General features: G+C 45.3%; 11 protein-coding genes and 2 long non-coding RNA genes across 43 annotated transcripts in view; 6 read left to right on the forward strand and 7 right to left on the reverse strand.

The window, feature by feature from the left end:
- The window catches only part of ADARB1 (adenosine deaminase RNA specific B1), a 90,574-nt gene extending 62,464 nt beyond the window's left edge, over positions 1-28,110 (reverse strand). Inside the window, exons 1-2 of one of the 4 annotated variants that reach the window (XM_074829928.1) lie at positions 28,016-28,110; positions 3,944-3,980 (exon numbers count right to left, since the gene is read on the reverse strand). The gene's annotated coding sequence lies outside the window, so the exon portion shown is untranslated. Of the gene's footprint in view, positions 1-3,943; positions 3,981-18,520; positions 18,631-25,895; positions 25,917-28,015 lie in introns of those variants that run through there. The other 3 variants (XM_074829929.1, XM_074829931.1, XM_074829930.1) reach the window with 3 other exon arrangements.
- A 15,657-nt stretch (positions 28,111-43,767) lies between these two features.
- On the reverse strand, positions 43,768-103,623 carry SLX9 (SLX9 ribosome biogenesis factor). Of its 2 annotated transcripts, none has more exons than XM_074829932.1 (6): positions 103,443-103,623; positions 100,171-100,279; positions 56,450-56,518; positions 52,221-52,374; positions 46,800-46,868; positions 43,768-44,399 (listed from the first exon to the last, which is right to left on the reverse strand). In XM_074829932.1, exons 1-6 carry the CDS (start codon positions 103,599-103,601, stop codon positions 44,273-44,275), a joined length of 687 nt encoding a protein of 228 aa, XP_074686033.1. In that variant the 5' UTR covers positions 103,602-103,623; the 3' UTR covers positions 43,768-44,272. The 2 variants fall into 2 exon arrangements, with proteins under 2 accessions (XP_074686033.1, XP_074686034.1); XM_074829933.1 differs by lacking the exon at positions 103,443-103,623 and adding an exon at positions 103,004-103,288.
- Positions 103,624-107,794: 4,171 nt separating this feature from the next.
- ITGB2 (integrin subunit beta 2) lies at positions 107,795-123,138 on the forward strand. Of its 4 annotated transcripts, XM_074829935.1 has the most exons (17): positions 107,795-107,864; positions 108,062-108,207; positions 115,838-115,904; positions 116,262-116,350; positions 116,649-116,832; positions 117,024-117,194; positions 117,431-117,672; positions 118,009-118,164; positions 118,349-118,444; positions 118,577-118,666; positions 119,002-119,142; positions 119,406-119,590; positions 120,288-120,532; positions 120,795-121,014; positions 121,183-121,388; positions 121,501-121,667; positions 121,934-123,138. In XM_074829935.1, exons 3-17 carry the CDS (start codon positions 115,841-115,843, stop codon positions 121,997-121,999), a joined length of 2,322 nt encoding a protein of 773 aa, XP_074686036.1. In that variant the 5' UTR covers positions 107,795-107,864; positions 108,062-108,207; positions 115,838-115,840; the 3' UTR covers positions 122,000-123,138. The 4 variants fall into 4 exon arrangements, with proteins under 4 accessions (XP_074686036.1, XP_074686038.1, XP_074686039.1 ...); XM_074829937.1 differs by lacking the exon at positions 107,795-107,864 and having other exon boundaries at positions 108,056-108,207; XM_074829938.1 differs by lacking the exons at positions 107,795-107,864; positions 108,062-108,207 and adding an exon at positions 114,243-115,595.
- Positions 123,139-124,465: 1,327 nt separating this feature from the next.
- On the reverse strand, positions 124,466-134,909 carry KMO (kynurenine 3-monooxygenase). 3 transcript variants are annotated; one of them, XM_074828334.1, is made up of 15 exons: positions 134,764-134,908; positions 133,521-133,590; positions 131,841-131,938; positions 130,769-130,858; positions 130,469-130,517; positions 129,642-129,729; positions 128,821-128,986; positions 128,229-128,300; positions 127,564-127,685; positions 126,075-126,222; positions 125,564-125,621; positions 125,400-125,482; positions 125,034-125,135; positions 124,881-124,940; positions 124,466-124,680 (listed from the first exon to the last, which is right to left on the reverse strand). In XM_074828334.1, the coding sequence occupies exons 1-15, from the start codon at positions 134,815-134,817 to the stop codon at positions 124,513-124,515; spliced, it is 1,428 nt and encodes a 475-aa protein (XP_074684435.1). In that variant the 5' UTR covers positions 134,818-134,908; the 3' UTR covers positions 124,466-124,512. The 3 variants fall into 3 exon arrangements, with proteins under 3 accessions (XP_074684435.1, XP_074684436.1, XP_074684437.1); XM_074828335.1 differs by lacking the exon at positions 130,769-130,858 and having other exon boundaries at positions 134,764-134,909; XM_074828336.1 differs by lacking the exon at positions 131,841-131,938 and having other exon boundaries at positions 134,764-134,884.
- Positions 134,910-136,973: 2,064 nt separating this feature from the next.
- Positions 136,974-154,365, reverse strand: C6H21orf58 (chromosome 6 C21orf58 homolog). Of its 3 annotated transcripts, XM_074828338.1 has the most exons (10): positions 154,323-154,365; positions 150,916-150,999; positions 147,994-148,059; positions 146,369-146,426; positions 144,397-144,464; positions 143,535-143,678; positions 142,952-143,066; positions 141,405-141,544; positions 139,476-139,648; positions 136,974-138,005 (listed from the first exon to the last, which is right to left on the reverse strand). In XM_074828338.1, exons 3-10 carry the CDS (start codon positions 148,051-148,053, stop codon positions 137,990-137,992), a joined length of 774 nt encoding a protein of 257 aa, XP_074684439.1. In that variant the 5' UTR covers positions 148,054-148,059; positions 150,916-150,999; positions 154,323-154,365; the 3' UTR covers positions 136,974-137,989. The 3 variants fall into 3 exon arrangements, with proteins under 3 accessions (XP_074684439.1, XP_074684438.1, XP_074684440.1); XM_074828337.1 differs by lacking the exons at positions 150,916-150,999; positions 154,323-154,365 and having other exon boundaries at positions 147,994-148,336; XM_074828339.1 differs by lacking the exons at positions 150,916-150,999; positions 154,323-154,365 and having other exon boundaries at positions 136,974-138,253; positions 147,994-148,336.
- Positions 154,366-154,998: 633 nt separating this feature from the next.
- On the forward strand, positions 154,999-259,770 carry PCNT (pericentrin). Of its 12 annotated transcripts, none has more exons than XM_074829939.1 (55): positions 154,999-155,181; positions 161,125-161,379; positions 163,347-163,397; positions 164,353-164,532; positions 165,954-166,097; positions 167,543-167,707; positions 169,006-171,477; positions 171,587-171,679; positions 171,874-172,050; positions 173,054-173,309; positions 175,188-175,246; positions 175,426-175,600; positions 177,133-177,269; positions 177,790-177,901; positions 180,076-180,108; positions 181,461-181,725; positions 181,979-182,066; positions 183,106-183,322; positions 185,340-185,578; positions 187,128-187,603; positions 188,883-189,459; positions 190,576-190,809; positions 192,445-192,609; positions 195,783-195,929; positions 198,497-198,648; positions 199,456-199,670; positions 200,127-200,353; positions 201,794-201,956; positions 203,037-203,180; positions 206,487-206,525; positions 211,772-212,001; positions 212,441-212,560; positions 213,069-213,089; positions 216,886-217,113; positions 220,868-221,038; positions 222,401-222,553; positions 223,145-223,315; positions 223,582-224,703; positions 230,708-231,232; positions 232,144-232,249; positions 232,689-232,843; positions 238,598-238,795; positions 239,064-239,237; positions 239,858-240,053; positions 240,717-240,930; positions 241,614-241,764; positions 243,422-244,129; positions 244,862-245,142; positions 245,869-245,971; positions 249,271-249,435; positions 250,768-251,006; positions 251,961-252,049; positions 253,560-253,713; positions 255,587-255,714; positions 259,371-259,770. In XM_074829939.1, the coding sequence occupies exons 1-55, from the start codon at positions 155,128-155,130 to the stop codon at positions 259,412-259,414; spliced, it is 13,557 nt and encodes a 4,518-aa protein (XP_074686040.1). In that variant the 5' UTR covers positions 154,999-155,127; the 3' UTR covers positions 259,415-259,770. The 12 variants fall into 12 exon arrangements, with proteins under 12 accessions (XP_074686040.1, XP_074686041.1, XP_074686042.1 ...); XM_074829940.1 differs by having other exon boundaries at positions 232,147-232,249; XM_074829941.1 differs by having other exon boundaries at positions 200,142-200,353.
- A 4,144-nt stretch (positions 259,771-263,914) lies between these two features.
- DIP2A (disco interacting protein 2 homolog A) lies at positions 263,915-397,509 on the forward strand. Of its 9 annotated transcripts, none has more exons than XM_074829953.1 (39): positions 263,915-264,138; positions 305,185-305,256; positions 323,982-324,101; positions 332,503-332,622; positions 338,084-338,329; positions 344,500-344,628; positions 345,458-345,577; positions 347,506-347,703; positions 349,315-349,406; positions 349,652-349,762; positions 350,468-350,591; positions 350,885-350,994; positions 351,434-351,536; positions 356,100-356,164; positions 356,475-356,568; positions 357,030-357,149; positions 358,564-358,678; positions 359,736-359,875; positions 371,142-371,278; positions 372,673-372,753; positions 372,917-373,044; positions 375,084-375,198; positions 376,355-376,556; positions 377,133-377,242; positions 377,382-377,462; positions 379,938-380,061; positions 380,888-381,009; positions 381,330-381,441; positions 381,671-381,780; positions 382,295-382,425; positions 384,188-384,356; positions 385,531-385,701; positions 387,701-387,823; positions 388,901-388,962; positions 390,581-390,638; positions 391,082-391,156; positions 391,825-391,999; positions 394,611-394,734; positions 395,501-397,509. In XM_074829953.1, the coding sequence occupies exons 1-39, from the start codon at positions 264,042-264,044 to the stop codon at positions 395,751-395,753; spliced, it is 4,839 nt and encodes a 1,612-aa protein (XP_074686054.1). In that variant the 5' UTR covers positions 263,915-264,041; the 3' UTR covers positions 395,754-397,509. The 9 variants fall into 9 exon arrangements, 7 of the variants coding, with proteins under 7 accessions (XP_074686054.1, XP_074686055.1, XP_074686056.1 ...); XM_074829954.1 differs by having other exon boundaries at positions 387,794-387,823; XM_074829955.1 differs by lacking the exon at positions 387,701-387,823.
- Positions 397,205-400,911, forward strand: LOC141925535 (uncharacterized). The gene is made up of 2 exons (XM_074829980.1): positions 397,205-397,274; positions 397,632-400,911. The coding sequence occupies exons 1-2, from the start codon at positions 397,205-397,207 to the stop codon at positions 399,128-399,130; spliced, it is 1,569 nt and encodes a 522-aa protein (XP_074686081.1). The 3' UTR covers positions 399,131-400,911.
- A 431-nt stretch (positions 400,912-401,342) lies between these two features.
- On the forward strand, positions 401,343-402,020 carry LOC141925015 (uncharacterized). Its single transcript, XR_012623728.1, has 3 exons — positions 401,343-401,433; positions 401,546-401,697; positions 401,883-402,020. It is a non-coding gene; the product is annotated as an uncharacterized LOC141925015 (long non-coding RNA).
- Positions 402,021-404,976: 2,956 nt separating this feature from the next.
- S100B (S100 calcium binding protein B) lies at positions 404,977-408,001 on the reverse strand. The gene is made up of 3 exons (XM_074828340.1): positions 407,849-408,001; positions 406,460-406,612; positions 404,977-405,937 (listed from the first exon to the last, which is right to left on the reverse strand). The coding sequence occupies exons 2-3, from the start codon at positions 406,595-406,597 to the stop codon at positions 405,797-405,799; spliced, it is 279 nt and encodes a 92-aa protein (XP_074684441.1). The 5' UTR covers positions 406,598-406,612; positions 407,849-408,001; the 3' UTR covers positions 404,977-405,796.
- Positions 408,002-411,422: 3,421 nt separating this feature from the next.
- On the reverse strand, positions 411,423-413,213 carry LOC141925007 (uncharacterized). The gene is made up of 3 exons (XR_012623725.1): positions 413,107-413,213; positions 412,460-412,502; positions 411,423-411,593 (listed from the first exon to the last, which is right to left on the reverse strand). It is a non-coding gene; the product is annotated as an uncharacterized LOC141925007 (long non-coding RNA).
- A 3,709-nt stretch (positions 413,214-416,922) lies between these two features.
- Positions 416,923-427,362, forward strand: LSS (lanosterol synthase). The gene is made up of 21 exons (XM_074829961.1): positions 416,923-417,100; positions 417,183-417,321; positions 417,403-417,511; positions 417,918-418,039; positions 418,370-418,466; positions 419,305-419,440; positions 419,645-419,753; positions 420,055-420,173; positions 420,599-420,696; positions 420,823-420,850; positions 421,448-421,504; positions 422,206-422,277; positions 422,954-423,004; positions 423,152-423,301; positions 423,652-423,748; positions 423,926-424,031; positions 424,575-424,640; positions 425,045-425,125; positions 425,414-425,584; positions 426,021-426,099; positions 426,317-427,362. The coding sequence occupies exons 2-21, from the start codon at positions 417,243-417,245 to the stop codon at positions 426,530-426,532; spliced, it is 2,043 nt and encodes a 680-aa protein (XP_074686062.1). The 5' UTR covers positions 416,923-417,100; positions 417,183-417,242; the 3' UTR covers positions 426,533-427,362.
- A 57,093-nt stretch (positions 427,363-484,455) lies between these two features.
- LOC141925536 (E3 ubiquitin-protein ligase RBBP6-like) lies at positions 484,456-488,326 on the reverse strand. Its single transcript, XM_074829981.1, has 3 exons — positions 488,161-488,326; positions 485,164-485,263; positions 484,456-484,540 (listed from the first exon to the last, which is right to left on the reverse strand). The coding sequence occupies exons 1-3, from the start codon at positions 488,324-488,326 to the stop codon at positions 484,456-484,458; spliced, it is 351 nt and encodes a 116-aa protein (XP_074686082.1).
- Between the last annotated feature and the right edge of the window lie 12,693 nt (positions 488,327-501,019).

Raw genomic sequence — 501,019 nt, forward strand, 5'->3', positions numbered from 1 at the left:
TCAGACCTTCATTTCTCAGTCTACCCGGCCCCGGCTCTTTGGAAGACAGCACACAATCAAATCTGGATAAGTCTGGTAGGTGACTTGCACAAATTGTCATATTTTGACAACTAGCCAGGCTGGCATTTTTGGAAAAACATTGCCACTGGCATCTTAAATTAGCAGTACTTCACTAACCAAAACCAACACACTCCAGTTCACCACCGGGATTGGGTTGACCTTGCTAACAAGGAGCCCTACCTCTCTACCTCCTGCTCCCTCTACTGGCACTTGTTCTCCAGATCCCAGGCGCCAGCTTATTCACCTCCAGTCTGTGACAGAAAGCTTCTGAGATTGAGTTAACTTGTTGACTGAAGTTATTTCTGCAGGACGCCCAAGTGCTAAGGGCTGCAAACATCCCCACTTCAGAGGAGCTGAAGTTCTACTTCAGCATCTATGTTAATGGACACTACTTCACTGAGGATGAAGAAGTATCAGCAGAACCATCTGTGCTCATTTACACAATTTAAAAAGAAGAACTTGCCATGGTGAAACAAGTCATCAATGGTCATGCTATCACGTGTTCACTACCGTCAAGAAGTCCAGGAGGAAATGAGTCCCATCACCATTGAAGACCAACTCCCCAAACCAGTCTTCCCCAGGGCAATAAGGTGTGATCTTCCTTTGCAGCAGACATAAGGTCAGGCGTTTTCTTATGCTTCCAGCATCTCTCCTTCCTTTATTAAACACTGCTCACTTAGGCTCACAGACCAGAGCCATGCTCTGGATTAACACAGCAACATTTCTCCCTTCATGGAAACCAGAAATAACTTCATTTAAAAGAGCTGATAGTCTGACATCAGGCCCTGCAACGTTACATCCCAACGGGCTTACGCAGTCACGGCAACATTAAGGTGGACATCAAGGAAACCCCAGTGAAGCCCACAGCTCGTGTCAGCATGGGCACCGGCTGTGCATTGGCAGAGCGCTTTCCCATCTGACCAGACCTAATTCAAGACTAGGTTAGCAGTTCTGCACCTCGCTAATTAACAGTTTCAGGCCAAGTTTGACATTTCAATCCGCATTAAGCTGTGCATGACAAGGAAAGGACAAGGAGGGTATCTACATCTACATGGCTTTGAAAGAAAAGCACCATTGATACACAGAGAGAAAAAGGGCAAAAACACTCCTTAGGGGAAAAGGAATTCATTTTGCTCCTTTGAGCAAACAGCACACGTTGTAAAATGCAAAAAAAGCAGCCTGGGAAACCACTGAGCTCTTTACCATAATTCTTCCAGCTGTTGAAACTTTCACCACCTTGTTCTTACCACAGGTGAGGAAGAGGTACATAACAACGTATAATTTTTCCTTCCCTTTGAGGAGAGGGAGAATGCTGCATTAGGCATTGAAAGTTCAAAAGTGATTCTGCCTTCAACAATTAATTTATTTGCCCTAACCTGTCAAAGATTTTTGTCACAGGACTTGGCGTAAAGGCTGAAAAAAAGACTCCCATGGATCACCCCTGTAGCTCTCCTCTCCAAAGCAGCTCCTACTCTACTGACCATTGCTCCCCAAGGCAAAGTGACTCCGGGCTGTGAGAATCAGAAGGAAGATCTGAGATAGTTTTAGCTTGAAGGATGACAGCTTTCAACAGACAAAAAAGTCTCTAAAATCTGACTAAGGAACATCCACAATGCACCTGGGAGAGAAACTTAGTGATCCACTGCCTTTCACTTGCAGTTGGCACATTAACAACAGTTTTAGGAAAGAAAAAATATGCAATCTGTAACACGTATGAGATTAAATATTCGACATCTGTAAATATATTGCAAAGTTTGCATGATTAGAACAAAACAGGTTAAAAGCTGAGCGCAAGGAGGCAAATCCAACACGCCAGAACAAAGCCACAGCGTTCAGTTTTAACGTGTGCGTTGGCAGCAGTAAATGCTGTAACATCTTGTATTTCACAGATTCAACACCCACTGAAGCATCAAGGAGAAACTGGACTGCCTTCTCTCCAAAGAAAAAGCAATTCCCAGGGGGAATTCGGTTACGTACCTACACGTCTCAAACACTTCCATCTCGCCCACATCACTGAATTAGGAATGCAGAGACACTAAACAACAGAGGTGAACTAACCCAAGTGAGATCAGGAGCTGCACAGCAAGACTGATGGAAGAGTTCAGTAGCTTCTCAATTCTCCCCTCTACCACCTAGATCACTGGAACAAAGCCAGCCTAGGTTTCTGTGGAGCTATGGCTTGTGATAGACGGGGTTTTGTGAGTGCAACCTGGAGACCCTGTAGCTGTGGCATCTACAGTCCCTTCCCATCCAGGCTCCCTAGCACCAGGAGGCTCAAGGCCATGGTACAGCCCTTCTGCCAGACACAGCACTTATCAAGTGTCTCCTTCACCTGGAACTCTTCACAAAACTCACGGGAATAATCTATCATATCTTTAGGTACACTCCAGACTCACTTCAAATCAGATAGGCTGAAAAGCTGCTGGGGAAAGGAGAAAGATGACAAAAAGACTTTGATCACAGAACACAAAAGAAACTCACTTTTTTTTTAAAAAATACATTACATGAAAATCTCTATGCACCAAAACCACTTTTGCAAATCTCATTTACTTATAGATTTAGCCACTGTTATCAGCTTACTTTATATACTCTTTGAAGAAATAGTCACACACCGTATTTTGTAAGCACTTTCAGTTATTTTTTTCTCCCACACGCAATTCATGTATTTTTCAAGCATGAGGATGGCATTACCGGCCAACAGCAGTTTTCCTTCAAGTTTTGTGTACTGCAGCAAAAATGAATATAAATTAGCAGCAACGGCTAGAATTTGTATAGGTTAATTACAGCCCAAGCATTTGTTCAGCACAGCAAATCTCAAAACACAAAGTTGCTGGCTGCACACCAGAAACCCCAAGAGCTCTGATACCATATGCCTCAGCTTGCAGTTCAACTCCTCAGGTGATTAAATCCACTCCAACAGCACCATCTACTGTTACACTACATCGATAATTGATTTTACACCTATTGCTCTCTTGACTAGGGAATTCTAGAGCCCAGCTCCATATTAGAAATAACTTAGGATGTTTGCAGATCTATTCTACAGTAAACTATTTTGGAACATATATTTACTATGAAGTTTCGTATCCTTCATCTGTATCCTTCTTACTGGCTTACTCTGAGGACTGAACATCTAATTCTTAACATATGTTATCTCTGAAGGACTCCTCAAACACCCATGACTGTCAAGAAATGTATTTAAGATGTGCTTCCAAGGAAAAAGTGGTAACCATTCAGAGAAGCAAACCGAGCAGCCTAGATCTCCCAGTAACATCAGTATTTTAATCATCATTTAAAAGATGATAGGTGGGGCTACCCAGTGGTGCTAAGAAAAATAATAGCTAATTGGAAGAAAAATCTAAAATAGTTTTAAAGGAAGTTAAAAAAGCTTCAAAGATCTTGAAGTTATTTTATAAAAAGAGGGGGAAAAAAGAGAGTCCTGCAGGCAGGGTGATGTTTGGCATTAGGAAACGGACTTATAAATTGGACATATTTCCTCCCTTCCCACCACAATCAGTTACCAAACTTGGCTCAGACACTCAGCAAACTCTCAAGGCCTAACTGCCAGCTTTGCATATTTATTTTATTAATATGGATTGGATACAAACTTGCAGTCAGAAAGGCAAGTAATTTTTTGTAACATATACATTGACTTGATGCAGTTAGATATTTCTTAACAATATTTTCTCCATTTTCAAACTGTACTGATTTAATACCTTTGAATGGGTTTAGTGTACAAACATAAATCAAAGATATATAAAATAATAACGGTTTTAATAACTCTTTAAATATATTAAGACGAATTCTCTCCTCCGAGTTATGATCCAAATGCATCAATCAGAAAACAAAGAATCTTGCCATATATTTGCAAATATGGTGTGCTTACCTTTGTAACTATTAGAGACACATGTTGATTCTGCAACCTGCAAAAAGAGGAAACACAATTAATATTTTTTTCTTTTACAAACTTAAGTGCATTACAAATGGCAACTCCTGACCTTAGAAGGGACAAATGTCTGATTCTGTAAGAATAAATAGTACATACTGCATAGACACAGTCACAGAGCCAACTCCCCTGTAACCCCAGCAAAGGTGGGGGGGAGAAACAATTCTGGACATTCCTGGTCAGAAAAAAAAAAAAACCAACAAAACTCCAAAAGCCCAAGACCCAGGCCATGCTTAGTACTTGGGGCCAGGAGAAATGTCCCAGAGGTACAAGCAGATAGCAGAATGCAATCTGCAATCTCTGCACCTTCTAGCAGAAAGGGTTAGCAAAAAATTTGGCCAATAATGGCTTAAAACTAAAATCAACTTCTGTGTTATCACAGCCAACTTATCCTGCAAGCAAATCTAAAGCTGTCATCTTGTTAGAATTTTTTTTTTTAAATTTAGATCTTAAATTTTATTTTTAGTGGTTGATTTTAATCTATATAAACACCACCTCACACTACAACCCCCTTTTCAAACACCAGTTTCTTGATACTACTGCCATCAGCTTGCATTCTGAAGTGCCTGCAAACCTGGAATATCCCTCAACTTTAACTACCAGCAGTGGGGTGGGCAAGAAATGGCAGCTGTAGGGTGAGAAGGATACAGGCTAACAGGAAGGACTAATGCTACAAGAAATTTTATTTTATTTCCATGAATAGATGTAAACTGCACAGCTGTTCAATCAGGAACAGATGGCTTTATTTTTACAGATAACCTCCCAGTTATAAGAAAATATTTATGTGACTGTCAGTGTGAAGATACACTATTCTAAACTGGTTCAGCAAATCACAGAAGCTATTTCCAAAGCAACAGAGTATTTCAGTCAAGCAGCTACATGCTGCAAAAACACACACGCAGCCCAGCACTTGATAAGAGTGGGGACACCACCTGTACCTGTAAAGGATTTTGATATTTGCACCTTGAAAAGACAAAAATTCTCTGCTGCTGCACTGCCCACAAGAGGGTGCTGGCACCCTACAAAAACTTTCACTAAATTTAAGTTATACAGCACAGCTATGGAGAATACAAACTGATGGATGCATATATCGTATCTTAAACTGTTTTGGTCAAGTTAGACAAGAAGGGATCTGAGACAATATCTAAAGGCCATATACACTAGAAGATTGCATTGGTTCAATCTTGGTTTCTTTCAAAGACATTTTAATTTCCCAACGCTTCATGGTGGCATTTTCCAATAATCCAGAAAAATATGCCAAAAATATCCAATAATACATTGGCCTTAGCACGAAGTAATAAAATGCCTAGAAAGCTCAATGCAGTGTCAACTGAAGCCAGCTTCCCACGCTGCAATGGACTATACTCAGGCCCACCAAATGGGGATACAGTATTTACAGCATGATGATTTACCATTTCCTTTAATATTTTCCCAACCTAGAAGCCCCATATCCACAAGAAAACCTCTTCCAAACCCTTGGAATATGAGCTATAAACTATGTATGACACAAAACTCCAGTATTTGTGGCAACATCCACTGAAAAAAAAAATTTAAAAAATGAGGTTTTGATAAGTGTTTCTACGTGAGCATTGCTTTAAACAAAGTTGTAATTAATCCTGAGACAACACACACTAGTAGTTTTTAACTAAGTTTTTAGATTAGTATAACCTTGAGTTGTTGTAGAAATTGTATTCCTTATACACTCTGTTACCCCACTTGGTAATTCCCTGAATTTCAAACAAACTAAACAAACACAATTCATGAGACTTGGGACTTAAAATAAGTTTACCACTAAGTACAAAAAATCCTTATATATTGACAGCTGCAGACAGTTTTACAGGGTAAGAACCAACCCACAGGCATGATGCATAAGGAACAGTTTTAGTACTGCTTAAAAACATATCGACAGCAAAAATCCAAATGTTTATTTTCTTAGTTTTCTAGCTGGCAAACCGCAGCAGTCCAAGTCTGCGTTGAAGGATGTGAGTAGCAGCAGGCAGGACGGGCAGCAAGATGGGCAGCAAGATGGGCAGCAAGATGGGCAGCAAGATGGGCAGCAAGATGGGCAGCAAGATGGGCAGCAAGATGGGCAGCAAGATGGGCAGCAAGATGGGCAGCAAGATGGGCAGCAAGATGGGCAGCAAGATGGGCAGCAGGACAGGCACTGCCAGCTTGCCCAGATGGGGCTGGGTGCTGCTTCTGCAGGGAATGGCCACGCCAGCACCCAGCACCTTTGCCCACCCCTAAGACCCTACATTCATCTGCTCAACACCAGGAAAAAAATGCTTATTTTAATTTTCTTGTTTTAAAAAAAAAAAACACCATCATTTTAATCTCAGTCAAACTGGGCATGCCACACCACCCGCGGTGGGTTTCCGCAGCGGGCAGGGCCACACGCGCAGACACCTGCTCGGGGCTCCGAGGGCATTCACCCAGCAGAGGATGGCTCTGCCCTGGGGTTTTGCAGCTCCCACACCACCACCAGCAGAAGAAAGGCCCCTGTGAGCCAGGCTCCAGCCCAGCACCCGTGGTCCAGCACTAACCCTCTCCGCCAGCAAGCACGGGCTGACAAAGGCAGCTTCGCTGCTGAAGGACTGTGAGCAGTAAAGACAGGTGGAGGAAAAAAAAATGAGACTTGTAACACCTTAAATCAGTAAAGATGCTAAATAGGAAAGAAATGGAAATACCACTATGTTATAAAAAAACAGGAACAAACCTCTCATCTTCTACGTATCCTACCTGACTCTGCCTGGTGGCAGACGGACACCTCAGGGCTTGCTCAACTCATAACATGCTTCCCCACCACCTTTTGCAGGGAGACTGGTGTTTGCCTGCCAGAAGGGGCTCCTCTAGGAGATCAGCACCTCCCTGCAGCATCTCCACATCATTACTTCCCAAAAAAACAGTAGATCAATTCTTAGTCCCTTACAAGTACCAGAAAACAGGCCCCAAAGACAGATGTGCATGTTGCCTCACTGGCATTTGCTTCCCCGGTGAAACTATGATTGCCATTTTAATACAGGTTTTTTTCTCCTGCCACAGACAGGAGTAAAATAAAGACTTCAAAACTAAGCCCAAGAAGAGTTTTTCTTTTTCATCACATGGCTGGAATAACAACTAGAAAGGAAAACAAATGGAAACCAAGAAACTTTGGGACAGCTTCATTTCTAAACACGACTAGTGAGTTTACCCAAAAAAGTTTGGAAACACACCCAACATGATTTCTGCCAGGGCAGCAAAGGATACTTGAAACCCATTTGAAGAACAAATCCTGCTGGACATTTAGGACTTTCTGAAAATACTAACTTTTTAAAGCTGAACTGAAGACGTTTGGAGGCAATGAGAATCGAAACGGACACATGATAACTAACTTCAGCACCCAGACTGCATCTCACATGTACGAAACAGCATCTCTAGTTCCTTGGAGGTAATTCGCTGGCTCTCTGTAAGCTTCCTTAGGAGAAAGGCACTGAGAAGTGCATCCAGCTAAAATTTTGAGGTTTTCATTGGTCAAAGAGTCCTAAAATATTTGAGAAAGAAAGATTTCAGGGCTCTCCTTAAGCAATGAAGATCTCCTTCCTTGAAGGCAATGAAGGCCTCCTTGGCTGAGCAGGTGGGGGGGGTCCTGTGACTCAAACTCTACGACTATCACTGCCACCTTGCCCAAACAACACCCTGCCCCATCCCAGGAGCCATCAGCCCATCCCAGGCCCACCTCCTCCAGCACAGAGAAGTAGAGGCACACCACCAAGCAGGGACCCACGTTACGGGGTCAGAGGATGGGGTGCCCTGTCCAGGCTCCTCCACAGGTAGCTGCAGCCCCAGGTTCCAGGCATGACACCAGTGAAGAAGTCATAGGCAGTAGGCACCCTTGAGTTGGGCACACACACAAATGCATCTGTGTTCCCCTCCAGTAACTTACAGTGATTTTCCAACATACTTTAAATTTGCAACATGCTAGAAGCATCAATTCAGTTCTGCAAGATTTTGGGGAAAAAAGGATGGCCAGTCGCAGAGCCCTCCAAAACACTCACCCACAAGGGACAGGAGGTCCCACCTTGAGACAAACCTGCAAGAACCACCCAAATGCAAGGCAACTATCTGGAAGCACTCACCATAAAAAACACTACTTCCAATCTTTACATAGTGACTTTCCTATTTATTTTACTCTTCCGGTGTTGAAAAACACAGGTGAGCTGCTGAGGCATCTCAACTGCAGGTGTCCACATGATAAAAACCACAGGTATGTTAAATCTGTCATCCTCTGTCCTTCCAATTTTACCACTGGCTCAGGAAATAGCACTGTTTAGAGGTGGAAAGCCAACTGCATTGCTCAGCTCATTTTTGCTCAGTTTACACCCTGACACAGATTGCGTTAAGACATTTCACAGAGAAGTCAAACAAGAAACTCAAAAGATGGTGTATTTTTCATGCAGACACAGCCATGGGTTTTGCTAACTGCTTTGCACACCCCCCACCCCCGGCACCAGAGGAGATAGGTTTTTTATTAATTAGGCTTGCCTCTCAACCCTAGATTAAGGCAAGCAGCTGGAAGAAACCTTTACTCCAGCCTGAACTATCCATCCATTCCTCTCTGGGACATGGGCAAGTGCCAACATACTCCAGTTGCAAAGCAAATGAAGCTGACTGGGATTTTTTGGTTGGTTGTATTTAATTTCTAGAATTTGTCCCTCCGGGTATTTTTCTATACCATCTTCAAGTGGTGGACTTGGCAGTGTTAGTTAAGATCGATAATCTTAAAGGTCTTTTCCAACTTAAATGATTCTATGATTCCTCTCTTTCAACCAGAAATCTTTCCCGTTTCAAACTGCCACCACTGGTTTCCAAAGGGTGTCTCCAGTTTGAGACCAGCTGTGAACAGCTACCAGGGCTTTGCTCCCATTCCTCCTCTTCTCCTCCTCTCCCAGGGAACACGGGGAAGAGGTGCCTTCATGGCAGATTTTGCTCCTGACCCCAAAAAAACTATAGCGTTAGCCTGCAATAAAAGAAATTTTATGTCTTTTCATACACAAAGGGGATGAGTGCCGCAAACTGTAAGTTTAACAGCACAACTACAGAACTGAGTTTTCCTCTGGAAATAGTTTTTCCACCTAGATATGAAGAAACAATTTGACATCTATGATGTCACATTTGTCAGACTGAGTTAATGAAATAATAGCCCAAATCCAAACCACAATCCCTGTATCTCTTCTGAGCTGCGCATCTGAAATTCTAAAATAAATTAGGAATGACAAGCAACTGATCATCATAATGAAAAAAATAGTTTAGGAAAAAAGGACATACATGCTGCAATTAGAAAAAGCAGTAAGCGCAGTTTATACACAATGCAAAGCTGTCAAATGTGTCTCCTTCCCTTGGCATAAAACAAACTCTTTTTTTGAACTTGTGTATAGAAAGTAACTGTTTGTAACACACTGAAACCAAGTTCACTGACAGTTCAAAAGCAATGAAAATTCAGCAGCTATTAAGCAACAGGAATCAGGTTAGTAACCATGGGGAAAAAAAAGTATGCTACTCCATGAAGTAATATCCAAGCTATTACTGCTTTTGCTGCAAGTATCAAATAAGATTACATTCATCATTTATTCTGGAACACTCAAATATTCAAACCTGTTCAGGAACAAATACAGACGTAAATTAGTTTTTCAAACATTCTCTCACCAAAAATGGTTTCACGTATGGATACACATAATATCAGCAAGGAACTCTTCATTTCTGATTTTTAATTCTGTGATCCCCTACATCTGAAAAATTATATTAACAATGTGTTGGTGCGCTCATATTTATGACAGCCTAAAGTCTCAATATAACATTTCAATTCTGAAACAACATTATTTCAAAATCCAAGAGTTTAATGCCACTCCTCCTTTCTACAGGATCATGACATCCCATGTATAAGAGCAGTTAACCTTAGAAGAGAATGCGACTGAAGCCAAAGGAATTATTCACATGAGCAAAATTACTAGAAATGTCTTCAAGGGAATCTAGGTTTTAATCTTGTTGCTCATTATTTCACTACAGCTAATGTTTAAACATTTACATTGCTCATTTAGCTGTTTTAAACATTAGTCACATTGAAATAGTGCAATCTCAAGACGAAGCAGTAACTTTTGAAAGACAAAGGAATTTAAGAAATCAATTGAAAGTAATTTCTCTGTTCCATATTAGTACTTTTTAGACAACACTACAATAAAAAGATTAGTGTGGACTACAGACAGACTGTGGATGAGAATTTAGGCTAGAGGACGGGCAGGGATGGGACAACAGCAACCCAGCTGCACCAATTCTGGCTCTGGAAGGTGCTCCACTAAGACCTGGACGTTCCTGCACCAACCAAGAAAGCTGCTGAAAGCTGTTGTCTCTGCTACAGTGAGCAACCGGGGGTTTCTGCTTAATACATCCTGAAAAAAATACCTGTAAAACCTCCTGCATGCTTGTTCTACACATGCTCAGCATATACTAGAGGAGTGCAAACCTTTCATCATTTGAACAGCAGCAATATTTTTAAGATTTCAGAACAAGGCAGGCTGATTATTTTTGATTTTCCTCCCTAGGGCAAAGATAAGATGCACTTATCTGAGCATTTTATACCTTAACATCACACTTCAAAAAAATGCCTCAGAATCAGTGCTTAATAAAAAGATGCAAACTAATTATCACTTAGATGAACAGTGTTCAAAACCATGAGGTTATGTCCTGCATTAAGGACATATCAACATCTTCTCTAGCCTTTACCACCAGAAGTCACTCCCCACAGTCCTTCAATAAATTTTACTGCTTCAGGACCACCAAAACAATGCACCTTATTCACAGACTTCTACTTTTAAACGCAGGATGGGATAGCCGAGCCGCTGCCGTCAGCTGCCTCCAGCCTCCTGGTGTAACAAGCTGATGCAGCCGGGAGACAGACCAGCGATCACCAGAGGTGGGATGAAGCATGCCCACACCCAGCAGCACCCGTTAACACAGGAGACACAACTTGCTAGGGAGTTCCCAGACCACTTCTGAGGAACCAACACGATTTATTGCTGGACTTAAAAGCAGAGCATTGAGCGAGACTAGGGTTACCCATCTGCACCAAGTGACACGAAGATTAAAAGCCCCACTCCTGTCAACAGGATCCAAGGGGCACAGGCATACCCCACATAGCAATGACTGCAGGAAAAAGCATCTCATGCAGCCCAGTCAACGAATTTCATTATCAGTGAGAAGATAAGAAGGCAACTTGATTGCAGTTTATAGCACCTATATGAAGATAAAACAGCAGAAGAGGGTGCTGCAGCTTCAGTAAAAAAGAGTACAGGCTGGAAACGGGGCTTAACACAGATACTGTTTGTGCACATTTCAGGCTTAGCCTTTGATATGAATCACAACGCTAACCATTCCCCACCAGCCTGCAGCTCACCAACAGCTTCCCCCACGGGGAGAAACAGCATGAAACTGCATCCACTGTGCACAAAAAGCCAGGAAGCACAAACTAAACTGGGGAAACAAAAATTGTGGATTGCAGGCATGTACCAAAACCCAACAGCAGCAGCGAGTACTCCGCCGTCCCAGCGATCTCTCTACTCAAGCAGACAGGTTGTGGTCGCTGCTGGTGCATGCTCTATTATTATTATTTTTTACATAAACGTTATGCATTTAACACGGGAGGGTTTCAGAGCTCTTTAATCCTTTAACTTGCACTTTACAGGAACTCCATGCACAGGGAAGTGAAAAGACCACAGAAGAAACCCAAATCACACTGTTTTCCCAAATAAAGGACCGGGGCGTGATTAGCTGGAAATCACACATCCGTGTCAGATGTTTTCCCGCTGCTTCCCTATTCAGGCACAGATACCCGTTGTGTGTGCTGGGCAGAGCTGGAGCCTGCGGGAGAGCAATCGGAGACAGGAGACGGGCTAACCTCCAAGGGAGCTGGGAAGGGGAAGAGTTGCCAAAGGCTGCACTGAGTCGTAACTTTTGCCCTCCTCTTACACATGGGATCGCTCACATGCCACCACACCCTGCTCTTCCCTGCCATCCCAGTCTGGCTGCAGCTGTTTTCACAGCCCAGCCTTGGGGCTGGCTCACAAGCAAGGACTCTGACCTTCCTGCAGGCCCTCGGCAGCCCTCGCCTTGCTGCACAAGGTGAGGAAAGGGGGATCAGATGCACTCCCTCAATGCAGCAGGCAGCCAAAACACAACACCTGCATCTTAAATTGGGTTTTCTTCCCTGCAGAGGTCTGCTCTCAGGCCATCGCAGCACGCAGGGAGAGCGCAGGGCAGCAGCCTTGGCAAGCCAAACTTGAAGCACCCCATCTTTGTAACTCCAGTCTTGCCAACAGTCTGCAGTTCCATGGTGGCAGCTTCCAGGATTTTTGTGTGTGTGTCTCATCACTGCGATGTTTCTGAAAGAACCAGCTGCTGGACTTCTAAGAATATGAAAGTGTTACCTTTCACTTCTAAAATCACATTTCTGCTTTTCCCTCACTACAAATACAAGCAGATTTTAGGAACTTCAAGCTAACTTTTGAGAGGGCTCGACTCCCAGTCAGTCTTCTGAGGTTCTGGAAGCCTTCCTTGGGACCTGGCAGTGGCAGCTGGCTCTCAGGGATCTCTCTAACACAAGACTGACTCAAACTGTCCCTTCCAGAGTAGTTCCTTGTGTTATTCAACATTAAATATCTGTATGTTAAAAAAAAAATAAAACACCAACCACACTTATGGTGTAAAATCTGACTTCCATCACCACTCTGGTGTGTGGGCAGAGTGTTTGCCATCACAGAACATTAGACATTTACAGCCACGTTGTGCAGAAACGGTACTTACCACCTTCTTACTCAAGAAACTGTAATACATCCCTGAGTTTGACAAAACCAGCAAGGGAAACACCCAGTAGAGTTTGGATAAGGCAGGAGGAGAGCAAGAGAGAGGGAGGATGCTGGCATGACTCAGGCACAGGCCAGGATGGCATGTCCAGAACAGACCCTTGGCTTGGATTACTTGCATACAGAAAAAGGTCTGAAGCGTCTTGCATGTTGTGATTCTTGAGCAGAAACCACAGCTGAGGGCAACAGGACAAAAACTTGTGAGTGTATCAAGACAGTGACTCAAGACTACAGAAGACAATTTTGATGCATTACCCCCATAGGCTGAGTTGTCAGTAGGTAACTCATATACTCATTTTCATTAGTCTTTTTGAGTTCAGATAAAATTTGATAAGTACCTTTTCAGATAATATAGTATCTCTTGCTGAGTATTAAAAGTTGTTCCTGATAGCCAAAGGAAATGAGGCTAATGAGAGCAGAAATACTTATGCCTGCTTTATTTACTAACTAAATTATACAAAGTGGCCCAAAGAATCTCCTAGCAAGACAATCTGAAACTACGTATATTTAAGAGGGGGAGAATTAATCATTCAGTGATGAAAGTTTCAGATACAGAGCAAATTTTTTCTTCACTTTTCTGTGTTCCATTAAAAAAAAAATTAAATACTAGGGCTGAAAAAATTTGGTTAAAGGACTATAATCTTAAATAGAAACACAGATGTTCAAAATGCAGCAAGCTGAAATAATTCACTTCACTGGTCCATATGAAATACAAAATGCTTCTCCCAACTTACACCCAAAACCCCACCTTGCCCCGTGTTTGTGGGCTGTTGAGCTGACGTCTGGTGCTGCGTGGCTTCCCAGAGCACGGGGATTCCCATACTGCTTGTGCTTTCTTACAGGAGTATCCCAAGTGGCTCAGCTTTACCCAGCTGCAACGCCTGCTACAGCTACGCACCAGGAGCTTCGCCAGGTCTCGAGGTGCTGCAGCTCTCGGTGCAGCCACAGCCAGGCTGGCACTCAGTGAGCACTCACCAAGCTGGCAGATGTGGCAATGCAGTGCCCTTAACCATCAGGCTGTGCTTTTCTCCTCCCAGCAGAGCAAAGGCTGGCTTATAATTCAAACTACCAATATTCAGGTCAATCCAACAAAAACAGAGAGAAACCTAAAATACAGTGTTTAAGATTGAACGCAGAGCTCAGCACATGCTGGAGTTGAAGTTTACAGCTATCAGATTTTGTGTCTACAGCATTCAGCAAAAAAATCTGAATATAGGATCCAGATGATCCCCCAAATCAAAATGATTAAACGGCAGGGCATGAAGGTAAGCATTTCTCCACGAAAGCTGGGTGATTTGTCTCTCCAAAGTACAAGTCTCTTATAACCTCACGGGAACTTTGGGGCTGACTCTCCCCTTGAGTAACAAGTCAGAGAAGTGGTATTTTCTCTAACTACCACAGGTCACAGCAAATCTCATTTTCCATGATAAACTGGTTCCCAGGTAGCTAATCTCTTGATTCTTATGCCAAATGCCATCCTCTTACTTTTTTTTGGGGGGGTAGGTCCACCCTATGTGTATTTACAGACAAGAGTCCTTTCCAAATAAATTAGTTTTCCTTGAAAGCAAGAGGTTAAGAGTTACTTAAATGGTGGTCACTCACAAAACTATATACGGTAGTAACAGGTACTACTTACTATTCATGTTAAAAAAGAAAGGTGAAGAAATTTCAGTCCTAAAAAAAGGGACAAAAATATAAGCCACGTGGTTTTTTACCCCCATGAGTTAATCAAATCTAAGTCTTAATAATGAGTGAGAAAAATAGTATTTCAGTTATACATATTGAGCTTCAGATTAGCATAATTACAACATCCTAGTGGGGTTTCTTTGTTGTTTCCACATCGGTTCCTTGACTTCGGTACTTCCATGCTTACTTTCATCTGTGCTGCTGTCAATATCTGTATTCCCTAGCTAGCGTAAAGTCTGTATTTCTGCTACTGCCGTTCGCTGGGATGGGATTTCATTTTGAACCCACAAAAGTGTTTTGCTGATTCATAAACAATGCAGCCTTGTAACTGTGATAACTGAGGAAGCTGGGAAATATTGATGATAGAAGATGCAAAAATGATTTTTAGAAGAAAAAGACCACTTTGAATGGGAATTAATTCCTCTATAGATTAGTTGAGCCAACTGTTAAATAAGACTGGCTAAAAAGAAAGCCTTGCTGAGCAACAAGAAGGAGAAGCTTCAGAGAGGACCACATACCCCATGGGACTCCAACAGTCCAACTGTGTGTTATCGTTTACTAGAGATCTCGAGTGCATCAGTGAAGCATTGGTTAGAAGCAGGTGTACTGACCTCACCTAGATTTTCAAATTACTTCTGTCAATGTCCCCCTCTCAAGAAATCCCACATCTTTCCGAACAGTCGCCATCATCAGTCAGATGGGCAAGTGACAGAGTTGGAATTAATACCACTCGTATCAATAAAAATAAATCAGGATGGTATTTGATAGAACGCCATAATAATTAACTAGTTCTGCAGTGATGACAGCGACTTTCAGAATGGGAGGGCTTAAAAAAGAGAGAGGACGGGGTTCTGCCAGAACAGACATTTTGTTGGGGAAAATTTACCAATACAGGAGAATTATTTATATCAGGAATTTATCATTGCATGAGGCACAGCAAAATTGCATACAGGAGCCTGCCCATCCTCGCCATCTCTTGCAAATCAGTATCATTCCAAAGCAGAAGGCAAATAGAGAAGGACTACAGGGTGATACATGGCACAGGGAGTTTGAGGGAAGTCTCCCAAGAGCTGCTCAGTCTAAGAGAGGAAATTAGAGTATGACTGTGCCAAATATGGGGGGGGGGAGGGCAGGAAAAAGGGAAGCAATTATCTGTCCTGGAAGGAAAACCTGGAGGGTTTTTGTATCAAGACACAAAATAATTCTGCTTTTCAGACAGAATTGATATACATGCTGCAGATGACGGCAGACCAAGGACTACACTGCATTAGCCAGAAACACCTTCATTTTTCTACAGCCTTTCAGAAAGCATTTCCAGGTGGCCCCAGGAGGAGAGAGCTGCCAGCATCCCATGTGTGCAGTGGGAGGGCAGCAGCTGAGCGGCACCCAGCGGCTGGCCAGCCCCAAGCCCCCACGGAAGGAAGGACGGAAAAGCTGAGGGAAGCCAGCCTTCACCTGCAGCACAAGGGGCATCTCCCTGTGATTTTGCTGGAAACCAGAGAGAACATCTCTTTCTTCCCCCGCTTCATTGCGGTTCCAGTTCAGCACTGCGGTGCCATCCAAGCTGCCTGCTGCAGTACAGGATGCTACTGCCATCCTCCCCACCTCAGGGGGCACATACATACCTGTACTGCCACCACATCCCCCCTACATCTCTGCCACTTCCCACATGTACACCAACACAAACATAAGGTCTGAAGACCACCCCATCATAGCTCCCCAAGAACTAAAAAAAACAGCAAAAGATTAACAGACGGACAAGCACTGCTTCTGTACAGACTATGCTGCATCTGCTCCTGCAATAGGGTGGAAATTCCCCATTCCCCTGGCACATTGACACAGGGGAGCAAATAACTCAAGACATAAAAATTGCTTCAGGTTCACTACAACACAACTACAGAGTGAAAGAGCCATTTAGTGCAATCAAGAGTACCTAAGTGATCTCAGCCACCAAAGCAAGGAGCACATCAGTTCATATGTGAAAAAAACATGTTATCGAGTGGAATTTAGATTATGCACCTACTTTAGTAACCTTTTACGGTATCTAAATTATTTTTAATCTGAATTTTTTATTCTGGACAAAGTACTGAGCATAAAAAAATATATCTATGCATGTATTTCATATATATACATTTACTGCATGCATTTTCTGCACGAAGTAAAGAAGCAGCTATTGATTCAGAAATGCAGGGAGTTAGCTGTTCTCTGAAGGATAACCTAAGCAATGTGAACATGCACTATACAAGGAACTAAGGCTTTAGCTTTGTGAGGTGAAAACCTCCAGTAAGAATGCCAGCAGCCTCCTAACACATATCCAAAAGATTCAAAACTATCCCACTGCACACACATTAAAGCAGTATTCACTACCAATGCTGCCAGAACAATGCACACCTGAAGTCCGGGAGCAAGAGGAGTTTGCACGCATTTTAAGTACCAGTGGATGCAAAAATACACACTTAGGCTCACTTTCCCGGGCTTCTGCACATCTGGGGGCTGCTGTTTTCAGACCACTCAGAGGGCTGTGCTGTTCCCACGTTTCACAGGACAACCACCATACCTCCATATCAGAGGGACCTATACAGGGCTCAGAGCCACCATCATCAACCTTCCCCAATGTCCTGCAGGCACAGAGCTGGTTATGGGTATAGTTAAGACTTACACAAGATGATGATTATGGCTCAACAGCAAGAAGCAGCAAATACTTTACAGTGGCAGTGCAGTATTCCATTTTAAACAATTCACTCACATTCTGTCAGGACAGCCCGCTGTCTAGTCGCTCTTCTGGGTCTCCTAATCAGAGCAAAACCTGCAGCTAAATGGACAGCATTAGTGCTTCCTACCTCTTTCCAGGCAAAGGGACTATCCTGTCCTGATTAATATGCTTGTTTTACAACTTATGGCCCATTTGGACTATAGCAACGTACCAAACCTAGGCAAGAAACCACTAGAAGAAGGCAAGAAAGGTATGCAAGCCAGGGAGCAGCACGAATACCAAAGTCAAAACATTAGCTAGTGCTGAGGAGCTATGTTACACTGAAAGCTACCAGGAGAACAATTCTTTTCCCTGCTTTCTACCACTGCACTATAAAAGCTATGACCTTCAAAATATTGGCTTTTTTTTTCTTTAGGATTCAAAGCAGCCTGTTTTGTCCAAGCACTCGTATAGATCAGGTGATGCTCTGGCAAGAGAATAACAGTCAATAGCCATATTCCTCAACAGAGCTTTTATTGCAAGAGTCAAATGTTGTATTTCTAGTCTCTTCCACATTCACTTAAAGCAATCAAGGGCAGCTATTTAGAAAATGTTCTCACAGCTATCAGGGAAGCTTGCTTAAGACTGGAAAGCCAACTTTCTTTTAAAGCAAACCTCTTGAACGAGTTACTGAGGAAAGAATGGATCAAAAGGAGAACAAAGGACAACTGTGAATTTGAAGCAGGCTTATGCTGAAAGAGCCAGCAAGGGCACCCCTGATGTTGAGAGAAGCTGCACATGTTCCCAACAGCGCTGGCAAAACCGGCCTCAGAAGTATTGTGGTTCAGTTCTGACTGAGATCTCACCTGCTGACTGTTACACCAGACTGAACCCTATGTGAAAAGCAGGCAATTTTGCCTAAGAAAAAAATGCACGAGGAGGCCAAAGGAAATGGAAAATGAACAGTGGAGTTGAGAATCCTGTCTAATAGCACCAGGTATTATCTGGGCCACAAAAAAGCTAGTCATCATGATCTGAAATGCAATGATGGGAGACGTGGGGGGCTGAGAAAAATGTATGGAGTTGTAGGAACACTAGCTATATTTATTTAAGCTAAATTATATTTAGTCCGTCCCCAGGAAACATGACCACGGCCTAACGTTCAAAGTTTATATTTCTAGTGTGCTGAAGCTGTCAGCAGAGCGAGGAGCAGATCCGCTGAAAAAAGCAACCACACAAACTTTGTACCTTTGGCAAAGTGGGGTGAGCAGCCCACGTCCAAAGCAAGACCCCAGATCTGCTCCCAGGCGACAGCTCCCACGCTGGGATACACCGAAATCGGCGGGGAGGGCTGAAGCCTCTGTCAGGCGATGCGACTCCTCAGCGGGGGGGGACGGGGCAGCCCCCGCTCGGCCCCACGGAGAGCTCCCGCCGCCCTCCCACCCTCCCGGCAGGCGGGGGGGGGGGACACCCCGAAACCACCCATGCCCGTGGATCTGCGGGACGAGGCCTCCCACCGCCCCCCCCCCGGCTCAGCGGGGCTTCGGACCCCAGGGGAGGCGTGAGAAGCTCCTGCACGAGGAGACTGACAGATGTCAATCACCAACTTGGTCTTCTCAAGTCAATCAACCCTCCTGTAAGAGAAAATAGAAAGTTTGCCACCAGGCAGTCATTTTACTTGCAAAGCAGGAAAAAAAAAAAACATTTCGCTGACTGTATCTAGGAATTTGTACACAGAAAAATTAATCTCGACAGCACCAAAGAAAACAAGCTGGGATGACACAGTACAAGAAGTTATATGCATGAAGAATGATGCTATCTCCCAAAAATATAAATAAATTATCATCTTGGCAATAAATATGAGCCAAAGCTTGAAAGAACTATTTTACTTCCAGGCAAGTTCATTCATAGATCTTATTAATAGCGAACCTGGTTCCTTTATGAACTCAGGAGCAGCAGGAGGAAAAGCATGTAAGAAGATTACGTTAATACTATATTTAAGCATATGTAAGGACAGTGAATGAAATACTGATTATTCACTCACTTAATTCAAAAAAAAAAAACCCAACCCCTTACTAAGAATAGCTTTCGGGCGATAAGAGAAACTAGGCTGCACCAGGAAAAAAAACAGACACAGCTACAGTAGTACTTGCTATCCCTCATTATCCGCATTCATCAGTGCTGAGGTCTATGGAAATCAACTTTGATATAAAAGCATCAACGGGGATAAACTACCCAAAGGCTTTGAGACTAATGCGCCCTTTGCACAGACAGGAAGCATTTCCAACTCATTATCATCATGGAAAACAGCAGAGCTGGGTTTAACATAACTTCACAGATTTTTGCAAAGAGGTTCAAAGACACAGGGGAAAAAAAAATAAAATCAGACTTTGCAGACTTTACTATTATAGAAGGACCTGATAGTCCTCAGGAAATAGAGGGGAGACTACTGGGCTCAAGCCCCCACTGGTCTGAGCAAGTCAGTTACAGAGTTAAGAGCAGATTTTATGCACTTTCTTGAAAGCTCTTTAGTCTGGGCGACCTTGTCCCTTCGTCTGTACTTTGTCAAAAGCACAGGCACACACGGTCCCAAGCGGACCGCCATGCTTTCGCTGCAGTCAGCTGCACTTCCCTGTCTCACGTTCTTAAGAGCTGCGAACTCAGCAAAGGGTCCCAATTTAGCTTCCAATTAATCAAAGGCTGAACGCTCATTAGCGATTGAGGCACAATCCAATCACAAATTTACAGGTAGCAGACGTGCCCCGACAGCTCATCTCTAGGCTTGCCATTCTCCGAAGGGAGCCCAGGCACCCACTCCCACCTCGCTCCTCTGTGCCAGGTGAAGCACAGAGGTGGAGACAAGCAGGAGACTGTCAAAAACACGTTTCCAATGCAAATTAAAGTGCTAGCGTACACACCCAACACACAACTGCCAGGATCACTGCTTCGAGTTAAGCATTAATTTCCAGCTCCACTTTCTTATCAAAACACAGTATCACACGACTTCAAACTGCAGAGTACCGCTTGGCGCTGGTAAGCGGCAGGAGATAAAAAGCATCTGTAAAAATACAACTACAAGAATGGCTGTATAATACACATTAAATCCCAGGAAAGCACATCTGCTCTCAGCACTTGAATGATGACTTTGCTGGCTGTAAGAGTGCTTCTAACCAAGAGAGGGGCTGCAGTTCTAGAGAAGACATCAAAGCCAACGTGGCTGAGAAAATGGAAGTGTCATGCCACATGGCTGCTCTGAAAAACTTTAGGAGAAAAAAAAAAAAAATGGGAACATGTTTTAGCCTAGCTGGAAGAGATGACTCCGGTTTAACATGGACCGTAATTCATAGTTGCCTGCAGCTCCACCCCTTTGAAATGGCACCCAGACTTTGTGCAGACTCCACAGGCAACAGGTCCAAGGTGCTGCAAAGCTGCATGGAGTCAGTGTCCAAAAGGGGACGTTCAACCAGGTTAAAAGTTTCAGCTACCAAAACTACCAAAATTTAAGTGAGAAAACAATGCTATTTCTCATACAGATTAAGCAGCTATCACATTAGGAGATCTCTCTCTACATAAAACCCCTCAGTAATTTCCATAGCATGGAAAACCCATTAAACCCATGTGCTACAAAGTTCTTTCCAGGGTGTAAACTTGACCAAAGGCTGTCAGGATTAAAAAAGTGAGTAAGCACCTGACGAAAGAGAAGTTTCCTCCTCCTTTGGTCTCCCAATGTGAGCTACCTGTGTGTGTCAAGAGCAAGCTTTAAATCTTGGGCAGCGGAGGAGGGCTATAAACCCGGCTCCCCCATGGAGTAGCTTTATTACATGTTTCTCACAAACAAAGCACGGTTCAGCCATCGGCTTATGTTCATTCTTCTCATTTTTCAGAGACTTAAATATACTGGTACTGATCCTCTATCTTTAGCTGTGAAAAACATGGCAAGTCTAAGGATAAAAGCAGCATTAAAATATGTTATCTTAGTCTGGTTTTGATCAATATACATTTTTTCCTTACTATTCTCCTCATAGCATCCAGGGTGGACCACACCAAGGCTCCATCATCCTGAGGGCTGTACTCTTCCCTCAACAGCTGCTGCAAGAACAGAGCAAGCCTGCAGAGATATTTTCCTTCAATACTCTCCCAAGTAATTTCTGCTGCACAAATTTCCTGATTTACAGTCCGTACCTTGGTTTTTATATTGTCCCTAGCTGTCCTCTGCTAGGGATGTCCACATTTACTTTCCAGCTAATCTGCATGGACTTGCAAACTTTATTAATGAAAACATAGGGCTGATCATCCTTTTGAATTAAAGATCTTACTATGCTCTTACTGGGAGTCATATAAAGACTTTTTTTTTTTTCCTTACTAAGTACTCAGTACCTGTGTTCAATATTTGAGGTGAAAAATAAAAACTCTTTTTGATTCAGAATAGGCTTTGTAAACAAAGTTTTATAAAATCTGCATATAGAGAAAGAAGTCAGAGAAATTTTTTCCCCTCTAATAGTTTCCCAGCAACTGTGCCCAAATATTAGATTACACTTAAGCAAGGAAAAAGGTAGTGAAAATTTAAACTTAGAGACTCACTTGCAAATAAAGATGAGGAACTGAGTAAATCAATCTAAATAAAAATCAACCTCATTTTAGACACCCTGAACACTTTCAGCAGAAACCCTTCAAAATGAAAGAGGCAGGTACTGATTATCTCTGCAAATCTCAGGACTTAAACAGATTAAATTGGAAAAAATAGGTGAGGCTGCCTCACAATCCCTGTGTAAAAACTTCATTTTCACATGCTACATATGACAAATGAAAGAAACGAATGTTTTCCATACTTGCTTGTTCTCTTTTAGATCAAATTTTAAACTGTTCATCTCTTCCCAGAGTTCATATGACAAAATTAATAGCAGAAAGGAGCAGTGAGAGCCGTTGGGAAATTAAAGAGTGCTAGTGCACGTAGAGTTTGGAACAATGATAAATTGGCATCGGTATAGTCCTCAAGCCTAATATTACCAAAGGCCCATCACAAAATTGTTTATGTGACAAAGTATTATAGTAACAAAATCAACAGACAGCAAGGTAATCAGAGAATACACCCTGACGTGCAACGCCAAACTCATCACCCAATGAGGAATATTTCTACTTTCCTTTAAATTCAAAACTCCCATGCTTTCCTTGAACGCGAATACTCAGGATACTCGGCATCTTAACCACGAGACTCAAGATACGGGTCCAAGAGCTCCATTCTGTTAAAATCTCTCTAAACTAAAAAATAAATTTAATAAAAACAAAAAAAAGTCCTGTTTCAGTGTGCCTCACAAAGGAAAAGCCTCAGAAACCGAAATGGAAAAGAACATCAGTATAAGTATCTTAAATTTGTACTGGTGCAAACAGGAAAAAGGCAATACTCTTCAATACCCCGAGCAGACCTTCCTTTGGCATCTCTGCCAAGAGCACTCTGCGCAGAAAAATTCTGACCCAAGTGGTTACATGGCACCTATAAAAGGACATTTTCCCAGACAACTGCAAAAGCCTTTACAGTGAAATTTAAAATCTTCACTCATCTCCCTCCAACTTCAGCCCCAAGGGTCAGGGTGAGGAACGGTACCCAAACCCTTTTGTTTTCTTCTATCACCTATGACAACGCAATATTGCTCATCAGATCACCCCTCACCACTTTCACAAAGGAAAACAAGGATTTTAAGGAAACAGCTTCTACTGGAACTACTTATAAAACTCGCTTTCCTGTCTGTCTCCCTGCCACGAAGATCCTCTAATGTCTAATAATAATATTTGCACTCAGCCAACAACTTTTCTTCCAGCAGAGCACTAACCTGAGAATTTCCTCCATGCAGATTCCTGCCCTCACACAACTTCTCAGCACTTACCTGTGACATCTCTACCCTCTTGTCAAATTTGATGGACTTTTCAATGTGTTGACCATTTTCATTCAGGGGCACTGACAGTGTGACGCTTATGCAATGGGAAACTGAGCTCAGAAACATACAGGGGTGGCAGGAGTTCCCGATAGAAATATTTGTTCATGAGGCAATCCTGACTTAAAGACATGGAGAGCATCTTCACTTTAAGAGACAGAAATACAGAGACCTAACGCTACAGCATCAGTGAGGAGATTTCTCCCTAGGGAAAACAAAGCACAATTCCTCTTCAAGCTTGTAAGTAAAATAATTAAAATTAAATAAATTAAAATAAAATTAAAAAACCAACACATCCCACAAAGATATAAAACTGTAACACCATGCTATCAGTACAAAGGAAAGAAGCTTCTGGCCTCCGAGCTCCCTGGCACTTTCACAGATGCTTGGTATCACATACAAAAGCTCAGTAACAACCAACTTCCACCAACACACACATAATTACCGAAAGCAGCCCGACATTCCCAGACCCCTCTAACCAGCAGACACCCACCGAGGACACCTCTGTAATCAGGTTATTCCCTGGCTCTGCTGGCAGCAGGCTGGCCGTTCATCCGAGGGGACAGCACTGAGTCACAGCCCTCGGCAGCCAGCACTGAGTCAGCCCCGCACTCCCTGCTGGCACAGGAGGCTCAAGGTAAAGCAAAGCACAGCTTTTGTGAAGGCAACGAATTCCCTTTGCACGGGGACAGACAAACGCCGTGGCTGACCCAGAGGCACAGGACGTAAAAAGATTCCAATTCCCTTTGCAACCAGATATCCTTGAGAGGACGGCTGTCCGGAGCATCGCTCCAAGACAAGCTCGGCTCCCAGAGTAATATCAGTTACGTAGGTTTCTTCTTCTTCTTTTTTTATTATTATTTTTAAATGCACAGATGTGCTGCTGCTTTGGTCAGCTACAGACCCTGACACTCACAGCTGGCTCCTGCCAGCTTCCAGAGCCTGCTGATGACCTCCTTCAAGGATTCAACTTGCGAAAACAAATATTTCTCATACCTACCATACAAAAAACATTCACTAAAAGGACTGAAAAAATGCACTCTGTTGTTAAATGGTAGGAAAGAGCAAAAAACAGCCACATTGTATGCAAACAGGAAAGGAACTGGCTTTAAAATGTCACTTCATTTGCTTACATAATCAATTTGCCAAGCTTTTTTTTTTTTTTTGGTCACACAACATTTCTACTATAAAGGTATCTCCTTTAAAACCAAGGTACATAAATAACAGCTTCTACTGATAAATACAGTCCAAAACCACAGTTTTAATCTTTGGTACTTAAACTTAAACTGAAATCCATAGCATGGCAGCTGGATTGCCTGAGTTTCAAAGGTGCCAAGCACTTACTGGTTTCAGAAGTTGCAGAAACAGCAAGTGCTACGCGTCTCTCGTCATCAGACCATGTCCTCAGACATTCAAGCAAAGATCCTCACCTAATGTGTCAGGGTCCTGCACCCCCTGACCCGATATCAAATGCAAGAGGCATCACCCTGACAAGCCACGCTCACTGCCAGCACCTGGAGACACTCATTTCAGCCTTGCCTAAAATCATCCTGGCACACAGAAGCTCTAACACTCATTCAGTCCCTGCGGCCGGAGCCATGCTCTTCACCAGAGGCACACCCACCACTGCCACCCCCAAAACTTCCTCAAGTCACAGATGACATCCCAAAACCACTGATGACGAGTTGCTTAGAGGGTGTGTAGTATTTCTGGTGTGTCCCACACAGGTGTTTGCCATCACCTTGTCTGACGGGAACCCCTCATTCCCACGCAGGATCTCTGACCAGGTGACTGCGAACAACTGAAGGCTCCGGTGTGGGGTATGCCGAGCGCAGAGATGCTGGGGAGGAGCAGAGCCTGACCTGGGTGCAGTCCCAAACCGTGACGACCTGTCTGAGCTAACAAGACCAGCCATTTAGAAGGCTTTACTCACTTAAGTCAAAACACAGTTGGCTTTTAAAAGAGGAAAAAAAAGTCTCATTTGTTTATAATAAACAAGATGAAAGTACTCTAGAAGACTTATGTGCTCACAGCAAGCAAGAGGCCTTCTACTGAAGGCTTACGGCACTGTACTGCCAATCCCAAACCACATACAGCCCACAAAAGGGCACTAAATTTTCATCAGAGCAGAAAAATCTGAATAAGCTAGGGGCAAATATTAAAATGGCCCGAGGTCTGCGAGCGCAGTGTGAGCAAAGCTATGAGACACTTCCTGCTCCAAACGCTAAGCACCATGTCGCTATGGTACCTTCTCAGAAAACAAGTCTCCATAAAACAAATTCTCCTCCTGCTGAAAAAGCTGGGATGCTTTCCCTTGAGCTGAGGAGCCAGTGGTTTCACACACAAGCCACACCAGAGAAGCCTCAGCCAGCACACTGGCTGCTGAAAAGAAACTTTACAAAGCATGTGTGCGTGAGGGGTTAGGACCACAGCTCATCTGTTACGCCCTGATAAACCATATGGCAAAACATGAGAAATTCATCACACAATCCTTCTTCTTAATTACTGAAAGGAAGAATTGCACATTCATGCAGCTGTGCCTCAGCAAACTCGGGGAAGGCATCCCGAGAGGCCACCCTTGTGAAGCTGAGTGCTGTGACAAAGAGCGTGGGGCGAGCACACCAGTGCAAGCAGCACGACCACGATCACGCCTGAGCTGCTCTCCCTTCATCACACAAAAACCCTGGACTTACCAGCACAGACAAATGCCAGCGGATGGAGCTCTGCGCTGAATTAACTGAGGACAGCACCTCAAAGCAAAAGTGATGCACAGTCACCTGTCAAACCCAACTGCTGGCCACATTTTGTGAACGTGGCAGCGTACAGAGAATGAATTTTGTGAAAGACAGGGCTGTTTGACCTTGGGCTGCCAGAGGAGTGGTGGGAAGCTTTCTGTCCTGCTGCGCCAGCCCCGAACAGTGAGGGTTACTGAGCTTTTCCTCTGATCATTGCACAACTACACGCCGTAAGGGCCAAGAACCGCATTATTTGCTGCAGGAAAAAAAAAAAAAAAAAAAAAGTTAAACAGACAGAGGATTTGGCAAAACCCCCAAAAGCATCTATCTTGGACATCCTAAAAGTAACAACAGTCATTCAAGACATGACTGTTTATACTACAAGACTCATTACACAGGAGGCCTGCCTATTTTTAGAGGTAGATATCACTACAATTGAGTGCTAGATAAAACCAAACAATTATTTTAAAAGGGTGTTTCATCACTAATTATTCTAAACATCTTCTGCGCTCCGTAGGTTGGCCTACTGCCACTCTCCAGTATAACAGCTCAGAGAACAACGCTACGGCCTCACTTGTGTGACGCTCGAATGGTGGTGACAGGTAACTCGCAGAGCAAGCGGCGTGTCCATAAGAGTCCAACAGCTGGGGCGAGCTCATCACTGCTTGTGCACTCCAAAGAAAAAAAAAAAAAGATACCACAATCTTTTGTTTATGCTACAAAAAACAGGAAGTTTTAATTTACCAACGGAAAAGATTCCCCAAGGAATAAACGTGCAACAAACAGTGGCGAGCACCCTTGAGGAGCAGCACCGCTTTCAGAGCCCCGGGACTCAAATCTGCTACAGCTCAACGTAAAAAGATCAACTGTGGTTTGTTGCTGCTTGGAAGAACCTACTGAAGATGGCCAAAAAAAAAAAAAAAAGAGGTTAGGCTCCTCCACGCAGATGTATCTGCCCAAAGAAGTAAATAAAAGCTCAGGCCAAGCATATTTCTAAGGACCAGCCTGGCTGTTGTTGGCTACACCGCTTATCGATCTATTTTGTGGTTTCACCAGGCTGAACCCAGAGCCCCGACGGCTTCGCAGGCTCCTCTCCAGCCAAGCGCCACTAGCGCTCCCCTACCCTGAGTTTTGAGAGCTCCAGGGTGAGGACTGGGGCAGAAAGCAGGGCTGGATCAGGCCAGCAGCCGCCCCTCAGCCACAGGCCAGCCAGGCACCCTCTGGGGGGAACCCAACGCGCCTCAATTTCTAAAAACGCCCATGAACGGTTTTTAAGCAAACCAGACTTTGTACAGTAACAGCCATTGCGACCACGGTCTTGCTCCCAAATCCAACCAAATGCAGGAGGAACCAGAAAACCCAAACCCACCAGGGGCCAAAGCAACAGATGGCACGCTAAAAAAACCAAGGGCTCGTAGGGTCCCTTACCCAGCCAGGGAAGGGAGACACTGCGAGGGGAACCCGCATTTTACGCCCGAGCTCCTCTCGCAAGGACGTGCCCGCCTTCCCCGCTGCAGAAGGCGGGCAGCGGGTGCCGGGGGGGGCGCAGCCAGCCCCGGCTCCACCGGAGGGGGCACGCCGGCCCCGGGTGGCCGGGCGGCAGCCGAGGGAAGGGCAGGGGAGGGCGGCCAGGCCACCGCGCTCACCTTCCCCGCCAGCAGCGGGCTGCCGGACGGCGGAGCACCGGGCAGAGCAGGCACCCGCCGGTCCCCGCGGCTGCCGCATCCCAGAGAGGCAGGAGAAGGCGCCGGGCTCGGCGGCCGGCCCCGCCGGGTGGCTCCTCCGGGGCGGGCGACCGGGGCCAAACTTCCCGCCGCGCCACCACCCCCTCAAAATGGCTTCGCCGTCGCCGCGGCCCCTGGCCGGGTAAGACCGCCCGGCACCCGCCCCCGCCCCGCCGCCGGGCACGGCCGGGCCCAGCGCCGCACTGCGCCCCGCCACGCCGGCGGCCGGCACCCCCGACCCCGTCGCGCTCAACAGGTGCGGGGCGGCCGGGTCCGCCGCCACCGGCACCTGCCGCCGCGTCAGGACCTGGACAGGTCCCGTGGGGCGCTCCCGCCGCCGCACCCGGACCTCACCTCCCCCGGCGCCGCGCCGCTGCCCGGGCCCCGCCGCCGCCCGCCGCTCCGCCATCCACAGCCCCGGCCGAGCCGAGCGGCGGCCCCCGCTGCGCCGCCGCCACCGCCGCCGCCGCCGGCTCCCGTGCGCGCCTGCGCGCGACCGGAGCGACCGGCCGCGCGCGCCCCCGCCGACGTGCAGGCCGCGCCTGGCCCGCCAGCGGCGCGAGCCCCGCGCGCGGGGCGGGGCCGGGAGGCGGGGACCTCATTCCCATTGGCGGGGCCCGGGTGGGGCGGGGCCGGCTGCGGGGGGAGCCGGCGCTGATTGGACCAACGCGGAGGGGCGGGGCCAGGCGGCGGCGCGAGGGGCGGGGAGCGCTGCGGCGCAGAGCGGGCAGGGGCGGGGCGGCAGAGGGGGCGGGGCCGGGGCGGGCAGGGGCGGGGCCTGGGGCAGGGGCAGGAGGTGGGGCAGGGCCGGGCCGGGCCGGGCCGGGGCGGGCAGCGCCGGACTCGCTCTTGCCGCCTTTCGTGGCTTTTCAGGCTCGCAGCCCAGTGCTATTCCTCTCCTCTGTCCTTCAGAGCACTTCATCACGTCCCAGAATCTCATCCCCGGCCACAGCTGACCACAGACATCCACTGGTCCAGCAGAAATCCTACTTTCCCCGCTTTATGTCCCTTTGAGGTTACCAAACGAACACAAAAAGTTATAAAATAAGCCATCAGCTAATTTAATTTGCCCTCGGGTAATATTTTTCCGTCTAAAAAGCCACGTTAAACATTATATACTGCAGCCTGTTTGCCTAGAGTGTGGTTTCCAGAGCTGAGTGATGGGGTATCCATCCATCACATGTCGCAGAATCACAGAATCATTCAGGTTGGAAAAGACCCTTGGGATCATCGAGTCCAACCCTCAGCCTGACTCTACAAAGTTCTCCCCTACACCACATCCCCCAACAGATCATCTAAATGACCCTTAAACACACCCAGGGATGGTGACTCCACCCCGTCCCTGAGCAGCCTATTCCACTCTCTGACCACTCTTTCTGGGAAATATTTTTTCCTCATGTCCAGTCTGAACCTCCCCTGTTGCAGTTTAAAGCCGTTCCCTCTTGTTCTGTCGCTAATTACCTGTGAGAAGAGACCAGCACCAACCTCTCTACAATGTCCTTTCAGGGAGCTGCAGAGAGTGATGAGGTCTCCCCTCAGCCTTCTCCTCCTCACACCGAACAGTCCCAGCTCCTTCAATCTCTCCTCACAGGATTTATTCTCCAGGCCCTTCCCCAGCCTCGTTGCCCTCCTCTGCCCTTGCTCCAGCCCCTCGAGATCTCTCTCGTATTGAGGTGCCCAAACCTGGACACAACACTCCAGGTGTGGCCTCACCAGTGCAGAGCCCAGGGGGACTATCACCTCCCTGCTTCTGCTGGTCACACTATTTCTAATACAAGCCAGGATGCCGTTGGCTTTCTTGGCCACCTGGGCACACTGCCGACTCATGTTCAGCTGCTTGTCAATGAGAACCCCCAGATCCTTCTCTTCCAGACAGCCCCAGCCACACCTCCCCAAGCCTGTAGCCATGCAGGGGGTTGTTGTGGCCCAAGGGCAGGACCTGGCACTTGGCGAGGGGGGACAGTGGACACCCCCAGTCCCAGCTGCACGTGATGGAAGATCTCAGGATGGAGGTGGACCCATTCGCAAAAGCATCAGCTCTGTGCCCAGAAGCTGCCCAGAAGCGAATGGCAAGCTGGCAGATTCAGCTCCACCGTGAACACCCAAGCCAACCCTGCAACTCATGTCTTGGGGCACTTCTGGGATGTCCAGGCACAAAGTTGTCTTCTTCATGGTAAAAAGGTAATGGCTGTTCTGCACTCAGGTATTTCTGGTGAGAAGAGCAAGGTGTTAAGCACAAAATCAGTGAAATGCAGAATATATGCTGGAAACATCCTCAGAATCTTCCCCCAGGGGAGCAATGGAACAGGTGGCCATGGGGTGCACCAGCCCCACGACTCTCTGCAATGGGTCAAAGCAGAGCAAAGATACCGAGAGTACCAGGCGTACCAAGGGCAGCTGGAGTGCTTCCCCCAGCCTGCCTCCCCACCAAAGCAGAGCCAGGTTTCCCCACACAACACAAAGTTTGGCCACGGATATTGCTCAAAGCCCCCGGCTGCAGTTGACACCAAGACACAAGCAGAACCCAGGAACCACCGACCTTTGCACAGAGGAGAGGAATATCTGGAACTGCAACAGCCAATGCTGAAACCAAGGTGCTGTGAAGTAAGGTGGGACCTTGGCCACAGGGCCCCTCCTGGAAGACCACTCCTGATGTCCATCCTCCTGCGGCTGCCCACAGACACCCAGCTTGCTGGCCACCAGAAGAAGAAACTGTTTGTAAAAGTAACTACAATCCAAAAGGAAGGGACATTTAAAGATAGGGTATTTAAAGGGGATATTTAAAGAAAAACACATGATTTTCTAAGGCTTTGACCCACGGACATGCCAGTGGGAAGAACCTCTGGTGGGAAGACCCCCTGGCATCTCCCATCTGGCTTCCCCTGTGGGAAACCAGCTCCATCCCACGGTGAGATGTGCCCAGCCATCACAGGAGCCTTGCGTAGAAATCAATCAGACAAAAACGATACGTGTTGCTGCATCAACCACCTTGGTATTATTCAAACCTCGTGCTAAGAACTCGGTGTGCATTCTCACCCCTTTCTCTAGAGTGCTTGGGTGGTGGCATCCCTATTACCGTGTTGCATCACGCCCAGCGCAGGCTCCAGGTGCGGCACCGAGCGGCTGCTCCGCTCGCACGTGGCTTCTTCCCTCTCTCCGTTTGTTCCTGGTGGGGTAAGGATCCATACACATGCTCACGGGGAGGGTGAAGAGGACCAGCATGAAAGCCCGTGCTGGAAACAACAATCTATTTTTATACTTCCTCCCTCACAGAGACAATCCTCCGCCTCTGCCCTGCTTGGGAGAGGCAGCACCTGTGGGCGGGCAGCTCTTGGCTGGTAAAGCCTTCGCCTCTGGGAACGCCTGTCCGCGTTTCCTTATTGTATTTTATTTTCAGCTCAAGGAATTTAACACTAGCTACTACTTTTTTTTTTTTTTTTCCCCTCTCGTTAGGATCACCAGTGAAGCCAGCAAAAACAAAACCGCGTTCCTCAATTCCACCTCTGTGTCACGGGCCAAAGTGGTTGTGTTCTGCCAGGGGGTTGGGGAAACCACTACTGGGGCTGGAGCCGGGAGACGAGGCTGAGAATTAATTACCTTGACTGGTACCACAGATGGTGATGAAGATCACCCACCACTGGGCTGGGAGAGACTGGGGAGGTGCTGGCCCCTGGGACAGCTCTTCCCTCCGAGGACATCTGGATGTACCCTCCAGGACAGCTAGAAATGCACCTGGGGACGTCCTCTTTGGCCCCTCTGGAGTCCAAGGGACAAGGAGGGGGTCTCTGCCAGCTCCAGCCCTGCACTGGAAAGAGGAAAGTCACCCCCGAGGCTCCCACGAGGGCTCACGTTGGGCAAATGGCACAGAGGCGAGGGTGGGGTGGGAAGCACGGCATGTCCCCAGGCTCCCACTCGACGGCTGGCCTGACTCCATCACGGATCAGCTTGGCTCCCTACCACTGCGGGATGAAAAGGGCTCCCTCCCTGAACAGCGCCGGCCTTGCCGAGCTGCGCCACTATAACACAGTTGCTGGTGCTTATGAAACACCAAAGTTTTCCAAATCATTTGCTCTTTTTTTTCCTAATTTTCATCCAAATCTTGTTTTAGTTTTATTTGGTTTTTTTTGCTTGCTTTGTTTTCCGTAAACTTACTTTAATAAATGAATGGCTTTTTAACAATGGCTTTTTCATCAAAATCCTGGGAAATTGGAAATACTAGGCTGTTGCTTTTAAAACTGAGCACAGCGCGTTTCAGACGCCACAAGCCAAAACCAGCTTTACAGTTTCCACGTTCTGAAATGGTTTTCCACCCCAGGGCAGCTTGATTTGCAAGCTGGCCTCACTCCTTGTGGTTCCCACACCCCAGGACATGTCTTGGGGCTCAATTAGCAGGAGCAGGAGCAGGGCGATGCCCAGCACAGGGCGTCTGCACAGGCTGATGCTCCGCCAGCATTCCCCAGCCATGGCTAACTTGCTGGCCAGTATCACCAGCGAGGCTTGTGCAGCGTTGGAGGTCCCTGTGGGATGTGGGGTTTCAAGAGCTGAGATGACTGTGGGCTTGCGAGAGCCACGGATTTCAGAAATGACCCACTCTTCCCAGAAGTGTCGCCTGTGATTTCAGGGAATTTTGCCTTGCAATCTTGCCTCGCTGCCATGTCTGACCACCAGCTGAAACTTCCTGCAGCTTTTTAATGTCTCTGTCTGCATGTGCCATCCGCGTCACGCGCTGGCATCTTCTGCAGGTGGCTTGCCCACAAGCTCTGACCTAGAAAGTGGAGTCCAAGGTGAAGGAGACATGTTTCAACATCCCGACGGCCTTCAGGGCAGGTGCTGAATGCAGCCCTGCGTGCTGGTCCTGCCACCCTGGCACAGAGCTCTTGCAATGCAGTTTCCATCCCACATCCACCATGCTGGAGCCACACCTTGTGCCTGGTGTGCCAGCTCATCCAGACCTGCTTTTAGAGTCCTTGCCCTCACCTGAGGGACGTGGTGGATGCACTGCCAGACCCATTGCCTTCTCCATCCTGCCTTTACAAGGGTAAATCCCTGGTTACAAAGATAGGGAATGGAGGGTGCGAGCAACAGGCAGTTTTCATTGGGAAGCCCCACAGGGATCTGTATGGCAGAATGAAACTGCATTCCTCATCTCAGTCATAAACGGTCTGGAGAAGGGGAGCACAGCCAGGTGGCACGGCTTGTTGCTGATATTCACATCAAGGAAGCAAAGACAAGGCTGAACGCAAAGAACTGCAGAAAGATTTTCCAAGGCTGACTGAGGGTGTCCAGAATACAGAGGCAGATGAAATCCAGTGTAGGGAATCGCAGAGCGATGCACCGGGAGAGCCCAGTCCTGCAGCCCTGGGCTGGCTGTTACCGCTCGGCTGCGAGGCCTCGGCACTGGGACAGCCCGAGCTGACCTTTTTGGGAGCTGTATCAAGGAGATGGCAAAAAAATTTAAAAAGCAAAGTTAACATTGGGAACTAGGAGGAGGAAAAACTGGAAGCAAGATCTAGCAATGGTTATTAGGTACAAGAACAACATCTCTGGCTTGGAAATCCCAAGACACGGACTGTGGGAGGTTGGAAAAAACATGTGAAAAAGCATTGCTTGAACTGGTTTGCCACTTCTATTAGGCTGGTCACCATCAGCAACAGCATCCAGGGCTCACCCCAGGTTCCTGCGGCATCCCCCGCTTGGCTGAAGCACACTGAGCCAGGCAGAGCATCCCGAGTGCTCACCGGGACCCCCCCGCCAGGCATTGTGGGCAGGGGACCCCCTGAGGCAGCACGAGCTCTACCTTTACACAGGGGCCCAAAAGGCAGGTGGAGGAACACCAGTGGCTTTGTAAGAGTTAAGTTCTCTTCCCATAGTAATACCTCCCTGCTCCCAAACCACCAGCAAATGGGTTCATGGGACAGGCAGCGGTTGTTTTACCAAGTGAAGTGGAAGGTGTTTAGATTAACCTTCGCATTGGCAAGCAGTGATTAAACGCATCCAGGACGGCTGTAAACGCACTCAGGTTAAATGTATCCAAACCAGCCGTAAACACAGTCACATCCCCTTGGCCTGGCACACCAACACTGCTCCATCGGGGAGCTGCCAGCCCTGTCTGCAGGCCATGGTGCTGCTGATGCACTCATAAACCAACCAGCATCCGGGCTTGCAGCCCTCACAGGCTGCGGGAGCCATTGATCCCCCACCACGTCCCCATCCCGGTGTGGGGCTCTAAGCAGCCCCCTCCTCCCTGCCGAGCTGGCAGAGCCTGCAGAGAGTGGAGCACCGGGAGCAGCAGCATCCCCCAAGGCAGCAGCTCTCCTTCTTGCCCCCCCCCCACACATGTTGGCTTCCCTCAGTACCTCAAACAGTGCCTGCTAAAGCCAGACAAACCACACGTTCAAATACAGATCAAGTTTTCAGCCACAAGAACATTCTGTCCTCATGGGCCCTTCTGCCGTCTGTCGGTCCATCCTCCCGGGCCAGCTGAGTGTGGGACAGAGGGGTGCATGTGCCCGGGGGTGGTTATTTCTTCCTCCATCGCCTTCCCCTGGGAGGATATCCTGGCATCTTCTGCCTTCACCTATCCAGGCCCTGACATTTGTTCCCTTCCCAGCAGCTTCCTGTTTGGGATATTTCTTTGTCTCAGCTTCCTGTCCTGCTTGTGCCACTGAAACCAAGGCCACTGTCCCAGGAGCATTAAGTGACCGAAGCGTCACACACCAATTTTTGTGCTGTGGACATTCTCCACAGCAAACTGCATCCCACGTCGGGCAGACCTGCTGCCTCGCCACGCTGGGCAGCAACCCTGCTACGGCAGCCTCAACGCCACCAGAGACCCCACCACGTGGCTGTGGTTCCCACCAGCTGGGCTGACATCTTTCTCCCTGACTCCTGGGGCCACGGCTCACCCGCTTGTAAAGAGAACCTGCATTGGACTAAACCACAGAAATCCTCACTTTATGAACCCTGAGCACAGGGTCTGGATCCCGCTGCAGCCACCCACCCTCATTGCCCCGGGGCAGCACAGCAACCCCTTCAGTACCATCAGAGACAACTGCAGCTCCCCACATGCGCAGGGATGATGAATCACAGAATCACAGAATCATCTCAGTTGGACAAGGCCTTGAAGCTCCTCCAGTCCAACCATGAACCTCACACTGACCGTTCCCAACTCCACCAGATCCCTCAGCGCTGGGTCAACCCGACTCTTCAAGCCCTCCAGGGATGGGGACTCCCCCCCTGCCCTGGGCAGCCCATTCCAACGCCCAACAACCCCTTCTGCAAAGAAATACTTCCTAAGAGCCAGTCTGACCCTGCCCTGGCGCAGCTTGAGGCCATTCCCTCTTGTCCTGGCGCTTGTTCCTTGGGTCAAGAGACTCATCCCCCCTCTCTGCACCCTCCTTTCAGGGAGTTGTAGAGGGCGATGAGGTCTCCCCTCAGCCTCCTCCAGACTAAACAACCCCAGAGTCGCACTGAGCGCTCCCTCTATGGTAGCGGGAGCAGTTCATGTACAAATCACACCGAGTGCAAACAGGGTCACCAACACACCCCGTCTGGCATGAAACACCGATTGTTAAAGCAGAGAGAAACCCTTAGATTATATTTTATGCATCCTACTTGCAACCAAGCAATCTGGAAAATCCCAGAGCATTCGGATGCAAAAGCCTAAACCTTAACGATGCTCCTGGCAAGGCTCTGTGTTTTGTTTGCACTATTTAACAGCTTCTTCATAAGGAAATGACTGACTGGGTTAAAGCCACCACAAAAATCCTTGCCCCACTGCTCAGCTGATAGAGCTCCATCAGCGATGTCGCCCTTGACGCCAGTCCCAGTTTGGGTTGCTGGAGCTCCTGCACCCAGCGAGGCATCTGGACTGGGCGGAGAGAAACCAGAGACACACACTGCAACTCCGTCTGCTCGGCTGCCAGGAGGGGACTGGCCTCAGCGAACTGAAGGCAACCATTTATTTTTGCATGGTTTTGGAAACACTTCCTTCAGCATATAATGCATTTTTCTCCCATCTGTATATTTTATAGCCCTCAAATATTTAGGTTTTTTTACCACAAATCTAGCTTTGTTACATAAATTTCTGCTTAGGGGAACTCTAACCTGTTTCAACACACGGGTTTTCTTTTTTTTTTTTTTTTTTTGGTGGATGGAGGCAGTGCTTTTTCACACTGAGCACAAAGCCCAGCCCTGACAACTGATATGCAGCACAACCGTTGGCCTGCCCAGCACTGTTCCCATGCCCGCCCTTTGCCACCACATACAAGGCTGGGGAGACATCCCAGCAGCTTCAAGAAAACAGAGAAGTTGGGATTTGCAGGTCATGCATCTGCCCCTGCCCCGTGGCTGAGCTGCTGATGTGCCTGGCCAGGTCCCCAGGTGCCACCCTGCCTCCGTGCTGCTTCCACCCTGGGTTGTAGCTCCGCCAGCTCCCAGGGGGAAATGCTGCCTTTCGCAGAGAAAATGGCTGAACAGGATTAAATTGCTCATCAAAATGAAAACACAAAGCCAGGTTCAATGCCTCACACTGAAGCAAGTCATGGTTCAGAGCAGAATCAGCAGATGCCCAGATAATTGTCACATTGGGAAGAGCTAGCATTGGAGGGCATGATTTTCCCTTGCAAGACAATGGTAAATATGGAGATAAGGGTGATCCAATTAACCAGGCTTTACATGGATTTCCAAATGGCATGTGGCAATACTCTTAAGACTTAAAGAATGCCCAAAAGCTCTTAAAGAAACTGAGCTGCTATGGGCTATGAGGTAGAGACCTTCTGGGATTAGTATCTGGTGAAAGGTCGGAAAGTGAAGAGCAGGAGCAGGACTGCATCTTTCCAGAGCTCCCGAGGGTCTGACCCATCCTGCACCACCCTGAGCCCTCTGGAAAATGCCAGGACACAGCAAGCTGACTACAGGTCCTGGCAGGATGGCCACCAAGGGCGGTGAAAGCAACGGACAAAGGATGCCCCAAAAAGGCTATGGCGAAATTCATGCTTCCAGGCAGGGACACGTGGCTTTGTGCTTAGGGGCAAAGGCTTGACCAGGTGATTCACCTCCCCCCTCTCTTGTGCAAGATGTGGATGAAAGGAGGAGTTGCTGGTGCCAATCTCATCTGCTTCCAAAACCATCAAGCAGCTCAAATTCGCATGCAGTTATTTCCTCAGGTTCCATGCGGCGGCTCCTGCTACATCTCCAGGAACCCATGTTGGGTTGGTTTCAGATGCACCCATGCTGTAGATAAAGGGCAAAAGAAATGGGTATGAATGTGCAAGTGGCTTTGTAAAGTACGGGAAACCAGCCAGGGAAGAGGACATCTGGGGGAAGAAATAACCCCACATGTGGAAGGAGCTTGTTGCTGGAGCATGCAAGACAGAGCAGTGGCAGAAGGTCACAAGTGTCGGGTCTCTGCTCTGCCAGCCACATTCAGTTCTGTCCCTTCTAGGCTGCAAGGAGCAGGAGTCACTGTAGCTTGAACCCTCTGGAGCTCCCTGAGTGCTGGGCCAGCCACGCTCCCTGCCGTGGGACTGTCAAGGACCGTCTCCATGGCTGGAGGGGGGCTGTTGTCTGGACCAGTCCCCAGGCCAAGCACTGCAGCCACCTTCCTGGCAAGCTGCCCCGGGCAGAGCACGCAGGGGCAGGGATGGAGGAAGGAAGTTCAGTGCTACTTGCTATTCAAAGGAAAAATCTGGCTTCCTCATGCCCTGGGATCTCCGTTTTCACGAGTCACAGTGCTCTCCAGGAAGCTGACCCGTACACGATGGGGCCGGATGGGCGCTCCAGGTCACAGGGAGGCGACCAGGACCCAGGGTCGGCAAGGACAGCCGTGGCCAGGCTGAGTCACAGCCCGCCGGGTCCCAGACAGACACTCCTGTGGGCTGGGGTGTGACTCAGCCCATGGAGCGGCTGCCCCTGCTCACAGCCCATCGTGGTGACACGCGAGGTTAGGGAGGGTGAGAAGTTCAGGTCTCTTTTGTGAGCTGGGAGACACCTCATCCCCAGATGGCAAACCTACAGATGCACCCCCAAATGACTCTGCAGAGGCTCAAGGCTTGACGTGCTCCTCGGGACAGTCTGACCAGCAGCTGTGGTGAAGCCATGCATGGGAAGGGAGCCAGCCCTGGGTGTGCCTTGGCCGGGGAGCAGAGAAGAGCAACCATCCTGCAGGAGAGAGACCCAATGATCCGAACATTCCCACTGCTCCTCACCAGCTGCTGCTGACACACCAAGTACTGGGTGAGGAATGTAGCCAAGGGCTGGAGTTCCACCAGACCAGGGCAGGACCCAGGGACTGCTGCCAGCTGCTGAAGAGGAGAACCTGGGAGGCATCTCAAGGAGCCCATGGCAGCCCCCCAGCCCCACTGCCTAGCCAGCAGTTGGCATGAGATGCCCAAGAGCCTCAGGCAGATCACAGAATCACAGACTGTTTTGGGTTGGAAGGGACCTTAAAGATCATCTAGTTCCAACCCCCCTGCCCTGGGCAGGGACACCTTCCACTAGCCCAGGTTGCTCAAAGCCCCGTCCAACCTGGCCTTGAACCCTTCCAGGGAGGGGGCAGCCACAGCTTCTCTGGGCAACTCTCACAGTAAAGAATTTCTTCATCTAATCTAAATTGACCGTCTTTCAGTTTAAAACTGTTACCCCTCATCCTATCCCTACACTCCTGGATAAAGAGTCTCTCCCCACTCCATAGTACTAGAAGGCTGCTATAGGGTCTCTCCGGAGCCTTCTCTCCTCTGGGCTGAACCGCCCCAACTCTCAGCCTGTCCTCACAGGGGGGTGCTCCAGCCCCCTGAGCATCTTCGTGGCCTCCTCTGGCCCCGCTCGAGCAGGTCCGTGTCCTTCTGATGTTGGTGCCCCCAGAGCTGGACACAGCACTGCAGGGGGGGTCTCACGAGAGCAGAGTAGAGGGGAGAATCCCCTCCCTCGACCTGCTGGCCACACTGCTCTGGATGCAGCCTGTTGGCTTTCTGGGCTGCAAGCGCACATTTCTGGGTCATGTTGAGCTTCTCATCAACCAACACCCCCAAGTCCTTCTCCTTGGGGCTGCTCTCAATCCACTCACCGCCCAGCCTGTATTTGTGCTTGGGATTGCCCCGACCCATGTGCAGGACCTTGCACTTGGCCTTGAACTCCATGAGGTTTGCCCAGTCCCACCTCCCCAGCCTGTCCAGGTCCCTCTGGATGGCACATCCCTTCCCTCCAGCATGTCACCGCACCACACAGCTCGGTGTCATCAGCAAACTTGCTGAGGGTGCGCCCTGTCCCACTGTCCATGTCACCAACAAAGATGCGCCGGTCCCAACACTGACCCCTGAGGAACGCCACTCGTCACTGCTCTTCACTTGGACATTGAGCTGTTGACCGCAACTCTTTGAGTGTGACCATCCAGCCAATTCCTTATCCACTGAGTGCTCCATCCATCAAATCCATGTCTCTCCAATTTAGAGCAAGGATGTCATGAGGGACAGTGTCAAATGCTTTGCACAAGTCCAGGTAGATGACATCAGTTGCTCAATCACATGAAGGAAGGATGGCTGGGCTCACTCACAGATGGCTCAGGCAACAGGTGCCTCCCAGGACAAGGTCTTGCACACATTGGAGGCTGTGTCTGGCACAGCCATGACACGCATCAGAACTTGGGATCAAGCTCAGGAACCTACAGGATGAAGGTAGCTCTACATGGCTGGAAAACAGCATCCCTGTCAGACATCCAGCTGTTCCTGCTCAGCCACACCAAGCGAGAGCTTCACTCCCATGACAGGTGATTACACAGCAGGGATGAAAGGCAGGGCAACAGTTGGGTTTAGGGATCCAAGTGCAGACACTCACACAGCCAGCGTCCCCCTGCCAGAGTCCTGGGATCTCTTCACTGGCTCAGCAAGACTTGGGAAAAAGTAAATTAATCTGTCATGCTCCCATTCCTCTCCTCCACAAAATTGGTGTTGGTATGGAGAAGGTGGTGCCAATAGCAACCCTCCTGTCATCCAAGGAAAGGTACTACCAGTGCCTACAAATGCTGTCCTGCCTATACCCTGCAATAATGATACTGCCCCCGATTTCTCTATGCCAGCCCAACGCACCATCCCAGAGCATTTACTGACAAAGCCAGTTTGACTAAAGCAGCCTGGATTAGACAGCTTTTGCAGTCCATTACAGACTGTATTTACCAGGAAGGTTCAAGTACACCTGGGGAGCAGGAGGGGATGCACTTCCAGGGATGGGTTCCCAGTCACAGGCCACCAGACACCCAGCTTGGTGGAGAACCTAGGGGCAGAACTCCCAGGTGCAAAACTCCAACAAACATGGGAGCTTCGCTGGGCTCACCTGCCTGCCCCAAGCAGCCTCGGAGGCAGCCAGCTCCACCCCACCAGTACCTGCCATGCTGGTTGTGCCTCCGTGCCGGAGCTGGCAGGGGTGATGCTGGCAAGCGCCATTGCACATGCTTAGCTCTAGGAAAAAAAGAAAGCCATGGGGCCAACGCGGCTCATAGCTTCAACCAGTGTGTAAGCAAAAGTACTCTCTGCCCGGCATAAATCATATTTTCCACACGCAAAGGGGATGGGGGGACTCACTTGCACAAGATCTATATGGAAAACTTTCCAGGGCAGACAAGCCAGAAAGTCGAAGGAGGAGGGAGTCCTCATACTCACACTAGGAACTTCCTTGGGTTAGCTGAAGGGTCGGGGACAGGTCTGTGTGACTCACCACGCTTTTCTGAGACATGCCACTGGCCTGATGCAACCCCTGCTCCAGCAGAAACAAAGCACGATGGGCCATCGCTGGTAGCAGGGAGAAACATGGGAGCTGCAAGAGCTGCTATTAAAAAACATCCCTTTACAACCTGCGAACTGAAGATATTACCCATGAGCTGCTGGTAAAGGAGAATTCCCTTCCACCCACCGCTTTGGTGCTTTGTGTGTAGCAGAAAATATCTGCTGGTACCACCAGATGGACAGGATACCCGGGCTTCTGCTTTCAGACACGGTTCTGTGAACAGCCTTCAAAGGCAAAATCACCAAGAAGAAAGAAAACAACTGCAAAAAGTAGCCCCAAATTTTTCCACTCCTGAGTCTGCAGTGCATTTGCTGCTTACTCACTTCTTGCTAAGTCTAGAGCTGCCAGGTCAGGCCCCCGCCCTCCCCTCTGGCACAACTACTCCTTACAGCTTGGAAGCTATTTTTTCCCACCCTGCTACCTAAAAAAAAAAAAAAAAAAAGAAAAAAATTGGTGTGAAAGCTTTTATCATTCTGAAAACACGCCAACTGCGAAGGCGACTCTGTGTCTCAGACGCCTGTTTCCTGGCAGATTTTAAGTCCTTTGCTCAACTGCTAGGATGGCGGGGGCAGGAGATGCCTGCAGTAGCAGGCTGTGAACTGTAGTTTCAAACACTCACATGTTTAACTGCTGCTAAATACCCAGGAGACCAACATTTTCAAACAGCGGGCTAAGAGCTAGACACACAGCCAAGTGGTGGTGTTGGCCCACTGGAGGTAAAGAAGAGGTGTGAATGTGCTGCACGGTGATGCTGGGCGTGGAGATGAAGGGCCACCAGCACGACTACAGGTACCAGGCAGCACTGAGCGTGTCACCTGGCTCAACACCTCCGCGGGGTCAGTCACCCCTTCGCTTCCCAGGTAACGAGGCTTCAGCTCTATTGGCTCCAGGTGGTTTGGAGGGAAAGGACGGGACCCAGCAAGCAGGCTGAGCAGGGCAGAAGTGCTGGATGGCTGCGCTGTTGCTGTCCAAATTTCCAGTGACCCGCCCTGGCCATAATCACCGCAGCTGGCAACCTAAAGGCACGTACAGGCGGAGACATGGGGACAGCCCCTGCCTCAATGCCACCCTGGATGAGCTACACAAACCACAGAGCCCTTCACCCTGGTGATGCTTTTTGGGGCTCCAAGGTGCTCAGAGTTGGTTTTGCACGCGGCAACCCAGGATGGCGTTTTACAAACTTGCCCGTGGCTTCTCTCCAGCTATTGTGATGGTGCAGAGCAGGACGTCACCACTGCTGCAAAGGGAAGCGTGAGGGCACAGCTCAGCTACTGCATGACCCAGCTACAAGGAGGCCAGGGCTCTCCTCGTGTGTCACGTACTATCTAAAAACCGCAAGACAGAAAGAAAGCTGCAAAGCTCCTGTAAAGTACAATAGACAAGCAACAGAAGTCCTCCAACATGCCATTCAAGCTGCCTTCTGTCTCTCCTGCTCTCCAGATACACTTCTCCATCCCCCTGAGTGCCTTGTTCACTAACAAGAGGAGCAACCTTCATCCTCCTTTGTACTGGGATGTCTTCGCCTTCTTTATCTCTCACCTTCCCTCCATTTAAGCACAAGGATGGTGCCTTTCTCAGGAGGCAGCTAGCTACGAGATGGAGTAAAGGGGTAAACAGTAGGCTTATGGGGAAAACTGCCCCAAAAACCTTAGCTTCGTCCAAGTCTTGGTTGCATCTTGGGCTGTTGGGAGCTGCAGAGCAGCTGCAATCCAAGGGCAGGAGGTGCTGTTAGTGCACAGCCCCATCCAAGGCCCAGCTCTGCAATGAGGTGCCCAGCTGGCAAAACATGAGCAGGGGAAGCATGGCTGCAGCTGGGGCTGGTGTTCAGAGATCAAAATCCAACGTGGTCTAAAAGAAACACAGAATCCCAGAATCATCTCGGTTGGAAAAGACCTTGAAGATCCTCTGGTCCAACCATGAACCTCACCCTGACCGTTCCCAACCCCACCAGATCCCTCAGCACTGGGTCAACCCGACTCTTCAACCCCTCCAGGGATGGGGACTCCCCCCCTGCCCTGGGCAGCCCATTCCAACGCCCAACAACCCCTTCTGCACAGAAATCCTTCCTAAGAGCCAGTCTGACCCTGCCCTGGCACAGCTTGAGGCCATTCCCTCTCGTCCTGGTGCTTGTTCCTTGGTTCAAGAGACTCATCCCCAGCTCTGTGCAACCTCCAAACACAATCAGATACTGGTAAGAGAGCACGCAGGAACCAGACAGGAGGTGGGGAGGTATTTTGAGCTGTTTGACCCCACCACAGTTGTCTGCCTTCCAGTCCTGCAGGGCATTACAGCATGCAGACAAACAGCACAGCAGTGTTTCCCTCCCAGCACTGGTGCAGGAGCCATCAGGGGAGAGGAGAGCCCTGCCAGCCCTCTGCCAGCCCAGGAGCAACAGGGTGGAGGATGGGACATAGACAGCGTCTCTCTGCAGCCTCTGCCAGCAGGACTTTCCTGCCAGGCCTTGGGGGAGGAGGGGTGGCATGGTGACATTCCTCTAACAACAAACAGCATCAGCAACAGCATCTGCTCTGCCAGGGCTAAGAGGCAGGCATGAGAAAAACTGCCATTGTTCAACAGTGCCAGCCTAGAAGGAGGAAAAAAAATAGCATTAATAGTGATGCAAGAGATAGGTATGATCAAGGTGCCTGCCACTCCCAGTGCAGCTGGTTTTAGGCACTAACTTGGGTGAGAGTCAGCTGCAGCTTCCATGATCTGTCTGTGCATCAGAGTGAATTTCTTCCCTAAAGGCTTCAGATGCTCCTCACAGTTGACCCAAAATAGGCAGACTGCTTTCCCAAGGTTAAGAAGCATCAGAAAACTTTTTGTACGGTTCAAAAGACAGTACTGACGTGTTGGGGTGTCAAATTGGGATCATCTCAAATAGGGAACAGCCCCTCCTTCAGTTGTCCCCAGGAAAATTCACTGGAGTTTTGTGAAAACTGGTGTTCGGTAGAAGGAAAGGACGGCCCCTGCTGCAGTGGTTCCCAAACCCAAACCCGTAAATGACCGGCTGAAGTTCACAGCCTGCAGCCAGGGCACGTTTTGGGATGCTTCCTGGAGGGCAGGCCAGGTAGGGAACATGACACAGGCCAAAAGGGATCAGCATCACCCACAGAAAGCACACACTTCCAGGGAAGGAGGAAGGCGAGTCTACGCGTTAGACGTGATCTGCAATGGTTTCACACGGCTTTTGTTGCGTGCTGCAGCAGCAGTCTAGTGGTCCACTGCACACATGGAAAAAACACATTCTTTTAGATCATTTTTCCAGTGATGGGAATAAGCTCGTATTTCAATTAGTATTTACCAAAACAAGAGCCAGACAAACTCAGTACTGTGTGAAAGTCTGTTTATTCCAAAGCTAAATTTCTCACATAAAACAACGTCTCTGAACAGCAGCATCGGTCCTTACACAGATCTACAACAGCCTTCTGGGCTCCAGGGCTTGGGATCTTGAACCCTCTCAACAGAGCAGTAGGGCATCTCTTTTCAGAGTTGTCAGAAAGTGGAGGAAATGACAGAAAGCAGATACGTTGCCACTGGCACAATTTAAGGAATTGTGCTTGCTCACAAGGAGAGAAAAGGTGTCAAGGCACTTTGCAGGGAGCTTAATGTCTGCACAAAGATCTTGCAGCACACCCTGCTCTCTGCAGGCTGCTTGCCAAGGAGCAGCTGCCACTGTCAGGAGAGAACTGCATTATTCCTGCAGACAGAAAACAGGACTGTTGGATTTAATAATCTGCTGAACTGCTTCCAAGGACTGAAGTGGCTGAGAGGTCATGTTAGTGATGTGCTCCTTTGCAGCCCGGAGCCCTCGCACCAGCTCCAGCTGACACCCTAGAGGGGGTTACTTTTTTCCTCCTGCCTCAGCCTCTTGGAGAGATGTTCGCTGATGGCCATAAGGGGGTTGGCTCTGTACCTGGGATCGGTGATGACCTCATGAAACTGAGCCACTTCCTTCTCTCTGAGGAAAGAAAACCAACACACAAATTCTAAGTGCCTCATGCAGAAGGAACTCAGGAGATAAGAACAGAACTCATAAAGCTGTGGGTTCTCTACAGACAGAAATGATCCTGGGCGTAAACCTCAGAAAGAAACAGTGCAAGAAATAAACCTAATTTACCCAAGGGCAAAGCTCAAATTGCTGCCAGCTTCATGGGAGCCAGATTTGATCTCATGCCATGGAGACAGAAACAATCATGTTTGTGTTCAGCATCACTTGGAAATGTTTTTTTTTAGAGTGTTTCCCTAGTAAATCAAGAACAAGAGACTGTGGGTATCTGGTAAATCACTAAGAAGGAAAACTACTTCAGATTGCACTAGCACAAAAGCAGATTCCGCTTTGGAGAGCTCATCTACTGACTCTTTATTGCTCAGTGTAGAGGCTTGGTAATCCTACGTGCAACACTAGCTAGACACCATGGGAGGAGCACGACAGAATTACCTCTGCATGCTTGGACACAGATGGTTGCTGTGGAAATGGTCTTGTCTTAAAAAGCAAGCAAGCAAGCACAGAGGAACAAGAACAGATCAGGAGTGTAAAAAAACCCAGTGAGTTTTCACAGAAGTCACATCCACTGCAGCCTCCCCATCTCCCTCAGACTGCCAGACTCTCCACAGCCCAGGCAGACACACATCTCCACATTCTCAGTAGTTACTCTGGATCAGCAGAGAGCACTTCAGCTTGCAGCACGCAGCTAGTTGCCCCCCCCCAGCACAGCCCCTTCCTTCAACACCAGCCCTGCCCCTGCCAGAGTAACATAGGGAGAAGCCAAGCCTGAAGCTCGGGTTGTGGCAGTTGGGGCACTAAGGTGAGGCTTAGGGAACCTCCAGTCCCAACTAACATTCTGGAAAATAAACCTCAAGACCCTTCTCCAAACTCCTTCCCTCCCAAGAAACACAGGCTTCCCAAACCAGCATGGTAGGATACATGTCGCTACTCAGTGCATCTCTGCCCAGTTTTGTGCAGAGGAGAGGAGGGGGGCACACGGGATCATCGGCTTGCTGATACCCAGGACTGTGGAGGAGCTGCCTGTTTGGACTTAGATCTGTATACAAGTCCCTCCTCAAGCAGTGTTCCTCACCCATGAGTTCCATCACAATGAGACACCCGTGGCACCCAAGGCCGTGACCTGTGGGCTTCTGCAATGAGCCAAGGAGGGACTCATCCAGAAAAGCAGAACTGAGCAAAAAAGGCATTCCAGCATTGACACTGGCCAGTTTCAGACAGGGAAAGGTATTCAGAGTGTGCTGGAGAGCAGTGCTGGGATCTGCAGACTGACTGTTCTCAGCCTCAGTTTGAAGTTAAACGGCTCAGAACTGAGAGAAATCCTGGAAATGGGGATCACAGAAAGGAAACACTGCCAGATCACAGTGCCTAGCCCCAGAAGAGCTGTGCTGAGGGCAAATGCAGTTCTTGATGCCTGGCGGCAGTATAAAATATCCAATACAGAGAGAATAAGGAGTTGCCAAACCGAGTCGAGGAATTACTCAAAAGCATTTAGTGCTTCATTTTACAAGAAAAGGCTTGGCAGATGCCAATGGACAGCTGTCCTCGTAAGGGACGTATGGCATGTAAGTTAGCATCCCAGAGGTGTTTTAACAGAGCAGCTGTAGCTCCTGATACTGCGCAGGGTTCCTGCAACCGCAGGAGGTTTTCCTGAATGGTATCAGCTAGAGCTACGTGGGCCTGGTGTCATAAGAAACTCAGCCACAGCTTGATGTTGCAGCTCCAACTCAGCAAGCCGAGACAAGGGACGCACCACCTGGTTGATAACCAATCTGGATAACCAGTGCTGCAGAGGGACACAGTACAGACATACCCACTTGGTACACCCAGAAATGACCACTGCGGCCAGGAGGAACAAGATGACAGTTGGTGTGGCTTTGTCCTGAAACCCCACAGACCATATGCAGGAGGCCCAATCCATCACTTTCTTTACAATGAGACAGAGAAAGTGAACTCTTAAAGGAGCCAGTGCTGTTCGTGTGCTCTCTTCGCCCAGATTTTACAAGAGACAGAAGCAGAAGCAGACTGAATCCATTTAGAACTGACCGAGTCTCATAGCGACTAAGACACAAGGACACCCACAAACATCCTGCGCTGTGTAAAGGGGCAAATCAAAGCTGCCACCTCTTCTAGGCGTGCAAGACTGAAACACCAGAACCGGTTGCCTGGGAGAGGTTGTGTGGTCTCCATTCCTGGAGATATTCAAAAGCTGTGTGGACATGGTCCTGGGCAACCAGTTCTAGGTGACCCTGCCTGAGCAGAGGGCTTGGACCAGCTGGCCTCCAGAAGTCCTTCCCGGTCTCAACCATTCTGTGATGCTCAGCAGGGACTGGACACTGATAGCTGGGTACTTACAAGAGTCGGCGTTTCTGAGCTTGTTTCATCAGACAGAAGTCTGTTGGTTCTGCCTTTGCTTTTACATGGCTGTGGAGAGAAGAAACAAAACAAGTGACCGAGCTTATAGAGGACCGTTAATTTAGCAATGGCTGTGAAGATGGAAAGAGTCCAGGGATTCTGTATCTGCTTTCCGAGAAAGTATAGGTAATTGTCCTGCGCGGAAATTGTCCTGAAAGGTAATTATTTCCATAGCCAGACAGAATTCTTCTGCCACATTCTGACAACAGCTTAGGAGTCAGGTCTGAATGGGTAGGAGGCAAATGCACTAAAGAAAAATCAGATCACTTAGTTCTAGAACTGGTCATTAGCTGTCCATGCCCAGATCACTTTCAGCTTATCACTAACCTCCAGGTCAAACCGATACTGTTGCTCAGAGAAAAGATCCCCCTGAACTTCCCCTCACCACCGGGCATTGACACCTCTGCACATCTCATGTTCCTTGCTAACGCTGCGGCGCTCCAGCATCGGCAGACAGCAGCTACAGAGTGCCAACAAGTTACTCAGCAAGATGAGGGAACTGCCAGCCCTGCTTCAGATCCTGCAGCGGGACCCCTGGGGCAGAAGGTGTCACTTATATTTTACGATAAAGAATGGCAATATGCCTTTTTCCCTGTGGACACATGTCTTTGCCAAAGGCTTGCCAGTTTAAGGCAGCTGCAAACAGATTAGCTAAAGGGAAAGCACAACAACAGAGCTTCAGCTTTTGCCACCAAACACAGTTTTTGAGAACCCATGAAGCTGCAAGAAGATGACTCATGGGAATGCAGGACGGTGCACCACATGCAGCTGAGGCACAGTGGCAAGCATAGATCTTCACTCTGCACCCATTTCTTATTCCTGAGCAAAGTCCTGGGCGACCAGAGATGTAATCCCATCGTGCACAGGATGCTGGAAGAATGTGGTGCCTGATGCCAAGCAGCAGCAGAGATTTACCACAAAGCCAAGCACTGAGCCCAAGCAAGGGACGTGGAGGAAGGGCAGTGGCTGCTTTTGGGACTTGAAGTGCACAAGGGGAGAACTGGACTTTAAGGAAAGGAGAAAAAACTTCTGTTCTTCAGGATCACACAGATACAGAAGTAAACAGGAGAAGCAAGTGGGGAAGAGGGTTTGCCTCTGCAGAGCAGCTCTCCTCCGATTCACCCTGGGGCTGAGCCCCAGCACACAGCCCAAGGGGGGAAGAGGGTCTGCCTCCCACCCCTCTGCTGGAGCAGGGCTCAAGGAGGAATCTTTCCTTACTGGTGGGTGCTGGGGGCCAGGGCTTCCCCCACCTAATCTGACCCTTCAGCTTTCTCAAGGTTAGGAAACATGACAGTCCCTCACTTTCTCTTCAAGACAGCAGGATCTGGTCTCTTGTTGGCAGTGTTAGAGTGATCTCCTCTTCCTATTTCCCTCTCTGACTTGCTACCCTCCATCCTTTTATTCCCATTTTTTCCCATTCTTCCTTTCCTTCTCCTCCCTTGCCCCATATTCCTTCACCCCACTCACTTTCATCATCCCTCTCTGCTCGATCAGCTCCTGCTCCTCTTCCTCATCTCTCCCTCTGCCCATCCTGGCCCATTTTGTTCTTCCTCAGGGGGGATCTCGGTGGACCCAAGCTGCTGAGGGCTGCTCTCACCACTGCCCTGATCACATCTGATTTACCCTCTGCCCAGCACAGTGTGCCCCAGCATCAAAGCTCCCTGCCAACCCGGACAAACCCAAACAGCGTGGATGTATGTCAAGGAGCCTTTGCAGCACAGAGCCTGGCAGAGCAATGCCTGCACGCTGGTCCTGTACCCCTCGAGGTCACCCCGGCACTGCTGGCATTACACAACAGGCCGGAGAGCTCACGAGGAATGGCCATCAGAAAGAGCAAACAAACAGCTACAGGGGTTCGAGCAGCTCTCGTCACACTGCTGCGTCCACTGGTACTGCAGGACACAGAAAGAGCAGGAAGCATCTCTGCTCTCTTCGTGTCCGTTAACTGCTTGGCACAGGAACAATTTCTTGTCCCAGTTTTCCTGGACCGCTCACAGAAGCACAGAGAAATCCCTTCTCAAGTTGGATGGCAACCCCTAGTCACCAGAGCAGGGGCTTGCCAAGCGTGCCCACCAAGTCACCATGGCAGTCCCTTCAAAGATGAGTGGCTCTGCAGAGGGTGACGGTGTTTAAAGGAAAGCCTTCCTCCAGTACTTGCTGGGCCCTATGAGAGCAGGTGCCCCAGGGGCTGCGCCTCTCAGGGCAGCTTCCTCTGCAGCACACACCGCAAGGGCACGGCGCTGCTCAGGCTGTGCAAGCCCCCTTTTGCTTCCAGCCACACCGCTATTTTACAGGCCTTGGTGCTTCTGAAGGCTTTTCAGTTCCACTCAACAGCTCTGCCCCACTGGTCTGGCAGGTTCAAGAGGCTGCTGCCTGGATTTCCCCCACCAACTCACCAGCACGCTACCTGCTCACTTGGACCATGTTAGTAGCCCTGTTTCATTACACTTCATTGCCTTCATTCATTATAAAACAGAATAAAAACCTCACTGTAATGCTCTCTTACCCAGCAGGAGATCAAATTCCTGGAGAATCTAATCTTTTATTAATAATGCTGACAAATCACTAGAGTATTACCCTTCATTTATGTAATGATTCAAATCCTATAAAAGCCTCCTCTGATTATTTCGAACACTTACGCACATACATCCTCATGAAGTCCAGGAAGCCACAAGCCAGCGCTCTCCATGACAGTACCAAGAGGGACTGCTTTTTGGTTGGCATGTCACAGGCAATCTGGGTGACATCAGTTGATGCCAAGCTCCCACCTCCGCTCTGCCAACTGCAGATGGTACCAGCCAATCCTGAAATTCTCAGCCAGGGCTGGGCTTCTCTACCCTGCTGTGCCACAGACCTACTGGGCTTTCTAGACACCAGAGCCTTGCAGTCGAAGTAAAAACAGAGCCAGAGGATAAGCTCAGGCTTCCAGAAGGAGGGAAGGGCTGCCACGCTCCCCCAGGAGGTCTGGGTTTGGAGACAGAGGGAGCTGACAGTGCTTCTCTGAGGATGTCAGGCTAGAGATTCATGCAAGACCACCGAACACTTCCACGTGTGCCACACACTCTCTGCAGAAGAGAAGAGTGATTGCAGCAGCTGGAAGGACCATTTTGGCCCGTGTTCTGCCTTGAAGCAGCCGGCAGCAGAGAGGGATAAGACCCAGACAAGCATATATAGCCACATCCTCTCCAGTATCTGCAGCTCAGAGACCTCATGCCAGCTGCAGTTTATAGACATGCAGTAACCCTCCAAGGAGCTCTCCCCATTGGATCTGTCAGGTCTCACCTAGACCCACAGGCTTCCCTCAGCGATGACATCCTGCGGCGAGGAGCTGTGAAGAGCAGTGAGCCTCCTGCTTGCACTGAACTGCCTACTCGCTAGCTATGTTTGATGTCCTTTATTTCTCATACTGGAAAAGAAGATGAACTGCTTCCTAACCACGTCACACTTGATTTTATAGCCTATTACATTCCCACACCTCTTTGCCTCTACCTCCTGTCCAGGCTGAGGACTCCCCAGCTCACTTAGTCACTTCTTGTGCAGAAGCTGTGCCAGATCCTCCACTGTCACCCTTGTCAGCCGTCTCTGAGCCTATTCCAGCTCTACTCTATCATTTCAGCTGGTCGAGAATTGCAGGCTGCAGCGACACCGTCTATTTGTACTAGATTATGCAACCACCTGGGAAAGCAATTCCCAAAGGAAGGACCCTACCTGTCCTCCCTCCACTACATGTACTTTCTGCAAGCCGCTCTCCTGGATAGTAGGAGCTCAGCCACCAAGGGGGCTGGGGGAAAATGATGAGGGGAATGACTCCTGAACACAACCCGGAGTCGGATGCCGCATGTGGTTGCAGCACATCATCACAGAAAGTGGGCAAAGCCATCTATTCAGGCTCAGGCTAAGCCCTGGCCCAGAACTCCATCCAACCAACCCTCGGTGCTCTGCAAGACTTGAAACTCTGCGTGTACTTTTGCTGTTCATTCCCACTGAAAGAGAGGGTAGGCTGACTGAATGGCTGCATAAAGAAAAAAAAAGGAAAAAAAATGCTATTCTAAGAATTAGAAGCCAAGTTAAGGAAGGAAATATTTTCCCATGCCTAGATACAAGGTTCATAGCTGCTGTTTGTCTGAGGAATGGTTTTCCGGAAGCACAGGGAACTGCCAACTCAGCCATGCTCTGTAGATGGGTGTCCCACCTGGGTCAGAGTTTATTTCTGGGGCATCCAGCAAGTCACAAGAGGGTTTATGGTATCTCCAGCCTTGATCTGCAACCAAAAAAGAGGGTGTTTTGCCAGACAGCCACCTTCTTGGCCGTTCTCTAATCCAAATGCTTTCTTAGTATGGCCAAAACAAGCTTCTAGTTCCAACCTTTACTGAACAACTGGAGAGGAGGGACAAGTGTTTGTGCAGCACACAGAGCATTTTCATTCTGCACTGGGGGATGCAAAAGCAGCTGCAACGCTGACCGGATAGTCAGGCAGAGCACTGCGTTAAAAAGGAGAAAACATAAGGGCAACCAGAACCCACCCTACGGCTGGCTGGGATGGTTGACACATGGGTGTCAGAGGATCAGAAATAGCCCTTCTATTTCAGGGAACGGAAACACCATCTTTCTGCTCTTGTCCAAAGTCACGTTCCAAGCCAACAGGGTGAACAAAGAGTTTGGCCAGAGCATAAAGCTCTGCTCAAAGGGCTTGAACTGCCTCAGGAGAAAGCCTGGAGGTCTGGAAGAACAGAATGGCAGGCTGCAACATAGCTCATGTGGGAAGGCAGTCAAAAATCCTAGCAGGCAGCACTGTGCTCCGGACCCTGGCTCTCCAGACCCACTTCTCTCTGCCACATCAGAGCTGTGCGAATTTGGACAAGCCACCATCCCAGTCTTTGCCACTTGCAATACAAGAATTTGTCCCCTTTGAATGCTGCAGATATAACCTGCTAGAAGAGAATGAATTTCTTTCATTGAGTCAAACATCATCTGCTGATAGTTATGTTGAGGACTATTTTCATCATAGAAATCACACCTCAAGTGCAGACTCTCAGGTGAGCTCCGCAGCGTTACACTCTGGACACTTGTGTGTCACTCCTGCAACTCCCAGGTCATCTGGTTGCTCCCAGCCTGTCTCATGCCAAGCCTCATCTGAGCAATACAGCTCCCCTCTTAGCTGTGGATTCAGAAGACACATTTAAGCTTTTTTCTCGTGGTGAGCGAAGCATGGAAAGGGGTGCAATGGAGTTCAGAATGAGGTCCTGTTCTCCTGACCATTGTTACTGAGCTTGCATTGCCTGTAACTACAAGTTGAGCTGCAAGGCACTTCATCGTGCAGGAAGAAGGGAAAGACGCAGCCCATCCCTAAATGTCACGTACCTCTTGGGTGGCTTCCTGCCCCTGCCACCTGTGGTCAGGTCGGAGAGCTCAGGTAGGGCTTCCATCAATGGCTGCATGTCTCCCACCACAGGTGTTGCTTTCCGCTTTGCCTCGGCTTTTTGTTTCTGCTTGGCTAGCTTCACGCTTTCTATTTCTGAATCAGAAACAAGACGTTACTGGGGGAAGGGGAAGCGTTTGTAAGAGATAACCCCTGAGCTAAGAAATTCATAGGCTGCTTCACCATCTACAGGAACAACAGGCCAGAAGTGATTTAAACCAGGAAATGACTGAAAATAATGTATCTAATGCATCTGGGTAGTTCCCTCCCTTGCTGTGTTTGCTTATAACTATATACATCTCTACTGACATTTGCAATGAGAAGTGAAATCCCCAGACTGATTTTCTTTGAATTGTTTCCAGCCCTTGCACTGTTCATTGCTCAGAGCAACATGGCACAGGAGTCCTGGGGTGGAAAAAACCACACTGACCTTGCATGGAATTAGGAGAGAGAAACAAGAGGGGAAGGGACAAACCAGGCAGCTCCACATGTGGCATTAAACAGTCACAGCCCTGTCTCTGCTTTGCTGTTGGGACAAAACAATGGACTAGCACAGGCAGAAAAGATGGGACTTCATTTCAGTTGTTTACTGAGTTTGGAGGAAGCCAAGGTCTCACCTTCATGACTCATGGTGGAGCTCAAGCAGTCAGACGCTGGATAAACTGGGTTGTTAGAAAAGCACTGCACCAAGTGGCAGACACAGAGGCAGCTGGCTTTTCCTGGAGACCACGTTTACCAGTGTCCCTGCAGCAGCTCTGAGCAAGGCTGTGGGCACATGAGGCTCTACAAAGGTTAGGGCAGTCTCCCTTCCCAGCCATGGGAGGTGGGCATTGAAAGCTGCAGGCTTCTGCCGCAGTCCTTGAGGCTCCCTGGTGTAGAAATAGGTCCCACAGCTGCCCAAGCCTTACAGAGCCAGCAGCCTCCAGGGCGAGCCCCAGCAGAACACGTTCTCCTCCAGGATAGCCCACAGAAGCCCAGCACTGCTGTAAGCCTCCAGCCGAGCTCCAAGATGCCCCAACCTGTTCCAGAAGTGCCTTGGTGATGCCACCAGAGATGGCTACAGCTCAGCGGGATCCATGAGCTCCTTCTCCTTCTGTTAGGTGATCGCCAGGCCTGGAAACCCACTGTGTTGCCTTGACACCCATGAGGGGTACCAGTGCTGCAGGGTACGTGGTGAAGGACTCCACCTCCTCCACGTGCACCCAGCGAAGGCCACGGCGGAAGAGCAGGTTCTGCTTATTGCCTCGGACAATGGGCGTAGCACAAGGATGAGCCTCAGCGCTGAGCTAGGAACTCCTTGTCTGGACAGGACTCTTGTCTGGAGACAGTGCAGTGCAGTGCTGCAGTGGGGCCAAGCTGGCGACACAGGGAGGCCAACAGCTTCCAACGCAGCACAACCACAGAGCAGGACTAAATTGGTGCAAGTATTTTTGGTGGGAACACGAAAGCAGCCATTCCCACTCTACGGACCGCAGGCAAGATGCCACCAGCAATCCTGCGTCTAATCCCGCTGCCCACATTCAAGAAAGCAGAACTCAAATTCACTGGCTAGCCGCTGGCTCCTTTAATATCTTTGTCTTGTTCGCTCCCCAACTCAGCTGAGTCGAAGAGCAACAGTTTTTCATGAACTGCAATCATGCTGTACATGGATGTTTGTGACAAATCTGGATTGTAAACGCTTCTCCTCACAGCAATCCCTGCCAAGAACACAGCTTTCTGTTCTGCATCACTTCTTTTTTTGGTCTGGCTTTATGAAGCCGACTACTTTCAGTGCTTTCATAAACAGTATGTGCTCAAAATTTTCAGACACCTGATTCTGCGCAAACATCCCAAATTCTTTTCCTGTGAAGTCTTGTTTGTCTGAGGAGCCATGCAGTATATGTATTTTCAAATGTGCATACTTCTAATGTCTGAAGCATTACATAATTTTTTTCCCTCTCTAGTCTCTCCTGAGATGATTTATTGGAATGGAAGAAATCTCCAAGTTTTGCGTTTGCACTGCTGGGCTGAACTTTAGTTCCCAGGGTCTTGGCATCCAGTGTCACAAAAGCAGCCCTGGGACAAGAAGAAACAACAAACTCTTGGAAAGGTTTAGAAAAACAGAGATGTAATGATAACAACTTCATCACTCCAAGTTGGGTTCTCTTCTGAGGGGCAAAACCCATGAAGAATTAGCAGAGTTATCTGCATCAGATAAAAATCAATGTGTTTCAGTTGACTGCAGCTCTTTAAGGTCACAATGTTAGAATGCCAAGTTTCATTTAAAAATCTCCATCTCTGGAAATACCAGTTCATCTCGCTCCATCAGCTAGTAATAATAATAAAATCAGTTTGTTTATTGATGTTTATATAGGCTCTTTCCAGCTAATCCATTTTTCCCAGTAACAAGCTGCACACCTGGTACTAACACTTGCTGACTTTTCTTACAGAAATCCCTGGGTACTTGCTACCCTTAGCAAGGCATTTGCTAGGAACTGCTGGTGTTTGCCAACTGGCCACAAGTTTAGCGGGGGAGTCCAGAGAGCCAGCAATTTAGGTACTTCTGTATCTGTAAAGCACTTCTAATACCTAGTATCTTCTAAGACAGATAATCTGGCCTGAAGTTTTCTGTCTTGGTGTTCTCCTCAAAGCAAAGCCTCTGCATTTCATTTGTATTCCCTCAGCTTAGTAATTTCAGAGCCAAGAGAGGAGGAAAGAGGCCACGGCAGGGCCAAAATAACATATGTGATCTTGAGAAAGACTGGTGCTACAAAGGCATATATGCAGGAGGGCAGGATTAAGGGTGTGTAGGGGTCCTGCTCCTGGGCTTTTCCAAAGCAGCTGACCTTGCCTATGGGAGCAGTGCTGTTACCTAACTGCGGGACTGTGCCCTCTGTTTCTTGCAGAAGACACGAGTCCCATGTATCCCTTTTACTGTGGATTCCGTCATAAAATGCTGCTGAGGACATGCCTGCCTCCATGGCACCTGGTACCAGTCCTGGTATCAGGGGAGGGAAAGCTCAGCTGTGCTCCAGCTGTGCTCCAGCAGTCCCCTCCCCTGTTCCTACAATAGTATCAGACAAGGACAGACATTTAGGAGCACTGAAATTGCAGCAGGAGGCCAGATGTTAGGACTAGCACAACCATCTATGCTTCGTGCCCAGCAGGGACACCAAGGGTTGCAGATGTCAAAGGCACTTGGAAGTTGTTGGTTGGTGATAGGGAGGAGGTTTCCTTCGTGCTCACAGCGTTAAATTATCAGCTTTTTATGTAAGAGAAGAGAGACACCTGCGCTGCAACTGGTGAAATCACAGGTTGATGGACCTGAGCTCAGAGCTCAGGAGCAGAGTGTTGCAGAACATATGGTGTGGCAGAAAGCCACATCCCTCAGCCCCAAACACAGTCTGTCAGCAACTCTGTTGGGCAAGAAGGTGTTAAGGGAAAAGCCTGTCCCAAGAACAGCTCCAGGTGGCAAGAGGAATCCCTCTGCTACAGCGGGTAGCACAGCATCGTCTCTCACTGTGCTGAGATACTTGATGCAAAAATCCAGACACTTTCCACAGGAAACAGAAGCATTTCTGCCATGGGCTGGTTTTGTTTAGCTCAGATTTCACAACCTCAAGAAAGGCCAGCCTGTCTGGTAAGAGGGTTCACTGACCTGGGGCGTGTGGGAAAGAGCAGTAACGCAACCAGCAGCATCCAGAGAGCTTCCTCACTGAAGGGCAGGAAGGCCCACTGCAGGCTTTCACCACAGAGGCTTGGGATTAGCTGGTGGCTCGGTGGGGCTCAGCTCCAGGCTGTCCTACCATCCCCACAGCTCCTCAGAGAGGAGGAGCTCCGCTATACAGCCAGTCATATCTGTACCAGAGCTTTAAAAGATAAAGAAACATGCTAAGCCTATATGGGCAGTGTCCTATCTGGGTAAATAAAGGTTTTATGTAGTCACTTACATACACGTGGAGGAGGATCAAAAGTAGGTTTGGGGCAATGACTCAATCTCGGTGCTGAACACTGCGAAACAATACCTGGGACTTTTACCCCATGTGCTGAGGAGTAGACGTGAAGGTTTCTGAGAAGCATTCAGCCTCCCCCGGCACTGCCAACGCTGCCACCCACACCCCGTGTACAGAGAGATCCAGCGGAGCCACGCTCTGTGATGCCCACGGAACTGCCGTTTCAGAGAAGTACTTACTCTGTAGCCACCTTTCTTTCCTCAGCTTCATTTTTTCTTTTTTGGAAAGAACCGTTTTTTCTTCTAAACCTAGAGGAGAAGAGAGACATGAGGTGGAACCTGCACACAGATTCAGTGCTGGACACCTTCCCAAGGATAGCAGAATCTGTAATATTTTGTTCAACCCTTGATGCTTTTGAACTTGCTGATAGGTTGGGCAGGCTGCAAGCACGTTGGGGGCTACACTGCACCTCAACTTTTAGCCAAACAAATCAAACCTGGCACACTGTTGGTTAAGAAATAAGAAACGGGCAAGTTTCAGATTTTAGATCAGATCATCAGCACCATAGGCCCTGTTTTCTCAGTCCAGGTAGCTCTTTGAGAAAAGCTTTTTGAGAGACCCTTGCCTCGTGTCTTGCATGAACCTGGCCTGGGAGCTGGGATTTGCTTCTGAAGACTAGCTGCAAATGATGGGAGGACCTACAGGTTCCAGAACCAGGAGCAAAACCCGAGTTTTAATCTGAAAATATGCAGGCCAATAAAGCTAAGAAGAAAGAAAACACGGGCTGCACACATGTGCAAGGGTAGGAAGGGGAATGGCAACCTGACACGGCTATTGGCATCCACCTGCCCAACAGCCTCATCGCCTGCCCAGACAGCACGTGGCAGGCAGGGAAGGACTGAAAAGGGTCTGAAACACCCAGACCCATGGCAGCCCTAAGGAGCAGCCAATTACTAACAGCTTGTAAAAAAGGCTATATACCCAATTCAGTATTTGGAAACCTGCTGTTGATCACTGATATCCAATACCAAGTAAAGTAACGTCACAAATATTTTTACTGCGGATCCACTGCAGACACTGTAAAATTTTATCTTCTCTCTGGTGTTTAAAGCAAAATTGACTTTAGCCATCTTTTCTCCTTAAGTGTGCTGGGAATCCTGCTACAGGAATGCCAATGGAGGAACAAGCTCCCCAAAGACCACTCCTCTCACCTTAGGTTATTCTTAAGTCTGGAAAAGAAAAAAATGCCCTTTTTCTCCCCAAAAGAAACAGGAGAAAGGAATGCAATGCAATTCTGAAAACAACTCACTGTGGACAACTTCTCTGAAGCTGTGAATCTTTCAGGATGACTTAAACAAAAGCAGGGTCATAATTTAGTAATTTCAATGCCTTAAGATGAGAACAAGCCTGCTGGGGCTGGTGGGGAGGGCTTCCATAAAGTCAACAACCACCACCATGTTCTGAGTTTCTAGAGGACACAGAGAACAAAGCTGTAGCTTTCACTGCCTCGTGTCCCGGAAAAATATGTTACTGTAGTCAATACACCTAGGAAGCGAGAGGTAAAACCACGCCTAGAAGCCATCCCTTATTTACAAAGCTCAGGGGTGTCTTGGAGAGTTTGTATGTGACTGATGCTGCTATCCATTTTTCCATCTCCTGCATAAAGCACCGATGCCCAGGCACCCTGCTAGGCGGAGGCTGGCAGGACAACCCTGCTGGGACACGGGGCCAAGCAATAGCAGAGACAAACATCTAATAATATTAAGGGCAAATTTCCTTAATCCATTTGCTGTGGTATCAAAGCAGACGCTAAAACAACTAATTGCATGTTCCAGTAGCCAACTCCCAGCTATCCTCATCCCCAGTCACCCCACATTTCTGCAGTTTCAGGCAAAAAAAAGGATGAGTCACAAGAGGCCAAAACCGAAATCACGCCCCGATGATCTCTGAAGGGCTGCCTGCACGAGACACCTCTGCCCTGCCTTTCTGGCCGCCCCAGCCTGCTTGGATTTCAGCATCAGCAGTGCCAGGGAGATTTGCCCCCTTGTCTAAAAACCCGCTCATTGCTTCACTGGGAAAACAGCGCCCGGCAGGATTTGTTAATGAAAATTAAAAAAAAAAAAAAAATTTCAGCCAGCTGGCCAATTCTAGTAATAGCATCAATTCAGACTTTCCCCCCACCCAAACAGCAGTGGAATATTTAAGGAAACACAAAAGCTGCTTTCTTGGCAGCAGCCCAACCTCGCTGCAGGCTGGGGCTGGCGGCCGGCACTCAAGCCGGCCGCTGCAGCTCCCCGGAGGGGTGCAGGGAGAGGAGCCGGGTCCCTCCTTCACCCATCGCCAGCAGCGGCCGGTTGCTGCCCTTTTTCACAGCCTGCTCCCAGGACACCTCCATTTTACGTATCCCACCCCGCCCCTCAGGAGGTTGTTTTGCTGCTGGAAGGTGCCAAGTTGTGTTTGGCAACTTCCAGTGGCGATGCCGAGTGCCAAAGCCGCTGGAAATCCACTGGAGAACAGCAGAGGCAGAATTTAGCTAGTTAATTAATGACACAGACTGTCCCCAAGGTAGTCTTTTATTTTTATTTAGCTTGCAAGCACCTCCAAGATCAAAGGCAGGCCACAGCTCCAGTTTAATTATTTTTCTGTGAAATCAGAAGGGTTTTGGTCCCGCCCTCCGGCCCATTCCACATGTAATTTAACAACTCTCGCCTTTGAAACCTTGTGCATGGAAGAAAGGTGAGCAAAACCCACTTACATTAGCTCAGGGCAATTTACAGACTGTAAACTTAACAATTATTCCTTTTAGCGAGGATGCGTGTTTTCTTCCCTCTGATCTGCGCAGCACAAAACATCTCAAATATAAACAGATTTAAAAAAAAAAAAACGGTAGCTTTTTGCCTCCTACATCAAGCGTTTGATACTACTGCTGGCAGTTCTCAGGATCCTGCTTTCAAGGCAAACAAGCAGATATTTTTTCAGGATGGCTTCCTTCATTTCGAAAGGGTTGAGTTTTTTGGGTAAAGGACTCCTTAAACTAAAGAAGATATCAATATATATATGTATATATATGTCTGCTTTTCATAAAGGACTCCTTAGACTAAAAATACATATATCCTACCTTAAAAGTCCCCACTTTATCCTTTCTCAGAAAGAAGCTGGAGTGGGTTAAAGCCATAACACTACAGGCTTCCCTGAGATCCCACTATTTAAATTTGACTCCACAACCGAGAGGGTGAAAACACAGGCTTCACAGTTCCAGGAAACCACATTACTTCAAGGACTTGGCCATGAGCAGAAATATCAAATAAACCTGTGCCTGTGCGGTGCCACACGAACAAAGGGGGGGCCTTCAGCACCGGGCATCTGCTCCCCACCATGCCAGGCTGCAGTGAAGCATCAAGTCCCTGCTTTGGTATGAACTATTAAAAAATAGCATGTAGTATTAAGCATTATTCCCAGAACTCTGATGATACATAACAGTAAAGCTGTTGCTGCTCGAAACATAATATTTTGGCAAAACAGGGTACTGTATAAATTGAAGTTAAATAACAACAGATGTGTTAATTTTAGCCTCGGTTGTATAACAGCAGCAAAAATGAGTATATGCCTACAGCTGTAGGATGAATTCACTAAAGAAATTCAGAGTACATCCAAAAGCAGAAGATTGGGTGTGTTTTGGGGTGGGTTTTTTTGTGGTTTGTTTCTTTTTTTAAATTACACAGTGTCACTTGTAAAGTGTCTGATACCCTTTTCCACTGAAAGGGCGTGGGAAATGGCAACGGCAGCCTCGTGGGGCAAACACGACAAGGGTGCAGTGGTGTGACCTAACAGATGCCAGTCCAGAACCACTGAAGGCACTCTTTCTCCTTCAGGAAGAAAGTTGAGGGACAACAGAGGCCAGGCAGAAAGTCAGCCAAGATGTCCTCCAGCAGAGCCGGTGCTCCACAGGAGCCAGCCCGGTGGCTCGCTGCCCTCACCCCACCCAACAGCTCATCTCCCAACCACACGACCTCCAGCTCTGCTCCTCCTCCCAGTAAAGCACCAACACGCAGTCTCTGGGGAGCCTGGGTCACTAGTGGGACCGAGGCTTGGCGGTGGCAAGGACAGAAGCAGGGAGTTGATATCCAAGGTCTTTGCCCCCTTGCTCTTAGAGGAGCCCCCGGAGACAGCTTGGGAGCCTGCACAAGGTGCACAGAGACCATGGCGGGGGGGAGTGTTCGGGTTTTACCCAGCCCATACCTGCCACCCTGAGCAGGCTCGGGAACCGGTGTTGGAAGAGATGACAGCCCCTGCTGGGACAGGGCAGGTTCCACCACGGATACAGCAATTGCTTTTCATGTTCCAAAACAAGCTACATTATTTTTGTTCACCCTTAATCGTTACACCAGGCCGCAAGCTTTCTTCCTGCCCCTGATGAGGAATGCATCCTATTTAAAGTGGGATTTGCATTCTCAACCCTCCCAGATCCCCTGGTTATTTAAAGCAGAGCCTACTTCCAAGCCCAGCTTCCCATCGGAGACCCGGAGGAGCAGTGCGACTCATGTCCTCGCACCAAGGTCATGCCTCTGTCCAGCCTGGTAAACATCCCCGGGCTCTGAGGAGCTACAGCAAGGGCACGACACCTCCCCCCGCAGAAGAGCCAAGCCTCATCTCTAGTTAGCCGCATAAGCACACAAGTGACATGCTGTCTGAAGCAGGAGCAGTTCCCCTCAGGAGGTGACCGAGAAGTCATAATCTGCACAGTAGTATACGAAAGGCAACTCCAGACACAATGTCTGTCCTCCTAAGTGATGTCTTAAGTGCTGCAGGCACGCTCATCCCCTGCCACAGGTAAAAGTACCTCCTCCTCCTCCTCTGCCTGAGGCCTTTTTCACACTTCAGAAATCTTTGCTCTTCCCACATGCACCCTCTCAGCAGCCCTCCCCAGCACAGAGGTTAACAGTCTCAGATAGGCACATGGAGGATGCTCAAGGTGGCCCAATGGGTCACTGTCCTTAAAGTCACTCTGCAGCTGGAAGGTGATTTTCATAACCAAGGCACAGAATCACAGAATCACAGAATCATCTAGGTTGGAAGGAACCTTGAAGATCATCTAGTCCAACCGTTAACCTAGCACTGACAGATCCCAACTACACCATATCCCTAAGTGCTATGTCAACCCACCTCTTGAACACCTCCAGGGATGGGGACTCCACCACCTCCCTGGGCAGCCCATTCCAACACCCAACAACCCCTTCTGGAAAGAAATACTTCCTAATATCTAGTCTAGACCTTCCCTGGCGCAACTTGAGGCCATTCCCTCTTGTCTTATCACTTATTACTTCGTTAAAGAGGCTCATCCCCAGCTTTCTGCAACCTCCTTTCAGGTAGTTGTAGAGGGCGATGAGGTCTCTCCTCAGCCTCCTCTTCTCCAGACTAAACAACCCCAGTTCCCTCAGCTGCTCCTTGTACGACATGTGCTCCAGACCTTGCACCAGAAAGGCAGAAAGAGGTAATCTGTCTTGGGGAACCTAGATTTCTGAACCAACCATGCCATGAGGTCTGCAAAATGCCTTGTGTGAGCCAGGTGCTTGGCATTGCCAGTTCATGGCCCAGAGAGATCCCAGAAACCACCACTGGCCTCCCACAGGAGAAGCTATAGCTGCCACAAGGAGCTCACCTCATCTGCCAGGTCGCAGGCTCCTCCCTGGAGCTCTTTGCTCTTGGAAAAGTCAGCTTATTTCAGGAGTTATCCTCCCCATAAAACACATACAGAGTACCAACATGGTGGGGCCACCCCACCATGACTTCTGTAGCATGCAGCCTTCTTAGGGGGGGAACATCCACAGAAGTAGCACTGGGGGACAGCAGGACAATCATGTGGCCTCTGCTTTATTTTGTTCATGAATTTCCATTAGTGCCTCTCCTGTATTACCTCCATCCTTCTGCGATCACCCTGGAGAGCAGCAAATTAGGTCAGACCCATCATTAGTCCAGGACACTGAAATGGTTTTTTTCATATACATTTTGCTGGTTTTGGAAAGTTTCTCATAAAAAATTGAAAGAAATCGTGTATTTACTATCAGCATGTCCTGCTGAGTCACTGGGTAGGCGGTGAGACTGAAGAGGGAGAATGAAACACAGGATACCAGACAGACAGTGCCACTGTCTGCTACCAGACAGGCCATGCTGCTTCTCCTCTTCCTTACCAGGAAAGCATTATGAGATGCAGCGAGGACCCACAGGAGACAAAGCAGCTGTAGAAGTGTTTGCTGGCACCCACAGGAAGAGGAGGACTTGCTTACAGCAGGCAAAGTGAACCAAGTATTGAACTCAGAAAGCCTGGCTTTAAGCAAAGCCAAGGAGATCAACGGTAACCATTTGACATCTACTAGAGCTCTTGAAACTCTGCATGCAGAAAGTACCCCCTTTTTAAATAGTTTTATTTTTTTAAACTCATTTGTCCTTATTACATTGCAGAAACAGTTTTGCCTGAATAACATAGGTGCTACCACTCACCATCCTTTATTCCTGCTGCCTGCACATTTGGCTGTCTGTTCTCTGGGAGTCTTGGATGACTACAGTGAGCAACAGCCAAACCAACCTCCGTGCTCAGCAGACTTGGAGGTACCCTCTTGCTGTTCTTCCACTGAGCACGGAAGCAGTGAATGAAACAGCTCCTCACCTCTTTCTCAAATGCTTCCCTGGTCAGAGAAAAACACCATTTGGCAAAAGGTGCCACTGCTGAGGATGCTACTGCACCAGTGCAGGAGCTCCACATCATTTGCTAGAAGAAGCATCCCCAGTTGTGTATGCTCACCCACCAGACAGGTCAGCTTGCTGCCTGGATTCAACACGTCTTTGTGAGAAAAGATGCTGGATTACTTTCTACTTACTTCCCTTCATGTCTCTTTCTCCACCCAGGAAAAAACAGTTCTCGGTACTCTCTGAGCTGTAATACTTCAAAAACCACAATGTACATGCAACAAGTGTGTGTACGTTTCTTCCAACAAAAAAGCAAGATGACCTCCAAAAGTATCCAGAAGTTCACAGCACAAGTAGGATTTTCTTATTTGTCAAGGAATGGCATGTCCAAAACAGTTACTTTTTCTTTGCTTCCTCTGGCATGTATTTGCTTTCTGTTCAGCCCCATAAACAGTTTAAATACCTGTGATCACAGTGAATTTTAGGCCCAGCAGCTCCCAGCAAGTGCTGCTGCAGCTTCTGCCTTACAAAAGGTCACCCAATCCAAAGAAACAAGAGGCTCGGGCATCGGTGCACACTGGAGACATTCCCAACAGCTCAGTTCATGAGACATCTTTCAGGTTTCATGATGAGCCATCTTGTCCTGCCTGCATACCCTTCTCTGATCGCAGCAAATTACATAGGAAACAGCCACGGAAGATGAGAATTTGCCGTGTGTGTGTGTGAGGCGGAATGAATGGCAAAGCCGTCTTACAATCCAGCTGATCCAAGGAGTTGTAGGTCTGCAGCAGAGCCTTGTTTTTTCCACACCCAGCCAAGAAACCTGACCATCTCCAACCTCCTGCTGTGCTACTGCTAGCAGAGAAACCCCACCCGCCGGCTTCTGAGGGCAACTTCACAGCCCCAGCCACCTCAGAGCAGAGGCTTTCTTTGCTTTCATCGTCCATGTAGAAGCCCAAGAGTCAAGTCTCCAAGAAGTGCAAGATGGTGGAGCTGAGGCCAAATGCTGCTTCAGGCAGCACCAGGGGAGCCCACACCCATAATGCCACCATATATTTCCCTCCCTTGCCGAAGGGAAACAAGTCTGATCTGCTCAAGATATTCCTTAAGAAACGAGAACAAGCACATCTCTGCCAGCTCTCAGGTTAGAAAGCTGGTGTGCTTGTACGTTGGCACTGAGCATTACCATACAGTAAAGCAGCTTCCTCTGTTGTAATTCAGATACAGGGGATGATGGTACTATGCAAAGCCCTCAAGACCTGACTCTCAGGGGGAAGGCTCCCCTGGAAGCACGGACAGCCCTCACTTCTCAAAGACATCAGCCTTCCCAAAGTTGTGGCACCCAGCCCTAGTAAAAGTTTTGCAAACAAGCAGCACACAACCCGCCTTGGGAGTACACCCACTATATCTGCTTCCCCACTCCTGCTGGGAACGAGACCTGGTCTGACAGGATCTGCAGTGTCTCTGTTCTACTGCCAATTCCTTCCCTTGCCCGTGGAAGCCTAGCAAGCCGCTCTTCCTCCTCCTCCTTTCATCCAACACTCACGCTATTTCTGGGAAGTAGCACATAAGCTTGGGGTATGAAGCACTCCACAGCAGCCCATACATTTGCAGCCCAGATCAGCTGTGGTATAAGCTAGGACTGAAAGCAGACTCATCACTATCCTCTTCTCATCTTTGCCACAGACGGTTCTGACCTATCTCTTACTCAAGTTTTGAACCATTTGACATTTCTTCCAATACAACAGAAAAATAAAATTCTGCTCCCTTCAGCAAGAAGGCTGGCACTTGCTCTCTGCAGAGATAGGTTTCCAAAAAAATCCCTAGAGACCTGAGAGTTCAGGTCCTCAGGTGTCACTAGCAGCCAGTCTCAAATGCCATGCTTAGAGTCAAACAAACCCAAAATTAAATAGCCACATCACTTTCCAAATTGTGTGTTGGGGGCGCTTTCCTTATGCAAGCATGACTGACACATGTATCACACCTCTGACATGAAAAGACTACAGAGACAAGGAGGTCAGCTATAGGAAGAAGTAGTGGAGAACACCCTGAGCATTATATCACATGTAAAAGTGTAAAAGGGCAACAGCAAAGATACAAGGGGCTGTGTTCCTATTTATAAGCACTGACAGCAAGGGCAGACTGCACACTGCTGCAAGGTACTTGGAATCCCTCCACTGAGCTGGATGTGGAATCGTAATGCTGTTAGTTAAAAGATTCCTGAGCAATTAGCGAGAAAGGTCAAAACCAAACCAAGTGGGTTAGAGTCGACCACGTCCTGAAGGGCTGTGGAGGGTGTGCGCACCCACCGATGGACCTTCCCACCAGCTCAGTGCTGTAGCTCCCCTCCATCGCTATCTTCCTCTTCTCCACCTATCTCCTCTCTCCTGTGTCATATGCTTCCAGATGTGAACAAAGAGCAGCTGACCCGCTGGAGAGCAGCTCTGCAGAAAAGGCCCTGGGGGTCCTGGTGGCCACCAAGTTGAACATGAGCCAGCAATGTGCCCTTGCGGCAAAGACAGCAAATGGTGTCCTGGGGTGCTTTAGGAGGAGTGTTGTCAGCTGGCCAAGGGAGGTGATCCTTCTCTGCTGCTCAGCGCTGGGGAGGCCACAGCTGGGGCGATGGGTCTGCTTCTGGGCTCCCCAGTGCAAGAAAAATATGGACTTACTGGAATGAATCCAGCTAAACACCACTAAGATGATTAAGGGACTAGAGCATCTTTCACTTGAGGAGAGGCTGAGAGAGCTGGAAAAGCAGTGGCTCAGGGGAAATCTTATCAATGTGCATAAATACCTGATGGGAAGGAAGGAGAAGAGGGAGCCAGACTATTCGCAGAGGTGCCCAGTGACAAGAAAAGAGGCAATAGGCACGCATTGAAACACTTGGTTTGGGGATAATTTTAATGTTTTTTAACTGTGAGGGTAGTCAAACACTGGAACAGGTTGCCCAAAGAAGTTATAGAGCCTCCAGGTCTGCATCCATGGAGATATTCAAAACCTGACTAGACACAGTCCTGGACAACCCGCTGTATCTGACCCTGCTTGAGCAGGCTCCTCCCAACCTTAACAATTTTGTGATTATGTGCAACGTCCAAAAAAAAAATTCAGATAGTTTTCATTGATGCACCTACTTTGAACGCCCCTATAGGGGGGCTATCCTTTAGGAAAGATACTTGCTGTAAAAACAAAACACTTGCGTGGCGTGGTGTGGGAAAGCGCTGCAGAAGATTTTTCATCCCTACCCTTGCCTGCTGCTGCTTTCAGCAAAGATCAGTGCCACCAGCAGAGCACACGAGCTCAGCGCAGATCAGCCCTTGACTCCAGCCTCAGCACACGCTGAGCATGCAGGGTAGCAGGGTTTTGCTTTCCAGTTTGTTTTCTGTAAGGCAAGAGCACTAGAAGTAGAGAGTGCTAGAGCTTCCCAGCTGCCCCGACAGGACATGACCCACCTTCCCGGCTGGCCAGCACGACGTGGACAGATCCATTCCCTTTTGAGCCCACCCTCGGCTTACGTGCAGCGAGGAAAGCGCACAGATCTGTGGCTCCCTTGCCAGAAAAGACGTGTCCTTGCAAAAACAGTATTTGAAAAGTCACCTTGGCAACAGAGTTCCTTCAAGCAGGCATCTGTAAGGCAATGACTCACAGGTTTGCCATCGCAACCTGAAAACAAGGTACTGGGGGCACGTGGAGGTGTAGCTCTGAGCTGTCTTTACCTCCTGCAGCAGGTATTTTTAAGGTTTGTACAAAACCATGGACACCACCAAGGCAGACCCACTGAAGTAGAGTCCAGGAAGTCCACACAGCACAGAACAGTCTGGACAGTCGGCAACTCCCCTTTGACAGAACAAAAATTTATATTTTAACAACAAAGAAAGATACATGCGTAAGAAATGTTTGTGTGGGTACTGCAGTTTCGATAGAGAGCAGTGGGAAGGATAGAACACAATTTCTACAAAAGCTTAAACAGCAACAAATATCTGGAATGAGATTTATGCTGTGACCAGAAGTGATTCATGTTTGCCAATGGGTAAATTCTCTCCTTAGGGCTTACTAAAGGAGACAGAATACTGAAACATCCCTACGCTTTCTGACAGCACCTTGCAGGCTTGTATTTTAAAGAGATTTTCACCAAAATATCCTTTCTATTCCTGATAATAAGATTACCTTTGACTACATTGTTCTTTGAAAAGTTTGAAAAATCAGCAGTTTGATACCTTCTGCAGTATTACATAGTAAAAGATCTAGATCTGAAAGTGTAATACTATTTGACTTTACCCGGTGCTTGTAATTTCTGCAAAATGCAAGAAAACATTAATTCACCTTCATTTTCTTGTCTTTCAACTGTATATTAGCTAGCAGACAATTAAATGGGTATTCTCTAGGGAAGTTTTCCATTTCCAGCCACTGCTTCCTATAACCTCTCTTGTATTTGTTTTGGTACCTGACATTTGGTACCTATCACTTCATACATGCTCGTTCAGCTCCTTAGAGGAGCCAGCTCTGCTCAGTGTTACCTGTCATTGCATTCCCAACGCACAGATTTAGTGGTGACCCTGCAAACCAGTTATCAATCCTCTTCCCTAGGTTTAACAACAGGCAGATTTCTTCCCACCTGAATTCTCCACTTCAGCCCTTAGTTTCTGAAGAGCTCCTTTAATGGGACTGCAGACAAAAGACTTCTGTTTTACCCAAAATACAGATTTTACTGTTTAGCAGTTTTATATAGTTGAAGCCACCCTACACAGAAAATTTTGTAGCTCCTGCAAGTTGCGCACAAAGGAGGTTTAGATGTAATTGCTGTTTATTCATATTTATGAACACACTTGTATGTTCACCATAGCTGTGTTTTAACCACAGGTATTCTTCCTCAAAATACGCAGCAGAGAACCTCATTTTATACTGCATTTCCCTCAAGGTCAAAGCAGTGTCCTGATGGGGTGCTGGGGGAAGGAGAGAGGGCAGACAACAGTAGGGAAGAGAGGGAAAAAATAATTATTTAATGATGCTCAGAGGAACTGCACAAGCACAGAGGGCGAGACTTCGAGTCAGACAGGCAAATATGTCACTGTCAGGTGCCACTGCAGCACTGGCAGCAGACCAGCCACGCACAGAGGGATGTGTGAGATGATACCTAGAACGAGTTGTGGAGTTGTTTTCTGTTCCTCAGGGATTACAGCAGACACTACAATGTGTTACGTGCAGAGCCCCACCTTCCCCCCCACCTTCTCTGGATAATACATTTCACGGATTCGTTGGTTTGTTGTTAGAAGCACTGAGTTTTCCTCGTCCCTCGATCCAGATTTAGCATCTAAAGCCATTTTCCCTCCCTCCACTGGGAAAAACAGGACATGGGAGAGATGCAGACAGACGGTATCATCTGAAATTATTTCTTCCAACTGAAATGGGGAAGGACAGGCAACCGGACCACATTCACTATGTGACTTGGTGAAACAGGCACTTGCAGGAACCTCTGCCTTAATCCACGGACAAGGCAGGAATGCAGCCAGTAGGAAGAGCTGCAGCTGGACCTTTCCTCGGATGGAGATGGAGGAAGAGAGGCGGAAGGAATCCCAGGGCTCAGCCCTTCTGGTATTGCTGAGCAAAGGCCGCATACGCTTTACCTGACAGTAAGAGCTGGGGAAAGAAGAGACGCTAATAAAACAGTTGCACCACTAAATGCTATCTAAAACTGAAGACAAGGATGCCCCTTCAACCATCCCTTTGCATCTACTTCGATGTAAATACATATGAAGGTGCAGAAAGAGATGCTGTTTCCCCGGTAACATGCAGCTTAAGATCCTCGTGCAGGCCAAAAGGACTGCTCTGTCCCTTCTCTGCTGTCCCTTCTCCATCCTGGAGAAGTATGCAGTAAGCCCAGGCTCTCAGAACAGGCTTTGCACGGAAACGTGGCACAAAGTAGCAGCCACAGCACGGGCATCCCTGGGCCATGTGAGTTTGCAGCTAGTCTGTAGAGTTTTCCGTAAAGCAGGCTGCCCTTTGGCTGGCCTCCAAGTGCCATGCTCTTACCACGCAGAAGCACACCATACCTTGCTGTGATTTTTGCTAAAACACTAATGATCTGTGGGAGATGTTTCCTCCATCCCAGGAAAGCCTGCGGATTCCAAATTCAAACTACTTCAGAATTTAAGGATCCATTAACAGAGATTACAAAACTATCTCCACCAAAATCCTTTTGTTTTAATGCTTTTTACTTTGTTTTGAAAAGACACAACATCGGAAAATGAAATTATTTCAGAGTTTTATCCCAATTTTTTTGACTCTTCCTCCCAAACAGTTCAGGGATACAAATGGATTTTTAGGCAGTTTTTCATTAGAAAATGCAAATTAGAAACCACTCTATAAAGAAAAAACAGCCCTAAGACTGTTTCACAGTAACCAAACATCCTGCAGGACCACTCCATCAGATGCCTTCAAACATGGAGAGAGGTTGTTCTACTAGGGCTTTTACACTACTAGGGTAAAAAAATTCTTAAAGTTGTGTGCTTTACAAAGAGTGCAGGATGTAACTGGAAAACACGTACAAAAACAGAGACAGCTTTGTGCAGGCAAACCTCACTCTGACATCGCCTGAGTCAGCAACAGCGTTTCTCCAAAAGGGGAAAATTACACAGCAAACCATTTTATAAATGATATTGCCAATGACAGACCCTCTCACCCTTCTCCAAGCAGCATACAAGCATTGTTTTAATTTATGGCTATTTCCAAGCTTTGAATCTAAATGTCCTCCCAACATTCAAGTCCCACACGACACATCCCAGCTCCGACCACTCCATACAGAGTGGGATGTACCACAGGTACCACGGACTCCAACTCAACAGTCCATCCACTCTATTTTAGGACAATCTGACTTGAGTATTTGAAAATACTTCTTGCAGGTTTGTTCACACTGTCTAGTTTGGCTGAGGTTGGGTCCTCAGTGTCCAAACCAAGATCAGTAACAAGTGGCATCCCTCAGGGGTCCCTACTGGGACCGGTACTGTTCAGTACCTTCATTAATGACATAGTGGGACTGAGTGCACCCTCAGCAGGTTTGTGGATGGCACCAAGCTGAGCGGTGCTGCTGATTCACTTGCGGGAAGGGATGTGCCATCCAGAGGGACCTGGGCAGGCCGGAGGAGTGAGCCCGTGTGAACATCATGAAGTTCAACAAAGCCAACTGCCAGGTCCTGCTACACTGCAACTGTGCTAATTTGAACAGCCACATAATTGGCTAGCCCAGTATTTAAATTCCCCAAGCATCTTAAAACCTTCATAATAAAATGGGGTTTAGCTCATCACACCCTGCAGTAACTAAGCAGGAGGGACACAAAGGAGAAAGCTCTGTATCTCCCACCACATTCACTGAGGTCAGGCTACATGATATTTTTATGCTAGTAGTAGCACTGGGGAAGCCAGCAGGCACATACAGTTTCTGGTTAAGCACACAGCTCATACTAAAGGCCACCTCTGACCAGAGGTTTTCAAAGATTTTTGATGGACAGAATCCAATGTGGATTGGTAGCCAGACTTCACAGCAGAGAAATGGTTTTTTCCCATCTGTGCTTCTTAAGCCCTGTATCTACAATGGCTCTCTGTAGGCTCTCTGCAGGTCTAAGGGAGGCGCGGGAGCTGGAGCAGTGGGGACCACCAGGGAGCAAAGAGGACAAGTTGCATTTATTTGCACTCTCTGTGATGTGGAGACCTGGCAGAGGAAGGCATCTTCCAGCAAGCAGCTACTCGGCTCCTAAATTAGGTCAGCTACTGACACTCTGTCTGAGTGAGGGAGATGCTGGCGGTTTCCACCAAGCCCCCAGAAGGCGAGATGTTAACTGGAAGTACTCCAGCCTGACTTCCAACAGACAAGAGGATTTAGCAGTAATCACTGAGGTGGTGTAGGGCTTCTCCTGGAAATTTATGACCAGCAGAGAGTAACGAGCAGAACAGGCAAGAAACAACAGTACCAAGAAAACAGCAATGCCCAGACCACCACTGGCCAAGGGACTCGTAACTCTTAAAAGGCAAAAAGGAAAGCAAACGGCCCACCACTCCCAGGTCTCTCTACGCCCTTCCTCTCAACACATGCACACAATGCTACTTAAGCTGGTAGGTAACAAACGTTACTGGAATGACATACTGCTACACATAATTAATATATTAACTAATTTGACTGCTGAGTGCTCTGTGATCAATACTTAATTATATTTCCAGGCAATACAACATCAGCCAGAAATTGAACTGGGTAGACAATGCAGATACATAAGTTCCACGTAAAACCAAAACCACCACAAGAACAGCACTAAGTGGGACTTGTACAGGCGTTTCAGCAGCGTGCGCAGAGCGGAGAGAACAGATCACATCACAGATGTTTTCACAGTGAAGGAGGAAGAACTGAGCCATGAAGGTCAAGAGAAGAATGTCAAAACTGGCTGAAATGATAAGTTCAAATAACAGGAAGGATGAAGTTCTTGCACAGAGACAAAGGGGGGTGGGGGTAAGCAGGGCAGCTAGGGAAGGGGCAGAAACAAGGGCATTAAGGGAAGCTGGACATCCACAAGACACCATTAAGTGTACAGTGAGGTTTGCCTTCTCTTCTCCACAGGGCACATGAGGCACAGATCGGGCAAGTTTTGTCCTCTCCATCAGTGGAGAAGGAATAAGCATTCAGAGGCACAGCAGAAGGCAGAGAAGAGCTGCGAGAGGAAAGGATTCCCCTCACCATTACTTCCTCAGTCTAGTTTGCTAGAAGGGCATCAAGTACTTCACCCCAGCATCTTCTCTTTCAGAAATAACTGTGCTCATGCCAATCAGTGCTTTGCAGAAAAATCTGAACCTATTACTTTTTAAACAGGACAGCTGACCCAAAAGTAACATCCAAGCCTGATCTCTGCATCCCACCATTCCCCATGGCAGCCACTATTCCAAAGGCAACAAGGACTTGAACTTGCCCAAACTAAGAGAAGACTGCCTACAATTTATTCCTGAAGTCCTCCCTGCCTTCCAAGTGTCCAGATATACAAGGACACAAAGGAAGCCTATGTGTGAAACTGAGAGAAATCTTAGGAAAACTCTTGAAGATCCACACAAGTATCCTTCCCAGCTAACAGTTTCCCTGCCTCTCCTTGGGAGATTTGCTAAATTAGCATCTGAAGTGTGCACTGCCTTCCAGTTGTGAGAGCCCAGTTGCAATCTAGCCCGGAAGAAAGGGATTTGCTAGATAGCCCTGACTGAATTAGTTCCTTTAATACTGTCATGGCAAGTAGCTATTTCAGGTCTCCTTTTCAGCAAGGTCGCATGCTCAGGAAGCAGAGAGGATGCTCCATCTGTAGGAAGGACCATCTTGCCACCAAGGTCCAGGGATCTGCATGGCCTCAGGCTCAGTCTGCCAGCCAAGTTCAGAGAACAGCAGCGGAGGTGTGACAAGGAAGCTGAAATGTCACCCCTCTACTTTCCCACCCCAAAAGACCTTCCAATAAGCAGAAATAGTCCTTCAGCATCTATAATAAAACTGGGATTCCACCAAGATAGATATTCCAGAAAAATATGTCAGTTAACAAACAAAAAGACTGAAGTGTAGCCAGCCACTCCTAAAGTATGCGATCCTCAGCCTTTGCTAGACTATGCATCAGAGAAGGAGCCTTGACTTAATTTAATAAACTCTCCATTCAGTAAATCTGCTTTCTTGGCACACTAGCAGCCTCTTCCACTACATGCCTGTACAGGCAATGTTTCCAGCACGCCACTCCAAGGTCTCTGTATGCCAACACCACACCTACTGTTAAAGGGATTGATTGCTCCCATCCATCAGCAAATATCCATGAGCACAGCAAGAGCACTCACTTCTGCACAAGGGCCGCACATTCACATTAAAAATCAGAATAACTTCCTTCTAATACAAACAGAAAAGAGCTAATTTAAGTCTTCAGCATGGCTTCCCAGCCGGGTCCAAGTCTATGAAGAAGAGGGAAGACATATTTCTCAGACTCTGCTGTGATGCTGGCAGGATGCTCAGGGGTGGTTTGGAGAGCTGGGAAGAGGTCTGGAAGGTGCTGACCTGCTCCAGGGAATACTGAATGCAATATTGGATTGCTTGTCTCTAATGGAACTAGAGAAAAAAAATCGATTGTAATCGACTTCTCTGTTAATGACACAGAGACGGGGCTGTTTCCTCTGGAAAGATCGACATGCAGTGTGCAGCAGTATCGATACCAGCAGCATTATCAACACATGACATTTGGAAACTTGGCACGGAGACAACATCAGGCAGACTTCAGGGAAGAGCAGCTCAGGGTGCAGGCAAACGAGAGCCCAGCTTAGTTTACCCAAGAGTTTGTTGCTGCAACAGCAGCAGCCTTCTGCCATCCCTCCCACACGCTCTCCTACCCCAGCTCTGGTGCACCCCCAACAGAAAAACCGAACTCACTTCCACCCAGGTTAGATTTCTGCTAGTTTAGTGAGCTGAACCAAATCAAGTCAGCATCAGGCCGGGAAGACACATGGTCAGGAGCAGGGGAAGGAGGAAGCACGCCTCATCTTCTGCAGTGGCAGGTTGTTTGATGCAGCTGGACTGATCTTGCAGACTTCAGACCCGAGATCTAAAGCGCCCATCGTCTTTTAGACAGAAGTTAAAATTTATCAGTAGCAACATATCTCTAGACCAATGGTTGTCTTTATTCCAGGCTGACATGACTGAGCACATGAGCACTCCAAGTCCCCCAGATGGGCTCACAAGCAAGGGCAGAGGCAATGTCTGCAGAATTTCTCAGGGCTGGGGGAAAGCGGGGCTCAAAAGCTTTAGCACTGGTGGTATCTACAGCCTTCTACTTCCTCAGATTACTAGTTTGTTTTTTGTAATAGTTATTAGGCACTGGAAGTTTTAAGTGCCAGCTAAGCATTTTGAGGAAAGCACTGCTACAGTCTCCAGGTTTTCCCTGCTGTCAAAAGATGGGATCGCCCAACCTGGCTACCCTTTTGTTCTGACGTGGTACACCAGCTCATATGCCAAGCTACGTGGGAAAGATCTTGTCACAGTTAGAGGTTCAGCAGTGACAGCACTGACCAAGCCCTGAGAAACAAGAGAAATGGGAAAATCATTGCTTTGTGCCTCCAGGTAATACCCAGAGGTAATTACCAATTACCTCTAACTTGGTAATTCCAGCAGCGGGCAGGACACTGGAAATTAAGTACCATTTCAGAGTTTGATTAGTGGAGACTTTTTTTGGTTTAGTTTTCTTCACAGAGCCCAGACCAGAAAACACTCAATCATCTACTAAACTCATGCTAAAAAAAATAACAAAGGGATGAAGGATTGCAATCTAGGAATACTACTGCCTTGTGCCTAAATTACTCTAAGTAGATTAACTGAACTGCACAACATGAGATAAATCTGTTCTAAGGCAGAGTGCAGTCCTCTCCTCTGCTCTCTGCATGCTGCCAGGAGCCCAGGTGTGAAAATCCTGTCGATATTTTGGGACAGAAGAAGCAGCAAGGCTGAGATGGATCCTGAAATACATCCTGATTTCAAGGTTCTTCTAGGTTTATTCAAACCAAGCAACAAAAATGCATAACCATGCTGCTTCAAAGGGCCAAGAGCCCTGTGTCTAGCCTTGGCATAGCTCACTGTCCAAAGCTCAGGCTGACCCACTCCATCCCTCACCTTGCAGGCACAGCTCCCCCACCCACAGGAGCCACAGAAATGTGTACTTCTCACCATCAGACAAAGAGGGGAAGAAACAAATTTCCTGATCAAACATCCCAGCACCAATTCCCACCCTGATAGCAGCCTGGAAGTACAAAACAGAAGTGACTTCAGAAACAGCTCAGGGGTCAACATCAAACTGGCAGTTTCTGACCAGCTTTAACACCAGCTCATCAACAGCCTGAAAAATCTTCCTTCCTCTGCAATTTCACCTTCTCCATTTATGTTTCTAGCTACAGATTTCTCAGCTGGGTTCTGCCTCTTCTCAAGGAACTAATTAGAAGAACAAACAGCCGAAAGGCAGCCACCGTGGCTCCATCGGAAAATAAGGCAACATGTGGCACAGGAGAAGGAAGACGACCAGAGACAAGACCTGGCATGACACCACGGCTTGATTTCCCAGCCAGACTCAAACACTACCTCAGGTTTGACTCCAGAAGAGCCATGTTGTTAGACAGGAGGAGGCAAGGGAGGGGAGCAGCTGGCAGAGGACTACTAACAGGAAACCTGGATGCATGCTCTGAATAAAGAGCTTTTGGGGTGAACCCTGACCACATCTCCCACATCTGTCTGTTGAACAGTTACGATGAACACTGCTACAGAACGTATTCCTCCCTCTCTTCTTCCCCACAGATGATGTGAGCAACAGCTGAACAGTTTAGTCTCTCATGGCACAAATGCCTCTCCTCTCTTCCTATGGTCCTGTAACTGTCCCATGAATGAGTCTTCCACCATCTCCACAGTACTCTCTCTTCCTTTCCTACTCACTCTCTACATGTGAACACCTCAATACCCAGAAGGGAGACCTTGGTAAGAGGTCAGGCCACCAAGACTACAAAACACAAGACTTATCAGCTCAAGGCTGTGCCAGGAAGCTGGTGGTAAGAGGCTGTGCAAGCACACCAAAGGTGCTGTAGGTTGCAGATACAGATGACAAGGAAGAAAGTGCCCGCACTGGCTCTTGGAGAGCAGCTGACGTGAAGAAAGCAGGCAGCCAGAGAGATGCTCTCCTGCGTGGGCCAAGGCACACTCAGTGCAGCCCTGCTGCGTGTGAGCATCTCGCGTGCAAAGGTTCCAAAGTTACGTGGGATCCCCGCACCCGCTGCTATAGCGACAGGCTCCTTCCTTCTGGCATGTGAACACCTTGGCACAGGAGGTCCAACCTCTTTGTCTCTTGCTGACTTTCTCCGGACACTAAACTTTCCCCCACAAGGATCTCAGGAAAGAAAAAAGCACGAAATAAAATGTCGATGATGCAAGAAGAAAAATCAGTAGATATTCGTAACATTTGGTGGCACTTATAGGCCTACCTCTGCGGCCTGACTGGAATGTCTTACATGCTGTGTGTTTGCAAATAGCAAATTCATAACGGGTCCCAGGCATATACAGAGTGTAGGATACACATAAAACCAGTGGTACAGCACCAGCCACCCCACTGCCCAGTTTGGCCCAGACCACACACCCAGAGAAGAGCATGTGGCTACTAAAGAAAAGATGCAAGCACACAGAAACTTCCCGTCGGATGTGCATGTGGGAACTTTACAAGGAACAAACAGACACAGCTTGAATTTTGGAACAGGCCAATGAACAGAAGAAAACAGAAGGGGAAGAGAAACAAAGGAGGGGACTAAGAGCTCTAGTCTGCTTTAGGAATGGGTGTGAGGTGAGAAGGAGGGTTTGGGCAGAAGACCACACAATCCCAGACTCTGCAGAATGCAGAGATCAAACATCAGAGGTGCATTTAACAGATTCACCATGGGGACTGCTTCTCTGTTAGCTAGCTTGAGCAGCCTCCTACTCCTTCCAACCCTCTTGTGGGATGGGCTGAAATCCAGTCCTACGCAACCCCGCCTAACACTGGTAGTTTGTGATGAATTAGCCGGGAGCAGGAGCACAGACACAGTGAAACTGCAGGGCATCTCCTGCCTCCAGCTTGGGACAGTATGTTACACACTATCACCCCGACAAACTGGCCATAGCGTTTAAGCAGACCTGAAACTGCTGCAGAAATCTGGCCACACGCTGCAGGGTGGAAATCTGTCATTGCACCAGCTGGCACAACTGGTACGGCACACCATGGCAGGGCAGGGGGAGACGCGGGGACGCGGCAGGAGGCTTCTCTTCCCTAGGTCAAGACTTGCTATGGGACAACTCGCCACTCTAAGCCTGGCTGTCCCTGAAGCACTGAACGAGCACGATCACATGCTCAAGCCCAGGAGAGCAAAGCTCCAGGCTTCAGCAAGGGCCATGCTGGGATGTAAACCAGACGCATCCTTTGCTTGGGACAAAGGGGCCTCTTCTAAGCAACCTCCAGTGCCTGACCCTGGGTGAGACTAAACAACAAAGAGGAAGAAAAAAGGGCTTGCTCCACCTTATTTTCTTTCAGGTAGTGCATGAATTTTGCCCTTCAATGCTGTGCAGTTAATCCAATCACACTGCCTCTGCCTTTCCACCCAGCCTCCAGACAGTTGCTTCCCAGCCACTTGGGCTCAGGTTACCCTTCTTCCACCGCAGCAGAATCAGCATTTCTATTGTCTACTATATTCTTGCCCTGTTTGCTTGTTTAATCGTAATCTCTCCTCTCCTCCTCAGTGCTACAATAGCTGATATTTCCAGTCTTGGCTGTAGACCTTATTTTCCAGACAAAATCTGCACACCCCATCTTGAAGCAAGAAACATGGAGCAGATGCCTCATATCTTACAGAAAGGCTACGTGTTACATTTCTGTACTGCACCTGAGACAGCACTGCCAGCAAACTCCTGCCGCATGCAGGAAAAAAATATCTTTCCCTCTTCTTTTTTCCTTACCAATTAATTCCATGACAGATCTGAAGGCCAGCAGGAAGTGCAGGAGAGAAGAAAGCAGTACAGACTAATGACTGCAAAACAGACTGGGAAGATTTAGCAATTTCCAGCCAGTTACAAGAACGCTACAGACAGAAAGGACGAAAAAGCCCAAAGCCTAACTTGTACCCCTGAAATATTTTAATCAGCGCCTCTCGATTCCAGCAGGTCTGCCATAGAATTGTATTAAAGGCAACTGTGCAAGGTCAGATTCTTAACACTTTCATTTCAGTTTTTAAATTTCATTAGAAATACAGTGACAACTTTATGCTAAAATAGCCAAATGGCAGAATTACTGCATGAACATCCTTCTTGCACATTTCCAGGAAGCCTGCTGCCTCTATCCTTTTGGTGGTTTCATTTGAATATCTCCTCTTTGCAAGGCTCCCCAGAGATGGACAGGCGCTACTGGTCGCCATTCAAATAATTAAAGATTAGCAGTTTCAAAAAAAAAAAAAAAGACCTCTCCATAACATTACAAATCCAGCTGCCCAGGTATGCAGGAGAGGGGACTAAAGCACCTGTGCAAACTAGGAGATACGACATCACCTGCAACAGGGCTGCAAACGCAACGGAAACCCGAAGAGGCAACACGCGCAAGAGCTGCAGCCAGCCCAGCGTAACGCCCGCTGCCCGCAGCCGGGGCCAGCCTCCCCCTTGCCTCTCCCTCCGCTCCTGCCAACCACCCGCAGAAGCAACACACAAACACCTTGTAGAGCTTTAACAGAAGGCGCTTTGAGGACCTGAGTTTGCGCCTTGGTGTCCAGCTTTACCACTAGTAAATAGTACCACTGGGCTACGAACACTCCAGGCCTGAGCAGAGCTTCATGCCAGCCAACACCACGTGTCCAACAGGGCCGGCGATCACTGGCCAAGTACAGAGCGGATGCATTTAGTACCCCCAATGTGTTTTTATTTGGGGGGATCTGACCACTTACTTTGAAGCCCATGCAGGTACCAGAAATTCGGAACACCTATGTGCAAGGGGTCCCACAACTTAACTGTCATTTTCCTGAAGGATCTTTGCCCATCCTGAAACCAGCATCTTCTACTTCACTTTCATTTCTTCCACTTATCTCACTGGAAGAGACTGGGAATAAGTCTAATCTCTCTTCACCTCTGTGGCAATTTTACCAAACTTCATCAGCTCCTGTTTTCTGACAGTAATTTCTTCCAGGCAAAAGAGCTCTGATCCATTTAATCATTGCTCATATTCCACGCCTTTAGCATCGATGCTGAAAAACTGATCTACAGATAAACACAAATGCTCTGACAGGACTGCGTTTGACTGCAGACACTGTTACAAGCTCATATATCCAGGTTGGCTGATGGCTTTCGCTTCTGAGGTGAGAGGCACGTGTGCTTTTTCCGCCCCTGTGCTAAAGAAGCTCAGGAAACCCTGACATCACCTTCTGTACATTCACAGCCACGAGCACTCAGGTGATGTCTACATGCCAGCAGGAAGAAAGGCAGGAGCAGAGTTTCTAGAGATGATTCCTTACTGCTCCAATCAGAGTTTGCATGAAGTAATTACTCTGAACCTTACTCAGAGCTCATTAGGACCACAGCAAAATTTCCACTAAGTTATTTTAACTGTTGATTAATTCTCTTTTCCTGGCAGATTTCCTTGGATTCTTTAACATGTCTGGTCTCAGGCTCCCCGTGGTATGAGTTTGTTTCCTCACTCCCAACACTCCATGCATTGACAGGGAAATGAAAAAAGTAATCACATGTCAGAGCTTGCCCTTGATTTTTAAGTCTTTGTGGCAGATTAATGTAGTGCGCTCCCCCTCCCCATGCTGTCCTATCTATTGCACAACCGTACGTCAAGGAGTTAATCCTGCCATCTGCAGCTGTCGGAGCTCCGGCGCACCAGGAAACCCAAACACCTAACACTTTGGGAGCACCAAGGGAACAGAAAGTCCCACCGGATCTTCTACCGCCGAACAGCCATATATTAAATATAACCACATTAATTTCTTTTACCCGATAACCTGCTCAGTCAACGTATACAAGATAATTTTAGATTTAGAGATGAAAAGAGCTCAACATCACAGCCTGTATAATGCCAGCAGACTTTCATTATTTACATAACCTAAGAATTATTAGCTGGATCCCGGACACATTTTGATCAGTCAGTTCCAACGCCACTTGCATTGTAAGTGGCTTTATAAACTGCTGCACACGTAGAGGACTGCAACACTAACATAAATACAGAGTAGGACGGAGGGTGAGAATACCCAGGAAAGCCTCCCAAATAGTTTGTGACAGGCATGTATTTGACCTTCAGCCCCCAGCACATCATTCAGCTTTGCCTACATGCAGCTGGGCAACAATCGACACACAGGATCGGCAACGCATAACACTGCTGGAGCCTCACTGCCCCTGCTTCCCCTCTCCTTTTTTTGGAGCACGTATAGCAGATTTCAAAACTGGAAAGCATTTGAAGAATGGAGCTAGACATATAATCGCCTGGAGAAGTACAAGGCATGAAATCCACACGACTCTGGTCTGTGATGGGGTGGAGAGATAACTCGATCCCAATCTCAAGTACCTACTGCAGGTTAGCATCTGGTGCACCCAGGTACCCTCTCCTGCCTGATGTAAGCACACAGCCCTTCCAGCTCAAAGGGCTGGCAAGTTATGCCCAGACCAGAAACAAGCTGACTTTTTCTTTGCCGCACTATAAAACTGACTACCATTGACAAGTAAACGCTTCACCACAAGATCAAGACTGAAGATGCCAAGCAGAAGCCCCTAAAGCAAAGACAAAGGTGATCCAGTGTCTGCATGAAGACTGTATGATCATAATGGCCCTTTCACCTTGAAAAAGTATTACTAATTCTAGCATTCAAACGTGACACGGTGAACTACCTTTTTTTGTTTGTGGTGGTGTTGTTGTTGGTTACACAGTCCAGCGAGCCTAACCCATGAAAACACTCATTCCAGTGTTGTCCCAAATCTGGGTTCTTCACGCAGTGTGCAAAGAGCCAATCAACACACCGAGTCGAGATATTTGTCTTCCATTTCTAGTCTGCAGAGTAGGGTGCCAGGCATCTAACACCAGCCAGCACTCCGAACACATCAAGCATTCCTTTTTTGTAGTAACAAAATGCAGCTGATTGGCATTCTCAGTCTTCCTTATCCACTCTCACCCACCCTCATCATACATATACATTTTATCTCATGTATAAAACATTTGGGGAGGTCCCTTAATTAGCATGCTCATTATTCACAAGTGGGTGTGTAGTTTAGTATTATAATCACCTAAGGTTACTATAGGATACACTCTCATCTTGATTTTATTCCAAAATCGTGCACATAAAACTCCAAAGCAAAAATTTACAGCTTTCTTACCCTGGGAGTTTCTGTGTTGTCTTTGTTTGAGATTAGGTATGTTCCAAGGCTGCGATGTGACCACACTCAGATACTCTCCCACAAGCCTACACAGTTGCTTAATTTGGAATCTTAACCCTGTTCTTTCGACATCACCAGGAGGTGCCCAAGCACCTCGAGTGTCCTTCCCTCCCTCATGGGCGCACAGACTGCCCCCTAAGTGGAACTGGGCCAAACACTGCCTCACTGCCTCTTCCAGCATCTGACATTTCTGGTGGCTGCTGCTTTTGTGCTGTCTCAACTGCTCTTCCCGCTTCAGTGAACAATTTAGAGCTCCCAAAAGCCCTGAGGCACTAATACAATCACCAGCTCTGCCATCTTATGCAATACACAACACTCTCACAGCATCCTCTCCCCCCACCCCAACCCCCCGACAGCCCTACATCCACCCCCCATGCCCCTGCTCCTCTTTCGCCTGGCTCCAGGGGACACAGGGGCACTGTCTTTACCAAGCCCCTCGACAGACCACCCTGATCATTACCTCACTACAGACCTCCTACGGCATTCTTCATCTCCTGCCAAAGCTGGCCTTGACCACTCTGCCATGGACCCTTTGTCTTTCCCACAATGATTCTCACACAAGACAATTGCCTTTTTTCAAAGAAGTCTTCAATTAGAGCAAGCCACTCTACTCCAGTATGCCCATTTGGCTCACTTAAGTGAAGATGAAATCTTTAAAAAGGAGAAATCAAGATCTGAGCCCCTCTAGGAGGGGCAGAAGTTATTTTTTTCTCCCTCATCACCTTTTATTTGAAACTTGCAGGACAGGATCAGTCACCCATCGGGCAATGCTGTTCTCCTGGCAGAATCTATCTTAAAGCAAGCAAAATTTTTAAAAAATGACAGAGCTCCGCCACTTTGTACTTCATGCTCTCTACACCTCTGCCAGCAGCAGACGCATACACTAACAGCCTCAGCAAATGGCATGCACTGCTGCACAGCATTTATACCATGCCTGCATTAGCACAAACGGGTGCTCTTACCACAGCCCCATCCCCTGTGCAGCCATGAGATCCAGCAGCTGCCAGAAGAGAGCTGGTGCAAGAACACTCCTGTCATTAAAAGAGATAACGGGGTGGGTAAGGACCAAACCATAGTAGGTGTTTCTCTGACACTCCCTGCTGTCAGTTTTCAGAGCTGCCAGACATTTGGCATTGCCTCGATCTTCTCAGGTTTGGGACTAAACCAGAGAGCCCTGAGAACCAACTGTCCCCTCGCCTCTCTGTGCTTCAGTATCCCCGCGCTTACAGGGGAACACGGGCCTGGCATCGTTCCTGAAAAGACAGTGATCCTCAAACAAAAATACTACACCCCCCTTCCCAAGCGGTAGGGAAGGCTTAGGCTCACCGTGCACAAAATACACCTACTGAGAACACCTGCATCCCCCGAAACATACTGTATTAGTTCTCAGAAGAGACTGACTTTCACTGTAAAAGAAGGGCCCGCAGAAGAGCTTTCCATATTGCACGGAAGATGCTGGCAAGGAGTATTTCTCTGCGGTGAAGAGGGCTGCTGGCATGAACACCCTGCCTGCTAATTTCCTAATATGGACCAAACAGTCAAAGGGCTTTAGATCCACACGTCGTCCGTCTACAGACTTACTGCTGGTGTCTCACTTGGTGTAGGGCTGAGTTTAATCTGTTTACCCTAGTGACAGGATACTAATTTTTACCTAACGGACCAAGAGCTGCCAAGCGCTGTGAGGCATTTTTCACATTTTTCTGGCTTTGTTCAGTTTTTCTTTCCTGGTGGGGACCTTCCCATTAGTCCTGCCTTCGCTGAGGTGTCGCAGCGAAGACATGAAGAAATGCCAGGATCGCAAACCGGGAGTGCAAAGCACAATCTGGACTTCTCCAGTAGGTGGGACTGATCCAGGCCGCTGCGCCAGGAACAACGTTTGCCAGTATCAAGACGGCTGTTCCACTTCAGTGGTTTGCGGGCTTGGATGTTGCCACCCTAAAAAATAATGTAGGACAGAAAGCAGCAGCCAAGTAGACCCTGCTGTGCTAGAGACCCCACCCATGGGAGGAGCACATGACACCTACCAAACCCTGAGGAACCTGCAGCTAAGTGCCCCTTTGGGTGGAGACGTGCCCCTTTGGGTAGGGGAAAGGGTGATACGGAAATCTGCAGGATGTAATGTGAAAACACCCCAACACATTCCAGGAATGAGAGGAAGGTGTCATGTCTCCCCCTGCCAATACTCACACGTGCTCCACCGCCCTGGGCCAAGGAGCTTCAGGAAGAGGAAGATTCAGCAGACATTCTCAAGACACAAAACCCATTTGTACATCTCTTGAAACAGTAATTTTCTTCTAGTTAATGAAGTTTTGCTTACACTGAGGACCTTACAAAACCAGAGCCATCTGTTGGAGACCAATGGCTGATGCTGCTAAAACTGAAACCCCCATTTTTCCTGCTATTGCAGCTGCCTTGAACCAGCTCACATCCCCCCAAGAGGTCAACAGTGTGCAAAATATTGCTAATAAGATGTGCACTGGAGATGTTTGCTCCTAGCCAGGATTTCTACATAGCTCTTTCTGAAGCCAGAAACACACTAGCTGCAAAGACAAACAGCACTACAACCTTCTTCTCTGAATGTTACATAATAAATAATGCATTTAAGTATTGTGATGTAGGGCTCTAAATCCCAGCCTCACTTAGCCTTTAAAGACTGTGCCATAATTATTTATAGTATTTATATTAGAGGAATGGGGGGGCGTACGATCAGATCTCATTTAAAGATTACTTTCAGAAGAAGCAAGTCTGGTTCTTTAACATTTTCTTCGAGCAGAAAAAGGTGGCAGCAGCAGCTGGGGTAGAGCAAACAAATCGATAGACACATATGGACATATAGGTCAAATAAGAATTAGGCTGAGCAAAAAACAAGTTAGCTGTGAAACATTCCTTTGGCTGCTTTTCCACATATGGTGATAGCCGTTTGTGGTTTAATCTTAAAGAAGCTCCATCTCATCTGAGCCTGCAACACTTACAAGCTTCCAAGAAGCAAATTTTTACTATAATTGCTCTATGTTTCTTTATACTGAGTAACGTTTTCACACAAGCATAGCTGCTTTATACACTTACTGCACTAGGAAGAACTGAAGGAAGAACTGGAAAATTTTGTTCTGTGTCCTGCAGAGGAGAAAAATATCATTCAAAAATATAGAACTGACCTAGAAAAAGAAAGTTATTCTGCTGCCCTCTAATGAGCACATCTAACATCTGAAAAGGAGCACTCTCAAAGAGACATGTTCTGTTTGGCCACGGGCACATCCCCTCCTGCTGCAGAGCTGTCAGCAGTGCAGTCACAGCTGGAGCAAGGCAACACCTCCTACACAGCAAAGACGTGCAGAGGAAACGTCTGGATGGACCTGAGACCTATTCTGTACGTTCCTGAGCTTAGGCTACAGTATATGGCTGTGTCCTGTTTTGTTCCCACTCCTTCCCCAAATAGAGGGAGGGAAGAGGTTCCTAATTCTGACCTTCAGGACACAAACAGGTATATCTATCAGCTCACCTCTGCAGCTTTCACGAGGACCATCCCCCCCTCTAAAGTTACCTCCAAAGTACATTTGCTGCATTCACCTTCCGTGTCCCTCCCTTGGGTCCATCTGGGTGCTATTCATATGTTCAATCTCTTAATTCAACCCAGCAAAGAACATAGTGTAACCTCATGATATGGAGTTAGAGCGTACGCTTCACTGTCACAGAGGGCCATGATGTTGTCACAGGTATTCAGGTACAACAGAAACACGAAGGAATGACTTGCTTAAACATCTGTGAGTGTTAATGAAAAGCAAAGGAATTCAGTTCTCATGCAAGGGTGTCTCTGGGTCGGCACAGTGCTCAGAAGACATTCAGTTGAAAAAGGCGGTAAGGAAGGGAGAAGAACAGCCACGGAGCAACAGTTCTACCTGGTACTGAATTTAATCTCAACTTTTACCAAGCAACAGTAAAGTGGTGGGTTGACTGTGGCCAGCTGCCAGGTGCCCACCCAGCCGCTCCATCACTCCCCCTCCTCAACGGAACAGGGTGAGAAAATAAGATGGAAAGTTCGTGGGCCGAAGTAACAGGGAGATCACTCACCATCACAGGCAAAGCAGGCTCGACTTGGGGAAAATTAATTTAACGCATTGCCAATTCAAATAGAATCGGGTGGTGAGAAACAGACACTAAAACACCTTCCCCCACCCATTCCCCTTCTCCCCAGGCTCGGCTTCACTCCTTCGTTCCCAACTCCTCTACCTCCTCCCCTGAACAACGCAGGGGGACGGGGAGTAGCATTAGTCAGTCCATCACAGCCCCGCTCTGCCACTCCTTCCTCCTCAAATTTATCCGCTGTGGTCCTCTCCACAGGCTGCTCAGTGGCTGGAGCACCTCCTAATCCTTCTTTCTGACCCTGGTGTTCACAGGGCTGTTTCTCACTTCTTCCCCCACTCCTCCACCTGTCCAGCACTTTTACACCTTCTTAATTACATGTTTTCCCAGAGGCACCACCATGGTGGCCAAGGGGCTCAGCTGTGGCTGCAGTGGGTGCACTGGAGCTGTCTGGATCCGGCTGGGTCGGGAACAGGGCAGCCCTGGCCTCTCCCCTGCTACCAAAACCTTGACACACCCAATACAGGTAAACAGGCCAACACCCTCTATTCTGGAGGAAGAAAAGACATGAAGAAGTTATAATAAACCTATATAAACAGTACCTACATATTTGTATGCTTTTTCCATAAATAAAAACTGCTCAGGTACAGGCACTAAAGCAGCAAGCGTGCCTGCAGCTGCAGAGGAGTACACATAAGCCCAGCCCTGGGGTCACAAATTGCTGGCATGAATCAAAAGCAATAGCCAGAAGCTTCACGGAGAAAAGGATGAAAGTGCCACTGAACAAAGCAACTTAAAACTCAAAATCGTGATTTCTGTCAGCAGAACTCCTGCAGTCTGGAACAGCCTTTCCCTGCCTCCCAATCCACAAGCACACCAGGCTGTTTCAACTCAAAGCTCGTTGCAAAATAACTACTGAATGCAATCGACACAGCCTGTACCTGTCGCAGCTGGGAATGTCCTACCCATGCTAAAGAAGCCATTCCCAGTTACATAAGAATGCTCAGTAACCTGAATATACAAGTAATCTTTATTTTGAAAGGAAGGAGAGGAAAACATGGAGGTAAAAACAAATTTTAAAAGCCATGTAGCTAGGAAATGCAACAGCAGCAAATCAGCCCAGAGCATGCAATGCACAGCCACAATAGGCACAAGTGTCCACAACACCCTCAGAAGCCAAAATTCTTTAAGCAGAACTATTGATTTTCTGTGTGTCCTCCATGCACAGTTGAGGACACGGCACCAGTGGGCCAGGAAACAAATTTGTGTGCCCCATTTTCCCTTGGATATCCTACCAGGGACTCTCTGAAACACGACGCTTCATTGGGGTTGGTTAACAATACCACTAAAGACGATGGTTTCAAGAGTACCTTCCAGCTGACAGTCACTCCTTGCCTCAACATCTGCTTGGATAGCCTCTTCTTCTCCTGCACGATCCATTTTCTGTGGTTAGCTTCAGAGCATATTTGCAACACTGCTAGTTCAATCTAAACCTGTCCAAATTACCATTTCAAACAACCCAGAATATTTCAGTACCCACTGCATTTAATTCTTGCATAGACTTGTTTCCTGCATTTAGTTTAGACAATGTCCATTGAGATTGACAGTGTTAAAAACGCCATTAAAAAAAAAAAAACCACAAAACTTCCTTCCTTTCTATAAGCCACTTGACTAAAAAGCTAAACCCAAATTATGTGCCGTTACCAGTTATGCCACATATGAACATCAATAACGCCACTTTTGAAGCACTGAAGTGGGCAAACAGACCTTCAGCTGGTACACACATTCCTACCCGAGCGTAAATAAAACCTTTGTGCATAAATTGCTCACAAAGACTTTTTGAATACCTCTGTATCCGAGGATCCCCTGAGCAGAACGGTTCTCCGCACAGGAGCCAGCACTACATACTATTTTGTAAGTGTGCATTGCAGTCAGTGGTGGCCTGAGAGAAGGAGGCGGCTCCGGGAGAGTATCATGTTTTCCCATAATTATAACCTATGGGCCATTAGTACTGTAACTGAAGAATTACAGATTATCTGTCTCCCTATTAACAGACTGTATAATTTAGAAAACAAAAACAAAAACCAAAACCTCAGGCAAGCTAGACCTGCTACTATTCCAATAAAGGATAACTTACACAGAATAATACTATAGGTCCCACTTAATCTGAATTACAGACATCAACTCTTGAGAGATCTACCATTAAATACACAGCCTGTAACTCAGATAAGACCCACATTAGCAGGGCAGAGATTTATCCCTAGGTAAACCAGAAATCTGATTCATATAGATGATGATCTTAGCGTAGAAGTTCTTGGAAAAAATACCCAAGCAAAATAACCTTCCTCACATGGGCATTTGCCAGGGGTATTAGCAGAGGAAAGAGGAGGTTGACTTATTCCTGCAGCCAAAAAGCAAGTCAAGGCAAGTCAGAAGGGGCAACTCAGAAGAAGGAGACCTTGCATGTCATGCACCCTTTACCAGCCTCTACCAATTTTCTAAATAGAGCGTCTATTAAATATTAAACTCCCAGGACGCATATTTCAGAAATACATTTGACAGCTTGACACAATTCCATACCGACGCTGGTGACAAGGGAAGAGCTCTGACTTCCAGAGCTGTCAATCTGCCCTCTCCACAAGCCCTCCTTCATCCCTCTTGGGATTCAGTTTCTCAATTCACGCAGTGTTAAACTGTTCCTCTCATGCCCCATGAGAGGTTTTCATTACTGGAACTTCTGCTGGGTGGTACCTTCGCCACCAGTGCAGAACTGTGCCTCCTCTCTCTTTGTAGCATTTATAATTTTGTAACTTGATTATGCCAAAGCTGTAACATTAGAACAGCATGGATTCCAGCTCATAACCCTCTTTTGTAACACTGCAGCTTCAGTACTCTACTAAGCAGGGCTGATCTATTTTTGTGTAAGTAAGGATGTCTGACCATTTTAAACTGATTTAGCTGGAGAATACCAGGCTACGTTAGCATCCTTCTAAAGCCTTGGGAATCATAATCACACAGAGCAAGACACAGCATGACATGCAAACTGCCATGCCCCATCACACCTGACCAGGAAGGCAAGGAGGTACACTGGCCCCAAATTCAGCAAGTCCTTCGGTGACACAAGGGACTGACACATTTCACCTAAAAAGCACATGCATGAGCACTCAGCTTTTACAGAGGCCGGAGGAAGGCTTTGCAAAAGCACAGAGCAGCGCCTCAGAAGCCTCACCAAAGGCCTCCCCAATCCCTTCACTGAGGCTGAGGTGATGGTGACGATGGTGAGATCGCCATCACCCTCCTCTTCAGCCACCCAGCTTCAACACAGCCCACAAAGCGACACGTAAAGGCTGCTCCGGGGCAGACATGTACCTTCCAGCATTGCTAGCGGTGACTGTTACGCAGCCGGCACAGCCGCAGGAACCAACCATAATAAGAAACTAGAGGGATCTGACACATCGTTCAAACTCCTAAGACTCATTTCAGGCTCTTCCCACTACCAACAGCCTCCTCTCCATGGAGCAGACTGCAAACATCTTGGCAGCTTTGGGCACTCTGGAAAACATTACTGTGTTTGTGTAGTGCTCAGTATCCATGACCACTAGCTAATTGGAGGAGGGTTTTTTTTTAAACATTAATTTTAAGAACAAGGACTTACCCACAGCTAGAGGGAGAGAAGGAAAAAAGGAAGCTAATTACTTCCATAAATATTAACACAACTGATTCCCATGATCTGGCAGAAGGCACTCACAACACTGAAATGGTCTATCTCCAGAAGGGCAGTCAAAGCACTTCAAGCAGTGCAAGTTTCAGATGCTCATTTAGCTCTTTTCGTTTAATTGCACTGACTCTAATTAAAGTGGAGTTTCATACAGCTATTCTCACAGCCAGCACCACACTGCACAGACAATACATTGTTAAACTAATTTTAAACAGCATGGATTTTTTATTTTTTAAAAAATTATTATTAAGGCACCAGTGTCTTTAGCATTCAGTAGGATTCCCACTCCAAATTCTCCCAGAAGCTACCTACAGCAGGTCACTGTCCTCCATTTCAAGCAGTTTCCACAGCTTTTCACATCTGATGGAGAACTTGGCCAACTTGACTCTTGAAGCAAGGTCCCACTGATTTTCATCCTCTGACCAAAGCAACAGAAGAGCCCTATGGCTTCAAGGTGCGTTGTTGCAACCTACAGCCTTCTGTTTGAGGCATCCTGCAGGCTGAGGGCATCTGACCTCACTGGAGAGGCTTCCCATACCACACAGAGCTATCGGAGCTCCTCTCAAACACCGTGCAGTTTTATAACAGCCTGCTATAAAACAATCAGACACCAAAACAGCCCTTACAAGGTGATCTGGTGTTGTCAAGGTAAGAGCAGCTCCTAAGGATGCAGTCAAAAAACCAAGTAAATTTCAGCCAAAAAAGCAAGGAAGAGGAACACAGGGTAAACTGCTACCTAGAGCAATTTACCCAGGTATGGTAAACTGCCACCTGGCACCTTATCAAACTACCAGGGTGGCTATCCTAGATGCAGCCTTGCTCTGCTGGTCAGTACCCTTCCGAGCTCTTCACTTGCTCCCTCCTTTCTACTTCAAGCTATGGCACGGTCTCCTTATGGGAACTCCCATCCACAGCCCAGAAGCAGCCTGCCAGTAGCCCTAAGCCTGAAATAAAAGTATTAGCCAGCTGAACAGGAGCCAGCAGTGTGCCCAGGTGGCCAAGAAGGCCAGTGCCATCCTGGCTTGCATCAGCACTAGCGTGGCCAGCAGGGACAGGGAAGGGATCTTACCCCTGTGCTCGGCACTGGTGAGGCCACCCCTCGATGAGTGGGTTCAGTTTTGGGCCCCTCACTCCAAAAAGGCCATTGAATGACTCGAGCGTGTCCAGAGAAGGGCAACGGAGCTGGTGCAGGGTCTGGAGCACAGGTCTGATGGGGACCGGCTGAGGGAACTGGGGGGGTTTAGTCTGGAGAAGAGGAGGCTGAGGGGAGACCTCATGGCCCTCTGCAACTCCCTGAAAGGAGGGTGCAGAGAGGGGGGGTGAGCCTCTTGAACCAAGGAACAAGCACCAGGATGAGAGGGAATGGCCTCAAGCTGCGCCAGGGCAGGGTCAGACTGGCTCTTAGGAAGTATTTCTTTCCAGAAGGGGTTGTTGGGCGTTGGAACTCTGTAAACACATTAATAAATGGCATACTGGGCTATCAAAAGTTAACAGCACTCCTTCTCCAGGAGGTTCAAGTTTTCTGAGTACTGTGTCCACCTCTGGGGCCCCCAACACAAGGACACAGACCTGCTTGAGCGGTTCCAGAGGAGGCCACGAAGATGCTCAGGGGGCTGGAGCACCTCCCCTGTGAGGACAGGCTGAGAGAGTTGGGGGGGTTCAGCTGGAGAAGAGAAGGCTCTGGGGAGACCTTAGAGCAGCCTCCCAGTACTTAAAGGGGCTACAGGAAAGATGGGGAGGGACTCTTGATCAGGGAGTGTAGGGATAGGAAGAGAGGTAATGGTTTTAAACTGAAAGAGGGCAGATTTAGATTAGATATAAGGAAGAAATTCTTCCCTGTGAGGGTGGTGAGGCCCTGGCACAGGTTGCCCAGAGAAGCTGTGGCTGCCCCCTCCCTGGAAGGGTTCAAGGCCAGGTTGGACGGGGCTTTGGGCCACCTGGGCTAGTGGAAGGTGTCCCTGCCCATGGCAGGGGGCTGGACTTAAAGGTCCCTTCCAACCTAAACCAGTCTGTGATTCTGTGGTTTGATGCTATGCAAGAAAGGCACTGGGCTCCCCCCTGTTCCATGCTGGTTGGTCTCAGCTGGGACCAAGGGCCACCTGGTAGGGTCAGTCTCCTCCTGCTCAGTGGCACCAGTTCAGGCTCTGGCTGCGGTGCACCACACCAGTCAGGGTACAGGGATGCACAGGGATAGTTACAGCTCAGCTCAAGGCATGAAGCGAGCAATACTTTGGACTGTGCTTCTGCAAACAGGCAGAGGAACTGCTCCCCCAGTTAATGTAATAAAGACACATACAGTGTCCTTCACAGCCATTTCTGGATGCCAAGTCATTAACCTTGGGGCTGGGGGGAGAGGAAAAGAGTATCACTTTGCCTGTTTAATCCCTGCCCAGCCCTTCCCCCTTCCTGGAAATTTTTCCTTTCTTGCAAATTCTTTTCAAGGTTTCAAGCACTTTCACACACAATGTCAGAGAAAACACAAGTTTATGGAGGGAAGTTTGCAGTTTGACCTGAGACCTGCACGTTTCAGTCCTGGGACACATCCTTGACCTGTGCAGGTTACACAAAGGACACACACACCTTGCAGAAGGTACATGGGTGGGGAGGAGAGAGGCACGCAAAGGAGAGGTGTGCAGCCCACGCCTGCCCTGGGAGAGAGTCCTCAGGGCTGAAGGTGGCTGTGCTTTGACTATTCATGTCTGCTGGGTGGATGAAGATCCAGTAGAGGTAAGAATATGAAAGAGAGATGAGGAACTGCCAAAATGGTTGCTGGCTTTCCTGAGCCCTTTTTCTCCCCACGTCCCTCAAGTCTGCACAGGGAAGGGGAGCTGGTCTCTACCCGAGGCTGGATGCCCACTGGCATGTGTCATTCTCAGCCTGTTGGGGCAAGAGGCAAGGGATACTGCAGAGCTACTCTGTCTGCCTCGAGACCACAAAAAGCAGCCGCCACCACCTGCATCAGGGGCAGCAGGTGAGTGGGACAGGCTGGGAGCACAACTTCACGTGACGAAGGGTGAGCTCTACCCAAGCTGCAATACCAGAAGGCTCCTTTAATGGCACTTGGGTGCCCTGTTTTAAAGCCATGTTGATATCCAGTCCCTGCCTGTGAAAGTGAGAAATCCCAGCTCAAATGCCACTCAAACAGCTGCTCCTCCTAGGGCAGCATCCACGTGCCAAGTAGAAATTTTCAGATGTCAAAATCATTTCAGTGCAACACCGCCAAGGGCATCACCAATAGGCTACCTCTGACACCACCTTAAGGGAGAGCATTTCAACGCTCTCAAAATTCACACAGACCAAAGCCTGGGCAGCTAATAACGAAGACAGATGGAGCAGGAACATTTTGTCATTTTGGACTAGCACAGCACGTCGCATTTTACACACATTGGAGATGCTACAGCCACTCCTCACAGGCCAATCACTGTCATTCTCAGTTTGAGGAGCAAACCATTTTATCACCCCTTCCCAACTGAAAAGTGTTACAGTGGGGAACAGCTTGAGAAAGGCTCTCTGCCCAAAACAAACACAAGATGAGTATGACAGCTGCCAGCACAGAATTAAATGCTGAAGAAAAGCAACAGCAGCAGAATCATGAAGATCTAGCAGCTTTCCACACCAGCGATGTGGCGAATGACCAGCACAAGCAGATTTAAAAATACCCCAAATGTGCATTAAGAAAAAGCAGCAAAGGCTTAAAACTGATACTCAGAAAGGATGCGTTCATTAAAACAAACAGGATTAAATTCTTTTTCATCCTTCAATTGCTAAACACACCAACATGGCAGAAAGGAAAAAAAAACTAAAAAAACCCTCAAAACAAACAGGAAACCTCCAGCTTCATGAGGCTAGGCACTGCACAGCACCCAGCAAGGCCCAGCTGAAGGGGACTACACGACGTGGCAGGCAGCACGCTGTACAGGAGGTGAAGGAAAGGCCCAGAATGTACGCAGGGGGAAGGCTGCTGATGTCTCCGGCCTCTTCTTACTGATTCACGTCACCAAAGATCTGCCTAAAGAAGGTGCACAGTGCTAGGATTAGACACAGCAGGAGGGCAGACTCACACCATGCTCTGCAGAGAAACACAGCCACCATCTTCCCAGCAGAAGCAACTTGCTCCTACCAACAGCACAACTCTAGGATTTAGGCACAGAAGCATTTCATGGAGAAACGTGATCATGGGTGAGGACAGAAGAGGAAGAACCATAATATTGAAAGGCCACAAACAAGCAGTAACCCAACAAACAGACAGGAATAAGTTATGGGACACAAAGATTTGCATCCTGTCAGAGCTCCTCATGAGTAATGAGGCCATGGCTGCAATTGTGCAAGCAACACAACCGTGGATCCACTGCAGTGGTAACCATGAGTCCAGACTCTGCAGGAACAGCGATGCTGGAAGAGGAGAGGCCTTACGTGGATTCTGGCACATCACCCATTATAAAAACAAACAGGTAAGCAAATCGTGTCACATGAAGTTGGTGTATGGTCCCACGACAGCACCATGATGCCAACCAACCACAGCTTTTCTGCTTCTCATTTGAGACTGCAACAGGAGAACAGAATTGGACAAGTGGCTGCAGAGCCCAAGGAGAAGGAAGCAGATACGTGACAGACACAGCAAGTCTGGAACGCCAGAGCAGAAGCTGAGGTGCAAACCAGAAGGGCATAGTCAATGACTCTGCAGTGGGAGGCTTGGTAACAGAAGGAACTCACAGAGTATCTAACAAAGGGGAAAAGCAAGGCTATGCACAGGCTGCAGACTCCAGCAATTCCAAGCTGTCAGGTTCCTGCTTGGCCTGACTTTATTCTCTCCTGTCTCCACACTTCTTCAGGAGGAAAGGGACTTCCTTCTTTGTCAGATGTTCAGTAATTTCACTGCTCTGTTCCCCTCTGTGCCACTGACAAAGAAACCCCATGCTGCTGCAAGACAGTCCTGGTCATCAGAGAATGAAAGCTCTAAAGATACAAAGGGAAAGTCAGAGACACTACAGCACGCGTGCCTGAAACTCCCCTATAGCTTTGCATCACATTGTGCAAATCAGCAACGGCGAGGCCCAGCACAACCTCTGTTCAGGCTAATGTCCTATGTCACTCTGTGCACCCCACCTCGCTATAGAATCACAGACTTACAGAGTGGTTTGGGTTGGAAGAGACCTTCAGAGATCATCTAGTCCAACCCCCCTTTCGTCTTCCACTAGCCCAGGTTGCCCAAAGCCCCGTCCAACCTGGCCTTGAACACTTCCACTGATGGGGCATCCACAGCTTCTCTGGGCAACCTGTGCCAGTGTCTCACCACCCTCATTGTAAAAAAATGTCTTCTTTATATCCAGTCTAAACCTACCCTCTGGTAGACCTTGTGGTATTCTTAAGAACCCTTAACTTGTCCAGGACCAGAGGCAGCAAATGGTTTTAATCCAGTTTCACATTTTCCTGGCTCACCAGTGGCACAGATTATTAGAGCAATCTGCAGGAAAAGCTACTCCTGCCACAACCTCAGAAATCAAGGTGACAAGCTAAGGTTTTACAAGCAATTCTGAAGTGGTAGCACTTGCTGTCGTTGCACTTTTGCTTTCTCAACAACACATCTTGTCACGGTTCCCTTCTGGAGAAGCTGAAAATAAAGCAGGAAGCTGCCAGTCCAGTTGTTCATATCATTCCACAACTGGTTCATCACTCCAAAAAGGGAGACGTTCCCAGGCAACTGGTTTGCCAGAGCCACACTTAAACAGGCCCTTGCTTCAAGGAGCTAACATTGAGGAAGGAAAGCTAAAAAAAAAAAAAAAAAAGCAACCCCCCCCATATGACAGGACATTATTTCTGACTTAGTTGGAAACATTTAATTCCTGTGCTACAGAGGCTCACCCAGATGAAATTTATTCACTCACACCAGTAACAGAGGTCCTTGCATGGATTAGATTATGGCAAAGCATTTGATTTCCCTTATGTCAGTGGCTAACTAAACTACACTGATAGGAAGTAATCATTCAGGACGTAACGCATGGACTTAACTCCAGTGTTCACAGTGCTGTTGCTGGATTTTGTTACCTACGAGCACATGGAAATCATCTGGAATCTGGTGTTAAGATGAGCTAATGATTAAAGACAAGAAGCAGAGCAGGAGAAAGCAGTTGCATCAGGTCTGCTTCACAATATGACATGGCTCAGAGCTCCCCGTATTAAAACTTTCCATTTTAGACCACTGGCTTTCTACTGTCACACATACAAGACTCACCTAAAATGAAATCCATTTGGGTGACATTTTTTATTACAGTTCCACCCTTTCCTTCTCATGCCACAAGAATTACTGATGCCAGAACAGCCTAAACTGATACCTCACACCAACCACAACAAACACGCTGAATCAGGCTTGTATCTAAGGGAAGCAATGAGACTATTACCGTGAGAGTAGCAGATAGTTTGACAGGGCACCCTGCCTCCACCAGATGCACCAGGAATCCTCAGAAAAACGGGACCTTCGGTTGGCAAGAACCAGCACCACCAGTTTATCCTCCCAAAACAAGGGGCCTCTTCCCATCTCCTTTCAGCCCCAGAACACACAATCACTGGTGTTAACTGAGATACTAACCCTGCTATAGATGAACTTTCCAACTCACATATCGTGCTCCTCCCTGATCCCTCAGAATAACCACAGCCAAAAGACGAACAAAAACCGGTCACTTAATGAACTGATGAAAACTAAGGGGAAAAAAAGTAGAGAGAGGTCTCCTCTCTCATTGGTGGCTAGAGGAAATAGCCCCTGAGCCCCAGCACAACGGTGGCTTGCTTTCCTACAGGACTGCATCCCTCTGGCTCCAACGCATCAAAGCAGGTCTTCCAGATGAAGCTTTGCACCACACAGAAGTAATCATGCTCTGCTGTTGTTTAGCTAGTCCCTAGCACATCACTCAGGCCCTCCTCTTGCTGACCCGCCCTGCCTTGGTGGCAGTCCACGTCCCCTCCCTGCACATCCTGGTGGCCTGAGCCACCGCACAGCCCCCTGCCTGCCTCTCTGTGCTGCACACAGGGACCTCCTTGGATTTAGGACCACTGCCCCGGGGTGGGGAAAGCCTGCTACAACAGTCCTGCTACAACACCTCAAGGCATTTCCAGGCCTTGATATCCCTCCCTTTTTCCACCTAAGACCCGGCAAGAGCAGAACTGGCATGCTTCACCTGCACATCTTAAACCAGACGAGTCCTTGCATTAAGAAACCCCGACAGCCCACTCCATCACTCCATGCAGCCCCTTTCTGAACCCACAGAAGCGTCCAGTGCCCACATCACCATCACATGCAGCACAGACACAGAGCCCAGAGCTGAATTTGCCACGTGAGATGCAAAATGTCTTGTTCGGGTGCATATCTACCATCTGCTATTGTCATTGTTTCTTCCAGGTTTGTAGTGGAAGAAACAGCAGACAGCTGCACCCACCCTGCCTCATCACACAGCTACCAGGCTTCCATCACACCCTGCCTCGCTGCCTTCCCAAAAAGCCCAGGACTTTTTGCTTTAGGAACAACTACACAGGCATCCCAGGCCTCCAAGCAGCCTTGCTGCCCTCCTCTGAATATCTGAGGGTCTGCTACATCTTTTCTGAGACGAGAGGACCAGGGCCTCACACAGCATCAAAGAGCTGCATGTACCATGGATTTATTTATGGAGCACAGCAACGGTCTCCAGGTCATTCTCTTTTCTTCCTCCTTCCCAACAGCCCATTTGCTTTTTTGACCACTGTTGAGCTCCAAGCTGACATCTTCTGAAATCTTGCCCAATTCCAAGCTCTTCCTCAGACTAGATTTTAATTGGAAGAGACCAGACCTGTAGAGTGAAGCACAGTGTAAAAATTCAGTACGCAAGGGATATTTTTCATTTGCCACTATAACCTGATTTTACAGGTACTCCAAATAATTCAGCAAATTCAGAATGTCACCTCTCTGCCTACTGTCCAAGCTGCCCTGACTGTCTTTGTTAGAGCCCCACAGTACAGGCAGCTTTTCCCCACACCGCACCCAAGGCCCGCGTGCTTACACATCTCCCCACACTCCCATCCTTCTGCAGGCTGCTTTGAATGAAGACAGGGCAACGAGAAACCTGCCTTAGGAACTAGGAACATGAGGAGAAGGCAGTCATCCTCTTTAACAACAAGGCTGAACACAAACCCTGAGAAAAAAGTCTCTCCAGGCCAGGCTGGGGGAGGTGATCCTTACTACAGTTTTAGCCCCAACCATTAGCAGCACCTGAGGCTTTCAAAGAGGCTCCTGCCTTTCTCTGCAGCTTGCTTCTTCAGCTCTCCACCACCTCCCAAATCTAAGGCATTCAGAAGAACTGGGATATGGCAGGGCACAGTCAGCTCATGGCAGACACAGGAATGTAACAGTGGAGAGAAACAAATCTCCTCCTCTAGCTGCTCAACTAACAGTCCTCATTCACCTCTCTGAACTCCTGGTCTTAGAGCAAAAAGATGACAGGAACCAAGAGTCACCTCATCTTCTCCAGAGAAAATGAAGCAGAATATTTTGTCATGAGCACAGATACCTTCACAGCTGGACAAAGGTAAAGAAAATCTGTAAAAGCTACCCTGAGTGCCCAGGCCATGTGGGAGAGAGGAAGGAACCAGTGAGCATGCTGAATAGGCAGAGGATGGACAGAGAGAAAGTGGGGAGCCAGAAAGTACATGCTAGGCATACAAGGCAGAGAGGGAAGCCAAGGAACCCAAGAGAAGTAGCAAGCTAAAGATGCACCATCATTGTCACCCGGTCATCCCTGTTACAGAAGGACAAAGAGACAAGACAGAGGGGAAAGGGAGCTCCACAACCCTCCAAATCTTCCAGGCAGCCCCGCAGGAACAGGCCTGGCTGGCTCTTCCTCCCACACCACCACCTCACACTGGTCCAGGAGTAACTGCTGTCCCTGCATCATGCTCTGAGGAGACCAGGCTTTCCAGGTGCCTTCTGCTGATCCAGCTAGTTGTTATCCTCTCTTAAACAGTGAGGGGTTGTGCTGACAGGTGGCACCGCAGCCAATGTCACCACCTCTTCCTCCTTACTTTTCCACTTGATCCCTGTGTATCCTTCTGGGCCAGCTCCACATCTGACAGCTTCAGAATTAGCAGAGAGCACTCCAGCTCACATAGCTGTGGTGCTCGGGCTCTGTCAAGACAAAAGTTGGGTCCACCAGTTCAAGGACAAAGCCAAAATGTGAAAGCCCAAGTGGAGAAAGGAACAGAGGCAGAATAGTAGTTGGAAGTTTACCCGGAAACATCTTATGCAGATACCTTCAACCAAGCTGCAATGCCATGGAAGCCCAGCCATGGAGTGAGATGCTGGCTCTCTGGGAACCACATCCCCAAAAGCAGGGGGCTGCAGGGTCTAAGGAAGAGAGATAACACAGCCAAAACCTGTAGCTGCCAGCTGGGCTTGGTAACCCAGCAGAGTGTCTCTGGACAGGTCCAAGCTCTGTAACTGCTCCCTTTTTTCACTCTTGCCCTGCAGGCCTCTTTAAGCCCACACTGAAGTCTTCCTGGCTGTCCCTAAAGTGTCACAGCACAAGGCCAGATTGTAACACAAAACACAGAGATACCAGCAATAATGTGAAGCAATCTTAGGTACACGCAGGGAGGACAAACATACCAGCTTTCGCAACTGCCACATAGGGTCCTTGACAGAAAAAAATCTTCCTCAGCTGTGAAAAGCACAGGAGATAGAGAGAGTAAGCCCACCTACAGCCTGCCAACTTGACCTTCTCAGAGCTTGAAAAGCAAGTGGGAGAGAAACACTTTTTTGTCTTGCTATTAAATCTAAAAATAACAATGTACAGGAGAATCCTACCCTGTGCACTGAACTACGGGGGGATGGGAGGAGAGGGGCAGGGAGGGCTGGAGTAAAGTTGAATTTCCTGCTGAACAGGCTCTCAGCAGACCAGAGATCCCAGGAGACAAAGCACTTCTGCCTACAATCTCTTTTCTAACTCCAGGGTGTCTGCCATTGTATGCACAGCCTAGTTACAGTTCACTGAATTAACACAAAAAAATGAATTGATTTCCATAATGAAAAAGCCTCCACATGGCTCCAGAGTGACACAAGAAGAAAGGGCACAGCAGCTTGGGAAGATCTTAAAAAAAAAAAAAAATTTCACTTTTTGCTTCGTTCAATTGCAGTTTTGAGCCCCCAAATAAACAGCTATTTTTAGCTGATCATCTGGAAAGTGCAAGGGAGCACAAAGCACTGGGGTCAGCATCACTGTCTGCAGGAAGCCATCATGCAGCCTCAAGAGTGGGTTAAACATAGTCAGGCACCGCACATCTGCATCATCAGCACTGCACAGGGACCAGCAGCACAGGTCTATTTATAAACCAGACATGTACAGCTGTAGCCTGCAATGAAAGAGTAGGATTGCAGGCTGTCAGCCTGCAACAACACGCTGTCTAATTTAATTAAAGAGATGGCTATGTTCACATGCACACACATATGCACACATGTCCTTTTCCCAGGAGAGTTAGGAACAAAGAGCTCAGTGTTTTGAAAACAGTACATTTCACAAAGGTTTCTGTGCAGAGGGCAAGCATCTCCAGCAAAAGTGTCTTCACACAAACTTCCCACTGTGACCAAATATGACCGATGGGCTATGGCTGCTACTGCTCACCACTGCTCGGGTAGCCACTAGCCCTTGGGTGGTTACTGGGTTTGTTTGTAGCCCTGGTCACGAAAACAGAGTCACTGCAGCAATATTAATCTGCATGGTGAGAAGAAATTTAATTTAGTTTGCAAACAAGGTATTTGGGAGTCACATGCATCTTCTGCACCAGGACAGATCGCTGTGCTATCTGTTTCCATTCAGAGAGGTAAAACCCAGTCTCAGATACAAAGCTCTGTCTGCCACGAAGCAGCTAGAGGCAGGACTTCCTTGTTGGGGGACTAGAAACAAACACCTCTATCGTCTCCTCCCTGTTCCCACTCTCACTCCCCATACTCCCTGGTGAGCTGGCCTCTCCTGCCCAGGAGTCCTTGAGCCAGGGACCTCGCAACAGCAAAGGACGGGAGGAGAGAACTGGCTGCATCAGGCTGCTGTGGGTAAAGCATTGTTGAGGCACAACAAGCAACTTGCTGACAAAATATTGGGGCATGAATGGCAGCTGCTGGTGAGGCAAAAGCAGCCACAGAGGAAGCCCAAAGACAAGGCCACAGCCTGGGCTCTGTTGTCCCCTCAGCCTCTGGGGACCAGGTGCCTATGGGACATCCCTCCCACAGGCATGGAGACATCCCACAGGCCACAGGGACATCCCACAGGTGGGGGCTCCAGCTGCACAGGTAGAGCTAGTTCCCCACCTGGGGAGCACTAAGCACACACATGCCTTTTTGCCTCCTCCAACCTCAAACAGAAACCGCTTTGAAAAGCCCCTGCAGGAACGCGGGAAGCTGTGCTTGGGTTCCATGCTCCTGGGTTTGTTCTGACAGCCACTGCAAATACAGTTGCCAGTGTCTTTGCTGGCAACCTAAAGTGGCACTCATTCAAAATACAACAAACCTGTTCTGGAGGAAATGATGCTTCTGGAGTCCAAGTCGAGCTTCTTTACTAGAGTATCAGGGTCAATCTTCAGCCCGGCAAAGACACCAGAAGATGAGAAGTCCCAGTCCTTATCCAAAAGAAACATTAAGCAGGAGTCAGTACAAACACCACAAGGCAACGTTTGTTAAAAAAAAAAAAAAAAAATCAAATACAGGCAGGAGCAGGGTGCACACTCCAGCAGTAGTGTGCAGGTGCATCTCCTGAGGTAAGCCACCCCACCGGCCTGGCCCCCCCAGGCTCTTCCCCGCAGACTGAAGTTTCACAACGTCACGTTTTGGACTGTTACATTCCTAACAGATTTCTACCTGAACTCAACCTCACCTCACTCAAGTGAATTCAGGTATTACTCCTAGGAGGACTGTGAAGAGCACCCTTAGGAAAAGCAAGATTTATTACAGGTATGAAGTACATAACAATACAGATAAGCAACAAACGAGCAGATGAGGGGCCTAGATCCTAAATCAATGGACACTAAGCAGATTCAGTGACTACAAGCGACTTACCAAAGCTTTAGCACCTGGTTCCTTTAAGCATTACACTGGCTTCTCTGGCTGGCTTAGAAGAATTTATGATTTTAGCCCAGCGCTGACACGTAACTTCACAGTGGTATAAAACCAGCTGTATATGGCACAGCCTATTCCTCCCTCCTCACAAGGAAGGCTGTAGGTGCATAAAAACAATTTACTGCTGTTCCATGTCCTTGCTGCAAAGGGGCTGGGGGAGCACCCAGCTTTAACCTGAACTGTGTATTAATAACACAGCTGGTAAAACCAGACACGGTCTAAATCTCCTGAATGACTGCGTGTGAACTCACAGCTCACCTCCACCTTCCCTAACCTGAAATCGAAGAGAACGACTGCGAAACAAGCCAGGCAGCCTCTTACCCCTCTGCTCCCCACACTCGTTGGCGATGATCCCTGCTACCGCATCCAAGCTACGGCAGCGAGAGGTGGCACGGGCAGGAGCAGTGCCGGCACCCGTCCCTCACGGCCCCCGCCCGGAGAAGGCTCTCCTTCCTGCATGCTAAAGGCCTGGCCGTGCCAGAGCATGGCTGCCACAGCCGCCACGGCGTGGCAGTTCTGTCATCGTGGCCGACGGCGTGGAGCAGCAGTAGCCACCACTGGAGTCTGATCTGAAAAGCGGATTCCTGCCCGGCATGCAGTAAACCAATCTTAACGTGCTCAGGAGAGATACTCTATTCAGGCCTGGGTGCTTGGTGGACTTTCTCACAAATCAAGCACCCCAACAGGTTTGCATGCGCCTTTTACACACAAAAATCAGAGGTTAGTACTTTTCCAAACACGCCTATTACATACTGATTGGTTAGTGATTATCATACAATTATAATACACAATTCTTCTTACATAATTACATTCTCACATTCTTACATAATGCTTCTACTATTAAAAGTTAAATTTTTAGAACAATGTAGCAGGATTATGCTTAGGTCAAGAAAGATGGGTTTTGTACATGTTAAACCCAAAGGTGTCCCGAATCAGCAGAACAAGCCAATAGCCTTGAGCAAGGACATCCCAGAACCAGCAGACCTTGCAGAGATTGCCAACTTGGCAAGCAAACTCAAGGTCCATGTATCCGTAGCTGAACTACCCGCATGATAATACTAAAAATCACGCCTATAGGTCAAGAAGATCCTTGCCCAGGCGAAGACCGTTCCCCTGAGCATGCGTCGTAGTAGAAGGGTTGTATCAGCAGTATTATAATTGTATGTAAATTACTAACCAATCATTGTAGAGAGGATGGACTTGAAAAATCACTATCTCTGCAAATTCTGTGTATAAATATAGCGCAAAAAGTCCCGCTGGTGTGCTTGATTTGGGGAAAACCACCGAGCACCGAGGCTTACGCAACCCTAAAATAAATAAGTAATGTCTCTTCTGAGTGTGTGATTATTGACCTCTTGCACAGCAGGTGACAGACCTGGTTTTTAGACACCACTACCCCTACGCGTGCTCAGGGGAAGGGTCTTAAACCTGGGCAGGGGTCTTTTTGACCTGTGGGTTTTTTTTTTGGCTTTATGATGAAAGTAGTTTACTTTCAAGAACTCAAAAGTTAGTTTCATTGTGAAGTAATCAAATAGTCACTTTGCCAGGTTGTCAAATAACTCATCGTCAGCATAATCCCTGACATTCCCTTCATGGTCCAGGACGTTGTTTTCTAGGGTTTTGAAAGGGCTCAAACCAATGAATTTCTGATTAAACTGTGATGCACGGAAGTTTTGCTTGTGTTTGTTTCCCAAGGACTCCTCAGGTGTTTCCCCTCGGCCTCTTTGTGTAGACAAAAGTAAAACGCTCCCTGTTTCACTCACTGAGAGCAGACTCAAAGCCCTTAATGGGCACTTGGGCAAACTAAGCTGAGGGGAACTGGAACAAAAGGACACAGAGGTAACAATCTAGGGAGGGTGATCTCGCTGGTTTAGGAAGAATTCACAGCGTGTGCTCTGGAAAGAGCAGACACCGTGAAGAAAACCAAGTACTTCTTCCCTCGACCACTGAAGACCCTCACCTTATTTTCACTACGCATGCTCGGAGTATGGAAATGAATCCCGGGAACTCATTACCATAAGACACCCCTTTCCAGGAAATCTCATAAATAATTTGTGTGTTTGTAAACTGATGTCCCTTGCTAGATCCTGGGAGCCCTTATAGTGGAGAATCAATCCCCAGGGCGACCCCAGCGCTGCTAATCAAGAATTCCTGCTGAACGGTTCTGTTGGATGCTGACTGTTAATTTCTTTTTGGAGATCAAAGCCAAATCTTTATGAATTCCTTACCGCTCCCCGATGTGTGGCAACTACAGCTACTCGCACACTCATGAGCCACGGCTGCTAGCCAAGGTGAAGGCCGCTCTATGCGGGGCGCAGGCAGGGCCTGGCGCCGGGCCCTGAAGCTCCAGGCCGCCTCGTCTGAGCTCCCGGCCTGCTCCGGGGACCCGCCCCCGCCGGGGAGCGGCCGGCAGCCGCCCGGGGCCGCGGGGGCAGCGCCGGTGGCACGACGGGGCTTTCCCCGGCGGGAAAAGAGCGACCGGCCTGTGGGAGCGGCCCCGCCCGCCGCCCCCCGCCAGGCTCCCGCGCCCGTCACGGCCCCAGGCGAGGCTGCGGCCGCGGATCACGGTCAGCGCCCCCCCTCCCCGCGCCCCACGTGACAGCCCGCCCGCCCCACGTGACACGGCCTCACACACACCCCACACACCCCACACCCCCCCCCCGCTACCTTGCCGGCCGCCGCGCTCCAGCCGCCCGCGCCGGGGCCGGGGCCGGGGCCGGGGCCGGGGCCGGGGCCGGGGCCGGGGTCGGGGCGCGGCACATCCCGAGCGGGCCATGGCCGGGGGGCCGCGCGGTGCAGCCGCGGGCGCTTGGCCTTCCCCACCATGGCGGGCGGGCGGCGCGGAGGAGAGGGGCGGAAGGAAGGGGCGGGCCGGCCTGTGCCGCGCCTCTCCCGCCCCGGTGCCGCCCCCGCCCGGGCGGGCCCTGCCGGCTGCCACCGCCGGACACCGGCCCTCGGGGAGCCTGTTCCTCCCCGCTGCTCTGATGTATCCGTGGTAGCCCTAGCCAGCCCGCTCCGCGGCTGTTGACTCTGGAGCGTAATGATGGCGTCTTAAATGCCGGTAGTCCACCACCGGTCGCTTTGATGGGCAGCCCGGGGGTTAATCGCCTCCAGCCTGGCAGTGCGGCAGAGAGCCTGCTGAAGGTGGCTCCTGGAAATAGCCAGAGCGTGTTTGGTCCGTGTGTTTAGGTTAAACCCAGAGACACAGGCACAGGCTGGTGTAAGCCGCTGGAAGAGATGAGGCCTCTCGGTAGCACGAGCCAGAGACCAGGATGCCAGGGTAGGACAGAAAACCGAACTCTGAAACGCCCTGGCAGAATTTATTTCCATAGTTACAACAGCAGAAAATACCTGACGCGCCCCTATGGAGCCTGAGCACGTGTTGGACTGTGCAGTCACGGGCCTGCGTGGGGACCTGGGACGAAACAGCCCCAGCCCTAGCTGCACCTTGCTGTGCACGTGAGGGGGTGACATGCAAGGCCACTTCTCACCCCACAGTGAATACAAGGCTCCAGCCTTGGGAACCACAGTAGATTTGCTCTTAAAAAGCCCCGACGGGTGCTCCATGGATAATGTATCTTTGTTTTCCAGCTGGCCTTTCTCTGCCCTCCCCGTCCCCCTCCAAGCTGTTTCTCCCAGGGCGTGATGTTGGGGAGCAGACCCAGGGACGCACCTCCCCATCCTCACTCCAGGCCTACCCTGGGTAGCATTTTTCCACTGCTCTTTTGAAACCTCAAAAAATACAAAAAAAAAAAAAATACAAAAAATACAGTGACAGATGTCACATTCACCAATAACTGGTTTCTTAAAGCAAGGCAGACTTCTTGCCATGTACTTCCCTACGCTGACTCAAGTTCTTTTTTGCTTTTCCTCAGGTCCCTTGTTCAGCCCTGGCTTGCAGATGGATCACAGAATCACAGAATCATCTTGGTTGGAAAAGCCCTCAAAGATCCTCCAGTCCAACCATGAACCTCACACTGACCGTTCCCAACTCCACCAGATCCCTCAGCGCTGGGTCAACCCGACTCTTCAACCCCTCCAGGGATGGGGACTCCCCCCTGCCCTGGGCAGCCCATTCCAACGCCCAACAGCCCCTTCTGGAAAGAAATCCTTCCTAAGAGCCAGCCTAAACCTTCTCTGGTGCAGCTTGAGGCCATTCCCTCTTGTCTTATCACTCATTACTTGGCTCAAGAGACTCATCCCCCCTCTCTGCACCCTCCTTTCAGGGAGTTGTAGAGGGCCATGAGGTCTCCCCTCAGCCTCCTCTTCTCCAGACTAAACCCCCCCAGTTCCCTCAGCCGCTCCCCATCAGACCTGTGCTCCAGACCCTGCACCAGCTCCGTTGCCCTTCTCTGGACACGCTCGAGTCATTCAATGGCCTTTTTGGAGTGAGGGGCCCAAAACTGAACCCACTCATCGAGGGGTGGCCTCACCAGTGCCGAGCACAGGGGTAAGATCCCTTCCCTGTCCCTGCTGGCCATGCTATTGCTGATACAAGCCAGGATGGCACTGGCCTTCTTGGCCACCTGGGCACACTGCTGGCTCCTGTTCAGCTGGCTGGCAATCACCCCCCCAGGTCCCTCTCTGACTGGCTCTGGATGAGTGAGGACGTGCCAGAGGATGAGAAGAGTGAGGCCTGGGGAAGCCCAGCTGCTCCCAGCAGAATGGCCAGTGTGGGTGAGTCCAGCTCCTGGGTGGCAGCCACTCCCACCCAGCCAAGGGGTCAATGAGCGTGGCTCGGTGTGGGCGGCATGGAACTGCAAGGCAAGCTGTGCCACACCAGTGCATGGCTGGTGACCCTCCTCCTGGGTACCAGGGACACGGGGCAATGTGGGGAGAGGTCCCTGGGAAGGTGATGCTACTTGGAAAGGTGCCACATCCAGTTAAGGCAGCAGCTCACGACCAAGTGTACCCATATGCTAGAAGGTTGAAAATAAAAAGTATCTCTGAGGGTGGAGATCCCACAGCCCCCCCGAATCCCTGCTCCCATTGTGCTCCTTGTTCAGCTGGAGTATGGCAGTGGCTGGGACACACCAGGGAAGACTTAATGTTCATCAGGGATGGAAAATAACACCGGGAAAACTTCTATTATGCTGCTGTAGGCTGGGTGCACATCATTCAGGAGCAAAGCACCAAAATGACTTCTCTGATCACCGAAATCAGTGACTCGAGGGAGCAGATGCTCCAGGAGTGCCCAGCTGGGTGCACATCCGGATGCCCTGCTCCCCACCCCGGCTGCAAAAACCACAACTGTCTCGCAGTTGGCAGCAGGGGGAAACACAATCCACTCTAGTAAAAATAAAAAGGGGAACTCATAAAAATAAAGATGATTGAAAGAAAATAGAAAAAGGAATGTTTAACAGCTTAAAATGCTTACAGTCAGGTTGGGGAGCATACGCACTGTGACTAAGCACATACATGTCTCCAAAGGGTGACCACCCCCTTCACCTGCAGCAGGCTTAAACAGCAGCAAGGAGAAATAAAATGTAGAAACAAAAAGACATCCTCTAAAAACTGGAAGTTGTTCCCAAACCGGGAAGTATCAAAGATTAAAATCTCAAGCAGGTAAAACCCACACCGAAGGAGCGTGGGTAGCGAGCAGGAGAGGTTGGACACCAGCGTCCTAATGCTGCCTGCTCCAGCCCCGGCTTGCTTCATCTTGGACATCTTGTGCCATGTGTGATTGTGAAAGCACGGACACAGCATAAGAGTAACTACTCATTGGCTAATACATGTAGTAAATAGCCAGGATTAAGGAGCTACCGGGCTAAACACTGACATGCTGGAGGCAGGAGGGAGCGGATGTGTGAAGGGTTGCCTGGGAATTGTAGGGACAGTGCTTTGCTGTGGATGTCCACTCAAGGCCAAAGCTGCAAGAGAGCCTTGGGAGTGGCTGGGCAGGAACTGGGAGTACACCAGCGAGCTCCAGCCTCGGGCTGCAAGGAGCCATGGCGTACCCGCTCTGCTCCCGCTGCTCCAGCTCAGGAGGCTGCCAGCTCTCCCGCCCCCTTCCCTCCACCTTTTGTCAGCGGGAGCAGAGTGCTTTGACAAACCCCATGAAATAATGGAAGAGAAAAGAGCAGCCCAATAAAGGCCTTATGCAATACAAAAGGAAAAATTACGACAGCTCGTCTCACTTGAGCACACTTCCTTCCCCCAGATCTGCCACCAGCAACGCCGGCAGGAAGCCCCACCAGCTTCACCCACCGCAGCCCACCCGCTCCAGGCTTGGGGGCTGCTCTGCGGCACCCAGCTGCAGCCCCCCGCGCTTTCCAAGCAAGCTGGGGTGGGTACCCCAGCTCCCAGCAGGCTCATCCTGGGGCTCCATCCCCTCTGGATCCTGCTCCAGGCGGGCGACAGCTGTTCCGACGCTCCCATCCCGCTGCGAGCACTGCTACAGCGCTTCCTCACTACACCCTGCGCCTGGCTGCGCTGAAGCCAGGCCAGAGCTCTGGTGTCTTCTTTGATAACACTGACCTATGGAGCATTCATCTGCTCAAAGATTTGCTGCTGGCATTGTGATTCCCTTTGCTTGCTGCAAAAATAAACCCAGTTCCCACTGTAAGACAGCAGCAGGTGAACTGCATCGGTGCCTTATAATGCATCGTGGTCACTCAATGTTACCTACAAAGCAATTAACAAAAGCTTCACATTAATTACCTTTATAAAAATCTACAATACTGTACATTTTCTAAACGATTTTTTTTTGTTTTTACGTTAGTGCCCTAGAGAGGTTAAGAGATAGTTGCCAGGAGCTGGTTCCTCTCTGCTCAGGGAAATACTGTTGTGGGTGCGTTGGGAGGAGTTATTGCAGCCTTCACAACAAAATTTGAAGGCTGCTTAAAAAAAGCCACACAGCCCTGATCTGCACCACAGCGAGAACAGCACTGGCATCCTCTGCCAAGCAAGGAGGCCTCGCTACCCCAGCAGCGAGCCCCGAAACAAAAATTTCAGAGCCCAACCCAGAGTCTGAGGGGAGCCAGCTCCCCATCTTCTCCACACCCAGGGGCTACTGGTAGCTTCCAAAGGAACCAGTTTCCCCTACTGCCAACTGGGGGACTGGACTGGCCCTCGGCAGTGCTGTGAAAGGTTAAAAGTGGGGAAAAAAGGGCAAGTTTTGGGTAGGGACCCTTTCCCGGGTGCAGAGGGAGGGCTGCAGCCCCCCTGGTGTAGCCCAGGGAGGAGATCACCCCAGTCCTGCAGGGAGCGCGAGTGGGGATGGCTGGGTTTGGGGGGGAACACGCCCTCCCACAGCCAGTGCTCTGACTTCCTCCTTTCTGCCCCAGCCGACTGTAAAACAGAAATAGGAAGGAAGGATTGGGGTGCGTCACAGAGCTCCCGATGCCCGGCTGCTTTTCCCAGCCAAGCTTGAGAAGCTGAGACCATCCTCATCCCAGCCCAAGCACCGGACACAGGAGAGGCTTGATACAAGGCAAGTACAGCATCTCCATTTTCTTTGCTTTTGTTCCTCCTTTCTGGGAGGGGGGAGGCAGCCAAGCAACAAGGCGGTTTCACAGCTCTGGTGTTTCCAGTGAATTTGTTTTATAATTCCTGATCTAACCTCTGACTGCTCGAGTCCTTAGGCGGGTTTCAGGGAGCTGGGCGCGGTGTCCCTCCCGCGTACATCATGGCGTGGCGGTCAGTCCACGCAGCCTTTGTAAAGGCAGCTTGCCTGGTCTGTGGTGGTTTTGCTTTTGGAGGTAGGATTAAGTCTGGAACTGCAGGTGGTTATCAGGGGGAGGATGTCAGACCCCAAACAACCCCTTCCTCGCCGCCCCATGGGCCTGGAAAGCAGAGCAGAGGGGTTGCAGCACGCTCCCCCTGCAGCCTTGCAAATGGCGCTGGGGAGAGCGGCGCTGGCTGCACGGCTGCCAGCGAGCACCCGGGCTGGGGGCTGTGCCGGCTGCCCTCCTGGGACCCCCCTCATCCTCCTGGGATCCCGTACAAGCAGCCACCACCATCTGCAGGATGTACCAGCTCAGAGGGGAAGAGGGAACCGGCGCAGTGGCATGGCACGAGGGTGGCGGGGACAGCTGCCGGGAGGGGCTCGGCTCAGTGCCACCTCCTTCCTGGAGGTCCCTGCACCCCTGCGGGCATGGGAGAAGAGGTGGGAGAGGGGGGCGAGACCCTCGCTCTTCTCCTCCATCTCTCTTGTGCTGTACACATCAAATACTCTGCTGAGGATCATTGAAAACGCCTGGCAGTGTCAGGGAAGGCAGCAGAGGCTGCAGACAAGCTAACCCCAGGGACAGCAGGTCCTTCCCAAAATCTCCGTGGCTCTCAGATGCAGACAAAATGCGGGGTACAGCCCAGCTGTCAGGGAAGGCAGCCTGGCATCTGGTTTTGATGCTTTTTCCAACTCCTCGGCCCTAGCTCCTGGCCTCCCAGGCAGGTGAAAAGGAAACGTGGGAGCACTCGCAGAGGCGTCATGCCCTGTGGCCGACAGGATGCTGGTATGCGGCTTCTGCAAGGTGTGGGAAGGCTTTAAACAGCGGGTTTTGCTGTCACAGCTGTCACATCCTGCTTCACACGGTGGTTTTGCACGTTTTCTGTCCTCATGCTGGTGCTGTTTCAGTCACAAGCAATTTCAACATGCTCGGTGCAGGTTGACTTATTTTCTCAGCGAAAGACATACCTGAGTCACCACAGAGCTGGTGGTGAGAGACGATCCCTCCTCTGCTCCCAAGAAGCACAAGCTCTGCAAGCTCCAGGAGACAGGCTGTGCCCTCTGGCAGGTCCCCTGGGTCCCTGCTTAGGCCCAGGACTCTGTCCTGTGTCTCCACAAACCCAGCAGTCATCACAGCATCCTTGCTGGGATCAGCCAAAGTGAAGGATTAGACTAGATATTAGGAAGGATTTCTTTGCAGAAGGGGTTGTTGGGCGTTGGAATGGGCTGCCCAGGGCAGGGGGGGAGTCCCCATCCCTGGAGGGGTTGAAGAGTCGGGTTGACCCAGCGCTGAGGGATCTGGTGGAGTTGGGAACGGTCAGTGTGAGGTTCATGGTTGGACTGGAGGAGCTTCAAGGGCTTTTCCAACCGAGACGTTTCTGTGATTCTGTGATGCCCACTGGAGATGAGACACAAGAAATGGCTTCTCTGCTCTTAAAAATCGCAGACTCCCCAGGGCACAACCTCCGTTGGGGCAGCCCCTTCCCACCCAAGCAGGGCTCTGACCCAGGGAGACCCAATAGCACAAACGCCCACCCTCCCTCAGGACAAGGGCCCCACGGCACCTGGGGACCTCAGTGCTCACAACCAAGGGATGCCACAGGCCAGGGGCTCATCCCACACCCCTGTCCTCTGCAGTCCCTGGAGACTGCTGGGAGAAGATATCTGTAAAAGGTATACATATTTCCTATAATAAGACATAGAAATATATACACACACACATTCTTTAGATATATATTTTAAATATTTTTATATTTTTTTATTTAATATTTTTACGGTTTTTCTGTAATTTTTTAATATATATAAAAATATATATCTATAAAAACATGTATACACACACATTGTGTGATACTCTGCACGAAGAGGGTCTTAGCCAGCGGGAAGCCCTGCGTATGGCCACCTGCCTTGGTGGGATCTATCCACATCAGAAAAACAAGTGATGGAAGAAATAGCTACGAGCCAAGTGACATCCACTCTCCCATCCTTGCTGTACCCCTCTCCGCTTGTTTCCCACCTGTGCGCGGGGTCTGGGGCCACTCAGATTTGGGTGGGGAAAGGAGCAGCACTGCTGGGTGCGATAGCTGGTGTGATGGTGCTGTGGCACCAGGGATGCTTGGGAGTGTGGAGGAAGCACCCAGGGGCACCAGGGCACAAGAACTGACACTAGTGGCACCTCCCTGTTGCAGGTGGATGGTGCAAACACCCCAGGAGTCCTCCTGGGATGCTGGGCACGAGAGCGTGTCCTCGCATTTTGCAAGAAAACATGTTTAGCAAAGCACTGAAGGGGAGTTGTGGCTAACAGACTGCAAGACCCGTCTCTGCTGTTGAACGCTCATTTTATAGCAGCAAGATCACCACTAGCATCAACACTTCCTCTTCAGCCCTATTTATAAACCCTGACTGGCTCCTCCACGCTGCACAGCAGCCTGCCCCATCCCACTGACACCCCCAGCCTGAGATGCTGGTGTGCCCCAGCTTTGCTCCCTGCCCACACGCAGGACAGCACCCAGCCTTTTCCTCGTGCACCTTCCCCGAGGCCACCTTCACATTTTCTGGCTCACAGACCTTTCAGGAGCATCTTGCCCTGCCTGAGTCTGCCAAGTACATGACATACAACAAGCGACAGATGCTCCATAGGTGGAATACCCTGGTGGCTTCTGCAAAGAGCTCCTGGTGAAGCAGAGCCCCAGTCTGGAGCCGCCCAAGGCGTGTGGTGAGAAATTCAGAGCTCAGGGCCAAGGAGGACCCTGGTCCCGGGGTGCAGCCTTGTCCCCCGCGATGCCACTGAGCAGCCCTGGCCCAGGAGGACCCTGGTGGCAACACATCCTGCCCCTAACCAGGGCGCTCGGGCTTGGCACCTCGCTCCACAACCCAGGATGAAGGTGGTGGTAAAGCTCTGCAGTTCTGTTCCTTCACACCAGAGCAGGAAGATGGACTATGCGCATCCCTCTGCTTGCCTTCATTTATGAAAAAGAGGAAAAAACACCTAAACATCCCAGGCAGAGCACACCCAGGAGAAGAGCACCCAGGACTGGTGGTGGCAGTGCAAATCCAGGACTGAGCCAAAGCGATTGTCAAGGGAGTTGGAGAAAATGCTGCTGAGGCCCATGTCTAGGCCCTGTTAATGCAGAGTCAGACCGAAAACCTGCTTTCCCCTCCTCTGAACACTGTAAGGAGGCAGACAAAAGCAGAAGCCCCATTTGTTCTCTTTGAAAGTCACCCTACATCACGTATACACTTACCCACCCACACACCACTGAATAATTTCCCTCCACAGCAGAAGAGAAGTGGTGAGCTTTCTTCTGCTGCTCTCCTCTCATATCAGGATGTGCTTTACATTCTTGTGACAGGGGAAAGAAATGACTTTGGGGATTAGAAAGGCACTCAAATCCAGGCCATGAAATGAACCCTACATTACAAAACTCAATAGCAGCCAGAACTGGGCATGTGTTGAGGTTCCCACTTTATTTCTGGGGTTTGGGAGCTTTTTTAAATCCAGTTTTAATTAGAAACTTGCTCTGTTTTATGAGATGAGCCAGTAAGTAGAACCTCTAACCTCCAGCAAGGATGAGGAGCTCTCAGAGCCCTGGTCCACCCCATCACTGCCCCATGCTTTGGCATGGCAGCAGGAATTAAACACTTGGAAACTTTGGCCAGGTGGGATGGCAGGAGCTGAGGGGAGACCTCATCGCCCTCTACAACTCCCTGAAAGGAGGGTGCAGAGAGGGGGGATGAGTCTCTTGAGCCAAGGAACAAGCGCCAGGACAAGAGGGAATGGGCTCAAGCTGCACCAGGGAAGGTTTAGACAGGATATTAGGAAGCATTTCTTTACAGAAGGGGTTGTTGGGCGTTGGAATGGGCTGCCCAGGGCAGGGGGGGAGTCCCCATCCCTGGAGGGGTTGAAGAGTCGGGTTGACCCAGTGCTGAGGGATCTGGTGGAGTTGGGAACGGTCAGGGTGAGGTTCATGGTTGGACTGGAGGAACCTCAAGGCCTTTTCCAACCGAGATGATTCTGTGATTCTGTGAGCTCATCCAGCCCATGGGTTTTGTCCCCGCAGCTTGTGTAGAAATTTCTACTTTGTAGAAGAGCTGGAGCCTAACTAGGCACATTTGGGGTGTCAATAGGCTGAGTGCTACAGGAAACAAGGGGGGAGTGGCTCTTCGCTCCAGCCAGCAGTGGCAGCTCTTGCTGGGCAAGAGTTGGTTTCCCTGGCCCCATTTTTGGGGTAGGTTGCAGAAATAGGAGTTCACACTGTTTTCATCATCCCCAGGGCGCTACTAATTAACTAGACACATGCGGCAAAGCAGATACAATCAGCAATCAATAACAAATGAAGAGCGTGAATACAGCTGAGAGTACAGCGAAGGTGGTCATGAAGGAGGCAGCTACGCCTCAGAGTGCAGTGTTGGGCTGGCAGAGGTCGCTGGGTGCACCCCAGGTGCAGGGTGTCACAGCCCAAATGAGTGATCAAAGCAATTTCCCAGCAAGGTGCACCCAGGAGGGTCCAACAGGGATCTGATGACCACCCTGCCTTGACAAGAGCTTTTACTGTTAAGACCTTTTTCTTTTTTTCTTCTTTTTTTTTTTTTTTTTTCACTTTAAGAGTTTTTACCTGTTGTCTGCAAGCTCAAACAGTGCTGGCAGAATTTAGAGGTGACAAAAAGGTGTTGGGCCAGTTAAGCACAGCAAGTGTGTATCATGCAGGTGGCTGTGACGATAAACGTTGCGGCTGTGACGATAAATGATTCCATTAAAAACTCACCAAGGTGGACTGTGGTGGTGGAGAGGGACTTGCAGGGGACATCTTTCTGAAGAAGGGCTCTGTCACCTACCACAGGATGGCCTTGGGGCAGACACAGCAGAGTGAGGTCCTGGGCCACATCACCATGAGGGTTTGAGCGGGTGACCACAGAGGCGTCTGTGGGAGCTGTGCTGGGGAGGCTGGCAGCAGGGCAGGGTGGCTTCCCAACGCTGCAGACTTCCACATGGCCTGTGCCATAAGCGATGGTGGCAACCAGCCGTAGTGGTCCTGCCACATCTCTGAGTCTGTGCTCCAGCTGGGCACCAAACCTCACTGTCCTGCTTTTGCCTGGGATAGAGTTAATTCTTCTTCTTAGTAGCTAAAATAGTGCTGGGGTTTGGATTCAGCATGGGGTTTGGTATGAGAAGAATGCTGATAATACACTGACGTTTATGGTTGTTGCTGAGAGATCAAGGTCTCTCCAACGCCCCATGTCCTGTCCATGCACAGATGTACAAGAAGCTGGGAGGGGGCACAGCCAGAGCACAGAACTAAATTAGCCGGTGGAATATTCCATATCATGTAACCTCATGCTCAGTATATAAAAGAGGGGTGGCTGGGAAGGAGGGGGGTTCTCTCTTTCTTCCAGGATTGTGACTGTGGGATCTTGGTTTTTCAAGATCACTAGCCAGGAATGGGCTGGGTACCAGCATTGTGCATTACCCGTTTGCACTTTCTATTATTGTTTTATTTTATTTTATTACAATAACTAATGTTTTTTATCTCAACCTATGAGTCTTCCTTTACCCCTCCAATTCATTCCCCCACTCCCTGGGCAGGGGGAGGGTGAGAGAGCAGCTGTGTGGTGTTTGGCTGCAGGCCAGGTTCAAACCACAACAAATGTCACTGTGCAGATGTCACTGAGATGACACCCACTGACCTACACAGACCTTCTTTCTACCCTCGGGAGAACACCAGACCTTTCAAGGCTGACCAGTGTCATCCTTTGCTGGTATCTTACAGAGGCTGATGAGCTAAGAAAGGACATCCTGACGTCTCAGAAGGGGATCTGAGCAGCCCTACATATTAACCTGGCCTCAATGCCTTTCGAAGGTTTCCCTTGCTTTCTCGTTTCCACTTCACTCTGAGCTGTTAATTCGGCAGGTTCACAGGAGGGGGTGATGGCACTTTGCAAAGTTGGCAGGAGCCAGGGAGTGGTTATTTTCTTGCTCAGGGCAGCGTCAGAGCTATTTCAAAACCAATGACCTGTTTTTCAGATGCTATGTCTAATATTGCTAAAAAGGGTGATGTTTGTTGTTCCTTCATACTTTCATATTCCTTTTTCTTCTTTTAACAAATTCCTCTTTTCTCACTTCCCCATGTGCGTCCATGTTGCAAGGCCGTGACTCTGTTGGGTTTTGCTCCGTGGTTGTGCTGGGGGGGAAGGCGTTAGGAGAAGTTATGGCATTAATAAACATGATCTCATTGACACGATGGGAAGAACACTGAAAAATCATTCCCCAAGAGCGATTTAGCCAACTTTGTGGATGGCATAAATTTCTGGGATCAGGGGACGTGCTTTGGGGCAAGAAGCAAGTAGCGTGAGCAGCTAGAACCAGCACTGTGAGAACGTGCTTGTGAAGAACAGGGTCTGAAACACTGGTGTGGCTGAGGATAGCAAGTGCTTGTGGCGTTTGGACAATGGACTGGGATGTCCTTCCGTTCACTCTGGTAAGAAATGTGCAGCCACCTCCCAGCCCAAGGGTCAGAGGCCCCACGCACAGCATCACGTCCTGGCCCATCTCCCTGTGTGGGTCTGACTCCAACACCCCCTCCTTCTTCCTCACCCCGCACATTGTGCAAGAGCCAGGCTGGTGTTTGGCACGCCGGCAGGCTGGACCTCACCGTGCAGCGCGAGCCACCCTCTCCACTTCCCTTGGAGACTGGACTGCGGCTCTCCTAGGACATCAGTCGCCTGTGCCGTGGTGTTGGAGACCCTTGCTTGTTGGAAACCCTCAGTGGGAAAACTTACATTAATTCACTACATGAAATACTTCATTTCCTTGATGAATCAGTGAAATGTAAAGCAAATAGTAATAGACTTTTTCCCCATGTACCTAGCACGCCATGCTAGTTAAGTAATAGAAACGGTCCTTTTCTTAATTTTGATTCCAATTTCCATCCAAATGTAGCTCAACACAGAAACTGAAAAAACTCACATCTAATAAAAACTAAATGCAGTGTTTGAGATTTTCCAGTGTTGCACAGAAGAGTCTGGATAAATACTACATCAAGCTTTGCAGCAGTTCAGCTGAATGCATAAAGATACACTGCAAGTTCCCGCTCTGCTGACTTCCACATTTAGCCCAAAGGCCATGTTTATTGGAAACCAACTTATTTTCTTAAGAGCACGTGAGCACTTGTCCCGAGTCAGCCCCCACACCCGGGGTGCCCTGCCCTGGCCCTGGCTGCCCGACTCCCCGGGCTGCAGCAGGGTCACCATGCCGGGCTCTGCCTGCAGTGGCACGGCTGCGGGAAGGGCACGTCCCCCGGGGGCCACCATCCTCTGCAGCCCCTTTCTATGGCCCTCGAGGGCTCCCTGCTCTGCGGCTGTCATGCACCATGTGCTCACAGGGATGCTGTTTGTCTTGCAGAAAATGTTGCGTGACCGGTGCCTCTGGCTGCCAGCGGTGACCTGGGTGCTGCTGCTGGTGATGACAGGTGAGCCCAGCCTGCCCTTCCTCACTGCCTTCCTCCCGGCACCTTACGTGGCAGTGAACCCCAATGCTGTCCAACATGGGGGGAACCCAAATGCTGCCCAACAGTGGCAGGAACATAGCATTGAGAGACGTGCAAGGGCCAGATCCTGCATTTCCCGGGATCTGGAGTTAACTCGAGCCAGCCCAGCTGAGGGACAGCAAGGCCCTGTCAGGGCCCCCGGCGTGGGTTTATAGGCAGTGTGGGCTCAGGACAGCATGGGTGCCTGACGCTGGGTCAGAGCACCCCGTGGCTGCCACTGTTGCAGACCAGCCTCCCCCAGGTGCCCCCCACACCAACGCTGTCTTCCCTCCGTTTCAGCCTTTGCCATGGAGTGCCCCAAGATCAAGGTGGGGACGTGCAAGGACTGCATCCAGTCCGGTCCTGGCTGTGCCTGGTGCAAGAAGCTGGTAGGTCCGCGTAGCCTCTTGCGTTGTCAGCCCCCAGCAGTCAGCTAACAGGCGGTGGGATGGTCACCCTGCCTGCCTGGCTCTGCCTGCCGTGGAGTGGGGAGACTGCCTCGTGGGGGTGTTTCATGTCTTACGTGGTGCATAGGACCAGGAGGGTTCTGACAGACAGGACCCTTCAACCTTTCTTTCTCCGTTGATGTGCTGGAGACCTGGCTTGGGAGCTGTATCATCATGCAACAAGCCCGTTCATCTCCTGCTCCTCTGATTTTTTTTTTCCCACTGATGTTGCAACATGCAGAGTTTCACCAAAGCTGGTGAGCCAGACTCCATCCGCTGTGACACCATCGAGCAGCTTCAACAGAGGGGATGTCCGCTCAGCGAGATTGAGTTTCCAGTCAACAACATTACAAGAACACGGGACAGTCCCTTAAGCAACGACATACAGCTGACTCCCCAGGAGGTGCACCTGAAACTGAGGATAGGTACGGTCTGCCTGGCATTCCCAGCGTCCTTCCACTTGTCCCCAGGCTCAGCTGGGACATGGCAGCATGTTGCAGCCTGCATTTCCTCCCCTTTTCTTCCAAAAGAGAGGAGGATCCCAGCAGGGGGGTGTGTGATGGGGTGAGATGTGAGCCCGGGCACGGCAGCTGATCCCGGCATCCCTGTCCCACAGGGCAGCCTGCTGTATTCGAGGTGAAGTTTCGCCGCGCCATGGGGTACCCCATCGATCTCTACTACCTCATGGACCTCTCCTACTCCATGCTGGATGACCTGGAGAAGGTGAAGAAGCTGGGAGGGGAGCTGCTCAGGGCGCTGGAGAGCACCACCCCTTCTCGCCGCATAGGTGAGCCCGTCACTGGCACGGACCCAGCACGGCTGTTTGCTGCTGGGAAGAGTCACGGGGCTGGAGTAGGATGCAGGCAGTGGGCAGCGTGACCCGTCCTCTGCCCGCCTGGAGAGTGTGCCAGGGCAAGGGACGTGGACATGTACGCGGGGGCCAGCAGATTGTCTGTGCCCTTGTGCTGCGGGGCTGCCTGCTGGTCCCTCCTGCACCTGACACTGCAGTCTTGCATGCCCTAGGGTTTGGCTCCTTCGTGGACAAGACAGTGCTGCCCTTTGTGAACACACACCCTGAGAAGCTGCAGAACCCCTGCCCCAACAAGGACAAGCAATGCCAGCCTCCCTTCGCCTTCAAGCACATCCTCTCACTGACCGACAATGCCAAGAAGTTCGAGAGCGAAGTGGGGAAGCAGTCCATCTCGGGGAACCTGGATGCCCCGGAGGGGGGGCTGGATGCCATGATGCAGGCAGCGGTGTGTGGGGTGAGTCCCTGCGTCCGTCCCACTGCTGGCAGCATGCGCAGGCATGAGGGCTGCGACCCACGCTCACGGACTGTCCCTCAGGAGGTGGCTCTGCCCCTCCCCAGGTGGGCTCTGGAAGCCCATCTTGTGTAAGTCGGCAGTGGAGCAGGTTACTCTGGGGTGGTAAGAGAGCATCTTGACCCCAGAGCCTCCTGACCCCAGTCTCCTGTAACCCACCTCCCCCATGCCCTCTGCCCCACACTGTGGCTGAGATTAAACTTTGGTAAGGGCCATACCGTGCCCGCTGGCACTGTTCTCCCAGCCCCACTCAGGGACAGGTCTCTGTGCCACTTGCAGGACTTGATCGGCTGGCGCAATGTGACCCGCTTGCTGGTGTATGCTACCGATGATGGCTTCCACTTCGCCGGTGATGGCAAGCTTGGGGCCATCCTGACCCCCAACGATGGCCAGTGCCACTTGGAGGACAACATGTACAAAAGGAGCAATGAGTTTGTAAGTACCCAGGGGCGACTCCACACCCTCAGCCTCACTCCCCCAGACAGAAAAAAAGTCACGTAAAAAGCCTGTTGCTGAGACCACAAGGTCTCACCATAATTTGGCCTGTGAAACACAAACTGTCCACCCTTCTGCTGGTGGGTGAGATTGAGCTGAGTGTGCTGTCCCTCTCCCCACCTAGGACTACCCGTCTGTTGGCCAACTGGTCCAGAAACTTGCTGAAAACAACATTCAGCCCATTTTTGCTGTCACCAGTAAGGTGGTGGATGTTTACAAGGTAAGGAGACTTGAGATGGTCCAGGTGCCTCCCCAGGAGGACTGAAACAGCTGTGCGTGCCCTCCTGCCACTGCCCCCTGCTCCGCTGTCACACAGAGGGGGACTGCTCACCTCTTTGCTCTCCTTTGGCAGAAACTCAGTGAGATGATCCCAAAGTCGGCAGTAGGGGAGCTGAATGAAGACTCCAGCAACATCATTGAACTCATCCAGGTGGCCTACAATGTAAGTGCTGGAGGAAGCTGTGTTTCGCCTGTCTGGCAGGGCTCCGAGCAGGGAAAGGTTTCCATCATGTGTCCTCGCTGTCAGAGAGCAGATGGGACCAGGGCTTTGAGTACAGGACATGCTGAGTCCCTCTGCCCGCAGCAGGCAAGAGGTCCCTGCCTCTCCAATGCTATCACCTGCCTTTTGAGAACCACCCCAGGCAGCTGAGACCACAGCCTGGGGTGCTCCCTGCCCCTATCCCCCAGGCTGGAGGGAAGCCCTGACCTGCAAACCCACACCCCCTTACTTTGGTCTCCTCTTGGACTGATGGCACTTCCTCCACCATTTCCCCGCAGAACCTCTCCTCGCGGATCATCCTGGACCACTCCACCCTGCCAGACGTCCTGGATGTCAAATACGATTCCATATGCAGCAAGGACAAGGTTATCTCGGACGAAGCGAGAGGGGAGTGTGACAACGTCAAGATCAACGATGAGGTACGTTCCCTCATACCGGGAATGCCCTGCAGCTTGCAAGGTTCCTGATTTCCATCCTGTTTAATGGCAGGAACCCAGCCTCTTGTTCCAGACTTTCTGTTTACATTAATTTAAGGCCAAGAGTATCCAAAATGCTGCGGGATGGGGGCATCCTCCATTGCACTAGATGTGCATGTGCTCAGCCTGGGATTGATACCACCTTTTGGTTGCTGAAGCTACCTGATGGCCTCTGGCCCTTCCCTTTCTCACTCTGCACTTTCTAGGTCATCTTCAAAGTGAAGGTCACGGCCAAGGAATGCATCAAAAGCCAGTCCTTCACCATCCGGCCGCTGGGCTTCACAGACACCCTCACTGTCCACCTGGACAGCAATTGCAACTGCAACTGCAACGAGCAGCCCGACCCAACTGCCTGCAGTGGGAAAGGCAGCATCATCTGTGGGATCTGCAGGTATGTGCTGTCCCCCAAAACACTATTTCAAATGCTGCCAGAGCTGGGGAGCTTCTGGAAGAGAGCCATTGGGCCAAGCCGAAGGCGTGGCTCTGCAGCTTTGCACCAATTTTCTTATTCAGAGAGGCGGATTACATTCGTGAAGGCAAGGGGCACAATGAGCTCTCTCTTCTGTTGGTGGAGCCTCTGTTGCTTTCCTAAGCGCATCCACCCACCCGTCCATCCAGCTATCCACCCATCCACCCAGCTATCCAACCACCCACCAACCCATCCATTGAGCAGACACAGATTTCTGTAGAAATCTCTCAAAATCCCATTTCTGGGCTGCAGTTCGTGCAGGTCTTTAAGTGCAATTATTGCTTCATGGCCCCTCGGTGACAGGGAGAGGAAAAGAATGGGTTTCCTCAGGAAATACTCAGATCTCCTTGGCAAGGGTTTGGAAATTATAAATACAACAATAAGCTCTGGGCAAGTGTTTGGTGTTGTAAATATGACTGGGGGAAAAGCAGCATTTCTGAGGTTTCCTCCCAGTCAGCTGCCCTGCTCCAGCACGGAGTTATCACCAACATGCCATGGTTGGTTTTCGGTGAGGCTGTCCCAGATCTGCTCTGCTTTGGCTGAGATCTGGGCCCGGCAAACGCTCCAAGGCATTTCTTGTGGCCACTGACCCGGGCTTGCTCCTCTCCTTTGATGGCAGCTGCAATTCGGGCTACACGGGGAAGAACTGCGAGTGCGAAACCAAAGGCAAGACCAGCAAGGAGCTGGAGGGCAGCTGCCGGAAGGACAACAGCTCAGTCATCTGCTCAGGGCTGGGGGACTGCGTGTGCGGGCAGTGCATCTGCCACACCAGTGATGTGCCCGACAATGAGATCTATGGCACCTTCTGCGAGTGCGACAACATGAACTGCGAGTTTCACAACGGCTCTCCCTGTGGTGGCAAAGGTGATGCATCTGCGTGATGATGTCTCTACTGGGGCACTGTTTAAGAAAGATTAAATCCCCAGGGAGATGCTGCCTTTCCCTGCCAAAACCCAAGAGGGTGGGTTTGGGGGTCCTGGGTCCCACTGCACCAGCCGGCAGGACCTCCTCGACCATCCCATGGTTGGATGGAGAGCGCAGGGTGGGTGATGCTCTCCAAGCACAGGCAGAGGGAGGGCAACCCGGCTCTCTGTAGGATCCTGGTCTGAAAGGTCTTCTACTGCAGAACGCGGGAGATGTGACTGCGGGGAGTGCAAGTGCAAGGCTGGGTACCAGGGCAGCGCCTGCCAGTGCAAGAAGTCGACAGATGGCTGCTTGAACATCCGTGGCAACGAGTGCAGCCTCCGCGGGACCTGCCACTGCAACCGCTGCCAGTGCCAGAAGGAATACCAGCCCCCCTTCTGCCAGGAGTGCCCCAGCTGCCCCTCACCCTGCGGCAGATATGTGTGAGTGATGCGTGTGGAGGCGGCATGGGGGGTGGCAGGGATCCCCCCCACCTCCCAGGCATGCACAGGCGAGCCCTGCCTGTGCTTGGGCAGAGCCCAGCCATGGCCAAAGCCAGGTGAGAGGGCCTCTGCTCCTGCAGAGGTGAGCTGTGGCCTCCTGTTTTGCAGCTCCTGTATGGAGTGCAGGGCCTTCCAGAGTGGCCCTTTCAAGAAGAACTGCTCCCAGGCCTGCTCCAACATCCTGGTGACCGAGGAGTTGACAGGGGAGATGAGGCAGTGCAGGGAGAAGGACTCTGAAAACTGCTGGATCTCCTTCCACATGGTCCAGGAGGATGGCGACGAGATATACACCGTCGCCATCAATCCTAATAAAGGTACTCTAGTCCTGCTCCTCCTGCCCCTCTGCAGAGAGGCTGCCATCTCTGCCATGGTGGCCTTGTCACCTTGCTGGGGCCTGCAGCCAGACACTGTCTGTCTGCCCCTCAGAGTGCCCAGAGCCTCCCAACATTGCGCTGATTGTGGGCAGCACCATCGCTGGCGTGGCCCTCATCGGCCTGGTGCTCCTGCTGATCTGGAAGCTCTTGACGGAGCTGTTTGACCGCCGGGAATACCGTCGGTTCGAGAAGGAGAAGTCCAAGGCCAAGTGGAATGACGTAAGAAAGCCTGTCTGCAGGGGTGGGGTGTGCTGGGACGCTCACGTACATGTGGTGGGGACACCCTGAGGGGACATCCTCTCCAGAGGCAGCCAGGGCACACATGAGCCCTCCCACTGGCCAGTTTGGCAGCCAGCTGGATTTTTCAGGGGGCTAAAGCAGCCTGTGGGCTCTGTCTGCGCTGTTGGGAGGGGTGGGGTGGGTGATGCTCTGCTGAAAATCCGATACAGCATAACAGTGTGGGCCTCTCGCCTCTCTCCCTCCAGGCTGATAACCCCCTCTTCAAGAGTGCCACCACTACGGTTGTGAACCCCAGGTTCAATGGGCAATGAAGCGGAACAATGCCTGGCAGCACTAGGACCCACCGTTAAATAAAGAAACGCCAAGCTAAGGAAATCTCAAACTAAGGCTCCCACCTCCTCCTCTTTGTCCCATTTGTTCCCTTCTTCCAAGAGGCCACCAGCATGTCAGGCGCTGGCTGCACCACGCCTGTCTGCTGGTGCAGGCTGAGTTAATGGAGCCAGGAGAAGGGAACAGACACCGCTTTGCTGTGGCTGGGACTGCAGAGCAGGTCTCACCAGCGGGCACACACAATGGCTCCCATCCCAGCCACCAACTGTCTCAGCACTTGATGCTGTCTTTGCCTTCTGGCAGAACTCTCGGACACCAAGCCCCAAAGCCAGCTGAGCGCACAGAGCACTTCCAGCTTTGATTTGGAGCTGGAATTTCAAAACTGCCATCTTCCTGGGAGCAGGATCTGCCCCCAGGCTGCTCCATGCCTTCCCCTGCTGCACTGGTCTCCATCACTATGTTTTTATTAGTTTCTAAAGCACTCACTGCTGATTTGGATGTGGATGGTCCTCCAGGCTGGTGGTCTGCTCTGGAGGTTGCAGTGAGGGGATGGGCCCTAAGGGCTAGCGAGGACCTGTACCCGGAGATGACGAGCAGCTGGGGAACATGCACTGAATCTTTTTTCCAAATCATCAGCTGCTTCCCGGTGTTGCTTCCATCTCAGACCTACCTTGGGCAAGGTTCTACTTGGCCTCCTGCAAGCTTGGCTTACCTCCACCAGGCCTTGAGCCCTCTGCATGAATGACAAGGAGGCAAAGGAGCAACTGTTTGAACTACGAAACATCTGCACCGAGCAGGTGAAGCGTTGCCTGCAGCTCAGAGGTTGCCCACAGCTTCTTCCACTGCCCCCAGAGCTAGATCTTTTCCCTGCTCTGTGAGCACATCAGGCATGACAAGGGCCAGGCGTGCAAAAGACCCGGCAGTACCGGGAGCATCGCCAGCTCTGCACTTTTCCAAAACATGCACAGCAGCTAATTATGTTGTGGGGTCATTCCTGTGAAATAGCGGTACAATTCCTTCTTTGCTTTAAGTTTGGGAATAATTTGCATTTAGCTGTATTATGTCACATCTTCAATTGCTCTCTGAAGAGGTTTAACGTTAATAAAAATTAATATATAAATACATCTGTCCTTCTAAGAATCAGGTGCAAGGGCAGCAGCTGAAGCCTTCATGGGAGAAACTACAGCAAAATCCTGTCATTTGTGCCAGCATCTCCCATAGATACAGTGCCTGGGAAAGATGCTGGCCAGAGAAACAAGCTGTGTTCTACACTAATTTTCCACCTACGGCCTGAAAGGTGCTCCCTTGCAAGCCGAAAACGATTCACTAAATGATGCAAACCAGCCTTTGTCCCTGCAGGTCTGCTGGCAGCTACATGTAAACTACCTTAAGCAAGACTGGCTGTGCCACATCAGATCAGGGGTTAATTTGGGCCATTTTGCTGTTCCTCAGCAGTGACTGTGAAGGTCTAGAGCAAGGTAAGATGAAGGAAAGTGTGTCTGATACTCCTCCCGGTACTATCCCAGCCTGCAGCTATTTTTGGCTCAAAGACCCCAAACTCAGTGTAGGTCCCACGCACCCCGCACTTGGCTGCACAAAGTCACCAGAGGCACCCGTAAGGGCTCTGGCTCTGGGATGCAATGCCCATGGCCAAGGACTCTTGAACATTTATCTATCTCCCCTGTCAGCAGCAGCTCTTACTGCTGGTGTAGTGTGTACAGTACAAGTACAACCACATACATGCTTTGGAGAACAATTAGAGAAAATCAATGACTTTTTCCAAAAGAAATATGAACAGTAATTGCATTAGACAGAAGTATATGCCAGGGCATGCGCAAAAGCCCAGGGGGAGAACAGTGCACTAAGAAGGGTCCTTCAGGCCCCTCGTCTTGCTTTAGCCCAAAGGCTTGGTGGTCTCTCTGTGGAGACCTGCTTGCAGAAGTCAGAAGTATTCTCAGCCAGACGTGGGACGGACCTTTCTCCAGGCTTCAAGCACTGCCCCAGAACATCCTTTCTTAAAGTTGTTTCATTTCCAACAAGGATAAATGAACTGCATTTTCTCTGACTTGGGGTGGGCAGGAAGCCAGCTGATTTTCAAGTCAAGGTGTTGACTTGATTTTGGTAAGAGCAGAAGTCAGCAGCAGAGGCTGGGACACCCCGACCAGTTCAAGTGGCCGTCCTGCTGTCTGGGAGAGCGCACGCCCCCCCTGTTACTGCACACAAAACCCGCACCCGGCCCATGACACACCACAGCACTTGAGACAAGGCTGCTGAGATGAGGTGGAGATACGCCTGAGCCCTTGCAGAGGCTCTCTGGACACTCTGCCCCCATGGGTACTCTCACCTGAGGAGAGGGAGAGGGACCACCACTGCTCCCAGGAGGGCAGGAGGCAGAGGGGCTGCAGGAGCTGCCAGCCCACATCCCAAGAGAATCAACATCATCCAGCTGAGCCCATGCCTTCACTTTTATTACAGCCAGGATCTCCCCTCACATTTAAGCCACTTGTGTGCCAAAGGGAAAATTTCCATTGTTCTTGAGATAATGGGACCAGACCCACAAGTTTTCCATGCGGAAGTCCAGGTCCTGTGCCAGCCACTTTATGAGCAGAAAGGTGCCACACAGTCCTGCTGCCCCCATGACAAAGAGCCCTCGATTAATTATCTACAAGTACAAAGAGAAAGCCCGGTGTCATCAGATGTTCGTTCCTACCCTGCAGCACCAAGCCAAGTCTTCACACCTGCACCGACCTGGCAATATCGCACCACCAAAGCTCCCCCCCGCAGCTGAGCAGTGCTGCTGTGCAGGATGTGGAGCTCTCGAGGCTCATGGCACGGGGAGAACGGGCACCACCACTGACCAACCTTTTTCTGCCATTTCCAGCGCTGAAGTGCCTCATGGTAGCGAATCCTGGTGAAGGTCACCTAGGAGGGTTGCAGGAGCACATCACCACCTTGATGCCAGCCAGGAGGAGCTGATGGCAGCTCAGGCAGCGGGGACCAAGGTGCTGGCCTTACCATGGTGTACAGCGGGACGATGGTGGAAGGCATGAGGGTGTGGAGGAAGTTGTCTACGTGCTTCCGGAAAATGAACCACATCGAATTCACGTGCTCACGCATCTGCGAGAGAACAACCATCACGCCTTTGCAGGGTGTCTTGGCAGAGCCCCCTGTGTTTTGCTAGCTCTACGGCTGCCTGTCCTGGGGGTCACCGCAGGGAGCAGAGCCTCCCCAGAGCCAGCGGCATTCCCAAGGAGCTCTTAGGCTAAAGTCTGCCGGGGTGAGAGCCCAACCAGAGTCTTGCCAGAGCCCCTGCCTGCTGTGTGCATCCTAACAGGGTGCTGCTGTGTGCGCAGCCCACAAGTCCCTGTGCAGCTTGCCTACCTCTACATAGTTGTACATGGCTAAATCTGAGATCGCGTGGTCATCTGGAACCCTCAACCTGGAGAACTCGGGGAGGCAGACACCTGGGAGAAGAAAGCAGCAGCTCAGGAGCAGCTCCCCAGCAGGGTATCCAGCTCTTGCTCCTCCCCAGCCACCTCACTCACCAAGGTCGTTGTGGAACTGGTCCATTAACTCGTCAAAGACTAGACAATCCTCAAAGCCCTGGGAGGAAAATTAGAGGATAAATAGGCAGAAGGAATCACAAGAAGTGCTCTCCAGATGCTTCACTAGTGTAGCTGTTTGCACGCGCAGGGTCCCACTGGCCACAACTTCAGAGCAGGAGTCTTACTCCAGGCCACTCTGCCAGGGGTATTGCAAAGAAATCCAGGGGGTTGCCATTCCCAGCAGCCTGGGGCTGTCCTGCTGGACCCCCTCCCACACAGCCCTCTGCCCCATGGGCACCACCACCCCATCCCCTCTCCTCCCCAGCAGACAGCCAGGTCCTAGCGAGCAGCCAGGTGCCTGAGGAGAGTTCAGTGCCTGCCAGTGCAAAGCGCATCAGACTCTGGGACAGGCCAGCCCAGGAACTCTGTGGAGCCACACTCTAAAACCAGGCATTTCTGGGTGAAAAGAGCGACACCGACTGACACGGCCCAGGGCCAGCCGTGAACTTACTGCATTCATGCCCTGTCCGTAGAAGGGCACAACAGCATGCGCGGCATCTCCCATCAGCACGCACTGGGAAGCAAGGTGGTAGGAGGAGCACTTCACAGATATCATGGCCTGGGCTGGCAGCAAAAAGTAATCGTGCTTCAGCTCTCGCCTTCAGGCAAAACAACAGATACTTCACTTGTGGGACCACAAGAGACAAGAAAACCAAGTCACACCGTGTGCAGGCTCAGGAAGCCAGAGCCACAGGTGCTGTCAGTGTTGGGATGCGAAAACCAAGCCTATTCACCAGGATATTTGTCTGGGAAAAATGTAGAGGTCATAGAACCTATTTCATTAACTTCCCCCTATGGACCAAATATTTTGTCTGCAAGTTTTAAGCTCTGCACACAACCTGACCATGAGTAAGAGTGTCACCGACATCTCAGTCCTCTTACGGTGAGCAGTGGTGGATGTTGGTCACTGTAGGAAGGATATACTAGAGGGTATCTGAGTTTCTAAGTTTATATGAAGTCCTGTGATGCAGCCTCCTTAAGAGGAAAGGAAATACCTAACACAGCTGAGACCCTTCCTATCGGCCAGAAAAAGCCTGTAAGATAACTACGTTGCAAAGCACAAGCATTAATAGGGTGGGCTGGAGCTCCCACTGACTGGGGATCATCCCCCTTTGCAGGAACATGAGGACTCATTGAACAGAGCCCCGGCCATCAGGACGTGTGCTGGAAAGGCTGGTCCCTGTCTCCCTGCCACCACTGGTCCCCATCCCCCTGCCACCAGGGCCCCCGGGGGAGCGGGATGCTCTGGCTCCATGCTGCTCCCCTTGTGCCATTCGCCCAGCAGCAAGAGGGTCCCCCCTGCCCGGGGAGCAGCATGTCACTGGGAACTGCCTGCTCTTGTGTCTCACAGCCCTGATATTTGTTCTAGCCATACAATCGATAAGTGCCAGTCTTTGTTTAGTCAGCACGGTGGTTTGTTTGTTGGGTTTTTTTTTGCCAAGCCCAGCTTTTCTCAGTCTGTTAGCTAAAATCTCAACATTTGCACAACTCCGCTATCTGAACATGCCTTCCTGCTGCTGGTTTTGGTGTGCAGCCCTTATCTTTGCTCTAGCAGAGTCACTTTGCTAACCCACGCCTAACGTCAGTAAACCACGGCTTATGAACAGCTAATCCTTGAGTTCAAAACCTTTAACAGCGACATGGAAGCGGTGGGGGGTGATCTGCTCTCTGCCTCTGCAGCGGCAGGGCCTGGGCTGTGCCTCCAAGGGACGGAGCGGTGCTGCAGTGCGACTCCATCAAAACCTGCCGTGGGATGGGTCTGTGTCCCACTGCTGAGCCTGTTATGCCAGTGTGGGTGCAACACGGACCTACAGGCCACGGGGATCCACCCCAACTCTGTTCATGACCCTGTCACCAGGACCTAGAGCCTGGGTGGGGATGTGTCCCCTGGCTTCAAGGCGCTGTGTTGATGAGTGAGACAGCGAGATGGAAACACTTACTCTCCGATGAGGGGGATGGCATCTGGGAAGTAGGTCTGGAAAAAACGGAGCACTTGCTCGCCCGTTGTGAGCTTCTCAAATTCCTCAAAGGGCATGAAGAGCGTGCAGGTGAAGGACTTGTCCTACCAGCCGGGAAGGAAGGTCAGAAAGAAGCCCAGAGGCCATAGAGAGCACCTGGCAGCTGGAGCAGCAGCTCAGTGCCCAGCCAGTCACCCTGCAGTCACAGCAACCCGCCTGAGCAGTGGGGCAAGTGCCCAGCCCCCCCCTTTCCCATGGTGGGTTTGCACACGCTGGGGACAGGCAGGGGGGAGGCAGAAAGAGGCAGCGTGTGATCTGCCAGCACAGGCCTGGCACACTGCCCTGGTACTCCCATATCTAGTTTATCACATCCAGCTGCTGAGAGCTGGTTTGGGGGGGTTTTGGGTGGGCTCGGGTGCGTGGGCAGAGGTGACACAGGTACCTGCTCAGTGCAGTGACGCAGGGCTGGCTCTGGGGATCCTGTCCTGCACTCCCCCCCCAGGCTGTGGGACACCTGGCACAGGCTGAGGGTCCCTCCTGGCACCTTGTTGGCCCTCCCAGCCCCAGCCACGTGCTTGCCACCACAGCCGGTTCATGCCCACAAGCTCCACCTCGTGCCCCATGGGAGGGTGGCTGTGGGTTATCACCATGTTGGGCAGTGCAATCATCATGAAGGTGTTTCTCGGCCAGATATGGAGGTAGTTTGGTTCCATGGCAAACTGAAAGAGAAGGAAAATGGTCTTGTGTCCCCACCCTGCCCTGCTTAGCTTCCCCAGCGCAGTCTCTGGTTCCCCTCCACACCAGCACACCAGTTCCCATCCTCTGTACCATGAGAAGACACAATGACCACACAGCCACTTTCTGGTACCTGATGCTTCAGGGAGACACAGAACAAGGGCAAGAGGAAAGGGTGGGAAAGATGGGCAAAAATCTGCTAGTTTGCAGTTGCTAATGTCCTCAGACACATTCCTGTATCCCCAGGACCTCTCAGAGCTAGAGTTAACCCCACCATTCTGAGGCAGGCTCTCTAGGATTTTTGCAGCCGGATACCAAGACATTGGCCCCACCACTGGAAGAGGAAGAGATGCCTGACTTCTCCTAGGCAAGTTTTAATCCCTTGGATGAGCCCGAGGAGAGAAATTGTTTTTTCTAGAGCTGCTGTAGCAGAACCACCATGAGAGGGAAGCAGGGTGTCCCACCTGCAAAGGTGGTAGCAGCCCCTGGGACAGGTACACTTACATCTCCATCCTTGGGAGGGATGGTCAGCTCCATATAGCCATGAGGAATGTACTCATGGCTATAGTTAAAGCGCGTTTGCCTCATGAACTGCTTTCTGACTGTTGAGAAGGCTCCATCGCATCCCACAATGAGATCGTAAGTGACTTCCAAGGGCTGCTGGTCAGATCTGGAAACAAGAGAGTCCCTTGCATCAATCCTGCCGTAACTCCAGGCCAGCTCAGCACCACTGGGCACAGCAGATCTGCCTATTGCAAAATGCTGTGGTCACCTCCAGGGTTATTAATCTTCTAGTGCGAGGGAAGATTGGCTTTCACTGACTGGGAAGCTCAGCATTAGGATAAATAATTATCCTGTAGGTTATCAAAAGCATAAGTCTGCCAGGTCTGCCCAAGAATGCAACAGGCACTGTTCAGATAATACTGCTATTTTGTAGAGCCTGCAATCCCAGGTGGACTTGAGGCATGAGCAGAACTTAAACCAACTATGAAACAAGGTCGTTAGCTGCCCTCGCTGATGAGCATCTGTCCCTGAAAACCAGCACTCTGGAGACTGGCATGTTTGTTCCCTGCATGGGTCAGCAAGCATGTGCCTAGCCTACTGCCAGGCTGCTGGAGCTTTAGCAAGTTGCTTAATTTTTTTGCAGCCTCCCCATGAACCCTGCTTTGATGTCTCTCCTTTCCAAAGCTGATACCAAGTTTTGCCCACTGAGTAAGAACATGCTAGTTTCAGACTGAGATTGCTCAATTGTTTGAAGTTTTATGAATGATTAAGCAGAAACTAACTGAACATGGCACTTGATCTCAGGCTTGCACAAGGATTACCTTTTTATGGTTAACTTCCCCAGCTCCGCGTTGCACTCCAGGATCTTGTGTCCAAAGTACAGTTTAGTGTTGGGGTACTTCTCAGCAGCTGTGAAAATAAAAGACAACTAATACTGTGACCCCAAAAATATTTCAAAGGGATCCCTAAATTATAGGGACTTTTGCCATTGCAGCAAATAAGACTGCTGTGTTGAATGATGGCCAGTGGGCAGGGCACACTAGGGCTGTGTTTGGTCAACTCTGGTGAAAACTATTTAAAAAGTGTGAGGAATCCTGCAAAGATTTCTTTCTTCCCTGCAATGACATGAGTCATTGACCTGTTTCCACTGTCACTACATTATATTTTGGGATGGGATGAGGTGCCTCTAGTCAGTGGGAAATTTGGGGAAATTTGACCTGGCCTGAATACATGCTTTGCCACAGCACTCCAATTTCTATTTATTTCTGCACAATTAGGGGTTGCAGAAAACGCCATGAACCATGGCAAGGCTGAGGAGGTACCTCCTGCTTTGGCTGGTGAAGTTCTGGGAGCAGATGTCAGTGCCAGGAGATGGGGAGTGGAGGCAGCTCCACTTGAAGGCAAAGGCGGGAGAGGCCTTAGGGGACTTGTTTGAATACTCTTTTGTGTCAGGCAAGCAGCAGGGAAACAGCACAGATTTTCTTCTTAAAAACACAGCTAGTTCACATTTGCACTTTCTGAGAACGAGGTTATACAGAACTCCTGGGCAAAGAGAGCCTGGGGCCCAAAGTCTCCTGTTCATGGGGCGAACCCTAAATCCTCGGTGAACAGGGTGTAAAAGTGTTTGCAAACAGAGCTGGCAACCTACCTGTTAGCAGCTCTCTGTTTAAGTTTGCTCTGTCCACAGAGAGAATATACTGCAAGGCAAACAAACACGGGGTTCAGGAGGCATTGCTGACGGATGCTCCGCATGGCCAGACGAGAAACACCACCCTCTCCAAACAGCCTTGCCGAAACCGGGGGGGGGTGTCACACAATCACCTTCCCGCTCACAGCATCCTGTCTAAGAGCGTGAGCCCAGCCTGTCCATCACACAGAGCTACAGATGCTGTCAAACACCCCTCGTGCTCTGCCAAGCATCTCCAGAGTGGCAGCACGAGACCAGTACCTGGTTCTTCTTCCCATAGGGGATAGAGTACTTCTTCCCTGAAGGCGTATGTATCCTCCTTGCCCGCATGGGAATGCCTTTGGACACAATCTGAAATGGAAGGGAGTACAACTCAGCCTTCTGGCCAAAACTGAGTTGCCAAGGGGAGGGCACAAGTATTCAAGTGCCACCCCTGCCACGCACCACACTCCAGGAAGAATGGGATGTTCTCAGTTTGTATGTTTTTGTGGGGTTATCCAGGTTACTGGGGAAAATTTTACAGGACTGTCAGTGCCAAGTCACTACATTTTACTGAGATTACTTCTTACAAGCTCATTCTCATAAAAATCAGGGGGAAATTATTTTTGGATAGAAGGGACATGAAAAGTCCCTGGGTGCTGGACAGGGCAGGGAATGAGAGCCAGATTACATCTGGTGCTGGGTTATGAGCTGTCAAAGCAGGGAATCCTCTGCAGGGAGCCAGGGACCAGGAGATCCCACCATTGCCAACATCTGGATGTTAAGTGGTAGCAAGCACCCTGCAGAGGAGTGCTGGGCTCTCAGCCAAGTGTGCTGTGCAGAGGTCGATGTGCACAAATTTCAGGGGTCAGCCCAAAGCTCAAGGTTTTGTGAGAAAATACAAATCTGGGCATATCAGTGGGGAAATCAGCCCCCTTTATCGCATCCTGCTGGTATTTCAGCTCTTTTGGGAGTCCTCCTACTCCTGTCTCGTTTGCCCTCACCCTCCAGGAGGGAGGAGAGCACAGCAGGGAGGTAAATACTGGAAGGTGTTGTCTGAGTGTTGGTCTCCTGGGGAAGCACCCTTTGCCATGAGCAGAGCTCAGCTGCCCGGGGTTGGGTGCTGCCCCCAGGCTGGGGGAGATCCCAGCTGGCAGCTGTGCTGTGAGGCAGTGGAGAGCCAGGCTACAAGCGTGTAGTGGGAGAGGTCTACCTCCACCCTCATGAAAGCAGAGCTACCACTGCGGTGGCCTCTGTGTGCTTGGGGAGCAGAAGAGAGCCTGTCCATCACCAGCTGAACTCAACAGCGTTTTAGCCACAGAGATCCCACCACCGACAGAAGCTGCCAGGGTACCTGCTCTTCCATCCCCACGGCTTGGAGGGCTTGGCGTCCTCTGTGGGACAGGGCCAAGTTAATGCTTCTGCCACGGGTAAAGCTGGCCACCCGGATATCTGCGTGGAAAGAGCAGTTGGGTATGGAGACACCGATACCGCAGAGCCTGCTGTGGCTGGCATCTCCCGAAATCCCTGCAGCCACAGCAGGCAGGGCAGCAGGGCGTCCCCGTCCCCCTGCGCTGCATGCCGAGAGGGCAGGTAGCAAAAGGCACCTTCAGCTGTCGGGAAGGCAGCTGGGCAGCTTCGAGGGCCGCTTTCTCTAGCCTGGAAGAAGCAGCTGCAGGCAAGTGCTGCGAAGGGAACGCCAGATCCTGACAGCTCCCCACAGTGCCAGAGAGTGCGTTATCCCTAAGAGCCGTTTCCCCTCTAAGTGGAGAGGGCTGATTGAAGAATGCCTGGCAGCTTCTGCTGAGAGCCACGGACTGATGCTTTTCAGGACACTCGTGGGTCACCCTCTTCATCACTGTTTAGATGGAAGTGTCTCAGCACTGGCCTGCTCCTCCTCCAAACGGCCTCACTCAGACTTCCTGGGTGGTCCAGCCAGTGTGTGTGACAGAGCCTCATCCCCATACCTTGCAGGGTTGCATCTCAGCGTGAACAATGGGCCAAAAACTGGAGTAGGGTGGTAAAATCTGTCAAACGCAGAAGGCAGGAAAGAGCAACCAGAGGCTTTTTGAACCCGTGAAACTTCCAGCATGTACAACTTCCAGCGAAGAGTTTAACGGTTGATCAACAGTGAAAAGCTGTTTGCTCTTGCTCTGAGCCTGCAGCCTGCTGGCATTGCTCAGGGCTGGCTGCTGTCACCCCCCGTTTCTGCAGCAGGGCCCTGGGGCTGTGCACAGGGCTCGGGTGGGCGCAGCGGGGAGCCGTGCAGCAGAACCGCCTGTCCCGACGCTGCCTGAGCGGGAACGGGTACCACAGAGAGCACGTGGCAGGCAGGGCTGCTCCTTCCCTTCCATATGGAGTTTCACCTTCCACAGTCTCATTCTCATCTGCCACTTGGCTTGCCATCTCTGCCCAGGTTTTATTTGTCTGTCAGCTGGTAGACACTGAAGGTGAACAGTTTCTCTCCCTTTCAGCCAGCACCTGGGCTCCGAATCATCATTCCTCTGTTGCAGTGCCTTGCGGAGATGAAGGCTCCTGAAAACACTCCATCTCTCCTTCTGCCCCTCTTGCCACCAGCCCTCCTCACCACCAGTGGCAGTGGTTACGAGTCAAGTTGATGCTTTTAACCCTAACAGAGATGCTGCAGCATCACAACAGCCATTGCTTCCAGACTTCTGACCCGGCTTGGTTCAATAGCACCGTGCTATAATTCTTCATGCAGACACCAATTTTCAAAGGTGAGGATTTGAATCAATATTTAAGCCAAGAACATAAAAAAGGGCCTCATTTTAGTAGCTGAAGGGTGGGTTCCCTCCACACAAGACAACATATTTCAACTAAATGCTGCCCCTCACCACAGGAGCTAAAGGGAAAAGTGAAAAGAACATCCCTCAAAGTGCCACGCATTCAGATTTCATGTTCTTTCTGCAGTTTCAGTGAGCTCACACAGTTCCTCTTTTGCTTCTCCAAGAACTGCTATCAGTAAAGGGACAGAAACATATGAATAAAGCGGTAATGATCAGTCTGAACTTACCTTCTCTGGCTTCATAAACATCAACGTGGAAACCTCGTCTAGCGAAGAAACAGGTGTTTAATGCACCCACCTACAAGAGAAGGATCAGGAATGGTGGATGAAGCATTTCACTAGTACCTGTGTAACAGATCACTACTGGAATGTATCAAGGGGAAGCAGCGGTCAGGGGATGCAGCTCAGCATATACAGGAAGACCCTTTGATCAACAACCTTAGAGGACTTCTTCCTGGAGGAAGGAACCCTGATGTGCCTACAGAGCCTCCAAGACAGAAGTCATCCATCAAAACTCATTGTACAAAGTCATACCAAGTTCAGGGCTTGTTTACACACAGTGATTAACTGCAGCAGGGCTAACCCCCTTCAGCCAGAGGCAACAGGATCTGGTAAGGGCAAGCTCCCTGCTCCCTTCCGGAGCCTGTGTATCTTCCTTGAATGCAGGGTGCTGCAGCATTCCCTTGGGAACACAGCAGACCTGTGCAAAAGGACAGCACACATACGTCCTGCTTGTTATTTAAATGGATGGCTCCCTTTTTCTTGTTTAATTTCCATCATTAATTGCTGTCAGGACTACAGACTTTAATGTCATCACTCTTTTCCAGCAGCATGGGGACCAAGAGGCTAATGGCCAAAAAGTCAAAAGAGATTTAGGTGCTGCAATGGTCCATGTTGTCCTTTAGAGTCAGACCACTCTGCAAGGTGCAATGGAGGAAAACCATTCCCAAACAAAATTTGGCAGAGGAAGGCATTTCCTCTTAGCCTAGCATTTATCAAGTCTTAGTCCTCACCAAGCATTTCACGTTAGTGACTTGGTTAAAGCCAGAAGCAGCTGAGGGGCAGGAGGATCTGGCAGCCCAAATGAGGACTGTTATTTAGTGTTCCTGGGCACCACTGCTCCACCTCCCAAACCCCCTCCTCTGAGAAAAGGACTCTTGGCGGCAGGATTTACTTGCACACACCGTTCAAGGCAAGTGCCCACCACAGACACGCATTGCGTCTCTGGGATATCACAGCAGCAAAGCTTTCCCTCGAGGGAAAGAGCCGTTCTCCTCCTACAAAGTCCTAGATGCTCAAACAAAACTTGCTGCCTCCCACAGCGGGAACTCAACCAACTCCTCCATAGCACCCCGTCATCTGAAGGCGGAATGATTTTAAGAAAAACATTCACCCCACCTCCAAGCAATGATTTTACAGCTCCAGCTCCCCGGCAAACGCAATCACACAGCAGCCAAGTTGTGTTTCCTACCAGACCACCGCCGACAATGGCGACTCTTTTCCCCCGTGGGTCACCGGGCTCCATCGCTGCGGCAGCCCCTGGGTCGCAGGTCTTACTGCTGCGTCCCTGCTCCCCGTCCTGCTGCGCTGCCCTTGCCAGTGGCGGGGGAGAAGGGGAAGGATGTGGGTGGCTGAGTCACGCCTGAGTTCTTCTCCCCTGGTTCATATTAAAGTTTAACTCCCAGACCAGAGACTGTCAGTGAGTCAGCCAGGCTGTGTGGCCAGCCACACTGAGCCTCAGGTGAAGAGATGCTAATGTGGCATTATTCAGCCAGGCCTTATTAAAAGGCCTCTTTTGAAAATTGCAAAGCAATTCTGCAGCCTTCAAGTACGTCTTAACGAAATGTGCACAGAGCAGGAGGAGAACTTGCATCTACCAGGCTTTTGCTGGTGCTTCACTGGGTTGCAACTGCAGAGGCACGGTGGGATGATGGAGTCACTCCTGGAGCCTCGCAGGCACTCTCCTGAGGGTGGGATGTGAACCACGCTGCTGGCCCGGGGGCCTGAGCCCATCTGCCAGGACATCTTTCTCCCAGGGAAGTTGCAGGTGGCTCGAGCGTTTTGGGGTGTGATGCTGAGCAGAGGGTCCGTGCCTAACCCGCAGAAGCTTTCCAGGACTTGGATGAGGCTGTGGGGAGCCATCTGGGCATGTACCATTTCACAGGCCTGGCCTTGGGAGGAAGCACTCTGCCCAACCAGCGCTGTACACAGTAAGCTTTTAAAAGGGAGGAGCCAATCACAGCCTACACACAATAATTAAACAGCAGGCAGTGAAAATGCGTACATTAACATACACTAACTACCATTTATTGCTAGTCCTGCAATGCAAGCCCAAAACATCAGATTTGTCCCAAAGGAGGAAGACCAAACCCTTGCACAGCATCATCCTCCACTGCATGTCCTGGTTCCCGGTGCAGCAAGGGCCCGCTGCTGCTGAGGGGACGGGGAGCAAGTGCCACGCCACAGTCCCAACCTGCAGTCCATGCAAAGAGAGGACACACGGGCCAGGGTCAACAGGACCCACAAGCAGCCCCAGGCTCAAGCTTAAATGGGACTGGTGGCCTTGGGGAGGGCAGGGGTGCAGCTGGGGCTGGCTGGGGTTGTTAAAGGCCGTTAGTGCCCGTGGGCCCTGGCACTGCGTCCGAATGAGTCACGGCTGAAGACTCTCTTGTTGGGTTTCTCTGATCTACACAGCAGTGACTTGACCCACACTATCTGATTGACTCACACACAGAGAGCAAAGAAAACAGAGCAGAGAGTGCAAAGAGCAAGGTAAGTTTTACACAGTAAATAAATTATTCATGAATTGTTTTCAGAGAACAGACAGCACACAATTAGCTTCCAGCAGTGACAGTTATTATTTGGAAATATCACCCACAGCATCATTTGCATACTTGTCTGATAGGCTTTACAGATTACTCCACCACCCTGGCTTATCAATTTGATAGCAGCACTTTAAGGTACACCAATTAATTCACGGACTCCTGCGGATAACACAGCATACAGCTGTGTAACTAAAGTCAGTCCTGTAACACTGCTTTCTTGCACAAGCAGCCTCAGCCACGGTCCGTGTACCTGCTCCAGGGGCAGGAGGCACGGACACGCAGGGGAGCACCCGACCCGTCGGTGAGCAGTGCTGTGTGGTACACTAAATGGGCCACAGACTGAAAGTTTTAAGATGATACACATCAGCTTCTTACTGCCCAACCTATCTCCTTAGTTACTGACAAACCAGACTATATTTTGAGAACTTAGTTCTTGGCAAACCAGACTAAAATTTCCCTCTCGGGGGCTATCTATGCCCAGTGCAATATTTTTTCTTCTGGGTAACCATTCCAAACAAAATGTAAGTCCCTGGGTTATCTTCATCAGATTCACTCACAATCTGCACCAGGCAAAACCAACATAAAGATGTTCTCCACTTTAAAGACAGGAGAAAGTGGGAAGTCACTGAGAAAGTGCTACTAATTCATTGTTTATCTTTCTGTGTTAAACACAACCAGGCTCTGAGAGCATGAAAAAGTATTGCTTGATTAAAACTCTGAGCGAAGCTTCTGAGGAGTCCTAAATGAAAACAAAAAGAACAGGATAGCATGGGCTCGGTTTAAAGCCTGCCCTCTGAAAATTAGTGGGAAAAGTAAAGAAAGGAAAAGTGTTGCTGAAGAAAAAGACATGCCAATATCCAAGGAAAAACCTCAGGACTTTATTATTTTTTTAAAAATCAAGTCTTAAACCCTGATTGTATGAGGGAAAGGTTGACAAATAATGAAGCAAATATACACAATTCCAGGCTGCTTAAATCACCTTCCAATAGCTCTTTGACAAAAAAAAAACCTTGGGTAGCTGAGAGTCAGAGCCCTCCTGGGGCAGAAAACGTGGACTGTGGTTAGCTGGGGGTAGGCATTGCACTTCAGCGTTCAGACCCAATGACTGCAGGAGCAGATTGCTTTCTGTTCTTCTCCACTGAGAATTATTTATTCAAATAGTGCGTAAAGACAGCTTACACGGGTAGGGTTGAGTGCTGGTATTCAGGAAAATCCAATGCCTGGATTTTTCTCTGCTATACAGGTCACTCCTGCTCATCTTTAGTTCCCTGGATAGGTAATTACTTTAGGCCAAGTATATCTGTGAGGGAGTAAAACCAAAAACGCTGAGGGAGGAACACTTCAAGCTGATGAGGTCTGGCAACTAAACCCTCATTCAGGCATCCTGGGTTAGCTTGCATCCTCCCAAAGACAGCAGCATGCACCTTTCCAAAGGGCATTTCCTCAATTTGCACATGAAGGGGACTCTCAGCCTTGGGGCTGGATCATATTCATTTGCAAGGGCTCAGATAACACTGGTGTTAAGATTATTTCATGCCCAGGGGCTGCTGTGGGCTGCCAGGCCTGCAAGACAGTTTGGGAGGAGTTTTCTTGATTCTTTGAAGAGACAGCAAAAAAAAGTGGTGATTACTTGTGGCTGGTCTGATCTTGGAAGATGAGAGGAAACAACTGAATTAGCAGAAACGGGTGAGGCTACAGGAGCATGGTACCTTTGTTCTGAACATCTGCAGTCTTTCTCCCACTCGCTTCTTGTACTGAAAATGTGCAGTCTTACAGATATTAGACTGTCAATCAGACAGATTATTTAGGAACTGTTCAAATACAGGTTGACCTCAGCAATGCTATGATCCACTTGTAGAGGAGCACGTACTGTCAGTATGTGGGCCACCTGCAACAAGAAAAATGGCTTTGTTGTGTTTGGTAGCACAACATGTGTTTGGTAGCCAAAAGTGCATGCCTGCTGCAGCTGCAAAAGGACAGTGTAGATGTGTTGATCTCATGATTCATGGTGGAAGGCAACTGAAGAAGAAGACAGCTTAAAAGCCATGACAAGATCTTTGCTGACTTCTGCAAACTGCTAATTGCACCAATTCTGGAAGGAGCCAAGAGATCTTTACTGGTTCAGATTACAAACCCCTGTAAAAGTGAAAGGGTTAGAAATGTTTATCCCTTATAATCCCATTGTGTAAATAATCTGTTCAGGAATTCAAATTCCAAGCTAAAGAGGGCCATAGGGATACCCCTGCCAGCAAGCCACCCATGCCTGAGGATGCAGCTGCCTCCATCTTGTCCTTCTGTTCACCAAGGCTTTGAAAGAGCCATAGCACAGAAATAAAAGGTGTGTTCTCACTGAAGCAACAGTGAGTCCCCATGCCAAAGTCCCCAGCCATCCCACCACACTCTAGCAATGTGCACTTCTTCACCAGCCTTAGCATGTAGGAACTTTCTAGCACCACTGCTTCCATGTCTGCGTTCTTGCTATGCCCTCCTGACGTACTCGGCAAGACCACTCCTCTCTCTCGGCTCAGATCCTTGCCCAAGGCCCCTCCTGCCACTGGCATTCACATGAGCTGGCTAGTTTGAACACTAGTCCTGGCTGAGTTCTGCTCACACCTAGAAAACCGACCAGGACAAGCTCAGAGATAGCAGGGAAGGCCCAGGCAAGTGAGCCCCTGGAGAAGCCAGCTGCTGAGCTCTGTGAAGGGCTCAAGGGCTCTACAAGACCTGGGGACAGCCTGGGGTCAAGTCCATCCATTTCTGCACTTGAAAGAACATCCCAGCTGCAAGCACAGGCTTATCTCAAAGGCTCAGCTTTAATTCTGAGTACTCCCCTCCTTTTGTACCATTTTTCTTAGCGAGTGGTGGTGGGTTTTTTTCCAGGAATTTCTGATTAGCAAATGTCTCAGCAGTGTGTCAAGAATATAAATCCTACTGGGAACCTCAGGCTGAATGTCAAACATGTGCAGCCCTTATTTATCGGGTGTCTGCTGGGTTCACAGGGAGACCCAAAGCCCAGGGTAACAGCTGCTGCAGAGCAGAGCCATGTAGCATTGCTGGGTGGCTCTGCTGTGGCAGGAACACAGCTTGGTATCATCTGTAGACCTTGTCTGAATCTCATTTATTCCACAGTAAGCAAGCGTTAATTACTCAAATTATAAGATTGAGTGTATCAAATCATCACTTAACCCACCTCAATCCCATTGCTGTGTTAAAGACAATATGGCCTTAGTGAAGAGCCCAGACAGAACTGGCCTTAGTGAAGAACCACAAAGGCATGGGATCATCTGGTCTACTGTGCTACCCAACCCATGCAGGAAGGAAGGGCTAAAGTTGACGCCATGGCTGCCTGTTTACTTACAGAGGCTGGACAGGGAGCGTGCTGCCGGTCCAGTGATGCACCGTGGATGTGGCCGGGAAGCCCCCATGGGGCACTGGGAGTACCCCTGCGGGAGGGTAGTGGTGGTGGTGGTGCACTGCAGATGGCCTGGGCCTGTTTGCTTTCAGAGCCAGGGGAGCAGCAAACTGCAGGTCCTTGTTGGAGAGAGACAAAGGGTGATTTGTGAAACCTGTGCCCCCACAGGAAGGGTCCCTGGCTGAGGGGTTCCGTTCCCACGTGGCCACTGCTTGGTAAAGGAAGTCCTTCAGCATGCATCTGGAAATGGGTTTTGCAGGCTCCAACATAGAAGGTCCAGCAAATACTTGGTGATTTCAGATTTCACCTGATATTCACCTGAGAGGCACTCAGACCCCACTCCCACCCAGTTTATTCCACCAGCCTATGCCAGGGAAACACAGGGTGACAGGATGGCCTGGGGAGGAAGGTGGGGACAGGGGCAACACATGCTCTTCCTCTGCCATCTTCCCTTAGACACAGGGTCCTCCACAGAAGGCTGCAGATGAGTCTGCTGGCTCTCCCAGCACCACCGTCTGCCCCAGACATCTCCCCCCCAGCAAGGGGGAAGGAGTAGTGAAAACCAGAAACTGCAAAGTTTAAGGAAAATAGAAAAGGACTTTCATCTGAGGCAGCGCTCAGTGCAGCTCCGACACGAGGAAGCGTTGGCACTGCCTGCCATTTCCACAGCAAGTCTGCCCTGGGACCACGGCTGACGGAGCCAGTGAGCCCCTCTGCACCGCGGGTGGCCTCCTGGGACGTCAGCGCCCCGAAACACGAGAGCTAGCAGCTGCTGCTGGGGGCTTCTGTTCAGGGAAGACATTTGGTCCCAACAGGTGCAAAAAACAGTCTGCTCCACCCAGGCCATGGGATGGGTGATGGAGGAGGACGGCGTTTCCTACCCCTCCTCTAGACCCGGGGCTCAGGGCCTTTTAAGCTGTCTGTTGCTTCTGCAAATAGCATGTAGGAAAGGTGCGAGTGAGCTGGGCAAGGACTGCAGAAGTGTGGGCGTTACTTTCTCAGCACTAGACAACCTTAACATCTGAGAAAAAGAAAACAAATCTTTCTTACAGCACTGGCAAAAGACATAACCCGAAAATGGAAGGGTAGGAAAAGTACCAGGGGAGTTTTTGCAACACTGGGACATCCCCTCCTCCCCAGAGATCAAATGTCCTTGCTTCTTAGGTAATAAGTAAGCTACAGAGTAGAGATTAGAAATGCATTTTTCCAAAGCACTTAGGGATGCTAAGGAGCTATATCACTTTGTTAAAAATAGCTTAGGAATTGGGTATCTAAGGATACATTCAAAATGACTTACCTCTTATCAGGCACTGGACACGTTTTGGAAAAAGCCCTATAGGGATCTACACACCAAAATATCTTTAAGATCTGTCCTTTCAGAGCTCAGTAGCCATTGATTTTCAGTGAGACAGGAACTAGAGCAGTGGGCCTCCAAGTACAGTCGCAAAATTTGTTCTTCTAGCACATTTGAAACTGCCCAGTCAAATTTTACCAATTACAGGATTTGTAACACAAATATTGCCCTGCTGTTTGCAGCAAGTGGACCTGCAGCAGCAGGTGCCCCCTGTAGATGTCTTCCATGCATAGTCTGTTAGTGGTTCAACTGTACAGGCCAGATAATTTTCAGAGCTAGACTGAATCTAGTTTGCACTTGTGGAGGAGACAATTCTTCCATTGGGTCCTGTCACAGTGCTCATAATGGTAAAGAGGCAGGCTGTGCTCTGCTCAGTAACACTTCCCTGGTGCAGTGAGTTTGAAGATGCTGTTAAACATCCCCGACTTTCTGTATGTTTTGTCCAAGCCCTGCACCCTACCCAGGAGATCAGCCATTGCCTCGTATGAGCAAGGGTGCCCTTCCCACTCCAGTGTCGTTACCTGCTGTGCATGCTGAAGCGGGGGAGAGCTGCCTCCAGCAGGCTGTGTGAACGCCATCGGTGGCAAAGCCTTCAGCATCATGTTCTGCATGATGATCTGGTGCATCTGAGCATTCTGCATCAGCATCATCTCTACCATATCTGGGAAGAGGTCACCCCAAGGAAGAAAGTAAGAGTCTTATCAGCAACTGACAAGCAGCAGAGGCATCTCAGCAAGAAGTGTCCTTCAGCACACAGCCCGGTCACTGCAACCAAGACAAAGCAGCTGAAAGGGACACATGAAGAATATTAGCATTATTTGCCCAGGCAGTGCAAAATTAATGTCTATGAATAAGAATATTCATACCAGGTTTCCTGTTTTTCCTCTCTTCTGCAAGAAAGCTGCTGTTGAGCATCTTCTGTCTGTTAGTTTCCCTACAAGCCCACCCCTCTGGCTGTGCTGGAGAAGGGCTGAGCACTAGAGCTCTCTTGCTTCCTCCAGCATGGACCTGCTCCTTACAGTGCTCTCCATTGCTTTGGCTCAAGATCATTGCTTTCCATGTGAGAGGTTTCCTAAACTTTACATGATATTGCAGTGCCACCTTGAGAGTCTACTGCATGTGCATCAAATCTGCTTACCAAGATCTCTGGGTCCTAATCACAAAGGACCTGTGCAGTGGAGCTAATTTGGTTGGGGGAGGGAGGAAGGAAGGAGGAAGAGGGGAAAAAAAAGAAGAAAAAAAATATCAAGGCAACTCTCTCTTTTTTTTTTTTTTTTTAAACTGGTCATATCAAAAATAATTTACATGTATCAGCTTCAGAAAAGTCATGCATGAATTGGGACTAGTTAGTTTATGAAAATAAACCCTGATTCAAAAATTCAGGCACTTAGATGAAGAAGAATGAAGCTGAGAAATATTGCAATTTCATGACTGAGGATTTCTCTATGGGATGAAGAAAACTTTGGCTGAAGGTTGAGCCAGGGAAGTCATCCTAGGGATTTGTTCATGTATTATTTCACAATAGCATCCACCTATGTTTAGAAACAAATGCTTTTTATTGCCATTGCACTATATTTGGAATAGCACTTTCAGCTGTTCTGTCTTGTTTCCAAACTCAGGGCATAATAAAAGCCTGTATTGTTCTGAGGAGTTTGAACAGCAGGTTAACAGGGAACAAAGGAATAAAACCAGATTTTAGAAGCCTGTTTGTTAATTTTGGAAGCAACTGTGTGCATGAGTTTAACCTCATTAATATTATTCAGTGCCTTGGATTGAGCTGATTTGCTTTCCCAAGTTTCCCTGGCAGCTTAATCTGGCTTTGCTCAGTTTGTAGTCCCTTTTTCTTTAGTTATAGTAATAAGAATTTGTCTGAAAGCCTCTCAGAAACTGTATCTAGTCCACTTATGGAGTGCAATTCCCACAGCTCCAGCAGCATCCCAGTCGTGAAACAACACGTCACTAACTAGCTTGGATGCTGTCCCGTGCCCCCTTCTACTTGCCATGGCAGCCTGCCTGCCCTCTCCAGGCCTGGTGATAGGAGCTGGCTGCTAGATGGAGGGTACATTACCTTCTTTAATGCTTCCCGAGTGGGGGGCTGCAAAAGGCTGGGCAGGAGGGATCTGCGTGATCAGGGGGGGTGCCTGAGGTAACTGCTGGATGATGGTGGCAGGCTGAGGCGGCATCTGAAAAGAAAGGAAAATTGGAAAGTCAGGGTTGGTTTTGGCCAGCTCCCTCCTCTTTGAGAGGGCAGAGCAGTGGGTATCATCTGCCTGGACTTCAGTGAGTCTTTGGACATGGTCTCCCATGAGATCCTCGTGGAGAAGCTGTTGAAGTTGTGGGCTGTATGAGCAGACAGTGATGTGCATTGGAAACTGGCTGAATGGCTGGGTCAGAGCGTGGGCACTTCTCCCATTCCTCTTGCTACCATGTTCCTATGGTAAACCATTCACACTGTTAATTTTGTGCCTTATTTGTAAAATGATTTCCCTTAGATTTTGCATAGGGCAGTAAGTCCCATACCACAGCAAGAGGCATATTGTCCCTTTCAGTGGGATGAGTGTTTCCATACAGCCCCCAAGTCCCTCCACCTGTGGTTATTGTCTCAGACTGGCACAGCACTAGCCGTGTTTCCAAGGGGAGAGGATCCTTACCGTCTGCTGGATAATCCTTGGTGGCTCTGCTCGGGGAGCTGGAAAAGGTATCTGGTAGACATGAGGGAGGCCAGCTCTGTGGTTAAGACACTGTCCTTCAGCTGGTGCACGCGGCTGTGAAAGCTCTTCCAGAAGGTGCTGCTCCTGTAAAATCAAGTATCTTCTTAAAGAAACCCTGGTGACAGGAAGGCAGACAGTATTGTTATGCTCTCTGGAATAAATGGGATTAGCCCCTGGGAGCCCACAGCAGGGCGCAGCCTCACTCACCAAAACACCGCTGCAGAAACGCCCAGCACTGCCACGTCTGACAGGCAGACCACAAGTGGCCGTGGCATGAAGGGAAGCACTCAACCAGTGCTCACACAAGTATAAAGAAAGTTTTTCTTCCCACATATCTCAAAGCCACACAGTTTTCAGTGCAAGCAAAAAAGGAATGTAAAATAAAGTGAAGAACAAACTGCCAAAAGTTTGGGAAAATGTTTCATTAATGGTTGGGACCCTCCATAAACTAGGAATAAATAACAGTTACTATTGTCCCTGTTTTGGGGGCATTAAAAGACCCTTATTTGCATTTTGGCAGTACCCCAGAGAGTTTATAATACAGCAGTTCAGGACAAACAGAATCAACCCACCAACTAACTGAAGTGGGTGCAAGCTTCATTAGCTGTAGTGAGGGTGGACATTGCTCTCTGGCCCCTCTCCCTCATTAGCTGGCCCAGCCTCTATACTCTGGACCAGCAGAAGACTGAATACTGCCCAGCCTAAGAACTAAAGGACAAGAAAAAACCGAATCCACAAAGGCAGCAGATGTGCAGATAACCTGACCCTTTCTGTTGCTTCTGTCCACAGAGAGGGCTCTTACCCTAAGCTCCTGCAGGAGATCTTTCCTTCTCCTTAGGGCACTTTGGAGCATATCCTCACGTCTGTTCCCTGAAGGAAGAAAAGCCCCTTATCTTCTCAAAGGATCACAAAGGCAGAGCTATTATAGCACCTACATTATGAGATTAATGCTGGAAAATGTGTTATAAGATAGCTTGACTTCTTCCACAAAAGGCTTTAGGCTACTTTTCTTGTCAAATCCACGAATGGATAATGACTTTGTGCCACATGCAGACACAGCTGTTCAGCAGCTCTACAAAGGCAATGCACCTTCTCTGAAAATAAACTTTTCAGATTGCTCTGAAAGTCCCCTTTTAACCTCCTGGCTTAGAAACTCATTTCAGCCTGAAATTTTCTACCTATACTCTGTACGTGCAGAGGATGATTGTGCAAATAGTAAAGAAAGTTTTTGTGACGTATCAAAACAAACCCAGTTTTGAAAGTCAACTTTTCTGTTTCCTTTTTGTTCTGAATCAACTTCCTTTTCAGTTCTTCCCACATACAGCTGATTTTGAACCCGCTTGAAATGAAAATAAGAAAGAACGCTTTCAGATACTTTGGAGGCATGTCTGACATGTGCTCTGAAAAGCATAACTTTGTATTTTGAAACTGTAAGTTGTTAAACGGGTTTTGAATTTTTGGCTACAGCATTGAGTTTCCAACTATTTGTGCATCAGCTCAATGGATATGAGCCCAGAGTACAATCCAGAAATATTACTGATCTTCTACTGGTAGTCTTTAATCCATAGATAATATAGTTATAAACAGTGCATGTGCCATGCAAAGAAATTAATGCATTGCACATAGCATGCATAGCTTCCATGGGAGTATTGTTGAAGGGAACACACTACTTCTATGTGAAACATCACAGCAGTCTTTGAAAGGGTTTGATAAAGACACAAGTTATTGTCAACTCCCTTATTTATCAACTTTTAGCTGGTTCACTAGCTTTTATAGCAAACTGTCTAAACTTTGGAAGTTTCATAAGCGTGCTGGAATTCCTGACCTTTCTGCCCAAACCAAAGTCAGGATGTAATCGCACATGCGTGGTTTCCTGGTAAAATGGTTCCCCAGCTCTTAACACAGTCCTCAAGACCAACTCTTTCAGTATAACGATTTGTTTCATAAGCTGAGTCACATATTTTTACACTGGAAACCATGTTCTGGTCTGCACAAGGCTGCACTGGTCAGCTTCAAAGGTGCAAAGCAGCATTGGTAGTGGAGTATTTCTCCTGCCTGGATCCCTCAGAGACATGCAGCCATCCTAACGACTCCTTTTCAGGATCACCAGAGCCAAGCATCCAGCTGGACTGCAACAGGGGCTCACTCCTAGCTATAGGAGCTAGGACAAATCGGATCACCAGTAGTTTGTTGCAGCTGAACCAGCATCTGCAGCTGAGAGGCTGCAGAGAACAGCTGGGCAGGAGGTCATTCTTATGTTAGTGCTCAGCTGGCAGATCATTTCCCTTTATAAAAAAAAACAGTTGAAGAAATTCAAAAAGATAAAATTTAGATAGTTCAAAAGATAAAATTTAGATAGCTGTGCAGTATAGCAAGCCCGCTTCTCCTTGCATCAAGGCTGCTAAGATTCACCAACTTGGTTAGGACTGAGACTAGTATACAGACTGACATTACTGCACAAGCTTCACTGGACCTTGTGTTCTTGCTACTCCCAGGGCTGCGTATAGATTTAGATCTGCAGGCTGAGCTAGGGCAGCACTGACTCAAGTTCAGTCTCCCTCCTGCTCTCCAGACAATGTCCCTGTCATAGAAGCCAAGACAGAGCAAGTCCTGACTACCCAAATGCCCAACTACTGAGCACACAGAGGCCCCTTCCAGCTTTTAGGGAGGAGATGTGATCATCTGGTGTGACCTGCTGAGGAACTCATGCCTGAGAACATCACTAAGCCCTTTGTATATCATGTCCATAATTAGAACAAATGCTTCTCTTTTACTTGCAGTTGGGAGAAGTGACTCCATCTTCTCTAAGTTCTCCTGTTCATTTTGTAGTCTCTGTTGGTAGAACCACAACAAGAACTGGTTATGAGTCAGGCAGCAAAGATCACAACAATTTCCAACAATTACAGGCATAGATTTGGGATGGAGGAAATGAAGCAGAAGTGTAGACAAGCAGTGCTTCTTAACTGCTGAAACACAGCTAGTGAGGGATACAAGAAGTATTCATAGAAGTATGAAATGTCTCACTACAAATCTATGGTAACAAAACAGTCATGCTTCCAACTGGTCAGGCTATCCCAGACCTGGAAATTGATAGCATGGTGAATCAGGAGTCTTGTATACCATTTATTTTGTAGGGCAAAAAGCTGGATCATATGAAGAACTTGATGCTGGACAGTTCTGGGTATTTGGTGCACTAATAGGCCTAAATGGCCCTGACTACCCCCACCTGAGGCTACCATCCACACCTGCTGCTCATGTGTCCAGGATCCCCTTTAATCTCAGCTCTAGGTCTTCAGTTTATAACTGATACTGGATGAGTACTAGTCTGCAGTTCAACCGCAGCTGTGCCTGTGACTGGCCATGGATCCATTTAACCCCGATACCCAACCTGCAGACACTTCTCAGGTTGGCCTTGGACCTGCTCCATCACCATAAGCTTGCCTGATAGATCTGGACTTTTGGTTGAACCTGGACACCTTCTCTGGCTCTGCTCTGCTTGCGTTGCTTGGGGGCTGGACAGCCAGGCCCCTGCCCTTCTGGCTGTGTTATTGTGCTCAACTCCTTCCTCCTTAGGGAGCACTTGGCCCTTGATGCTCCCTGATACTCAGAAATTACAGACCTTTCGCTCATGCACAGGCTTCTTTCTTGGTTCTGTATGTCTTCACACTGGTGAAAGCTTTGCCCTCAAATGGCTGCTGCATCTAAGAACAAAAGTCCTCTGTAGAGAAAGGTTAGATGCCACCTCCAGTGTTCCTGTTCCGAGGCAAATTGTTTGTCCTTACAGAAAACTCTTTAAGTGGCTTCTAGAGGACACTGAAGCAGAAGATCCACACTAAATGGATGTCAGGTGTGCTGAGGGTGGAGCAACAGGGCTGAGTCAAGAACCTTGGGTGCATTAGTGTGTGGAGTCAAAGCAAAGAGCTACTGGGATTCTGTGCAGCACCTTGTGTGCTCCCAGTGAAGGACTGCCCATGTTTCACTAGGCAACATATGTAAAAGTAAACAAAAAAGAAGACATGAAATTGCCTTAAAACAATCCGAGGTCCTATTTACCCCAAATTTACTCCTAAACCTTTCCCGTCACAACTCAAACAGGTTTTGAGATAACTCGTGACATCTCCCATAAGACATCCCATAAGTTCAAAGTCACTTTAACTCTATTTTTCTTTTCTGTAGGTCCATGTAAACTTGTTCAATGTTATTTAAGGAAGTGATAGTGACTGTAGCACCACTGCACATTGGTCTGTCTCTGCCTGCATGAAGAAAGAGGTTCTCAATTGACTGCAGATTCTCTTTGTACCTCAGTAGAAATATAATTATTTAAAATACAATGTTAATGCTTAAACATGCAAGAGCAAAAAGCAGAACAAAGGTGACCACTGCAGAATTACTCCCTTACCTTTTCTAGGAGTTTGAGTTTCAGTTGTGTCAGGTGATCCACCACTAAAGGATCTGTCATTATAGCCTTGGAAGAGTGGGCAGGCAAAAATAGGTTAAAAAGCTAAGCAAAGACAGATAGGTTTTCAGTGGCCATTTTTTCCCCTCCACAATCTTCATAGAAGAATAATTTCATTAAGGAAAAAAAAAAAAAAAGATTGTGAGGAATTGAGGCATGAAGATAAAAGCTTCATTTCTCTCCCAAGTAAAAATGAGTATCGATGTTCACCACGATGTCACAGACACAGCTTTTTCTGCCATTTCTCTCAACGCATTTTCATGCTGCAGGCTGTGATAGTCACAGAAGGGTGACTCAGGGTGAATATTAATCTGTTCGTAATGGTTGCTAGCCCTCCCCTGGCAGCGACACTAAGCCTGGCCCTCTGTATTGTTAGTGCCTTTAAATAGCTCAGAGTTTTGTTCCTGGAACCTGGTTGCTAAGTTTGTAGTGTCAAGCCACAATATAAACAATTTAATCTCCAGGTGTAGAAGGTCCAGTTCCTTTTGTAAAACAAATGCCCAGCATATTAGAGGACAAGAACAAAATAAATAAAAGCCAAAGGTTCTTTAACACAAGCCCAATGCTAGGGGTCCGATTACGATTTTGCTGATTGCAATATTTATCCCACTGTAAGGGGCTCATACACTTTTGACATAGCCCTTCATATGAGTTTTCATCACTAGATAGTAACTAAAAACTCAAAAAGTTAAGGAGCATAGCTGGAACTCATCTGTGGATGAGTAAAAGAGTAAAGAGGCTATGGTATAACATCCTTTTGCTTCCCATCTCCCAAGCAATGTGTAGGGTGTCTCCCCCTTCCAGCAAAGCCCTACCAGCATAAAAAACAAGACAACATTCATCAGTGACATCCATAAAATCAGCACCAAGGCATGAGAAAGAAGCCAGGTAGTAGCTACTCATTCTCAGTATCATATTTTAAGCCTGATTCTGCTCCTCAGAGAGCAAAGTTACAACCCCTTCCTTATTTGAAGGCCCTAGCAAAGCCACAGCTGAGCCACTGCTAGCAGCTGGAGCAACTGATGCTTGTAGGGAGCTGTGTGGGAACAGCATGGATCACCTTCTCCAGCTGTGACCCACACAGCATGTGGGCGCAATCTGTCCTTAAAAATACACAGGCTGGTAGTCGCTGGAGAGGTTATAGAAACTGAGACGTGGGGATCCCAAAAATAGCTGTGCCGCGTCAGAGCTGGGGCTCAGCTTTCTTTGGCAGGGCTCATTTGTGAATGCTACGAGTGACATGGTGGTTCAGAAAACCCTCTCACCTGCCAGCAGTTTTCCTGAGAAGCAGCTCTGTGTACATTTTTGTACTTTAAAGCCCCAATAGCTTTTTCTCCCATTATCTCTAATATCTTTGATCCCTTCATCCTTTGGGCAGCTGCAATAACCTTTGACAAGGAGTTTCCCAGTTATCTTAAACTTAAACATAAGCCTAGTTATGCAAGTAAACTGTGTAAGCATAGTTTACTTAAGTATTAGGCAAAAAAATGATTACATTTAGCCTGGTTTGAATGTAGATTCCTGAAAATTTTATTGGAAATCTCGTTTGTTGTGTGAAATTTATATGACTGTTCTCTATGCACTTTTTCCATCCCATTCACAACTTAGAATCATTTAGGTATCACATTCCTATTTGGGTGTCTCCCTTTCTAAGCAAGAGAATCTATTTAATTGCCCTCAAATAGCAGATTTTCCTTACTCATGGATCTCATAACTCAGCTGGGAAGGTGTAATGAAAGAACCCACCTCTACTGGCCAGTCTCAGAAGGTGCTGCATCAGCTGCACCTTTGATCACACCATGGCTGTACGTCTGCTTGTACAGTCTCATGTTCATCCTAGTTGCTTATCTCTGCACCTTCCTAGTTCATAAACCCTTCCGTGATGGGGTGACTGGGGTTGTGGGCAGTATTTGGGCAGGGATGTATCAAAGCAAGCTGTGTTGGCATCTCCAGACAACTGCAACAGCCACAAGCCTGCTATTAGTCATTAGTGATGCTGCAGTAGACTTCCTGACTGCTGATGAATATTGAGCTGATGTTTTACCATCAACTGGTTTAATACAGTGCCCCCTAGACGTTAAATTTCTAGAGCCTTCATTGCAATAGGAATAGAGGGTTACAAGAAAGGTTGACAAAAAGAACCACGTATAAGTATTCCATTAAAAATACAGCGGCAGTGTTAAGGAACTGAGTTGACTGTAGAGGAAAGGAAGAGAGAGAAACTTCTGCTTGATGTGACAGGTACCCCAGAGAAAATCCAACACTAGGTAAAAAATGCTTTCCAGCAAATCTGCTAAGGGATCTTTCTTTTTCCACACTTATGGATGTCCCGGTCACAGTGGGATCCCTACTCTAGGCACACCTTACAACCTGCTAATTAATGACTTGCCAGAAATGTGCCAGCCAGACACGAAGGATGCTGCTGAAAGGGATCTATAGTTACATTGAATCACAAACTGGGGATCACACATGAACAGGGTGATGCAAAGAGCCAAACCAGACATACTTAATTCTGCAAAGGATTATCAGGAGTGTTATTTGCACCCCACAGGAGATAATTATTCTGCTCTATTTAGCAGCACTGAAGTCAGAGTTTGAATACTAATGCCTAATTTTAGACATCATGGTTTAAGAAAGTCCAGGAAAAAAAGATAAATACGGTACATTTACAGAATGTAAGTTTGTACACTGTAGGACTATTAGACCGCTCCTCAGATACAAGAATGGATTAGATAACCTGGTAAGGTCCATACCAGTACTACATTTCTATGATGTCTTTTATTGATTTTGATACTTTATGCCTTTAATTTTAATTACTATGATTTCTAAAACACAATATAAAAAGAACCAAACAAACTGACACACCTGGAAATATCTGGAGACAATAAACTTTCACGCTTTGGTTCCCCAGGTAGGAGTCTTTATCATTTCAGCTTGTTTTAAAATTTACTAAAAGAGAGTTAAAAGAATAAAAAAAGAAACACACACATACACAAATCACCAACAGAGAAGTACATACAATTTCCTTCCCATCAGTTGCGTACTTCTGCCAATTGTAATGTTGCAAATTAACAGTAGAGAGCTCTTGTTAGGCTGCTTGGTGGTTACAGGTATTGTAAAAAGCCCTATCTGCATTTGAAGCTAAACATATGAATAAAACATATTTTACAATTAAGAGTGATTTCATGCCACTTTCATATAACAACGTGCAATGTTGATTTTTACTGTTATTTCTGAAAACATTGATCCCTGTTTGAACCAAATTATACTTACGATTAAATCTTCTTCCTTATGATTAAGTACACTGTACTAATCATATACTATACTTATGATTATTGTCTTCTTACACGACAGTGGCAAACCACTAGTCTCTGCAAACACTGCTCATTTATTTGCAGATGTGTTGCAGCAGCACGCAGAGCTCTCAGTAAAGTTTTGTTACCAGCCTGATCTTGGTGCAGCATTATCAGCACTACTGCTAATTTAGTCGACCTATAAATGACCTCTACTGCTTTTATGGCTATGTCAGGTAGGATTGGCCCCAGTGGAAACAGCGGCGGTGGCTCTGCCACCCTGTCTGGTTGGCTTCAGCTCCCCCACTGCAAAGCTGCACCAGTAGTGCAGAACCTGAGCCCAGCTGCCAGCGGGACGATTTGGGGGTGACCCAAATGGAGTTGCTGGTGCTGGCTGATGTGCTGCTGAGCCAGGTCTCTTTTCAAATATTTCCACTTGAGTCAATTTAATTAGATTAGCACTAGAAATCCTGACGTTTTAACAAACAGACAGGAATATTAGAAAATATAATGCATGAGTTGTTTTTTTTTTTTTTTTTAAATAAAGAATTTCCAATAAACCAAAATCCATTAAACCCAAACAAACATGACTTATTTATTTTACATTTTCAGCTGGAGCAAGAAGTCCAAGCAGCAATTTATTTTAAACCAAAATTTTTTAAGTGACATATCTAACAAAATTGCCGTTATAAATACCATGATATTACCTCTTTTAAGAAACGTCTTTATCCTGAGCTTACCAGTTTCCTTTTGCTTCTCAGATTACACAAGCTTTTGCACTAAGAAATTTCATAATTCAGACTTTATCTCTTAGCATTTACTGGGGACAAACTCAGAATCCCGGCCATGGGGTCAGAGGACATGGCAGTACTACCAGGAAGACCAAATAAACAGAGAAAGCCCTCAAAACAGCCAAGACCTGACAAAGCAGGTGACCAGAATTAGCATCAGGAGTCTGTCCTCACTGTCTAATGTCCCTGCATGGTTTGCTCACTGGAACTTCCACTCTTCCTTAGAAGAGACAAATTGGTTGTGAAGAAAAGGAAAGCCAAGGCACACTGTCCCCCAGCAACCTCTGCAGTAGTTTAAAACTTAACCTCTACCTCAGCTCTGGACACAGACAGGCTTTCTGATGCGTAGAGAAAGCCTCGCCAACCCTGCCTTGCTCCTGGTGTCCTCAGCTTTCTCTTTGGAGCATTGAGCAGGCATTGCTCCAGTCTTTTTGTTGTCTATCCTGAAATATTTACATAATGTGGGAGACCAGGACATGGGTACAGAATCACAGAATCATCATCTAGGTTGGAAAAGCCCTTGAAGATCCTCCAGTCCAACCATGAACCTCACACTGACCGTTCCCAACTCCACCAGATCCCGCAGCGCTGGGTCAACCCGACTCTTCAACCCCTCCAGGGATGGGGACTCCCCCCCTGCCCTGGGCAGCCCATTCCAACGCCCAACAACCCCTTCTGCACAGAAATCCTTCCTAAGAGCCAGTCTGACCCTGCCCTGGCGCAGCTTGAGGCCATTCCCTCTCGTCCTATCACTTGTACAGAATCACAGAATCATCTAAAATGGTACAGAAGGGTTTACTCTGAGAATGCGATCATGTCCATGTTTCTTCCCAGATACTTTTTGGATGCTGGTTGACATAGTGTGTTGGGTTTGTGTGTGGTGGGGTTTTGGTAGCAGGGGAGGGTCTACAGGGGGGGTTCCTGTGAAAAGCTGTTCAAAGCTCCCCCGGTTCCAAGTTGGACCTGCTGCTGGCCCAGGCCGAGCCAATTAGTGATGGTGCCTGCAGCTCTGTGATAAGATATTTAAGAAGGGGAACCTGAGAGGAGGAGTTGTGAGGGAGACATCTCTGCAAACACCAAGGTCAGTGGAAGAAAAGGAAGAAGCAGGAGGGAGGTAGTGCGGGAGCAGAGACTCTTGCAGCCAGTGGTGAAAGGTCAGGCTGTGCCCCTGCACCCATGGAGGTCACTGGTGGAGCAGATGCCACCCTGCAGCCAGAGCAGGGGGCTGTGCCCGGAGAGGGCAGCCCGCACTGGAGCAGTCAGTTGCTGGGAGGGCTGCACCCCGCGGCAGGGACCCACACTGGAGCAGTCTGGGAAGAGCTGCAGCCCGTGGGCAGGACTCATGTCAGAGAAAGTTCGTGGAGAACTGCCTCCCATGGGAAGGACCCCACGCTGGAGCAGGGGAAGAGCATGAGGAATCCTCCCCTGAGGAGAAAGGAGCAGCAGAAACAAGTGATGAACTGACCGCAACCCCCATCCCCTGCCCCTCTGCAGGGGAGGAGGGAGAGAAATCAGGAGCAAAGCTGAGCCCAGGAAGAAGGGTGGGGTGGGGGCAAGGTGTTTTTAAGATGTGGTTGCATTTCTCACTGTCCTACTCTGACTGGAAAATTAATGAAGGTTGTGTTCAAATTCAACTAATGTTCTTTTTCTTCCCCAAGTCAGAGTCTCTCTTTTACCCATGACCATAATTGAGTCATCCCTCCCTGTCCTTGTCTCGATTCTGAGCCCTTTGGTTTATTTTCTCTTCCCCATCCCTGAGGGGGAAGGAGTAAGCAAACAGCTTTACGGGGCTCGGTTGCCGTCTGGGCTTAAACCCAACAGTAGGCATGGGAAACACTGACAGCATAGACACAGTCCCCAGGAGCAGCTGGGTCCTGCTCACGGCCTGGACCATGCAATGTCTGAATTTAGGGCAAAAGCCCATACAGAGGAGTCCAACTTAAGGACCAAATGCATGGAAAGGCCCAGGGATAGAAAAGGGGTTGTTAGATCATGACAACGTTTGCATTTCTGTGTTTCTTAGGCAGAAAAAGCCAGTGTATTGCAAGAGGTTACCTCTGAACTGGGGCAAGTAGCAAATTTGATTAAAGCATGTTTTCCAGTATGATTTCATGGCTTCAAGAGACAAGCTGCCAAGTCTCGTAGCTGACTGTAAGTTTAATTATTTTCAATATTAAGAAAAGAGCACCTTATTTCTTCCTTGTTATCTGACAATTATTTCCAGATGTTAGCTCTCACTGCACCCACACTTCCTAGATGAAGGGATTCCGCAGGTAACTCCTCACAGCCCGCTTGCTGCAATGGAAACAGGGCGCTGCGACGCTGTAAAACCAGGACCCAATGTACACGCAGACGGCGGACTAGGCGTGCTGCAAAGGGTAGTATTTCTACACAGGAGTTTATAATCCAGCTGGATGGGCAACCCCTCTGCGCCAGCACCTCCAACGGGAGAGGCGGCTGAGGGGGCTGAGGCCTCGCGGCGGAGCCCGCCCCGGCCGCCGCTCAGCGCCGCGCGGCAGCCGCCCCCTCTCCCCATTGGCTGTGTCCCGCCGCTGGGCGGGGCCGCGCCCGGCGGCCTGTTTGAAACGGGCCAGCCAGCGTAGCCCTCGCCGCGCGCGGCGGCTCGCCCGGGGGTGCTGGGGAGGGGCGGGGCAGCTCCCAGGAGTCAGTTAGAGGGAGTGGGCGGGGCTAAGACAGCGGCCGCTCTCGGCATTGGCTGTCCAGCCTCTTACGTGCGGTGCGCCGCGCCAATTGCTGGAGAACTTCCTCCCTTCCCCGGGGGGCGGGCCGGCCCCTGATCGCTTATTGGTCAGCGCCCGCTGCCGCCGCCTTGCGGTTGGCGGTGGGGGCGAGGCGGGCGGGGAGAAGGCGCTGGGGCGGCCATGACCGAAACTTCGGTCCCCGCTGCGGTGTGACAGCTGGAGCAGCGAGGGGAGCGGGCTGGGCCGGGCCCGTCCCGGCTGCCGCCCTCGGGCCCCCGCCTTGCCCGCCACATGGACGCGGAGGAGGGGGTGCGGAGGCAGAAAGTGGAGGCCGGCAGGGCCAAGGTGAGCGGGGGCCTCCTGTCCTGGGGGGGGGGGCGCGCCCAGCCCGGCCCGGCCTGGCTCCCGGCGCCCTGCAGCGCTCCCGGCCGGGAACCGAGCGGCGGGGCCTGGCGGGGGGTTGGCTCCTGGAGCCGCCCGCGGCGTCGCCTCTGCCCGCCCCGGGTCTCCCCCCCGCGGCGCTGTGCCGGCGGGTTTTCCCTCGTTGCATGGCGGGGTCGGTGCCGCCCTCGAAGCCCGAGTCCGAGGCTCTGGGCGGCGGCGGTGCTGAAGCGTTGCTGCTAGCTCGGAGCTGTGGCAGGAGGTGAGAGGTGTTTCGCTGGGCAGCGTGGCTCTGCCAGAAATAAACGTACCTAGCGGTGCTCCCGGAATGCAGGTTGCCTGGGAGGTTTCCCGAATTACTACAGAGGTATATAAACATTATCCTCAGTGAGCAAGGAGCAGCTTGAAGTGGTGCATATATCTTCCCCAGGTTCTCGTTTTGTTTTGTTGACCTTTCCCAGTTCTCCCATTTTTACATAGGATTCCACCCAGTTATTTGTGGAAATACTGTATTTCCAGGTGAGAATCCCCAAGAATAGGTGTTGCATGTTATGTTACTTCAGTGACTAGTCTTGCCTTTGCATCTGCAGGTGGGTTATTGGAGAACTGGATTGATTTGATTTGTTTCCAGTCATGCTGTTGGCCAATACTTCACTGCTTTGAGCAGTTACATGCTTTCAGTTAGGTGTAGTTTGGTGGGACTGTGTAGAGAGCCCATATGATGTGACATGTGTGAAGATAACATTCTCTTAGTAATTATTGTCTGCAACTATATGACTAGTACTTGATATGTATTAACCCTCCTTTCTGCTTTGTTTTGGTAATGATGTTCAAGAAGCTGGTTAGAACTCCCTGATTACTTTTCTTTAAATTCAGTGTTTCTGCTGTTTTTTGAGTTGCTATTGTCATATTTCCCTTCTGGGAATCTATTGCTGAATAAGGCTTGCCAGTCTGCAGCTACAGCTTTTCCCAGTTCTCATCATCCTAGTAGGACTGGAATGGGGGACTGCAGCTGGAAGGGCTGCACAGGGTTTCAGGATGTTTGGACTGGTCTGATCTTTACATGATGTGCTACAGCCTCTTCACCCCTGGTATCACTCCTAGTGATTCTCCTACAGGTGTAGGGGCATGGCCTCTCTGCCGGGGATCTGTCTGGAAATCTAGCTAGAGGGGTCAGAGGTGGCTTGGAGTGAGCTGCACTGTCTGCTTCAGACTTTTTTCAGCAGTCTTCTGTGTTTCTGTTTCAGATCCCTCCTCCCAGTGCTGTGCAGAAGGCAATTAAAGAGAGTGTTCCTGGGAGGGGAGCGGGGTTGTGACTGGGCTGTGCTGAAGCAGCTTGATGGTGGGCAGTACAGCTCCTCTGTCCCTGGCCTGTCCCACCCAGATGCTGTCACAGTTGCCACACTCTCTGCTCAGCAGCTCCTCATCCGCTTGCCCTTGCAGCCTTGTTGTGTGCTGTGTGGACAAAATCCCCTGTTGGAGAGCAATCGCATGATTAGGGTTTGGATTAATACTGAGAGAGGAAACTTTGAGAACGGGTTGAAAAGTTACATTAGCTGTGGCAAGACTTATGTTAACATTTATTTTGTTAACACTTCTCTTAAGTGCAGTATGTGTTTATAGTTAGAAAAATGTGATGGACTTGCCTTGAATAAGTTATTAGTTCCCACCTGTTGTACAGCTGTTGTTTGCCATTGGGGAAAAAAAAAAAAAGTGGGGACTTGCATTATGTTTCAAGTTATGTGTGCAGAACCAATGTTGTAGTTCATATTTTTTATAAACTATGTGCTAAATACCTCTCATCTTACCATTTTTTTAGAAAAATTGTTAGCAATATCAATGCTAGCAGTGTTGCTATTGCATGGTATTGCATACCTGATATACTGAGAAGAAAGGCCTTAGAAAGGCAGAGATAGATGTAGTGCTTCCTCTGCTTGTTAAAATGTCGGAGATCCATTACTTAGCTAGCAGATTGTGGGCACCAGATTTTCAAAAAAACGTCCAGATAAATGAATGGCAACTATATGCATTGGGGCTTATTAAACGCAAAGATAGTATGTTAGAGTTTGGAAGGCAAACATGTGAGCTGCACATATATTCCTTACTGTGCTGACACCCACTTTCTACCATGTATGGCTGTGTGCTTGCCCTGTCTTTGTATCTTTACTTATATACCTGAAGTTGTAGAACTAGCTTATGGAACAGATGCATATTGGGCTAATTACTGGAATAAATGCACCTTTGGTCTTACTTGGTGTAGCCCTTTCTGTAAGCCCACAGTAGGATGTGGTCATGCTGCAGGACTGTAGCTTGCTTCAGACTCTTCCTTTGGATAGCTCATGTTTTTGAAGGCTCTTATATAATAGAGCAGTAGGGAAAATTGTTCTTTTCCTTTTCTTTTTTTCTTGTTTTCTTTGAGCTGCCCTCCTCACGAATACAAATGCAATTTTGAAAGGGAGAAATGACCATGAGCAGGTACAGTATTGCCTTCCTGTGGTGCAGGCCTACAGGAGCTTAAGGTGATCCCGTCTCTGGACTGATACAGAGCCGTTCAGTGTTCATCCAGATCAGCTTCCTGAATCATCTCCCCACATCGCTGCGAGGGCGCTCACAGCGGCAGGGGACAGGAGTGCCAGGCTAGCTGCATGTTGCAGGCCTCTGTTGTAGCAGTCTGACTTGTAGCAACCTATGGAGTCAGCCTAACTGCAGTCTGATGCTGCTTGGATCTGGAGGTGTGAACTGCCGTGGGGTCTTTTTGCATCTCTCCCCCAATTTATTCTTTTGTCTTTGGCATCCTTGGATTTTTGTCTGCGAAATAATGACTTAGGAAAGGAATATAATGTGAATGTTTTCCTCTTTAAACCAGTACTTGCGTTATTCTTTTTCACATAGGAACAAAACCTCCATTATTGAAATGCATTTAAATTATCGCTTAATAATAATAATTCCAACTGTTGTATTAATTGGAAATTGTTGTGATTTGGCAGCTAAGTACTGACTGTATTAGGTACATTAGATTTCCATTTTTAATAAATGTAATACAGATAGCCAAGGTAGTAATTGAGAAACAGAATGAAGCCCAAGTATGCAGTGCTGCTTTTTTTCCTCCTTGTTTTTTTCCACCTCACGTTACCTAATATGCATGTTGGCCTCTAGTTACAGATTTGTATGTGCGAGAAGTTTTTGCTGTTTCCACATTTTGTGCGGTAGGAGTTCAAAAAGGAGTGCCTGTTTTCCAGGAAGTTTTCCCACTTGATCAGTTTGAGAAAGCTCTAGAAAACACTTCTGGGTTCTGTCTAAGAGCACTCATTGCTTAAGTTTACCGTATCCAAGAGGTGGGCTAAGGTTTATTTGAACAAGCTGTTTCTGTTTGTGGTCTGATGTGGTTTTCTGCTCTGTTTCATTTTCTATGGGTATTCTTTTGGTACTAATTTCTGAAGCGTGTAAAGCAGTAAGTCAAAGAGTAAATTATGTGTGAGGTAGGCTGGGGAGAGCTGAATAGTGCTGCATGTGCTGTAGTTTTCCTGTCTGCTGGCCCGTATCACTGGTGCCAGTCAGCTTGCAATAATGTGGTGGAAGGATGTCAGCGCAGCGGTTAATTGGGGACTGGGATGGCATGGGGACCACGCGACAAAACCTGGCAGGCTTGTTCTAGTTCTGGGATGCTCGATGGTCCTGGCTGTGCCAGTTCAGAGCTGCCTTGCGGTTGCCACTTTTAACTGCCTGGTCCTGATGAAGTTGCAGTATATTGGTACCTGCAGAAAGGCCGGGTGTTCCTCTCTTACAGAGGGCTGCTTTGGATGCTACTGTGAACAGCGCTGTTGGTGTTCCAGTGGCGTGCTACATCTTAGCTAAAAATGGAGCACGTGCTGCCAGAAAGCAAACTGAGAATTTGATCCTTCAAAGGGGGCATGATGGGTTCTTACTGGGATGGGGGAGAGTCAGTGTTATATGCTTTCTTCATGTTCACACACACTACTTCATGTTGGATGACTCTGTGTGTGTCTGATGATACTCTTACAATGGCACTTAAATTTATGTAGCTAATTAAAGGCTTTGGAAACCTGATATTGCCCTAAATAGAGCTTTTCCTCATCAAGTGTTTTCATAAATCTGGAGCATGCTTGACTCCAGCCACTTTCATGGACCAACAAATCCTGTAGTTCCATAAAATTTTGGAGTAGTTGGATATTTTTGCATGATACATCTTATGATTTCATATGTTCAATACATACGAATGGGACAAAGTTTTGTTTTCTTTGAGCTGTGCATTTAAAAATTCATATTCATTTAGATGTTCAGTCATGGCAAGTCTTGGTACGTTAATGTCAAATCCTTGGTCTCCGTTCATGAAATCGTTAACTGCTCTCTATGATGGCTGCGCTCTCTGCCTTTTCTCAGCTTTTCTGATGTTTTACTCCTGTTTTCCCCTTTTTCCTGCTTCAGCAGCTTCCTCTAGTCTCCATTTTTATGCAGGTTTCCTCCTGTTCCTTTTCGCCGTGTTATCAGGTTAATTAGTGCAATAGCTATTTTTGACATATATTGGCATTAGTAAGTGCTAGAGCGAACACCTGATTGCAGAGAATAGTATTTGTGTCTTACTACAGCTTCATCTACTGGTCTGTTCATTTTGCGTATTATGAAAGGCAACAGAGCACCTGGCAATCTGTGTTTAATCTGTACGTGGAAACGACAGAACATAATCTTAAAAATAAGCTATTTGTACATGAACATCTTGAATGCTGGTAGAAAACGGCTACCTTCCTGCAAATACACCTTTTAAACAGGCTGCTCAGTGCAGCGGGTCTGTAACTGTGTATCTGTTGAGTAGCTAAGCTCTCAGGTTGAAGTTGCTATAATGTTACCAGTGTAAGGAGAAAGGGCTGAACCAAATCCGGTTCACAAGTTGAATGAAAAGAAACAGACAAAATTCTTCTGCAAGGTGTCTATTTTACAGGAAAACCAAGCCCTCAAGCAGTGGATTTTCATATGTATCGCAGGTGGAACTTGACAAACATGTTTACATCCCGTTGTCACTTAACTGTTTTATCTCATCACAAGGATATATGAACTGTGCACTTGATAACCTGTGGTTGTAACCTTGGAGAAGGCTTTTTCCTTACGAGGGTGATGGCTGGCTTTATGCTGTGAGGGAGATGTTACTTGGAAATGCTGCCTAAACACAATACTAGAGTTGAAAATACAATAATCTTCTTAAAGCTGTTTGAGGTGCTAATGAAAGTTGGGTAATAAATTCTGTCAGTGACATTCTTTACAAGTCCCTGGTGCTTTGTAGAGCTGTGATAGTGTGATAAAGTAGAGCATCTGATTCTTCAACAGAAAAATTAAAATGACCTGGCTTAATTGATTTTCTATTTATGTACTGTAGGCTGCTTTCTGGCTAGGAAGTTTTGCTGTATTCCCTTAAGGGGGTGACAGGGAAGGAGCATGAGGATTCACTTCCGTTAATTTTAATCTTAAAGCTTACGCTGGCAAAGATCTGTTTAGATACATTTGTAGGCAGTTACTGTTTTTGCTGGTCTTGCAGAAAGACTGCTCAATTATTCTTTTTTCCTAATGATTCTAGTATATTAACAACTCATTCCTGTACTGATTTGCCTTGCTGTAATTCTGGATTATCGTTGACACATAAAGTTTCACTGAGTAAAATTTGATTCCTGTATAGAAATGAGTCTTTAGTACTGGTGTGAGATTTCTTGCTTAATTTCACAGTTATCCAGTATGTTCTGAATGTGTAGAAAGTAGGAAGATAAAGCAGTTTTTCTGCAGATGTATATATTTTACCAAGATAAGATCTTCATCACCCATGAGTGTGTTAATCTTGTGGTCCTGCTACCTTTTTCTCACTTACCTCTCCCTCTACCTCTTCCAATCTTTTCTGCACAGTTTGCTTACTTCAGACAACGAAAACCAAAAAGTGACATCACGCAGTCGCAGAAAAAGACGGCGACGAGGAAGGGCTCGTCTGTCCACACGCATGACGTTCCGAAGGAAGAGTGTGCCCTCGCAGCCCAAGATGTTGGTAAGGGTATAGAGAGTAAGGCTGAAGACACCAACCTACTAGAGAGTAAGGCTGAAGACACCAACCTACTAGAGAGTAAGGCTGAAGACACCAACCTACTAGAGACAACAGAGACAGAGGTAAATCTTGGTATTTCTTGCATTTCGCTTGACTCTATCTGCAAATAACAAGTATTCCAAGTGGTTGTTTTACTTACTTGAGTATTAGCTCTCTGGCACTGTCAACTGCCTGCCATTGAGAAGTAAACTGATGTTTTTTCACTTGTAATAATTAATTCTCTTACACAGTGATGTAAACAACTGAAAAAAAACTTCTCCACTATATGGACTGGACATCTGGTATTGTCAAGGAGCTGCCTGCTCTTAGCCTGCTAAATTGAGGTCTTTCCCCTTTCACTGCTGTGAACTTCTTTGGGCAGATGTCTGGCTATGTGGCTGTGGCTTCATGAAATGGCAAATCCAGACTGAGAGGCGTAGTAGCTGAGCAAAACTGCCAGGACCTTATAATGCACATCATTAGTTTGTTTTTTTTATCATTTTGCTGACTCAAATGTGCTTACTGTTTTCTGAAAAAATGTAATTTGTTTCAGCATGCTCTTAGTATCTGTTGTAAAGCCAGCATAGACGTTATGTTCTGTGACAAGTTTGTTTAAAATGTGACTCTGCTTGTGCCTGATATATTTCAGTATGTTTGTACTGGTGACCCTTTAAAGGTAGTCATGTTAATAAAGATGGAAATATAGCTTGTGATATAGCTTGAGAGATTATTAGACGTCTGCTAGTAGATGTACTGGTCTGCCTGAATTAAGCAATTGCTTTCTTGCTTTAGCTCACAAGCAAGATTTTAATTTTTATATCAGCTGTGGATTAGACAGTCATGTAATGCTTTTTCTTTCTGTCTGTCTTGTAATAAAAATAAGCAAAACGTAGCTTTGAACAATTTTTTTATAGGAATCCAGCTTGCTTCAGAAGCGATTGGCTAATGCTTTCACAAGCCTCAGAAGCTACAAGGCAACTCTGGCCACAACAAACTGTATCTGTCTTGTTCTGGCAGTTTGTTTAGAAAGTAGTTTCCCAGTGCATTTCAGCGTGTTGTCTATGCAAAGGTTTGACTTTTGGGGAGGTGGTACCTTCTGCATAAAAAGCATCTCTCCAGCTGTTGGTGTGTTTTTACAACACACAACAATAGCATCAAAGCAGTGTGTCTGCAAACCTGCAGTAACTGAGGATACCGTTGGCATGTATTGTCCTGCTTTCTGTTGTGAGGGCATCCCTAGTGCTTTGAGGTTACCCTGAGCATTGCAAAGGCTTTTATGAAGCTACAAGCTGTCTCTGCCTTAAGGAAAAAGCATACAGGATTTTGTCCCTCAACCACAGCAGTGTTCTTATTGCATTCATGTGAACTTAAACTAAAAAACAAACAGAAATCACTTATTGCTTCTAAACACCTTCTGTCAAAATATCTGTCTTGTAAAGCAAATGGAATTGCTTTCTAGGTTATGTGGAGAGGACATGTCTAGGGAGACAGTTATTGGGAACTACTTTGTGCAGATTCAAAACAGAGAGGGGCTATGGCTGCCTTTTCTAAATAGTGCTACAGTCATCTCTGAATTTAGTGAGAGGTAAATATCTTTTAAGATATGAAGCTACATTAAGTATATGTGTCAGAAAATAGTAGTGCTTTTGTAATTGTCTGAATGATTTTAGCATGTTTGTTAAATAATCTGTCAGTTAGTTTACTAATACTTAGTAGTAGATTGAAGAGTGCTCAACTGTATTTGCAAGCCACAAAAGTGGAATATAAAACATTATATCTCAGTGGTGAGACTTAGCCCTAAATTTTTGAGTAGACAATCATAATAATTTTAATTTTTTTTGCATTTATTTCATTCATTTGAGAATGGACAACCAGCTGAGTTTAGCATTAAATTCAGTCTCTCTCTCTCTCTCTCTCACTGGTATGTTGTGAGACAGCATGGACCTTTCTGTCTTATGTGCTTTGGGTGTTTCCAGAAAAATTCAGCTTTTCCTTATGTGTCTCTAAAATGGCCATGATTTAGTGTTTGTTTCATGTGTTTGCTTACCAGGGGAGTGCTGACTTGTCCAACTGGGATGTACTGAATGATCATGCGGCTGAAGTAAGTGTGCGACAATGTATCTTTAGTAGAAGATGCTGGTATATGTGTGAAAGAAAAGTGTGATAACTGGTTACTAAAATGATTACTTATTGAGCATTGTATCAAATGTGCTGGAGGTGATGCAGTTTCACTATTTTACAGTCTAAAACGGGTACTTATCCGTAAGTACATGTACGAAATTGGTTGCTAAGAGAACTGGTTTTAGTGAAATCATGGACCTTGTCCAGAGAAATCTGAACTATGTTTGTAATTGAAAAGTAGGTTTATTCTTTTTCATATGTTAAAAACAAATTATTTAAAATAACATACAAGATACTGTCTCCTCTGTGAGAATTGTGACAATGTTGCTCCTAAGAAACCACACCATTGATTGGAGCAGCTTCTGTCTTTGTACTTGTTTTTTTGTTTTGCTGTTAAAGGCCATAGAAACTCAGAGTATGTTGAATATTTATTTGGAATAGCTGCTTACACTTGAATTTAATTTTAAGTCAAGACCTTTGCATTATTATTTTTCCTATGGTTGGACAGTTCTGCACTCAGCACAGATGGATGTAAAAACCTTGTTTAACTTTGGGAGTGTTCCTGCCCTGCCCTCTTTACCCCACCCCAACTTGTAAGTTGGAATGTATTTTAAATCCCAACGTGTCTCAAAATGGCACTTTGCTGTGATTTGGTGCTATAGAATCACAATGCTCTTCTCCCTAATTTACTTCTGCGCCTTAAAGTATCATATGAAAATATATTATCTATGAAAACTTTTTATTTGAAATTTATAAGAATTAAGGACTCTGTATTTAATAGAAACATTATACATAAAGTCCCAATGTTGAATTACTTTTAAAGTAGAATTTGCTAAGAATTTAAGCTTGAAGCTGAAATTATATTTAGAGCAATCACAAAAAAGAAATGGCATATTGTTTCGGTGAATAAATACATTTTTGTTTCTTTTATGAAGAAAGCTACGATAAGTTCTGCTGCAGAATACAGTGAGCTTGATGCTAAGATGTGTCAGGTGAGAATAGCTGAGTTAGAGAACAGACTTCTGGAGAAACAGGAAGCAGTCGAAAGACTCACTGCACAGATGGACGAGTTACAGGAACAACTTACCCAGCACAGTGACTCTGTGCAACTTCAGGTATGTTTTGCAGAACTGGATAATGGGGATAATACTACTTTATTGTAATCCTAAAAATCTTTAGTGGTCAAAACTCAAAATAAGTATTGTTTTTTATTGAAAAATACTTCACTTTGCTAACATGTGCTGCGAAAAGCAGTACTTAGGTTTTCCATTCACCAATGTCCAGGACTTCATATTGCTGGAATCAAGTGAGAGTAAAATTAAACTTGAAATGCTTCTATTTTTAGAGTTTTTATGAAATGCATAGTTAAATTCATCTGCTGAGAAATGGTTGGACACTTGCTACTAGTTTTTATTGATAAATTTTCTTAGCATATTGAGGAGGCCTTTATAGAGGGAACCCGCAAGAACCACTACAGTAAGTATAGTTAATCATACATTGAGGTAGGGGCTCACTGTAAAAGCTTGGGGCTTATATTTTTATAAATACTGACTTTAAAAAAAAAAGTGTATTATCTATCAAGGTCATGCTGGAAAATGGTTGAGGAAAAAACCCCAAAGTAGCATTCAAACTCTTGAAAAAGAAGTACTGAAATGTCAGTGTTCCTGTGGATATGCCTGGAAACCACTTTAAGGATGCAGCTAGGCTCCTTTCCAAGTGTTCACACAGGATGGCAGACACCACTACCCCATCACCTGCCCGATGACTTTTCCCCCCAGAGATCATTCACGCTTTTTGAATACTTGTAAATACTTGTGGCTTTTTGGGTTTGGGATGGGATTTTTTTTTTTGTATGGACAAATGATTAGGTAGGATAAGTTAAACTTTAATAAACTGATGTGTAGCTTCCCCTCTCCCAAAATATTAAGAAAAAGATAATTTGAATTCCCCATCACTAGCATTTCTGTGTAAAGGTAAATTATCTGGTGCTTCTGAAGAATAGTTACTTCCCTCTTTACGTGTTGTTTTTCTCCTTTTAGGACTGGGAAGCAAAGACATTTCCTGTTGGTGAGAAATAAGTTGAAAAGGTTAATGTGATTAACATAAAATAGGATTGATGTATCCCATCTCATTAGCTTTCTCTCACATGACTGAAAAGAAGAGCTGACAGATAGGAAACAACTTAGGGGATACTAAATATTCATTATATCCTGTAGAAAATTTGATTGCTTTTACATCAGTAAGAGCTATAAAATTTTAAAGTAAAAATATTTGTTTCATTACTGGTATCCTGTAATTTGTTTAAAAAGTCACTTTTAGTTTTGTCATCTCTCTTAAGATCAGTGTAAGATTACTCTTTCATCAGCCCTGCCATCATGTTTGAACACAAATATTTCTGGTCCTTTGGTGCAAGTTTGTTAAAACTTAAGTGTAACTATAGAGTCTAACAGCTTTGCTTTAAGAAAACTTACTGGGTTCCTAATACTTTAAGAATATTTTGATTTTTTTAAAAGTGTGCTTCTTGTGACCCACATAGGAAACTACTGCACAAGAGCAGAATGAAGTCATCAGGAAACTAAGGAGCTGCCTTGAACAGGCAAGGAAGGATTGGAATGACCTACAGGAAGAGGCTTCATGTGTAGCTGGTCAGATCCACTATCTACAACTCCAGTTACATCAGGTGTGCCTCTCCTCCTATTTCTGTTTTCTTACAAAGAGAATAAGAACAGGTTTGGAATCTGAACATAAAAACATATTGAGCTTATCACCTAGCTCTTCACAGTTCAGCCTGCAGTGCAGCAGTGAAAATGATTTCAGGGCAAGGCAGAGTTTTCTCCAGTTGCTAGGGAGAATTCCTGGAAATATCCTTTTATTTTCCACTTAATTGCTTGTGTAATGTTTGGGAGGTCAGTACACTACTTTGTTCATCAGTTTAGCCATTGTTAGGGAATTTTACCCCATTATGTTAGTGATTTGGCATCGTACACAACAATCACTGTAGTGATGGGGCTTACATGTGATCAGTTTTCCTTGCCTTTGCCGAAGAAAGCTCTGAATACATGCATGGGTAAGTGTAGCAGCTCAGCTGTTATACAGAAACCTGCTATGTTGAGGTAATGTGACTTGGCTCAAAGAAGGAGATTTAAAATAACCTGAAGACAGTTGATGCAGCCCCTGTGACACACAGGAACCTGCTTCAGTGCCACAAGTTGACTGTGGATCTAATCCCTGGATAATGAGATATACTTTCATCTACTTTGAAAAAAATATTTTGAAATACTTTTTTTTTTGGTGAAGCTCAGTGTTTTAGTGGCTGTTCTCTCTCTAAACACTTGTATATGTGTTGTCTTGGGAGTAGTGTATGCCAAAAAGTAATATTTATGTTCACTTACAATTGCAGGTTTGTAAGATAAAAATTGTGCTAGTAGAGATTACATGTTTTAAATGTCTGGATAGGAAGCAGGTTTAAAAAAAAATTAAAGTTAAAAACTGGGACTTACTGAAGTCCAGGGATTATCTTGAAGGAGTTGCTCATGTCCTGGCCAATAGATCCTCTCCTAAATGAAATTTTGGAAAAGGACAAAAAAATACTGTTTTCTATCTACAATTCTGATTGCTATTGACAAAATGTGTGGTAATAGTGAAAGAGACTAATACTGTCTTAGATATTATCCTCTTGGTTTTAGCAAAGTCTTTTGGAAAAGTTTTTAAAAATGTTTTAAAAACACATTTTATTTTACCGCCATAGTGGTAAATGTTTTCATTTGGAGGGAAGTGGAGAGAAAAAAAAAAACCCCACCTTTTGTATTGAGCTGTAAATCCTTTGCAGAGATTTTTTTCATTGTCTTCTTGCCAGTGTGTCCAGTCCATTGGAAGTCCTGCTTTGTTTTGGGGGCTTCATAGAAGTGAATTATCTAACACTTATATCTTTACAGTAAGTAATAGTATCTAAAACATGAAAGTGTTGTCTGACTTTTTAGGGAAATTCTTATTCATTGAGAATGAAAGCCATAGGGTAAGTCTGTAGTAAATGAATACAGTATATTGTATGCATACAGAGAGATTTCTGTATGAGTTATTCTGACACAGACTTTCTTCTGACTGTGAGTGCCTTTATGTGTTCAGGTTAATGAGATGCCGAGGAGTAAAAGCCGTGGGAAAAACAAAGTATTAGAAGCCCAGCAGCAAATATCCTTGTTTCAGAACCATCTGAGAGAGCAAAATGCTCATTTGGAGACGCTACATCAGAAAGCACGTGACCTGGAATTACAGCTTGAGTCTCCTCAAAAGGTAAAAACTGTTTAAAGTTCCTTTATAGTTATGAGTTCTAGGTAGTTAGGTTTTTGTTGCAATTGTGCAAGCCAAGGTGGTGGTACTTGGAGGAAGAACCTGCAATGAAGATTTGATTTGTGCAGGAGGTAACATTGATGCTTCAGGACTGAAATTACTATTTATTATGGAATTAAAAGTCTGTTCTTCTGAAGGTAATGATATTCAGCTAAGGCAAAGTAGCTGCTCACAACTTAAGATTTTTTTTTTTTGCATGAAATAAGGATTCAGTTCTGACTCTTTAAAATTTGCTTATTTTTTGAAATTACTCCACTGGTTTGTGTTGCAGAAGAACTGGTCTTTAACTCAGTTATTAAACTGTTGTATAAGAAGTTTCCATGAGAAGCAGGTCCATGTGGTGTTTTTTGAACTGAGGCATGTCGGAACATAACTGACAGAGGCTTGCAGTGGGGTGAAGGTTGCTGAATATGCTGTGGAGACATACAACAACAGTTGTGCATGAACTTGAAACACCTAGATGAGAGTAAAAGTTAACTGTATCTGTAATCATGTTAGTTTCAGATACAAAACAAAGCAAAAAGCCTGTGTTGGAATATTTTGATGTAATCATTCCAGAAACAAGCACTATGAATAAAGAAACTCAGTTAAAAACACATAACAGATTTTTTTTTTATAATGTGTTTCAAATTTGGTGATAATTCTTACCTGCTGTAGTAGCATAGTCATGAAAAGTCTTTTTCTTTAGAAACAAATTTATAGGGATTGTGATTACTAGCATATATTAAAGGAACAGTTTAAAAAGGTCTGATTTCCTTTAAGCACATAATCAGCAATGCCTTAAGTAGAAGCCTTAAACTCTTAAGTGAATCAGATGAGTCAAAATTTGACATGGCTGTTCTGTTGGCCTACTCCTGCCTGCGGAAGGTGTTTTCTTTGTGCAGATGGATGTGAGAAGGAGAGATGTCTGTAGCTCTGATTTTTTTATTTTTTATTTATTCATTTGTTTAAAATATTTGAAGTTTGACACAGCTGCTATTTTCATTCTTTCTGGAGTCAGTGGCATACCATTTGTTATTGCTTGAACAATTTGATATTTGTTACCACATTTGAAGAGTCTTTAAGTAGTACTTTCCTCTCTCAACGATGTGCTTAAAAATCCTGTTGTCTAGGCCAATGATACACCTTGCACTTAGCAGTAAATAGTATTTGTGAAGACACATTAAAAGCATGAGGCTTAAGGAAATTAAAACATGGCATATTTCAATGGCATATTTCATATGTAATATTTTATTTTGAAGAATACCAAAGATAAAGAAAATCTGCTCGCTCAAATGGAAGAGGATATGAAAGATACAATGCAACAACTATACAAAAGCATAGGAGAAAAAGAACAGCATATTAAAAGTCTTCAGGATCTACTGACATTGGAAAGATTTAGCTTGTCTATACTACAACACACCCTTTCTCTCCGGGACTCAGAAATAACAGAATTAAAAAATGAAATAGCTTTATCCAAAATGAATGAACAGCAATGTATTGACAAACTGAAAATCAGTCATGAAAAGGATATTTGCAGACAACTGGAGAACTTGAGGGCCGAGCTGGAGAAGTGCCACAGAAGAGAGATTGCAGAAGCCAAGCAGGTATATGAGGAAGAAATTATTTTAAAGTATAAGAATGAGCTTGAACAGTTGAAAAAAGAGCTCTGTACTCTGAATTCTGAAGAACACATTCAGAATTTGAAAGGCATAATAATTGACTTAAATAACAGACTTTGTGAGTCTGAAATTAATAAAGAAAATTTGAGAAAGAAACTTGAAAACCAACAGGAAGACTTCCAGAGAGAAAAATATGAAATTGAAACTAAATACAAGGATTTAATTGATGACCTTAAGTCTCAACTTTCTGATGCAGAAGAGCAGGCCAAGGAAGCTCAGCGATATAAACAAGAAAAACAGTCCTTGAATGAAGAGATCCAGAAACTGAATTCTTTCATCCAGGAATTAAATGAAAAGCGACTTTATGAGGCTGAAAAAAGTGTAGATGTAAGGCAAAAGCATGATGAAGAGATTGTCTCCAGTAAAAAGCTAATGAAATTGAAGGAAAACCAGATTTTACCAGAGGTGTTGCAGAGAGCAGAGCTTGAGGAGATGTGGAATAAACCTCACCAGTTGAAAGGTGAAGATGAGCTAGTTCATGAAGAACTAGAGTTCCAGTGGGACTTGGGAGTACATTCCTCAAGGAATCAACTAGAAGAAATTAAGAATTCAAAGATCACGGAAAATAATGAAAGTAGTGATGGCTATAACCTGTCTGAAGAACACTTGTCAGAGCTAGGACTTCTCAGTTGTGATGAAGGCATGTTGGCTAAATATCTTATCTCCACAGAGAGACCGGAAGAGTCATATGCATCCAGTGCTTCTGAAGGTTATGCCATTGAAGAAGGTAGATGCAGTAGGGATGGGTTAGACAGTAGTGTGCTTCTGGAACCCAGCAGAGATTTTATACCTTCTTTGTTAAACTTTGACCTTCATGAGGAAACATGTCCTAGTGGTTTGGCTCAAGAGACTTTTGAAGAGACTGAGGTGGGAGCAGAGGCCTTTGTTTCATTTTTGTCAGATAACTCCCTGCAGCAGAACCAAATAAGTGACCATGATGACATAAACGAAGGTGAGACAACTTGTTTAGTAGAGAGATGTGTGAAACTAACAGAGCAGCTTCATGAGAAAGAGTCAGTCTTGAAGAAATCTTATCAGGAGACCCAAGAAGCTGTTGGAAAATGGGAAAAGGTAATGGCTGAGCTCTCACATACACGTGTGGAACTGGATGAGGAACGTGAAGCACGGATCCGTTGTGAAAAAGAACTTCTTCAAAAAACAGAGAAGGAGAAAAAACTTGAAAACAAAATAATGTTTCTAGTAAAGCAGCAGGGTGAGGGTGGTGGCCAACCTTCCTGTGCTTTAGAGTCTTTAACACAAGCGTCAAACTCCTCTACCTGGCAAGAAATGGTAAAAGACCTCCAGGAGGAAAGAGAAATGTTGATGGTGCAGCTGCGAACTCAGGAGCAGTTAGTGAAAGATGTTCAAGAGCAGAAAACAGCTTCTGATTCTGTAACAAGTGAAGTGCAGACTCTTTTTGGACGTCAGCTGGCTGCTTTGCAAAGTCAGAGGGATCAAATGCAAAGCCAGCTTGATTCTCAGAAGGCTAAAAACCAGACAATAGCAGAGCTGCTTGGTCAGAAAGCTGTATCTGAAGAGACATTGCTAAAAGAACAGGAGTTGCTCAAAGCTGAAATCAATGATAAAGAACAACTTTTAGCACTCTTACTGGAGGAAAAAGCAGCCTTAGGAGAAAGGTTATCTGACGTGGAGGAGGATCTAATAAAAGCAGAAAAAGCACTAGCAGAGAATGCTAACATCATTGAGGATCTTGAGAAAAACATACATGAACTCAATACTGAAGTGAAAAACCTCAAAGGAATACGGGAGTGTGAAAGACTGGGATATGAGGACAGGTTAAACTCCAGCAACCTAGAAATTCATAAACTTAATGCTGAAACAAAGGCAAAAAGTATTGAATACAGTGAGAAAGAAAGCCAGCTGACCAAAGAAATCACCCGTTTGAAGAAGGCTTATTTGGAGCTTGAGACTCGCTTGCAGGAGTCCTTTCAGTCTGCACAAGCTGCGCAGGAAGCACAATCCAAGATGGTGAAACATTACAAAGAGGAAATTGATAAAAGGGAGACTCAACACCTTGCTGAATTATCTAAAGTGAGTTTGACACACAAGAAGGAGGTAGGAAACCCCTATAGCAGCAGGAGATTTGAGATTTCAGAATGCTGAAGGTAGTCATTGCAAATGTTTGTGTGCCTGTTTTCAGATAGAAGAATTAAATGCTGAAATAAAAGATAAGGTGGACAAACAGCAGAAGTTGGAAGAAGAAAGAAAGGAACAGATTGCTTTAATAAAAAAGGTAAATGTTGTAATTAGGCTTATTTCAGGGGAAAAAAACACCAACATTTTGCTTCATTTGCAGAAATCTGTTGTTTTTTCCATGGTGTCTTTGATTTGGGGTCAGGAGGAGGGGAGAATCTTGGCTCAATTATTTATTAAGGAGCTAACTAACCCTATTTTGAAGAAAGCTCTTTATCTGAGTATTCTGTGCAGGTACACGAACGAGAGCATGATCGTGAAATCTCTGAACTGATTACTAAACACAAAGAGGAAAAGGAGAAGCTCCGTGCTGAACTAAATAAAGAACAGCAGCAACTGTTGGATGAACTTCGGCAGCAAATGGCAGCCACACACAAAGCAGAGATGGAGCAAGCTCAGCTCCAATCACAGGTAAAATAAACACAGTAATTACCGTAGTGCTTACCTGGCTGATGTAAAGAAGTTTTTGATTCTTGCAGATGCATGTGCTCTTCTATGTAGTGCTGCAATTGAAGAATTAGGAGTGTTCTCTTTGTGCATGGTGGTAGATATTTTGAACAAGAGTTCTCCAGGATCCTCACTGCAATTATATTTTAACTCTGAAGCAAATTGGATGCCTAAATTGATGGGTTTAAAAAAAAAAAAAGGCCAAACTTTGTCATTTTTAATGTCTTGATAAGTTTAACAAGTAAATTAATAAAAAATACTAAACCCCTCCTACTTTTTAATTATCTCACTGATGTAATTAGGAATGCTTTCATGCTAAACTTCAGTATGCTAAACCTGACTTTTTCCTCTGAATATTTGCTGGGTTTTTGATTACTTCCACTAAATGTAAAGTGGAAATGGAAGGAATGTCTAGCGTTAGGTCTGATTACAAGATGTTGGGGTACTGTTTAGTTTATTTAAGAATTGAAAAGTTTGGTTGCTCTATTTTAGCTGCCATATCTAACTGTTGGATATTCCTCACTTCTTTTTTTAATAAAGCATGGTGAATTTTATTTCCACTTTTCCAATACCACTTCAGAATTTTGCTTTTTAGCAAATTATAACCAGTAGCAAATATGAGGAATTTTTTTAAGTAGATGGTGAAGGGTTGGGATGTGCTTGTGTTATGTTCCAGTGACATTGTGAGGAAGTGGACAGATACAAGGTATATGGTAGGAGGTGAAGTTGAGACAAGTAAGAAAAGCCTTTTACTTTGCACTGAGAATGTTATGCAAATCTCATTGTAACAAGTCAGCTTATTTTCAGGGTTCTGTCCCTGCCATGTAGAAACACTTTACAAGTGCAGAAAGGCAAAACTTAGATGTGTTTAACAGTTGAAAGCAGTTGAAACTGAAACTGGTCTTGAAAAATCTTGAATGTGTTTCATTAGAGGGTAGGGAAAAACTGTTTGTCTTCTCCATTACAGACACTCCACAGCCTTGAACTGGAAGCTTTACGCCTAAGCTTAAATAATATGCATACCTCTCAGCTTGAGCTTACGCAATCTAACTTGAGAAAAGAAAAGGAAACTGCCCTTGTGGAACTACGTGAGATGCTCAATGATAAACGTGCTCAAGAGGTAGCAATTCTGCAAAGCCGCCATCAGCTGGAGTGGGAGAAGGTTAAAGAACAGTGTCTGAAGGAGAAAGAAGACCTTAAGTCAAAGTATCAGCAAGAACTAGGTATTAAAATTTGGGAATAATGGACCAGAAATTGAAACCCCATCAGTATTTTTCTTCCTCTACAGGTTCCTGTCTTGGTGTAGAGCCAGCCTTTTGAGTGATAGCTGGTGTTGACTTGAACAGGGACAGCAGCTAGACTGGCATGTGCAAGAGTGCGTGGTTTATATATGAAAATGAAGTTGTCCGGACCTAAATTTAATTTTTCTTCAACCATATGGGTGTTTTGTTGCTCCCTCTGTAAAACAGCACTATACTGAACCAGTTACTTTCAAGAGGCATTAGACAGAGCTCGCATAAGGAGTTGCATCAGTGCAGAGTGTAAATCTCTTATCCCTTATGTTTCTTAAGGGTTTTTATTGCCCAAAGTCGCTACTGACTACTGTTGTGTTTCTGACAAGATATGGAAATGCTTCCCAGCTTGCCTTCTCGGTGGTTTTAAAGGGAGGTTAAAGGAGTTAGAAAGGAACTGAAAGGCTCAGTGAGAACCTGCAGCTGGGTGTCCTTTGAGATGTGTTTGATATAAGATTGTATCTGACATCAGCAAGAAGAAAGCTGCACTTTATTATATGGAAGGCCTGCTCATGGTGCTCTTGGCATTGTTTGGGATATTTGCCTCTTCCCAGATCAGGAGACCATTTCTGACCTGTATGGCAGAGCTTGAGGAATTTTTGGAGAAAGGTGAGGCCTACAGCAATTCACTGAAGAGGCTTAGGAGCCATGCCTTTAGTTGTCCTTCCCTGAGAAGAAGAGAATGTTTTAGGGCTGTGTCTTTTTGACCCAAGAGTAGAAAAGCATTTGTTGCCACCAGTAATATAGTGAACTGATGGCACGATGGGATTTGGGAGCAGAAGGAGGTCTAGATGCAGTTCTGAAGATCAATGCTGTTTATGTCTGTTTTGGCAAAGTAACTTAATATGAACATAACCACTTAGAGTGCTTGAATGTAGAGGAGAATCTAGAATCAGATTATGCAGGAGACCTGGTGGGGAGTTGTGGATATTGTTACCTGGGGGGCTAGAGGAAAGACATTTCTCTTTAGGGAGGCAATGACTGGGCATGACTCAACTCCCTGGAGTGTTGGGATGATGTCTTGTGACTTAAATGATATTTCTTTCTCTACTGGACCATTAGCTGGGTAGCTGGCACCATCTTAGTCTCTGAATTCTCATTTCCCACTGGAAGACTTGAAATAAGGTTGCAAGCTAAGTCAACAGTACTTTGAAGGTGTGAGAAGGAGACTGATAGGCTTTTACAGGGTTTTTGCAGACAAAGAAAAGTGCTGAACAAGAAGTTGGAATGAATCTGGGGAGGAACTGGGAAGGAGGAAGCCATCGGTGTCAGTGATAACTGAGCAGACAAAGGCATCTGTCTTGCAGTCTGTTTCCTAGGCATTCTTAGAAGAAATTTGAAGAGTTTCCTACTTGCTGCTGCTGCCTGCTACTCTTCTGCTGTGTCTCTGGAGATAATTCAGACACTTAATAGTGATGTGCAGTGAAATACTAGCATCTAAAATGAGATTGATAGGCATTTAAATTTATATCTTTAAGATTAAAGGGATGGTGGGTTTTGTTTGGGTTTTTGTTAGTATTGTGCTCTCTGGATTTAAGCAGATTTTCTTTTGCTAATTAAGCTGAACTTAACCTTCAGGGTTGTCTTTGCAGTTGTAACTGCTAGGTGCTTATTTTCTAAAATGAAAATGAGTTACCAGGATATAGTATAACGGCAGGTTTGGATAGAACCCAGTACCTTACACTTCTGCATGTCTACCTGTTTAAGCCCCAGGTTTGATGCTGAAAATGGTAATTTCATCCATATTTCTACTTATCATTTAATCATAACATTTTACATAAATTTATTAATAAGTATTTTATTTCACAGTTGATCAGAGAAAGAAAATAGAATTGGAAATGGAAGAGACACATATCCAGGCATTAGAGGTACAAATTCTGTTCTTCATACAAGAAAAAGTAAAACTTCTTTCAGTAAACTAGAGCTGGTAGAAGTTGCGTGTCTACTATACATTTGTTGTAGAGGACAAATAAATGGAGGAGGAGAAAAAAAAAGTACTAATTTACTAAATGTGTTTGCTTTAATAATGCATGTCTTGCTCTTTTAGACTCTCAAAAGAGACTGGGAATTGGAGTCTGATATGCGTTTAAAAAATACATGTGAAGAGCTGTCTGAAAAACATCAGACTGAAATGGTGGAACTGCAGAAAACTCTGGAAATGGAATTAGAAAAAGTCAAAGAAGAGCTGGGGCTTCTTTCTCTTGAGAACGAACAGTCTAAAAGTAAGTTCCATGGTCTGGGAAGCAGTTGTCTTTCTGGAACAACAGCAAAGCTAACTAAGTGTTTTAGAACCTGTATTAAAAAACAAATACAAGATATAGCCATGTACACTTACTTAAAAACTGGGTTGATGGCATGAGACTGTCTAGAAAGAGGATGTAAATTAAAAATTATTTAAGGCCTAGGTAGCTGTGTTGTGTTTTGACTTCCACAGAGTGAGATGGACCATGTTTTCCTTCAGGCGTGTTAGAGGGAGGTGCTGTTTTGCTTCCAGCTGAAAGCTGGTTTTGGCAGTTACTGAATTCATTAAAATTCAATTAATATCAATAGAAGCTTCTTCTAACAAAAAACTAGGATTTGGATTGTGAAGAGTTAAAGCTTAATGGAACAGTAGCTTTTTTTAAATACTGTTCAGGAAGTGATGTTTTTGAGACTACTGTAATTGAAGTTTTCATTAACTTGAAAAATGGGATCTGGATGAGTACCTGGCCAGGCACATCTGTTCGTGTCTTTTGTTGAGGTACAGATAGGAGATAGAACTATAAAAAGTTTGTGTAGGTCTCAGAAATCTGACACATTTATCGAGTGGTTGACCGGCACAATAGCATCAGATTTGCTGTCAGTGATGGTGTGAGAAGGAGCCACGAGAGGTGGTGTGCCATGAAGTGAAGAGATAGCTGGTTGGGTTGTATAGCCGCTGAGACGCTATGCGGGGGAGAGACGTGGGAAGTAATACTCTCTCCAAATAAATGGAAATGCAGTGTTAAGGTACTGGATGATGCTGGCTGGCAGGCAGCAAGACCAGGTTTGAGAAGTGAAGAGTAGCCTTTTTCGACCTGCCAAGGGCTGGATGCTTTCACAGTGTCTGGCTTGCCTTTGGCTGCTGCGAGGACATGTTTGTAGCAATGGCTTGTTCTTCCCAGCCTGCACTGACTTTCCTGGATTTCCTTGAACCTTTATCATTAAAGTCTGTTCTCTGAGGATTATGTGTACCTCTTGCAGCTAGCTGTGGCTAAAATGCAGTCACTTGATTGCAGGTTCTTTCTGGGCAGGTCAAGATTTGTTGACTAAATGAGGTAGTAGCAAGTTTAGAGAGTTCAGAGAGTGCTTAGCACTGAGGCAGAGCATACTTGGCATGAACTTTCCTACTCCTCTTGTTCATCCTACTGCCTGCTGCTGAGCATGGTCTTAGAAATTCTGTGTTTGTAGGCTGTGAAGAAATGCTTGATTCCATGTTCCAAGTATGTGTGTTTCTAGTACAAGATGCTTGTTCATGTATGCAGAAAACAGATGCTCATCCCTCTAGCACTACTGTTGGTTTTCTCTTGGCTAACAGCATGGGATGCAGAGAACTAGAAAGCACTGTGTGGAAATGTCTGACTTTCAAATACTTTACTATTCAAGTATTTCTGAGATTTCCTGTAAGCTAGCATTCTAGTTTAGACACATGCATTTCTATTTTAGCTGTACAAAAGTTGTACAGGTTGTTCAGTACCCAGGATGATGGTGTAACAGAACTAAATTTTAATTTTAGTAAAATACATAGAATTGGAGAAGCAACACCAGCTAGCCATTACAAAATTACAAGAACAGCTGCAGGCTGAACATAACCAACTCCTAGAAGATGTGAAGGTGAAAAGCCAAGAAAAAGAACAGAATCTTCAGAAGGAGGTAAATAAGATTTATTTACTCACTTAGAGTGGTTGATTACTCTTTATATAACAAAACCTAGACCATATACATATCATTTGAGTGACTTGTTTGTGTTTACGGATTTTATTGAAGAACTAAAATGCATCTCATGAAGCAGGTAAATACTCTGGGATTTTCTGTAGTAGTTCAAAATCTTTTGAATGAAATTGTGTTTGTGTCATTTGGTACTGTTTCTTCCTCTGTATTTACATGCTTAATTTTCTGGTTCTTATGTTTCATTGTTATCTAGCTAATACTTTACTTTTGCTAGTGATGATAAATATGGCATCAGGAACAAATTCCTCTCTCTGAGAAGTGATGAGTCTAACAGTTAAGTGCTACTCAGTATCTCTTGATAGCCTGGCTCAGGAGCTGAAAGTCTGTCACTAAGTGTTTCCACCTATTTCTGAAAGAACTATCTGTTGCATATAAAATAAGCAATTAGAACAAAATTGTTTTAAAAAGTTGGTTTTTTTGTTTTTTAACATGCCTTCCATAGCTGGAGAAACTTCAGGTCATGCATGACAAACTCAAGACTCAGTCACAGGAAGAAATCAGGCAGCTTTGGTCTCAGCTTGACAGTACCCGAGCAAATCGACAAGAGCTAAGTGGTATGTTCATAACTGATACATTTTATTTTTTGCCTCTTCTTCATATAGAGGTACACATTATTGACATCGAATACTTTCAGTTGTGTACCAGAAACACACAGGTAGGTCACAGAAGTGTCACTGGGGTATACCCTAGTGATCTGTTTCTGAAGTGAGAGATGACCAGCTGGTTCTGCAATGTCAAAAAGCATGGTGTGGCTGTGGGGAAAAGTTCACTCCTGTTGTCCTTTTCCTTCCCAATCTGTTCCTGCACACTATAAAAATATTTAGTGAAAACTGAACATTTTTCATTGCAATGTCAAATTAAAAAGAATGTGGTTAAAAAATGGAGAAAATGCTGGTCATGCAATACTGTGCTCCTATTTGTATTCAGTATGAAGTGGGTATGGATTCAGTTGAGAAAACTACTAATTGAGGTAAACTAAGCAGTGAACTTTGCTGTCTATGACTTTGAGTGGTTTATCATGGCTATGTTCTTTTATCTGGAGATAATTAGAAATCAGTCTGCTTAAAAAAAAGGCAGAAATATGTTAAAACTGGTTAGGTTATATCTTGAAGTAGAAATGGCATTTTCCCCTTTCAGTTGTGAGGTAAGTTAAATGCTTTTTCATTGACACTCAACATGGAGATTCATCATCTTCTGAAAGACTTGCAATTCTTAGATGCAGAAAGGCAATGTAATTTAATTCTTACATGTAGAAAACAAACACATTCAGGAGATACTTCTGAAATAGGAAGGAACAATAATGTTGTTTTCCTATAAGGCTAAAAATAACCTATTTTTCATTATGATGCTTCTATTTCAAAAATAAACAAATCCCCTAATCATAAAAGCAAAAAATAAAAGGAAAAATGTTGTGCACAGCAACTAAACATGAACAGGTTTTGGTTATTTGTTTTTCTTTTGTTTTCTTTTTTTTTAAGTAGTCTTATGTGTATCTGCATTAAACTTATGAAAAAATTTTTGAGCCTCAGAATGGATGAAATCTGACATTATATGTCATCATAAGACATCATCAGACCTTATATAGCTTAAGATTTCTGTTTCAAAATTTAGGTGTATTACATAAAACAGTCAGCTTTACAGTTTGGTGATCAGAAATGACACATTTTTGCTTGTTTGCATCACACAGCTGAGACATGTTTTATTTCATTACGTCTACATGAAATAAGAAATTTTTTAGAAATTAAAAAGCTATAGACCATGATGTTAACCTTGACTATCATAGAATAGCAGAATCACAGACTGTTTTGGGTTGGAGGGGACCTTAAAGATCACCCAGTTCCAACCCCCCTGCCATGGGCAGGGACACCTTCCACTAGCCCAGGTTGCCCAAAGCTCTGTCCAACCTGGCCTTGAACCCTTCCAGGGAGGGGGCAGCCACAGCTTCTCTGACCTGTGCCAGGGCCTCACCACCCTCACAGGGAAGAAATTCTTCCTTACATCTAATCTAAGTCTATCCTCTTTCAGTTTAAATCCCTTAGCCCTCATCCTATCCCTACACCTCCAATAAAAAGTCCCCCCCTCCTTTCCTGTAGCCCCTTTCAGTCCTGGGAGGCCACTCTAAGGTCTCCTTGGAGCCTTCTCTTCTCCAGCTGAACCCCCCCAACTCTCTCAGCCTGTCCTCACAGGGGAGGTGCTCCTGCCCCCCGATCATCTTCATGGCCGCCTCTGGACCCACTTGAGCAAGTCCATGTCCTTCTGATGCTGGGGGCCCCGTGGTGGACACAGTACCCCAGGTGGGGTCTCACAAGAATGTGTGTGTTCACCTTGTATTGAGACTGTAACATTAGGCGGTGGTCTTTAGTTCTGCTGGAGTAATTAAAACAAAAGGCAAACGTAATATGCTTCAAATACAGTTTCAGATTTTCTGAATAATATAACTGTAAATAGCTTTTGAAGTATAGTGGGGTTTTGTGAGGGTGGCTTTTTGTTGTGTTTTTGGTCATAAATGGAATAAATTTTCTGTCTAGTCAGACTTTACCTTCACTTTTTTGGATCTCTGTTTTGATATTACAGAATTATAGCAGATAGCACTTCACAGTACTTGCTGGAATTCTTATATTTTGTCTCTGTAGCCCTAATCTTTATTAACCTTTCAAATGTCTTTCCATGTTTCTAATCACATTCCCATTCTTTGGACTGTTTCTGTTTCTTCCTCCTCTTGCTTGAGATGGTGAGACCAGAATGCAAGCCCATGGTCCAGGTGAGAATTTCTCTTTTGGTGTGTGAGATCTTTAAGGTGTTTTGTTTTCCTCTGCTTTTCTTCGCTTGAGTGATCATTTGACAATTCATTTGCATTGATTTGAGAACTCGTGGTGGTGGATTCGAAACATAGCAGCTGGATGATGGGATTGCTGCTCTGACGCAAGAATGACATGGCAGTTCTAAACGGTTAAACGCTTTTGTGTCAATTTTGTGCCAGCAAACTTTGCTGGTTAGGCAAAACCTGCCTGTGTCAGATTGCATTCCCTTGCCCATGCCATTGGTGGTGTCTGCTTGTCACTTGATTCCTCTGGTTCCCGTGCCTGGCAACTGCTCCCTTTGGCAGCAGGCTTGAGCCATGTACTTTTCTTCTTTCTGTTTGCACGTTCACTGTGAGAATTTTTCATGCCAAGTGTGCGTTTTCTGGCTTGCTACACAAAAACACAGTGACAATCAGCTGTGCTGCTTCCTGGGTGGCATCCTCTGTTTATATAAATGTTTCTGAAATTTCTATTGTATAACATAGGCAACTCCAAGTTTGTTCTTCTTGAAATGCAGATGCATCTTCAGCTGATTCTGTGGGGATTCAGCTAACTTCAGTCATCTGGGAAGCTGAGCCATCTGGGAAACTTTTTGAATTCCCTCTCATGATTTTTGTCCTTTTTTCCTACCTTTTAACTTCCTGATACCTTACTGCTTCTTTAATACAGAACGTGGGGAAGAAAGCTCTCAGAGTTCATGAATACACTGCAATGCTGGCCATTGCCCTCACTCCCTCAAAGGAGGGTATCTTGCTGAACCAGCCTTGATTGCTGTTTTCTACTGAGGTCTATTTTTTTTTGATGGTTCTTTTTAATTCAGTGAATTTAGCCTCTGCTTGAGGATAGCCAAACCATCACTAAAATAATCCAGAATTGATTTTATTCTTTCTTTTGTGTGATTTTGTTTTTCTGCATAGTTTGTGCTGAAGTTCTTTTTGTTTGTTTAGTTTTCTCTGGAGCAAATTAAATATTCTTGACTGAATTACTGCTTCTGGTTGCTACAACAAGCAGGTGTGAAGATTAAGCAATATCGCAGGACTCTGCATGTTACTAGCCTGGACCTGAAGCACGAGGAAATGAGGAGGGCTACCAGTCTGATGGTAGTTTTGATTTTTGTCATGAGGATCCTCTGAATGCAGTGTAAATGGAGAACGTGGTTTTACTGTCTTCTGAGGAAGGAATGTTTTGTCTTTCAGAAGTTAGTTTTCTAACGTAGCTTGTGAGATAACAAAAAATGGCTGATCTTCACAGAATGACTTGGCCTAAAGATATGTACTACTGAGTAGTTGTGTTGGTTTTGTCTCCATTTCAGAGCTGAAGGAGCAGCTCCTGGCTCGTGCGTCACGGGTGGAAGAAATAGAGCGTTTAAAACAAGAATTTGAACAGCAGCGTCAGTTAAGAAAAAGTGAGCATGAAACTGAATTGGAACAACTGAGACTTTATTTTGAAAAGAAGCTAAGAATTGCTGAAGAAAACTACAGAGAAGAATTGACTCTGCTGCATCAGAGACTGCAAGAAGTGAAGGAATATTCGCTGTCAGAGTTGGCAGTGAGTCACAATCAAGCAGGGGACATCAGGTGATCTTTTTCATTTCATGCTATGACAGCATGCTTCCATATTATTATTTTTTTAATATAAAAGGTGATGTTAGCCTCTAAATATAATGAGATTGAGGATTAGGTGATCTGTAGTTAGAAACCTGGCAATGGAAGTCGTGAGTGGGCAGTCCTGGTATAGTTGCTTTGTGTCTAATTGTAAGTCAACAGCAAGTTCATTCAACTTAATTTGTGATACATATTACAATCTTAAAGTTTAAAACCCTTTTCTCAGTTCTTCTGCCACAGTTTTTGAAGAGAATGCTGAGAAAGAGAGAAGGGATACACTTGATCAGCTAAATCAACAGCTGGAACAGCACCAGGTAGGATTTCTGATATAGTAAAGTTCTACTGTTCATTACATGCTCTGTATGAAAATTGATGCCTGATTCCTAGCTCTTAGCAAAGAGTTAGTTGAGACACGTATTAAGGCTTAATTATGTTTGACAAGTATATTGTAAATTATCAACTTTAAATAGTTCTCAGACTAGCAGAACAGATGAAACAGTGTTCTGTAACTTTGTGTCCTCTTTGGGTCATCCCATGCCTAGTTAACGACCTTATCAAAGCTCTTCCACACAAGTGAAGAATTCATGGTGCTTCTCTTCTCTATAGCTTCTGTAGTAATTGTGCCTTTTATTCCTCTGATCTCTTCAAGTGGACATGCTAATCTGGTTCCTCTTCCATTTATGCACCTATTTTCATGTACCTTGTAATTTTAAGGTCTTGACTTCTTTGCTCAACTTACTTGAAGTTGACTGAGTCTCAAAAAGGAATTTTCCTTTTTTGGGCTTTAGATTTTTATTTTTTAAATTAATTATAAAAAATATTTTTTTAGTGAGGGAATGATAAGCAGACAAAACATACACAAGACAGCATGAGCTCAATTTCATTAGTAAATCACATAAAAACCATGAGTTATAAATGAGAAATGTATACATCATGCTTTTTTTTTTTTTGCTGTTTGTTACCTAGTTGAGTATGAAACTGCATTCATAGATCATTACTTCTGAGTTCTGTGGTGTGTGTAGAAGGGGGGAGTCTCCTCATTGTTGAGAGTCAGTAGTTTCTCTACCCAGATGCATGGGGGACTTCCTCCTCTATTATACTTTCAAACAGCTCCTGGAACTCAGATCTGCCTTGTGGCATGGTTCCAAAGTGTATCTATCTTGACGGGCTCTGCTGCTCTAGTAGCAGATGGAGTGGCAGGAATGGAGCAAAACCAGTTGGGTTTTTGGAAACCAGATATGTACATGTCAAACAGGTGCTTTAGAGTGCAATTCATGTAGTGCTCTCATTGAAAGATTCTCAGCATGGTTTCTTCAAAGCTAATGATGTCTTTCTAACCTATTTCTTATGTAGGAAGAACTTGCCTGTTTGCAGGCAGAACTTAAAGAACAACAAAAGCATGAATTAGATTCCTTGAGATCTTCCCTTGCACTTCAGTATAAGGAGGACCTAATGAAAATGAAGATGGATCTGTCTGACAAATGTATAACAGAAATTGAGGACATGAAAAGAAAGCATAGTTTAGAACTTGAGCAGCTCCGTGCCTGCCTTTCAGAAGAACATATTAAAGGTAAGATGATCGCTCTGGGAAATAAAGTGGTAAGCTGCTTGTGTGGCCTATGTATTTATTTAAATAGGCTTATCTGAAGAAGTTTTCAATTTGTTATTACGACTTGCAGAAACACGACCCCACAACCTATAAGGTTATAAAGTATGTATGTTTATTCAGCGCCGAGGCGCTCGGGGGATCGCTGCACCCCAAACGTGCACCCCTCTCGTGGCACCTTGTCCTGCCTTTATGCTACAAAGCATCACATATTCATAATATGCCTATACATAGGCATGACCTATCCCTGCAGTGTGTCCAGGTGGTCGTGGGCTGGGGTTGCCAAGATGAAGTAGCTCCTCTTCCTCACTGTTGAACTTTTTACTTCCGTTCTTTACACGGTCTCTGTAGCCTCCTGGACTCAGGCCGGACCATGGGGTTGGTTTTGACCAGTTTTTAGGGCTGTCTTCCTATTCCATCAGGAAGCGTTCCCTCACAGCTTCTATTAATCAAGGTTTCTATATTGTTCTGCTCTCTGGCCCATCGACTATGATCTATTATCCTATTTAGTCTTAGTTATCTTTTAACTAATGGGCCTCTAGCCCCTAGCCTGATGTCTGTCTTCCATCTTTATCTCTAAACTAAGTTATATCTTCATTTCTTAAGTGCCTAATTTCTATATCCTATTTTAATTTCTTAGTTCCCCATTTCAATTAGTCTACTCTAAACTACAGGGAACACAACACATGTTAATCCTTGACATCGAGCACTTTGCTTTTTGACTTTTATAGGCCTCTTGAGTTGTATTTCCAAAGATGTGGTGACTTGAATTTGATTAATCTGTAGTAAAACCTACTACAACTGTGGAGCAGTTGCTAAAACGAGTTGGCCAGATTTCCATTCTTGATGCCTAGAATAGCACTGTCGATTCCCAGATTAATATTTATTTGAAAATTTGTTAGTGTTGTCTGTCAGCTATGTTAACTGTCTCCTCTATTTTCATGAAATAGGGCAGTTCTTAGTCTAGTCCATAGAGTAGACCCACTTCTGTTCTATGTTCCGTGCCTCTCTTACCTGTATTTCTATTACAGGTTTGAGTGCTCCACACTCGTTTATCATTAATATTTCTGTTTCCACTAGTTGGCATACAAATTGGGATGAATTTTTTGAACAAAGAGGAAAGTATTTATGTGAGCAGAATTTGTAATGGGTATCTTTTGCTGTAGAGTTCAGGTTAAAGTTCCTCTTAAGGCTAAATTTAATGAGACTTCCTATGTGATCATGGATTTATGTAATCTCTTAACAGTTACTGCTTTTCTTGGAATTGTAATTTATAGAAATATACTGCCTTGTACTGGTTCAATATGAAATGTATATATTGTTGAGGTGCAGGTAAGGGGTCATGGCAGTTCTTTTATCTGCAACCTCTTTCTGGGAGCATAGTATGATACATAAGCATTTGGATTTACAGTCCATAACTTAGCTATATAACACACATGGGTATAACTATATTCCACTGTATGTTGGTTAAAAGGATAAGTACAACTTTTAAAATTTGCAGTTATATTTCTTCAAACATTTGTTTTTAATACTGGACAGTATATCAAAACCTCTTAAATTAGAATGTTTAGAGATTTGCTTTTTGGGGAGGTGCCTTGTGTAAGTAGTATGTGCAAAGGAGGAGATAAAACTTCCATAAATCTGCCATTACATTGCTCAAAGTCAGCTCCTGTGGCTGTTGCTGATAGGAGGGAGGTCCTGTCACACATTTCATGATCCATCCCCGTTATTCTGTGTGTGTTGATACTGATAAATTCCAAAGGTGGTGATAAAGTGGAACAGAGTACAAAACCATCCTGATAAGGTATTCTTGTTGGTCTGTAGTTAGTATGGCTACTGATAAACTCCATAGCTGACAACATTTGACTATTTGACTTTATTTCTGTGCATTAATAGGACCTGTTAAAATAAAATAATTTCCAGAATGTCATTTTATTGCTTGGTTTGGTAGTTTTTTATCTTTTTTTCTTTTTTTGATCAGAAATCACCAAACTGCGCCTACAGAGTGCTCAAGATGCAGCACGTCAAGTTGAAATGGAGGTGGCTGAGCGAGTGTCTGTGCTGGAGGAAGAGCACAAAGCTAAGCTCTCTCTCTTCCATTCTGAGAAACAGTGTATTGCAGAGCTTTCGGAAGAAATAAAGCACTTGAAGTTAGAGATTACTAAACAAAAAGATTTTTCTGTGCAGAATGAAAAGCATCTGAAAGAGGAAATGGAAAAGGTAATTCGTATTACAGTACTGTTTTAGAGTTGGGCAAGCTCGTATCTGTTGGGAAGGCCAAGGGAAATAGAAGCAGCACTTATCTTTAAATGTGTCTAGTTTAGTGATAGTAGCTTCAGCTTTAAATGGACTTGCATGGATGCACACAAATATTGGAATGCAAGTATGAAGTTCAGAGCACTTTAATGTTAAACACTTAGTTTCTCTGCAGATGAACTTTTCTTTAAGAGCAGAGATGCTGTGGGAAGGCAGGTGCTTCAAGGGTTGATCCAGCCCACCTTTTATATTGATGTGGGTCAAGCACATGTATACTGCTCCAGTACAGGCACGTACAAAAGATCCTCATCCTGAACATCTCCCTGCAGTACCTCATAGTGTCCTAGTGAAAAAGTAACATGGTGCTCTTGCATACTGTGACATGTCATGTGGTAATGGAGAATTCAGCAGAAAGCATTGTGTCAGTTGGGAAAAGCCCCTCTGCTGAATGAGTCCCCTCTAAGAAATTTCTGGTTTTGATAGGACTGTCTTCTGAAGCAAATAACAAAAAATAATTTTTCATACTGTGTTTTGAGGGGAAAAAGAGAATCAGAGCTGAAGCTTCTAGTAGTAAAGCTTTCAGTACTACTACTTTACTCCTGTTACCTGCAGTATCTTGTTTGTGGCACTGCTGGCAGTGTTTGAAATGAGCCTGTCTTGCACACTGATCCTCTCTCTGGAAACGCATGTATCGTTGGCCTTCTCCTCTCTTGCTCTCAGAAACAGAGTGAGCCAATTTCTTCAACTGCCTCTCTTTCCAGTGCCCCCCCCAAAAGTTTTCATGGATTGTGTGTTAAAGATCTGGGTTTTCTGCCTCTTCATTTAGGTTGTAGCATAACTGAATGCTTAAATATTTGTTCAAAACAAACCTTCCAAGTGAAAACTGAAGAGTATACTTCATGCTTCTATGGGATCTTTTACTAGCTTTTATTTTTCTTTTAAGAGAAGACCCTGTTGTTTCCTTAGTTTGTTATTTATTTGTTTACCTGTTTACCTCTAGTGTATTTTAGAGTTTTTTTTACCTCTTGTCACTGAGCAAACATTTGGTGCTTTTTACATGCTTTTTATGTTGCTTTTATGCTGTGTACAAGAACTGTCCTTGTCATGGACTTGGACACTGCATATAAAATATCTCTGGAACATAAAAGGAGAGGTTTGAAAAAGATTTTTAATCATGTGCAATATAAATACCTAAGGTGCCCAGGTAAGCTTTGTAAGTTGAACTCTTGAAATGAAGAGAAGTGGTCCCAAGAGAAAATAAGAGTACTATATTAATTCTAGAATTTTGCCTTAATTTTTTTGTTACCTTCCTTACCTCAATTAATTCTTAACAATACATTGAATTCCAGTACCTATAAATTGACATTTCAACCTTACTTTTATTTGGAAGGGTCATTTCACTGCAAGAATTGAATCTCTCCAAGACCTTAAATACCTGAGAATGTTTTCTTCACGCACTTCAGTTTGGTTTTGGTATTTTATGCATTTTTTTTTTAAATAACTGTGTTCACAGGTAAAATATAAAATTGCTGAGGATCACAAGAATAAATTAAGGGAAGCCAGAGAGGAAGTCCAGAAAATAGAGACAATGTACAAAGAAAAAGAGAAGAAATGGAAATGTGAAAGCGAGGACCAGAGAATCCAAGCAGAGGAGAAGTTATCATTGTTGCGTATAGAACTGCAGAATAAAGCGGAATATGAGAAGCAAAATTTACAAAAAGAGTTTGAACTTCGTGAAGCTGAAATGAAACAACTTCAAGATCACCAAGCTGCCAAAATTCTAGAACTGGAGAAGCTGGTAAAAGAGCAGCAAAACACCTTGCAGCAGCTAGAGGACAGCCTTGCAAGTGCACAGGCTATGCAGAAATCTCAGGAGCAATATGACACTGAGCTGCAGGCAGCCAAAGTGCTCATGGCAAAAGAGATGGAAAAGGCCACGCTTTGTCTGCAGGAAGAATGTGCACTGAAACTCATGGAAGCACAAAACAAGTAAGTCCTGAGTATCTGAGCACTTTCACCTACCAGTTCAGTCATTGTTATTGTTGCTTTTTCTTAATTTGAAGCTTGTTGAGTGGTAGTGATGTAGGTTTGTCACTTGATGGTACCAGCTAACTTACATAAAGCTTACTCTCTCAAAGAACAGTAATGCTGATGGTTTACTGTAGAATTTTGCTTCATGTAAATGCATTTAATCTAGTGTAGCAAGTTGAATGAAGTGTAGTCAAGTTCTGCCTGTTACAGCTAAGAATACAACACAACACTGAAAATCATACACTAGCCTTGGAGGAGGGGAAGGGTTACAGGATGTGTAAGTGGAAAAATTCTCTAAATTTTTTCGAGTATTTTCAAACAATTCAAATGAATTTGAGCAAGCTTTTCCTGGTGAGTGAAGCTTGTGTTAACCACTGAATGCTGAGGTTGATGGGCTGTATATGGTATTCTTCAGTTCTGGTTAGACATGAAGGTTGTAACTGCTCAATTTTTCCTCCCTTTCCTACCCCCATTGCTTTAAGTGTATTAAAGGAAATATTCAAACAACTACCTGTTTGTATTTGCATGCATTGCTTCAAATTTATCCATTCCTCCCCAACATACACTCACAGAACAAGATTGGGGAAATAATTACAATAAGAAAACAACAAAAGCAAGAGCTTAGCCTTTAAATAACCAATCACTTTTTAATTATTGGTGTCTGTATCCAGAAATGCTATAGTTAATGATTACAATCCACTGCAGCATTTCAGATACTAAATCATCTGTAGCAAGCTTTAAGCAGACCTCAGAGAGCCGAGATGAGTTTGGAGGAGCCCCCAAGTACCCCACGTACACTTCCACAGTGGTTTTATGTCTCGGTCTTAACCCCAGATGATTTTAGAGATGTTTCTTATGACAGTTTGTTTACTTGCAGACAACACATTTGAGATGTAGTCAATGTATGTACTATGTCCTAGATGTTCTCATACGGTGGTATTTTCTCAGAGAGACAGTGAATGATGTTGTATGAGTAATTTAAGAGGGGTGCCAGTCTACCCAGTCATAACCAGATACTACCAAGTGACATTGCAGAAAACTTTAATTTTGTGGCTATGCAATCGTTGTTGTGGCTTGCTTGGAATTAGTTCTCTATTTGAAACTTAAGTAAAGTTTGTGGAGGCTAAGTAAGGCCTACTTATTTTTCTTTGATTTTTATTTATTAGTTCAGTTTTTTTAAAAAAAACCCAACACCTGCCTTCATAACAATATTCTCTTGAATTTCTTGGAAATATAGCTTTATGGAGGAACACAAAGCTATGACTCAGAAATTCACAACTGAGCAAGAGATTCTTCTCCAAGAGCTGAAAAAGAAACATGATGATGAGTTGGAACTCCGAAGTCAGCAGTTACAGGAGAAACATAAGCAGCAAATTTTGTCTCTTACAGCTGAGTTTCAGACAAAGCACCAAGCTGAAATTGAGATGCTTAAATCTACACTAGAAAGAAAGCAGCAGATTCAGCTTGAAGCTTGTGTTGCTGAACTACAGACAAAGCATCAGGCACAAATTGATGAACTGGAGGCTAAACACCTGTCAAATCTGGATTCCTTGGAGTCGTCCTACCTATCTGAAATTCAGAATATAAGAGATGAACATTGTCAGGCTCTTGAGAATCTACAGCTGCAGCACACAGAACAGCTCCATGAAAAGGAGAAAACAGATCAAGCACGCTTGGTTCAGGAGATAGAGATGTTGAAATTAAAGCATGCTGAAGAACTTCAGCTTTGCCAAAATAACTTGAAAATTGAGCTAGCTACCGTTCATATGGAAAAACTTAAAGCCATGGCTGTTGAGGCTGAAGAAGCTCATAAGGTGAGCCAGAAAGGAAACTTGACATAGAAGGTATAATTTCATGGTACATTGTGCGGGATCACCTTTTGCTTTTTCTTGGGGTGTATTTCTGCAACCCCCTTTGTGCCAGCACCAACACTTGTACGTGGCCATATTGTGAATTGAAATAGGAAAATGAAGCTGAAAATTAAGTCCATCTGTTGCCTCCCCCCTCCAGTGCTCAGACAAATGAGTTTTCTATTTCAGTGTGTGGAAAAGGTAGAAATGGGGTAAATACTTTTAACATATTTCAGACTGGAGGGTCTCCATTTTGTGGCTCAGAGCTTCTCTGTCTGATAGAGTTACCATGTAATTCTTTAGAGGTGATTAAAACAAAGTAAATGTAATTCTGTAGGTTAAGCTACATCTCTAGGAAACTACAGATCCTCCCTATGTGGCACAGTGTTGAAGGGAAGAATAGAAGAAAGGTATCTCTAAAGATCCCACATGAGATTCTGGGTGAGTGGATCTTGTCGTAGGGCCTTTAACAAAGTCCATAGCTTCACTCTTGATAGGGCAGAGGGTTGAGCTCTTTAGAGTTCAGATGGGTAAAAAATGATCCCAAGACTGTTCCAATGTCAAGGAGGTAGGAAGGTTTAGCTCATTGCTAAAACTTAAGAACCTTCCAGAGAAAGATGTAATGTTTTCCAGACTTGACAGTCATGCCCACTTCCCAAACTTCTGATTACATGTTGTTTCTATGCCCACAAAAGCAAAGAGGAAGGTCTTAGCCTAAGGGTGGGAAAGGTGGGTATTTTTCTTCTGTCCTATCTTTGCTATCTAACCTTAAATAATCTGCATTTTAATTGTTCTTGAACATAAAGAACTTCAAAAAGAAAAAGTTGAAGGTCGTGCTAATGGGGAGTGCTGTCATGGATAGTGAATTAGTAGGGGATTTACAAAACTTCTACTAGATAGGAAAAATAAACCCATTTCAGTAATATAGAGAGTGTATATGTATGTGTGCTCATCATTTGTGAGGCAATATTGTTCCTCTTAAAAAGCTTTGATACAGTAGGACATGTGCTTCATAAATGGGTTACAGAAATATTTGTACTTATGGGTTTTTTTGTTCCTTTTTAACTTATGCTTACACAGGATGACTTGAACACAGCTCTTCAAAATCAAAAGAGGTTGCTGGAAGAAGATAAACGTCTGGCCCTGGATATATTACGCAAGGAAGTCTTGTGTATGGAGGAAAAGCATAGAAGAGCACTCCAAGAACTTCAGGATCTTCATGAGGCAGAAATTAAGAAACATAAGGAAGAATACTCCACGGAGTTGGAAAAAGAATTGGGGAAACTGAAAGCACAACATGAACATGAGCAAGAGGTCAGAATGTTGCTAATACCTAAACCCAGAATAATCCATACTTTATCATAAAGTAAATTTAGTTTTATTAACCCTAGAAGTAAGGCTGTATATCTAGGTGCTTTTGGGATTTTTCTTTCTTTTAATAGTGCCAGTAGATAATAGACAATGTTAACATTTTTTTGAGCCTTCCTTTATCTAAAAGGACTTAAGAGAATTCATAGATGTGTATTAGCCTCAGTTTTTAAAACTTAAATCCACGTTTGCAGTGCTCTCTTGAGTGGAGTGGGGGTGGGCTTGCTTTCTTTTGAGTTCCTGTCATATTTGATTCAAAATTTTAAAGCTGCCATTTTGATAGAAAACTGATAGGTAATAATTTCAGTCATTAACCATTTGTGGAAAGTAACTGCTCACTTAAAGCTTTTATAAGTGAGCACCCTTTACTACCATTGACTTCTTGTTTCCTTAGAGAAATTATAGTAGGTAATACTTTCCCAAATACATTTTCTCAGTGAGGTTTGGAAATCTTCCTAGTTGCTCTTAAAATCTTGCCATTGTTGGGAATGTTTATGTGTAGGCTTGATGATGTTTACTTTCATACTGAAGGCTAAAAATTTGATCATCTACAGTAAATTCTCTGTAAACATTGAAATGGAATAATGGAAATTTATTCAATCTTTGCTTGCATCAACAGAAGTCAGATTGTATAAGTCACAAGTGATCAAGACTTTTCACTTTTCCATATTATATATTACATTCATATATTAGAAGTCATAAACAAAATGAGCTTTATTCAGCTGTAACCAAACAACATATGTTATGTTAAAATAGAACTTATCTCTGCTTTTTCACTTATTTGAATATTGGATAATTTGCCAAATAACTTCCTAATCACTGGTGCAGCCTTGTATTACCAGGTGCACCTCACAAAAACATTTAGGTTGGAGGAAATCTCTTCTGTTCTTTTTGGGCTGTCAGGCCTTTAGAGCTTGTAGTGGCTTCCAGCTGGCTGGAGTGCATTGCAAACTCTCTTTACTTTTGGAAGAAGAGCTTGCCTGGGAAGGTAGTTTTCTTAGTTTTTAAGCCCTTCATCCCTAGAAAGAGGATTTCTCTCTATTCTGATGACTACAGTGACTCTTCTCGTGGAGGATAATAGAAAAAAAATTCAAATGAACAAAAAACCCCAAACCCTTCTCTGATATTTTTGATGGACTTTGCTGTATCTCATAGGATAATTGCATTAAATATAGCTGCGTAATGCTTAATCCCATTTGAACAAGAGAAATCATGTCTTGACAAAATATGCTCTCCCTGTGTTTTTCTCCCCCTATTTCTTTGAATTTCTCTTGGGGAAGTGTCTCTTGGAAAGAACAAGTAGGGAGTACTTTGTTAGTCTGACCTGATGGTCTCATGAATACAGGAGATACTTGGTACCTAATGCCTTGTTGCTGCTTATCTGTTGTTATTGACTTGCTTTTTTCTATAGTCAGCGTGATGACAGACAGCAGCTCTGTATGACCTTGGAAACTGGAGAGAGCTATTGTGAAAATACTCTTGAGAATTCGGTTGAGCTTGATGGTTTTGATTTGGTTTGGTTTTATTTTTTTCCTTAATTATAACACTATGGCTAAAATATTTCATATTACTTCTCTGCAGATGTATGCTTCTGTATCGGCCTCTGAAGTAGAAACTGTGCGAACAGCTCTTCTGGCTCAATTTGAGGAGGTAAAATTGAAGCAGCAGCTTCAGTTTCAGGAAGAGATTGAGCTGCTGAAGTGCCAGTCGGAGGTACTGCTTGAACAGCAGATTGCACAGCTGAAGGTAGAGTCTGATTAAAGTGAACTTCAGCGTATGCATTGATAGCATGTTTTGCTGAAAAAGAACAATTGGTGTAAATTTTTGTTCTTCAGCCCATATGACTCTAAAATGACAATCTGAGTTAAATCTCTTCCTTTCTTCACAATGTTGGAACTAGAAAAGCAGTATTGGAAACAATGCAGAGTTCTGTAAGCAGTTATGGTATTTACTACAGGGTTGTCTTAAAAATCTTGAATTGGATGTGAAGTCATGTCCTTCAAACAAAACCAAAACAATCAGTGGAAAGTATTCGCAATAAGCAGTGTTCCTTGTGTATGTTTATATTCAGTTTGTCATTTTTCCTTCTTCATGTCTGCAGAGACTGTGCCCTTGGCCTATCATCCCTTGTCTACTGTGCTTGTGTATATATGGCAAAATCACATTCGGTGTTATCTGAGCTTTTACCAAGTCTGTGATGACAGTGAGCACTTTGTGCATGAAATTTTTTTTTTCTGCAGTTGTTCTTAACTTCTGCTTTCTTGGGTTCATCATTTGACTTCCAAATTTTCATCTTGATAAGCATCTTCAAGAGGCTTATCCCTAAAAATTATTTTTGTTTGGCCTTGTGTATGATGTAGTAATTACCTATCATCTTCTGAGCGAAATGCCTTCATTGGTCAGTGACAAGTGCTTTTCGAGCTATTAAATGAGTGGAGAAGACACATCCTGTGTCAGAAGAAAGGGAAACTTGCCAACACACTGAGAGCAGTGCTTACATTCATCTCGGTGTTATCCCTGTACTGAGCATGTGTTGAGCTCAACTTGCTGAGCACAAATAAGTTAGATTAGATGAAGTACCATCTGCTTATTTGCTTCTCCTTGAGAGCTTTCAACAAATCCTTACTGTTCCTGTCAGTGCTCCAACCTGAGATGGGACTATTCCTAACAGTTGCACAAACCTCTAGAACTGGATGCTGCAGATGCGCAGAAAATTTCTCCTATTTCTTGCCTCTGGGCCTCTGTGGAGTCCTGGTCATTCTTTGACCTCTCTGTCTGGTGTAGCTGTCTTTTGAAACAGAGGACACAGGGGTACCCCAAAAGGCTGCTGGAGGTATATTTGGCATTGCTGTCCTCGACTGAAGCCCAGCCTTCAGTCCGCAGAAGCTGGGACCGGACTGACTGCTATGCCTATACCCCAGAAGTGAATCCTGCTTTTCTCTCTCTTGTGCTGCCTAGGTGCTTTTGTTAGCATTTGGGACACCAGAAACCTCTCTTCATTGAAATTTAGCCAGGGATAATTCTACTGCTAGTACAGCTGTCTCTGTTTTTTTTTCTTTTCCTCATTAAATTGATGACCAGTGTTTTGTCCCAGATGAGATGACTGGATCTTTTTGCAATGTCAGGCTGAGCTGTGTCATGGTCTGATAGAGGTTTTTAAAATGAACCTTTCCCTGCTGACTTCCCCTGTGCTCATTTATGGGGTTGTCTCCATGCTAGCCAGTTTACTTAGCAGGTTTTAGGTATTCAGAGTTCCTGTCTACAGTCTGACATGCTCTTTTAGTGGATGCACTGCTTCTGAGAAGAATAGGCAGGGCTGTTCTAGTGACTTTGTCCACAAGTTTACTGTACTGGTCAAGGAAAGTCCTCGTACTCCTTTGTGTCTGTTCGTTTGTACCTTGCTAACTACTAGGCACTCTGCTGCTTCAGTCTACTCAGTGCAAGCACTGGCTGAGTCTTCCATGAAGGATTCAAGACAGCTCAGGTGACTATATATGTTCTGCTCTGAAGTCTTATTTCATGCCCTGGGAAAAAACTGTTTTCTTGATTTACCAATAAAAAAAGGCAGCTATCACCTTAGAGTGTATTGGTGTTCATAGTGAGATGAAGAAATTGACTCAACAGTAAAGTTTTTTACTGTTAAGCAGATATTCTTGATTAGCAGCACTGGGGTCGCCCTGGGGATTCTCCACTGTAAGGGCTTCCAAGAATTAGCAAGGGACATGAGTTTACATGCACACCAATTATACATATTCATCAGATTTCCTGGAAAGGGGTGTCTTATGATAATGAGCTCCAAGCATTCATTTACATAGTCCAAGCATGTGAAGTAAAAATAGTGTGATGGTCTTTGGTGCTCAAGGGAAGAAGTAAGTAGCTGTCAGTGTTCGCTAGTTGACCTTTTCAGAGCATGTGCTGTGAAGTAAAGTCCGGGTGTCGTCTTCCTAAATCAGCAAAATCATCCTCCCATTATAGGGTTTCTGTGTTTGAGTCCCGTTAATCTTAGTTGCTCATTCTAGGAGCTGCCCAAGTGTCTGTTGAAGGCCTTGAGTCTCTGCTGTCAGTGATTTACTAGGGAGCCTAACGAACGTTGTAATCTTACCTAAACAGACAAAGAGGCCTAGGAAAACAGTTAAGGAGTCCTTGGGAAACAAACAAAGCAAAACACAAGCAAAGCTTTCATGCATCACAGTTTAGTCTTAATCAATGATTGTCAGGAATTCATTTGTTTGAGCCCTTTCAATAGATCAAATTACACGAGTGGTGTTTTTTTTATATACTGTGATCAAGAAGACTCATTTCCCAATTCTGGTGTTGCAGAAACAATTACTAATCAGGGTTCCTTTTAGCCTTTTTGGAAAGGGATCCCAGGACCTTGTTTCACCTTCCCTGCTGATGCAGGAGTGGGGGATGTCTAGTAATCCCTTCCTCTAGAGTGCTTTAGAGCACTCTAAGGTGATATCCAATTTAATAGCTTCTAGATCATTTACCCATGTAAGTCTACCTTGTAGGTTTTAATTTTTTTCTGGTAAATCACTCCCCTTACGTCGAACTCAGTACTATGTTTATCGTACTACTTGCAGTTGCTTAAAGTAGCTTTTCTCCATCTCTTGACTTATCCATCTGTTCCTCATCACTATCTCAGCGGTCTGAAATGACCCAGGTCTCAGTGAGCACATTCAGGTTGTTCATTTACCTACCTAACTATTTTTAAGTCATAGTTCTGGCATAGTTTTGTTGATTGGGAGTGTTAACTGTGTAAGTTACTGCTAGTTAATCTGAGAGGTAAGGTATGCATGTTTAAAGGCAATAAAAAAAAAAAGGGGGGGGGGCAGAGGGGTTTTGGTTCTGGGGTTTTTGGGGGTTGGTTTTGGTTTTTTCCCCCTCTCTGTAAATCAAAGTATATGTGACATACGCAGGATGAATTTGAAGCTGAAAAAAAAGCATCACTACATGACAAGGAACAGATGTTGATTCAGGAGAGGAAGACAACACAGACTGCTCACCAAAAGGAGCAGGAGATGTTATCAGCCCAGCTGCAGGAAAAAGCGGCAATAATTGTCCAGGTATGTGGAAAATACTTTAAATCTAGATTTTAAATGCACTTTTGTGCTTGGACTTTAACACAGTGCTCACAGGTTTCTCATGCTGTATATAGAGGGACTGTGTGTATAATTCTTGCGATCGCTAGTTTTCAAGGTGTAATGTGTCATGGTGTCGTGGTTTGAGCCCAGAGAACGATTGAGCACCACGCAGCTGTTCACTCACCCCTTCCTCCCCCAGTGCTGGGTAGGAGAAAATGAATCAAAAGGCTCAGGAATGGAGATAAGGACAGAGAGGGGTTGCTCACCCATTAACAGTCACAGGCAAAAGGCAGACTTGTTTTCTTCTTGCCCTAACAAGACCATCACTTTAATACAAACACTAACAAAGCCAACACTTAATAGACAGAATGGGACAGTGAGAAGTATTACCATGTCTTAAAAAGACCTCCCCCCACCCCTCCCTTCTTCCTGGCTCAGTTTTGTTCCTGATATTTGTACCTCCTCTTCCAGCGCACGGGCAGTGCGGGGAGCAGTATGGTCAGTCTGCTGCTTCTTCCTCCAAAAGGTGTGTGGGGAGGGAAGCACTCTTCTGCATTCTTCCCTCTGCTCCACATGGCATCCCTCTCATGAGAGACAGTCCTCCACAAGCTCTCTCTGCTGTGAGTCCTCCCCACAGGATGCATTCTTCTCGAGATGCTCTGGTGTGGGTCACCTCCATGTGTTGCAGTCCTCTCAGCGCCAGACTACAACAGCAGGGACTGCTTCTTCCCTCAGAGTCCCGGGCTAGTGCTGGTGTGGGGTTCTCCACAGGCTGCAGGTGGATCTCTGCTCCTCCTGTGAGCTCTGCGGGTGGCAGTGGGGGCAGCCCTGCCATTTCACTGCAGGACATGGGAGGCCTCCCTGCTCTGGTGCAGCTCCCCCCACTTCCTCCTCCTTCCTTCCACTGACCTCGGGGCTCACATAGGTGTCCTTCTCGTAACGCCTCCTCAAAGTCCCCAATCTTCTCTCAGGCTTCCCTTCTCAAATATGTTATCACAGAGGTACAGCCACTGTCACTAATTGGTTTGGCCTTGGCCAGAGGCAGGTCTGACTGGGAGCTGGGGGAGCTTTGAGAAGCTTCTCAAAGGGGGACCACTGCTGTAGCCCCCTCCCCCAGTACCAAAACCCCACCACACAAACCCAGCACACATGGGCTCTGTCTCTTAGTTGGAGTAAGATGGAAATTTGGTATCAGCTTGAAAACTGGTCTTCAGCCATTTCTCAGGGAGATTAACACTGCTTTATAAGATAAGGTTGGATGTTTGCCTTTTTGTTGTCTGTGTATTGGTGCCATCTGTATCTATCACAGTTTTTGTCAAAAGAATTAGTGCTCTAGTAGCTTTTGTTGGACCAACTTGTCTATAGCTCGGAGGAAGTAAGACAGGCAAACTGGAAGTTTGGATCTGGAAGAGGCAAAGATAATACTTGTTTGCCAAACAAAACAAAATTTTATGCCTCCTGTAAAGCAAGTATCTAAGTTGAATCTAGATTACCAAGAAAGCTTTAGAGAAAGAAGAACAGCTTGGAAGAGGTATCTGTTTTAATTAGGAAGTTTAGAAATGTCAAGTTCTTTTTCAGTGATTAAAATAATAGCTTTGAGTTTTCAAAATAGAAGATAAACTGAAATCAAACATTCATGTCTCCTATCGCAGTCTGGGAAGCTCTGACCAAAATGTAAATTTGGTATATTGGGCTGTTCTGTAGGGCCTGTTAGTGGGGAAACTGGGAGAAACACTAAGAATTTTCCCTATTGGAAGAAATGCATTATTGTTTCCTGCTCTTCATGCAGGTGTTTCATGAGGGGTGAGAAAGCTGGCAGGAGAGTAGAAAGCTTTGCTTTACTTGCAGTTTCCTCCCAAACAGATATTTTGATGGCTTACTTTTGAGACAGTTTCTAACAAAATAGTACTGATTTGTGTGGCAGCTAAATCCAGGGGTCAGAGGTGGGTATATACATACATATATGTATTTGTATATATATTTTAATGGGTGTCAGAGGTGTCATCTGAGCATATGAATGTAAGAAGACATTTTTCTAGGAACTTGTTTTCAGGCAGAGCTTATAAAGCAAAGGAAGTTAGTTGGCACTGATGATACTGGATCAGGTTGCTGTTCAGGTTTGTGTGCTAGTGTCAAAGCCTGTGCTAGGATGTTGCTTTGTGTCTCTGAGGCATAACAATGAAAACAAACTACAGTATGATGCAAAGTTTTTTACAAGCTTTTTGCATTGCTTGTGTGCACTGAGTCTGAATGCAAGTGAGTCAGCTCCCTGAAGCAAAATTAGCATCAGAAAAGAACTAGAAAAATAACAATTCATTTTTAGCCTTTCCGCTGTCCTTCATTTCTAGTATTTGTAGAAGTAAATTTGTGTAACAGCAGACAACTATTGTGTGAATATATATGAAGTGATGAAGGGTAAGATCAGAATCATCTAGGTTGGAAAAGACCTTGTAGATCATCCAGTCCAAATCATCCAAAGATCGTTGGGTGAAGTTTGTAGTTTAGACAAAATGATTGACTTTGTTGTATTGTTACTATATTTTCCATAGCTGGAAAAGAAAGTAGAGTCTTTAAACCATGAAATAGAGGTGACCAACTCCGGACTGGAGACTCTGCTTCAGCGGCGGGACAGGGAAAACCAAGAAGGAGGGAATTTGGTAGCCATGCTGAGATCTGATATAGAGGAGTCAAAGGATGAAAGGTTTGTACATCTTGGGTTACATAATGCTTGGTGGTTGGTTTTTTGTTTGCTTGTTTTCTCATATTTCATAAAGAAATCAATAACTAGGTAAAATTAAGCCAGCTCAAATTAATAGTGTAAGATGATGGCTTTGGCTTTATTTGCAAGGTTTTCTTAATTATCAACCTATCTTGATATTGAGAGCAAGATTTTTTTTTCCTTTTTTTTTCCTTGCAGTCTGATGGACACTTTGGTGTTTTGGGTTTTCCACTGTCTATAATCTTGGAAGAAGCTAGGATATGGAAAAAGCCTCTTGGTCTTGAAACCTTTGAGTGTAATGTGTGTTGGTTTGATATGTCGTTGGAATGTGTGGGTTAGAGAAGCTGTCATGGTGAATAAGCTTCTAGAAGAATTCCCCCACTCACCTCTAAGAAACTGGCTTACTGTTTTTCTTAAAACTAAATTTTTTTTCATAAATATAATTTTTGTTGTCTACTCTGCCAGAACACCCTAGTTATTTTGATGCCACAGATACTGTAGTAGTAGCCATGTTCTCCCTACTGGTGCTTCCACAGATGTGGAAGCCCAGGAGACTTGTGACTGCAGTATGATCTCTCCAGCTACCTGTGGAGAAAACAAAGGTTTTTTGCTGAGCCTGCTTTGTGAAAATGGTCTTGTTTTTTTGTGAGTCATCTGAATCCTCTTCACTGATCACTGTCAAACCTATGGCAAGGCTATTTTTAGGCTATCAGTTTTTCAGTTGGTTCAAAGTGTCTTTTAAATCAAGTGCATGCAATTTTTGAAGTGTTCAATATGCTTTTGTTCTAGGAAGAAACTGCAGGAATCCTATCAGCATGTTTTGAAACTGCTTATGGAGTTGGTGAAGGCCACAATAGCTATTGAGGACCTTATCTGTAGCAAGATTGGTCTTTGCATTGATGACAGTCTGGCTTCTGGAGATTCTAGAGACAGCCACAGTATTATGGAAGAAATGGGATTCATGCAGTGTTTCAAAGCCAAAGAAAAGCATCACCTAGAAAAAGGTGAGTACAAATCTGCATAACTGGATGTAGTCAATTCACGTTCTTGAAAAACACCTTTTCATTTCTTTTTATATGGATGAGGTTCAGAAAGGGGATAACTCTTGTTGCAGTGTTTTCTGTGTCTCTTTCAAAGTTGCTCCACACTTAAGATAGTGTCTATCAGTGCTCTTTCATTTTAATTCTTTCAATAGTGCAACTACTAAATCGTTGCTGGAAAAGGCTGAATGGATTATAGGACAGGAAAAATGAACTTTGTGAATGCAGAGTTTCGGGCCCTGATACAGCACAGTATTTCCAAATGTTGTGAAAGATTATCTTGATTTTTCAGCACTGAGTTACTGATGTGTACAAGTCTTCACCTTGTAATACATCTTCAGGACCAACTGATGTCACTGTCTGATGTCAGTTGTTATCTGAGTAGCCAGTTCTGTGTCATTTTTCTGTGTTTTTGAACAGCTTGCTTTTTTTCAGTAGATGAGCTGCTTGATGAAACTCTTACAGAACACAACCAATTGTCTCCAGTGACTGATGAGGGGTCTGAGTTGAGCCAATATTTATGTGAAAGTGTTTTTGCAAAGCCAGAATTGGCATGTGAAAATGAAGAAATGATACTGAAAATTTGCCATCGTTTGCACACTGCAGTGGAGAGACTTCTGGGACTGATTACAGAATCAACTAAACAAGTAAAACTATTTAATCTGTACAGATGTATAAATATACTGAAAATGTGAAATCTGTTTTAAGCTTGTGTATTTAGCACCCTGTAGGACTGGCTGCTAAAAAGAAACAGCTTTTGTCTGAATACATGACAAGTTATCAGTATAGGGAGGCATGTGCATCCCCTGCTTCTTTACAATGAAGGTTTTACCTTATTTGAACATTTCTTATCAGCGAGAGTTTAATGACTTTTTTCTTCTAGCAGATGCAAGCTGTAAATTGTTTGCCTTAAGTAGATTTAAACTAGGGTTTTAGATGCATTTGTAACTTCAGGAGACCAAGAGTTAAGTGTTTTTGGGGGGTTTTTATTGCACCTCACATCAGTGCTTCTTCAACACTGATAAAGAGGTTCAAGAAAACTCAGTCCTATGTTAAAATATTTTGGAAATATGTAGACAGCAGCAAGCAAACATCTTTGTAATTACGTACTGTTTAGTTGTGATAAAAGGAGCTGGACTGAATATCATAAAAAGTTGAGTATTTTCATACTGAGTTTTGCAGTGTTTAGACATTCAGCTTTGGGAAGAGAAGTTGTAAATCTCAGGTAGATGCCTGAGTACTTAGAGGATTGAATTTAGTGCTACAGAATTAGTTTGAGTAAGGAAGCCCCTACTTTAAGAGGAAGAAGTGAGGGGAAGGAATATATCTGAAATTCATCTTATCAGATATTTCATACAACCCAGAGATAAGGATCTGTGTGAAGTGTATATTTGCTGTCTTAAAAAAATCCCTCCTAGAATGAGGTGCTTAAATTTGTACTTTTGGGCACTGATGCTGGTTCCACTAGCATTTAGCTAACTTGTTGTTAAAGCACTTGCCCAAGCCATGGCAGATCTAGATTCTAGGTCACCTTCATCAGCTGCATTCAAGCATACTTTGCTTGTGTCTGTTCTATCCACCAGGATAAGCTAAATATAAACTAAATGGGAATGGGGCTGCTCTATTCCTTTCCTTTGAACTTGAGACATTGCACATAGGAGTGCAGGGTACACAGACTCAGAGAACTGGTGCCGTACCTTGGAAACCTGATGATGTTTTGACTTCACAGTCTATTAGACATGCCTGAATCTCTTGAAGAATTTAAGTGTAAGAATTTCAAGTGGCTCAGGAAGTATCAAGCTGAGCAGTGTAGCCAACAGGGAGGTGTACCTTTTTATGCACAGGAAGACACTTATGTGCCTAAGGAAGATTTGTGGCCAAAATACAGGTATGTGAGTACAAGGAGTCACCAAAGTATCCAGGGGTTTTGGGCAAAGTCAACCTAGTACTAAAATGAAACTTCAAAACCTGGACCTTAATGCATAAATGTTATAAAAATTAAGAAGTTTTTTGTTTAAATGTCTGTAGTATTATTACACTGCATGTGCATCCAAGATCTGTTGCTAGGGGAAATTGTTTACTTTTAGCTGGAGAAAATGCATGAAAACCATGCACAATTTGAAGAAGAATTCAGCCGCCGAAATCGGGAAACTGCCCAAGTGGTTAGTCAGCACCAGGAACTAATGGAGTGCCTCAATGAGGAGAGCGAGGCCAAGAATCAGCTGGCACTAGAGCTTCATAAAGCGGAGGGTAAGAAAATGAAACCAGTGTAAAGAGACTTCAGTGTCATTGACTCATAGCTCATTCCTCCAAATATCTGAGATACGCTTTTTGTGTCTTCTGCTGTTAATTTGCCTATCTGTCATCCATTTTCTGCATTTCAGATTGCTAAGTTACTTGAAGCATGGGTCTTCTCTTGCAGATCTATTACTTAATTCTCTTCATGTGGTTTCCCTGGGGCAAGTGTGATAGTGCTTAGTCTTATACTTACACCACTGACCATGTGTGAAAAATACCGTAAGTTTTAAAACAGCAATTTGCATTCCTGCTTGGATTATTGAGAAGAATATATGCTCGCAGTGTAAATCAGCCCACTTGTCTGACCTTGGAAGGGTTCAGCATTAACTAGAGCAATGGTTGATGGCAGTGCAGACATAAAGGGATTCTGTAAGAAGAGACAAAAAGGCTGAGGCAGCTGGTCTCAGCGCTATCACAGACTGCATATTGTTGGTCTAATTCCCCCTTGTAAAGATTATGACTCGAGGCTTTTGCCTTGATGTAGGAGAATCTTTTTAGGGTTTTCATGTCCTTCAAGTTGAGCTTCTCTCCCTAATCATGCAATCTGCTTTCCATTCCTCTTCTCAGTCATACTCCTTTACGCTTATTTAGTCTTTCCAAAATCCTGTTTCTTTCCTTTCTGTGAATCATTTCTGGATTTCTTGGTCTCTGAATCTAACATTTGATTCTACTTTCTGGAGATTCTGTTTCTTTGAACCTCAGCCCCCAGCAGAGGATGTGTCAGACTGTCCTGTGTTGTGAGGTGATCCCAGGCCATCAAGGCTTAACAGTCCCCGTATATATTCTGCATGTTTGGACACATTTTGTGACATGGCATCCTCGTAAAATCTGTTAGAGTACATCAACCGGTACATGTTATTCCTTAAGGTACTTCAAAAAGCCTAGCTACAGTGTAAATATAAGTTTTCTTGCACTTCTTTCTTTCTACATCACCTTTCGTTTTTGCAAAAAATTGCTTACTCATGTTTTCAAGTTGCTTTTTTCCAATAGATGAGTTTGTTGCTTTATTTGCATTCTGACTTGGGATTTTAGGCATTATCGAAGGCTATGTTGCAGAAAAAGCTGCATTGGAAGAGGCCTTGAATCTGAAAGAGGAATCTGAACGTCGCCTTGTTGTGGAGCTGGAGAATATGCGGGAACGCTTCCAGGAGCTAACCCAGGAGCAAGCAATTCTTGGTGAGGAGTGGGTATGACACTATTAGTGGAAAACAAAATTGTCTCCAGTCAGGGCACACCGCAGTGTGTTTCTAGAACGTATCGGTCTCTGGTTTGATGACCTAGTGAGCAGCTCAGTCTGGTACAGAGGTTAGCAGGGTCTTCCTGTAAAAGCAGAAAATAAAACAGCTGGTTCTTTGCTTATAAGGTGATAGTACTGTCAGTGAAGAGTACTGCTGTAGTCTTATGCTTGGTTAGAAATGGAAAGTGTCTCAGACAATAAGAGGCATATATTAACTACAGGTAGTTAGTTGCAACAGATGATTAGCACCTACGTAGTTAGTAACTGAAATGCTGGTTATTTGACAACTGCAGTCCGAGAGAAGAGTTGGAGCTTCAAGGGTCTTGACTGCTTCCAGAACTAAGAAGATAGCTTGATAATGACAGAAGAAATAAAATACTCCTGGAAGATTATTTGAATTACGCCACAATTGTGGTGGTGATGTGTACTTAGCTTCATACATAAGCTTTTCCCCTGCTCTCCAGCCTTGTCCTGTCAAAACACACACACACATATGATCAGTAAGGGTGACTGTGGAAAGATTGTAATGATCAAGCTCAAAGTCTGTGTAGGTTTTTAAAGGAAAGTGTATGGGTTGAAAGAGCAGAATGAGGTAGTGTTGTTGGAAAGGATAAGGTGAGGCAAGTATCTAAAACTTTTATATAAGGGTGACTCACTGCAAGGCACAGCCAGCCACTGAAATACCAAATCAAACTCAGATGAGTAAGTGTAAATAAGCAATCTGCATAACTCCTTCCCCCATCCCATCACTCCCTCAGCCCCACAGAGTATGTGATATGATGTAAGCTAACTACAGGGAGCTTGTGTAGGGAAGGGGAGTAGGATGGGGGGGAATGTTTCAACACACTGGGTGGAGTCTAATATTCAATGAGTGGAAGTTGTTGCTGTGATAACTCACACTGCAAATGAGGGAGCACACGTTTCAACAGTGACAGCACTGATTTAATAAAAACCCTGAAGAATCTCAGTGTAATATAACTGGCTTACATGTAAGGTACTACTTTGATTCCCAGAAGAAAATTCAGAGATCTTATGTGACTTGCACTATGCAGGAACTCAAGACTAGGTTATGCTGGTTCTTGGTGATGAATCTGAGTCATTTAAACATCATTATATAGTTTTAATTTTTTGAATTTGCAGCCTTAATGTCATTCTAGTAATTCTATAAGTGAATTTCTCTGTATCATCTTCCAGTAGAAATCTTATCATTTGGGATCACTGCCTTTCCATTTCTGCTAATGCCAACATTACGCTACCCTCAGCTATGTCACCACAATGTCACCTTCAGTGATGTTGCACAGATCTTTACTGCCTGAGCAGGCTGCATAACAGGTAGTTGTGTATAGTTGTACAGGTCAGAAATAAAGACAGCAGGAAACTGTTTTCTAGTGAATTTCTCTATTGTCAGTAGTAAAGGAATGTAAAGACTTAGGTTTTAGGGTATGGAGCCAAATTCTATAGGAGTGGTGTGTTTGACTGGACACAGTCTATATGTTGCAATTACCTGTCCACTTCTTAGGAACCTCTGCTGTAGACTCCTGCCTGACTTTCAGTCCTACTGTATCATTCCTCTGCAACTTCTCTCTGCCTGTTGCCTCTCTCCCACCTCATCTTCTCTTCACCTTGCTCTCTTCACCTCTCTTCTGACTTTTTGACTCTACCATTGTTCTGCTCTTGTGGGCATCCTTCCGTGTCCTTCTTTTTGGCTCTGCACTTGACCTTTCAAATATAGTGCAATCAAAATACTTATGTTGTATGTAGAATCATAGAATGGTTTGGGTTGGAAGGAGCCTTAAAGATCGTTTAGTCCAATTCTTCTGCAATGAGCAGGGACATCTTCAACTAGAATATAGTAAAATATTTTCAGTTGGAAGGGACCTACAACAATCATCTAGTTCAACTGCCTGACAACTTTTGGTCAGTCCTGAAGTGAAAGCATGTTAAGGGTTGTACAGATGCGTCTTAAACTCTGACAGGCTTGGGGCATTGACGACCTCACCAGGAAGCCTGTTCCAGTGTTTGACCACCCTCTTGGTAAAGAAAGAAATGCTGCCTAATGTCCAGTCTGAACCTCCCCTGGTGCAGCTTTGAACCATTCCCAGGTGTCCTGTCTCTGGACACCTGGCAGAAGAAACCAGCACCTCCCTCTCCAGGTCCCCTTCTCAGGAATCTGCAGAGAGCCATGAGGCTGCTCCTCAGCTTCCTTTTCTCCAAACTAGACAAACCCATAGTCCTCAGCTGCTCTTCACAGGACATGCCTTCCAGCCCTTTACCAGCAACTAGATCAGGTTGCTCAGAGCCCTGTCCAACCTGACCTTGAATGTTTCCAGGGATGGGGCATCAACAACTTATTTGGGCAACCTGTTCCACCACCCTCATTGTAAAAAAATTTCTTCCTTATATGTAGTCTGAATCTACCCTTTTTAGTTTAAAACCATTACCCTTTGTCCTATTGCTACAGGCCCTATTAAAGAGTATAGGACATATGTTAGTATTAAAAGTTGTGTCAGTCTTTGACCTCTCATATGGTATCTTAATAATATCTTACTATTACCTTAAGAGAAAATTGAATAGTGGTCTCACAGATTGCCCTGGTTTACAGAGCCTACACTTTGCCCCAGGAAGAGAGGTCTTCCCCCACCTCTTCCTCAGGGGAAAGACAGAACACAAACAGATTCAGGGGCTGTAGCTGAAACTAAATGCATGTTGTGCTTGCTTTATGACAGTGATTATGGCATCGGGTAATGTGTCCCACAGGAAACACAAAATCATTCCATGTTATTGTTGAACACAAGTACAGCTGTCTGTCATGGAAATGTATGGCAGATTATAGAGTCTGTAAGTCTGTGCCAGTGAGTCCTGCTGGACTGAATCCTGCTTTGAATCCCCTGGCAGGAACGAAAAAGGGGGTTAGAGACATTAATTATTTTATATCTGTATGGGAAAAATTGCGAAAAGAGAATATTGATTATCTTAAAAAATGTGTAAGTGACTAGCCAAGAATGTTGCAATAAACTTGCATGGTCATAACGTAAAACCATTTCTATAGTAGCTCTAGTCCAATTACAGACATGGATCAACATGTCATCAGGAGCTTTGTGGCATAATAAAGATGAAATGCATTTTTGCCGAACAAAAGGTAGGCACTGTCTGTATTACATATGAGTTTGTAGTGATTTAGAAGATGGAATGGATCATAATGTTCTGTTCTTGTCTTATACGTGTCTGTGTGTTTTGATTTCTAGGAACAGCTATTGCTAATGTAGCACAAAAAGAAGGTTCAGGTTCGTAATGATGAGTGTGGGTTTTTTCTGGTTTGTGTTGCTGTAACACAGTGAATGAACTGATAGTTCTGATTTTATTTTGATAAAGAGGAATAGTACTTCATAAATAGGCCCAACAAATTACTGGTATTATGAATGTCTTGACAAAAAGAGGTTATGACTTCTGTGATGCATCAGAAGACAACTAAAATGAAGAATATTCAATTCACTGGTCAATATTTAAAGGAAAAAAAATGTTTTGCTGCCATTAGGCTTAAAATGCCTTGTGCTATTATCTTTGTTTGCAAGCATAATTTTTCTTTTGAGGGGATATGAGTGGGTTGTAAGCTTGCAGTGAGCTTCTAATGATACACCGTGGGCTGTTAAAATGATTAAATTAATTTAAAGGGAGGGAAAAAGGAAAAATATTTGAGATGATGCAAAACGGAGAGCTAAAAAAATCACAGGAAGAACTGAAGAAAGTCTAAGGGAGACTAGAGAAATGTACTGAATTGGATAGGTAGATCAGAAAAAAGAAGGGGAGAACAGAGTGGAAAGGAAGGCTAGTTATGGGAGGAAAGATGAAACTGAAAACAAGCAAGGAGGATCCATAGAGTTTTACACTGACTTTAGAAGTCAAATGCTGAAGTAAAATGTTCAGATTGAAAGACACATCTTTTTTCCTCCCAAACTAAAGTTTGCATATTTAACTTCTGAGTAGCAAACATTAAGCTCTGATAAATTCATAGCTGCCATGATTATGTTTTGTTGTCTACTCAAAATGTAATTATCATGTTTTTAGATTAATTTTATTTATACACACATATATATTTGTAGATGCATTCTCTTGCATAGTCACTGTCTCTTGTTTCTAGACTTTTTCTTTACTGCCCAAGAGTTTGAGCTGGGTAAACAAAGCTCCTCAGGTGAATAAAAACAAATTATCTAGGGAAATTCCAGTTGGGGTTAAAAAGCTGCACTGGGCTGTCTTGCCCATTACTATATCTTTATTCCTTATGTCCATTCAGACTTTCCTCAAACACTATTTTTATTTAACATATTTTTGGTAACCACCTCAGTGTCCTGAAATTTGCTGCTGCTCGCTCAATGAGAGGGAACATCTAACCTAGCTGGGTAGAGTGTGTCTGGGGATTGACATCCTCCCGGTAGCTGCAGTCCAGCTCTTGCCAGCAGCTCATTAGAACTTGAACAGTTGCATCTGCTGCAATTGTTGAGCCCTAAAATTCATCCTCTTTCTCCCACTGCAGCCATCTGTAGTACTCTTCCTCTGGTTTGGAATTGTTTGTAGTATGTGGAAAATAAGATAAAAATCCTATTGTTTGGGTTTGATTGACATGGCTTATTCCTTGAAAAGCTGATGCCTCCTCCCTTTTTTGATGTGGAGTACTAATGTGAGTAAATAGCCTCACTAATAAAATGCACTTAGAATGGAGCTTGGCCTTTGCTAATGATGATCTTGGGAGCGGGGAGGAGTGTGCTGGGGCATTACCAAAGTGGGATTGCATGACTTGAACTCGCATTAATAAAATAGCAGGTTTGTCCCTACAAAGAAACGAGTCTGTGATCTGATGATCTATTCATGTTGCTTGAAATTATAATACACTTAGGGAACATGTGCTTTAAAAAAACCCACTAAAAAATAGCTCAAACAGATTACACTTACTGAGATTGCCAAAATTTGATACCTGCTTTGTGTTGAAACATTTTCAATTCCACGTAAAATCTGTTAGCTTAATTACTTTTTTCCATTAACTTGCATTTCTGTCCTAGGAGGTGATCGTGACTGTTTATTTCAGTTTTATCTAATCAGTATTTTGTTCTTCAGAAAGCAATAGTGTTCATTTTGAAGCTAAAAAGAAATCATCAACTCATTAGTGACCGTGTTTCTTAGGATATAGAAGAAAAAATTCCTGCGCTTGTTTTCACAAAAGCATCAGTTCTTTTCTCAGGGGGTCAGCCTGTGTATGTGCCCTTCCTGTGAGTGCACATATATCTGTGCACACTGCATGTTGCCCTCCTCTGTGCACCATGTGTAAGCAAATACAGTAGAGTGCTATTTTATTCCCATGTCCTGCCTGGCAAAACAGAGCACGTGGTCAAAGATACTCTGTGTTGAGCAGTTATGGCTTGGTATGCAGTCTCTGAATGGAATTCAGACTGTCATCGGCTTTTTTCTGGACTCTGTGTTTCAGCCTTGGCTAACTTGCTCTGTTGCATCTCATGATGGTGGGAGGCTATTACAGCTCCAAATGGGTTGTGAGAGAAATTGCTGTGGGGGAGACTCTTCAATTACCTGCATATTCATGTATTCTTAGCCTGCAGGCTGAGAGAGTTGGGGGTGTTCAGCCCAGAGAAGAGAAGGCTCTGGGGAGACCCTGTAGTGGCCTTCCAGTACTGAAAGGGGCTACAGGAAAGGTGGGGAGGGACTCTTGATCAGGGGTTTAGTGATAGGACAAAGGGTACCGGTTTTAAACTAAGAGAGGGGAGATTTAGATTAGATGTAAGGAAGAAATTCTTCCCTGTGAGGGTGGTGAGGCCCTGGCACAGGTCGCCCAGAGAAGCTGTGGCTGCCCCCTCCCTGGAAGGGTTCAAGGCCAGGTTGGACGGGGCTTTGGGCCACCTGGGCTGGTGGAAGGTGTCCCTGCCTGTGGCAGGGGGGTGGAACTGGATGATCTTTAAGGTCCCTTCCAACCCAAACCATTCTGCGATTCTGTGACGTACTCTGCCAGAGCCTGAGTTACATCCACAATTCGAAGAACAAATGAACATTAGGCAACTTGAAGCTTAGTTCCTGGGATTATTTAGCACTGTGCTAGAAAAAGTAAGGAGCATGGCACAGCTGTTGCAGAGCTTTGGTTCTTATGTAGGCATCTGAGATACCACTCTTGGCAATTGTGAGTGTGCAAAATTAGTGAAATGTAGTTGGAATGTAGTTGTGGATTATCACTTAAAGGCAGAAAGTACTTACCAGGACTGGAGCTTTTTGAGATACATAGTTTCTGTGTATATCTCCATCACTTCATCAAAGTCCTTTATTAATCCTGTGATTTGTATTTATCAGGCAATAGCAAACCTGAAATGGCAGGAGAAGCCCCGTGCCAGTGTACCTGTCTGTAAGGGAGGGAAGGGCTCTTAATGCATTGTCTACAGTGACTGCAACCTGAAATGCTTTTTTCCTTCAGCTGGTGTGTCAGTCATGCCCTCACATTGGCAATGTACGTGTATGCTGTGCCCCTCAGAGTTCAAGGGATCCATAAGCAATTTTGTGTCCATTTCAGTTGGTTTCACCAGCTATCATGGGTGCTTAGCAAATCTGACAAAGAATCTGGTACAGTTCCATATCTGCTAAGTTTTCTTTTGCTCAATTAACGTCTTAGTTTTATCTTGCATATTTTAATATTAATGCAGAGAAAGTAGAGTTGTTATAGTAAAGGACCAGGGTGACTAAATCATGAAATCACAGGGTTGCTGCGGACCTTGAGAGCTCATTTAATCCATATTTTTGTCCCCAAACAGAATCTATTTTACTTTTTTTATCCAGCCTCTTTAATTTCCAGAGACAGAGACTTCATAGTCCCTGCACACTCTGTTCCATTACCCTTACTGCGGTGACATTTTCCCTGATGTTTAATGCAAATACGATTGCATCATTCTAAGCCTGTGATGCTTATCCTCTTAAGCATGAACATAGAAATGTTCATGTTTCTTGGCTTATGTGAAAGTGTCTAGAAATTTGATTAAATACCTGTGGATAGTGAAGCACTAGAAAAGATGTTGTAAGGAGGGTGTGGTATCGCTTCCGTTTTCGAAGGTTTGTAACAGAAGCTTAAAACAGAACCTTCTGTTAAGTCAGAAATCATGTGGATTGAGTTGGAAAAGGGAATGGTCCCATCCTGGGAACTGGGCTGGATGACCAGTTAAGGTCCTTGTTGGAGTCGTACACTTACCTTTTCCTCTATGATTGAAAACATATAAGATGAATAATGGAACATTTCAAAAGTAAAATGAGCTCTTACAGGACCTTGCTTTAAACACTGAATAGCTGGACTTCTATTTTCATGTTCAGGTGACTTTGCTGTATTCTCATTAGAATAGTTTTGCTCCAAGTGCATTCACAGTAGAGTCTCAGTTTGTCTCCTAAACAGTGTATTAGTACATCCAACTGACTGAAATTGCAGTTTGTAGGTATAAATTAGCTCTTGATTACTTAATCATGAGCTATGTATGCTTTCATATTTGTGGTATGTCTCCTGCAGTAGGGCCCTGTGTAGGGCAAGTATGTGCCATCTTTTTCCCAGGTGTGTGTTTGTAGCTCCAGAACCGGACTGATTTTCTGTAAGTGTGATTTTTTTTTCTTTTTTTCTCTGGGTTTTAATCCCCTCTCAGGTTCAGAGAAGATTAATTTTGCTTTCTCATAGCAGCTAGCTTCAAGGTAGGGCTGGGTACTGGTAGCCACTGAAAAGATGGACTGGGTGCTAACTTGGCAGTGTGGACATTGGCAGCAGTGTGCAGCATGGCACGAGGCAGAGGAGTAATTGAGAGGCTGACCTGAGGTTGGATGTTGGAGGTCTAAGGAGGATCTCAGCATGACAGTTTGGAGGAATTGAGAAGCCTGTATTGGATGGCTTGATTAGGAAGAGATTCAAAGTAGCATGGAAAGTTGGGATGGAAGGGGTGGCAAGGACTTGGGATAGAACAGTGAAGGATGGAGCAGTTGGAAGGATGGGTATGAGAGACTAGGTGACTGACAGTGGGCTGTGGGGCTTAAATTTAGAGATGGAGCACATCTGGAATGGAGTGAATTTGGAGGATCGAGAATCTGGTGTGGTTTGGAATGAGCCTCTGGGGCAGGAAGAGTGTGGAACTGAGGTTGAGAGGGCAAGGACCTAGGGAGGGAATCTGAAGGACTCCTGCTCAGGTGAGATAGGGCTCTCCGTAATTGTGAGGTCTCCAAGGGTGAAGGTGAAAGATTTCTATGTGCCCAGAATATCTCCAACCAGGATTCACTTTGGGATTGAGAAGAGATGCTTATGTCCTCCTTTACTACATCTTATCAGAGATGGCTTTCGGAGACACAAGGAGCAGTCAAATATCAGACTTTGCTTTGTGTCTTACAGACCATCTCAGGAGATCTTTTCTTTGGTTTTGATGCTGTCCAAAGTACCTGAATTTAATCATCTTAAACTCAATTTGATTTTTGTACCCTGCACTGACAACTTTGTTGTTATTTTTGTGTTCTTATTCAGGTCTACTCAAGGAAGTAGAATTTTTAGCAAAGGAGAAATTAGAGCTTCAATGTCAGGCAGAAAAGGACCATTCCAACTTACGCTCTCAAATGAGAGTTTTGGAGGTGGAACTGGAAGAACAGCTGCATAGTAATCAAGACCTGGCTACACAGTTATTGGAGGTTGCTGAATTAAAACAGCAAATTCAAGTTCTTGAAAAACAACTTAAAAACCAGCGGCAATTCATGGATGTAAGCAGCCTTGGTACCACATTTCCATGGTTTTGGAGGTTGATAAATACTACTTCTAATTTGTGACTGAGACTTGGAAGATGGTTTCTAAAATAGGATCCTTTCTGTTTTGGTTGAAATTAAGACCTTGGTGTTCTAGTCTTGCAAAAGAAAAAAAAAAGGTAGTTTTTAAATTCCCTTTGTGTAGGATTACAGGATAACTTTTTCCTTTTTTATTAGTGGCTAATTGTAGTTTGTATGTACATTGGAGTCAAAAAGATTCTTCTCTTTCCCTGTAATTTTAGCTGTTTCAGGAATACTAAAAGGTGTTGACTATTTTTACGTCAGCTCAGTTTCTTCACCACAAAAACAACCCCCAAATTTTTCTTGTACTCAATATTTTAATGAAATGCAAAGTTTCTTAAAAAAGATTTTTCATTATCTCTGACTGGCTTTACAGGAACAGGCTATAGAAAGAGAACATGAACGTGATGATTTTCAGCAGGAAATTCAGAAACTGGAAGAACAATTAAAACTTTCAGCAAAGTCACAGACTTCGGAAGAGCCCAGAGAGTATAGGGTGAGTAAAATCACACTTAGTGGGCAAAGGCATTTGTTTAGTACAATTAAATACCAAAACCTGTATTGTTTTGGGGGACTGGGTCTTGAGAGACTTTTTTTTCTCTGTTGTCACCCAGCAAGCAAATTTTCCCCCAGCTGACTGGACTTCATTAGGCAGTGCGAGTGTACTTATATTATTTCTCAGGGAGACAGAAGGAAATGTTGTCTGTGCATTACAATAAAGTTTCACAGCCTATGAGTCTGGTTTAAATTAACTGAGGACAGCAATACAGACACTCTGTTCTACAGAGCACACCCGAAGGGTGACTTCTGGGTTCTAAATGTGTTTAGTTTTTCCAGCTGTAACAGTTGTAATAAGAGATGTTCTTTGTCTGCATGCCTTGTCCTATTTAAGTGTATAAATCAGTCCTTTTTTTCACATGTTCATTTGTTTGATTCTTGGTTTTGGAGATTAACATTTGTTTTCTGTTGTGGTTTTTTTTTTCACATAAATGAACATTATACAGAACTATGAATTGATTCTACAGGTATGGAAAACAGCATGAACATCTCTTTAACTTTTCTTTCCTTTTCCTTTCAATCCCTTCTATTAATTAGATCTGCTTTGGCTTTTTTCCTGTTCTTGATACGTCAAGGCTGCTTCAGCTTGACTTCAAGATAAGGATACATGTTTTACAGTGGCTGATTTCTTGCAGGGAGTGAACTGCTTTCAATTTAATTGCCTGTACATAAGTGCTTCATTCTCCTGGCTTATTGCTCAGATGTATTACAGGCAGTTACTTACTGTAAAAGAGCTTTTTGGCATGAAAGGAGAAGTTGAGGTTTGGAATATGAAAACAAAGATAATGGAATTCTGATGATACTGTGCGTTAGCCTTCAGCTTTTGTTTGTGGCCCTGTTCTTAACAAAACTTCAATGTGTATGCTACTTAATTTCATTTCCTTCTATTTGCTTATCTACAGTTTATGTAATTGGGTACCTCTGTGTTGGAGAAGCAAATCTTGTAGGAACAACTGAATTTTCCATGTTGAAGGGCACCTGATCATCACTTGCATTCTGTAACCTCTAATAGCCCTTCATTAGGCTTCTTAAGAAGTAGAGTGGTGACATATCATTCTGCATCAGTCTCAGCTTCTCATTTGCATGAATGCCATTATCTGGCAATAAGATTTTCTGAGTACATCACGCACATAGCCTACATGTTCCTTACGCCATGGCAAAGATCAGAAAAAAAAAAGGCAAAGATTTTTGCTTTGAAGGCCACATGATTTATTGAAGATCTGTTGCACCCAGAAGGTATACCTCTGTGGCAGTCTTGGGCATACAAAATCATAGAGGGTATATGACAAGCTTCTGACACTGTCCTGCACGACATCCTTCTCTCTAAATTGGAGAGACTTGGATTTGACGGGTGGACCACCCAGTGGATAAGGAATGGTCACACTCAGACTTGTGGTCAATGTCTCAATGTCCAAGTGAAGAGCAGTGACAAGTGAGTGCTGTTCCTCAGGGGTCGGTGTTGGGACCGGTGCTGTTTAACATCTTTGTTGATGATATGGACATCAACATCGAGTGCACCCTCAGTACGTTTGCCGATGAACCCAAGCTGTGTGGTGCGGCCGACACGCTGGAGGGAAGGGATGTGCCATCCAGAGGGACCTGGACAGGCTGGGGAGGTGGGACTGGGCAAACCTCATGGAGTTCAAGGCCAAGTGCAAGGTCCTGCACATGGGTCGGGGCAATCCCAAGCACAAATACAGGCTGGGCAATGAGTGGATTGAGAGCAGCCCCAAGGAGGACTTGGGGTATAAGTGGATGGAAAACTGACTGTGAGCCAGCAACATGTGCTCACAGCCCAGAAAGCCAACTGTGTCCTGGGCTGCATCCAGAGCAGTGTGGCCAGCAGGTCGAGGGAGGGGATTCTTCCCCTCTACTCCATTCTCATGAGACCCCCCCCCCGCAGTGCTGTGTCCAGCTCTGGGGGCACCAACATCAGAAGGACAAGGATCTGCTCAAGTGGATCCAGGGGAGGCCACGAAGATGCTCAGGGGGCTGGAGCACCTCCCTGTGAGGACAGGCTGAGAGAGTTGGGGGGGTTCAGCCTGGAGAAGAGAAGGCTCCAGAGAGACTTTATAGCGGCCTCCCAGGACTGAAAGGGGCTACAGGGAAGATGGGGAGGGACTTTTTATTGGAGGTGTAGGGATAGGATGAGGGCTAAGGGATTTAAACTGAAAGAGGAAAGATTAGATGTAAGGAAAAAGTTCTTCCCTGTGAGGGTGGTGAGGCCCTGGCACAGGTTGCCCAGAGAAGCTGTGGCTGCCCTCTCCCTGGAAGGGTTCAAGGCCAGGTTGGACGGGGCTTTGGGCAACCTGGGCTAGTGGAAGGTGTCCCTGCCCATGGCAGGGGATTGGAACTGGGTGATCTTTAAGGTTCCTTCCAAACCAAACCATCCTGTGATGTCAGGTTATTCAAAATATGTCAAACTCTTAAGATCACAGCTTGTTTTCTGTCTAAGATACTACGTGGATGACAGTTACTAGTGTGCTTGTGGCTCAGTAAAGAGGAATATCTGTAAAAATGAAGACTAGCTACCATAACTTTGCAACCTCTGTCAGAAGGGATTAAAACTTTCTTGGAGAAAGGCACACAAGGATGGTAACTAAGCAAGTGAAATTTGTGGGTAGGGTGATCTAGGCACACAATCTGTGCCAAAATAAAATGTCAGGATTTAGACAGTTCTTGTACAGTTGTTTAATGCAGTTGTAATGTTGGTAATTACTTAAGTCACTCCAAAACAAATCAGTTCACTTGAACTTCTAATTTGTGCGTGTAGGAGTTATAACAAGTTTATAGTAGTTCTCTCTGACAGGCTCAAGGTCTATGCGAGTGGGATTATTTTCTGAAAAGTGTGCTGGGAGCTACCATCTGAGAGAATGCCATGAGAGTGAAGGTTGTGGAAGTGTTTTCTTAGCTACAGGACTGCACCACTAGCTTTCTAGCAATGTTAAAAACCACACTTCTCATGTGTTAAGTGTCATAGTTTTTGGGATTCTGATGCCAAAGTTTTATAGCAATAGAAAGTATTAGACCTCTAAAAGATTTTACTATAACAAAAAGCTTTACTCTAAGGCCTGTGTTATGCTTAACAGTTGATTAGTTGCTGATGAGATAAGAAGGGAATAAGATCTACATCTAGATATATATATAATGAAGGAAATGTATATGTGCCTGCAAGCAGTTGAAAATTAATGTTATTCACTTCTGGTATTCTTAACCAGTCTGTAATGCTCTCTGTGCGTAGTAATTTGACTAAATTATTCTGTATTTTGCTAGCGGGTGTTTTTCTGCTTTAGTAATATCTGTACAATGCTGTGAGGATGTAAGCTTCTATATTAACACACAAAATTTTTATTTTATAATATTGAAGTGGAATTTGCATAAATTCAGACACATTGATGAACAAAGCATTTATTTTTTTAAAATCTTGTCTTCCTTGCTCATTTGTACTGACCAAATTATATCTCATTTAGGTTTCCCATTCCTTTCCTATCTGAGCTTGCTTTCAATGTGCTTAATGACTTTATCACTTCTGGTGTAATCTGTCTGTCACACTTGGGTCTGTCCTGCCTGTGTTACCCACCAAGGCTCCTAGCCTTGCCTTCACATTAATTACTGGGATGAATGAGTGACCATTTTCCTGCAGCTCTGTTCACGATTGGATCTCAGTGAGCTCAAATGCAAAATTGTTACCTTCTTCATATTTAAGCATGGTTTTTGGAAAAGAGTACCTGGTCTATGTTGACTGCTCTGAATCTCTGTTTTGCAGCCATTATGTTATGTTGCATATTTACCCTTCAATTCTTGGTATCTTACTTTAAACTGGAATTCCTTGAAGTAATGGAGGAAGGTTCTGATGTTACAGAAATACATCTAATGCTGTTAGTAATAAGTAATGTAATCTGGGTGATTTTTAATCTTAAACAAGAACAAAAAAAAACCCCAAAACCCACACACCACAAGACTTATTTTGATGACCACTGAGCCTTGAGAGTATGCCTTCATCCAGTACTTTGTGAGAATACTGCAAATATTGAGAGAGACTAATCAAATGTGTATTTAAGAGCTGCTGCATTTGGAAAACAAGATTTCAGAAAGTTACTTCTTCATCCTTTCTGTGCACATCTAGTTTTACTTTCATCTGGGATTTTAGCACTAGTTTAGTTCATAGTAAAACTCCACTTGCTTTGCCATGAAATTACTCTTGCTTCCAGTTGGAAGTTTGTTATATTGTCTGAATGTCTGTATAATGTGATTTCTGTATAGGTAGAATCTTTGCAAGCAGAAATAAAAGAGAAGATGGATGATTACAATAAGCTGTTATTAGAAAAGGAGCAAAACCAGCAAGAGATTACAGCTCGTGATAAAGAGATAGAAAAGCTGGTGGCACAGATCCGAGAGCTGGAACACAGTGGTACCGAAGTCTCAAAGACTGTACGCTGCTTGGAGCAACAACTGCAAAAAATGAAGAAAGTGGAAAACGAATTAAAACAAGTAATTTTAAAATACTTCTTTAAATGGGTGTGGCATTATGCAGACAGTGTCCTCATGGGGGATATCAATGAGGGTGTTAGTGTTGTTTGAGACCTAGCCCTGGCACCTAGTGGTGAGTTTAACGGCTGTGTTAATGGTAGGTATGACAGCCACAGTTTTAAACAAACTCTGGTTTTACGAACTCTAAGCCTACTTACTACAGACACTGCTTTTTGACAGTTGTCATGTTTGCATCGATCAGAGCTGCCCTTTTGCTTCTCTGAAACTTCCTGAGAAGATACTGTTGCTGAATATTAAACATCATGGCTCTTCAATAAGTAACTATGTTCAAAATCATATTATCTTAATTGACAGCTCTTCTTGCTATGTGTCTTTGGAGCCAGATCTGTTTGCCATACTTTTAAATTTTTAGTCCTTTGTTACTACTGCAGATTTAATCACAGCTTAGAGTTAAAAATTACATTCCGTTTGGCAAAAGTATGTCTTTTACCAAACATCTGAGTAACCTTTTCTACCTTAAACTAAATGTTTCAGTTTCTTCCCAGCAATTTTCCTTGTATTGTTGGTGTGTCTGTCAAGTTTGAAGGTTTGAGATTGGCATGATCTAAATTAAATCCATTAGTTTAATTGCTAATTCTGTAAATATTTACTTCTACTATTTTTCATTTTAAAAATATTGAACTAGATATGTTTTTGTTTTAGCTTCAGCTAACGTGATGTAGACTAGCCAATCGTAGTTTAATCAGGTACTGTTATTCCCAACGATTTGGCACTTGTGAGATTGCATCTGGAGTGAACTGCTTGGTTTTAGATTCCCATGTACAAGAAAAACACTGGCGTACTGGAGCAAGTCTAGCAAAGGACCATCAGGATGGTCAGGGGGCTGGAGCAAATGATTTTTCAGGGCAGGCTGAGAGAAAAGGGTGTGTTTAGCTTTGCAGAGATCTTGTTGCTGCCTGCAACCACATAATATGAGGAGGTTGAGAAGAGAGAAGGAGAAGGAGAAGATGGGGTCAGACTTGGAGGTGCACAGTGAAGGGATGAGAAGATACAAGCATAAACTGCAACAAGGGGAATTCCAATTAAATGGTAGGGGGAAATGGTCGTACTGGGGACAGCCAAATGTTGAAAAAAGGGCTTGGAGTGACAGTGGTGTCTCTGTGACTTGGAGATGTTCAGAATTCAGCTGGCCAAGGCCCTGAGCTGGTCAAGCTGGTTCTGCTTTGAGTCACAGGTTGGACCAAAGAGCTCTAGAGACCCTTCCCACCTCAAGCTATTCTGTGATTTTATCCAAACATACAAAAGGCTGTGCACATTAGCTTTCTGTCTGGCTTGTCCTGGAGTGGATGGAGACTCTGAGACTGCTGTTGGCAAGTTGCTCTTGTCTCTGAAATCTTAGCTAAACAAGCTTTGCTTAGTTAAACAAGCTTCTTTATCCATGGGAATGCAAAGTGTTCTTTTAGCTGTCTTAATGTCCCAGTTAAATGGTCTGTCTTAAAAATCCTGAATAAGCCAAATTCAGATTCCTTTTTATGTTTGTTTTTTTCTTTTTTCCAAGAAACTAATTCATCAGCTTTAAGCAAGATCATACTATTCAATTTGCCAACTGTAGGCATTGTAACAGTGTGTCTTAAAGCAATTTTGTGCAGTAAATAAGTGCCGAAGGAGCTCTAAGAATGATTGCAAGTCATGGATTTTTTTCTGTAAAAATACACTTGACGGGAATGGCAATTAGAGATTTTTATTGTCCCCCAAATTCCAACATGAAAAATGTAGGTATTGCAGATAATGGAGACTAGAACTAATAAGAAATAGATCTGGAAAGAATAATTTTGAATATGGAACTGCATGTTTTAGTGAAGAATACTGGCTAAACTCTCAGCTAGCAGATCCACGACATCCTGCTGTCGTGTGCATGGAGAAGGTGTTAGTATTTTCCTGGTCCGGTTCCTTTCGGTTGTTCAGGTGGTTGTGCTGTAATGTTGACACTTCTGGTTAGGGTTGTGCTGAGATGATTGTTCGGCCTTTTGCTGGAGATCTTGAAAGTGGGGCTCATCTCGGGAGTCTGCTGTCCTATGGATTTTGGTATTGGTGAAAGACAATACTGTGTTAGACTACATCTGTGTGGGTGGCCAGGAGAAGGTTTTACAGTGAAGGTGCATTGCATAAAGCTCTGATTTTTTTCCCTGGGTGGCCACTTGTGTTTGCTGGGTCACTGTAGCAACCTCAGAGCATAGCAACTGGAGAAAGCTAGGAGAGACTTCAGTCTTGTGTGCAGAGCCATACTGACACTGTGACCTACAGGACACTTGCAGCTCTGCTCTCCAGTAAATGCAAACAGCGGAGCTAAGGCAGCCTAATTCTGCAGGAATCTGAATTTGCACATTGTTACTAGATGTTTTTTCAGTGATCATGATAGTATGGGTAACATTTTTAGTTGATATACAACAAAAAAAGGCTCTGTTGTTGCTTGGGTTTTGTTGTTACGTGTGTCCTTTCATGTACAGCAGCAGGATGCCGATGGGGCTGGTTAATATCATAGGTTTCAGTTGAGGGCAAGAAGAGTTTTCATTTTTCCCTTCAGGACAAACAAAAATTTTTGTGATGGGTACTCTCCTACCCAAAAAAGTGCAGGTGATATTTTCATAATTATTACATTTGGGTTTTCTCCTGCCAGTGATACTAGGTGTGAATGACACAACTTTGTACCCTAACTGCCTGTTTCCCCTGTGATTTTATCTTTCCTCATATGTGCTGTGTGTGCCTGCGCAGCCCCCAGAGCTGGCCAGAAAGCCAGCAGGGACTGCCTGGGGGCTAGTGGTGGAAATCAGATGGCCTATTTAGTATGTTTTCGATAGCTATTCTTGGGCATGCTGCTTTGATACTGCGATACAGTGTTAACTTTGTAATTTATTTTTTATGTTTTAATTGATGCGTCATTCTTTTTAAGATCAGAAGATGCTACCCATGTACTCTGGGTCTTAGTTCTTTTTGGTTATAGAGAAATTTTACATAATTTTTTGGCAAATCTTATGATTAGTGTAAAATAACCCTTCTGTTAGAGGTATGTGTATTGAGCTATGGGTGGAATAAGCGTTGAACAACAGGCAGTTACTGCCTTAGGTTTCTTGCCCAGCTTACTTTTATTGTATTAAGTATAGATATGTATGCTTGCTGTTTGGACAATTTCCCAAGTGAAGCTTTCCTCCTTGAACTGACCCAGCTCCTGAGAAGGACTGTGAGAGCAAGCGGACCAAAGGAGAAGTCTTTAAAATAAATAACTAATACTGTGGTAGCTTGACAGACCACAGATCTGACAAAAACTTAATGCTTCACATTCTGACTTAACATGATGTATTTGTAGTAGGTTTTTGATCTACCCAGATCTCTCCATCTGTTAAATTGTCTCCACCTTTAAACTTAGTTTGGCAAATCTGTGGTATCATAATAAATTTGAAAAAGGCTATGAGAGCAAGCTGTTTAGGTTATTAAATATAGAATGCTGTGTAATTGAGAAAGTATAATATATCACTGAATGCTAAATTTTCAGAAGTTGTTAAAAAAATAAAGGGGTAAAAAATTAAGTGAGCTAAAAACATCCAGTTGTCTTGAATTCCTATTTCTTTATAGGCCATGGGGATTATGTACTGGGGTTTGTCAGGGATCAACAAGTATTTTGGCAGGATTGTTCTGGTTAGGTGGGTATGTATGTTGACAACAATTAATTCTAATGTTAAAAAAAAATATTTTGCAGGATAAAGAGGCATTGCAACAGCAACAGTACAATAACCTGATTCAGATCTCTGCCCTGCAGTCTAAACTGGATGAAGCGAGGCACAGAGTCCCAGCAGACAGCAGTTCTGCCCCAGTGCTGAAGGAGCAGTTACAGGCAGAGCAGGAAGCACTTCAGACAAAAGAGAGAGAGGTAAGAGTTTTGGCAGGGTCCTGTAGACTTCCCAGTCACTCATGTAATTGCAGAAACATTTTGTGCAAACTTGTAACTGGGAATTTAAGCCATTTAAAAACCCAGTGACTAATGTTGCAGTAAATGTGCCTTCTTACCCAGCGTTCTCCATGCTTTGGTGTTAACTAACCTTCCTTTCTCTTGCTTTGTTCTGTTCTGTCATCCCCCATCTGTCTGTCTCCCCTCCCACTGGAAACTGTCTTGTGATGATTCACATCAACTTTGAGACTGATTGGTTAATATCTGTTGTAAACTGATTTTCCTTTCCTTCCAAAGTTGAAGTGGAGCAGAAGGTAGATAGATTTTTGTTTGACTTTAAGCGATAATTTCATTAAGAACAGAAAAGACAATTATCCATAATGGTCATCTGACTATTTTGTGAGCCAGAGTATGTTAGTGATAAGCTCTTGCACCAAGCTAAGTTGAAACGTGGTCCCATTATTTAGAATTTTTATTGGGTTTACGTGTGTAGATACATACGCACCCACCCACTGACCCCTGCTGTATGTTTACGTAATATCACAGAATTATTATAGTATCTGTAATATACAAACATACAGTCCAGTTTAGAATGTGCAAAGACCGATTGAGTGATTCTCCAGTTAATTATAAACCAGTTTCAAGAGCAGTAAGATAATAAAAACTAATTTCTTACAGGTGGAAGTTCCATGTCTTTTATGAAGTCTGGCTTCAGGAGCCACCAAGTCTTTTTCATTCTCAAAGCCCCTGTAGCTTCCTACCCATTAAGGCAAGAGATGATAAAAGCTGTGGGTAGCAAGATCAGAGTTTCCAAATAGCTCTTTGCCCTCAAGCTTTCAAACAGCTACAAGCAGAGAAATGTGTAATTATTGACTCTTTTACAGGTTGAGGGAGTCAATGCTCGGAAGTCTTTTGATTGCTCTGTTACTGGGATTAGCCCTGCAGTGCTGATTTCTGTTTTCTAGGAGGGGGAGAATGGTGATTATGTGTTAACTGCTTGTGATTCCCTTATACATCTGATGCTAACATGTCTCCTATTATGTCAAATTACATTGGTGATCAAGCCTTGATTGTTCAGAACAGATTAACATATCTTTTATGACCAGTTAGATTTTTTTTAAAGAAAATGGAAAACCGTCTTTGCAATATTTGGTTTTGCAGTTGGAACACTAGCTTCTTACTCTTTTTTTTTGTCTCAAGTATTAATTGATTGGAGAGAATTTAAATCATAGAACTTGCTGAAGTTACTTGCTCTCAGGAGGTGAGGCGATGAATGAAATTTTATCTTTTCTGCTTAAATAAGAGGACTTAACTGAAACAACTGTGCATTTTCTTCTTTTTCAGATTGCAAGCTTGTTGGACCAACTAGAACAATGTAAAGATAATTTGATCAGTAAAAACGAGGAGATATTGCAGTTGAACTTGCAGTTAGAGATGCAAAAAAACCTTAGCACTTCCAGCATCAGCCAGCTGCAGTTAGAGAATGCACAGCTGAAGGTAGGTTTCCTTGGCTTTCTGGGCACCAGCTAAAACTTCAGAGACATCCTTTCTTGAGTGTTGTTGTCTTCATCTCGTGATGTTATAAACAGATATTTAGGTTGTTTCTCTTGTCAAAGGAATATTGCATTACTGTTACAAGGCTGATACTGTTACCATAGAACAAAAACCCCCGATGCTCTAGATTCATGCTTATGGCATTTCCTTCTACAGTCATTTGATTTAAATAAAAAGTTTAGCTTTTTTCTAGCCCTGTCAGATTATGAACTGCAGTGCTGTCATACAGTAAACACTATACAGTTTTGTGTGCATTCCTGACCTCTACAGCCATAGTACATGTTACAAATTAGAAAGCTGGTTGGCTGTCAGTCTGGCAACTAGAGTGTTCATCTCTTACCTTGAAAGATGAGAAACGTTGTGGCAATCTAATCCAGTGGTACAAATCTAAATAAAGTAGCTGTAGCTGTGTTCTTGAGCTCCTTAACATTATAGTAAGGAGGAAAATGTTTAAATAAAGCCCTTGGTTCTGTTCTGTCATTAGGTTGGGAGAGAAAGTAAGTCCTTTCTGATTGCTGTTTTTTTTCTGATCAGGAGGATCTAACAAAATTTCATGTGAAGCAAAATCGGGACCTGGGTATTGGCGATTCCTCAGCTTTGTCATTCCCACAAGCACTACTTAAAGAAAAGAATCAAGAAATTGATCACTTGAATGAGCAGATGAAGAGGCTCCAGCACGAGCTAGAGAATACTCAGGAAAATAAAGTAAGATAAATAGTATATGTTTATTGCTTGATTTTGAGGGAAGAAAGGTGTAAAGAATATTATTGTAAATGAAATCTATTTAATAATTCTTTTAAGAAGGTACAGAGTATTCTGAGTAGCTACCAGCTGAAGTGTGCAGTTACTCCTGCTGTTAAACGTGCAAATTAATACCTGTGTGATTCAGAATAAAAACTTAATTTAAACTCTATGTGCAATAGTAATTCTGCCTACATACAGCAATATTCAGACCTTATCTTTTTGCTCAGGTTGTGGAATACCAAAAATCTGAAATTAAAGAACTCAGATCACTTGTCGAGCACCTTCGTGGTGACCAGGAAAGGCTGCATAAGGACAAAGATGAAGAGGTAGAGCAACTCCATGGAGTAATTGAGAAGCTTCAGAAAGAGCTGGCACAATTTGGACCAGTATGTCATGAAGTTGGTGACAACCAAGATGATCTGTATCAAGTTTCATTGGGAAAGCCAGTGGAAAACCTTCAGAATGAGTTGAGGAAGGGACTCATAGATTGTCAGGGTGATATTGATCCAAACAGAAGAAATGCATTGCTACTTTCCAAAGTGAGAGAACTTCAGGAGGAACTAAAGCTTGTCTCAACTGCTGAAGAAGCTCTGCAGCACCAACTGGAAGAGAAGGAATCACAGTTCAAAATGGAAGTGGAAATTTTGGAGAAAAAATGCCAAAACTTGCGAGAGTCATCAGAGCAGCACATTGCAGAGCTGACATCTCTGAGAATACAGTATGGTGCACTTCAGGAAGAGTACAGCCTTTTTCGAACACGTTTTTCTCAGAGAGAGGTTGAAGCAAGGATGATGACTTCTCGCATTCAAGAACTTGAAGATACTGTGAGAGAAAGGGAAGCAAATACTCTAGAGAAAGATATGCAAATGAAGAAAATGGCAGATCAAAGAGAAGCTGACACAACCGAGTTGCAATACTTAAGAAAAAAGGCAGCAGAGCTTCAAACCGAGTTGGAAAAGAGAGATGTAAGCCAGGCTCAAGATGTTTATAGTCTTCAGTTAGAAGATTCTAGACTTGATTTCCACGTGCAAGCACTGAATCAGAAGGAAGTAGCTTATCAGAGAGAAATCGCTGAACTGCAAGGTAGCACTGCAAAACTGAAAGATCAGATTGGGGCATATGTGAAAGAGCTTGAAGCCTTACGGTTGGAAAGAGATGAACTTATTTCACAGTTGGAGTTGTATAAGTCAAAGGAGCAACATGATCATGAAGAGACTAGCCTTTTCAAGTCATTCTGCCAGAGAGAAAGAAAAGGTGAAGCCCCTAAAAAAGGAATGGGGGAATTGGAAGAACTGGAAGCAAATGTTGATCAGTCATTTGCAGTACTGGCTTCCCCTACTGATAAACTGGTATGTGATTTGTTTTTCAATGGTATTAGTTGTGTTTTAAAATAATACAATTTTATGTGTCATATAAAGCCCTATAGTTCATCCTTTTCACTGTTGTAAGAAAGGGTGAAGAGAATACTGTGGCATAAAAATGCCTGTGGTGAGTCAGTCGAAGGGCCTGTCTATCTTTGTGTAGTTTCTCCAGCAGTGGCTAGAGGTAGATGCCTGGAAGGTCTAAGAACACGGCAAGGATGTGTAGAAACCCAACCCAGTCAGTTTTTCTGAGCTGGGTGGGGTTTTGGGCATGGATCCTAAGGTATGTATTGGGCGCAGGTGACAAGGTGTTGGCAGTGGAAGAGCTGCAGGGGCACCTCTGTGAGAAAAGGCTGGGGCTGCTCCATGCTGGGCACAGCTGGTTCCACCACAGGACACAGTAGAGCCTGTCAGCCATGTGCATGGCACTGCTGCAAAAGCATATTTAAGGAAGGGCAAAACACTGCACAGATGGTGAGGAGTGAGGGGAAAAAGTGTGAGAAACAGCCCCTGGAAGAGACTATGCTAGAGCAGATATCCACGCTGCAGGGGAGGACGTAGAGGAGTTTGGAATGAAGGAGCAAAATTGAGCCTGGGGACAAAAAGCAAGGCAGGGTGGGGGGAAGCTATTTCAGTGTTTGTCTTTGTTTCTTGCCATCCAACTCTATTTTAAAATAAATAGATTTAAATAAAATCTATTATTAAATAAATTTTCCCCAAGTCAAGTCTGTTTTGCCTATGAGAGTAATTAGTAGGTGTCTTTTATCACCCATGAGCTCTTTCCATCTTATTTTCTCCCGCTGATCTGTTGGAAGAGGGAGAGTGAGGATGGGCATCTGGCAGCCAGCCAAGGTCAACCCACCACGAGCTACTAGGGCTATGGTTGCCATGTTTGATGGCTGTCTTGGAGAACTACTTGAAAATACTTTGTCATGTATCATATTTTTGTTAGAAATCTCTATTTACTGTGACACTCTCGTATTTACTCTGAATCTCTTCTAGAAGCATTTGCTGCAGATAACCTAATGTGAAGTGTTGGAAAGCAGTAGGACCCAGAGACCTGTTTTTCAGAGCTGTAGTTGTCTCATATACCAACTTACTGTCTTTAAGGCTGGCTTACAGAGGTGATAAGTGTTAGTAAGTTAGTAAGAGTGCTTATATGAAAAAAATTTTTGAGTGCATAGGAAAGGAAAAAAGTTGATGTCAGGCTTATGTGAATTTTGGGGGTCCTGATTGGCAGTATGATATGGGTATAAAAATCCAAGGTGGTTGACTTACACCATACAACTTGCCCCTTCGTAGTGGGAAGGGAAGATGGTTTTTCGCCACCGTGTAGAAATGATGATTTATAGCTAGAATTATTGGATTTTCAAATTAAGCAAAATAACTGTGCTTTAACATTGGTATCACACTAACGGTAAAAAAACCTACTTGCAGAGTTACTGTGATGTTACAGAATGTTTCATATTCCTTTTGCCGTTTCACTTCATAGCCCAGCAAGCCCAACAGGATGCAGCTCTTCCTTTTAAAACCTACTCAGTAATAACAGTGGGTTTTCAGTAGGCTTTTGTCTGTTATCGTTAAGCTACACTGATGTATTTAGGATGTATCTTATTTAAATTGTACATGAATGCCATCTCTCCTTATTTAAAGAAATAAGATAATGACTATGTAAAATGACTTGTGTTTATTTTTTAAGCAGAAATGAAGTGTAGCTATGCAAAATGTGTGATCGTTACTGGTGTGTTTGTATCTTTATTTGCTTAGAAGTTCTAGTTTGGATCAGTGCCATTTGCCTAGGTGATACTGTACATTCAGGGTCTGTCTCAGAAATCCCTCGGAACAAGGGATCAGGTAGGGAATAGCACTGAATGACCGATGCAGAACGATGTGCATCGGGCTGTTGAATGTATGTGTGCAAGGCAGCATCAGAGCTCAGCCTTCCAGTGTACTGGACCACGTTGCTTATATAGATAGTGATTATTAGATCCTCGTTTAAAGAACATAAACAACTGCTATAACCATATGCACTAAGTACCAAATTCACTGGCTGTGGTTTATCTGTCTCTATAGATCTGTTTCAAGCTGTAACAGCCAATTAGTAGTAGCAGTAACTCATGAAGGTCAGTTGTCAGCTTTCTGGTGGAAATCACATGCAGCAACACTGTCTTTCTCTCGTCCAGAATAAGAGTACAGCTGCTCGATCTCACCTTAGTAATGATTATTTATTATTAAGCACCATACAGCTGCTTGCTTGCTCCCACCCCCTGCCCAGTGGGATGAGAATGGGAAAAAAAAGTCAAACTCATGGGTTGAGATAAAGGCAATTTAATAGGATAGAAAAGGAAGAAAATAATATTAATGCTAATAATAACAATAATAAAATGACAATAATAATAATAATAAAATAATTAGAATATAATGTGATTGCTCACCACCTGCTGACCGATGCCTAGCCAGCCCCCAAGCAGTGATCCACAGCTCCTGACCAACTCCTCCCAGTTTATAGACTGAGCATGACGTTCTGTGGTGTAGAATATCCCTTTGGCTAGTTCAGGTCAGGTGTCCTGGTCGTGTTCCCTCCCAGCTTCTTGTGCACCTGCTCACCGGCAGCATGGGAAACTGAAAAGTCCTTGGCTTAGGATAAGCACTACTTAGCAACAACCAAAAATATCGGTGTGTTATCAACATTTTTATCATACTAAACCCAAAACACAGCACTGTACCAGCTACTAGGGAGAAAACTAACTCTATCCCCGTGGAAACCAGGACACAAGCTTACACTACCAGAATTTGCTGTGTGAGTTCCAGCCAACTCCTTTATTTATGCTGTTTGTCACTTGAAATACATACACAGTGTGAGGTGCATTCACAACTTTAAAATTGTAGTTACTGTAGATACAATTTGAGAATGTATGAAAAATATACAATCTATATGAGTATGGAAATGGCTTATGTAAAAAATAGTTTTCCTTTGAACACAATGCTGGGAGAGTTAAAGGCTACGAACGCTTCACAGAATGAAAAGAATTTAATTGTAAAGATGGCATCTCATAAAGAACTTAACTCTGAATTGGGTTCAGCAAAAAAGGAGTTAGGGTTCAATGAAGAGAACTGGTAAAATTTTGAAGGACATAAAGGTATGCTGGAATTCTGGGTCAGTTAAATGAATTAAAAATCACTTTTCGAGTAGAAACAGATTGCTAAATGTTTAAGTTCATGTATATATGTCAGTATATGTATTTCCATGTTTAAATGCTAAAAGTTTTAAAGTAGGCTGAGGAGGGATGAGCATCAAACTTGGAGAATATATTGGGTCAAATTAAGTAAACTACTGTGTCTTCAAGCATTCATTACACTAGACCTTCTCCTAGGGATCAAGCTCATCCCAGTACCAGAAAAAGTACAATATTTGGTTTAGAGTATCAACTGTCTGAGCAAGACAGTGACCATGAACCCGAGAGCTGGAGAGGTGGAAAAATAACAATATTTGGGTACTTCTGTTCCAGTATGGATTAGCTAAATGGCATTATACAGAACATCTTCAGAAGAAAAGGAAGGACAGCTTGGAATACCAAGACAGAAAACCCATATGAGATTAAAGCAGCTCTTTACTTAACCTTGAATAATGAATGAGAGTTGGTTAAAACTGTTAACATCAAAAAGCTTTTGTGTAATAGTGAGCATAACACAAACAAATGCAGCAATCTTAAAGGAGCAAAGAAACCCCCTGCAGTTATTCTTGGGTTCAAAAGTGGGAAAAATGTGGGAAATCTATTGAAACAAAAGCTGGTGGAGGAGCTAAAAGTACTTGCAGCTAGCACTAGGTGTAAAACAGGCTAGGACTCATCAGCTAAGGTGGATGATTAACACAAAAGAATTAAGGTGGTTGTCTAAAATGAGAGAGAGAACAATTATTCACTGTATCTTACGATGTAAGAGGTATGGAGGATGAAATCAAATTTGCATGACGGCAGGTTGAAAATAAACTAAAGGAAATACCTTTTCAAACAGTACATCATTTAGACTCTTAGCAACAGTAGCTAAGAGGTCAAAAGATTTATCTTAAAATGAATCAGATGAAGCAATTGAAGCAAAAATCAATCAAGAACTGTCAAACAGAAAGATGTTGACTGTGTATGTGGCCTGGGGTGTGTAGATGGCAGGGAGCTGGGCAGGCATGCTTGGGCAGGTACCACTTTGCAAGGACAGGCCAAAGCTGTGCTGCCTGGCAAGGTTCCTTTGCAAGAAAGATTGTTCTAGTCCTGTTAAACCTTCCTTGGGATGATGACAGTAAAAATGGCAGGAAAGAGGGAAAACAGACCCCTCTTAAAGCAGTGGGTGGGCCCGCTTGGGAGCGGGCTTTGAGAGGATTCAGTGCCTGGGGTGCTGAATATGAAAAGCTGTGAGGGAACCAAGGCAGCCAGACCTTCTGTGGAAGGTGGAGGCATTAGAAGAGAAGCTGCGGCTTGCCATGCTCAATACACATTCTGGAGTCTCCCTTCTGCCACAGAAGAGGCACAGCCTTTGCCATAAGTATACCTGTGCCTACTTTTCCCTTAGGAGTTTCTATATTAATGAGATCAGTAAGACCTGGAATTACAGCGAGTCAGGCCTTAGGGTTCCTTAATCACTTGGTGATGGCAAGTCTACCACACTGAGTCCCTGAGGTGATAAGGATGAAGGTAAAGGTATTTTCATGATGTGGTTCAGAGATGTTCCCCTTGGATGTCAGCCTCCAGGTGAAGCGAGTAAGAGGTTTAGAGGCTGAAAGACAGGAAGAAGGATTGACTTCTGGAGCAAGCAGTGGGACTTGGGGTAGTGGCTGTGCAACAGCAGCCTTCCCATGGTGTCTGTGACACACCTGCTTGTTGAAAAGAGCATTAAGATCATAGAAAATGAACAATAACTTCAAGAGACCTTGGGAATGGAAAAAAGTTCTTTATATAGAAATGCTGACTAAATGAGAACCCTTGTAGCAAGGTAGGTGGGGATGTATCTGCGTACTCCATGGCACAGTATTGACATTCTTCAGGTGTCTCTGCAGTTTGAAGGTGGAAGTCTAGCCTTGGCCTGGTCAGTGACCATGCCCTCACGCCATGGGAACAATGCTGTGGCCATTCAGATACCCAAGCCCTCAGGCTGGAAAACAGCTAGTTATGTGCAAGGATCACAAAAACCTGTTGTGTCCATGCTGGCTGTGCTTCCCTGTTGGCCTCTGTCAGAGATGGTGGTTGGGTAGAAAGACTTTCATCTGACCTAGTGTAGCTGTTTTTACAGTCACAGTTTGAGAAATGGTCTGCCGTGTTGCTGATCAGCAGAGACCGAAGTCTGTTGTTTGGTGCTTGGAAAAATAAAAAAAATGAGTAGAGTACTCCTGTGGGAACAGGATGCCAGAAGTTACAAGTATGGCCTTACCAAAATTTAGGATAAAGCATGTTGGTACATATGGCTCCTGTGTGTCTCACATGATGCAACATGTGAATCCATGTTGCTCTTCCCTCCAGTGAGTAGAAGTAGATAGTTGGCAGTTTCTCCTGCATTGAAATGGCAGGCATAGGAACCATAGGTAGTTGTCTTAACCATTTTTTCCTGGTGGCATGGGTCAGGAATTAAGCCTTAAGATATTCAGGAGATGTGTCCAGTTAGGCAAGCCACAGGTTTTGATTTGTATTTATTTGAAAGTAGGAAGATTTATCTACACAGCTACAAGGATTACCCTTTTTCCTGATTGATATAAAAATCAGGTCTGCAGAAATGCATTTCCTTATTGTATAGATTTTTTTATTTCTCCTGTTGATGATATGCTTGTTAAAAGGCCTGGTTAGCTGGCATATAAAATATACTGAAGTGTTGGATCATTTTTACATAAAACCTGGGAATAATAATAGATATGACTATTAAATTTAAGAAGATCTGTTTTAATGCATGGTTTTCAGTTTATAAAATGATATTTAAAGTCCATTAAACAATATGTGTTATTTCATTGTAGGAAAAAGATGAAGCTACGTTTGACCTGACCACTCACAATATAAATCCAAAAACTCAGATTAAGCAATCACAAGAAAATATCTTGTCTCAGGAATTGGATGTGATCAAGAACTCAGAAAAGGAGCAAGATTTGAAAAAGCATTGCCAGCAAACGTTGGAAATTCATCAAACTCCTGATTCTCCAAAACATGACCTGAACCTAGGCAAAGACACTTCAAAAGACTTCCAGAATTTCATTGCAGATGTGGCTTCATGGAGCTCACCTGAGATTGTGAGAAAGCAAGATATAAGTATGGAACTTCAACCAGTGCTTCATCTGACGCCCTTTTCGGAAGTTGAAAGCACAGATTTTGAAATGATGCCCACCAGGTCATCCATGCCAGAAGATAATTCTGTACTGCTGGGATATTCTAACTTGTATGAGAATGGCAGTGAGGAAGCAGCAGTGGGAGTAGGTAGAAAATCTCCAGCTTTCTCTGAAAGCACCTACTCTGTTGATGATGGCCAAGATATGGAGAAGAGTTTGGTAAGTGATATTTCATGTCTGATTTAATTCTAATTAAACAAGAACGCTCAGCTCTGTCCTCCTCGGATCATTGTTGGGCCATTGGCTCCAAGTAGTAGAAACTTACACACCGGGGTGGGTAGGTCCAGTGATGTCCTGGACGTACGATTGTCAGTTCCTCTAGCCCTGTCAGATAGTGCAGCAAATTCTGGCCTGTATTAAAGCACTGTTTACCACTGCTTCTAATTGAAAACAGTCTTGAAAACCTAAAATTGAGCAATAAGCTGCTTACAGCAGTCCTGCACGTCTATATGCTGCTGATGTGGTGTCAGTAAAAATATGGGTATTGCTCTTGTGCTCTCAGAAGAGTTGTTGAGAGAACTCTTCAAATCCTGGTACTTTTGCAGTGACGCTACATGGAAGTAACTGATAAACTTGTGATAATACTTAACGTGTAAGTAATTGAGCTAAAATCTGTAAAACATTTTTGGTACCACAATACTCAATTTTCTGTAACAGCTCACTTATGAATATCTGTCATTGAGTGTTAGAAGAGACCGTTTCAAAAGCAGAGAATAGAGATTTTTCTTTTTAATGGAAATATTTTATATATTTGTGTCTGTATCATTTCACAGGAAGATTAAGTCTGTACTTCAGAAAATTAATCTTTGGTTGTATATTTTTGTGCCTTGCTCTTGAAGGGTGATTAAGAAACAGACATGTATTTATAATTAAGACTATTGAAAGGGAGAAAAAACCGAGATGGAATGGGTTCCAAAGAGCACCAATGTTGCGTTCATCGTGGTGTTTGCCATCTCTAACACTATGATCAAGTAGTCATTTGTGAAAACCTGCACTAGTAACCAAGTTGTTATGAATGCAGAAAACTATAGCTGGATTCAGAAAATTAATGTGAAAAATTTATTTCCAAGCAGATGAGAGAAGTTGATAATCTAACTTTAACCCCTTCTGATTTACAAGACGATGTAAGATCAAGAGCATCTGCCATAGATGCGATGAGCGATGGATATGACAGCAGTAAGTTTAACTTTGTAGATTCCTTTCACCTTTTCTTAATTTCAGTATAAAAATATTACGTTTCTTCTTTATCCCCTTTTCTACTGTAGATCTTGTATTTGAAAACTATGCCTTTCTCAGGTAGTTCTTTGTTTAAAAAGACTTTTATATTTGTGCTAGTGGAAGTCTGCTTTTACCTTTTTATCTTTACATACTGAAAAGGAGGCATGGGGTTTTGATGAGTCCTGACTTAACTACAACACTTTCTCTGGTGCTAAGGGCACCTTACAACCTTTTTACTTGTTTAAGGTAGTTGAGATCTCAACCAACTACCTTCAGCTTGACCCTGCATTCATACTAGCAGAAGAAATCATGGTTATTTTGCAAGTGGTTATGCTGGTTCCAAGTTCTTTTCATCTTTGTAACACTTGTGGGGGTGGGGGGCTGTCTCATTCTTCAGACACCAGCTCAAATTTGGCAGCTAAGCTGAAGCAGGAGCTACAGATGTCAGACCAACTAGATGCTAGTTTCGTGGCTTATCTGCAGTACCGTGGAATGTTTCCAGAGATTATGGAATCAATGAGAGAAAAGGAAATACTTTCACCACAGCTGAAGGTAACGTATGGTTAATATATAAGCATACCAGCAAATTAAAACTGAAACAGTGAAAATAAAATGCTCATATAAAATAGTTAGCTGCTACCTTTACACTGTAAACTGTTCTGTAATGGTTTAAACTTCAATTTGATTATGATTGTTGAGTCATTTTTGCATCTCATGTGACAGATTTGCTGACATTTGTCTTGCTTGTACTTGCTACAATTGAAAATGTTTTGCTAGACAGCACTAGTGATGTTCCAGAATGTGACAGTATAAGGATTAATTGACCTGATTTATGGGTTTGTCTTGGAGGCTTTACAGAAAGCTGTTTTGTAAGTAAGCACAGCTAGCTGACATCATGCTCCCCTGCCTATTCTTGTCATTCTGATATGATGGAGAGCTATGGAAACACCACTGCAAGCTGTGGAGGGATTTTTCAGAGTCAGTTCAAGGACCATGGAGAATGTACAGAAGACTGAGTGCTGATTGCTTACTGTAGCCAATAAGGCAAGTTTAAGAAATTATATGCCTGGGACTCTTTGGTTTGGTGCTGCAGCTGGACAGGCTCTCAGCCATTCCAGGAATTCCAGCTGTTGAAAGGGAGAAATCCAGTGCTCCAAATCATCTCATGTATAAGGCTGGTGAGAAGTATGTGGGTAAGTGCAACAGGCTACAGGGAGTTTGAATACTTCAGGGAACTTGAGTAATAAGAAACTGGGAGAAATATACTTCCTAGAAAGTGAATGCTGCCTTATAAAATGTTTAACAGATTCTTTCAGCTTGCTCAGCAAAAAGCAGGAAGATCTGTGCAATGAAGGAAGGCTGTGCAAGGGCAGGGTAAGCCTGAATTCAAACTTAAGCTGACTGACACGAGTAACTCACAAGATGAAGGAGACTGGACCTTCATCTCTGCTCAAGGCAAAGGAACCCTCCCTCATCCTCTGAAGTGCCTGTTCATAGCACACATGATGCTCTGGGGTTGGAGAACAAGGAGCACATTGAGTAACGGACGTGATCCAAGAAAAGCCAACCATGTGAAGTTGAAGCAACTACCCACTCACATTAGAACCAGTGCCACCAGAAAAGCACGTGAAGTATCGGTAATTGGAGATTCCTTACCAAGAGGCACTGAAGCACCCATCTGCTGTCCAGACACTTTCTCTAGAGAAGTTTGCTACCATGAGCTTGTATTTGTGATATCACTGAAAGGCTGCCAAGCCTGGTGAACTCTACAGATTATCATCTGCTCCTGCTGTTCCACGTAGTGTCTAACAATACTGTGACAAGGCAACTTGGAACCATCGGAAGAGACTATGTGTCAGATCAGTGTTAAAAGGAGTGGGAGCACAGGTGGTATTCTCCTCTATCCTCCCAGTCAGAGGAACAGGTCCAGGATGGAGGACACAGAGGTTAATGCCAGGCTGTGTAGCTGGTACAATACTCAAGGTTTTAATTTCTGTGATCATGGATGTTCCTTTGAGAAGCTGTGTCTGTTGGGAGCTGATGGGATTCGCCTGACCAAGTGGGTCAAGAGCATCTTCACCAATAAACTGGCCAACCCTATAAGGAGAGCTTTAAATAAGATGTAGTAGGAGAAGGGGATGGAACTTTGAGCAACAGAGAAGAGCCGGGGGCTGCTGATGTATTAGAAACCAACAGGGAAACACCAATGAAATGCCTCAAAGAAACACTGGGGCTTGTTCCTCCACAAAGGTGACACGGTTGACAGCCCAAGTGAAGCGCCTCTATAGCAGTGCACATAGCATGGCTAACAAACAGGAGGGGTTGGAAGTCATTGTGCAGCTAGAAAGCTATGATCTAATTGCTGTCACTGAAACTTGGTGGGACAAATCACATGACTGGAGCAATGCAATTGATGGCTATAAACTGTTTGGAAGAGACAGGCAAGGAAGGAGAGTCAGTAGGGTTTCTCTCTATGTAAAAAAAAAAAAAGAACCCCAAACCAAAAAACAAACAAAAAAACCCCACAAAAAAAACCTGCCCAAAAAAGCACAACAAAACCAAACAAAAAACCCCAAACAAACAAAAAACCAAAAAAAAACCCCACCCCACCAAAAAACCGAACACACAACAGATTGACTACAGAGCTGTCTTTGAAAAACAGAGTAGAGTCAGGGTGCTGAATTTTGGGAGACCAAGCTTTGTTTAAGGAATTTGTCGATGGGACTCCCTGGGAAACTGCCCTCAGGGGTAAAGGAGCAGAATAGAGCTGGCAGCTATTTAAGGACATCGTCCTTAGAGCACCAGAGCTTTCAATTCCCATATGTAAGAAATCAGGCAAGGAAGGTGCGAGACAAGCATGGCTGAGTAAGGACCCCTTGGTTGAACTAAAGTGTAAGAATGAACTGCACAGGCAGGGGAATGAGTAATATGTAACCTGGGAAAAACATAGGGATGCTGTCTGAATGGGATCAGGAAAGCTAAGGCACAGTTGGAGGTGAATTTGGCAAGGAATGTGAGGGAGAATAATAATAAGGGCTTCTACAAGTACATTGGACAGAAAAGGAAGATTAAAGAACACACACATGGTAAATAAGACAGGAGAACTAGTGACAACCAACAAGGTTGAGGTACTCAACTTTTTTGCCAAGTTTTCACTGCAGTTGCTCTTCTCACATCTTAAGTCCCTGAACCTTAAGGCAGGGATTGGGGGAATAAAGTCTCTCCCATCATAAGGGAAGATCAGCTTCAAGACCACCTGAGGAACCTGGACACACACAAGTCCAAAGAGCTGAATCCCAAGGTCCTGAGGGAATTGGCAGATGTGGCTGCTAAGCCACTCTCTATCATTCTTGAAGAGTCATGGCAGTCGGATGAAGTCTCCAGTGACTGGAGAAAAGTGAAACATCACAATGATTTTTAATAAGAGTAATAAAGAGGCCCCTGGGAACTACTGACCTTTCAGCCTTACTTCAGTGCCCAGTAAGATCATGAAACAGATCCTCCTGGAACTTATACTGAAGCATAATGACAGGAAGGTGATTAGATACAGCCAACATGGCCTCACCAAGGGCAAATTGTGCCTGACTAATCTGGTGGCCCTCTATGATGGAGCAGCTGTATTGGTGGACAAGGGATGAGCAAGTGATGTCATCTACCTGGGCTTCTGTAAGGCCTTTGATATGGTCCCCTACAACATTCTTGCCTTTAAAGTGGAGTGTCGGGGTTACCATTAGCCAGGGTCCTTATTTCTCCGTGCGGGAACAGGAACGACACAACACCAGTGTGATGATCAGATCGTCCATCATTATTTTTCCAGTCCTAGTTACATTTGTATCCTACTAAGTTCCGTACACGCACTCATCTATCTTCTAATAGGCTACAGGTTATCTACACGTGCTGTTCATGCGCCTCTACAAGCATTTGGTTAATTGCAATTAGCACGTAAAGCCCAAAACTTGCCAAAAACTCCCTTATCTCATACCCTGTTTTGCTCAGACTTGTGTGCTTTTGCTGACCACAGGTGTTTCTCGCTTATCTGCTATCTTGTGTGTTTTTGCCAGCCTTATTTTGCTGGCCTTGTTGTTGTCCTTGCATTCTTCTGTCTGCACTAACTTTCCCCCAGCGCGGCCCAGACTCCTACAGTGGAGAGATATGGATTTGATGGATGGACTCTTAGATAGATGAGGAGTTGGCTGAATGGCAGCATCCAAAGAGTTACAGTCAACAGCTCAATGTCCAAGTGGCAATTAGTAACAAGTGGTGTTCCTCAGGGGTCTGTACTGGGACCAATACTATTTAAAATCTTCATTAATGTCATAGACAGTGGGACTGAGTGCACCCTCAGCAGGTTTGTGGATGGCACCAAGCTGAGCAGTACCACTGATTCACTTGCGGGAAGGGATGTGTCACCCAGAGGGACCTGGACAGGCCGGAGGAGTGGGCCCATGGGAACCCCATGAAGTTCAACAAGGCCAACTACAAGGTCCTGCACAAGGGTTGGGGCAACCCGTGGTATCAGTACAGGCTGGGGGATGAAGGGATTGAGAGCAGCCCTACCAGAGAAGGATAAAAAACTAGACATGAGCCAGCAACGTGTGCTTGCAGTCCAGAAAGCCAACTGTATGCTGGGCTGCATCAAAAGTAGCATGGCCAGCAGGTCAAGGGAGGTGATTTTCCCTTCTACTCTGCTTTTATGAGACCCAGCCTGGAGTACTGTGTGCAGCTCTGTGGTCTCCAGCACAAGACGGACATGGACCTGTTGGAGTGGGTCCAGAAGAGGACCATGAAAGTGGTCAGAGGGCTGGAACACCTATGGAGAAAGACTGGGAGAGTTGGGGCTGTTCAGCCGGGAGAAGAGAAGGCTCTGAGGAGACCTTATAGCGGCCTTTCAGTATATAAAAGAGGCTTGTAAGAAAGATGGAGAGGGACTTTTTACCAGCACCAGTAGTGACAGGAGAAGGAGCAACAGTTTAAAACTGAAAGAGGGTAGATTGGACATAAGTAAGAATTTCTTTAAACGAAGGTGGTGAGACACTGGCACAGGTTGCCCGGAGAAGCTGTGGATGTCCCCTCCCTGGAAGGGTTCAAAACTAGGATAGACAAGGCTTTGAGAAACCCATTATAATGAAAGATGTCCCCATGCTTGTGGCAGGGGGGTTGGACTAGATGACCTCTAAGGTCCCTTCCAACCCAAACCATTCTGATTCTCTATCTAAAAAACAATCTCAGCGAGCATAATTTCATAGACTTCATGGAAAAGGTGGATTTTTATCTTAAGAAACAGAATTTTTTGGTTTCTTTTGTGGATCATTAATCTAGAGTTTACTGGCTGTAAGGTCTGAGTGCATATTCCAGTACTGAATGTTTAGTTTGAACACTTTAGCGTGCTTCTGTTGTTAATGCTTAGTAAAGGTTTTCATCATATAGCATTGCCTCTTGAAATAATCACTATTTTGATTCTGGTGTCAGAAAAGCAACTCAGATTGGTTCAGAAGTTAAGTAATTCAAAAAGTGCAAAGAAAGAATATCAAGAGTTAAAGAGAAGTACTCTATTGTTGTTGTTAAAGTGAGTAGCCATGAGGAACAGCTCCACATCGAGACTGGGATATTTCGATAAGCTGTATGTAGAAAAGGAGTTAAATCTCCAGTGACCTTCTTTGAAAAGAGACCAGGAAACATCTGTGCATGATGTAATAGTCTGTGAACAGGGTATTTATTTAAAAGAGATTATTTTGCCTGACAATGTCAGAGGAAACAATTTCCACTGTGTGAATTAAGAGTGATTATTTTGGGAGGTGTTATTTGTACACAATCTGCTAAATTAAGACAAGGTTGTCTAAATACATAATTCAGTTTTCTGGCATGACTGGGATTTAGCGACTTGATAGAATTCAATCTGTTCCCAGGGGAGTTAGCTAAATGGTTCAGAAACAACAAAGATAAAGTGCAGTCCTTTGGCTTAATTGCATATTAGCATGGTGATGTACACAGCAATAAAATGTGCTGGCTGAGGCTGCCATTTGTACTTTAACATTGACCGCTGTATTTTTAAATATTGACCTCAGTTGTTAGGAGATAAAAATTCTCTGGTAACTGTTGGCTCACTCTGTGTGTGTGTATGTGTGTTTTTTAGTTTATTAAGCATACCAAATAGCAGGGCAGACGGCGTGCCTTTGTCACAGCCTCAGACAGCTGCCTTATTTTTGTTGTCTAGTGCTATCCCATCCTGCTCTTACACTGTCAGGGTGCTGATGCCTGTTTCCTAATATTACGCCTTTTTTTTTTTTTTTTTTTTCCCCTTCTCAGACTGTGCTGAAGATGGTGTATGAGGAGAGCCGCAAAATATTGGCTTTGTCAGAACATCCCTTTGGTTTTAGGGAGCTGAAAAATGTTCATCAGACCAGAGCAGCGATGGAGGGCTGGCAGAAGGAGGGTTTAGCCTTGCTGGACGCTATACAGTCGCTGAAGGATTACCTTAGCAAGGTGGCAGATAGAGGAGACAAGGTACGACAATAAAAATATCCTTTAAAGCAAGGTAACCAGTTTTTAATATATATAGAAATGTATATTGTTATGTAGTTTGTCTGTGTGTGTGTATATATATGTGCGAGGAGCAAGAGAGTCCTCTCTGAGATGTGAACAGACCTCTTTAAACGCCTTTAGTCTGCTTAAATTAATATGTAGGTATGCTTTTACACAATAATGATATGAAAGACAGTGGATTACAGATTGAGAGAGATGCCGTTTAAAAAAAAAAAATAATTTTTAACAGGAATTTTCCAGTATCGCTGCTGACTGGAGAGGAGAACTTCTGCAAGCAGTACAGAGCGTGTTTGAGAAGGAGAGAGATGTGTTGCAAATTGACTTGACGTCTCGCTTCTCCAATCCTGGGTCTGGTGAGGAAGGTTCATTAGTGGAAAAACTGGAGTATATCATGAAACAACAAGTAAGAAAACATCTTAAAGTGTTATGCTCAGAGATCACTTCCTTTATTGTCTTTCTAAAATTTTTTTAGGTTCTTAGTTTCATTACTTCCGTTGTTAAATTTTATCTTGTGCATTGATCCAGATCGTGTGGGATCAGTAGGCTTTTATAGTCTACGTTTCAGTGCCATTTTTCTCAAACTTTATATATTGTGTTACAAAGCCTATTGATTATTTTAGCTGACATCCAGAAAGACTGTGATGGTGAAAAGGAAATATTTGATAGAATTCTTCCCCTCCTTACTTATTTATCTAGAGTTTCACAAACCTCTCTTGCAAAGGGTATATACTGATCTAACTGAATCTGGGATTTTTTTTTTCTGATAATAGTTAGTTTCTAGGTTCTGACCAGATGGTTTGTGGTAACTATAATGTATAAACTATTATAACTATTACTCTATTTGGAAGCTAGTGAAGTGGGGGTGGGGTTTTCTTTGTTACATTTTGCATTAATGTGAAGCATGAACTTAGTCATTTGAAGTCCCTCTGTATAAAACCTGTACTGCAAGGGTTTCTCTAGGGTTTATCAGTAGAAAATATGGAAATAGCCTTGTAGCTTTAATAGGACTTGGTTTGTTTTCAGGAGGAACAGAGGCAGATGGTTGTAGAGCACCTCTTCTCCTCAGACCGGAATAGCTTGCTGTCTGAAATACAGGACCTCCGAGCTCAGCTACGCATGACACATCTTCAGAACCAGGAGAAGCTACAGCAGTTACAGGAAACCCTTACCAATGCGGAAGACCATGGGAGCAAACAAGAACACCAGCTTCGGAGGAAAGGTAGTACTCACCAAGTTCTTGTTATCTGGCCTTCTGTGTCAGTTCTTTCCTTTTTTGCTTAGAAGATAAAAGGCAAAAAAGATTGTTTTGTGAAGAAGCAGATACTGTACAATTCTTCAGTTTTACTAATGCACTCAGGTTTCCTACTGTTTTAGCAGAGGAAGGAATTCTTCTTTTAATATTAATAGTTAAGAAAAATCTGTGAAAAGCAACAAGAAACTTTAAAATAACCCAAAGCAATAGAACTGAAGGGTGACTCTCTGGTAAATAGTGTATAGGTATAGAAAACCCATCAAGGATAGTAAAATACCCTTCTTGATTTTCAGGAAATTCTTTATATGTATGTTTGCTAGTAAATGGATGGCTTTGCTTAATGAAGTTTAGAATCCATTAGTAACCAGTTGCTTACAGCATATTGCAGTAGCTCTCATCGTCTCACCCAGCTTTCATGTTCTCACTTTGCCTGGTCCACAAGCAGCAGAGCCCTAGTGTGTACATGGATCTTTCTGCTGATTCATTTCATGTTTGAAAAGAAATGAATTCTCCAGACAAGAACACTTAAATACACATGGGTTTTTTTTCTCCAGTTTGAACCAGTGTAACTGATAACATATTGTCAAGTTCTCTGTAATACAAATAACTGTTAACACTTTCTTATCCTAGTTGAATTATTAGAATATCAGCTTCAGCAGGAAAAATCCGTCTTAAGTGACTTACACAGCACCCTGTCTGAGGAGCAGAAGAGAGCCTCTGAAACATGTCATCTGTTGAATCAAGAAAAAGCAGTGCTGAAATCAGAGCTTTATGAAAGTAAGCAAGAGAATGAAAGGCTCCAGAAATCCCTAGAAGAGCTTCAGAGAGAAATAAACCAGTTACGGTGAGAAGTAGATTTATTCATTTATTTTATTTTATTTATAAACAAGTCTGAAAGAGATTTATACTCATTGGATCCACAAATGGCTTAGCACTTGGAAACACAAGGAGGAAAACTAACCTCTCACTTTTCATGGATATGTTCAGTTTCCTTTACTAACTGCTTAAATTTGTTTATTCCTCAGTGCAAATTTGCATATTTAACTTTTCTTTAGCCTTGACTGAGAAGACTCTGGAAACAAGTGCATGTTATATGGGTGTATTAAAAGTGAACAGAGTAGATCCCTGTATCCCTGATGTGTATCTTATTCCTGCAGTTTTTGTCTTAGTCTTTTGGTTGGTACTTCAGCTTGCCTATCATCTTGTGTAGATGATAGGTCCTTCCATTCCTATGGGGTTTTTGTCCTCTCACAGGACAACAGTTTTGCTCTGCCAGGATAGTTAACTTCTCCCTATCTCTCATTTCTAAATAGAGCAATTCCAGCTTTGCTTGCAGTGAGGTAAATGTTTTCAGATGCTAGATCTGTGACTTGAAAACTGACCCTCTTTAGAAAGAGCAGAGGCCATCTTAAAGAAACAAGTCAATAGACCAACTCACAAAAAGTAACTGAAAATGTCTTGGTTGCATTGCTGGTGAAGGATGTTCTGTTCTGAACATAGATAGAAGTGTCGTTTTGAACTTTGCAGCTTTGAATTGGAAAAGAAAGAAAAGGATTTGACAGCTGCACTTGAAGACTTGCAGACTGCACATTTGAAGGAAACAGAGCTACGAGGTTTGTTTGAGGAACAACAGCTTCAGCATAAGAAAGCAGAAGAGGAAAAGACAAAGGCCTTGGAGGTAATGCCCTATGTCTCAGTGCTTCGGTTCACCTTCCTTGGTGCATGAAGTTAACTAAGAGGTTATTTTTGCAGTCTTCAAGTCCAATGTTTTTTGTTTAATAATTGTTTAAAAAACCCCCCAAACTTCTACTGAAGGTGTATATTTTCTTTTTGTAGACTCAAAGCTTGTAGTTACTCTCCTTATTTGCACATGCAGAAATAAGCAAAAGTAGTTAGCCTTTTTTTTCATATCTTCTTCTTCTTACTGTTTTCAGAGCCTTACGCTTTCATATTTCACCAGTTTTCACCAGTTTTGTACTGCCCCTTACTGTGTAGGGAGAGGCAGATTCTACAGTTGTGTAACTGCACCCTTTATTCCAGAGCAAATGTGCTATAAGGACGTGATGTGTATGATCAATGGAGCTTATAAAGAAAACCACACAATGATACATATGCTTGGCAGAGAATGACTGGAGCCTTTCCAATATAACATGTGTTTTTGTTTCCTTTCTTCTAAATTGAACAGAAAATAAATTAACAGCTTTCTCTCTGATAATGTGATATCAATGACTCAGTTCTTGTAAAAGGCCTACAGTGACTGGAAAAGGAAGATTTAACATAAAGCTTTTTTAAACTTAAAAACTAAACCCAAACTCTATCAGATATCTCCAAAACAATTCTAGTTAAATGTCCTAAGTAAGGAAACACAATTCTGACTCTATTTCCTTGTAGTCTGGCATCTCGCATCATCTTTCTGGTAGGGGTTTAGGTTTATGGGTGGCTTTTGTTTGTTGGGATTTTTGTTACTACTGGCATTGGTAGGACATGGTGCTGCCATCCTCCATCTTGTAAAAGGACTGCTCACGCAGGGAAGGCAGGGACCATCTCAGCCAGGGCAAAGAGGAAAGTGCACTGCCCCAGGTGTAACTGTGCAACAGATTAACCCATTCGCAGTTCCCATTGCTGCAGTCTGGCATTCCCAAATGGTCCCTTGAAGCCCTTCTATGGAAAGTTGATGAGCTTAGCATCTGACCTGACTTCCTGTGAGATCAGAGGAGCGGTGGTGCTGGCTGGGGGGGTAGGGCAGGCCCCCCCCCTGCTAGGAGGACAGCAGTGCTGGCTCTGTCTCCAAGTGCCCTGGGACTGTCCCTTCAGTTGCCCCTTTCCTTCTGCAGAAAGGCTGGCTCCCAAAATGGACCCAGGGATGGATTATTTTTACTGGTGTGTACTAGGTGCTTTAAACTGATGGGTTGTAAAATCCAGAGGTTTTATGTTTACTCTTACTGCTTAGATTTTTGCTTCTTTTTAAATCAACATGGGTTATTTCTGCTGCAGATATCACTTATTAAGGTGATTGAGTGACGTAAAAAATAGTGATTTCCTAATGAGGATCTTACTAATTGGAGAAAAAATAACGTACTGGAAGATATTTTAACGTTACAGTCTTTGGTTTTGTAACTTAATGTCATGCTCCTAACAAGCATGCTTCTAGTACTTGTAATTAGGAAATTAAACTTGTAATTTTAAATTAATTTTTTTAATGCCTGAACTACTTTAGTTCAGCCTTGAATTTCTTCCTGGATAAAACAGGAGGTTGAAGACTGTCAAATGCCAGCCTGCCCCCCAAATAAGTGTTTGTGCTGGACTATTGATACGTGCTTCTCCCTTTTGAACAGGAGCTGCAGGCTGCCTCGGAGTCGCAGTCAGTACAGAACAGCCAGCTGACCGTGTCCTTGGAGCACGAGCAGATGGTAAACGATAATCTCCGCAAGGAACTTCAGATCGAGCACTCCCGCTGTGAAGCACTGCTGTCCCAGGAACAGACCAAATTGTTGGAGCTACAGAGAGATTTGGATGCTGAGAAAAATCGTTCGTTAGAGCTCCTGAATTCCTTGAATCACGAACGTGTTTTGACAGAGCAGTTGAGCATGAGAGTGAAAGAAGGTGCTTCTTGTCAGCACAGGGAGTCGCTGCTGGAACAAGCCTTTGTTCGAGAGCTCCAAGCCCAGCTGGAAGAAGAGAGGTCCCGAACTATGGAGCTAGCTGCTGTTATTGAGAGAATGCACCAGAAGGCCATTCGTTCCAAAAGGCAGCTCGAGGCCGAAGTACAGATACACTGCGAAGAAACCCAGAAGGAGAGAGAGGTCAGCGACAAATTGCGAGCTACACTGGAATCTCTCCAGGGTCAAAAGCAAGAGGTAATCCGTTCCTTAGAGGCCCAGAAGGAAAAAGAGGCGAAGCTAAAAGCTGAGTGGGAACAACTGCAACTGCTCTTCAAGACGATGAAAGAGCAAGATAAAAACAAAGAAGAGAGAGAGCAAAGACAGCAGCAACAAACAGAGCTAGAGAAGCAGAAGGACTGGCAGAGAGATCAAGAGAGACTGGTGAGAATGCCTCTGCAAGCCTTGCCTTACACTGAAATAGGCTTAAACTGAGATTTAACCCCGTGGATGGTGTTCTTTAATTGAAACGTTTCCTTCCCTTAAAGCATTCTGAAAAACACATTAAATGAGCTCTTTTCCTGCATTTCTCAAACGCAGCTGTTTTCAGGGGTTTGTGCCTGGGTTTATTGTTGTCAGAAGCTGATCTTTACATCTTTGCTTAGGTTGGGAATTGCTGGTAGTTAACAGATGGAGAAGAATTAAATGTGAAACAGAACTGAACTAGGTTTCACGTCATTGCCCTTACTTCGAGCTAGGCACCTAATTATGGTTTGCGACAGTATCGGTTTCACCCTTCCTGTTTCTCAGCTCCTTCACTAGAGGAGCTCCTTCATTAGAGGAGGAGGGAGGCTTTGCAGGCTCTCTGGAAACTTGTCAGTCACCACGTCTGGAAACGGATGGAGAAAATGACCACTCCAGAGTCATTAAATGGCTTCTTGGTGGCCCTGGAAGGCAGTACTGTAAGCCTTCTCCTAGAAGTGGTCTGTGAGTTAAGGAACACTGAGATGGATATGCTGGTTAGGTGTGATGCTTTTATTTGCATCCTCTGTGTGTGTATAAAAAAAACCAAAACAAACCCCACTTATATGTGAGTATGTGTGTATATATATATATATATATGTTGTGTGTGTATGTATAAGATGCAATTAACTACTACTTATTCTATTCAAATAGCAAAAGTTGGAATGGCAACACCAGAGGGATCAACAAAGAATTAAAGAGCTGCAGGAAATACTGGCAGTCTTAAAAGAAAGAGAAAGAAACCTCCAATCTCCAAAGGTTCAGCAAGAACTGTCGGGTACCTTAAACAAAGACCGAAATGCCAAACAGGCCATGGCAAAAGAAACAGAAAAACCACATTTGCAACAGCAGCAACAACAGCTGGAGAAGATAAGACAGCAGTTGCTTTTTGTAGCTGTACACCTGAATGAGTTCATATATAAAACTGTAGATAAGTGAGTAGTTGTTCATAAAATAGTAGTTTTCTTTCCATCCTGCCTCTGAACTTGTGTGGGTCGTGGCTGAGAGCCCTGTGCTGAAGGGACCGAGTGATGTATCTGCTTACAAGACTCAACCTTATGTGAAACCATGGTTTCGTGGTGGCAGCAGACTCTGGTTATTGTCATCCCACTGCAGCCATTCCCATTAGAAGCTTTTGAGCCTGTGTTTGAACTAGATCTGTGAAGTGACCCTGCTTAAAAAGAACTCCAAAAAAAACCCCTACTGGAAAGAGTCATTTGGTAGTTTGGCAGCTGCAACAGCCTTAGAATTACAGAGCAATCAAAAAACCAAGTCAATCAACATGTGTTTAGAATGGGAAACTCCATTGAGCATGGCAGGGAAAAGCTAGGGGTCAGAAATGAGCGGCCACGTAGCAGTAATTTCTTATTTCTTTGGCAGCAGAGTAAAATACTAGTGACGTTTTGCTGCAGCCTGAATTTGCATGATAGAATTTCAAGCTGGTATAAAATACGGACTTCTGAATAAATGCTATGCAGTACTATTTAGAAGTTCTACTCTTAAAAATTAACAAAACGTGCTAATTTCTGTGTGTGTTTGTAGTATTTTGTGTGATGAATAGTGCATAAGTACAGCCTCAAAACTTAAAGGGCATCCAGTGAGGAGAGGGAATCAAATGTACGTTAACAACCTGATACTGAAAAAGTATTTCTGTTTAACAGAACGGTCAATGATTGGTCTGCATCAAATGATGAAGCTGTAACCTCTTTACTGCAGACGTTAAAGGAACTAAAATCAGATTTATTGTTTCCTCCTGCATCTCAGGTAAGGAGAACAGCATATATTTGTTGATTATCAGTAAGTTGTTCTGTATTCTTTGGGTTGCAGTATACATGTAAGTTGATTGATTTTTTTTTTTTTTTTTTCCTCCCCTCCCCTTCCTTTTTTGGTAAAACATTCTGAGGAAGATGGTGTTTTGCCTTGGGGATGGAAGAAAGATGTACTCTTGTGCTCACGTTGTCATTAGATTAACGTATTTTAGTATCAGACTCCTGCTTTTTTTGTTGTGTTGCAGAGTGCTTCTGATGGCATTTCTTATCCTAGATATGTAATATGTCCAAGGATATCAAATCCTGGGATATGTTTGTGCTGCTTCTGTACGCATCCAGAGACAGTTGTTTTTCATCAAATTGTAAAGTAATTTTCAAAAAGCACAATAGTGGCTTGTCAGCTCAGGAGGGGTGTTTTGACAGATGTTTGCAGTATTGCAAATACTTTTTTCAGGCCTAGGGATTATCAAAGACTGAGCTCAGGTCTATTGATACAAAACATAGCTTTTTAGGTCCCATCATATTCACTGGATAACTTTGTCCTATCATTTATGTCTTTCTCTTGTGGTTGAAGATCTCTTTATTACATTTCAGTCAAACTTTTGGGATTTAGGGCTAACTTAAGTCTTGGCTCTTGTTCGATTCAGCTTCTCTCTTCCTTCACCTGCTCGATAGCAGATCCTCAGAAACACACCTTTGAGAAGGAGTTCTGACTGTGGTCCGTGAAGAGGCTTCTGTAACTTGTGTTGTTCTCACATGCCCTATAATACAAGTCTGACATAGGACAAGCTGCCTTGGCATGGTGCAAGCTCTCCCTGTGTCTGACTGCTTACAAAATACAATAAATACTTTTCCCTCTGTTGCCTGTGCAACCACTTGGGTGGTTGCCAAATGGACCATCTCCAGCCTTGAGGAGGGGGATGTGACATCTTCCCAAGTAGGTGTTCAAGGAGTTATTTTGGTTAAGCCTTCCTCTCCCAATGCTTTAGAGCCCTCTGCTCTGGACAGGGTGCTTGGAGAGCCTGGGGGGCAGAACCAGACAGCCTTATGGCTCTATTTAAATCTGACTTAGCAGATTTAACTCCCTCCAGAGCTGAGCTGTTTTTCTGGCTTGGCTCCCTCTAAGTTATTACTCTACTGGAAAAGAAAAAATAGTTTGGGTTGTTTGTTTTTCCTCTGATGCCATTAGATCTTTTGCCTTAGAAACTGTTGCAAATTCTTTTCACAACTTCTACAGTTTCGAGGCTCTTAGCACCATCGATTAGCAGACCTCTTAACGTGAAGCCAGTGAATGCCATGTAGAATAGCAGCCCCTTCTCTTTTGGGACCAGACTTTGCAATTGCCTCCTCCAGGGACTATGGTCACACTAAAACAAAGGGACTCAAGTTTTCGGCCTTAAGTTTTGCTTAACAAAAAAAGAGACTAGTGGGGCACACTAAAGATGTATGCCTTTCTATTGCCTAGAGAGCAAAAACTCTACCTTGATATCCTTTCTTCTGTGGGCACAAATGGTCCTCCACTCTTCCTTCTTTTCAGGCTTTGATTTTTTTTCTAGAATCACCTTCTGTTTCAGTCTCCTCCCTGAATTTCTCCTTCCTTCAAGGTACTGAATCACACGCTCTGGAGACTTGAAGGAATTTACTGCTGTTAGCTTCTTGAGTTGTGATAAATTTGAGGACTATTAGACAGGGAAACTGGCAAAATGCCAGACTGAAAAATCTGTGCCAAAACGAATATGGAATCAACTGGTCAATCAAATACCACCTGGTGCAGTAGAAATCAAGTGTGTAGCTGGATCGTGTAGCGCTCCTCCACATATTACAAGTATCTGTTACTGCCTTCAAGCTGAGCTTTTCCAGGTCTGTAAAATGCCTGGGATGGTGGGGCTGTAGTCCTTACTGGGATGCTTGCTGAGGAGGCCAATATAAAGCATCTTCGCTCCGCTTCAGTATGATACAAATGGGTTTTGTTTTCCATGCTTGAACTATTTTTAATAATACTTATCTGAAGTATGGTTTGTATCTGAAGTCCTTACCTCTGCTCTTGTTCTCAAAATGTTCTTCTGTCCCATCTCCATGTGTGACATGGCAAACCACCATGCCAGTGAAAGCTGTACATAGGGAAACGCGTGCTTTAGTCGAACTTCAGTATAAAAACCTGAAATTGTATAGAACATCTGTGAATTAGATAATTGGTACAGGACAACAGTTTAACTTGGACAGAAATAAATGCCTAATATCAAAACAATACTGAAGGTAGCATTAGATTCTTGAAGCATTTTTTTTAACTCTGAGAATTGTTAGGAAGAAGCTGAGAAGTGGAGAACCTTTGCCTTCAGAAACTTTAAAGATGTTGCAAAGTCAAAAGGGAGGGAGGTGGATTATGCACCATGAAGGTGCAGATAGCATTGGAATCCCCGTTTGCTGTATATATTGCAGGCAGTAAAAAGACTTAGATGGCTGTGGTTTATTAAACTTTATTACTTGACAAGTTATGCTCTTCATAGAAGTCAAATGTAAATGGCATGTATTAGTGTATTAAGGTATTCATAAGAAATTACTTCTGAAAATGTTTAAACTCCTAATAAGGTTGTACTCAAATAAGTTGCTAGGGTCAGTTGTGTGTACTGGCTCCTCTAATGTACAGATTTTATTTCAAGGGATATAACATTAACCACCTCAAATATGGTTTGTTTCTCTGTGGTCTGCTGCATCATGCAGAGATGTAACTGTTGATAACTAAATTGATAGCCAATACGAAGAGGGTCATGAAGGCAAAACTTCCACAAAAGAACTGGACTGGAGTTGTGGGTCTCATTCCTACAAGAGATGACTTACTACAAAACTGAATTTCTCAGAATGACATGTGTTTTTTCAGAATTTACTTCTGTAGATGCTTCACAACATGTTTTTGTGCATACATATACACAGACATCTTTCTTCACAGTTTCCGTGCTGCCTGTGGATGTGGAAGAAAGCCAGATTTTGTTTCCATTTCTGAGTGTTTGGGAGACTCTGTTATTAAAGGGAATAGGATTCCTGTAAAGCTGATCAGACAGATGTGTAGAGAAGGGGCAGCTTGATTAACAATGAATGGGGTACTTCTGAAGAAGAGCTGCTTGTGTGTTTCAGTTTCCCATCCTACTGTTTAACACCTGAATGCCGTTGCTGATTTTCATGCTTTTTATGTTTTGGCTTGTCCATAAATTTAGGTGGTTATTCAGTTTGATGTTTGGCTGTGGAAGTAATGTGCAAAAACCATCATGGGTCACTTCCTTTGGGTTTCTTTTTTAGATCAGATCTACAGATGATACTGTCTCTGTTCAAGAACTGGAAAGAGATGCTTGGCAGCGGGAGAGAAACACTTTGCAGAATGCACTGAAACAGGCTGAATCTGAACTGGCTAAAGCGACTGTTGAAATTGAAAACAAACCAGTGGTAGAAACTTCCAGTCCTAAGGTAAAATGATCATGATGGCCAGCAGATGGGCTGTCTGGAGCCTGACCAGCGAGCGGTGCCATAGCCTTCAGTGTGTCAGTTAAACCTCTGGCACTTGGTTTGCTTTCACTATTCTGCCTGTTGTACAGATTTGCTCTGTGAGAACTGTTGCCAGCCATAAGAACCTCTGGAGAATTTGGTCCTTGGTAGTAGTGTTCTTGGGCACTGCCTAAGGGATTAATGTCACATGTAGAACAGGTAATTTATCCTATTTATTAAAAAAAAAATAGAATTGCTAACACTTGCTGTTGCAGAGGAGCCAGGAAGTATACAGCTCAGATTTCTGGGGATATAAGTATCTGTCAGATTATGGCATTTAAATTACGCTTATTGCTGTAATCTTTCTTTCAGTTGCTATTTTAAAAGGTGATTTTATAAATGAACAGTTTTATAAACTGCATATTAAATTAGGAACACTTTCCTCACATGTGTCTCATCAGAAAAGCTCCTTTGTAACTTTCTCAGCATTGGACAGGAACTTGCACCAGAAGTAACCTAGCTCTTTGGAACCCCTTTCTACTCTTAAATGAGAGGGGGATTCAGATTTCTTGTCCAAGCATGAAAATATCAAACACCCATTATTTTTAATTTTTTTTCCCCCTAATCTTAAATACTTTTTATTTCTGACACATTTGATTGTAATCAAGTCAGATGGACACTTATCCCGACATGCTTTCTAGTTAATATTTTTTTAAAGCAGATGTAATGGTTTTTGTTAAAGAGTTAATCTTTTTTAGAGTTTTGGGTATGATAATTTTGCTTGGAAATATTCAGGAGATTTAAGGCAGTCTGACACTCCACACGAGTGCTTTTTAGCTGTGTACAGAACTGTTCCATCCGCCCGTGTCTGCAGCGTGGACATTTGACATGAAGACAGCTTGTTTGTGGCTGGCTTTTTGCACACCAACTAGTAGCCATGCCAAAATTTTCCAGCCTAGCCAAGACTTCATAGACATACAGAAATTCAGTAGGCTTGGTACAAGCCTCCATGGCTGGTGTCTGAACTGCTGGAGTGTGATACCGCTACTTTGCACCAAAACTGGCCAAGTCACAGAGTCTGTCATACAAATACTTGCTCAGAATTTCATTTTAGAGATAAATGTACACTGCTTCCGTACTTCATAATTATTAAATAGCTTTCTACAATTTTGTAAAGCAAAGTAGGTTTTAGATACCCGTGCCCAACCAGGTTGTGGGAGGTACCACTGGAAAAAGCGACCAACTTTTCTCAGCTTTCTGTAGCCAAAACTTAACAGATTGGATTTTGTTTTTTCCATTTTTTTCTTTCTCCAGTTGCAGAGACTCTATAGGAAGTATCTTAGAGCAGAGAGCTTTAGAAAGGCTCTAGTTTATCAGAAGAAATACCTCTTGCTGCTGCTTGGTGGATTTCAGGACTGTGAGCAAGCAACTCTCTCCCTAATAGCACGTATGGGAATCTACCCCTCACCTGCAGACCTGCAGCTTTCTGGATCCCGTTCCCGTCCTTTTACCAAGTTCAGATGTACAGTCAGGGCAATCATCGCAGTGTCAAGGTAAAGCCAAAGTCTTCACTGTCTCTCATACATGGTGTTTTCTTGTAAATTTAAAAAATTGGTAGTTCCTATGGTTTATCCTACATTAATATTAAGCAAAAGCTATCTCCAGACGTAGTTCACACATGAATCGTTAGCTAGAACTTTAGCCAAACTGCCATTTCAGAGTCAGTGCTAGGTTGGATGCATACTAAGCTAAAGATTTATAAAAAGATGCTTCTGTCTTGAGAGATACTCAGCTGCAGTGTATTTGAGAATCCGTGCACAACCGTTACAAACTGATGTCCTTCTAGGTCTGACCCCTACCTGTTTGCCTTGATCACCTCACCAGTGATGGTTTCCCTCCCTTGAATCCAGTAGCCTGTGTTTCATTGGGCATGATTCTGTCATACTCTGTCACTTTACTATCAGATGGATTCTGCTGGTTGTACTTGGGACAATATGCCATATCATCATGGCATTTGAGTCCATTTAATGAAAAAAAAAAAGAGTTTTAAATGTAATAGGTGGTTACTTCTGAGCAATTTCCTTGTCTACTAAAAAAGATTACTAGCAAGTTTAAGACTTTCAGGAGATGGCACAGGATGTCTTCAGGCTGTTGTCTTTGACGTGGATGCTATAACGATAGCAGTATCAAAGGATGTAGGAACAGTGACCTCTAAAGTACTCCTCTAAGGCAGGAAGAGCTGCCCCAGAACTCCTGGGGGATTAGGGACAGAGTGGACGAGCAGCCAAAACAAGCAAATTCTTCCAACCATTAGAGGATCATTGCAGAGCAAAACGGGATAAGCCTTTGTTCTAAAGACTGAAGTTGAAGAATTCCTCCTCCATTCCTGCAAGGATTGTTGCTTATGTTGTTTAATACATTTCATGCCAACAAAGAGTTTATTATAAAAATTCAGTGTATTTTTTTGCTTATTTTTAATGATTATGCAAATTTATTTTATTACTAAGGTTAAAGTTTTTGGTGAAAAAGTGGAACAAGGTTAGCAGGAAGAGCGTGCAGGGTGAAACAGTTTCTCACAGTATAAGAGGTAATGCAGGTAAGTGTTTTGGACAAGTACGTTGTCTTAATCATAATCTCTCTTTAGTGATGTATGTATCATTTAAAAATAAAACCAAAAAATTACCCACAGAAGTGGCAAAATCTGTTCATATGTTAACACAAATGTGTTTATGCGTTTCCTGAACACAGTGATTATGAGTTTATAAGGACATTGTAAGAAATTACAATGGAAAACTTTCAGCATTTATAGTTTACAGCAGGGGCAAGCTCGTCCTCTTCTCCCTCTATTGCAACTGTTCAAGCTGTGAAACAGAGTCCTGTGTTCTTAAAACTCATCAGAGAATTACGTTTGGTACAGTTTGAAGCTACCTGTAATGGAAATTAATGCCTCGAGTTATTAATAAGGCAAGGACAAATACTGCTGTAATAGTATTAAAATGGGTACATGTGGTATCAAGATAAATCTTAGAAGTGGTGTACTTGCTAGTGTTACCAGAGGTGAAAAGGGTGGTTCCAGAGGTTCAGAAGAGGCTTAATGCCATGGCAGATATCCTGCAACTGTTTCTGCTGGAGTTCATTAAGTGCTATCAAAGATGACAAACTGGAGCAGATGGATAGATGGGCTGATGCGTTTGGTAAGGACTGTGTTCCTTTGAGTTACTTATGGGTGTGTTTGTAAGAATTCAGACAAACACCTTAATGCAGTACCCAGTATTGTAAGGAACTGCCCCATTTCATGTAATATTTCACTGCTTGTAGCTTTTCAATGCTAAAAAAGATTCGGATGAAATATTGCATTTTTCATTACCTGGTACTACATAATTTTTACTGTTTCTAAGTTACTGGAAATACTTATTTTAAGAAACCCAACTTCCTACATAAAACCACCCGAATCCTGAAACCCAACTTCCTACATAAAACCACTTGGATCCTAAAATGCATGCTGAACTTTCTACCTCGTGACAAAATAGCATTTTGGCAGCCTCATTAAAAAATATTTGACTTCTTTTTGTGACTTAAAGGACTTATCTGAAGGGATTTTTCTTTTTTTTAATGAAAACAAAACACCACACCACCACCACCCCGTGCCCCAAACCTTCACCAGACAAAAAAAAAAATCTCATTCTTTCTTCACTGTCTCTAAAGTCAGAGAGTGTAAGTCAACAGTAACATATAGTTAGAGCAAACAACAAGTATTAAAATTTCTTGAAAAAATATTTTGCTAATATTTATAAAAATATGTTAGAATGTCCCCTGTGTGGGTATAGCAACAGCTACTGAAAAAGCAAGTCTGGAGAAAGAAAACAGTGCAAGTTCTCCATTTGCAGGAGGCAGTTGCTCGACATTAAAATGTCAAATTTCTGTTAAGTCTGCTTAAAACAAAGAAACAAAACAAAAAAGCAACAAGCTGTAGAAAGTGTATTTTATCTGCATTTAAAACACAATTGTACTCTGCTGTAATTCTTGTGGGTTTTATTGGTTATGCTTACGATAGCCTGTTTTGAATGGTTCCCAGTGCACATGTAACTGTTTCATATTTAACACAGCTTCTGGTGCTAGAACAGAAATTCTGAAAGAGCAGCAGCCCCCAGCTGTTCACGTCAGCTCTCCCCCCACCCGGGACACGGGGCTGTGCCACAGAACCAGCTCTGCCAGATTTGTGAGCCGCTCCCCCAGATCTTCTTACTGCTTACACAACAGGTCAGTCCGCAGTATCTGCCTGTGTAGTCACCCCGATGGACAACAGCCTTTCATAAAAATGTAACCACTTCTTGGAGGAGGTACTGGAACGAGAAGAGGAATTTGTTTTCTCAGATCTGGTAAACGTTTTCTTTCAAGATGCTACAGGAGAAGAAACGTGTTTGCTTCAGGCAGCATGTCTGACGTTCTTGGGCTGAGAGCATTCCTAGTGGTGTTCCCCAGTTTAATTTGGACTGGCTACAGGATTTACAAGGGCTATGTCTGTGAGCCTTCTCTGAGGGGTAATTCTTGTTGCCTTTGCCATCCAAGTTGGAGACTAATTTCTGAGCATCCTGTGGAAGCAGCTGCCCTACCATATGATAGCACTGCGTTAGTATTAGCTGCCTTCAGGCTCTGTGCACACACACAAATAGGAGATGGGGAGCTTGCAGGGTGCATGCTGCTGCAGTTTTTCATTTGTTACAGCCAGTTCTGCACAGAAATACAACCCCAGCGACTTGTTGCTGGGTTGGATGTCACAGTGACATTCTGCACAGTGCTGCGAAGACAGTGCCTGAGCTGCAGGCTCTGTGCTGGTTGGAGGAAGGTGGCCTTCAGCCGTTACTGACCTTCCCGCTCCCAGGCTCTCCCAGGACCCAGAGGAGCCTCGGGCATTGCACAGCCCATTACTGGGTGTAGTGTCTCCTCTCCCAAGCCACGCCTTGTGTGTGGCTTCCTCCTTAAATAAGGATTTGCAGGAGTTGATGGTTAGCTGTTCTCAGTCCCATCAGACTGGGACATGTGGTTTGTTTCTTAACCTCCTTGCTAAATTAGAAACTCCAACCAGCAGGGAAGCAGAAAAAAAGAGTATCAAGGAAGTAGCTGTGTTGATCACAAAGCTAATGCTCCAAATTATTTTAGATTTTTTAACATTGCTGACTGTTTTGGGGGACAGGACAGTGCTTGTCACGAAGGACAGGTAGCCTTCTGGTTTGCATAGAATTTATCAAAACGTTTTTGAGAGTTAGACACTTGCAAGCATTTCCCAAAAAGACTTAATTCTACCCCACCCTGTTCCTCTGTCATGGCACTGGATGTGCCATGGGTCTGACAGGCAGAAAGAGTAGTGGGCAGCTTGCCTATTGAGAAAAGTCATCTGTGTTGTATGGAACAAGGGTGTTAATAATCGTAGGCCCTGACTAATCACTCTGTGTGACTGGGTGATGGTAGCTCAAGTCTAACACGGATCCAAGGTACGTTAAATGATGCCTGTTGCTGCTTTTGTTTCCTGGCAAAGCTATACAGAAGGCAGGGGTGGATAGGAACTGCCTTCTGCTAATCAGAAGATGCAGGGGGAAGGAACAAATCTTAGCTCCAAAGAGCAGTATGTTTGCACAGTGTCCCCTCCAACGAGCATTTCTGCTAATATTTGAAATGTGGTGTTAATGTCCAGAAAGGAAATGCAGTGTACCATCTAAAGGGTCCCCGTTTTCAACCTTGTCCTTCAAGACAGCATTTTACCTGCTGAACAGGAGAGTGCGTGCCAGGGTGTAGCATGTTCCTCTTCAGTCCTTCTCTGCAGAAGTGGGTCTTTTCTCACTTGGCCATTTGGACTTGCCTCTGACTGCAGCTTTCTTACCTGGGGGACTTTGTGTTGTGTACCAGTAGATCCTATCTATTCACAGGTACTCCAGCTTTTATCAAAACATCCCTTCTTTTGACTCCCTTATATACAAAGCTGCCCGCTCTATATTATTTTATATGTAATTTTTTGGTAGTGGTGGCTTTTACTGTTGTTCTAGTTTGCTTTGCGCTGAATTACTGCCCATAACTTTATTACATCTATTTGAGAGTATAGCATGAGAAGAAGAAAATAATTTGTTTTCTTTTTAAGATTGCATCTATCCACAAGTTCAGCTTCAGAAAAGTCACTTTTGCCTACTCAGGATCCCGAACGATCGCTAACGGAATACATCCATCGCTTAGAGGCTATCCAGCAAAGACTAGGGGGTGTGCAGCCAGGTAAGAACTACCTTGTTACCCCTCACAGCAGCCAACAGTCTGGGCTGCTATTCTGCAAGGTTCTTCCTACATATTGCCTATAACACTTAAAGCATGTAAAGAGTATAATTTTAATGAATAGTTATAATCGGGGGGGGGGATAAAGTCTCTGAAATTAAATCTTTTTGTGAATCCTATCAAAAACTAGTCAAGTATGGCATTTCTCAAAATCATAGAATCATAGAATCATCTAGGTTGGAAAGGACCTTGAAGATCATCTAGTCCAACCTTTAACCTAGCATTGGCAGTTTCCAACTCCACCAGATCCCTCAGCGCTATGTCGACCCGACTCTTAAACCCCTCCAGGGATGGGGACTCCACCACCGCCCTGGGCAGCCCATTCCAATGCCTAACAACCTGTTCTGTAAAGAAATGCTTCCTAAGAGCCAGTCTAAACCTTCCATGGTGCAAGTTGAGGCCATTCCCTCTTGTCTTATCACTCATTACTTGATTAAAGAGACTCATCCCCCCTCTCTGCACCCTCCTTTCAGGGAGTTGTAGAGGGCCATGAGGTCTCCCCTCAGCCTCCTCTTCTCCAGACTAAACCCCCCCAGTTCCCTCAGCCGCTCCCCATCAGACCTGTGCTCCAGACCCTGCACCAGCTCCGTTGCCCTTCTCTGGACACGCTCGAGTCATTCAATGGCCTTTTTGGAGTGAGGGGCCCAAAACTGAACCCAGTAATCAAGGTGCGGCCTTACCGGTGCCGAGTACAGGGGTCAGATCCCTTCCCTGTCCCTGCTGGCCACGCTATTTCTGATACAGGCCAGGATGCCATTGGCCTTCTTGGCCACCTGGGCACACTGCTGGCTCATGTTCAGCTGGCTGTCAATCAAAATCAGTTCTTAGTGAAATTCTTCAGAGATAAGGCTGAATAATTTCATGTGCTTTCTGGCCCCCTCCTGTTATTAAGTCTAAATTAAGCAAGTGTTGCAGTTCAAATGTAGTTGTGTATAGAGTTAATTTGCTTTAAAGTCAAAGAGAACCATTGTAATAGCTGAACATGGCTTCCTCTGCAGCACAAACTATAATACTCCCCTCATTTATCACTTCCTTATATTCCCTAGCAGATTAACAAAAAATCTGGAGGCTGGTAAAAACAGCCATCTAGTTCTAAGATTGATCAAAGAGCACACAAAGGATTGTAGCAGCACTTATCTTTGCTATTTAAAACACTTCCACCTAATTTCTAGACTGAATTTAATCTTCTAGTTACTCGCTCTGGTTATATATCTTAGTTATATCACAGAAATTCCTTGTCCCAAGGAAGAATTTATAAACTGTCATCACATCATCCACAAATCACCTCCTATCAAGATATGATTAGATGTGTTTTCCAATCTTTTGTTATTTTTGAGACTTATGTCTAAACCTTTTCCAGTGTATTAGTATCTCTGAATTGTGAAAACAGAGCTGGACCTCCGGCTGCAGTGTTGTTTGTGCTAGACCAAATACAAAGATAACCTGGTCCTTGTTTATACGTGTGACCATGGTGTTGTGGAGGCAGCCTCCTGCTCCCTGCCTTCCCCACCGCGGGGCAGCAACATAATATTTACAATATCGGTGCACCTGCAGACAGCCTGTGCCATGGCTCTGCTGGGGCAGGCTGCTCCTGCATGCGACCCTGGGAGGGGATGGGGGGAGGCACTCGGGCTAGCTCAGGTCACTGGTAGGGATGGACCATCATGACCACGCTCCCCAGCACAGAGCTTCATCCCAGGCCCAGGGAGAAGCACAAAGCTCCAGCGCTGCCTCTGCTGTGGAGGCTCCCAAGGAGCCTCCTGACAGCTGTTCCTTCAAGATCTTAGGAGCACCTTCCCCAAAGCTTCCTCCAGCCCCCCGGGTTTGTGTTGCTAGTCCTCTGGTCTGAGCTGGTCCGGGCCGCTAGGTCAGATAACACCATGGATGTTTTCATCCAACCTTCATCTCTTCCATCTGCTGTGGCTGGTTCCTCCCCTGTGTTACTTCTGGCTACTCATCCCCACAATCAGTTTACTTTGTCATGCTCCTTTTGGGTGTCATGGTCCTTGATCTCCAGGCAAGCACTGGTTCCTTCCTTCCACCACCCTTGGCTCCTCACAATTTCAGCCAAAAGCTGGAAAGGTGCCCGGCTCTGGTACGGTGGGCTGTGCCATGTGGATTCCTTCACACACTGCAATACACATCTTACATGTTTCTTTCACCAAGCGTAACCATTGTCAGCTGCTGTTTCCCAGGCAGACTTGCCTCCTGTAATTGTCCTTCAGCCTTTGCCCAAAGATGTGTGGCTTTATATCAGTTGTCCAGAGATGAGAAAAATATTTGACCGTATCCACAAAATCTCTGCAAGTCACCAGAGCTCTTACCGCTGGCCACTCCTCCTGTCTTTATTGTCAGCAGATCATCTGTGTGGTGGTTTTTGTGGGAGGAGGAGTGGGGATTCAGTCACTGATCACAGCATTAAATGAGGGGCTCTTGGCCCTGCAGTCATTGCAGACACTCATTCAAATGGCACCCACCACCCTGGCTGCCAGCAGTACCAGGGCTGAACACTCAACCTGCCTCGCAGAGGTGCTCTATTGTTCTCATTCAGTTTCCCCACAATTTATAAAAGGCATTATTGTGACTACTGACTTTACTGCTTTTAGAAGAATAATGATTCTTAAGTTCTGAGGCAATTTTTTTTAATGATTACATTCCTAACACATTTTTAGTATTAACTTTGAAAAATTATACTTTAAGATTACACGTTTCTCTAGAAAGGGAGGCATCTGGGCTTTGTCAACATTCACAGGAGTCTGGTAGAGCTGGGCAACAGCCCTGGTGAAAGTCTGAAATATTACCTGGTTTTCTGATGCTAATTAAAAAAAAAAAAAGGCTAGCTTTGCTTATAAATTCTAGTCTTGCTTCTATCACTGAAGTCAACAGCTACAGTGACACTTCCATATGGGAAGTCTGACATTATTCTTAGTAGGATTTTACCTAGAAACCTTAATACCATGACTTTGTGGTTTTGGGTCGTGTGTCCGTCCCCATACTGCAATTGTTTATGGCAGATAAAGATAGATGAACAAATTTTAGATTTGAAACCTGACAGCATTTATAGAAATAAGGTATTTTGCTTTCCACTACACGTGGAATAAGTATTCCACAACTGGGACACCATTAATAGCAATTTTGTGGAAAGTGTATGTCATTTTTGTCATTTTCATGTTACCAGAACGATGTCAGGAATTACAGAATGATGTTGCAACCTTTAGAACAGTGCTGTAAGCAAAATGATTTCCCAGTTTCTAATGAACTTTAAAACATCTAATCAGTGACAAGACCTTGTCCAGCCACAGAACTCGCTGCAGGAGCAGGAGCGCTGGGGCTGAGCTGAGCAGCGCTGTGCCTGGGTGTAAGGTAGCCCGTGATGGAGCACTGGGCTTGGTGTCCGAAGGTTCGCTTCGGCAGACGCGTGAGCTTTCAAATCTTTTTTTTCCAATCTGTATTGCTCCTAGGTGCCTCATGAAAACAGGAATTGCTTTCAGCGTAGCTCACAATGAAGCACATCGAGGAAATTACATGCTGCTAACTGCACCCTGTTGCTTCGTAACACAAGCAGTTTTCTAATACTCATTCGTTTTATTTAAATTTAGGAAAAGTTCCAGGCCCACCTCGCCAGGGAAACGTGAAGAAGTGATGAGAACACTTGAGATCTGTGCTGTGAACCCCCCTGACTTACTGCTTCCTTCTGAGTTGGTCAGTACTGAATGGAGGCGCTTGTGATCTCTTGTGCAACTGAATAAAGGGCAGTGCTTTTGCATCAGATTTTTATATGACTCTTTTTATTATATTTTAGTACTTTAAGAGGAAATTACTTTTCACTAAGAACAATGTTTTACATTCTCATGTGAAATTATTACTAAGTTAACAGCTGAAGTGTGCCTGCATCACTGTATTGTAAGTTGCAAATAGTCTCTTTGGTGTTTATTTTTCTATAGCGTATAGCTGGATTCCTTGTAAAAAAAGTTATTAAAATGGCATTTTATTAGTGAATTCTTACATTGTATGGTTATTTGTTTCCACCTTACCTATTTACTTATCCTGCCTTTCCTAAAATTGTTTGGGTTTTAATATGTATGTAGGATCATTCTGACTAATAGAACAGCTCAAATACTCTCCCAAATATCAAAGATCCGTGTAGCCTTCTGTGAATTTAGGGTTTGCTCTTCTGGTTTGACAATAAGTAAGTTGTCCTTCCCTCAGTCTCTCTCTTCACATTCCAATTCAGTGTCAAGCCACCACTCCTTGAGCTCTTCTGTGACTGAGCTATGCATGCATGATGTATTTGGTCTGACTGAACTCATGCAATATAATTAATCTGTGCCTGCTCGGGAAGTCAAATGAATGTCAGGTTTTCCTCCAGAGTGACCTTCACCCATCGGACTGATCTTTCCAGCCATGAACTTGACTCCCTGGCAGAGCTGTCCTTCCAGTTTCCTCTCATGTTCCCTCTGGTGCAGTGGAGTGTGGGAGTACCTGGTTCTTCCCCCCTGCCGCCACCACGGCAGCTGAGCAGAGCTTTGGGGAGAGGTTGCTTCTCTTCAAGGTCTGGTATTTCCACACAGTGCAGGGTGTCTGCCCTTACTGCACTGCGGGCGTGTCCCCTCCTCCCTGCTCCGGGTGACAGCTCGGGCAGGTATCTTCTCTCACTGCCCTGTCACAACCAGCCACTAGGGTGCTGGGCTGTATCTGCTGATCATTTGAATAAAGGTAATGGGTGCTAGGCCACATATGAGCAAACCTGTGCTGGAGCTTGTGAGATAAGACAGGCACCGGTCTTCTGGAAGGCTCCAGAAGTTTGGAAACAGCTGAACTCAGCTGGCTGCGCCCTCACCAGAGACTTAGAGTAGTCTGGAAAAGAGCTGCTTCTGACACTCAGCACTGGAGCATCTGTGCTACAGAAATGCTTCCATGTTCAGGAACTTTAAGAAAAATAAATTATTTCCAAAGTAGATTTGGATTAGACTAGTGTTTATAAAGGGGAAAATAAACAGAGTCAAGGCAGGGAAGTAGAAATTAAGTTCAGTCTAAAGTGCAAATAGATGGGATAGAAAAATAAGTAAAGCTTACAAGCACTGAATTAGAAGTTTTTAACACAACTGGACTGCTGGTACTGATCTGTCCTATTTAGTCTGGATCCTTTTTGCTTCATTTTCCTAATTCAAAAGGCTCATAACTTTTGTTTAGCTGCGCACATTTTTGGTAAAAACAAACAAAACCCCTAAACTCTCTCTACCTCTAATGTAAGTGAAAGTCCTGAGTGCAAATCCTAGCTCTGCCCTTGTGCTGTAGGTACTTTTTGGGGGGCTGTGTATGAAGTTGCTGGTCAGAGAAGGGAAAAGGGAAGGGGGGGGAAGAGGAGGTTCTGGTGGTACACCCATTTCCATTCATAATGTATCATAGTGCAGAAACGTTCCAAATACCATGCTGAATAAAGACTTCTTTCTGTGATATTTCACAGAAGCCACATGGTTCTTGGGATTACCTAAGATTCATTCTTCTCTTTCTTTTTCTTTAGAAAAAGTACAGGCAGAATTGTAACAGCTGTGTATTTATCTAGTTCCCTGGCGTGCCCTGGTGTTCGTAGGTTGGCACATCATGAGGATCAGTTCTGTTTCAAGTGAACTTGGCTTTGCATTTGCACATTTTTAAATCAATCTACAGGATAAGTAATTTAATGTCCCAAAGATTCACTGCTCTTAGGATGAAAACAATTCAAGTATTCCCTTAGTGTGTACCCAAAAACCCTAGGAACAAACGCTATTTTCCCTTTGCACTTTGTGGATAATTGAAGCATTCCTATGCACAGCCTACTTCATCTTCAGAAACGGGGACTGTGAAGGAAGTAAGGCTGGCTGTTAGCAAGTCACCTCCAGGTCATGCGAGCTGTTCGTTGGCTGCTGAGGCTTCCCCAGCCAGGCTCCCACACCACCTGTGGAAGCCAAGCAGTCTGCACCCACTGAAGGGCTGGGCTCGTCCCCTGCCTCTGCACATACCTCTGCAGGGCTTGTATTCTGCTGTGTGTTCATGTGGAACCTTCCCGTGACAGCCTGTGAGGTGTCAGTCCCCTGCCTGACTCCTCCCTCCATGGAGACCTCCTACCCCACAGGCACTGCAGTTGCCCCTCTAAGATAGTCTCCTTGGGCATTTGCTGTTCCCAGAAACATGGGTGGGATGTGGGGGGTAAGAGGCAGATGCTGCAGCTTCCTACTCAGAAAAGAAATCCCAGAATCCTCTTGGTTGGAAAAGCGCTCAAAGCTCCTCCAGTCCAACCATGAACCTCACCCTGACCGTTCCCAACTCCACCAGATCCCTCAGCGCTGGGTCAACCCAAAATCTGCAGAGAAGAAATCAAGCCTGTCCCTCCTTCAGGACATGTTGCCCATGGCTACGCTCCCATCAGCTCCCTGGATCCCAAAGAGACGGTTTTCTGAAGGACAGGGAAGCGCTGTGGTAGAAACGCTTCTGCTCAGCGTGAGGTGGTCAAGTTTTGAACGGCATGGCTTTCCAAGTGCTGGTGTGGCGAAGGGCAGCCTCACGGGACCCGCCCTCTTGTGATGTGTCGACCTCAGTAGTGTGAGTAAAGAAATCAGAGCCTGAAGCATTTCAGGGCTGGGTAGGGGAAGAAGATGGCAGGAGCAGAAGGAAAGGGAAGGAAGGACCAGTTGTAGGTAACAGGAACAGAGAGTGGCTCATCCTCAAACTCATTTTTTGGTAATCTGGCCTGAATGGAGTGTGAGTACAGGTTCTCCTACTGCTGCAGTGACCTGGAGTATCTGTTAATGCAAATGTCTGCCTGTCTCCCACCCGGTGACCCACATTGCACAGAACGCAAACACGGAGCTGGCAAACATGGATGGGGTGCTGTCTCTTGCTGCTTGGCGGTGTGCAGCCCCAAACTGCTCCCTTGTGGGAGGCTCTACTGCACCACTGGTGCTGGGCCGCTGTGTGACGTGAACCTACGCTAACCCACGTGAAACCTGGGTAATTTTTTTAGTACCTGTCATGTACGTGCATGAGAACAGCTTTCAGGTGATGACGTCCTCAGCAGCGCAGTGTCCTGTTCTCAGAACAAACAGAACTCTGCAGCCTCGCAGGGACAGCAGGTGCGGTGCCACGGCCGGGTGACCTGCAGCGCTGCACTCCGGAGGGCAACCTGCAGAGAACACACTGATTCCAGAGGCCTGGGGGGGCTGCACGGCCCCTGCCCCACATGTGATGCCAACACAAACCTGGTCACTCTCAGAGGGAGAACTGTACTGCTGATAGAAGTAGTTGTTGGTGGAAAACTTTGCCCCGGATTTCTTCCCGACTTTCTGGCTTCAGGAAAGATCCTGTTAGTGGCTGAGCAGCCCCTGTGGCCAGGCCCACTGGCCAGGTCCTGGCTTTGCCTTCGCAGGAGTCTCTGGGGGCTGAGGAATGCCGGGGGCAGACCAGGCCCTGCTGTCCTGCCCCGCGTCCGCCCTGGCACCTGTGCTTGAACTGGGCTGCGCCGCTGCATCCATACGGGCTGCAAAACATTTCCTGCTGGTCCCTGCGGTCACCTTCAAGGGTGGTTGTCTTTTAATTTTTTTTTTTTTTTTAAACTTTGCGCAGGCCCAAGCAGCACTTCACATCCAAGTTCTCCTATTCCCGAGTACTCCCGGGGATTCTGCTCCATGAAAACCTCTGTGCAGGCGCTGTGGGCAGGGTGGGCCCTGCGGCCTCGGGCTCGGCCACGTTCCCCGTTCCCTGGATGAGGTGGGGAGGGACACACGCGCGGTGCCGGTGTTCCCGGGGGGGCGCAGCACCGGGAAGGGGAAGGGCGGGAACCGGATGAGGGAGAGGGCGGCTCGTGCTGGGACACGCCGGGGGCCGGGGCCTTCCGCAGCCCCGGGGCTCCCCGCGCTCCGCCGCGGAAGGCGCACGGCCCTGGGGGAGCGCTCGCCGCTGGCCCCGAGCTCCGTGTCCCGGCGGGGCGGGGCGGGCGCTCCCCCGCCCTCAGCGGCGCCGCCTCCCGCTGCCGGAGCCGCCGGCGGTCGCTTCCCGCCGCCAGGGGGCTCCTGCGCCCCCGGCCCGCCCCGGCCCGCCCCGGCCCGCCCCTGGCGCGGGGCACGCGGCTGCGGCAGCGGCTGCGCGGGGCCACAGGGTCGGCGCGGCGCCTCCTCCCGGCCCGGCCCGGCCCGTCCCGGGGCCGCCGCCGCCGCTTCCCCCCGCCTCCGGCCCCACCTGCGGCAGCGCTGGGCGGCGGCTCCGGCGGGGCCCGCTCGCTGCTCGGCCGCACCATGGCGGCGGAGCGCGGCGGCTGCTCCCTGGAGGCGGTGCCGCTGCCGCCCGAGGTGCGCGAGAGCCTGGCGGAGCTGGAGCTGGAGCTGTCGGAGGGTGAGCGCGGCCGGGCACCGGCACCGGGACCGGGGCGAGGGCGGGGCGGGGTGCCCGGCCCGCGCCGCGGCAGGAAGCCTGCGGGTCGCTTCCGCCGCCCGCCCAGGACGGGGCGGGGGCCGGGCCCCTCCGAGGGGCCTGGGGGCGGCGGGAGCCCCGTGCCCCGGGCTCCGGCGCAGCGGTGCGGCCTGCGGGCCCGGGGCTCCTCTCCCGCCGCCAGCCCGCGGAGGATCGGGGCCGGGGGGGACACCTGCAACAGCGAGCCGGGCTCGGGGCTGCGGGGCCGCGCTCTCCTCCCCGGGACCCCGCGGGCGGGGCGGCGGATGGGCTGCGCTGGGGGGGGGGCTCCGGCCGCCCGGCCTCTGCCGCTGCCCCCCGGGGGGACGCGGTGGAAGGGCCCTTTCAGAGGGCTCTGGAACAACCACGAGAGGTTTTTCCGCTCAATCTCAGCTGGCACCGAAACGGTCAGTTAGTATGCAGCTGGATACTCTGAAAACACCATTTAAAAAAAAGATATCTATTCCTAATTACAGCTAAAATCTTAAACCTCTCGCTTCAGATCTCTCTGCAATTCCGAACGTTTTCATGCTCTCCTGTATGTCAAGTTTCCAGGCAGGAACACGGTGACATTCCCTCCACATCTCTAGTTAACAAGCCCTTGCCCAGAGGTGGCAAAGATGCGCTGCCAGGATAAGGTTCAACGTGCTTAAAGCCCATCGATTGATCTGCTGCCCCCAAGAGGTTCGGTTCCTTTCCTTCCACCTCTAGGCTTGTGTTTGGTGGTAACAGTCCTTCTATGGTGCCCATGGGAATTGTACTTGTTTTCTTGGTAGAATTGGGGCGGGGTTTTTTGCATGTTGGTTCCTTGGCGTGGCCCACCCTGAGGACAGGCAGGTGTAGACGCGGGAGAGCACGCGAGGGGCAGAGGAGATTGAGGCAGCGTTTTCCGGGACCAGTTACAGAATCACAGAATCACCTCGGTTGGAAAAGCCCTTGAAGCTCCTCCAGTCCAACCATGAACCTCACACTGACCGTTCCCAACTCCACCAGATCCCGCAGCGCTGGGTCAACCCGACTCTTCAACCCCTCCAGGGATGGGGACTCCCCCCCTGCCCTGGGCAGCCCATTCCAACGCCCAACAACCCCTTCTGCAAAGAAATGCTTCCTAAGAGCCAGTCTAAGATAGTCATTGCATTTTCCTTAGCGATGTTGTCGAGCTGCACCTTAGAATAGAATTGCTAAAAAGCTGTTAATGCCATGGACCTTGGGGTAGGAGCATTCAATCTGTTCCTCAGATGTCGTAGTTTTCAGATCAATATGTTCAGGTGGGCAAAACTGGGGTTATTTCACCTTAACGTGCTGCCTGACATATGTCGTGGTTTAGGAAATGATTCACGGATCGGCTGTTCTCGCCTCCAGTGTGGAACCTTTGGTGGAGAGGCAGGGGAAAAGTGTAGGATTAATAACTTCGTTGTCCAAGTTTAACGTGTTGCTGCATGCCTGCCAGCAGAGTAGGAAGCAGTGCCTGACACATACTGTTGCTTGTGCAAGAGGAGTTGCTGTGCCTCGTGAGCCGTGTGGGGCTGGCACCCGCGTGCTCTCACCGCAGCCACGCGTGGGACAGCGGCTCTTGCGTGTGTGCCTGCTGTCGGCCAAGATGTCCTGGGGTTGGCTCCTCTTTTGCCTGGGTCCTGACTCTGTGTTTAACCACTGGAATCTTTTTTTTTTTTTAATATGGGTCTACTTAGACTGGCTCTTAGGAAGCATTTCTTTGCAGAAGGGGTTGTTGGGCGTTGGAATGGGCTGCCCAGGGCAGGGGGGGAGTCCCCATCCCTGGAGGGGTTGAAGAGTCGGGTTGACCCAGCGCTGCAGGATCTGGTGGAGTTGGGAACGGTCAGGGTGAGGTTCATGGTTGGACTGGAGGAGCTTCAAGGGCTTTTCCAACCCAGAGGATTCGGTGATTCTGCAGTATGTTAAATCTGTGAAATGCCTAAAGAGATTGTGAACTCTCTTAGTGCAGTGCATCTGGTACTGAACTTTGTATTGCTGTATAGCTGCTGGATTAATTAATTGATTGGATAAAGTGATAATGTTAACTCAAAGTTCTTGACCGCTCTGAAGACTTAGTTTGTGATCTTAGATGCAATTCCTTTTGTGCCTTGCCTGAATGACTTGAAAGCGTTTGTGGGCAGTTCTTCAGCACCCGGTAATATGTTACGTGCTCGTGTTCTGCGATCACTTGATGTTTGATATGCTGCTTTTAATGGATTCCTCTGTCATTAATATTCAAAACTTGCTTAATTGGAGAGGAAGGAATAGTGATCTAGGATTAGATACTTGCATTTTAATCTGTGTAAAGTGGAAGTCATTTAATACCTGTAGAGATTGTCGGTTATTTCCCTCTTTGACTAGAATCCAGCCCATAGTGGAAGGCCACTGCTGACAACGGCCTCCTCAAGTTTTGAGCAGCCTTTTACTGGATGTACAGTGAGTGCTCTTCTGCTCTTTGTGTATGGATGTTGTAGCTGACCTCTGCCTTCGTGAAGGCTTGTGTGTGTGAAAACAGGCAGAGTGCAGGGAGATTTAACGGGGGATTTCTTATGCTGAATACGCTGTAAATTCGAGAAGGTTGTACTTAGGAAGATGTTACCATAATCTGAGGGGAAGGGAGGAAAATAAAAGAAGAATCTTTAGCACAAGTTCCTTTCTACTTTTTATGTATACTTTGTTAATTGAAATGTGTCGTATGCTGGGGCAGGAATGATGTATGTTCTCTTTGATTACATTATTTTTCACCTATAAATAAGTTGGGAAGAGGATTAAAAACTTCCCTTGGTTTTGCCCCAGGTTGTCATAGTGAAAGTTGAGAAAAGTGTTTGCGTTTAGATGTAGAGAAAACGGAAGACAGTCAGAGTGCATTGCTACTCTCTAAAGACAACTCAAAATCCCAAATGCAATGTTCAGCTTTAGAAGAGTTTTGAATGGGGAGGGAACTCCCAACTCTTGCTGTGATTCTGGTCACTGTTAGGGATCCTTCCACTTGTACAAGATCCTAATCTCTTGCTTGACAATTGTTTATATTCTTCATGTACTAGAAAAAAAATAGCTGGGACTAAAAAAAAAAACCCCTAGAACAATGCTGTTACGTTGCTTTGTTATATCAACGATGTAATTTCTTTCTTGCTGAAAAAACCAGCAAATCTTTTAGTGAAAACTAAGAGATCTGCCACAACCTTCTTGAGAGATAAGGACAGTGTTGAGACTGTGGTTGGCAGCTAAGCTGAACTGTAGCTCATTAATCTGTAGACTTTCTTACCTTAAGACTATAAGAGGCTGCAACTTTCTAATGTTATGTAAAGATGTGGAGTTCCCCAATCAGCCTGGCAGGATCTTCTGTAACAGCATAAAAGTGATGCCGTGGGAGTCCACTACTTTAGTTTTTTATTAGTCACTATAAAATATTTTTTTCTTCTGTCCATGGAAGGAGAACTTCCTTATAAGGTTATAAACACCATTTTTTTTTTTTTTAAATCCAATCTGCAGTAGAGATTTTGTAGGAATAACATCAATGTGCTTTTTTTAAAGCCTGTACCTGTTTTATTATTGCGTATCATGTATTTGTGTATTTTTTGGTGTATATTTTCATATATCTAAATGTACTTGTTACACTGCATTTCATTAAGGTATGATAATTTTGAAGAGCATGTCTCAGACACAGATGTTACTTGTATAATTTGTGCATTCGTGAAAGCCACGTTCTGTTTGAAAGCTGTGCCTCAAAACAACATTGACTCTTCTCTCACGCAAAAGGCTCCCAATTTTTATCCTTTTCCTCTTCAGAGCTTTCCCAGTTTTTCTGCTACATTTTTTTCCATGGCTATAATTTGCTGGCTTATGCAACGAGATGCATGTTAAGGTAAGAGAAAAGCTCGAGAGGTCGTGAAACCCTTCCTCTGGCAGAAATAAATCTTGATGTTCAAAGACCTCTTTCTGAAGGGTGCGCTTCCACCATTTGAGCAGCTTCGCTTCTACTCTCCGAAGCCTAGGGCGTGTGGAATTGGGTCACTTTTTTGCTTCTTTCAGGTCACCTGTGCAGGAAGATGCCTTGCTTTTTCCTTTCTAATCCAAGGACAATATATGTAGAAGTAGTCAAAGACAAAACTGTATTGCGTGTCTGTGTGGCAGCGAGGAGCATCCCACTGGTGTTGGCTTGTGTGGCTTCGTTTCGTAGAGTTGTTCATGGTGGTAGTCCTCTTAGCTAGCAGTTCCGAGTCTTACAAGAACATGTGACTAGCTTGTTTCTTTTCTTGGAGGTTTTCTGTACTTGTTGCTATGTGGTTCTGGTGAGACCGGGCCGTTTGGATACATAACGTGATTTGCATTCAGTAAATGTTATATAAAAGCTGAGGAAAGAAAAATGTGGGTTTACAGACTTTCAGGTGGCTGTATGACCAGCGTGTGAGTGTTATAACACTTTTCTTTTTTTCGGTCTGAATTTCTGATCAGCTTTAAGGAATTTGTAGGTCAGTCTTATTTTGGAACTGAGCTGTAACTCTTAACAGAGATTACCTACTGTAAAGAGGCTGAAGATATTTTTTTCTAGTTCAAATCTATTCCGTTACCCACTGTTTGCCAGATGGGAAGTGCTGCTCTTGATGACTTCTATCAAACAGGCTACAGAATTAGCCCTGAGATAGAAATGAATTGTCATGTAGTTTACTGTCTTAATTATGATTTTTATTCACTATTTGGGGTGTTGTGTTTTCCATCTCCAAACACATCGCTCCAAAGTTTCTTCTGAGCCTGGCTAAGTTGTAGTGGAGAAAGCGTGGCAGTTTAGATGGAATTGTCTGGTTCCCAGTGAGATGTTTGCGTCTGCCTGGGCAGAAAGCTGACTCTCACATAGTTTTGATCCCAATTATTTATTTCCCATTTAAGAAAGGAAGATTTGGTGCATGTGACAAGGAAGCTTTGTGCGGTTCTGGTTGTTTTTGGTGTGTTTTGAAGTACTGCAGGTAGTGTAATGCGTACAGCTGTGTGAAAGAAGGTGTCAGCTAAGAAAGGTTTCCTGCAAAAAATTAAATGTATTTAGCCTCTGACATTTTTGGCTACTGCAAATATTCCAGCAATACTCCAACAAATACTTTTTGTAATAACAGCTAGCCAGTATTAGCCCATACTAACAGTCTGGTTGGGTTTTTTAAAAAATAAGTTGATAACAGAATACTTATTTTGGGCAGAACACCTTTCTTATAAAGACCAAAGGTAGCGGTCAGAGCTGAAAAGTTTAACTTAGTTGCTTTTGTTACGCTATCAGTATTGATGTGGTATTAAAATACTGTATGTGCAGTCAGGTGAGGCAGAGGCATGCATGCACACACACTTCGACTATTGTTATGATAAAGCATTTGGGTGTTAAGTTTTTTTGGGCCTTAAAGTGGTAGTTTTCTGTTACGGACGTGTTCAAAAAGTATATCTGCAAATTGCAGTTGTTTGCTACTTTGCTGCCATTTTAGTACTTGGAAATAAATATAATCTGAGGCTGTCAGTGAGGAGAACTGTTGGAACTGGGCAGACAGATGATTGGCAAGTGGATGGCAGTCTGTGAAACTTGACCTGCAGCATCTTTGTTGCTTAATTTCTGGGCCTCTCCAACAGAAACTGTTAATTGTGTGATAGTACATGGGGCTTGCCAAATGCCCATGGGGACTGAGTAAGTCTACAAAGCTTGTTCTCACGTTACACCTGGCGCAGGTCTCGGCAACTGTCTGACATCCTTCAGGCTAGCTCCTATCCTTAGGTCTGGTTTGTGACAGTCACTCAATGTTCAAAGGAAAGGAGGTTTCTGATTTATTTATTTATTTATTTATTATAAAACAGTCTTGTGGCAAGGAGTGGTTGCCATTGCAAGTTTCATGGCTACCATACACAAGGGATCCTTTAATTCTGGTCGTGTGAGATATCTGAAGAGGGGCGTGAGAGTTAGCTGTTGGTGACTATCAGTCAATGGAACAAGGCTAGCTCTTTCTGCCAGCCCTGTCTGGAAGGCAGGTGCTGTCATAGTCTCTGAATACACACTGCTTTAATGCTATACTGTATATCAGCCAACAAGTGGTAGCCAACTCAGATGTGCCTTATGTGGGCAGCATATTTGGATCCTTTTATCAAAATGTGCCTGTATTTAGTTTTGCTGTGACAGACTTTGATTGTAAAACTACACAACGATGTAGCTAACATTGCCCTCCTGAAATGTTCAGAATCTAATATAATGGCTTGACCTTGTGGGAGTCCAGTGTTTCATTGGTGGGTCTCTAAGCACGTTCTCAATTTGTGTCATTCTTATGTTTATGTTGTTTAATGCATGTATTAGGGGACTATTATTAGGGAGAGATTTGGTTATTTTAAGGCAAAGAGGGGTTTTCATAGCCGGTAACAGGTGGAAGATTTAATTTGCTGCTATTTGAAGTGATCACAGTGAGTGGATATATGGAATTCCAGCTGTAGCCATCTTCGAGGATGTCTTCTAGGAGATCAAAGCTGCTGCCTTCATGATGGTAGGCCTTTGCTCCAAAACCTTCGTTTTGTTTCTATCCAAGCAGATTTCTTGCCTGCTGTGAAAAGCTGGTGGTTTCATGGGCAAAAGCTGTTACTGCTGGACGGAGTTGCTGATACCATTAAACTATAAAAAGGAAATAGCATCCTTACTTGGTATGGTCAGGAACAGTGTTTTCTTTCCAAAAGTGGGTTCAGAATCTTCCTACTCTGCTTCAGGATAGGTCTGAAGTCCATTGGAAGGCCACATGTCTGTGGAGATAAAGACATTCCAGGTAGCTGGGTGGCAGGTGGACAGCTGGTCTGTGGGATGCCCTAACCGTGAACTGGTTTGCTGGTAGAGCGAGAGGAGAAGGGAGAGGCGGAGGAGAGAGGCATTGTCACTGGGCTAGGCAGGAGCACATCTGTTGAGCCGGGCACTGAGATGACAGCAGCTGTTTTTCCTAAACATTGGTGTCCTCCTCCATTCTGCACATCAGCCACGTGACACTGTAAAGCTTGTGTTGGTCTGTGAAGGTGCGGTTGGGTCTGTTGCTGACAGTGGCTGCTGAGGTTCAGCTGTCCTGTCTAGAATTTGTGGGAGGTATTTATCTAAACTGAGTTAGATGTTGTGAATGGAACCATATGTTTCAGAGTTATCCCATTGCATTGGTATAATTGTAATGGTGACAGCTGAGACTCTTGTAGCTATGTTTGTTGGATTACTACAGTGAAAAAGAGTTTTACACCTTTTTACTGCTGTCTTTTTTTACACCCCACACCCTTCAATTTTTTGTTTTTCAAATGAGAAGCCTATTCCTCAGAAAGGGGGTAGACTGTCACTTCTCATTCACCTGGGGGAATGCACTATAATTAAGTTCATTATCCAAACCCTGCTATGTCCTCAGTAGAACTAATTCATAAACTAGGAATTTGAGAGAGACATGGCAGTTAACACAGGTGGTGTGAACAGGTCAGAGTCCTATGTACCCTTCTATGTTGTGAGAGAAAAAAAAATTGACCCATTTTCTTTTTCTTACCACGTCTGACATGCTGGATGATCAGAATAGAATCTTTTTTTTTTTTTTTCTTTTTTTCTCCCCTCTGTTTTGGAAGGTAATGAGAAGCTGTTTTAGGGACTCTTGTTGGGTTGGCCTTGAAGATTAGCAACCATGCTGGAAAGTTCTGTTGTGGTGGTGAAATAATAGGATTGACCACGGCTTTCATCTGCAATGCACCCTTCCTTTCACTCCGATTCCTATCCCCATTCATTTTCCATCAGTGTTATTCTGCCTCCCTCCCCCCCCCCCTTTTTTTTTTCTTTCCTCTACCTTCTGGAACATGGGAGGATGAGCAATGTGTCTTGTCGTAGCTGAGAGCTTCCTTACACGTTTATCTTTAACTGCTTCTAATGAAAACAGTTCTGTGAGCAGTGAGAGTCTGCAGAAGACATAAGGACATAAAGTCTTATTTTGACGTCTGTGGCTTCCAACTTAGAAGGGATAGTGATGCACTTAAAGGCTTACAAAAAAAGGACTAAATCTATTGTGTTGTTATTTTTATCACTTTTTGGAAACAGAAAATGCACAACCAGGAGAACTGGGAGTGCTAGGTCATCAACTTTCCAATCAAAGCAGAATTTCAGACTCTACCAGTTAGGTGGTTGGGGCTGCTTTTTTTTTTTTTTTTTTTGCCTTTCGAGTTTCTGCTGTTGTTAACCAGTGTTTAATTATTCTCTTACCTGTGTTTGAGTAGAAGAATATAAAATACTCTCTTTCAGAACCAATTCTGCACTGAATGGTTGACTGTAGTTGGAAATTGATGTTGAAGACTTAAGTGGCAGCTTGCTACCTTCCTGGGAGATACCTTAATTCACTGCTGGTCTGAATGGCAACAATAATGATAACTGTAAAATGCTGGGGTTTATCTAGCTAAGACATGGGTAATTTTTGTCAGAAATTCCTTCAGGATTTCTTTAGATGTGATCCCAGGCAGCCTGCTTTAGCTGACCCTGAAGGAGCAGGGGTTGAACTAGGTTGAACTTGAGGCATTCTTTCTGACCTTGGCTGTTCTGGGGCAGAGGGCTGGTCTTTAAACCTTGATACTCTTTTGTAAGTTACTTTGGCAAGGAGGGTTAAATCCTGCTGAGGACACAAGTGTGATGGCAACCTGTACTTCAAGAGAATTAAAGGAAATACTTTCTCTTCCAGGTGTTCTCATGCAAAATTGTAAGCTTCTCTTAAATTCATAAATGCACATATTTACGAGGTGAATCGACCTTTATAAAATTAACGTTGAACACTGTCTTGTGTTCCATCCCCCTCTCCTTCCCCCCTAAACCTAAATCAAGCTCTGCCAGTCTTGAGAATGTAAAGTGATTTTTTTTTTTTTTTTATTTGCTAGTTAAAATGCTGTTGGGTTGTGGGTTTTTTTTGGTTTGGTGGTGTGTGTGGTTTTTTTTTTTTTTAAAGGAATAAACTATTCTTCTGAAATGTGATTTCATTGGCAAAGGGCTATGGACATTTTTTGGACTGAAGAACAGTATGACACAGATTCAAGATGCCCAGGATGCCAGCCTGATGACATTTCATACTGCTGAGTTACAGATGCATCACCCAGTTCTGTTACTGGAAGAAAGATCTTTTTATTATACCTGTATGCAAATACAGAGGCAAAATATTTCAGTCTCTCTGATTACATGACATTCATTTGGTTATAAAGAACCTGTGTATTTACCTTGGAATAAATATCAAAGTATTTGACAGTTTCTTGGCACGAGGTTTGTAGCTTTCAAGGAAGCATAAACTTGCTCCATTCTCCTGAGTTTTCTTGGTGATGATTGCAGACCCAAATTGGAAGATCTGCAGCAAATGCGAGTGTCTAGTTTTTCTGCGCTAAGGTTGAAGAAAGCCGTTCTTCAATGCCGAATTCAGGGGACCAAGCTGAAACGTGTGGCTGAATCATTAAAGCCTCCAAATCATCATTGTATACTTCTACCTTCTTCTTACTGTTTTATTACCACCTTTGTCCGTTCTCAACTGTTCTTTCCCAGCAGTGCTCAGCAGGACACAAAGATTGGTCCTTCACTTAAGTCTTACTGAAAAATGCAGCATTGTTTGGCTTGCTCCTAACAAGTGCATTTTATTCACTCCTCCTTTTTTTATAAACTGCTTTCTTTTAAGCCTTCTTGGATTTTTTTGTGTTTTGTTGTCCCGTGTGGAAGCTTGTGTCTTGTAATAGGTGTCTGTGATAAGCTTATTGACAAGACAGCGAAGAAAGAAGCAGCTCTTAATATTCCATGTCAGGTTGTTACCTTTTAAAGGTCCAGACGTGTCTATTTTATTATCTCTGTGTATGTCCCTTTAAGAATTTGGATAGACCTCTTAGAGCTGATGAATATAGTTGGGCCTCATCCCTTCACTAGCAGGAACTTCTTCAGTGTTTCTTCTGGATGCCAGCAAGAAAAGTCTGACAACGTTCTGCTTCTTCTAGTATTTACTATTTATGAACACTGAAAATATACTAATAGCTGATGTCATAACATCATGAAGATAGATGCAAATCATCTGTTATTCTGGCTTTTCATTATAATTCATCATGACTCAAATTTTGGAGGTTTTTTTTTTTTTCCCTTTTTCCCAGTTTTCTTGTTTCTTTCATTTCTGGTTATCTTTTTTTTTTCCGAGAGTGCCTTTCAAAGTAAACAGCTACTTCAGGAAAAAGTTATGAGGGTAACGTTTCCTTATTTATCCTTAAAACAACATTCCATGCTCCTGCAGAAAATGCCAGTTACACTTAATAGGCTGATGCTGAAGTTTGAAGGGTGTGCGCGTGCATATGTCCGTATGGGCCATATCTGTTCAGCTGGCTACTTCCTTCCTGCTGGAAAAGAATGTAGCACTGGGATTTTGCCACTTTCTTTTTTGCCCTGTTATCCTTTGCGTAACGGTTTTCTGATGAAGTTTGGGGGCACCCTTCTGCTGCTGCAGGAGTCCCGTCTTGCAGACAGGAGAGTTTCAGTTTTTACGGTGGGGGTGGCGTGCTTGCCTGGCTTCCCTGCTCTGTGGTGGAGGGAGCTGGAAGGGCCCCCCCCGCTGGGCTCTGGGTAGGGTGCCCCTACCCCAGGTGGCTGAACTAGAGAAGCAGCCCTTGCCCAAAAGGGGAATTCCTGCCCCAAGCATTTATCTTGAGCTACATCTGGTGTCCATCTGATGCTGGGGCACAATGGTAGCAAGTTAACATGAGACAAATATATTTTTTTAAAGCAATTTAAGTGAGTTGAATTTGCTTAGTGTTATAGCCAGATGGGCTCAGAGCTGGATTGGGCTGAGGGGAGGAGGATGAAGGAGGGTGCCAGTACTTCAGCTTAGCTGCAGCATGAATCCATACCTGTGTGAGCTGACATAGGCAGGAGGCAGGAATAACCTGAAATGCAAAGAATAAATTTATTCTTGTTACCTCACGACACCGGGGGATCCCCGCAGCAGCACCCAGGCAGAGGCACGCAGGCACTGCAGAGCTCGGTCCTTGCTAGCCAGAAAGAGAAAAGACCTTGAACCTGCTGCTTCTGCCTGTATATATCAGGGATTTTTGCAGGCATAGCTTTCCACTGTGCTTTGATCTTTCCCACAGCAGGAATCTCAAGGTTGTTCGATAAGGTGCCTCTGAGTCCATCACAGGCCTGCGTTATCTAAGCGCAGACATTCTGCCTGTCAAGCACACAAAGCTAAACAGCAATTAGTATGATATATGTGGTGTTTGACACCCCAGCTGCAAGTCACTTGAGCATGTTTACAGTCCTTGCCAGTCTTCTGTTGTATTCCCGCAGTACCCAAAATTTTTTCAGCGTCTGCCTGTATCCTGTACTGCTGTTCCTTCAGAGCTGTCCTGGATCCAGCCTGGAATGAAACATTGGCCTTGCTGGTTATAGCAGCATTTTGTCCTTCTAGAACTTGATATATAAAAACTCCCATAAATCATGGTGCAAGATCAATATTTGAGTGTCCCACAGATCTGTGACTCATCAGATAGAAAGAAAATACAAGCCACGCAGTGTTTTATCAGATAAGGTTTGAAAAAGCTATTTGTGTATGGAGAACTGAAAATGTGGAATGGTAGGTGGTTTGAATGTAACTGGAGGGCCTTCAGCTCCGTCCTGCCACACAGAGGTTTCAGTAGGGCAGTCTGGGAACTCCAGCTTTTTTGGAGGCTTGGAGGGCTGGGGATTTTGATTCTGTTTTTTCCTCTCGCAACAAGGCACGTAAGGAGGAGGCGGCCAATGGAAGGGGGTGTATGTACTATGGAGCGTGGCAGTGCGACTGTGAGGCTGAAAAAAGAAGTCCTGTGAATGGTATAAAGATTATGTATAAGCAGTTTGTTCTGTGTGGAGCAGATTCAGCTCACTGGTGCTGGTAAGCACCAGCCGCCGTGCAGAGTCCATGGTGGGAATGCGTAATCTGGGGGAATGGCAGGGGGAGTAGCAGTGAGTTTCCCCCTTCACCAGGCTTTAAGTTCTTGGCTGTCTTGCAGTTCATGCTGACGTGTTCCCCTCCAGCAGCCCTCCCGCTGCAGACTGCCGGTGGGTCTGTCCTGTGGCTGTAGTCGTGTGTGCTACCTATGAGCAACGCCGCGCTGCACCGTCCTGCTGGTCACCCTCTGTGCCGGGGTGGGCTCTGCCATCCTGGAGCTTTGTAATTGTGATCCCAGGGTAACAAAGCAAGGAAGATTTCCAGCTGACACTGTCACGCTGTGTCCCGTGACGACTGTAGGGTTTTTACCTTTGGTCTTTGATCCAATCTGTTTTTGGCAGAAACAATCTACGTGTCGTAATAAAGTAGGGAGAAGAAGCTGAGGGGTAAAAGAGTATGCTGCTCAGTTTTGTTATCTTCAAGATCATTTTGCTTCCTGATATGAAGCCTGAGTTCTGTAAAAGTCCCACAATATGAGATCTCTGTCTTTACATTATAAGGGATAAGAAATGGTAAGAAAATGCAGGAATGTGTTGTTGCACAGAAAACATGTCGGACATATCATGTCATTAAAGCACTCTGGGAGGCGGGGTTAGGAAAAGACATTCAGGGTCTCTGGGGAAAAAATGTTTATGATTACATGCTGTTTAACAAAAATATTTATATTTCTGATTTCAAATGTTTGTGTATAATTTGTATCTTCTTCAGTTTGCAGAATATTCACTATTTCCAGAGATAGGTGCTCAGTAAAGATTTTTCCCTTCTTTTTTTTTTTTTCCAGAAACAGTATTGCAAGTATTTAGGTTTGAGCATCTTTTTCTAATTTTTTGATCTAAGTATTCATTTACTAAGTCACAATCACTAAGAAACTTAAATTATATAAACCAGCTAGTTGAGGTTGTAGTACATGTTGTGGGAGTTACAGTGGCTGTACTTGGGACTGCTCGTTCTTCTCTTTGCCTTCTTTCTACTGCCCTTGGGTTATACATGTGCGTAGTAAAATTCATAACCTTGAAACTTCTTAGCAGGCAAACTGATGAACCCAGAGTCACTCCTCAAGCAGGAGCTAGAGGTCTTTTTTTTTTTTTTTTTCCTTCCTTGCTCTAGTGCAAGCATGACTGGTGTCCTTTCCTCTTGGACTCCACATAGTCTCAGTTGACTTCTGGGCTTCAGTTAACCATTTACCCAGAAAACACAGGCGAGGTAAGAATCAGTTTGGCTGTTTTGGGTTTGTGTGTCTCATTTTTGTTGGTTGTGAGTTTGTCTTCCTCGAGCAGTTTGGTAAATTGAGAAGCAGTGTCTTTTGTGGTGGTCAGATCTGAAACCACAGCTGGACGTGTCCGTTTGAGCAGCGGCACAGGAGCAGAGGCAGGGTGTGCCTTGGTCCCTGTGCTCCCTTTACAGCTGTGCCCGTCGTCTTTGTGAGGTTTTGGGTTACTTTTCTTGAATAATGCAGTAAACTGGTCTGTTTAAAAGCATTGACCGATGTGATTGTGTGACAGATGAAGGAATGTGTTAAGGAAATGGGTATTTTTAAACAGGAAACGCTCTTCTGATTAACTTAGCGGTTAGAACAAATTATATTTCTAGGCTTTTCAAACTCGTGATGCCAGGATTAGATGTATCAGCAACTATTGCCTAAATGAGTGCAAAGTCATAGTTTTGTTCAGTTTTGGGTTTTAGCAGACACTGACACTGTTCTGATTTGGTTTGTTTTTATTTCCATAGGACATTAGTTCATAAATTTATCAGTGCCTGAGACTGACCATTAGCAAACGAGAATCTTCCCTTCCTTAAAAAGGGGTTTTTCAGATGTCCTTCAGAATATTTACATTCTGCTAGTTGAAAGAACAACTTTGGGTGCTGGAAATACTTGTAGTGGAGCTGTTTGTGGGTGGCAGAGGCTGTGCCAGAGAAGAATGAAGATCTACAAAAGGTGGCAGTGTGGTTATGGCCCTTTCTTTTTCCAGTGAAAGTGAATTTTTTTTTACCTTATTGTTAATAACAGAAGCTTGCGGCACAGCGCACTGTAAACTAGAAAAACCTTGCATAGTTTTCCATCAGGAAGAGAAAGGGAACCAGAGCCACATGGCATCACTTCTAACCCTGTCAGTGACACACTTGGTGAACAGGCCACAGATCTTACCAGGTACCGAACGATATAGAGGGAGATTCACTTGTTCTCCTTTTCCAGGACAGGCGATTAAAAAAGAATTACTTATAGACTATCTATATGAATTCTTACTTGGAAAATGGAATAATCAACCACACTCTGACAACATTGCAGTCGAGGCATCAGCACGATTCCTAGTTCCTGAGAGTTTCTGTCCATCTTAGGCTGTTACCTTCTGTTTGTAGGGGTCCCTCATACTCTGTGTTTGCTTGTAGCTATAGCTCCATATTCTAATCTTATCCTACTGTTAAGACTGCAAATAGTATTTTAAATAATAAAATAGCTATGGCTGTGTGTAAATCCTGGTATATATTACTTTTGCCCAGCAAGTTGTATGGGTCTTAAACTTTGAGATAAGTCGGTGTGTTGCAAAGTCATAGTTGTGATGATGAAGGTAGCTTACAGGCTGGTTTGAGACGACAGAGGAAGAAGAGCAGAATGCCTAGTGAAAACCAGTAAATAGTAGATAGTAGTAAGAAATAAATGAAGTCTTGTACTTTTTAAGTGGAAGCTTAAATAATAAGATTTGACAAATTCAGTGACAGTAGGTACTTACACATCTGCTGTATTGCTGATCCTTCTCTGGCAGGACTGGTGTTGTCTGGCGTGCATCCAGCGGAGAACAAATAATTTAAAAATAATTCTAAATACACAAAACTTGTGCGTAGCTAATATCTGACCACATGCTCCTGTGATCATTATGTGTCTTCTGTGCCCTATTGCACTTCATTGCATCTTCCACTTGCGTCTGGGTTGGTTTTACTATTTATTTGGGTTGTTTCCTTTTGTGGTTAGGCCGGTTTGGTCACTGTTGTGCTACAAACAGGTAGATTTTTCTTGACTGTGGGAAGAGGCTGTTCTTGGTTTTAGCCAACTCTGTCCCAAGCCTTCAGCACTAGTGACAACCCACGATTATTTGGCACCTTTATCTTTCTTTGGTGGATATTTGTAAGTAGTGAAGTGAATCAATAGATACTTCATGCTTGACTCTGAGCCGTCCTCTGCAGTGCTTCAATCATGTTTGCTGTGTTGGTGCAGTTTGAGAAGCCAAATAAACTGAATCACAAGCATTCAGGCATATGTTTAATGTTATTTTATGTTAAGTCCACATGGATATTTTTTGAGTAAAAAAGATCAGAGATTGTAAAAGAAGTAGGTGGTATTTTCTTGTAGCATGATCCTATGCATGAAGCTCAATAGCCGTTTCTGTGTCATGTTTGCAATATGGGTATGTGCTGCAGTGAAAAGTGTGATAGCAGGATAAGCATTTCTGGATGAGGGGGGCATTTAACAGCAGCCTTGTAACTTTGGACAGACACTTTCCTTAAGAAGAGACATACCTGCAGGTATTCTGTGAGCCATTCGTTCTTTCCTTGCTGCCCCCCAATGTTTTTTTCATTACTGGCTGTTGTTCATGAGCCTGTAACGAGTGATCGTGATAAAATAAAAATGACATTGGCTAAATCATAACAAGAGGTAGCCTAGCTGTGTTAAAACAAGCAATGTTTTGACAATGCAAAATAAAGAGAGATTATGAATCGGCATGAGATAATTCCCTGTGGTGACTGAAGGGTACTGTTGGATAGATTGATGACTCAGGCAGTACTGATGTTATCAAAATTCTGTTCATCGCATTAAGTAGCTTCTCAATGCCCTTTTATAAGGGAAATTCTGAACTTCAAAACTTGAGAGAACTTCTTTTGCAGTCATCACTGGATATTGCATTTGGTAGAATGACTGCAGTGAAATTGTTAACTGATGCTCTACAAAGACCATTGCCTAATTTTTTCTAGGAGGACAATACGGCTGTTCACTGGAAAGTAATGTTGTTGTGCATAATTGGTAGAAGTATCTTCAGCAAAATGTGGTTCAGATGATTTTAAATGGAGATATTTCTGTAAGCACAACACTTTTACATTATGACCAGAGGCGGGGAAAAAAACCCCAAAAGCTTGATCATGTTCACATACTACCTTTAGATGATAAACCAGGTGATAAAATAGTAACACTTGCAGGTTTATAGATTTGTAGACATTCTTAATAGCAGTCAACTAATACACATTTCATGGAATGAAGTGATTGGGTGTTTAATGGTAAATGCCAGTGCATTGTGTTTTAAGACTAAGGAAACTTACACTTAAAAGAAGTCTAATTACCAGCATCATAGGAATTGGTATTCTTTGAGCGCATCTTCAGGTTTTGGACTTGTTTTTCTGTATAAGTTGATCTGTGTGATTCCAAGCATATCAAAGTATTTTTAAACTGTTTATTGAATTGCTAGTCTGTGCAGTCTACACTTACCTGGCATGAGCATTTTAAAAAAATAATTCTATTGGTATGTTTACTAGAGAAAATGTTTGAAGAAATTGAAGTGGGTTTTCTGACAAAACCAAGAGGCACCGTTATTCCAGTTATTTCTTGAACTGAATCGTAGAATAGAATCACAAAATGGTTTGGGTTGGAAGGGACTTTCAAAGGTCTGCTAGTCCAGTTCTCCTACAATGAGCAGGAGGTTACTTTCCAAATAGTAATTCTCTTTTTTTCAGTGCTCAAGTGGGTCCAGAGGAGGCCACGAAGATGCTCAGGGGGCTGGAGCACCCCCCTGTGAGGACAGGCTGAGAGAGTTGGGGGGGTTCAGCTGGAGAAGAGAAGGCTCTGGGGAGACCTTAGAGCGGCCTCCCAGGACTGAAAGGGGCTACAGGGAAGGTGGGGAGGGACTCTTGATCAGGGGGTGTAGGGATAGCATGAGGGGTAACGGTTTTAAACTGAAAGAGGGTAGATTTAGATTAGATATAAGGAAGAAATTCTTCCCTGTGAGGGTGGTGAGGCCCTGGCACAGGTTGCCCAGAGAAGCTGTGGCTGCCCCCTCCCTGGAAGGGTTCAAGGCCAGGTTGGACGGGGCTTTGGGCAACCTGGGCTAGTGGAAGGTGTCCCTGCCCATGGCAGGGGGGTTGGAACTAGGTGATCTTTTAAGGTCCCTTCCAACCCAAACCATTCTATGATTCAATACTTGCTCAGCATAAATTCTGTTTGCCCAGTATCTGGCACTTGCTCTAACTCTCCTCTACAACTTTCTACTGCATGGAGGAAAACTTAACAGCATACTATTCCTTTTTGACTCGAGATAACAGGACAGCTGGAGATCAGCTTAAAACAGATGACAAGTGGAGATTAAGTTTTTTTTTTTTTCTTTGCTAGTGCTAGCTGAGAAGTTTTTATTCTACCTCTTTCTCCTCCCAGGATCAGTTCCAAATAGACTTTCTTTTTTCTTTCTGAAAAATGCTTGTCTTACACTAAATGCTTGCAAAATCTTGGGCAGGAAAGGACTTCAAGAGTGTGCAGGGCTATGTTCGACCTCAGCGATGCTTTTTGTGCTGTAAGAAGTTGCAGCTTTTTTGCCAAATGCAGTCTTCTGCTACCCAAGGGAAATGGGAGCTCGGGACACAAGGAAGCCCTTTGCACTGGATGGTTACTGCTTTACAAACAGCCAGGAAAACTGTGTGTGAAGACCTTGGGGACATTGCTGTTTACACATTCATGTGGAGAACCAGTGGTGCTTCTCCTAGGAGAACATCTACCTTTTTAGTTCCTAACCTTTCTTAGGTGCTAATTAACAAATGTTGGCTCACCTCAGTTCTCTTAGGTTTTTCAAGGAAGTTTATGATGTCAGGGCTTTCACATGACGTTTCTTGGAGAATCATGAATACACGTGAATTTATTAGATGAGTTTCTGAGCAGCACATCCTTTAACAACTGAAGGCTGTTGACATTGAGGCCTAAAAATAGAAATAAACATAAAATCCGTCATTTTGCAAAAGAATGTCACATTGATGTCTTTAACCATTTTTTGGTGTTTCCACTAGATTTTAGTGCATCTTGATGCCATGTTAATAACATAACTGATTTCCAGCTTCTGCAGGAATGGACTTTACTGGTAGCTTTTGTAATGGATTTTATTCTTGCTTATGCTTACAACAAAAAAAGTAACAACAGGACCTTAAGGAAAATCTGCATCATGCAGACTATTGACTTTGAAATGACCTTTTTTTTTTTTCCTTTCTTTCCTAGCTTCAGTGACTTGAGCTTTTCAGGGCTGTTGCTGATGGCTGGCATGAGAAATCAGGATTTCTTGATTTCAGTCTTTCCGGTTCTGGGAAGAAGGTTAAAATGTTGCTTTCTAAAATATTGGAAGGAGGGAACCTTAGCAACTGTAAAAGCTTTCGGATTTTAAACTTGATCGTTCATAATTTGGGAACTAAAATTACTTTCTAAATTTATGAGTAAATCAGTCTAGCTGTTGAAAGAACACTTGAGTATCTAATAGAAATATATGAGGATTTGAAATTATTATCCACTTGTGTCAGTTTTTGAGTGTTTTAAACCCATGGTTTATGGGTTAAGTCATGTACACTGAAAAAGTTGACAAGTGAGATAATTATGGAAAACTACGATGCCTTTGTTCCTGAGAGCAGCTAAAAAGGGAACATCTAATTTCTGAAGCACAGGAGGATTTAGCCACAAAACCGTAGAGAATATAGGATTATTGGGATTCAGTTATTTTCATACAGACCCAGCACATACTAGGAAGACACATGCAAAAATCAGAAAAGCTGCAGTTTGGGGATATTGGAAAGTTTAATATTGCAGAATTTCAGCTGAAAAAGTGGAGCTGTTAATCATGGTATACCAAGACAATTTTCTTGGGAAAGGACTTGCATTTCCAAAAGAGAAATCTTGTACAAATATATATATCTAGTAGTATAAAGATCACATTAAACATATTTTTCAGGAGTAAAAAATTATTGTGAAAGAAATAAAGCTGGGGTCTAAGTGAGCTAGTCGCAGCTTAGGCTGAGAGGCCGGAGCTCTAATGGAAGAGCTGAGTTCCTGCAATCTTGGCTGTATTACTTACAGTAATGTCAATATATGCAAAGATGGTATTTTAGCCATTTATTATTTGTTACCTTTCTGTCACTTAGAAATTTAAGGAGAATACTATTAGATAGCTTGGGAGGTTATTCCCCTAGAAAATGAGGTGTAGGTTTTTTGAGGACGGAAGAGCTACCTGTCACTTTCTAATAGAAGCTTATTACCTTAAGATTTCCAGGTCCTGTCTTAGAGAATGCAGTAACAGTTACCTAGAAACTAGGTGAAATAATGGTTAAGATTAAAACAGTCTGTGGCAATACTGCCTGACCTTCTCTACAAGAAAACTGTGTTGGACTGCTTTCCAGTTTTATTTAAATTTGTCAGACTAATGGATAATGGGGAATTTGATGAGAACTCAGGGCACAGGTTTTTACAGCTCTCTTACCAGTCCTCTGGAGGGACTAATTTTTCCAGGAGTAAAAAGGAAAATGCTCTCATGAATTAATAAAAGTCATGGTAGATAAGTGGATAGTAGCTCTGGTGGATTTTTTTCCCCTCGTCTTAGTCAAGACTGGGGAGAGAATACTGGGGAACTTGAGAAACCTAATCAAGTTAGATGAATGGGCAAGGCAAGTGAAGCTTAGCATTTGTACAGGTCATGTCAGCAGCTTCCACATATTAGATTAACAGTAATTTAATTGATTTAAAATTCCACAGCTGTTTATAAAACGCAGTAAGGCCATTAAAATGTCTTCTGATCATCAGTCAAAATGAAGGGACTAATTATAGCTATTCGAAATCCTTAAGTCTAAGAGTATCTGCATTTTTTATATTAGCAATGTGGGGACTTCTTTATTCCAGTCTAAAATAATGTAAAGCCCTGAAGCATTTGTCTGTTATAAACAGGAATGGCTTTGTCTCATGAATGTTTAAACCAATTATTCAGGCAATTTAAACATGATTCGGGGTGTCAGTGTAAAAATGCTTGGGCATTTCATTTATCTCAAAAATCTTGAAAGTCTTAGTGGTAATTCTCACCATCATAAGAGGTGGTGTTGAATCATAACTGTGTATTACGTAGTGACTGTTATATTGGGGGAAAAATAACTACAGATTCATAACTTTTAGTCAGAACAGTCCGTTCTTGGCATTTGTATGAATATATGGCTGTGCCCCAGTCCTTTCTGATGACAATAAAAAGTAAATCTTGATTGCATAGCATTGTAGTGCTTTCCTGAAAACGCAATATTTAGACTTCATTGGTAACTTAAGAAATAAAAAAACCAAAATCCTTTTGATAAGCATTTCTGCAAAACTTTTTTTTTTTTTTTTAAGTGAACTTTTGTGCTGGAAATGGGCTTCCTATAGCGTGCTGAGTAAGCGTAAATGGAGCAATATTGCCGTATGAAATGGAGTGGATGTGGTCTGTGTTACGTTGCCCTCTCCCTTGTGCTGCTGTTCATCCCCTCCATGTTCTGTGATCCCCATCCATGAGCTCTTACATTGCCTGGAAGTTCACTTGCTTTAACTTTGAAGGAAAAACCAAGCAGCCCTTTAGCATGATCCCCTGACGTTTTTGTTTTGAAACTTAAAGATTTGCTAAAGTGGGTCTAAACATCAAGTAGTTTAATGTGCTACTGTTAAACATAACCTTGTAATCAGCTGAAAAATGCTTCTATACCACAGTGTTTGGAAGGGTAATGTCAGCATGCCTTAAGTTTGCCAAGACTTTTGGAGGCAAATGTCAAAATCTATTGCTTTGAACTAGGACAATTTCACTGCTAATGAGTTTCCCCTGTGGAAACTTTTATGTCCCAATCTCTTAAGTTTAAGTGCAAGAGTTAAAAACAACCTAACAGTAGATAGCTTTATTCCACACATATCTGGAAACTATTTTAATACAGGTTATACAAGGTGAAACCAGATCCAGGTGTTATCTTTGAAGATACCAACTTCTGTGTGGTCCTGCTTTCTGTGCTGCATCCAGTCCCAGGCATTCAGCAGGTTGTTGCTGCTTCATCAGGTTCTGAACACCAACGAGAGGTGCTGCTGGGGATCCTGGTGGGACTTTTGAAATAAATCCACGCTCAGACTGAATCTGAATTTAGGATCAGATGGCTTGTCATACTATTTGAAAAAGTTTGGACACGTGGTGCCAGCCAGTGTAACTCCTTCACAAGTACCCCCAATCTGTACCCACAGCCATGACCTTCCTGTTCCTCTGCTCTTGCATTCCGAAGCCTGTTCTATCTTGGCATAAGAATTAAAACAAAAACCACAAACCTATTCAATATTCTGTTCATTGAACAATGTCTCTTCAGTGCACTGGGTGAGTCAGAGGTCTTGAAAAATAAATGTGGTCATGTCGATTTTCCCAGTACTTGCACGCAAGGGACTACATTGGATTGAATGGACAAGCTGACGTCTGATATTTTTAAACTCCCATATTTGTCTTTAATGTTTGTCCTTTTTGCAGTTAGTACTGGGTAGCATTGCATATGGTGTTTTTTTGTACTAGGCTTCACTGTTAGAGCATCTAATACATGAACTTTCTAAAGTTCGTAGATGAGTACTGTTTTAAATTAATTTCTTGCAATCTGTTTAATAAAGAGATTCCAAGTGATTAGTGATCGCTCAGTAGTAATCACTGTGAAGGAGCTGTGAGAGCAAGCTGGTAGTAATGGAGGAGCTTCAGGAAAACATAACTGTTTGCTATTAAGCTGAAGAACTTTGGTACTTCACCAGTGGCTGAGGACAGCGTAGTCCCTTGCTGCTTGGTATTTCCTCTTGTGCTCAGGGCCGCAAGATGCTCTCCTGACTGTGGGACTCAACAGGCCTTTCTGAGCCACCCATCCCATTTTGTTGCCTCAAAATTTTGCCTCAGTTAATCTCAGGTTTTGGAGGGGTCTGAGTGCTGGAGCTGGTGTGGAGTTGTGGCAGAAGCAGTTTTTTGGAGCACACTGAAGAGGAGCAGGTCTGTCTCTTCCAGCTGCAATCCTGCCTTGTGCAGCCACACCCTTTGCCTACTTGCCAAGGTGAAGAATAGTTATGCTGCCGCACCCCTCCTCAGCCACCCTCGTAATGAACTGAAACAATTTTCAGCACATTTAAATGTCCTTTCAACAATACTTGCATTACCAACAGCACCAAACATAAACAGCAAATTTGACATAAGCTCTAGCTAAAGCTGTATGATATGGGCATGGGCAAGGTGCAAAAGAAGATGGAGAGAACACACGTATGAGAGAAAAAAAAAGGAAAACCTTTTGAATGAGTTGCCTGGCTTTGACACTCATGGCTGTTCTAGGAAAGTTACATTTTCTGTGGACATTATTGATATTTCCTTGTACGGAGATGACAAAAGTGAAAATGAGGACCCAGTTACCCCGTAGGAGCTAAGGAAATCTTAACAGCTTGCTGGTGCCAAAAAAAGAGAGCTGTTTCAGTTTGTTGACTGAACAGAAGACTTACCTGGCACAAAGTGGATGTCTGTCTGTCTGTTAACTTGCCAGGTTAGTGATTTGCTTGAGCGTAATTTGTGATCACGTGAGCTCTGTGGCTGGCATACGGGAGGATGCAGTGTTTGGAAGCTATAAGCAGAGCTACATCTTTCAGCAGCAGTAACCTATGAAATTAGTCTAGGTGTGTTGCGTGACCAGACTTGGAGAAATTAATCTGTTTGCTTTAATCCTATTTTCCTTAGTGTCCTTTGGCCTTGGCTCGGGAACTTATGTACCTACTACGCCTGTCCTCTTCTGTTATGTACCTGCTGACTTTGAGGACCTTTACCTGCCTGTTGCTGCCGTGGAAAATGCAAGTGTATCTTGAGAGAAGGTCTACGATCTTTTGAGACACAATTTTGTAATACAAACATTGCATTGGTCTCTTACTGCTGATCAACAGCAGGTGAATGCTTTCCTCTTTCTGACTTGACACCATACTTTCTCTGTACGAGGTTTGTGTTGGTGGCTCAGCAGGAAGAAGACGTCGTGGTTTGGAAAAACAAGATCTGACAATACAGAGAATTGTCGATGGTAGTCATCGTTCTCTCCAACCTGATTTGCAAAGAACCATTTCCCAGACTCAAAAAATTAAGAAACTGCCCACCAAGAAACCAGAAGCTTAATTTGGCAGGTTGTATTAGCCAGAGCAATTTTATTTTGTGTAACTGGAGGCAGGTGAGGTAATAATGCTACAAACACTAGAAGAATGGATGAGGAGATACTCTGTAGTTAATATTCCCAGGTTCAGAGCACAGAAACATCAAAAAGTCATCAAAATGTGACCCATTGAGACTGAAAGAAGAATAACTGTATCAAGGAAAAAGGAATCCCGAGAGATGTTGGAGCATAATCGTATTGAAATCTGGTGTTTCTCAAATAATTTGGGAAAGGCAGAAGTACTTAAAGGAATTCCTTGCTGGGTATAGGGAAGGGATAGAAGATGCTGTATGCCTTTTTTTCAGCTGTAATTGAGTGTTAAGCATTGCCCAGGGGAGTGAGAAAACTTTAAATTGGCAACTGAGGTCAGTTTGCATGCCAGAGCCCTTGAAAAAGGGGTGGAAGAGGCAAGTGGAGAAGGTCATTGAACTGTTGATGTCCCTTATCTCCCAAAAGTTATCCAGATGATGGAGCCAGGCACTTCAGAGTGGTGCATGTAGGGAGAATGAGAGGCAACGGACTTAAAATGAAGCAGGAGAGATCTGGTGGGATGTAAGGAGAAGGATTTGGATTGGCCTTTTCACCATGAGGGTGATCAGAATTCCCAGAGGCTGTGCAGTCTCTGTTCTGGTTTTCAAGATTCAACTGGGTAAACACCTGAGCAGCCCAATCTTACCTCTTAATTTTCCTGCTTTTATCAGGAGGTTGGACTAGAGACCTCCTGAGGTCCCGTCCAGCCTTCATTACTCTCCAATTCTATGTTAATAGGAGTGGGAAGAGCGGAATTATTTCATGAAGACGTAGCTTGAGGGACAGAGGAAGAAGACTTTGGAAGCTCCACAGCTTTGAGAGAACCATTAAATGGATGGTTTGGAAGGAGTTAGGATCCATTGGGTAACACAGACATCTAGCAGATCATGACTGAGCATGTCCTAGGACAGGATGAGGCCTATGGGAATAGGGGAAGGCTTGAGAATCCAGCGTGTTTGTATGGACCAAATAGTGAATAGCTCCCATGGGGGAATCTCTGAAAAAAATAGAGGTATTGGGAGATTAGAAGTCACTATGAATGATTTAAAAAGCAGCTTAATGATACGACTTCAAAAATGGAATTATAAATATGACCACTTCTTGAATCACAGCATTTTTAGTAGACTTCTCAATTGGCAGTTGAATACTTTTTAGATTCCAGTGGGAGAAGTAAAGGTAAATAGTGAAGTATCTTGGTGAGGAGATTTAGAGGCAATTCCATCAAATATATGGACACAGGAACAAAGGATGTAGGGCATTATCCATATGCTGTATTCTGGGAAGCAACAATCACAAAGAATAGGGAGAAGTGGATAATCAGTTGACGCAGGTTTTCTGTGCAGTCTCATGGCATATAACAGTGGCTCTCCAATTTGAGGCATGCCAGAGCATGAGGCAAGAACGAGCTTGGCCAGACTGGTTCTGTACTGGTAAGTTTAGGTACTGCCAAACTGTGCTCTCAAGACTTGGAGCTTTGAACAAGGTAGATGTCCAAGTGGCTTCAGACAGAATCGAAGGGGTCCCACTTAATATCTGTAGTTTGATGTCAGTGACAGTGCTATTAATGTCATTGGCACAAGAGGAGAGATGGTGAGAGAGCAGGGGTGGGAGATGCAAGGAGCTGAATGTCCTGCAGGAGAGCTTTGTCAGTTTTCTCAGTGTGCAGCTGCAGAAAATTTGGGACCCGTTGGCCAAGAGAGGTGATGTTCAGGCTGCAGGTGTTGGTGGGGCTCTTGAATACATTATAGCAGCTTTCTGAAGTAACCTTGTGTTCATCTGCTACTGGGAATCTCTTTGCTTCTGCTGCCTGCAAACTGGGAAAGATAGAGGGGGCTGAAAAAAAAAATGGGAGAATAGGTTAAGGAATTGGGCTTGGGAGTTCTGCATTGACTGAGCTTATTCAGGAGACTAGTTAGTATGTGAAAAACAAAGGTGATGAGGGCTCTCAGAGCTGTCACGGAAGGGAACAGTAAGAAGCAGTGGCTGTAAGTCAAACCTTAAATGGAAAGTAAGCACACGGGTTTTTTAGTGGTAGGAAATACTGGAACAACATTTCTGCTATTAGAGTATTTGAAATCAGGGTGAGGTGTATTTGTAAAAATGCTGTTGTTCAAGTACGACTGTTGAACTTGCAGTTGAAACCCAGTGCAGCTTAAAGGTCTGCATTAAGGAGAGTATGTAACTAGGGAAACCTCTGTGGTGTTGACCAGCACTGGGAACCTATCTAAGGGCCTGTCTGTCAATAATAAAAAGTTACATTTTTTTCTTAGGGATGGGGGGAAGGTCTTGTAAGTTTAGGAATGTGTTCTTGTCTTAATGATCAAATCCTTCATTTTGGGGTAGTTCTTATTAAACTCAAGTTCAGTACAAGTTGGTTTTGTTAATCTTTGAAATTCCCAGGTGTAAAAGCATGTCACCAGTCATAAATCCAACACTTAAATGAGCTGTGTTTGTATGAGTTGGTAACTCTGAATAGCAAACACAAGATTACAGCAGAATAAAATTTTTGATAGATGAAATTAACCTGAACTTTGTTTTTTTACTTTTCTAGATTAGTCTTTTAGCTGCCATTCACATTCCAACCAAGTGAACACTGAGTCTGATCTGTTAATTTGAGCAGATATATAAAATGTGTGAAATACTTAGAGGAAAGTAATTATTTGCCAGGTTCCCTGTGAAGTCAATAACTTCTTCCTAGAAGGAGCAACACTTTCAAAGCTTGTACTGGGAAGAGTTTTCAAGGTGATACTGCTGGTGTAGTTCTTGATGACAGTCACTTTTATATGTATATATATGTATATATCAGGGTTTTAGTGAAGTGTGGGAGTAACAGGAAGGAAAGAAGAAACTGTTACATGGGCTGAAGAAGACTGCAATTGGTAAACAAAGATAACCACACCAGTTTATTGTGGGTTTTTGTCCTCCCAGTTTTGATTTCCTGTTGAGTTGCCGGTCCATTCCTTTCTCTTCCTATGTTATTTTTGCACTTCAATGCACTCATCTGCAGCTTCTAAAAGGGGATTAGATTCCACTAACACATTTCTCTAATAAAGAAATAGCTTGGATCAAAGGAAAAACACAGAATAGTTCACTTGAATCGAACTTTGCACACAGTATGAGCAGCAAATGTGTTTTTGGGCATAGGTGGGTAGTTGGTCAGGTTGATGAGGTAAATTGCCTGAAGTCTTGGTGTTCTTTGCCTAGTCATGCTGAAGTCTGTGCTTTAGTAGATTTGAGTTATAAAATAACTTTAAAAAAACCTTTCAATTTTATTAATGCAAAGGCTGGGCTATACACCTTGAATTAAATAACAATGTTACCAGAGTTGTTAAAATAAAAATCATTTATGTGCTGGAATAAAAACCAGGTGAAATTGGCTGACCTGCTCTTGTTATTACATTTATAAAATTACCAAGTGTTATGCTTCAGTCAGCCCTTAATAAAGGGAGTAGGTCTTCGCTCAATAACGAAGATGGAATTTAGCAGCTAGCCCATGGCAGTGCTTCAGAATATCTCGGGATACAATGATGGCTATAAAACCCGATGGGGCTAATGTATTCCAGCAAAGTCCTCGGTGCTGTGTGTGGAGGACTGCTGGCCCCTTGTGCTGGCTCTCCTGGTCACCAAGTGATCTGCCTGAAAGCAAATTTGTCAGGAAAACGTTCTTTTCAGCAGGTGGTGTGTTCAGAGTATGCTACGGTTTGTGTAGTGATGCATCCCACTCAGTGGCTTATCCACGGATGTAGATTTTTAAATTATGTCAGAAATGAAAGAAATGAACTTCTGAAAAGACAAAAGGTGTGCATGGTTGAGGAACTTTGCTAGTAAATATGAATCCGGAGCCAAATAAAGTTTTATTCTAAGCTTTTTTTTCTCAGGTTTTGAACATTTAGCTTTCCATATAAAAAGAATGGTACAGAGAGTGCGATCAGTTTGACCACAGATATATTTTGGTAATGTTAAATGGGCTGCATAGATTCAGCAATGTTATTTCTCCTGCCTAATTGATGGTGACACTCATTGGCAAGATTGATTGCTGTAAGTGGTGTTTTTAGATTCCCTCCTACAAGTCTCTTGAACCTCTTTACAACATTATTACATTGGTTACTAAGGGTATTTTACTGCAAAAGAGTATTTTTCAGACACATTGCAGCCTTTAATTATGGGTATCACTGCATGTAAAATTCTGGAAACATGGGGGTTTTTGTTTTGTTTTGTTACTGGAGTTGTTTCACTTTTTCTCCCTAACATATTTTGCCCTTATTTAGCAGCCAAATAAAACCAATTTCTTGTGTTCAATTTTTAATATAATAAAACCGATGCATTTCACTACTTTGGTTTTACCAAACCTTATTTCATAGGAAATACTGCCAGTTAGCCACTGCCTCAGCAACAGCACGTAGCGGTGTGTTACATTCAGCCTCAGACATGGTGCTAGTTCTGGGCTTGAGCATCTAAGACTACAGACACTGAGCTGGGCTTTCCTTTCGCTCTCTCTGACAAGGGAAATGAGGAAAAAGTGCAGTGGGCAGAAATGACAGCCTTTTATTCTTGTTGCACAGGGAGAGCTCTAGCTTGTCAGAAAATAGATATTTGGTTTTTGAAGGAAGATTTGTCAAGTGAAGCCTATGAAAACATTTGGAGAGAAATCAACATATTCCTTTTGAAGAACTAATTTTCCTAGTATTGGTAGTGAACGGGTGGCTCCTGTCTGGTCGTTAAGCGGCTGGGGAGGGTTGCAGGAATGAAGCAGTCCACTTGTCCATAACCAGCACTGATGGGAGGCTGGGCTGGGGTGGTCTTGGTCCTTGATAACGGCCTTCTACGCAGAGAGTTGGCATGAGATGATTCGTTTAATTTTTGCGAGCGCTCACAGTTGCTGACTTTGAACAGATACACGGTGTGTGCCGTGTGGTAAGTGTGACTGGCAAAGCACTGCTCCCGTGTGCGTGAGGAATCAGAAAGGCCTTTACAAGACATGTTCTTGCACTTTTCCAGTCCCCGATTCAGGGAAATACTTTGTGTTTGCTGATCATTTATAGACTCCTAACCTCAACTAGACGCTGTTGCAACTAGAAATAAATGTAAGTAAGTTTAGCTGTCGCAGGGACCCGTGCTGGGGCTTCCCAAGCTTGTAAATGCTGAAGTGTTCTGGTCGTAATAGGGATTGATGGTTTTTTTTCTCTTGCCATGAGAGGTTGTTTCTGCGTACCAGCTGGCTTGCTCTTCTGAATGCTTCCGTGAATAATTCAGCTGGGTTTTTTCAGTTTTTCAGTGTGGTTTATCATTTTGTAGTTCAGCCAGGAACTGTGAATCACTGCATCTGTTTCTTTCACGATCACATCAGATGATTTATGTGGGTCCAATATAAAGCCTTTTAGTGAGGTCTAATTTCCTAGTAAAATTATATTGTATTATGTTATTTTGTAGTTTTACCATGGATACTGATGAAGATTTTTTTTTAATATATACTAACTTTTTATTTTAAAAAGTCAAAGTGTCTGCATTCGTAGTAAAACTTGGCCCAGCAGCCACCCCCACCCTGCCCCAGCTATTTCAAGATCAACTTTAAATCATTTCTGTCCTTCCCTCTAAAAGCAGGATTTGACAATGCTTGTGAGGGTGTGGTAATACTGTGTCAGGAAACTAATCAAACCTGAAACTGAGACCTAGAAATCCACTGGAAAAGTTTTGTAGTTTACAAATTGAAATAACTTGAGTTGTGTATGGTCTAGGTATTGGAGGTTATGTACTTCTCTTTGTGTGTTTTGAATGTACTCTGTGAATTTTGAATATTGTGGTACGTGTGATTTGAGATTTTTCTAGTGAGTTTTCAAAAGATTTTCATGGTCTAATAAATGAGTTGGATCTTCCTGTAGTCATGGATTTCTGAGCTGCTCTTGTCGTGTCTAAACGGCATCTTTGCTGTGATCTGTTGAGCTTTGTGGTTGCTACCAAAGTATGAATATGAGCTTTTTGCAACTCGTAAACATGAAATGCTCAGTTGCTTAAAACATCTGCAGCTGATGGGGTAACTTCTTGGGTATTGGTGGAGAGAACAAAAAAAAAAAATCTACATCACTGACATCCAAAAAGTGCACCATAAAAATAAAGCTTCATACAAGATGTAGAAGTTCAATAGTGTGAAATATCTTAATCTTGCTCATTAATCACTGTGCCTTATGTAATGAGTGTGTGGAGGATGTGAAAGGGAAAAAAAAGGCTTCTTGGATCAGAAAGGTAGTTACAACAACTTAACAGCTTCACACAGTATTAAACGGTGCCTTTATCCTCTTTTATTTTTACACGCACGTTCTTCAAGGCAAGGGATGACTTCATGATATAAGGCATTTATTACCAAGTTAAATATGAATTTTGTTTTGTGGTTGGTTATCTTAACTGAATTATACAGAGGAAATTCTATCTAGCCAATAATTTTCTTCTCATCGCGTTATTGGAGAGGAATGTATATTAAAGTTGTTGCAAAAAGTACTCTATAAAGCTTTTTTCTTTATGGTCCCCTGGATTTTTATCTTGTTGTTTCTGTATTTTTATCTTTGGGGCAGTTTTCAGGGAGTCTTTTGTGGTAACCACAGAACAGAGTTTGGTCTGAGATTGCTCCTGGACGTTATGTCAGTAGAAATTGTCAATGCAGCCGAGTGCAGGGAAGGGAAGCCTCTTCCCCCTCCCTCCCCACTGCATGCTTTAGGTTAAAATGACTTGGTTCAGACAATTATTGCTGACCTAATTCATTATAATGGTTGATGACTACATGCCAGGCACAATTATTCTACTTTCATATTGTCTCCCTGATGCATCTAGGAATTGACAGGCAAAAAGTCTGAATATTTTTGTCTCTGCAGTACACTAAGATCTTGGTTATTTTGAAACACCGTTTTCTTAATAGTGTTTAAAAGGGGGATACATTGCATGCATATAACATCCTTTCAAAAGCTTTTCATTTCTGTATTTTACCAAAGTAATTTTCAACTGTGTCAGAAAATATTTTTAGCTCAGATTTCAAAAGATCCTGTTTGTAGAACTGCTCGTCCACTCCTAGTCTTTTTTTTTTTTTTTTCCAACTTCTTTTGTTGTTTTTTGTGGGAAGCAGACAGTACATTCCCCATGTACCAGATGATTTCCACACCCCCCTCCCCATGCGTGTAGCTTTCCTCAGCTTGTTAAAGGGATGGCAACGTTACTGATTTACATAATAATGAAATATGAAAGCTGTATCTGTTTTGATAAATTTTGTTCATGACCTCTGTGCGAAGGTTCTAATCAACTTTACACAACATATCAATTGAGTGTTTCAAAAACAGTTTTCACACTTAAAAATACCTGACATTATGAAGCTGCAGGGGGGATTATATTTTGAAGTTTGTATCTGCCGTGGAAATAGAAGTCATAATTTAACCCGAGCTTAAATGGAGATGGTTCTTCTTTTGTCCTCCTGGGGCAATGGTAGATAAGAGTATGTTTCGTTGAAAGGAAACATCTCAACTTACATAAAGCAGAACTAGTTTTTAAATAATTGTGAGAGCAGGAGCCAGGGTCAGACTGGTACACCTCTGTATAGCTGGCATCTGCCAGTCTGTTTCTGTATTCTACAGAGAGCCCCAATGGGATAGAAGGGAAGTGGTAGAGTTTGAGATTCTCCCGTCTCCCTGTGGAGTGAGCTTAAGGATTTACTGAAGCAGTAGAAGAGCAATTCATTAATTGGGCTAACTGAGCCTGGAAACTTGCCAGGTTGCTTTTGTGATCAAATTATTTAACCTTCTTTTACCCTGTCAAATGCTGACTCCTGACAGATGAAACAAGTAATGGCTTAAAACCAGGCAGCTCAGTATTTAAAGAGGAGCAGCTCTCTTGTCTTTCAACATCCACGCACGATTTACAAGCGTGGATTTGTGCAGAACAGCATAACCTGGAATGCACAGACTTTTCTCATCCTCACTGTACTGCATACTTCCTTCACCTTGGCTTTTTTTTTAGTTTGTAAAATGTAAGCGGTGCCTTTGTCTAACAACTGCTTTGAAACTGAGGTGAAAAGGTGGTGTACAAATGTGTTGGAATAGAATTTTCTAATTCTAACATCTAACATTGCCAATAGCAAAACTGCTAATGGCTTGATCAGACTAAATTTAGGCCAAGATCAAACGCCCTACGCAATTAATGGTTTTGTAAAACAGATAGTCCCATTGTGTACCTGTGCACAAGGTGGAAAACTTACTCTGCTACTAACATATTGGTAAAACTACTTCCCTCTCTGTCATTAAGATACATGCAATTATCTAGTCAATATTTGTCTAGTTTCTAGGACTTGATGTTTCAGTGATTTCATTGTGTATGCAAAGGTCTAATGAAACTCTGTACATTTAAGTAGTTGTGTATCTCCATGTTCCTACTTCTACATGAAGACAAGTTTTGTACTTTGGTAACTTAAAATCCGTCCAAGGGGTGAAAGTTCTGCTGCAAATTAGGAATTAGCAATAACATACATTTTCAGTGAACTTGTGCTAAACTTCTAATACTGCTTAAAAGGCATCTTGATGCTCTCAGGTTGTTTAAAATAGGATCTTTGAAATAGAATTTCTTATAGGTTAGTCAAATGCATCGCCAGATGGAATGATCAGATGTCACTTATTTCAATTTTAAACAGGTTCGTGTAATAGTAAAGATTATAATCAAGATATTTTCGCACTTCACTTAGCTCATCATATGCAAACTAAATTAAGGCATCAATTGATAGCCCTTCAGAAAACAGCAGTGATTCAGGATAAAGGACTGCTGTTTGAATACTTTGAAAACTTACAGATGGAGGGATGTTTCTTTTCTGGACGTTAAAAGCTTCACCCGCTTCTCATGCGTCTACAATTTTCTATGCTTTTCAAAGACAACATGAACATCAACTTAGCTGTGACTGAAATACTGTGCTATAGAATGAGCCTTGGAATGAAGATAATGTTGTATAGAGGAGAAAAAAAAAAATGGGACTTTTACTAGAAATTGCGTGCCAGAATGGACTTCAAGTTACATGACAAGTTAAAAGTGCTTCTTTATAGCTGTGATTGCGAAGCATGAGTTTTATAGAAGAGTGAACAATTGGAAACAGATGTACTTACCACTCTTAACCAAAAAACCCCTCCAAACCACTGAGTTTAGCAGTATCACTAATATGTATGCAGTCACTTCTTTCAGTATAAAGTTCAGTAATGATAGATATACAGCTAGTAATAAAATTTTAGGAGAAGAATCAAAGGTTAAGATTGAAATGGGAAAAATATGAGTAGCTAAAAATGTAGAACCAAGATTACTTAATATATTTACAGACCGTTGTGAGATGTCCTGCTGGTTTATCAAGGCACTGTTGAGTTAGAATTAAGCTATTAGGGAAAGAATCCAGTGCTAAAATTCTGTTTTGCCCAGGAAAAAATGGTGGTTCCTCAGCTGTCAGAAAAAGGAGGAAAAAAACTCAGCATGGTTTACAGAAGAGTTGTGCTGATGTGGATCCAGTCTGGAACCAGTTTGTTTAATAAGTGCACCAATTTCCAGATATTGGTAAATTATAGTTATGGAAGATTTTTTTTCTCCCCACCCAACACTTTGATTATTGGATTTGAACAGCACAGACCTACCAGAGACTGTATCTCATGGGTGGCAGCAAATGTTGGCTTCTGCATAGTTTGGAGGTCCAAAACACTTTAATTGCAAATAATGATTTTCATCTTTTAGTTCCTTTATCATCTGTTGATCAGTTTGGTTTTTGCCTGATTTATACAAAAAAGTGTGGGAGAAAAATGTGTAGCAGGTAACCAAGGCTTGTAATGGGAAGTAGTAGTAGGTTTGGGAGAGTTGTTCTGGTTTTTAGATTTAAGTGGTGATTAAAACTTGAGAGTTAATGATTGTGAACTGTCACTCGGCAGAATCTGTTCATGGCTCACCTGTATGCAGCCCAGCTTGAAGCTCATGGGTGTGTAAATGGAGAAAATATGTCCCTAAACCACTTCCAGTTTTCTTAAGAGTGTTTAATTTCTGCAAGTTTTTCTCAACCTTCCCCCTTCCTTTCCAATATTTCTACTACCTCTTCAAGGATTTGTGTTTTGATATTTGGTTCATCTTCAGGGACTTTCCTCAAGGTTTCAACCCTGAACTACCTGCACCTGTCAGATTCCACGTTCTTATGAGACATGTCTGCAGCCCTGGAAGGGAACGTGTCTTTCCAAATGTTGGCTAGGTACGCCTTTAAGCGTATTTAAACAGTGAGTGTAAGCTGTGTGATGATCTTCTGGAGAAGTCCACAGAACTTTATGTGAATAGTAAAGTTCTGGTGGTTTGGTTGTTTTGTGGGGTTTTTTTTCTGTGGGTTTTTTTTTGTGTGTGTGTTTTGGTTTGGGGTTTTTTTTGTTTTCAAGCCAGGAAGACCTTGGTCAACTTTGGCAGCTCTGCCCGTTAATCTCAGTGGGGATTGGGACCTCCTGATGTCTCTTGCTTTCCCCCCTTTGCTGGGTAGCATGGCACTTCTCATCTGTGTGGCCAATACTCATGCACGTGAGATCATAGTCTTACAGCTCTGGGATTAGTCCTCTCATCCACAAGTTTATCAGTCCCAGAATGAAGGCTTCACAAAACATTTCTTCTTCACTGCTGTTGGTGCAGCGGGCTTGGCTACATGGGGGCTCGTCCATCAACCACTTTATCAGGGGTTGCAGTTGTGCTGGTTTTACCTTCTTGGAAAGCAAATGCTAGACTTTGGAAACACCCTCTTAACGTTTGATTTTGAGACGTTAATTTCAATTAAGTGGCAAGCTTGCAGGCATTTTTGTGATTTGGTCTTTGTTTCGGAGTCAGGTGTTAAGAGGCAAATGGCTGTTTGGTAAGGTACTGACCTTGCCTTTTTGCCAGCGTTTGAACGCCACAGCACGAAGATGCCCTGTGATGCATGGCCCTGCCCAACGAGGGCGTTCAGCACCCAGCAGAGCTGCTTCTCCTCCTCCTCTTCCTCAAGGCCCTGTTTGTGACTACGAGTTTAGGCATAAATACAACCATCCTGCTGTATTTCAGTGCCACACTCTACTCTTTCTCAGGGTATCAGCAACCAGTATTGGTTACCAGGGTGCTGTAACAAATGACGTACCCTGCAGTTCGAAAGCTGGGTGACAAGGGACGCATGACATTGCTTGAGATGTACCATGTATGACTGAGAATATAGATCTGACTTACCATGCCGACTCAGTATTCATTTCGGGAACTACGTGTGGTACTGCTGTGCATCTGCCCCTTGATGAAGAAACAGCTTTATCCTACTGTCATGCTCTCTCCATTTTCAGTGTTTTACATGTTGATTACTATTAGCAAGGACTTTCTGAAGCCTGCTGACGTTCTGTAAATGCATCTTGATGGAAAGATAAATGTGTTTCCAGGAGCGTGGATTTTTTTTTTTTTTCCAGTCTCTGCTTACTGCAGAGCTATAGTTGAGATTTTGTAATAGGGATTGTTGTTTAGATGGTTTCATCATCCTTATTTCAGATCCGGTGCACCAATTACTAGCTATTACTTGTCTGTATTGGTTTCAAGCCTTTGAGTAGTAAGCATCCTTAAGGAACTTTTTCGCTGTTGATGTTGGCTGGGATTTCTCGTTGGTGCTTTCTGAGGCTGTATCAGGAATGCTTTACCTTGCTATGCACTGCACCATACGACTCAGAAGCTCATGATCTCTGTGGTCTTCATGCTCTGATAGCTCTAGTTTCAGAGCTTTGCCCTGTTAGCACAGGAGATGACCCATCCATTGATGGTTCTGTTGTCATCAACCTTTTTATCGGTGTCTTTTCTCTTCCTGTGTGCTTCCATTATCAGCAATTTCCTCAGGACTGGCACATTGTTTACTCTGGAGGACAGATAACAGGAGAAAGGGAGCCATTTCTTCTGCTGGCTGCATGGTTCAATGTTCCTCAGCACGATCTTTTAATTCCCCAGCTGTTACACCAAGTGTTACTGGCTTTCCTTATTGTTGACGATCATAGTTCTTAGAAATGCCTTGATTATTTTTGCTTTTGTAGTGGACAAAAATCACAGATGTCAGAGTAATTATTTCTTTTGCAATTTTTTGTTGTTTCTGACTTTGAAGTAAGTCAGAATCACGTAGCAATGAAGTGTTCCTTTTATAATACTTCTAGGATGATGCAAAATAAAGCTTGATGAGTTGTTTCACTTAACAAAAATATTTACCAAGCATGTCTTAAGAGGTAGAATTAGAAATTATGACTGCTGAACTGACTCTTCCAACTCCACCAACCCTTCAAATACAGTGACAACCTGTCCCCAGAAACACTGGAGATTTACTTTCAATTTTTCCACAGGTGACTTCTGAGTTATGTTTTAGACTGGCAACTTGCCTGTCTGTTCAAACCATCCAAGAACCACCTCTTCAGGCAGAAGCCAGTATTCACAGCCTTGACTTTCACTTCATACTGAAGGAACTGGCAAAAGCTTCTGCAGTGATTTGTCAATAGTTAATGTACCTGAGATTGTGCCTGTGCTCACCAGTGGCCAAACCGAGGAATCCTTAAAGGTTTCATCTTACAGATCTAATACATCTTGTTCTTTTCATCCACGTTTAATGCACAGTTACCTCATTTAGAAATGTCTCTATTCTTGACCTCTGCAAATTGGTGACCTGGAGCCATTTCCTTCTCTTTAGCAAGTACTAGGCTCTCACAGAGCAGTCCTCAGCTCTATGGTGTGCACAGTCATCTTGGGAAGAGCCTTGACACAACGGACTCTTGAGACCTATTGCCAGCAGTGTGGTGTGTATTATAGCTGTTCCCAGAGAGAATTTTAGGGCAAACTACTGATTAAGGACTGGAGAAGTCACTCCCTTCATAGCAAGCTCACCTTTCCATGAGCTGTTCAGTCCCTGCATCTTGCCCATCTTCCCTTCTCCAACAGAAGCCTTCAATGACTCCTCAGTGCAGGGATACAAAGCTGCAGAGGAGCAGTAATGGCCCTGGACGACGTGCTCTGCCCTGGATGCTCATGCACTGAAGAGGAGAGGTTGCTGCACTTGTGGGTGTCCTTGGGTGATCAAGGAAATAATGTTGTTAGGCACGCTGTATTTATTTATGAGCTACATAGCTCACATATGCCCAATTCGTAGCTTAAAAAAAGCTTTTTCTAAGTATTGTTATCCAGTGGGTAGAGCTACCATAAAATACTTGGTATTACAAAGTCAGAATTTGCAGTGTGAGGATTTTGTGATGCGATGAAGCATGGCAGCTGTATCTAGGCAGTAAAGCATGTGCTTGTTTCTTATTCTTATGTTTTCCGAAGAGCATTGAAGCACTTAGTGTTTCCCACCTACTTTTCAGAATTGAAAATAAGCAAGTTGACATTTTTTAACCCAGCAAGTGGATAGCCAGTGAAAAATAATTCATCAAAACCCAATAAAATGTAGGTAATTTTTTTTTTTTTTAGTTAATTTGGCATTAGCTCTAGTGCTAACATTGTGAAATAAAAACATGCCTGGGTAGATTTGAGGTAACTGCATGACAGATTCTTTGTGCACTAATTAAGGAAATAATTTTTAGAGGTGATTTTAAGAAATGCCAATGCTTTCTTCTCTGTCTAGATTAATTTTCTTGGAGCCTCAACTTGTTTTACAGTATGTCAGATATTCCAGGCAGAGAACTAAAGCTCGACCCAGTGTCTGGCTTTATCCAGGCTTCCCAGCTGGTTTGCTGAGACTGAGGAACCTCATATTGCTTTTGTGTAATCTAATAACTAGGGAGAAAGTGAGGCTAAATGACAGCAGCTGTGGCCCCAACATACCAGATGTGGCTAAGCAGCTCTTTTTGGAAGAGGTGAGGGATCACAAAGAACCCCAAATGATGGGTTAATCCCACTGAGGAGGCTCTGAGGCTGAGGGGGTGGGGAGCAATTGTCAGGAGGAGTCCATCCCCGAGCTTTTGAGAAAGGAACAAAGAAAAGCTTTGCTAGGCAGCAAAGTCTGACTTGCCAGTGGGGCTGCAAAAGTCGACAGAGATGCTTTTGATTTGGACTTTTCTTAACCTGATTCAATGAAAATAATACAAGTCAGCATTCCAGCAAGATCAAAGAATTTCCAAATGCAGTGAGATGCCAAAGTCTGAGATATTCTGGTTTAAATGGGACTCTCTTTCCAACCCCATCTTTTGATCTGCTGCTTCCATGGCATATCTCTTCAGCTGGGTGATACCTGGCAAGGTAGCTCATCTGGGCAGAGGCAGGCACTAAGGATTACCTGAATCATTTATGAAGCTGTGAAGATTACCGTCCTCACTGAAGTTACGGTATGGCAAATTTGTGTTCCCTGCAGCATTTGTCACCTAAATAATCTGCTGAGATTGCTTTAGTCTTCCAAATTACTTATGTTTTAAGATTAACTGTTCTTACTGGTGCTTCGTGTCTGTGGGTTTTTTTTTCCCTCCATAACTGAAAATGATACATCATCTTAGGTCTCCTTTTTCTTTCTTTGTAGAAATGACTTACTTAAAGAGTGTAATTTGTCATTTTGATCAGCTATTCCCAGGCACACCAATCTGCTTGGGTATTTGTGTGTTTTGTTTTGATTTCATTCTTGTTTTGATATAATAATATAACATGCAGATATGTATATATATAAATTATATTTCTATATATATTTTTTCTGCTAAAGAAAAATGGTAACCAAAGTATTTCTGGTTTATGTCCAAATTTTATGTGAAATATTCACACAGGTTTATGAGTAAAAACTGATAAATTCTGTTTGGTTGTAGTTTGAAATACTGGCAATGATTCATGTACCCCGGAATTTGCTTTTTTTTTTTTTGTTACTTGTTTTGAACAGCGTCTTCAAGATCTCACTGCTTGTTTTGGCATACAGTCAGTAACTTTAAACGATGTATATTCACTTAATTGCGGGGGGGTGGTAGAATGAAGTGACTTTGTTTCTGTTAGCAGTGTCCTCTGATGTAGGAGGGAGGTGGATGTTTGAGGAAGTATGTTTAGAGCACGTATTGCTATGGGCAGTGTTAAACAAAAAACCAAACCCAACCCTTATGTATTAAGGCAAATACCAGAGAAACATTTTAAAATACTGAATAAGAACTCTACTGTGTAAAACTTGACATTGGAAAAGGGGTTCCTGCTTCTGCATACCCAAGCCATGCCACTCGTCTGGATCAATTAAACATGACTGTTACTAGTAACATATAATCTTATATATAATTTTATAGCCTCATTTCCAAAGGGAATGAATCCCGTGTAAATCATGCTCTGCCTTTCTCTGGGTTGCCCTCATAACTCGATTCTGCTGGTTGCCTGCAGAAAACTTTGGTAAGGATAAAGATAATTACCTAGCAAAGTCCCAGGTCTGGGACATGTTGTCAGCTCCTACTGCACACCTGATGACTGATGTCAGAGAGGCCTTAGAAGTAGCACGGGGTAGTATTCTTGGAGTTCTGTCAATGAAAGGCCTACATCCATTCAAGCACCAGCCATGCTAAGACTCGCAGAATTTGTATTTTCTTTTTACTCCTGTTACGGTTTCCAGACATTAACTTTTGATTCCTTGTGTGAATAGGATTGAGAAAGTTTCAGGTTTGGCAGAAAGCAAATAGCCAGAGGTAGGATGTTTTACTTAATCCATATATATGTAATTCATGCTCTTTTTTTTTTTTTTTCTTTTCTGTAGTTTGCTTTGAAAGGCACATTCACCAGTATGTTGCTGGAAGAATGTGCTTGAAACAAAGATCTAAATGAAAAATTTTACTTTTGTGTCCGAATTAAAGTCACGATAATTATCTGCCTACGTTTCTAAAATTCACCTTCTACTTGAATATGTTTTCAAAAATACCATCATATATTTTTAATGTCTTTAATCCTGGTTATATTTCATGCTGTTGTGATACATGATGGTTGCACTCAGAGTTGCTTGATGTCCAAGTGGAGAGCAGTGACATTCCTAGGGGTGGGTGCTGGGACCGGCGCTGTTTAACATCTTTGTTGGTGACATGGACAGTGGGATCAAGTGCAACCTCAGCGAGTTCTCCAACAACACCAAGCTGTGTGGTGCGGCCGACACGCTGGAGGGAAGGGATGTGCCATCCAGAGGGACCTGGACAGGCTGGGGAGGTGGGACTGGGCAAACCTCATGGAGTTCAAGGCCAAGTGCAAGGTCCTGCACATGGGTCGGGGCAATCCCAAGCACAAATACAGGCTGGGCGAGGAGTGGATTGAGAGCAGCCCCAAGGAGGACTTGGGGTATAAGTGGATGGAAAACTGACTGTGAGCCAGCAACATGTGCTCACAGCCCAGAAAGCCAACCGTGTCCTGGGCTGCATCCAGAGCAGTGTGGCCAGCAGGTCGAGGGAGGGGATTCTTCCCCTCTACTCCGGTCTCCTGAGACCCCCCTGCAGTGCTGTGTCCAGCTCTGGGGGCACCAACATCAGAAGAACATGGACCTGCTCGAGCAGGGCCAGAGGAGGCCATGAAGATGCTCAGGGGGCTGGAGCACCCCCCTGTGAGGACAGGCTGAGAGAGTTGGGGGGGTTCAGCTGGAGAAGAGAAGGCTCTGGGGGGACCTTAGAGTGGCCTCCCAGGACTGAAAGGGAGGTATGTAGGGATAGGATGAGGGGTAATGGTTTTAAACTGAAAGAGGGCAGATTTAGATTAGATATAAGGAAGAAATTCCTCCCTGTGAGGGTGGTGAGGCCCTGGCACAGGTTGCCCAGAGAAGCTGTGGCTGCCCCCTCCCTGGAAGGGTTCAAGGCCAGGTTGGACGGGGCTTTGGGCAACCTGGGCTAGTGGAAGGTGTCCCTGCCTGTGGTGGGGGGTTGGAACTAGGTGATCTTTAAGGTTCCTTCCAAACCAAAGCATTCAGTGATTTGCCAGATGTGGAGGGATAAAAGTCCTCTTTGTTAGTGGAATGTCAGAGTATCTCACCATTTTTAAGCAAGTGTGAATTTTGGGAGGTGGGAGTGGTTTTAAGTTATCTGAGATCACTGTTTTCTATGCTGAGATCTAGAAAATGCACAAAGCTTGTAAAATTTTCGTGGAGTTTGGGTTTTTTGTTTTAATTCTAAGCCTGCTACTGGTTTTGTGTGAAGACACCTTGTTCTGTTGGTAGAATCATGAAAGTACAGATTCTGAAACGTCTCAGAAACTTATTTTGGGTTTCTACAGAAGTTTTATTGTAGTCTATGTGAAAACACGTCCCGTTTTACCAGTGGAGTCTGCAATATAGGTTTAAAACAGGATATCAGATGAGATCTGGGAATTAAAACTAGCGCTAGGAGATCGTCATCTCCTAGAATTTGAAAGCAGAGAACTGATATGCCTGCACAGTGCAGAGCAGACAACATAGTCTAGAGTTTGGAAGGCACTACAAAGGTGTGCTAGAGGATGTTCTCTCCAGCCCGGGTATCTTGAGCATCTCCGATACCCCAGGAGGGTGCAGAGCCAGGCTTGTTAGCTTCATTGGCTTCTGCGACGCTGCAAATCTTTTGTGCTGCATTCTGCATTATGGTAAATATCTCCAGAACCAGGTTCAAAATAGGTGGTGCAGATAAAAACACTGTTCCTCTGTTGTATACCTCCAAGTCACTCATTTTCATATGTGCACTGGTAGTGCTGCGTGGGTGGTATGTGTATGGCCATGAATTTCTCTGACATGCCCAGGTCTTTGTTGCTAATGTGACTGATTCAAAGTTTGTGAGTTTAATCATAGGTATCACAAAAATGAGAAGGCTTATTTAAAATCTGTTCAAAACAATATGAATTTATTTCTTAATTTCTTTAGGAGACATCACTCAGAAAGGATACGAAAAGAAAAGAGCAAAGCTGTTAGCACGGTACATACCACTAATTCAAGGTAAGAGACTGCATATAAGTTACACCTTTTGTGCTAAATGTGTGAAAATACGTAATGGAAAAGTTCTCCCTAAATAGAATCGATTAATTAATAGCATTTGATTGACATGGCACCTAACCAGTAGTGGAAAATGGCTATTACAGAGAAGTGCAGAACAAGAGAAGGGTCTGAAAGGTTTTTCTTGAATATTTTATGTGAAACGTTAAATGGTAACATTTTTGTCAGCAAGCTTTAGTTTGAGAGATACATCCAGGGTTTTAAGATAACTTTAAAAATAAGTGAAGTTATTCCTGAAAGCCACTTGGGCAGTTTCATTAAATGAAAACACTCACTAGTAGTCACTCTCGTTCTTTAGTGTGCTTTTTGGTGTCGTTCGTGTCCCTCCCTCCCCCCAAGTTTCTTCAAAATACTGACTTTATAATAAACTATTACTTCTTAAGCTAGTTATCATCAGACTATATCTTCAATGGCCAAAAGCTAAATGCCCAACTTTTAAAATTTATTTTTATACTAGGACACTTAAATCACTCGGGGTTAAAGCTGTTGTGCTGCCATTGAGCTTTGGTCTTGTATAATAACCCTAGGCCAGTTCTTCTACAGCTTGAGAGATTCTGCTTGAGATAAGTTGAAATGAAAAGACAACTGAGATGAGTGGAACTGATAATGAGACACTGTAGACAGATGAGAGAAAAAGAATAACAGGTGTTATTTTACAATGTCAGTGTTATGCTTTCAGATCAGAGAACAGAGGCATTAATGCTGATTTTTGTCCTCTTTTGGTTCTGATATTTAGGTAAGTTACTGATTTGAAGGAGGAATGGGCATCTCCAGCCAGTTTTGTGCAAATTGGACTTGATGATAGTCTCTTTTGCTTTTGAAATCTTGATGCAGTGACTCCTGTGGCTCTTCCTAGCAAGACAGACAAAAGTTTTGTTCTCCTGAGTTCTGCTGACTGCTGAGTTACGGTGTTTTAGAAGAAGTTTTATGGAGTGTATTTGGCATTGAACAGTTAGAACATGATCTGGTGCTTCATCATGGAGCTTCCTAGCACAGCTTTGTTGTTGTGTGGGTTGTTTTTTTTTTTTTTAAGAACAACTGTAGCTTTTGCCTTAGCAAATTTGTAATACTCTGTAGACCACTCAGGACCTAACTCATGTATAAAAGGCTCATTCCTTGAATAGAAGCAGTTTGGATTTTTTTGGTAAATATTGCAGTCAGCAGCAAGCTCTAGTTTCATCTGCCACAGCTTCTCCTCCTTACACCGTTTTTCTCTAAGGAACTGTCTCACTTTTCTGTTCAAAATACCCTGTCCTCCAAGTCAGCTTAGTTAAAGATTTAGAGACCAGGCTAAGTATGGATTTTGGCTGAGGATTAACAGTTAGAGGAAGTGTTCTGTCAGTGAGCTCTGTCTACTAGAAAGTCATGTCTTTGGATTCCTGTCTCTTGTTTTAATCTTTCATGACCATTGATTTACTGTCCCTTTCTCTCCATTCTACTGATAGTGATTTTTTTATTTTATTTTTTTTTTTTATTCCCTCTAAACGCTTAAACTGGAAGGCTGCACAAATTGTTCAACTTCTGACCTCTCAAGTGTAGCTTAGGAAGTACAGCACTTTGTCTTCCACACTTTTAAAGTAAATTTTAAAGCTAGGATGCAGTGTAAAACACCTTTGTTCCCCTTTTCGTCATGAATACTGCTGGCCCCATGTCATATTCTAGCTCTTGGGGTCTTAGAAGCAACACTGGCTCCCGTGCAGGGTTTCCAGGGGTGTTAAGACTGATTCGATTCGGTTGTCTGCCCTAGAAGCCTGCTGTGATACCTGCATAATTTCCAGAGGTGTTTTGTAATACCCCATTTAGGTAACCTGCTCATTCAGGAACTCACTCAGGTGAAGCAGTATATGGAACGACAGAATTGACTTGTTAGCCAGCTTTGGAAGTAAAAAAATGAGTAAGAAAAATATGTTAATGACACTTTTTTAGAATTGTTTTCACTGAAGCTTCCCATTCAAACTTGAGGTGTTCAGGAGTGTTTCATTCAGGAGAAGTGACTTCATATAATCTAGGTTAACACCTTAACATCCTGGACAATAATGCCCTAAGGAGATGGTGGTGCAATTCAGCAGTCTCCTAGTTTGTCTGTGATCTGATATTAGGCTCAACTAAGAATCTTAGGTCTCTTTAGATTTCTAGCTGCTTAAAAATTTCTCCTTCATCAGTCAGGTTTTCCCTAATCATCTTAAGGAGTGGTCAAAAATTAGCGATACTATGGTTTGTCCTACTTGCTTGATACCACATTTTCTAAGAAATAATGGATTACCTGATTTGTCTACCACCTCTGCCTAGCTTTATATTAAGATGACAGGAATCTAGCTTTAATATGTTAAAAAGAGAGTGAGCGGACAGTCTGCCTCTGAGCACAAAGAATGATACTCTAGCAAAAAGACGAAGGTCGCTTAAAACTCTAAGCAACTACTTATTTCAGTTTCCTGACATATGTTCCATTAACCCAGTTCTAGCTTGGAATTTTGTTAATTGACACAGTTTCAGCATGGCTCAGATTAATGTGTGGGAGTCCCAGTGGCTTTGAGCCTGCAGTAATTTTTGATAGTTAACAATTTGATCACAGGATTTTTTTGTGACGTCCTTTGCTCAGTAGCATTTTTGGTAGGATTTGTTCAGTTTCCCATTATCCATCAAGTTTTTGCAGACTGATGCCAGCATTTTAGATTTGAAGAGTTCTTAGTCTGTGATTTGACCATCCCCAGGACCAATAACTTGTGACTTTCTAAAGCTGGTCATCATTTTTTATTCCAAGTATATGCATTGTTATTTTTTCTCTGCTGGTCTATCAGGTAAAGACTGCTGACTAGTTAATTTTATCTCATGTTCTTCAGCGCTTACTTGAATTTCACAAAACCTGATGTCTTCCTCATAGTGCACCAATACGTAGCTCTACTTGTTTTGTTACAAAACTTTAGCTGATAGTACAGTTCTGCTGATTTGTAAGGTTTTTAACAAAATGTAGAGTGGGCAGCTGAGTAAGAAGTAGATCCCTGGTGAGAGGCAGGAAAGTAGAAAAAGGAGAAATGAAAATATTGTTTGAAATGAAAGGTTTTGATTACTGTAAGTTTATGAAATGTGAAATGATTAGAGAGCTCAAGATAGGACTGCATGTTGATGTGGTACTTGTAAAGAAGGAGAAAGTGCTGGCATAGGTTTGGAAGCAACTGTGGAAAGAGATGTCTTAAATTGAGAGGAGAGGGTGACCGTTCCGGGAATTTGCTGTAGGTTCTCCAACTTAGACTTGAATGTGGACAGGGTTTTCTGTCATTTTGGGGTAAGTGATTCTTCTGTCTTGTTAAAAATTGGAAACAGGTATCTCTAATCATAGTGTTCAGATTTCACAGAATCACAGAATCATCTAGGTTGGAAAGGACCTTGAAGATCATCCAGTCCAACCGTTAACCTAGCACTGACAGATCCCAACTCCACCAGATCCCTCAGTGCTATGTAAGCTTACATGAGCAGTTGATGGGATCTTCTTTTAACAAATATTTATGAATCAAGAAGTTGTATGATCTTTGTGTCTTAAAGCCTACTCACGTACTCATAAGGTTTGAATTCTGGAAGTTTAACTTTTCATGTTATACTTCATCAGCTGCCATGTAAAAACTAATCATATGAGAATGGCTCTTTCAATGCCACTTAAAATGGGTTGGATTAAGTTTCTACTGCACTGTGTAGCTGAATCTGTGGGGAACCAAATCACTATACAGGCAGTGTTAAATAACCCCACAGAGGGCTTGCTGAATAGGAAAAGAAAAGTGTCTGCAAAGCATATTTTCAATTAACAGTAAAATTAAGTAGAACATGTTAGTATTCAGGTGTTGTGTTCCTGTAGGCTCTGTTTTGCGTTCTAAAATTCTAAATCTGCAGTTATCAAGAGTTAGCAGAAATGCTAGATTTCACTTAGGAACTGTAAAACTACGTAGTTACGGAGAAATACTAACTAAAACGTGTTCCCTTTCAGTAATCCAACCAAATGCACTGTGCAAAATAAAAACAAGTGTTGAGTAATAGCAAGCCTTAACGGTAATCAGACAGTAATCAGTTTCCTCAGTCAACCTCTGCACCCAACTTTCAGATAAAACTCTGTGGAAATAATAAAATATATCTGTAGGCAACCTGGCATGCTCCTAGGTGAAGCTTCTGAGTAATGGGTGACATCAGACACGTTGCAAAAACGTGTGTTGAATGTGGATAGAGCTTGGGTGTAAAAAGATTCAGAAATAACATGATAAAATGATCAGTGTTTACAGTGTAATTTGGTAACTTGCACCCTGGAGTGGACTGTCCTGATGGGGAGCAAATACTGTACTCCCTTCTCCGTTTTTTTCTTTGTAGCCAACTTTCATTGTCATTTTTCTGTTGAATTTCAGGAAACTTTTGATGGCTAAAGGAACTGTTTCTTTCTAGAATTGCTTTATATTCCCACATGTGGAGTATATCTCAGAATGAGAAACAATACCAAAGGCGATGGCAACTCCAAAAGCCTCGTTAGAAGCAATCTCAGTGCTATGCTTGGGAGAGCAGGTAACTTCTACCTGTGAAGCTGGAGCATTAAAAAATTCATGTCAGGAAGTGGAATGTCATGAGCTGATTGTTGAATGTGAAATAAATGAAATTTCTGTTCTGCACTCAAATGTGATACTTTGGTAACTGTAGATTTCTTTTTAGTGGTGGCCATGCCATTATGTGAATTCTGCTGATACTCCAGACACTTGAAACATTTCACAGAATCACAGAATCATCTAGGTTGGAAAGGACCTTGAAGATCATCCAGTCCAACCGTTAACCTAGCATTGGCAGTTCCCAACTCCACCAGATCCCTCAGCGCTATGTCGACCCGACTCTTAAACCCCTCCAGGGATGGGGACTCCACCACCTCCCTGGGCAGCCCATTCCAATGCCTAACAACCTGTTCTGTAAAGAAATGCTTCCTAAGAGCCAGTCTAAACCTTCCCTGGCACAAGTTGAGGCCATTCCCTCTTGTCTTATCGCTCATTACTTGGTTAAAGAGGCTCATCCCCAGCTCTCTGCAACCTCAGATTTCAAAATTCGAAACAATTTCAAAACTATTTTAACCAAAGGGGAAGATGAAATACGAACCTCAGAGGTTCTGACAGCAACCAGTCAGTCACTTGAAGGTAGTCTGCATTCCCTTTTGTTAAATAAGAATTAACCGGGAACCATCTTTTCCTGATGTAGTAATTTCCTGCTTACCTACCAGCTGTTTCTTAAAAAAAAAGAGTATTTTCTGTAGTTTTAAAAGCTTGGCTTTTAATATATATATATATATATAAAAATATATATATTTAATATATATAACAACAGCTATATAGCACTATATATATTTTATATATCTAACAGCAGCTATACAGCACTATTTTTTATTTGCCTGTTGATAGGCAAATATCTTGAATGTTTTAGAAGTCAGATTTTCCTGGTCTAAATATGTTTTTAGTTGAGAAAACTCAAATGCTCCCATTTGAGTCTAGCTGTTGGTGTGTAGAGGAATTGTTAAATGCCAGTGGAATCAGAGCAGTGCCTTGAGCACCTGTACTTGGCTGAGGCACACCTTCCATACTGGTACTGGATTTGCAGGTTGACCACTATGCTCGGGGACCTCTTCCTAGCCAAGGCACCCTAGGGTCATCAGGGCTTGAATGCCCTGTGTTTCTGAAGAACAGAAGATGTGTGTAAGCTTTCCTTTCCCTGTTTTTGCCATTTGTGAGAACAATAAGAATAAATTCCAAGATTATTCTCTGAGAAAGTCCAAGAAGACCTTGGTGTGGTAGCTAGAACCAACCTGGGAGAGCTCTGCTGGGAAAAGAAAATTTCAGAGGTTCTGGCTTGGGCAACATAAGTGTTTTTTAAAAGTATTTAAATGTACTTAAGTACTTAAAAAAGAAATTGTTTGTCAGAAGAACCTGCTAGGACCTGGTCATCTTAAAGTTTCAAGGACACTTCCAAGCCAAAGCAGAAGAAATGAGCTAAAATCAAACACAAAAAATGCATTGGTTGATTTCCATCTAATCCTGAGATGACAGAAGAGACTCTATTGACTTGAAGGTAATTGCTTCAGCTTGAGGCCATACTTCTGCAGTCAGTAGTGGATCTACACTGAATCATTCAATGACATAGACTTGTTCTGTATCAGCTACGTGATTATAATTAGCCACAGCACGTAATGGTCTATTCCTGTTAGCTTCCTTATGTCCTGTCTGTTTTGGTAGAGGTTAGAAACAAATTTGGTACAAGAAGAAACAATCAGTGCCAAATTAAAACTTACAGTTTCATCCCTGCTGCCTCTGGTCGTCTCTTCAGCCGTCAGGTTTCACATAAAAGTTCCAAATGTCTGTTGTCATCTTGGGCAAATAAATTTTTAAGATTGTCACTTTTATGGATTTATTGTGAAAGAACATACAGGTGATACTTTAACCATAGCGCAGCTGCCACTGCTGCTTATCTGTTAGTGACAATATAACAAATACAAAGAAAACAGAAATGGAGAGATATGTAAATACTAAACAAAATACGCTTCTGCTTTATAAACTTGAAAAAACACACAGTCTTAATTTTCCTCTGAGAGCTGTTATTTACAGGACATGGTGTGTTTGTCAACCGTAAGTACTGGTCTAGATTAGTGGTAGTTTTGAGAAAGCTTACCTGAGTGAAATCTGGCATAAAGTATGACCTACAAAATCCACAGTGTTTAGGTCAAGTTCCTGGTATTACTGAAAAAAAAAAAAGGGGGGGGGGAAAAGCTGCTACCATGTGAAGCTTTGCATTTCTTTTCTTGAGATCTGACTTCAGCTTGCTGTTCTGGAGTTTTCCTGTGGTGGATTAAATGTAGAGACTTGCATGTCTCCAGTGTACTTTTTCATAGGGTAAGAGTGTAACTAGTGAGAAGAGAAATCCCTGAATTGATTGTCGTTAACAGAATATTATTTCTAATATTCAGGATTAAAAAAAAATAAAATGCAAAAAACCCTAAAGCCCTGTATGGCAGCAAAAGCACAGGTTATTTTATTGAGTTAAAGCGATGCTAAATGGTGCATTTCATAAATATCAAGTAACCTGAGCATATAGCTTCTTTTTAATACAGCAAAACCTTGCCTCTGAGTATCACGAGATCCAATGGTCATTCAACGGCATCAGTTAAGCCAATTTTTCATCGTGTTTTAATCCGAGACAAATTAACCCCTACAGAGACATCTTTCAGTTCTATTACTAATGCTGTCTTATATTTAATTTGGAGAATGATTGAGATGAGATAGTCTTAAAGGAAACAAGCTGATCATATTTTTTTAATTAAAACACGTTTCTTCAGATTTTTTTAAAATAAGGACAGGTGATTTCAGCTTGTTCCTTCATAGATCTCTAAGGACCTCTTTAGGCCTGAAACAGAAGTGCTGTTCAGTCAGTGTCCTTTACTCATTTGTCTGTTCCCAAGAGCTGATATTTTCTACTGCATAAATATCTTTATAAGTGAGGGCTTTATAAAGGTGGTTTGAAATTTTAAAGCACCACATGTATCATTAGTGGTAGTATTGCTTGCAAGCCATATAATAGAAGGAGATTTTGCCATTGGGGCTTTTGTAAGCAGACAAATGTTCTACTAGCTGGTATGTCTGGTAAAAGTGAAGTACCTGTGGATGCACAGGAGTTGTATGGCAAAGGAATTATGTCTGAGATCAAGGGGGCTTTTTCTCTTCTTGTCTACTTTGTCCCAACTGTTACTGGTTCTAATAAAAGGTACTGTATTTCTGCATAAACTTTGATATGGTTTGGTTTGCAGTTTCCTCTGCTCCAGATTTATCACTTATGGCTTTCCTTTGTTTGGGTCATTAAACCCCCAAAATACGTAAAGTGTTACTCCTCTTTCTCATGTTATTCTTGAAAGCAAACTGACTTTGGCTTCAAGACACAGTCAAAGGGAAGGGGGGGTTATGTGCAAGCAGATCAGGGGAAGAGTTTATTCGTCAATGTAAACCAGGCTATGTAAGCTGGACGACTGCCTCCGAGAATCATATTGCAAAACTCCTCAAAATATTTGCAGAAGGGTGTGGTAATGGCAAGTATGAATTAAGTTAGTTTAACAGCTGAGAGGTTTGACAAAGGGCTTATCATAAGCAAACTTCCAGATAGGAGTACCAGCCAACTTTTTAAGCTCATTTAGAGTCTTCCCCTTTGCTTAAACCTAGAGTTAGTAACTACATCCTGACCAATTCCTTGAGTATTCTCCGAGCAAGGAAAGCAATCATAAAATCCCAGTTCCTTTCCATTTGATGTGTTGTGCTGAGTGGGAGATTGCTGTTGGGTATTAGCTGAGGGACTTTTGCTCTGAACGTGTGTTGCAGGTGCCACTTCATTCTTCCTGTGTTAGTGTATTTCTGGTGAAATTCCCTCTGGAGAAGTTGAGATACAAGATTGGAATGGGAGACGGTCCCGTGTGGGTGTTTCTGGCTCTTGCCTGTAGTACAAGTCCCTCTTCTCCGTCATCTCCTAGGCAGTACTGTGGAGAGCATTAGTTTTGATAAAGCTTCAGCAAAGATGCCTGGAGACGTTTAGGGGGGGGGAAAAAGATGCAGAGATAATGGGGAGCTTTGCTGAAAGGGAAAAGACGACTGCATTGTAAAGGAGAACCGTGATTTGCTTGGATGGAAGGGGAGGAGACATTCAAAAGTGATCTCTTTAAAACAGAAGACAAAACTGTCATCTAATTTGTGAGATGAAACTAGGGAGTAGTGTCTGCCATGACTGTTAATTTTGCTTTCTTACGCTTGTAGATGCTCTGTTGCTTACTGTGCTGTTGCCTGTTCTTCTAAAAGCTTATCAGTTTCAATTCACTGGACATCACGGTTTTCTCAGGCACATGTCTTCATGTAATTCTGTGGCTTTTACCAGGAATGATGATGCTACCATGAAGGTGCTGGTCTTTCAGTTTCCTTTCACAGAATCACAGAATCATCTAGGTTGGAAAGGACCTTGAAGATCATCTAGTCCAACCTTTAACCTAGCAATGGCAGTTCCCAACTACACCAGATCCCTCAGCGCTATGTCGACCCGACTCTTGAACACCTCCAGGGATGGGGACTCCACCACCTCCCTGGGCAGCCCATTCCAACGCCCAACAACCCCTTCTGCACAGAAATACTTCCTAAGAGCCAGTCTAAACCTTCCCTGGCGCAAGTTGAGGCCATTCCCTCTTGTCTTATCACTCATTACTTGATTAAAGAGGCTCATCCCCCCTCTCTGCACCCTCCTTTCAGGGAGTTGTAGAGGGTGATGAGGTCTCCCCTCAGCCTCCTCTTCTCCAGACTAAACCCCCCCAGTTCCCTCAGCCGCTCCCCATCAGACCTGTGCTCCAGACCCTGCACCAGCTCCGTTGCCCTTCTCTGGACACGCTCGAGTCATTCAATGGCCTTTTTGGAGTGAGGGGCCCAAAACTGAACCCAGTAATCAAGGTGCGGCCTTACCGGTGCCGAGTACAGGGGCAAGATCCCTTCCCTGTCCTAAACAGCTCAAGTTGTAACTCTGAAACCTCTTTCTTATCTTACTGGTGTCGCATGAACTATTACTGCTGGTTCATCTCCAGTATTTTGCAAGACCATGTTCAGATACTGTGTGAGAACTTTTCACCTTTACACCCAGGTGCCAAGTCATCGTTGCAGCCCTCTGATACTGTCAGAAATCTAGACAGTTGGTTCATGGTAGAAACACCTAACGCAGTAGTTCCCTTTTTTTTTGCCCCTGGAGAGGTATCAATTCAAAAGTAAATCTGGCCATCTTATCAAGCAGACACATTATGGAATAATTTCCCTTCATTAGGTTGCTGCCACCTTGCATGGAAACATTTCCTCTCCATTAGGGCTGCTAATACAGAAACAGGATTTCTCTGTGATGGCCCTGAATTACTTTGTTGAACCTCTTTTTTTCTCGTCGGTGGCCAGTTACTTGGGTGTGTCAATGAAACTTGTCTCCCTGAGGTTTCTGTCTATTTTGGTGAACTGGATCTGAAGCCTGAGGACCTTTGGCCAACTGTGCCATGCATGCTCCCGAGAATCTGTGCATCCACCCTCTTGCCTTGTGATGCTCATTTTCTTGGTATCCTCATTTCTTACTGATCTTTCCAGTGTTAAGGGTTATTTTCAAATGGCCTCTTCTGCTGTGTAAATCAGATTGCAACGACAGTCAGTGTCCTGGTGCTGCTTTACAGAACAATCTGTGTAAATGATTTCACTGGATTTAGTGAGCACTAGAGAAGCACCTCACTGAATAACTTTATTTTCCCTCTGTTGTCAGAGTGATTCCATCACAATTAAAATTACTTTCTTCTGTTCTTTCCTCCCTTTTTCTTCCTTAACACTTCTGCTCTATCAAAATTAAAATGTTATCATTTTCAAATTTTCAGTTTTAAGGAAAATGATCGTGAAACCTCCTCTAGTTTTGATTGAGGATGGCATATAAATGCATACTTCTCTTTTTCTTACATTATCATTGTTTTATGTAACTTACTTGAAAAACCCTGCTGCTAATTCTGTAAGAGCTCAGGTAAAGCATCAAACAATCAAATAGTGCTTAAGATAATTTAGCAGTGCAGACTTGTATGACTGATGGTTTTGTCTACTGGCCGTATGAAGTCCTGAAAATAAAAGAGCATCTTTCTTACACTATAATACTTTTAATTACTTGATGAATGATGACTGCATATTCTGTTAGCTGTGCTGAATGGAAAGGCATGTTAGAGTGGGATTAAGGCATAGTCAGCTAGTGTAGGAAGCTGAGTTTAAGACTGCAGTCATTTGAAATTTCTCCAGTCTCTGAGGAATATTTCTGCTGCTAATAAGGATGCATGCCCTTTCTATTCCATCCGAAGGGTTGGAACAGGTGATCTTTTGGGGTCCTTTTCAATTCAGGCTGTTCTGTCATTCTGTGCAGCTGTGATTTTTGTTTTTACTTCTTCGTGAGTCCTTCGGCCTAGCATTCAATTATAATGGGATGAGTTTTACATACCCTATAGCACTTTGTTCTGCAGTTCCTTTTCTAAGGAATGTGCAATTTACTCTGGTGTCTTAGAGTCCACAATAGCTTTTATAATTTCTTATCATTTATAGGAAAAAAAGTTCTGCTTCTTTTACTGCCTGCTTTGAATAGACCAGTGCTGCGTGGCACTGAGGTAATTTATATTAATTTGGGCTTGACTGACAGGCAGGAATCCGCTTACGTTAGGAGGGCTGGGCTGCTTGTGAAGCAGCTCCTGAATTGCTGCTTATTTTGAGAAATAAAAGTTCTACCTAATGACACGTAGGTGTTCTGCTTACCTGTCTAGTCATAATGTCTAAATAAGCATGTCTCTTGCTGTTGGTATTTTCATTGAGACAGTGTAATTGCTGGCTAGTATTTGGATTCATTGAATTTTTATCAAGTGTCTTCTATGCTTTTGTATTTTTTGCCGCTGTTGTATGCTTACTTTAATGGAAGGTAAGAGTGCCCTTAAAATTGTTTCTTTTTCTCCAAGTAGAAACTTATGAGATGAAGTTTACTTCTTTGAATAGAGGAAAATGTTACAGAACAGTAGAAGATTGTTAAGCATAATGCATGTATGTGATGCCCATTTTTATTACTATTTTTTTAAACTCATGGTTTTCTCATATCTTATTCTGGGTAATAAATTACATGGGGTAGACCCCTGTTCAGTTCCACTGACCCAGAAGGTGTGAACACAGAGATCAGTGGTTCTCAACCTGTGGTCTGTGGACTCCTGGGGGGACCACAGTGTTGTCACAGGGGATCTGCGAAGGCTTAAAGCAGAGGTGGGGAATGTCCAGCCCGGAAACATTTGGTCTGGCCCATGGCAAGCACTGCGCCTCCTTTTCCTACAGCCTCCTCTCCTCAGTGCTCCTCTTATACTCAAGCTCAGCTTATCCCCCACCCTGGTCTGCCCTGACGCATTAGTATATTTGGGGCTAGTATGGTTGGTGGGACCCACTTTAACTAGGAGTTTTTTCCCTTAAAAAACATATTTTTAACCCAACAGCCCTCTTTAGGGCCACAACGGGGCTGAAGTCTCTTCCTCCAAGTGGTGGCCCTAGACCCGTGAACAAAAATATATGGTGACTGAACACAGACCAACAAGGGGGGAGGTGAGAAGAATTGTAAAAACTTTTCATCAAATTTTAATGTAAAAATTGGCATCAGATTTGGAATTAGCATATTCAAATACCATAAAATGGGCCATTTGAGCAGGAAGAGTGTTGATGCTATTATTTTAAATTCATATGGAATCACTGTAACAGAGATATTTAATAGGAGTGTGTGCATTAACAGATTAATTTATTTCCCCGTCTCTCCAAATTTGAAGACCCTTCATGAGAAAATTGAAATACATATTTGATGCAGTCTAGTGCTTTAAATCTTGAATTAAGTCTTGCTGGTCCATGGCTACAAAAGGTATTTAAAGGGGGTCCGTGGTGAAAGAAAGGTTGAGAACCCCTGACTTAAATCATTTCAGATCTTGAAGACAAAAATGTGTGCATTAGGTAATATGTTCTGGAATGTGGTATAACAGCAAAGAATGATAAAATTGAGCTACGACCTGAGTAAGGTCTAGATGCTTAATAACTGAGGTGAGGCTTCTCAGACCAAAACGTAAAGAGAGGGCCTCAGTCCTCAGATTTCAGTCTTTTGAGGAATAATTTGCATTTAGTCTCCTGCCTTAAGTTTTCTATGAAAAGATCCAGTACTCACTGTATGTGTTTCATGTAAAACTTAAGCATCTCACGTTGTTTTTGTGAGAAGTTTGCTTATTTTTCTCTTTGCAGTTCTGTGGGAAATAACTGTATCTAAAATTCTATTTAATGACATCTGGAATGAATATTACTGTTACTGTGGAGCTGTACTTAAGCTAGGTATGCATTAGCACAGCTACACAGCTTTGCTTGAGAAGACTCTGAGGAGTTCGAGGTACCCTAGTGATGTTGAAATCAAGCGGTTCCATGCAGCCAGGTCATGTGAAGGTGCTACACCACGGTGCATCTTTTCTGCCATGGCGTATGAAGCGGTACTGGCGGGGGAGGAGAAGCTACTTCCAGCACACCTGGCCCTGCCCCTGCTCCTTGCCTACATTAATAACTGGCTGAAAAACCTGCCAGGAAAGACCTTACCTATTCTTGTAGACCAGCTGTCTGTAACTAGGAGACTCCTGAAGCTCCCTCTCCTTTAGGGCAGGCAAAGGCAGAGGGAAATAAATACTGCAGTCCTTGGTGAAAACCTCCCTCGTTTTGGTAGGGGCCCTTTGTGGGTGTGGGTGGGAAACACCACAATGGAGAAACATGAACAGGGCTTGAATCCATCGGGGGGGGGTGGTGGAAACCAGGGGCAGGGTTGGAGGAGATGGCTGAAGAGCCGGGGGCACAGGGCAGTAAGGGCTGGATGGCTGGCCATGGTCTTTGGGCAGAGCAGGGTGCCAGGGGCCAAGGAGACAGCAGAGAGGGCCTAGAGCAGCGCTAGATGGACCGGAAGGTTGTCCTAGAGCCAAACTGGGAGTTTCCCACACTTGTTTTATTTTCTGCCTTGTCATACCCCTTTTCCTTTCTTTTAGTGCTTTGAACCTGCTTGCCATCTTTTGTCCCTTTCTTATTTCTAGATCCAGTTCAACAGCTGCAGAGAGGTTTAACGGTGTACGAGAAGCCTGGTGTTTCCTCTTTGGCCTCCCTCTTCCCCTCTGCTCTCTGCAAAGCTCTTTAATGTGATACATCATCTTCTGCAGACTGCGGATGTTTGGAGGCATGGTGTATAACTGGGTAGCCATGCAAGTGAAACTGAAATGAGATGCCATGCTATTTTAACTGCTTTAGTTTTACTTTTCAAGTTACCATTAAAACTTGGAAGAGAATACTTTTGAAAGGTTCAGCTAGTAAACTCGCACAACTTACCTCATATAAATTAACCTAGTTTAGAACTGAAATTACTTTGAGTTTCTGTTTTGGGAGATGAATTTCATGATCAGTCTTTTTGCAAAAATAATCAGATTTGAACGTGTAACAGCTCTTACAAATAAGGGTTTGCTGACACATTGGTGAAAGTCTTTAAAAACAGTTGAGTTTGACGTTAAGACATCACATCTTATGCAGATGAGATGAAAGAGGCAACAGGGCAACTGCTCTGCGCGTAGGTTCCCAGGAGAGTCCTCTAACAATAGTTTGTGCTTTTGCTAAGTATGTCTTTGGAAGTTTTATCTCTGCCTATCTGGTGCCAGATGTGTTTAGTTAGGCATCCTCCCCAGCGATGCTAGCAAAGAGTCTTCGTTGTACTGTCAACTGTTCAGTGCTCTTACAGTGAAATATTCTTTGCTTGTAAAAATTGGAATTGCTAGAAATGTCAGTGTTAGTCTTGATTCTCCAGTGTTAAAGGATGGAAAAATACAGTTATAGTTCAAATATTAACTTTAATTTCATCCTGTAGAAGTGAATTGCTCAGTTAATTGGAACAAGCAGCCTTTCTAAGATGACTTTTCATTCTTGCTACCTTTGGGTAAGTTAAAAATGGACAAAATACAGTGATAGTGGATCAAGTGTCTTCAGTGTATACTTCTTAAAATGTTACTTTTGTGAAGATTTTCAGTGTGAATGGGCGGAGTTAGCGCAATTATCCAGCTGCTTTTGCTGAAGGCTGAGGTAGTGATTTGCACAGTACCAGAATAAATAAGTTCAGCAAGTTTGTGGAACAGGATTTTCTGGTACATACTTGTGTACCCTAAGAATTAGATGCAATATCTTACTCTTTTTACCAAAAAGTGATGTTTTTCAGATTCATCCTTGGTGTTTTTGCACTATGATGTGAAACCTTCTTCTTTGAGAAAGTGAAAAGGGAGACTTAACCTGAAGGAACACACTTGTGGTTTCCAACAGTGCCACTGATTTTGTGCCTCATCCTAATTTGAAGGAAAATTCTGAGGTTCATTGATATATATTTCATCACAATACATCTGCTCTAACTCTGATTCACAAAAATCTGTTCCATAAACGTTGGAGGAGGAGAGGGTTCTGGTTTTGGAGTTGGTAAGCTTTCATGCACTCTTATGCTTATTTGGGGTTCCTTCTCTTCTCCGCTTCTCCTGCCCCAAATACTGCTCTGGCCAAATAACAGTGCTCAAGTTGCACGTGGCTCAGGAGCATTCCACATGCAGCTTGTTGTCTGCTGATTGATTATACCAGTTAGCTCATTTTTCATCTTATTTCCCCCGTACATTCAAGGACTAGACCCTTGTGCCAGTTGCAGTAATGTCATTCATCACGGATCCCGCTGACCAACTTTGTTGAGCACGTGGGATCACAGAGTGGGAAAGGGGTTTGTTTGTGGTCTGATGAGTCCTGATTCCAAGGTTCTGTAGTTAATTCCTTACATACGAGCTGTAGGAGTTCAAAATGGAGAATATACCGTGACTGAGGAGAGAGACAGGTTTGGAAAGCTGGGTACTGAACTGTAGGACTGGAAGAGATAAGAGCAAGGAATGATGAGTGGAGCCTTAATCTCTTCTTCTACTTACAACAACCCTCTTTTGGAGGAAAAAAAATGGTGCGCACACAAAAATATCTCCTGTTCTTTTCTTGCCTTCTTCATCCAAGGTCCCCTGTGACAAGATCACACAAAACTGACCTGATGTTTGGCATGTTCGCCTTCCTAATACAGATACACTGTTGTCTGAAAATTTCATAAACAGTCTGTTTTAAGGAGACTCCCAGTTTAGCTGATTGTCCTATTCTCCTTTTCACCACTTCCGTTACTGTGTTATCTGTTTGTATCTGCTCTGTTCTTGGCTCAGGGTTTGAGGAGATGATTTGCCTCAATCTTTTTAATGAAATACGAAGTTGCTCTTTACTATTTCCAGATCAATAAATGTCGCTGGACTCTTGACTTGTGGTTTTGTAAAACTCTTGTTCACATTAAGTGTAAAATAAAATTCTCAAGTATTTTCACCACTCTTAAGGTATCAGATATGTTGAATCAATTCAGTTGGTAGACTAAATTTGCTTTTCTTTTAGAAACAGAATTCTGCTGAAGTCTTTCAGGGAATGTTGTCTCTTTATATTGGGTAGTGTTGAAACATCATGTGCTTGCTCTGCTCCATGTTCAACTGCTCGCTGTTGAGGACACTTCAGGTTCTTTACTGGCCTGTCTCATTTCCCCTATTGGGGAAACTTAGCCTGTTGTCTACTTAAAAAGCTTTACTTTTGGAGAGTAGCAAAACTCCATTAGGTGAGAATGTGTTTGTTGCTTCTGTAGAGCAAACTGTAAAAGACAGGAGCATGTCTCTGGGGTTGGATTATTTCTAAAATCTTAGATCTGTGTGATTAATTAAATGTTCCTTTTCTACTGTTTAGGCTTGTTTTTTCCCCACATGCACTCTCCCCAAACGCATGGCTAACTCAAGGTTGCATTCTCAACATCCAGAGGTTTTAACTCTCAGCTGCAAGTGGGGATGGGAAAGGGATTTTGGAGCATGTTCACCTAGTGGTCTTAACAGATACCTAAGAAAGTTGATGTATAGTAACTGATCCAGTCAGGAAGATGATAAAACAGTTTTCCTGAAGATATTATATTTAAAGAGGGTATTTGAAAGTTCCGGTAGAACTGGTATATTTAATCCAATTACTGTTTGAAAATTTACACTTCAGATGTGAAGACAATGTCTTAGTGAAAGGTCTTAATAAAAATCTCTTATAATTGCTGCACTTAATTAATTACCAGTTTCTTTCTTGGCACATACTTGGGGAGAAGGGGGGAACAGAAACCCCATGAGAGAAAGAGGAACCTGGAATCCTTTCTTACTTGTTAAAGTAAGAGCTTTACTTGCAAATGAACTGGCACAGATTCCTCTTGAGTGACATCTTCAGTTCAGTGAAAGCTGCTTTCTGTAAATATTTGGGTTTTGAAAATGTTGTTTCTAGCAAAATTTTGGTAATGTTTCTAGTTCTAGCAAGACTTGAGGGCAGGTAGGAAAGCAGAAGCTCTTTAAGGGAAGGAAAGAGTAAAATGAAAAGATATACTCAGCCCTGTATGGTAAACAGGGGTAGACACACGGTAAACTTGGTGCAGCAGATCTTATGTTGAGGAAAGTTTACTATTAAACACAACACTAAGCGGAATAGCCACATAAGGTAATAAATTTATGCTAGGTTCATACAAAACCCCCTTCCAACTGCATTGTAATGTTATAGCTGTTGTACTCGGTATGTAGTGGCTGTTGCACTTCTGAAGGTGATCATTCACTGGTCCTAAAACAGTACAAACTGAAAAGAGTGCTTCTTTGTTCCTTAATTCTTCTGACTTCTCATGTCTGTGCGTGACCTCTATCCTCAGAGAGCACTTGCAGAGATTTCAGGTTTTGTCCTTTTAAGTGTAGATTTATAATAGATGAGAAAATAAAACTGCAAGTGTAAGTTCCTAGTTCTAATTTGTATGGTTCTTGCAGATGCATCAAGAGCCAGCAGGGATTCTCCTTGTTCGGGGGGTTGGGGAGTGACAGGGAATGTTTAATAGCCTCTGTCCACCCCTTTGTTTTCTTCTGCTGTGCTAGAATGTAAAGGGGAGATTCATCTTCCTGAATGTTAGCCAGCCTAAAGGTAGGTGCCTGCTCTAGGTTAGCTGTCTAGAGCCCTGTTCTAACAGGAAACAACCAGAGAGCAGTTCAGTTCCTCTTGGTTTTGTTACCCTTTATGGGGATGGGAAGATCTGTAATCATTTAATACAAATATTTAATATAAAGTACCCAGCCAACCTAGATTAGAGCAGTAGTTTTTAGACAGCTGAAGCTGACAGAGTAATTTTGCCCTTAATACCTGCAAAGTTCACAGAATCACAGAATCATCATCTCAGTTGGAAAAGCCCTTGAAGATCCTCTAGTCCAACCATGAACCTCACACTGACCGTTCTCAACTACACCAAATCCCTAAGTGCTATGTCAAAATTTTTTTTTTTCTATCCCTTTGGTCAGTTTGGGTCAGCTGTCCTGGTTGTGTCCCCTCCCAAGATCTTGCCCATCCTGTCCCCCTGGGGGGAGAAAAAAAGTTTTTATTGGGGAATTGTGGAATTTTTGTAAAACGCTGATCTTCTATGTATTGCTCTGTCAAATAAGAATAGATTAAACAGATATGCACGTTCCTGAATTTTACTCAGATTAGCGGTCTTGTGCTTAGACTCAAAAGAAATTTGGCAGAAAGGGGGAGCGAGCAGTATCATTTTGTCTCTTAAGGATCTCCAAGTCCCATGTGTAATTGTAACCGTCTCTGCAGCATTTCTCTTGATGTCCAGCAGTAAGCTGGGAGATGATTGGTTCCCTCTCCTCCCCCCGCATGGATCTGGCATACAGAATACCTAATGACAAATGGTTGTGAACTCCTGCAAGGAGCAAAGGAGTTTTTCTGTTATTTGGAAGTGTTTCTTATCTTCCATGTGAAATGCTTATCAGATCAAGATAGATTTTAGTTTAAATAATTTAAAATACAGTTGGAAGATGAGTTTTTTTTAAAGGTGTAGACTTAGGGCTCCACTTAAACTTGTAAGTAGGTGTCAAGGGTGGTAAAACAACATAGGCACGGGGAGCAGATGATTTTTTTGCAAACCTGAATTTGTACTGAAATAAAACTGTATTTCAGGTGTGGATCCATCCCTGCAAACAGAGAACAGAGTCCCAGGCTCTTCACAAGCTACCGCTGCTGTCTCTAAACAGCAGAAATCCCGTTCTACCAACTCGAGGGATGAACGCTTCCGATCTGGTAAGGAAAAGAAATGTAGCTAAAACATCAGGCATCTTAAGAGGAAAAATGTACCAGTAAAGCAATACCTACACCTAAAGAAAAAGTAGGAAGTGCTTTGAAAGACAGGAAGAGCTAAGGAATATTTTTCAAATAGCTCTTTTTATTTCTAAACATGAATGGTTTTGTCTGAATTCAGCACGGAGGAAATGCTAGGAGGGCAAGAAATTGTAGACAAGCGTTCTGATGTTTTTCTTACTGTGAATTTTACACCGTGCTTAACAATTTTATTTTGCTTGCTGATTGGGTTTCCGGTCTCTAGAACAGTTATTTAAACATTTAGAAGACTACAGTGTGTGGGTTGTGGGGATTTTTTTGCTTGGTTGATTGGGCTATTTTGTTAATGGAAGGTTATAGGATTATCATATTTACTGTTAGCTCACTTTCAAATGTTTCCTGGTTTAAAGCAAGTGCACAAAAAAGGGAAATGTCACAATAGATATTCTACTTAATTTTAAATGGACACCACTGTGACAAACCTGTTTTGGAAACTTCTGTGAAAATATCAATATCCTCATCACATCCTGTTTCCATTGTTACTTTTTAGGTGGTTGAAGTACACTGTTTCCCTGTGAAATTCCTTGTCACAATAGTGAGAAAAGGCAGGTGTTTGGAAGCTTGTCTCTCCTAAATACCTTTGGACTTTTCACTGGACATTTTTCTGTTTGTTTTCCAGCGTAATTATATGTCTTGGGTTTGGGGATGAGAAGTGCGAGTAATGACATGCACGGCACATCCTTAATATGTTGTTGGTCTTGTGTCACCTTGCTCTGCAACTGCTTGGGCATAGTGGGTATTGCATCATACTTGCATTGCCGACACGGCTCCAGAAATGGAGCTGATATGCCTGTATGTGTTCCTTATGGATAATTGAAGGATGGATGAGACTTCTTAAATAGTCTGAGGATATATATGGACTCCTGGGAAAGATGCATGTATTCAGCCACACAAAGAAGAAACTTTTGAATGTCAGGGAAGATTACACAGTATCAAAATTAACTAAATGACATGTTTAAGAGTGTGTGAAAATTGGTCATTTAAATTTATTTTTGCCTTTCAAATGCATCATCAATAGAATTCTACTGTTGAATATATACTGAAGAAACCGCCAGATTTAGTGGTTGAATTACAGCCATAATTTCCTAGTTACTTTGTGACCAAGTAGATTCCAAATAAATTACAAGCAGAGTCATGAATCTGATAGAAATTAATTTATTTAAAGTAACATGAAGTTGTTAAGATACAGAAATAAAACCTGTGAAAAGAGCACAACTACAACAGGGAATACATGGGAACCATTTGCTGAGAGAGCTAGGAGGGTCTAGAGCAAGATGCTGTATACACAGACAGTTTTCCTGTCTCAGAGCCTCAGATGTCCTATTTAATGTGCACTGAGGATACTTAAACCAGCAAACAAACAAAACTAGAAACAGGTAAACAACACTGCCATATTACTGGTATTGTTTGGGGGAAGGTTGGCATAGGGCTCATTAGTCTTACAGTGGAAGACATGTAGAAGTGGGTGGGTATTAGCAAGTTCAGCTAGCATGCGTGTTTATGAATAGATGTAGCTTTTAAATATTAGTCTGTCACTGTTAATTATCAGTGCTTCCTCTTTTCATAGAGTTAATACTTCTATGGCCTTGTTGATTTTAAAATCCTTTAAATCGGCTTCCAGTGATTCTGAAGGACTGCTCACAGTCTCATTAGCCTAGAGGTTAGTCGGTGTTTTTATACCTCAATATGAGTATTTCTGTATAACCTGTGCTCAGGCAATCCTCCAGTGGACAGTTACTCAAGACGAAGCCTGATGCGTAGGGGGTTTAGATTATTTCTTGAACTTATCCCTGGCCAGTGCAAAAACCCTAGGTAGTACTTTGTGGCCTGCCGTGGCCTTCTGTGGTTTCCCATCATTGCTCTTCTAACTCATGTTGCATTGAATATTCTTGCCTAGAATGTGTTCTTCACTTTGAAGTTTAAACTCTTGGGGAAAAAGTTCTTACTTATAACATTGCATTTCTTTTTCCCATTAGTGATATGACAAGGCTTAGTGTGCTTGGGTGATACCAAAACCAAATAGTGGTGGCTTTACTTGACTTGATTTAGGTTGAACATAGGTCTGTGCAAGGTAATGTAGATACAGCTTTCAGAATCCAGTATCTTTTTTGCCTTTTTCCTCTCTAATTTTTAGGAGAATGTTCTTCAGATTTATTTCATTAGTGGTTCTCTTCCTTATCTCAATGAAGGTGTTTGTTGCATGTGTTTTTACTCTTTGGAAGTATTACTCTGATTCCAATAGATGTTGAATCACCAGTAGATTTGAGTTTGAAAACGCTTCATGGTGTTGATGCTTTTTTTTATGGCTACTCATGCTGTGAGGTTTATGTATATGTAGATCATGAATAGAAATGTTGACAAGATATCTCAGAAAACACTGAACACTCAGAAAGCACTACTGCAAAGCAGCTTCACTCTGTTCCTCCCAATACTTTGACATAAGAAGAGTCACAGTTTGGCTTCACAAAGTAGTCCCAGTTTATCTGAGAAATTCTGACTATGCTGTAGGTGTTTTCTACCTAAAGAAAAGATGTCTACCACCACCAGCTTGGAATGTTACTACCTTTTTGAATTTCCCTGTATGTTGACACACACTATGTGTTGTGAAGGATGAACAGCTTTAGGCTATAATTCTGGATACTATTGCTTCTATCAATTGCAGGCCTTATTAATTCTTTAGACTTTTTGGGGGAGTGGAGGGTGTGTTGTTTCTTCTTTTTTTTATTTCCTACAATCTTTATTTCTTTTTATCCTTTCTTTGCATCTTATCAGTTCTTCTATGTCCTTTTCAAGAGTAGCTGATGAGGGTTGAACGCAACTTTTCATAGAACAGGATCTCTTTCTGGAGCAATTATAGTTATTTTAGAACCATCAACATAAATTACTTAAGCAAGCGGAACAATTTTGCCTTTTTATGCAATTGATCTGCTATGTACTAGCTGTAAGTACTTCTTTTTTTATAGTTTCCCAGAGTTGTTGTCCATTTAAATTAACTATAATGTTTATCATCTGCAGATTTTTGTCTTCAAGCAGTAGATATTACCAAAAAACTTTCCATCAATAAGTACTGTAGGCTACTAAATTACCTCAGAGATCCCGGAACAGCAGTTAACCTTACAGTGCTTTAACAAGGTTTTTGTTCTGTTAAATGTGACAGCGTGATAGAGAAAGCGAAAAATGCAGAGACTTTGCAAGAATTCGTCTGTGATAAGCGCTAAGACCCTCAGTTTAGAGGACGCTTGGTGATGGGTGTATTGCTGTTGCTGCTGCCTTTTCTTCCAGGGAGGGTGTGCAGTTTCTGGTGGAGGCATTGTGCCTTCTCCCGGGTTCAGCGCTGCTGCTGCCTGGTTTTGGGTAAGAACACAGCTGAGTTAGCTGGTAAGCCTTTAGGGTGTCTGGAAAAGCTTTCCTGCGGGGTATACTTTCTCTGTCCTCTCTTGCACTTTTTTCTGGTTACTGTTCTTCAGCCTGTTGGATATACAGCTGCAGTATCTCTTCTGCCAGCTCGCCTGGAGCAGGATCCAGAGATGCATTTCGGGAGCACGCCGGGATGTACAGCAGTGTGCCATATATAGCAGCACTCTCTTTCATCTCATGGGATAAACCTGATCCTCTCTGCTCTACCAGCCTTCCTGGAGTCTTTTTAAAAATTATTTTTGCTTTTTTTTTGATTTTTCTTTCACTGGCAATCCTTGTCACAGGGATGCAATTATATGGGACACTAGTTTGCAGCAGCCATTTGTAGAGGCAGACAGCACTGGTTGCTTTAGCTGCTGGTATTTGGAGATCTGTAAATAGAAGGGAGACTGGTCAACCTGTGAATGTCATTTTTTTTCTTCAAAGAACCGTAGAAATTCTTCCTCCTGTGCCTAAGGCAGGAACAAGAATCAGAGGCTGATAAACAAGCAGAGGCTACAAACAGGAAAGAAAAATGCTCTTCTAATAGCTGGAGGGTTTAGGGTGTAAGAGTTTAGGTGATTTATAGTCCACAAACTATTTCTTAGTTTTCCTCCCCCATCCTTTTTTAAGGACACGTAGAAGGAAAGAAAAGGAGAACCGGTACGTAAAATGGAAGAGGAGATTATGTGGTTTACTACAACAGAGGAAGGAAAAAATGTTTTGAATCAATAAAAAATTGTGGATGGTTGTTTGTAGCTTAACGAAGTATAGAAACTTAGAACTATTTTTTCAAGACTTTTTTTTCCTGCTTTTGCATGTATTTTTCAGCATACGTATTTTTTTCTCACTTTGGTATGTGTAATCTTCACGTTAATGAGATGCTGGACTTGCTGTTCATCGCTTTCAGTGTTCACTGTTGAAGATCTGTGTTCCCTGTTGTCAGACATAGGACATAATACAGATAGATCCCATTTGATCCGATTTTAATGACTATTTAATGCACTGAAGAACACTGAAGTCCACAGTTTTTACATGTTAAATCAGTTTCACAGTAAATTTTTAAGAATTTCGTAATAGATGGTGGTAGAGAGCTTCTTTCTGCAATTCCAATATCCCATTAAACTTTATAGTAATTTATGAATTTTTGTACCCTAAATGTTATGTTTCTTTAAAATTATTTCATTCCTTTTACTTTTTTTAGTGAAGTCTGTTTAATTGTGTACATAGTGTAGAAAAGCTCTTAAAGGAAATGTAGAATAGGAACAAAGCATTCCAGGGAAGTGAAACCAATTACTTAATTTATTTGACTGAGATGGTCGTACTCAGTTGGTATCCAAGGACGAGATACTAAAAGAAAAATTTCAAGCTGGAAATAGATCTTAGTAAGTACAGAAGCAACTGATGAGTTAAATCAGCGCTATAAAAATAAAACATGAAACAGAATAAAATTTTATCCTGACTGTCTTCTGGTTGCGTTTTTATCATTTAATCTAGTATTTTCCAGGTTTTGGGGTAGGAGTTAGGAAGGCTAGAGGAGGAGGTGATGCTGATTTTGCCCTCTGGAAATGGAATAAAAAGTAGTTCCCATGTTTGCTACCACAGATCTGTATGACCTGTCCCACTCTACTTTGTTAAAATGCCTCCACACACCCTTGCCTCAAGCTAGTCCCTTCCATTCCCTAAATACACAAATAGCTAAGAATGCTTTCATTTTTTTTAATCTGCAATGTTATTTAATGATTTAATGAATTTATATACATACTATAAATATCGTGGGGGTTTTTCTGTCTTTTGGAAGACCTTTTCTGGAGAGAAAACATTTGTTATGTTCCCCTTCTTCCTACCAGATGTTAATGTAACATAAAAATATCTTCTAAATTATATGGAGATATATGCATGGTTGAAGTGAATGCATCCAATAGTTACCATCGTTTTTTAAAAACATAGAGCTTAGTTTTGACTTCAGGTTTTGCTATGGAAATGTGTCCTGCAGAATTGGCATTTTGCCCCTAGCTTTTAAGGCTGCAAAAACAACCTTTAATTTAAGTAATATTCTCAAGCCTATGGATAGCAGTAATGCCCTTGGTGCATCTAATTAGCGCAGCAAAATAAGAACTGTGTCGAGTTCTGCTTAAACTTTCTGGAGTTTTGTGGAATTAAGAGGTTTGCTTTGGGGTATCCATGAGAATAAACTGCAACGGTGGACACCTACAAGCGGTGGGGGGGAATGTCCAAAACTAAGGATCAGAAGAAGGCAAGACTTGACAAAAAGCAGTAGCCTAGATGTGGGAAAGGGAGGCAGGGAGACATAGAGAGAGGGTAGTGAATTTTTAATTCCGTAAAACATCTACAAACAACCCCTTGGTGTGAAGGACAGCAGTAAAAATCTAACATGGTGTCCAGTATAAAAAAAAAAAAAAAATCTTGTCTCAAAAGATGGAGGTTTAATAGGTGATTTTTTAAAAAAAAATAGTTTTTTTCCCCTCATAGCAGCACTGTCCTTGAACCTCACAGCTTAATTGCACAAGAAGTTCTTATTTGAAGCAAACATCTACCTAGTAAATTCCTAAATCTTGTAAGAATACACAGGTTGTATAGTATATTTGCATATATATATTTTAAATACAGCACTGAGCAGATTATCTGGGGGAAGCTGCAGACTTAAAAAGCAGCATTGTTACTGCAAAGAACTAGGTGGTGCCTGGGACCATACGCAACAGGGCTTATTTTGATTTTTCTGATCCATTTGGCCAGGCTGAGAGAAACTGTTTCTCATTTGGAGCTTTCTGATTTTTGGTTAAGAGTGGACTGGGTTTTTTCTGGCATTTCTCTTAAAGACGCTGTGCTTTTTGGTACTGGGGTTTTAACTTGCTTCTCTCATGGCATCTCTTTGAACTCATGTATTGCAGTAAATCGTGCTGTGTAGTCAGGGACCAGAAGTTAACTGCCTGCAGTACATGGTGTGAATATGCTTAGGAGCAGGGGGGATTTTTACATGTGGAAATGGAAGTGTTCTCATCTAACATAGAAGATGTCAGATTAAGCTATGGTGATTTTTGTCTGACTTACCTAAGAGTAGAAGTTCCGAAAGTAAGTCATATGGCAGCATCTATCGTTAGAGTTGGTTAGGAATATATTGCATGAAGCCTTCTCTGGCGAGGTCATGTTTCTGAGTTTATGGGCAGCATTTGTAATCTCTTTTTGAAATGGAGAATTAAATAGTTGTCCCCCAAGTGTCAGGTGTTTATCCAGTGCCTTGGGACACAGCTGCCTTTGGAAAGTGCTTTGTGCCAAGGCTTCTTACAGGTTTACATTGATGTGCTGTGCTTTGCTGTTTCCTAGCCTTTAATTCTTTGCCACGCTCAAAAATCTCTTCTGATCTGTGTTAAGATATATACTGGTTAGCTTTCCCCTGAGCTATGTCATGCTTTGTCAAAGGTAGCTGGAATTGATCAGCATGTTTAAAATAAATTAGGAAGAACCTCATGCTGAGCATGACCAAAGCAGGTTCAGGGCTAGTACCACAAATGATATGTTATTTTTAAAAAAGGTACCATAAAATATGAAGCCTTAACTGTAGTCGTCATCAAGCTTAATCCCTATAGGTATGGGGCAGAAAAATTACTTTTTTTTTTTTAAAAATAGGTAAGTTGTGTAAGTGTATGTATGTCACACGTCCGAGTTTCACACCTACAGGTCTATCAACCTGTTATGTATTTGCAGCCATAGACGGATACTTAATGAAAGAATACATCTTTTTTTCAAACTGAACAGTTTCATTCTGTAATTCCTGTATAGCAGCTTCCGTGTAAAAGAAATGTGGTAAGACAAAAACAGAATCATAATACTTTTGGGCCCTTTGTAGCTATGTGTGAGTGTATACATGTTGTACTTGTTTTTCATGAGTTTGAATCTTGGGTCATAAGTTAAAGTATATTTTTGGTCTGCCTCATTTCTCCTTGACATCTGTTCACTCCTCATGAATTTTCTTTCTACATAAGTTTTAGCTTTTGACACCATTGAAATATATATATGTCAAAGAGAAAAATCTGCTGAAGGCAATTTAGAATTACTCGAATACATTAAATTTTATCTGCAGTGTGGTCTTGATTGTACACTAAATTCCTCTTTAATCTCAGTTTTGGCTTAGAAATAAGAAAAGTTAAAATATAACCCATGAGTACATGAGGGTAACTTTTGCTTTCAGGAAAGTGAAAACACTTTGTCTCTTGCCTAATTCTTCTTATATATTTAGCGTCTTCTTTCTTTTTATTACTTGCGTTCTTTTGTGAGAGCTTCAAGTATACATTTTTCACTTCTTTACCCATTGTGGATTTTGAGGAGGAACAGTCCAATGCTGTTGCCAATTCAAATTATCTGTGTTGAAATTCCCCCCCCCCCAAATGAAAATAAATCATTGCTCAGAACTAATGTACTAGGTATTCTGTAACTTCAGTATTGATTTTCAGGGTGTTCTTCCTTTTCAAGCTGATTTCATGAGGAAAATATGTCAACTTGACCCTGCGTATATCCTCCCTTAACTTTTGAAGCTATTGCTTCTGAGCTGAAGTTGGGTGGGAGGCAGGTGTATTTATTCAGTCCTGTTAAATGCCAATGAAGGAGAAAGTTGTCGCAGCTTCACAATTGAAAAACCATGTTCCTGTAGTTTAGCTTTGGACCTTTCTGCTGTCGGAGAAGTGCTGCTTCCTCTGAAGCTGAGAACCTGCTCCTTCCTGCAAGCTGAGCAACTGGGCTAAACAGGACTAAAGCCCTAAGAGCTGTTGTGTGTGATTCAGCCTTTGGATTTGAGCTGTAAAAGATGGCATTGATGTCTTCTATGCTTTTAGAAAGAAAGAATGCTTAAACTTAATCTCTTAATATTTTTGTTTGTTTGTTTTCTATGTAGATGTCCACACTGAAGCAGTACAGGCAGCACTCGCGAAATACAAAGAGAGAAAAATGCCCATGCCTTCCAAAAGACGGTCTGTTCTTGTGCATTCTTCAGTAGAAACGTACACACCTCCAGGTATCTATTGAGTTAACATACATAAATCTTGCCAGGTAAACGTGATAGCAAAATAAAAGAGCAAATGCTTTGTTCTAAGTTGTAAGTATGTTGCAATAAACTCCTTCTATATTCACGTCTGTATTTCCTGATAATCAGGTGTTGGTTGGGTTTGTACTTTGATGTCTTACCTCAAGATTTTTCGTGTCTCATCTAGAGATACTGTAGCTGCTAAAGGTACGCTTGTAAGCAATGATAGAGTTAGCAGTTGCCCTTTATGCATTAAGTATGTTCTCTTACGTAATATCTTGCTTGGAAGAAGATAATCTTGGGAAGCATGACAGAGCTGTAAATACCTTATTTCATGTTGCATAAGATTCTTTTTTTTTTATAGTTGAAGAAAATGCCAGAGCATTAAGTTGCTGCGTTAGCTTGCAGAACACTCATCAGATGGTTTCAAGTGTGAGCCATTTAAAACGTTCAGAAAATCATATGCTATAATTGTTCAGATTGTTTAGGTCAGAATGTTTTCTTTCTTTTTTTTTTTTTAGGGGGAAAAAAAAAGTAATCTTCCTGCTGTCTCACAATGAATTCTCTAGAGGTTAAAAAAAAAATCTCTCTCCAGATAACATGTTATGCTAGCAAGCCAAGTGTTTTGGGGCCAGTGTCTTATATACAACGAAGAGGAATTTCCCTAAACTCTTTAAGTTTTGAATGATGTCCTCTTGTCTTTTCTAATGTGGCCTGGGAGTAGAGGCACACTGACCTCTAGTGCCCTTCTCCATCAATTCTATTTCTTAACCCCCTTCTGTAAAAGAGCAGGTCTGCTGTGCTGCTCTCTTGCTTCCTGGGCTATATCTCTTCTTTCTGTTCTTCCTATTTAAAGGAAATGTCACTTTTGTTTGCTAGTCACACACTTTTGTATATTGTCCTTGTGGGTTCTCTGGTTATTTCATTAGTTAAGAAATAATAAGGTGCTTCTGTAGTCTTATATATGATCTTTCTTCACCCTTATGTTTTTGCCTGCAAGATATGTTAAGGTATCATGCGTTTTGATTAGCTTATTCTTTTATTATATATTTCTCTTATTATTGTATAATCTGAAGCCCATCAGGGCAGCCGTTGCAGCAGGGTGGTTGTCATGCTCTTGAGTTCTCTTGCGTACATGTTGCTTCGGTATGTGAAAGTTGTCATGAACTGCATAAAGTGAAATCCTGGAGAAAATTAATGCATAGTGACCATCTGTATGCTGAGGCTTTGAGAGACAGGCCCTCAGGTTTCTGTTTATAGCTCTTCAAAGCACTATTCCTTCTCACTCTCCACAATAAACTCTGATAGAACAGTCAGCGGTGCACTTCATGCAGCGTCACTCTGTCCTTTTCTCTCATTCCTCTGGTGTGACAAATCACTGCGTGCTTGGAGTGAGGTATATCTCGACAAGAACAGAACATGCCACTGTTCTGCCTAAAATTTGCTCTACAAAAATATCTGGTCTCCAGAAGCTCAGCTGAGAGCGGAGGACAGCTAGGCTTTGCTGTCTCCCTTAGCTTTTCAAACTAGGAGGAATTTCCTTGCAGTTTTTTTGAGAGAACCAAAATACTCTCTTGTGAATACCATCAGGACAGATTTGAAGCAATGTCCCTGTGGTTACTGCTGTGCCCACTCTGCCTGAGGTCAGGGCTCTCCATGCTGCTCTGAAGGAGCAAAATCTTGAAGGGGGTTAAGAGACTCTATTAAAAAAAAAAAAATAAAATTGAGATGCTGTGGGTAAAATGTTAGATTATATGATAAAAGCTGGTCTGCACACCTTCTCAGGAGCACAGAAAGTGGCAGGCGGGGGAGCTCAAATAATACCCTGCCCCAGTTACTCCCAGGCCTGTCCCAGGAGCCTTCAGCCTGTCACAGACCCATCTCCAGAGGAGCACAGGGAAACAACAGGAGGTGGGATCAAGTTAAGGACTCAGAAGAAGGTCACCCTGTCCAGGTCCTTCCTAAGGCTCCTCTCCAGGCATGAAACCCATCAAGACCAGTCAACACTAGAGCACCTTCTGGACTGAGGGGGGATGCTGTGGAGGGGTATAGGACACATTATGAGATGCAGAGCAGAAGTATTTGGGGACTGCATGGGATGTTTAGGTGAGGAACCACAGGTGGGGAAAAGGGTAGATTTAGGTGATTTGTAGAGCAACAAGGGTGGGGAAAATAGTGGAGTAAGGGGATAAAATGTCTCGTCATGTACACTTGCCTGGGAATGCCCTGCACCTGACCCTGCAGTCTGTCCTCTCCTCCTGTTTTAGTCCATTTCTAACACCTCTCCTGGATGAGGGACTCTATATTCTGTGTAGGTGGAGTGGCTGCGTCAGTCAGTCCGTGCAAACAAATGGAGTGGGACTGCAGCCTTGGGCATGTCCATCTAGGTGCCAGCAACTGGGGACACTGGGATCCAGGGGCAGCTACTTGGCAGACCAGGTGCCCGAGCCCAGCTGCTGGAGGGCTGCACATTGTCTCTGTGTGTGCACGTATGACCTCCATCCTCTTCAGCCAGAGAGGGGAGCAGGATGAGGCCATGGAATTTGCCCATGTTTGTGCAAGTGTTTTTCTGTGTTTGTGCTGCTGGAGAGCGTCATCTTCCAACATCCCTGCCCAGGTGGTTAGCAGAGAAGACAAGTATACTCGCACTGGGCTTTGGCAGGATACAGGAGCACCCTAACTGATATATTCTGAAAGAGTGAAGTGTCTCTGGGATCTATCGTGCTGTTTCTAAGAGAAGGTGATTTGTTATGAGTTGCCTTTATCTCTGCAAGAGAAGGGGCCACTGGATGAATTCTGTGTCATGGGAGATCAGGCCATTCAAAAATATTCTGAGGACTTGCTTCAACTATATCAATTCACAAGAATAATTGTATTTTTATGGGCCTGCCTTTATTTGCAAAGTTAGCTCAGCAGGAAAGATCTGAAATTGCAAAGAACCTGAGTAGCGCTGAAGCATCTATTTTTGTTGTCTTAAGCCATTAAACCACTGCCTTAAAATCCATATATTGGCAGAAGTTAATGCAATTAAAACCAGGCTTTCTTAGTAATTGAAATTTTGTTGCAAACAGTCACCAGGAAGGAAGCATTGGATTCTAGTCACAACAGTATATTCAAACCCATCTCCTGACCGGCAGTAATGGAACTGCTTTCATCAGTCATCCTTCCAAAAATTTTAATGTACTTTTGTTTTCATCCCATCGAGTCTCTCATCTTTCCCATACGGATTTCACATGTTCAGAACTTGAGCTGTAGTCTCGATGAAGGTTTGGTCCAAAGGGCGGTGGTTTTTGTGGCTCTCTTGGGTCAGCTCCCAGCCAGGAAGAGCTGCAAGCCAAGTACATAGCATTCTGCTCACAGCACGCTGAGCACCACTAATTAACTCTTGCGACTGCCACGGAGCTAGTTACTGATGGGACATTGACTATTTTTCTGTTGTAATTATGTTTTGACATTAGAATGTTTTTACTACAGAGCCTTCGTTTTTGTACACAGTTAATATTTTACATTTAAAGTGGGTTTTTTCCCTCTCCACTTGTATAAGACTTCTGAAAGCTTAGAAATTTTATAGAGACTTCATTAAACTTCTGTCTGGATAAGGAGATACTCTCAAAAGTATGTATTCTTAGAGAAACCTGGTTTTTCTGTAGTTTCATTTCTTACTCTGAAGTGATAGTAGATAGCAAATGTTTTGGACTTGGTGGGGTTTTTTTGGGGGTTTTTTTTTTTTTTTTTGAAACCTGACTGTTTGTAGCCCTATCTTGTTCCATATTCCTGGAATTGTTTATTTTTGCTTTCTGTCTAAAAGAAAGGCAAGGTTGCAAGCACTAAGGGGCAGGTTTGGCTCCTCTCCAGAAGCAGATGGAGTCAGCAGCCAAAACTACAACCGTGGCAGTAGACCAGAAATATCATACAAGGCACAGCCCCAGGAATGGTGATCCATCTGTATCTTCTCAAAGATCAATTGTTTGTGTATTTTCATTCAAAATTGTCATGTTTGACTAGGGATGTTCAAGTAATGTGAGATCTGCGATTTGAACTTTGAAAATGCCATTGAGTTAAGCGGGCTTATGAAATGACTTCTGATTTTTGTGTTTTTAGAGTGTTTAAGAGCAATTATTCTGAATATTGTTGAAAATGTACATGTTCTTGAAAAGCAGAAAATTAAACACCTGGTAACTGAAATTTGTTGCCAAAGATGAGGAGCAGATTTTTAATGTGGCTTCCACAAAATTTATATAGAATTGTATATAGCTGAACAGTGACATGTTCAGAGGATTAAACAAACAAAAAAAAAAAAAGCCAAAATTAATATTGCAGAATTTCTGAGGTAACCCACCCCACTATCACCCAGGATTTCCATGTCTGCAATGGTCACCCTAACTTTTTCAGAAGCTGCTTTTCAGCTCCTGCTGACTTCTTCATTGGTCTGGCCATTATATGTGACTTAAAACCACTCTTCACAAACTGACTTGATGTGAACTTTATCAGTATATGGGCAACACATTGTTTTAGGAGCTTTCTTTTAATTACCCTGGGAGAGGTGGTGGTGGGGGGGCATATAAAGGATCGAGTTTTTAAAATGCAGCAATCTCTTTAGGAGGGCAGGATTTTATTTCTGTAACAAAACTTCCTGTTTTTCACTCGAAATCAACAAGGATGTATTTTCTTGATCTTTAGAAAGACCTTTTTATTTGTTATTGAGTGGATAATGAATGTGGAAAGATTGAGCGTCAAAGGGAAACTTCTGGAAAGTTGTAAATAATGGAATGGTAATTAAAATAGGAGCCTTTATCAGACTTCTAACAGCAACAAATAAACATCTAGATTGAAAAGATACTTTATTAAGCATTTCTATCTAGTGCTAATTAATACCAGTTTATGTGGTTAAAATACATGCTTTTAAATTCCTTTAAGTTATTCTTAGATTAATGAAATTACTCTTTCATTGCACTTTATAGCACTGGGCTTTTTTTAGTAATCCTCAAAAAATTTGTCAGAAGAATCGAAAAGTGAAGAATTTCCCCCCCAAATAAAAATAAAATACCCAATTAAAAATGTAATGGAATTTATTTAGGCGGGATGAGATCCAATTTACCTGTTCAGCACAGAAATATTATTTCAATGGAATAGTATGCTCGCTGAGCATGGTTAGTGAGTGTACTGGGTACCTTGGGTAGAAGCCTTTTGTGAGTCTTACGTCCTTTCGAATAGAGGAGGTAACTGAAACTTTGCTTCAAATATGTTCTAGCTATAATGTGTAGAAGTTGTTGCATTAACCTAAAAAATGGCAACGAGCAAAATTTGTGCATGTGAATTTACCATTTGCTTAATACATGCATCTCATGTGTAGCACATGAGAACACTGCGTGAAGAACATGGAAAAACTTCATGTTCCCGTCTGTTGGGTCATTCCCACATTACATGCCTGTCATCGTTATTTTAATCACAGACACATCGTCAGCATCAGAAGATGAGGGCTCGTTACGTCGGCAAGGGCGGATCACCTCCACTCCGTTCCAGAGCCATTCCAACGTAGAGCCCTGGCTTAACCGGGTTATTCAGGGCTCCTCCACCTCATCCTCTGCATCTTCCACCTCATCTCATCCAGGAGGGAAACCTGCTGCTGCTTCCAATACTGCTACTGCCACCACTGCTGCCACTGTGCTTGCAGATCTCATGGCACACACCCAGCTAGGTCAGTAAAGAACTGCCTGTGTGGTTGGAATAAAATCAAATTAAAAATCCCAAAGCAGAGCTTAACACAAAAGTCTTCACCAGAAGATATCTGTAAATAGCCTTAAAATGTACAATCCACAGACCAGGTATGTATGATATATATGTATCTAATTTAAACCAGACGAGTTGTTCATGAGATCTGAACATGCATTCTTCTTGGTAAAATGCTTGATTTATCAAGAAACTAAGGTTCAGTTTTACTGGATTCAAAAGCAGAATTTCAAAGGCGGCATATTTTTGGTGCATGCTTTCCAATCTGCAGGTATTTACCATAGAGTAGATAATACTGGGTTGTGGATTTCAAAGGTAACTCCATTGGTAAACACCAAAAAGACTAGAAAAACATCCAGAATCTTTTGGAAAGTTATTAAATCAGAGATACTGACAAAGCTAGATTTCAAGCTCAATTGTGATTTTTTTTTTTCCCTTTAATTGAAGTTTAAGTCATGAATAGTTGTTTATTGTGAAACTAGAGTGAAAATCTGGAAGTACTGGTAAGCCAAAATGTAAATGTGAGTTTTGTCTCAATCTCTGTAATGCTGAAGGTTACTTTTTTTGTCCTAAAAATGCAGAGCACTAGTCTTGTGCTAGATGTGGTAGGGAGGGAGAAAGGCAGTCTCTTCCACCATGGAAATAATTTCTACAATATTGTTGTACACTCTAGTGAAGATTGATAGTGGATCTACGCGTGTGCAACAGGTCCACACTAATGTTAAATGATGGGATAAGACCTAGAGGAGAAGCAATAACTTTGCATTTCAACTGATTTTTTCCCCAAAGTAATTTAGAAAAATGAAATGAAGAATTATGTTTTTACTTCACTTATGGGCTACAGCATGAAGTTCTTGTGCTTCTAGTAATAGGCAGTAGGCATCACATACATTGTTCCTGGACATTTCAGGTTTGGGCAGTTTTAGTGCTCTACTTACCTGATTTTCTCTGTGGCTGTATGCCTGCATACGTTATATGGACCATTTTTTTCTGTTTTGTTGGAACAGGTTAGGAAAAGAGATTGAAATGCTTTAGATTTAAACTGAGTGTACAGACTTCTTGTGTACTTAGAGGTGTCAATTAACATGATAATTTAAGGCACAAATATATTTTACAAATACCCATTCATTTAGCTGGTCTAGCTGTTGCCTTCAAATTTTCTTGAAAGCCCAATCATGTATCCTTTAGACTTCTCTGTTTAGATGATACAGACAGTTCCCAGTTCTCTCAGGCATGAGGCAGCCATTCATGGGAGGGTTGGTTCTCTGTTTTTGCTGGTTTGCCCTCCAAGTTCTTTCTGCCTTATACTAAGTTTGGGGTATCAGCCATAGTTTATAGTAGCTATTGGCTTCAAAACGTAACCAATGCTTGTCGTTTGTGACTGGGAGTTTTACCTCTTCAGATTCCTAAAGCACGTTATGAAACAGGGAAAGGGGTATGAACAAGCTCGAGCTTCCATGAAGGAGCATCCTCTGGATCTTCTGTGTGGCTTAGGTGCTGAAAGAAACAGGGATTGACTAATTTGGCTGGGATTAACATCCCAGTTTTCACAGTGCAGGCAGTTTTCTGCACGTGGAGCTGGGATGGAAAGAGGTGGTAGCTGTTCTGAAAGGCTCTTCAGATGTCAGAGTCTGGGAAGAGTTACCTGTGTCTTTCCTACTTGCTTTGCTCCCTCCTCTGTTTTGTATGGGGACCTCTTTATTGGGGAAGCAAAGTATGGAGAGGAATTCTGATATCTAAGCTTTTACAGGGCAAAACATTTTTCCCCCAGCCTGCTTAGTGTTGTTGCCTTAGAAAGCTCCTGCGTGCTGAAATGTTGGGTTTTGGTTTGTGTCTTGCAAACTTACGGGCTGCATTTGGCTTTGTTTATTTTTCTGCACTTCATCAGTACTTCATCCATAAACACAGTTAGAAAGATTTGCCTCTTCAGTTAACTGTTGTGGCTTTATTTCTAGTGAAATTTGTCCTGTTTGTACAAAATGTACCCATCTTATTGCCTTTAAAGAAATCTAAATTTTTATCTTCCCATTCCCAAGCTTGCTTATAATGAGAAATTTGCAATTTTTTTTTTTACTTAGTGGATTTAAGAAAGATAGAATATGTCTGTACCTTGCTTTGAGGGCATACTGGATTTCACATTATGAATTTATAAGAATCATGTTTAACTCTTTAAAATTAACAAATAAACTTGGAGGGTTAGCCATAGTTGTAAGTGTGATTGAAATTCTTAATATAGCTGTAAAAGCTTGCAAGCATCCCATTATGTCTAATATCTCAGGCCGTATAAATACATATCAAATTTCACAACTAGCTTCTTAAGACCTATCCATCAGGGCTATTTAATCTTCAAAACTGTATGCAAAATCAAGGCCTTATTAGCAGTTCAAAGTCTAACATTTAAACAGCTAAATGTTGGACTGCATGCAGTGGAATGGTTTGAAATTTCATTAATGGGAAATAAATATGCAATCATAGTATCTATCAGGAAGAAATCTCGGGGATTGTTAAGAGCTGATCTACTAAAAATATTCAGAAAGATAAAATTTCTAATGCCTTTGAGAAAAAATTAAATGTCCTTTTGTCTAAGAATAATCTTCCTCATTTCTGAAATGCTTGCTGTATTCCATCGCTTGGTAACATTCATGCATGTCCAATAACAATTCAGTTGTGACATTTCTCATTTTTGTCTATAGTCTTCCTTGCTCACAGGAATATGAAAACTTAGTTCTTAGATTGCAAACTTTTTTGATTATCGATTAGTATTAGTATACTTTCAAAAAGGACTCCTTTCATTTGTCCTAAAAGAGTTTATTTTCTCAGTTAATGCGCTGACTTCAGCAATATAAAAGGCATCTTACATATTTTAAATATTATGCCTTACTAAAATATTCTGTATTTTGACTATGTACTGAATAGCTATTCAAAATTTTGATATGTCGGAGAATTTAAATTTAGCAGATTGTTCCCTTGCAGCTCATCTTCTCCAGCTTGTGTTTTTACTGATGAGATCATGCTAAATTCCCAAGCAATAGACTGCAGTGGAAGTGCAAGTTTACAGTATTTAGTAAAGTCAGATAGAGACATGCATTATTTTTAAGCTGTTTGTCTTTCACCTGTAAAAGCAAGGACACCATCTGCATGTTGGTTTGGGGTCTTTTTTTTCTTTTAGTGTAATAAATAAGGCTAGCAGTGTGTCTAGGTTTTTCTCAAGGTCACCATCTCAACTGTGGAGAATTTCCCAACTTAGCTCTTGTTGAGAGTGGCTGGAAAAACAGATTATCATGGTATTTGACCCACTGTTTATTGAAAGACTTAAAAGTACAGTTCCTTTTCTTAAGGGGAAGCAGGGTTATAAGAGTAGATGTTTTGAACTGCTGTGGCTCTGTAAGGAGTTTTACAGGAGTTGTTAGAGTGAAGAGTGTTAGGAACAGTTTCAAAGAGTTTATTGAAGAGAAAATGCAAGAATGAAGTAGTGGCTTGTGGATCCTATTTTATGTTCTGGCTGGGTTGGTGTGCTCTTTTTTGTTTTATTGTTCCAATACAATTTAATAAAGCTGCTTTTAAATGTCCGTTTTGGTTGAGTGGGTTCCTAGAGACCAAAAAAAATGATACCCAGCCATCTCTAGGTCTAACCCGACTTCCTGCTAGGTAGGGAGTTTTCTAAAGTGTTGGAGTCTTCACGCTGAGAATTCCTCCTTAGATACTACTTTCTCTATTTTCTATATATTCTGTATAATTTTATATAGAAAATAAATAATATATTTATTTAATCTGTTCTATATCATTTTCTATATCGTATCCCATACATTCTTTCTTGGGCCACTGCTCTTTTGTATTTAACTGTCTTCTAATCAGTAACAGAAAGGTGCTTCAGTCTAAAACCAATTAACTTTTTTCCTGAAATCACAAGTCTGTGAAGACTTCTTTTTTTTAACTACTCACCACTTCTTTTTTTCTGCTTTACAACAGTATCTCTAGATGATACAGACTAATTTAATGGATTCTCATGGGCATATATTAATAAAATAGATGCCTAAATATTAATGAAATGCCTAAATAATTAATGAAGCTAATGTGATTTTTATCTGAGCATAAATCCTGAAAATTGAACTTATTCTTTCTACATGCATAGAAAGAATTTTGCCTTCTCAAGGCAAAATTGGGAGGGAGTCAGTTCTCTGCTGCATGTAAGATGAAACACCTGTGGACAGCAGAGTTGTTCATAAGGTCCCCTGCCATTTCCCTGCTATGGAGGGACATTGATTTGTGTCAGCTTGGCTCCCAGATGCTTGTAAGAGATGAGAATGCTGTAGATTAGCACCTCCATATATAGCTATTTTTTGTGCTTGTTTTCAGCTGGGAATGATTGTTAATGGGTTTTTTGTTTCTTTACTGAGCACCCTGTGAAGTAGTTACACAGATCAGCTTAGTTGTCACCTTTTCTTATTATTGGTTCTAACTCAGGCAGTTGTCAGACATCCTTCTTCTATCTTACCCACATGAAAGGAATTTGTAGTCCTTGCTTAGTACCCAGCAAGACAGGTCTCTGCAATACAAAAAGTGGCCTTGCAGTAATGACCATTGGGAATGGATTTAATTTTTTCTTCTGGTGATCCCTCTAAAGCCACTTAAGAGCTGTACTGGTGGCTTGTATGGCAGCTCTGGACATCTGTGAACAGAGCTGTGATAACTTGTTGTCTTAGTGCTAATCGCTTCCTCAAAATGGGTGAAGTGATATATGTGTTTCACATCACCGCCTAGGTCGCCCTATGCTTTTAAGTTCTTTCTGCAGGATTTGTGGCACGCTGAGGTCCTTCGAGGGGTATCGCTGCGGAGCTGCGTGACCTCAAGCTGTTCCTCCAGCACAGTGCAGCACCATGTTCTTAAGCTCCTTCTTGTTGCACTTCTATTTTTATTTCAGGCTTCAAATTCTTGTTTTTTCTTGTTTGAACGCTTCTCCCCAGTACTGCCATCTCCTAACCTCTGTTTCCATTCAAAGCTGTTCCATAATCTAGGTCACAGTTTTGGAGTGACAATATTCCCTAAGCATAGTTCTGCAGCACGGAAACGTGGTGCAGATCCAAGCAAAGCAGGCTTTTGCTTCCAGGTTGTTGCGAGGTGGTTCTCAAACCCCTGTGAGTATGTGAGGATTTGAGAAATGGCCCCGCTTTTCCTTTGTAAATATACATTATAAAAAATTTAATTGCTTGTAGTGCACACCATTAAAATGAAACAATGCCTCGTGCCTCAGAAAACCCTGAACTAAATTTATCTGTTGTGAGTAGTGTGTGTGTATAATGTTGATGTCTACACCACAGGTTTTTTTGAGGGTTACAGGCATTCCAGCTGTTTGCATTGATAGATGCCCCAGTGAAGACTATACTGTGTCTGTACCACAACATGAACAGGAAGCTTTTACCTCAGTGTCCTTGCAAGACTGTTAAAAATAGGTGGTAAGAAAAGCTGCTAAAGGGAAACCATGACTGGTCTTAGAAGCTGCAGGTGACAGTTTAAATCAGCTGTTACCCTCCTCTGAGGCAGTCTGTCATCTCTTCGTGTTCATCCTCAAGGTGTGTTCAGGCCTAAGTGTGTTATCTTTCCCACCTGAAATCTTAATCTGTGTTTCTCAGCAAAAGGCTTCCCCTTACAGCCTGCAGAATGGAGAGAAGTGCTTCATGTTATCCTGGGGCAAAAATTACATTCTTTTAGACCTTACGCTTTTGTCCCTTTCTCTTCCTATGGGACTTAGACTAGTCATTCCAGTTCTGTGGTGAGACTTTGGGTGCCTGTATTTCTTCTGAGAGATGTGAGACAGGCTTTCTTTGTAGACTTGTGCTGTTTGCTCATAATTAATCTCCTCACTTTCGCCGTGGAGTGAGCCCTTGCTCACTTTATTGGCCAGAATTTGTTTGGATCCCTCTGAAAGTTGGAATAGCTCCTCTCCACCCTGGAGAGACAAAGCGCTTCCTTTCAGGATTCCCCCTGTATCTAGAAGATTTTGGTTACAGTTTGATTAGAGAAAATGGACTTTTGTTAAAAGAACACGAGAGAACTGCAAGAATTCTGTAATAAGCGACTTTGGCTATATTTATTCTTAAATGACTGATGAGCTCCCCTGTCTGTATTCTGTCTCTACAGATAACCACTCTGCACCTCCAGATGTAACCACTGGCCTGGTGGAACATTTACATCATGAGCGTCCACAGGTAGCATCAGTACGAGGAGTTCCCAGAGGCTACAACAGCAGCATTCTGGAAACTGCAGATGGTGATTGTATTCTAAACCTCCTCCCTTCAATCCCTGTCCCTTTTTCTGAATAAGCAAAGGCGTAACAGAGCTTGACACCCATCATGTGCTATGTGCCTGCCCCCTCCAAAGCTTTACAGTAGTGTGGTGTATTTGTCAGTCTGCCACAGGTGAGGAAAGTGTACTGAATTTCCCGTGTTCTGCTGGTGGGAGCCATGTCCCCATTTCTGTATATTTTTGTAGTAAAAGGCAATGTAAGCCCTTTAGTCTCACATTTTAATTTTATGTTGCCTCAGAGCTTTAAGTTTCAATAAAAATAAACAAACATACACATTTATGTTTAATTTAAAATAAATATATCACATATACAAATGAAAATCAGCATTTGACATGGTTTTGTATTGTGATTATTTTTTGCTAGCCCTGTAAAATATTGAAAGAATCACTTTTTCCAAGCATTCTCACAGTTTTCAGTACTGAATTAACGTTAAGATGTAGCAAATACCTAGACTCATGAAGGAAAGGTTTGTTTTGGAATCTCATGAAGGAGTCAGCAGTTTGAAAAGCTAAATGAAAGTGTGAGAAGGTACATGCATCAGCCAGGTAGCTAGGGAGCAGGATTGTTTTAAAACAAATCCAGGGTTGAAACTTCTACTGATCAAAGCTGTTTTGGTGTTTTGTTTTTTTTTTTCAAACAAGCTGCTGATCTTGAATGACTCCTCCATCTGAAAGCTGCACTGAGCTTAGCGTGATGTTGTTAGCAGTGTGGCAGCATGTGTTTTAGTGTTTTAGTGGTGTTTTTTTTTTTTTTTTAATATATGGTAAGTAATAAATCTTTTCTGTTTGGCAGGTGTCCCAGTGAATAGCAGAGTGTCCTCTAAAATCCAGCAGCTTCTGAATACCTTGAAAAGACCAAAGCGCCCACCTTTGAAAGAGTTTTTTGTTGATGATTTTGAAGAACTGCTAGAAGGTTAATTTTCTTTCATATACATTTTTCACTCTTTGTGTAAGCCGTTCAGGAAAGAACTGATACTTCTTAGCAGGCATTGTTTTCTTTTTCTCTTCCCAGTAGAAAACAAATCATAGTAGAGTTGTTAGATTGGAGAGGAAAGGTCTTGTGCTGTCGCAAGTGTAACATAATCTTGAACTCAACCCTCCTACTCGGTGTACTTGTTCTCCTCTCCTCCCTCGCTTTGGAAACTCTTCCGATTCAGCCCAATTTGGACCAGTGTGATGAGCTAGTAAATACTAAAGACAGTGATTTACAGATACTTGGAGAATTCTATTCACATCTTTGTCAAGAAATTCATTCGTCCAGAAATGATCATGTTTGGTGGCAGTCCCACCATCACTTTTTGCCTCAAGAGATTTTAAACTGTGCTGTGTGATAATCATCAAATTTACAGAGGGTGCTCTTTGGAGGAAGTTAGGGCATAGCCTAAGCATAACTGATGGTGCAGTGGACCTCTGGAAGCCTCTGAGCAACCTCCTGTTCAAAGCAGGTCTGACTAGATGAGGCTGCTCAGGGCCATGTCCAGTTCAAACGTGGGCATTCCACGGCTTCTCTGGCTGCTCGCGTTCAGCTGCTTGTTTACAGGCACCCCCACATCCTGCTCCACAAAGCTGCTTTGCAGCTGCTCAGTGCCCAAATATAGTTAGATGAAAAAAGTTACTTACTAGTAACTGGGATTTATTATGATAATATTGTTGGCATGCATGTTAATACCCTTTTCCTGAAATCCAGAAACTTTCATTATTTTAGAGGTTCAGAGGAATTAAATGCATTGAGGGCACTGTGCAATCAGTGTCTTGTCTGTGCACTACATGAAAGGATAGTGCTTGTACATGCTCTGCAGATGCTGCTCAGCTAAAAACCACTGTTTTCTTCTCTGTATGCATGTGTCTGGCTGGAAGGAAAAGCATCTCTACCAAATGTAGAAGTTGCTTAGCAATATGTAGCTGCCTATAAAACCAGCTGCATCAGCTAATTTTGGAGAATTACTTTTGTTCTGTTCTCTTAGTCTTAAAGATTAAATGGAAGTGTTGTTCTCGATGGGACATTTTTTGAGCAGCTGCTACTAGACTCCCTGTACTGTTTGATACTTGAAGATATTAAGTGATTGCGATTCTAGTCTTCCACTTGAAGACTTTTCAGACAGACTTTTGTTGAGGTGCATATATGTCATTGTGGAGAGTGGAGAGCATCGCTTTGAACTGTTAATTTTAGTTATTGCCTAGATTGAGTGTTAACTAATTCCAACTATGAGTTTATTTTGTTAACTAAGATCGAGATACTTCACCCTGAGCAGCTCGGAGCAGGATTTTAACAGCAGGCTACTCAGAGAGCAGATGGCGTACAAACCCTGCAATGTTCCACAGCTGAGAGACATGATCCAGAAATCAAACAAAATACTCTGTGAGAAGTACAGTTTTAGTTGTAGATAATCCATACAAGGAGCATTTGTTTTCTTTTTTAATACATTGTTACCAGAGCATAGTGTTCTTCATCACCTGCTGAGAATTTGTTGCAGCAAAAATAAATGTCCAGTTGTCACTGAAGCCATTCTCTTTGAGAACACTTATTAGCTTGGTGTAGGCTTTCATTTAAATAAATGTGCAGAACAAACAGACAAGATCGTCTTTCCAAAGTAGAGAAAAAGTGAACTAGAGATTCAAATTGTGTTCCTGTGGCCAGGTCCTTTGAATAACGTGGAATCAGAACGCTAAAGTGATGGTAGTTATTTTTTGTGAAGCCAAGAGATGATTAGCATAGCATCATCGTAACGCAGAGGAGAAGTAAGGATAGCTGTGAGAATGGTGTGTAGGGTGGTCTGTTAACTGTAACTTGCACATTTCATAAGGATTGACATTTGTCATTTTACTGTGCTCTGGTTTTAGTGCAACGGCCTGACCCAAATCAACCAAAGCCTGAAGGAAATCAAATGAATGTACTTAAAGGTGAACCCTTAGGGGTGGTAACCAACTGGCCGCCCTCTCTGCTGGCTGCCCTGCAGCGCTGGGGAACTACCCAGCCAAAAGCCCCCTGTCTGACTGCCTTGGATACGACTGGAAAAGCTATTTATACGCTTACCTACGGTAGGGATTGGTGATAACTGAGGAAGAATTAGGCGTTCCTTGTGGAACGAACAATTTGCTTTACTTAATAGGGACTGACCGTGCTCATGACAGATACTTTGAGATTGCTGTTCAGATGCAAATTATGAATTTGTTGTATATGAAAAACATTTTAAAGAAAGTTAACGAAGGGAAAATATGTATGGTATTGATTCTTTACAAGTGGCTCTTTTTAAATTTCAAACAGTTGGGGTTTTTTTCTTAAAAAAAGGCTAAAAATAGCCTGGTGTAAAATAGGAGGAAGAAATGAATGACTGACAATTCAGTCTTCAGATTTCCAGATATTAAATTTTAGCATGCTTTTGCATATCCGTATAGAGAAGATTTGTACTTCAGGAGCATATTAAAGATGTTAGTGTGGGAAATGAAACTTGCCTTTACCAATGAACGAGAAGTCTTATAGTAATTGCATTTTTTTGGAAGATAATTTTGTCCCTCAGGACAGCTAACTGCAGCATTTCATGGTAAAGTACATTAAAATGTTAAAACCTCGTGTTTGCATTCTTAGAGATGAAGTATGCTTACAGGAAATGTAACTGGGCAGCTGCATTAGTTTCATTACTTTGCAGTGGAGCCTTGAGAGTTGTTCAGTTCTACGTGTTTAGTCCTACGTTTAAAAAAAAGAAAGGAAAAGACAAACTATAAAGAAGCCAAACTCCAAATTGTACTTGGGCTCTCTGCTAACTGCACTGAAAGGCCACTGAACTATTTGATGTGCTTGAGCCCTGTGTAACTTTTTTTTATATAATGGGAAATTACACAGGAAAAAAAACCTGTTGAAATGAAGAAGTTTGAGACGCACAAACACAAGATAACTGATAGTGGCTACATGGTGTGAAGGGATTGACTGTGGATGTCGGTCCGTGATAAAGACCCTGTTCTAGAAGGCTGAATTCAGATACGTGCTGTTTGCCACAGCATGCTTCTTGGGGGGGTTCTTGCTTTGATTTGCCATTTACAGTGGATGGGTTTTGCTGTTGCTCAATTTTTAATAAACAGGTTTTTTAGCAAAGCTCTTCTTTGTTTTGGAGGCTACAAATTAAATTTGTTTTTTATATTGTGTCAAATAGTTAGATTGTTGTCTTTGTATTTAATAGTTTGAAATAATTTTTTGTTTTGAATTATTTAGAGCAGTGTAGATCACTACAGAGCAATGAACTGGCATTTCACAGAGCCAGATATTGTGGCATTCATTCCTACCCTTTGTTTCTTCAGTTAATTTTTTGTCCTGTTCAGGACTCTTTATCCCAAGCAGTTTGCTGTCTCTGAGAGCCCTTAGGAAGGAGTCCTGTTAAGTGCCTTTTGGAAATGTGATTAGGTTGTGTTGGCCAGGCTGCATGTCTGCACACACAGACACGCACTGGAACACTGGAAGAACTCGGTAGGTTTGTGAGGTGGGATTGCATTCACAATGGCAATGTTCCCTTTGCCCCAACAGGCTCATGTGCCTGTTGACCCAGTTTTAATACTATTGACTTGCCTAATGCATATAGAAAGCACTGAGATTTTCCAATTGCATGTTAAAATTTTAGTCACTATTTTTTAATATCTGTACTACCTTTTTTTCTTTAGGCAAGCTGTGGAGTCGAAGCTTGAAGTTAGCATATACCCTGCTAAACAAGCTAACCACTAAGAATGAACCACTGCTGAAGCCTGGAGACCGGGTAGGCTTCTGTTTGAAATGGGCTCTGTGGGTAAAATAGACAGTGAGGAACAACTTTAGCTAAAGAAAGCCTTGTCATCTTGTGACTTGTAATACTGTATTATCACAACATTGAGTATTTCTGTTCATAGTTTAAGTATGAACTTGAACGTCGTTGTGAAGATTTTTTCCATAAAATAAAAAGCAGACGTCCCTCTGCCAAATGACAAAAACCCCATTTCTCGTTATTTTAATGTATTTTTGTAGGTAGCTCTCGTATTTCCTAATAGTGATCCAGTTATGTTTATGGTGGCGTTTTATGGATGTCTCCTGGCGGAAGTTATTCCTGTCCCAATAGAAGTTCCACTAACAAGAAAGGTAGGCAAATGCGTTACAACATTTTTATGGCTTTGTAAATAAATGAAGTGGGGGGTGTCTGAATCCTATAGTCCTTATATGGGACCCCTCAAAGCCTGCCCTTCTGAAAGCAGTTCAATATTTAGTTAGGGAAAGGGGGAAGTAGTATGAAGCTATTAAGTTAACTATTTTAGGATACATAACTGTAAAAATTATTTTAATTCTTTTTTTTTTTTTAAAGATGTGTGAAAATATTTCTTAAAATACAACACAGAAATGCAATGACAGCTCAGGCAGGTGGAGACACCATAGTTATTGAAAATATCACACATCACCACACACAGTAAGATTATGAGGGAAGGTGTGAAATCGGGAGCTGAAAAGTTACAGGCTCTGCTCTTCAGTGCCTCAGGACTCAGGCGCAGCATCAGATCAGCTCTCTGTTTTACCAGAACTTGCGAACACCCCTGTTGAGTTGGGGAGGGATGCACAACCATTGCTTGCCAGATCTACTGCCAAACCCAACTTAGTTGGCACTAAAGAAAACTAAGCCTTTTGAGCGCAGACTTCAGTCTTTTGTCGTCCATAAAACCTTTTATAGGCTAGAATTTTGGTTTTTTCCTGTGATATAAATTTGCTTAATATTTTCTAAACACGGAAAAGCTACAGTAAACTGTACAAAAGCTTCATTATTTGTAAATTTTCTATAATATGGCTTCTCTGTAGGATGCTGGCAGCCAGCAGATTGGATTTCTTTTGGGCAGCTGTGGAGTAACACTAGCTTTAACCACTGATGCCTGTCAAAAAGGCCTTCCTAAAGCTCAGACTGGTGAGGTGGTTACATTCAAAGGTATGTTTTTAAGGTACTCAGATGTTTTTATAGGATAAAGAGTGGGTATATCCATTGTTGCTATTAAACTTAAATCTTTGAGTTTGCTTGCCTGCCTCTAGCTTGCCTATAAAGAACCACTGCCATATAAAGAAGAAGTGCCTTCACTGTCAAGACAGTACTTAGTGCTGCTTCTGCTTGTCAGGGGGGTGATTCTACAGCTTTTGCTTGTCTCCTGTTCTTATCCCTGAATGCCAGGGAAATAATCAGGGGAAAAAAACTGTAATGACAGTAGCTTTTCTTTTTCTTTGAAGGCTGGCCTCGTCTCATTTGGTTTGTGATTGATGGGAAGCATCTGGCAAAACCAACTAAGGACTGGCATCCGCAAGTACGGGATGCCAGTGCTGAGATTGCATATATTGAGGTGATCCAGTATAATATGCCTAACTTACGGTTACTCTGTTGTAGTTCGTGTCACAGCATGTTTTCTTCCTTTAATCTCTTGATGCAATAGAAGAGATGATTATAATATTTTTAAGTGTGAAACAAGAATGTTACCCTCAAAAAGGAAAACGGTCGTTGCACGGTTGTGTTGAATCAGATTGAAGATTGGGGATAATTGGCATTTTTGGATTCCTAGGACAATTTGTTTAATTGGAGTAGGGAAACAGTCAGATTTCACAACAATATTAGTGTGTTCTCTGAACATAAATGTATTTTTTACGCTAGCTTTTTGTTGGTTTTTTTTTTTTTTTTTTCCAAGCTCGCTTCATTTTTATAATAAAATATCCTTTCAGTTCACTACCATAAATTTTCTGGATTTTGTTTTTAATCTAATGCTGGTGTAAACTTTCTCTTTTCAGTACAAAACAAGCAAAGAGGGCAGCACAGTGGGCATTACTATATCTCATGCTTCCATGCTGGCACACTGTCACGCATTGACTCAGGCATGTGGTTATTCAGAAGGTAAGTTAGGTACAACTTTAAAATGATATTCATAGCTTTTAATATTCAGACATTTTATGTTGCAAAATCATGTTTACTGTCTTAAAAGAACTTTAGATAAGCAGTGGTAGTTTTAACTGTAAAGGGAAAGACAAACTTCCTCGGTGTGATATGTGAAGGAAAGTAAGAAGCCACTTGTGAAATCACAATCAATGTGTATTAAATTTTTTTTGAGCCAAGATCCTTATCGATTTTATTCAAGGGTTTGGATTTTAGAATCTTCATAAATTTGTTAGTGGGTGGTAAGAGCTATACTGATTTTTCATCCTCTTGAAAAGAGCTTTGTTACAAATCTGTTTTGCCCTCCCTAATGCCTTTTGGACACTGGCCACTTTATGAAGTCATAAGGGGGCCTGTTTGAGATGCCCACGTGCAGAGTTAGAGGAGCCCTCCCAGCAGAAATTGAGGGAGCTTTCTTAGACTGATCCTAGAGACCATTTGGGTTAGTTGGATCTCTTTGAACAGCTTTGGATGCTGCCAGTTCCAGTTGTAGCTGCTGTAACAGTGCAGACTGGTGTGCCATGCAGACAGGCAGTTATGCAGCTTCTTATCTCACAGGAGAAGGAGTTGCAGTTGCTGACCAAAGGGAAGGCCTTTTGAAGTCTTAACTTGAAACCCAGTAATGACTAGGTGAGATGTAAAATGCATCATAGTCCTTACAATTCTACTTCGTAATCCCTAGGAGTGTGACACTTCACCCCTAAAAGACAGTCTGATCAAGAAAATCTGAGAGTTACTGTATTTAAAAACACCCTGACTTGCTTGACTTTACTGCTCTTGCACCTTTGATGACCCTGCCTGCATAGATCATAAAGTTAAAAGTTGCAGTGCAAGTCATCTGGTCCAATTACTTGAACTAGGTCTGTGATTCTAAATAGTGCATTTGAGGGCATGAACAGATTGCTAACAGTTGCTAACTGTCCTCTCTTACACTTTTTTTTTTCCTTCCTCCTTTGGGCAATTGGTTTATGCCTGTAGTGCTCCAAAGTCCACATAAGTAGTATAATAGGATAACAGAACTTCTAACAGTCACATATCTGCACTCCTTTTACTTATCATCAAAGAGGACCCTTTCCCATTTTCATTTTGGGACACCTTCCCATCACAGCTGCCAACTGCAGGAACTGTGCTCAGAGAGGGGAGGGTGTACCCAGCCTGCAGGTAGGTGGTTCCTGAATCCTGAAAGGATAATGGCAAGCAATTATGGATTGAAGGGGTCTACACCTTTTCAGACAAATACGGAATAGCGTTGCTAGCCATTAACATGTCAGACTTTCACAGAGGGTACTGAACGCTCTTGTATGTTCGTTTTTCAAATTTCTATTGCCATGTGCTAGAGTTGCTGTCACGAGGTTTGTGTGCTGTATAGAACATACCCAGTATAAAACTTTGCCTTCTGTTTTGTTTATAGCTTCTTGCAGCTTCACAGTTTTGACCACAGTAGTTCCTGTTTTCAGAAAGGAAGGGACCTTTCTCCTAGTTAATCATGTCCTAAAAAAGAACACCTCCATAGGGATTTGAGTAATGTGAGAGATCTACTTGTTTTCAGTCATCCTCTCAATGAACCTCTCAATGCACCTGGTTTTGACGATGTGCATTGAGTCCATCTGTGCTACCATTAACCAAAAACTTTTCCCTCTGAAGTCTGTTTGCTGGAAGACTCTCATGGTTTGACTAGTTTTTACCCCATAATGACGTAGTGTATGCTAACATACGCACAGAATCATGGAATGGTTGAGATTGGAAGGGACCTCTGGACATCATCTGGTCTAATCCCTCGGTTCAGACAGGCCCACGTAGAGCCAGTTATCCAGGAACATGTCCATACTTCTCAGTATCTACAGGGATGGAAACTCCACAACCAGTCTGGGCAACTTGTGCTAGGGCTGTTAGCCGTGCATAAAGTTTATTCAGATGCTCCAGTCCCCTAATCATCCTTGTGGCCCTTCACTGGACTCACTTCAGTAGCTCCATCTCTCTCTTGTACTGGGGAGCCCAGAAATGGACCCGTCACTCTAACTGTGACCTAACCAGCGCTGAGCAGAGGGGAAGGATCACCTCCCTTGGCCTGCTGACAACACTCCTCCTAACGCAGCCCACTACACCATTAGCTACAAGGGCACGTTGCTGGCTGCTGTTTGACTTGGTGGCCACCATGAACCCCAGGGCCCCTTCTGCAAAGCTGCTCTCCAGACAGTTGGCTCCCAGCATGTCCTGGTGCACAGGGTTGTGTTGCATTTAAGGTAGTGAACAATTTGGTAAGAGATGAATCCCCTTGCATTCTAGCTGGTCCTCAGAGATCAGGGGGGCTGGGGGCAGCTGGACTTATCTCCTAATAGCTATGCCAATTAGGGCCGTAACTATAGCACGAACAGCCCGTGTGCTGTAGGTCCGGTTGCATTCAAGAGCAGCCGTCAGGGTCATGAATAGCACGGTTTATTCTTATGCAACATCTACAGATTCTTTGAGATGGCCTACGATAAACGCACAAACTGCAGGCTGGCTCTAGAGCACTACACGCAAAAAATGATTGCAATCACACACAATTCCTGGGTAGTCACTCGACGTAGCCGAGGGCCCAGCTCTTACCAAAAGGCGTCCCTTCTGGGGGGGTGAGGAGCACAGACCCGTCAATCTGTCCCTCCGATTTGGTATCGGATTATCGTCCCTCCGAGTCCAATACAAACTCGGGGTAGTGTTTATCTAAGTGTGTGTGAGTGGGTGGGTGGGACTGTGGTCAAGGTTGTTTCTTGAGTAGCAACACAGCACATTCCTTGGTGCAAGGTGTGTGCTGGTTCTGTGGGAAGAGAGGAAGAATGAGAGATAAGGTCCACAGAGTACTGCAAAAGAGTCCTCGAGAGAAGGGGAAGAGCAGGAGATAAATCTGCGCAGTGATGTCAAATATTCCTTGAGAGAAGCGGAAGAACGGGACTGCGCGGCCTCCACCTCGCTTCACATTCCTCCTTGGTACCGTGGCAACACAAGTCACTGGGTCTCCATCCCGTCCTGTGTTTGTTCTGGGCACCATGTGTTAAGGAAATGTGTGTTTTGCAGCTTTTTCGCTGTTTTGCTTTTCCCACACTTCCAACAGGTTGTTCTCCCCAGGGGACAGGGCTTTGCATTTATCCTTGTTGAATGTCATGAGGTTCCTGTCAGACCATCCCCTCAGCCCGTCAGGGTCCCTCTGGATGGCAGCACAACCTGCTGAGGACATTCTTGTTCTCTGCGTGCCTGAGAAAATGGTTTCCAGAACTAGTTGTTCCATCGCCTTCACAGGGTTTGAGGTGAGGCTGACCAGCCTGTAGTTCCCTGGGTTCTCCTTCTTGCCCTTCTTGAAGACAGGAGTGACGTTTGCTCTCCTCAAGTCCTCCAGCACTTCTCCCAGTTGCTGTGGTCATTGACACATAGTGGAGAGTGGCCTCACAATGACATCAAATTGGGTGAAGCCCATCGGGGCCCATGGGCTGGTGCATGTGCAGGTCGCTTTAAGTATTCCTTAACTTTATCTCTTCTACCAAAGGTATGTCTTCCTTGCTCCAGACTTCCCCCAGGTCTCCAGTGCCTGGGCTTTCTGAAAGCCAGTCTGGATGGTAAAGACTGAGGTGAAGAGGCATTCAGTTTGTTTTCAGTCCATCTCCCTGTCTGCTCATCTAGCCCATACTTCCATCAGCTTCTCTATGAGGATCGTACAGAATCTTTCATAAGATGCTGTGAAACTGCTGGCTGCTTTCTCCAGCAAATCCAGTTTTATGCAGTTCACGTTTCATGAACGTTGAAAAGAAGTGAGGGTATGGAAGATTTGCATTTCCTTATATACAGGCTCCTGGCTGGGACAATGCACCTGTCTCAGAGTGCTTGGTCCTCTCTGTCACCCAGAGAATGAATGGATATGTGGCTGACTTAATGAAGTATTTTATTTACTGGGAGATAGCTGTGTACATTCTGAAAAATTAAAAAGAATAATAAATACCTCAAAGAACAATTCATTGTGCATGCAGTGATAAGCCAGTTTCACCTAATCAATACAATAAATCCCTCTAAAGTCAGGTTGAATCTTTCATTTAATATATTTGATTCTGTGTTTTTAAATTACTTCAGGTGTTCAAATTTCTCAGAGAAAACACTGAAGAAAATTTAGTACAGGCATGGTAATATTTCTCACTAAATTTAATTCTTTCTAATATAAGTGAACTTTTTCAGTTTGCATCAAAACTAAAGTTCTGGTCTGCATAGTTCATTGGCAAATGTAGCAAACACATGGAAGTGGTATTATAATGAAAACAGGGTCTTAAATACTTTGTAATAATCTAGTCTATAATCATAATTTAAAGGTGATTGTAGTAAGTAAAATAAGACACTTTCAGCTTAAGCAGCCTGTTTGTTATAGACAAGAATGCATGGCAACATAGCTTTGATTTCTTAGGGGTGTTGGAAGTTTCATAGTTGCTTTAACAAATATTTTGAGATCTTAAATATTCTTATAAATATGTTTCTTAAGTCTGATAGTTTTTCCTTCACTTTCAGCTGAAACACTAACAAATGTCTTGGATTTCAAAAGAGATGCTGGCCTTTGGCACGGAGTTTTAACAGTGAGTATTTGAATGAATGAAAAAAACCTGCAGCAAGTTGCTTCTTTTAGTGGTATAGGTATCAGAATGAGGTCATAAACTCTCTCAAACTGTATTTCAATATTTATATTTTTCAGAATAAAACGTTACTTTTTGAGTAACTCGCTGCACAGGCATAGCTTATGTTTTTACTGATGATACACGTAGTTTTCACTAACAGTTAAATGTAAGAGTTACGCTGTAGCTGTCATGATTTTTTTTTTAAAGTATGGTACATGCTGTGTATTCTCTGAGCCACTGGAAAGTTTATTTTTTAATATTTTTCTCATAGAGTGTTATGAACAGAATGCATGTCATCAGTATTCCCTATGCATTAATGAAGGTTAATCCACTTTCCTGGATACAGAAAGTCTGCTCGTACAAAGGTAGCCTTAAAGTATTTTTACTTAACCCATCTCTTTTTGGATGATTTAAAAAAAAAAATTCAATTTGTTTGTATAAAATGCTCTAGCCAAAGCCACTGCTGTTTTATCCAGCTGATTTTCTTTGCACAGCTTTAGCAATTGGGTACTCCATTTCAGTATTATATATACTGATAGATTCATTGATGAGTGACATTGATGTCTTCTTCTGATAGACCTGCAAAGAAACTGTGTTTCTGATCTCAGTATTTGAATTTATAGTAAGCATTTAAAGTCTGTAATCGAGTCTGTCTGGAGACATTGAGTTTACACGTGACATAGTAGTTAAATAGTTGGCATTTGTATTTGTTTTCTGTGTAACTAGTTTCATAAATTTATGTAAATACACAAAAATATTTATATACTTTTATAATTGGTCTTTATTTTGTTTTGCACATGCACCATAATTATTTTTTTATTTTCAGCCCGTGTAGCACTAGTAAAATCACGTGATATGCACTGGTCACTTTTGGCTCAGAGGGATCAGAGAGATGTCAGTCTGAGCTCTTTACGAATGTTAATAGTGGCAGATGGAGCTAATCCATGTGAGTATGGATGTGTTTTCTGCGTGTCAGTCCAAGGTGAAGTAAAGCACCCTGTAAATCGCAGAACTCTGGGTCTGCACTGTAGGAGCTCAGCAGCACTGGCTACGGTTATCTTCAGCAAAACATTTCTTTGCCAAGGACACTGAAGCAAAACTTTCATAGAAAATGTTCTGAAGGATCTATTCTTTATATAAAGAATAGTTGGCAATGTAATTTGGAAAAGGCTTTTAAAATTGCAAGTGAGTCGTAATGCCAGTTTCGAAGTAGTTGTTCATGTATTGCATGGAGACATAAAATCTTGAGTTGCAGTGTGTCTGATTCTGTACGTGCCTCTAGGGCTTGTCTCAGTCGTGTGCAGGGGCATAAAAATGGGAGCAGTCACAGCCTTAACTCAAAACCATGACAACTGTTAACTAGAGTATGCGGTAGGTTCTTCACTTTTTTTATGAATGATACAGTGGTGATTTACAGTAATTTGAGAAAGCAGCTAGGAGGGGTATTTTGCAACAGGCAACAATATACCTTAGTTGCTTAATTTTGCTGTTCTCATACACCAGAAAATCAATCATATTTCAGATGCCTTGGAGTTGCATGATGAGAGGTCAGCAAGCCGTGATGGCGGAAGATGAAAACTTGAAATGGTCTTGCTAAGATTGTGTTTGTTGTAAGCACTGTTTCAGACCTGGTGCTTAGAAAGTTAGGCAGTTTGTTCTACAGTAAAATACAATTTCTATGCTAGTGATGCCGCTGCTTTTTTATTGCTGTTTGCACTTCTTAGCTATATTTAGCTGTGTGAATTAATTTTTTTAACCTCATCTTTTCACCTGTGCTCTACTGTTACATGAATTGACATGAAATTATACCTTGGATGCACTATAATCAGTGAAATTTGATGGTTTGCATTATGTGCTGCAATTCCATAACTGTAAAATGCAAAGCTGTAAGTGATGAAGTATCCTCCTGCAATTTGGGCTCAGTGATGAAGGTCAGGTAGAGTTCTGAACTGAAGATGCGTCAGAAACATTTGATACTATTCTAAATGCTCTGGTTCTGTGACCTCTATAAGAAACGTTCATATAGGAGCTACATAGGAAGCTGACATAAGTTACCCTTAGTGACAAAAATTTCGGAGCACTGAAGGACTTTCCATGATGTTAAGTGTTACAGTGTGCTGCCAGATAAAGAGACTATGCAATGAGAGTTGTGAATTTAATTCAGTCAATTAGTTGTTAACCACTGGGAGTTTTTTCTCTAAATCTAGCATCTGATAATAGGTTGGAATATCTTTTAGGCAGTTTGGAAGTATATTGTGTTTGTGTAGCTGAGCTGAGAGTAAGCATAGAATTTGAAATCCTGCAGCTCAAGCTTTCCTCCCTTGGCAAAATGTTTCCAATTGTGTGATTGATCTTTTTAGGGTCAATATCTTCCTGTGATGCATTCCTGAATGTATTTCAATCCAGAGGTTTGAGACCAGAAGTAATCTGTCCTTGTGCGAGTTCTTCAGAGGCACTAACTGTTGCTATCCGCAGGTAATTCTCTTTTCTGAGAAGTGAACTGAAGCATTTCTTAACTACTGAAGTGTGTCTGATGTTAAAATCCTAGTCAGAAGAGACCATTACCCACATAAAGATGCCCAAAGACCTAGGCAGAGGAAGTCTGAGGCTCACAGATATCTCCTTTACTGAAGGATGGGTGATTTTTGTTTTTCTTTATAAAGTTTAATATTTCCTAAAAGTACTCAGCCATTAGGGGTTTTTTTTTACTGTTTGGGAAAGCGAGGTCTCATTCGCACTGATGTTGTTGGAGGACCTTTATAAAATGCCTCAAAAATCAAGACTGTTACTTACTTGGGAGGAAGAAGGTAATTGCTTATATACAATATCTTGTAAACAGGGGGCTCAAGAAAGAAAAAATATTTGTAACTGGGCTGAAAAATACCATTGGATTTCTGGAGATAGCAAGGGATGCGCCGGAGAAGGGAAATCCTTCGATTATTAATAGACACATGGATGGAATATGCTGGAGTTTGTTGACAGTGATTTTGATCAAAATGTGCGTTTTCGGAAAATCAATTTCAAGAAAACTTGAAACAAAAAAAGTTTGGGATTTTGGAGAGTGCTTTCTGTGGTGGGAGAACTGACATTTCCCTGTTTTTTAAAAAATGCACTTAACTGTTTTTTACAACAGCATCTTTTGCTCTGTTCCATACTCAAAGTTGAACAATTACACAAAATACAGTTGTGGTCCTCAATCAATTCTGCTCAGAGTAAGAAGTGTCAAGCCCTCCAAACACTTTCTGATTTTTCCTGCTGTTTAGAAAATTTTTCCATTGAATGCTTATTCTTGACACTTCTTTGCCCATAACAGAACTAAATCCTCTCTGTAACATTTTAGAGTGGGAGGAAGCTATATGATGTTTTGTTCCAGGTCTTTTTTCATCTAGTTAAAATATATTACCAGTCTTGAACTCTTGTTTGTTTAAAATGGGAAACCATTATTTCTGGTAACAAGCCTGAGAGACTGGCGCGGTGTTTTTGATGACCATTGGTCTATTGTTTCATACCTAATTTGACTTTCTGTTTTCAGACCTCCAGAACTGGGCGGGCCTCCTCCAGGAAAAGCAGTGTTATCTATGAATTGTCTGAGTTTCGGCGTGATAAGAGTGGATACGGAAGAGAAGTTGTCGGTATTAACTGTGCAGGATGTTGGTCAGATTATGCCTGGAGGTAGGAAAGCATTTTGTATAGGTTTAAGTACACGCCACATAAGTTATCTTTACTATTATACTCGTGCTGATGAAATAAATAAAAATGTAAAATGATAAATACTTTCAAGGTAGTATGACTTAGTTTTGACACGTTATCTGAACCCATGATGATTAAGTACTAGATTATTCAGTGTTTTCAGCAGAGATAATCAATGATAAATTCGAATGACCATAGGTTTTGGTATGGGCAGATGCTTTAGGCTGGTCTGCAGAGTTGTGTTACTGTTCACTTGTTAGCATTAGTGCTGACTGACATAGAGCTATGTCAGAACAATTACAGCAAAACAAAACAAAGCATAAAGCATAATATGAAATGCTGTCTTTCATCCAGGAGTGATAGTCCACATGTTGGAATAAAATAGAATAGAGTATTTCAGTTGGAAGGGACCTACAACCATCATCTAGTCCAACTGCCTGACCAATTCAGGCCTGACCAAAAATTAATATGTTTTAAGGCCATTGTCCAAATGCCTCTTAAACACTGACAGGCTTGGAGCATCAACCACCTCTCAAGGAAGCCTGTTTCAGGGTTTGACCACCCTCTTGGTAAAGAAATGCTTCCTGCTGTCCTGTCTGAACCTCCCTTGGCACAGCTTTGAACCATTCCCAGGTGTTTTATGCCTGGGAGAAGAGCTCAGCACCTCCCTCTCCACATCCCCTCCTCAGGAAGCTGTAGAGAGCAATGATGTCACCCCTCAGCCTCATTTTCTCCAAACTAGACTAACCCAGAGTCCTTAGCTGCTCCTCATAGGACATCTCTAACAGCTGTGTTGCCTTCTTCTGGACACATTCACATACCTGGGATTACAGACACATGGATGGATACAATCTCTTTAGGGAGGACAGGAGAGAACAGGTTTTTTTATGCGAGGGAACAGTTGAAATGCATGGAACTCACCTGAGGTTGGATGAGGAGCCAACTGAGAGGATTAAAGAACAGACCAGTACGGGTGACATTGTAGTGGGTGCCTGACCAGGAAGAACAAGTGTATGAGGCCTTCTGCAGACAGCTAGAAGCACCCTTATATTTGTGGGCCCTTGTCCTCATGGGAGACTTTAGCCACCCTGATGTGTGGTGGAGGGACAACAGGACAGGGCATAAGCAATCTGTGAGGTTCCTGGAGAACATCAGTGACAATTTCCTGACCCAGGTGATGGAGGAACCAATGAGGCAGAGGGTCTTTGCTGGACCTCATACTCACAAATGAGGAGGCACTCACTGGGGACGTGAAGGTTGAAGGCTCCAGTGACTGTGAGATAGCAGAGCTCAAGATCCTGAGAGGACAGATCACAGCAAAAGCAAGATCACAATGTTGTACTCTAGGTGAGCAGACTTCGGCATCTTTGGGAATCTGCTTGGTAGAGTCCCATAGGATAAGGTCCTGGAGGGTAGAGGGGCCCAAGAAAGCTCGTTAATATTCAAGGATCACCTCCTTCAAGATCAAGAGCAGTCCGTCCCAAAGAGCTGAAAGTCAGGAAAAAATGCCAGAAGTCCTCCATGGATGAACAAGATGCTCATGGCAGAAATCGTATGTCATAAGGAAGTATACAGAAGGTGGAAGCAGGGGCAAGTAACCTGAAAGGAATACAGAGCCACTGAGCATGCAGAGATGGGGTAAGGAAAGCCAAAGCCCAGGTGGAATTGGATCGGAAGGGATGTCAAAGGCAACAAGAAGGGCTCCTACAAATACATAGGTGACAAAATAAAGACCTGGGAAAATATGGGCCAGCTGCTGAATGGGCAGAGGACCCAGTGACACAGGGCATGCAAAAGGCTGAGATACTGAATGTCTTCTTCACCTCAGTCTTTACCATCCAGACTGGCTTTCAGAAAGCCCAGGCACTGGAGACCTGGGGGAAGTCTGGAGCAAGGAAGACATACCTTTGGTAGAAGAGATAAAGTTAAGGAATACTTAAAGCGACCTGCACATGCACCAGCCCATGGGCCCCGATGGGCTTCACCCAATTTGATGTCATTGTGAGGCCACTCTCCACTATGTGTCAATGACCACGGCAACTGGGAGAAGTGCTGGAGGACTTGAGGAGAGCAAACGTCACTCCTGTCTTCAAGAAGGGCAAGAAGGAGAACCCAGGGAACTACAGGCTGGTCAGCCTCACCTCAAACCCTGTGAAGGCGATGGAACAACTAGTTCTGGAAACCATTTTCTCAGGCACGCAGAGAACAAGAATGTCCTCAGCAGTAGTCAGCATAGATTCACTAAGGAGAAGTCATGCTTGACCAACCTGATCACTTTCTACAATGAAGGGACTGGCTTGGTAGATGGGGGGAGAGCAGTGAATATTGTCAGCCTTGACTTTGGTTGGGTTTTGGACATTGTCTCCTGTTTGATCCTCACAGAGAAGCTAATGAAGTATGGGCTGGATGAGCAGTCAGGGAGGTGGACTGAGAACTGACTGAACAACCAGGCCCGAGGGTGGTGACTGGTGGCACAAAGTCTGGGTGGAGGCCAGTAACTAGCTATGTAGCCAGCCCAGGGCTCCATACCTGCTCCAGTTATTTTCAGCATCTTCATTAATGATCTGGATGATGGGGCAGAGTGTACCCTCAGCAAGTTTGCAGATGACACCAAGCTGGGAGAAATGGCTGATACACCAGCAGGTTGTGCTGCCAATCCAGAGGGACCTTGTCAGGCTGAGGGAATGGTCTGACAGGAACCTCATGACATTCTACAAGGATAAATGCAAAGCCCTGTCCCCTGGGGAGGAACAACCCTGTGCACCAGGACATGCTGGGAGCCAACTGTCTGGAGAGCAGCTTTGCAGGAAGGGCCCTGGGGTTCATGGTGGCCACCAAGTCAAACAGCAGCCAGCAACGTGCCCTTGTAGCTAATGGTGTAGTGGGCTGCGTTAGGAGGAGTGTTGTCAGCAGGCCAAGGGAGGTGATCCTTCCCCTCTGCTCAGCGCTGGTTAGGTCACAGCTAGAGTGACGGGTCCATTTCTGGGCTCCCCAGTACAAGAGAGAGATGGAGCTACTGAAGTGAGTCCAGTGAAGGGTCACCAAGATGACGAAGGGACTGCAGCATCTCAGCATATGAGGACAAGCTGAGAGAGCTGGAACTGTTCAGCCTGGAATAGAGAAGGCTTGAGGGGGATCTCATCAACATGTACAAATATCGGAAGGGAGTTTATAGAGAAGACTGAGTCAGGCTCTTTTCAGTGGTGTCCTCTGACAGCAAGAGCCAGTAAATACAAACAAACACCTGAGCTTTCCTCTGAGCAGAAGGAAGAACTTTTCCCACTGTGAGGGTGACTGAGCACTGGAATGGGTTGCCCGGAGAGGTTGTGGAGTCTATCCTTGGAGATACTGAAAAGCTGTCTGGAGATGGTCCTGGGTAACTGGCTCTAGGTGGCCCTGCTTGAGCTGAGGGGTTGGACCAGATGACCTCCAGAGGTCCCTTCCAACTTTAACCATTCTGAAAGTCCCATACTCTAGATATCACAGCAAACTGGTCAGTCCTGGATTAACCTCAGTTTCTTAATGACATCTGTTTGCAAGACTGTGCTTCCTAAAGTAGGTGGATACGGGCATTGTTCCCCAGCCCATTAAGTGGATTGCAGCAAGAAGACTTTGTCTCTTCCCTGTTGTGCTCTTTTGAGGCTAGGCTGCTGAGTTATGCGTTATTTTGAGAGGAGAGCACTCTGAGTTAGATTAATAAAATGAGGGTGCCAAACCAGACCTAAGACTGTGGGCAGTGACTGGGATCTGTCCTGACGGACCTCTCAGTGCCCTCTACTGCAGAAGTGAAGATTGCAGCATCTAGATTGGAAGTGTAACGTTCCCTGGCACTATCTGTCTGACAGTACCACTGGCTTCAGGCCCTGCCCTGAACTGATCTGAGTGTACTTGGACAGGATGAGATACAGATTTTTTTGAATTCTCCTTACTCCTTCAGGTTTACTGTGTAGTGACCAAAGAACCTGATTTGTTCTGGTCATGCCCTTGGCTCCCGTGGCTTTGCTATTCTTGGTTCCATTACAAACGTCATGCTTTGCTGAGCTGTGGTTCCAAAGCCCTCCTCTCTGTAGAGCATTGACTCAAGGTGAAGATGAAGGGAAGAGCCATCTTGTGCTATTTCAGCAACCACCTCTTCTCAGTACATCAAGGCCCCCATTATGACTGAGAGGAGGCAGACACCTTTTCAGTCAGCTGATAAAAATTTCAGCCATCGTGTAGCAAGTGGCACTGAATGTGTTTCATTTTGCTCGTGGCTCCCAGAAGCACTCTGCAACCAATAAGGTTGGTGGTTCAGTTTTTACTGAACTCAAATTCACGTTCCTCCTGCTTCCTCCTCCTACCAATAAAAGACTGAGCAGAAGCTCTGCACTTCACACGAAAGCAAAGGAAGAGGAGCCCTTCCTGTGGGGATTCGTGTCCAATCTGCTTATTTTAGCTGCAGAAAACTGAACATCTCTATTCTGACCTTCTAGGTAGATAGGCAAGGCAAGATATTTAAAATGTTCTTCTGGGAGCAAGGGCTTTGTGGCCAGCAGGAGGGTTTTAATACTTTCCTAGCTACGTTCGTAGAACTGTGTGCATTCTGCAGACCCTGTTAGAGTTCAGTGTGCCAGGCACCCTCAGGCAGGTGGTATCTGAGCAGATCTGTGAAAAATCCTTGTGTCCTCTTTGCTCTGGCAGTTACCATTACGTCGCCATTTCTCTTTTCTGCTTATGATCCTTATGAGCATACTGTAGCATTACGGATCTGAGTCAGTATAGGTGGGCCAGGTAATTTACAGCAAAATTGCTTCTGCTTCAACTTAACACTCTAGGAAGTAAGGTTGTAAAGGCAGGCCAGCATGAATACAGCCACCAAGAATAGTGACTATGCATTGTTGTATGGCCTCAATGTGAAAACATGAGTGCAGACAAAAAGTAGTATGGTAACCTAATCTGATCTACAGCTTCTAATTTGCTTCATCTGAATGTTCAAATTCAGGTTGTTAAACTTGTCTGCAAAGACCCAGAAGACTGTCAGCTGCAACTGGCTTCTGTGTCTCAACAGAATGGTTATTTTTCCACTTCAACTACAATACAGGTGGCATGGACTATTACTGCCATCTGGTTTGGCTGTTAAGACTACTGATGTCCCCTTGAAACCTCACTGAAATTTAGCTGTGCTCCCAATCTTCTACTTAGGTTATGGGTCAGTCACAGGAACAGGAGGGAACAAGTTTGCATGCCCTTCAGGTAGTCAGGATCCTTGGGTGAACTGGCTGAGATTGAACTGGATGTTGGTCCAGTTTTTGAGAGTTCAAAAAAGTGGTATTGGATGCAGGATTGATTGAAATCTTTCTTTGGCTCAATTTATCACATGGGCAGCCTACGGCTGTGTTGCACCTTAAGCTACTCTTCATATTCAACCATTACAGCCGTAAGGCCACTTGGTTAACCTTTTGTAGTGCCTTTGCTCAGTGGCAGGTTCAAGTCTGCCTTATGATGTTGAAAGAATTACCTGTATGTGTGTTTCCTCTTCTATATAAGTTGTCAATGAAAAACATGACCCTGTCCTTGTGAAGTGCTTAATTGGGTAGCATGAGGGATCTTTGACAAAACTCCTTCTCCTTTGTCAAATGTCTTGGAGCATTCTCTGGTAAATCTAACGGACCCATCTGGTTTAGGATTGCCATTGGCAAACACTACCATGACTTTCTGTATTAGTAAGAAAGGTTGAGTGACTTGCCTGATCGCATGAGGAGAGAACAGTTAAGTGTGTGTCCATTTAGTGCCTTAGAATGATATGACTTGTAATGGATGGCTATTGCTATTTTGAAATACAGTAGCAAATGGCAAAACTACTTGTAGGTTAAGCAGAAGTTGGGCAGCTTAGTTCATTAACTCTTTTAAAACTCTGATCAGCATTGGGCTATCAGTATCTGGGGCAGATTAGCTTCAATTTGACCAAACGATAAAAATTCCAGGTCTGAAGGTATGTTTTTAGCAGAAATTTCTCTGTGTGTTCCCTAAGTCAGAACAAACACAACAGAGGATAATCTCTATAGAGGATAATCCGATGACTTTATTCCCTGTGAGTTTTCTCTTAAAAAAAAATAACAAAAAATTGTTAAAAGCTTCCAGAGTAGGAAGAAAGTAAAAAGGCTAGCAGTTATTTATAGATGTGTGCCAAATGAAAAGAAATTAATGACTTAAGGAAATTAATGACTTATTTTCAAATAAGTCTACATGTACATTCTAACAGTGGATATACTTGTGTCTTACCTTGTAAGATCGATGCTTTTGCCTATGTAGTGTTCATGGAGGATGTGCTCTGTCCGTTCTCCTTGGTGTTTGGCATACAGGAGAGGAACATACCACCATTTCCTTTCCTGTTAGTTACCCTCTTGAATTACTCTGCTGACTGGTGAGTCTTGCTCTTTATCTGCTTTTGGTTTTGTATTTTTTTCCTTTCCTTAGATTGCTGTGCTTTTACCAAAGGCCTAATTTGAATCAGATGCCATCCCCGAAGGCTTTGTTCCATCTTCTGATCCCTGTTGAATACATTTAAGGTCTTGGAAGTGACTACATGCCCTAGTCTTTCAAACACTTTATGACATAGGAGCTCACATTCCTGAATTTCATTTGGTCAAATGTGCTGTGAAAGTAGTCTCCTAGCCAAGAACTGGTAGTCATGCTGAGGCTTGTTCAGTCAAGCCTCAAGGTTTTGATCTCGTTACCCTTGAAGATCCCTGACGTACTTTATTCAGGAACCAGCAGGTCAAAAGGTCATGGATCAAGTGTCCGCTTTTCCTCTCCTTTTCTTCAGATCTTGCTCTTTGTTCTGAGACACTGAGCCCACCTGCTTAGGGGATCTCATTCAACAGACCCCTCAGCAGGAGGACCATGTCTTATGTCACCGGTGTTTCACCCACAGACCACTCTTGATGCCACAGTCTCTTTGGTTGCCTTGGCTGTTCACTTTCACTATCTATGATGAATGCCAATCACAAGAGCCACCAGGGAAGTCCAAGCATCCATGAAGAAATCTTCCCATCAAAGATAGCATGGAAATTCTTAAGAGACAACCTAGTACACATTCTCCTGAGGTCTTCTCTGCAGCTCCTGGAGGGATGATGTTTTGCCTCACCCGTTGAACCACCTTGAGCTATTTTGCATGGTTTCTGTCTGGGACTAATGTTACTAAGAAGCAATATTTGGCTTATAACAATCTTCAGTTCATTTTTTCAAATTGGACTGGTAAAGATGGTAGCGAGTGTACCAAACCTCTCTTCTTCTGCCTGTTTTCTGCCTCTAACTTTCACAGCAACTGGGATGTGATTCCTGTGTCTTCTGTCATCTTGGAAGCTTATTATACTTTTATGCTTGGACCTGTATATGGATGCTCAGGGTATTCAACTAAGTTTGCCTCCCTGCTACTTCATGACTAAATGTTTCCATTCTTCTACAGGGATCCTTCTCACATTCTTTCTTTGACAGGACAGTAATCTAATCCAGAAGATCTATATCCTTATAACTCTTAATCATACAAAGCGTGGTTCATAGAAAGAGTGATGCAGCAGCTACTTTCTTATACTTAAGCAGAAAACTTTGGGTTGGTGCCAGATCTTAGGTTTCTTGATGATCATAAGATGAACTTATGCATATACAGTTCCAAGTTCTGGACTGTGACTGTATTCAGTTCCTTTCCCAGAAGTTCAAGGAGAATAGTTCAGATTTCTCAAATGGCAGGATGCTTATTTTGTCTCCAGTCTATGGATGCCTTAGATGTTATTGTTTCCTCTGTCCTTCTCTCAGCAAACATTTGCCCAGTTTCTTGTAGTTTATCATGATGTATATTCTCTGCAGATGCATTTAGTTCCTTTATCTCAGTACCTGATTTGTGAGTTTTTACAGAACAATTTTGTGAAGCTTTCAGTCTTTTTTCTTGGATTGTGAATATGAGATAGCAGTACCTCATCCCCACTCAGTCCTTGGAATTTATCGTAGTAACCGGTTCTGTGTGTTCTACTTGGCTTTGGTCTATCACCTGATGGCACAACAGCCTGCCACTGCAGAACTTCTTCTCTTGGAGATCTGTGGCAATGTGTACACTTGTGATGAGACATTTTCTTCCAGTTTAAATGTTGTGCTTTGGATGCTTGTGTGACCACCTCTAGAGTCTAGATTCTTGTTCATCCTTATCTAGGAAGTTGGCTTGCTTTAGGCCTATTGCCCTTCCCAGAAGAGCAGGGAAAGATTCAGGTCCTTGCATTGGACATCTCCTTGTGCTGTTTTCTTGAAAGATTAGGTTTCTCTGGAAACCCTGCAAATACCTTCCACAATGGTGGTAGGGGCATTTCATCCTAGCCTTTTAGTATTTTTCCTAAGCCTTCATGAACAGAACAGAACACTAGAACAGAAGCTATAACTAAAGACTGTAGTGCAAGGAGGACCCTCTTCTTTTTATTCTCACAGACCCAGGCCTTTTATGAAGACTTGTTTGCTACAAGAAGATCCTGAAGTTCCACTGTTGGCACACAGTAACAATCCAAATGAATATCAGTGGCATACAGATTCACTGTGAAACGGTGAAAGTGGAACAAGAGAGCACTTTTGTAACACTCATCAGGCACCTTTGGTAGTAGCCTTCTGCTGTGCAGGCCTCCGACATTCTTCTTCCATTCATGCTGTGCTGGTCTTGAAACATCCAAAGCTGAATCCAGTCTTTTGTAGGGCATCAGTGCGGTCATCTGCACAGTAGGATTCTCATCCTCTGCCAGAAATCTCATGGCAGGGCTAACTGCTGAGAGTCATCATCTATAAGAATGTACATGTGGACTCATTTGAAGAAAGAAAGCTTTCTTACCAGTCATCAGTATTCTTTGTGATGTGTAGTCCACATGTACATTCCCATCCCATCTGCTTTTCCCTTCTCTCTAATTCTTTTTCAGATGCAATGCTGTTGAGAGAGACTGAAATGGTGGTAGATGCACTCTCTTGTATGTCACACATGAAGCAGAAAAAGAAGGAGAAGCAAGAGTACAGGCTCTACAGGTACTGCAAAAGGAAAACTTTGCAGTATCACATGGCAGGGCAGAACTATGCCTGCTGTTAGAATGTACGTGTAGACTACCTGTATCATACATTGGTTACTGGTAAGTATTTTTTTTCACTTGATCAGGGTGATAGGATTGTCCTTGGGCTTCATGGATGGAGCATTGTTTGGGGACAGTAGGCTAATCTGTTGGTTTTTACGTGTTTGTGAATGAGTTGAGGACTGTAGCATTTGTGTATGCCTACAAGTTGTGGCACTTTTTCCACTTATTAGCACTTCTCTCTGCATCATTGCTTAAGCATTACATACAGAGTTCTGAGATTAACTCGTTACTTCCTGTGGTAATAAACTATTCTGTTTCTATTTACCATTAAGTTTTAAATGGCTTTTTTTTCCCAGTTTCTCCTCCTAATTTGCAAAATGCATTTTTTGCACAACTGACTGATAGTTCATACTGTATAATTTAATTCCAGCTTTCTAGTTCATATGTGGAATTTTCAGCAGCTGAAACTGTTGCTCTAATTTGGACTTGGACTTGTACCAGAATTTGAATGGTGTCTCCTTATTTGGTCACCAAAGGTGATCACTGCATGCTTCCAAACATTTTATTAATAAATGCTAGTTGTTCTGATAGATAATTTTAATGAAACCAAGGTAACTTAGAGATTGATCTCCTGGTAGGGTGAATTACTGTCTCTCCTATTCAGACCTAAATTGTTGAGAACTGAAGACTTCTCTGAGGTTTGAAGATGCACCTATGAACCTGTCCTACCCAGCAGAGTTCTTGGTCCATGCTTGCAGCAGACCTGGCTTTATTATGTATTAGTATTGAAGGAAGTGTGCCACTTCCCATTTATGATTTCTCTTCATGCTCGTTGAACAGTGGTAGAAGTAAGGGCTACCTGTATATCACTTAAGAATGGTTAAATTAGAAAACAGTAGTCCAGTCCTTCATAATGGCTGGTGTAAGCCTTATCTGGGCTTCCTATCTGAAATACAGTCCCTGGCCAAAACATTCAAAAGATTCTGACTGAGATAAACCAACCAAACAAATTTCTGATACCTCTGGGGTCTCATGGTTGGTTTCTTTAATACAGTATGCATGACCACAAAGTACTCTGATTATCTGAGGTGGGAACAGATGCAATGGGAAAGGGCAGAACATTAATTTATGGCATAGTCTGTGTTATTTTTCAAAGGCTCTCTTTATTTTGTATTGACCTAGGGAGCCATTTTGATATCTTTGTTAATCTTGAGTCTTGAGTGCTAAGCTAAACTTCCTTGCTCCGTCATGCCTTCTCCCTCCATATCCTTTTTCCTTTCCCTTTTGAACCAGGAAAGGACAAATCCAGACTGCTTAAGCAAGGGCTCTACTTAGCCAGAGAAACCCCTGAGAAAACAGTGGCTTCAGAAGTAAAATGTAACCAGTGACCAGAGCAAAGCTCACTGTAATATTTGATTTACAAGTGTGTATATCCTTGATTAAAAATAAGAAAATTTCAGAGTAGAAAGACTTCTGAGATTTCAGAAGAAAGTTGGTAAGGATAAGAGCAGCAGGACCTTTATGAAATGCAATCCTTTTCATGAGTTGAAGAAGGACATCACACTGAGGCTAGGGAAGATATAATACGTAGTCACAGGAGTAAGTTCAGTAAGGGACAACTCTGTGCGAGGATTGTCTGTGGTCTCCAAATAATAGTTGGTAGGCTGGTCTGCTTTAAGGGAAGGTGGGATATAATGCAGAAAAATCATTGACCTGACAGAGAATAAAAATGCCTATTTTTCTCTCCATTTCTAATGTATTTCTCACATAACTTAAGGAATGATAGTGTGAATACCAAAGTAAATAAATAAAAGGAGTGGTACGTCTGTAATAGGTATCGTTATCTTTTTCTTCTTTATTCTCATGTATGTTTGTGCTTGATCAAACCATCTGCCTTCATGTTGCAAAGCAATTGCTATGGTGTTTGCTAATGTGCAGACTGTGAAGCACTGTCAGAAATAAATTTGCATTTGCAAACTTGCATCTTGGAGAACACGTTACACAAGCTGTCAGAAAGATAGATAGAGCTCTCTTGCATGCTGTGGTTTTGCTGTAGCTGATAGATAGTTGATACTAAAATCTTTATCTGCCTCTCAGTGGCAAAGCAACTTCTGTGTCAGCTGTTGAAGCATAACCAATGCTGTGACTCTATGTTCTTCCTCTCCCTTTAGCAAATGTGTGTGTTGTGAAGGTGGATGGAACTCCTTATCTGTGTAAAGCTGATGAGGTTGGAGAAATATGTGTGAATTCAGGTGCAACTGGGATGGCATATTTCGGCCTCCTCGGAATCACCAGGAATGTGTTTGAGGTTTGTATTTCTCTTTGTAATGTACTTTCATTGTTACATTTCTAGTATTTCTTCTTGCACATAAACTTATTTGTTCCTTAAACTTCCTTTTTTATTTTATTAGAAAAAAGCCATGGCCAAATATACTGCTTTATTCTCTATCAGAATATGAAATTCTGTCTTTTATAACCAAAAATACAAAGTGCCATCAGCAGTCAGTCAGTTGCCTCTATATTCTGCAACCCAGTGCTGTTTCTGTGTTAGCATTTAAATTCACCTTAGCTCTGTATTAACACAGCAGTCTTATGTAAAATCACCTGTAGACATTTCAAATTCATTAGTGCACAGCTTGGGACATGGAGTTAGAAGTTGCTCTAATATTTGTGAACTTCTTCATACAATCAAAATGCCTTTGTTAAGATGTAATAAATGGTTTAGAAAAGCTTCCTTTGTGTATTGCAAACAGTATGTGCTTTTCAAAATGACCGTTAGTGTTCATTTGCTGTAATGCTTAGAAGACTAAACAGTTTGCTGTTGGATATATGCAATTATGTTCCTAGGTATATGGAAGAAGAGATAGTAAGGATGATAGCATAACAGTCATAAGCCTTGTAGTTTGTCAAAGTAAAGCAAAAGCAATCTTTCTGCCCAGATTTTTCCTCACAGTGGTACCCCAATTTCATGTTTTGTCTTTTCTGGCAAGAAAGGAGTGAATGTTGCACACGCAGTAGTGTTACACTGGGCAGCAGTTTGAACACTCAGCAGAAGTATGTTCTACCAGAGAGGTGAAGGAAATCCTGACCATAGTCTTCTCTTTCAAAAAAAGCTCTGCCTGTCAGCTTGCCAAGCCTCAGCACTTCAAAGAGCTTGGCTTTCAGCACTGTCCTTAGCTAGTGAGAGAGCCAGCAAGAAACCTGATGTAATGGAAGAGTTGGGGGGTGCGGGGAGGGCAAGGAAACCACCTGAGCACATGAGAGGAACTTGCCGATGAGCTTAATGCTTTTGCTCTGGTTCTCCATTGTAGGCAGTCCCATAGTTGCAGCAGACTTAACTTTCTCCAAGTTCTGATAGTGTAGAGTTTGTCGCCGTTGAAGTGATACGCCTGGATATGTATCTCATTGGGGATGTTAGAGTAACAACAGAAGGACTTTCTGATTGTTATATGAGTGCATACCATAAAACCTGATTTAAAAAGTGGTGTGAACTGTTGTTATGAAGGCTAAGTAGCTGAGAAAAAGATAAGAAAGAGGAATTGGTGTGTTCTCCATCCAAAAAGTTGTTGTTCATACTCGACATGATAGTAACTGCTGTCATCGGGTCATTTTTCACCTGAGCACAGAGCTGCAGTGCCACAGGCAGAAAGCATTTTTCTTACCAGTACTGTGAGTTTCTGAATACTTAACATGTTCTTTCAGGCCATTCCAGTGACGGCATCCGGCGTGCCTGTTTCAGACCAACCCTTTACAAGAACAGGATTGCTTGGCTTTGTGGGTCCTGTAAGTGTGAATGAGCCATCTGGGGCCCTGCTTTGTCCTGACTCCCAACTCTAAGTGATGCACCCCAACTCAGCAGAATTCTGTGTCGGGGCAGTGACCTCATACAGATCTTGAGGAGTCTGGAGGTTTTTCCCCTCTATTTCTAATCTTGTCTTCTTTTCAGGACTATTTGGTGTTTGTGGTAGGAAAATTGGATGGCCTAATGACAGTTAGTGGCCGCAGGCACAATGCAGATGATGTGGTAGCCACTGCATTGGCAGTCGAACCCATGAAGTTTGTTTATCGGGGAAGGTGAGTATATTAAAAACTTCACCACTCCTGATTGGACTTTGTTGCTCCTTTCTTCACCTGCAAATGAACAAGTAACATAGTGTACACAGGAGCTCTGCATGTGAACTCCTACATATGTATTTTGTAGGAAAGGTGGCACTAGCTTGTGATATGCCAGATAAGAACTTGGGTGTCCCTGCTAACTTGGAAGACAAATATTGACACCCTGCTTCATTCATAATGGATTCTAAATTACTTTCACACAGTATAAACATAGATCTTTAAGTGTCTGTTTGAAATTTCTTCCAAAGCTTCTCTTAAGACAATCAAATGAAGCTTGTATGCCAAGTGTAAAACACAACTCTCCTTTGTCCACCTGAGCCTTTCATGCAGAGCAGCCTAGGGAGGAACTTTGCAGCATGTTCTAAAGAACAAACTATGAGTGTTGAGGCTGCTGAAGGACCTTCAAAGATAGTATATGTTGTATCACCAGCCTTATTGCTCTTCAGTGGTCAATGGCTCAATGTCCAAATGGAGATCAGTGATGAGTGGTGTCCCCCAGGGGTCTGTACTGGGACCAGTACTGTTTAATATCTTCATCAACGACAGACAGTGGGATTGAGTGGACCCTCAGCAAATTTGCAGATGACACAAAGCTGAGTGGTGTGTCTGACATGCCTGAGGGACAGGGTGCCATTCAGTGGGTCCTGGACAAGCTCAAGAGGTGGCCCCGTGTGAACCTCATGAGGTTCAACAAGGCCAAGGGCGAGGTTCTGCACCTGGGTTGGGGCAACCTCCAGTATCAGTACAGGCTGGGGGATGAAGGGATTGAGAGCAGCCCTGCAGAGAAGGACTTGGGACTACTGGTGGATGAAAAGCTGGATGCAAGCCAGCAATGTGTGCTCAGCCCAGAAAGCCAACCATATCCTGGGCTGCATCAAGAGAAGTGTGGCCAGCAGGTCAAGGGAGGGGATTCTGCCCCTCTGCTCTGCTCTTGTGAGACCCCACCTGGAGTACTGTGTCCAGCTTTGGGGCTCTCAGCACAGCAAAGACATGGACCTGTTGGAGTGGGTCCAGAGGAGGGCCACAACAGTGACCAGACAGATGGAGCACCTCTCCTGTGAAGAAGGGCTGAGATAGTTGGGGGTGTTCATCCTGGAGTAAAGAAGACCCTGGGGAGACCTTATAGCGGCCTTCCAGTACTGAAAGGGGCTACAGGAAAGATGGGGAGGGGCTTTTTAATAGGGTCTGTAGTAACAGGACAAGGGGTAATGGTTTTAAGCTAAAAGAGGGTAGATTCAGACTAGATATAAGGAGGAAATTTTTTACGATGAGAACACTGGCACAGGTTGCCCAGAGCAGTGGTAGATGCCTCATCCCTGGAAACATTCAAGGTCAGGTTGGACGGAGCTCTGAGCAACCCAATCTGGTTGAAGCTAGCTCTGCTCATTGCACTGGGGGGTTGGACTAGACCTTCAAAGGTCCCTTCCAACCCAGACCATTCTATGATTCTATGAAAGTTGAGCTTTCCTCATTTTTGCATCACTTGTGTAATTTGCATATCATAAAAATAATGGCACATACCTGGTTGAGGCATTATTAATATTTTATCCTAGAAGGTGCAAGCCTAAAACTAATTTAATACACAAGTGGGAGTAAGTAATTTTCCGTGCAAGCATTGATACATGTGCTGGTCAGTAATTTGGCATGGTTGTTGCCTTTCAGAAGGGACACTGTATGTAGGCGCAACCAATTTAGCGTGCATGATGGAGTCCTGTAGGCAAGGTTTGCACAGCCCCTGCACGGAATGAACCTGCCTGTGTTAAACTGTGCTACATCAGTGACTGCAAATTCCCTTGACCCCCAGCAGAAAAAAATTACAATAAAGAACCTACATTTGTTCTAAATTTGTCTGTGACTTTGTGATGATCTGGCATGAATAATGCTTGTATGTGTTGGAACAGTACCATGAAAGGTTGCAGTCATTTCCACATTATAATAAACCATGCTATGTTCATCATATGTTGCATCCTATCATTCTTCTGTCCTTTGCGTTTTAGGATAGCAGTGTTTTCTGTGACCGTTTTGCATGATGATCGAATAGTGCTTGTGGCAGAGCAGCGCCCTGATGCGTCAGAGGAGGATAGTTTTCAGTGGATGAGCAGGGTTCTACAGGTAGTCAGTCTGTCCTTTCTCTCTTTCCAGGTGAATAAGGCTGATGTATGAAATGAGAATATTAGAGCATCTTTTTTTCCATAAGAAAAACCTATCAGTGTAACTACAGAGAGTTGTAATAAGCTGACTTTGGAATGTATTCCAGAGTTGATAGGTAACAGAATTTTGTAAAAAGTAAGATTTTCTTTCAGAATGTTTTTTAACTTCATACTTCTAGGAATTTTAAGAGTCCTAAGAATGATAGTTTTTGTTCATTTCAATTCTACATATCTCTGCTGATCTCATACTGGCTGGGAGAGTTAAGTCTGAAAATGTTTAAGGGTATACTTAGTGCCAAGTATCAAAACAGACCCTGAAAACTTTTTATGTCACTAACATCCTTATTCTAGATCTCCAACAGTAAGCATTAAAAACGTTTTCCTTGATTACTTTATCACGTTTCGGGGAGGGGGTGGGGGCATTCTAGTAGACTTGCGTTTGAAGATTTCAGAATTAATCAGTTCTAAGGAAGTAAAAAGTGAGAGAGCAATTATGGAAGAAGACTCTGGTGAAGGGACAACTGAAGGGGTGGCTAGAGAGAACAACTTAAGGGAAGATTCCTCTTACAAGTAAGGCAGTTGTGTAATAATGGTTTCTGTCTAATTTCAGCTTTGTAATCTTTTTTGAGGGAATATCTGGTAATAGAAAAGCTGTTTTTGATGGGAGAAAATATTTTTATTGCTCTTTTTAGAAGTGTCATAGCTAAAATAGACACTGAAGTTTTAGGCAGCAAGATGTTTCCCTCCCTATTTTTGTGGTTTTATGTTCTACTGCGCTTTTGTGATTGTGCCATACGTGCTAAATTTGCTGTGGTATAATTTTGGCTTTTTAAAATCTCTGCACTTTTTGCCCACTTTTAAGAGACTTTCCTAATCCCTGATGTGCAGGTGGCATCCCCTTGATAGAGTGCACAAGCAAAGTCCTGGGTCTGCTCCTGCTCCCATTGAAGTCATGGCACAACTTCTATGAGTTCAGTGAGTGCAGAATTGGACCCTTTATTTGCAAATTGTGGTGCAAGTAAAAATTTTAATGTTATTAAATGACTTGAATTCAAATTCTTGCTCTAGCTACATCCCAGTTGATAACATGGAATGTATTTTTTTTTCTTTCTGTCAAGGCAATTGATAGCATTCACCAAGTGGGCGTCTACTGTCTTGCTTTGGTGCCAGCCAACACTTTGCCAAAGGCTCCACTCGGAGGAATTCATATTTCAGAAACCAAGCAGCGCTTTTTAGAGGGTGCTCTGCACCCTTGTAATGTCTTGATGTGTCCACATACTTGCGTTACTAACCTGCCTAAGCCTCGACAGAAACAACCAGGTGAGGACCCCAGAGCGCGTTCCCTCGTTCTGCGTGTCTGTTTCTGAGGGTGTGCGCCGAGTGTCATCCAGGGGCAACGTGACAGCTCAGGGCTGTGCAAGTTGGATGGTTTTAAGCTGCGTAACTTGGCAGAGCTAGTGGTAGTGTCAGAGCAGCCCGGAGCTCAGTGGAGGCGTTATGGTCTGCCTCGAGTCCCAGGTAAATGCAAGGACGTACAGCACATACCACTTCCATGCTGCTTTAGCTGCGTGATAAATTGTTCCTGTATTGGCCATCTTGCAAAGGGCAGTCCTCAGACATGCTGTAACTCACGTAATAAAACTGAAGTACAGACAGACCTCAATTTGCTGAATCAGTAGTAGACTGATTTTTAATGTACCGACCTGATAATGGACTGATTCTTAATGTACCATATACTATCCTCTCTTTTTCTATGCAAACGTCCTTGGTTTTAGCTTTTCTTCTTTTCAGATGTATGTTACTAATGGCATTTATAGTAAGCTACAGGCTGAATTATAGATTATTACATGTTCCTTACATTATTTTTCCTCATTTTGCATTGTTTTCAAAATGCAGATGTTGGCCCTGCTTCAATGATAGTAGGAAACCTTGTTGCTGGAAAGAGAATTGCACAAGCCTCAGGGAGAGATGTTACCCAGTTGGAGGATAACGACCAGGCAAGAAAGGTAACACTGATGTCCTGGTATTATTAAATATTTGAATTGGCTTATTCAAAATGAGAGAAGACCAGTTATAGTATTCTGCTGAAACTAAGCACAGTGCATTTCGAGTGAATCTGAGAGTCTCCTTTTTTTTCTGTTTTAGTTCCTGTATTTAGCAGATGTTCTTCAGTGGCGAGCTCAGACAACTCCAGATCATCCTCTCTTCCTTTTGTTGAATTCCAAGGTGAGATGCACTTTAGGTCATACTTTGAGATTGAGATCAGCAAAAGATTGTTTGGATTCTAAGAAAATTCCAGCTAGAAGTCTTTTCCTGAAAGGCTTCAGGCTATTTTGATGAAGCAGACAAAAATTGCTGATTAGCAAGCAGCGTAATTTTTCCACATCTGGAATTTTACTCCACATCTTTCATTCCACGTCTGGAATTTCAGTATGCATTCTGCCTAGCTTAAAACATTGCAGTAATTGCATTTCCTGCTGGAACACAACTTTTTGTTGCGTTAATGGAAGCCATGAGTGAGCACAAGGGTAAGTGGAAGTCAGAGCTGGAGGATTTTTTAATTAGAAGATCTAGAGCCTAAGCAAAGAACCCTTGAGACAGCTTTGGAGTCGTATTTTCCAGGAGCACTGCACTGCCTTCAGGAGACACTGATGCCTTGTCCTTGGCGAGGCTCTGCCCCCCAAAAGGATGGCACTTACAGTCACTCTGAAATGAACAAGTAAATGCTTCAGTTTTGGAGTGCAGGCTCTATGTACTTATAGGCTCTATATACTTATTTTATTCAAGGGCTGTCTGAGCCTTTATGACATATGACAAAGCAACAGTCATGTTTCCCAGTAAATACATCATTTTTGCTCATAGCCACGCTCTGCATGGGACTGTCAGTAGTTTCGGAGCATTCACGTACCCTGTGCATCCAACATTTTGTAAAGGGGTGTGAAAAAACAAGCACTTTTATATGTTCCTCAGTATTTCAGCCTCCCTGGGCTTGAGGAGCACTACTGCTGGACCTATTTCAGAAAACTCAAATATTTTAGATTCTTCTGCTACTTTTCTGGCACTTTTTTATTCCCTCCTTTCCTACCAGGAGGCAGAGTTGGTCTGTTTTTGAGCCTGTACTCAGTAGCTACCCTTCCAGTGACAATAACAGCCCAGTGACAAATCAGGTCTACCTTCTGCTGTGCTGTACTGCAGACGTGTGAGATAGGGAACGTGCTTTCGGAAGGTCCCGCAGCAGTCCTTGGGAAGTGAAGGATTTGCCTTTGGGGTCTCATTCACACAGGCAAAATGGTTTAGGACATGGTTCAAAGTTCTGACTTCTCTCGTAAGAACTCTGCTTTAGCAGAAGAAACTGCTTCAATATGGCTATTGTTAAACGCCACAGAATTGGTTTATTCTTCTCTCAGAGCTGAAGAGACTTTTGAAGGAAGTATTCTAGTATGAAGAAGCCCTGTCTGGGTCATTTTGTTCAGGCAACTTTTACCCTTGACAAGGAGACTCTGCAAAAAGGAGACAAAAAACTTAAGCGCAAAGAAATTTATGTGTTGGTGAACACATCTTAAATAGCTGGGACTAATAAGCTACAGTGCTAAACATTAGTATGTTCACAGCTCTCTGTGAGAAACCCTTTCGTTTTACACCTTTTTATGTCAATATTTTTCTCCCAAGGCCTTGAGCTGCTACTATTCCTATATCAGCAATACACTGTATTTACTGTTCTTATTTTGCATGACTTTAACAACAGTTTCCTTAATAAAACCGAGCAGAATGCCAGTGCCATCCTGCATCAAACTAGGCGTCGGATCAGAGAGCTGTGTGCTTGGGCTGAGGATTATGTGTGGGAGCTCGTCTTGGGCTTGAAACTGAATACTTGTATAGCAGACATTTGCTGTGCTAATCCTTACCTGTATAGTGGGAGGCTTCCTTCAGTCTCTGACTGTTTGTTTTCCTCTGAGGTGGTTGTCCAGCCAGTTTTTCTTGAATCGGATTGTAATCTTGGAAAAATGGATACATCCCAACCTCCCAACAGGCTTAAGGTTAAGGCATCACTTCCTAGGCTGGATAGCAAAAAGATGTTTTCTGTCTTCACATCAAAAACTGGACTAAGCCTTTTGGAATCCCCATGACTTTGCAACTGCCTAAGCAATCCTAAGATACAGCTGCTTCCATCTGAAGACTTTCCAAATGCACGGCTGTGGGAAATACACTTTCTACAAGATGGACACACAGCTCAGGTTGCCTCTATGACCCTTTAAAAGAATATCTATATGAAAGACATCAGGAGAGTTCCCTTTGCACTTTGAAGACGGCTGATTGCAAAAGCACCTGGAGGTTTGGCTGTGCACGGCAGGGTAAAGCTGATGCAGGGCTTCACTCACTGCTAAAACAGTTGTGTTACCACTACTGCTACTGTGTTTTCTCCCTTGGCGTGTGAAATTGCAAATATTTGTAAGGTATTCTTTTTGCAGTCCCAAATAAATTGAGAAGCTACTTCACTGTCTGATGTTCAAAATAATACGTATAAAATTCTCCAGCGTTCTAAAAGGTCACGATACCAGCAGCGCGGTTTCCGAAACACCAGAGTCTTTAAAATGTACTGTTAAAATAAGGACAAGGAAATACTGCATCTGCAGCATGTACTTTAATCAGTTTCACACTGTTCTCCACAAAGTTTCCTGATGTTGCATCTGTTCCGTGCAGGGCACTGTAGCCAGCACTGCGTCATGCATACAGCTGCACAAGAGAGCAGAGAGAGTGGCGGTCGCACTGATGGAGAAAGGACGACTGAATGTTGGTGACCACGTGGCCCTCGTTTATCCTCCAGGTAGGGCAAAACAAGCAGCAAAAATCAAAGTCAGACCACAAGAAAAGGAACAACTCTTGCCAAGACAGAGCATTCAAAATCCATTTAATATAGTGATATATGGCAGTGACTTAGGTTTGCAAGAAAGAGACTTCCTTTTTGGTTTTTTATTATTAAGTTGCTTCTCCTAAGTGGCAAACTACATTTACCAGACATCTCATCTCACTGCTCCAGGTGTCTGGGCAGTTATGCAAGAGTAGTTTGATTTAAACCACGTTAAAGAGTCTCAGTTTTCAGCTTCAGAGAATGGAATTAAACTGCCTGTGTGTCCATTGAAAGCTAAATTAAGGATGCCACTGTATGAACACCCTTTCCTGAAAGGATGTCTCTAAAAGTGAAATCTGGACCCCAAACTTGCATTACTAGTGTGTATTTACAAGTGTACCTCAGGAAAAAAGTATTACCTTGTAAAAGTAGGATGGCTGCATATTTCAGAGTGATAATTATGAAAAACAAATGTATGCTCTTTAAAAGAATCTGAGTTGTCATCTTCATAACCTACAATACCTTGTTTTGTTATTTTTGTTATTTTATACTACCTGTCCATGAAAACATATCCCTACAAATTTAAAGTTTATAGGGTTTGAATAGTTTTTCCAAACTCTCAAATGCAAAATATTTTAACCTTATAGAACTGGGCATGGCCAAGAACAGCCCGTTGTTTTGAAGACACCTTTGTGACAGATCCTTACATCTTAATAAAATAAATCAGTACGTATTTTGATTTTGGTGATAGAGCTTGGCTTTTTGTTCTAATAATTCTTTATTTCACAAATATCCTTTTCAGGAGTAGACTTGATAGCAACTTTCTATGGCTGCTTATATGCTGGCTGTATACCTATCACCGTTCGCCCACCTCATCCACAGAATCTTGCTACCACTCTGCCCACTGTCAAAATGATTGTAGAGGTATGTATTAGACATTACTCTCCTAATGGTTTTGGTGGCTGTAGGATGATTGATTCAGCCTTATAAATTGCTTTGCCACAGTCAATGTAAATTAAGCTAGGAAAAAAAAAAAATCAGTATGCTGTGACTGAGCTGTCAAATACTTTTTTCAGAAATTCCCTTAAAATGTTCTTTCTATTGTTGTGATTTATTTTGCTTCGTTTCCAACGTTTTTTCTTCATCTATTCAACTTACTGGTTATCTCATCTGGATGGATATGAAAGCACTCGAGCATTCATTCACTGGTTTTATAAATGTTTTTAATGCTGTGTCTTTTACAGGTCAGTAAGTCTGCATGTATACTGACCACACAGGTGATAATGAAACTGCTGAAGTCCAAGGAAGCTGCAACAGCTGTAGATATTAAAACATGGCCCACTATTTTGGATACAGGTACAGAATGTTTGCCTACCAGCCGAAATGTAAATAGTTTGAAGACTGATTTATTTTGTTATATCGTAACTGCCTAATTGAATGGATGTATCTTGCACTGCATCACAATAGCTGTCCAGAAACTGTAGAAAGCATCTCATGTTAATGCTAGAAAGATATATTTTTGTCCTGTGCTCTTTTTTCCAAAATAATAATATGGTACTCTTCTCTTTTTATATATTTTAAATAGATGATATGCCTAAAAAGAAGCTGGCTAGTATTTTCAGACCTACATCTCCAGATATGTTGGCATACTTGGACTTCAGTGTGTCTACTACTGGTATATTAGCAGGAGTAAAGGTAGAGTAACAAGAGAGAGATTATTATACTTTGTTTCCTTATATATAGGCGTATTCTGCATTCATTCCTTCTGCCAGAGAAGAAACACAAAACTGTAAGTGGACCATCCTAGTGTTCAGAAAGCTTATTTTTCAATTTACATGACATCAAAATTTCTTGATGCACTTTTTGGAAGCGTTCAATCTTACTGGCTCTGTGTGAGGAATCACAGAGGGGACTAAATGGAGAGTGTTTGTCGTAAAGTTCATGAATGTTTTCTTTTGTGATTTATCATAGAGATGTCATGTCATTTGGCGTCATTCGATGTCATGACAGATGTCATTTGTCACTAGCATGAAAAGTACCTGTGAAGTCCTGGGCTCGTATCCCTTTCCTGTTTTAAAGGTGCTTAAAAAAACCCAAATCACTACGAGTTGCCGTGTCTTCTACAATAAACATTTCTATCAGTTATTACACGTGATACCTTTTTTTTTAAAAAAAAAGTCCCAGAGAGCGCCCTGTTTTCCTCTTACAGATGTCACATGCAGCTACAAGTGCCTTATGTCGCTCTATCAAGCTACAGTGTGAGCTGTACCCTTCACGCCAGATTGCTATCTGCCTTGACCCTTACTGTGGCTTGGGATTTGCACTGTGGTGCTTGTGCAGGTACGTCGTTTGAGTCAAAGGCTTTCTCATGTGTTCCCAGCCTTCTCTAGAATCCAAGGGCACAGTCGTGGATGAAACTGTCAGCCAAACCCAAATTAACCTTTTTTATAGGTATTTTGTAAAATACCTTTTGTGGTAACACAATTTAAATTAGTTAGTTACTTGAGTAACTTGAGTTTTGCAAGTGGAATTACTTAGATACCAAATCCAAGAAAACAAGGACTTCGCCGTCTATTTCACATTGATTAAATAAATCCTTTTAAAGTCTTTTGAGATTAAATCATACCTTTTTACAAGACCCTTAAGGTGTTGGCTGCAAAATTGGTATGCACTAAGAAATATTGCTAAAGGAAGCAATTAAACGTTTCTTAAAATGAATGAGACCTGAATTGATCCAATCAGATAACTACTATAATGCAGCACATCTTACAAAGCTGCAAAACTTTCCTCTTGTTTGCTTTTTAAAACATTCCATATGCTTTAACTAATCCAAAGATTTAATAGTGTTTTAGATATTTCATTTAAAAAAATGCAGAAACTGAATATGAAAGGTTATTTTGTAAACAGGTGAGGTTAAATTTACTGTAGTTAACCTGTTCCTTACTTCTCTCATTTCCCCAGCTGTAAAGGAAGTGTACTGAAGAAAAGCAAAAATTTAACTTTGGTAACATCTAATGATTTATATCATCAATAAAGTGAGGCAGGGTGGAGGGAGAAGAAACCTCAGGGAAGGAAGAATTAAAATCTAAACGCATTTAAAAAATATTTTTAGGGAAGGGAACTACATGTGTCATGTTTTCTATACAAGAGTTAATATAAGGTCTGCTGTGTTTCGTCTGAGTTACAGCTTTGTTTTAGTGTGAAGGACTGTTTTATTGCAGAATGATTTTTCTTCTGTGTTAGAATGTTTAAAAAGAACAAAAAAACTCGTCATATTGTCCGCTACAAAAACACATCAGCTCTAGTCAGGAGAAATGGCAAGTGTGTCAAGCTACCTGCTGAAAGCAATTAGAGATGCTGTTATTTTTTCAAGATGCATTGGTTTATCTAAGTGTGGTTTTACAGGGGGCTGTGTCACTGATTTTGTTGATAGTAACTGATCTAAAAAACATTTGGTAACTTAAGACTGTATGGTCGTGGCGTTTACTGTCTTGAAATGAGGTTTGGTTTGGGGTTTTTTTTGAATAATTAAAAGTTGGTGTGAATTCTGAATTTGACTCATTTGACTCCTTCAATTACTCTGAATTTAACTCATGTTAACCAGTATCCAGGGTAAATATTTTACATAAACACTGTTTAAAAACTGAGATTCCTATGGCAAAGGCTAGAAAATTATACTAAACACTTGAGTGGTGCAATATAGATGTTAAAGACTCATTCCACTCCAAGCAAAAGGTGCAAAGTTTTCCCTAGAATGGCTCACAAAGATAAACTCAATTATCGATTGTAATCTGTAACTGAAATGATGTTAATGTTTTAGTGTCAGAAGTTCTGTCTGTTCGAGGCATTGAGTATTTGCCTATAGTTCAGCACAGTTTACTGCAGGACAAATACACTCATCTTAAAGTTTGTGACTTAACTCTAACCCATAGTTCTTTCCTAACTAAGAGAGAACTTGCTCTGTGTGGAGAAGATAAGCTGGAGTTCAGATAGATACCAAGCTCTCAGTTTTCCTGTATTTGCTTCATTTTGACTTTACGTAACTTCTGGCTTTTATATGCTGGCTTGAAGTTTTCATGTTTCTTTTTCTTCCTCTCTCTAGTGTATATTCAGGTCACCAGTCTATTCTAGTCCCTCCTCTGGAGCTGGAGAGCAATGTATCTCTGTGGTTGTCTGCTGTAAGTCAGTATAAAGTGCGCGTCACATTCTGCTCGTACTCTGTGATGGAGATGTGCACCAAAGGCCTTGGAACACAGACCGATGTACTCCGGGTGAGCGGACCTAATTTTTCAACATACTGATACATAAAGACGTGTATCTTTCTAAAAATACTTCGTTTTGGCTTGCAGAAGATGGACCCATAAGTGTTTCTGTGAAAGCCTGTTATGACTTGTGTTTTTGGGAAATACTGAAATTTCTGGAAGTTTCAGCTCTTCTGTTTCTGGTGGGGAAAAAAAAGAAGTCTTATGTTTTCCACTTTACTTATTTGTGCCACCTCTGTGCTGCTGGGTATTTCTGAGATTTTGGGCAAAATACATAGCAAGCTTATCAACTTCTTCTTGTCTGAGATGAAAAAAACAAAAAAACCCAGACAAAACCCATACCAAAAAAGAAGAAAACCCAAAGCCCCACCAAACCCCAAATTCAAAAAAACCTCTCCCCCCCAAAAAAAACCAAAACAAAAAGCCCCCCAAAAACCTGGCAAGTCTCACCTGCTTTCAGATCGCTTGACACCAAAGGGATTGAGTTCTAAAATGGATGCAGTCCTCCTAACAGCAGCAATTACACACTAAGACATCCATTTATTTTTGAGGGAAATCTCTTCACTGAAACTTAATTTCCTTGAAGAGGCGCCTCTGTTTCAATGGCAGGACAGTTCCCACGGCTGTAGTAACTAAGCTGCTCAGGACTTCCATTGGGAATGTCTGGAAGCTTGTTGCACACAAGAAAGCAGCTACATTGTGCTTATTCTCAGTATAGACAAAAAACTCTGTCCCTCTGTCTCTTGGACCTCACTGAAGGGAATCCTGGCCCGCAGCCTGTTGCTGAGAGCTAATAACACCTTGAACACTCTCCCTGCATCTGAACTGCACAGCACTGGGAGCGAGGAGGTCTCTCGTGAGCCCAGCCCTGTGACACAATGACATTTTGTGGGTTTTTTCAGATCAAAATGATGAGTGGCTGTGTTGCAGCTACACGACGCGGGTGGTTTGCATCTTGTGTATCAAACCCTGCCACAAAGCTGCTTGGCATTTTGGGATTTTAGAGGGTTGTCCTGGGTGGATGGAGCCAAAATGAGTGCAGTCCATGTCTATATTGTTTAACCAGTTCATGTCCGTTATTCTAGTGTTTTTAAAGTCCATCTGTTCTGCAAATTAAAACGGCTTATTTCTAGAATTGTTGACTTCAATTTTAAAACGTTGTTTTCTTCGTGCAACCTCTCAGATGAAAGGAGTTAACCTGTCCTGCGTGCGAACGTGCATGGTGGTCGCAGAGGAGAGACCAAGGATTACATTAACACAGTCTTTCTCTAAGTTATTCAAAGACCTGGGCCTCTCTGCTCGTGCAGTGAGCACTACGTTTGGGTGCAGGGTCAACGTAGCAGTTTGCTTACAGGTGAGATTAAACTGCTTGTTCCTTACACAGAATCTCTGAGGACTTTATAGGAAATCATGTTCAGCTGTATTTTTTTTCTAATGAGTTAGAGCTCCATTGCTTGCTTGCTTCATCACCAAGTTAACTAAGCCTTGAAGATGTGGATTATGATAATTTCACTTTTCTGTACTAATTGACCAATTGATTTGCCTTTCTAATACAGAGGATTAAGAAACTTGTTTCCTTCCTACCGTGCAGGAGCAGTATTAAATTAAATACACAACTTCCTGTTCATAAACATACTAAGTGTTTTAAGCAGTGCTATTTCAGTTTGTTTGTGATTCGGATTTTGTCTATTGAAAAATAGCTTGTGTATATGTGGAATTAAGTGGAAGACAGAGTTCCTCAAATAAGACCCAGGAAAATGAACAAGCTTGGCAGGTTCTTTTAAAAATGAGTATTATCAACATGGAAGTATGTTTGTCTCGCCTCATGTGAGAGGTTGACTATTTTTTCAATTAAAGGTATAAAATTGGAAGCTTTTGAGGGGGAGAGTACGCCCATAGAATTACACAGCCTTACTTCACAGACTGGACATAATGACATGCTGTGGTCTAGATCCACCTTTGATGGTTTCATATCAGTTGATGATAATCTTGTGTGTGTAATTTAACCAGATTAAATTTAATTTTTCTTAATGAGATGATTCTTCTCTAGTTAGGAGAGGAAACAAAAATGTATTCCACACCTTGCCTGAAAATCAGGTACTAAGTATGGTCTAGAAAATGGTAAAACGCCCTGGGTCTTGGATGATACTTGAGTTAATAAACTGCTCAAGTTTCAGTTGCAGCAGTATATAGCTTTTTATGTGGGGAATTTCATAGATGTCACATGCATTACATATGTGTGTAACTGTAAATTTTATTTCCAATTTCATTGATATGAATTACACTTCATTAAAAAAAATTATGTTTCTATGAAGTTTGCTACTGTGCTTATGCAAAACTTTTTTTCTTTTTTTTTTCTTTCTGGTGCCCACTAGATGAAGGAAAGCCTTTTTTCGTCTCAGAACATATTTTAATGTTCTAGATTTCCTACAAGAAAGATGTTTTGGGCCATGAGTTTCTTAAATATGTTGCCATTTGTAATTGTTTCTTTAGCTTCTGTCATTTCTTTCACGTACGTTAAAGGAGAAGAGGTTTTTAACAACCCCTAGGTAAATGGTTATAAAGAAGTGCAGCCAGAGCAATTTTATGAATCAGTAGATGGAAAAATAGGAAGGATGTAGATGAAAATAAGTTGATTGCAAATTAAGACTTTAAATTCATTGGATAAAACATTTCATATGCCGAGTGTGAGACAACAGCTTTCTGAACTGCTTGTCTAAATAAAAATTTTAAAAGCCAGTTTTGGATATTTGCTGTTCAGACTGCTCAAAGGGGGGAAAAACAGTTTTTCTGCAGAATATTAAATGGCAACGTGAAAAGTACTCCCAAGAAAACCGTGAAGAGTGTAGGGCTGCTGGGCAGTTAAGCTTCCTCTTCATTTTATACCTTTTTCATCTGTCCTCCATTCTTGAGCCCTTTTTTAGTGTTTTTTTTAACCCATTTCCCCCATTCTTCTGAAGTGATATCTGTATTTGACTTTTTAAAATTACTGAATTTAAATGAATATAGATGAATAACCAAACTGAATGGGTATTTGGTACAAGTTAGCATGCAAATAAATACATAATATCTTCCAGCCTTACTGGACTGGTTTACTTGGGAAGGTGTTTCTGAAGCTGCAAGCAGCCTTTAGGTACTTAGAGGTGGAGGAGGGATTTACAATAAGGCAACAGACATTACGTATGATCTGTCTGGGATCATACTTACTGTTTATTAACTGGGACTTGCATGTTTCCCAGTGAACCACTTAAAAGTGTCGAGCTCTTAAGTAATCTGAAATGGAAATTTTCTTTTCACTCTAAAACAGTATGAGTTTTGTTTTCTGTCTTACTGTGTGTATCTTATGTTTCCAGTGCCTCTTTGTTTGTATTTTCTTTTTTCCCCTTTCTCTCTGTTTCACACACTTTGATGGCCTCTGTTACTTCTGTTTGTGGTCCCGCTGTCAGCCAAACAGGCTGGGCAAGCTGGCTGAACAGGTATAGTGATGCATGTGTGCTTGTGATGTCTGAAAGTCAATCTGGTTCAGCAGTATTGCTCTGTAATGAATGTACGCCGTTTGAGAGAGTTTTCATTTGAAACAGATCAAACGAGACTTTTTTTTCTAAGGACGTTCGGTTTTACTCACAATGACCACTTGTAGCTGTACCAAACCTCTTTCTCAAACAAGCCAGAAAGGGGGTTATAACAATGATTAAAATTACCACTGGTGTGGCCGTGAGTGTCACTGAGCCTCAGCGGTGCTACAGAATTACAAGGGAATGTCATTATAAAGACATTATTGCTGTTCTCCAGCACTGCAGTCTTGAGTTGATGTCAAAGTGTCCTCATTTTAAGTATTTCTAAAATAAGAAACTGTGCTCCGGGGTGGGGGGTGGGGGGGAATAGTCAGCAAAACTTTGCATATTTTTTTAGCTTAAATATGCATTTCACAGTAGTTTCCAGTTGTTTTGAGATTAAATTCTGCTGGGGAAAAGAAAAGGTCCCTGTTTCCATGTTGGGAAGCGAGAAACCTCTCACCAGAGCTGGTCAGAAGGTTTATCCTCTGACTGCAACAAGAGCTCTGCCCCTGCCCGTGCTGTTACTGGGAGGAGCCTTGAAAAGATACGTGTTGGTTAGAGTTATGTTTTAGTTAAATGTTGTGCCATTTTTTTTTCTTCAAAGTTGACAAAACTATTATAAAGTAGAACAGTTGAGCTTTGGGAAAGAGATTAGGCCTGCATAACTTTATGCTTACATGCTTTGCACTTGCCATGTAATTTTTAGAGGAGGTGCTTACCAGAATAAAATTTTAAAAACTTCATTATTATAAATAACTGTTATTATAAATACATACTTCAGTTGTTCATTCATTTACTGATTCCATAAAACATCAAAGCTTTATGGCAGTCATTCTAGAAAGGGTGGCTATTTTACTGTATTTCTGGTAGATTAGGGCAGTACTTTGTAAGTGTCAGTAAAAAAGGGAGAGGAATTTGTGGATTTGTGTGGCTGTGAGAATGAAAGCAGGATTTTCTGGCTTCTGTTGGAATTTGTTTGTTCTTTCTTATTCTTAGGGAACAGCAGGACCAGATCCAACCACAGTCTATGTAGATATGAGAGCGCTTCGACATGACAGGTACAGATTATGTTAAAGCATTATCTGTTTAATGGCTGTAGAGGAGAAGGTTCAGCTTTGTTGCATTGCATTGGTTTGTTGAGATATTCTTGGCAGTAGCTAATCCCTCATCACCGTGTCCAAGGAACCCCACCCTAGAGAATGACGGCTGTGTGCTGGAAGTGGTCCGGCATCTCCTCCTCCATCACTTGTTCTGCTGTTCCTTTCTAGACCCTCACCTAACTTGCTGTCTGTTCATCAGCCCTGTATAATCTAGACTCATGAGCTGTTTCTTACCTAACCATACCATTAGCAAAAGGTGACTTTGCCAACTGGCCGTTCAGTCACAGAATCACAGAAACAGGGTGGGCAGGTTCTATGGATGTCCCTCATGCAACCTTCTGCTCAGAGCAGGACCAGATGAGATTCATCAGGTTACTGAGGGCCAGGACCAGTTCAGTACGGAAAATCTCCAAGAATGAAGATCCTCCTCTTCTCTGGGTGTATGTGCTGAGACTGACACCCCACTCTGGGGAAGTTTTCCTTACTGGCATTTCCCATCTTGTATATTGTGTCCCTGGCCTCTTCTCCTTATGGTGTGTGACACTGAGAAATCTGGCTCCATGTTCTCTGCAGCAATCCTTTAGGTAGTGGAAAAAGTGCAGTTAAGAGTTCCCCTTGGTTTTGGTGTCCTGTTTGGTTTTTTTTTTTTTTTCTTTAGACAAAGCCAACTCATTTCCCTCAGCCTTCCCAGATCCAGTAAATGGATGCACCATGTCAAAACACACACATACACAAACACGTGTACACACACGTCATCTGGAAACTTGCCAGGGATACCTCATTCTATCAGACTTAATTCTGTAGTCATTATTTTCATATTAACTTGTCTCTTGGTTAACTTGCTTAAATCTTAGCCATTAGAAGACAAGCTATTCACCATCATTTGCATAATCCTGATTTGGCATCTGGGCAGATCAATGTAAACTACAGACATTTTCTCCTTATTTAATATATCACTAATATGGTATATATTCCTGTTAAAAACAAGTTTGGCCATAGTTTCAAAGCTGCTGCTGTTAGTTAGTTCTAACCTATGGATAGTGTAATAAACATAATGTGTAGGAGCTGCTTCTCTTGTGCACCTCTTTTACTGCACCCAGTTCTTGTTCCTTCTGTAAACGTGCTATCTTCATAAGCTATGCTACTCATGGACTGCATAGTGTCACTCAATTCCATTTAGGCTGCTTGCTCATCACTTTTTGTAATTCCTACTGATGCTGTGCCGTGGTTCAGTGTGGCAAGCAGAGTTCAGTGTGGCAGGAGAGTCCAGCAAAGAAGGTGAATTTAAAATGCTGATGGAACTGCAACCTTAGAGCTCTGCTGGAAGAAGCTCTCTCTCCAGAGAGCTGAGTTTCTGATTCTTAAAAGAAACATGGTGTATGGGAATGCTAATATGGAAGTCTTGAAGACAGCTAGATACTCTTAACTGTCTTACTGCATTGTGAGTAACTGGCATCATAACAGTTTGGTCAGTGCAGCTAAGGATACGATAACACTGGATATTCTGGAACACATCTATTTAACTTCTATTTAAGTGCATAAATCCTTGTACAAATGCATTCTCTTATTTTCTCAGGGTGCGTTTGGTAGAGAGAGGTTCTCCACACAGTCTGCCGCTTATGGAGTCTGGGAAGGTGAGAGATTGAGAGCAATCCTTCCTCCTCATGACCCTTACCTGGGTGGTGAGATGCTTCAGCTGGATCTCAATACAGAATCTGTGCAATGAGCTTCACTAATCACAGTATATCTAGGAGAGGCACTAGAGAGAGCGTAAAATGAACAGCTAGTTAAGATGAAGCCAGGTACGTGAAGTGAAGCAATAGGATACGTTGCTACAACTGAAAAAATCAGGCCTTCATGTGGAAGGTGTTTTTCAGGTGTGAAACAAACTTCAACTCTGAAGCTGCAAAACAGCTGCTTGATACAACTTGATAGGAAGAGATGGTTGATATCTGTGGTGCAGAGAAGAGTAGAAAAGGAGGAATTGCACAGACTGTTGACTTCTGTGGCTCTGCATTATTAACATTTCTTTTGATGAATTCAAGTTCTCTTATCTTCTATTTGCTTCTTATTCAAGATTCTTCCAGGGGTAAAGGTCATCATAGCACACACAGAAACCAAGGGACCTCTGGGAGACTCGCATTTAGGAGAGGTAAAGCTTTGATGCTGTTGTACTTTGTTTATCAGCAGTAATTTAATATATAGATAAATCATGTTAGATAAATGCTCGTCTCTTAGTGGGACAGCCACAGTCGCCTTAATGTGGAAAGTGAATGAACTCTACAGAGAGTGGAACTGTTTACACACTTGTATGTATGTCTGAATGGTTTCTCCCTCCTGAGCCAAACTACTGCATGCTAGTGCCAGGTGATACCAGTTGACTAGTCTGTGTCAAATTGGCAGCTAGAAGAGGCAGTCAGTACCTTACGTAGTCCCATCAGTGGACATTAGTAAATTTGCTGTTTGGTTTAACCTTTGTTTTATATGAATCTGGATTTGGGTATGCTAAGATGCCCAACTAGTAGAAGATTGCAGGTTAACAGGTGTTCCCTTCCAGTAAGCCACATGTCTAGTTCATTTTTCCTCTTTACCATCCCCAATTACATGTATATAAAACTTCTTTTTACTTCTTTTTCCTGGTCATTTTCTGTGAGGCAGAAGTTAATGAATTATTTTAAAACTCCTGGCATTTTAGGAGCAATGAAATTGTCAGTGGAACAGATCTCTTAAATCAATAAGTGATGCTGCGTGGGCCTAGCAAAATAACCTATGTTTATATGGGAATGATTCCTTTTTGTTTGTTTTTTTTTTATTCCCTAGATATGGGTGAGTAGTCCGCACAATGCTACTGGTTACTACACAGTGTATGGAGAAGAAGCACTGCACGCTGATCACTTTACTGCTCGCTTGAGTTTTGGAGACACTCAGACCGTGTGGGCTCGGACTGGGTACCTCGGCTTTCTGCGCAGAACAGAACTTACTGATGCTAGTGGAGGTGAGAGAAAACCAATGTAGTTACAGAAGCGTGTGTTTGAAACTCCTTGGGGCAGTTGAGCTAGCAAAGAGTAAGCTGTCCTGCAAGTTTATCCTGACTTCCATCAGAGAAAAGTGCTGAATGTAACACGAATTGTTACTCTGTACATATTCATTGGTTACAATGATACCGGGTCATCATGCAAAATGGGTAATTCATAATGCCCTTTTGACAGATTTAGAAATCATGTTCATCTTCCTTTATTTCCACTTAGACAAAATAATACGAGCACATTTGTTAGAAGCACTAGAGCCTTTCTACTCACTTTTCCTCTGCACCGCTTTCCTTACAGACAGGATGCAGTATTTCAGTGCTGATCCAGAGAACACAACTAATGTTGTCATTCAGCAGTTTTCGGACACGCACAAATACCGGCGGCTTCCCAGCCTTGCAGAAGTTAAAGGTCTAGAGGAGTAACTTCTCCATAATTTTTCCAGTATAGAAAATAAATTCTTAATACCATTTTTTCAGTCTAAGCCAAGATGTGTAAACTTGAGGCATGGAAGGAGATGGAAGGAAAGCTGCTCCTTTTTCTGTTGAGACAGAATATGGAGTAGGAATAACTCTTGATTATTACTTTTTTTTTTTTTAAAAAAAAAGTAATCTCTAAACATCCTAAGTAAAGGAGTTTGGATGCTTATAACTTATTAGCAAATGTATATTGCTAATTGTCTGTGATTGGACTTAAACAAATGGTGGTATCCACATGGATAGTCAGTGTCTGCTCATTGCTGTCACTGGATAATGAACTGTAGGGGGTTCACAGAAACCTTTTACATTTCCTGTGGTTAACTCATAGTACAAGATGGAAAAGCAGTGTTCCTACTTCTGGAACATAAGTGTCTGTGCATGTCCATCCTACTTTTAGTCCTCAGTTATGTGAAGGAAGAAGGGTGAGTGAGGAGAGCAGTTTGTTCAAGGTGCAGACTGTTGTTAAGGAGCTAGCCCATCTGTTGCAGCAGATACCAGTCCGGGGTTCAGAAATGGTCCATGATGTAACTCTGTTGAATCTAGTCGTTAAGAGAGGGCCATCCTCCAGTCTACTGTGCTGATGTGCTATTCAGTCTCCCTGGGCTCTTGAGAACAAGAAAGGTGGATGCGATTGCTCCAGCTGCGGAAATCCCTGCAGCCTACTCAATTCCATCTCCCCCAGAGCAGTGTTATGCAGGCTTCCCTCCTCCACAGCCAGAGTGCCATCAGAGAGCAAAAGGTGAATTCTGGTAAAGAAACACATCAGCAATGTGTGGAATCCTTAGCCCACAGCTACCACCACTACACAGAAGGGTCCCTTCTTTGGCACCAGGCCTTTCCAGCTGTTCAACCTACGTAGTACACTGAGCAGTTCTGTGTTTGCCAGTCTGTTCCTGAAGGAATGTGGTCTCAGGCTTTTGGTGGGAGCTGATGTAATGTCAATCCAGTTCCCTCAAAAACTTTTACTGCATGTCATCTTCCTCTTCAGAGCTGGTAGAGCATGATAAAAGAACACTCAACCAAGGTGCTCTAAGCTTTCCTTACTTTCCTCCTCTCTGATTTCTAGGGTAGCTACCTGACCTCCAGGGCACACTGCTGCTTAGTGCAAGGTTCAGCACAGGATGCTTTGATGGAATTGTCCTTCTGTCACTATTCAAAGTTAAATGGCTCCCTGTTCTTGAGAAAGCTGGTAGTTGACAGAAATCTGAATCTGTGAGTAGACATTCGCAAAGAAGGAGAAGATGCAGGTGGCAAGGCACCAGATAAGTGTAGCAAGTTTTTGTGCCTCGTAGCTTTCTGAAAAATCACGTATCGTAGAGATTTTTATCACTGTGGAACAATGTCAGTTGTCCTTTAGTTTGTCAGCATTTGAGAGGTTATGTATGGTGAATTAACCTAGCAAGTATGCATGAAATACAGTGGAGCTTCCCAGCATCCTTTTCGTCTCAAGTTACATGATTATGCCTATTTTATAATTCTGCTCAAAAAAAAGCGAAGTTGAACTGAACAGAGTTATAGGATGAATGTCAGTGTGGAGAGCATGTCCTTCAAGAAGGGTCTAGGAGAGCTTTGCTTATGTAACCTAGCAAAGCTAAGGCTGTGCAGGGAATAGAGTTGTTCTCGCTGCATTAACTGCGGGGAACTTAAGAAGCTGAGAAGAATATTGTTGGCATGAGGACAAGTGGGTATAAGCTGGTTTTAAAAAGAAAAAAATGTTAAATTTGGAAATCGGAAAAGCGTTCCTGTCAGTCAGAGAAGTTCTCTGGTGGGACAAAGAATAGTAGGACAAAAAGAGGCTTTAACAATGGATTTTGATTGAGTTTATGAACTGAGATTACATTATGGGAGAAAAGGGGCATAATTGGATGACCTAGAAATTCTTTTTAGTCTTCTTTCATTTGCTTTGAGTCAATAGGCAGAAGTGCTACATGTCCTCCTCTTAATTCTTTTCTCTCCAAATGTGAGAGCTTGATGTGTATTACAGACTCTTTCTTCTAGGAAGCACCGGGAACACCTTAGAACGTCAGGAATAAGCACGTACAAATGACCATGTTTGCTCTATAGATCTGATGATGTTTTAAATGTCTGTGCTATATTGCAGAGAGGCATGATGCCCTTTATGTGGTAGGCTCTTTGGATGAAACACTGGAGCTCAGAGGAATGAGGTACCATCCCATTGACATAGAGACATCTGTAATAAGAGCACATAAGAGCATTGCAGAATGGTAAGAGCCTCAGTATTATTTTTATGTATCCTTTTACATCTTTTAAAGTAGCAGAAGTCAAGCTCTTTGGAAAAGCATGCTAGACTGAGAGCTTGCTGTAAAGTGAACTCACCAAAACTTTGCTTAGAAACTACTGCAGTGAGACACTGAAATATAACACCCCTCTTTCCCCTGCCTCTGCTGTGGGGAAAAAAAAAACAAACCACACTTTTATTAGAGCTTGATCTTCATAGTGTGGAAGACAGGGAGGGCAGGGGATGAACAGGGCAGCAGAACGCATCCAAGTTGTGTTGTTGACTTCCCTGGCTGTGTCAGAATGGACGCACTTGGACGTGATAAATACATTTCAAAGATTTCTTGAATGCTGTCTTCTAATATATATTATTGTCATTTGGTCCTGACGGATGATGTATACCATTTGGCTGTAGGTCCCCTTCAGTCTCAAAGTGGTAGTGTTTACTTGTAAGCTTTGTCTTCCCTTTAATCATCTCTGAAGATTTACTCAAGTATGTGAATGTGAAATCTTAATGGTTCCCATCTTAATACGTAAGTGCAAAGAGCTTTTAAATACATGATTGTGTATATATAAAAAACCTGCTTATATTTTGTTCATGAACAATTAAAAAACAAGTGGCAGAGAATATCCCAAGAAGTTACAGCTTTGACCTCTTGATTTACAAAGTTTATTTCCAGTGAGTCTTTGATAACTAGCTTCCTTTGACGATGTATTTTTTTCTGACCATTAATACTTGTATTATGCCAACAGCGCTGTGTTTACATGGACCAACTTGCTTGTGGTGGTTGTGGAGTTGGAAGGCTCAGAACAAGAAGCGTTGGACCTGGTCGCGCTGGTAACAAATGTGGTTCTGGAAGAGCATTATCTCATAGTGGGTGTTGTGGTCATTGTGGACCCCGGTGTTATTCCTATCAATTCCCGTGGTGAGAAACAACGAATGCACTTGAGAGACGGATTTTTAGCTGACCAGTTAGATCCTATTTATGTTGCCTACAACATGTGAAAACAGAAAATCACATCAAGGCTAAAGCACCAAAATCAAGGGACTTTCCAGACAATAACATGGGAATTCATTTTCTGTGTTTTTAAAAGCTGTTGAAGACCTTAGAAAAATGGAGATCCTAATCTTCACAGACCTTCATCTCTCAGACTGCATTTGCTTTCATAAATCCATTGTAACAGTTACAGCTGTCTTAGGATGGAGAGTTTACTGGAATTCCTGAAGGAAGCTTATTAGAACTATCACGGACCAATGTTTTTTTACAATAATTATGAATGTCAGTACTTGATGCACTGCATAAAAGGACATAAATCAGGGTGGGGAGAGAACACCAGCTGTGAGGAGGATTCTTGGAAATAATACTGAAAGTCGTGAGTAACCAGAGTTTACCCTTCATGTGATTGTTTGCAATATATTGGCAGTATCTGGGTTGGCATGTAACTTTCAGGACTGCACACATCTCTACCGTATTCTTTACTGTACTGAAAGGAATTTTGCACATATTGAGATTTAAAAATGCAGCCTTTTTATTTTGAATCACTGACTCATCCCTATTCAGAAGAAACAAATTCATTCCAGTCCCAGATTCAAGATAAGAACAATTACGCCGCTGTTCAGCTTTTTTGTACCAAGCAAAAACAAATACTGCAACTGTAACAAGGTTACTTATCGTGCCATGCTGGACTCTGTAATGCTATAAACTTTATAATAAAATATAAATTATATCCAGTTTTAACTACTTGATGCAGGAGCTTTCACTGCTCTTGCTGCGTAACTTCATGTTAAAGTTGCTTGTTTTCACAGCATTAGCTATTAATTACTGCCCTGCATAACGCCAAGTATTTGAAAATTCATTCTAAAGCCAATAGTCTCTGAATGATTTGTAGAAATGTTTACAAAGCATGGTCTTACAATATGTTTTTCCTGAATATCCTGTGCTAAAATTTATGATAGTGACTTTTTTTTTTCTTTTTCCCACCATGGAAAAGATACTCAGTGTTAGTTAGCTTGATCTGCTGTGGTACAAACTATCATTTTTTTTTAGAGTTGTATTTAGACACTTTTTTTTCAAGCTGAAATACCCCGTTGGTTGAGTCACACTTGACTAATTAAGGCTTTGAAGTTTCTGCCTGATCTAATTACTGCAGTGAACCTAATTCAGAAAGAGAATGTGAAGTTATTCAAATACTTCATGTATTTGAAGATAAGCACGAGACTAGCAAATAATTATTTTTATAGAGTTGTTTAAAGACTTTGAGCTACAGAAAATTTTTTTAATAACGCATGAGTTTGGCAAAAGAGACAGGTTTTTCTGCAAGGCAATTCTGCCTGGATCAGTGCCTAAGAAAGATAGATGTCAGTCTCCTGATATGAGGATATCAAATTGACTCTTGGTCAAATAAACTATAAAGTCTTCAACAAAAAGCTTTCATGTATAGTAGTTCTTTGCCCTCATGGTGTTTGACTGTGGTGTATCATACAGCTGCATACTCTACTATGACTGTAATTATGTACAGAACTCGTGTAACTTATTGTTTGAAGTACAGCAACTTCTAGCAGTGGACCGTGGGACGCTCCTCGTAAAAAAAAACAGCTGGCAAAACGAAAGAACTACCTAACCCCAATTTTAATGTTGTAGGTTTTTAGCAAATAAAGCATTGTAAGATTTTTGTATTTAGATATTGATGACAGTGAGACAAGTTGCCTTGTAAATCTGAAACAAAAAGCACATTAAACATTTCAAAACAGCTCTTGAAAATCTGCCTGCTGAATGTTGAAACGCTGTTAGGTCAGAAAGTTAGCTTGTCTACACAAGAGTTTTCACCTGTGTTTTGGACAGTTTAATGCCTGAAGGGCTTTTTCTGCAAAATGTCATTACAGCTGCTTTACAGTTAAGGCAATCGCACATCCTCACAGCCTGCCTGTTCCTCAATGTCATGTTTTCGGTGCCCGAACTGCTCTCGGGTCTGCCTCTCCTCCCTGCCCTGACCCCAGTGGGGCTCCTCCTCTCCCCCGGCCGGCGCCTGTACCCCCCCCCGAGCTCTCTGAAGCTGGGCCGAGGCCTGCGGGGAGGTGGGGGGGGGGTGTGGGACACCCCTCCCCGCGGCACCCAGCGGAGCCCCGGGCGAGGCGGACGGGAGGAGGGCAGTCCGCTGGGCCTCCCTCTGCCCTGGGGGAGCGGCGCCGCCCGCCCGCCCTCCCTCACCGGCCCCGGCGGCCCGCGCTTCGCTTCGTCATCGCCGCGCGCCGTTGGCGCATGCGCGCAGGGCGCGTCCCGGCCGCCGCTTCCGGGGCGCGGGGGGGCGCGGGGCCGCCGCCATGGTGCCGGCGGGGCCGCCGGGCGGGCCGGGCCGCCGGGCGGGGCGTTGGGCGCCGAGGCGGAGCGGCCCCACGGGTGCGAGCAGTGCGGGAAGGCCTTCGCGCAGGCCGGCGCCCTGGCCAAGCACCGGCGGGTCCACACCGGGGAAAAGCCGTACCGCTGCCCCGTGTGCGCCAAGGCCTTCGCCCTCTCCTCGGGGCTGGTGCTGCACAAGCGCACCCACACCGGGGAGCGGCCCCACGCCTGCCCGCTCTGCGGCAAGGCCTTCATCTCCTCGTCGCACCTCGCGCTCCACCTCCGCTCGCACACAGGTGAGCGCAGGTACCAGTGCCCCGTCTGCGGGAAGCTCTTCCTCCAGTCCTCGCACCTGGTGCGCCACAAGGCCATCCACACCGGCGAGAGGCCCTTCAAGTGCGAGGACTGCGGCAAGCTCTTCGGGCGCGCCTCGCACCTCGCCACACACCGCCGCATGCACACGGGCGAGAGGCCTTTCCAGTGCCTGCAGTGCGAGAAGGCCTTCACGCAGAAGGCCGGGCTGGTCCTCCACGTCCGCCTGCACACCGGGGAGCGGCCCTACAAGTGCGACAAGTGCGGGAAGAAGTTCCGCTCCTCTGCCCACCTCGTGTCGCACCAGCTTCTGGAGTCGGGTGAGAGGAACTTCAAGTGTTCCACCTGTGGGAAGGCCTTCAAGCAGGCGTCATCCCTCAAGCAGCACCTGAAGACCCACGAGGCACGCGAGCCTCAACGCTGCTCGGTCTGCAGCCGAGCCTTTTCCAGGTCATCTTACCTCCAGCTTCACATGAGAACACACAGTGGGGAGCGGCCGTACCACTGCTTGGTTTGCAACCGCACATATGCCAAAATTTCTACCTTTGAAAAACATTGCAAAAAGCACCAGCAGGATGAAGAGAGGCCTGATGCTAGACACAGGCCAATGACCACCAGAGCAAAAGCACTGACTGAAAAGAAAAGGCAGGAGCAGAAACAGCAACACCGAGATAACAGCCTCGAGCAACCTCACCAGGCTGACCCGAAGCAGCAGCAGGCAGAAAGGCTGTAAAAGTTGCTAAAATAAGAACCGTTCCTGGCCCTCCGCAACATGGCTCATGGAGGTTGAGTGTCTGGTTTAATTTTCATGCTGCACCAGCGTCACTCCAGAGCGTGTTTCCAAATGGAATTCTTTCTCCGACGCAGGGTTCCATGCAAACACTTCTCTGGGGCGCAGCAGATATGTAAAAGTCTACGAGGCTCCCTGCAGGCGGTGTGGCGTGCAGAACGCTGGGCGGTTACAGGGGATTCCACCCGCTTCGTGGGCCCCCCTGGTTTTGTTTCATGTCAGCAGCATTTTCTAACACAAGACTTCTAGGGGTTCCTGACAAAAGCACCTGCTTTTACCCAGACTGAAAGAGAGATGCTTCCCTGTGTGTGGAAATAAATTAAGTTGTAGCCTCTTAAATGAAGGCAGAGTTTTTGTTTGAAGAGGCAAGAGAGGTGGTGCACCTACAGAAAACAGATTTGTACCAACAGTGGGTTTAGGAAACAAGCAGGAATTTATCCTGCGAAACACAATGTGTTTTTAAAAGCACTGTACATAGCCATAGCATCGTTGAGCCTTTTCTGGTTTTCTCGCCATTAATTACAACAAGACATCCAGATAATGCTGTGTATGAGCTGCATTTAAAGTACGGCAGGTTTTATTGCCAAATTTTATTTTACCACCAAAACAATTAAACACTCAATGAAGACAGGGGTCAAAAATCTGTAATTCATCTTAAATTAAATGAGTTTGACATCTGAAGTTCCAGCTTGTAGTAAAGGCGCAAGATTTTTTTTTTTTTTTAACCTTGTCATTTGGGAATGTACAATGTCTTTCTGAATTAATATACTGCTGTAGCTGGTTCACTGGCCAGTCACCATGCTGAGGGAGTGAGTCAAGATGCCTCAACAGGGTTGCTGGGGAAGCGGAATGGTTCAGATTTGTTCTGGGGTGTAAGGTCAGACTCCAGTGAGTACTAAATAACTTCATAAACGTTAATAAAACTGCCTTTATTGCAGCAGTGTCCTTTGTGAGCCAGCACTTTATACTGACTTTTTATAAGCTTCATGTCATTCTAGCCACAGTACAATGAGGCTACTTTATGCCTTTAGTTAACGCTTATTGTTACCCAGGAATTTATTATAGCAGCGAAAAGGAAGCAGTGAGTTCATTTTAAGTGTACATTCCTAATTTTCTGTACCAAGTCCCTGATTTTTTAAATGCTATTTCCTTGCCATTGTGTGAAAACACGTATTACGCACTTTAAGGATCGTTTTGGATAGACCTCGTTTTGGTTTCTATAGCATATTCACAACTTTGTTTTAAGGCCAAAAAAGGAATTTTCCGAAAACTTGCACGTTTAAAGTATTGCAGCCTGTCAGGCCAGAAATTATGTTAGTAGATGATAGAGCTGGGTTACATCTAAGAACTGATTTACGGCTACAAAATGCATTGAATAATTCTCTTAACTTTTTGCACTTCAGAATTTAGCTGATGCTGGGTATACTAAAGTCTAACTTATTGTTGAACTGATGTTTATATTCAGTTGGTTAATACACTTTAAACATTTACATGGTCAGATATTTCAAATGAGATGTTTCTAAGCCAGAGTTTCTTGTCGTGACAAACTCTAATGTAAATTTTTGCTGCGGTCTTTAGATTTTGTTTTGTGACCAATTGTGTTGTTTAGAAGGAGCCAGACACACTGGGGTTTATTTCCAGTTCAATTATGCCAGTGCCATATAAGCAGAGTTCTATCTTCTTTTGTATTTCAATACAGGTTATTAAAATAATATGCACCACTATCTTTTCCTCCAGTCACTTTTTTTTTCTTTTAATCCTGTTCTCACCTAAACATAAAAATTTGCTTATGGAAGTGAAAAACATTGCCTAATTTTCTAGCATTCCTTAAAACTTAGCTTGCAAAGGTAAGTGCAAAGTAATGATTTGTCTTTATTTCTGGCATTTTTCTCTGCCAAACATGGACGACAGTGCCATGGTGGTTGTGTCTGTACTTGTAGCATGGTATGCCTCCATGCAGAATCAAAATTCCAGTGGCAAGAAAATGTAACAGTGGCCTTCTAAAGATCAGTTTTATGTTTCTCCTTAATAGTTTTGGAGGTGTTTTATTTTGTTGTGTTTAAAAAGCTTCCCATTTTGCTCTTCTAGTTTCCTGCTCTGTCAGCTACCTTCCCCCTGCAATGGGAAGTCCATACTGTTCGGGATGCAGGATGAAGTCAGACTTTGTACAGTCAAATCCAGTGTTGAGAGTATTTCAGAATGGAAAAACTGAAAATATGCTCTAATGCCCTGACTGTTGCAGTACAGTAAGTAAGGCTAGGCAAATACTTTAGATTTAATATCTGGCAGGGGGAACAAATTCAATCCACAGATCGCTCACAGAAATGCTGCCATTTTCTTTTGAAATGTATTTTTCAGCTGAATGTACAAGAGGGAGCAGGAACGTACTTCCATGTCACTAGGCCGCCAGGCTGGAGGAGCACCTCTCCGTGCCAGTTCCAGAGGTGTGGGAGACGTGGCCCAGGGGCACAGTGCTTTGTCTACGCAATTGCTTTCCTCCATCCAACCAGGTCAGGAATGTTCCTTCCCTGGGGTCTGTAAAAGCCCGCACTTGATTTGTGGAAAAAAACATACTTTGGTTTTCTTTTTAAGATAAATAATTTTTCTTGCTGTCAGCACATGAACTCTGGTGTTGGATGATTCAGCCTGGATGCACTTCCATCGATAGTTAACAAGATGAATTTTTTTTTTTTAGGTATGCTAACAGCAATAATCGGCCCTCCCAGCAAAATTACATCCTATGTGGAAGAGTTTTTGTAGGGGTCTGTAAGTGCTCTTCCAGCACTAGTAATTTTGTGTCTGACCCAGAGGGAGGATTCCCTTTCACACGTGCGCTTTGCCTAAAATTATCTGGGCAGAGAGTAAAAGTGCAGATTCTAATCTCCCAGAGAAAGAAGTAATGGCAGCATTTTAAGTTATGAAAATGTAATTCAACATGTATGTACTAAATCTGCCCCCATCTGTCACTTTCCTAGTTTGCAAAGTTAATTTGCGTCTGTTAAATGCCTCAGGCTCCTCCTGTTGGTGTACTTTCTTCTCTTTGTTTCACTTTTAGTACTGTTGATTAATAGTTCTTGTCCTGACAGCTCATTTAATGTAAGAAACCATCCATTGGTGCCCTTCCTGGTGGGAAATTCACTTGCATCCTCTTCTATACGGAGTCAAAAGCATAACTGACAGCTGTGTCCAAGCGTAAGGTAGGCGCTGCCAGTGTAATGTGCTGTTTTGTCCTCGGGGAGCCTCCCAGGGCCCTGAGGGTCCCACAGCGCAGACCCCAGAGCTCCCTGTTACCAAACCAGCCTTTCTGCAGGTTGTCACACGCCAGTCTGCACTAATGACAGGAATGTGGATTTTCTGATATTTCCGGTGATCGATACACCCGGTGATCGAAATATTCTGATATTTCGGTGATCAGGTCAAGCTAACCAGTGCCAGTGAGGTGTTGTAAGAGCACACACACCTTGTGTTTCCAGCAGGCTGATTCTGTTGGCTGGGATGGGAGCATTACTAAAAATTAAATATTTAATAATGTCATCAGCCTATCACCTTCCCTTCCTGAAGACTGAATGGTTCCTGCCAGAGCCTGACAACCAGTGGTACCAGGACTGGCACTTTTAAGTATGTAGCCTGTTGTTGCTGGGAGGTTAGCGAGTTGTTGCTTAAGCTTTTTGAGCCCGTTCAGAGCCAGCTGTGATGTCTGCCTTGCAGAGCTCTGACACCGGCTCCTTGATCAGCCCCAAGGCTTGAGTGATTTTTTTTTTTTCCCCAGAAAGTGTCGCTGCACTTCTGAGCCCCTCAAAACGCTACTCAAACCCCTTGTTGGCACGGCAGCATCCTTTTTCTAGGCTGGCCACAGCAGCTTGGCACAGTGGGGACCCAGGGTGTTAGCAGAGGTGCTGCGGGTGGCTGTGCCTGTGTGTGCGAGGAGGGACTGCTGGTGGTGAGGTGTCAGCAGAGGCCCCTCAGACTATGTGCGTGGGCTGGTGTAGCTCAAACTGCTTTGCCTGCCTCCCCCACTGCACCCGTGTGTGGCCATCCCTGTCTCGTCCCACGGGGTGGGTTATGAGGCGGGTGAATGTCTTGAATTCCCCGAGAGCCTGCGTGGCAGTGGAAGAGCCGGTCTCTGCTCAGCAGAGCCACAGGGTGGGTCCAGTCACGACGATGACTTAAGAGAATGGCTCGGAGGAACGATTCCACTGGCAATTTCATTAGCTGATAACTTTAGTAAGTGAACCGAGACAATCAGCTGAGGCACCGCCTGTGTCGAAAAGCAGCAGGACATAACGGGAGCAGAGCTGCAGTGCAGACTAGGTGACGCTGGGGCCTGTAACCACGCAGCCTCTGTTCCTGGAATTTCACTTCAGGAAAGCTCAGCTTTCCTTGCTGACTGGGGAGGAGTATCCAGGGCTCAGTAACCTGAGCAGCACATGCTGCACCACTGGCAGTCAGGGTGCTCACCTCAAAGGAAGGCACACTCTCTTCCCCTCTGACAAGAGGCAGCAGCTCTGCTGCACCTTCTCCTGTGCCAGGTAAAGCCTCTGTGAATTCCCAGCAGTGGTGTTGCTAAGTCAGGATCAGCCTTACTGCCAGAAACACGTGCACCGTCGTACCGTGTCACTCCCTGCTCGGGCACTCGCTGCTCGCTGAGGGACAGGGTGACCTGCTCTGCGGCTCTGCCAGCGTTCAGGCCGCCTGTTTCACCTGCAGCTCTTTGCTGCTGCGGTGCTTTGCAGAGCTGCTGAAAAGGCTTGGTCTGGGGGAAGGGTTCCTCATCCCTGTGAGCACTGCTGGGGCAGTGAGGCAGAAGGCGGATGGGACTTGGAGAGCTGCCAGGCAGCCTCACCAGCAGGCCCTTGTACTAAAGCATCAGACCCTTCTGCTGAACTCAGGTTCAGGCTCAGGAGAGAGTCATGAGGGTCCCATCTACCCTGTCTAACCTTGGGGACACTGGGACAGACAGTGTCCCCATTCGTTGTCCTCACACGCTGCCTCAGGTCTGTGCAAGTGTTGGAAACAGCTGAACCGGGAACGGATGAGGATGTTAAAAATGTGGTGGAAGTAACTCGGATGCTAAACAAGTTCTCAACAGATGAGCGCTACCCTGAGATGGCAAAAATGCTTTTTTAAATTCTAGATGGAGTACAAGATGCTGTCTTTCTTGTATGCATGTCTCTGCCTGAGTGTACCTTTTCACAGCTGGGGGAGGCAGATGGTCTCTGTCTGAAGATATGTTATTTTACACATGAAATAATTACGAAATGTGGAATGAGGTGAAAACAACAGCAACATCAGCAGGTATCTTTGTTATGAATTTTTCACTGTAGGTGTTGCTAGCCATGAACACCTAAGCACAGGTATTGCTGAGCTGGGTGCCAAGTGCAGAGTGAAAAAGGCAGGAGCATAGGCTTTGGGGAAATTGTCCTAGGTTTAGTTTTGGCTTTGCAAAGGCTCACCACTGCAAGCCCCTGGATGAGCCTGGCAGCAGCAGCCACATCCTGAACAGCAGCAGTCCCAGGGAGGCCCGTTGCACTCCTCTGGCCTTGCAGGTACATCTCCCGGTTTGACCAGCCAGGTGGAGCAACGGTGGTGGCGACAGCCTAGAGCTGTTTGGCCAACCACAGCGATGCCAGGGAGGAGATGAAGGGTCGAGGCCCAACAAGAAACCCAGGGGCATGAGCTGTAGCACTGCTTCAGGCTGCATCCTCCAGCCTTCCCCTCTGACAGTGCAGGGCAGCTGGGGAGCTGCACACAGCCTGGGACAAAAGGACACATTTTTCACCAGAGACCAATTGCAGCCCAGAGACCGAAACAACATTTTATTCTCATCATTTCCACACACTGGAGGCTGTGCCTGGTCCACATTAAAGCACTGTGGTCACGCTGGGCGGATCCCCCCTTCCCTTCTGACTGAGCCTGGAGACCTTGCCAAGGCATAGCCCAGGTCCAGAAGCTGTCCCCAGCCCAGAAGCCTCATACACTTCACTACCAGTTCTTCAGGCTGCTAAAAGCAGGAGGATTCATCAACAAGAGAAAAGCCTGGACTGTTAGATGGTTATGCTTTGCCTTTCAAGCCAAGGGTGTCTCAATTTGCCAAGAAATGCTTGGGCTCTGCTGAGCCCCTGTGACAGGACAGGGGCTGTGCTGCCTGGGTTAGTACCATGCACAGGGTGGTCAGAGCCCACAGGAATCAACGGGAGCCTTTCTGTTCAGGTCAGCGGGCTCAGAACCAGGCTTCTGTAACCAGCCCCTCTGCCATAACCTCCTATTTCAGCCCTTGAATTTCCCTTTTCCCTTTGCAAGCAAGCTTGGATCTCGGCGTCCGCCTGCCTCCAGCCCCATGCACGTCCCTCGCATACAGCAGCAGTGAAGGAGCTTGAGTCAAGGCATTTGCACACCGTATCCAGCCAGGTGGGCACTGGCCGATAGGCTTTCTTGAGCTGTGCAAGTGTTTCTTGTTCACAAAGCCGCAGAACTTAATAAGCTGCTTAAGTCTAGCACAAGCTTAACTCCAAGGAGCCCCTAATCACACCCAGTCTTTTTCCTGGAGGAGTGATGCTGCTCTGCATCTCTCCAGCATGAGGAGGAGGTGCTCGCCTGCTTCCCACCAGCTCACTCATGCTCAAAGAACTCATGGCAAGCAGCGGTGACCATTGCAATGAAGGCTACAAACTCCTGGAAGTCGCACTCTGCATCCCCATCACTGTCCAGCGCCTCCATGACTTTGTCCACAGTCTCCTGGTCTTTGATCTCCTGAAGGGATAGAAACAGGCAGCCAAAGCTGGGGAGGATCAGAGGGAGGCCCAGACAGTAACAAGTCCCCGCTTCTTGGGTGCTTTCATGGCTGAATCTCTATTCAGACACATCCCAAATATCTTGTGGCTGTTTCCCATCTGTGTTGGGGCACTGCCTTGCACCTGAAGTAGCAGCAGCACAGCAGCAGCGCTCCTGAAGCAGGAATCACAGCCACCGCTGTGCTGCCGGGAAGGGACATTTTGAGCCCCTTGGGGAAAGGCTGCCCGCCCCCCCCTTCCCAGGGAAGGAATTTTCCCTAATATCCAACCCAAACCCCAGCCCCCAATGCAGGCTGTTGTATTTGTCCTGCTACCGGCTGCTCGGGCGGAGCTGGAGCAAAGTGTTTAATGCACTGATGTGTGAGTAAACCTCTTCCCCTGTGCTTGCTTCCCGTAGGAGACCGAGTGAGCAGAGCCTGGCAGCTGCTCGACACGGCTCCCTGCGCCCAGCCAGGCGTGCTGCGTGGAGGGCAATACTTACGCCGAGGAAATGGGTCAACTCGTTGTTAATTAGCTCCTTCAGTTCTGATTTCTTCAGCTTGTGCTTGTCTCCCTCCTTCCCTGAGTACTGGTGGAAGGCATCAATGATGGCAATCATGGCCTTCTCCAGCTCAGACATGGTCACAGCGTGGCCCTGAGGTCAGAGGGAGTGGCGGGTGCGTTAGCCTGGGCAAGCTCCAGCGATGCCTTTTGCTTTGCAGGCGCGGCCACCCCCGGGTTCCCCCCGCACATCAGCAACGCCGAACCCCGTGCTCAAAACATGCTGCTGAAAAGCACCGCAGGCAGCTCCCGCTTCAGGGACCCCGAAAGACCTTGGCTCTGCCTCCGGGACCTCGCAAGGAGAGGAGAACCACAACGCAAGGAGTGCCCAGTATAAGACTGGCGCACGCTGGGAGCTGGTACATCCCCTGGGACTGCTGTGAGCTTGGCACCTTATGTGTCTGTGTGGTCAGAGTGTAGAAGAGAAAACAAGGAGAGGCTGCAAAGCCCTGGCGGCTTCCAGCAAGGTGCTCCTGCGTTTTCTGTATGTGCAGACCTGGCTAGCAGGCGGCTTGTTGTCACTTCACTTCTGTCACTTCTTCTTTGGCTCCTGCTGCTTAACCCATTGCTTTGTTCTCCTCGCATGGAAGAGAGGCAGGTAGGGGTTTCATTTCTGCACTTGGAGTTTCAGAAAAGGTTTTGCTGTCCCCTCTGTCACAGGCACTCTCCCTCTGCCTTTCTTGCCTGCAGGCCTATCTCCAGCTGAGCAGTCGGGGTAACCCAGGCAGGAACCAGTTTTGATGAGTGTCAGCGGGACAAAATAAGCACATCTCTAACCTCCCTCCTCCCATGCTTGATCTGGAGACCCTTTCAGGAATGTTAATACTTGGGATTGCAGCATTTCCTGCAGATTTCACAAACCAAAGAGACTCTGATAGAAAAGGGAGAGATGCAAAACCACCTTCTCAAAAGCTGTTGAATACACTGACGCTGGGGAAAAAAAAGCCACCTTGTTGTCTGGTACTCGGTTAATTCATACCCCATGGATAAATGTCTCCTGCCCTGCAGCCTGGCTCCTGTTTCACCACCTCAAGACCCAACGCCGAAGGCACTGAATCTCATCCCACGGCTGACGCCCTCCCCCATGCAGCAGTCGGTGTCCAAACTGCAAGACTGTTTCCTGTCAGGTAGGAAATATTCCTGAAGCACTTCCCGCCTGCATCCTAACAGCCCTCTGCATGCTCGTGCCCTGCCTGCGTGTGCTCGAGCCTCTGCTGCAGTGGCAGAGCTCGGAGCTGCGATCATGCCCCCCGTGCCACCCCTCCCGCAGCAGTAGCCCCCCCACTCCAGCAGCCAAGCGCCTGCCCCGGCATCCCCCGGCCCCTCTCACCTCCCTGCTGGCAGCGGGGCTGTGGCACAGCAGCGCAGCGTGGCTGGGGACCCGCTGGCTTCTTATGGCCAGGGGCGGGGAGCCCTGGGCCCTGCCGCAGTGCCCGCGGCGCCAATGGCAGCTGGAGGCAGGGGCGTCCAGAGCCGGGCACTGCTCCCGCACTGCGCAGCGATGCACACAGGGATGCATTGACTTGCTGCCAGCCCACGGCCACAGGCGTGGGAGCCGTTACAGAGAAAGCCGCCGTTGTGAGAAAAAAATAACTGGGCAGTCAGCAGGAGAGCCAGCCTGGCGGCATTGCTGCTCTTCTGCACAGTAAAGGCAGTGAATTATGAGCTATGGCTGGACAGGCACGGTCAGAGCTGGGCTGGGGGCCCCAACACTTGCCCCAAGGCACCCCACAGTCAGAGCCAGGCGTGTGGGAATGATGGAGCCCCCCTGGCCCTGTGGGCCCTGTCCCAGGGCTGCAGCACCCTCCGGGGCAGAGTTTTTTCTGTATGTGTGACAGGAACGTCCATCGCGGCAGCTTGTACCTGCAGCCTCTTGTCCCTTTGCTGTGCACCTCTGAGACGGGTCTGGCTGTATCTTCTCTGCCACCCTGTCAGTCTGGGGGACAGTGGGACCCTTTATGAGGGAATTGTGATTGTATTGGGGTGCAGGTGGTTGAAGGACAGCTGGCAGCAGCAGCAGCTCCTTCCTGATGCTTACGGGGGGAACAGTGCTGGATTCTGGGGCATGCCTTGCTGTACCCTCACAAAAAGCTGTGTCCAGTGGCTTTGGGTTATCAAGGTGCTCTCAGAAGGCTGACACCCCAACAGGAACTCCGACAGCACCCTTTGATCTGGGGGGACGGCAGGAACCTCCTGCCTGCATGTACCTGTCGCCCATGTCACAGCCGAGCAGGTGGCGTTGCTCAGAAGTCCTCTGCCAGCCCCAGCAGCCACCAATGGGCATTAAATGCACTTTTATTTAAACCAAGGAGCTGTACGTTTCCCTTTCCACCAGAGACTCCTTTGCAGGCAGATGCACAGACCTGACAGAGGTGATGCTTTGTTGGGGGCCAGCAGACAGCTCGGCAGGGAAGGGGGATCTGGAGGGCAGCAGGTGACAAGCAGCAAGAGCAGCAAGCAGCATCTTTCACCCAGACTGCTCCTGGTGGCACAGTACAAGTAGGTGGTTGATAAACATGGACAACATGCTGAATAAAGCAGGTTTTCACTGTGTTTCATTGCCTAGCCACGTTATTTCCCAAGAATGAGATGGGATGAGCCAAAGTTGAAGCTCTCTGCTATTACTGATGTGGCATGTTTCCATTTACATCTTTTTCACTGCAGCACAGAATCAATAATTGCTTTATGTCTTAAGCCTTTATTGAATTTCAGACTCAGCACAACTCCCAACAGGTCAGTGCTGTTACCAAGAAGACAGGTTAGACCCACGATGGAAAGCCCGGAGGTATCATTTTGTTACCACAGTCAGCTCCTGCAGAGAAATGGGAAGTGTGTAAGAGCCTTATGTGTATGCTTGTGGGGTAGGATGAAGGTCTGGACCTCTTCAAAAATGTCCCTTTGAGGAGGCAAGACAGAGTTGCTGGGCAGACACAGTCCGTGGCAGTTCCTGTGTCCCCCAAAGCTACCATGGATGCGATCACTGAGACAACACCTACCATGTTACTTAACAGTTTTTCACATACCGGTGTGAAAGAACCCCATGCACATGGATCATTTGCTTACACAGCTCCTCAAAGCTTTTGTAACAGCTTCAAACACTGGTATGGGGAAAAATAGTTTCTCCCATGTTAAACTTGAGTATGTTGACTCTAAATATAGACCTGACCACTGAAATTTTTGGCATTGCAAACTGCCGCAGTTTTCTGTGCTTTTGTAGGACTGGCAGGGACAGGACGTACCACTTCTAGGCAGCGGTGTTTCTAGCGTGGAGATAGTTTGTCAACAATCTTGCAATATTCAATTTTTTCCAAGGATATTTGTATTCACTTAAGAGCTGGCTGTAAATGGGGTTCTCTGTCAGCAGGAAAGCAACAGTATTTTTCAGCATCAATAGCAATTTGATCTGGTAGATCTCTTAGCTCGGTCATTAGCAAAGAAGTGCATCAAAGCACACCATTTCTAGTCAGAGACAAGGGCCTAGCTCGGCCTCATTAAACTGTTTCCTGATGTCATTCTTGAAAGTGACCTTTTCTTAAAATGGAACAGAAAAATCAGCGTGTGGCAGATCAAAACCTGAACAGTCTTGAAATTCTCTTTCCTGCTTATTCTTACTGTCCATTTCACCCCAAATCATTCAGACTTCAGTACTTTATAGGGAATGATCTGGAATGATCTGCTGCACTGGCTGATAGGGTGGGAAGGAGCAGCATGATCAGGTGTGACCCCCAGAAACCTTGGCCTTTCCTGCTTCTGCTAGTGAGCAGCTCCAGGCGACTTCCCTGATCCTCGACCAGGCTCACACCCTAGCAAACACTGCTTTCCTGCCTGGGTCGTCCCTGACCCAGCCTGTGAAAGTCCAGGAGGTCTGGGCATGGGTGTGGGGCTGCGAGCTGGCTGTGCTTTTAGTGCTGCCCATAGAGCTGCTTCCATTATTTCAAAATTGATGGTCCTGATCTTTGAACAGGAGATTGTAACCCTGGGGCTTCTTTCCTCAGGGTCACTGCTTCCTTGCCAGAGCTTTGAGCTGATGTGTTTGAAGAAACAGGGTTTTACACAGCCCAAGGCCGAGCAAAACACTTCAGCCCTATCCCTGACTCCCTCCCCAGTGGAACACAATGTGGGCTCTTCATAGCAGGCGCAGGGAGAAAAGCCAGTGTATTTCTTTGTCTCTCTGGTGTGTGTGGCACCAGGCTCTGCCAGACCACGAGACAAAGGCCGGTGGTCATTGAACTGGGAGAAAAAAGTAATGAAAGCAGAGGAATTTGGGTGGGAGGGGGAAGCAGCTGCTTCTGCCTCCACAGGGCTGTGCTCGCAGTCCCGGCAGGCAGAGCAGTGCTGCAGAGAGCAGGCTCCCCAGCTCTGTGCCATGGTCCCTGTGCCCGTTTCTGAACCCACAAACACAGCAGCCAGAGGTGAGCTAGGGTCCTCGTGGGAAGCCTCGAATGATGCCTGGAAGCAGAAACACCAGGACACATCTGGGAATTGGGCTGGTGCTTGTTGAAGTTTTTGCAGGGAGATGATGGGCCGGATTTAGTGCCCTGCCCATAGGTCCGGGGGGCCCGAGGGGTTGTGTCTGCCCCAGGAGGGCCCTGCTGGGCCCTGCACCATCTCTGCCAGCCCTGTGCAGATGTCACCTCTGCCTCCACCTGAGGACGAGGAGAGACTGGACAGGCTGCATGGGATGAGCAGTGGGTCTTTTTTGCCCGCACAGAACAGACTTGTAAGGTTAAGATGGTGCCTCCCTCTCGGGAACCACAGGCAAATGTAGCTTTCCATCCACCTTCATCTCACAAATCCTGGGCTCTGGGCTCTGACTAACTGCCCTTTCCCCCAGTCTCTTTGTTCCCCCACTGTTCTCCCAGCACTAACATGCACTAGGGTTGCAGAGCAGCCGCTCTGAACCTTGCTGCTGGCCCACCAGATGCTGTCATCTTGGCAGTTATTGTGAGCCCTTAAGAAAACACCAAATAGTGCTGTTGCCACTGCAACAAATTCTCTGGATTGAAAACACTGGGATGCTCTTACCTTGTCTGGAACACGGCCTTGAGCTTAGGTCAGTTCTGGGCTGAATTCAGCTGAAACAGCAAGAGACTACTCTTAAGTTCATTAAAAAAATATATTAATATATGTTCTCCACCAAACCTGTGCTGAGAGAAGGCATTACAGCATCGACCCGGTGTGTCTCTGGGCCCTGGTACAGCCCCAGCCCCAGCGGGAGAGGGCTGCAGGCTTGCTGCTGGAGCAGGGTGCTGAGGGCTCCCACCTTCGGCTGCACGGAGCCAAGTTATCTTAACAGGGACAGAGGAAACTGGGGCGGGGGTTAGATGCTTCTAAGTGTTTCAGCTTAAAATATTTCTGCTGAAACAATGACCATTTCAGGTCTATCTTCTCTCAAAGCAGAGGTGGCCATATTTAGACCGTGTTTTGTAAAATCCCTTTGACCAGCTCCCTTTTAACACAAACTAGATGATATTCCATGGCTTTAAAGTACTTTTGCAATTTTTACGCTAGCAGCATTAACAAACAGAAGCTGGCAGATAAAACCTTGTGAACAGAGTCTCGTGCTGGACTGCAATAAAAGCAGGGAAGTTGTGTTTGCTTTTATGAGCTGACGGTGTCCCTTGCTCAGGGAAACATTTTTCAGTTTCTAACGTCTCTGGCAAGCAGAGTGCCCACAAACAGGAACAGCACATTACCCTGTCAACTGTGGTCTAAACCTCAGACAGATGAAAATTAGTATAAAAGTAATGCCCAGGTAACAGGAGCTTGGCAATTATTAAGAATAAAAGTTTCATAACTAAAATGGAATTTCTAAGCAGGGAGGTTGTGTAGAGACAGAAAAATAAAATCAAGTGGTTCATGTTGCATCCCTGCCTTTAGGTAAATATTACCATAAATTATCTGAAGATTTTGGCATCCTCAAGGAATTGCAGATACTTACATGAAGCTCATCTCAGGCAGATTCATGATGACAGATATTTTTTCTAAAACCAAAAATAAACAACAGGCTATTAAGCCCCAAATACAACACCCATATCCGTGAACTTCTAGAGTTCCTTTTGTCCATTTAAACTGCGCTAGAGAAGCAACACAGCTCTCCCTAGTGAGGACGGGTGGTATGAGGCACAAGCCAAAAGATGTTATCCTCATGGAGGACTCCAGCACTGTTAGTTGTTCAGACAAAATTCTGATGTTACTGAACACAGCCAGGGCTAAACCTGTGTGTGACCTAAGCCTAGTTTATAAAATAAATACAAAATTAATTCTATAATTCCCAAATCAAATGACTGTATCCTCTCCAAATAATCGCTGGACATGAGTGAAGAGCTATTTGCTAGCAGAGGAGCATTTTAAATTCAACTTGTAGTGTATGAAAAGAGGAAGTATTAATTCGCAGGCATGTTTCTGTCCTGGGCTGCTGCTGGGTGCCACCTTTGGGAGTAGCTCTTTTATCCCTGGGCCTCCCTTGCTCTGTGAGGCCCCTGGGGACTGCTGTGCCAGGCGGTGCACAGACACAGAGCTGCTCCCTGCCTTCAAGGCCTTAGAGTCAAGGTTTGAATTTGCGACCATGAGTTTGGGCTTTTGTACCTGAACTTTCCACTAGCTTAGCTTGATCTGGTGTCGCCTCTGCAGTAGGAGGGAAGCCAGGTCACTCTGAAAGGCAGCAGGAAGAAATTTTATCACCGCATTTAAACAAGTACGCATTAAATTCCCACCCAGCCCTTCCACCCTTCCAACACACAACAGCTGCAAGTAAAGCATCTCTGGCTCACATGCGTCCTTCCCAGAGCAGGTTTTATAGGTGTGTTATAAAAACAGTGCATTTCCTTGGAGGAACAGAGATGGTAAAGAACCGATGTCCGCAGGAGGAAAGGAAAGGGGAACTCATCCATGCTGAGGATGTGTGCTTTAAGTCTGTATCCCCACAGTTCTGGGATGTGGCTGCAGGGCCCCAGAGTGTGTTGGGAGGGTTTGCCAGCCAGGCATGTTTCTGTCCCACAAAATCCCACTTGCAGCCCAGCTCAGGCCTGCCTCCTGCAAAGCAGTCCCTAACAACCCCGGCCTGTACGCTTCTGCCAGCAACGCAACCGTAAGTGGGTTCCCTGGCTCCTTACGTGCTTCCCCAGACTCCTGTTGGGTTTCTTCAGCTCACAGCAGGGTGCTAGCCCCTTCCCAGCCACCCGTGTGCCTGATGGAGTTCGTACCTCCGTTCTGGGAGCGCTGGCCCAGGAAGGGAGCGTTGCCCAGTATGGAGCAGCACCGGGGGCGTTAGCAGAGAGATGGGGCAGGACAGCACAGGAGGAGCTCTGCCACATCCTCAGAGACCTCCTGGATCACCGTCCCACGGCAGCGCCTGAGGGAGGGTGACAACCCCTACCCCCGACACTGCACCCATGCTGGGGGCACCAAGGCAAGGTGCACAATGGGGGTGCCTGACTCACTCTATCACCAGAGGTGAAACGACCACCCGTCCTCACCCCACCCCTGACGGTGTTTTTGTAAGGGCTGGCAGACTGTTGTGCCTGTGATGGGATGTGCCATGTGTCCATTTTCCTGTAGCTCCATGGTTACAGCATCTATAAAGCATAACAAAATGCTTTATGGGTGTCACCCCTGCCCACCGCACCCCTCCTCGCCCGGGCAGGGCCCTGGTATTTAGCGGGTGCCCACCACCCGAGGGGAGCCATGCTGAGGACAGTAATCAGGGGTGCTGCTGGCAGCGGTGCTTTCAGAGGGTGCTGCTGACATCACCTCTGCTGGGACCTTTCCTGCAGGTTTGGTGAGTGAAAGCGTCTCCCCGAGGCAGCAGCGCCTGGCGGGGTGCAGGGCAGCCTGGGAGCACGGGGGCAGTGGGAGTGTGGGCACCCGTGGGTCAGGGTGCACCAGGACACGGTGTCCCCAGCCCATCATGGTCTGCGAGGACACGGGCTGGGCACTCAGGCTCGGCTGCAGTTGGTTCATTATTTCCATTAACAGTGGAAACCACATGCCTGGGCTTTGGGGGTGCACAGAGGTGGCAACAGTTGCTCTTGGGGTTGGCGCTGTCACCCAAAGGGACAGGGCAGCTGTCAAGGTCTGCAGGGGACAGCACTCCTGGGAAAGCGAGTGGGGTCTCTGTGCCCAGGGCAGACATGTGGGACAGAGGAGCCGGGGCCCGGCTGCTGGCAGGGTAATGACGTCCCCATGACAGGAGGTGCTGCAAGGAGGGGGACACTCGTCAGGACAGACACAGTGGCACGTCCCCGCAGAGCCAGGGGCAGCAACACCATGGCACACCCTGGGGCCAGGTGTCGGAACTGGCTGTGTCACTGGGGCCGCCAGGTCCAAGAGCAATGCCTGCGGAGCTGAGCTGGGGCTGGTGGCCCGTGGCCACCTGTGTGAAGGTGGGTCCTCAGGACGAACCACCGCTGCCAGGCAGTGAAATGCCATCAACGCCTGCTCCATTGGGTGCGTGTCCATCTTCATCAAACACCACCATGAGCTGCTGCTCTTGCTGCTTGTCACCTGCTGCCCTCCAGATCCCCCTCCCCTGCCGGGCTGCCCGCTGGACCCACAAAGCATCACCTCTGGTGGTTGCACCTGCCTGCAAGGGAGTCTCTGGTGGAAAGGGAAACGTACAGCTCCTTGGTTTAAATAAAAGTGCCTTTAGTGCCCATTGGTGGCTCTGGGGCTGGCAGAGGACTTCTGAGCAACGCCACACCCGACAGGTACTCGCAGGCAGGAGGTTCCCGCCGTCCCCCCAGACCAAGGGTGATGCCGGAGTTCCTGCTGGGTGTCAGCCCTCTGAGAGCGCCTTGATAGCCCAAACCGCCCGACGGGGCAGTCTGGGAGGGGGCTCCCAGCCCGGAGCCTCCACTGGCCCTGCCGCAGGCGCCCAGGGAAGCACGGCCCGGGCCCCGCCGCTATCCTGGGCCCCGCCGCTATCCCGGGACCCCGCCTCTATCCCGGGATCCCGCCTCTATCCCGGGACCCGCCGCTATCCCGGGCCCCACCGCTACCCCGGGACCCGCCGCTACCCCGGGACCCCGCCGCTAACCCGGGACCCCGCCGCTATCCCGGGACCCGCCGCTATCCCGGGACCCGCCGCTACCCCGGGACCCGCCGCTATCCCGGATCCCGCCGCTACCCCGGTCCCTGCCGCTACCCCGGTCCCTGCCGCTATCCCGGACCCCGCCGCTATCCCGGGACTCGCCGCTACCCTGGGACCCCGCCTCCATCCCGGACCCCGCCGCTATCCCGGGACCCCGCCTCTATCCCGGACCCCGCCGCTATCCCGGGACCCCGCCGCTACCCCGGGACCCGCCTCTATCCCGGACCCCGCCTCTATCCCGGACCCCGCCGCTACCCCGGGACCCGCCTCTATCCCGGACCCCGCCTCTATCCCGGACCCCGCCGCTATCCCGGGACCCGCCGCTATCCCGGACCCCGCCTCTACCCCGGGACCCCGCCTCTATCCCGGACCCCGCCGCTATCCCGGGACCCCGCCGCTATCCCGGGATCCCGCCGCTATCCCGGACCCCGCCGCTACCCCGGGACCCGCCGCTATCCCGGACCCCGCCGCTACCCCGGGACCCGCCTCTATCCCGGACCCCGCCTCTATCCCGGACCCCGCCGCTACCCCGGGACCCGCCGCTATCCCGGGACCCGCCGCTATCCCGGACCCCGCCTCTACCCCGGGACCCCGCCTCTACCCCGGGACCCGCCTCTATCCCGGACTCCGCCGCTATCCCGGGACCCGCCTCTATCCCGGACCCCGCCGCTATCCCGGGACCCGCCGCTATCCCGGACCCCGCCTCTATCCCGGACCCCGCCGCTATCCCGGACCCCGCCGCTATCCCGGGACCCGCCTCTATCCCGGACCCCGCCGCTATCCCGGACCCCGCCGCTATCCCGGGACCCGCCTCTATCCCGGACCCCGCCTCTATCCCGGACCCCGCCGCTATCTCGGACCCCGCCGCTATCCCGGGACCCGCAGCAATCCTGGGGCCCGGCCCGCGGGGGCGGGGCGGCGGGCGGTTCGGGGGCGGGGCTAGCGGCGGCTCTGCGTTCCCATTGGCTGCCGCCCGTGAGGCGATGTCGTCCCAGGGCGCCGCGGCTCCGGCCCCGATCCCGGCTCCCGCCCGGCGCTGACACGGGTGGCGATGGCGGCGGACGGCGGGTGGGTGCCGGCGGCGGCGGCGGCGGCGGCGGCGGCGGCGGCGGCGGTGGTGGCGGTGGTGGCGGTGGTGGTGGCGGTGGTGGTGGCGGTGGTGGTGGCGGTGGTGGCGGCGGCGGCGGCGGCGGCGGCGGCGGCGGCGGCGGCGGCGGCGGCGGTGGCGGTGCCGGTGCCGGTGCTGTAGGGCAGCCGGCGGGGCAGAGCGGAGGTGGCGGCAGCGACTCACGGTGCCTCTCCAGCAGGGCGGTGCGGCGGCGCGGCGGCCCGCGGCGCTCGGCGGCGGCCACGGCGCTGCCCGCCTGGCGGCTGCGCTGCGAGGGCGGCCGGCAGCGCTGGCGCTACCTGGGCGATGGCGACGAGGGCGAGGCGGGCGGAGAGAGGCGGGCGCAGACGGCGCTGGAGAAGCACAGCCTCGGCCTGGACACGGTGCGGGGCGGGGGGGCCGGCGGGGCCGGGGGCAGGGCCCGCTCCCGGGGGCACCCCAGGCTGAGGCGCCGTCTCCCCGCAGGACGAGGCTCTGCGGCCCTCGCCGGCGGCCGGCACGGCCCGGGAGGCTGCCCGCCAGGCCATGCGGTTCTACGCTGCCCTGCAGGCTGAGGACGGGCACTGGGCGGGCGACTATGGCGGGCCCCTCTTCCTCCTGCCAGGTAGGCCTCGCGGGGCGCCTGCCCCGAGGGGGGCGAATGTGTTGCGTTTGGCTTCAGGAGCCAGCCTGTCTCGTCTTCCAGGTCTCCTCATCACTTGCCACACCGCCAAGATCCAACTGCCGGAGGGGTTTCGGAAAGAGATGGTGCGTTACCTGCGCTCTGTGCAGCTCCCGGATGGAGGCTGGGGCTTGTGAGTAGCGAAGGTGCTTCTTTTACTGACGGCACCTCCGAGGTCCAGCACTTGGAGCTGCTGTCAAGTCTGCACAGGCTTGGGGAGTGGGACTCAGCAACTGTGATACCGCTGGGTGGTTGGACTCGCTTGTGTAGCACTCCAGCTGCACCTGTTGTCACAGAGATGGCTGGAGCATCAAGCCTGGCTGCATCTCCTCTGTGCCTCTGTCTCCCAGAGCATCATGTGTGAACAGGGTAGTGCAGAGCAGGGCTTCTCCCTGCAGTACTTGGGTCTCCCCTTTTCCACAGTCACCCCTGGCATCCCACTTCACCCCGACAAAGACAACATTGTGCAGTGGGTCGTGCCTTGCTAATGCTAGTGGCTGGCTCATGGCTATGCTGTCTCTGTGTGTGTGTGCTGACAGGCATGTGGAAGACAAATCGACGGTGTTTGGCACAGCACTCAACTACATAGCCTTGAGGATCCTGGGGCTTGGACCAGACGACCCTGACATCGTGCGGGCCCGTGTCAACCTGCACAGCAAAGGTCAGTTCTGTTGGGCCCAGCATGGCAGCCGTGGGGCTGGTACACTGGAGAGGTCTGGCCCAACCCAAGGGCTGCGTGGAGCATGACGGGCTGCCAGGTAGCAGAGGAAGTGTTCCTCTTGCTTGCCCTTGATGGCACCTGCATTTTCAGTTGATGATGGGAAAGTGTGTTACATTTTTGTATGGTTGCCTGCTTGCCCTTTTTTGGGCCATGTGTCCCAGCCTGAGTGGCATGTTCCCAAACATGGGGAGAAGTGGACCCTGCAGTGGGGAAGAAAGCAGGGAGCTGACATGGTTTGTTAACCCTGAAAGCTGATATCGCTCTCTGCAGGAGGTGCTGTGGGAATCCCTTCCTGGGGGAAGTTTTGGCTGGCTGTCCTGAACGTTTACAGCTGGGAGGGAATGAACACTCTTCTCCCAGAGATGTGGTATGTGCTGCCCTCAATGTGGAGGTAGGGGGTGTTGTCTGTCCTGCCACCAGCCTCCACCCAGAGCTGTCCCGGGCACTGGTGTTTGCTGGGATAACTCCAGCTATGGTCTGGAACTGGGGATGCTTGGGCTGCTTGTCAGCTGGGAGATCAGCAGCAAGGCCAGCCAGTGGGTGGATAGCACCGAACCCTGCGCTGAAGGGAGATGCCAGAGCTCAGCCCTGTTACCTTACCCACGGGGTCCCTGATACATCCATGTGCCTGCCACCAGTGTCTTGTGGTCTTGTGGCCAGCCAGAACTGGGCCCTAGCAGGACAGGACATGTAAGGCTGCCAGCTCTAACCCTCACCCCTACCCTCTCTGATTACTCAGAGGGCCACCGGGTGTCAGAGGGGTGAAGTGTGTGACATTTTCCCTGGGGGAAATCAGGGGCTGCACTGTACCAAAGGTTGCTGGTGCTTTGTCATCAAATGCACTTAATTGTCAGTCTGGGCCTCTGCCTTCAAACTCACGTGGGGAGGAGAGGGACCTCTGAATTGACTTCTCCCCTCCCTCCTCTCCGAGCTCAGGATCCTCCCTGCCCTGTGTCAGCTGGGCCAGGAGCAGTGTCTGCCAGCCCTGGTAGGGAGGGAGCAGCCCTGTTGGGGAGGGTCTGAGCAGGGCGAGGCTGTGTGGATATTCCCTTCTTTTCTCCTGCAGCTGTACCAGCAGCAGCAGGCCTGGTACAGGGGTAGGGAAAGGCACGCCCTGCCTGCAGGCATCCCCCTGTCAGCACGTCTCTCTGTGCTACCCTTGGCCCTCCTTGTTCCACACAATCACACCTTCTCTGTTGCAACAGGCTGCTTCCTACGTGGTTCCCAGCCCACCCGTCCCGGCTCTGGTGTCACTGCCGCCAGGTTTACCTCCCCATGAGCTACTGTTACGCCAGGCGTCTGTCAGCAGAAGAGGATGAGCTCATACGGAGCTTGCGGCAGGTAAGGAGCTGACCCTGGTGGGGCTCCCTGACCACCTGCTGTGCCCGCTGTGTCCCTGTGGGCCAGCCTCTGGCTTGTGAAGGACAGCTCTCATACCTGCACAGTCTCTCTGTCCAGGCAGTGGAGCCAACTTCCAGCAGTAAGCCGCCTCTGAGTGCTTGCTCCCAGCTTGCCAGGCTGATGCCCTTTGTTGTCTTGTGCTAGGAGCTGTATGTGCAAGACTACGCCAGCATAGACTGGCCAGCCCAGAAGAACAATGTGGCTGCCTGTGATGTGTACACCCCGCACAGCTGGCTGCTGGGGGTGGCCTATGGTGAGTGTGGTGTGGGCTGGGGCCGGAGGGCCCTTGCCATGTGAGCTGCTGGTGGTGGAACTGAAGCTGCTTTGTACTATGGGGGCTCTTTAGGGTCTACTGCTAGCTACCAGTGTATGCCTTGGAGCTGGGATGGAGACGTGGACTGTGTGATCCTTGGGCTTCTCCTGCCCTGAGAGCATCAGGGCCTTGTGCCCAGGTCCTCGGGCCACTCTGGGGCAGAGAAGTTCCCATGCTTTCCTCGATGGGTCAGCTGGCCACATGGGGTGGGTTTTTCACTGCATGTCCCTTTCTTCTGTAGCCATCATGAATGTGTACGAAGCCCACCACAGCACTCACCTGCGGCAGCGAGCCATCACAGAGCTGTATGACCACATCAAAGCTGATGACAGATTCACCAAGTGCATCAGCATTGGGCCGGTAGGATGCTTGCTGTTGATGCTTTAAAAACCTTACCCTTTGCTCTTTAGGGACCACTTTGTGGCCCTGCAGCCCTGTGCAATTGTGGTGTGTAACCCTAATCACCAGATCTTGCTCAAGCACAACTCCTGATGCTCAAGAGCTTAGTGCTAACAGGGTACAGAAGATGCAGAGGGCATGGGGACAGCTGTGGCCCTGGTGAGGGGTACCTCTCCTTGTGGTCTAGGGAAATGATCTGAGGGGAAGCTCTGGAGTAATCTCATGGCACCTGCCCCACTAACTCAGCTACACTGAGCAATGCCACAGATAGAGCCCTTGGGATCAAGCCCAGGACCACCTCTGGATGGCTTTTGTGCTGGCTGGGAGGGATTCTCTGGGCCTGGGAGAAGCTGTATCCAGAGCAGTGACAGTGCTGCTTGGGGCAGATTTCCAAGACGATCAATATGCTGGTTCGCTGGTTTGTGGATGGGGAGAACTCCTCGGCTTTTCAGGAGCACGTTTCCAGGATCCCCGACTATCTCTGGTAAGGGCTGAGCGTGGCTCACCTGGCACAGCATAGGGGTCTGGTTGCTGTGGTGCGAGCTCTCGACCTGCTTCCTGGCACCCTCGCTGTCCCTGTGCCACAGCACTGTGCTCTCTTCTCCCACAGGCTGGGCCTTGACGGCATGAAGATGCAGGTAAAGTGCTGTAGGAGTTCAGCTGTGACTGAGAGGGACCCTGGCAGTCTGGAGCAGCCCATGGAATAACAGGATAGCTTGTTCACCCTGGGCCTGAGCTCCTGGCATCTCGCCTTTGGTGCCTGGTGGTCTTGTCTGTCTCACTGCCTCTTCCCCTGGCTGTGCCAGGAGCGAGTAGCGTCCGTCCTGCTAGTTGGCCTCTCTGTGGCTGTGAGCTAAGGGGACAGCTCTAGGCCTCCATTTCCTTCATCCCCAGGGGTCCTGGGAGAAGGGCAGGAGAAAGGCAAGCCCCTGATACTGCATGTGGACTGAGCTGTGCTTCTCTCGTAGCTATTGTGTCCCTCTGCTGCTCGTTGCTGTTCACAGAGCAGACTGAAGCAGCTGTCTCATTTCCTATTCCCTTGCTGTCCCTGAGCTGCTGCATCTGTCCCCTGTGTGCCAGCACATTAGCTGTGATGCTGGGTGATATAAAACAAGATGCAGGGAGGAGGGACCTGGTGGAGGTGATGCAGGGGGGATGTGCTGTCCCCACATCCTCACCGCTCAGTCAGGCTGCTGCCAGCGCCTGCGCCTCACTGTCTCCTTTCTTTCTTCCAGGGCACAAATGGATCGCAGCTCTGGGATACTGCCTTTGCCATCCAAGCCTTCTTGGAGGTAATGCACCCCTCAGTGCTACATGCTGCCTTGGGAAAACAGTCTCTCCTGGCGCATCCCTGAATACCAGCAACTCCTGCTCTGCGTCCCCCCAGACCTCGGCTATGCCAGTTCTGGTGTTGCATCCTAGGACTGAGCTGGGCAAACACACATCTGCTCAGAGCCTGCCTCAGCCGTGGTAGGCAGGATGCCCAGCACAGCTGCTACAACCCATCTTTGCCTGCTGCTTTTGAAGCAGGAGGCCGCAGCACCAGCTGAGTGGGTCAGGTTAGACTCCCCTGTTGCTACAGTCTTGTGGTAAAACCTTGGCCCTTCCTCCTTGCTCTGCTTGGCCCCAGAGCGTTGCCGTTTGGCAGGGACAGTGTGCAGGTCTCCTGCTTCCCTGCACTGGGGCAGAGACAGCTACGGTGGGCATGCTTTCGTGGAGGGTGGTGTGATTGCCCTGGTAGGTCCCCAAGCTGGTCTTGCAAATACCTCTCTCAGTGATGCCAGCAACAGTTGTTGGTTCAGTTCTCTCTGTAAAGGTGTGTAAGGGAAACAGTAAACCAAGTATGAACGCAAACCTACAGAAGGGGCTATGTGAAGGGCCAGGCATTAATGGCACCAAGATCAGCATGTTAGCAAGGTCCCAGCACATCCTCTTCTTGAGGGGCACATTTGTTGGCCACAACTTTTTGCTGACTGTGCACCTCTGTTTCTAGGCAGAAGCCCAGAAGATGCCCGAGTTCACATCCTGCCTCCAAAATGCCCATGAGTTCCTCCAGTTCACCCAGGTGAGTGCAGCAAGTTGGTGGTGTCTCTCACATGCTGGCTATGCAGACTCGGCTGCTTCTCAGAGCCCTGTTGGATGCATCTCTTGCCTTCTGAAGAGTTCTCCTGAAGGGCTGGACTAGCAAAGTCCTAGGGACAGCCTCCTGTTTTCTGCTCCCTGTTGCTGGGAGCCATCTTTGCAGCTTGGAGAGTACCTTGGCCAGGCCCAGGGATGTCTGGGTTGGCTACCTGGGCTAAGAGATGCTGGAAAACTTAGGCTTCTTTGCCCTTCATCCTATGTGGTGCCTGGCCAGACTCCTTGGCTAGTGACTGCATGAGCTCAGCTCCTGCTGACCAGGCCAGTGGCTCAAGGTGGGGGTCACTGTCACCAGCAGCTTGGTGCAGATGCTCTCATAGATCTTGCTCATGGTGCTGCCAATGGGAGCATGGAAAGCAGCTGGCTCCCTGGCAGGAAAGTGCCCAGAGAGGGGACTTGAGCAACACTTGCTGAAACCAGGCCAGAATGGGATTTCTTTTCAGTGCTCCCTGCTCCAGAGCTGACGTCTTTCCCTGTCTGCCTCCCTCAGTAAGACAGGTGGTGCACAGTCACACACAGTTCTGCATCTGTGACAGTTTCAGCCCATGGTCCTGCAGCCAGGCACCTCCAGACTGCCCTCACTTGTTTCTTGTCTTCTGCAGATACCAGAGAACCCACCTGACTACCAGAAATATTACCGCCATATGAACAAGGTACGATGGCTGAAGCTGGTCTCTGAAGGATGCATGAACGGGGCAGGGATTTGGGCCGAGGGGTTGGTAATGAGGAGCAGCGCCTCCTCCCTTACAAGAACAAAACAGGTCAGGGGAGGGTGCTGAGCCCTCCTGACCCCTTTCCAGGGTGGCTTCCCCTTCAGCACCCGAGACTGCGGCTGGATCGTGGCAGACTGCACAGCAGAGGGGCTGAAGTCGGTTATGCTGCTGCAGGAGAAGTGCCCCTTCATAGCCAAGCTTGTCCCCCCTGAGCGCCTCTTTGATGCTGTGAATGTGGTAAGTGCTGCAAAGATTAGGGCCAAGGGAAATGCAGGCAGCTAAACCAAGCTAAAATAAGAGAAGTCAAGGCTTGATGAGTTTTATATCTGGTATTACTAAGCTACTGCAAGGCCTGTGGCCTGGGATGGCAACATCATATGTACTGTGATAGGGAGCTATGTATGTGACCTAATGTAACGTGATGGTCCATGTCTGGACTTTCCTGTCAGTGTGGTTTGGGACCTGGGTTGTCTACCAGCCCCATGGACTGGTGGGTCTGACTTTGGCTTCACACTTGGCTTGGGGCCAGACTGGGGTGGTGCTGCCCGTGAGCCAGGCCCAGCTGCTCTCTTTGCTTGTCTGGGCAGTTGCTGAGCATGAGGAACTCGGATGGAGGCTTTGCCACATACGAAACCAAGCGAGGAGGCCGCTTACTGGAGCTGCTGAACCCCTCAGAGGTGTTTGGTAAGGGGAGCTGTGTGGGGCTGGTCATCCCGTCTGCTGTGAAGGAACACAGTGGCCTGGCCTCGCTGTGCTTGGTGGGATAAGGTGCCCTGGGTCCAAGGGAGAGGTGGGCAGCGTGTGTTTGGGGGGCTCCCCAGCAGAGGGGCAGATCCACTGATACCCTTCACCTGCTGGCAGGCGACATCATGATTGACTACACCTACGTGGAGTGCACGTCGGCTGTCATGCAGGCACTGAGACACTTCCACGATGAGTTCCCTGAGCACAGGGCCCCAGAGATCAGGTGAGGCGCTGAGATAAGAGTCAGGTAGGGGAAGAGACAAGCTGCAGACAGCCCATGGCCTCTGTTGGCACAACCCCTGCTGAGCCTTGGCAGGGGTCTTGCCTGGGCCTCTGCACTGGCATGGAATAGCCCCTGCAGTGGCCCTTGGTGTGTGCACAGTGGGGATGCTGGTGACTTCTTTAAACCAGAGCCCCCTGCAAGAGGCTGAGGCCCAGCCTCTCTCACGGAGCAGGGCATAGGCTGTTTGGGATCAGGCTGGGGGAAGTTGGTGGAGATCTGCCTGCCTCTTGACATAGCAGTTGCCTTGATCTTGCAGCCAGCTGTAGGCTGGGTCCCCTGTTTGTGTGCTAGTGTGAAGCAGAAAAGAACCCAACTGGTGCACGATTTGACTTGAGATCCTGAACAACGTGGCTGCCTGTCTGCATGCTCTTGCCTCTTGAGCCCTCTAATAACAGGACCCATCAGAGGGACTGAGGGATGCCCCTGATGAAGCAGCTACTGAGTTTGAGCTGCTTCTGAAGTGGGTGTCTTTTTCCTGACCAGGGAGACTCTGCAGAAGGGCCTGGACTTCTGTTGCAAGCAGCAGCGAGCTGATGGGTCATGGGAAGGGTAAGTAGTGTTCCCGGTGCCCAGTTTTCCCTGGCTGCCCCAGTGTGAGAGGGACCATGATGGCAAACATTCCTGGTTGGCAGGATCTGTGGGAAGGACAAGTAGGGGCTGGTCCTCCTAGCTTTGCTCTCCTTTCCTCTCCTTCCAGCCCAGGCTGAGCAGGCATCTCGTGCATTGCACAAGACTGGGACAAGCCCTGGGGGGAGGGTGTCTCCAGCTCCTCTGGTCCCAGAGTGGCTGCTGAGCCGGAGTGAGCTGGGAGCAGGTGCTGGTGGGACTGGGCATGGTTGCTCCACAGGGGAAGGCAGGCTGCAGCTCAGTGCCTAGCTGTGCTCTTGCTGTGAACGTGGCCATGTCGCTGCCTACCTTTACCCCTGACGGTACTGCTCTTCCCTTCCTTCTAGGAGCTGGGGGGTTTGTTTCACCTATGGCACCTGGTTTGGTCTGGAGGCGTTTGCCAGTATGCAGCACACATACCGCAATGGGTGAGAAGGGGCTGTCTGCTTCCCCTGCCCATCCCTCTCTCTTGGGCTGGGGCAAGGCTCTGTGGTGGGGCTGGGTGGATGTCCTGGCTGCAGACGGGCTCTTCTGCCCCAGGTACTGCTCCTCCCAAATTCTGTGCCTGTGGTATGACCAGGGCACTCCCTGCCTGAGCCTTGAACTCTAGGGGCAGCCCCAGCTGTGGGCAGGGCAGAGCACAGCAGCTGGGGAATGTGGGTGTGCAAATGCTCCTTTTCCCTGGCCCTGTCTGATTCTCTGCCCCATCCTTGCAGGTCTGCACGCCAGGAGGTGGCCCGGGCCTGCCAGTTCCTCCTCTCCAAGCAGATGGCAGATGGTGGGTGGGGAGAGAACTTCGAGTCGTGCGAGCAGCGCACATATGTGCAGAGTGACACGTCACAGATCCACAACACGTGTTGGGCCCTTCTAGGGCTCATGGCTGTCAGGTAGGAGCAGCCCTCACCTCTTCAGGCATCGCCTGGCCCTGAGTGTTTGGTGAGATAGAAAATGCAGGCTGGCTGGTGTGGCAGGGCTGGTGTGGGCCCTGGGCCTGGCTGGTGTGGGCCATGCACCCAGCTGTGTGTGTTTGTGACCTTGTTGGTCACAAGCCTCCTGCAAGGCCAGCGAGGCTCCTAACGGCGGGCAGGGGGGAGTCAGTGCAAAGCAAAGGTCTGGGTCATAACCACAGGCCTCCAGGCTGGGAAAATGTTGCTGTGTTCATAATGTCTGGTGTCCTAGGGTTGTGAGGGGCCCTCCCAAAGCACCCAGCATGCCTGGGACAAGCTTGGAGCAGCCTGGAGGTGGTTGAGTTCCTGAAGTGCATGGATGGGGGTTTGCAGACAATTTGGGTAAGAGTGCTCACATCTCCCTTGTGCTTGGCAGGTACCCTGACACTGATGTGCTGGAAAGGGGCATCAAAGTGTTGCTCGATAAGCAGCTGCCCAATGGGGACTGGCCTCAGGTACGTCTTTCCTCTGGTCTTTCCAAGGGGTTCCCTGGTGTTGCAGCTCTCCTGGGCATTGTGCAGCCCTTGCAGTGGTGTGCTTTCTCTTACCTGGAAGGGAAGCCATGTGTGGGTTTTGGTGGGGGACTTCAGGAAGGCAGTGAGCTCAGCACCACATCCTGAACACTCTGGTCCACTGTCACCCATCCCATCTCGCTCTCTGTCTCTCTCTCAGGAGAATATTGCTGGGGTATTCAACAAGTCCTGTGCCATCAGTTACACTGCGTACCGCAACGTCTTCCCCATCTGGACGCTGGGGCGTTTCTGCCGGCTGCATCCCAACAGCCCTCTTGCAGGGAAGCTGCAATCCGGAACCTCGGCTGGGGCAGGGAGGACCACGCAGGAGGTGGCCCAGGCCAGCGCCGATGCCGTGGCCTCTGACCGGTCCTAGGTACCGGCTGCTGCATGGGGCCACGGCGGTGTCTCCTCTGTAGGCTATCTCGGTGCTGATCTTAACACGGGGACTGCTGCCTCTGCTGGGGGGGGAGTGCTCCTGCGGTGCTGCAGAGTCTCTGCTTTCTGTTGAACCTTTTCTAAAAATCCACTTTCGTAGTTTTTTTTCCAGGTATATCCTCCCTCAGGGAACAGGGAGTGAAGTGCCTTTTCAGACCAGTAGGTGATCTGAGAAGAGAAAGCTGCCAAGCTATGTTGTGTTACACATCTAGACAGACTTTCTCATCCTGGATAGAGCAAGGCTGCCTTTACCTTCCCCTTTTGCTGTCCGGGTTGGCTGTCTGCAGCAGGAGTGGGGGATGTGGGGCCTCCCCTGTGCCCAGCATGGTGATGGGGTGCGCTGCCCAATCCCTGCTGAGCTGGCCTCTGTGCTGTGGGTGCCAGCAACTGCCTTTGAAGTGCTCTCTGCTCTGGAGCCTGTACTGGGCGGGGAAGGGCACCTGTCCTCCCCCCACACATGGGAAAGAGGATGCTTCACTCACTTTTCTTACCCTTCTGTCCCCCAGCTGGTGACACCTGGCTGCCCAGAACCTCACAGGTGAAGTCACCAGCATCATTCCCATTTTGAAAAAGGGGAAACTGAAGCAGAAAGTACTGAGGTGGTGAGTGTCAGGGCACAGCCTGGGTCCCTGGGTTCCAGCCTCCTCCCAGCACAGCCAGTGCCTCTGGTTCAGGCTGTGGTGCAGTTGTGCATTCGCATTCCATTGTCAGAGTTGGAAGCCACATCGACTGACAGGTTAATAAATTGCTAATGGTCTTGCAAGTGGAGCTTAACTGTGTGTTGGTCTCCTTATGTCTGCCCCAGTGTGTGTGTCCCAAGTGGGGGCGAGCTTGCACAGCAGTGTCCTGTAACCCGGCTTGGGTCATCTTTACCCCGTGGTGTGAGCAGGGCATGCTTGGACCCTGTGCTTGCTCTGCCCTCCTCCCAGGCCTTTGGCCACAAAACTATAATCAAGGAAGCAGCTGACTGCAGGGGAATGGTCACTTCCCCCCACTTGCTGCTGACACCCCTGCCAATGAGCCCGGTGTGCAGTTGGCTGCACTCTCTTGGACTCGTTGACCACCAGGACCGCCAGTCCATTTTTCCTCAGCCCCCTGGCCAGCCAGTTGGCTGGCCTGGGCCACTGCATGGGGTTATTCCATCCTAGGGGCAAAATACTGTATTTGCCTGGGGCTAAGTTCATGGAAGAACCATAGACCCACGGACCTTTCTCTTCAACTCATTTCTCCAGCCTCTGAGAAGCAGCATCCCTAGACCGTATCCTCTGCCTGCCCAGACTGGTAGGGGCTGCAGGCTGGCTGAGCGTGCGCCCCATCCCCTCGCCTGGGCTGTTAGCTAGAAAAGCTTACTTAAGCAAACAGCTTGGGCTGTTTTGGCAGCCCTGTTTGCCTTTTCCCAATTCTGGATTCCTTTACACCTATCTGTGACACTACTCTGCACTTAAAGCACCTCCATATTCTCCATTACAGGCAGGAAGAGCGTTTTGTTGTTTTGGTTTTAAGTCATTGTGGGGGAACTTGATAAAAACTGTCCACATGTTATTATAAATTTGTTTTTTTTCCTTTATAGTATACTGTTTCTTGATACCCACTGCTCCAAAAAGCATGGTGTCTTTTAGGAGCGCTGCAAACACGCAGTTGTTTTATCACTAAAATCCCATTTTCATTATAAATATTTTGGTTGGCAAGGGGCCAAAGATTTGTGATGTTGGGTACCAGTTAGTTAGTTGTTTCCATCCTCGCACGAGATCAGGAGCAGGGAGTGGTGGTTACTAAGCTTTCTTCTAGCTGAAACTGAATTGATTCAAGTGTCATGCAGTCATGTGTCTTGAGAGGATGTGGCTGTTTGGACTTCCACCTATGTTTTGGCTTGAGAACATATTTAACCAAACAAAACTAGGGTTGCCTTGCAAATTTTACAGCCATAAACTGCTGAATGTAATTTATTTTCTCTTCTCAGTTGGGATTTCAGGAACCTTCACTTCAGTTTCAGGGCAGTGGGAAGGCTGTGGTGAGTAGCAAAGCAGAGATACAGGGCAGCAAATAGGTCCTCTAAAGGTAGAAGAAACCTGTTAGGTTTTGGGCTGAACTTTGTTTTTGTCTGTTTCTGAGAGGCAGAAAGGGGGATCAAAGAATATTTCAAGATGGAAGGGACCCATAAAGATCATCGAGCCCACCTCCATGCTCCTCGCAGGACTACCTAAACCTAAACCATATGACTAAGGGCATCATCCAGACACTCCTTGAACTCGGCCAGCTGATGAATCCCATTGGGCCCTGTAGACTTATGTGCAAACAGCTGGAGCAGCAAATCTCGAACACGTTCAGAACTGTCTGAGAGTTCCCCCAAGTCACAGTCTTCTGACAGAGCACTCCAGGGGTCCCAGGGTCCATCATCGGTGTCAGAGGCAAACAAGGCGTTAAACATCTCCACTTTGTTTACGTACCTATTTTGAAGTGACCCACCTCATCAAGCAGTGTTACAAAGTTAGGGATGAGGACAGTCACTGGGGATCCAGCAGACGTGATGTCAAACCCTGCTCCCCAGCAGCTCTATCTGGCCTGCTTTCCTTGGACAGATCTCAAAAGACATAGAAGTGCCTAATTCTCATGGGGTTCACAAGTCACCTGGATCCTCAACTACCTTTGGGGCTTTGGACCTAGTTTCTGCTCTACACTTGAAGTAGGATTTGATAGCACTTTCTTATCCCCTGATTTTATCAAGACAGACAAGAGAGACAAAGACCAAGAAAGTCACTATGACAATCCAGATGTTTGATACTTAAGTAATACTTCTCTCATACTGGTACTTAAATAGTACTTTTGTCATGCTGTCATCATTTTTTTTTGCACATGGAGTTAGTTTGCAGTTTTCTCTGTACGGCTGCTCTAGTTGCCCTTGAACCAATTTAAAAATCAGTCCTCACCAGTTTAAAAAAGACTGATTTTGCATCAGGAGTGACAAAGCTGGACTTGTTCCTTCTTCGGGTCAATGGCAGTCAGCTTCTCCAGCAATGTGCCCAGATCCTTGCCACAAACAGAACTAACATATCTTGCTCTAAAACTAACTTGGTTTCTATGTCAAGTAGAAGACTGTAATTATGGTTCCCAAGTAGAGTGTGAAAGCTGTTTCCTATGCATGAGAAAGGCCATTTTAACAGATTTTAGGTCCTGATAGTGTCAGTTAATGTTTTAAAGATGTCCTATATCCTGTGGTTTGAAGCCTCTTGGCTGTCAGCTCAGTTTTTTCCTGTGTCTGACAAACAGGTCCCTACTTGAGCTAGGACAGTAGATGACCCTGTTGAAATGACAGTCTTGGGGCAGCTGGTATCTTAAATACCAACTGTGACGTACTCTAAGGTGTCACGAGTCAAAGGCCAGGCTACACGCAAGCTGGGAAACTTGGGTTCTCCAGTCTCCCATTCAAACTGAGCATGCCCAAACTGGAACATGTTAAAGTCACTGAGGTTTTCTGAATAGCCTTCCTCCTTCTCTCCCACCCCAAGAAACCAGAAAACCCTACTTTAGGATTATTGCGTGATAATAATTTCTTAATCTAATTTCTACATAGGAATAGCCAAGGTAAGCAACAGCACTCAAGAAAGAGCTGATGGCTCCTAGCCCCAGAAGTTCAGCCTTTCTACCTCCAGGAATGACTACTTTTTAGGGGAAAAAAAACCCACCTTAAGAACATCTTGTGCAAAGTTGCTATCTTGCCTTTCATTTACAAAAAAAAAAAAAAAAAAAAGCTACATTTGAATGTTGTGATTTCTTCCTTTTTTGCTTATCAGTTGTTCCCAGCCATAGCTGGTGTGATAGGTTTCTCTTGCACTTTTTTCACCTATTAGCACAGGCTGAAAACATTTGTAAGATGAACGTCCTGGGAGAACTCAGTAAAAGAAAAGTGGAGTGAGTTGTGCTTAATTTTTTAGCCCCCCTCTCCCCCAGTATTATTTTCTTGTGTGTAAATTTTGGGACAGCCACCTCATCCCCTGCTGGGAGAGGAGGTCGGGGGAGAGCTCAGGTCCCATTGCTGCCCAGCCTCTACCCTTGCAGAGGTTGGCGAGAGGGAACTGCTCCTTTCCCTGGCCTGGGCTGTTACAGAGGAAAGGAGTGGGGCTGGGGCTCTTTGGGTGCTCAGATGGGGTTGAGTGGTGCCCACAGAGGGAACCAGAGGGAGAACACAGCAAACGAAGGCAAGGCAGAGGACTCTCCTGAGCAGTGTCCACTCACACACAGAACACTAAGAGCAGCGTTCATCTACACAGAGGTTCTGTCTACAATACAGCTGTAACACCACGTCCATTTGCCTCAGACCTCCTGCACAGTCCGTGCGATCCGTGCTTTCAAGGCTGGTCTGACACATCCTACAGAGAAAGGCTTTTATTAGGCAAGATCTATCATGCCCCAAACCACACCCCTCAACCACATGAACTTCCATAGGCTACGGTGGGAGCCCAGACACCTTGTTCAGGTGGACACACCTAGTCATAGCTGCGATGATTTCTACCATGAATGCCAGCAAGGAAGCCCATGTCTGACACTGTACTGGTAGAGAGAATAACAGGAGACTGGTCCTGAGGGTATGTGTTCTCTCGCTGATGCTGAGTGGAAAGCTGATGCATTATGCACTCTCACAGGATGCAGGAAACAGATCACAACCTAAATAATAACAATAAGGAGTGCCTAGCTGTCGTTCCTAAGAAGGAATCATCCAGTGATCTGCAGGGGAAGGTGAACAACTTTGCCATATTTAGACCCTTTAGCACAGAGGAGTCCCACAGAACCCTGCAGGCTGAATTAGCAATACAAAGGCAGTTACTGACTGTATCAGGGGAAGCCACATAACAGGTTATGCTCCTTTTCCATCAAGACATTCTGCAATTTTTATCTAGGTCCTGCTCCAATCAGCTTTTGAGCTCTTGCTGGATGAAATAGGCAGTGTGGTAAGGACAGATTGGAAGGACATGACTTGAATAAACTTTAAATGGATCAAATTTGTATTTTTATTTGCTAGTAAAACAAAGACAAGAGCCTGTAAGACAGCATGCAAGGTCAGTAGAGGACCCAGCTATTGGTTTGGTAAAATACAGCCCCGAGGGACTAATAAGAACTCATCTGGACCTAACAGATGGATGACATTCTTTCTCAGCCAGGTCAGAAGAGAATCACAATCCTGAGACATTGAAAGAAGAAGATATACTCACCATCAATTTTGTTGGCCACCACAGTGCAAGGAATCTCTGGGCAGAATTCTCTCAGCTCCTTGTACCGGCTGTTTCCGTTCTTGTAGGTGACTTTCTGCTGTACATTAAACACCTTCTGAAAAAGAGCCAGCTATCATGGGGCCAACAGCAAGACAGCTCCTGACCAACCCACTGCACCAAACACAAGTACAGAATCCAGAATTTTCCCAGGATATCAACAAAGGAAACTGATGAAAGAGAAAAGGGAGACTATATCCAGCAAGCCTTGAAACATGCAGCCAGTCTGTTTCTTCGCATGATGCAGGAAAACAGTCCATCATTTTCATTGACCTTCTGATTTTGTACTATGACACTATGACACTCTATCACCCATGACAGTGAACTGGGAAAGATCTGTTCTGCTAAGTAGGGTCAGATGTGAAGCTTCTCTGTTTTAACAATGAAAATATCAATTAAGTTGACTGATGCTCACAAGTGATGAGAAATGGTGGGAAGTTAGAGCAACAGTACAAACCAAGAGACCTAAGTGGGTTAGGAGTCAGGAAGAAAGACTGATTTGAGCTAATAAATGGGAAGCGCAAAGTACGGAAAAATAGAAAGGGCAGAAGACCAGAGAAGAATGTCTTCTGTGGTACCCCTGCAGAACATGTCAGAACAGTTTTGTACTACGTAACCCAACAGTCACATCACAGAACAAGAAAGGAATGCCCTGTTCCTCCCATCACCTCTGACAGCACTGCTTCTAAATAAGTACATTCAGCTGTATGTACCACCTTACTGGAAAGGCAGCCACAAAAGTAAGGAAATTTAGAAGACAGCAAGGCCAGGGAATATAGTAAGAGTGCTATCAGGAAAGACAGAGAGAGCTAAACATACCCAACTACACTGGTTTTGTCTGGTGAGAGAAGAACAAACACTATGGGAAAGTTTTTTAAACCACTGGAAGAGACAAGAAATATAAGGCAGCATAATCATAAAAAGTAACATACGGGCCAAGCGTCAACTGGGACTGTTACTAGTCAAAACTCCACCAGATCAGAGCTGTGACACTACCCTTACTGTGATACAAGCAGGACCCTTATGGTAATAGGTGCATGGGTGCCCTGGAACCTCTCCTGCCCAGCCATGTCCCAGAAGTCTGTACAACACAAAACCAAGATTAGAATGACACAACTTCCCAAGTCCTGTTTTCCTGACAACCAAGCCCAGTCCATCTACTTGGGGTCACAAGCTAGGTTTCACCTCACTAATCTGAAAAATTCCAGAGCTAAGAGATTATGCAAAACTAGGGCCTTTTCTTAGCTAGGCTTAGCTGTGAGTTGTGCAGACACTGAACACTGCTTTAAACATATTAGCAAAAGAGAAGTCATCAGTAGACATGACTTGTAAAGGATAGTAAGACAGAGCAAGTCAAAAGTGTAAAAACTGGTAACAATATATGGTACTTTGTCACTAGAGATGACAACAGGAAAAAACATGTAAACATCTTGAAACAGCTTGATTTCTGACACAGTGATAAATAGCCAGGTGCCTGCCATGGGAATTGTTCCATCTCCTTTCACAGGCAGGAGTGGCCTTGGGAGGGAAGGTGTTCCTCCGAAATGCCCGGGCAGGGGAAGGGAAGGTGACCGCTGCTGTAGTGCTCGTTCTCTTCAGATCTGATCAAAGCACACTGGGATTTTGACCATTTGGTGTAAAGAGCTGTGAATCACGGTATTCTTGTCATTGTGGTCCTCAGAATCCTGACGTTGTCATCAATCCAAGTTACATTTTCACCTTTCCCAGACTATTAACCCAATCCCAGAACACTGTCAGTGCAACAAATTCTGTATTGCCTTATTCATTTAGACCCACAAGATGATACGGCTTAGAGACACAGAATCAATCCACAGCACAAAAAACCAGGCATTATGAGATGCTAATCCCCTTCGGCAAACAGATTCAAAAAAACCCCACAGAGTTCATGGTTGCTTTTTGTCCTTTCATGATTTTAGTAGATCCTCTTTCTTCAATTACAGATAGCAGACACTCTGTTCTACAAAGTGTCCCAAACACCCTACATTTTGGTGGGAGGGTTGCTGAGGGGATCAGGGATGAAGGACAGAAATCTACAGGCAGTGAAGTTTCATTAATTCCACTAATCACAGACCAATTTGCTTACAGGGAAGTATTGTGGTTTGTTTGTTGTTTGCCTTACAAGGGTAAACAGGTGTCCTCCTAATATGTTCTATGTGTGGAGTAACAGAGGAGCAGCCACTACTGAGAGCGCTCTGCTCAGGCTCAATTCATGAATGGAGAAGTGATTCTGCATTCAACAGGAAGGATAAAACGGTGCCCTGCTGTTTGGTGGGAGACAGAATTTAAACATCACGTAATATAGTTTGTTACATCACTGCATGTCAGGCTTGACTTTCCTAATTTACACCACTAAGTTCTTACACAGGAATAAATCTTTTCAACTCAAGGCTTCTGATTTACACCAGGGCAAATGGAAGCACAGGAGGCCCTTCTTTATAAAATTTGTCACCTACTGTTAAACGCAGTAATGGCAGATATAATCACATGTTGGTATTGTATTACAAGATAACAACATTGGCACTGGATTAAAAGGGGAAATAGATTACTACTTGGTGTTAAGTCATTTACACCACCATTCTCAAAAATCAATTAATCAGTTGCACTGTTCTCCAATTTCAGTGGCTTTTTAATTAAAAGAATGAATCAAATCACAACTAAAAAGAAATCAGAAGCACCCACTTTGGGGAAAAAAGTTTTCAAAGGATGGCTTTACCAGATGCTATTACGTTCAATTTTAGGTGATACAAGGTCACACCGAAGGTATAATTTCCTTCAGTAAAGTCACACCTGAAACTATCTGGGGAGTGTTTTTTCTCCTTCAATTCACAGCTTCTTCCATGGTACAACGGTGTTTGGCTGCAGATATATAGTTTGTAGAAGACAATGACAACAAAGCACCAATCACAATGCAAATGCCCCTTGCCTAAATGATTCTCATTAACATTTTTTTAAAAATGTTCCACTTTTAAACAAAGATAGCCAGTTTAAAGGTATTTAGACTAGAGCTTTCAGCACTATTCTCATTTCAAGCTGAAGTGACCTCTGCTGGACATGATTCCAGATGCCTTTGCTCATACATTTTGTACAGAACTTTTTCTAAACATGAAACTTCATTAGAAGAGGGCAGACAGACTCCTATAATGACATGTAATTTAATTGTTGAAAATTATTTTCCTTTTTATGTCAACAGGATCTGCATTAGGGAAAATTTTAAAGGGGGTTTAAACTTTGCACCAGGAATTAAAACTTTTTTGGCTTTGCTCAGATGCTCTGAATCTGTAGATAGATGACAGGCAGATGAACGCACAACAACAAAACAGGTGGACAAGTGCTAAGGAACAGCAAGAGAACGGGTACCTACAAACACAAAATAGAAGATTAAATGTATTGGAACAGAGACTGCAGAAGAGATTCAGCACAGAGATTCAAGAAGAGAGAGCATACAAAATCCATTCAGGAAGTAAACCAGTAGGCAGCTACATCCTTCCTCTGCTCCATATCACCAAATGTTGCTAAAGGGTTTATGCTGCTTTTGGCTGTCGCAGCATTCAGAATGAGAAAGACAGAGGGGCTAAACCCAAATATACAAGGGAAAAGACCCCCCAAATCCCCAAAAGACCAGGTTTTGGAAGAGAAAGTATATCCTGGATCAGTGGAGAAAGGGACAAAGAATACAACTGACCTCAGATTCAAATTCAAGATGCAAGTAGGAGAAAAGGAAGTTAGATATCATTTGAAGGGGAAAAAAAAAATTAAAAAGTCAATAAAGACAGGTTTTCCATTTGGCTAAATTAGATTTCAATCCTGAAGTTACCTAGGATGATGAAGTCAGATTTCTCCACATCATTTCTCTGGTCAGGAGATGGGTAGGTCATCCTTTATTTCTCCTTCTGAACCTCCTCTAAATCTACAGATGCCTGTAGACTCGAGAGCTGCTTCCTCTGATTCCCTGACTCTTTGCAGCAATCTAGTTCTTCAGGAGCTCAGCGGGGTAACAGGAGACTTGTCTGTCTTTGAGGACAGAGGACAGCTTCTGCCAAAGAATGTTAGTTTTGTGAAGCAGCAATAAACTCCAGAGAGGTACCTCTTGGACCTGCTGCTCCATCGTTTCCTGCTCTTACCTTGCCATCTAGAGGCTTCATGAGGAAAAGAATGCAGAGAAGACAAGTTTTCTTTCCCTTAAAGATTACAAGCCAAAAATGTGTATTTTTTTAGGGTAAGGTGTTTCTCTGGTAGAGATGAACAGCACTGAGGCAGTAAGAAGGATCAGTAATGCTATGAACCACAATTAAAACTGATCTCAGGCTGCCCCTATAAATCCTTCATTTTTCATACCATTATCATGTTAGACTTGTACAATAAAACAAATATTCTTCAAGGGGCAGGTGGAGAAAGCAGGTTTCATGCTTGCTAAATGAAAGGCCTGATAAAGGGTACTAAGTATTAAGGTGCTCCAGATCCAGATTAAGTCTTTGTCTTCAAAGGATTTTCATCATTAGCAAGTTACTTTTCATAGAATTTTTGGATGCATGTTAAAAATATCTTATTCTCTTCACATTTAACATAAAGCTCAAGCGCTACAGAAAACTAATTTTCAGTGTTTTGCTAAATCTAAAGCAGTTTTAGGATATTAGGATCAATCTTCTGGTGCATTACATGAACTTTAATGTCATCAATAACAGGTGGGGAGGGATAATCAGGCTTAATAGGCTTAGCCAAAATACAGCCACTGGCATTCAACCTCATGCCGATAGTTGCCAGCTTTCTGGATCTCTGATGCTACTGCACCATCTCCAACGCTACTGTATGATACATTCATTTTTTTAAAATGTAGTCCATTTCACAGCCATAAAACCAAGGTCAAACTGATATCCACATAGCCAAAATGACCTTGCAATAATTAAAAGATGAACAGATACCCTTCATTTTCTGCTTGATTTAGACATACATGTAAAAAGATACTCATTTTAGTTCAGCTTTTCTAGCAATAGGTGGCACTATCAAATGCCACTTCCATAATTATCTACTGTTGCACCATATCGTTCTATATTCAGGTGGAAGAACTGCAGTGAAACATGGCTGAGGTTATTTTCCTTTCTGTTTCCCCTAAACAGAACAGAAAATGCACCTTGCAGTTGTTTTGTTTTCTGTTTTAAACTGTAATAATGCTCAAATACATTTTTACAACAGTGAGAAACTTGAGAAAAATGTTATTGTTTTTTAGAGTACGCTACTTTAGACAAGTGGCAAGCAGATAAACACGCTCCATGCTCCACCAATCTGTACGATAATATTAATATTTAAAAAAATCATGGTTTTAAAAATAGGTATTCTGTCAGCACTTTCAACTACCTTTTTGTGACCCGTTAAAATACATGGTATCACTATTTTTTCCCTCAATTTCCATATTTTCCCAGATTTGTAGATAATACACATGGTTCATAAATAACACATCTTCTCAGCTTGCAAAAGAAGCACTTTGCTGCTCTCCCCCTTCAACTTGTTGACCACCTTTCTTCTTTCTCCAAACTCACCAGTTTCATTCTCTGTGCAACTGCCCGTGCTGCACCTTTCCTTCTCCTGCTCCAGGCATGCTGGCTCTGCAGGCCTGAGTTCAGAAAGATGCTTAACAGCTGCAGCACAGAGTCAGAACCCTGAGCTCAGTATTTATGAGGCTGATCATGTACATAATATTGTTGTTGAGATTTGCCACTCTCCAGTGTCCCAACTCCAACAGAACATGCTTCTCACCCGAGCTGTTTGCATAAGGCATACACTTCATAAGAAAGAAAAGTATTCCAGACTAAGTCTCTTTTGGATTTTAATTTCTTTTGTTTCAAAGTAAAATGCACTGGAAGTCCAGAAACAACTTCTGTCTCAAAGCAAGGAAAGAATTAAACACCAAAGACTTAAGTGTTTTACTTATTACAGCAAAAAGATTAAATCAGTCTTAAAATTTCTATGTGCCGTTAGGCAACCTTCTACTCTTTCTCCACAGATCAGCCACTTCCCTGCAATTTCACAGCACTGTCTAAGGCAAAGTGTGCCCAGACTGCACCGACAGTGAGCTGACACGACACACTTCATGTTCCATTGCCCACTGTCCTTAGCTGTTGGTGACTCAACTGCTGTTCTACAGAATAACGACACACTTGGCCTCTGCCTGTGACCAACACATGTTCCTACAGGGCTTCTTCTAACTGAAACACACAGCATGTACTTTCTGTTTTGGAGCAACAGCCAAACATGTAGTAGAGAACTTATTTACAACGCACACAATGACAAACAGACGGCATCCTAGGAGGGAAAAAAGGATTTCAATAGATTTTTAAAAAAGTTTTTAATTTACAGTACAAGTTAAAGGAAGCAAACCAAGCAATAAAGCAGATACAACTGACTGTTCTTTTAAAATTAAAAGAAACACTTAAGTGACATTTCTCATTAGCTACATCATTTAAGGTTCATCTTAATTTAGTCCATGGACTGCAAGATTAGAGGAAAAATCTTGTCTCTATTGGTGTAAATGGCCGTGTTTGCTGTGGCTTTAGTCAGTCAGGGTTATTCCTGACTTCAAAGATTTACATAACATCACAGAATTTTTTTCCTTTGTTGCCACAGCAATTCACCTGCTACAGGTTCTGCAGTTTTGGGGGAGGCCACTGCTCAAACATCCACTCAATTCCCCCAGAGCTCAGTGACATTGTTCCACATTTCTGAAATACCGATTGGGTGAACCACGACCCTCACGACTTTCTAACAGCAAAAAAATGCAGCGGCTTCCAAAGCACTGCACAAATGGAGAGTGGGAGCAGCGATCTGCACGGCAGCAGGTCTGATCCATGTACACACTGACATGGTCAGGAAGTCTGTACAAAATGTGCCTGGAAGTCTTTTTGTAATGCTGATTTCAACTATAAACCTGTCCCTGTCGCTGCAGTATCGGGTGGATTCACGTTATGTTACCTTGTTTTCTGGGTGAAATTAGTATAAAGCAGCTGAAAGAGCTCAGACTATGATATGAATTAAACCCAGACTAACTCTATAGAAAATCTCACGAGATTCTCAGATCTCAGGCATAAACTACAGCACAACTGCTGTGAAGCGCACACCACATACAGCACCAGGGCCACGCACACACGCCGACACAGCCAGTTCCTTCTGGAAGGAATCCGGCCAGCACAGACTGACGGCGGTGCGCGGTCGCTCCGTGTCAGAGGAAACCGAGCTGCCTACTGGGAAGTGTAACTTGGAGCAGTTGCAGTGTTGATGTGTTGAATCTCTTAGAAACTCTGGTAGGAGAAAAAGCCAACTGCTGACGAACCAACATAATGTGAAGTAAACTAGGAGGGGAAGGCAACTGATGATTTAAGCAATAGTTTTCCCAATACAATGTCATGCAAATGCCCTAGAACATAGCAAGGAACCTGCTTTGCTTTCAGAAAGAGCCAAAATCCAGTGCCTTTGGTGTAAGAGGCAGCATTCATGTCTAAACTGAGGGGAAGAACATTCTTGCATTTGACAATGCCTTTCTTAGGTCTTGCTGTCATTAAAAAAGACAAATGAATAAGATAAAGTTTCTGAAATTAGACAATGCTAGATTATATTTTATCTAGATTAACTCCCTTATCCCTTCCATGACACAGCTGCACAAATGCTTGTAGTGGCAGAAAGCAAAAGACTAAGATGAAAGGCCAGCTTGGAAAGCAGAGAGGAGAAGACAGATACTACCTTTTTGCAGTAGCAGTGCGGAAATTGTGGCCTGAGACATCTTGGTATTGAAAACATCAAGTCCTTTTAATCTTGTGCAACATATCTGAAATCAGCCAGAGGTAGTGTTGACTGTCCTTGAATTCATCCTGCGTTATGCTTACAGAAGCTTAATTAAATTAGCTGTTTGGTGTGCACATGCTCATTACAACTGACTGTACTCTGTGTTTAAAAAACAAACCCAATAATTTTCCTTTGGAAACACATGCTTTCAGCAGGTGCACAGGTGATAAATAAAGTAATTTTCAGCAGATTATTGACTTCAGGTTTGTCAGTCAGTTATGTAATTTAGAATTCCAAGCACATACACCAGTGCCCTGAAATCAATCCTGTGGGTCACCACTGTGTCTGTTACAATGCACACTCCCTTTTCGCTGATATACACCTCTGCACCTCCATCCCATCAGAGACAGACAGCTTTTCACCTCCCCCAGTATAATGCACACGCATTGCCATACTATCAAACCCAAATCCAAGATTTGTTAAATAGGCTTCTTTAAAAACCATTGAAACTCTTTCACATCCCATTAATCACTGCATTCTTCTTCTCTAAGGGTGAATATAACTTCCCAGCTTCCAATAGTCTGGAGATAATTCTGGACAAGCCTCTAAGTAATTAGCTAGGGAGCAAACTTTCTTTTTCCATCAGCAATGTTAGTGAGAAAAAAAAGAATAATCGTGCAATGCTAGCCTTTATGTACATTTCATGACTTTTTGTGAGCTGTAATGGTGGGAAAAGCTGGAAAACTTGTGGTGAGTGTTTGCATGTCAATTAGAATTAAGAAGAGAAGAAAAACCAGATGATTAGTTATTCTTCTTACTATATGTCTCTGAGGTAAATCTAAGCAACAGAAAATGAGAAGTGGAAACAGTATGACTTTAAGAACTGCCAGAAGTGTTTTACGTCCCAGTATACTCACTTGTTTATGGCTCCTTCAGTTCTGCAGGTCAGAGGTTCCCAGAACCCTGTAAATCATACTGACCCTAAGTATTGCACATCCCTAAGTGACTACACACCTACAGCCTCTTTGCACTATTCGCTCGAGCCGGTGCTAAATATTCCACTCCTAGGCTAGCAGAAAAGGCAGGTATCTCCGTAGAAACCTGCAGCTTGCTGAAGCGTGTGTGCAGGTGGCACAGAAATATCTACTTCCCACAGGCACTTAACAAGAACATACGTGCTCAATAGTTACACACAAAGTAATTTAATAAATTATTGCAGACTGGTAAAAGAGAAGGAAGAGTGCTGAATTTCCCTTTCTTTCCTCATGGTTTGCGGGGAGCCCAGCACAGAGTACCAAGTGCTGAACACGGAACCTTCTGGATGATGCTGGAATTGCTTTCTGCACACGAGCTCTGCTCTCTGCCACGGGAATATCAATGGCAAGACAAATTGTTTTGACCAGCTGAAATAATCTAAGCTTTAACCAACAGTGGTGAAGGACAGTTATATGCTTTGCTTATCCTTGACATAGTTTTGGGCAGTTTGGAAACAAGTGCTTAATATTAAACAATTCATTTCTTTCCAACGGTCACACAGAGATATTCCCAGAGTCTTACTACTTGAATTTACAGGCAGCAGTATTGCTGAGGTAAAGGACTTTACTCAGCCCCATGGAGTTACAGATGAGGACAGACACTGAAGACTCATCTAGGGAAGCTTTTCCTACTCTGATTTGATTCACATAAAACACCTGCTGCTGCAAAAGAGCTCTCAAGACACCTTGTTGGTTTTGCTTACCCACTCACACAGCAGATGCTGCTGATTTCCACGAGGATTGGACAGTGTCTCCTGTCACTAGACAGCAGTCCCTCTGGCTGATTGTAAACAAATGGTGCTGATGGGCTCTGAAGGAAGCTTCATTGGTCCTGTCCAGAGGAAGGTTTAAATCTTTTTGAAAAGTGTTTTCTAACATTGCTGAACTGTGTTAGCAAAACAAATCTGCTTGTCCTGGCCACTCCACTAACTGCTTTCAGGGGCACATTCTCTTTCCACTGAACTCAAACTCAAAACTCTTCTGTGTTCCGGGCATCAAGATTTAACTTTCAGTGTTTCCAACACTTGTCCATTGTCAAAGAAAAACATCTGAGAACTGTGTTTCCTCCTCAGTGTCTACTCTGACATCTAAAAGAGTGAACACAACTCGAGGTATTTGCTGGGTAGCTGCCAATGTGTCAGAGGTGCATAAACTCAGTCCCAAACTTAATTCTTAATATAAATCAAAATAATTTGTATATTACAGCAGTTATGAAGTAGAAATTCAACCCTCAGAGCAGAGGTGGGTTTTATTTCTCTGTCACTGAAGCTGAAGCTGGGAGGCAGTGAGAAACAAGGGAATTTTGTGAACACAGGATATTCAACTGTGTTGAGTAATTAGGCAATCAGATTATTCCTTACATTTCCTTGGCCCAGTGCAGGTACCTCTTGGAATGCCTCTAGAATGATCCAAAAGGGTAGTATCCCAGAAGAACAAACACAAGACGATCCTCAAGAATTTTCTTTACAGACTGACCATCAATTTGAGTGTACTGACATTCCAGAAACATTGGTTATTGTCTAGCTGATTTCCAGTGATGTATTTGTATAAGAAATGTGTAATTCAGGGTTTTTATAAAAATGAAATACATTTTAAAAATAGGGGTTTTTAATAAAATACACACTTATTTCAGTTGAATTATGTAACTGACTTCTTTAAATATAATCACTGGAATACTAAGCCATCATTGAAAAATCCAAAGCCCTGTCGGTAACACCAGTTCAGGGCCAAAGCAAGCGCACAGACCCAGATTTGCTGTTGGGCTGGACAGGCTGCAAGGCACTCGGGAAAGCCAGCAAGAGAATTCCCTTCCACCACCTTCTGTGTGCCTGCAAAGGACAAGTGTTTGGATTGTTCTGCTGGATGTGGCAAGAATGCTTGTTCAGGGCCAAAGCGCGCGCAGAGCCCCAGGTTTGCTGTTGGGCTGGAGAGGCTGCAAAGCGCTCAGGAAAGCCAGGCAGAGAATACCCTACTCTCATGGACACAGGATTTCTCAAAACAAGCCCATTTATTGGATTTTGAGATTCAGAGGCTATACGAAGATGCAGAGGCTGCGTGGGAAGCGGGGACCTGGCTTCTGTTCAGCTCGTCATGGGGCAGAGGAGGAAGCACAGCACATTCTCCGGCAGGTGCTCCCTGGGGATGCAGGAGTACCTCACTGGCGGATCCCCCACAGTGCCCAGCTCAGGTGGAAGACGTGCCCGAGGGGTGGTCTCAGGGGCACCAGCAGCAGGCAGTTGGTGATGTTGTTCTTGGGGGTGCTCAGGTGTTCGTAGGCGCTGCCCCATTCCTAGGCTGGATGCAGCCCTGTCAGACAGGAGTTCTTGGGAAGGGCTTGGCAGATGCAGCGAAGGTTGCCACCTTATCTTGAGGCTTTTTTCGACCCAAGGTGTCATTGGGGTCTTCTTTGCCTTCCCAGTCATCCTCCTCTCCCTATTCTTCAGCATCGCTGGAGGTTCCCTGCTGGCTGTCGCTGTCAGAGTTAGCACTCCTCTGCCTGCGCAGCCAGTAGAACTCAATTATCATGAGTAGGGTTTCAGCGGAGACCCAAAACCACCAGAGCTGCCAGACAGCGAGGAGCACGCCTTCTGGAGTGAGGCTGCACGGCTCCTGGCTCCTCTGCTCCATCTGCTCCATCTGCTCCATCAGCCAGGTCATCTCCTGCCTCTGCTGCTCCTCACGCTGCTGCAGGAGTTCTTCTGTGGCTGTGTCACTCTGGTCACCCACTCTCACCACATATTGCAGGATGCTCAGCAGGGTCAGGATGCGGGTGATGCCTACAGCCATGGTCTGGAGGAGGAGGGAGAGAAGGGGCTCAGTGGGGCTGAGTGGGAGGGAGATGGCGGCTGGGGCAGCAGGGGAGAATATGCAGGGGCCCGGGGATGGGTGGGAGAGGGCCCGAAGGAGCTGGGAGGCAGTAAGGGGGAGGGTGGTGAGCGCTGCAGGGACAGGGACATCTCCCTACAGCCCCCGGGCACTGGCCTTGGCTGGCAGCCCCGGCACCCCTGCGCCCAGCCCCAAGGGCGGCACCTGCCCTGCCCCAGGCGCTCCCCGCAGCGGCTGCACCCTTGCCCCAGCTGTAGAAACCCCCCTCAGGGGCCAGAGCTTCTGCCCCGGCCCTCATCCGGCCCAGCCTTCTGCCCACCAGCCTCGCTCACCGCTGGCCCGAGCCGTACTGCAGCGGGTGCTGCCGGCTGGCACCTTGGTGACATCCCTCCGTGACTTCTCCTCTGTGATATCACAGGCGCCAGAGCCCCACGGGGACACCTGCCCCTTGGGCCACAGCCACTGCCCCTGGCTCTGCAGCCCCTGGCAGGACAGAGCTCCCAGGGCCCCTAAACCTCCCCAGACAGCAGTGGGGAAGCACGAGGGCGGCCCTGTCTTGCACAGTGAGCTCCACGTCCCCGGCTGAGCCCCGCGGTTGGGCTCCCGGCTCCCCCCATGGCCCAGCACCACCAGCAGCAGCAGCCGCAGCAGCAGCGAGGAGCCTTTGGGAAGAAGTTATTTCTCACGCTGTCACACGTGTGCGTGTAGCACACGCACCCCCACCCCTGCTGCTCTGACCTGTGTTGGATTGTTATACCCCTGCATTGCACCCAGAGACTCCTGACTGCCCAGCCTGTCAGGAAATCAGATACCCCCTGATCAGGAGAGGGACGGAGGCGGGTCTGTCAGTGGCCGTATTCCCACTGTCTAGCGAGGAAGAAAAGTAATGTGTGTAAAACAAAAGATCTTTTCCCCACGGCAGCAACTGCCCTTCTTTTTAACATTGTTTAAGCAGGGATAAACCAGCATGAAATGAATAAATAATTAATTAAAGAAATGTTCATATCTTGGAGCAGGGGAAAGGCTTCTCAATTATTTTTTCATTTACAGAAAAGTTCTCCCAATAGAACACTTGAATTTCAAAGAATTCTGCTATTGTAAAGGCATTTCTGTCTTCTCTAGCTTAATTTTTAAGTCTTTATATGGGTGATCTCTGGGTTTGGAAAGGGATCTCTAGGTGAACTTGGGATGCTATCCCTCATGTTAGTTATCCTTCATCATCCCAAGTGAACTTCATTACAGTTGCTTTTGGACTGACAACCAGAGAAGGAGGAAGCAAAGCAATACCAATTTTTTTTTTCCAGAGGTAACAAAATCCTGAGAAAACAAGATGTTTGTGCTATCAGAATAGAAATCTCAAAAGAAACAAAATAGTTCACCTTTCCCTTTGAAAATTTGCCTTTGAGTCAAGATCTGCTCCTTTTTTCTCCCAAGCATGAAACGTCTGTTCAGTTTAAGACTGTTCAAAATACTAAGTGAAGTAGAGATTAAGTGCGCACACTGAAACACGTAGAGAAACTTATTTAAAGAACTCCAATACAATAGTACCACACTGGCTAGAAATCTTTTAAGTGTTCTGATGAAAAGGTGACTTATTTTTAGGAAATAAAATGTTTGCAGCCAAAACCAACAGATGATGTTCCAGTCAAATGTAGGTTTAAAACTTTTTGGTTTTAATCAACATATTAAAAATAGCTGGAGAAGGAAACGGGGACAGAAGTGAAAAACCATTCAGGGAGTCAACAGTGTAGATTGTCACCATGCAATCTCACCATGACAACTGCCGATCATCTACTCAGAACAAGCGAGCCCACAGTAGCACACTCCCTGGCAGAGGAAGGACCCTCTCCCCTCTCACAGGCTCAAGCAAGGAGTGCTCACAGTGTTCCGGGCTAAGGCCCAGCGAGCAGAAGGCAGCTTTTCTGTCAGGCAAAAGGATCTCATACAGCAACTTCCTGAGCCCCTTTCTTCAACTCTTCTTTCTTCTTCTGGTGACACGAAGGCAAAGCACGTCCTGTCTCTCTGAGCCCATGCTGCAGCCTGCTTGTCCCTAGAGCAACAGCAGGCACCTGGGATGCCCTCCAAAGCCATTTACACACAGAAATCAGCTGAGCAGTGTATTGTGGAAGCATAAGCTGCAGCGGACATGACTTAGAATCAGTTACTTTTTGTCCATCGTGACAAAATAAAACCAGCAATTCCTTCCTTTATAGTAATTCTCCTAAAGAGTTGCTCCCAATATCTGTCACATTTTTGTATCACGGGAGAACAGATGCACCCAAAAGAACATTTACCCTAACACGAGGACTCAGATCTACGCAAGCAGGCATGGGCAGCTCCCAGTTTAATTGAGTGTACACAGCAGCACTTGGTGGTGAAAGCAGAGTCACCGCTGACACGAATGAGAAGTTTTAACACCAGCCTTTTTTAAGGGTTTGTTTTGCTTTGGTTTGGTTTTATCCCTTGAACATGAACTAGGAAAGTCTATCTACCAAGCAAAAGGGAGCTGAACCAAAGGCTGCCGAGCATCCAACAGATGCGTCCACTTTGAGGAGCTTTACGGATTCTCCAGCACTCTACCCCCTGGTTTCTGGTGACACAGCCTGAAGCAGCGTTTAAACAAATGATCCAGCTTAGCACCTGCCCCTGCTCTGAGGAACAGCAATCTCTTGCCTCATGACCTGTTAAGAACACACGGACATAAAGTGTAACCTGGCCTCAACTCTCGAGTGGAAACCTTTCCTGAATGGCTGTGTTAATGTTACACAGTTTGCTCTAGGACTGAATATAAGTGGGCTACTGCATGAGTCTCTCCCCTTCTGTATTGTCCAGCATTATCAACCTTTTGATTTCCATTAATTCCATTATTTATGGAACAGCCAGGTTCACATTCAGTTTTACTCGTGCCTGTCTTTCCCCCTGGCATATGGGTGTCTTTACATCAAATGGTAGTGTTTTCTCCTCTTTATCAAATGTAGAATCTAAAAATCCACTGCTGCTGGCTTCCACAGCCTTCTCTCCAGTGACAGCCCTGTAACTTCTAGCTTGGGCAGACACCCTTCTTGCACTGCCATGTAAATCTGCTGGAGAGACCCCCCAGAGATGGGACCTTGCTGCCTCAGACCTTCTGGCCAAAAGTGGCTGCTCTCTTCTTCCCACCTCTCACCCGTGATGTGTGGGAGCTCCCCACAGAAATAATGAAACCCTTGTAACAGGTGACTGGAGGAAATAATTGCTTCCAGAGGTTAAGAAGCTGGTGGAGGGAGAGTAATCTTGGAAACGCTTTCTGGGTGGGATGGCTTTGCAGGGTTTGTGCAGAAGCTTTGCTGTGCCAGTGGACCATTAGCTGCCAGTATTTTCAGGTGCTGCAATCTGTAGAAGCTGCAGCAGGTCACTTCAGTCTGTATAGGGTTAACTCGCTGATGAAAATAACAACAAAAAAGAGGAGGCATGATTTTGGAATTACCATGTGACCGAGAACATTTTGAGCAGTTGTCCAAGCCTATGGGAAACAAGCTGATACACAGCTCTGACTTTCTGAGCACATCTCAAATTTGGTTTATTTTTGCATCTACACATGGTATGTCAGCAGAGGCAGCTGTGATGGAGGCCCAGGTGGCTGCCAAAGGACAAAGTCCTTGCTGTTTGCTGCATCCTCCCCGCCACAGCTCGGCTGTAAGTCACATTGCAGACCCATGGGAGCTGACCCCTTGGAAATGGCAACCAGAGGAGAGGGAGGACGAGGACTTGTTACTGTTACACTGACCTTGACAAGTCATCGCTGTCCTGTCCTTGCCTGGTAGTGACTGCTCAGTGTCACGTGTGAGCTCTGAGTTGATGGAGGTGGTCTTCAAGATGTCCAGGTTACGAAGGTGCTACTGTTGTTGATCCAGAGGTTGGGCCAGGAGGTAACAGTGTTGTTTGTTGCTGCAAATCTGCACCTCAGCTGGGGAACCAAGCTGTTCCCCATCCAGATGAGAGGCTACTGCAGAGCACTTTGGTTTTTGGCGGAAGGCACCATCTCCAGTGGGAGCCGTGGTCCATCCCACAGCTCCCTGTGGGTTCAGTTATTTATGGAAAGAGGCAGATGTTGGCTTTGGCACTGCCTTTCTCCTAAGTGCCCTGAGCTGACAGGATGCACTTTGAGTGTCATTTTAGTACTTCTGTTAACAGCTCTGCCTTTTGTTTCTTTGACTGCTTTGAGCAGTGATTTCCTTCCATTGCCTTCCCCCTCTGCAAAGCAAAGCAGGTGATTTGGCCAGCAGTTGGTGGTGCCCAGCTTTTCAAGACCAGCTTTTTCTTACTCAAACTGGTGGAGATGTAGCAGATTCTCATTATTTAGGGGCTGAGGGAGAAATAGGATCTGCATGTATTTACAGTTGGGCTCTTGCAGAGAGATCACTTGTGTGGCTGTGAGTCACGGTGTGCCATCCCCTCCCGTATCACCTTGCTTTATGCTGTAGCAAAGCCAGGGTACGACAGCTGGAGTGGTTGTGCTGTACCATCATACATCCACCATCTGTATTTTATGCCACCTGCCAGTTGCAACCTGTCTGAGGCCAGAAGTGTTTCAGCCAGAAGTGTTGCAATACCATGTTCACAGCACTGCGTAGTTTTACATCTGTCCTGGTTACCATCCATGGTGGTTCTCCATGCTCTGACTCAACTGCCATCCTATAGAGAACACGTAGCCCAGGCAGACCGCTGGCTCCTGAGGTGCCCCGAGGCTCGGACGCATGTAGCAGTAGCCTGCGAGGGTGAGTAACGAAGCATTTCCTTTCAAGCAGCAGTTCTTTTTTCCCCTGTGGGGTAGCAGGAATGCAAGGAACCTCTTCAAGAGCCTATTTTAATTTCTCAGGAAAAATAACTCACAGTATTTTCTGTGAGTTATTTCACAGTTCTTCCCTCTGTTCTGTTGACTCTGAGCAGGCTGTGCATTAGGGAATTATTTGCAGCTGCAGCCCAATAACTCACCATGTCATAGCTCTTCAATTTTTGTGGGGGCTGTCCTTTGAGCTATAAGGGCTAAGTCAATGGGAAGTATTATAGTTATTTAATATTTATGCTGCAGGAGTGCCAAAGGCTCCACTCAGTTCAAGGCTCTTCTGGACAAAGTAGTGAGGATACCCAGCAGCATGCAGAATCAAAGACTCACTTTGTTGATAGAAAAAGAACTCTGTTCGTCTCCTTCTATAAGCTGAATTTTTCCTTCCTTGTAGAGTATTATTACAGTTGTCAGAGATGCCTATAGTTATGTCAACAAATACACAAAGAAACATTTGTAATGTTAGGGGTTCAGGGGATGTAAGTGGTGTCTTTGTTTAAACCCATTTCAACAAGTGTGAGCCTTTAGAAACCAGACATGCCTCCGAAACTGTGCGACAAGGTTCCCTGGGACTGAGAGCTGGTGCCAGGAGTCTTTGGGCGAGAAGCAGAGAGAGAAGACCCCGAGGAAGCAGCAGAGAGTTGCAGACACACTGGTAGCATGGCCCAGACTTAAATCCCTGAGCAAGAGCATGACACGGAAAAGAGCCTGTTCGTTGAAAGAGGTGTGGAGCTGTAAGCACATCCCGTCTCTTCTTGTCTGAGCCTGTGTTCAGGGAAACAGGAGTGTGTGCACCTTGCAGAGAGAAACAGGATGCATCTGTCTCTCAACTCCTTTCCCAGATCATCCGTCAGCTGGAGGAGCCTGCATGCTGGCTGGCTGCTCACGGCTCGGGGCAGAAGCAGCCGTCAGTGGGCAGGAGCCTGTTCTTCTTTTATCCCCAGGCAGGAGGGCTCATTCTGCTTGGTGCTGAGTGCCCCCACTCACCGCAGTACATTAAATACTTACGTGCATGTACAGGTGAAGGGTATAAGAGGCAGCACCTTTGTAACTAAGAATGGAAAATTCTATTTGATTTGTTAAATCTCTCCTGATCTGAGTAAAAGTCGTCATGTAGCCATAGTGCTACAGGGATATATGGGAAGGTTTGGAGGCGAGAGGGACCTTTTTCTTAAACTGGCTGGTACCTCTGGAGAAATCCTACTGGAGTGTGAGCCAGTTTGGTTGCTTCGTTATAGCCCTAATTTAACAAAACGCCTCTACCAGATGCCAGTAAAGGTAAGAGACTTAGAAAGTTCTTTTGCAGCTGCTTCCAAAGTCCCATAAATTTTGTTGATAAGTGTTGCTTGTTCCCCACTCTTCATTGATGCTCTAAATAAAGGCTACAGGGCTGTGGTTGAAAACAAGAAATGTGACGTTTGAAGATAAATGGTTTGCTGTCTCCTTCTGTTTCAGGAGGGAGATATCTGGCCAAATTCCTCAGCTGAAATTAATGTGATCTTTAGACCCCGAGAAGCCAGAGTCTATCAACAAACGGTCTACTGCGACATCTCAGGTACGGCTCCTTTCTCCTGCTTCTGTTGCCCACAGTGGAGGCGCAAGTAGTCTTGCAGCCCACTCGGTTCTCGTGTAGTTGGTAGGAAGGGTCAGTGGTCAGCAGGGTGCTGGCATGTGCCCACTGTCCCTGCGGTTTCCAGGTGGTCTCGTGTCCAAGGCCAGCCCTCAGGATGTGTGGCTACAAGCCTGGATCACCGATCCCAGAACAACCAAGGCAGTGAAGGGATAAGTTTTCATGCCGTGGGTTTGCCAGCATTTGCTCTGCTGCCAGGTGCCTGTAGAGGCCAAAGAGCTACAGAGCTAAACAGCTTCAGTGGAAGAGCACCAAGTCCCTGTAGACCATTTGTCTCCAGGAGGCATCTTTATTACACAGACTCCTGAGGTGGTAGGAGCTGAGTTACAAATGTGCTTCCAGACCCTGGATCCCCTCTCGCTACCCCGACGCTGCCAGACCTTGGGTGAGCCCTGCTGAGTGGGGGCTGTCTGCAGAAGGACCACCTCTGGCCAGCACGTGGGAATTGTCACCTTGTGGCTCTGAGTCTGTGGTGCCTCTGGGTACATTGTGCAGGGCTTGTTGTACTCAGTGGGGTGAGCGCCCTCTCTGGAAATCAGAGTCCGAGTAGTCTGCTAGGCAAGCTTTATGCTCATCCTGTCTTACAGAAGTGCCATTGTGTCTTTTGCTGGGAGGAGTTATCTCTGGCGCACCTGAGCTGTACCATCTCTGCCCTTGGGGAGGTGATGGCTTTGCTTGCTAGCACAGGGCAGGGAATGCCTGCAGCAGGCTGCAGGGTTCGGGTGACCTCGTCCTTCCTCTCTGTCTCTGCGTGGTGCTGCTTAAGGTGTTTTTCAATACTGGAAGAGCACTGTCAGACTTCTATCCAGGGAACATTATGGTTTTTCCCCATCAAAGAGGAAAAGGTGCGAGGCCCGTGGTCCTCCAGCAGCCAGGCACCTGTTCTGGATCGTGCTGAAGTCACTAACCCAGCTGCTTTGTCGCTTTCCTTACTGCTCTGAGCTGAGGGATACAAATGTCATGAAACAGCTTTTTATTTATACTGTAAATGCGCAGGGTTTACTTGGCAAATGCCACCTACAGTCATTACCCAGGGCTTGTGTTAACGAAGTGTCTTCCTGCCCACCAGCTGCAGTTGCTAGAGCTGTGGAAGGAAAGGATTGATTTAAAAAGTTGCTGCCAAGGGATTCCTCGCTCAGTGTTGTGCTCCTGGCTCTGGGATTTTTGCTCTGGTGATGGGGGTGTCCATCATTGTGCTGCAGGCGTCTCCAGGGGTTGTGCCAGGAGAGCGTTTTTGTTGCAGAGAAATAGGAAAACTACTTGCATGCAACCCTTGAGCTGATCTGAGAGTTATAGGAAACAGAGCTGGGCAAATGATCTGTGTTTAGAAAGAGAAGCCTGCTCTTGAAAAGGTCCTGATGGGCCCTTGGGAGAACTCAACTCCTCCACTGGCTCCTTGGAAGAGGACCTCAAGGAGGTCATTTAAACGATGCACCTAGCTCCCTCCCTTACAAACCAGAACTGATCCGCTGTATTATCCGGGTGGAAACTGTCCCAGAGTCAAGGTCCCTGAGTGCAAAAAGAGTTTAAAGAAGAAAACAGTGATCTTTAACTAGAGAGTCAGTTAACTTTGCTTCTTGATTCCTCTAAGAAGTGTGACTGCCTTCCTCGTGCATTTGCGTGGCAGTCACAAATCCCTTTGGAGGAGCGTTTGCAGAGGGTGTGTGTCCCTTGCTGGGAACGTTTGGGAGCTTTGTCCCAGTGCAGCCCTGTGAGTTGTGCAGTTGGATCTCATGCCCCACGGGAAAGGGGCTTTGGTAGCCTCCACTTTTTTGCAGGTGCCTCCATAAATTGCTTAGCAGATGCTTCTGCAGGCAGTGATTTACAGAACTAATCAGCAGTGTGCAACTTGCAAAGCTGGCAGTTAAGAAGTGGTTTGAAATTTGCCCTCGGCAAATATTTAATCTCAAAATGAACTTTCTTATTTATTCATGCAAATGAAGCTGTGGCTCTTCAGTGCTGGAAGGAAGCACATGGTGGGGGGCGCTGACACCTAAAATTCAGTTTTAGGTTTGTCTGCATACAGAACTGTATTGGGTTACACCTTACAAAACCCTTTCTTAAGCCACTCTTGCAGGGAGAAGCAAAATCCCAAGTGATGATCACTCCCTTACCTTGTGACAGAACTGTCCTGCATCATGTAACACTGTTTATTGATGCGGTCAGATGAGAATCATGTTCAAAACCAGTCCCAAAGGACAGGGACATTCTGTGAAGAAGCGACTGAGTGTCAGAAAGCAGCAGAAGTTAAGGACTTTGGCAGCAAAGCCCCGTGCTGTTGGGCCACCTACACCCCTATTTATTTGAAAGCGAGGCAGCAGTGCCACCCTGTGCACCCTGTGACGTGCTACTGCATTATTCCTACTGAGATCCCAGTGCTCGCTCCACAGCACCAGGTGTGGGGTTGGGACTGAGGACAAGGAGGCTGTAGCCCCTCCATGCCCTTGGCCTATGTTATGGTGGGAGCGTCACAGGCCCACAGCCCAGCTGTAGCCAGGCCTCGGGCAAAGGCTGGGTGCTCCTGGAAGCCCCAGCTCCTAGCAAAGAGGAGGACATCCTCTCTCTTTTCCCCTCTCAGCTCTCCTGAATGCTGCCTGCAGTTTAGTCTGCTCCTCCTCCTTTGGGAAAAACCCGCTCTGCGGTTCACCTGGAAGGAGAAAGAGCAACATTTCTGGGATTTCCTAAAGTTTCAAGTTCAACATAGGGGTAGAAGAAAAGATGGTTTCCAGAGACCTTCTGGAGAGGATGAGGACCTACTGCAGAAGGGGAAGAACTGCCACTGATTTTTTGATTGCAGTGGCCATGGGATGTGTGTCTCACCGTGATCATGGACAAAAACTTGTCACTTGGAAATCTTTGCCATTTCCTAAGAGCTTTGATTGTTTAGACCTAGAGTTTTTAATGAAAATTAAGCCACATGTGATGCAAGGTAGCATCACATCTTTTGACAGGCAGCACCCAATACTGTCTCTTTTATGGTGTCTGTGAAATAGAAATACACAGCCCTCCAATTAATGCCTGAGCTGTGCAACCTAACTCTCATCTCTGCTATCAGCTGGGCTTTGTCTGGATCCACTTAATAAATGTTGAATTCAACAAAAGCTCCCTCACTCTTCCTTTCTGGCTTGGACATTATCAAACATCCTCATTCCATGGTTGCAAGATCAGAAAGTCAGCAATCATTGAAAGGGCTGTTCCCAGGAGAGTTTTTTCAAGTTGTGATCTAGTCACTGTGTTGTCCCATCTGGGCTGCTCTTTGCAATAGGAAGTAGTTTTGGACATTCTGGAATAACTATGCAGCAGATAAAAAAAATCAACCTTCAATCCCTAATCTTTAATTAATGGTGAGCATTAAACAAAAGGACAGAGGAATATTTTTGCACAAAAGCTACACTGAAGGTTAGATACAACTTCTGGACCTGTCTTTTTTATCTTGTGCTACTCACTTTCTGTGCAGAGTAGGATGGGATGGCAGGGAGACCCAAGACGAAATTGGAGCTAGGGTTCAGGCACTTGAGGCTGCTGCAGTGGTTCAGAACATCCTTCAGACAAAGATCCCACACTGTCATCTTAGCAGGCTTATGGAAGAAAATGAGCATCTTAGAGTTTAGCTATAAGCCCTGCAGTCTCAGTTCCTTTGCAGCAAGGGGTGTGTGTATTAGCAGTATGTTTATGGCTTCTCTGACCTCAGCAGTGAGGTTTTCCATAACTGTTCAGCGTGCTTCAGGTAAGGTGTCTTTACAAAGCTGAGCTCTCGGTATCATGGTGGGCATAGGTGAGTGCTTCTCTCTGGAGATCACAAAGCCCTGTCTAATTTAGGTGCCGCTGCAGGAGGTGAGCCCCGGAGCCCCGGGCACGGAGCTGTGTGTCAGGCACGGGCAGTGGCTGAGACGCTCTGCCTGCTGGAGGCAGCTCTCAGACGTGCATACCGCCGTTAGCAGGGAGCTTCGCCTTGCCTGGGCTCGTACTTCTCGGCTCCTGTGCTCTTGTCTCCGATTGCATCAGTATAGATGGCGTATTTTTATCTTCAGTTCTGTTTCATGAGCTTTGTGCCTTCACTGAATGGATTTCAGAGCTCATCTAAGCACATGGGAAGAAATTCAGAGATTGTGTTTTAAACTCAGCATCGCTTTTTCAGGGTGCAAACTGATGGCTAAATGAGAAACTAGCCCGAGGGGTTGGTTAGAAATTAGAAGCCAGCCCCAAGGCATATCTCTTGAGGGAAGGGAAGAGTCCTGTATCTCCTCCTGGAGCACCTAGAGCTGGTCCCATCCAGCCCCGAGTCAGGGACTAGCACTGAGGCAGCCTGGACAGTCCAGGACAACAGAGGGAATTACTGTACTGAAGTGGAAATCTCTCCCCAGGCCGCGAGACCAGGCTGCCCCTGCGCATCAAAGGGAAAGGCATAGGGCCTCGGCTCCGCTTCAGCTTTGAGCAGCTGGACATCGGGAAGGTTTTTGTTGGATTGGAGCACAGCTATGAGGTGAGCAGTCGGGATTCTGAGGGGCTGGGGGGGATCCTGATGGCTCCCAGGGCAGCAGTGAGCCTCGTGGACCTGTGGGATTTCTGGCAACTCGGGTCATTGTGAGCAGGGAGTATTTGACATACTAGTCAAATTCGGGGGCTTTCCCAGAATCTGGATAGTTCTGATGGGATCTGAAAGGTGCATATGTTGTTTGTGAAGTCTTACTCCCTGCTTTTTGGCAACCTTCCTTGGAGATCAGCTGGGAGGCTTCATGTGCAAAAATACCCCCTTGACACATGAAAGCAGCACTGGGACAAAAAGATAAATATTCAGAGGCTTTTGTTCCAGCCCTGGATGCAATGCACCTTTGTACTCGGGCTGTTAAAAAGCAGCTGGAACAAATTTACTGTGTTTGAACTCCAGTCCACTGCAGCCAGTTTTCGGTTAAGTGCATGCTGCCGGTTCCTGGGAGTTGGAGGAAAGCTGTGCAGCCTCTGGCTCAGAGCTGTGTCCTGCAACGGGACTGGGAGTGCTTTCCCTTGCTGACCAGTCTCTCGCCACTCTTCAGATTTGCTGCATCTCTATGAAGAGCAAAGCATTTCTGGAAATGAAGCAAAGGAATTTTCTACATATTTGCCTCCCCCTGCCAGTGGTGTCAAGTCTTCTGCAAAAAAATAAGATAGGGCAACTGAAAGAGGTAGAAAATGAGGCAATACTTTCAAAAGCTTGACTGTGGCAGATGTGGTGGTTTAGGCCCTTCCGGGACCTGAGACCATGATGCTGCTGCCCCTCTCCCACCCTCGGACTGGACGGGGCAGGGAGTGAAATACAAAGCCCAGGGTTGAGATAAGGAAAAATTTAATACAACAGTGTAACAACAACAAACCGAACAACAACAATAACAATAACAGTAATAACAATGAATAGAACAAGAGATATACCGCATGGATACAGCAGTGAGGGGACCGACCTGGACAAAAGCCATCCCTGCTCTTCCCACGCTTGGGCGCCTGGACCTGACTTCAGCATGGTATTGAATAACCCGGCTAGAGCTCCCTCCCCACTGCTGGGGAAACTTAACCCTATCCTAGCTGAACCAGGACATAATCCACCCCTTTATTCTATACCATCTATGTCATGCCCAGTTGCCATTTAACAATTAACAATAACAAAAAAAACCCAATTAACAAAAGCACAACATAATTCACAACATGTTCTCACCCAAAATCAAGTCCCCTTGTGGTACCCATCGGACCTCTCCATCCTTCTGCATCACCCACTAGGTGCACCCAGGTCCTTGAGCAAAAGCAATCCCGTGGATGGGTTTGCCTTTGCCCGGCTCAGGACTAACCCAGACCATTTTTCCCAGCAGATCCCTCATGCGCACCACAGGGACTCTATCCCCGTCCACAACATGTGGAAGCTTTGACTGAGCCGGGCCAGCTCGACTGGCAGATCCTCTCGTGTTGACTAACCAAGTGGCCTTTGTCAGATGTGTGTCCCAGTGTTTGAAGGTTCCACCCCCCCATTGCTCTCAATGTAGTTTTTAACAGTCCATTGTAGCGCTCGATCTTCCCGGAGGCTGGTGCGTGGTAGGGGATGTGGTAGACCCACTCGATGTTGTGTCCTTCTGCCCAGGAATCTATGAGGTTATTTTGGAAGTAAGTCCCATTGTCTTACTCGATTCTCTCTGGGGTGCCGTGTCGCCACAGGACTTGGTTTTCAAGGCCCAGGATGGTATTCCGGGCAGTGGCGTGGGACCCTGGATAAGTTTCGAGCCACCCAGTGGTTGCTTCCACCATTGTGAGCACGTGGCACTTGCCTCAGCAGGTCTGTGGCAGTGTGATGTAGTCGATCTGCCAGGCCTCTCCATATTTATATTTCAGCCATTGATCTCCATTCCGCTGGGTCTTCACCCGTTTGGCTTGTTTGATTGCAGCACACATCTCACATCCGTGGATGATCTCTGCGATGGTGTCAATGGTGAGGTCCACCCCTCGATCTCGAGCCCACCTGTATGTTGCATCTCTGCCTTGGTGGCCTGAGGTCTCATGGGCCCACCGGGCTATGAACAGTTCACCTTTACGCTGCCAGTCCAAGTCCACCTGAGCCACTCTAATCTTAGCAGCCTGGTCCGCCTGTTGATTATGTTGATGTTCATCAGTGGCCCGACTCTTGGGTAGGGCGTCCACATGGCGCACCTTCACAACGAGGTTCTCCACCCGGGCTGCAATGTCCTGCCATACTTCAGCAGCCCAGACGGGTCTGCCCTTGTGTTGCCAGTTGCTCTGTTTCCATTGCTGCAACCACATCCACAGGTCATTTGCCACCACCCACGAGTCAGTGTAGAGATAGAGCCTCGGCCACTTTTCTCGCTCAGCAATCTCCAAAGCCAATTGGGTGGCTTTCACCTCTGCGAAGTGGCTCGATTCACCTTGTCCCTCAACAGTTTCAGTGGTTCATCATGTGGGATTCCACACAGCAGCCTTCCATCGTTGATGTTTTCCCACAATGCGACAAGACCCATCAGTGAACAGGGCATATCGCTTCTCCTCCTCTGGCAGCTCGTTATATGGTGGGGCCTCCTCAGCACATTTCACCTCCTGTTCTGGTGACATCCCAGAATCTTTGCTCTCTGGCCAGTTTGTGATCACTTCCACTAATCCTGGGCAGTCGAGGTTCCCTATTAAAGCCTGTTGTGTTATCAATGCAACCCATTTACTCCACGTGGCATCTGTTGCATGATGTGTAGAGGAAGCCTTTCCTTTGAACATCCATCTCAGCACCAGCAGTCAGGGTGCCAGGAGGAGCTGTGTCTCAGTGCTGACCACTTCTGAGGCAGCCCGAACTCCTTCATACGCTGCCAGTATCTCCTTCTCTGTTGGTGTATAGTTAGCTTCAGAGCCTTTGTATCCCCGGCTCCAAAAGCCTAGAGGTCAGCCTCGGGATTCCCCATGTGCTCTCTGCCAAAGGCTCCAGGAAGGGCCATTCTCCCCGGCTGCAGTGTAGAGCACGTTCTTAACCTCCTGCCCTGTCCGGACTGGCCTGAGGGCCACTGCCTGGGCAATCTCCCACTTAATTTGTTCAAAAGCTTGTTGTTGCTCTGGGCCCCATTCAAAATCGTTCTTCTTGCGGGTTACGTGGTAGAGGGGGCTCACAATCAGGCTGTAGTTTGGGATGTGCATCCTCCAGAACCCCACAGCGCCCAGGAAAGACTGAGTCTCCTTTTTGGTGGTTGGTGGGGCCATGGCTGTTATCTTGTTTATCACCTCCATTGGGATGTGGCGACACCCATCTTGCCATTTTATTCCTAGGAACTGAATCTCCCTTCCAGGCCCCTTAACTTTCTGTTGCTTGATGGCAAAACCAGCCTTCAGGAGGATTTCAATTATCTTCTTTCCTTTCTCAAAACTTCCTCAGCTGTGTCCCCCCATACAATGATATCATCAATGAACTGCAGGTGTTCCGGAGCCCCACCTTTCTCCAGTGCAGTATGGACCAGTCTATGGCAAATGGTGGAGCTGTGTTTCCACCCCTGGGGCAATCGATTCCAGGTGTGCTGGATACCCCTCCAAGTGAATGCAAACAGTGGCCTATGCTCTGGTGCTATTGGGATGGAGAACGTGTTAGCAATGTCAATTGTGGCGTACCACTTGGCTGCCTTCGACTCCAGCTCATACTGGAGCTCTAGCATGTCCGGCACTGCAGCACTCATCGCTGGCGTAACTTCATTCAGGCCATGGTAGTCCACGGTTAGTCTCCATTTGCCATTAGGTTTTCTCACTGGCCATATAGGGCTGTTGAAAGGTGAGTGAGTCTTGCTGATCACCTTCTGGCTTTCTAGTCGACGGATCAGCTGATGGATGGGGACCAGGGAATCTCGGTTAGTGTGGTACTGCCACCAGTACACCATCTTGGTAGCAGTTGGCACTTGTTGCTCTTCAACCTTAAGCAACCCCACCACCAAGGAGTCCTCTGAGAGGCTGGGTAAGGTGGACAATTGCTCAGTCTCCTCCAGGGCAGCTATACCAAAGGCCCACCGGTACCCTTTTGGGTCTTTAAAGTACCCTCTCCTGAGGTAATCTATACCTAGGATGCACGGGGCATCTGGGCCAGTCACAATGGGGTGCTTATGCCAGTCCTTCCCAGTTAAGCTTACTTCAGCTTCTAATAGGGTCAGCTGTAGGGATCCTCCTGTCACTCCGGAGATACAGATGGGTTCAACCCCTCTGTAGCTTGATGGCATCAGGGTGCACTGTGCGCCAGTATCTACCAAGGCCTTATATTCTTGTGGGTCTGATGTGCCAAGCCATCGGATCCACACCTTCCAGTAAATCCGATTATCCCTTTCCTCCACCTGGCTGGAGGCAGGGCCCCTCTAATCCTGCTCACCATCACTCACTTGTTCTAAGAGTGACTCCTGCAAGAATGACTCACAGGCCCCCTCAAGAGGGTCAGGCATAACGTTGGCCATTCTATTCTGTCTGGGGGATTTCCGACTAGACACTGGAGCTGCATCTCTCTTGGAAGACTCCCCTTTCATGGTGGTCTTTCCTTTCAGTTGCTGTACTCGTGCATCTAGAGTGGGAGGGGGCTGTCCATGCCACCTCCCAATGTCTTCTCCATGGTCGTGGAGGAAGAACCACAGGGTGTCCTGTGGTGTGTACCTTCCACTGCCCTTCTCTTGGGTGGGGAAACATCTGCTTCTAATAGCTGAGACATTGGCCCGTGCAGGTGGAATGTAGGACATGTCCTCCTTCACTTTCTGGAGCCTCTGAGACAGTTCCCTTACAGCTGAAACCCAGGCATGTTGGGAGGAGGTGAGATTTCCCTCATATTGCCAGAGCTGACCAATCACTTCATCCACTGTTTGAATCTGGGTGTCTCGCCACCAGGACGCTACTGCTAATGCTTTGGAATGTGCTTCTGGTGCACTCTGCAGGAACTTCCGCCACATCAACTGTGTGCAAGGGGCCTGATCTGGATCCATTGGTGACCACTCATCATGCAGATCACCATAAACCATACCAAACACAGCCAATTCCCTGAGGTTCTGAATGCCTTTCTCTATGTTGGTCCACTTGCCTAACCGACATAGGACATCATCCTTGTAGGGGTACCTCTCCCTCACACTGAGCAGGAGTCGCCTCCAAAGGCTGAGGGTTTGAGTCTGTCTCCCTATTACCTTGTCAATGCCACCTTCCCTGGACAATGATCCCAGCTGCTTGGCCTCTCTCCCCTCCAATTCCAAAACACCAGTTCCACTATCCCAGCATCGGAGCAGCCAGGTGAAAATCTGCTCGCCAGGAATGCGGCTGAAATCCTTCCGCATATCTCACAACTCACTCAGGGATAGAGATCGGATGATTACCTCCGGCTCTTTCTCCTGTTCTCGTGCTGGGCCTGGCTCATCTCCATCCCCTACTATGCGAGCTGACTTTTTGGTATATTTGGTTTTCTGTATCGGGGCGACTGATACTGGCACTGCCTGTCCCCCTGTCCCAGTTGCTGTACCAGTAAGTTCACTTTCAGATCCTGCAGTCCTTTCTCCCCCTTGAGGGCAGTGAACAGTGTTAAAGATGACACGGTAGGCATGAGCAAGTCCCCAGCACATCGGAGCAAGTTGTGTCTCCTGGGGTTTGTCAGATTGGCAACACACCTTTTTCAAACACTCCATCAGTTTATCAGGACTCTGCATTTGTTCAGGAGTGAAATTCCAAAATGTTGGGGGTGACCACTGACCCAGGCACTTGCCCATCTTTTCCCACACACCTTGCCACTCATAACTCTCTGCCCTGGGGGAAGGGTTCTGAGTGGTGCTATTATTGGAGAAACACCGCATGGCCCAAAACAAGATCTGGCAGACACTCAGAAAGCACAGTGCCGCAAGCACACTGGCCTGGGTGCTCCAGGGATAGCTGAAACTCTCAAAAACCGAGAGGATCTCTTCCTCTGGCTCACCCACAGAGGGGGTGAGACCCCTAACAAAAGCCCAGGCAGAAAACAGGTACCGGTTCACCCCCACAAGCAGTGATGCAAGCACATTATAAGCAGTCAGTAGCCAGTACAGCAAAACAAGACCCTTGACACATTTTCCACCAAAACCAAACACCAGCACTGGGAACACACAGTGGATATAAGGATTAATCCAGCCCCACCACGCAAGCAAGTTGGCCAGCATTGCAAATGTTCCTTATCAAACAATACAAATAAAACCAGAAAAATTGCACCTTACAGATTGCTCTGACACACTCTGGTCAGGGTTTGTCCTTTTTTTGTCCTTATCTCAACCCTCTTGTGCCCCATGTTGGGCGCCAAAAAAAGGCTGTGGTGGTTTAGGCCCTGCCGGGACCTGAGACCACGATGCTGCTGCCCCTCCCCCACCCTTGGACCGGACGGGGCAGGGAGTGAAATACAAAGCCCGAGGTTGAGGTGGATGGTGGATGGTAGATTGTGGGGTGGTGGATGGTGCATGGTGGATGGTGGATGGTTGATGGTAGATGGTGCATGGTGGATGGTGGATGGTGTATTGTGGATTGTGGGATGGTGGATCGTTGATGTTATGAAGGTAGTTGGTGAATGGTGAATTGTGGGAACGTGGATGGTGGATGGTGGGAAGGTGGATGGTGGGTGGTGGATGGTGGATAGTGGTATGCTGAATGATGGATATTGTATGGTGCATTTTGGGAAGATGGATGGTTGATGGTGGATAGTGGATGGTGAATGGTGGGAAGGTGGATAATGCATAGTGGATTATGGCATGATGGATGGTCTGTGGTGGGAAGATCGATGGTGCATGGTGGATGTTGTATTGTGGGGTGGGTGGAAGGAGGATGGTGGGTGGTGGATTGTGGTTTGGTGGATTGCAGATGGTGGATTGTGGGAAAGTGGATGATGGATGGTGGATGGTAGGAATTTGGATGGTGGATTGTGGGTAGTTGGATGTTGGATTGTGGGATGGTTGATGGTGGGAAGGTGCAGGGTGCATGGTAGATGTTGGACTGTGGGATTGTTGACAGTGCAATGTGGATGGTGGATAGTGGGAAGGTGGATGATGTATGGTGGATTGTGTTTTGGTGGATGGGAGATTCTGGATTATGTGATGGTGGATTGTTGATTGTGGGATGGTGGATGTTGGATAGTGGATAGTGGATTGTATGATGATGGAGGGTGGATGGGGGATGGTGGATTGTGGGAAGGACGATAGTAGATTGTGGGAAGCTGGATGGTGGATGGTGGATTGTGGATTGTGGGTTGGTGGATTGTGTGAAGGTGGATGGTGGATGTTGGCTTGTGGGAAGGAGGATGGTGGATGCTGGATGGTGGATTGTGGGATGCTAGGTTGTGGATGGTGGGAAGGTAGATGGTGGATTGTGGCTTTTGGGATGGTGGATGGTGTGAAGGTGGTTGGTGGATGGTGAATTGTGGGATGGTGAATGGTGGATGATTGTCCTGGTTTAGCCAGGATAGGGTTAAGTTTCCCCAGCAGTGGGGGGGGAGCTCTAGCCAGGTTATTCAGATACCAGGCTGATGTCACATCCTGGCACCGAAGCGAGACGGGTCGGTTAACACGTGTGTTATGCCATCGCGCTTCTCAGTGCTGTATTGGTAGATATTTTGCTCTGTTCATTGTTATTACTGTTATCCTTATTGTTATTGTTGTTGTTTGTTGTGTTGCTGTTGCACTGTTGTATTAAACCTTTCCTTATCTCAGCCCTGGGGCTTTGCATTTCACTCCCTTTGTGGGGGAGGGGGAGCAGCCGCGTGGTCTCAGACCCCGGCAGGGGCTAAACCACCACAATGGTGGATGGTGGGAAGGTGGATGGTGGATGGTGGATTGTGGTATGCTGGATGGTGGATGCTGTATTTTGGGATGGTGGATGGTTGATGGTAGATCATGGAAGGTGAATGATGGGAAGGTGGATGATGGATGGTGGATTGTGGGATGGTGGATGGTGAATGGTGGTAATATCGATGGTTCATGGTGGATGTTGTATTCTGGGATGGGTGGAAGGAGGACGATGGATGGTGGATTTTTTTATGGTGGATGGTGGATGGTGGAGTTTGAGAAGGTGGATAGGGATGGTGGATGTTAGGAAGTTGGATTGTGGATGGTGGATTGTGGGATGGTTGGTGGTGGGAAGATGGATGGTTGATGGTGGGATGTTTGTTGGTGGATTGTGGATTGTGAATGGTGAATGGTGGATGGTAGATTGTGGTTTAGTTGAAGGTGCATGGTGGATGATGGATGAGTGATGGTAAATGGTGCATGGTGGATTGCGGATGGTTGATGGTGGATAGTAGGAAGGTGCATGTGGACTGTGGATGGTGCATGGTGCATGGAGGATGGTGGATGGTTGATGGTGGATTGTGGATTGTAGATGGTGGATGGTGAATGGATGATTGTGGGATGGTGGATTGTGGAAGGTGGATGGTGGACAGTTGGGAAAAAGATGGTGGATGGTGGAGGCTGGATTGTGGGATGGTTGGATGGTAGATGGAGGATGGTGGATGGTGAATGGTGGGAAGGTGGATAGTGGATAGTGGGATGATGGAGGGTGGATGGGGAATGGTGGATGCTTGGAAGGAGGATGGTGGATTCTGAGATGTTGGATGGTGGGAAATTGGATGAAGGATGATGGATTGTGGGAAGGAGGATGGTGGATGGTGGGAAGGAGGATGGTAGATTTTGGGAAGGTGGGTGGTGGATGGTGAATGTTGTATTTTGGGAAAGAGGATGGTTGATGCTGGATGGTGGATTGTGGGATGGTGGATGGATGGGAATCTGGATGGTGGATTGTGGATTGTGGGATCGTGGATGGTGAATGGTATGAAAGTTGTTTGTGGATGGTGAATGGTGAATTGTGGGAAGGTTGATGGCGGATGGTGGATGGTGGGAAGGTGGATGGTGGGTGGTGGATTGTGGTATGCTGGATGGGGGATGATGCATTATGGGATGGTGGATGGTTGATGGGAGATGGTGAACGGTCAACGGTGGGAAGGTAGATGATTGATGGTGGATTGTGGGATGGTGCATGGTGTATGGTGGGAAGACCGATGGTGCATGGCAGATGTTGTCTTGTGGGATGGGCGGAAGGAGGACGGTGGATTCTGGAATGGTGGATGGTGGATTGTGGGAAGGTGGATGATGGTTGTTGGATGATGCATTGTGGGATGGTATATGGTGGGAAGTTGGATGGTGGATGGTGGAATGTGGGATGGTTGAATGTGGAATGTGGATGGTGGATGTAGGACTGTGGGATGGTTGATGGTGGATTGTGGATGGTGGATGTTATATGGTGGAAAGGTGGATGGTTGATTGTGTGATTGTGAATAAAATATAACCTATTAGACAAGAAAAAAACCACAACACCTACACTTGTGAATTGCATAAAAGTGAACTAAGAAGCAAAAGTCTATTTATGACCTGAAGAAGAAAGTTCTTATCACCTAGGGATTGTGATAAACAATGAAGGCCAAATGTGGTGACACCTACAAGATGTTAGCTCTCCTATACTTGCTTTACATTATCCTAAAAGAACAGATAATGACTGACTTTTGCTGAGGAAGGAGCCTGAACATTAGGAATAAAACCCCCTAGAACTCAAGCTGAGGACTGCTGAGGCTGGTAATTGCACTAACAGATAAAAGAGTGTCTCAGTTGAGAATTTCTTACAAGCAGATCTTTAACACCAAAGAGGCCTACACAGCACCAGTGGCCACCCATCTCAACTGCCAATGTTAGGTTAATGGTTGGACTAGGTCGTCTTCAAGGTCTTTTCCAACCTAGATGATTCTGTGATTCTGTGATTTCTGTGAACCCAAAACGCTCTATCACTCACCCAACAAGTGATGGCTCTCAACCTTGAGGACCTGCTCAGGGCAGCGTCCCGACCCAAATCACCTGGAGGAGTTTCCTTTCTCCCGACCGCAGGGGAGAGTCCTTGACTGCAGCGAGCTGCTCCAGGGGACGAGCTCAAAATAGCTGCCTGAGGGGAGCAGCTCAAAATGGCTGCCCCAGGGGACTCCATTGACACCCAGGCCCAATCTGATTTGTGCTCCATAGTGGCTCCCATTGGCTGAAGGCCCCAACTGCTGGGAAGCCCCGAGAGCACAGGCAGTCAGGAGCTGCTCCACTTCAGCAGCCAAGAAACCCGATTTTCATTGGGCGGCTGCACCTGCCGCGCTCTGTGCTTCCATACTTCCCATTTCCTGATTAACACTGGCTCAAGGAACGGCCGGATCAGCTCCGGCTGAGGGACCTCTGACTCTTCTGCCACAGAGACGGCGGCTCTTTTTCTGCCTGAAAAGAAGGTTTGGGTTTTGAGTATTGAGAGCTTGGATTTGTGAGTCCAAAGGCTCAAGAAAAGGGGGGAGCTGATGCCTGCTCGCTGATGGCTACCAGCAGTCGGTGCTCATTGCTGTGAGGGGCCTCGGACAGGATTGTGCCCCAAGACATCATTTTTGCAGCTCCGACGAGTCCATCCCGGGGAGGGCAGAGCAGACACCTGTGGAGGCCCTGCAGGGACTCTCCCCCAAACAAAGTACTGACATAGGCAGTAGATTCTCTGGAAATAGGTGTGTACTTCTCGGAAATGACAGGAATATTCGTTCAGGTAGGTGACGGCTGCAGCGCGCTGCACCAGGGGGTGGGATGGCATGGGGTGGGGGGCTGTGGGGGTGGTGTGGTGTGGGGGGGATGTGGGGGGCTGTGGTGTGGGCCCAGGAGCTGCTCCCGTCTCAGCCAGCTCTTGTGGTCCTGCAGTGGAAGAGGCAGGAGGTAAAAAAATGGAGGATAGTGAAAGCTGAGCTGGAGAAGATGAGCAGTGAGAGGCCCTGGCACCAAGCAGCCTGCAAATGACACGGCATGACACTGCACAGCATGCCGTGGCACGGCATCGTGCTGCACAAAGCATGGCAGAGCCTGACATGCCACGGGAATGTCATGCGATGCTACAAAACACCATGGCATGGGATGGCACGGCACGGCGTGGGAACACATAGCATGGCATGACACGGCCTAACGTGGTGCAGCACGGCACAGTACGCGGTGCCTGTGCAGACAGTTGTTTTTTTTGGCCAGGCCCTGAGCACCCTGCAAACGACCGACACCCCACGGCAGGCCTGAGCTCACTCCATCGCCTTCCTTGGAGGCTTCTCTACCGAAGCACAGAGGAAGGAAGGAGCCCGCACTGACCCTGGAGACATGGTGAGTGCTGGGGGAGACCCCCAGATCCTGCCCCAGACCCCCAGCCCGTGCCCTGCCCACGCCAGGCAGCCCTGCCCGTCCCGCCGGAGGGGCCGGGGTGCAGCAGGTTCACTTCCCTCTCCTCTGAAGTGCCAGCGCGAAGGCACTGAGCACAGAGCGCCTGTGCCCGCTCCCCTGGATATTATCCCTGAGCCCCCTCTCGATGAGCAGCTCCAGTCCCGTGGACACCCTCTACTCCTTCCTGGAGCCCTGCCCCGGTGCCATGGAGGAGCTGGCGGCACAAAAGCGATGGGGACCCGTCCAGTCCCCCAAGGATGACAACAACGCTGGTTCCAGAGGAGCAACGGGCAACCCGGAGACAGCAGTTGGGGGTAGTAGTAGGGCTGGGAAGCTTCCCTGGGGTGACCCCACCTGAAATGTGGCCCTGGAGAGAGCAGTGAAGCGAAGAAGACGGATGCAAGTGAAAAAGACGGATGCCTCCTGGAACCCTCGCTGGCGGGATCAGCGCAGAAACCCAGACCGGTGATCTGTATTTCCCCATTCCACCTGTCTCCCTCTTTTCCCTTTCCCATTAAGAAATGCAAGGCATATTGTATTGCTTGCCACAACTTGCTATATACTTAGCCAGTTATCGTGTGTTCAATTAGTACATTGTGGGTAGTTAATAAATGCTTGGACTTGGAGACTTGTTGTCCGCTCCACTGGGGATTTGCGAATCTGAGTCACTTGTCTCCCTCGTCTGAGCGGGACGTGACACGCTGTTACTGTAATTTTGGTCTCAAAAGAACCCTCTAAGGCTTAGTTGAAAGTTTTAGAAGGCAGGCAGTCTGTACTGCAGCGCTGGGTGCACGGGGGATCATTCCACCCAACGGCCATGCCCAAAGACAAGGGCACACTTCTTATATAACACCAAAGAAACAAATATTCCTGTCATTTCCGAGAAGTACACACCTATTTCCAGAGAATCTACTGCCTATGTCAGTACTTTGTTTGGGGGAGAGTCCCTGCAGGGCCTCCACAGGTGTCTGCTCTGCCCTCCCCGGGATGGACCCGTCGGAGCTGCAAAAATGATGTCTTGGGGCACAATCCTGTCCGAGGCCCCTCACAGCAATGAGCACCGACTGCTGGCAGCCATCAGCGAGCAGGCATCAGCTCCCCCCTTTTCTTGAGCCTTTGGACTCACAAATCCAAGCTCTCAATACTCAAAACCCAAACCTTCTTTTCAGGCAGAAAAAGAGCCACCATCGCTGTGGCAGAAGAGTCAGAGGTCCCTCAGCCAGAGCTGATTCGACCGTTCCTTGAGCCAGTGCTGATCAGGAAATGGGAAGTATGGAAGCACAGAGGGATCGGCGGGAAACGCACCGCTACTTGCTACCCCCACCATTGGGACGGGACACAAAGATGGTCCCGTGAAGGTTCCTACGTGGATCTCGGGTGTTACACGCAGGCAGAAAGCGCCACGTCCCAACCCGCCGGGGCCTAGCGTCAGCTACGGGGTGTCTCAGCTACGTTGACCCCGTGGACCCGAGCGGTTTGGCTCTGAGCCTCCAAGCGTGCCATGCCGCGCCATGCTGACGCAGGGGTCCCTGATTTCCAGGGGGACACCCCAGCCCCTCCTGAGCCCCTCGCAGGGGGAAGGGCATGGCAGGGATGGCTGCCAGGTGTCACAAAGGGGGCTCCAGCCACCCCGTGAGGTCACCAAGGGGGCTCCAGCCACCCTGTGAGGTCACAAAGGGGGCTCTGCCCACCCTGTGAGGTCACAAAGGGGCTCTGCCCGCCTGCCTCAAGATAAAACAGCGCAGCCACACTGGGCCAGCAGCCATGGCGTGTGGTGAGAGGTTAACCTTGGGGCATGTGTTCCCACTGTTCATGCTCATCCTGCCGCCCTTCCTCTTCTGCGCTGTGTTGTTGGCCCAGTGGCTCTGGGTAGGTGACGGCTGCACCACGCTGCGCCAGGGGGTGGAATGGCATGGGGTGGGTGGCTGTGGGGGTGGTGTGGTGTGGGGGGGATGTGGGGGGCTGTGGTGTGGGCCCGGGAGCTGCTCCCGTCTCACCCAGCTCTTGTGGTCTTGCAGAGTTTGAGGCAGAAGGCAAAACGAGGGAGGACGGTGAGAGCCGCCAAGCCGGAGAAGAGGGAGCTGACTCTGGAGACATGGTGAGTGCTGGGGGAGACCCCCAGATCCTGCCCCAGACCCTCAGCCCGTGCCCTGCCCACGCCGGGCAGCCCTGCCCGTCCCGCCGGAGGGGCCGGGGTGCAGCAGGTTCACTTCGCTCTCCTCCTCTGCAGTGCCAGCGCGAAGGCACTGAGCACGGAGTGCCTGTGCCTGTTTCCCTGGATATCATCCCTGAGCTCCCTCTTGATGAGCAGCTCCAGTCCCATGGACACCCTCTACTCCTTCCCGGAGCCCTGCCCCAGTGCCACGGAGGAGCTGGAGGTGCAAAAGCACTCGGGACCCGCCCAGTCCCCCAAGGATGATCAGGGGCTGGTGGACAACCTGGGACCAGCCCTGGGCCAGGACCCCCCACTGCAGCAGTCAGCAGGGACCAGGCAAAAGCAGGTCCCTGAGGATGAGGGGGAGAAGGCACAGACAACCAGGGATGTGCAGCTGGTCCCCGACAGTCCCAACACCCGCCGGTGGAAGCTGTTGACCAGCATGTGGCTCAAGGCCAATGGAGTGGAGCTGCCGGTGCTGCGCATGGACACCAACAAGCCTGAGCATGGGGACAAGGAGCCAATCATTCTGAACATGGCAGTAGCAGTCCCCGTGAACCTGGGCAGCACCATCGCGGCAGCTCCGGGCAGGAGCATCCCAGTGGAGCCCAGTCCCCAGCAGCGGGTGGACGCGGGCAGGACGAGTGGCCGGGCGGCCCGGGGCAGGCGCTGCCTGTGTAAGGGCTGTGTCCGGCTCTACGGGCGTATCAATGCCTGGTGGCATCGGCGCTGCCAGTCCCGCCGCAGGTGCTTCTGCAAACCCCCAAGGCGACACCGATGCTGCTGCCAACGGGCACCCCGGGGACAGCAGTTGGGGGGTGTAGGGCTGTGAAGCTCCCTGGGGTGAACCCACCTGAAAAATAAACCATCCCAGGTGCCGTGGTTCTTCCACCCAGCCCTTGATGCGCCTTCTCCCCCGTCCCTTTGCCAAACCTCCCCTTTGGGTCCCTTGCTGACCCCCCCCTTCTCTGCTGGGACTCCCCCAGGTCCTGGCTCTGAGCTCCCCCGGGCTTTGTCCCCTCTGTCTGGCCCCGTGTCCGTAAGCACCACGACGGGGACGTTTGCTTGGCCCAGAGCTGCTCCTGCCAGAGCAGGCAGGGACTGTGCCTGCCTGCACCCGGCCTCCTGCCTCCTGACAGTGCCCTCCAGAGCCCGGGGGCTGCGGGGCACCAACTGCAGGAACAGGGTGATTGGACAGGTCAGGTCATTCTTTTCACCTGAAACAAAGAAATTCACTCAACAGTAAAGTTTTTCACTGTCAAGCAGGTATTATTTATTAGCAGCGCTGGGGTCGCCCTGGGGATTCTCCACCATACGGGCTCCCAAGAATTAGTAAGGAACATCGGTTTACAGACACACAGATCATAGCTGATCATTAGATTTCCTGGAAAGGGGTGTCTTATGATAAGGAGTTCCCAGAATTCATTTACACAGTCCCAGCATGTGTAGTGAAAATAGGGTGAGGGTCTTTGCTGGTCGAGGGAAGAAGTAAGCAGTCTTCTTCACGCTGGTCGCTAGCTGACCCTCTTTCCAGAGTGTGCGCTATGAAATAAAGTCCAGGTGCCTCCTTCCTAAATGAGGAGAATCATCCTCCCTACAATAGGGTCTCTGTGTCTCTTTCTTTGAGTTCCCCCTTAGTTTTTCCATTCTAGGAGTTGCCCAAGTGCCCACTTAAGCCTGCTCCCAGTGATTTCCGTCGGGAGCCTGACGAGCATTTCAATGGTACCTAAACAGACAAAGGGACCTCAGGAAACAGTTGAGGCTCAGGAGTCCTTGAGAAATAAGTGAAGCAAAGCACAAGCAAAGCTTCCATGCATCGCACCGCAGTTTAGTCTTAATAAGTGTCAGAAATTCATCTTCCTGAGCCCTTTCCCTTTCAGTGTGGCTGCTCCTGTCCGGTGCCACATTCTTCCTTCTGTCATTGTCCCCATCCGCAGCCTTGTCCGTGTCCAGGTGCACCCACGGCAGCTCCACTCCACGGCCCTGGAGCCACATTCTGTCCACCAGCAGTCACAGGTGGACTGATGGGTGGTGGATGGTGGGAAGGTGGATGGTGGATCGTATATTGTGGGATGGCGGAGGGTGGATTGTGTGATTGTGAATGGTGGATAGTGGGAAAATGGATGGTGTATTGTGGGAAGGTTGATGGTGAATGGTTGGAATAAAGATGGTGGATGGCGGAGGGTGGATTGTGGGATGGTGGATGGTGGATGGTTGGAAGGTGGATGTTGGACTGTGGATGGTGAATGGTGGGAAGGTGGATGGTGGATGGTGGACAGTGGATTGTGGGTGAATGGGGGATGGTGGATGGTTGGAAGGAGGATGGTGGATGGTGGATTGTGGGATGGAGGATGGTGGATGGTGGGAATTTGGATGGTGGATGTTGTATTGTGGAATGGTTGCTGGTGGGAAGGTGGATGCTGCAATGTAAGATGTTCGATTGTGGGATGGTTGATGGTGGATTGTGGATAGTGGATGGTGGGAAGGTGAATGATGGATGGTGGATTTTGGGATAGTGGAAGGCGGATGTAGGGAAAGTGGATGGTGGATAGTTTGATGGTGAATGTTGGGTGGTGGATGGTAGACTCTGGGATGGTGGGGGGTGGATGGATGATGGTGGATTGTGGGAAGGCGGATCGTGTATTGTGGGATGGTGGATGGTGTATTGTGGGATGTTGGATGTTGGATTGTGGATTATGGATGGTTGATGGTGGATGGTAGATTGTGGGATGGGGAATGGTTAATGGTGGATGGTGGGAAGCTGGATGGTGGATTGTGGATAGTGGGATGGTGGATGGTGGATGATGTGAAGGTGGTTGGTGGATGGTGGATGGTGAATTGTAGTGAGGTGAATGGCGGATGGTGTGTGGTCGGAAGGTGGATGATGGTTGGTGGACTGTGAATTGTGGTAAGGTGGATGATGGATGGATTGTGGGATGGTGGATCGTATATGGTGGGAATATTGATGGTGCATGGTGAGTGTTGTATTGTGGGATGGTGTGGTGGTTTGACCTTGGCTAAATGCCAGGTACCCACCAAGTCGCTCTATCACTTCCCCCCACTTCCCCTTTCTTTCTCAACAGGGCAAAGAGGGGAAAGAAAATAAGATAGGAAAAAAACCCAATCCTTGTGGGTAAAACAAAAACAGTTTTAATATAAGCAAAGCGAAGCAAAAGTCCACGCGCGGAAGCAAAAAAAAGAAAACAGATTTATTCTCTACTTCCCATGAACAGGCGATGTCGGGCCTTCTCAGGAAGCAGGGCTCCAATACACGTAGTGGTTGCCTCGGAGGACCAAGGGTGACCCCCCCCCCCCTCCTCCTTTCTCCCAGCTTTATACTGAGCAGACGTCATATGGTCTGGAATATCCCTTTGGTCAGTTGGGGTCAGCTGTCCTGGTTGTGTCCCCTCCCAAGATCTTGCCCACCCCGTCCCACTGTGGGGGGGAAATGTCAGAAAGAGCCTTGGTGGTGTGTAAGCACTACTCAGCAGTAGCCACACCACCAGTGTGCTATCAACACCCTGCCAGCTCCCAACATAAAACACAGCACCATGAGGGCTGCTACAGGCAAAAACCAATTCTGGCTCAGCCAGACCCAGTACAGTCTCCACCCCTTATTCCATACCATTTACGTCATGCCCAGGTCCCACATAACACTCATTTATTCATTCCGTAAGCTTTCTTCACTCCTCCAGATGTTCAGTGACTTGGCTCCCATCTGTCAAGATGGATGTTCAGGACAGGAGCAGTATGTTTGACTGTTGGACTCCAGCACCGGCTAGGTTTGGGTCATCATCGCACGTATCTGGTTTAGTCTTCGTCGTTCCTGCTTCCTCCATCACTTCCTGCAACATACAACTCAACCCACAGATTATTTCCCCCCAAAGGTTAAATCTCCTTGAGGCACACACTGAGTAGCCCCATTCTCCTGCATTACCCACCAAGTACATCCAGGTCCCTGAGCAAAAACAATCCCACGAGTGGGCTTGCCTTTTCCCAAGGGAGGAGCAATCCACACTGCCTTCCCCAGCCATTGCCCTGTGTGTACTACAGGGACCTTATCTCCTCCCACAGTATGAAGGGGTTTTGTTTGGGCAGGACCAGGACGGTCAACAGATCCTCTGGTGTTAATTAGCCAAGTGGCTTCTGCTAAATTTATATCCCAGTGTTTCCATCCCCCATTGTCCAATGCTCTCAACATAGTCTTCAACAGTCCATTGTATCTTTCAATCTTTCCAGACGCTTGTGGGTAATAAGGGATGTGATACACCCACTCAATGCCGTGTTTCTTTGCCCAGGAGTTTATGAGATTATTTTGAAAATGGGTCCCATTGTCTGATTCGATTCTTTCAGGAGTACCATGTCGCCATAAAATTTGCCTTTCAAGACCTAAGATGGTATTTCGGGCAGTGGCATGATTTACAGGGTACGTCTCAAGCCAACCAGTAGTTGCTTCCACCGTGGTGAGTATGTAGTGTTTGCCTTGGCGTGTTCGTGGCAATGGTCCAATATAGTCAATTTGCCAGGCCTCACCATATCGAAAACTGAGCCATCGCCCTCTGTTCCAGGGAGACTTTACTCGTGTGGCTCGCTTGATTGCAGCACATGTTTCACATTCATGAGTGACCTGTGAGATGGCCTCCATGGTCAGGTCCACCCCTCGATCACGAGCCCATCTGGACGTTGCATCTCTCCCGAGATGCCCGGATGTTTCATGGGCCCATCGAGCTACAAATAGCTCACCCTTGCGCTCCCAGTCCAGGTCCAGCTGAGCTACTTCAATTTTAGCAGCCTTGTCTACTTGCTCATTATTTTGATGTTCTTCAGTGGCACAGCTTTTGGGCACGTGGGCATCTACATGACGTACCTTTAGAGCCACGTTTTCCACTTGGGCAGTGATGTCCTGCCACAGTGCAGCAGCCCAGATAGGTTTACCTCTGTGCTGCCAATTGGTTTTCTTCCACTCCTGTAGCCACCCCCACAGGGCATTAGCCACCATCCAGGAGTCAGTGTAGAGATACAGTACTGGCCACTTTTCTCGTTCAGCAATCTTTAGGGCTAGTTGGATCGCTTTTAATTCTGCAAACTGACTTGACTCGCCCTCTCCTTCAGTGGCCTCAATGACTTGTCTTGTGGGACTCCACACAGCAGCTTTCCACTTTCGATGGTTTCCTACCACACGACAGGATCCATCAGTAAACAGAGCATACCGCCTTTCATCTTCTGGTAACTCGTTATATGGCGGTGCTTCTTGGGCACGAGCCACCTCCTCAGGCAGTGCTCCAAAATCTCTACCTTCTGGCCAGTCCATGATCTCTTCCAGGATTCCTGGACAGTTGTGTTTTCCCAGTCGAGCTCGTTGCGTGATTAACGCTACCCATTTACTCCAGGTAGCACTGGTTGCATGGTGTGTAGAAGGGATGTTTCCTTTGAACATCCAATGTAGTACAGGCAATCGCGGTGCCAAGAGGAGCTGTGCTTCTGTACCAACAACTTCGGAAGCGGCTCGAAACCCCTCACATGCTGCCAATATCTCCTTTTCAGTTGGAGTGTAGTGGGCTTCTGATCCTCGATATCCCCGGCTCCAAAATCCTAATGGTCGACCCCGAGTTTCACCTGGTATCTTCTGCCAGGGGCTCCATGTGAGGCCATGCTCCCCAGGTGATGTGTAAAGTACATTTTGCACATCTGGTCCTGTCCGAACAGGCCCAAGAGCTACCGCCCGAGCTATCTCCTGTTTGATGTGCTCAAAGGCTTGTTGTTGCTCAAGACCCCACTCAAAATTGTTCTTCTTTCAGGTTACTTGATAGAGAGGGCTCACCAGCTGACTGTAACCAGTTTGCAGTCCAGGTTAACGTCTCCCCGTGTACCTACAGGAGATAAACAAAAGAGGAGGTGAAGACAATTTCTCTCCCATATCTCCTCCCAGGTGCTTTGAGGCAACGGTTACACTCAGAACAGGGAGACACAGAAAATCCAGGCACTAGACCTCTTCAGGTTCTGGCCTGCTCATGGCTGTCAGGAGGTGAAGGGTGTCACTGCAGAGAAGCTTCAGTGAAAGAGACACCTGCTCCTCAGCAACTGCTGCCAAATTGTAACTCTCAGTCAACTGTAATCTCTGCCGTAGCTGAGCTAGTACCCTACATACAGAACTCCTCTCCCTGCTAATCCCTGGAATCATCCCATCCACCTGGAGAGGGCAGTGGAGATCCTCCTGATTCCTCTAGCCAGCCTGCTCCTCCGTTAAGGACATGTAAAGCAGTTACCTGGAAAAGGAACGCCTACGCTCCTTTGGAGTCTTTTTAGATTCCATCCACTCCTGAACCATCTGTAAACTCATCGAGTCTGGACGACTTCTTTTCCCTGTTAAAATAAGTTTGACCTTTATTACAATTACAGCTTGACCTTTATTACAGAAAGACACCAAGAAACAAAACATGGCCAGTGTGAGAAAATGCATACTGCTTGCAGATGTAAAGGTGGACATGCTATTTAAGCAAAACCAGTTTAGAATTCCTACAAGTCTTAGGGAAAGTTTTAGGATGACATTTGTCTTGGTTTAGTTTTGCATGTTCACCATCTGCACCCAGAAAGTCTGTTGGAGACAACACTCTGTCATTTTTGCTGATGTCAGATGCACTCGAGTGTAACTGCTGTCTGACAGGCCATCGAAACACAAACATGAAAAACAGCCCAACTTCACTGAGCCAAACCCCCACTCTTCTTTAAGTCTCGTTGTTCTCTGTCAAACTCCTCCCTAGACAAGGGAGGCCAAAGACACCCTGCTGTGTCAGAAATTGCAGCAGGACCAGGGGAGCGACGGTCGCCCTGTCCTTGGCTCTGGTGAGGCCGCTCCTCAAATACCATGTTCAGTTTTGGGCCCCTCACTACAAGACAGACACTGAGGGGCTGGAGCGCGTCCAGAGAAGGGCAACGAAGGTGGTGAAGGGTCTAGAGAGCAAGTCCTGTGAGGAGCGGCTGAGGGAACTGGGGGTGTTTAGCCTGGAGAGAAGGAGGCTGCGGGGAGACCTCATCACCCCCTACAGCTCCCTGAAAGGACGTTGTAGCAAGGTGGGTGTTGGTCTCTTTTCCCAAGTAACAAGCAATAGGAGGAGAAGCAGCGTCCTCCAGTTGCACCAGGGGAGGTTTAGATCAGCTATTGGGGAACATTTCTCTACTGAAAGGTTTGTCAGCATTGGAACAGGCTGCCCAAGGAGGTGGTTGAGTCACCATCCACGGGTAGATGTGCTGCTGAGGGACATGGTTGAGTGGTGGACTTGGCAGTGTTGGGTTAACGGTTGGACTCGATGATCTTAAAGCTTTTTTCCCAACCTCAGTGTTTCTATGATTCTCCAAAGGAGGTGCTTGTGTCATTGGGATGGCATTTGAATGAGCCATTGGAACTGCTGCTGGTCCTCAAGCTGGTGACGTGTCTGCAGGAGCTGGGGGATATCCTGGAGGAGGGAGAGTGCACCCAGCAGATGGAGGCTGCCCAGGTGGAAACTGAGGAAGAAATGGTTGTGGTGGTACCCCTGGGGGAAGAGGAAGTGTGGGAGGTGGTGGAGGATACAAGGGAGGTGGAGGCACAGGCACAGAGAGCGGTGTTGATGCTGGTAGTGCTGGGGCCTGAGTCCTCTGGGTACGTTCACTGTGCGGGCGTCCTCGATTTGAGCTTCTAAAGAAACCCCAAAACACCAGTCACTGCTTGTTACACTCTGCCCTGATTTTAAAGAGGAAAGTGAATGGAGGAGGAGCGTGGTGGCGAGCACTTCTTGTTCTCAACTTAAGCATTTTTCTCCCTGCTTTTTGTTCATTTGAGACTATGCTCATTTCTTGGTCCTCATACTTGCCTTCCACATCCTCACCCCCAACAAATCCCTCAGTCTCCCCTTCTTATAGTCAGTTTGGCAACTGTGGCCGGAGGCTGCCCGTGCTAGAAGAGACACGTGCCAAGCGCTCTTCTGCCACACCTTGACACGCTTAATACTTCACAGTTCTGATCTTCAAAGTACTGCACAGACATTAACTCATCTTCTCTCAAACTTCTTTTAACATCTTCCGCACACGCTTCCTAGGTTGTTGCCTCATGGTGACGTCTTTGGCCCGTTCTTGGCCCTGAATTGTTGTTTTTTGCTTACTGAACTTGAGGTTTTAGACAATCTGTGGGATGGACCCTGGTTTTTGTTTTGACTTATCTTTAAGATTTTATACACACAATGCACCCTTACAATCTATCTATAACACAGAGATACCAAAAGGAAGGACGAACGATGCTGCAATAAACCAAAAGAGACTCCTCTCTCTCCAACCGAGAGAAAGCAGCTTGGCTACTTGAGATGACTAAATAGTAAAATAACAGCCTTGCCTTTTCCAATAGTTTGCTCAATCAGTATTAACTAAGTTGTTAAAAAAAGAATATTGGAGGCTGATTTCTATTGGGAAATCAATTTCTTCAGCCCTATTCAGTAATCAAGAGGGTGCCTTTCCATCTGATCCTTTAATTATGTTTCATTTTTACATGTAATTATGATTTCCTCAGAAAGACTACATTCTTCAGAGTCCTCTTTTCAATCATGTACTGCAGTTTTATTTTAAATAATCTTCCTGAGAGCACAGATCCCCTTTGTGAAGGCCAATTCAAATTAAGCCATTTAAAAATTAATTACCACATGTATTCTCCACAACGATCTGTGCATACTTATTCCCTTATAAATCAGCTGTTGTGTCCGTTATGTGTTACGGCCTCGTTTAACAGGTTGCAAGCAGCAATATATTGAATTTCTGTAGCATACTTACACTTCCCAGTCTGGTCTACCACTTGCCGAGCGAATTTTGCCGGCTCTCACTGGATGACCTTTTGGCATGGGGAGGAAAAAAAATCCCTTTCAGTTTACCTGAAGAGAATTTTTTAAGAGAAATTTGTAAGTTACAGTTACTTACCAGTTGTGGGTATCGATCGTCCTTGGTAGCCCAGAAGACTCGGCAATGCTGGCTGTCTCAGTCCAGGAACCAGATAGCCCTTGTGAATCAGTGCAAACAGTTGGAAAATAAGCTACTAAAATATGAGAATCACTGCATATGGTGGAAGAAAACCTACCTTCTCTTCCCGCAAACCGTGGATTGACAGTGGGGAAGATTGAGGACGTCCCGTGGCAGCCACCAGCGCAGCAGGAGGGGTCAGAGCCATGAGTGCGGGTGGATGTGCTGGTGGCTGCTGCTGCTGCTGCCTCTGTTTATGGATCATCTGTGCATACCCAGTTCCATTTTTGAAGTTGTTCACAGCCTAGAGGCAGAAAAACATTTACAAAGAGGTAACATGAACCTTCAGTAGCTCGATGAACAAAAGCCTCGACGGAGTAAAATTACTTGTGTATTCCCATATATACTACCCATCCTAAAATAAACCAACATACGGATATATTCAGATTAGATGTAAGGAAGAAATTCTTCCCTGTGAGGGTGGTGAGGCCCTGGCACAGGTTGCCCAGAGAAGCTGTGGCTGCCCCCTCCCTGGAAGGGTTCAAGGCCAGGTTGGACGGGGCTTTGGGCAACCTGGGCTAGTGGAAGGTGTCCCTGCCTGTGGCAGGGGGGTGGAACTGGATGGGCTTTAAGGTCCCTTCCAAGCCAAACCCTTCTGTGATGCATGAACGCATCCCATTAAACACTGGTGTTAATGACTGGTAACTCAGACTATCTGTGTGTAAAGCACTCCGGTGTTAACACTGAATTTGAAACTGAGGCAATCCTGTTGAACACAAGTGTGACCTGAATTTGCCAGCTTGTCTCTCAAGAGTTGTCAGCTTCTGTAACAACAGGTCATGTATTTACAAAGTAAATTTAGCCTTATTCCATTTAGCCTTGTTTAAGGAGGTGTAAATTAATATTTTCTTCCCTTTCAGCTAATTGACTGACTAGACTTTTCTTACAAACAGTTTATCTAAAAGTCACTGCATTACCTGGCGTAGGCACTTGTCGGCAACTAAAGTGTCGGGAGAAACACCTGCCTGATGACATGTTGGGCATGTATGTTCCTCACATTCCAGTAATGCCGTTCTAATACCTGGGTATAATCAGAATCATCAAAATAGGTTTTAGCTAAACTAAGGACACCGTTTGGGTTCTAATCAATTATAAAGGCCTGTAGATGGTTAATGGGTGAATATGGTCCCGAACTGAGAGCATGAAGCTATAAATGTTCAGCAGTGTAAAAAATTTCTAGTATGCAGGAAATAGCTGCCCAGTTTTGATATTTCACTATTGTAACATTTGAAGATGCAGAGTTGGCCGTGTCTTGATGTTTTGACTAGTCTGTTCTCCACTGCCCAGCACAGTGAGAAGTCACCAACCTCAAGGTTCATGAATAAGACACATCTCCAAAAACCATTAGTAGGTTCAAGTTCTGATGGTTTTAACCAACTCTCCCGTGGAGAAGAATGTGGATTAAATGCCCAACGAGCCATTTGCTGCAGACCACAGTAAGTCACCAGCGTTGGCTCTATAGTTTTGTATGAGAGAAAGGACTGTGCACAAACTCAATGCATTTGATAACTAACACTGTAATCAGCTGCAGCATTACGCACTCTTCTCGTACTCATCCTTCTGCATGGAAAGAGGATTTAACTAGGTGCATAAAGAGGGAAAAAAGCCTTCTGCCTTTGTTTTTTCCTTTCTACAAGAAGAGTCCTTTCCTATTCGGGGTATACTTAAGTATTAAACAGAGCTGGTAACAAAGGAATGTTATGATCTTTCTGCTGTCAGAAGATCAGGTGTGATGTTTTGAATTAGCAAACATGGCAGTAACACTTACATTCGTCACAGTAACTGTTTCCACAGCAGGGAGTAATAACTGCATCGGCTGTGATTTCTTTACAAATGGAACATAAGAGCTCCTCTGGAATAGGGTCGTCTGAGGAAAAGGACGAAGACGATGGCTCCGCTGGTAAAAAGGGAGGCTTTTCCTTCTTTCCTCTGGCATAAGCTTCCCTGGAGGGGGGATGGGGAAGGAAAAAGAAAAAAGTTAAAGATGGGTAAAGGAGAACTTTCCCAAGCTTTGGATTTTATCCAATGAAGACAGTAGGTGGCATTCTCACTCCACATTAGCCTTCAAAAATACAGGCATTTAGTTTAAACTACTTTTCTCTAGCCAGAGCACTAGAAAAGGGAGGGGGGAACAATTTTCCTTCTGCAGAACTCTTCCATTCATTGGATCAACTAAGAAATTAGCTCAGACTAGAGAAATCATTTTCTGACAGCTAGAAACCAGGTGAAATGAATCCCACCTCTCCTTTGCCAGACGGTAAATGTCAATCGCAGGCTCAGGATAAAGTCAGTCTCTGTGTAATTATGTTTTATAAATGGAAGAAGTCTATGTTAGAGCTTCTGCAAAAGGAGATCCATGACGGAAAAACAGAGCTGCTACCACATGCATTTTAAAACAGCCACTCTTGTCAGCACACAGCAGGATTTTCTTAGTTTACAGCAACAGGAAAACATCCCTCTGCTTCACACATGGGATCTGATAAATGTCAGAGGGGGAGGGAATCTCAGTCCAACAGCTATTTGTTAAATTCTGCAAGAAGCCTTAGCAAGATAAAACAGAAGCAAAAGGAGCTTTCAAAAACAATGACGCCACTGTAAACACGACTGAAATGTTTTGCAGAAATACGGATTCTTAGCATACCACAAGCTTAACCAACGTTCAGGGGCGTGAACAGCAGCACTGTCCTATTTTAATATTAGAAATCATCACAGATTTTAAGGTTAAGATACAATGACAGTGCTTCTTTCCCCGTAATTACAGATGCTGGCCAGCTTGGTGGCATTGCCACTCAGACACTGACACGTGGCTTCTCTCCTTCACTTTTTGGTCAGACCAACTAATTCCATACTCACGCATTAATAATTGGTATTGCATATCTTCCAGTCTTCGTCAGCATAGCGCCCTTTGTATTGGGATCTTCCACCTCCGCCATGAAACTCCTGGGAATTCCTGTGCTCTTTTTAAGTCTGGGAACAGACTGAAAATTACTGTCCTGTTACGAAAAGAAATGCAGACATAGCTCGTCTTGAGACCCACACTTAAAATGACATTTCAACCACTATTTTAAGCAGGAAAAGCCTTTAATCCTCTCCTTTTACCTAGCCTAAGGGTTGCTCGACTGAAATACTCTTTTTCCTAAATGAATATAGCCAGGATGCTCCAAAGGCTCGAGCAGTGTTCTGAACTCAGTCGACATTCTTTGGCTCAACTTCAGGGTCCTTAAGGGTGAAATATCCCTCAGCTCCCCATCCCCTCAGAGGAGAGGCACAAACCCCCTCCTCCTCCAAAGCGCAGTTCAGAGGGAGAGCTTAATGCAGGGCTCTGGATCGGCCACTGGGGACACTGATATTCACCACCTACGGATGAAGGTTGAATTCAGAGCTGATGCACGTACGTTCAGTGAGTAACGTTAAATGGCATGAATACTCAACCAGAGACTTGTGTAATTATAACATGCAAATATTCAATAGATGGGGTCAAGAGAAATGTCATCTTTTTCTACAAAATACTAAAAACTGCAAACTCTCATTAAAAAGAGTTAAGACGAGAAAAATTTGCAGTAACATTGGAATATATAAAAATATACATTAAAGTTCATAGAGAAAGATCTATGGACATATATAAGGACTATGACCTCGAAGAAAGAAAATTTCCCATTGAAAATCCCAGCTTTCCCTGGAATTTTGAAGGGCTTTGCACCACTGCCATAGAACCTCTGTATTTCAGCCCAAGAGAAACAATTCCTAATAGGGGTATTCATGTAATTGCTGCGTAACTGCCAAGGTAAAACCATTAAAAACCAAGTGACACCAGAAGCCCCCCACAATCTTACCCCATTTCTCGGGCAGTTCTTTATATAGTGGCCGGGTCTTCCGCAGCGAAAGCAAATATAGGACGGTGGAGGTGGACCCAAGGGTTTCTTCACGTAACTGAAAGGTTTTGGGGAAAAAAAGAAAATGGTATGTATGCGTCTCTCTTGTTCCAACAACCATCTCTACAATGTTTCCATAGTCTTCAAAGAACAGGTAGGACTTTGCCAACACTTACTTGATTGGATCGTACTGACGGCAAGACTGGATCATCATAGCTCGTATTTTATCTTCCTCGGAAGCGTTGGCTTCAGCCAGATTGCCGGTCTGTTTAACAGGTAATTATTGGACACGGAAATTAGAAACACATTTAAGCTCCCCCAGCCAAAGACTCACCCAACCCTGTAAAAAGCAGCCCAGCAGTAGCTGAGGTTGCACGAAAGCAGCTGCTTCTATGAGCTAAAGTTGTCCCAGAGATGTTCTGGGGAGCCCTTATGCCATCACATGGTGTCTCTGTGCCTGTTAACCTGCTTGGAAGGAGCATTCTTGGGCACTCAAAACCTGAGGCTGTGTTTGTACCTTACATAAAGACTTGTATAACCAATCCAAATGTCTTCCAAGCAGACTGAAGCTCTGCATAGAAAAAATTACATTATCCAGTAGTTTTAAATGGATTCTTGAGCTCCAGAGTATTTGAAGGAGAAAATCTCCGCTGTACATTTAATGGAGATGTATGCAAGTATCAGTGTTTACATTTTGCAGCATTAAAAGGACACACAACTTAAGAGTCAGGGAAGTTGCTTTTGCTCACTGAAATTCAGCTTCAGACACAGAAGCATTAAGAGGAATCAAGCTTTTTATAATTCCTCAGCAAGACAAAAGATTCTTTTCAGCAGAAATTGGACCATGGTGTGCTGTAGGCAGCCCAAACTGCATGTCCCCTGCCTACTCACTTCTTCACGTTAAGTGATTTAACTACGGTCAGCACAACCTGCAGGTTTTTTCCTGTTTGCTGTGCCCTTCTAACACACAAATTGTAATAGAAACCTTATGCAGAACTAGACCTTCAAATTATCGAAGCCAGCTGATTTTTTGTAAGTAGCATTTGTTCAAATGTTCTCATTACACACTAGTCCAGATCCCAGCAGGGTCGAAGGGAGGGATGTAAAGGATACGGACCTCCAAGCACCCATCATTCAGAGCAACCACTCATGGTTTTGATTTTATATGCATTCGTTCGCAAAAGCAACCCACTAATGTCAACAGTTTATTAAATGGCTGTTTTATAGACACAACAGTAACATAATCCAGATCAACATCTATGAAACCCCTTCCGTTACCATTTACAGAAAACTTTACAGATACTTGACCAATTTGTTTAAACCCAGACAGTTTACAAGACACACCCAAACCCCACAAACCATTACTAGGCACAGACCATAATTCAAATACGGAATTTCCTACAAGGTAATAATAAAGCAGAAAACTTTTCAACACATTGCCTCCATGCCAAGCCCGTCTGCACTGAGGAGGTTGGAGTATAACAGTTTGGAGCTGCTTTACGTTACATTCCTGCATTTTTCTGAAATACCTACATTTTCTCAAAAGCTTAAATGTGTACAGCACTTGGACAGATTTTCACATTTTAGAGTCAAACTTCACATGAGTTTACAGAACCAAGGACATGTTCAGGGACAGCGCTAATGGAGACCAATTTCTCCTGGTGACTGCCTTCCAAAGTAACTGTTGGGGTTTTTTCCCCAAATGTACACAATTTAATTCTGCAGTGAGAGAGGGAAGAAGAGAGTGGGAAGAGATTTCTCAAACTCCAGCCTTTATTTTCAGAAGAACTAGCCCCTCTGCATGAGGCCCTGCCTTCTCTATTCTTTAAGACCAGTAATTTGACAGGCTCACACTACGCCTTTTCACAAAGTGCAACCACTAGTGCTTTCCCAGACAAAGTGACACATTGTTGAGCAAAACATGCAAGCAGTTCCATAGCAAACCATGGCATTACAGCAGCTTCAGAAGGCCACCTCTGCTAATACACTGCACTAACACATTGGGATATTCCTGCACACAGTTAGGCACATTTACACAATTTACAGTCTGCGTTCAAACAAATTAGGGTGTGTTGTCCACTCTCCATAGACTACAAGTTATGAAACTGTGCAGCATTCAGAGAGTGGCTCTATAACTGCAGTGACTAGAAACTCAACCGTAGCCACGCAATTGTCCGTGTTACACAAACGCTTCTATTTTGGCTGTTGCAAACCCCCCCTGAAATGTCCATAACTTGCAGCCAGTTAAATTCTTCTGTGAAAATTGTGTCAGTCTCCAACACAAAATTAACACAAGGTCTGAGAAACAGTAAACAGCTCCCGAAGTGCTGCTTCTTTGTGTCTTGAAGATGAGCAATAGTGCAACATCACGTTGAGGGACTCCCCTTCTATCCTCCCAAACTGGGAACTACTCTTTACAGGATACTACAGGAATATACACACATTTTAAAGTTAAAACCAATACTGTAAATTATTAAAAATTAAGTTTTGTTCACATTACAACAGTCATCCAGTTATACCTCACCGTACAAGATTTAAAAATATGAAGCAAGTGGGGTTTTTTGGTGGTGGTGGTGGGTTTTTTTTAAGTCTTTGACAAGAATATACACATACCTTAATGAGCTGGGCCAGAGGAGTGGGTGCAGAAGAGTCCTCAATCTGTTCACAAAAAATTAAACACATATTCAAGTTGTTCAATCAAAACATAGCAAAAGTTAACCTCTACTGTAGCCTGAAAGTCTGCACTACATCCTCCGAGTGTCACGGAAAGAGACATGTCCAACCTAATGTAAGTGTATTGGTTCAAAACAAAGTCCACACCTATGACAGCTTCAGAGGGCCAACGTGGTTCATGAGAAGCAGCTAAACTCGGTGCGCTGGGTTTCAGATATTTGCATTTGCAGACAAACTACGAAACTAAACCGTTTCATCGGATAAAACGGAAAGATCAAATGCAGAACTTAGGAATGCCACTTCAGGTAGCAACAACATTTAAACTCACAGCAATCTGTTAGAGACTTTAAGTACTCAGAGGAGGCCAAACAATAGCACTTCAGTTATACAGCTTTAGGAACAAATACCCAAGTATTTCAGGACACGAAAAGGAATCTTAGCTGCACAGAACTGTCCTCAAAATGTATGGGATACGTTGATTTTGGGATTTGTTTGAACTGCCAAGTCAAAAGGAAGAAACAGTGCCAAGAGCAACAACAATGGTTTCTCAGTGTGTTTTGATAACATCTTCCCAAACTGTTAGGCAGAGAAAGTATTTAAAAACAAAAGCTAAGTGATACAATGTGAAAATGGCAAAAAATACACTCCAAACAGTTTTAATTGCAAGAAACAAAGAGCACACGACAGCCTATACAAACATACTAGCTCTAGACAGACAGATGTAGAACACAGCACCATTGAATTGTGCAAACCTTGAACCTACCTGATCTAAAACCAACCCTACATTATCTGTACAACACAAAGTCATTCAGGAAATATTCCAGCATATTCAATACGAAACACAATGCATCACTAGGCACAAATACCAATATTCACATTAGAACTGTGCAAATGGTGGCATTACTCAGTTTTCACTGTGCTGTGAATCAAATACATGGTCTCTACAACATATACTATGTCTTACTGCAGAACAGATTAAGTTAATGTTTGGGAGATTAATACGAGGCTACGTTGTTTAGAATTAAGTGCAATGTGTAGAAAAAAAGTGTGAGGTTGTGTTTTTACATACCGCTTTTGGTGTTCCACTCACTGGCTCGGTTCGAGTTCTAGAGGAAGAAATAAAGGTGATGAGAACTTAGAACAAAGCACTTGTACCCAACCAAAAGCAGTGAAAACAGATTATAAAACCTGAATATCAAAACATTATGATCTGATAGTCTAGTGAATGTGGAAATGTATTTGTATACATAAACTGTTCTCTCTTGGCACATTCAGTGCAACTAAAAAAAAAAAAAATCCCATTTCTAGTTTGTCAGCAATTACTGTCAGACTTACAGCTCTAGAACACAACAGTGCCAGAGGAAGTCCTCAGATATTTTGACTCTGCTGTGTAAGTATCAAAACGATGAAGTCTGTGCTACAGCTTTGTGCTCTTAAATAATCAACCATCCAAACAGCGATCCTTGGTCTTTCCTCTGTAGCCAGTATGCCAGAAAGCCAGATCTGAGGCGTAAAAATACCTGCCATATCCCACCCCACCTCCCCCAAATGCAAGACACAGTCAAACACTGTCAGACTCTTCTGAGAGGGGAACATGCGTATCTCTCTTTATTGTAAAAGCAATAAAAAGAAGAAAGATACACTTCGAATGCCTCTGTAAACTAATCTCCATAAAAAAAGTTAACACACTGCAACCCCTCACAGACTACAGTGCTTTATGGGTACTTACATAACTCGTGTTTTGCTGGTAGTTTTGACTCCTCTAACAGGGACTCTTCTAACAATCACCAAGGAGTTCTTAGGAATCAGGGTGTTATCATCTGTGTATTCTGAAAACAACACCAATACAGAAGAAAACATTAGTCAGTTCGTAAGAATGTATATTAATATGTAATTACATAGCACTTGAGAGAACCCCTTCACAGACATCAAAGCAAAATTTTATATGTGACATGGCACTTCTGTCATCTCAACACACTAACAGAACCTTTCAAGAAGTCTTCAGGTTTGAGAATCAAACACCAGCAGCAAAACCTTTTCCATTCTTTTCAAACAGTTTGGATGCCAGCAGCAAAATGGTCTCAGAGGTCACTAAAGGAGAGTCTGCTCATGCCTGAGGTTCTTTCCTGACCTAGCTCAAGTTGCTTTTGCTTCTGTTAGGCTACAAACCCGAGAGATCTTTGGAGAGGAACAAACCACAGCAAAGTCTCACCTGCATAAACCAGATTCTAAAGTCTGACCAGCTTGCCCTGCAACAAAGCAGGCGCTCGGCTAAAGCATGCAAACTCTGCGCCGCTGCTTTCCGAGCTGTTCACTAAAAACGATTCCCCTGTGCTGCGAGTGCTGGGGACTGACAGAACACAGAAGAGAGCCGCCAGCTCTCTGCTTCTTGGGGCTTCATCCATCGACAGCCACACTGTCAGCTGCTCAGGGCTGTACATGCGAATGCAAACGGAACTGGCAGGGCTAGAATTTGGATCACAGAAACCTGAGGGGTTTTTGAGCTTGCTTTCACACGTAGGGCAGAACTGGCTCCTACTAAAGCGGTATCTCCTCTATTAAGCTAGTCATCTAGTTTGCATAAGCCAAAGGGACGTGAATTCTTTCAATTCACTTTTTGCAGAGCAGAGAGACTCAAATGAAATTAATTACGAAGACAAGTCTTCCGAAAAGCCTTTTGAAACCAGAGTGTGCCTGAAGGTCTCCATGCTTTGCCTTGGCTCACACCGTGTTCGTCTGTGAAGAGGAGGAGCTACCTGAGACACTTTGACTGAGTGAGCCTCAAATGTAAAGATCTCCCATGAGTGACCTCAAATGTAAAGACGTCTCCATGAGAAGTGTTTATGTATTGTACTTACGCAAGCTGGATATGACTAAATGTTTTAAAGCACCATCAGCAGCCATGCCCTGTAATCTGCCTACAGTTTTAACTATTAAAAGCCCTTACCTTTGCAGGCCGAATCAGAACAATGGCCTGAAAGCCAAAGTTGCTGTGAAAGTACTACTAATGACAAAACCCAAAGCTTTTACAGAAGTCATACCCTGAAACCAACGCCTAGAGCTCTGCTCAAATGGGGAATCTCACCATTACACAGCCACCTGTCAGGAAAGGCCTGAGATGGGACTTTTTGATGTCGGAGGAGCTCAAACAGCACTGAGGCTGACAAGCAACGGGGAGATGATGCCAGCTGCAGCTCTGGAAGCCCAAAGCAGCTGTTTCCACCTGCTGAACGGAGTCATACAGAGTGTTCTTTCTGGTCCAGATCACAAACCACTGACTGAGATTTCAGAGGCACAGGATAAGTAACAGTGGCTCCACAAAAAGGCAGGAGTTTGCTACGCCTGTGCCCAGCTGAGGGTTGTGGTAGGTCTGCAGAGGATTGCAGGTGGCAGCACCTCTCCTCGAGGGAGGCTGTGTATATGAGGACAGCAACCAGTGCACTTATTCGCCAATTCTGCAAGCCTGCAGAGGTCAGCTGGAACATGCACAACAGGTGTATGATGCAAAAAGAGGAATGGGTCCTCTTTTTGTATTTTATGACAATTCATTGACCATTAGAAGAGAAGCATTGACATCTGCCTTCTGAATAGACTGTCCTTGCATGCAGATATATATAGATAGAGAGAGGGATGTTTGTTTTCAATGTACTTGTGAAGTGCACAGGGAGGAGACCTCCAGCCATCTAATACCAGACTGATAGAAAAATGAATTCCCCTTAAAAGTCAATCAGTACACATTGAAATGGATCAACTGAAAACTGAAGAGTGACAATAACCTGGTGAAGTAAAGGCTTTATTTGCACAGGACACTTATCAGGGCACATATTTGTATGTGGGACTTGAAGCATCCCACCAGCTGGGTCACTGAGGCAGAGAATTTGTGGAAGAGGGTTTGCAAACAGCGGAGTGCGCTGCTGAAGTAGTTCTGTGAAGGGACCTGTTGGCTTTCATACATTTATTTTTCCTTCACGTCAATTAATTGAGTTCATTTTGGTGATGAAATCTGTGTCAATGATGAAATCTGGTAAAGTCAAACAATGTAGACTTAAAAGTTAACTTTTTTGGTCCCCGGAAATTTCTGTTTGCTCGCTTTGAATTTAACAGCTGCCAGCTTAGTCTAACAGCTCTCAGACAAAACTGGCATCTGCCAGCAGGAGCCTGTTCCCCGCAGGCAGCAACATCCCATGTAGCTGCGGGGCCTTGGCAACTACCAGTGTCACTCTGCCTCGCCACGACTCCACATCTGCAGATTGAGCAGCGACATCACGCTCAACAGGGCTTCTTTTCACACTTGTCCAAGCAGAACTCCAACAGAAATGTTCAACAAAGCTGGAGCCAACACCATTGTTGATTCCTACTCCCTTCTAGCACAAAACTTGTTTTACTGCCAGCGATGGCCAGTAAGTGGCTACTGGGCTTTTGCAAGCACTAGACATTGCACATCGACCACGTAGTCTTCTACGCCCAGATCCATGTCTAACAACACAAGTGAGGTCCCCACACAAGCCACAGCTACCGATGTGGCCGAATCGCACTGTACCTTCCCACCCCACTGAATCGCTGGCGCCACTTGCCCTCCCGGTTCCCCGCACGCCGGCAGGACGGGCCCCAGGCTGACTCACGCCACGTGGGGACAAGCCACAGAGAGCAGAGAGTGGCTCCCGCAGGCCGCGGCCACCGCCAGCCGGGCAGTGCCCGAGGCCCTGTGCCTGCCGCCCCCACGCACCTTCTCTGGTCTGGGCGTTGGTTATCTGCAGCTCGCAGTTGGTCACCTTCAGCTTCTGGCGGCCCATGATCTGACACTTGAGGTCGCCCAGGGAGATGTGGAGGCCGCTGAAGGTGACCGTGTCATAGTGCAGCAGGGAAGAGAACTTACAATGCACGCACGGCATGCTTAGGTACCAACTCAGATAATGTGGTTTCATATAGCAAGAATTACACTTTTTAACCAGTTAACAAGCACAGGAAGGACTTTACCATGTTTGAACTCCTCTTCCGTTACCGCTGGCGTTGATGCAGATCCCTTGTGTGCAGAGTTCTGCTGTGGAGAGCCTGGGGCGAGTATCCCCGTTACACGGTACTGATCTGAGGGGATCATCTCGGATGTTAAAACAATTGTGCTTAGCATCAGTTTAGGTTAGAAGAAAGTTTAAAGGCTTCTGAATTCAATGTTTACACACCTTAGGGTCCTACACTGGTGTATTAAGATAGCTGTCTTTGGGTTGTGTCAGCAGTGCAGGATTTGGCCATTCCCTACACAAGAAAAGCCAGTAACTGTCCATCTAAAACTCTGCCATGTAATTCAGGGTAGGACTGAATGTTGTCAACATAAATCTTACACGAAGAACTACCTCTAGAAATGTTACTACTTCTTTCTGCAAATTAAAATAAACAATAGCTCTTACCATTTTGGGAAAAAAAAAAAAAAAAAAAGAAGAACTTGTTCACAAGAGCAGAAGCCAAAGCATTTGGACAGAGTGGACATGTGCTTGCTACCAGCATTGCCCAGGAAACCCCACCAAGAAATCCCAGCGGGTTGGAGTAAATGCCATGTCCTAGAGCGGATACACTGCAGTTAGCCTGCAGTCTTTCAATACCCAAGGATATTCCTTCAAATTTGCAGCACCAACTTCACAATCTATAGAATACTCAGTACACTTCAGCCTCAAAGTCAGTTGTTATTGCAGTGCGATGAGGCCAAAACTGTTGATCCTTAACAGTGATGAGAAAAAGGATCATTACCACACCACTCCCCAAAATACTGCTACTCTGAAATTTGCCTACACTGCTACAGCTACTGCTTCACTCCAACCTCACTTAGGAAAAACATTCTGCCATTCTTCTAGTACCTGCTCTAGCCACATGCACAAACAATACTTTCTTATTCCTCATGGATCAAGCTTTTATACTTAGCTTGGCTTTTTTACCATCTGTAGTCAGGTTCCTGATAAGCAATAAAGCACCTTGTCTTGCAGGCACTCCCCTCCTCTCCTCACTCTACTCCCATTAAAAAAAACACCCACTCTACCCCATGGACAGACCTTGAATCTAAACTAAAAACCAGGTTTTGTTTGAAAACTGTCATTTAAATGGCTATCCATGGCTGAAGTACTTCTAATGGTCTTATTTCTTCAGCATGAGGTGCCTCTGAAAAGCTTAAAGATTACAATCACCTTACTCACGTTTTGCCCACAGTTTAATTACATGGAGCATGAGCCAGAAGTTCTCCTCACTTGGCACTAGATGTAGCATTTCATTGGTAACTCTAAGGAAAAAGTTGAAGGACAGAAGTTCCTAGTAACAGGTACAGGTCTGTTTTATGCTACGCTGGATCAATAGCTTACAGTTTATTGTTCAAATCTATGAAAACAAGTTTGGATTACTCGCTTTGTAGTACGTTAAAAATTACAGATTACACATAACATTCCGTATCCCTCCAGGTAACTGGTGCCCTCAACAGCTTTGTCACAGTTTATAGACTATCGCCAACCATTTTTAATAAGGCCTTTCTAGAGGATTCCGACAGCCAGGTTTCTCTTGACAGCCAGGAACAACTAAACCAGTCACTGTTAAACAGCGAGCAAGTTAGGCTTTGGGTATTTTAAAAATATTTATTTTTTTTATGAACTACCACACATTCTCCTCTATCAAGTGCTCTCCCTATTCACCTGAAGCAGTCTCTGTGGCAAACTGGAACAATGCACACACCCTGATCCAAGAAACATGAAATACAGGTCTATCTAAACACACAGCAACTTGAAACATCTAAATTTAAGCCCACTCGCCACCTCCTCAGATCTCAAGTACACAGGAGATCAGCTTATGCATCTTGTACAGAAACTGGAGTTGTGTCATGTGCTTTCTAGACCAACTTCAGTAACACTTTCTTCTTAAAGATGTGTAAATATGCTCACCATTTAAGCTTCATACACATCTCCTATCCAGGCTTCTCAGCTGCCAGTCATCTCCGAGATCAAGATTATCAGAAACAGTTTGCACAGACGGTCTTGCAAACCCCAGATCAATCTTAAGAGGAAAAAAAGTGCCAACCATGAGTTAGAATGGTGCACTGTTTGTGAACAGCACACCAGTGGGGGACAGTTAGTCAAGTCTAGAAAGAGTGGTTAACGTTTGCATTTAGAACTATGTGACTATAGATACATCTCCCAAGAGATTTATTTGCCAAAAAACTCAAGAAAATAGCTAGAAGTTCCACATTTTATTTACAAAACCCTTCATTTACAAAACCCCCTTTCTAAGCTAGGGAAAGGAAGGGGATTTTAAGTTGAAAAAGATTACTCTAAACTTAGAATTTCCATTAAAAGGGAACTTAAAATTAATCACAGAATTCAGACGTAAGTTCAACCACCTCAGCTACACTTCAGCAAAGGAGAGAGCACTTTCTCTATGCAGTAAGCCCTTTTGATCCTGAAGCATCTGGTTCATAGCACAGTCTGAGGCAAGAAAGTTATTCTGTGAATGTCTGCACCAGACAAAGGCCACAAGAAGGTCACGGAACAAGTGACTTCATGAGAGTGGTACCAAGCAGTGACTTGCTCAGGTACTACAGCACGCAGGTCTCCAGTCACTGTGTAAGAGGCAGTCAAGATACAAGGATTCCTGCAGCTGACAAACCCAGGCAGGAGTCACATGAGTACTTTTACTTGTCATTTTCCAGATTGCTTGTCTCATGCCCACTTCACTTCTGATTTGCAACAAAGCATTTAGTCTGCTGACATGATTCACACAGTGAACTACCCCATACCCATCCCTCTGTCGAAAGCCAGCTGGTCAGAGCTGGGAGGAGTCAGCAAGGGCACTGCCTCTGCTCCCACTCTGCACAGTCCCTGGCAGATAAGTGCCGTTCCAGCAGGCTCCCCCGCTCTAAGCACAGGGCAGAAAGGGGCGTCTCTGATGTCCCCCCACCTGCCAAAATCCCTGGGGGCTTATTTTCCTATCAGCTCCCATTTTACTGCAGCGTCTTCTCCTGGGATCGGCTCTGGCCAGGCTGTTTAATTACAGTTTCCTAAATACACTCTAAGGTACCAATAACTTTGTAAAACAGCATGGTCACAGCTCCTTGGAGAAGTTCTCCTGTTCCAAAGGAAGAACAAAAGCAAAACGCTTACCTCAAAGCCATCAAACTCAAACTTGACAACTGGTACAGACGCATCTTCAACTGCCTATAAAGGAGCGGAGGACTGTGTAAGAAAATATTTTTTGCTACTTTCATGTTCTTCCTAAACTGTGATAAACTACAGAATTTACACTGCTAAACTACTTAGTATAACGACCGAGTTGCTTCCAAACCAAAAAAAATTGTTAGTAAGTTACAAGCAGTATGGCACTAGTACGGTCTAATACTGGCTTTAAAAAGTTCCTTAGCCAAGAGATTCAGAGGCTGATCCTGCGCTGTAATGAACCAGCAGTGCACAACGAGCCATCAGTGTCAGTGCTGGTAAGGCACTTCCCTTGGCCGTGAGGAAGAAAAGTCAGAGATTTCTGTCGCTATCTTACCACTGGTTAACATCCAGAGAAATCGAAAAAGTTCTGTCCACATCTGACAGCGTGCACTAGTCTTCCTTATTTTAATTTTCTACCGTGCCCGAGGGGCTGTCAGATACCTTATGGGACAGTTTTCAGTGCTGCAGACCCCTTGTCAGAACGGTGCCGCAGCCCACTGAGAGTCTGTTCTCAGGGGACAGTCATCCCAGCAAAGGCTCATTCGCTGGGCACATGAAGTCTGTCCAAATGTCTGCACGAGGAAGACCAGGCTAAGAGGAACACTTCTCAGGAGCTCAGTGTCACAGGCGAGGTGCCCAGTACATCACCCGGGGGTGATTTTACAAAGCAGTTTGCACGTTCACAGCGCAGCCCCTACTCACTTGATGTCAAGCTGACAGCGTGCGTCCCTTCCACAACATCTGGGGCTGAGTGGCCAGAGAGGAACAGGATCAGGGCAGAATGAACTAGAGGTCCTAAAGCGCATCCAGAGGGACACCACGGCAAAGGCGCTGACAGAAGCCTTTCCACATCACCTTTAACTGCCTTAGATTTCAGGCTGCCCCTTCTTCTTCCTGCCCCTTACTAGACCTAAGATTAAGGCAAGGCTCCTAGGGACAACCCTGCTTTCTGATACAGCTGACTCATTCTCAAACCACGGGCAGGGGAGAAGTGTACTGATACAAGGAAATGATCACCTGCTTTGCACCTTATTTACTTATAGCAACTTATAGCAACTTATAATGATTTCTGAATATTGCTTAATAATCCTGCTTGCCCTGACTGTTCTGTGAAAGCTTACCAAGGGCTACTGCTACTGTGTTCATCAAAACAAAGCAGTTTTCTGTGGAAGCTTAGCAAGAACTACAATGTTCAGCAAAAATAAGAGACATGTCCTTGGAAAGCAGATGGGTTCTAACAAGTTTAGTCTTTGTAGTGGATAGATAGCCATGTATGGGCAGTAGAAATTAATAGACTGGTGCTTTTAGGTAAGATAGAGGTGGTAAACCAGTGGGAACCACTCTTGTTGTTCAAGAAATTGGCCAAGAGAATCTGCACATGCTCCGAGGAAAAGTACAAGGTGAGGAGGACTGTGAGCCTTCCTCCAACAGACCCCCAGAGACGCCCCCCAGGAGGCAATGCGCAGGTGCAAAGAGAACATAAACTGCTGACTCCAGCCTCTAGAGCTAACCCAGCCTCACTTATGCATATGGATATTTGTGTTATATGATCCAATGAATATGTATATCCACACTCTAGAAGTTTCTGGTAAAATGTGCTGTTGGGGTGCAAGCTTTGTGGAGAAATCCCCTTGCACCCTGGCGCCAGACTGGTGCTTTATAAATCTCTGCGAGTTGTAGAGTCTGTTTCTGCGAATCAGGTCAAACAGAAATTCTGGGGTAAAACTGGGGGATTTGGTGGTCAAACATCGATCTGGGGACCAAGGGCGATTTTGGGGTGAAAAGGGGGGGTTTGGGATCACGGGGACTCACCCCGCAGCACCCAGCTGAGGGTGGCCCCGGTGATGGTGGAGGTGCCGTCCCCCATCCCCACGGCATCCCAGCACTGGTACTAGAGGCCGTTGGAGCTGATGGTCTTGGGGTACCCCTGGAGCAGCAGCACCCGGGGGGGGGGGGGGGACGGGGACACAGGTACCCCTGGGACCCCAAGGAATCCCAAATCCCCCCTGCAACCCACCCAAACTGCATTTGCCACCCCCAGGTCCCTCCAAAACACCCTCAGCCCCCCCAACCCTCCCCAACCTCCTTAGTGCCCCCCCCCGATCCTATTGGCCCCCCAGTTCTCCATTTTAGCCCCCAAAACCCCAAATATCTCCCCGGGACCCTACCAGCCCACCCCCAGGACTCCCCAAAGCCCCATTAGCCCCCCCAGGAGACCCCCAGTACCCCAATAACACCCCCCAAGCACCAAGACCCTCCCCCAGACCCAAATACCTCCCTCAAGACACCCCCAGAACCCCAATATCTGCCCCAGAACCCCCTCCAGGATGTCCCCAATCCCCCCCCCCTCGGACACCAATATCTCCCACAAGACCCCCCCGAGGACCCCAATAACCCTCCCAAACCCCTCCAGGACCCCACCCCCCCCCGACTCCATTACACTCCCTCTAGGACCCAGATAACCCCCCCAGGGCCCCAATAACCCCCACAACTCCCACAGAACCCCAATAACACCCCCCCAATAATCCCCCCAGGTCCCCAATCCCCCCTCACAGCACAGGCAGGAGTGTGGGCAGGTGCTGGGGGGGACAACGTGCTGGAGCCCCCCCGGGGATCCCCTGGCCCCCACAGGGCCTACTTCCTGCCGACAGTCTGCCAGGGCTCCATGGTCTGCAGTGAGGCGGCCTAGGCAGGAGGTCCTCCAGCTCTCTGGGGTCTGCACTGAGGGATGTTCCAGGCAGAGGTTTGGTTCACCCAACAAGTGGGAATTCCTCTTTTTAAAACACTCGCTTTGTTCTGGATGGCTGAATGAATTTTTCTCCTGCAAAGGTGGCACCAGAACCAGCACCAGCCCCAGAGCCAGCACTAGTGGTGGTGTCCCCGGCCTAGCAGTGGGTGAGTGCAGGGGCTGGGGCCGATTTCCCTGGAGGGCGTGGTGGGATTGCCGGGGAAGGGATAGCTTTGGTCTAAAAACCCAATTAATTTTTCATGGTTCTTAATTTTTTTTCAAGAAAAAGGTTTGTTGTCACAGTTCAGGCTGTTCAGACGTTCTGATGTGTGACTGTGCTTGTCCTTTTACCTTGAACTTGGTGGGGTTTGCTGTCTGTAAGGGTCTGTTGTGTCTGCGGGGTTTATCTGTCAGGTTACCCCAGGGAAAGTGAATTTTAGCCCTTTATTTTTACTTCAAGTGTGAAAGCAGTGACGCATTTAATATTTTCTGCTCTGTGTGGTGATTTGGGCTGGGTGGGTTCAGTCTGATGAAACCCCTCAGAGTGGTGCTTCAGAGGGTGCCAGTCACCAGAGCCAAGAGGTGCTGATCACAAACCGGCATTAAGCCCGAGGGCGAGAGCTGGCCCAGGCGGGCTCTTGCCTTCTGGCTGTGGGACAGTTTTTCCCAGCTCGGCGGTGCTGGGAGACATGTGGGGGGGTGAGCAGGGGGGTGTGCTGGAGCCCAGCCCCTTTGCAGAGCCCTGCTGCTCCTCTGGCTTTCTGGACAAAGTTCAGTTTCTGAGCTGAGCTTCTAATTTGCACCTTTCCCAAAAGACAAATCCTGTTTGTTTCAAGTTGGAACGACCTGCTCCGCTTTCAGAAAAGTATCTCTTGACATCTGCAGGCAGAGCAGAAATCTCACACAATGAAGGTACAAGAAGTAATTGAAAAGTAATTAAAGGACAAGTTTCTGTGTGCTGGGATCCTGGGAGTGCTTCTGGTTGGGAAATCCGGCAGCACCACTTGCTCTGAGCCTGCAAACAGCCGGCAGAGCTCCTGCTGTGGGTGGCACTGCTTCAGCCTCCCCCGTCAGCTGCTCCTTCATCTCCACCTCTCTGCTCTGCACCAGCTCTGCATAAAATAGTCGCTTTTCACTGCATGTGGCTGTGGATTGCTGTAAATGTGATGTAACCGGTTGCCACTGTGTTTCTTTTCAAGCTTGTCCCGCCCGATGTGCTGTCAGTCTGCAGAGCGTCACCTCGTTCCTAGGTGAGTGTTGGGGCTTCTCCTGGGGTCTCCTGTGCATCTTCTTAAATGTTGACAAAATGCCTGTGTGGAAATAGAATTAATCATCAGAATAATTGATAAGGAAGAATTAATCAAGATTTAAACAAAACCAGGCTCCTGTCCAGAACACTTGTGTAGTTCATCTTGCCTGTTTTTCCTTCCTGTCACCTTCAAGCTCCTGTTCAGTTCTGCTGTGCCCTGCATCTCTGCTTGTTCTCATCCCCATTTCATGTAGCCAGGCAGAGCGACTTCCTCCTCCTCCTTTTCCCTGGTTTTGTCCTTGTGAAATCTGTTTTCTGTAACTGCCTGGTCTTCATGGAAACACATTTAGAAACTGCTCTTGCAGGTTTCCCCCTTTCAGGAGGTGCCTGTGGCTGCAGGGATGCCGTGTGAAGCAGGTGGGACAGGGCTGGTGTCTGCTCCGGGTCGGGGTTTGCACCCCTCGGGTGCTGCGGAGAGGCAGGGTGCTGCGGGCTCGCGGCAGTCGCTCGGGTTCGGAGCAGAACCTGGTCTTTGGGGAAAACGTGAGTTTCCCTGAAGTGACTCCCTGTCCCTAAGGCTGGCTGGCGGCCTGCAGCCGGCGCGTGCCCTGTGCCGGGGAGCTGGCCGGGGGGCTGTCAGGGGAGCGGAGAGGTCTGACAGCACCTTCCTGGGGCGCTGGCTGGGACAGGCTGGGGAGGGCTTGAGCTTTGTGTGTGGTGGTCAGGGGAGGCCATGCAGCAGGTGGAGCTGGCTCGTCTGATCGACCTTTTGAGGCAATTCCTGTTGTTGTTTTACGTTTTAGGACAGTTAACTGAAATCTTGTTTTATAAGTTATTGCTGATCGATATGAAAAATGCAACACCTCAGAATGGCAGTACTCAGAGGGGGGCTGCATCTGGATCCAGGGGATGCTCCTCTGTCCTTAGAACTTAAGGAAGGAAGCTTGCAGGTGTCAGTAGTGCTGCTGCTGAGGGGATTGGGTTTCCAGAGCTGGGGAGCAGATTCTTACCCTGTCTATACTGCGTCTGCACTGTGAAAGCTTGTGCACAGTAATGCCTTGCTGTCTGTGCCTTCTGTTTCAGAGCTCTGCTGTCAGTTCTTTAATACCCTGCTCTGGTTACTGTTGTCATGGTCCTGTTTTCCTTCATCCTTCACTGACCTTGCTGAGCAGCAGGCATCTGAAGGTGGAGATGAAAATGTGATGGATCAGGAGAGGCAGCAGCACCACTGGCAGTGAAAGATTTGTCAGGTGTTCAGTGTCACAGGAGAAGCAGCTGAGAGGTTTCAGAATGGTGATCTGTTTGAAGAGGGGTCACACAGGGTCACCAGGACACCATGAAGTTTAATTTTGTGTTATAAAGGGATTTTCCACTCTAAACCTCAGGCCAGTAGCAGGTATTTCTTGATATATTAAAAGCAGTTAGAATTTCCCCTACTACTTGTGCCATTACCAGGTGTTGAATTGGCAGCTGACAACTCCAGAGGTCTCGCTTCTGTCTCACCACCTTCCACATCACACCAGCTGTTCCTGTGTGGTTCGGCTGTGTGCATTGCTGAAGTGCCTGCACACATTCCTCTCTATCCCATTGTTTCCTATGGGAAAAATGGAATTGGGAACAGTCGCACTTGGGGGATTCCATTCTGGGCAGGCAATGGGATGTGCCTGAAACTGTAGTTTGACTGTGTGGGGAATTATTGTGTAGAAAAGCCCTTGGTTAGTGGAATAATTCTCTGTTGGAATAAATCTGCATCTGGGCAGTGCATTGGGATATTTGCCCTGTGACACAGAGGTACCTCTCGGGCAAAGCAAAATATTTAGAGATTTTTTTGACGAATTTTCATTTTCATTCTGATTTCATGCTGTCTGAACTGTTTTGTCGAATCCTGACTGTTCTCCCCAGCTGTCCATCACCCACTCTCATGTTTTGATGGCTCGTGTCACAGACAGCCTGGTAAAAAGATCTTGGTTATTTTCTCTTTCCTTTTTTTCCCCTTTGAGAAGTCTCATGAACTTTTTGCAGCTGTCCTGACTCTCCTCCCCTGTCCTCACTGCAGCAGTGTGGCAGTTAGAGCTGCCCCCCCCCAGGAGGAGGTGTGCTCTGCTGGCTGTTAAAGAGTTGGCAGCGCTGTGCTCTGTGCTCATCTCCAAAGCTTCTCTGTTCCCCCTGGGCAATGGATTTTAGTGTTCTGCCATTCCGAGTACAGTAACATCTGTACAGATACAAAACCTCTAGTTCATGGATTGGGTTCATGAAGCCCTGATTCTTTTAATCTCCTTCGGAAGCTGTATTGCCCCACATTTTCTCTCTCCCCTCTTCTCTGTCAGACTGTTTCACAGCTGGCCTTCTTCCCCAGGCTTTGCCTCGTCCCCTGGTCAGACTCGAGCTGTTCAGTTCCTGCAGGCCCAGCGGCTGTTGGGGGATCTGAGCTGCTCAGAGACAGCAGGGCCTGATCTCTAAAGGAAGCAGATTTTGTGGTCTGACTCTGATCTTGCTGAAGCTGCTTTTGTCACCCTTTCAGAAACCAACGGAGGGCTGAATCAGAGCTGGCCGTTTGCTGAAGGTACCAAAGAATGGGGGGTTTAGAAGCCAATGCCTAATCCCGTGGACAACCTTAATGCTGTTTCTTTGATAACTTGTCGGAGGTATTTTATTGTGGGTTTTGTGTAAGGTGCTATAAAGCAATCCCATGCAGCTGGAAGCCAGAGGCAAGACTATTTATTTCAGGGCTTTGAAGATCTCTACTCCTGTGACAGCTGTCTCGCTGCTGCAGTGGTTGGGTTTTATTTTGCTTTGGAAAAACTGAACAAACATTTTCGTTCCATTTCCTTTTCCCTGAGGTGGGAGAATTCCTGGAAGTCTCCAAATGGAGTTAAGGGGTGTCTTCATCTTTTTTCCCTGGACTGGGCTGAGTGCAGCTCCCAGAAGGCCGGGGTTTGGAAGGCTGGGAGCGCTGACCCGACCAGTCCGAGAGGATCCTGACAGCAGGGCTGGGCTGCAGATGTGGCTGCAGGTACTGCGGGGAGATGCTGGGTGTCTGGGTGGGCTGACCTGGCTGGTTTGGTTGTTTTGAGGGCGCTGTACTCTCTGCACCAGCTGCTGATAAGGTGTTTTCTGTCGGCAGGGCTGGTGGCCCATCAGTCTGTGTTCTCAGAGATGAGCCCACAGGAGTCCCTCGCTGGGGCTTGGCTGCAGAGAGCTCTGTGGTATCTTGACAGTGTTTGACATTTCCCAGACAATGCTTAAACCTGCCAGTTGACGCTGTTTAACACTCTCCTCTGTCAGAGCCTTCCAGCGGGGATGCCTATCAACTCTGGCTTTCCCTTCAAAGAACTGTTACCAAAAGCTGCTGTATCTTTGTCACTTGCCAGATGCCACCAATGAATCTCTACTTTTGTTGCTTTGTGCTTTTACATGTTGCCTTTAATTAGGATGTGTGCTCGTCTGTCCAGGGGCTGGTGGGCAGCTCTCTGGTGACCAAATCCCAGAGAAAAGAAGGGAGTTTACTGTATTACCTCTTGTACTTGAAGGAACAATCCTTTAGCCCAGGTGTCTTTGGACGTGTCTTTTGGGAGGGGGATACCAGGCCTCCAAATCCAGCAGTTCGTCAGTTTATTCTTTGTTCTGTTTCTGTTTCGCTTCTGGCCCTTAATCTGCAGCGGCAGATTGGGGCTGCGTGATGCACAGAGGTTCAGGGCAGGGTCACCTGTTCCTCCAGGACAGGATCTGCTGATTCAGCTCAGTATTTTAAGCAAGATGGAGCCAAATGAATCCTACTTCTAGCAAGAGCTGGTAGTCAGGATGGATGAGGAGTTCATTCACAGTTACTGAAGCACTGAAGGAAATTAGATTTGTACATTTAAAATTGCTTTCTTAACCAGTGTTTAGCATCTCGGGGTCTCAAGGGTTAAAATACCTCTGGCACCTTGGATCAATCTATGGGGATATAAAAGTGCTCTGGATTAAGCAGGGAAATGAGTTAAACTGCATTTAGCTGATTCCCTGGCTGTGAACAATCCAGCCAACCCTGTGCTGAAGACATCTGGGGCTCGTCTGCTGTTCGTAGTGGAGGTTTCGGTCCCTTTCTCAAAGATGTCACCGGTCTGTAAGTTACGGCTTTACTGACCAGAAGGTAGGAGGCACTTTGGGAGTGGCCCCTTGTGATGGAGACTGGAGACCTCTGCTCTTCTGTCCTGGACGTCAGGCAGTGGCTTTCACAGTGGTCCCATCTCTCAGCTCAGCTCTGCTTTCTGTCATTAGGATACAGCTTTGATTTGCCAGGGCTGAGTGAACTGGGACATCCCCTACTGCAGATCTGCACGAGACATACCCCTCTAGCAAGGTACAGGACAACCTTACAAATACAGATAGCTAAACCTCCCACTAATTATGCAATGGGAATGCAGCAGGCAGAGCTTTTAGTCTAGATTGCATCTGTGCTGCTGTTAGCTTCAGGAACCCAGTGCTTCCAGCCCTGCATCTTCCTCCCCATTCTCCCCCATGCCCTGGGCAGATCTCTGTTTCAGGGTTGGCCCTGCTGTTCCATGAGCTGTGCCCTCTAGGCGTGGTTATCAAGTGTGAGGACAGACTTTGGGTGTTGCGCTGTGTTATTGCAGTGGTTGTGTCAGTCAGATGTGGACAAGTCCCAAGTGCAGATGTGTGGTGACAAGTGCCCGTTATTTGGCCCTGACTGCAGGAAGAACTGAACCCCTTCAGCCTTCTCAGTCTGGGTGGCAATGAGTGATGGAAAGCAGTTGCGTACTTTCAAGGGATCAGTGAAAGGAGGATGCTTTGCTCTGCTCCCTCAACTAAAATGCTCTGCTGGCAAGCAGCAGCTCTGGGTTTGCCTTGATTTTTTCGGTGACTGCTTGTTGTGTTTAATCTGCTGCACTGTTATAAGCAGTCTCCCTGCGAGCAAGAAACTTGTGAGTGGCTGAGCTGAGATTTCCAGGTTCCTGATCAGAGGAAAGGCTGTCCCAGCCACATTGGAGTTGGGTTCCTGACTGCATCCCGATAGAAAAGATTATTCATCCAGTGGGAAAAAAAACCAAGCCAGAACTGCTGTTATATCGAGTGTTTGATGTATCTTAGCTGAGCAGATCTTGGCACTCAGTACGAGTTACAGCTCTGCTTTTCTGAGCCCATGAGCTGGGCTCACTTACAGCTGGCCTGACTCTCAGGAATGCTGCCTGCTTTCTGACTTTTCCTGCCCCGTGGGCCTTGGGGGCTTCAGGAACCCTTTTCCTCCTTTCCTTTCCATCAGCCCATTTACCACATGCTCTGTCAGGTTGTTTGGGACTCTGTCCTCTCTTCAGTATTTTCTGGCTGAAACACTTTGGTTTGTACAAGCAACTGTCTGTCTGGATGTCCATCTCTGACTTGCTCTGTCTGTACTCAGCTGACAGACCTGGAAGTGGAACAGGCA

The sequence above is a fragment of the Strix aluco genome, chromosome 6 (genome assembly GCF_031877795.1).
Source record: "Strix aluco isolate bStrAlu1 chromosome 6, bStrAlu1.hap1, whole genome shotgun sequence".
NCBI lineage: Eukaryota > Metazoa > Chordata > Aves > Strigiformes > Strigidae > Strix > Strix aluco.

Bases quoted from the DNA above. Each gene is read 5' to 3' on its own strand.
- SLX9 (XM_074829932.1), bottom strand. From the start codon at position 103,601: ATGGTGGGGAAGGCCAAGCGCCCGCGGCTGCACCGCGCGGCCCCCCGG. The intron at 100,280-103,442 runs GTAGCGGGGGGG...CTTTTGGATAAG, and splicing joins GGAGCGCGGCGGCCGGCAAG to GACTGGGACTTCTCATCTTC. The intron at 52,375-56,449 runs GTAAGTACTTCT...TTTCTGATTCAG, and splicing joins GAAAGAAAGGTGGCTACAGA to AAATAGAAAGCGTGAAGCTA.
- ITGB2 (XM_074829934.1), top strand. From the start codon at position 115,685: ATGCCGGGCTCTGCCTGCAGTGGCACGGCTGCGGGAAGGGCACGTCCC. The intron at 116,833-117,023 runs GTACGGTCTGCC...CCTGTCCCACAG, and splicing joins GCACCTGAAACTGAGGATAG to GGCAGCCTGCTGTATTCGAG. The intron at 117,673-118,008 runs GTGAGTCCCTGC...TGCCACTTGCAG, and splicing joins TGCAGGCAGCGGTGTGTGGG to GACTTGATCGGCTGGCGCAA.
- KMO (XM_074828334.1), bottom strand. From the start codon at position 134,817: ATGGAGCCCGGTGACCCACGGGGGAAAAGAGTCGCCATTGTCGGCGGT. The intron at 127,686-128,228 runs GTGATAACCCAC...CCCGGCTGGTAG, and splicing joins TGATTGCACTGCCCAACATG to GACAAGTCCTTCACCTGCAC. The intron at 125,136-125,399 runs GTAGGCAAGCTG...GTTCTCTCGCAG, and splicing joins CCATGTACAACTATGTAGAG to ATGCGTGAGCACGTGAATTC.
- C6H21orf58 (XM_074828338.1), bottom strand. From the start codon at position 148,053: ATGACAGATCCTTTAGTGGTGGATCACCTGACACAACTGAAACTCAAA. The intron at 146,427-147,993 runs GTAAGGGAGTAA...TTCTACCAACAG, and splicing joins AACTCAAACTCCTAGAAAAG to AGACTACAAAATGAACAGGA. The intron at 139,649-141,404 runs GTAACGACACTG...CTCTCCAACAAG, and splicing joins CGCTTCAGCATGCACAGCAG to GACCTGCAGTTTGCTGCTCC.
- PCNT (XM_074829939.1), top strand. From the start codon at position 155,128: ATGGACGCGGAGGAGGGGGTGCGGAGGCAGAAAGTGGAGGCCGGCAGG. The intron at 183,323-185,339 runs GTAAGATGATCG...TTTTTTGATCAG, and splicing joins TTCAGAAGAACATATTAAAG to AAATCACCAAACTGCGCCTA. The intron at 240,054-240,716 runs GTAGTACTCACC...TTCTTATCCTAG, and splicing joins ACACCAGCTTCGGAGGAAAG to TTGAATTATTAGAATATCAG.
- DIP2A (XM_074829953.1), top strand. From the start codon at position 264,042: ATGGCGGCGGAGCGCGGCGGCTGCTCCCTGGAGGCGGTGCCGCTGCCG. The intron at 332,623-338,083 runs GTATCTATTGAG...TTTTAATCACAG, and splicing joins AGAAACGTACACACCTCCAG to ACACATCGTCAGCATCAGAA. The intron at 381,781-382,294 runs GTAGAGTAACAA...TTCCTCTTACAG, and splicing joins GTATATTAGCAGGAGTAAAG to ATGTCACATGCAGCTACAAG.
- LOC141925535 (XM_074829980.1), top strand. From the start codon at position 397,205: ATGGTGTTTGACTGTGGTGTATCATACAGCTGCATACTCTACTATGAC. The intron at 397,275-397,631 runs GTAACTTATTGT...ATGTCATTACAG, and splicing joins TAATTATGTACAGAACTCGT to CTGCTTTACAGTTAAGGCAA.
- S100B (XM_074828340.1), bottom strand. From the start codon at position 406,597: ATGTCTGAGCTGGAGAAGGCCATGATTGCCATCATTGATGCCTTCCAC. The intron at 405,938-406,459 runs GTAAGTATTGCC...CTATCCCTTCAG, and splicing joins AGTTGACCCATTTCCTCGGC to GAGATCAAAGACCAGGAGAC.
- LSS (XM_074829961.1), top strand. From the start codon at position 417,243: ATGCGGTTCTACGCTGCCCTGCAGGCTGAGGACGGGCACTGGGCGGGC. The intron at 423,749-423,925 runs GTAAGGGGAGCT...ACCTGCTGGCAG, and splicing joins GAACCCCTCAGAGGTGTTTG to GCGACATCATGATTGACTAC. The intron at 425,585-426,020 runs GTAGGAGCAGCC...TGTGCTTGGCAG, and splicing joins CTAGGGCTCATGGCTGTCAG to GTACCCTGACACTGATGTGC.
- LOC141925536 (XM_074829981.1), bottom strand. From the start codon at position 488,326: ATGCCGTGCGTGCATTGTAAGTTCTCTTCCCTGCTGCACTATGACACG. The intron at 485,264-488,160 runs GTGCGTGGGGGC...TGTTGTTTTCAG, and splicing joins CAACGCCCAGACCAGAGAAG to AATACACAGATGATAACACC. The intron at 484,541-485,163 runs GTAAGTACCCAT...TTCTTCCTCTAG, and splicing joins ACCAGCAAAACACGAGTTAT to AACTCGAACCGAGCCAGTGA.